A 576,716-nucleotide genomic window follows, 5' to 3' on the forward strand; every position below is an offset into this window, starting at 1 on the left:
TTAATGGGTTCCATCTACAATTCTTTGTTTGATAAGGAAGAGGGAGGTTTAATCCTGTTTACTTGTACAACTGATGGATTAACAGTCCACCGCTTTTCTGGTTGGAGCAGTGTACATCCGGGAAGTTTTATAGCTGTAGTCCTTTGTCTGTGTTTATTAGAAAACAAGGAGAGTGGTCCTTTGTCTATTTTGATGAAGGCTGATTCTTCATGAGGGGTTTAAGGACACGCCGTACACAGCGACTACGTGCTGGACTGGAAACAACATACGAGTTGTTATCCGCGTTCAATCGGCGTTTTTGTTCTTGGGAAATAAGATACGCGGCTATGCAATTACGGAGGCGGACTGCTGGCGGGTCACGTTTCCCTCGACATGTTGTCGGAGTACGAGAAGGTACATTTAATTGAGTAGGCATTTGAACTACGAGGGCTTAAAAAGGGTAACAGAAGGTTATTTATGAACGTGGTCTAGGAAGTACTTTTAGGAATTGAATGGGGAGGTGATTATACAATTATATTTTGCTGATTTGCTGCATTATTATGTGTCTGACAACGAGGGGAAAGTAAATGAAGATTTACAAACATCTTTTCCTCACAGGATATTTCTTTGTGAGTTATGTATGGGCCGAGTGGAAAGACCATTTGTAGACTAAATTTGACAACGGAGGAGTTAACTATTTGGAACATTACATAGTTTATATTTTTTGAATATTGTGAGGTAATTTTCGATTGCTTTTAAATTTCTGGGTTACTTTTGACTATCTTGGTTATACTCGTCTGTCTGTTCATAACGTGACAACAAATAGGTTATGGTTTAATTTTAATTCCAATTTTCCTTTCTATGGTCCCTTAATTAAATGTAACTATATAGTGTATGGATACCCCTTTTTTCTCTCTACTTTTCGACACCGTGACTGTGAGTGCATGCTAAGGGAATTCACTCTTTGGGTGTTTTTATTAATTAACTCCTGAATATTTTTGGATTGATTTGGATTTTGATACTAATCTATTCACAAAATCTCTCTTGGATATTGGTCTTCACGTTGGCACTAGCATTCTACGTATCTATTAACAAACTCATTGCAATTAAACTGAGTAAATTTTATGTTTTTATGATGACTCTTGGGTTCCAGAAAAACTTATTAAGAGGAGCGACTATATTCCAGCCCTGAGGAAGTCAAGTGACGAAACACATGTTGGCTGAGAGGTCGTTGCAAGGAATTTGGACATTTTGTTTTACTATGGACTTCTACTCGAACTATAGGTGATGATAAGGATTACAGGAACACTTGTGTTTGAATTAAATGGACTTTGGAAATCAATGGAACAACTTTAGTTTATTCAGTTCACTTGGAATTAGATGGACTGATGAAATTGGACTTTTGAAATTACTAATTGACATGTAAGGGGAATTATGAATATGGGACTGAACATTTAATTAGATATTTGAAATAATAGGAAGTTAAGATTCATGATATTTCTATGACGTGTATATCAAACAATTACTGATTCAAGTGAGTGGTTGTTCTTGCATATTTGAAGGGGCATATTTGAGTAAAAAAATCTAAGAGTCCTTACTATAGGGAGTTTACTCTAGGTCAACGGGTGCCACAGTATGTACATCACTTACTGGTGCATACTAAAACACATCAAATATTTTACTTTAGTTGGGAATTTATTTTTTATTTTAAATTTCTGAAAAATAATTTGTATTTGTATTTCATATATTTATATTATTTACATGTTTAATTCAATATTAAGTTATTTTTTTTAAATCGGTTTATTTAATTTCCCAAAACACAGTACATTAGCAAGCAGTGGATCTATCACACAAGACCATGTGACACAGGAAGCAATAGAAGCCCCACCATGATATCCCCTCACTACATACAATAGCATCATTCTGCTTTCCATCTTCAAAATCATAGTGACCAGCAGGATCCATCTTGTCACGCTGTGTCTTCTTCAGTGATCGATGTATCGTAATTAATCAGGAGTGGTGACGTTCAGGCCCATATTTATACTTTTTTTGCCCAAAGTTATACTTTTTTAGCGCCGCATTTGCGCCGCTTTTTGATGCAAAAGCGGCTCAAACTTACACAATACAATTGTATTTTGTAAGTTTGCGCCGCTTTTGCGTAAAAAAATGACGCAAATGCGGCGCTAAAAAAGTATAACTTTGGGCCCAAGTCAGTAAGCGCCTCATTGTCCCCAGACCTTTTCCCATTTCTTTGGGCACCTCTACCCTCATAGATCACTTTCTCAGCATTATGACACGAGTCCATGTCCGTCTGCCATTCCTGAATCGTAGGTGGCTGCATTGCCTCCCACCTCCTAGCGATATTCCTCTTAGCCACTATGGCCCCAACGGCCAACCAAAGCGTTGCATACTTGGGCCGCGCCTGGTCATCCTTCACCCTAAGCAGTAACCATGTAGCCTCCAGAGCAATTGGTTGCGCCGACACCCTTGTCATCAGTGCTGTGACTCCCTACCAATATCATTGGATTCACGGACAGGACCACAGAGTATGTATAAATGTGTCCTCCTGATCACAGTCTTGCAGGCAGGCCCCGACGGGGACCTCCCTATCTTGTATTGTATGGTTGAGTCATAGTATGCCCAATGTAGGATGTGCAATTGAATGAGTCTGAACCCCACTCGAATCACTATGGCCCTCATTATAACATTGGCGGTATATGCCGCCTAATGCCACAGCGACAGCCGGCAAAATACTGTCGCCGTGACTACCAACCATCCACCATAATATGACCGTAGCCGGAATTCTGCCAGAAGGCTGGCGGAATTCCGGCTACGGTCATGGCGGCGAATGGGGGTAAGGTACAGCGCCACGCCAGAAGAACACCTCCAGCCGTATCATGACAAATGATACGGTCTGGCGGTGTTCGGCTGGAGGACGCTGCTGCTGGTAGCAGCGCTGCGTCCTGTCTCCTGCCAGAGGACCCCCTGCAAGCAGGTAAGTCGGGTGCTCCGACAGGAGAGGGGGGGTTGGGGGTTGTTGTGTGTGTGTGTGGGGGTGTGTGTTTGTGTCTGTGTGCTTGCATATGGGTGTGGGGCATGTGTGATGCGTGTGCACATGCATGTATGTGAGTGTGTGTGTATGTTGGGACGTGTGAATGCATGTGTGCTAATATGTATGTTAGTGAGTGTTGCTGTGTGTGTGTATGAATGTATGCATGCATGTGTGAATGTGGGTATGCGTGTGTGTATGCGTGTGTATGTGTGTTTATGTTGGTGGGGGAACGGGAGGGGGAGGCAGAGGGTGGGGGAGAACCCTGGGGAGGGGGCTGAGTGAGACCCCTATCAGTGCCAGGGAAGGAATTCCCTGGCACTGATAGTGCCTACCGCCATGGTTTTCATGGCGGTACAAAAACCACGGAAACCATGGCAGTAGGTGGGGACATTTTACTGTAGTCTCCAGCCCGGCGGTTGTTACCGCCCTGGCAGTCGGTGTGTTACATTAGCGGTTTGGCATAATATGGCGGTATGTACCGCCAGCCTGTTGGTGGTATTTCCGCCACTATTGCACCGTCCGCCAGGGTTGTGGTGAGGGCCTATGTCTCTATGGCTGTGTAATGCTTCTCCTCATTCTTCGCCCTCCGTGTGCTCCATGTCTATCTCCCACCTGGCTCAAAGTAGTCCCAATACCTCAGGTGCGTTATTCATAATTTTGTTTTATAAATTAGCGAAGTGGCTTTCTCCCTCACGGGGTCCAGCAATAGTCTGTCTTCGAGGGGTGAGGAGCCTTCTATATGTGAGCCCTGAGAGAGGTGCACTCTAAGGGCATGTGTGAACTGGTGGGAGTGAAAGTGTTCTGAGTCTGAGAGTTGAAATTCTGCCTAAATCTCCTCAAAAGTCCAGGATCCCTCCCCTTTCCAGTTGTCACTCAGCTTCTCTATGCCTATGAGGTCCCACTTTGAGAGTCCCTTCAGTTCTCTAACCTCAGACAAAAGATCACTGTCCCAGAGTGGGGTCTGCTCAGTCAATTTACCCATCCACCCCAGAAACCGTGTGGTAGTACACCATATTTCAACAACTGTGCGAGAGTGGACTGGCAGTTTAGTCTGTAATTTGTGTTGATACAAAACAGGAAGGTAGCCTCTAATCCCCATTGCCTCCCTGTCCACCCACACTGCTGGTTCTTGTCAGTCTGCCAAAACCCAATCACTAATCACAAACCGTTGGGAGGCCAAATAGTTCTTAAGAATGTCAGGGATTGCAAGTCCCCCATCATATAACCCTCTTTGGAGTTTATGGAGAGCAATCCTAGCCGGCCCCCAGTTCCAGAGCAGCACACGGATTTCTTGGTCCACCTTTGAGAGAATTCATGCGGAACAGGGAATGGCACATTTTGTAATACGTAAAGTAGCCTGGGCAGAGCCATCATTTTACAGAGGGTGGCCCATCCCATCAATGATAATCAATCAATCAATCAATGTATTTGTAGAGCGCACTACCCACCCATAAGGGTCTCAAGGTGAAGAGGGGAGGGGGGGTGCTGCTACTACTCTAATAGCCAGGTTTTGAGGCACTTCCTGAAGGCCAGCAGGTCTTCGGTCTGTCATAGGGGCAAAGGAAGGGTGTTCCAGGTCTTGGCAGCGAGGTGGGAGAAGGATCTGCCTCCGGTGGTCGTTCTTCGGATGCTGGGGAGGGTGGCGAGAGCGAGGTTGGCTGAGTGGAGTTGGCGGGACGGGGTATAGAAGGTGAGTCGTCTGTTGAGGCAGGCTGGACTGGTGTTGTGGAGCGCCTTGTGTGCGTGGGTGAGGAGCTTGAAGGTTATCCTTTTGTTGACGGGGAGCCAGTGTAGGTCTCTCAGATGGGGAGTGATATGGGTGTGGCGGGGGGCATCGAGCATCAGGCGCGCGGAGGCATTTTGCAAGCGTTGCAGTCGTTTGAGGAGTTTGGCCGGGGCTCCTGTGTAGAGGGCGTTTCCGTAGTCAAGTTTGCTGCTGACGAGGGCCTGCATGACTGTTCTTCTTGTATCTGTTGGGATCCATCTGTAGATCTTGCGGAGCATGCGGAGGGTGTTGAAGCAGGATTAGGAGACGGCGCTGACTTGCTTGGTCATGGAGAGTGTTGAGTTGAGGATGATGCCCAGGTTGCGTGAGTGGTCGGTGGGTGTCAGGGCTGCTCCCAGAGCGGTTGGCCACCAGGAGTTGTCCCAGGCTGAGGGGCTGGCGCCGAGGATGAGGACCTCCGTCTTATCTGAGTTCACCTTCAGTTTGCTGTTCCTCATCCATTCAGTGACGGCCTTCATTCCTTCGTGGAGGTTGGATTTGGCGGTGAGGGGGTCCTTGTTGAGGGAGAGGATCAGTTGGGTGTTGTCTGTGTAGGAGATGATGTTGAGGTTGTTTAGCTGGGTGACGTGGGTGAGCGGGGCCATGTAGACGTTGAATAGTGTATGGCTGAGGGATGATCCTTGGGGGACGACGCAGATGATCTTGGATGCTTCGAATCGGAAAGGGAGGAGGCAGACGCTCTGGGTTCTGCCGGAAAGGAAGGAGGTGGTCCACTCCAGAGCTTTGTCCTGGATTCCTGCGTTGTGGAGGCGTGTGCGAAGGGTGCGGTGGCAGACGGTGTCGAAGGCGGCAGAGAGGTCCAGGAGGATGAGGGCCGCGGTTTCGCGGTTGTCCAGCATGGCCCTGATGTCGTCGGTGACGGCAATGAGGGCAGTTTCGGTACTGTGATTGCTGCGGAACCCTGACTGGGATGAGTCCAGGATGTTGTTTTCTTCAAGGTAGTGGGTCAGTTGTCTGTTGATGATCTTCTCGATGACCTTGGCCGGGAATGGGAGCAGGGAGATGGGATGGAAATGCTTGAGGTCTCTCAGGTCCGCCATGGGTTTCTTGAGTCGGGGATTGATCTCAGCATGCTTCCAGCTCTCGGGGTAGGTCGCGACCTCGAAGGAGATGTTGATCACTTTGCGGAGGTGGGGTGCGATGGTGGCGATTGCTTTGTTAAAGATGTGGTGCGGACATGGGTCTGACGGAGATCCAGAGTGGATAGTGCTCATGGTTTTGATTGTGTCTTCTTTGTTCACGTTGGCCCAGACGAGCAGGGGGTCGTAGTTGAGGGTGGTTGGAGAGTCTGAGGAGTCTTTGGTTGGCGGGGTGGTCTGGCTGTTGAAGCTGTCATGGATGTCTGCGATCTTGTGGTGGAAGAAAGTGGCGAGGGAGTTTCACAGGTCTTGTGATGATGGGATGTCGTTTGTGCTGGAGCTGGGGTTGGAGAGTTCCTTCACGATGTTGAAGAGCTCCTTGCTGTTGTGTGCGTTGTTGTCAAGGCGGTCTTTCAAGGAGGTTTTCTTGGCAGATCTGATGAGGTGATGGTGTTTGCAGACGGTGTTCTTGAAGGCAGCATGGTTGTCCGGTGTCTGTTCGAGGAGCCACTTTCTCTCCAGTTTCTGGCAGGTTTGCTTGGAGGCTTGAAGGTCCTAGGTGAACCAGCAGGCTCTCTTGTTGGTGCCTTTGTTGGAAGGTTTATTGAGTGGGCCAAGAGTATTGGCACAGTCGTCGATCCAGTGTCAGAGGTTGCAGGCTGTGAGGTCGGGATTGGTGGGTTCAGTGGGTGGTTTTCGGGCGAGGCTGGTGTTCAGCTGGGCTTGGCTGACTTTGCTCCAGTTGCGGCGGGGGATCTGTTGGGTGCGGTGGTGCACGGTGGATTTCCCAAAGGTGAAGTGGATGCAGCGGTGGTCGGTCCATGGGAGTTCGGTTTTGTGGCTGAAGGTGATGTGGGGGCTAGCGGAGAAGACGGGGTCCAGTGTGTGGCCGGCGGAGTGTGTTGGAGTAGTGAAGAGTTGTCTGAGTCCTAGGGTGGTGAGGTTTTCGATTAGGGGGGTGGAGTTGGGGTTGTTGTTATTCTCCAGGTGAAAGTTCAGATTGCCGAGGAGGATGTAGTCGGCGGAGGCTAGGGCGTGCCTGCTGACGAGGTCGGCGATGGAGTCGCAGAACTGAGGCGGTGGTCCGGGGGGTCTGTAGATGAGAGTTCCTCTGAGGGTGGTGTGGATCTGGAAGTGCAGGTGTTTGGCGGTGCTGAGGGTGTTGTCGGTGCAGGTCGTGACCGTGATGGTGTTCTTGTGAACGATGTTGATCCCGTCTCCGACTCCGTTGGTGCGATCCCTGCGGGTGATCTTGTAGCCATCCGGAATGGCTATGGCGATGTCTAGGGTCAAGGAGGCGTTCATCCAGGTCTCCGTCAAGAAGGCGACGTCTGGGGTGGAGGTGTCGAGCAGGTCCCAGAGTTCGACGGCGTGTTTGCGTGCAGAACGGGTGTTTAGTAGGATGCATCTGAGGTAGTTGTGGTCTGTCTCGGCGGGTGCTTCGGCGATTTGGAGGCTGGTGAAGTTGCAGTTCGAGCAGGTTAAGGGTCCCTGGGTGTGCTTAGGGGAGGCCAGGAAGCAGGCGTGTGCTCGTCCGGTGTTGAGTGCTAGGAGGGTGGTGGCGGTGTAGTGGGGTTGGTTGCCATGGCGGTCTTGGGGAATGGGGTTCCTGGCACTCGATGCGGTCCGGACGCGGACGGGTGCAGACGGGCTTGCCTTAGGTGCGCCTGCTGCGCGGCCACGCAGCGGCTGCCATATAAGGGGAGGTGGGAGGGAGGGGCAGCTGGGAGGTGGGAGTGGGTCAGCGAATGGGCGAGTGGGGGGCAGGGGCCAAAGGGACACAGCAGCGGGAAAGGAAATTGAGGAAAAGGGAGGGGGCGGGGCTGCAGGGATGCAGCGGCGGGGATAATGAGAAAAAATAAAAAGAGAGGAAGCCTGGAAAGCCTGGAAAATGAAAGGAGGAAGCCTGGAGCAGCAGTAACCGGCACAAGGTGCAGGGGAGCGACCTGCCTGAAAGCGGGGTCAAGGGTCGCTCCCTTATAACGGCAGCGTCTGCCAATGGCCTGCGCCTCAACGGAGTCTGTCCAGGGTCTTGTATATATTCCGATTGAGAAATTCTCAGGCATCCCTAGTAACATGGATCTCCAAGTATAGAAATCCATCGAATTGTACAAGCAATGACAATACGCACATCAACTGAGAGCAGGAACAGACACGACTTTCCCCAGTTTACACGGTTGCCGGAATGGTCTCCGAAGATGCGAAAAACCTGGAGAAACCTGTCGAGAGACTGGGTAAGTTTGCCCAGATCAGCATGTAGTCTGCATACAAGGAGATCCGCTCCTCCCAATCCGAACCTTGCCCTATACCCCAAACAAGAGGGTCCATCCGCACCGGTGCCGCCAGGGGTTCCAACACCAGGGTGAACAACATGGGGATTGTGGACAACCCTGACGGCTGCCCTTGCCCAAACTGAATTGCCTGGAGAGTACTCCATTCACCCGAACCTACGCTAGTGGCTTTGTGTATAAAACATGGACCCAGGCACAAAAACTGGGGCCCAAACCAAAGCGGCGTAAGGGGGAAAACAGATAATCCCATTCAAGGCTGTCAAATGCCATGTGCACATCTGTGATAGCACAATGGCCGGGTCATGTGTAGGTGACATTGTGAGTTCCAGTACCCCATATAGTCTCCGCAGATTCAGGGGGTGTCCCCCTGTGATGCATAAACACTGATTGATCAGGGTGTATCACTATTGTAATTACCTTGCATACCCTTAATGCCAAGACCTTAACCAGCACTTTAGCCTCCACATTGAGGAGTGAGATGGGATAATAAGAGGAGCACTGCACAGGTGGTTTATGTTTCTTTGGGAGCACCACCACCGTCACCATTCTCAGATCCACAGGGATTTCACCTATACACAGGGCATCATGATACATTGGCAGAAGATGTGTTGATACCTTAGAGGTCAACCCCTTGAAAATTTCAGCTGGCAAGCCACTGGGGCCCGACGCCTTCTACACCTGTAAGGACCTCAGGGCTTCAATAATTTTGGTCCTCTAGAGAGCACTCTCCAGGAAATCTCTATCAGAGAGAGAAAGGGTCTCGACCGGGATGTTCTTGAGGAACTCATTGCAATGTGTGTAAATAGTCTTGTAATAGGCCGCAAAGACCTCCGCCACTTCATCAGCTGAGTCACGAAATGAGCCTGTAGCGACCAGGATTCGTAGCACGTCACCATGCGCCTGGTTGCATGTCTCCAACCATGCCAATAGCCTTCCAGATTTACTGCCAACTTCGTAGAAGTGCTGTTGTGTGCATAGGGAGTGCTTCCTATCTTTTTCTCGGTCAGGGACCGACACTCACACTGTTTAAGCCACTCAGGGGATAAACTTGGGGATCCTGCCTCTAGTGCCTGAATTTTTTTTTCACACGCATCTGGGGCCGCGCGGTTTTCTTTTTTTTACCCCACAATCAGAGAGTACTGCTTGGAATGCCACCTACACCACACAAGGGGATTGAACGGTGCCTGAGATCTCCTGAAAATAGTGCCCCGGCATTTCTATGAGTTGTGTCATCCTATCCTTATTTTTAAAGTACCAAGAGTCTATTGGTGGCATTGCATTGCCTCTGACTTAGGGTTAGGGAGAGTCCCTCTGAATGTCAGGGGTGAATGGTCAGATATCCCTCTAGCGCCCTGTCTACACCCCACAAATCTAGAAGAAGTCAAGTGGTGAGACACTAAGTACTTGAGTCAGGAGGCACTAGAATTGCCTACTAAAATGTATAATTGCAGTCCGTGGGGTTATAGAGTCCCCACAAATTGTTAAGACCCAGGACATCCATGAAAGCCAGCAATGGAAACTAGAGCACCTCATGAGTCACTGGACCTCATCTGTCTGTCAGGGAATCCATTACGGCATTCCAGCCCCCCCATCAACAATATCTCCAAGGGCATCCTCACCAGTGTATCACGGTGGGATATAGACAGAACATACATTCAGAGCACAGCCCTGCCATCTCCTGGAATGTCCCACATACCTCTCAAGTAGGTTGTGCCAGATGTTTTGTGGGATATACGGTACTGATTTTTAGAAAAGTATCCCCACACCCCTGGAGTCAGATGAAGAACCTGAATGCACCGTCAACAAGTACCCCAGTCTGTTTAAAGTTTTATAGTGATTGCTTTTCAAATGGTTCTATTGTAGGAGGACTATGTCTGGGGAGTGTCTTTTTAGAAACTGTAACACCATAGCCCGTTTAATTTTGCTTCCCACTGCATTGACATTCCAAGTTATTATCTGTAGCTCAGTCCTGGAGGGAACAGCCCTACTCTGTGTATCAGTCATCTATCGGGCTCCATGTATCATCACAGCTAGAGCCCAACGTGAAGCACCAACGGGCCATCGGGACTCAGTGTCAGGACTTAATCACTTGTAGACTGTGCTGCACCACTGCTGATAGAAAAGAACAGCCAGACCTATCAGCAACATTTGCATTAAACAAACCCCGAACTCCCCCACCCAGCCCCTTGCAAGGCAAGCCTAAAACTGCCTGCCCCTGCCAACATGCAGAGTGCCTGTCACCCAAAACTAACTTAGTGTTTGTTAGAGTGTGGCTTGTACGCAACTCAAAGAGAACAAAATAAACTATAGCACGTATGCTCATCAATCAGCTGTTCCAATTGCGCTAGTTGCCCCCCCCACAAACCTCCGCGCCTGAAAGTATTCTCTGCTACTTCACCACCACCAGCTGCCAGTGGCACCCCATCCCTTAGACCCATGCAGGCTCTGTTTGTGCAGACCAGTCACATAATCGGTGTCCACCATGTCCTCACTGATCCTCTTGATCATGAGCCGGAGAGCGGTGGTCCTCCTTCGACATGTTCCCTCATTTGTTAGGTTTACGTTTTTTCTTGACAACTTGCCAGCCCTCAAGCCAGTCCCATATTTTCTCGGGCATCTCGAAGTGCCAGGTCTTGCCGTCCGCAGGCTTTCTTAACCTCCATGAAATTGCCCAGTCCAGCCTCCCAACTTTCTCCTACAGCGACTTCATAGCACTTTGAAGGACGTCCAAAGTGGACCCAACTGCATTAACTTTTTCAGAATGTTTTTGATAGTCTGCCTGTAGTAGTGCAACGTGAATAGTCATGGCATTTAGTTTGGGCTCAAGAGTCCTTTATGACTGCCATGATCTCCCTAAGAGAAGGTTCCTCCTCCCTAGGCAGACTCACTTCTTGTCACCCAGGCGGTTACCCCCCTGTGAAAGGAGCTATGAGTGCTACTGCGTTGCGGTCCATTTTGTTGAGTTGATGCAGGTGCCCTCCACGGTCTTCCACCATGCCAGGGCCGGGCACTCGCCCGTTGCCAAGTCCAGTCCCACACCACCCAGAGGGTTGTGAGGGTATGGTGGTGTGTCTCTTCTCTTAGATCCCGGGAGGTCCCTGCCCGGGGCCCCAAAGGTCTTTATGATATGCGGCCCAAGATGCCCAAAGTTGAGTCAAGTGAGCAGCCCACCAGTCTTACCCACCTGGGCCCCCCAAACAGCAGGCAGTCCCTGTTCTCTTAATCGCGGGGCCACCAGATGCCATCAGCCCACTCCAGAATACAAGGCCTCATTCCTCAATGTTGGCAGAACCCATCGCCTCCCCACTCATTCCTGCTTCTCTCTCCCCAACATTGTCTCCAGTGAGGAGGTGGGATGGGGAGAGGATGGCTCACCTCGTCAAAAACAAGTGGATCAGCAAAGCGGCAAAGTCAGCTCCTTGACTATACCTCGCAGACTGGCACGCAGGCCCAGGGAAGCCGGCAGCCACATCCTCTGTGTCACAATGAGGAGGCTTGGCAGATGCCGCCAATGTGGACCTCCCGCCCTGCCTCGCTGGTTGAGTGGAGAGCGGCACTGGGCCTTTCCCTCGTCAACAGGAACCACCGACTCCACCACTGCCGCTCCTGGTCGCACATGGCCTGGGACTGCTGAGCACCACAGGCCTCGTCGCTCCTGACTCAGATCCTGGCACGTCTCGGGGATCGCTGCACCCTCCGCTTGTGACACTGGAATTGCGTGGCCCCAAGGGGTGTCAGAAGGCACCAGTTGTGGAAAGATATACAGCCCAAATGCTGGATGGCCTATGTCGGTGCAGCAGAACTGTTTCAAGCCGCGGCCATCTTCTGCGGCATCAAGCCACCCCCCCAATTCAATATTAATTTAATATTGCTGTAGCATTTTTCATTTTGTTCTACATTTAAGTTAGATGTGTATAAAAAAATTCCATTAATAATTAATATTAAAGGAAAATGCTATTCTGTTAGCACCTATTTGTGGCATGTATTACTGAAGATTCACATTCTGTGTATACTCCTGCCATCTAATGTGTTGGACCCTGATGTGTGCATTGTTCTTCAAAGAAGTCTTCTTGAGTCACAAGGTAGTGTGACTCCACCTCTAGTTGGTAATGCATATTGGTAATTGGCTGGATTGTGAGATTGTTTTCTATATGGCAGTAGGAATGGAGCTGACCAAAGCGTTACAGGAGAGAGAACGAGAGATGACCAGGTAAGAGAATTAAGAAAGGAATGATAACTACAACAGCCAAAGTCGTCTGGGGAGGAAAGTGGGCGCATGTGAATCGTCAGCACTACAAGCCACGAGCAGATGCTTACAGGGTAACATTTTATGTTCGAAACGTGTGGCTGTAGATACACATTGTATGCATAGTCTATAAAGCAGTCCACCCATAAGTGGTGGCTATCCTGTGGGTGTTACAGAAGACTGAAAAAGGGCTTGACCAGCCCTGGCTTGTTGGCATGCTAGTATGTCCACACAATAGTGTTCAGTGAAAGTGTATGTTGTAGACCAAGTAGCTGCTTTGCAAATGTTAGCTAAGGGGATGTTTCCTAGGAAAGCCATAGAGGCACCTTTCTCCACTAGTAAAGTGGGCTTTTGGAGAAACAGGCAAAACCCTCTTCTAAACACCCAAAAGCATGTTTGGATACATTTAACTATCCATCCGGCTCTGTCTCCCTTTGATAAAGCTTTAGCTTTATGCGATCCAGAAAAAGCAACAAAGAGTTGTTGAGTCTTTCAAAAGGGTTTTGTCCTATTCACATAATACATTAGAGCTTGCTTAACATCTGAGGTTATGAATGGAGCATTCTGCAAATGAATCAGTTTGAGGAAAGAAAAGTTGGAGTTCTATAGACTGATTAATATGGAAAGGAAAGACCACCTTAGGAAGAAACATAGGGTTAGTGCGATGGACAGCCCTAGCTCTATCAACCTGAAAGAAGGGTTCTTCTAATGTAAGAGATTGGAGCTCGCTGACACATCTGAGTGAGGTGGTAGTCATTAGAAACGCCACCATCCAAGAGAGGAATTGTAGGGGTTATGAATGAATGGGCTTACATGGAGGACCTATGAGTTTTGTAAGGACAATACTGAGGTTCCACACACACTGGGGCGCAACTCATGGAGGGACTCATAAAGGCTTTGATGACTGGAATCCCAAAGAGGGAAGTGTGTTGCCTATTTTGGAGATAAGCAGCCAATGCAGCTTAGTAAGGCCAGATGGAGGTGAAGGCTAGTCCACGTTTGAAGATGTAGTAGGTAGCAGACAAATTCCTGAATGCTAGCTGCTAAGGGATCAATGTGCCTTGAAAGAAAATCACATACAAGCAGTAGCCCTGCATGCCGCCTTGAGGATATCCATGTATTCTGAAGGTAGGTTGAGGTAACCAAACTCTAGGACTTTAAGAGCCAGATTGTACGGTTGAAACTGCTGGGGTCAGGTGCCTGATTTCTCCATGATTCTGAGTGAGAAGGTCCCGCCTGGTGAACCAGGGCTGTCTGGACCAGGTTAGAACCATTAGGATGAGGGTGAGAGAGGTTTAACAAAGCCACTGAACCACAAATGGAAGGAGGGGGAGAAGAGGAAAAGCGTAGGCAAATATCCCTGACTGGGTCATCCATATAGCACTGCTCATGGACTGTGGGAATCTTTAAGCTAAGTTAGGGCATTTTGCACTGCTAATGGACTGTGGGAATCTTTAAGCTAAGTTAGGGCATTTTGGCCCTTATAATGACATTGGCGGTAAAAACCGCCTATCGTCGCGGCGACGGCCGCCAAAAGACTGTCGCCTCAGCTACCATCTGTCCACCATATTATGACCACAGCCAGATTTCCGCCACAAGAACGGCGGAAATCCGGCTGTGGCCATACTGGCGGATGGCGGTAAGGTGGCGCTGGTGCCACCAGCAGCGCCATGCCTATAGACCGCCGCCAGCCGTATTATGAAAAATAATACGGCCTGGCAGTGTTCTGGTGGGCGCTGCTGGCGGTAGCAGCGCCCCATCCCGTCTCCTGCTGGAAGTCCCCCTGGATCCAGGTAAGTCGAGTCTCTGACAGAGGGGCGGGTGGGGGGTGTTGTGTGTGTGTGGGGGGGTGCATGTATGTGTGAGTGTGTGCGTGAATGAGATTGTCTCTTTAGTGTTCTTTGCATGTGTGTATGAATGTGTGTTTGTATGGAAATGTGAGTGCGTGTTTGTATGGAAATTGGAATGAGTGTCTGCGTGTATGTATTGATGTGCGTGCGGATGTGTCCGTGAATGGATGAATGCATGCATGTATGTATGTGTGAATGAGTGTGTGTCTGCGTGTGTGTGTGAATGGGGGGGCGTGGATGTAGGGGGGTGTGTTTGGAGAGGTATGGGGGGAGGGGGCCTCCTATCAGTGACAGGGAAGTAATTCCCTGTCACTGATAGGGCGTTACCAATGCCACAAAAACCATGGCGATAGGCAGGGACATAATACCGTCGGCAGCACAATAGAGGCCGCCGGCCTGGAGATGGTTAGCTCCAGGACAGCGGCTGCTTCCGCCATGGCGGTCAGAGTGGTACATTGGGCCACTCTGACTGCCAACCCGCCAATGTCATAATGTGGCGGTAAGTTCCGCCAGCCTGTTGGCGGTACTACCACCACATTAGCGCCAACCGCCGGGGTCATAATGACCCCCTTTGTGTTTTCTGACCTTCTGCTGTGGTGGAGGTCCACCTCGGGAAGCTTCTAAACCTGGAAGTGCAGGAAAAGGACTCACGGGTGGAATTCTCATGGGTGGACATGTTGCATCCTGCTGAGCATTTTTGCAATGTTGTTTTCCACCCCACAGCAGATACGCCGCTGGTAGGTGGATCCTGTAGTGGGGAACTCACCACCAGATGGCCAGTGCTAGCTGTGAAAGCTGGGGACAGCAATTGCCTCCCTGCTATTGTAGAACATACATGGCTGCCACGTTGTCCTTCTGGATGATGTCTACCTTGCCATCAATGTGGGGAAGAAAAGCTTTCAGCACTAGATGGATGGCTAACAGCTGCAGATAGTTGATGTGGAGATCCCGGTGACTGGGTTCCCACTGGTCTTGAATGGTCAGGTTCTGTAGATGCACACCCCACCCTATGAGAGATGCATGTGTTGTAATGGTAATCTGTGGAACTGGGTCGAGAAAAAGACAACAAATAGTTGGCATTCCAACACTGTGGAGAGCAATGAGTGCGATAGCTGATCGACACTAGATTGTCCCAATGACCCTCTGCCTGAGACCATTGATGCATTAAGCATTCTTGCTGTGGGCACATGTGTAACCTGGTGTTTGGTACTCTGGTGGTGCAGGAGTCCATCATGCTGAGGAGGCGCATGACCTTCCAGACTATGTCCTGTTGATCTGGTTTAAAAAGAGGGAGCATCACATGGAAGGACTCGACCCTCACAGGGCTACAATAGGCCTTGCCCACTTCTGTAGTGAGGATTGACCCTAAAAGAGATTGGAGGATGTGGAAATGGGTGTCTTTGAGGTGGAGTGCAGCCAGGAAGTCACCTTGCTGTAGCAGCAGAACGACATCCTGGGAGTGGCCATGACAGGATGTATTAAGTGAGGAGCCTAAGGTCCAGAATAGGCATGAGGGACCCACCCTTCTTGTGAATGACGAAGAAGAGGAAACACACCCTAGTGCCCTGTTGGTGTTGTAGCAAAGGCTCTATGGCCCCTTTGAGAAGGAGTGTTTGAATTTCTTCCTGAAGCAAGCATTGGTGTTATGGGGAGAAGACATGTCTGGGGTGGTATGTTGGGAGGGTAGAAGTGAGCTTCAAACAGTAACCAAGTTGAATGATGTCTAATAGCCACTGGTCTGAGGTGTTGTGCTGCCAGGTGGAAAAAACCTTTGATGTCCTCTTCTGACAGGTGTTGAGTGGTCGGGGGAGGGTGGGACAAGTCACAGCTTTGCAGGGGTGGTTCTTGTATGGGAGCTGTGCTTGCACCTACCTTTGGTGCTATTACTGAGGTATGCCCCTCAGAAGTAGCCCCTTGTGAAGGGTTGCGGAGCCTGCTGATGCTGAAAAGAAGTTGAGGGGTCTGGGTACTTGGCCTTGGAGCCGACTCAGAATGCTGACTTGCAAAAGGACCCATGAGGGCTGGTTGTTTGGAAAGCACCCATAGTCTTCACAGTCTCCTAGTCCTTTTTTATCTTTGCGAGCATTTCATCAACCTGTGACCCCAATAGGAGCTCCCTATCAAATGGCAGGTTAGAGAGATGCTGTTTGATATCCAGCTTGAAGGTGGAACTACAGAGCCAAACGTGTCTGCGTAACAGCATGTTAGTGTTGATGCTGTAAGGTGTCAGAAGCATCAAAGGCACATCTGATCATAGTGTTAGAAATGAGCTTGCCTTCCGAGACTAGCATATGCCCTCTGTTACGGTACTACTCAGGGCATGTTGAAAGAGTTCCCCCATCTCGTCCCAGTGGGTCCGGTCATGTAGGGAATGTAGGCCAGTGAAGTTGCTGATGTGCTGGTCAATTGTGCATCATGTGCACTGGCTCGTCTACGAGCTGTATGGACAACTATGGAGTCTGGAGGCAGCTGACCCTGGATATACAGTGGGTAAGGAGGGGAGGCCTTGTATTTTTTATCTACCATAGGAGTGATTATGGGGGCTTTAACCGACTCTTAAAAGATGTCCGAGGCTGGTTTTAGCATGTCTTTCAGCTTTGGAAGACACTGCTTGGAACACTGTGAGGAGAATAAGGTTTCTAGCAGAAAATCCTACACTATGGCATCCCTCTGCCAGTCAACTTTATGAAAAGGGGCCACCCTGCCAACAACTTCATGGTAGGAGGTAGTGTCATCTGATGGTAAGGGGCGGGTGGGGTAGAGATCTGCGTCCGAGTCCACTGGCTGGTTCAGGTCATATGATTCCCAGGTGTCATCCCGTGGGGGCATGTCACAAGTAGGGGTGGGTGGAAATGTCTGCTCCACCGGCAGAGTTCAAGGAGTTTTGCCACTCTGCACTCTGCTTGGAGCACGAAGTTTGGTAAAAACTCTGCCACCCATTGCTTGGCGGAGTTTACCACCCACCCAGGTTACTATTATTATGTGCAGACTGCAGAGTTCCCTTGTGATGGTGCCCAATCTAGCTGCTCTCCTCTCTTTGGTGTGGGGCGAGTGCCATGCCATATCCACCATTCCATCTCGAAAGCGCCAGCTCCTTCACGTCATGCTGCGGTTGTAATGGCAGGCAGATAGAGACAAAGGAGACGAGGGGCAGCAAGACATCGACATGCGACAACCAAGTGCAGAACAGAAGTCCTGGACCTGGTCTCATGGGGAACCACCTGCACCTCACCCCGTAAGCCATGGTCTACTTAATCTGTCATTGTGTCGTAACTTTAATGATTAATGTGCCACCCTCAACAAGCTTGTGAAAGTTATAATTACTAACATCATTCATGGACCGGAAACGGGATGGAGTCGGTCCTGGATTGATGAGGTGTAGTGTGGACTGGAGAAGACGTGAGGCATAGACTGGAGGTACGTGAGGTGCAGAGGGAGAAAGGTGGCTTGAGGTGAAGGCTGCGCTGGGGTGATGGCATGAAAGCAACTTTCCGAAGAGGCAACGGGGAACGTTTTGAGTTGAGCAGAGATCAAGCAGAGCAGTACAGGGATATGTGAGTTGAAAGGCTGTTTAAACATAATTTATCTCTCCAATTGTCTTGAATATGAAGTGACACTTTTTTTTATAGAGTTCATTGCTTCCCAAAGGAGCATAGCCCCTTCATGTGTATCAAATGCAGCTCTAAAACATGCAGGTATGGAATAGCCAAATCCAATTAAAAGTGAGATTCCTTGTTAGGTTCTAGGAACGACTTCACAGAAAATGACTTTTCATGAGCAGGCATCAATAGCAATACAGGAACTTCGCATGGTGGGCAGAACTCTGCGGAATTAAGTGGAGTCTTTATGTGATTCTGCAGAATTCCACAGAGTACAACTCAGCAAGTTTCGCCCGCCTCTAGTTGTAATGATCCCCTTTGTGTTGGTCCCCAAAGTCAGAGTGTGGTGGCCCTTGTGGTTTATAAAGAAGGGGGTCAGCAGGGAGAGAAGATGGGGAAGCTGGGGTTTGAATTCGAGGAGGAGGTAGGGAGGGCACAAGTGGCTGTGGAAGAGAGCTGGTGTCGCTTACTTTGTTTGTGTGGTAGTGAGAGTTCTAAAGCCTCTTCAAAGCTGAGCTGTCTCGTGTATGTCTGCTGGTGGCTAGTCGTGGCTGGGAGAGGATCTGTTCAGTGTGTGATCATGCCGCTGGTGGACATCAAGTTCGTCCTGTAGCTTCTGGGGGACAGGTTCTACGGAACCAAAGGAAGGTACAGGTTTTGGTGCTGAGGGCTTTGGTGCAGAACATGGGACATCGGCGCTGAGCAGGATTTCGATGTCAAAGGCTTTGGCTCCAATAGGGATTTTGGTGCAGAGGTGGAGGTGATTGGTGCCAAGTGTGTTGGATTCAAGATTTTCTTTAGTGCCGAGCCGTGGGTGGGCACTGGATCTAAAGTGTGAGTTAAGTGCCAACCATTGCCTGAAGTTAGTGATGATTGGACAGCCAGTCTCGGAGTCCCGAGCTTGATGGTCTGGCCCATGGGGGAGGCCTGCTCTGAGTGCGATCAGTGTTAAGGGGGGAGGGGAGGAGGAACCGTACTCACGACCAGTTTAGCAGGTAGAAGGTCTTCAATATCCAGGTTGGAGCTGAAACTGGCTTCAGGCGAGAAGACCTCCTCCTCAGCTGCCGACAGCTATGCCTGAGATCCCCTACACTTTGCCATAGGGAGACTCCAGGAATCTCCCTTTTTATTAGGGTGATAGGGAATATTTTTAGTCTCTACCTCCATTTATTTTATATGAGAGGGTGTTGCAATACTTGTTGGTTGTTGACCCTTGTGGTGCTGGAATTAGTATTGTTTCTTTTTTGGCATTAGTAACTTAGACTTGTTATTTTGGCTCCACCCACATTTTCAAGCGATGGGGGTGTGTAAGACTAAACCTTTAAAGTAGCTTTACACTTGGATTTTGTGAATAGGCAAACGTGGTTAAGATACTCAAATGTGTAAGAGTAAATTGTGCCTTATTCACAAGTGTAGGTTACCTTTGTGAATACCTTAATTGCATTGTTTTAAAATTGCTTGGCTGAATGCCAAGACTGGAGGATTTGAGAGACTGCTCTGATTAACACAGGATTTAATAAAGGCCACACAAAAAGTTGTCACTATATAGCGCTATCCTTGGGGAATTTTATAGCAGTTTCATACCTATACAGAGCGTTGCGTGGGTACATTTTCCTACCTCTGGAGATGCTGCGTGGGCACTGGAAGGACGCTATGGTCGTCCCTCTTGGGAAAGAAGACTGGGAGGCCATCCTTAAAAGGGTTCTCAAGGTATTTAGGATTGTCGGATTCAAACTGATTAATTATTACATTCTCCACAGAGCATACCTTACACCAGGGCACATTAACAAATACTTCCACAAGTCGGATGCTGCATTTGAAGAAAGATGTCCCCTGCTCCCCTGACCACTGTTTGCTAAGTTGGTTCCACATACAGCTAAAACCAAGGTCACTAGTAAATTTCAAGACCTGGCCTTCTTGTTGGTTACGATGGAGAACCCAAGCCATTGGAAGACCCCAGGAGGTTCCCGGCTGGCTGTGTGGAGAAGAGAACTAGAAAAGTGGGCAGGATAGGAAAGCAGTAGTATATTACTGAGAGAGGCAAAATGGGAGGTAGACTCCCTGTAAGTAGCCCGGGCCTGGGAAGTGTTAGTGGACAGCCTAAAAGATCCAGAGCCCCACACTGCCGAACCCTCACCCAGTGGATCACCAGCACCGGGCACTCATTAGGATGGGAGGCATTTCTAGCGTTTGACCCCGGCCTGCTACAGGTAAGTTGGTTGGGAAGAACACTAGGAGTTACTGCCTTCTCCCTGTGGCAAGGAACACGGGTGTGACACAAAACAGAATAAACAGTTAATCGTGGTTGCGACTCATGAAAGAGGGGAGGTGTCTGAAGTTGTTGGGGAGGGGATTCTAGGGGCATCCGGGAGGGTTTACTTGGGGATGTCTTGTCATTTGTGTGACAGGAAGGAAGAACCACTTTTGTATCTTCTCTATTGAAACCCCAATCAAATTTGTGTACAAAAAAAACATAGGGTTTCATAACAGCGAATAAGATGCTTTTATGAAATATACTCATAATTTGAAGTAAAGGTGCTAGTAAGGCGATTGTTTACTCTCTCATGAAGTGTCTAACAGGAAAAACTCAGATACCCTGTCCCCTTCAACATAGGCTCTAATTATGAGTCAAACAGAGCAAAATTACCATATTGAATTCCACTTCACCTGATTGTGAGTGGGCCAGTTCTACCATACCTGGAGCCAGATTTATACTTTTTTAGTGCCGCATTTGCATCATTTTTTGATACAAAAACAGCGCCAACGTACAAAATTCAATTATATTTTGTAAGTTTGCACCGCTTTTGTGTCAAAAAATGACACAAATGCAGCGCTAAAAAAGTATAAATCAGGCCCCTGATTTTCCAAGGTGTAGAAACAATGCACCCACTTTTATTGTATGGTAATTCTGTCAAAACAAATTGTTCTCTTATTTTTTGTCTGGCCGGGGGGTATTTAATGCTCTCCCCTGCCAGACACTACTTGCACCTTCCCTCCCCTACTCCCCACACCTCTTCCTGCCTGCAGCAAGTGGTATGTATATGCAGTAAACCTCACTGAATTTGAAATTCCATGTGGTTTTATGACCTTTTAGCACCATTCCATGTAGTAGTTATCCATTCCACAGAGTTCAACTCGTAATTGCATAGTACTGTTGTGGTATTACTGAATGGTAATGTAATTTTCACATGCAGATTTACCACCCTGCCAGGAAATGCAACTTGCAGTCAGGCCATTGGAGCTCAAGTAGATTGTCAACAGTCAGTATCATTGTATTCAATATTGGCTGTTGCGAGGTTGCAAATATGTACATTCCTCATGCATGAGGACAATGTATAAATTGAAAACAACACACAGTCATAAGTACATTACAATATATTTATATACACTGTATACTTATATCATCATTAGGCCAGCTTCACATGTCAACATGGACTCAAAATTCAACCCACCCCACCCTAAAAAATAAATTAAAAAATGAAATAAGAAAAGATTAAATAAACTTCTGTGTTATTTCAATTTTCCAGCAAAGTATTTGTTCTAGTGAGCATCCTCTGGGTGGCATGAACCAGGCGCGAAAACAGCACGAGGAAGACTATGGGGAACATTATTATACTGAAAGGATGCTTTGGAGATCTTCAAACATGTGGAAGTCATCTTAAGGTCAGAACAAAAGCCACTGTTCAACGTGAACAGTGTTTTTTGTCCTGATCCGGAGATGGTTGCTGCCCAGGAAGTGGCCTTTAGATGCATAGTGACACACCTGCCAATGTTTAAAAACTCTTGTCAGGGAGATATTTTAACCTTTTATTGACACACATTGGTGGAACAATTTTTTTTTATCATAGAGAAAGAGTGAATCATAAAATGTGGGTGGAAAAATTCGAAATATGTGTGCTTTTAGGGACAGTTGTAAAATGTGCCTGGGCACTTAGGAATATGTGATCTTTGAAAAGGGTAGCTCACTTAACGTTTAACACTTATTTGAGACGTGAAACTAAACATATCAGCGGTCATAGATTTCAGTAGTAACAACTTATCCCCTATCTTGGGTTGGGAGCACCTCAAGCAGTCGGTTTCACTGATGCGCAATGCAAAGATGAACAGGGAAACTGTTTGCCAGGGATCCCAAAGGAGTGGGACAGAGACTTGATTCAAAACTTCAATATGCACGAAAGCCTCCTGGGCGCATTTCCCACTCCTGGGTCAGCTAGGTGTGTGCGAAGCATGGCCTTTGTAAAGCCTTCCCGCTACTCAACACCATTTCCAAGGCATATTTATTCCTGGGGAGTTCAAGGTTGGTCCATACTGGATGGATACATCCTGTAATTTCAGGATAGCCCTGGATAAGTAAATAATTCCTATTTAAATGAATCAAATGGAAGCACATCCTTTGTTAGATGTCCTGAAACACAAGCCGGATGGACCAGTGTTGGGAGCACTGATTGATACACATCGATCCTGCAGTCGTGCTTCTGTCATGAAGTCTGAACCATCAGGGATATGAGAGCTCCCGTGGCAGGGCTTTAACCCAAAGACTGGAGCAATGTTCTGTGAGACGTCAGACTATGGGCCTGATTACAACTTTGGAGGAGGTGTTAATCCGTCCAAAAAGTGACGGTAAAGTGACGGATATACCACCAGCCGTATTACGAGTTCCATAGGATATAATGGACTCGTAATACGGCTGGTGGTATATCCGTCACTTTACCGTCACTTTAACACCTCCTCCAAAGTTGTAATCAGGCCCTTTATGTCAGAATAAAATGTACGTGAACTTTAGTAGAAACGAAGTGAGATTGAACGAGCAATGGGGCATCTGTTCAGTAGAAGCTAAAATGGATTCTGTAAAAGTTGCCCCAACACTTTTTGAGCTGTGTAGTGAAATTAGGACACCTTTTGAGTGTTGAACTTAAATTTTCTTAGGAAAGTGGGAGAGCAACAGTTTTTTGGACGGGCGAGTGACATTTTGTGACCACTGGCCTGGCATTTTGTGAGTTGCCAAGTGAAATTTTGTAAGCTAAAAAGTGAAAGTTTGTGGCACTAAAATGTGGCATCATTATTCAGCAATAGGAGAACAACTGTGTAAATCAGGCGAGAAAGAAATTATTCACAAAAATCTATTACTACTGAGCATGTGTATTAAATGCCCAGTGGACACTGCCAATGTTGCATCCCTTCAAATTCAACAGATTTGAATTAGAATTAACGTGATTCAAATTACACATCTTTTACTCTTCCAGTATTGTAACGCGATTTGGTAAGTGGTAGGCTGAAGTTTTGTTTATAAAACACCTTGAAAAAAGCGAATAGATAATTGAATACATAAATAAATAGGGTGGCGTTTCATGATTAGTTATGTGGTGCAGATGTGTTATTTACGGGCCTGTGGCACCTCATCTCAGGTTTATGGTTGGATTTGGCTACCTACACTGACATTTACATGTTTTTCATGCACGTCTACCTGGCTTTCCTTTAACAGTAATCACAGATGCAGATATTTGCTAGGGCTGAGAGCATTGTGCCATTTATGGAAGTTAAACATTGGGTGTTGCGTTGTAGCACCGTTGACTGAAGATACCATAGACCTGGGCAACAAACATGCAGATCACTAACTGCTTCCCCCCTGAAACTGTCTTTTGAGCAGAACTCATAGGCTTCTGTCCTTATGGACAACCACCGGATCAGAAAACTTGACCTCTTATCCTGTGGGAGTGTCCACATTTGCTGTGGCAGTCCAGTAGTGGAACCCATGACCATCTGTACCCTGGGACACTAGCATTGAGTTACCTGATTCAGTTCCATGGCCTTTTGTCCACTGGGGTGTCTCCTTACTAAACCCCAGGGCCTTCTGTCCTTGGTCCTGTCCCATACAAGAGTACATAGTCCACTGTCCGTCCCACCCTCAAATTAAAACCTCTGTCTGATAGTAGTGCCCATAGCCTTCTGTTATCGGGACTGTGTCTAAGCATGAACGCTGGCGTTCAGCCCATGGGATGATGCTCTGAGCAGAACACATACCATCTGTACCATGTGGGGGTACTATTAAAAACCTTGGCCTTTTCTCTTTGGAATTGTACCTGAACGGAATGGATGGTCACTGTCCCATGAGACCATCCTCCTAGTAGAATGTTGACCATGTGCCCAGGGTCTGTCCTCTAAATTGACCTCAGTGGCTTCTGTCACACTTCTTCATGGAGAAGGAACACTGTGTATGTGCTGTAAGTGTTAGTGTGAGGGCATCTTGGCCATATTCATCATATTACCTTTCCCTTAAGCCATCTCTTAACTGTTATGACCCAAGGCCTAAACAGAGTGAATAATAGCCTTAAATGCATTTCTGGGGGAAGAGTGGGACTTTTTTTTGTTCGCCTGAGGCTCCCAAAGATGAATCCCATTTCTGTGGATTGGACTCTGTGCAAGAAGAATGGACTGGCAGGATGCGAATGACCATATGCTGGAAGAGAGAACTGCGAAAGTTGTTTCCTGGATCAAAATCTGGGTGTCGGAATACAGATGCCTCTTCATGATTGGAGGTCCTTGGAATGGTCCATTCGGAAGAGAAAGCTTTGTCCTGAGCGGGAACGTTCATCTTGTCCCACATGGTTCTCCCCCTTTGTTTTGTTAAAAGTGCTGATGCAGCTTCACACTCATCCCACACAAGCCTCAAAAATAAATAAATAAATAAATAAATAATGAATTTAAATACCTTAACTGAATAAATTATTAGCATACATAAATAAAGCTAGCCAGATATTTTGTCTGATTTGGACACAGAGAAATGCAGAAAGACCCAACCCCAGTTAAGGGAGGTGGACAGTGATGTATATAATATTACATCTGTCTGTTTCTTTTGTGTTTGTTCATTGCAATAAAAAGACCCCGACATCCATGATCCATAAGCTACCCTTCCTAACCTTTTCCCTCAAAAGAACCTCTGAAGCTCACACCAGCAGACAGCACCTCCATCTGGGAAAACAACAGTAAACATTATCTGTGAAGGTGATGTATAAAAGTACCGGTCATTCAATGGGGACACCTTGTTGGGTACCATTTAAACTCAATGCCCCTCATTTGTCCCTAATGAAGTCTCTCTAATCAATGGATACAATCACACTATTCAGAGCGCATTGTGTATAATTCTAAAGTCTGGTTATCAGAAACTTTACCTCAAGCACTTTATTGAAGTGGAAAACCTGAGCAAGCCAACAGCTCGTGGCTCCACTTAAAAGTTTATGCTGTATCTGAAACTGAGAGGCAAATGGATCAGGCAACAATGAAGATTGTGACTGAATGAAGAGGCCAAATTTGGTCACTGAACAAGCACCTCATGCTGAGGAATGTTCAAACAGCTACATTCAGCGTGGCAGTTTGGCCTGCTGTGGAGACTTATAAGGTTCAGTCATTGAAGGGTTCAGCACAAAACCCCCTCTTTCTACAACGAAATCCTTTGCAATTCGAGGACTGGCCACTGCAGGGCCCTGTAGAAGCAGTAACACTGAGACTACATTGGTCTAGGTTAAGCCCCGCCTTCTGTAACTAACTCCTTTTGTAATTGTAGGATTGGTTACTGCAGGGCCATGTAGAAGCCGTATGACTGGCACTACCTTGGCCTGAGCCAGACTCCATCTGGCTACTCAGCTTAGTCTATTGCTTTCATTGGATGAGGCTGCAGACAGCATTCCTAACTGAAATGGCCCCAGCAAGCAACAGATTGGAGTACAGATTTCTAGCATGGCTGAGAGCAGTAGCCACCATCTTATCCCAATGCTGGCTCATATTTACCTTTTGGGCATATTTTTATGTCTTTGTCCTGTGCATCATCACAGCTTTGTAACAACAGAAACTGAGATCCCATTGGATAGCCTTTGAAGGACAGTAATAAGTAGTTGTGCACTATATGCCTTGCAGAACCATAGCTGCAAGGCACTGATCCCTCTATACATGTCCAACAGGTCATTATTAATCTCCACTCCCAATCATTGGTGTCCCCATTAAGTGACTTCTGATTTGCATATGTCAAGTGAGTGCAATTGATGTGCCTGAGCATGAGGTCATAGACATGCTTTTGGGCACTCTGTTTACTTCTACAAAGATAAGGAAGTACCATGGTGACCTCCTGCAAGCAGAAGTCCACCACAGCCTTCACAATGGCTCTTCATCACCAACACACCCTTCATCATCCTGCCACTTCAGACTGGAAACTTCTCAAACCACAAATCTAATTGTGCACTGTATCCAAAGATGCTGTGAGACAATTCGATCCCCAGCGACGTCTGAAACAGTCAACAGATGGACTCCATTTGTGGTAGACTCCAATCTAATTGCATGTATTAGGGTACAATAGTTCCCAGTCCACACCCATGGCTGTGTCAACTTCTCAGTACCTTCAGAAGGCCTCTCTGTACTGTCCAGGACACTGGTTACCTTAGCACATGGGAAATTTTAGCGGACCTGGGTGGTTGTATGTGAGCGGCACATGGCAGTGGGGCAAATGGAAGGTGAATCAGATTGCCAGCTGCACTCCAGGGGCTAGGCCCTCACCCACTGCATCTCAAAACCCAGTGCTCTCCGAGCTGCTCCTGCTGTTGTTGCTGAGGCTGCGACTGCGGCTTCGCGATCGACTGCGGCTGTAACTGCTGTAGCTGTCGTAGCTTCGGCTTCGGCTCCGGCTGTCAGAGTAGCTGCTGAGAGTGCTGGAAGAAGACGGACTGGGCCTGTAGTAAGGGATTGGCCGCTTCCGGGCACTGTAAGCGAAAGAGAAAAGTCAGAATGCTGCGAATCGGAGACAGCACAGAACACAAGGATGGTAGACTTGAATACCAGGGAGCAAAGCTATGGAAAAGCACTCATTGGTGTAGCTATGTGGAACAGCCAAAACATGCACTGTCTCCTTTGTAGCTCTACTCTAGAATTCAAGTCAGATTTTAGATAGTCATACCCAAAGAAGGCCAGAAACTCAAAACTGCACTGTTGTTGGTTGTGAGAGCCGTGAACCAGCTTACTTATACAACAGTAATTTTAAGAGTCTGCACCCAAGACAGTATAAGAATACAAAACCTCTTTTGCACATCCACACACACACAAACATGGCTTGATCCAACTAACGCCCAAAAGGAATACTGCACAAAATACTCACATTTTCACTAGCTTTCTACATATTTCTTATGATGTGGATGTGCATCACACCCTCTTTATGTTTTCTTCCAGCAATTTTACCCACTACATCATAATCATAGGGCCAAGGGTGTGTACAGTACTTTGTGTGTGTGTGTGTATGTATGTGTGTGTGTGTGTATCTCTATACAGAAGCTAAATCTACACATTACTCAATTAGTCTGAGAACATGTGTGTCTCTACGGTGACATAGAGGGCAAAGACTGGACTGGTAAACTAGAATGTGGCCTGAGTGATTGGCAGTAGCTGAGACTTTTGCGAGCATCCCACCCATCGCCTTTACATACATTACAAAGCATATGCATACAGAAAAACACACACACACAAATACCCCCACAAATGTTGCACCTATTTTGTGCACATGTGTGCTTGTGTATGTGAGCTCTAATGGTAACATATACAACTTGAACTGTTGTTGCACATATTGTATATGCTTTGTGTATGTGAGGGGAGTTTGTTCTCCTGCTATACATATATGTACCTTTCCAGAGTAGGTAAGGGATCATGGCAAGCCAGCACTCTCTATTACCTGCTATCTATGCCTCGTCAGACGTAGTAGGAGCTAAGGCCCAGATGTATCATGCTCCCAGTTTGCATTTCTTAAATTGCGATTTTTAAGAAATCGCTGTTTAAGAAATGCAAAATGGGATGTATGAAAATTGCGATTCGGTAATAGCGATTTCTTAAAAATCGCAATCACTATTACCGAATCGCAATTAGGGAAGGGACTCCATTCATCCCTATAGGTGCCAATGGTTTTGCATTACCTAATTTGCGAATTCCTACTAGGAATTCGCAAATTAGGTAATGCAAACCCATGGATGCTGGGGACCTAAGGCCCCCTTTGATGCACCCCCAAAAAATATTTGTGGACACATAAAGTGCACACATGCCCAAGGGGCATGTGTGCGCTACATGTCATTTTAAAAAATGCATTTTTAAAAATTGTTCGCAAACGTGGAATTTTCCGATTCGCACCATTTGCGAATGCAAAATACTTTGATACATCTGGCCCTAAATCACCAAACCATAACACACCATAAAGGGAGACAAACCCAGACACACTTATTCAGCAGAGATCAAAAGATCATGTAGAGAAATCCTTCACCTCGCCCCCCTCAGATTTCAAGAGGCAACGGCCTGCCGGGACTTTCGTCTGGTTGCCCCACTGGTAAGTGTTCTTCAAATCCTGCTACCATGAGCTCTGCTCACACAGTACTCAAGTCACCGACATATAAGTAATTAGTAGTGACATAGGAAAGATATGTTATTATGATTGTAAAAGATTCTTGCTAAGAAATAAAAGTTAGTTACTAGGTTAGCTGAGAGGAGAGTTACAGGCTGAGCTCTTCATGCTGCCTCTTTGGATCCCTTGTAGAGATATCCAGGAGGAAGTTGACCTGACATACCTTCATTTCTTCTGTTTTGAAACTGTCTGATGCGAGATGTCTAGATACCTTGGTCATTTCCTGTCTGTCTCTCTTCCTGCTCCACAAGAATGCAAACCACATCAGAAGACAACACTGGCCTTGAGGAAGAAACTAAGGAGTTGACTAACTTGCCTGCCTTATTGTATTAAAGGTGCTCAGTGACAATGCTGCTACTAATTGTTTTTGGGTCTCTAGGCATTATCGAGTAACACATCCCGGGATGTGTCCGAATCAACTTTACTTAAAAAGGTGCCCCTCATCATTGTCAATGCCAATCCACCAGTGTGTGGAAGCTGATGGCGCGGGTTTCTCGGAATGAGTGGACAGGAAGCGGAGTGAAGTTAAGGGTTGCCAGCAAGCAAGGAGTTCAGCGTGCCTCTAGAGAGCTTCTGCCTGGCACAAACTATACCAAGTTGTACAGTGCAGATGCTGCACAGCAGTTTATGTTGACTGTTTATTGAAGTATTCTTTTGGTACAAAGAACGTCTCAGTGACTCAAAGATCCATATCCTTTATCGCCTGTGTGAGCAATGCATGTTTCTAGTGGTTTATTACAGGTATGGCATGTATCCCATGATGAAGACTGGGGAAGCAGTATATGGCATTTTCTACATCTTGACACAAGAACTTCTTTTATGAGATGTGCGTTTTAAGACCTTCCCCAAGATCTTTATAGAGAACAAATATATTATCGATCACTACAGAAAATATGGATTCAGATTTCCAAACCCTGAAAAATTCTGCATCCGAACCTCTGAAAGCTGTAATCAAATCTGATTCCAATAGATAAGCTGGCTTTCATTTAGTGATTCTTGCCCTCCTCACAGCTCCCCAGTCCTGAGTGTAAGCATCTCAGGAACGGACTAACCAGTCACATAATTGAGGTAAGAACTGCAGTCCCAGTACTATTATGTAGGAAACCTTTTTGTCCTTATTATGGATTTTCAGAGTTGATAGTGAGAAGCGTAGAATGCTGTATTAGTGCACAATGTGGCATTAGCACAGCTTTGTGCTCTCAAACATGATTTGCCATAGTTTGAGACATCCATTGGATTTATCGTATATTCACCCAATCCCATACATCCTAGCTTAGCACAGCCTGGGAGATAGCAAGGCTGGGTGGCTCATCCACTCGAGCCCTTGTTGGAAGTCTGACACAGTTCATCCCATATAACACAGGCTTTTGTAGTCTGCAGCAGAAAGCCCTTATGATAAATTCACTTTGTTCTGTACAAGACTCACTGAGGTTCAGCCTTTGTTTCTTATACTTTTATTACCTCTCTCCTTCCGTCTCTTCTTACATTGCAATAAGAGTGACTCCAAGATCATGGTTACTTTCCAACTCAGCCTGATGTAATATTGAAACAACACAAGTTGCCCGTATGTGTCAGTTTTCTACACTTAGTGGTAATTACATTATTTACAATTCAAGGTTATTTGTAGGCTTGCAGTACCAGCTGATGTGGGCAGTGTACCAACTGAAGACCTTACTGCCAAGAGAGTAACCTTCAACTTATTGTAAAAGTTTATGCCATTCCCTGGTTCAATCACCTTGATCTACTTCTAATGTTACAAATAATGATCTTCTCTAGAACCATGTCGGTAAATTCCTGAAGGAGAACAAAAGAACAGAAAATCTTGGACCACTTTCATGCAGGAAAGTATGGGCCAGATGTCCGACCTTTTGTTTTGCGACTCCCAATTTGCGATTCATTTGTGAATTGCAAATTGGGAGTCGCAAAACAAAATGTGTATCAGTGTTAACCACACTGTTTGCGATTCCCAAATGGGTCGCAAGGGACCTGCTTCATTAATATTCATGAGGCAGGTCGCAAATTGTGACCCATTTGTGAATGGCTGCACTCACAGGGATGGTGGCCTGTTGGAGGCAGCAGACCACCATATCTGTGACTGCTTTTTCAATAAAGCAGTTTTATTTTTAAAATGCAGCCTGTTTTCCGTAAAGGAAAACAAGATGCATTTCAAAAATGAAAATGAAAAGTTTTCTTTTCATTATTTCAGAGTAGGCACGGATCCGTGGGACAACTGTCTGCTCTGAAAAAACATTTTGGCTACCATTCACAAAGGGGAACGGGTCTCATGGGGACCCCTTCCGCTTTGTGAATGGGTTACCACCAATTTGAAATTGGTGTTAACTGTGATTGTTTTGCAACTGCATTCACGGTCACAAAACAATCATACATCCCCCTGCGAGTTGCAATTAGGAAGGGACCCCCTCAGGGTGCCCCTTCCTAATTGTGAGTCGCAATCCCTATTTTGCGAGTCTGTAACTGTATGCCGACTCACAAAATAGGGATGGTACATTGTACAAGGCCACTTTGCTTTTGCAAACAGTGATTGTCCCCGTTTGCGACTGCAAACTCTCGTCGTACATCTGGCCCTATGTCCCTCAACAAAGAAAAGGTCCACAATTTTCATGTCTGACCAGGAGTAAACTTCTAGTATTGTTTGGCCTGATCTTTGCTACCTTTTTGGCTGCCAGGAGGAGCATGCTTGTTAAGTCACAGGTCGTATTTGCCGACATTTATACTGCCCACAATTAACTTGCTGATCTATGCTGCCCTTTAGCTGCTGTAGTATTTCTGTCATAAGGTCTTGAGTGCCTTGTGCTGCTGCCCAGAAGTAGTACTAGCAATGTTTGGATGGTCTGTGCTGTCTGCAAGGCTGCTTGTGAGTTACATTCTTGTCATTCAGTTGGCAGTGATCTACACTTGTTTTTATGATGTCCACAGAGAACATTCTAGTGAAATCTGAGGAAGTATGTGCTTCACTGTTTTGTAGTAACACTCCGGTGTGGTCTGAAGTGGCCTGTGCTGCAATCTTGGCCTCTCATGAGACGTACTCTAGTGATCTTGAAGGTTGCATTCACAGCAGTATGTGAGTAACATGGTTGTAATTATATTGTCAGTGAGTAAAAAACAATTGATTTCAGACTTGGCCTGCATTCCCTTTAGGCTAACGTTGATAACACTCTAGGGAGGTCTATTGGTTGGTGGCATTACCTCATCTCAATTAATTATACAGGGAATCATTTTGGAGGCTGTGCATGGTGAGGACGGGGGTTATAGATCGCTCCCTCACTTGTGGCCAAGCTGTCATAACTATAAAACGATTACTCCAGTAGCAGAAGGTCCTGTTTTGACCTCAGGTCATCCTTCTGCCGCTCTCAGGCTGGTCTGTCATCATGAGTAACGGTTCGGAATGACAGCACTATCTCCTCCCATGTGAGGACCACATTACTGCTGCCTCTGCCTTTGAGTACTTTTGAGCAGAGGAACTCCTCCTGTATGTCTGCCGAATGCAGTCTCTTGACCCGCTATCTACAGCCTGGGCAGCAGGAAACTTCCAGGTCTGTGCTATGCATCTTTTAGTAACCATTAGAGCTAGATCAAGGAACCTGTTTTCCAACTTCATCTTTTTAGGGTAAAGGACATCAAACCAAATAGGCCTACTTCTGACTTCAAAATAGAGGTCCTGTTTAATTTTTGTGGTAGTTTGTTTGCTATTTGCCAGTCATCAGACATTGCTAAACCATGTGGTAAAAATCAGCCTTTAGTAGTCCTTGATCTTACAGTGGAACATATTTTGTGCAGGTGTTTGGCGGTCACATAAATCCAGTACAGGAAGTTAAACTACTACATTTTGAAATCCGGAGAGTGTAAATTTGTGTTGCAGAAACAAGGCCCAGTCTCTCCCAACCAACTCTTTTCACATGTTCCACTATTACTGTTCCCTCTGGACTGACAGGTTAGTTTTGTAGTTGATGACAAATGCCCTGTAAAGGAGAGTAATTGCTTCTTCCCTCCTCCCAGCCAAATGTAAACATCTGTTGTAGTACGTCAAATGAGCTGGCTCAATAGTAACGCCTCCCTCCAAATCGAGTGCATGGTCCTGACCAGTCATCCATAATACTGGAAGTGTCTAGTTAGGGCTCCATAATCCTGTGTCAGCTCTTAGAATGTCATTAAGGTGCCCCAGGAGTACAAATCATCCACTGCCCATATTTCAGTCTGTTGCATCTCGATAGCCCCTGGCACCACTCGGATGTCAGTGCTGCAGTGAGAGTCCAAGGGGCAAGAAACTGCTTCAGGTTGCCTCTTGCATAACTTACCCAGCAATCTCTGATCAGGTAAGGAAACAAGGGGGACTTCTTTGCATCATTTTGGGTGCCAACCCCATAGCCAAGCTCTCGGCCTGGTGAAGCTTTTGCATCACCCAGCATGTCTTGTTTGGAGGCCGCATGTGAACCATCACGCAACACATTGGAAATGCGTTGCAAACAAGTAGCTTCCCCAGACCGCCCTCAGAACAGGGGAGCCTAAGAGCATGCAGGACCACCCTGAGCCTTGCATTGGTAGGTTGCCACTGTTTAGAGATCCGAATTATGACCTGCAGGCCCTGCTGTGAGTGTGGAAGACTGTTAAAGATGTGTTGACTGGAAGACAGGACACTGATGAGCAAACGTTTAGGTTTCATAACAGATCTGCAAAAAATGAAGTTGGCAACAATTTGATAAAAATAACGTTAGTTATCTGACTGCATGGTCTGCAGAGTTAGCAGTGCCACCATCACACGACCCAGCAGAGAGCATTGTGAGGCCTTGTGAATGGGATTAGTCTGACAGAGAAAGACAAACACACTCATAGCATTAGCAAAGCTTAGTTCTGAGGTGCCTCACACCGAGAAGTGGACGGGTCCAAAGACAGTGAAATGGGAGGTTACCATAGTAACTAGCACTGGCTGGCAGCCACGCACACCGACATGGAGGACCACCACAGGGAACCTTGATGTGGAAAAGGAAATGTTTGCATAAAAACATAAACAAATAGAGAAAAATCAAAATCATGTATGAAGAAATTATAACAAATTATACCCACCAGGTACTTTGTTTGCTGATGTATATCAGTGCCGGGTAATCAATCACAGAAATACCTAGCATCATGGATGCTATGACTGAATCAGAGTTGACTCTAAGCAAATCCTTTATGTTCCCTAATAGGGTGATGCACACTAGCAAATCCTTTATGTTCCCTAACAGGGTGATGCACACTTGTGAGCTATGTGAAGACCTTACCCTGGCGGATGGCGAGGGGAGTTTCCACTGCTGTGAAGGATTTCACCATCAATGTCTTAGAATTAGTGAAAAGAGCTTAATCCCAAAAGTGCCCTGAAGTTGACAGCTCCACAATGTATGGTGTTGAAATTCTGTGCCAGGGATGGAAGCTCATGTTATGCTTCTACTCTCTTCTGCAAATCACAACAGCAAATTAAAACAGTTTAAACACACAAACTACATTTCCCATCATAACTTCTCACATTGGCATGGCTTCATCCACCTGTCAGCATGGATAAAGTCCCTTAAATGTGAGATATTCTAATGAAGTAGCATTGCTATTGGTGATTTGTTGGGTGACCATCTTTGTGGTAATTTTTCAGTGGATTGAGAGTTGAGGGATAAGGTCTACAGTAGTGCAGCCTTTGCGGATGAGCACAGTCCTCTTTTAATGCCCATGAGCGAGAGTGCGCATGCACACTGGATGGCCCACATTCTTTGAATACTTGGGTTTTGCCACTTTGGCTATGCTGCTGCCAATGGTTATTGAATATGGGCAGCACAATCCTGTGTATCTTAAAGACGCACTTGTCTGAGGCGCAGCTGTTGAAAATATTCCCTCTGGCACCCCATGACACGAATATCTGCTGAGGTTGTAATAATTATTGAAAGGGGTGTAACCTAGGAGCAGAGGCTACTTCTTCCACTCTCTCATTGCCTGCATTATTGTCGACAATTAAGAGGCCTCTCTACTATATCCCTTTGGGGTTTGGACTCAGACTTAACTACCTGGTGACAGGACTGACGGCTGACTTTCAGCTTTTTGCTATAAACAATTATCAGGCCTATTATGAGGACCTTTCAGAGGGCATGTTTGAGGAAAGGCTCATGGAAGCCTTGGACAACTCTATCCAACAGTCAATAAATAGGGCTAGAGGAAGCCATGGAAGATATAATAGAGGAGGTTACAGAGGAGTGTCCTTCAGGGGATCAGGAGCAGGTTTTGAGGGTGAGCTTTGTCCCTCTAGCCAATGTGGGCCTCGAACACAGGGTGAGATACTTTTTTATACAATTATCTGATGACAGCGCAGGATGCTTGGGAACTAAAAATGATCCAGAGCTTCAGACTCAAATTCTATAGCACCCCAATCCAACTGGCCATTCCCAGATAACTGTCTTTTTTCCAATAAGAGCAGACTTTTATAGATTTAGAAATCAAGCAATTTTTGGCCATGGAGGCAAAATGCCTTACGCAAGCTCACCCAAGAGAGTTTCCCAGCAATATCTTTTTGGTAAAAAAGAAAGAAGTAGCTTACTGGTTAGTGTGAACCCCTCCACGATTTCAATGCTTCGATGATGTACAGACATTTCACTATGGAGGCTATCCATCTTTTAAGAGATCTGCTCCAGGAACGGGATCTCAAAGACGCTAACCTGACCATTCTTATTTTTCCTTCTCACAGACTATTTCTCCAGTTTCAGTGGTGGACACAATGGAATAAGTTCACGGTTCACCCATACGATCTGTCATCAGCCTCTTAGCGTTTCACCAAGATTATAAAAACTCATGGTTGAATTTCTCAGGGCCGAGGAGTACGACTGATAGTCTCTATAGATTATCTAGTTATCATGATTCAAGATCACACTGAGGTTACATCTGTCTTGGGTGATGATTTTGCTTCAGGTGTTAGGTTTGTACCCATTGTCAAAAAATACAGTGCTAGTTCTGACCCATTGTATGCAGTTTCTAGGTTTTCAAGTGGACTTAGTTAAGATACAGGTGTGCCTTCTAATGGAAAAAATGAAGGGCATCAAGAATGAATTGAGTTTAGCATTGTCCGGTCAGACTGTATCTTTGGGACTGCTGGCCAGGCATGTGAGACTTTTGGCATCATCCGTTCAGGCAATATTTCCAGGCCCATTGCATTATAGAGCCCTTCAAGAACTGAAGACTCAGCATATTTGCAGGGGCTTGTTCAATGCAGATCAGATTCAACTTTCATCGGATGCCGGGATTGAACTCTCCTGGAACTTATAGAAGCCTGGAATGGCAGGATTACTTTTGGTTATTAACTTAGAATCACTGTAGATTCAAATGCTAGCAGGTATGGGTGGGGAGTGAGGTATGTCCCAGTCTCCACAGCCATGAGATGCTCGGTGTGGAGCTGACTCTGCATATCAACTGTTTAGAGTTCCTTACTCATAGGTTAGTTCTCTGCAGATGGCGAACTATTCCATTGGACAATATTTCCACAGTCTGCTATTTCAGAGGTGAGGCAGAATGAGGTCCTGTTAATTAGCTGACATAGCCAAGGATTTTTTGTTATTTTTGTCAGCCACACCGAGCCACAGACTGTGTGTAGTGCAATGTTTGAAAGCGTATGAATTAAGTACCAGGGAATTTTCACAGTATTCTGCAGGTCAATTATTCACTGTCCTTCAGAAACTGAAGAAGCCAATGTCTTCGGCAACCTTGACCAGATGGATTTGATGGCTTTTGCAGAAGCTGGGGTTGATGTTTCAAAATTTGGGGCACATTCAGCGAGATGTGCTATGACATCAAAAGCAAACTCACTGGGTTCTAGACTGGAGGATGTTACGAGGGTGGCTGATTGGTCGTCGTAGACAACTTTATGACATTCCATTACAAACCTATTGTGTATGTTGCTTCTGTTATTGTGAGTCAGTTTAAACAAGCATAATTCCAGTCCTGACAAGGAATAAAACACTGTCTAGCTATAGGGTCAAGAACTTTTAATGCTATTAAGGACAGGTAGACAAAGATTATCCCACCCAGTGTTTTCTTTTATAACTTTACCAAATTTCTGACACAGGTTGGTACTGTGTTTAATGTTGCCCTTCTCTGGTATTATGTTCAATGTCATGGAAATACTGGTCACATCTGGGTTTTCTGTTGCAAGGAATGAACAGAAGAAAGAGTGATGGCATATCGGCGATTGATGATCTACCCGGACAGATGAATTGTTTTGGTTTGGCATTCTTGTTTACAGAGACATATATTTTTTACAGTTGAAGTTGAAGTTTTGCAGACTGACGTGAAGCTTTACAAAGAAAGAGGCCACAAGATGGCGTCTTTCACATTTAAGAGACTGTATCCATGTTGACTAGTGGATGAAGCCATGACAAAGAAGGAAGCTATGATGGGAAACTTAGGTGTGTGTTTAAGCTGTTTTCATTGACTGCTGTCATTTGCAGTAAACATTTGAGAAGCATAATCCTAGCCTCTGTGTCATAATAGCTAGAAGATTTTTTTATTCACTGATATGAGTAGCCCTCTCAGAATTTTGTGCGGCCTGTTTCTCCGCCCTTTCTACACCCTTGAGCCATCAATTTTTCCCTTTTGTTCTTGCCTCTGCAGAAAGTTATGCAATGGGTGGCTGGAGCTCATGTTGAGATCTGCTTCCTGCCACCTGGGTTCCTCGGTTTTTGCAAGAAATCAGAACAGAAGGGACGCTGTTACCCAGATAGTGGGTACAAGTGTCTGCTCCAGCAGCCTGGTATGACAGTTTTATTAGACATTGCCGAAGGGCTTAGAGAATGCATGTTTATTCCCTGTTCTCAAGTCTGTTTTTTTCTCAACATTGTAATTTTCACAAGGGCAAAAAATGAATTCTTGCTTTTAAATCTGCACTGCCCCTTCTTTGCGGAAGTCACTCACTCCCCTAAGGCCTGATATGCCAAGAATCAAAGAAAAATCAAAGAACAATTCTTATTTTTTGGTTTGCACCTGAGGGTTATCCACCCTCTTTCCTGTTTTTCAACACTCTCCTTCTTGTTTTCTTTGTGAGTACATTCCTTCCCTCCTTTTCGCTCAGTGAAGTAGCAAGGGTACCAGGTGCCCTGATGCAAGCAGGAAGAATCAGGCCCTGTCTGCTGATTGGATGGTAAAACACAGCCATATTTGGGGTTCTGTTTGCCCTTGACACCACTGGACCCTCGTGCCACCACACCTATTGCACTGTTGACAGGTAAGCCCCTGTTTCCCTGTTTTCACTGTTCTTCCCCCTTCTTCCCTCTAGTGGGGTTCTCATGTGCTAAGGGCACATGCTTTCATGCTGCCTTTTCTATTGTTCTGTTGATTTAGTGAGACCACAGCCTCATCTTTCTGTTAAGCGCACTCACACCCCTGGAGAAGAGTAGGACTAATTAAAAAATATTTATCTTAAAATCATAAAAAAATGTAACTATATGATTCTGAAAACAGCTAAAATAATTTTATTAAAGATGAAGGCCATATTCAGGTGTGTGCTAGAATGCAAAGTTTAATACTTCACAGCTTTGTGATTTTATTTTAAACTTAACCAAGTTAATCTAGTGCATATCTAAAAACGTTTAAAAAAAAAAGTGGGGGCAAAACATGAGCCCTGTGCAGCAGCTGGAATATGACTGCCATGCCGTCTTCCTGTCAAAGGCACCATGTATCTCCCCTTCCCTGCACCCGGAAGTACAACTACCTCTTGATGTCTCTAGCAAGGCTTGTACATGTATTTTTAATTATACATATGATGCTGAGCTGGATATTTGCTAACATGATCTCTGCGCATTCATAGTGCTGGGTTGCATTGTTTAAGGACATAGAAACAGGCCAATTCGCTGAATAGTGCAGCTAATATATATGTGCTTGAATGCCAAGTTTTTCTTAAACTCACGCTAGCAAAGCAAAGACAGAAGTTGTTTCTCTTGTGTAAGCACTGTTCACGAATGCAGCAGCTGAAATATGGCTGCAAAAAAAGATGAATTTGTGAGTGCTGCCTTGTATGAAGAAGGAAGAAAAGTATGCGGAAGCTGCCATGTATTACTGTTTTTAAACAAGAAAGCATGCTCAGTGTCCTGTTTAACAACACAGGAGATGATCATGAGCTGACCCCCTTCTCACTCCATACATCATGCTCCATGTACGTGCAGGGTTCAAGGGCCAGTTGCTGAAAGGAAAGTTAAACCAGAGAGTTCCAAGTTCAGGCCTGATGGTACTATAAGTTAAATGGGGAGACATTACATGATTTGGCATCCTAAATCGTACTGTTAGGAAGTTATACTTTAGGTAGGATTTAGACTAATACGATTGAGATGGGTAATGAGATATAGTTAGTGCTTATTTTGCCCTAATTCGTAGAATAACTGCTGAGTTGTTTATAAGAGTTAAACTCATTCTAACACCGATCTTTTGTGAATGAGTAGTGTATAATGAATGATCAGATAGTGCAAGATACCAATCACTGGGTGTGAACAGCTTTTGGCTTGGGGCTCTAAATATACCACCTGCTGATGAAAGATTTTTTTAAAGGTTTGTTTGACTACTAACACTCAAACCTAGCTCAGTAGTGAAGCAGTAGGAGCCACATGCCAGTTCTCCTTTTCTCTGAAAAGGCCACAGTGCCCATTTGGGGCCTAAGGTGTGTGCCACTCTTTTAGCTAACACACAGCCAAGGCATGAAAAGAATGATAAGTCAAACCTCAGCAAACGCCTTCACACATGGATTTCAGGAATCAATTAAAAACCTATCCTCTCTGTAACTCAGACTCTTGTCAGGGTCCAGTTCTTTTTTTATGCTTCCAGCATGGTCTTAGTGCCAGAACACTCTTTCTATGGTAACCATTGCACTTTAGACATTCATAACTAATTAATTCATTATTTTTATTTCAAGTCATAACAGGTGAGGCCCTAATAATTTGGGTGTAACACGACAATCTGGCAGCAGTAAATGGGCGATACCTGTTTACAGAATGGAAAGCATTGTGATTTCCCTCTGTCATCTAGAGCTAGAAGACACCAGGGTGATACAATTCCCTGCATCCTGAAGTTCAGTCCATCTTTGGTGGTGAAGTGAACATTCAATGGAAGCAAAGAATGCCCTTTCTCATTATAAGTGAAGTTTACCAATTTTGTCCAACTTCCTGTGAAAGGACTTACACTTCCGCTACCAATATGCATCAAACATTTATAAAGTGATTGTAAATATACTAAGAATTTCAGCACTCACAGTAAACAATCCATTTACACTGACAATGTTATATTCCATGAGAATGAGCAAGGTCTAGAGCTAGCGTTATGGATGGATCAGTAACTCAAACCAAAGACGTCCATGTTCAATGAACTTCGTCATTAGATTCCTATAAAGACTGGAAATGCCATTCAGTGGAAGGAACACTACCCCATCTGATTTTTGATTGCTCAAATGTTGTTACTTTTTAAAACAAGAATTGTAAAAATAAGCTATTGTATTAATCCCATTTAATATATTAACCTTTAGTTTACCACCTCCCTTCCTGTGCGTGAGGGTTACATATTTGACACATGCCAGTGCAAGTCGTATCAATTATTTTCTATTGTAAAACTGTAACAACTATGGGGGTCATTCTGACCCTGGCGGTCATGGACCGCCAGGGCCAACGACCACAGGAGCACCGCCAACAGGCTGGCGGTGCTCCCATGGGCATTCTGACCGCGGCGGTACAGCCGCGGTCAGAAACGGGAAACCGGCGGTGTCCTGCCGGTTTCCCGCTGCCCAAGGGAATCCTCCATGGCGGCGCTGCAAGCAGCGCCGCCATGGGGATTCCGCCCCCCTTACCGCCAGCCTGGTTCTGGCGGTTTTGACCGCCAGAACCTGGCTGGCGGTAACGGGTGTCGTGGGGCCCCTGGGGGCCCCTGCAGTGCCCATGACATGGCATGGGCACTGCAGGGGCCCCCTAACAGGGCCCCACCAAGATGTTCAGTGTCTGCCAAGCAGACACTGAAAATCGCGACGGGTGCAACTGCACCCGTCGCACCACTTCCACTCCGCCGGCTCCATTCGGAGCCGGCATCCTCATGGAAGGGGGTTTCCCGCTGGGCTGGCGGGCGGCCTTCTGGCGGTCGCCCGCCAGCCCAGCGGGAAACTCAGAATTACCGCGGCGGTCTTTTGACCGCGCAGCGGTATTCTGCCGGCGGGACTTTGGCGGGCGGCCTCCGCCGCCCGTCAAAGTCAGAATGACCCCCTATATCTCTAATAACGCTTGTTGGTAACAGGTGAAATTTACAAATAGTACTCTAGTGAACTTTTAATTAAACATGCCATCTCAAAATTCAAGACTTGTGATGTGGAGGTCTGTTGATATACATTTAGAAAAACCTTAAAATCCTTCTGGTTTTTTCTTTAAATTTGTATGATTTTATTTTCATGGAAGTTTTACTTAATTTGTTACATTCAGTTTTGCTCATCCTAAATGTTATTCACTTTCATTTTACAATGTGCATGCACACTCTCTTTGTTTCCTTTTAAACAGTAGGTGTTAAAGTATCCAACATTTGTTTGACATATTGTTGTACCATGGATTATCTATTGAGATATATTAAATTGTATTGATTGACCTGCAAATACATTTATCGTTTTCTTTTTATACATTTTAATAGTTCTCATAGGGGCTTACTCAGAAAGGTATTTTGAAGTATGCAAAGTAGGTTTCCTGTAGCATTATTTTACATACTCTTGCATTTCTTTGTGAATTGACCCAAAAAGCATCTAAAATGGGAATAAAATATGAATATTCATGGAGTATTCATATTTAATTAGTACAAATAATAAAGGACTATGCCCTCTCAGTACTTGTAGTAATAGGAAATTGGCCATTTCGGGGAGGTCTCATAAAGGGATTTAGGAACATGTAAGAAGTACTCATGCACTACTACTTACCAAATTCATAAATGCTTTTGTGAAGCAGCCCCATTGTGTTTATCAGCTGTTTTGGATACCTGTACTATGTATTTAAAGAAATAAAACATTGTATATAAAGTAGTGGGATTCACTAGCATTGGTGAAGGAACAAACGTTAGCTATGGGCTTAATAGTTTTAGTATAGTCTTCACATTTCAATGTAAATTATCAACATATGTACCCCACTTGTAATGCACTGTTGATAAAGCACTGCACTGACAATGACTGCATCTAAAGCACAACCAGCCAAATGGTCAGTAGAGGCTAAGTCAACAGGACTCTTTCATTAGGGGTAAGTATGAATATTTTGTGATGTTAGGAAAAACAGGGGGCATGGTATCCCACAGCCTCCTACGATACGGTCTCTTTTTTTCTCAGTAGCATGGTGTGCCTAGAGTGTCTAGCATTGCTGAAATGGGGTTGAGTCAGCAGCCCCATGAATAGGTGACACAGTATGGTCATCCTGGCGTTTTGAGTTCCTGACTACCTTCAAGGCAATGTGGGTCCTGGCTTCTGGAGTCATCCAGGTATTGTTGGAATATCAGAGGATACATACATTTTTGGATGAACTTTGTGGTAGTTCTAGGTGCATGAAGCTTTGTGGCCTTACAAGCATTTCAAAATATGAAAGTGTAAGGTAGTCAGGTCTCTTGAATTAGTTGATGGCTTTCAAATTGTACAGGAGTGAATGACTATAGAGGCAATAGGTGTGAATTTTATGTAGTGTAGGAATACATGTGGTCATTTGAACAATTCAAGATTGGATTTATCATCAATTGAGGTCCCACATTATATGAAGTGTTGTTGTCTGAAATGATACCTATATTTGAGACTTCTTTTTGGCCATATAGCAATGAGACATTAAAAATTCAAATATGCCCTACAACCCCCATGATGGTTGACAGCGAACTGATATAAAGGGCCACATTTTGACAATATTGACTGGAAAAATATTATGTTAATAGATTAACTCATTGTCGACAATTGAGATGCTGGTAGCTGTCTAATAGTGTATCTTGTATGCCTTTTCTTTATGTTTTTGTTTCATGTAATTGTTAATGGGCTGTGTCAGGTGCTACTCTGATCTCATTGACATAATCTGTAGTAACAAGGAAGTGTAAATAAATGTGAATTGAAGCTTTTGAACAAAACCTTTTTTGACCCCATTGTTTCATTGAGTTTGTGCCTAATAAGTGTTATAAGTGTTTTAAGTAACTGTTGATTAACGTTTTTATAGAAATTAATATCAAATTATGCCATCAGGAGTATTTGCTGTTTACATATGGAACCTCAGTGAAGCATCAGTTTCTGGCCTTCTCTGTACTTCAAAATTAAGATATGCAAGACTTCATTAAAGACAGTTGTTCAGGCAGCTCTCCACTCCTCCCATCATGGTAGCCATCTTAAAGTTGTCCTGTGTCCCTTAGTGGTAGTAGATCATTTTCAGGGTAAGGCTTGTGCCACCAGTTCATGGGCCATATTTACAAGAAAGAGGCGCATGACTAGTGATGCGCCACTTTTCTTGCAGTCCCTTGCGTCCCCAAACGCCACTATGGTAGCGCTGTATTTACAATACCACGTACCATGGCGCACCTTTGGGGCAATAGGGTCCGTTTTTTTTACGCTATTGTAGCACTATACTGGATTAGTGTAAAAAAACAAAAGATGCTAATCCAGTATAGTGTGAAGAGGCCCATTGAAATCAATGGCAGGCTCATTTTAACGCCTGCTGCAAGCAGCAGTTAAAAATGACGCTAGAAATGGCACAATAGAATCTTGCAGATTCCATTGCGCCATTTGTAGCGACCCTCTAACGAGGGAATGCCCCCTTTGCATACATCATGCATATATTATGCATGATGTGGCTCAAAGGGTTTACAAGGTGGTGCAAACCTAGTTTGTGCCAATTTGTAAATATGGCGCTACGGTAGTGGCCCATTAGTGTCACAATTGCGGCACAAATGTTGCCGCAAATGTGGCGCTAAGGGGCGCAAGGGCCTTGTAAATCTGGCCCTATGTGTGCTGATTTTCCACATTGTTCTCCATACTTTGGGATAAAATGTGTTTCGAAGACTGGTGAGTTAAGAACCTTCTCACAGGAAGGTGTTGGAAATCAAATGCCCTACATAGTGCTGCTTGTACACTACTCCTTCATGTAGAAATATGTCTTACTTAAACATTTCTTTCCTTGCCCATTTCTTAACATCTATGTCCGAGCTCACCTGGTAATTCTCCTGGCCTCCATGAAGCTTGGGGAATCGCGCCTCCTCTTGCGGATCGGAGAGTAACTCCTGGAGCGTCGTCTGGGACGTGACGCCTCTGTGCTGTCTGTGTGCCTGGTGCGGGATTCGTTCTCTTTATCTCTGCAATAGAAACATGTGTGCATGAATTCCCTGAACCACACTATCTCGCTGGAACCCCTTATGCTCTTGGTTACTTCACACAACTTTTGCTGTAGATGCCCAGATTTGCTTGTCACAGTTATGCCTCTATCATTTGTTTGTGTTCATGCATGTCATGATCAGGGCCACTGGAATTATGCGATTGTGTGGCTATGGCAATTTTCACATAATTATAGATTTGCCACATCTGCCACATAATCCATCATTTGCCGCATAAGCTGATGATTTTAATAAAAGAAATCTGCCTCTAGCTCAAACAGTTCAAAAGTTGCTAAACACTCAGCAACACATGCTCCCGCGCAGTTGAAGGACATTTACAAAGGTTGACGGGTCACCTTTTTGTTGCTTATTGCTATAGTTGGGTGTTATACTGGCACTAATGAGTTGCAACTAAAGCCCAGACAGTGTTAACAAGTTTAAAAATTACAAAGTTATGAAGTAATACTATTACAAATTGTGCCGCATTGCAAGGCATAATTTGCGTTTTAATGGCTCATAATTTATATGCATATACATATTTATATATACACACAGACACACACACACATATATATATAGAATAGAGATTTAGATTAGAAGAGATAAAGAAAGCAAATATAGAAATGTACAAAGTGGTACAATTTGAAACAGCAGTTTTCATCTTGGGGGTGGGTGAAGAGGAAAGGAGGAGTGAGATTAAAACTAGATGTTAAAGTAAGAAATCAAGTATTAGGGTGAGGGGAATTAAGAAATCTGAAGAAATCGTTTTTTTAGGTCAGATCTATAAGAAGTAAAAGAGGGACTGGCTTAGGAAACATGCAGGATGGGATTCCAGATTTTTGGAAGCAAAGCCATAGAAAGTCTGAGTGCTTGTGCAGGGGTTCAAGGAGGAGAGGTTCCCGAGCTTCAGAAAGAATGACGTTTTTAGGCTTGCAACAAAAGTGTGGCTCAGGTTTTTCAACAAACAAGGCCATTTTGAATGAAGAATTAGCTTCAACTGGGAGCCACTGAAGTGATATTAGTATGGGAATAATGTGGTCAAGCTATCTACCGACAGGATAAGGAAAAGTTACAGAGAGAAGAAAGAGTTTCTGAGGAGTAAAATGTGTTTAGATGTACTACTGAGTATGGAGTTCCTGTAGTCATGTCTGGAGAATATCTGGGACTGAACCGCAGTCTTGAAGTCATGTTTAGGGTTTTTAGTAAAGACTGAGAGAGAGACATTGTTTGGCGAAAAGACTTTCATGAAAAGTTGTGTGTCTTCAGCATTCTGGTGATGCAATACGTTAGAAGACTGGAGGAGAGCTCTGAGAGGTTTGAGATGAAGGTTAAACAGAGAAAGGGCAAGAATGGACCCTTGAAGAACTCCTTGGAACAGAGAGACAGGATTGGAGAGAGAATTGCAAAGTTTATTCTCTTGTGGGAACTTACTAAAAAAAGCTTTAAACCATTTGAGCATGGTCCCGCCAACACCCATACAATCCTTTGGAATATCCAGCAGGATATTCTACACTGTTGAGAAGAGTCAGAAGTTAGAAGGTATCACTGTCAATTATTACACTGTAACCGTGGTGCAACCGGATCTGAAACCCAGCTGTAAATCATCAAGGAGTTGATTGTCACCAATCATCTGTTTGAATTGAGTTTCAGCACAACATTCAGTAAGATTTGCTAGCAAAAGCAGTTCATTGATGAGGTGATAGTTTAAGGCTTTTATGACATGTGGAGAACTCACCTTTACCAGCAGAAATGTTGATGTGATTCAGTAAGTTGTGTGCAAAATAGGAACTAAGGTCCTTAGCCTCATCAGAGGGTGAGATCAAAGAAGTGGCTTGAGGGTTGGAGTTTGGAAATTGAACTTATCATTTCTTTCTGTGAGATTTCCTTGAAATTTGACCAGTTGTTAGATTTCCTAAAGATAGGTTATCAGAGAGCTTGGTAACAGGATTGATGACAATGTAAGCTTCTGATAGAATTATGGTTAATTTGACTACATGAAAGAGTTTTTGGGTTGACTTTCAACAGAGTATATTTGGGTTTTGATTAGGGGTGGTCGATATATTTCACTCCGCCAGCGGAATTGGAAGCGTTTTGGCCACTCCATGTTATGCATGTAACACAGAGTTCTGGCCAAATTCCAACAACCGTTGCATGGTGGAGGTTTTTCTCACACACAGCTCGTCAACTGTAAGTTGACAAGAACAAGTGACAATTGGTGTCCCCTAGCATGATTTTTGAGTGCTACAAGGGCACCTGGCAAGATTTTCCCGAAGTGAGTGGTCGCGACCATTCGCAGTGAAATAGCTGCAGCTCGAGCGGCAGCACAACCAACTCTAGAAGCAGTGCCTTCTGGCACACTGCGTGGTGCACTTCATGCTGATTTTTCAGCACGGAACAAGCTCTCTGTGCTAAACATCAGTATGAGCAGTGCGATGTACTGATTTCCACCTGTTTGTGGGTCTCCACGGAATCTTGCAGAGTTTTCATGTAACTCCACAGAAATGAGCAGAATGAAACTCCATGAGTTCCATCCACCATTAGTTTTGATGGGTATTAATACTGAATATATGCTTCTTGTTAGTATTCTTGAAAGAACAAAGGTTTGTTATGTTGGATGCCAATGGCTTTTGATGCAAGATGCACTGCATGTCCCTGAGGGGCTCATCCGTTGTTGAGTTTTACATGGGGTGTACGTCTGATTCTTAAATCTTTCAAGGAAATATGCCATTGAGGATTTCTCATATGGACCCATCATAGAAGAAAGTGAGGACGTTGACTTCATGGATTTCAGAGGTGCTGCATATCAAACAAGCAAAAGATTGAGAGGAATTCTTTCAATTTGTCTAACCACTGGTAGTTGCAGTTGCTCGGGGTAGCATTACAACCCATCATTCTTTCGCCCATCATGCCACCTCAAACTAGACCCAGCTATATGCAAATCCCTCTTGGTCCTGCTCTAATAGGAACAGTCTAGCCCGAACCACCAAGCCACAATCCTGGAACACAAGCGACCCAAGGCCAGTTTCGCCCTGATTGGGGATCCTCAGTTGTTTGCTGCTTGGTTCTAGTGGCGCAGTGAGCATGGTGTGTGCGTTTGATGTACTGCCCTGAGTGGCCAAGAGTATGATCAGACACCGGTCTCTTGCTCACTGTGCCACTGGAACCAAGATGCACTCCACTGAAGAGCCCCAACTATGGTGAAACTGGTCTTGGTTTGCTTGTGTTCCGGTCCAGAAAGGATCTGGTTTAGCAGTTTGGGATGGACTGTTCCTCCTGGAGCAGGACCAAGACTGATTTGCATATGACTGGGTCTAATCTGAGGTGGCATAGTTCTAATAAAAAGCCTGATGGGTTGGATTGCTACCCAGTGATTACGCAAATTGCAAGCATTCATCGCACCACCTTTTGTGTGTCAAAGGTGCTGCACAGACACCAGTGAAGGTAGACTGGGAAGATCAATGTGTTTGTTATCATTGACCCAAGTCTTGACTTTTTGTTTGGGTTGTCTGGTGAATGAGGTTTTAGCAAAGAAAAGTGTAAAATTAATTTGGGGATGGTATGATCCATCAGTGCCTTGAGACTCCCAGGAGATAAGTTGTGCTCTACAAATATTTGATTGATTGATTGATCAAGGTAAACTGGAAAGGTTTGGTGGATGATAGGATATGTTCTTTGAAAATTATGAGCTACTGCATGAAACCAGGCCTCTGCATGATAGAATATTTTCTGTAAAAATTATAAATAGTGCCTGTAACCTTTCAGATTAGTGGAAATCTTGCCAAATTTAGATCAGTGTTGAAATAAGAGAATTGGGAGCCTGCTGAGTTGCTCTAGACTTCTCCCAATGAAGGTATAATTTACAGTTGCAAATATTATAGGAGGATAATGAAAGATAGGCAGAGATATGTTCCATACAATTTCCAACAAAGGTGAGGTTTCCAAACAGGACAATGGTAGATGAGGTTAAGGTGGGTTGGAGTCAGATTGATAGCTTTAAATTCCACCTTTGGGCACTAGAAGGCAGAGTAGGATCATTGAAGATGCTTGTAAGACATGTTTGTGAGTAATGGCAACACCCCCTCTGATCTTCAACAATCAAGCTGAATAATAGGGAAATCGGACAGGAGAAGCAATTCTATAATTCTCAGTCTGGAACCACTGAGCCAGGTTTCAGTCGTAAACAAGAAGTCAAGATCTAGAGAGATGATCGTATCAGCAGCCTCAATTCAGTCGTTGACAGATATGCTGTTGTTCCAAAAGAAACTGAGAGTGGATTTGGTTTCTGCCCATGAGGGAGGAAATAAGAGGGATTTCAGTGATATTTCTATGTTCAGTCTCTATCGTGTTCAAAGGGTGAATGGACCAAAAGAATTGACATGAGATAGAAGCATCAGAGAACATGGGTTTTCTGGAATAATCAGGGTGATTATTTGAAAAGGATTAAACAAGAAGGGACTCAAAGGAAGAACCAAGAGGGCGATTTACTGATATGTCACTGTAGACGATGAGGAGATCTCTAAGATACTCTGGAGATAAGGAGGAGAAAAGTGCGTAAGGACAGGATTTATCATAAGACAATGAAGGAGAACTCTATGCAAATGCGCACAACAGCACAGAAGCAGTGTATGTTTGTATGAGATTATTGCTTTTATTCTAGGATTACAGACATGGGACATAATATAGTCTTCTTCAGCTCTACTACAAAGCCCAAAGATAGACTATGAGCACTGTAGATTAGGTACAACAATACATCACCGAGCTGCATATTATGCAGAAGCTGGGTTCTTACCTGCTGGTGTTCTTTTTCTGTGAAGATGATCGTGACCGACTTCGCACCGACCTTTTATCCCGGGACCGTGATCGGGAACAGCTGGAGCTCCATGAGCTGCCTCTATGGCCTGGACTGCGAGACACACTCTTCTTCCTCTCCGAGTTGTGCCTTGAATGTTTCACTGCAGACTCAGAGCAGCTGTTGGGTCTTCCTCGATGATGCCGGCCTTTCACCCTACAGGTGCAGGTTGATGTGTTACTGACTGAGTCTTATATCATACTGAGAGTACAGTTTAGGCACAAAAGAACAGTTGTAGTCAACATTTGGGGAATTACTGAGCATTCATTCATTCACGGTAGAAGATGGATAAATTATCTTAACGCGGAAGACAGCTTTTTAAAAACACTAGATACAAACAGGAAAAGGTGCCACAAGGCTATAAAGATGTAGAAAAAGCAGTGTGAAGCTCAGGTGTGTCTCAAGAAGAGTCAGATCCATACAAATTTGTGGCAGTCACAGCTTCTGGCAACACTCATGGAAAATTAGAATCAGCATCTGCATCCATACAAAGTACTTTCTGCATATATCATTGTACATTGTAAACGGTTATGGATAGGGAAGTGCCACCCCATTTGTGCACTGAGGCTTTAAAAAATATTTTGTATCCACTGACAAAATATTTTTCCTCATGAAGAAATCTTTTCCTCAACACCCCCACCAATTGAAGTGTCTATCCTTACACTTACCACCCAATAAAAGGATTGACGTTTGCTGTTGACATATGCCTACGCATTTGTACCATCATTCCCCAGCCACTTGACAATCTACCAGTGTGCTTCATCTACAGCTCTACCGTATTCCTTACATTTTCAGATCCTGCCTGGCTAAAAACTCTTTCAAAGTGGACAACCCACGTATTGGCTGATTGTGCGTGGAAGAAGATGAAAATCCACATTACTGTTTGTCACAGTACTTGGAAATTTTCTGAACCTTATCCCTGTAATACCAAAACATGTTTATGTAATAAATTGCAAAGCCAGGTATAATTGCTTCCTGCATCTCTTTACTTTTGCTAAGGTTCTACTTTAATAATGTGTGTCACATACGTATAGGAAGCCCATCCTAACCGATCTTAACAATTACAATGGTTATCAGTTTTGCTATTATCCTTATAACTGGGTTGAGCATTGTCCGAATGATTTGAAGCTGTAATCTTTCAGATATACTGAAGGACTGAAGCTCTTCCATTGGGTTTGAAACACGCTTTAGACAAAGCCATCATTGTGATAATGTAATCCATCATTTATTCATATTACACAGTGTTTGTATCATTTCATCAGACAGAAGGAAAATGGACCAGACAGATGACCACTGGACCCAGCCTTGGCCATCCATGGTTCTCAGTAAGTTCATTAATTCCGATCCCATTTTCCCTGAAGTCTGCAGACTCTCAGACCTTCAGCCCTTTCTCCTGGGTTGGAGGCACTGCCAGCTGTTTCGCTCCCCTATACTGTCTACAGGTACATATGCCCCTTTGGCCAGTGCTTCACGCAGTGTGCTTCTGTGCACCTCCAAACTAGCCTTGTCTCCGAGATTAATGGTACCATGGGGAGACGGGATACATTGTTACAAGTCACTGTCCATAGCACCTGTGAGAGTGAGGTGACTGAGCTACATATATTCAGCCAAACCTTCAGTTGCTAGTCAGCCAGCTTCTCATGAGGACCCAACTACAAAATGGCTGCCACAAACAGAAAACTATCAAAGGGAAATCCGTACAGCCCTATATGTTGACAAAACCATTATGTTACACCTCTGTACAGGCTACCTTCCAGAAACACTTGCCTCCAGCCACATGGTGGGTCCCATTGCCCTTATATTTCCCACAGGCGAGGGAATGGATGGTACACAAGCAATCTATATACTCTCCAAAGAGATCTCTTCTGGGTTCGCCCAAGTAGCCTGAAAAAGACACACCTTTTTGGTACTCATTTGAAATTCAGTGGCTACACTGGCTTCTAGACTCCATGTGCAGCTATCTTTTCTGCTTGCACTCTAAGTCACAGCAGAACACACTCCAGTTTCTAAAACAGACTGCATACATAAAGGCAGCTTTACCTGCAGTCTTTACTCTAACCCTTTTTTTGCATGTGCCCATCATAAATAGTGGTGTGGTGAATGTTGAAGTAAAATATGCCCTTTGAATGATTTGTTCTAAACGTGACTAAACTCCTTTTACAGAATCTGGCACCATGATGACACTTCATCCCAACTGTTAGAAATGGGGTCTTGGTTGGCAGTCAGGTTACCCCCGGTCCAAGCAACGACCCTCACTCTAGTTAGGGTAAAGGAGAATCACCCTCAGTTAACTTCTGCTCACCCCCTTGGTAGCTTGGCACGAGCAGGCAGGCTTAACTTCAGAAGCAATGTGTAAAGTATTTGTACCAACATACAGTAATACAGTGAAAACATTACAAAATGGACACCACACCTTTTTAGAAAAATAGGTGATATTTATCTAAATCAAACAAGACCAAAACGACAAAAGTCCAGCATACACAAGTCAAAAGAATAATTTTCAAAAGAATAAGAGTCTTAGGGCCAGATGTAGGAAGCACTTTGCGAGTCGCAAACGGCAAAATTTGCCGTTTGCGACTCGCAAATGCGTGTTTCCTATGCAGAAATGCATTTTGCGAGTCGTTACCGACTCGCAAAATGCATTTCCGAATCGCAAATAGGAAGGGGTGTTCCCTTCCTATTTGCGATTCGCAATGGTATGCAATTCCATTTGTGACCGCTTATGCGGTCGCAAATGGAGTCGCAGTTACCATCCACTTGAAGTGGATGGTAACCCATTCGCAAACGGGAAGGGGTCCCTATGGGACCCCTTCCCCTTTGTGAATGGACCCCAAAATATTTTTTCAGGGCAGGGAGTGGTCCAAGGGACCACTCCCTGCCCTGAAAAAAACGAAACAAAAGGTTTCGGATTTTTTGAAATGCAGCTCGTTTTCCCTTAGGGAAAACGGGCTACATTTAAAAAAAAAAAAAAAAACTGCTTTATTGAAAAGCAGGTCGCTAACATGGAGGCCTGCTGACTACAGCAGGCCTCCATGTTAGCGAGTGCCTATACTCGCTATGGGGCCGCAATTTGCGACCCACCTCATTAATATTAATGAGGTGGGTCATTGCGACCCCATAGCGAGTTGCAGTCGGTGTCTGAGACACCGTACTGCATAGCAATTTGCGAGTTGCAAATTGCGAGTCAGAAGGACTCGCAATTTGCAACTCGCAAATTGCCACCTACATCTGGCCCTTAATCCTTAAAAACCAGTGAGACTGCTGTTGTTACACAAAGTACCTGGTTAGCGTAAAAAATAAAGTCGCACGGCGAGCGTGCATCGGAAAAGGGTAGCGATGAGTAGACTCCATACTCGCAAGTGAGGCTGTGCGTCATTCCCTTCTCTGGTCGGGTGGCGATGCGTTGTTTTTCTCCCTTGCAAGAGAGCGATGCGCTGATTTCCAGACGGGGCACCTCGATCCGCGCAGAGTCGGGTTGACTTGGACGCCCAGGGACGATGAGAGGAAAATCGGGTCGCACAGTATCAGACAACCGCGCTGCGTGGGGTTTGTGTCGTTATCAGCCTCTGTAATCAGCCATTTTGCGTTGTTTCTCCAGGCATGAGGGGTTGATCTCCCAGCCGCGATGCAGGTGGAACGTCGATTTCAGCCACGAAGCCGGCGGTGCGTCGTCTGTCAGCCATGTTGTGGAAGGTGCGTCGAAAACTTCTCCACCCCGCATTCTGTGGGTGGATTTTAAATTCTTGTCTATCAACTTCACCTGTCAAGGGCCTAGGTACTGGATAGGGCACCACTTGGCAGGGCAGGAGTCTCAGCAGAGAATCCAAGTGCTGGCAGGGGAAGTCTTTGATGGCCCTGAGACGTCAACAACAGGAGGCAAGCTCAGTTCAAGCCCTTGGAGATTCTTCTCAAGCAGGAATGCACACAAAGTCCAATCTTTGTCCCCTTTCACAGGCAGAAGCAGTGACTGCAGGATAGCCCAACAAAGCACAGTCACAGGCAGGGGCAGCACTTCTCCTCAGCTCGTCATCTCTTCTCCTTGGCAGAGGTTCCTCTTGAATCGAGAGGTGAGCTAATCTTCAGGGATTTTGGGTCCACTACTTATACCCCTTTCTGCCTTTGAAGTAGGCAAACTTCAAAGGAAAATCTCTCTTGTTTGCAAAATCCTGCCTTGCCCAGGCCAGGCCCCAGACACACACCAGGGGGTTGGAGACTGCATTGTGTTAGGGCAGGCACGGCCCTTTCAGGTGTGAGTGACCACTATTCCTTTCCCACCCAGCACAGATGGCTCATCAAGATATGCAGGCTATGCCCCAGCTTCCTTTGTGTCACTGTCTAGAGGAGAGGTGCAAATAGCCCAACTGTCAAACTGACCCAGACAGGGAATCCACAAACGGGGAGAGTCACAGAATGGTTTAAGCAAGAAGATGCCTACTTTCTAAAAGTGGCATTTTCAAACACACAATCTAAAAACACATGTACGAAAAGTTGTATTTTTAAATTGTGAGTTGAGAGACCCTAAACTCCACATTTTCATCTGCTCCCAAAGGGAATCTACGCTTTAATATGCAGCCCGCATGTTAACCTGTGAGAGAGATAGGCCTTGCACAGTGAAAACCGAATTTGGCAGTATTTCATTGTCAGGACATATAAAACACACTAGTATATGTCTTACCTTAAACATACATTGCACCCTGTCCATAGGGCTACCTAGGGCCTACCTTAGGGGTGCCTTACATGTAAGAAAAGGGAAGGTTTAGGCCTGATAAGTGGGTAAACTTGCAAAGTTGAATTGGCAGTTTAAAACTGCACACACAGACACTGCAGTGGCAGGTCTGAGCCATGTTTACAGGGCTACTCATGTGGGTGGCACAACCAGTGCTGCAGGCCCACTAGTAGCATTTACAGGCCCTGGACACCTCTAGTGCACTGTGCTAGGGACTTACTTCTAAATCAAATATGCCAATCATGGAAAGCCAATTACACATATATTTGACATAGGAGCACTTGCACTTTAGCACTGGATAGCAGTTGTAAAGTGCCCAGAGTATCAAAAACAGCAAAAACAGAGTCCAGCACACATCAACAACCTGGGGAACGAAGGCAAAAAGTTTGGGGAGACCCCGCCAAGGATGCCAAGTCTCACATGTGTCCCCCCAGCTGAAATTGGGGAGCAACTACCCAACCTCATGGGAGTTCTCATTACTAAGGCGGAAGAATCTGGACAGACCATCAGCATTGGAGTGTTCTGTGACAGGGCAGTGTTCCACCATAAAGTCCATCTCCTGTAGGAAAATGGACCACCTCAGCCATTTTGGATTCTCACCCCTGATCTGCATTAACCATCTGAGGGGCCTGTGGTCAGTCCGAACCCGGAGTCCTAAACAAGTAAGGTCTTAGCTTCTTCAGTGCCCAGACCACAGCAAAAGCTTCACACTCTATTGCACACAACCTACGTTCCCTGGGAAGTAACCTCCTGCTAATAAAGGCTACAGGTTGATCTAGGCCCTCTTCATTAAGATGTGGGAGTACTGCTCCTATACCATGCTCTGAGGCGTTTCTTTGCACAACAGACTCCTTGGAGTAGTCAGGTGCTGTGCACATGGCAGCCTTCAGGGCATCAAAAGCAGTCTGGCAAGCCTCTGTCCAGATCACCTTCTTTGGTTGCTTCTTGGAAGTCAACTCATTCAAGGGGGCAACAATGGTGTCATACCCCTTGACAAACCTCCTGTAATAGCCAGTGAGGCCTAAGAAAGCTCTCACCTCAGTCTGGGTCTTGGGAGGCTCCCAAGCCAGAATGGTGTCAATTGTTGGCTGTAGTTGGGCCACCTGGCCACTCCCTACTTGGTGTCCCAAATACACCACTGAACCCTGCCCTATTTGGCACTTACTGGCCTTAATAGTGAGGCCTGCCTTTTGAAAGGCCTCCAACACTCTGCAGAGGTGCTGCAAGTGTTCCTCCCAAGTGGAACTGAACACTGCAATGTCATCCAGGTATGCTGCACTGAAGTCATCCAGCCCAGTTAACACCTGGTTGATCAACCTGGAATGTGGCAGGGGCATTTTTCATCCCAAATAGGATCACTTTAAACTGGAAGTGTCCATCTGGGGTAGAAAATGCTAACCTCTCCTTGAACCCTTCTGTTAGGGCGATCTGTCAATACCCAGACATCAAATCATATGTGCTGAGTTATTTCACAGCTCCCAACTGATCGATGAGCTCATCAGCTCATGGGACGGGGTGGGTGTCAGTTTTAGTGACCGCATTGAGACCCCGGTAGTCCACACACAACCGGAATTCTGGGGTGGCACCAGGAGCAGCAGCCTTTGGGATCAAGACCACAGAGATGGCCCAAAGACTGCTAGAAAATTCAATGACCCCTAGGGATAATATCTTAGACACCTCATCTTTGATGCTAGCCCTGACCTTTTCAATCACATCAAGTGTACACAGGTGTGTGACCCCTGGGATCAAGAAGAACAGGGAGGCAAACTGACCCAATACCTGGCGACAGTCCCTCTGTTGTTCTGAGGTGAGGGAGGGGGAGAGGTTCACTCCCTCCAGAGACCCATCCTTTTCTCCAGCAGAAAGGAGATCAGGAAGAAGCTCACTTTCTTCCTCCACCCCATCATCTGTCACTAGGAGCATGGACAATTCAGTCCGCTCAAAGTGTGGCATGAGACAGTTCACATGCAGGACCCTGAGGGGGCTCCTGGGAGTCCGCAAGTCCGCCAAGTAGGTGAATTCGCTCTTGCGCTCCACCACCTCAAATGGCCCAGTCGAATTGTCCTGGAGTGCCCTAGAGTCCACTGGCACCATTACCCACACTTTTTTCCTAGGCTGAAACTCGACCAGAGTGGCATTCTGGTCATACCACCGTTTCATGTCTGCCTGGCTTGCTTCCAGGTTCTCTTGTGCGAGAGCTCTGAAGTGGGCAGTCTGGTTTCTGAAGGCCAGCATGTAGCTAAATACATCCTAGGGAGGTTTACTGGAGGCTTTCTCTAAGCCCTCCTTCACCAGACTTACGGGTCCCCTGACCGGGTGACCATACAGTAACTCAAAAGGACTAAATCCAAGCCCTGTTTGAGGCACCTCCTGCAGGCGAACAGAAGGTGTGGCAATAGGGCGGCGACTTCCTCTTCAAGGGCTCTGACAGGCCCATGATCATGCCCTTTAAGGTGTGATTGAACAGAAGGAGGAGGAAAGAGGGGATAAGAGAGGGGAGTGGAAGAAAGGGGGGTGAGAGGGAAGGAGGGAAGGGAGGAATGAATGAATGGGAGGTTCAGCCATCAGCGAGCCGGAGGAAAGGGGCCCATGTTTGCAGAAATACCTCTGTCCTATCATGTAGGTTATAAATAATGCGTTTGGAATATTGCCGAAAGCCATTCGTCGTGTGAGGGGGTCGCTGCTACTTGCTAGTGTTGGAGAATACAAAGTTTAGCCGTAGTCAGCGCTGTATGCAGGAGGCGGAGTTGTGTGCGGGACAGGCCCTGAATTTCACCAGTATCAGGCAAAAGGAGCAAAGTTTTCAGAAGAGAAGGCTGTAGTGGCAAAAAAAAACGCAGCATAACCCCAATTGCCTCCCAGTATGGTTGTATATTTGGACAGTCACAGAGTATATGTAGTAGGTTGCAACGCGGGTGGGAGAAGCACTAGCAGTTCACATGGGGCAACAGTCCTGCTGTTCTGAGTTTCTGGGGCGTCCAGTACCATTCGTGCAGGGTTTTAAAAAGAAAGAATTTCATTTGAGTCTCCCTAGCACCCTGTTCCTGCGCCTCCAATAACGCAGTCCATATCATATTCTACCTGTAATTGAGTCTGCCACTTGGCCTTGAAGGTGGTTAGGAGGGGCATAGAGAATAAGTGCCGGTTTAGCAGGTTGTGCAGACCCGACATCACTCCCCGGAAGGAACCCCAGGCATCTAAATAATCGAGCACCAGGGAACGCTGTAGGATCCATGGGTGGGTCCCCACATGGCTATGAAGGCAGTGTGATAGCTGCCGGTATTACCAGGAATAGTGGCTGGGGAGCCCAAATTCAACTTATACTGCTGGGAATGGTTCCAGCGTCCCATTATCCAGGAGTTGATCGATAGATAAGATGACCTTAGTCCACCAGTCCTCCCAGTCAACCATTCCCCACCCCAATTAGTAAACCGGCATTGCCCTCGAGTGGCACATGAGTATGAATCAGAGGGTCCACTCCTAGCAGACGGTGAGCCCAGTGCTAGGAGTGCATCATGGCCTGTATCACTGGGTGAGCGGGTCACAACGAGGGGGCTTTGGTGCCATAAAGCACATCTAGTCCTCGTGGCATACGTGATATTGTGCATTCTGCCTCTACCCACAGGGGGGTCTGGAATACCCGGAAGCATGAAGGCCATCTGTGAAAGATGTACTGCCACAGAAGGTAACACCAGTCCTCTGCATTCCCGGCACGCAATGAGTTTAGCTTTGGAGAGCCGTGGTCTCATTGAACCCCATACCAATGTGCATATGCAGCTATCTACTGTTCTGAGCATTGGCAGAGGTACTTGTAGCGGTAACATCCCACGGACATAAGTGTATCGTGGTAAGGTTACCATGCGTATGGCATGCACCCTCCCCCAAAGGAAGAGTCCCAGATGAGACCATTTCTCAAAATCTCATTTGGTGCGAGTGAGCAGTGGTTACATGTTATCCTGCACCATTTGATCCAAGCCCCTATTAACGTAGATCCCTAGGTATTCCAGGTGCAATTGTTTCCAGGAAATTGGAAAGGCTGCTAGAGCTGCGCTCGTTGTCACAGGGGACAGGGGAAGAGCTTCGATTTTATCCCAGTTTATTTTATAACCCGATATTGCTTCAAATTCTGCCAGAATAGCTTGTAGTGCTGGGAGGGAGTGTGTAAGGTCCGTGAGCGTGAGTAATATGTCATTGGCGTATACATAGATCATGGAGCGTCCTCCCGGTATGGGAACACCTGCTGTGGGACAGTCATATAACCAACAGACTTTGTTAATGAACCCATCTCCCAAACTAAAGCATTTCAGGGTTTCAAAGAGATACCACCATTCAATCCTATTGAAGGCTTTCTCAGCATCAAGGGAAAGAGCTACGGCCTCTTCTCTAGAGTCTCTGGGGGTCCAGAGTGCGTGTGCTAGGGTACGAAGATGGTTCCTAGAGGACCTCCCGGGTACAAATCACACCTGGGTGTGGTGGATAAGGGACGGTATAACCTTTTTCAGGCGGGCTGCCAAGACTCCAGCCAATATCTTGACATCCCCATTGAGGAAGGAAATGGAGCGATAGCTGGTGCACAATAATTGATCATTCCCTGGTTTCAGTAAAACTGCTATGGGCGCCCTATTAGAAATAGGGTTCAAGGAGCCTGTACTTTCCGCTCCCTGGAAGGCTTCATATAGGCAGTCCACTGTTTCCGCTCCCATCCATTTATAATATTCCACCGGGAATCCATCCTCCCCCATGGCCTTATGGTAGGGTAAGTTGGAAACGGCTTGCATTACCTCCTCTTTGCTGATCTCCCCCCCCAAATAGCCTTTTGCCCTCCGCAGGGAGACTAGGTACACGGGCCTCCTCAAAAAACACAGTGAGTCTGTTGTGGTCCACTTCCGTTTCGGGAGTGTAAAGTGTTCAATAGAAGTGCCCAAATACACAAGCTATGTCCTAAGGGCGTGTGAGGAGCGTACCATCTGCATCTCGTATGGCAGGAATGGCTAGCACTGCTTCCTGGTGACGTAGTTGGGCTGCTAATAGCCCTCATGCCTCTTCTCCTTGCTCGTAATGTCTATCCTTCAACCTGTGCATACTCTGCCTGGGAGGTATTAGAGCATTAAGTTCCATTTATGCCTTTTCAATGCAACAGCATGTGGATGGGGAGGGAGACCCGGTGTAGTTGCGGGTACAAGTTGCTATAATTCCCTCCAGCTCTTGCTGACGGGAGAGACTCTGGGAGTTAGCGAAGGCGGTGTCTCTCATAAGTTGTCCCCTTATTGTCGCCTTCACCAGAGCTCACAAAACCTGAGGAGAAAAGACCGGGCCTTTATTGTCAGTCATGTAGGCAGAGACGTGGGTGCGTAGTTGGTCCTTGCCCTGCGGCGAGTGGTATCGTGATACATTCAGGTGCCATGGCTTACGTCCTGGAGAAGCAAGACCTAGGTCTAGCACCAAGAAAACTGTGGGAATGGTGGGATAATGCGGCCTCCAGTATCCGGGATTCCCTGACCCTGGGAACCAGTTTGCGGGGAGATAAGAAAGTAGTCCAACCAAGATTGTGTCCCATGGACCAGCGATATAAAGGTATACTCTCAAGAGAGGATGTGAAAGGTGCCAGTGATCTATCAGCCCATAGTCTGACAGTACATTCTCCAACAATGCTCTGTCCGCGTTATTGCCGATATCCAATCTTCCAGTTCGGTCAAGGACTGCGTCACAGGCCAGGTTCCAGTCTCCAAATAGGAGATATTGGGAGGCTCCGATCTCCATAGAGGACCGTTGAGATGTAGAAAGAATGAATGCTTAGAACCATAGGGGCATACACAGACCCAACGCAGATTGTACGGACCCCAGAGTTTGAGTTTGGTGAGAATGTATTGAACATCCGGATCGGACCACAACTTGAGCACTTTAAATAGTAAGGACCGGCGAAGAAGAATTGCGACCCTGCACTTGCACACGGAGCCTGAATGCCCCGATGTAGACAGTCGGCTACCACTATAAAGCACTCGACCAACCCAGTCTCAGCACAGTTTTTCTGATTCTAAGGATGATAGATGCGTTTCTTGCAAGAGGGCCCTATCTGTACATTTGGATTGCAAATAGGATAAGACCTTCTTTCTTTTAATATAGTGCATGAGGCCATGAACATTCCATGATACGGTCTTTCATGGAGGGGTAGTCCCCATTCCTGGAGCAGGCATGTGGGTCCGTGGAGGTGAGATAGTTACTATCGGGTCTGTGAGGCACATATTGGCGATTCGGACTATGTGTGTCGGAGTAAGTGGCAAGGAGAGAAGAAATGAAAAAAGGAGGGTAGGGAGGAGGGCTTCTGTGGTTGCACTAAGGAGAGACAGAACAGTCAGAGAAAAAAAGAAAAGAGAGGGGAAGAGAAGAGAATGAAGAAAGAAGCAGAGAGAGAAGAAGAGAAAGTTACAAAGCTCACAGAAAGAAAGGGAGAGGTAGCCTAGGTTCGCTTTGGGATCGGGAGAGGTACCTTGTGTGAGCTAAACCCTGTTAATCCGCTGGTCTCATCCTGTGAAACCTGTGGCCAGGGTGCGCAGGGGGGGCCAGGAAGCCGATGGGAAGAAAACTAGGACAGATCAGGACCAGAATGACGATGGGGATGCCAAGAGTCAGAAAGGGGGGGGGGAGGGAGAAGAGATGGGGGTAAAAAGAAGAGAGCCAGCAGGGGAGGGAAGTGGTGGGGGGTGTTTCCTGAGGATAATAGCACTACCCCCGAGCTCTCGCAGAAATAGCAACACCATCCGCAAGGGGGGACAATATATGAAACAATGAATATAGAAATATAAACAAGCGGAGTATTGACACTGCCTAGGGATATAGATTGGCAGGTGGACCTAATGGCATGGCAACAATAGGACCTCCCTTATACTCCCAAAAGGATCTACTGAGGGGAGGTACATAAAGTTGAAGAGCCTGGGGATTACAGGGTCCCAAGTTACAGTAGAGTAGTAGGAGAAATGCCCCAACAGGGCCTCGATGTGATATTGTGTGTCCCGGAGGGTTGTGCGGGCAGTGAGACAGTCCTAGGTCAGAGGATCATGCCTGGCCTAAGAAAGGAGCAGGAGGGGATGACTATAGGAAAACACAGGCGAGAGGTAGCAATGGTGGGATGAAGGTGAGTGAGACTGTCGGGGAAGTGGAAGGGATGGGAATAGGTTTTAAGAGGAGAGAGTGGGAAAGTGGGGGATAGGGGGTGGCCCAATTCGGTCACATGCAGGCCCTTAGGTCTTGGTGATAATAGGAGATATGTCAGTCGAAGGCTAGAAGGGTGTGCACGAAGGGTGCTCTCCAGGCAGCAGAAATGCCCTTACACATGTATACTAATGGATAGGGGCATGTAGAAAAATAAGTAGAGACAAAGGGGCATATTTATAGGCCCCTAGTGCCACAGGAGCGTCACTTTTCGTGATGCTCCTGTGGCGCTAAGCACTGCGCCGTATTTACAGGGTAGTGTTGACCCACTTTTTGTGGCTTAACGTCACCTTGTAAATACGGCCTCTTCCCATGCAGAACTGTGCGTGGCAGGGGCATGCAATGGGTGTTGCTGTGGGCGTGCCACAGAAACACCCATTGCATTTTGACGCTGCCTCAGATTTATGAAATTTCTTAAACATGATGCAGCGCCAAAATCTAATGCCAACCCCAGGGGTGGCATTAGCAGGTTGCAACGAGGAGGAATACTTTTATTCCTCCTCGTTTTTTACTTTTTCTATGCATGCTGCATTCTGCAGCACACATAGAAAGAGCAAAATGCCAGAAAATATTGTTTATGTGCAGGAAGGTGTCTTTTCCAGCACATTTCATAAATCTGAGGCAGCGTCAAAATACAATGGTGTTAGGAAAGGTGCTCATTAACCCACTTCGCTCCTGCTGGGCTACCTATCCCCAAGTCCTGCCCGCCTGGAGACTACCAGGAGGTCCCCTTTATTCTCAAGATTTTGGGCCAGATTTATGGGAAAGTGGCGCAGCACGGTGCTGTGTCAAAACTGGTAGCGCTGCTCTGCATCACTTTAGAAACGCAGAGATGTGCTGTATTTAAGTGAATATGGTGCACCCCTGTGTTGTCTCCTGCGCCGGCACTAAATTCAGCTGCCAATGCAGGCATCCTTGCACCATCATGCAAGGATGTCTGGGTTGAGGGGTGTGATTGTCTATGTGCGGGAATGAGCATCATTCCTTACACGAATACAGAACTTTGACCATATAAGCATATATTACTCATAGGATAACAGTGCAAAAAACATTAGACCTGAGTCAAACAGAACAATATGTTCACTATGACCGCTATGGGCTGGTCCTAGGAATGTCCAGATACAGAGCAGGGGGATACTCACAACAGGGCGATTGATGCAGTAGAAACAAGAGTAACAACAGTAATAACAGTGATAGCAAGAATATGGCAGCAAAGGTGTATATGCTTGGTACTTAGCGTTCAGCAGATGATCAGTCTGCTTGTCCGCAGGTGACCAGCAGGTGATCCAGTGACTGCCCCCAGGAAACATGCAAATCAATCAGAAGGGAGTGGGGGCTTCAAAGGGGACCTGGATTTGTCTCTGTGCAACCCCTGAGTGATATCTGCCACCGCTTGGAGAGCAATTTCTCTGCCATCTTGAGACCTCGGTGGGCGGTCAAAGAACCTGCCTCTTTTCTGTGCTGCAGAGGGAGTGCGGAGGGCGCCAGGGTCAGTGTCCGTCTGCAGACTAGAGTCATTTAGCACGGAGGGTGCTTGACCTCAGGTCCGTGGATTCATGGCCCATGGGTTGGGCAAAAAGGCCGTCCAAAGAAGAGCGCAGGTCAGTAGGCTAAAAAAAGTCCCTGGATTTACCATCCATCATTATCCACATTCGGGCCGGCTCAAAGAGTCCAAATTTAATGCTCAAATGTCTCAGTTGAGGCCTGAGTGCTAAGAATGCTTCCGTTTTTCATTTGTTTCACATGAGAAGTCTGCGGCAATACGGATTTCATGGCCTTCGCGGTTGTATGGGCCATGGACCCTCACAGTCAGTAGCAGCTGGCGGACCTGTTCATGCCATGGTAAACACGCTATGATGGGGCGGGGTCTCCCCCCAGTGTTCTTGTGGTGGGGGCCAATTCTGTGGGCTCGCTGAAATTACAGCATGGGAGAAAAAGTAAGGCCCATGAGAGTAGGGATGAAGTCTTTCAGGAAAGCCCTCATATCTGCCCCCTCCTTGCTTTCCAGTAGACAACAAAAATTGACATTGTCCCTCCAGCTCCTATCCTCTAGGTCCGTGAGTTTGTTTCGGAGGAATTGTAGTTCTGATTCATTATCCGGCAGGGCTGCTGTCCTGCCTTCGACGGCATTCAGGCGGTGGTCCAGATCTTTGATTTTATCCTGGAAACCAGCTATGTCTGCACGGATCAACTTGGAGTCTGTAGATAGGTCCATGATCTTGGAGTCCATGGCTTCCAGGTGACGGCCCACTGTGGCAATTTTCTGTAGAATACACTGCATGGCAGTGTCTGAGCGGGTGTCCACGAAGGCGTCCGTAGAGCTGGGGCCGAGAGTGACAGCGGGTGAAGACATGGGCGTGGTTGTGAAATAGCTTTCGCGAAGAGCAGCTATCATGCAGAGAAGGACTGACAGCGCCAAGAGGACAGTTCAAAGCCCAGAGCCAGAGGCCCAGCGTCAGAGGGGTGGCAGCTTCGGTAGGAGCCTTGGGGCTAGCCGAGTACACCAACTTTATTGCCTCTGCATGGTGCAGCTGTGTCACCCAGCGGCGCTTGTCTCACCTTAAAAAGGTAGGGTAGGGTGACTCACCAGCACTGAGGACCACACATTCGGCGAAGGCAGCAGCAATAACGAACACAAACCCTGGATATGAGGGTTGTTGGTCTACAGGTCGATGACGTGGTAAGTTTCTGGGTGGAAGTGCCCACCTGGATCCCTCAGCAACCGTTAGTGGTTCAGCACCATCTTCTGAGTATGGAAGGGGGAGCAAGGCCCAGGAAAAAACGACTCTGATATGGATTGGGATGTAGTTGACTTATCAATCACTCCCTCTGGACTTTAAGTGGTGCAACATACGTGTCCATTGTGCAGGGAGGGGTGCTCCGGGTGAGGTGTGTCCCCATTTACTCAGGTCTATTAAGGACCAGCTCGACGCGACCGGCATGGCATCCCGCAGTCAATTCAGCCCTTTGGGAGGGGGAAGAAGGTTGAAAAGTGCAGCAGGTCATCGGTCAGCCCCTCCAGCCATCAATCCGCTCACTAGCGTCCTCCTTGGGCAATGATAGCGTCCGGTGGGTGAGGGTGAAGAAGGAAGCGTGGATGGAAGAAAAGGAAAAAGAAGTCTGGCCCGCAGCTTTCCATGGTGCTGCGGGCCAGGCAGACCCCTCTGTGGTGAGGAGTGTTTAGTAAGGGGGGATGCAGGCCCACAGCAACGTGGCAGCCACGTGCGAGACCTTTCCGGTGGGTCTCCTCCAGCGTGTGCAGCTGAGCGGTCACAATCTCTGAATTCTCTGCAATTGGGCCTGCAGCCTGCGACGTAAAGTTCACTCTATGGGCCGTGGCACTCTGTGGGCCCACCAAAAGGCCCCGGCAATCAGCCAGAGGTTGGCCCCTGTCTTCCAGGGGGGAGGGAGAAGGGATGAGGCTCCCCCAATGTCCCGTCAGCTCCACCGCAGCCCCCGAACACACACCGCGCTGCTGAGCTTGACGCAGCCATTTTCCCCATGTCTAGACCACGCCCCCTTAATAAACTTTTAGAATTTCCCCTATACTTTACCAAAGAGAGATCTCACTAGTAGTAACTTTATGGTTGTATTTGACATTTTGACATTTTATAAACTTTCAGAAGGCAGGTGCTTGTAAGCCTACACTTGGGAGTAACTTCACACTTGTAAATGGTGAAAAGCCAAAAGTAGTAAAGTTACTCAAAAGTGTAAGAGTAAATTAACTTGTAGTAAATCTACATATGTAAATTTACTTCTGTGAGTAGTCCCGGTAGTATCTACCTTTTTGTTAGTTAGATAAATTCACGTTCCATCTGTCTCTGATTTTCAGATGGGAATGGGCATGAACACATGGACTAGGAGTAGCTGAGTTACCATAAATGTACCATTAATCTAACCCTAGATCCTGACTCTCTTCCATTCTCACCTTGAAGCCTATTTCCTTTTCATAACTTGTGGGTTCCGTGCTGCAAGGTGATGTGGTACTCACAATAAGAATATAGGAGTGAGGCCATAAACTTTAAGTAATTCAATGCCCATAAATGAAACTTCATTTTATTGCATCATTAAAGTGGATGGTTCTTTCCAACCGCTTCAATAGTCACTGCTTCTTAATCTGGGCTGGCACTTACTTTTTGTTAGGAGCACTATGCTTCTTTTCTGTCGCTGTTGCCATGGAATGAGCTCGCGAGCCCACTGATCCATCCGAATCACTGCTGTAGCCGGTGTGGCTGACCGAGCGTTCAGCGGACTCCCTTTTCTCATCTGACTTCGTCTTGGACCACCGTCTGTGCTTCTGGGGCGACACTGACCTGGACCGGTGGTGTTGCGTCCGCCTATCTCCTGGTGCACCACTGCCAATTTTTCCTGGTGAGACAGTGACGGCGCTCTCTTGATTGTGCTTAATTCCCCTCCCATCTCGGCAACCCGGGGACAGGGATTCCATTTTGGCCATCTCTCTTGCTGAAGGGGATAAAGAGTCGAGCTTCTGGAAGAAGGGAATTAAGAAAAGGGGATGGACAAAAGAAAAAAAGGGAAACGGAGAGCAAAGGTATTAGAGAAGAGACACCAAGAAGTGCCAGAGATACACACTTGTCAAAGTACAATGCATACTGCACACTACACGGAGGCTCTAGACTGAAACTAGCTCCCTGCTGTAGCCTTCTGACCCCAACAATGCCGCTCATGCAACTGGCCACATGCAAAACGCAAACGAGGAAACAAGAATATGGAACTTAATCATAGGGTGGGAGGAGAGAGGGAGAGAATATCTGTTATGGCCTGGTTTGAATCAATAGTTAACAAAATTAGGGAGGATAAAAAAATGTAAACAAAATCCAAATAAAATTATAAAATTAAAAAAATGTTTTTGGAAAGATGATGTGAGGTAATGAGTATTTTTTTTTTTTAACATCGGAGTAGTATCTGTGGCAAGAAGCACAGTTCATGTAAGGAAAGGGTGGTTGGGTCAGAGGAAGGGGAGAATGGCAGGGCAAGGAGACAAATCACTGAAAAGCGAACCAAAATGAGAGAAACAAAATAAAAATCCACAAATGTCATTTCAAATTAAAATAAAACTTGGTTCTGAATGTTTTCTGGGTCCTTTCTTTCTTTCTTTGTCCTTTTTTTCCTCGGCCGAGCACTTTCTCAGAGCTCGTCAGTACACCATGGGCCCTGACACCTCATTTTGTCACTTTTTTGTCATTACTCTGTATTTTTTTTTTGTTCAAGTCCTGTCTCGGTTAACATCCACTTACCAAAAAAGTGGCATTTCCTCCTTTAGTAGGTAAGGTATGAAGAGAAGGGAAAAGCGGGGCAACATAAGTGCATCGTTAGATTCACAAAAATGCAAGAGAGAGAGAGAAAGAGATAGAGAAAAAAAATAAAGCAAAAATAAAAGCCACCCAAAAAAACCCAACGTCTCTGGGGCCAGTGAGTAGCAGTTTGGCCAAGAAATCCACTACCTTGGATAGAATTAAGTTCAGAACCTTTTGTCATCCTTAGCTCATCGGTTGGGTAGGCATTACCAAACAGACCAGCTAGGTTTGTAAGAAGAATCGTACAAAGCTTTAAAGAGTTTGTCCAGTGACATAAGACTACTGGGCTCAAGGTTTCTTCCCAAGTGCCTGCTGGGATTTTATTTGGTGTCTAATATATATGGATATGTATAAGCAGCTGTAAAGAACAAGGCTTGAAGACATCACGAACAGCCTAAAGCATCAATGCAACAGTAAATCAACCCAGCTGTCACCAGGACCCCAAGTTGGGCAAGTCACCCTTCTGAAATATACCAAGAGATCACTGGGCCCCTGAATTGTCAGATATTAGTCTCTCAAATTATTACACATCTTTACCAGACTGCCCATCAAACTTTCAACCCATTGGACAGGTACCAATTTGAGGTACAAATTTATCTTCATTTTCGCTACCAAGTATTCACCAATAGGGCCTCAATATGATTTTTTTTGGTTAGAGCATAAAATTAACTCACATAGCACCAAGCTTAACATGCATTTATCCCCAATATTACTCCTATTTTCAGCTTTCCCACTTGACTCCCATTATTCCCTGTGACTCTGACTTCACCGAACTCAGAATTGGCTAGCATACTGGCTCTAATTAGACCTCCACACTCCAAAAGGCCCCTTCCAAATTGTCAAATGTTGCTCAATGTGAACTCAGTGTGACTCCCCCAATCCACTCATGAGTCTTGATGATTTGAAAGCACTGAGGGTTGTTCTGAACTTTTCACCATCAATCATCAGCTATTTTTATATTGATTCCAACACAAAGGACATTAGTAGTCAGAGCCTAAAGTGATCCTTCTCCATTCTCTTTCAGTAATCTCAAACAGTTTATATTCCTTATTTTAACTCCTAAGCTAAAGTTGTAGACTGTGGTGATCCTCAAGGCATTTCATTTTTCATTCTACGGTTTACCTTTCGTATACATTCACATGCTATCCTAATCTGCTTTCCTAGATTCCTAATTTCTGAATGCACGCAGATGATATTAACTCTTGATTTATTTTGGCTCTTTGTGTCTTTCCCCATTCCTCTTTCACTCCGTGTCTCCTAGCCATGTGCCATTGGATGAGTAAGAAGTGGCTCAAACCACATATGGCCAAGACTGAGGTAGTAATCATTGAGAACCAACATCATAGCTGGACTCTTGCTTCTGGCCGTCCCACTTAAGCTCGTGTCCTTGTAAAGTAACTCTGTGACTTGGCTTCCTGGTGGATGCATCCTAATGCTCATCCTACAGACTAAGCAGGATATGAAAGCCTTCCTTCATTTATAGGCTATCTGTAGAATCTTCCCCTTTCTAGGTTTTTGAGTAAACACAGCACTTTCCAGAGTCTTTTTCACAGCCAAATCTAACATGTTCAGTCCTAATTCACCAAAATTTCATGGGAAGTAACAATGACATCATACACCCAATGACATTACAGAGTTGACCTCTTGCCTGTGCTGTATCACTTCAACAGCTTTCTCTGTGATGTTTAGAGGTTGGGCTAACTGCAAGGAGTGCAAGTCACAGAATGAAAACAAGGCAGGCGTTGAGACTCTGGTCTACTACCTGTTCTTGCCATGATTTCATGAACCAAGAGAACAGGGATAGGGCCAGCAGTGCCAGGGCTACCCCTAATTGATGTCCGTGGTTTCTGCGTGGGAGTGAGCAGGGGAGCGCATATCCCTGCCATCTTGCAGACTTTACATTGGCCTTGGGAGCTCTAAACCAATTTTGCCTGCAAACCCTACATCTCCCAGGGTTTCACCTTCCTCTCATCCAAATAAATCTGCTACAGCACCTTCCAACCCACATGTTATCTGTGACAACAAAATCCTACCAACTCCCACAAACAACTGGACGCCCAATCCGCAATAAAGACACCATGAAAATATATGTTGCTATGATGGGGTCTATTTATGAGCAACAACCGTAGAAAGTTCATGGAAACATTCAAAACCTGTACTTTTTCCACAGATCTAAAGGGTCTTTTGTATTGTTTCTGTTAACACGTGTCCATTCACCACCAGAATCTAAAGCAGCAGCAACCTGCATGATACAAGTTTGCCAAACTGAAACTCACAGCACAATATAGTGAGATCAGATCAGGACCAAGCTAAGGACAACTCGCACCAGAGGTTGAGTAGTAAACTATATTAAGCCTGGTTGCCAATATTCTAAGATAGTCTTACACAAGATATTTTAAAACTGACTCATTTGTGATACATTTCTGAAGCAAATCTGCAGGAACTCACATCACTTTCTTCTAATTGAGTCTGGTTTGGGAATATCAGCAGGCATTGATGTTTGTTGCCACACAGAGTGTTATGTTCACTGGATGGACACGTTACAACCTGTACAATTCTTATTGTATGGTGTGTAAGATTTGCTCAGTGGGAATTAATGATTACCAGTTAATTGCCAGTAGGTATCCTAAGGGGCGACACTGTGCCATCAGCTGAATATGGGAATTTGGGCAGGATGACATTGTTGGCAGTCATTTCCCAAAAATGCAAGGCTTCTCATGGAGGTAGCAGGAGAGAGATCTACCCATGTACCTACTAACCATAGTATAACTTACTTAGGGAATGCATAAGTGGGCATGAAAGCAAAGACAGAGGGAATCCATAGTACATTCTGCTTCCACCAGGCCCTATGTGCATTTGCAGAGCCAACACTGTAATATGAATTAATGGCCAGCCTATTGGGTCAAACACTACATTGGGCTATCTCTCTGCCTCCAGATATGTGTTTTCAATTAGAAATAATTACAGATTACTCCTGCTTCTGAGGAAGGTGTTATTGGGGGCTTTAGTTTATTTGTTAATTGCTGCCAAGTAAGATCACCCATCATTTGCTACAGATGGCATTTACAAGTGCAGCACCATTACTTTGCTTTACAAATTCCAACCCAGCTGGTCCAGATTGTCATTGGTAGGGAATGGAGTTGGTTGGCAACACTGAGAAATTTACATAGCTTACAAAGGCTCAAAAAACACCATTTACCTTACAAAGTTCAACTTTACAGAGAACTGAGTATTTACCCTCAGAATGCCAAAGAACCCAAGAAATGGCAACCATTTTCCTCTTTGGGCTCATTTCAAAGCAAGCATGGAGAGTGGATACCTTTTGTGCAGATTCCATCAATCGTTAATGTCCGAGGGCTAGTGGTGTAGCTAGTAGCCTACAGAGGAGTGAGGATTCAAAGCATGGATTTGCCCTGTACTGAACAGTTGCACAACCTGGGAGGTCTGGCATTGTGATGCTCCAGTTAAAGACACAGGATGCAAACTCCGGGGAATGCACACAGTCCACAATAAATAAGACAAGTAAATCAACATATTATTTGATTTTGATTTTTTAGGTGGACAATTTGCTTTCTATCACTTTTTCTCTCAAATGCAAGGTTACAGACCTAGATGTCTCTGTGCACTGGAACTCAGTGAATTGGACTATACTGAACATAAGGTTCTGTGTTGATCACTAAAGATGCTGTTATAATCACCAAACAATGATACTGGTTGATTGAGCTGTACGCAGACTAAGCCATGGGTCTCTCCTCCACACCATCCTTCTAAATTGATGTACCTTAACTTGAATCTGATCCCAAGGCCCAGCATTGAAGCGTTGCTTCTTTGAAGACCTAGTACCAGCAAATTCCAGTTATATCTTACACTAATTAATGTATTGTAGAAAACACTGTAGGTGATGGTGTAAATTATACCCAGCTGAGTAAATACAAAGGAAATCATTGGGAGATGTAAGAGGCTGAAATACTTATTGTTCACCGAAATACACAAGGCAGCTTGAATAATTAAGGTACAGGGAGACAGTCCACAACATAAGCACTGTATGGATATCAAAATGCAATATAATAAACAGTACAAGCTATTATGTAAATACTTTGTCTGCAGCTTGCAATCTTAAAATGTATCTAAGGCAGCACCTCTCACAGGGAATGTGGTCAAGTAGTTATGGTGTTGGCCATATTCTAAGACAAAACAACAACTGTTTGTTCACATTCTAGAAGTCACCAACCTAGACCAAGTTTTAATGTTCTATATTTTACAATATGTTTGTTGCCTGAAGTTGACGATGCAAGTCTTTACCCTTGTGGTGTATGAGAAGCTTACATGAGACTAGGTAAATCTGTAAACACTGTTTCAAGTTAGTGGGTTGCACTCAAGGCTGTCACCTGCTCCCCATCCATGGGACAAGTGGATCTGAGATCTTCCTGCGTGTAATAATTGTTTTTCACTCATTGAGTAAGAGTTCAACCCTACAGGATAGGACCTTGCACAAACTGTTGCATTTTGAAGTTTAAGAAAGGATTATGCAACCATTTGGTCCAAAAACCTCACTGCAGCCTGTATGCATGACTTAGGACTTCAGGATTCATCATTGCATCTGCTTACTAACACAAAGGGTTCTCGAACTCATGGGACATAGTGCTTGGCAAGCGTAATTTTAAAAATATCTTGTTGTGCGCTTTTGTCAAAGCCACTGCTGTTGAATGGTCTTTAAATAATAAAACCTCTGGACATGTGCTTAAATGTATGCAGTGAGATGAGCTGTCAGTGCAAGCAAGAAGTGCCTCATATCATGTTAAATATGCCCTAGGTAGATTACATATCAAGTCACAGGATCAACCTTTTTTGAGATTTGTATATCTGCATGATGAGTTGAACCACAATGCATGAACACCACAAACAAATTGAAATATTTTACTGTTTTTCATTATAATGCAATATATTAAGTACTCTAAACATACTATCCAATTTAAGGAGTTCATGTAATGGCATATACCCTGTTATGCCAACCCTGAAATTCTATGGTAAAAGTTCCTTCCTATATGAGATCTACAGTAATATTTAAAATATATGGCACATCACAAAGTTTATTGTGGTTGCACTGACTTTATAAGAGTTCTTTCAGTGTTATCCTTACTTCACAGCATTAGATATCACTTAGCACAGATATGATGCCCCATCTTTACCTCCTATTCATCCTTGGAACGGGAGTATTCATCATTTATTGATGTATGTACTAAGGAGAAATATGGAACCTTGCTGAGATGGCATCACTTCACTCCATACAATAACAAATGTTTGACATTACTCTACGCAATATTATGAGACTGCTCTTTGTGCTAAATATGAAATCTCTAACATTTATTGTAGATTGTGACAAACATGTATCACTGGTTGGCATGCTTCGAGGTGAGGTTGAGGTGAAGCAACCAACAAAGTAATTCTGAAAGATTTTGCCAATATTTGTGCTTTCCACAGGACCATGAGCATCTTTGGAATCAGGTATGGCATCACTCTGTGGGGTGAAACCTTGTATGATACCCAGAAACGTTACATGATGAGTTTCTTTGAAGCTAAATCTATGAGAATAGTCTGATGGGTTTTCAAAAACCAACAGACCACACACAAATGAGACAGCAAACACTAGACAGTAGTATTAAGAGCCCAATGTTGACACTTTTTGTTTCCCTACAGGAGGAGTTCTTGTAAGACCCTATCTGTTGTAGGTCAAGATTCCTCTTCCCAAGGAATGTCAAGGAATGTGGGGGCAGAAGATTCATTTGAGCATTCTAAATATGTTTAATGGATCAATAGTGGTGCTGACTTGCGATTTGTGCTGTTAGGTTGAAGGTACACAATACACAAATATAAAGGTGAAGGACTGAAACAACATAATATTAAAATACAAGTATCAGTTTCAATTAGAGGACTTTGGCAAGACCTACATATACAACATTATACCTAATTATAATAACTGTTTTTTTCATAATGAGATTGCCGGATGAAGCTATCACAATACATGTGTTGGCATCAAGATGGAAAATCAGATAAGGTTATGAAATTATAATGATGGTTGAAATGATTTGATATCAAGAAAGGAAATCAGTGGCAATATTTGTTTTAAGTCTAAATAGTTTTTAGAAGTACTTTTGACTATGAAATTGAGTTGCTGTACCAGCTAAAATGGTCCACTAGTCTGGTAGCAAACAGACTCCACGCTCTTCTCAGTTGGATGTACACTGTTACTTTTGAAGAGCAGTTTGCATGCCCAAAGAAGTCAGTTTCTACTGTTTCAATGAGCCATAAAGATATCAAAGCCAAGAGTCTTGGTCATCTCTTCATTTCTTGTAAGATTTGGCAGACATTTAATGGACACTTGGTATTTCAAAAACTTGTCTCAAAACGTCCACCATTATTTTGGTGCTGTCAGTGAATATATGGAAGTAATGAGTTTCATTATGAATATCATCAATAAACAATTCTTTCTTTTTACTTTTAAGGTTCACTTTATCCCTAACATATTAATTTTCTTACAGAGCACCATCAATGTCCTCTCACAAACCTCCTTCAAATATTACAAGTATTACTGAAGGCACGCAACCACCATTTGCTATCTACTATCTTCTGAAAAAGATAGTGGATAGCAAATGGGGGTAGCTGTGAGAAGCAACAATGCATGTTTTTTGCCATTGCAAAAGTAAGACCATTTTCTATTTCTTGTCGAACATTTTCAAAAAGCTACGTCTCTGTAACAAAAAAACAAAAAGGCGACTTAATAATAGTCATTAGGGGAAAACCTAATTAAAATTACACTTGATGCCCTATGTAATAATAGGGGGCACCTTTAGATGTTTAGACTAAAATGAAATGTACATATATCATTCACCAGATAGCACCAAGCTTTGTGCCACGTTTTATTGCAAGTGGATACTCGAAATGCAACTGTTTTCCTTGGGAAAAACTCAATGAACTTTGCAATTTCACATATTCATTTAATGTAACTTCATAATAATAGATGCTTAGTGTTGTAAATATGTATTTTCTAGTTCAATTTATGAATGGTAAGGATATGCAAAGATGCTACACTTTCATTTGCAAACTTATTATTTGGTAAATATTGAGAACTTTAAAGGTAGCAAACTCTTGAAAAATATTTTGCAGGCAACAACCATGAAAAGAAAGATTGTGCTGGAAAATATCTTGTAATATCAACTTTCAGTTGGAGAGTGGTACCACGAAAAAGGAGACAGTTTTGCAGCAACCACTTCTTTTGTGGACAGTTTTGCCTGCAAGTGAAGTTTTGCAAAAGTGGCAAACTTTCTAGTGTTGTGAAGTTTGTTACATTTGAAAGCATTTGCAAATGTGTAGCAGGGAAATAATAATTTGTACACATGTATCATCAGGTAATTTTGAAGTAATTAATAGGAATTAAGTGAATTCATATTAGCAACTAACTTTTCACTTTTTATGCATTGGGCACTGAAATACATACTTAAACTGGGAAGAAGAAATCTGATTTTCAATAGAAATAGTTATCACTCAGTAAAGCCTGTATTATGTCATTATATACTTCATTTCATCAAAATATAACCTTAGCCATTTTCATTATAGTTTGATGTGTATTTAAAGCTCAGATAATACATTATAAGTGTGTGCTACCATTTTAAGTGCAGCAGTGAATTTCCCTTACAATCTGGAGCAGATGAGAATTCTTCCAAAATGGAATATCCATAAAAACCTTCTTCTAGTTAATAATGCTAATCGCTAAGTAAATTATAAAATTGTTGGTACTCTATGACTGCCCTTGATTATACTAAGTTGATAGCATCAGTTCATTCATCATTTATGTCATACCACTCACTTTCAGATATTCACTTACAAATAATGCTAGTTTAAAAGGTGGACATGCAAGGGTTTAATGAAAGAAGAAACTAAATAAACACATAATTCGCTTACACTTCTGAGAACCTTCCAAGAATCCCCTACTTCGATTCCAAAAATCACTACCTTGTGTTTTTTTTAGTTAAACTAACTGGGAGCATCCTCCTCTCCCTTCACTAGGATAGTAAATTGACTTATAGATGAGTTCCAGAAACCAACACAAAATCAGCTATCTTAGTAAAACACACAGAAATGCAGTCTAACAACAGAACAATAAGGAATACAATTAAAAGATTATAAAATACAGGGTCAGAGAAAAATTAAAAATAGGAAGCAGATTTTGGCTGCTTTGAGTTTCTAAACAAAGAGGACAGTAAAAATGTACAGAGCCACCAAAAAGAAAATTAATAACATATAGGAAAAAGAGATAGAGAAAGAAAGAGAAAATAACATGAAAAGCTATGGTGCTGCAACAGGCTCATCTGCAGATGTGAACGTGCGTAGGCAGAGAAATACCTACCTTCTTAATAGTCAGTGACAGGAATGCAATAATAAAAAGAAAACAATAATCGCTGTGTTTGGAGTGCAGCGTGGGAAAAAGACAATGACTATTTTAGTAATATGCTTCAGGCTACCTGTCGCTAATAAAGCTTGTTTTGTCTTGAATTTTTCTTTGTTTTAGCTTTGGTCATACACTTCGGCCATTTTGTTTTACCATGACCAGACTTTTCTTTCAAAGCAGGCTTTGTTTCAGTCACAACATAAAAAGAAGACTCCAAAGTGCATGCAGTATATATCACCATTGAATGTAGACAGAACATAGAGAAATTTAACAGTAAGGTGGACTAGGCAGATGCCTAGAGAGAGCAAGTTTGAGGATGGAAAAAGACAGCAGGAAAATGAGTAAACCAGAATGATCATGACATGAAAATTTTTATTTAAAAGGGAAGTCAACAACATTTTTATACATTGATATTTTTTAATTTCTATCCCTCTTTCGAAGCCTTGATTGGAATTGTAAAATTTTGATTTACAGTGTGAAAATATTTTTCTTGATCAGGGTTTGATAAACAGTTTAGTACTTTGGCGTTGAAGTTAAAATCAAATATGACAAATGTTTAGAACACTGTGAAAGTCATCTGCAAGCATTCTCCTTTGTACTGAATGAATTAAGGTATGTGTTAGATATCCTTATCAACTGGGCTCACATGTTAACTATAATAACCACAGCTTGTTTTTATAGACCCTCAAACTCACCATGCAGATATGCGCAAAAGTAAGAGAATTTAGTTAAAACCACTTATTGGTATTAATTTCATTTACCTTAGAAGGATAAAAGGGTGGGCCCATTGTAATGGACTTTGAACCCGGGACCTTTAAATTACACACCTATTTCTGCATCAGGTCAAACTGTTTTCTCGATTTAGTGTCATGATATCATTCCAACCCCTACCACAAGAATATCTGAATATGTGGAGTTGCTCGAGTATAGAATTTTTTATATTGAAGTAACTTGTGTTATGAGACTCAGGTTTTGAGCATTTTTACTTCTTTGAAATATAGGATGTTTTCCTTATTTAGGTAAGCTGTGTTCTCGTACAAACCTTAGTCAGAAGATCAAGAAGGATAGCTGAGTCATTATGTCTTAACAAAGTTGCACAATGTATGTGTTATTTTAGTAAGGAATACACCATGAAAACATCCCAAGTCATTAAAATCAGCCTGCTTAAAGAACAATGCCACATATAAACTATATTGTCCCTCAGTTGTGTTTTAAAGTGAGGCAGCAGACATGTCTCCAGACGAACAAAGTTGCAGAATAGGAGAGACGGGAGATGTGGGAGCCGAGGGTAGGCACACTGTTTTACTGTACTGTGTGTTGGTATGTCTGCCCCTTAAGGGCGCAACTTTGCAGTTTAGCCAAATTTACTTTAGATCTCCTAGTGTTGGATCAAATTAAGCCTGGGGGTTCCGACATTTAAACATTTTTGGGTGATCCTTTTGTGAATGTTTTAAGAATCTTAACCATTATAAATATTTTTGGATTAGTTTAAGCTGTAAGTATCAACACTGTTGTGGTTTCTAAGGCACAAGTGGCAACTTCCTCTGTACAAACTAGATTCTATTTCTATAGAATGACTGGAGGAGTGAGGTATCCACTGTAAACAAGATATTATGCTGCATTGTGGGAGGGATGTATGTAATCCTTATTAGCCAATGGCTTTTTGAATTTTGGCAAGGCAGGGTATTAGCATCTCTACTTCCAGTTTGACAGTGCAAGTCTGTAATAGAAGGGAGCAGGTTTGCGGACTGGTGAGCACTTTTGAGTTTATATTTTTATTTAAAGCACAGATGTGATTAAAGATGTGCTAGCCTTGGATTGGGTGCGTTGTTGGAGTCAGGTTGAGGAAAAGAAGGTCCAGCAATGGTGTGAGCTTTAAATATTTACTTCTGATATTTAATTTTGACTGCACTTAGTAAACACCCTAAAGCATGAATCTCACAGGTGTTGTAAAGCAATGTGTGCTAAAGGAAACCATGTGGTAATATATTCAAACATAGCTCCTTACTGCGCCCTGGTTGCATGTACAATGAGAAATGGTGCCTAAATTGTGGAGGACTCTGCATTGGACCTATTAGTTTTGGGGTTATTAACAACACGTGACCTGCCATATGTTTGCAGTGTTTTTCTGTTCCACTTGTAACAATAAAGTAATGGCATAGGTCTGGAAATGTATTTCTTTAAGTAAATCCGTGACAAGGCAATGCTCAGTATGATTTTTTATTCAGTCTTATATTGCTAAAAGTAATTGGCATTTTAGGCACGAGCTTCTCCGACGTTTACTCCTTTTGCATGAAGGCCATCCACTAAAGTTTATTCTATATATGTAAAAACATCCAAAGGACCATGAGACACAGGAAGGTGAATCTCATCCTCAATGAGAAGGCATCCATGTTGCCTGTAACAATACTGAGCATGATACTGGGTGGAAGAAAACTCTGGACAGCATGTTTATGTGAATGACAGAGGAATCCTTACCAACTGAGTTTCAATGAAAGCCTGAATTTCCTTTCAAGACACTGTGACACACAAAGATTTGCCTATCTTTTTCTGCGCTTATATAACTAGACCTAATAATCTAGACTTTCGTTTATGTGTTTGTCTTTAAAATCTTGTTTACAAAATCTAAGATTGATAAGTTTTGAAGAATTGCAATGTTTGTTTATATCTGAATGAAATTAATTCGATTGGAAGCATACTTAATCCTTACAATGGAAAACATTTAAAATCTGTGTTTGTTGAATTATTAAAAATCAGCAGTCTCTCTGGTTCATAATGGATATTAGTGGGATTCAGTACATTAATCTTAGTGAGCTTAAAGTTTAAAAGACACTATGGGCAAGATGTATGACCATTTCATTTTACAACTCTGTAATTGTGACTTTTTGTGAGTTGCAATTAGAGACTCGCAAGATGAAATGTACAAGTGTGTCTTAGACACATTTAGCAATTCCAGTCACAAAGACCTACCTCATCAATATTCATGAGGTAGCTTGGAATTTGCGCCCCCTTTGGGAATGGCCGCACTCACAGGGATGGTGGCCGCTGGGGACAACAGACCACAAATGTCTGTGACTGCTTTTTAAATAAAGCAGTTTTTTTTAATGCAGCCCGTTTTCCTTAAGGGAAAATTGGATGCATTTCAAACAAAAAAACTAAAAGATTTCTTTTAATTTTTTCAGAGTAGGTAATGGTGCGTGGGACCACCACCTGCTCTGACAAAATATTTTCGCTTCCATTCACAAAGGTTTAGGGGTCCCGTGGGGACTCCTTCCCATTTGCGAATGGGTTACCACCAACTTGATCTTGGTGGCAACTGCGATTGTTTTGTGACCGAATTCATGGTCGCAAAACAATCTTACATCCTTCTGCGACTCGCTATGAGGAAGGGACACCATTGGCATGCCCCTTCCTAATAGCGACTCTCAAACCTATTCCGTGAGTCAGTAACAAGTTACTGACTCACAGAATAGGATCGTTACTTGGGGAAAAGCCTTTTCACGGTCGCAAATGGCCAACCGGGAAAAGGCTTTCATACGTCTGGCCCTATTTTTTTAATCTGTGACATCTCAAATGGAAGTGTTCAGTTAGGCTGCACAGGACTTTTCAACTAAGACATTTTAAATCACAGAGTAGCAATTTTCTATTCAGTTAAGCAATCCTCTTAAGGTTTCTAAATGTGAGAGGAGGAGTATACTCTATTCAAAACAGCATGCTACAGAGTGTGCCAGCAATGGCCACAGTCATAGTTTCCATTTTAAGGGAGATAAGTAGCTATTTAACACTCCTGATAGCATTGCTTATTTTTAATCCTCTGCGCTTAAAATAAAATATAACAGTTTTTTGTCAGACTTAGAGTCTACCTGTCATTAAGCCTGCCAACATAGTAGAATTTATTTGCCCACACCTTCACACATAATTTAAATGGGCACATATAGAATAAATTAGATGTAGGATCAATAGTTGTATATATAGTTTGTAATTAGTCACCATGCAATGTTGAACAAGGAGTACTTAGGCACCAGGCTGTGAAGATCCAAACATTTATTTGACAGAGGGATTAGTACATCAGATGTACCTGGACGTATTGCCAGTTTGGCTTCATTCACATTTGTAAGAAAAGCTGCTCTTCCTAAACACCTTGGCATGGGCAGTGCAGGACCCCCCCTGGTCAGCACCTTCACTTTGCAGATCGTGAACATGGCAGGGGTGCACCCTTTGCTACAGTATTGCCGCCGGCTCGATTATGAGCTGGAGACAATGCTGTAGGCTGTTTCCCGCTAGGCCAGCGGGCGGAAACTCAGGTTTCTGCCCTCTGACCTAGTAGGAAAATCTTAATGGGGCCGACAGGGAGGTAGCCGGTGCGGCAGCAACCTCCACACATCAGTGGACGGTGTAAACCATCCGCCAAACTCATTATGAGCCCCATTTTTTCGAGTTTGACATATCAGTGGTAGGGGTGTGCAATGTTTCCAAGCTTTTCCTCTGCAAACTTAAAATTGTGCAAACTTTGTGCAGTTTAAAGGTTTCAAATTATTGAACAAATAGTTTACAAGAAACAAATCATTTAAAATTAGTATTCTGTCGAAAATATCTAGCAAAAGTTTACTTCCTGTTTTATCATTTTTAGCAAAAACTTATTTTGCAGAATGTTTTGCTTGCAAGTGAATTTTATTCAAAGGTGACAATCTCTCTAGAGCTCTAAAGAAACTCCCAAAATCACTAAATTTAGAAATATCTATTTAGACGTAAGTGTAATCATATTAGCTTTGAAGCTTTCACTTCACATGCCTTTTTTACTGTATTCCAAATTGTTCATTATAGCTTGGTAGAGATGGGATTAATTCATAATATATTATGTCAAAATATACTTCTAGCTACATTCAAGTGGGTTGGAAATACAGTTAAAGGTCATTTGATATATTATAAGTTTGAGCATAAACATTAGCATTTTAAAAGCAAGTGGGGATTTTTCTTGTTGCAGAAAATTGAAATTCAGGGAAATTAATGAAAATGTACGAATGGCTTCCACAGTCTTTTAAAGACTGTAGTGACCTCTGTGGGGTCTTTACACAAACAGAGTACTTTGGTAAATACTATGCAGAGCAGATTTTGTGCTGGATCTCCCCTCCTCTCGGACCCCATCCAATCTCATTATCATCCAATCTGATTACAATGGCATAAAGGCTTGAAGGTTGGGTTTTGAAGGATGCTCTGATTGGACCTTACTACAACGGGTGACTTCAGAAACCTTGGTGGTTGTTGAAGACTATACACCATAGGGGATGAGCCACTTGTGTGCCAGACAGTTGTAGGACACCTGAGATGCTCTCAGTTGGACCAGAGATAGAGGAGCAATGACATAAACAGGTTAAACCGAATCATCTTTACCATGTGTCTTCTGTTACTTGAAACCCAACCCAGTCCCAAATATGTAGCTGACATAGTCCTAGGGTGATATATTGTCAAGAAAAAAAAACCCTGACGATTTACTTCCTGGTATTTAGAGTAGAAAGCACTAGGCAACATTGGGTGATCACTTATTAAACCAAACTCACCTGTGTGCAAGCTTATCACAGGAATACAATCTGTGTTTTGTTTGGTATTGACTTAGGAGAGTTTAGAGCAGTCTAGCACATCCAAACAGTGCTTTCTACGTTTATGCTGAATTATATTTTTTATAACAGGAGAAAATAATGCTGACTTTGGCTACATCATCACACATTCACACATGAGAGTTTTAGGACCTTCCTAGAAGCTTTTTCTGCAGTGTGCCAACTATTTCACTCAGGGGTAATTGGCATGAGGAGTACACTGTAATTCATGTATATAACTTTGTATCTAGCACATGCCCCAGTAGGGAAAAAACTCAATTGTCATCTTCCCTTTTAAATTCAATATGAACAAGAAAACAACTCAAAAGAAATGTACATGTTGGTAAAAAAACAATCTTGCATTACTGTGGAAAAGAGCCAACATCAGCAAAACACACAAAAGCAAAATTCTAAAACAACACCACGACAATGAAAGAAAGAAAGGAAGAAGGAAGTATCTAGTTTGCATTTCTGTACATTGCAAAAGAAACTAGGATAAATTTATTGGGAAAACACCCCCTCCCCTGAAAGGGAATCAAATATTACCCGCTTTTTCGAACGAGAAGCTAAAGAGAAACAGATGAGATTAAAAACTGTGACTTGGGTTGGAGAAACGATTCACAAGACCCTGGTTTTATCAAGCCACCAACATGGTTTTTCAAAATGTATGCCACTGTTTCAGGAAATGGGGTGGTAAGGAGATGGTAGGAGGCGGGATGTAAAATAGATATGGTAAGAATTATCTTCCTCTTTCAATCACTAGAGTTCAAACTTAAGTTGCTTTGTGCCACAGAAGGCTTGCCTTTCAGCACAGCAACTCCCATAGCATGCCTAAGACGCTGACCTAAGATGGACAACTTCAGAAAGAAAACTCTCACTCAAGAAGTGAAATGGGGCACATTTGGTAGGGACTACATACTACTAGGAAACGTTGATGTGCACACCCACTAAGGATAGGGGAGGTGGATGTTAAGGTGAGAGTGTGCATCAAGCAGTGAATCATGCGCCTGATAGCAGATCTGTAGAAAACTGATCTGCATCACTTTTTTGACAATTCTGATAAATCTGTGGAACACCTTCTGTTCTAAAACAACTTGTGCTGTGAATTTTTAATTGTAATTTCTAAATCTTGATGTCATTACTTTTCCATTTAAATTGCTGATTATGTAGATGGGAGATGACTGAGCGATTTCCAGCATTTTGAGTTGATTGCTGGTAGGGCTGCACTTGTTGACTCACTAAATAGTAAAATCGGTGATGTTTCCAGATTGACCCACCAGTATGAAAACAATCCCCAGTGAAACTCATTCAGTATGTTAAAATAATTTTTGATACATATTCATGGTAGATACACTAACAACCTGATTGCATTTTACTATGCTGTTGGTCAACTACTCCATTCCTACTTTATGGCCAGGCGGATCCAGGGTGATGAGATGATGAGCTGGAGGTTAACAGCAACAATGTGTACCTAGATACAAACCTGTTTCTAGCTAGTCTTTTATTTTAGGCAGTGGACCGTAAGAACAGATTTTATCCAACATTGTGCTAACTTTTGGTAGTTCTGTCCACTGTCCTGGCTGCGATCTTGAAAACCACAAATTAATGCACCGAAACCTGGCAATTACTTAGCAGATGACCTTGGAGCATACATTGCCTTCTTTAGCCAACAACTGCAGTACTGTGTGGTATACCAAATATCTAGTCAATTTTAAACAACACTTAGGGGGTCATTCTGACTCCCGCCGGCCGCGGTAACCGCGGTGCCGGCGGGAGCCGCCAGAATACCGATGCGCGGTCAGAAGACCGCCGCGGTTATTCTGTGTTTCCCGCTGGGCTGGCGGGCGACCGCCAGAAGGCCGCCCGCCAGCCCAGCGGGAAACCCCTTCCCATGGGGAAGCCGGCTCCGAATGGAGCCGGCGGAGTGGGAAGTGTGCGACGGGTGCAGTAGCACCCGTCGCGATTTTCAGTGTCGGCATGGCAGACACTGAAAATCTTTTAGGGGCCCTCTTACGGGGGCCCCACAACACCCCTCACCGCCATCCTGTTCCTGGCGGTCAAAACCGCCAGGAACAGGATGGCGGTGAGGGGGTCGGAATCCCCATTCCTCAGGGCAGCGGAAAACCGGCGGGAGACCGCCGGTTTTCCGTTTCTGACCGCAGCCATACCGCCGCGGTCAGAATGCCCTTGGGAGCACCGCCAGCCTGTTGGCGGTGCTCCTGCGGTCCCCGGCTCTGGCGGTCCATGACCGCCAGGGTCAGAATGACCGCCTTAATGTGTTACTTGTTCTAAAGAGGTATTTAGTTTTCAGGTATTTTTCTCACCTGAAGTCTACTGGAATGTGCTCACTTGGAGTGTATGTTCACCTCTTCATCTGTGGTGTGTGGCAATGCATACTTGCTTGGTGTATAGTGTTCTCTTAATCAGTGGAGTGTGATCTTCTCCTTATCAGTGGTTAGTGGTTTCTTCCTAGGGGTGCGTGGCAATGTCCTCATCTGCACTGCTGTGTGTGAAACTCTTTGATGGTCTCTGACTCTCATGTATTTTGTGGTCCTCTTCCAACCTGTAGCGTGCAATCATCTTTTATCCGGTGTACTGTCAGCTCTGAGCAAATACTAATTATTTGTCTCTGCCAACATGGGGGCATCTGCAGTTATACTTTGTATTGCCTGCAATTGTAAATGATACATTTCCTCTGCCTCAGTGGGATCTTTCAGATGAACATCGAAATATTGACGCATTCCTCCTCAAGTATGGAGTATGCTTGAAACATGAGAACATAGCATACATCCCCTTAACTCCAGTATGGATAATTGTCTGTCTTCCACAGATTATGATGTTTCACAAAAATTATGAATTAGTATAGTATAACAAAATGCTAACAATATCTTGGTACACCACGTGTAGGTCAATCCAGACACTTTCGCATGTGGCCAGTATTTGGTCATAATTTTCATGCTGCTGAGGAAGAACTAGTTCTTTAGTCCGAAACATGCTGAACAAAGACAATTTCTGGAATTAATTACATCTCCTTTAGCAATAGAAACAGTGATTTGTTTATGTGAATGGAATGAACTGAAAAATACTTCCCCACACACATGGTTGAAAAGTGGTAGAAATAAGTATATTATAATAAATGAAGGCAGACTAAAATGGGATTCGTGGGAGCATTGCTTTAAAAGCTTAATGAAACAGATTTAAAGGGAGTGTGCCATTTGGCAATGTAAGAAGGTGAGGAGATACATCACTTGGGGCCATATGTATGGACACATTTGACACAGAATGGGTAAAATCCTTTGATACATCTGGCCCTTGGTTGCTTAGATTTCATGGGCCCTCAGAGTGGATTGGACTCCATATGGTAGAGAGTTCATTACTTGCGCCACATCATCAATCCGGTGCTGACTCCTCATAACCTCAACAAGGCCCTTCATCTGTTTGATGGGTTGCAGACCAGCCGCAATGGTACGTTAGAAGGTTAGCAATAAAAGAGTTGGTGTTAATTCATATTTGCTTGCCCCACACCTTGTTAGCAGTAATAGAGTTGCATCTATTGCTGAGTCTGCATGCTTGCAGTAGCTTTAGACTTGACTGTGTGTACTGTATCAATGTGCCAGTTGTGGACTATTGTAGCAGTTGTTTGCTTGCTGTTCTTGTCGCTTGCTGCTGGTGCGATTTCTACTACTTCTGAACTTCTGCATCAGTAATAAGATTATTGTGTATACTTTTGCTGTTTGCTCAGTCATTACTATGTCTTGCACCTATGCAGGTTTGGCTTGTGTACTTATTTTGTTGGCCAGCAGGTTTATACTCTAGCAGCTGTGATATGTTTAATGTGTGTATGCTTTGTTTAGTCAGGCCTGCAATGCCTTAGCCATGGTAATGTTGGTGTGTTCTTGCAGTGGAGGCAGTATTGGTGCGCACTCTCTGTTTGCCTGGTGTATATTCTTGTATCCATGGCAAGTTTAGTATGTGTACTTTCTCAGTTTAGCACACATTTAGTCTTGCAGGAGTGGCAGATTTGGTGTGTGTTTTCCTTTTCTATTTGCCAGGTCCATAGTCTTGTAGACAGAAAAGGTTTGTGTGTGCTTTCTGTGTTTGCCATGTCAATGCTCTTGCAACAGAGGCAGGTTTAGTGTTCGTGCATTTTTTCTGGCAGGTATGTATCCTGTGGAAGTGTGCTTATTCAGGTGGCAGGCTTCTAAAACTGTAGCAGTGACAGGTTTAGTGTGTGCTTTCTTGGCTTGATAAGTGTTTAACTTTGCAATAGTGTCTGCTTTAGTGAGTGTGCAATCTCAATTTGTAAGGCCTATATTCGTGCATCAGAGAGGTTCAGTGTGTGTCTGCACTCCATTCTGCCACAACTGCACCCTTCTAACAGTGTTGGCGTTATAGTGCGTGTTTTATTGTCTCTGATGATTGGATGTGCCCTCCTGCAGCAATGTTATGATTTTTATTAAGAACATTTTGAAATGTTACCTGATTACTTTTATGAAGTGGTTAGAGAATGTGTCTCTAGCCTGTTGTTTCTAGGCTGCATAAGTGGAGTTTGAGGCTTTGTGTATATTGGTGTGGTTGGTATCCCTGTGTTTGAGTAGAATCAATCCCTCCTACCCTGAACTTTCATCCTGAGAACAAGTCTTCACTACACAGGACAGGATCTCTGCACTCAATGCCACAAAGCTCTAGGTGATTGACTGAGGAAGATGATGAAGTTTTGAAGGGTGGGGTTTGAGAGAGGAAGAAGGGTGGGCAGGGAGAGGGCATGGGGAAGGAGTGAGGAAAGAATAGTATACGTACAGCTTGCGACTTTTCTGCCAGGGTACCATGACCCTGGCGGCCGTTGTGGGTGCCGGTCTTGTGCCCGTTCTGGTGGGGCGTGGCAGACCGGCTGTGGCACGTGTGGGAAGAGGAAGGACTGCGGCTGGACTGGTGGCTGCTTGGGTGCTGGCCATCCTCTCGGTGCTTGGGGCTGTACCTGTAAAGGAAGAAAGTTCGTCTGAACATACCACTCAATGGAAGGTGGCCTCCAGTGCTTAATTTGTGCTTATTGTTTTCTGTGCTGAGCACCGGCACTTATTTTTGAGGGCCGGGGCTTATTCTTCTGTCTCAAGCATTTGCTGTGAGCAAAAGACTCATATGGGAAAGACGGAAGAAAGGAAAAACGAAAAAGCGTCACAAAGGGAGAAAGTAGAAAGCTGCAAGAGTGAGCTGAAGGGGCAAGGTGTGGCTTTATATGGACTGAAGAGGCCTGAGTTGGCTTCAGGATTACGCTGCATCAGTATTCCGTGTTCCCACATTTAATTGCAGTATCCGCGTGTTTAAGAGAAGGGCTTTGGGCACCGGCATGTTTTTATTTACAAATTAAGCACTGGTGGACTCAGATCACACAGTACTCCATGAGTCATCATTGGTTACAAAAATTCAATTACTTTTTATGTTAAATAACAAATATTTAAAAACTGTCCTCTTAAAATTATCTATCTTTTTCATTATTGTTCGTTACTGACTGATGGAAATCTGATTGGATATATTATTCACAGCTCATAATTTCGAGTGCACTGGATATACTGATGATTAAGTATTTTTCAGGTATATTAGTTTTGTGAATCTTCATAACCTGTATGGATTTAACTGTTCTGTTAATCGATGATTGAAGCCCTAAGCACTACATAAGTAAGAGTGAACATGCACATCTAGCTGATGGAACTTTAAAGGTGTTTTGGTTGTTGTTCTGAAAATGGGTACCTTCTTGGCCTGGGAATGTTATAGGGCCTTTACATATTTACAAGTATATTGCTCCTTGTTCGAAGGAAGATGTCAGGTGTTCTTTACTTGTCTGCAATGACTGTGTCCTGTATTGATCACTAAAGCATTTTTAGCCAGGCACTAAAATGTAACTATTCTTTCATTTTTTTCTGAACCAACCACTAGATGGTGGAAAAATGTACCACGTGTGAATCTAGAACTGTCTCTAGCCGGGCTTGCACCTACATCGCATACTGGTATTGACTAAAATCTGTAAGTAAATTGTGACAATTATGCTGAAAACAAACTGAAACTGAATATTTATGAATCTACTTTGATGCAGGCAATGCAGAATACCTGTTGTGTGTGTGTGTTTGTGGTGGTAGCCTATAATGACTATAATAGTTGCAATCCAGACAGATTTTATCCCCATTCCAAGCAAGTTTCCGGTCAATAGTCAGCTCTGTTGATCAGGCCTCTAGATTTGCTCTTATATATTGGAAGTATATACTGATGCGGAAGGAAAATTTGTATGTGGCATTTGTAAACCTAAGAGCAGCCTTTGATTTAGTCCCCAGGGACTTACTTTCGAAGGTGATGCGGAATATGCACGTACCTGATGACTTACTATCTGTTATTGTTAGATTGCACTATGAGACCTATGCTCATGTCGGATGGAGAGCTAGTGGGGAATTGACCGAGAGAATATTGACAGAAGAAGAGTGAGGCAGGGATGTGTTAGGGCCAACACTTTTCTCACTTTATAATAATGATGTGTTGTGTTTTTTCTTGGACAGTATGCATGATTCCCCAAAATTAGATGGCAGAAAGAATCCTGCTTTACTTTTTGCAGATAATGCACTCCTCATATCTAAGGCCCCTGTAGGCTTACAATCTCTTTAAATAGATTGTCAACCTAATTTGCTCTAAAACAAAATATATGGGGCTCGAGGCACAAAAGACCTGAAAGAGCAGGCTGTCTGTGGGTGGTGATAACCTTGAGCAAGTCAGTAATTCTGACTATCCGGGGATCAGGCCAGCTGAACATTTCTCTAGAACCCTGCAACTCAAGAGCAGTTTGTTAATTAAACACAAAATGATGGCTATTTTACATAGGCTCAGGGCTACAAGGTCAAGAACAGTAACTCCTGCCCTGGCTGTGTATAGGGCTAAAGCGCAAAGTGCAGCTTTATATGGGGCAGAATTATGGGGTTTGTTAGCTACTGTCCAGTTCTATCTGTGAATAGATTTGTACGGTCTCTGGTAAATGTCCTTGATAGTACCACGATGCTTCCTTTATTTTTAGATATGAAGTTAAAGAGAATATTTCATCTAGTGGGCCCCAAATCATTGCTGTACTAGCCTAGGGCGTGGATCACCCCTGAAATGGAAGATTATAGGAATGGGTTGAGGGACTGCTTTCCCTGGATCTAGTTTGTAAGATCTTGTGGTTCTAAAATCCACACATATGAATCTATCAATTAGGGCTAGGAGACCTATCGGATAATCCCAGTTCCATTTCTAGGAAATCTGAGGCATACTTGAGGATTTGCTATTGGCAAAATATTAGCGACAGATTGAGTACGAACTTGAAAAGTGGGGGGTTGACGAACCAGTTCTGGAATTCAAGCTTGTACCCAAATTCGAGGATTTTCTAGATAACGTAGTCCCTCCTGGGTTAAGAACCATGTATGTTAAATTCAGTCTGGGGACCCTACCTTTAAACAGTCTTACTGTTAAATGGAATAAAGGTATTCAGAATCAAGGCCTTTGCACCAGTTTATGCGTCTGTAGAAACTAAAGCATACATTTTGGTTTATCTGTCCAACTTATTGAGAAGCCCGACACAGGTGGTTACGGTCAATTTGCAGGACCTTGGGCCTTAGCCAGCATCTAAGTGCCTTAGGATTCCTAAAACTGATTAATCCGATTACATTGTCTATGCTGTAAGTAACTGTTTAGGTACTGTCAGGTTTACTCGGAAATCTATAATGGATTTAAAAATGTACTAATCTGATTATACTGTTTATACTGTGAGTACGTTTATAAGTATTGCTTGTTTTGCACTGAAATTTATATGGATTTTGTTTGGTACATTCTAATTGACTTAAACTGTATTTCTATAATGTTTTACTTGAGCTGATGTTTCATGGATTTTTTTTATCTGAAATAAATATGAAGGCGTGTGAGAGAATATAATAATGCCTATACCTGTTAGCTAGTTATTAGAATATATTCTTACTGGGATCACACTGTTAAAAATGACAAATATCCAAGAAAATGTCTCAGTTGTTAGAGAAATCACCATCTTAAAGCTACTTTCTTCGATACAAATGGCCTGAATATTCACACTATTGGTAGTTTTACAGTATGTTGTTATAATTTACAGCTCATTCTTCCTCTGTTTTTAATATTGTAAAGTATTCCCTATCTGAAAAGGTCTTTAATACAAGCAGTGATGTGTGCATTGTCACAACACCCAGGGCTCACCTGCCAGGAGACTTCCCACTGCTGTAGTCGGAAGAAGGCGATGGGCTATGGGAACTGCAGCTGCTGTGGCGATGGGACCTCTGTGATGGTGACTCCATCCTCGACCTGTCGGAAGATAGAGACGGAAGAAATAAAAGCATCCATTATTTGCGTCCTACCTAAAGTCTAACACAAAGAATGGCTCAAAACATTTCACAACTGCTTCAAACACTTCACACTGCTGATAGGGTGACCACCCGCCCCTAAATTTAACGGACCGTCTGTAGTTTGGGATTCGGGTCCATTGTCCGTGATGAATTCTTTCATGGACGCCTTTTGTTCGTAATTTTGGACATTGCAGGAAGTTGGGCTGTCCCCCTGCAAAAAGTCCCAGAGTTCTTTAACATTCACTACATGAGCCTGGCTTGGACTCAATGGCCTGTAGCAGCCCCTGTCCGGTCTGGCACAGGCTTCTATCAGCCCATTTTCATTCTGTTTGGCACATTATCACATACAGAGTGATAATGAACCTCATTGTGCAGTTACAGCATTTGCTGGGCCTCCTCCTGCCCCAGCCTAGGGCCTGGCATTCTGCTTTTATTCAGGGGCTGGTGTCACCTCACCAGGGCCAAACTCTGGGGAGGTGGAGAGGCGTAGTTGCATTTTGACACTACTTGCATGATTAAAGCACAGACATCAGATTATGTGCCAACGTTTTATAGGCCATAATAAAAATGTCAGTTTTAACTTTGTAGTGATGAGCTGTCTGAGTCCGAGGGTGGCGAGGTTGTCAATTAGGGTGGTGGAGTTGGGGTCGTTGTTGTTCTCCAGGTGAAAGTTCAGGTCGTCGAGGAGGATGTAGTCGGCGGAGGCCAGGGCGTGCCTGCTGACGAGGTCGGCGATGGAGTCGCAGAACTGAGGCCGTGGTCCTGGGGGGTCTGTAGATGAGAGTTCCTCTGAGGGTAGTGTTGGGGTTGGTGTGGATCTGGAAGTGCAGGTGTTCGGCGGTGCTGAGGGTGTCGTTGGTGCAGGTCGTGACCCTGATGGTGTTCTTGTGGATGATGGCGATTCCGCCTCCGACTCTGTTGGTGCGATCCCTGCGGGGATCTTGTAGTCATCCGGAATGGCTATGGCGATGTCCAGGGCCGAGGAGGCGTTCATCCAGGTCTCCGTCAGGAAGGCAACGTCCGGGGTGGAGGTGTCGAGCAGGTCCCAGAGTTCGACGGCGTGTTTGCGTGTGGAGCGGGTGTTTAGTAGGATGCATCGGAGATAGTTGCAGTCTGTCTCGGCAGGTAGTTTGGCGATTTGGAGGCTGGTGAAGCTGCAGTTCTGGCAGGTGAAGGGTCCCTGGGTGTGCTTCGGGGAGGCCAGGAAGCAGGTGTGTGATCATCCCGGTGTTGAGTGCGAGGAGCGTGCTGGCGGTGTAGTGGCGTTGGTTGCCGTGGCGGTCTTGGGGACCAGAGGTCCTGGCGCTGGGCACGGTCCGGACGCGGACAGGCACAGACGGGCTTGCCTAAGGCGCGCCTTTGGTGCGCCAGCGGTGCGGCCGTGCAGTGGCTGCCATATAAGGGGAGGTGGGAGAGAGGGGCAGCTGGGAGGTGGGAGTGGGGTGACAAATGGGCAAGGGGGGGTGGGGCCACAGGGATGCAGAGGTGGGAAACCAAAAATATGAGCATAGGCAGGGGGGCTGGGCCGCAGTGGCGGGGAAAAATGGAAAGTTAGAGTAGAGGCAGGGGGGCAGGGCCGCAGGGATGCAGCGGTGGGGAAAAACGAAAAGCTAGAGCAGCAGGCAGACCAGCACAAGATGCAGTGGCAGTGGCGAGGGGAGTGACCTGCCTGAGAGCAGGGTCAAGGGTCCAGAATTTGCCTTCTTGCCGGGTGGTCACCCTAACTGTAGGCAGTTATGGAATTCCAAATGATTTTTGCAGCTTCTTTAGTAAAGTAAACTGATTTTGCCTCATGCTAGAGTTTAGTTGGAGAGGGTGCCCCTTTGGGATTATGTATTTAAAAAAAGCAAAAAACTTGTGAAATATTCGCTGTCATGTTTGACAGAACCGTCCATCAAGCTTTTAACACACTGGCAGGAACCACAAGAGTTCCTGCCAGTGACAACGGCTGTCTGCAGGTCAGTCGGACATCTCTAAATGCAGAGCATGGGTACTCTTGTCAGGTGACAGGATATTTTACTCTGTCACCCTGATGAAGTAAATACAGTGCTCTGCACTGTAGATCAGGCCCTAAGTGTCTCATTTCCCAATTTAAACATGGAGAAAAATCTAAGCGCCCCATTTCTCATAATAAAGAATAGCAAATTTAATGTAAAATAAATTTGCTCTCATTTCACCCTGGTGAAAAAGCTAAATTGTATCCTTGTTACTAGTGCCTACTTTGTCCACTTAGTCACCTAGTGGGAACTTGGCACCCATTTTAGGGGACTGGGGTTTATTTTTTATCATAAGACTTCGGCCTCGAGCAAAATTGAGAAAGGCAGACAAGGAAGAATACTGTAGGAAGAGAAAAATAGGACAATTGTGAAGGCAGATTATGCTAAGGTATAGTCAGTTGGCCAAGCCCCCACCCTGGTGAATAGATCAGGACACTTAGAAAATTATCCCTCTCCCTGTTTCTTCCTCTATCACAACCTCTCTCCCCGTTTCTACCTTTACCTTTGACTGTGTCCCTCTCTATCTATCCTTGCCTCATCACTGTTACCTTCCTATAAAACCTTCTTTCTCTACCTCATCTATCTTTTGCTTTATCATCTCTCTCTCCTACCTTAGTCGCTCCTCCTTCGCTCTCTGTTCCTCCCTTTATCTTCCTTTTAGCCGCACTTATCTACCTTGTGTCTCTTTCAGCTGACTCCCACTCTTCCCGCCTCATCTTCCTCTTCTTCCTCCCCGCTCTCTACTTCTCTGTCTTGTGGTATCTCATCTCTCCACCTCATCAGTCTCTAAATTCCCGCCCTTCTACCTACCTCACTTCTCTGCGGACCCCTCTCTCCCTGCCTCTCCGGCATCACTGCTACCACCCTGCGCCTTTCTTTCATGAATTAGTCTCATGTCTGTATCCCTAATTATTCTCAAATTTTCTACCTCACCCCCTCTATTCTCTCTCCTTCCATTATCAAGACATGCCTTTCTCTGCGTGTACTCACTATTTCTGTATCTCTAGCGTCTCTCCCTCCGCTCTCTGGCAGTGCACCTCTCTCGCCCTGTCTCGCAGCCTTTTCTCGTCTCTATGCCCAGCTCTACATCCCTTCCTCCATCACCGACCTCTGCACCGCATCACTGGTACCCCAGCTCTCTGCCTTGTTCCTCTCTCTTTCTCACATCCCTCACTGCCTCACCTCACCCTGCCTGACCTCCTTCCCTCTCACTACCTCACCTCCCATTCAACTCACCATGTGTGTGCTACCTTACCTTCCCTGTCTTTCTACCCCTGTTCCTTCTGTCTCACCTCTCTCTCTACCTTGTTTCTTTCTCTTCACTTCTCTTTCTCTTTTTCTATCACTCGGCTCTGTCTCTCCTTCTTTGTGAATCTTTCCACCTTTCCAGGCTAACACTGCTACACTCCCTCTCTACCACTGAATCAACCTTACCTCTGTTTCTCTACCTAACCTGCCTCACCACTTCGCCTTTTGTCTGTTTACTCCCAGTATCTATTTCTACCCTCACACTTCCCTCTCCCTAACTCATTCTTCTTCATACCAGGACCGTCTCTCCATACCGCGCTGATCACTTTGCCCCTCTATCAACCTCAGCACACTCTTGCTACACGTTTCTCAATACAGCCCATCTCCTCCTCTCTCTGCCCCACACATAATTAACCTCTTTCTACCTTACCTCTCTCACCATACCTCATTCCTCTGTGTACCCTTCCCCTCTTCATCACATACTATTGTCTTACCATCTTTCCATATCCCTTCACTCTTAACCTACCTCTCTACCAGCCGCAGCTTACGACATGGAAAAGGGGCCACATGGGGCGAAAACAAGTACCAAAAATAAATGTAAAAAAACATAAAAACTTACCTTACACGCCGTCTTCCCTGCGCCGCACTACTCCTCTTCAAAGAAGGCACAGGCACCTAGCCTGCCCTGCGGCCAATCCTAACACTGCTTTCATGCTGCTGGCAGCATGAAAGCAGTGTTAGGATTGGCCGGATTTCCCTGGCTTGGCGCTCTGAGGCAGAGTGGGAGCCTCTCCCTGCTGTCCACAACCCGGCAACACAGTGCCGGGCTGGAGAGAGGTCTGTGCGCATCTGTGTTTGGCCAGCCTCAGATGGCCGGCCAAACACACATGCGCACTGAGGGGAGTGCTGTGCACTCCCCCTCCTTGCTTGTCACGCCAATTGCCCCAACCCACCTTTAAAAATAAAATGAGAATAAACATAGTTAATATTTGTTTTATTTTGAAGGTTTTGCAGCTGCTGCTGCTGGTGGGGGAACCACGCTCCTCCACTATAGTGGAGAAGCCACCGCTGCTCTCTACCTCTGTTGTTACCTATTTCTTCTGCTTTCAACCTATCCCTCTTTCTGGCTAGCACGCCTTTCTCTTTTAACCTCACATCTTTCCCTACCACGCCTTTCTCTGTATCTCATCTTTGTCTCTACCCCCTTCTACTTCACCGCTCACTGTGCTGTTTTTTCACCTCTCAGCCTTTCTCATGTCTCCTGCTGCCTGCCATCTATTTTACTCATCAGGACTAGGGGTTACTTTCTATCCAGAGGAGTGCATACGTAGAAAAAGAAGAGGACGGACAAGACAGGAAGAGAATGTTATCACATTTTACAGATGAAACTGTGAAACGGTGAAAGTCTACAGAGCACTGCTTTAATTCTCCCAGTTGCAGTGAGATTGTCAGTGGTGAAGGGAGATTTATTAGCAATTATGAATAACCAACTGCAATTCCAACAACAGGTGCATATGAATATTATAACACTGGTCAACTAAACATCCATCAAATTACCCTTCCGGGGTTTTGTCCTATCATCCGAGGAACAGGCAGATAAGACACTGAACTCCATCTAAAATATGTTTTTTTCAAAGCAAAAAAAATTAGATCCAATAGCAAAAGAAAATGGCTTTACCAATGCTTGTTGATGTTTTCATTTGATGCTGTGTCTGGCAGATGTCTAACAACTTGATCGTTCGGCTGCCCCTCTATTCGCTATTCCTGAATAAATAAAACAGGGGCGGGCATCATGGACGTCATTTAGGGGTTGCCAGGTGTCGCAGCTGTGACCCCTGGCTCATCCCTTTCGACCCCTGGCATTGCCTTTGCGACCCTCACCTCAGAGGTGGCCAAATCAGTGACAGGAACACAGGGGCAGCTAGTCCTTATGGACATAGGTTGAGGCGCACATTTCCTTATATTGGTCATTTTAATTACACCAATTATGAATAATATATAATTCACTATAAGTATAATAACAAATCGAGTATAATCAGCTGGAATATAACCCTCCCTGATAGCTGAGGTGAGTAAAAATTATTTTAAATGTATGTTGTGTGCATGCGTGCAGATGAGTGTGTTTATGTGAGGAAGAGTGTGTGTATTTGTAATTGTGTGTGTATAAACGTGTGTAAATGTATACAAAGGTCAAATGTCATGTGATGTCACTCCGCTACCCCAGGGCATTTGGTGAATTGACGTTCATGGCGGGGGTGTCACAATCTATGTCCCAAAACCCATTAAGATCACGCTGGTTACAAAGAGTGAACGAAGGGCTGGAGCAGAACGTCCGAGAGTGAGATAACGAGACAGAACGTGGAGACTGAAGATCAGAGTGCCTTTGCATTCAGCAATCCCCGCATTCCTGCTGCTCGGGTGACGCGCTCCTAAAACTTTGTGGCACTGCTACCCATATTATACTTTTTTAGCGCCGCATTTGCGTCATTTTTTGACGCAAAAACGGCGCAAACTTGCAAAATACAATTGTATTTTGTAAGTTTGCGCCGTTTTTGCGTCAAAAAAACGGCGCAAATGCGGCGTTAAAAAGTATAAATATGGGCCGTGTCATGCAAGCCGCAGACATGGCGCAGTGTGTGATCTGCAAAGTTCCTGTTGAATCGGAAAGCACCAGCAGTGACAAGGACCACAGAAAGAAGTGATCCAGGAGCGGGAGACCTATTACAAAAAAACTGAGCGGAGGCAAGGAAGGGCCTCCTCCACACCTGCAGTGCAGAACTCGCTGATGGAGACTCCCATCTGGGAAAGAGGTTAAAAAAACATAAAAAGATACGAGTAGTTGAGCTAATACATTCCCTGCACTCTTCTGCCACCTGGCGGGTAATGGGGAAATAACAGGGTCGAGAACATGCTCGAAATTGGCGACTAAATACATCTGGAATACTTTCTGCCAAGGGAGAACACAAAGCAGACAGACATAACACAAAAGAGCTGCAAATAATGCAGCATTTTGGAAAATAACAAAACAGTGCGCAGAAGAAACAATCTACCCACTGCAGTCATGGTGCAGACTCCAGCGTGTGAGTACATCTCGATACCAGCGCGTGAAGATGCTCAAACTTTTAAAACGCCGTAAGACTATTTTACTGGGAAGAGAGTACCGCCCCTTCTAGCACCGGTGCTCAGTGAGGTAGATCCCATTGATAGTCTGGCTGGACAACACAGCTGTCGCCAAACAATTATGTGAGATTCTTCAGAGGAGGGACTTTGGCTCAGTCCACATGTTGGAACCAGGAGTGGTGTTTTGATTGGACAGAAGTTGTGTGCTTCAACAAAAAAAAAAAACTGCTTGCCTTCCACACAGCTGTGTTTATTTGTCCAACTGCCTGAGCTTGAACTTTCAGGGACACACATGTGAAGTTATTAAAGTGTCTAAGATAACCAGATAAGTCATGGTGTTGTCTCTGGGAGCAGTACACATTGGATGATTGTTGGTTCATTACCGTACATGGATTTTTAGGTCTGTCACCTGACCTTTTAACCTTCACGAATATTATTTTACAATTCTTTGCTTTCAACAAGTACATATTCCTTCTCATGCTATCTACTTGTAATGCTTCACATTACCCTACCAAATTCCTTTAAAGCGAGACCTTTTGGCATTGCCAATTTGCAGATGGGCTATGTATCATTTAGTAACTGTAATGCACATCTCTGTGACACAACATGAGTTTGGATGGTGAAAAAAGAGGAGTGAGTAATACCTCCTGGGTGAACAGCATCGGAAGAGAGCCATGGTAGGGAAGTTGGGATAAAAGTTGGTTGAAGAGACGACTAGCTTAGATAATTTGCTTCACCCTACCATTATCAAGAATGGTGCAAAAAAAAAATCAGCAATCCAGGTAAACTAAATATGGTCTGCCAGAGCGCTTCCAATACACTATTAAATAGTTCAACAAAGCCTAGCAGTGGTATTTACAATATTATAAGGAAATACCACAGTGTTTAGCAACTTTCCAGTAACAATTAGGAAATAACCAGTGGTAACATGGTCACTACTCATATGCAGTGCATGTTTACTGGGCTGCTTGCCAATGGACTACACCTGCCGGTAATCATTACCAGAAATTGACTGTGCAGTGTCACCTTATTTACCAGAAATGTTTAAATGCAACAAAACTGTAAAACAGTTTGGTAGCAGATTACCAGAGTTTTTTTTTTACTGTTCTGCTGCATTTCCACCAATGCTTAAATGAGAGATACAGTTGCCAGACTCACATGATAAATGCATTATTGATCTTGGAGCTGGTCAGTAGTACTGAACGCTTCTTACTGGCAGGAGGTCATGACTTCAAATCCTGGCAAGGCAGATTCATCCTTCCAACTTTGGGTAGGTCAGTAAATTGAGGACCATAAATTGGGTAACAATTACATCTGTTATTTACAGTGCTTAGAAGCAAGAGATGCTTGATAAGTAGTGCAATGTAAATCAAGTTATTATCAATTAGCAGCATTGCTGAAATTAGAAGATTCAATAAACACGCTTAGTATACTGGAGCTACCTAACACTGTTTGGCACCATTCTGAGTTCAGAAAGAGTGGAGAGCTTTTTTCAATTTAAGTGTATTTGTACAGTCAATAAAAACATTATAAAACCATAAAAGCAGTTATTGGTTCATCTGTGTATACTTTAAGTAAAAATGATGCTTCGCTGGCCATAAAGATCGAAAAGCTTAAAAAACAGGGGAATAGAGCAGGAACAAACAGTTGATTTGTTTGTCTGCTGATGTATAATTAGGACAGTGGGTGCATTGCCCACATTCTACCTTTGACTAAATCCCATAATTATAGGTTAGGAAAATGCCATCTGTTTATGGTCCCTGCAGAAGACATTTACCACTGTTAGTGCCCTGAGCAATTGACAGAAAGATTTAAATATTGCTCCTTACTAACAGTGCTACTACTTCGCTAGTCCCTCAGGGTCATAAGACTGGGTGAGAACACGTGGCGGCTGGAGTCGGGGCCAAGTGGCAGGGAGGGGGCACAAAACAAAAAAGATACCAAGAAAAAAAAAAAAATGTACCTGCCACCTGCACCATCGCCGCCAGTTCGCCACTCTTCTGGGTCCCTCACTGAAGGCACAGGCTCCCAGCCTGCCCTGCGGCCAATCTTAACGCAGCGTCAGGATTGGCCTGAGTGCTCTTGATTTGCACTCCCAGGCAGACTGGGAGCCTGTGCCTGCTCAGTGCGCATGTGTGTTTGGCCGTCCTTAGCCGTCTGGCCAAACACACATGCGCACTGAGGGGAGTGCACCTACCACTCCCCTGGTGCCTGTCATCCATATGGCGCAGCGCCCAAAAAATAAAATGATAATAAACTCTGTTTATTATCATTTTATTTTTCAAGTCTTCAGCTGGTGGCAGGGGGGCGACGCTCCTCTGCCACAGCGGAGGAGCCGCCGCTGGTGAGAACCTATAACTATGGAAAATGGCCTAAAAAAAGAATGCACTGTGGCGGGTCCGGCGTGTACACCTCGCAATCCGCTGATTGCCTTATATTTGAATTACATCTCGTTATGTCATGAATGCAAACCGTAGGCAATTCTACATATGCTCCACAGCACTTCTGTCACACATTTGAGGAAGAATGTCTCACCTCTTTCTGTCTTTGGTTCTGTCTTTCCTTTTGTTCTTAGAGCTCCTTGACCTAAAAGACAACAGAGAACTGAAAAGACAGCAGCTGTGAGCATCTTACACATTCAGGATGGAAGTGGTAGTGGAAAAAACAAGGAAAACGGAGAAGAGGGCAGCATGAGACGAGGAGGGTGGAACTGAGAAAGGGCCATGACAAGAAGGCTGAGAGGTGATAGGAAAGTGTGGGGTGACAACAGAAGGTTGGCAAACAAGGAGAGCTACTTTCTCTAGCATGGTCTCTAACACGTGACTGAGGGTCGCTTGCACCGTCTCCAGGATGGCATCTAAGTCATGTTTGAGGGATTCTGGCACCTTCTCGATCAAAACCTCTAACATATGTCTGAGGGACACTGTCACCTTCTCAAGCACAGCCTCTAACACATGTCTGAGTGATGCAGGCACCCTCCATCGCCTCCGACACGTGACTGAGGGTCGCCGCAGCTTCTCCAGTAGGGCATCATGTTTGAGGGATTCTGACACCTTCTCAATCACAGCCTCTAACACAACTAAAGGATGCTAGCACTTTCTGGAGCACAGCCTTTCACACGTGTCAGAGGGACATTGCCACATCTCAAGCACAGCCTCTGACACATGCCTGAGGGACACTGTCACCTTCTCAAACACAGCCCCTAACACATGCCTGAGGGACACTGTCATCTTATTGAGAACAACCTCTAATACATGTAAGCGGGCCAACTGCACCTTCTCCAGCATGCTATCTAACATGTCTGAGGGACACTGACAACTTTGTGAGCGCTGCCTCTAATGTGTCAGAGGGCCACTTGCACCTTCTCCAGCCCAGCCTACAATAGGTGCCTGAGGGACGCTGGCACTCTTTCAGGCACATTAACACATGTATGAGGTACGCTGTCACCTCCTCCATCCGAGGGATGCTGCGACGTCGTTCAGTACAGACTCTGAAACATGCTTGAGGAAGGCATGCACCTCCCCCGGCAATGCTCTGACACCTGCCCAAGGGAGTCTTGCATCGTTTGAACATGGTCTCTTACCACTGGCTAAGGAAAGCTTTATCCTTCTGACCTATGGCTGCAAGAGATCGGCTCTTTCTCCAGCAGGGCCTCTCACCTGCTTTTAGGATAAAATAGGCCCTACGCTAGCTGGGTAAGAGAAATTCATTGGGGAGTAAGGAGGCATGGAAAAACAAAGGAGAAAAGGGTAGCTGTGAGAGAGTGGCAGGTCTACACCTAGGGAAGGAAAGTAAAAAACAGGAGACAATAGTGCAGAGGGTGAGGGTGTGGGGTAAGAAAAAAGGAAATAAATGTATGTTCATTAAAAAAAACAAATGTGCGCAATACAACTTATAGATACATGCCATTCACTCAATTGCATTCTAACATTTGGTGAATGTCATTTATCTTTGTAGTTTTTGAGGGAAGAGTTTAAGTGAAATGCAATTTTTTAAACAGTATTCAACAAGTTTGTTTTTCTCAGAGGTCACAGGCAACCATACAGCATAGAGGCAGTTGAAAGTTGTCAGTGTCCTGGGCCCTCGTATGTACAGTGTGTTTGCGCTATTGATTAACCCTACTCCAGGTTCTCCGTGCAGTCATTCACGGTGGTGAAACAACTTTTCTCTCACCTGTGTCTTCTCTTTTTCCTGGATCCGGATCGCGACCTTGGCAGAGACGGAAAAAAGAGACATTAGAGAAAAAAGTAAAGGACGTCCTGTGCTGTGTCCGTGCCCTGGGTCCGTTCAAGTGAACCGGTATGGTGTGTCCATAGAGATCAGAGCTCACTCACTATCCAAGAGTCACCGTCACAGCCCAGGAGCCACACTAACAGCCCAGGACTCACACCCACAGGTTGCCACTCACACTCATAGTACCTGGCTCACACTCACAACCTATGACTCACACTCATAACCAATGGTTCTCACCCAAAAGTCACGGCTCATACAATTGATGACTCACAAACAGTTCAAGATTCACACTCGTGGCTTACCAGCCATACTCATAGGTCCTGGCTCACACTCACTGTCCATGAGCCACAAGGGCAGCCCAGACTCATACAACTTGTCCTATAGCTCCCAACGAACACTCAGAGCCCATGCGTCAAGCTCAGAGCCCATGCTTCACACTTTCGACTTGTCCTATAGCTCAGAGCCCATGGGTGAAGCTCAGAGCCCACGGTTCACACTTCCGACTTGTCCTATGGCTCAGAGCCCAGGGGTCAAGCTCAGAGCCCACGGTTCACACTTCCAACTTTTCCTATGGCTCAGAGCCCACGGTTCACACTTCCGACTTGTCCTATGGCTCAGAGCCCATGGGTCAAGCTCAAAGCCCACGGTTCACACTTCCGACTTGTCCTATGGCTCAGAGCCCATGGGTCAAGCTCAGAGCCCACGGTTCACACTTCCGACTTGTCCTATGGCTCAGAGACCATTAGTCAAGCACAGAGCCCACGGTTCACTCTTCCAACTTGTCCTATGGCTCAGAGCCTATGGGTCAAGCTCAAAGCCCACGGTTCACACTTCCGACTTGTCCGACGAACCCATGGTTCACACTCATGGGTTATAGTGAAAGTTCATGAGGCACTCGTAGGCTTTCATTATGAGTGGGCCCCTAAATTTCGGTATGTAGTTACTGTTGCCTCACACCCTGGAATTCTGAGTTTTGCAGCAAACACCGAACCCTTCGCATGTTTTACCAGTAAACTTTGGAATGTCAAATCTGCAGAGATTATCCAGGGGAAAAATACCCAATATATACTGGGACATGTGGATTTAGGTGCACTAGCACATTGTCATGTTAAGTGTTAGAAATGGGTTTTTTGGTTGGCAGTCAGGTTACCCCCTGTCCAAGCAAAAGCCCTCACTGTAGTCAGGGTAAGTCACACACAATCCAAGATTATCCTGTGCCCACCCTCTGGTAGCTTGGCACGAGCAGTCAGGCTTAACTTAGAAGGCAATGTGTAAAGTATTTGTGCAATAAATCATACAATACCACCATATAGCACCACAAAAATACACCACACAGTGTTTAGAAAAATATAATATTTATCAGGATAATTGTAGGTCAAAAAGAATAAGGTTGCAATGGAAACTTGTAGAAATATCACGGAAAAGTGATATAAAATGTCTTAAGTCTTTAGAATATAAACAAAGTCTCTTTCAAGCACAAAGTACCTGGTTTCTGGTGGAAAATCTCCTCAGAGGGCCACAGGAGAAGAGGTGCGTGGAAAACTGGTGTGTGCGTCGATTTCTCCTCAGCACACACGGACTTGCGTCGTTATTTTTCACGCGGGGAAGTTGGCGTCGTTTTCCGGCGCGTGGACAGTCTCTTTCTGTGGATCGCGGGGATTACCAGATGTCCCGGGTCTGTGCGTGGATTTTCCTGCTTGTTCTCCGGCTGCGCGTCGGTCTGCGGGGCTGCGCGTCGAAATTACGATCTCACGGCAGGCGTCGCGTCGATTTCTCCTTTAGACTTCGATCTGCGGGGCTGCGCGTTGAAATTACGATCTCACGGCAGGCGTCGCGTCGATTTCTCCTCTAGAGGTCGGGCGGCGTTGTCCTTGCGAGGCCGTGCGTCGGATCTTCGATCGTCCCCAGAGCGTCGCGTTGATCAGCGTCGGAGTGCGGCGTTTTTCTCGCCGCGAAACAAGTTGTGCGTCGAAATTTTCGGCGCACGGAGCGTCCAAGTAAAAGAGAGAAGTCTTTTTGGCCCTGAGACTTCAAGGAACAGGAGGCAAGCTCTATCCAAGCCCTTGGAGAGCACTTTCACAGCCAGACAAGAGTTCAGCAAGGCAGCAGGGCAACAGCAAGGCAGCAGTTCTTTGTAGAAAACAGACAGGTGAGTCCTTTGAGAAGCCAGGCAGTTCTTCTTGGCAGGATGTTGTTTCTGGTTCAGGTTTCTTCTCCAGCAAGTGTCTGATGAGGTAGGGCAGAGGCCCTGTTTTATACCCAAATGTGCCTTTGAAGTGGGGGAGACTTCAAAGAGTGGCTAAGAAGTGCACCAGGTCCCCTTTCAGTTCAATCCTGTCTGCCAGGGTCCCAGTAGGGGGTGTGGCAGTCCTTTGTGTGAGAGCAGGCCCTCCACCCTCCCAGCCCAGGAAGACCCATTCAAAATGCAGATGTATGCAAGTGAGGCTGAGTACCCTGTGTTTGGGGTGTGTCTGAGTGAATGCACAAGGAGCTGTCAACCAAGCCCAGCCAGACGTGGATTGTAAGGCACAGAAAGATTTAAGTGCAAAGAAATGCTCACTTTCTAAAAGTGGCATTTCTAGAATAGTAATATTAAATCCGACTTCACCAGTCAGCAGGATTTTGTATTACCATTCTGGCCATACTAAATATGACCTTCCTGCTCCTTTCTGATCAGCAGCTGCCACTTCAACAGTGTATGAGGGCAGCCCCAATGTTAGCCTATGAAGGGAGCAGGTCTCACAGTAGTGTAAAAACGAATTTAGGAGTTTTACACTACCAGGACATATAACTACACAAGTACATGTCCTGCCTTTTACCTTCACAGCACCCTGCCCTAGGGGTTACCTAGGGCCCACATTAAGGGTGACTTATATGTAGAAAAAGGGGAGTTCTAGGCTTGGCAAGTACTTTTAAATGCCAAGTCGAGGTGGCAGTGAAACTGCACACACAGGCCTTGCAATGGCAAGCCTGAGACAAGGTTAAGGGGGCTACTTAAGTGGGTGGCACAACCAGTGCTGCAGGTCCACTAGTAGCATTTAATCTACAGGCCCTAGGCACATGTAGTGCACATTACTAGGGACTTATAAGTAGATTAAATAGTCCAATCAGGTATGAGCCAGGGTTACTGTGTTTAAAAAGGAAGAGAACATATGCACTTTAGCACTGGTTAGCAGTGGTAAAGTGCGCAGAGTCTAAAAGCCAGCAAAACAGGGTCCAAAAAGTGGAGGGAGGCAGGCAAAAAGTTAGGGGTGACCACCCTAAGGCATGTCAGGTCTAACATGTGTCCCCCCCAGCTGAAAGTGGGGAGAGCTACCCGACCTCCTGGGAGCTCTCATCGCTAAGGCGGAAGTATCTGGAGAGACCATCAGCATTGTCGTGGTCAGCCCTTGGGCGATGCTCCACCGTAAAGTCCATCCCCTGTAGGGAAATGGACCATCTCAAGAGTTTTGGATTCTCACCCCTCATCTGCATGAGCCATCTGAGGGGCCTGTGGTCTGTCTGAACCCGGAAGTGAGTCCCAAACAGGTAGGGTCTTAGCTTCTTCAGTGCCCAGACCACAGCAAATGCTTCTCTCTCAATAGCACTCCACTTTTGTTCCCGTGGTAATAGTCTTCTGCTAATAAAGACTACTGGTAGGTCTGAGCCCTCCTCATTCAGCTGTGCTAGAACAGCCCCTATGCCATGCTCTGAAGCGTCTGTCTGAACAATAAATTCCTGGGAGTAGTCAGGGGCCCTGAGCACGGGGGCCGTCCACATGGCTTCCTTCAGAGAATCAAAGGCTTTCTGACAGGCCTCTGTCCAATTCACCAACCTAGGTTGTTTCTTGGAAGTGAGTTCAGTCAAGGGTGTCACAATGGTGCCATAGCCCTTGACGAACCTGCGGTAGTATCCAGTGAGGCCCAAAAAGGCTCTCACCTCAGTCTGTGTTCTAGGTGGTTGCCAGGCCTTGATAGTTTCAATCTTGGCCTGGAGCGGCTGCACCCTTCCACCACCTACGAGGTGTCCCAAGTACACCACGGAACCCTGCCCAATCTGGCACTTACTAGCCTTGATAGTCAGGCCTGCCTGTTGCAGGGCCTGAAGCACCTCCTTGAGGTGGAGCAGGTGATCCTCCCAGCTGGAACTGTAGACAGCTATGTCGTCTAGGTAAGCTGCACAGAAGGCATCTTTACCAGCTAGGACCCCGTTAACCAACCGTTGGAAGGTAGCGGGGGCATTTTTCAACCCAAATGGCATCACCCGGAATTGGTAATGGCCATCAGGGGTGGAAAAAGCAGATCTTTCTTTAGCCCCCTTAGTCAGGCCAATCTGCCAGTACCCGGAAGTAAGATCGAACGTACTCAGGAACTTGGCAGCGCCTAGCCTGTCAACGAGCTCATCAGCTCGGGGGATGGGGTGAGCATCAGTCCGGGTGACTGAATTGAGACCCCGGTAGTCCACACAGAACCGGAGTTCTGGTTTCGCACCTGGGGCAGTAGCCTTGGGAACCAATACCACAGGACTGGCCCAGGGACTACTGGATTTCTCAATAACCCCCAAAGTCAACATCTTGGAGACCTCCTCCTTGATGCTGGCCTTCACTTTATCTGACAACCTGTAAATTTTGTTCTTTACAGGAGCACTGTCACCTGTGTCAATGTCATGCACACAGAGGTGGGTTAGTCCAGGTGTAAGGGAGAACAGGGGGGAGAACTGCTCTAGCAACTCATAGCAGTCCCCTCTCTGTGTTGGAGTCAGGGAGTCAGAGAGAATGACACCCCCTACTGACCCATCCCCTTCTTTGACAGCGAGGAGGTCGGGGAGAGGTTCACTCTCCTCTTCCATGCCCTCATCGGTGACTAGGAGCATACTGACCTCAGACCTCTCAAAGTGAGGTTTGAGCCGGTTGTGATGGAGGACCCTTAGGGGTTGCCTGGGGGTCTTGAGGTCCACTAAGTAAGTGGCTTCCCCTTTACGCTCCTTGATCTCAAAGGGGCCAGTCCAGCGGTCCTGGAGAGCCCTGGGCTCTACTGGCTCCATCACCCAAACTTTGTCTCCAGGTGAGAACTCAACTAGAGTGGCCTTTTGGTCGGACCACTCCTTCATCACCTCTTGACTGGCCTCGAGGTTACTCTGGGCCTCTTTCCAGAAGCGTTGGGTTTGTTTGCGGAGGGCCAGCATGTAGCTGACCACATCCTGGGGAGGGGCCTGGGGAGCTCTCTCCCAGCCCTCCTTAACGATGCTTAGGGGTCCCCTGACAGGGTGACCATAGAGAAGCTCAAAGGGGCTGAACCCCACCCCTTTCTGGGGCACCTCTCTATAAGCAAACAACAGGCAAGGTAAGAGAACGTCCCACTTACGCCTCATGGCCTCAGTCAGGCCACCAATCATGCCTTTCAGGGTCTGGTTGAATCTCTCAACCAGCCCGTTGGTTTGAGGATGATAAGGGGTGGTAAACCGGTAGGTCACCCCACACTCATCCCACAGGGTCTTCATGTATACAGACATGAAGTTTGTGCCCCTGTCAGACACGACCTCCTTAGGGAATCCCACACGGGTAAATATTCCCATCAGGGCTCGGGTCACCACCTTTGCAGTCACTGTTCTCAGAGGGATTGCCTCTGGATAGCGGGTGGCATGGTCCACCAAAACCAGGATAAACCTGTTGCCCAGGGCAGTTTTGGGGTCCAAGGGACCAACAATGTCGATGCCCACCCTTTCAAAGGGGGTGCCAACGACTGGGAGTGGGATCAGGGGAGCTTTAAGCCGTTTCCCTGCCTTCCCACTAGCCTGGCAGGTGGGGCAAGCTCTGCAGAAGTTATCTGAGGCTTTCCTCATTCTGGGCCCATGAAAGTGGGTGTTAAGCCTGTCAAAGGTCTTGTCTTGGCCCAGGTGTCCTGCCAGGGGAATGTCGTGAGCCAGGCCTAGTAGGAATTTCCGGTAACACTGGGGGACCACCAGCACACGGTGTGGCCCAGGACCTGGAATTCTACGCTCACTGTAAAGGAGATCATTCTCCCAGTAAATATGGTGAGCGCCAGAGGCGTCACCTGCTGCGTGGTCTGTGGCCTGCTTCCTCAGACCCTCAAGGGTGGGGCATTCTCTCTGCGCCTTGCAGAATGCTTCCCTGGTTGGCCCCCCCTCTACTTGCCAGCCAGCAAGTTCAGGTAGGTTACCCAGGGCAGCTATGTCCTCCCTGGTTGGCTTGGGGGCCTCCTCTTCCTCAGGGACCTCGTCTACCCCCGTGGGAACATTGGAGGCGGGTTTCCCGCGCCCCGGGCCCCCCTCTTGGGCGGCTGTCTGGGCCATTTTTCCAGGCTCCAGACGCCCTTGACTCCCTTCCCGGGCAGCCATGGACCTGGTGGTCATGCAGACACACTCAGGTAACCCTAACATCTCCAGGTGAGATTTGAGCTCTACTTCTTTCCAAGCAGTGTGCTCAAGATCATTGCCTAACAGACAATCTACAGGCATGGCAGGACTCACAGCTACTTTCAGAGTACCAGAGAACCCCCCCACTCAAAGGGAACCAGAGCCACCGGTAGGTGACTCTCACGATTGTCAGCGACTATGACCTGGTGGAATGTATTAGGGACTATCTGCTCTGGGGACACCAGCTGACTCTGGATAGTAGTCATACTGGCTCCTGTGTCACGCAGAGCCTCCACCTTCTGCCCATTAATGGTGACCCACTGCCTGTACTTGGAAGTATTTCGGGGCATGTGGGCTTTGGGCACCATTTCTCTTTCTCCCAGGGACACTAGGGAAATCTCTACTTGCTCCCCCAAGCTATCTGGGTCCATCTCCCCTCCAAGCGCTACACTAGTTATCCCAGGTGTCTGTCCGGTAGTGGACGGTGCCCTTTTGGAGCACTGGGGGTCGCCTTTATAGTGACCATACTGGTAACACTCCGTACATTTGGGGTTGGATCTCCCTGACTTATCAAATGTCCCTGGCTTCCTCCCAAATCTAGAGAAGGAATGGTTGCCACCCCCTCCCTGGGAATTCTTTTGGGGGCCTTTTGAGAGTTCCTTATCTGTAAGTTTATCTCCCCCCTCTTTCTTCTGTTGGGAACCCTGACCACCTTTGTGTGAGTCCCCCCCAGGTACCTTTTTGGACACTCTGGTGCTAACCCAGAGGTCCGCCTCCTCAGCAAGCTTCCTGGGATCAGTCAGCTTACTATCTACCAAGTGCTGGCGCAACTCTGTAAAAGTAGTATTAAGCATATGCTCTCTCAGAATCAAGTCATATAACCCTTTATAGTCATTTACTTTGTTGCCCCGCACCCATCCATTCAGTGCCTTACTGGAAAAGTCAAAGAAATCTACCCATGTTTGTGTGTGTTGTTTGGTGCTGTCCCTGAACCTCTGACGGTATCCCTCAGGGGTCAGCCCAAACTTGGCAAGTAAAGTGGCTTTCTGAAGTGGGTATGTGTTTTGATCAGGTTGATCCAGTGTGAGAAGTGTGTCCCTCCCCAAAGGTGGCACATAACCCCACATAGCTACCCCCCATTGCCCTTCAGGAACCTCATGAGCCCTTAGTGCAACTTCATAAGCAGCTAACCATTTATCTATGTCATCTCCCACCACAAAACTGGGCACCACATTTTTGGGTATACAAACCTTCTTTTCTCCAGCAGGTCCTGTCTGTATGCTGCCACCATTATTGCTGGATTCAGACTGTCTCGCCTTGATCTCCAGCTCCTTGAGACTCAGTTCATGAGCCAACAATAGTTTCTTTTCAGCCAAAGCTCTTTCAGCTTCCACCTGTTTGGCTGCTCTTTCAGCTTCTGCTTGTTTGGCTGTTCTTTCAGCTTCAATCTGTTTGGCTGTTCTTTCTGCCTCAGCTTGTTTGGCCTCAATTTTCAGTTTTGCCATTTGCAATTGGAACTCCCTTTCCTCTCTCCTTTCCTCTGCGGTCAGGCTTTGCATAGAGACACTGCTCCCTGGTCTGGAAGGGGGCACAATTGCAGTGGTAACACCATCCACAGATAGTGAAAATTCCTCTGAGGTGCCATTTTCTGGCTCCTCTTCCTCATCATCCTCTAAATGGGCTTCTGCCCAGGCCCTCAGCGCCACTTGAAAGTCCTCCTTTCTGGAGGCCCCTTGGGTGGGTACCCTCAGTGCCCTGCAGAATCCTCTTAGTTGTTTGACCGTATATGTATCCAACTGGACTAGGTCAAAGTCCCCTGTCTGAGACCCAGTCAGAGACATGTTGAGTGAGGATTTAGTTTTTGAAAATTGTCAGGAAAAAAATCGGGTTTTCAAAAAGAGATAAAGACCAAGTTGACCTTCAACTGTGGGTAGGTAGTGAAATACTTAGCTACTGTATGTCACTGCACAAATACAAGTCCTATCCTCACCGCTGATCACCAATGTTAGAAATGGGGTTTTTGGTTGGCAGTCAGGTTACCCCCTGTCCAAGCAAAAGCCCTCACTCTAGTCAGGGTAAGTCACACACAATCCAAGATTATCCTGTGCCCACCCTCTGGTAGCTTGGCACGAGCAGTCAGGCTTAACTTAGAAGGCAATGTGTAAAGTATTTGTGCAATAAATCATACAATACCACCATATAGCACCACAAAAATACACCACACAGTGTTTAGAAAAATATAATATTTATCAGGATAATTGCAGGTCAAAAAGAATAAGGTTGCAATGGAAACTTGTAGAAATATCACGGAAAAGTGATATAAAATGTCTTAAGTCTTTAGAATATAAACAAAGTCTCTTTCAAGCACAAAGTACCTGGTTTCTGGTGGAAAATCTCCTCAGAGGGCCACAGGAGAAGAGGTGCGTGGAAAACTGGTGTGTGCGTCGATTTCTCCTCAGCACACACGGACTTGCGTCGTTATTTTTCACGCGGGGAAGTCGGCGTCGTTTTCCGGCGCGTGGACAGTCTCTTTCTGTGGATCGCGGGGATTACCAGATGTCCCGGGTCTGTGCGTGGATTTTCCTGCTTGTTCTCCGGCTGCGCGTCGGTCTGCGGGGCTGCGCGTCAAAATTACGATCTCACGGCAGGCGTCGCGTCGATTTCTCCTCTAGACTTCGATCTGCGGGGCTGCGCGTTGAAATTACGATCTCACGGCAGGCGTCACGTCGATTTCTCCTCTAGAGGTCGGGCGGCGTTGTCCTTGCGAGGCCGTGCGTCGGATCTTCGATCGTCCCCAAAGCGTCGCGTTGATCAGCGTCGGAGTGCGGCGTTTTTCTCGCCGCGAAACAAGTTGTGCGTCGAAATTTTTGGCGCACGGAGCGTCCAAGTAAAAGAGAGAAGTCTTTTTGGCCCTGAGACTTCAAGGAACAGGAGGCAAGCTCTATCCAAGCCCTTGGAGAGCACTTTCACAGCCAGACAAGAGTTCAGCAAGGCAGCAGGGCAACAGCAAGGCAGCAGTCCTTTGTAGAAAACAGACAGGTGAGTCCTTTGAGAAGCCAGGCAGTTCTTCTTGGCAGGATGTAGTTTCTGGTTCAGGTTTCTTCTCCAGCAAGTGTCTGATGAGGTAGGGCAGAGGCCCTGTTTTATACCCAAATGTGCCTTTGAAGTGGGGGAGACTTCAAAGAGTGGCTAAGAAGTGCACCAGGTCCCCTTTCAGTTCAATCCGGTCTGCCAGGGTCCCAGTAGGGGGTGTGGCAGTCCTTTGTGTGAGAGCAGGCCCTCCACCCTCCCAGCCCAGGAAGACCCATTCAAAATGCAGATGTATGCAAGTGAGGCTGAGTACCCTGTGTTTGGGGTGTGTCTGAGTGAATGCACAAGGAGCTGTCAACCAAGCCCAGCCAGACGTGGATTGTAAGGCACAGAAAGATTTAAGTGCAAAGAAATGCTCACTTTCTAAAAGTGGCATTTCTAGAATAGTAATATTAAATCCGACTTCACCAGTCAGCAGGATTTTGTATTACCATTTTGGCCATACTAAATATGACCTTCCTGCTCCTTTCTGATCAGCAGCTGCCACTTCAACAGTGTATGAGGGCAGCCCCAATGTTAGCCTATGAAGGGAGCATGTCTCACAGTAGTGTAAAAACGAATTTAGGAGTTTTACACTACCAGGACATATAACTACACAAGTACATGTCCTGCCTTTTACCTTCACAGCACCCTGCCCTAGGGGTTACCTAGGGCCCACATTAAGGGTGACTTATATGTAGAAAAAGGGGAGTTCTAGGCTTGGCGAGTACTTTTAAATGCCAAGTCGAGGTGGCAGTGAAACTGCACACACAGGCCTTGCAATGGCAAGCCTGAGACAAGGTTAAGGGGGCTACTTAAGTGGGTGGCACAACCAGTGCTGCAGGTCCACTAGTAGCATTTAATCTACAGGCCCTAGGCACATGTAGTGCACATTACTAGGGACTTATAAGTAGATTAAATAGTCCAATCAGGTATGAGCCAGGGTTACCGTGTTTAAAAAGGAAGAGAGCATATGCACTTTAGCACTGGTTAGCAGTGGTAAAGTGCGCAGAGTCTAAAAGCCAGCAAAACAGGGTCCAAAAAGTGGAGGGAGGCAGGCAAAAAGTTAGGGGTGACCACCCTAAGGCATGTCAGGTCTAACATTAAGGATGTCTTAAAGACACGTTTTCGGGCCCTATGTTTGGAACAACTTTGAATTTTATTGCCCATTTTACATTTATAAACTGTCAAGCAATATTGAATTACATCTATATTAGGGGCCCAGAAATCCGCAGAATCTCACTGAGTAGAGAAAGACAGAGCTAGAGGTAGGCAGAGAGAAGTCGTCAAAGATAGAGACAGTGAAAGGTCATTTTACCAGGTGCCTCTGAAAAGATGGGGTCCCTCGGCGATTGCTCACGTCGCCAGTGCCTTAAAATGTCTCAGACTAAGCACCAAAATCCGTATGAGAATCAATTTTGAGGGCAAAACTCAAATGGTAATTTTTGCACCTGATAAATTTCAAGCACTTCAGTGTCAGGCTTTGTCAGGTGCAAGAACTATCCCTTTGACACTGGGCCGCTCGTGATGGAGGCCTCAGAGTCTATAGGTGATGCCGACAAGCCTTCAGTTCTATCACGACATCTCGGTTGAAATAACCTACAAAAATATGACATTCCGTCTATCAGCCTCATCGCTGCATCACAAGGTGTGTCTAAGTGAGTGGATGTGGAGTTATGAATAGTATGTATATACTATAAGGTATCACCTATTGTAAATAATATACACCCTGGATATCAAATATCCCTCCCTAGTACTAACTGTAATTTTAAAATCACAGATATCCCTAAGGTGGAGGTCGCCTTTTGCACTGAAAAACATGGTATATCGTCATTTTGACAGTAACCAAAAATGAAGAAAGTCAATCTGACGAAACCGGGGCAAAAAACTTCCTTCTGGAGAAAAGTTAAACTGATGCAATAAAAAAAGTTTAGAAGGAAGGGGCAATCGTTTATTAGTGCAAAAAAGGGGGTTGCCGCATTTTTCTATGCCTACTACAACCCAGGAGTCAAAAAGTGAAAAAGAAGAGGATGGTGACACAGGCGGGAAGGGAAGGGAAGGGTGAGGGTGCTGAGGATAGGGAAGCATATGTGGGGAATGGAAAGTAATCAGGAAAAAGAAAGGGGGACACGGGAGGGGGCAGCACTAGGGGCATTAAAGACACAAGAGGGGAAGACAGAGGGGTGAAGGTCAACGATGACGGTGAGAAATCACTCCTGCAATCACCCAGCTGGTTGGTTTCATCAGCCTGGTTAAAGCCATTCTAAAAGAGAAAATTTTCAACAATGGTTTGATAAGATAAATTTGTCAGAACTGTTTTCTTCGTTTTGATTTTTGTCAAAATCACACGCAACCGAAAAGGCTGTTTTCTTCCAGACCTTTTTCCCTAATTTGGCACCACCACCAGGGGGCATCCCAAGGCCATCCCTCACTTTACCTTACACTGGGAAAGAACTGGCCTCGTGTTGGAGGGCGCAACCCCGCTGAGTGCGCTTTGGGATATGACTATCCATGTCCTCACTGTAAAGGGGTTTTTACATCTTCTCGTGGTTTGATAACGTTTTTAGGGCCAGTGTTCTTTAAAATAAACTAATGTGTACTAATGTTTTGTAAAGTGAGCTTCGGAAAGTACCCCATTAGACTTTGGTCAGCGTCCCGGCCCCATATACTCCTTGGAATGCATGAGATGCACTAACACTCTCAGAAATTCACTTACAAAGAACCGACAATCTCCCTCTCTTACAAAATAGCCTTTATATCCTGTCAAACTTTGAGGAATATTACTGGTACAATCTACTTTCCCAAACCTTGTTTACTCACCCGCCACTGATATTTAAGATCAACAAATGATTTTTGGGGTACGTCACTGACATTACAACGCAGCTATTATGTTTTTGGGTTAGGATGTTGAGCAGTTTGCCGCAGGAGTAGGGAACCTCGAGTGACCCCTTTTATTGTATGGTATGCTTTTGTAGATATCTTATCCCATTAAGCGCTTAGAGAGCAATCACTGATTACAAAGCATTATATAATGGTACACTTACTAATTAACTCACTCATATCTCGCCCAGTGCTTAATTTATAAATAAAAACGTGCTGGTGCTCAAAGCTCTTCTCTGAAACACGAAGCTGCTGCAATTAAGTGTGCGAAATATTGACGCAGCTAATCCTAAAGCCAAGTTGGCCTCTTTAATCAATTTACTTCCACTCCCTGCCCCTTCAGCTCACTCTTGCAGCTTTCTGCTTTCTCTCTGTTTGTCGCTTTTCCATCTTTCTTTGCTCCGTCTTTCCAATATGTGTCTTCAGCTCACAGTAAATGCTTCAGGTAGAAAAATAAGTGCTGATGCCCCACACTGGAAACCACCAGCTCAAATTAAGCACTGGTCTCACCATATCTATAGAAAGCATCTGACATCGCACCCTTCTACTCCTCACTAACTACCACATCCCACTACATTCACATTGCCTCCCTAACACTTCTGCATACACCCTCCTCTGCACCTCTCAAACTCTCTCCATAGCCCCCACATTCCTTACTCAACGTATCCCCTTCGCCCACACCACCTTTATTACTAATACAGTGTCTCTTTACTAGGTCGGGCTACAGGCAGATTTAGCATTCTGTAAGATGTCAGGTCATAATTTCTTCAAAAATGTACAATATGTAAGCAGCCTCCTTCAGACACTGACTTTCATTTGGTTTTCATTGTTTGCCATTGGGCTGGCCATTAAGGCTGTGGCATTTTGCTGGTGGTTATATTGTATATTTGTGACCATTAGCTTTTGGTGATATGGGCATCAAATGGTCCTTTTGTTCGTATACAGATGCAGTATGACATAGTTCGTAAAATAGTCATTATGTTTCCTCATTACAACTTCGGTGGATGGAATAGCCCGTCCGCCGAAGTTCCAAGGGGTAGATTGCAGCCAGTGTGATAGCCTCCCTGCTGGGGCCATTACGAGTTTCCCGCTGTGTCAGCAGGTGGAAACTCAGTTTCCGCCCACTGGCCCAGCAGGAAACGGCCTACAGCATTGTCTCCTGCGGCAATGCTGTAGTGCGTAGGGTGCACCAGCACTCGGCAGGCTAGGGGGGCCCCTGCACTGCCCATGCCAAGTGCATGGGCAGTGCAGGGTGCCCCAGGCACCCTGTCTCCACCAGCCTTTCATGATGGTGCTACCGTCCATTAAACCGCTGGCGGAGAAGAGGGTCGTAATCCCCTGGGCAGCACTGCTTGCAGCGCTGCCCTGGCGGATTAGGACCACCAGCACTGCCAGACCATTGTGTGGATGAAAACTGGTGGTGCCGGTGGTCCGACCACGGTGCTACTGCCGCGGTCATAATGTGGCAGCAGGACTGCAGCATTGGCGGTGGTCCAACCACCACTGCGACCCTGGCGGTCATTAGACTACCAGGGTCGTAATGAGGCCCTATGTGTTGTTTGATGTATTTACTTTGCTAACAAAATTTATGCTTTTTGTTCAAGTTTTGGCTTTTGTTCTTCACAAAGTAAAGATGTGAACACACAAAAGTACTGGCCCTTTGTCAAAATTGTATTCTATGAAATATTTTGCTGTGTTTGTCTCTTGAGTTCATCACTTGCATTGCAAATTTCATATTCTGTCTCTTTTTCATAACATTCTTCTTTGAGGGTACAGTTTTACTCTGCTCATGCAGTCAGTTCAGGGAAGTTGCTCTACTTCTAGATTCAATACTGTTGTAGCCCAAAAGATTGCCATATTTTTGGTTTTACTTTCTGGGACACCTGGAGGCAACACTGGTCTAGTACAGGAGCCGTGCCCTTTGAAGAGAGGACTCCTTTCTCTGATGGGTTGTGTTAGTAGTCACCAAAGGCTACCGACCATGTTTTCCTCCCAACCATTGGCGCTTGCAGTGCAGACTGGTTCCTCTGCAGCAGATGAGAAGGTGGGAATCTGCTGAGACAGAACTGATGCTGTAGCAGCACAGACGGCCCAAATGAAACATTTCTGGAGGTTCTTGCGTTTTAGACATATTTAACTAAACAGCACCTGGTACCTCTGAGGAAATCAGCCAAACAACCCTTGTCTGGCTGTCGATGGTCTGGCTACAGCACACGCCACCAGGTAATGCTCTCAAGACTCAACTAGATTACTGGTGTCTGCCTCAATCAGTGTTCAAAATGGACACATAATTAGCCAGGAACCCATACATTTTGGATGGTGGCAAAAGGTGCAGAATCATGAGTCCTGAATGGGTAGTGCTAACAATGCAAGAGTGAATGACAGTCAAAAGATGCATTGTTTTTTTACAAAATCTGCCCAAAAACTAATTGACAACAAGTCAAAATGCGATAGTAAGGAAGTTGAAACTAGTTAAATTGGTCAGAAATAGGCTGCATTGTAGGGCAGGTAATGGGTTATGACACCTTCTGCAGAGACCTATATATGTATCCAGCAACTCTGGTGGTTAATTCATCTGCTGAAGGATCTGTGTGCACTATGCAGTCAAGGGTTTTAATCAACATAAAATAGCCTAGAGGGTTAGCGTGCCTGCAGGATGCCTCAATATAATCAAAAACACCATGTACCCTTTGTGATCCTAACAACCAATTGCCTTTTTGTCCTGTTTTACCTCAATTTAGTCAGGCGAAATAAAGTTCTAACTTAACATGGTTGTGTAAGGAGAAACTCAGCTGGAATATAGTGTCCCGTTAGAATTGAATCACCTGTAACCTTACCTGTGGTTGGGTGATAAAGAGAATAACTTTCAGTATTTGAAACTTGCAAGTGCCAGATTAAACTACTGTTAAAACAACCAGGATTCAGCCTGCCTCGTGAGATAGAGGAATCCAGTCTTTACAGTTGAAAAACAAAATTTGGCATTTCGTCCTAGGAGAAAAGCTCCAGGAACATGACTGCTAGCCTTAGCACACCGAAAATAAGAAAACCATATGTGCAACCAATAAAATGTGTTAAAAAGGTACCAAAAGGCTCTCGGTAGGGTGGAGTGTGGGGAGGAATGGTGCCATGCTACCTGTCTCTCTTGTGCTTTTTCCCGCTCTTCTTTTTCTTGTCTTTCCGGATTGGTGAAGAACTGTCACACCTGACGGGAAGAAGGAACAGATGTTCGTTTGCTGAAGGATTCAAAGCTGAGGCATTCGCAAAGCACAGATGAAGACTGGAACAAACTTTGTGAAGCATTTACAAGTTGGCATTTAGGATATGAATCAAAGTCTGTGGCACTGGTAGTATGGCACAATGATGAGTGAGTGTGAATGGATGCGTAGTACATCTATATATATCCTAATCTTTTAACCCCTACTTTTTAACACGCCAGCACTGCTCAGAACTGGAAATAGCAGAAGGAAAATGGGGAAAATATTACCATAGGGCAATCAAACAAATTTGAATCGTGGGCTTAATTGTTTTACATTTTAGTAATGTTGCTTAGGCAAGTTGTAATTGTTTTGGAATCAAATGTAAAAGTGATGGTTTGGTGAAGCCAATTAAAAATAGGGAATTAACACACAAAAATTAGAGACTTAGGGGGTCATTATGAACCCCGGCGGTTCAGACCGCCATGCCGGCGGCGGGTGCAAAGACCGCCACCGGCATGGCGGTCTGAACCGCCATATAATGAACACAGGGAAAGGCTGGCGGAAGCGGTGCTCTGCGGCCCCCATGGGGGCCCCTGCACTGCCCATGCATCTGGCCTGGGCATGCATCTGGCATGGGCAGTGCAGGGGCCCCTGTGCAGTGCCACATTGCGCAGGTCGGGCAGTGATCTGCGCGACGGGTGCAGCTGCACCCGCCGCCCACCAACATTGGCCGCAGCTCCATTTGGAGCCGCTGTCAATGTTACAGCCCTTTTCCCCGCCGGCCCAGTGGGGAAAACATTATACGGATGGCAGGGGGTAGTCGTGCTGGCGGTCATCTATTGATCATCAGCGCGGATCTCTGTGGTTTTAACTGCCGAGATCGTAATGAGGGCCTTCGTTTTAGACAAAGACAGGGGACCCATGACTTAAGTTGACTCAAGTTACAAAGCGATAAAGCTTAGGCCTAGGAATATCGTGATTAGATATAGCACAGTGAGCACAACATTGGACAAACAATCTTGAGGTACGCGCATATTGAACCTAAGAGTGTATAAGCTGCTCCAGTACACAGGCACCCACGTGTTCAAACTACAGAAATAAACACAATACTAAAGAAACACAGGCTAGACTGTATAGTCCTACACGCAGGCAGTGTGTCAAATAAGTGAAGCAGCTGCTCTGTACATAGGGGGTAGGAGCCTGATAACAGTGTATAATTAGGTAGACTTCATATGTGCCCACATGGTGGAGAGTGAGACCTGTGTCCCTGCCTCTGGTTCCATTTAGATTGACCTTCCCTCCGCTCTTTATTGCTGCTTGCCACTTCCTGGTTGCGCGGTGTGGTTTGATTGTGTGCCTTGTTCTAATCACATGATTTGACCTCTAGGTAATAAGAGGGGATTTTGTGTAACACTCATGCCAGGTTCTGGGGTCTCTCTTGACTCTTTTGGGGCCTCTTCGGATCACCTTTGGCTTTTCACTGGATCTCCCTGGTCTGGCATTAAGGTCCATGCTAGGGTGGCTACAGCAGCCTCGCTTCTCATTGGTTATACTCCTTTATGGCCCAAGACCATAGGCGACTGCAACATTGGTCAGTTTCATCAACATGTCTTTCTACTGGCGCTTTCCCCACATCCTTTGGAAAGGTTTGTGGTCAAAAAGGTTTGTGGTCAGTGACACTGTGTCCTTCCTCACCAAACACATTTATTAAGAATGCTTCATATTTGTTGTTGGAGCAATTTATGATTGTCTTTCCCTCTATTTACCATGCTTTTCGATTGGTTCTTTTTATTCTATTGTTTGCCTCATCACTATACTGCAGTGCTTGTATTTATCGTGCCATCTCGTGAATGTGCCCCGTGAAAGCACTAGTGAAATTCTGTATTACATATATTATATATCAGTACATACAAACTGAACTGCTTATCCCTGCCTGTTGGTAAAGTCTCCTTTCCATGAGCCAGGAAGGCCCAAAGTGTGGATGGATGAGGAAGCACGGCGGAGGAGGGGATGCAGACCCTGGCACTGGGTGAACACCTCAGGATGCACAGAATTTATTCCACACCATGGCTGTAAGTGTCAGACCTGAAATAAGCTCTGGGCAGATATAAAGGCCAGCAACCGGATTTGGATTTAGAGGAACAAGAAGCAGAACATTTTGTGTATGTCCTTGGTCTGGGGCTCTTCTTTGAGGTCAGGCGTAGCTATGACGAGCCTCTCTGCGCAATAGTGATGTCATGGAATTCCTGCATTTCTTCCGCGTACTCTGAAATTCCTGTAGCTGATTCCAATTTACCAGAAATGTCGACTAGATTTAATGTCACTCAAATAAAGGGGGGGGGGTAAAAGTGTAGCTAGATCGATGCATTTCCCTTGAATGCATGTTTAGTTACCAAATGACCCCCTATATCAACATGTTTCAGTCCTGGGCTCCCCATTAAGAACCTGGTGCATTCTGGGAGATGCATCCTTGTTTATTCACTTACATCTATTGCTGTAACACACTTGAATATGTTCATTTGGAAAAAGAAATCCCAGGACTGGAACATGTGGTCCTTGATGACATGGAGTAATGATGCAGCATAAAGTATGTGCCACCCCTTGAGTATGTGCCACCCAAGCACCCCTTTACAAAAGGACTTCACCCTCCAATCAAGTGACTAGCTTCAGCTGTACCTAGCCTGATTTTCTTTCGGGGATCCCTCTTTTTGTCACATCTGCACACTGGGGAGTGCTGAGCAACTGTGAAGGTATTTACCTGGCTGACAGCTGAATTAAGTCCATACTATGACGATAATGTACACCCTCCAATTTCTAGCCAATAGTAATTTGAATACTGGGACGTTCAATTTCATAAGTGGAACTACAATTCCCAGCATCCACTGTATGCTTTGCTATCTACTGATGAAGCCTCAAGTGCTCTGGTTCAATGAGTACGTGGCTTCTCAGGTTTTTTGTGTACGGCTGGAAATGGGTGCTGGCTGAGGTGTCAGCTAGAACAGATAAACTGCCCGAGGACAGGGGAGATGCCCTTCAGGCTAGTGCATAATTTTTCTTTCACGAAATTTCATGATTTTTTTCAAAATTCCTAAACAATACTCACAATGATGCTTTTAGCATGTAAAGGGGGTCTGGCGGTATTTTGTGTGACTTTCTTCACGTGAGGGCACACATCACCGTACCACATCACAAGACACCAGTGAGAGACTGGCGCAACATGTCGGCAAGACATTTTCTGTGCGAACTAGTCTCCAGTGAAAAATATGCAAAGCTATGTGGTGTGAAATTGCAGGAATTTCAAAATATTTCATGAATTTTGTCTAAAGCGAAATTCGTGAATTTCACAAGTTTTTCCCCCCGCAGGAGGGTGCCGTCTACAGCACCAGCTTGGACTGCCCCCTGAACTGTCCACAGCGGTTCTGAAGAGGCACCAATGAAATGTGCCAATAATTTTGTAAAGCATCCGGTGGTCATTGCCCTTCATGAGTTATTTAGGACTTACCCTCCCCAGGAAGTCTTTGAAAACATAGTCGTAAAACAGTCTATTTTTCTAGCACAACTTCCTTAAAAAAACTCACTCAAGAGCAGTAATTAAAAAAAAAAATACGTGCTAGGGCTCAAAGACTGTCATATGACGTCATATTGCACTTCTGCCCTTTCTAAGCGCCGTAAACTCCAATATAATGATTCTGAATGCGTCAAACCCCCTGAAAGTGAGACAAATACCCTTCAACTAAGAACTGTAAAGTTTCGATTTTAGGTTTTTTTCAAGAGTAGAGATTCCGCTTGTCTGTCCTGGGGAAGGAGGGCGTCAAAGGAGGTGAACGGGGACATTTCAGACGTTGACACTCGCTTTAGAGGTTTCTCTTCATTACAAAGATGTCTATCCAGCGACGCGTCCCATCTGCCTACTCTTGTCTTGTTATTCTTGACACCCTTTCCCACCCCCCTGCCCCTCCATCATCGACCATTTTCTCCCCTCCCTCGCCCCTCCCATCTTGTCTTCTGCTCCTTCATTGCCTCTTTCCTCACCGGTTTCTGCCCCCACCCACCACCCCCGTCCCACCTCATCTTGTGTATCTCTAAACCCTGTCGCACCTCCGCCCTCACTCTCCCGTCTCTTGCTGTCGTGCTTGCCTCTCCCACTCTGTCTCTCCCAGTCTCGGCTCTCACTCGGTCTTCCCGTGAGCTGCGTCCGCTCTGGTCTTTGCTTCGCACTCCTCTGCCCATTGACAACCCCCCCTTCCAGCCTCGCTTCCCACCCCGGCCCCACTGCCTCCCTCTTCAATCTCCTCTCTCCTTTCTGGCTTCTCGGGACATCCCCTTTTCCTTTCTCCTCTCTCTCTTTACCTTCTCTCTACTCCTTCCCCTTCTGGTTCTCTGAGGCAGCCTCCACTCTATGAGTCATTCAACTGGAAGATGATTTCAGGGACCAGAGAGTAGAAGTGGCGTTTTTTGGTGGTCTTTGCTAGACTTCTGTGAGGCTGTATTGCTGGTGGTCTTTGGAAGACTTCTGTAAGACTCCACTTTTGGTGGTCTTTGGTAGACTCCTGTTAGGCTGCTTTTTGCTGGTCTTTGGCAGAACTCCTGAGGCTGCTTTTTGGTGGTCTTTGGTAGAACCCTGTGAGGCTGCTTTTTGCTGGTCTTTGGCAGAACTCGTGAGGCTGCTTTTTGGTGGTCTTTAGTAGAACCATGTGAGGCTGCTTTTTGGTGGTCTTTGGTCGACTCATGAAGCTACATTTTGTGGTTTTTAGTAGTCTCCTGTGAGGCTGCTTTTCTTAGGTCAGATGCATTTGATATCATTTATCACAGAACCTCTTTTCCTTCATTTTCTCTCTGTGGGCTGATACTTCCTTTGCTATTTCGTAAGTGGTGGTATGGTGGCAGGGATGCAGAAACATCTGCCTTGCGCAGCTTAGTGTTGTCTATGTTGTACTATGTCATGCTATGTTTGTGTCAGTATTGACTGTTTTGCTGGTGCTTCGAATGGCATTTTCAGCTCCTTTGGGCACATTTTGTATACTTTGCTTAGGTCATCCATGCAAACTGTTTCCTGGATGGTTGATGAACCCTTTACCAGTTGCTTTATGAATCACCTCAATGTTATTTTAGGCCATCCTGCACAGCAGTTTTGACTCTGGGTATCTATGTTCAGTGCTACACATTTAGATTCGCAGTGAGGCCTTGCGTTCACCGTAATGCTTAGAAATAAGGAAATACTTAGTATGTGCCTGCTTTATAAATACTGTTATTTACAGCAAGGGTTTCTAACCTTTTCTATAACAAGAGCTACTTTTGATGGATGGAAATAGTAATGAGCTACAAATGCCTTTAACAGTTGTTGCAGTAGTGATCACATCAGTATCAATCACAGTGGTGACAACATCCAAATTACTGGTAGTGGCTACCCAGATGTACGTCACATTATTGAGTCATACCAAAATATCATATCTAGAATATTGACTAACACAATATGATTAAGGTACATATACATTTACTGTTCTAAGCTCAACATCCACTTACCTAGAAGATATAAGTTTCTTCTAGATAAACAGGTGAGGAGTTAAGAACAGAACTACAACTACACTAACCTTCTAATACTTTCATGATATTGTGGTAGTCTATATTCTGAATACAATATAGTGCCTGGGCAATATTTAAAATTCAGTATTGTAGTAGAACATCAACCACCCAACGCATAAGACAGGGGTACTACCTGCAATGTCAGGAAAACATTTCTCAAAATAAAATATCTCCACATGCCTAATGACACAACTGCCTCAGCAGTTAATGCCCACTGGCAATAGGGAAATAAAAACATCTATAAATCTCCACAACTCAGTACGTACAGTCATTCAAAGAACAGCTTAATATGTTTGTGCTTATCAGTCATTATGTTTCCAAACACGAGCACGTTAGTGTCTCAGAATACAAGGTTTTCTATCAAATATGCACTTTCCATTTTAGGGTAAGAAAATCTTGTCCTTTTCCTGCAAAGTGGCCTTCCTCAGTGTGGCTGTAGTAGACCCTCTGGAATAAGTACTGCGCTGAGCTGCACTTCCGGTAGCTGATTCCATGGTACCGGTGAGCTACCAGTAGCTCCCAAGTTGCCCGTTTAGATTCTTGGAGTGCAGCCTGTTTAGGTGACAGTGTTTCTTGAATTTCTTGTCAGCTTTGCTTAGGATTTTATTTGTGACAGTGATCGGGTGAAGGCATCCTGCTTTGCACCGGCCTAGAGAACTGCCTTAACTACAGCACCTGATTATGGAAGGCCCTACAACCAATGCCAGAACCTGCCTATGAGGTCATCAGCATTCTTCACTACAGTTGTGTGCTTTGTACTGTCTTTAAGTTTGGAGATGGCCTCTAGTGTACGTGCTTCGTGTGTGTTTGTGATTTCTCGGAGGAGTGTAGCTATCTAAAGAGCAGCAGCAGCAAAGCTGAGGGTTACAGCTGTAGCTGTTCTTGTACTACCAAACAAGAGGATGGAGGGTCCATCTTCTTTGCTAGCATTAGGGTCTCTGGCACCATTGCTACACCATTGATGATCCGAGCAGCCACAGACGTCAAGTCCTTCAGATGTACTTGTCTTGAGGGCCAATAAGTACTTCGAGGCTCATTTAGGATTTATCAGAGCAGGATCCTTGTGTAAACTGGCAGAAGTCCTACCCCACAAAGTTTATAGGTGAGTGGAATGCTAGGTTTCTCGCAGAGGAGGCTTAGCTGCTCTGCCATCCGGGACCTCTGAACAGTGGCACATCTAGCAATGGGCAGTGCTGTCTGTGCTTCAGATGGCCCTCCCTGTGGCACATAGTTGTCTTCCTAAAACCACCATGCAAGGCAGGAAAAGCGACCAATAGCCCCAAGGCTCAGGGAATAAACTCCCTGTATTTCAGGACCATGGATTTCTTGTTTTGCAGAAACAACCACTCCCTCTCTGGGTTTACGTCCGATCGCCGGCCTTGCCATCGGTGGTCAGCAGGCATTACTGTTATGATGAAATTCCGTGGGAAAGCTTTCACCAAAACCGGCTCTGACGGAACTGCAGGGATCCTCTGCAATAACACTGGAGGTGGGGCCTCTGCTTCACTTGTGGGTTGGGTGGGCAGCCAGCCAAACTTTAAAAACATGTCTTTTTGTATTTACAGCTGCTTTAACTCATTCAAAAGAAAGATACGTAAATAGAACATCGAAGTTACTGTAAATGGTATGATGCATGTATATTTCACATCTTCTAGTCCAGCACAGTTGTTTATTACAACATAAACCACAACCTCTTTCCTAAGCATGCATCAGAGTGACGTGAAGTGACCCTTTGCAAGAACCCCACTTCGAAACTTGGGGAAACAATAGGGCAAAAATCATAAGGTGGTGTTGTTGGTATACAAACAACTGTAAAAGTTTTTTCCAGTCCATTAACACAGGCCTGCAGCTGCTTGTATACGTGTGGTTTATTTGTATCATGTCAACGACATTTCAGTGCTACATTGAATCTCAGGGTCTCCTCAGGATGAAATAATACCAGAGCCTGCATTTCAGGTAGTGTAGGGAAATTTTCTAAAAAGGTTACCTACTCAAGCCCAGGGCAAAAATGAAACACATGGGCAGCATGCAGATGTCGGGTGAGAATCCGCTCAGTAATATAATGTGTTGTACGGTGGATTTGTACAGCGCTGCTTGTCCCCCGTGAGGGTATCCAGGCGATATTAAACAATATACTCAAGGGTGCATGCATCTGGCATCAGAAGCAAGTGTGTGCCACACAGTAAGAAAGGAAGAAGGGTAATTAGGAAACAGTAACAAAAGAATATAGTAACAATCATAATTCTTCATTTAAATTAACGTTGGGAAGCTTAAAATCTCTAATCCATGAAAAATAATTTATCAAAAGAGTACAGGACGGTTGGAGAGAGTGTAGCTGGATCAGGAATGTAGAAATAAATAACCAGGACCAAGGGTAAGACCCGCAGTACATTTCTCGATCGGCGTTACTATGAACAGCCAGTGGTGTACTGTCAGTGTCCGAGCAAAGGGTGCCCGGGGGGGATTGCCGAATTCATGAGGTCTCCCCTCCCGGCAAGTTTGTGGAGGGTGGTACAGCCCACTGGCGCCGTTTTTGGGCGCTTTTTTGGGCATTTTTGGGAGTAAAGGGCGGTCTATATAAAAGGGGGCCATTTTATAACGGTCACCATTTTGTCAGGTGACAAGGTGGCTGGTGAGCAGCCGTTTTTTCCGAGCGTATAGTTGAGTAGCGTGGTACAATAGTGGATTTCCTTAACGTTGTTGGTATTAGCAGTGCAGAAGGAGAGAATATTTGCAGTGTGCTACTTATATGGCGCATTCTCATTACTTATGTGAACCACCGAGGTGTCGAAGCGGAGCTGTGGACGTGCGGGTGTCTCAGGCGCTTTAGCTCCTGCGGGAGGCCGGGCGCCAAGATTTGTTAGCGGACGGTGTATTCAGGAGCACCCGCCCAGTGAGACGGGCGGCGAGCGGGGTGGTGGCAGCAGTGGCGGCCTGCTCGATCCCGCGTGGCAAGCGAAGACTGGAGGATCAGCAGGTGAGGTCTTTAATGAAAGGGCGGGGGCAGCGTATGGGTGTTGCTGGCACCGCCCAGAGGGGGAGTCCTGAGGTGCCGGCTCAGCCATCCTCCTTAGAGACACAGCAGACCGTGCGGAGTGCAGTAGTGCAGGCAGGAGGAGGGGCAGGGGCTGATTGTGGGGCCTCAGGGAACGCGGCTGCACAGCGCTTCGGGAGCAGAGACGGAGGGAGGGCCTGGGGAGGCAAGAAAGGACTAGTGCGGCAGGGTAAAGTTTTTGGGGACAGGGAAGGTGAGGTTATGGGGGCGGGCAGAGAGGAGAGCTTGAGGCTGGGGGATAGCACAGTACAAACAAAGGGAGTAAAGACAGGGAAAGAGGGTGCATCTAATCAGGCTGACAGTGGGGGGGAAATGGGAGGAGAGCAGGAAGCTTTTGGCGTGGGGAGGGAGTGGGGTTAACATTTGAGGTGCCAGAGTTTGTGAAGTCAGGAGGGGTGAAGGGGTCAGGACCAATTTTAGAATGGAGCGAGGAGGAAGTGGAGCAGGAGGTTGACGAAGACGGGATAACATTGAGGGTGCGCCCCCGCGCTGCACTTATGGAAGGCAGGAGGGCGAGGAAACATGGGTTACAGGGTGGGAACACAGGTCAGAGGATGAGTGGGAGGATTGTTGGGAGGAGGAGGGGGAGGTGCAGCAGCAGGGGCAAGGTCAGGTTTTCGGTCCTCTGCTCACCAGCACACCGGGCCTTTTTTGGCAGGATCAGAATCGGGCGTTAAAGGTAACTCAGGCGGGCTTGTGGCGGCCCGGAAACCCTGGGAAGAAGAGAAGGTGGGGCCCAGTGCGGCCGGCTGGATGGCACTCACTTGGACGCAGGAACAGGAGAAGGCGGGGGCCAAGTTTAACTTGAAAGGGCAGCACACCAGACTGGGTTTTGCGCCCGCCGGTGGTATAGCACCTGACGGTAAGCGGCCTGGCTCAACAGCACGGTTAGGAAGGTTGTGGAGGGCCTCCAGCTGCTGTTACTTCACGCGGCAGGAGCAGGGACAGGTATAAAGAAGGCAAGGGTTTTAGAGGGCACCATGCTCAGTGAAGGTGAAACGAGTGTCAATAATGACTTACTGGATTATGACGAGGACAGTGTGGAAGAGGGATCGTTACGTGGGGAGAAGGAGGAGGAATGGTGGAATAGAAGGGGGGGCGTCTAATGCTGTCCATAAGTCATTGCAGGTATCTGACACGTTATTGGGACCGGCTGGAGCGGCAAGACGTACCCCGGCGGGGTGTCGGTAGCGATCGAGGCTACTGCAGGCTATGTAGGGGGAGCGCTTGCATAAAGGAGTATATGCATTGGATGTTGGGGTGGGTACGGATCATAAGGGAGACACGGTGAGTACAGGGTCGGCGGAGAAGTCAGGTAAGTCAAACTACGGTCCTTGCGAGGAGAAGGTAGATGGGAAGCCGAAGCGTCTGCCATATATGGGTATGGCAAAGCCCCTTGGGGCTCATCTTATGCTTGCTACTAAGGAAAAGATATGGAAAGGGGAGTATGTTGAAATGCTAAAGTTGTTGCACAGAGAAGTAAGATCGAAGGAGGGCTCAAAAGAAGAAGAATACGAATTAGCGAAATGCCCCAAGGTCCCAGTCACTATTGAAAACTGGACAGCTGCTTTTCTTATTTTTGCAAGTGTTTATTGTGAGTGCTTTCCGGACAGGTCAGTGGCACTGTTTAAGTACATGGATGTTATTCGGAAGGCGTACCTCAATTACGGAGGATACGCTTGGGTTCAATATGATGAGGAGTTTCGCGCCCGTATGGTGGCAGACGCTGAGGTGAAATGGGGGGAAATTGATGCAGATTTGTGGCAACATACGATGGGCCGGCAAAATTTGGCAAGACCATTTTTACGGCGAGCGGTTTGCCTATCACTTATCGGCCCTTTCGAGAGCGCCCTACCCAGGGTGGGGTCAATACAGGTTCAAAAGGAGGGTCAGGAGTGACAGGAAGCGGGTCGCCAAAGACAGGAGCCTGTTGGGACTTCAACAAAGGTTTGTGCACCAGGGAGTATTGTAAGTTTAAGCATGAGCGTTCGAAATGCGCAGGTAGGCATGTCCTTATTAACTGTTACAGGACAGGCAGTGCAGGGGCGCAGGCTTCAGAACAGGGAGGAGGTGCCCAAGGGGGTCAGGCCCGGGCAAGAGGCCAAGGTTCCATGGGAAAAAGCTATTACTCCAGTTAAGGTTGATAAAGTGTGTTTTTGGGTGGGGCGCTATGGCCACAGACAAGCAGGGCAATTATTGCGATGTGGCTATGGCAATGGTGGAGTCGTTGGGCCCTGGCGCATTAATGGCAAAGACTGATATCAAATCAGCTTTCAGATTGCTGCCAGTGAATCCCGGGATTTTGAGCTGTTGGGCATTCAATTTCAGGGCAGTTGGTATGTGGATAAGGCGCTCCCTATCGGCTGCTCGATTTCTTGTTCTCTTTTTAAATGATTCAGCACATTCCTGCAGTGGATATTTGAGACGGTTACTGGCCACAAGGAAGTGACCCATTACTTAGACAACTTTTTCTTTGCAGGGCCACAGGGTTCTGATTGTTGCGAGGTGGCACTTCACCGATTTCAGACAATTATGGGGAACCTGGGTGTAGCCCTGCCCCCTGAGAAAACAGTGGGGCCCTGCACGGCCTTGGCCTTTTTAGGTATTGAACTGGATACAGTGGCAATGGTGGCTTGATTGCCAGCGGATAAGCAAAAATCCATGATTGAGACGGTGCAGGCTATGGTCAATAGGATGAAGGTGACAGTCAGGGACATTCAGGTACTGCTGGGGCACATAAATTTAGCCTGCAGGGTAGTCAGAGCAGGACAGACTTTTTGCAGGCGGCTAGGTATGTCCTTCATGGGGTACACTATGCCGCATCACCATGTGCGACTTGGCGTGGGGGTGAAGGAGGATTTGAGGATGTGGTGTGTATTTTTGGAATCGTTAAATGGGATTCCAATTCAGACATGGCTGTTGTGTGAATGGGCCATCCAAATTTTTTCGGATGCGTCAGGAGCTTTGGGATTTGGCATATACTGGCAAGGGAGATTTTGTACAGAGGAAGCGCCGGTGGCATGGCGTGCTGGAGGGAACAGCATCGCATTTCTAGAGTTATTTCCTTTGGTAGTGGCAGTGAGTGTTTGGGGTCACCTCTTGATGCATAAAAGAGTGCTGTTCCGCGTGGACAACCTCGCAGTTATTCAGGTGGTGAATCGTCAATCTGTCAGAGATGTGCAGGTCTTGCAGCTGTTATGCGTTTTTGTTTTGGAGTGTTCGCGCCGCGACATATATTTCAGGGCGCAACATGTACCTGGGGTCAACAATGACATTGCGGATGCGTTATCTCGTTCGCAGTGGGAGAGGTTCCATGGGTTGGTTGCGGACGAGGCCCTGTACAGAACGACTATGCCGGCAGCCCTGTGGACCATAGGCGATGGAGGATTCTGCGGTTGGTTGTGAATTCGCTGGCCCCCTCAACACAACAAGCGTATGTAAGGGTATGGTGTGAATTTTTGGAGTCTGGGGCTCAGAGACGGCATCTTGATCAGGACAGGGTGGAAGATGTGGTAAACTTCATTATGAGTATGGTTGGAAGACGCTTGTCAAGGGTCTCCATTGCGGGGAAATTAGCAGGTATTGCTTTTATGGGTAAGCTTTTTTAGGGTTATGTGCCATCGGCGGGTGAATTGGGGCAGAGGATACTTGAAGGTTGGGCCAGGGAGAAGGGTGTAAGAAGAAGGTTGAGGCAGCCTGTAACGCTGAGTATTTTTAAAAGGGTTATGCGGGCATTGAGGGAGGTGTGCCTTGATGATGTGGAAAGCTTATTATTTCGCACTCTCATGTCTTGGATGTTTTTTGGGGCATTTCGGGTTTCGGAGTTGTTGGGGTCCAGAACAGCACAGGGTCTCCAGTGGCGTGATGTTTGCATTGAGGTGCACGGAGTAGGGCTGCGCTTGCGGAGGTCAAAGACAGATCAGAAGGGGAGAGGTAGGCAGGTGTTCATGATGGCTTACCGAGTCTTGGATGTTTGCCCTGTGCATTTAGGTTTGTGACTGAGGGCTACGGCGAAAGAGGGTACTGGAGGAGTTTTTTGTCATGTGCATGGTCAGGCGGTTTCAGCATATCAGTTGGTAGGGGTATTGAGGGCAGGCCTAAAGGCAGTTGGGCAAGATGATTTGCAATTTGGGACTCACTCTTTTAGGATAGGTATGGCGACGGAGGCGGGTTTTCGAGGTTGGAAGACTGAGGAACTGTTGAAATTGGGACAGTGGAAATCAAATGCTTATAAAAAATATGTGAGAAAAGGGTTTACTGCAACGGAATGATAATATATTTTTCTCCTGCTACAGGTTCTGTGCCCGGACCAGCAGTGCAGTTCATATCCATCTGGGTTGTGGGACATTAATTTGTCAAGTGGGCATGGAGACAAGCGCGGACTACAGCTGTGGGGATAACTTAGGTTTGGACAGGGACAGATACCACGTACGGGTGGAAGGTAAAGGGGGTATGTGCTGGCAAGAATTATTAAGGACATTACAGCAAATTCGGGGAAGGGGTTTATGTCCAGATGCATTACTTTTGCACTTGGGCGAAAATTACTTGGTAAAACGGATGGGTTTGGATATTATGAGGCATATGAAAAAAGGATTTATGTGTGATATGACAGCAATGGCATGGTTGCCATGTAATGTGGACAGCCTTTGTTCCTCCCAGGATTTGGCGAGGGGAAAGGAAACCAGGTGCGATCGAGAAAGCGCGGAGGAAGATTAATAAGGAAATGCATTTATATTGTCAGGAGAAGGGATTTACTTACTTAGAGCACAGGGATTTACGTTTCGAGGACAAGGAGTTTTTTCGGAGCGATGGAGTACACCTGTCCTTAATGGGCTGAGTTGTACATGCTCCAGCTAAAGGAAGCATTAAAAGTACTATTTAGGGAGTCTTAATTAAGGTGTTATAGAGCAGGACAGTGTTTTCCCAATTTAGGGGGGAGAAAAAGGGGTGGGGGTTGTCCTCCCCACCCCCCTTTTCTGGTGGCGGAGACAGAGACTGTTCACATGACATACAATAACAGATGGACAGAAAATCTGCCAAGAAACTTTCAGATTTGAAGGGGGTGGACAGTAGCAGGGCAACGAAGATAACAAATTGAGCAGTAGGGGTTGGAGTCTTGCGTGTTCAATAGATAGACACCAGCAACTGACTAATAAGGTAATAGACGGATTCAACAAAGAAAGCATTACTAAAGGATGAGTTGATTAACGAACCGCAAGTTTAAGAGTAAGGGAGTGGGGAGGGTGGGGTAGGGGAGGCGGGAGTGTTTTGGTTAGGTGAAATTATGTATAGTGAGGTGTTGTAGTTTTGTGAGGCTTGAGGCCAGGGTGTTATTTTGTGAGTGCACCTGTTTCCAATAAAGCGGCCGTTTACACACGAAAAAGGGGTAGTGGTGCTGATTTCACTCTTCCACAAAGCTCAAAGCTGCACGCATGCCAGTATCAAAGATGGCGGCTCGCTATAGCAAGGCTTGGAATGCATAGCGTGTCAATCAAGCTACAGATTGGAACGAGGGGTGGAATGAGGAAGCGTCTCACCTCAGATAAGAGAAGGGATAACGAATGAATATCTTAACTAACAAAACTCGTATGGTTGTAGCCAAATAGAGATAAATAACTGATGGCAATAAAGGGTCGCACGTGCGCTGGCTAGTTCCAAAATAAGAAAAACATATAGGGGGAATAACTGCAATGTGAGTCATCTATAAATTGACTTAAAAAGATTGCTCCACATATAGTAGCTTAAGCAATTAAAACAGTAAGGTCAGAAGTAAATTAATTTTATAGCCAAATTATGTAAAAACAGGTGACATAGCAATGCAACTGCGGTCCATATAGTTCATTGCGCATCTAATACAGATAGGAAGGAAGTCATTCCTCCATTGTATTGAGTCCGTTTCTAATTGAGTCGAATTAACTATGGACCATCGGTGAATCACGGCTGTGTCACGCATAGGCTGCAAACTGCATTGCCTGAGCATCAACTAGATATGCTGACAAGACATCTTTGGTGAAGGCTGCACGACTATCCTTTGTGAACAACACCGTTGTTTACCACCTAGTAATTTCTGCAGTGCTGTCTCACCGAGTTTCTAAGTGGGTTCTTGCACAGGGGTCACTTCACGCAGACATTTGCATTTCTCGCTTCCTGATATTGGTGTTGCTGTTAGTCACATTTGCAAGATGCCTGCTAGGCCTCTGGCCACGCTGGGAGGTCCCTGAAGAGTTCTCATGGACATACAATTGAAAATGCAAGTGGCCCTTTGAGAAGCGAGATGGGTGCCCATCTGGACACACGTGAGGTCCTCGGAGAAGGGTATAAGCAAACATTGCACACCCACAAACGTGTGTTGCGGCCACAATCTAGCATCATTCAGGTCAGGTGGCAACTTGCCTTCAACAGTCCTTCTTCTCTTTCTGGTCTCTCGTTGAATTGTTGACTTGTAGATGTACAGCTCACAACTCATCCGTTTTCTCAGAGTTATAGAAATCATATTCCCAAGTCCCAGTGCCTTCTGTGCACAGCGGGTATTCATATAAGACCAGGTCCATAATGCAATGAGAGTCCAGAAAGAGACAAACAACTATTGAAGCCGAGACACATGGCTGAAAGTCCCTATCACTGACTGGTTACAAGGTGGAAACAGCCTGTGTTTCGAATACATCCGGGCATGCCAGAGTTTGTTGCAGGAAGTACAAGCACGTGCACCTGGACACTCACCTACTCCTTTTATGTCCAGATTTCTTCTTCTTTTTCTTCCTGGGCCGAGGCGAACAGGAGCTGCTGAGTCCTCTTTTCATCCTATGACACGAAAGCGAAAATAAACACATTTTATACACAAATAGGACACCAGGCCCGACACTCAAAAAATAATACGAACTACAAATCCATAAAGCATTTTCTAATAAACATTTTAAAGGAGCTTGTCAGGCTTCAGTGCCTGCTGCAGGGCACACGAAGCGTTGCATGTTAGTGGCGTCGGTATGTTCAGGCTGACCTGGCAGACAACATGTACCTAATGTCACCTTACAAGGAGAAGAGGTTTGTGCTTCATGATCTGTACACCAGGTATGATTCAGAGGCAACAACGTGTCCTGAATGTCAGGCCTGGCTCCATCGGTGATACCTCACGAACTCTTGACTAAATGACTGTTACCCTTATACCAGATGAGCCTGTCTAGTCAAGTTTCCCGCCATCGGCCAAGGTATTCCGTTATAAAGGACCTGTTTGTATGTGTCCCTCCTCTAATGAGTTCAGTCTGCACTGGGCATGTTTACGCCACTGGCATCCCAACTCTAAAGTACGCACAAGTGCAGAGGCTAGGTCCAGACAGCACAATGGCCCTGATTTATAAGTGCTTTGTTTCTGGGTTTGGGCAGGTTTAGAGCATGCCGGGCCTCTGCATCTCTAGCCGTTGCCAAGACCTGAAACAAACATCACGTGCACACAGTACACATGTGAATACTTGGACCCCAAGACAGCTGTGACTCAGCCGAGTGGGTGTATTTTGGCTGCTTCCAACCTTGCTTTACTTAATATACGATGATTCCAAAGAAAGTCGATCAGGACATCTTTTTTTTGCCGTGTCCCCACAATATGCTACATTGTGGTCTGAAAGGCTTGTGTTTACGACCTCGGCAGTGGCTGTGACCACCTAACTTGATCTGGAAACCCATGATAGGCATTTTATTTCCAGATTACTCTAACTGACTCTCTGCAAAATGGTTGTCTCTGTGTCGTCACCATCACAGCTTGTCCCCTCTGCAGCTGCTGAGGATGCAGATGTGGGAAGCAGGAGGAAAGACTATATTGTTCACCTACTTCTAAAACATAGAATATAATTATAGATTACATATTCTTCTGCCAGTCTCAGCTGCAGAACATATCCCTTAAATAAAATGTAAAGTGGCATTTAGTTTATAACATGTGACTGGGAAATCCTATCAAAACGAAAGCCGCACCAGGTAGGTAACTCCAGCTAAAATGACCAGTGGCATAGTTGCAGTCCAGTTACCACATATGCTATGCCGTATATTCTGGAGGGGCTTAACTGCAGTGCATTCAGATGGCAGCACACCTCTCTGAGAAATGTCCCTCACTCCCAACATTGTGGTTACCCCGGTAATCAGCTTCCATTTCAATGGGCTTTTTACAAAATGCCACAAATGAGGGAATCTCACTGAGCCTAAGTGGAACATGTGTAGCTTCATATAATCTGTATCAACGTTCCTTATTTAGAAGGTATAACATGGATACTCAGTGATCTGTTTTCTGCAGGAGGCCTAGGCCAATCATTGGTTGAGAGAAGGATATTTCTCAGGGGGGTTTCCTGGAAGGACCAGCTGGGTTAAGAGAGAGGGGAGAGCTCTTCACAACTGAGCCCAGGGCTCAATGTTTTATTTTTGATTTGTGCATGGCATTTTTATGACACATAGCATGAACCATAGGACAGAAAATACATCGCTTTGCTCAAACAAGCATGGTTGGCCTGGAAATGTCATTATGATTGACTAGCTCGATCACTAATGGCTGCTTGTTTTACACTTTAAAATACTCTGCCTAATTAACGCCTGGGGTAGATTCCGCCTGGAGCCGAAGACTTCCCTGCATCCTGCACTGAATACTTCCTGCTTCCCAGAGACCATTTGAGACATGTGTCTCCTACTCTGTCTAATCATCTACTTCTAGCATTTCGCTCCAAGCCTGGCAGTGTCAGTCTTCACTTGGCCTACAGGTAGAGGGAGCTACTGTTCTGCCAGAGAAACTTGCTAGCCCCGTTAAACTTTCCTCCTGAGGCTGAAAGGTGCAGAAGGTCTGAGGCAAAGGAATATTAATTGATGAATAGATTTGTGAGCCTGGAAGGTGATCCATAGAGACCTCCAGCTTAAAGAAGTGGGCAGGAGTCTAAGAAGCAAGTACTGAAGTTTGGGGGGCTTTTTTCAGGGTGATTTTGCTACCAAGACTGCTGACAAACGTTGTGTTTTATGTAAAACATACACTGGGGCACTGGAGGCAACCTACAAACTTAAAATACACGACCTTGGTGGGCTCAAAGTTGCCATTTTCAGAGGTTGCCTGTGGGTTCAGGATTTAGCCATGTGAGCCCCTAGTTTCATATTATCTTGAAGTGGACTTTTGCCTGTGTGGGAAGATCCTAAGTTGTATATGTTTCTCATCCAGTATAATGAACAGACTTTCCTAAATTATGCTATTCACAGCTATTACGTCACACCAGGGAAAAGCAAAACCTGTTTTCCACTACTATGATGGGATAGTAGTGCCCACTGTCTATTCACAGCCATTTTACCTATCCCCTTCTCTTGCGTGTGTATTGATGCATATACACCATCAAATTGTTTGTGGGTAACTATGAATATAGAGAAGACTTTTCACCTCAAGGATCCAAGTGACATCATAAGCTGCTTAAACCATAGGCTCTTGTTGCCTAGTCGATGTCACTGAGAAACCTTTGCTGAAAAGCATCCCTATTATTCACAGTGAGTTATCTATATAATTATGCATGTGGTATTCTGTCCAGTTACCTTATTGTGTGGAATGTTAATGGTGTTGGTGTGTTGCAGTTGGGGCCTAGATACTGTTGCTAGTGCCGCAGGGTTGCTGGTCTCGTCTCAGTAGAGTTTTTTTCCCCTAGTTGCTTTGGTGTTAAATGTACATAATTTGTTCTCCATGCTGGCCACCAGAGGGCGTTTACTGCACTTCAATACTGTTTTATTGCCCTGACTGATTGGCGTACAATTGTTGTCAAATATTTATGGATTCATCTGAGTTGCAACCATTTTCCATGATTGCTTCTGATTGGGAACTGATATATTTTGCAGGTCTGATGCTTCTACGGGCAGACTGAAGACCTTAGGCCCATATTTATACTTTTTTTAGCACCGCATTTGCGCTAACTCACAAAATACAGGCCGATATTTATAATTTTTTGCGCTGCTTTTGCGTAATTTTTTGATGCAAAAGTGGAGCAAGCTTACAAAATACAATTGAATTTTGCAAGTTTGCGCCGTTTTTGCATCAAAAAATGGCACAAATGCGGCACTAAAAAAGTATAAATATTGGCCACAATTGTATTTTGTAAGTTTGCGCCGCTTTTGCGTCAAAAAAATTATGCAAATGCGGCGCTAAAAAAGTATAAATATGGGCTTTAGTTCCAATTCACCAAAAATGTGTAAAGAGGAATAAAGGATTTCCTCCCCCTGTGAACATTTTGCACAGTTTTGTTAGAATGTAGAAAACATTCAGTGATTTGCCTGGATAGCTGCAGGAGCCACATGTTTCCAAATCTGGTCTTTGGAAAGTCCTGGGCCCTTTTTGAGGAGTAGCATTTCCAACGCACGAAGTTTTACGCACAGAAAAGTTCTGCATTGTAGACCGGAAGTGCTGCTGTTAATGTTTATGTTCTGCGCAGGGAGACATTTTCCCTGTCCAGCAACCTCTTCCCACATCCACCCCTGTTAGGTGAGGGTGTTCCGTTCCCCTTCTCACCTTCACAAATCATTTACTCCCGACCTTGACTGGTGTAAATCTCTGCCCACCTCCAGGGTGGGAAACGGGTCACAGAGGAGTGTGTGAGTTTCTCAACAGCTGACACGGCGGTGCCATTTTACAAACTTCCGAGGCAAACCGGACATTGAATCTTCTTCTCTCCCCCGTGGCATACAATTAACGCCCCGTGGGATGTTGCTGTCATAGTGTGATTTTAAATCGGATTAATGGATTTAGTATTTCTAGGTCACAAGGAGACGATCTAAGGAATGGGCACAGCGAGCGATTGCCCAGGACCCCCGCGTTCCAAGGCCCTCCTGAGAATAGGAGCATTCTCTCTATTTGACTATCTGTGTGTTGTGTTCTCTATCGAAACCGCTGTAACTTTCTGCCTATCTCTGCCTCTGGTGTTGTCTGTCTACCTCTTGTCATTTTAAAGATTTTTGGGGTCCCAGGCAAGTCATATCTTTCACTGTTTTGTGTACCCCGTTACAGTTTAACACATAATGTGGAGTTGTGTGGCTTTATGGGGGCTTAAATTAACAAGAAAAGGCTAATAAATACAAAAGTGCCCCTTACAGAGGGCCCCTTAGTATGCCTTGTCCGAAGCTGCCAAAGTCATTAAGATGACACTGAGGCCCCTTTCTAGGGAGGAGTGCAAAGCGCTCCGTCCCCTGATGTAATCTCTCTTTGGGCTTCTGACCACGCCTATGTCGTGCCAGTCCCTTACATTGGTTCGTGGGCTTGTCTTTTAAAATCCACTTGTTTTCATTCGTGAAAGGCATGCATAGGTCATGCCTTTTCCGTCTTTAGCCCTCCTCAAGCGCACCAACCAACTTCTGGAAACATACAAGGCTCCATGTTTTCCGTATGGTTTCTGGACTACATTTTCTCTTTATTTAACAGCGCTTTGCAAATGCTTGTTTATCCCTCCCTCTTCCCCATGTTAGCCTTTCTTTTCATCCTTCTTCCTCCCAGTGCTTTAAATGGAAAAATAGAAGTGCAGGTACTCTGTACCAGAGTACCTGCTTGTTTCTGAGAAGTGCCGGTACTCTCCAATTAAAAGTATTGCGTTTTTCTTGAGATATGCCGGTACTCTCCCTCGCAAAATAAAAAAGTGCCGGTACTCCGTACCGGAGAGTACCGGCCCATTTAAAGCACTGCTTCCTCCCCTATCTGACTTTAATCTCTTTTTGGGGGGGAAAGTCTGATGATAAGCATGTCCAGGTCTCCAAAAAACGGTGTCGTTGAGCACTGCCTGCATCCCTGCACACAGCACACGCTGTTATCACACTCTGTTTCAGACAATTAACCTTTCGTGGCTTGAGACACCACTTAGTATAAACTATGAGCGGCAGGAGTTAAAAACTAAGAGGGCTGTCAAAGAATCCAAGTAGACCCTCTGTGTAGCTGTGTAGTCCAATCATGGCTTTTCATTGTGCACCAGTGTATCTCTAGGTTCTAATTCTGTCTATGTGAAATCAAGATACTGACAGAGCATAAAATACTGACCCCTAGGAAAATCTACTAGAGGCTGGTGCCCCTGAAAGGCGCGGGGCTGCAGTAGAATCAGTCATTTATTAAACCTTAGGCAGGGGAGGAACAGTCAGTCTCACAGCAAGTTTTAATTTGTGGGGGTGGGTGGTTGAGGGCTGTGACAAAGTTGGCCTCATTTCAAATACAGCAGACTGACTCTGCCTGAGCTCTTGAGGTCTCTCAGAACCTTTACCGCTTAGGGAACTGGCTCATATGTTTTTTAGCACTGCTATCATACCTGTTTGCTGGGAGAAGGGCTGGTACCCTCCCATTAAAAGCATCGGAGCACTGCTGAGAAGTGCTGGTACCATCCCTTCCAAATTAAAGAAGTGCAGGTACTGAGTACTTAATAGTACCTGCCCACCTAAAGCACTGGCTATCAAAAGGCTAAAAGAGTGATATTCGTTGGGAAATGACGTCCATGTTCCCTTTAGCAGTGGTACAGTCCCTAATGCTGTTATGCCTATTGTTGCCACTACTACCATCATTCCAAAGATGAACTTGGCCCTGTTGAAAGCCACCTTCTGTGCCGCAACTAGGCTAACACGTGACATCAGTCCTGAGCTGGTTTAAACTGCACCCCATTGAAACCAGCACCAACCTCTCCGCCTTGTCCTTAATCACTCCAGTCTGGAGCTCGCAACCTAAGCAGGTCATCTCAGATCTTCTCACTTTAGGGCCAAAGACTTCGTCTTTTTAAAATTTCTGCCTTCAGAAAGAAAACTATTCCAAATCAATCATCCTATCCCCTCCTTTGACATCATCAAACGAGGGCGGGAATGTTACTTGTTCCAGTGTCTCATTCCTCACTGATTGAATAGGAACTCACTCAAACTAAAGTGTAAGAAGACTAAGGTCCTATCACCAGTGGACCCACTAGCATCTGGTCAAGGAGTGGGTAACCTTCCAGTCTTGGCATTCCTCCCTTTCCTATGACTCCTTTTCATCATCCTGGGTTCATATTTGGTCAGGAGCTTGCATTATTACTTCAGATACATAAGGTCACATCTGTTTAGTTTTTACTCCCCCAGATCCTTTCTCTTCTTCCAGAACCTTGTTGCTCCATCGTGGACTCCTGCAACTCTGAGTACCTTAGTCTTCCGTCCTACACCATTAGTCATCTTCAGCGGTTAAAAACTCTGCAGCCCTCTTACAACTTGGCCTTGGTTCTACTCATGGACATCTGGCCGGACTGCATTAGCTACCTAGTTAGCGTGCTGTGCTCAAGTGTCTAGCTGGGCCCTCCTTCTCTTGCAGCAAGTGCGTCCAGTTTATTGTCCCTCTATAACTCTCCGTTATTCTGTTGGAAATGTTTTGTCCATTCCAAAAGAGTGCAAAACACACCGGGTAGTTGTTGCGCTTTTTCCTTTTAAGCCGCAAAGTCTTAGAACTCGCTCCTGCAGAACATGAGAACTTAAGCAAAGTGCCTTGCATTTTCTAAACAATTAAAAACCTGGGGCTTTGCCAAGTGATGAGATCAGCTCTGCGGTTTCCCCTATATAGTGCCAGAGCACAACTGTGGGCAATATTGGCCTCAATTAATTATTATCATAATGTAACAGTCATTCTTCTGCAGAATCTAGATTTTGTACATATTTTTAAAGTTATTTAATTAATTTTTCAAAAATGTGTGCTTTTTGTGAAAGTGCAGAGTGACATCACTCACAGCGAATATTGGCAATAGCTGAGGTGGGCTTATTGCTCCATTTGATACGCCATAGTGGGTGCAAGAAAATCTAAATGACACAACAACAGACCAGTGGATGAAGAGAGCTGGCTGGAAGCCTCTATAAATAAGGTAGAACGCCAAAACTGCAGCATGAAGCACTATATCAAAACACGTCATTATTGTTTTGAGTGAAAATTAACACAACACATTACATACTCACTAGTGCGATCGTGGTGCGCGCTGATAGCTACCCACGAGGAAGTGATGACTCTTCCAGCCAATCACAGTGTGGGAGGGTAAAGAAGGAAAATGGCAGGAATCTGGAGGAGGCGCACCTGGGTTTGCGGTGATGACGTATTTTATTTGTGGTCGAAGGACTAAATATCAGCATCGAGGACTTATCTCTCGGCTCCATTTTACTGATAGTAAAAAGAAAGAGCTGTCAGTCTGCCTGAGCCTGCAAGGAGCCTCTCGAATTCACCTGGAAGGTCCTGGCAGACCGATGCCTCTGAGAGGCCAGTAGGGGCGGTGCAGAGTCAGTCACTTGGCAGACACCGGCTGGTATGCGGCAGAATCTGGCCTTTCAGAGCCACGCGACTGGCAGGGAATCTCCACATGTCCTGGCAGAGCAGCCGCCTCTGGCAGCGTCCTCTTGGAGCAATCAGAGCAGACTAATGCAGCGTGGGGTTGCCTGGATACAGGGGCTCGGGGGAGGGAGAAGGGAGAACAGGGCTTGTGCAGCCCAATGAACCGGAGGAGGCCAGGCAGCGCTCCTGGGTAGGGAGAGGGGCACGTAGGGTGGCCCTGGCCCGGTCCTGCAGGGCGCCCGCAGTAGCAGCGCGCAACATGGGAGTCACAGAGGGTTTGTGAGTGTGCAGTGCCATTTTCAGGAGCACGGGAAGAATCCCGAAGTAATAGTGCGCACGAGAGGATGCATGAGTGGGCAAAGACCTCCTTCAGGACCATGGAGAGGATCCCTGAAGTAAGAGCGCAGCAGGAGAGGATAGAGGATGTATGAGTGCGCAGAGACCTCCTTCAGGACCATTGAGAGGATCCCTGAAGTAAGAGCGCAGCAGGAGAGGATAGAGGATGTATGAGCGCGCAGAGACCCCCCTTCAGGACCATGGAGAGGATCCCTGAAGTAAGAGTTCAGCAGGAGAGGATAAAGGATGCATGAGCACGCAGAGACCTCCTTCAGGACCATGGAGAGGATCCCTTAAGTAAGAGCGCAGCAGGAGAGGACAGAGGATGCACGAGTGCGCAGAGACCTCCTTCAAGGACATGGAGAGGATCCCTTAAGTAAGAGCGCAGCAGGAGAGGATAGAGGATGCATGAGCGTGCAAAGACCTGCTTCGGGACCATGGAGAGGATCCCTGAAGCAAGAGCGCAGTAGGAGAGGATAAAGGATGCATGAGCGCGCAGAGACCTCCTTCAGGACCATGGACAGGATCTCTTAAGTAAGAGCGCAGCAGGAGAGGATAGAGGATGCATGAGCGCGCAGAGACCTCCTTCAGGGCCATGGAGAGGATCCCTTAAGTAAGAGCGCAGCAGGAGAGGATAGAGGGTGCAGGAGTGCGTAAAGACCTCCTTTAGGAGCACAGGGAGAATCCCAGAAGTAAGAGCGTGGCACAAGAGGTGAGGGGGACGCACAAGTGTGCAAAGACCTCTTTCAGGAACATGAAGACAATCCCTGAAGTAAGAGCATGGCACAAGTGTACAAAGACCTCCTTCTGGAGCATGGAGAGGATCTCTGAAGTAAGTGCGTAGCACAAGAGGTTAGGGGTTGCATGCACGTGCAAAGATCTCCTTCAGGAACATGACGATAGAGAATCCCTAAAATAGGAGTGCAGCAGGAGAGCTTAGAGGACGCACGAGTGTGTAAATACGCCCTGCAGGAACATGAAGAGAATGTCTGAAGAAAGGGCGCTGCATGAAAGGTTAGAACAAGGACAGCTTTAAGGCAGTGCAACCAGTGACACCGCACCTGGCGCCTAGATTGGGGGCGCTATGTTCTGAAACATTTTATAGGTTTAAAAGCACCTGCCGCAGAGCTCCTCTTGTGTTCATCAATTTTCAGGCAACAATAAAAATGTCAAGAAAACTCTGGTGATTAATTAACTTGCTGAAGAGAGATGAGGGTTTGGCTCGTGGCAGTTTTGACTCATCATATAGTCAAAATGAGTGCAGCACAAGAGGTTAAGGGAAGCATGAGTGTGCAAAGACTTCCTACTGGAGCATGGAGAGAATCCTGCAAGTAACAGCCCGAATGATTGGTTGAGAGGATCCCTGAAGTAACAACCCGCATGGAGGTTAAGTGATGCAAGAGTGTGCAAACATCTCCTTCAGGAGCATGGGGAGAATCTGTTAAGTAAGAGCGTGTGTTAGACCTGTCAACTATCAGAATGGGTTCCCCTGTCTCTTTGGCTTCTGACCTCCTGTTCTTGAGCCTATGCTGAATTTCGTTTTTGCTCCTCACCTTAGGACTCTGGGCACTTTGCCACTGCTGACCAGGGCTAATGTGCACGTGCTCTCTGTCTAAACTGTGTTGTTGATTGGTTTATCACAGATTGGCTTATTTGATTTCTTAGTAAGTCCCTAGGACAGTGCACTAGAGGTGAATCAAATGCTACTAGTGGGCCTGCAGCACTGATTGTGCCACTCACAAGAGTAGCCCTGTAAACATGTCTCAGACCTGCCACTGCAGTGTCTGTGTGTGCAGTTTTAAACTGCCATTTCAACCTGGCAAGTGCACCCACTTGTCAGGTCCAAACCTCCTCTTTTACTACATGTAAGTCACCCCTAAGTTAGGCTCACGGCAGCCAATGGGCAGGTTACAGTGTATTTAAAAGGTAGGACATGTACTGGTGTGTTTCACATATTCTGATAATGAAATACTGCTAAATTCAGCTTTCACTGTTGCAAGGCCTATCTCTCCCATAGGGTAACATGAGGATTGCCTTGAAATATCTTTTAAGTGTAATTTGCCATTAGGAGCAGAAAGAGATTTGAGTTTGGGGTCTTTGAACTCACAATTTCAAAATACATCTTTTGGTGAAGCCGGTTTTTAAATTGGAAATTTGAAAATGCCAGTTGTACAAAGTGGCCATTTTTTTGCTCGACCATTCAGTCCTTCTGCCTGGCTGTGGCATACACGCCTGGGTCAGGATGACAGTTATGCTGTTTGTGAATGCACTCTAGACAGTCACACAAAGGGAGTTGAGGTGTGCTTTGCATATCCTGATGGGTCTTCCTGGGCTAGAGTGGAGGGAGCATCTAACTCTTGCCCCTGAATAGGGCTATGCCTGTCCTCACACAAAGCAGTATCCAACCCCCAGGAGTGTGTTTGTACCACGGCAGGAAAGTCAGGGTCTTGTTCACTACAAAGACTTACCTTTGAAGTTTGCCTACTTTAAAGGCAGAAATTAGTATAAGTATTGGGCCTAGGAGACCACAATGTTAGAACACTTCTGGACTGAGGACATTCTGTCAGGAAGAAGAGCTGGATGCTATAGGAGGAACTGCTACTCTGCCTATTGCTTTGTTGTGCTGGCCTGCTGCATGCTGCTTCTGTCCTGGAAGGGCTGGACTTTGCTTTCTACATCCTGCTTCCAAAGGTTCTCCAAGGGCTTGGACTGAGTTTGCCTTCTCTTAGAAGTCTCAGGGACATCAAAGACTTAGGCCCTCATTACAACCTTGGCAGGCGGCCCAGCGGGGATGTCGGCCGTAATATTGCAGCCGGCTCCTAATGGAGCCGGCGGTGTTGCGGCCGTGCGACGGATGCAGCTTCACCCGTCGCGCTTTTCACTGTCTGCTCTGCAGACAGTGAAAAGCAAGGTGGGGCTGTGCCTGGGAGCCCCTGCACTGCCCATGCCAAGTGCATGGGTAGTGCAGGGGCCCCCAGGGGCCCTGCGACTCCTTTTCCCGCCAGCCTTTCCATGGCGGAGACCGCCATGGACAGGCTGGCGGGAAGGGGAGTCATAATCCCCAGGGCAGCTCTGCAAGCAGCGCTGCCCTGGCGGATTATAACCACCGGGACAACGATGGCAGAAAACCGCCGGTCCCGGCGGTGTGACCGCGGCGTCAAAATATGGCGAATTGTACTGCCAGCCTGTTGGCGGTACGATTGCCAATTCACCCCTGGCGGTCTTTGACCACCAGGGTTGTAATGAGGGCCTTAATCTGCCAGTGCCTGGGGACTGCTGCTGAGCGTCCTGACATGCCAAGTGTTGCTAAATCTAGTCCCTGGGCCCTTGGAAGTAGAAACTAGTGTCCTGAGGAAGAAAATCCACGCATCAACGTGCCACGGCTGAATATTGACACAACACCTGGCTTGTTGCAGAAGAATTGATGTAGCGGCTGCCTTGCGGCTAAATAACCGACGCATCACCTCCCATGCCAGTAAGGAACCAACACATCGTCTCTCCTGCGAGGAGAGAATCAACGCATCACCTCCCCTGTCAGTAAGGAACCGATGCATCACCTTCCCTGCGCAGTAAGGAACCGGTGCATTGCTTTGCTTTTCTGGTGCCTCAACTCCTCTGCGGCCCGCTACATCTTTGTTTTTGATGCATTCCAGTTACTGTGTGTTAAAAGAGATACAACCATTGATTCCTCTGGATTAAGACTCATTTCACATTGTTAAAAGTGATATCTTTACTTGTCTATGATGAATTCTTGTTGTTTTGGTCTTGTGTTATTCAGCTGAATATTGTCTATTTTTCTAAACTGGTGTGGAGTCCTTTTTTAGTGTTTTTACTGTGTGTATGTGTGAGTGTGTGTACAAAGTCTTTACACATTGCCTCTGAGATAAGTCTGACTGCGCATGCCAAGCTATCAAACGGGTGAACCGGGGTTATCTTAGCTGTGCAACTCTCTTACCCCGACTAGAGTGATGGTCCCTACTTGGAAAGGGTGCAAACCACTGCCAACCAGAGACCCCATTTCTAAGTGTGGCACAAGAGGTGAGGGGATGCATGAGTGTACAATGCCTGGCTGAAAAAACTTGGCGAGTGAGAAGAGGTATACAAGTGTGGGAGCCCTGCAGTAAGGTGTCGCATCAAAAACTAAGAGATGCATGAGTGTGCACGACTTCCAAAAGAAGTATGGCGAGACAGGGGTATGCATACATGTGATGTCAGTGCTGAAGGCAAGCATGAAGGTGTAAACCCTGATTTAAAAAATATATGGCGTGCGAGCACAAACGATACATGAATGTGCACAGCCTTCCTAACAGAGTATGGCAGGAAGGAAGAAACAAACACTTGTAAAAACTCTACACCAAAACCATGGTGTGATTTGAGGAGGATACAAAAATGTGCCTGCATTCAAGAGGTATACATGTGTGGAAGCCTTGCACTAAGTACACCGTCAGTGGTGATTTATGAATGAATGTGCAGGACTGTCCTTTGTGCCATTTCAGCAGAGGCCCATGCTTGGGAGCACTGGGGCTCCACCCACCAAGTGTATTCTGCCATAAATAAAGTTAGTTACTTAGACATAGTAAATGTAGCTCAAGCCTGACTGCTTTGCTCTGAGACTGAGAGATCAGCAGTCAAGCACTTTCAGCAGCTGCACTCACTGCACCTCTGAGTGCATTTTCATAGCATAAACAGGGCTTATGCACAGTCAGCCCTTGTGTCGCCTCGGATCCCAGGTGACGTCATTTCCCAGTCTCCTCCTCTTTCTGGCGGCAATATAGAAATTAGCCTTGGGCTTTTCACCCTTCATCTCAGGCTCCAGGAGGCTCAACGTCAACCAAGAACACTTTCCCCAGCCTTCTATATTTTGTCAAAGGGTGGTGGTGTCTGTGGAATCAGGAAGTGGAATCGATAACCACAACCCACCCTGTGACGAAATGGAAGGGGCAAGATTAAAAACAGTTTGAAATACTGCATACTTTTTATTCTCTAATATCAGGCCGTATCTGCTTTTATTTTGTATTTTGTACAAGTGACAGGACGAAATGCTTATCAGGATCTCAGCATGTCAGGCCTGCCATCAGTGCAAGTGAAGTGTCACAGCTGTGAAAGTGACCTCCACACATGACCCAGGATGGCAGCGCATTGGGTGACTAAAGAAAAAAAGTAAATCCAAATCTATTCTGAGTGCCTGCAAAGTAAAGATAAAAACCTCTTCAAGTTTTCCCTTTACTTCACCATCTCACTAAGGAATGTATTCATTGGAAGGATCTGTGGTTGACTCTATAGTACACTGTCAAATGATTCCTGGTAAGTTCAGTCAACAGTTCATCCCGCTGAGGTCGATAAAATGAATACCACTGACTTTGGCTTTACATGATGTAGTTCCATGTATTGACTTAAGCCCCACCACTTTTTGCAATCACCAGCCACCACTGGTGGCATGGTGGGATGCAAGAAGCATACATACATGTGAACCCTAAAGTAAGAGGTTGGCATGAGAGGCTCTAAAGGACCAGTGCTTAATTTGTGCTTGTTGTTTCAGTTGGGGGGCACTGGCACTTATTTTTGAGGGCCGGCACTTATTTTTCTGCCTCAAGCATTTACTGTAAGCAAAACACATATGAAAAAAAAGACGGAGGAAGAGAAAAACGAAAAAGCTTCACAAAGGGAAAAACCAAAAGATGCAAGAGTGAGCTGAAAGGGCAAGGATTGGCTGTAAATGGATTGAAGAGGCCCGAGATGGCTTCAGGATTACGCTGTCTCAGTTTTCTGTGTTCGTACATTTAATTGCAGCAGCCGCATGTTTAAGAAGAGGGCTTTGGGCACCGGCACGTTTTTATTTACAAATTAACCACTGTAAAGGACCTGTAAGTATGCAGCACATTTTTATAGTACCATGGTGGAATGCAAGAAGCACCCACGTTTGTGTGAGAATGAACCCTGAAGTAAGAGTGGTTAAGGGATGCATAAGTGTGCAATGTCTTCCTTCTGGGGCATGAGATGATGCAAATCATGCTGAAGACGCATGCAACAAAGGGTTAAATGCTGCTGCATAAGTCAGACAGGAGCATGCTGAAAGAAAAGAGATGTACACGTGTGAACAGTGTGGTAAAAGCACACGGTCAGATATTAAAGGATGTACAAATCCTGCTACAGAAGAATGCAAAGAGAGGTCAAAGGTTGCAAGACTGTATAAACTGCTGAAAGTAAACGGTGAGAGGTGTCAAGGGATGCGGTACTGTGCAAATCATCCAGCAATAGCACGGTCTGAAAGCCAAGGGATGCATGAACGTGCAAATGCTGCTTCCGGAGCATGACGTCAGCAGGCAAATGATGCATGAGCGAACAGAGTGCCTTCTTCAGCAAGATTGGTCAAGGGTTACTTAAGAATGCTAGACTGCTGCAGGATGCTCGAGCGTGCAAAGTCTGGTGCTTCAGTAAGATTGGTCAAGGAGTGCTTAAGTATACATAGTGTGCTGCAGTAAGGCGGAGAAAGAGATCTGTGGATGCACGGCCGTGCGAAGTCGGATGCTTTGGTGAGATTGGTCAAGGAGTGCTTAGGTATGCATAGTGTGCTGCAGTCAGTGATGAGAGAGATCTATGGATACTCGAGCGTGCAAAGTCTGGTGCTTCAGTAAGATTGGTCAAGGAGTGCTTAGGTATGCATAGTGTCCTGCAGTAAGGCGGTGAGAGAGATCTATGGATGCACGAGCGTGCAAAGTCTGGTGCTTCAGTAAGATTGGTCAAGGAGTGCTTAGGTATGCATAGTGTCCTCTAGTAAGGCAAGAAGAGAGATCTACGGATGCATGAGTGAGCAAACCTTATTTCAGAAGCAGAGTGTTTTCTCTCACAATATTGATTATCGGCATATTGTCAAAGTGCTTCGATGTGGAGTAGCAATAGTACACCTAAACTCTCCTTTATATGCTTCCCTTTTGCTATGATGTCGGTCAATATTGTGAAGTTGATACATGTGCAGTTTGAAATTATTGGCTTCAATATTGTGATTTACAATTGAACAGAGTGGGCATGGGATGCATGAATCTGCAAACCCTGCTGCAGGGTGGTATCAAAGGATGCATGAATCTGCAAGCCATGCAGAAAGGTGCTATCAAAGGATGCACGAATCTGCAATCCATGCAGAAAGGTGCTATCAAAGGATGCACGAATCTGCAAGCCATGCAGAAAGGTGCTATCAAAGGATGCACGAATCTGCAAGCCATGCAGAAAGGTGCTATCAAAAGATGCACGAATCTGCAATCCATGGAGAAAGGTGCTATCAAAGGATGCACGAATCTGCAATCCATGGAGAAAGGTGCTATCAAAGGATGCACGAATCTGCAATCCATGCAGAAAGGTGCTATCAAAGGATGCACGAATCTGCAATCCATGCAGAAAGGTGCTATCAAAGGATGCATGAATCTGCAATCAATGTAGAAAGGTGCTACCTAAGGATGCATGAATCTGCAATCCATGCAGCAGGGTGGTCTCGGATGCATGAATCTGAAAGCCATGCATCAGACTGACCTCAAAGCATACAGGAATCTGCACGTCATGCAGCAGGGTGGTCTCAGAGGATGCATACATCTGCAAACTATGCAGCAGGGTGGTCTCAAAGGATACATGAATCTGCAACTCGTGCAGCAGGGTGGTCTGAAACGGTGCATGAATCTGCAATCCATGCAGCAGGGTGGTCTCAAAGGATGCATAAATCTGCAACCCATGAAGCAGGGTGGTCTCAAAGGATATATGAATCTGCAAGTCATGCAGCAGGGGGCCTCAAAGCATGCATGAATCTGCAACCCATGAAGCAGGGTGGTCTCAAAGGATATATGAATCTGCAAGTCATGCAGCAGGGTGGTCTCAAAGGATGTATGAATCTGCAATCCATGCAGCAGGGTGGTCTCAAAGGATGTATGAATCTGCAATCCATGCAGCAGGATGGTCTCAGAGAATGCATGAATCTGCAATCCATGCAGCAGGGTGGTCTCAGAGGATGCATGAATATGTAAGCCATGCAGCAGGGGGGAGTTACATGAATATGCAAGCCATGCAGCAGGATGGCAAGTGCAGTCAAGAGACGCATTAGGGTGCCAACCCTCTCTCAAGAGCATCTCAGAAACAAGAGCGCAAATAGCGCACATGCACCACGCGGCAAAAGTATGATTCGATATGTCATGTGCTCCGTGAGTGCCTAAATCGTTCTATAGGAGCAAACTGTGGCAGAGGTCAATGAGTTTATGAGTTTGTAAAGCTTGTAGAGGTCATAAGGAGATATTTAAAAGTTATACAATTATATTATTTTAAATTACCCTGCAGAAACCTACTAGATGCTAAGAACGGGAAGGCAGGTTACCCTTCCTACTGATGGAAGACAAAAATATTCTGCAATTCAGGAACGAGAGAAAAATCTGGATTATTTAATTATTGTAATTCTAATTTCTAATCATATTTACACCCCTAAAACAAAAAATGTCCCTTGTGTATTTCACAATGTGCTGTGACAAGGCAATAAGAATTATACATCCACAAAATGAGTTGGCAACTTAAGCACCACTTTAAGCACCTCTCTTGGTCAAGCTTGTAAAAAAGTTCAGGTCATACAACCAGTTGCGTTTTAATATAGCGCTCCACACTCTAGTTCTGCTGTTTCAAAGCACTGTAAAAGTCCACACTCTATTTCTGCTGTTTCAAAGCACTGTAAAAGTCAGATATTACTAGTTCTAGTACCCAATTTAATAGTACTCAATTTGCAGACCTCTGAAGACTGGAAGACTGAATTGGCCTTCCTGGGATCTGGGCGTACGACCTGGATGTTAACGAGTTATGAGGGAGAGTGTTTATCTCCCTGGATCATCTTGCTTGTGCTGCCAAAGTTCCCTAAACTTAAAATCACACTCTGTTATTATATCTTGCCCAGAAAATGAGTGTTTTTATATAAACAGATGTGATTCTGACTAAAAGTCATTAAAAAAGAGGCCATTTTGTCCCATACAGCTGTCATGAGCTGGCTGTCTTCGTTACCATCTGCTCATGAGGGTGGCAGGTAGCTTAATGCATGTCCAAGACCACACATGGCCTATGTAATTCCAGGTAACCTTCAATCCTGGGTTCCACGCTTCAATGCATATTTTAATATTAAGATCAGTTCCTCACTTAGCTTGGTGTGCCCTCTATAGTTGAGCATTCACAAAGGTATTGTCAATGGCGACCGTGGAACCCCTCAATTTGAGGACTAATTTGTTCCCACAAACACTATACAGTCCTTGCTATTTCTGATTAGGATTTCACTGATTATAAGAATAGGCTTTCCTAGATAATGGAATGCAGATCTGCCAACTTTGAAAACATTATCTGGGAGTGAGCTTACGGATCAGGAGTGGCCTTGGAGGAGATGTTGCACTGGAGGGTGGTGGAGAGAGAGGTTCAGGAAGATGGATGGGGCTTTGAGCCTATCACTGCCTGAGCAGCAAAGGAAGACCTTGGAAGGACAGGTCACTCCTACCCCTCCCCCAAACAAGCATTGGCAAAGCCAATAATTATTGTGCAGGCCACCAGTCTGGTGGCTTTATCATTGCTAGTTTTCCATTGTAATTGCAAAACGTTATTGCTGGGGACGCCGTAGGGCCCTTCATCAAACTTTAAAAAACTGGCTGAAAGCAAAGGTATTGTTTAGTCACCAAAAGCATACATTGCCATAGTAGTTCATGGCATCGAAGGAACTCCTTTGTGTGCAGATACATGACTTGAGAAAGAGTAAAATATTGTAACTCACACTGCGGTGAGTCAGTGGCTAAAGTGGGCTGACTCACTGCCCCATGCTGTAGCCTGTAGTGGGTAGAAGTAAAATATGAATGACACAACAACAATCCAATGGGTGATAAGTGATAGCTAAAAGCCCCCATAGGTAAGAGTATATTGCAGTCATGGTTTTAGTAAAATCATAAGGTATTGGTTAATACCAGACATAATAACACAACGGTGGCTTCCCACGCCACCGCCAGTGTCCTCTAATAGTTATAAAACTTGTAAGAACCTGCAACCCTGCACAGCCTCCACACAAGAGCTGAAAGCGACGTTATACAGGGGCTTCCAGCTCACCTTGCGTTCACTTTGTGATATTGGCTCCTCGCTCAATGACTGCATGAAAACTGGCAAAATCATATGACATACATACTGTGGTACATGCCACTGTGCCTCAACAAGGGTGCCCTGGGCCCTAGTGCAAGCAAGAAAAACAGGCCTTTCTACCCTCTGCTTGGGCAGTAAAAGACAGCCACAATTACCGTGCAGTGGACCCGCGCTCACCAGTGCCGCAGGGGCTCTGCGTCTGACAGTGAGCTGCACTGTTTCACCATCTCCCCACTGAACTAACCACTGGCTGCAGAATACACCACCAGCCCGTTATCCCCTTGAATAGCTCATCAAGACACATTCCTGCTGTCCTCCTGTTCCACAAGCTAGCTGCTCCTTTGAAGCTGCTGAAAATTTGCATTTGTTTAGAATATGTTTCTTGCTGGGGCGGCCAGACTGTGCCTCCCAGGAAAAGCAGCTGCAGCCTTGTGCTGACACATTCATCCACCCTGAGGCATGCGGCAGCAGACTAGAGAAAAACAGGGGAAGAAAAGACGTGCTTTTTGGCTCCCAATACAGCTGGAAACGGTGAAGCAGAACCGGCTCACAACATTTGGGGCTGCACTGGGGAACCTAAAGCAGCTCTGGCAAAAATGTGCAAACCGGCCCCACTCCCTTCCTCTCCTTGCGCTGCCTCTTTCTATCCATCCAATCTGTCTTCTATCTCTTTGGTCTCTTTCTCTCCACCACCTTCCCCCCCCTTCTTTTTAGGGTCGAGCGCGCAATCGCTCTGGCCTGTTGTAATCTCTCTGTGGGCTTTTATCCACACCCACTACTACTATTCAATCTTTGTTGTGCTTGTCTTAAATGCTTAATTTTTATTGGTGCATTTTGTGAAATGTTCCTCCTTTGTGTGCTGAGTTGCCTCCCAGGCAATTTCACTAAGTAAACATTTTTGTTGCCCATCAGACTACGTCACGCTTTCTCCTGTTACAGCGTGTGATGGCCCTGCTTCAGGTTTCGGTTTGCCTTTCCTCCCAGCCACGATCCTTTCTAGACATTCACGCAGAGAGCCAATAACTTTCACGCTCATGCTCATGGCAGCCGTGGTGCTTTGAATTGACTTGCTTATATCAACTGTTTCACTTTTCGTTTTTACGGGCGAGTGCAAAGCGCTCCGTCCCGTGTTGTAATCTCTCTTTGGGCTTCAAACCATGCCCATTTCACGTCAGTTTCTTTCATTGGTGCCTTTTAAAATCTGCTTGCTTTCATTAGTGAAAGGCAAGCATAAGTCATGCCTTTTCAGGTGTTTAGCCCTCCTCGAGTGCAGTGACCAAGTACTGAAAACATACGAGGCTCCACATTTTCCGTCCGGTTCTGGACTACTTTTTTCACAGCGCAATCTCGCTGGGCAGAAGTTGAGAGCGTTGCATGACATCAACCCTGTTATATAGTTAATTGCACTTTTGCCAGTTACGTAGATAATTGCACTTTTGTGAGTTACATGGATAATTGCACTTTTGCCATAGGTTTCACTACAATTTGTTTTCTCTTTGTGTGTCTGCTTTACACTGATGGCGGCCGTCAGCTCGCTTATGTGAAACTTTTACTCTTCAGTTTATATGGCAAGAAAAGTCCAGTTAGTTATGTAAAACTGTTTTATTTTCAATTTAAATTTATGTGGCAAGAAAAGTCTGGGTAGGAGTTTACAATGCTAATTGCTCTAGCTCAGTGGTTCCCAACCTGTGGGCCGGGGACCCCTGGGGGTCCTCGAAGCCTCCTCAGGGGGTCCGCGACTGCTTAAAAAATGTAATAATATTAGGTCCCAGCTATCAGTAATGACTGAGTGGGGGTCCCTGGGTTCCAATAATGATTCAGTGGGGGTCCCCGGGATCCAGTATTGATAAAATGGGGGTCCACAAAAGGTTGGGAACCACTGCTCTAGCTCAAGCAAACACGAGACCGGTTGCATTGCAAATGCTTGTTATTTTATGTGGCAAGAAAGGTCCAGTTAGGAATTTTCAATGCTAATAGCTCTAACTTGAGCAAACGTGAGACCCATTGCATTGCAAATGCTTGTTTGCTCTTGAAGCCCCCATGTGACAGCTGCAATTATCCTTGGGGTGCTGGGGAGAGTGACAAATGCACCAGCAACAGCCCTGGGCTTTGAAGGCTACCCTCCAATGGCTTCAGCCCACCGGGAAATACCTGAAAGAGTAAAAGGTCAGTCTGGCTTGCAGATAGTTCTTCTCAACTCTTCGCGTCGCATGGCTGTCACTCCGGTGGCACTTTTCACTGCATCATATTTACAAGGAGGCGGTAAGCCACTTTTTGTGGCTTAACACCTCCTTGTAAATATGGGCTCCTCCGACACAGTTTTCTGCGTCAGAGGGGCATGCAATGGGTGTTGCTGTGGGCGTTCCTCTGCAACACCCATTGCTTTTGACGCTGCCCCAGATTTACAAGAAGACATCAATCTGAGGCAGCACCAAAATCTGGGGTGGCGTTAGCATTGCACAGCTAGGAGGAATACTTTTATTCCTCCTCGTTTTTTGCTCTTTCTATGTGTGATGCATTCTGCATTCAGAAGGAGCAAAAGGCCATTAATGATTGTTTATGTCCAGGAAGGTATCCCTTCTGCACATAAACAATTATTCAAAAATGACGCTTTGGTACTTTGCATTTTGCAACACACTAGAAGCGCCAAATTGCCATTGTAGATTGTTTTTGTGCAGGAAGGCATATCTTCGTGCACATAAACAATCTATCCCCTCAACGCAGACACCCTTGCTCAATGAACCAAGGATCCCTGTATGGAGCAGGCAGCTTAATTCAGCACAGGCGCGGAAGAAACACAGGGATGCCCCTTATTCCTGTAAATACGGCACATCCCTGGGTTTAAAAGTGGTGCAGCACAGAGCTACTATTTTTGGAGCAGCACCGCACAGCACCACTTTGCCGTAAATCTGGGCCTTTGTTCCCCTTCATCCTTCTTCCCATGGCACCGTTTTCACGTTGCATCACAATGTGTATCCTCATGCAAAACAAATGTTCTTATTTATGCTTCTGGGATCTTATTACACAAAGTGCCGGATTTGGAGGGACGTACAGTTAAGCATCAAGCTATTTGCGGCATTCACTTGTTTATCTTTCTTTATGCATTCTAACCAGAAAACAGCTCTTTTTTGGTAATTTTTCCCAGCATTGGCAAAACCATTAGGGTCTTGTTTAAATTGATAAACAGCATGTGGGCATGCAGAGTATCAAACAGCATGTGTGAATGTTTGTACTTACATGTGTCTTACATTTAAAGTCAGATCTATTTATTTTGTCAATGCTTCTGCATACTTGCTCACTTTTCACACTGCACATCCAATGTTTCTTTCTCCTTCTCACTCTTTCTCTACTTCATAATGTGTTTCTCCATTGCCTACAAAATCATTGTACTACGGGACATAAACACCAACAACATTGTCGCACAATAATATGAAGGGCAAAATATCGAGGGACAAGATATAGAAAGGTAAGTGCAAATAGGAAGGTATAGATTTACTATTGCTAACTCCACACCTATGTAGCCTAAAGATATATGTGCCACGTAGGCACATATATAGGGTTAGGTACAGAAAATGTAGACTTACCTACCTGTCGATATTATATTTTTGCAATATTTTGTCCTGTACATACTGTCCAATCAATAGTTGATTTGATATTCCGGGTGCACACCCCAACAATTAGAATTAACTTTCAAAGCAAAAACAAGGACATACCAGAGGAATAGAAATATTCCCTTTTCTTCCCCTCTGTCCTAATTCTGTTTTGCTTTCTTCGCGTCTCACTTAGCCAATGGATCTTCTTGCGTTATTTCTCTTCTTTCAGCTGTTGTCAAGTTTTCTCTCCACAGCAATCCTTTCCTTTTTACTGTTATCATGGACTCCTTTATTTTTTCTTCTCATCCTTACCATATTTACCTTCTATATCTGACCTCCAATTCCTTCTCATTGTTCTCACGCTCTGTACCATTTTGACGCTTTGTCCTCTTCACTCCCTTCAGATATGGATGTTTAATGTTCTTTGCCTTGGGTGTCCTGTCTTCCCTCCCTTATCATCATGTTTTCTCCCACATAAGTGCTGCTTTCCATCGCTCCCTTTATATTGTTCTCTCTTCCCTGCAAGGATCCAATTTCTGCTTGTCTCCTTCACCTGTTTTCTTTTCTCATCTCATGTTTGACCTCAACTTAGGATGGAGGTTTGTTCTGGTGCGTCAGACTTGATTAGCTTCAGGCAACTCCTCACTCCTGTTCTCACCTGACTGGCAATATGAGTGCAACCTCCTGCCAGACTTGCCTGCTGGTTGGTCCAGTGCAGCACTGCTTTTTTAAATTAAAACTGCATGGAACCACTTCCAAAGATGGGTGCAGAGGACTCTAACTTCACGCCATATGCACCATTTCTGTCGTGTGCTTGGCTTTGCCAAACACATGACACATGACTGTGGCCAGGTCAGTATGTCTGACAGGCTCCCAAATTAAAGTATGTAGATTCATATTTTTCTAGCATAGACACCCGTGTGCCCTGTTATTGAACAGTACCTGTAATCCATGAAACTTTAATTTGGTGGATATAAAACACTGTTGATAAGTGCCTGTTATTTCAAATCCATTTTGTTCCGTGTCTAAAACAGAGTCGTCAGAGCAGACTTTTCTTAGCCTAGCTGGAAGCTATTAGCTTTATATCAGGTCTGAGCCCTAAAAATTGTTCCTGGTTCCTATACCAAACAGAAAAAATGAAAAGTAAAACAGTTGACATAAGCAAGCCACTTCAAAGCGCCACGGCCGCCATGAGCGCGAAGGAGAGACACAAAGGAACAAGAAGTTTGCTCGCAGACAAACGTATCAGCAAACGTGCAATTGTTCATGTAACAGGGTCGATGGCCTAGGCGGTAACAGAACTGCCCCAAAGAGGGACAAAGGTAAAGCATTTACCAATGGTAACAAAGGAGTTTTGGAAGGCAAGCCCATGAACGAGTGATAGTGATGGGCATGCTGTGGGCGTGGTTAAAAGCCCACAGATAGATTACAACACATCAGAGCTCTTGCAATTGACCTAAAAAGGTAAGAGTTGTCAACCTCACCTGAGCATATAAGTTCCTCTCCAAGGGAGGGGCCTGACTCTTTCTACATAATGACACAGTTCCCTGCCCCTAAGCAAAAGTGCATACAGATTTGAAATCTTCAAATGCCTGTGGCCCCTTTGCAGTCTGTACCCATCTAGAGCCCTTATGGGCACTGAAATCATTAACTTAGGAGGAAAAAAACATCACAGCAGAAACCTGCCATGAATCTACCAAGGTATCGACTTCCCAGCCCAGCAGCTCCACCAGGCTGCGTGAACAGTCTTTGTTTATGAAGCTATTGCACGCTTTTATTGTAAGATGATTTTGATGACTAGGTATTATTTCCTTTCCATTTAAATGGCTTAGTAAAGCGGTGGGATTATTTGTCCTATAGAGACACATAATTGTCTGTCTCCAGACATTTTCATTATCATTTTCATTATAACAAACCCATTTGTAGCTAGTGTAAAAAACATATTTCTGCTGTGTTAGCGCCATTTATTTGTGGTATTGGCATCTCGTGATTTGACCTCTGTAGCGATTCCTCTGCTGAACATACTCAGCAAATTGCACTCGGCTTAAAAGGACAACAATTTTTATTTTCAAAGGAACATAAGTGTCACTCTGGTAAGACACCTGACAGGGTGAGTCTGCCGGGCCAGATCTCGGTTGCACAGGTGACAGATGTGGAGAATAGGACTAGAGGATAAATTTGATCAACATACTCGTAAAATAGATTGCATGTTTCCTCTGACAGCCTTTACTGCATAAATAGAATGTGACATTTATTCAGCCTTTACTGCCATTACTGCATAATGGTATAGAATATGACATGTATTCAGCATGGGCTCTGGTGAAATGAATCCTAAAGTGTATAGACATTTATGCCTGGAATAACCGCAGCTACTCACACTTTTTAGATCTGGACCTGCTAACACCTGCCTGTTTCAAACGACTGCCCAGGCAAGATCAGGGATGGGAGAGAAGCCACAGTCATAGGATTCTCGTCATGGGGACGAGACTGATGGTTTCTGGCGGCAGCACCAGCACGTGTGAGAGACTGAGTCGATCCCACATCGCCTGGCAGTTGTCGACCTAACCTCTTCAGCTAACTAGCAGCACCTCACCAAAACTCAAAAGTAAAGGTGATTTGTCCCGCCTGACACATCACACTCTATGACTTCTCAGAGAAGTTGTAGTGGAACAGATCTTACCCCTTTCTCTCAGTTACACAAATCTCATACATGCAAACACAAACAGAAGCAGGATTTGGTTCAATGTGTTTTATTGAAGCAACTGTGTTCTATGCAAAAAGGCATGAATTGCAATTTTAGGGAGATGAAACACAACACAATTATCACTTTGACAAGGAAAGTGAAACAGATGATAAATCCCAACATTCTGACGCATTAGTAAACTCCCTACCTGCACTACTAAATATCTACATGAAAGCGTTAGCAGTGTTAGCCCTAATCTGTTGATACTGGTCTCTGCAAAGAAGCTCCACCTCCATATCTGTATAATTAGCAAGGGTTTTCTGCCTGTGATTGGTTGGTAGTCCTCCCAAGTAGATGGAGAAATGAGGCAAGTTCAGCAGAGCTGCAATGGCGTGGTACAGCTTGAGATGGCTGGCTGGAATGTCCCCTCTAACTTAGTTTGGGGCAGTGTGTTGTTTTTATTACAAAACATGATGTTGTTCTGAGAACTGCCCAGATTTGATAATGGGGCTTCTCTGTGTAAGGTAGACATCGTACTCTTGGACAGGCAATACTCAGTAAATTATCATGTACAGCCTTGTACAGTCTTGGGCTGAGCACAAAATGAAAAGAACTAATAACAAATTCTGCGTGGAAGGGCAGCTGATAAAATTAAATAAAACATCTCTGCAAAAACTGAAGCCTTGCTAAAATAATAAAAAGGAATAAATGAAATGAACTAGGTAAAAGAGCACAGGCCAAAGGCCCAGAACTAAAATAAATGTGCCCACAATACCACCCTTTATAGCTGCAACGAATGATGGCAACCCTCTGTAACAGCTTTCCCATTTGCAGGAGTCCCGCCAAATTCAGTGGAACAAAGCATTGTAGGAGGACTGGACCATGTGGCTTCTCAGCGAGGGGAGATTCCTCTGTGGTGTAACCAGTTGAATTTGGGGAGATTAGCGGTGTGTGAGGAAATGGATTGTATTATATGGTGTGGTTGAAAGACCTCACCATGTAATAAATTTATCAGCCCCTTTCACGTCCAGAAGGTTTGATCTGTCAAACCCTCAGCTCAAGTCCAGGGGTGCTGTGCCACTGAGCAGCAAGACCTACACACACAAACTAGTGTGAAGCATTTAAACAGCTCTAAAACAATTGAAGTGCAAATCAGCACAACACAATCCAACAAAGAAATTATAAAAACAGATTGCATTTTTATACGAATTTAGACACTAGATTGGAAAAGATCCACCTCGGGGTACAAAGATATTAATTTTGCAAGCAATAATGAATCAAAGCAATTCCAGTCAACCACAGACAAGCATTGACAAAGTCATCGAATTTGACACTGAAAAACATTTTCCTAAACAACTTGGGTAAGTGTCAGTGAGATTGGTTAGAAGTACTTGGGACAACCACCTCCAGCGGGTAGCTGGTCAGGGGGACCAGAAAGATCCTCAAGAACAGTTACCTTCACGGTAGAAGCAGCCGTCCAGCAATTCCAGGCACTTTATTTGCGTTGCAACGGTTTCCTATGGAGTGTTCCTGTTCCAAGGGATGAAGATCCAAGGATGCTGTGGATTCCACGTAGTCAACAGGATTCTTCCTACAGAGATTCCTCAGTCCATGAAGATGGTGCGGGACTCCTGGTTGCAGGATCGACATCCCATGAGGTCCTCTTTGGCCTGACCAATTGCCACTAGACTACCGGTCGCCCACTGTCGCAGTCATAGGCCAATCCTTCTTGGGCCAATACCTTGTCTTTTGGGGGACTCGGCTGTTCTCATACAGCACTCTCAAACTCAGCAAACTTGGGTCAACTCTATGAGTTGGGTCTTGGTCCTTGATGTTGCATGGCGGCAGTAGTAGAGACTTGAAGGCTTTGAGCTACATCTTGTCCCAGCAGGCTTCTCCAGGTATAGCTGGCCCTGGGAGTCTCTTGGCTTTGGATACTGCTTCTCCTTGAGCAGGACACACCAGGCATAGTACCTTCCTTCGCTAGCCATGCCCAGCAGGTGCAGTCTTCTTCGGTGCAGCTTCTCTTTACTGGTCTCTTGGTGTATCAGAGCAGTCCTCTTTTTGTCCACCCTCCAGTCAGTAGAGATCTAAGTTCTGGGTGCCAGAGGTGTCCTATTTATCTTCAAAAAAATGTCTACAGGGTAGGATGTGGTTCATAGTCAATGGGCTACAAGGTTCCCTCCCCCTTGATGACCACTTCCTGGGAAGTGTGGCATCTGGCTACCCCAGGATGCACCATTCTGTTCACTGCCAACATGGGGAGACCCCTCTCTTGAGATTTAGAGCTCCCTAGCTCACCTCCAAAGGTGTGGCTACCAACGGGCACCACATCCCTGGAAAAGCCGATTTGACAACTGGCTTCTCCTTTCCTGTCCCCAGTGTCAGCCTGTCTGCCTAAACAATAAAGCACCTTCTCCCAAGTGTTACCCATTTGCCTTTCAAAGGCAGCGTCTCCTCTTTGAAGTTCGACTTTTGGGCTAGCACTGTGTGGCTTCTTGCAGAAGGGAGGTAACACCTCTCTCCCATGCAGGCCCTTATGGTGTTTTCCTGGGAGACATTATCGCATCTCCCAAGGAGGGCAGAAAGCTGTCTCCAGGACAAGTCCCATGTACATCATTAAATGGGCACTGGAAACCTTGGGCAACTAAAGTGGCAACTTCTGAAATTGCACTTTGTCCACCAGTGACATTAAATTGATTTAACCACTGATTCAGATTCAATGCACTGATTATTTTAATATTAAACAGTACCAACCTTCGTGGTCCCAATTGGACGTTAGAAGGGCTGGGGTGCCAGCCTGTAACACTGTATTTGCTAATGGGTTTACTAGCCTTTTCACAGTAAAAAACACAACTTAGGGGATCATTTAAAAGGAACCTTCCCTGATTACAGAACTAAAGAATTGTTGGCTGCCTGTCTGAGTATTACAGTTAGTCATATCCAGCTCTGCCATGAACATCTGACCCCTCCACCCCTCTTCTACACAAATGATAGCACCAATGTCTTCCCTTGGGGTTTGCAGTGACATTTGGACTGCTACCCCAGGAAGTACTTACCTTCTTGAGAAACTTGTTCCAATGACCTGGGTGTGGATCAGCTGAGAAGAGCCTGCTTAATAGAGATTGCTTCCGTGCCTGGAAGGACGTGCCCTGAAGATACTGACTTCTTAGGCATCTCTGAGCCTTTGAGCCTATACCGAGAGGGAGCTCCTTGGACTGGTTGCTGAAGGGGACTGAGTAAATTGGAACTAGCCTTGAAGAAACCTGTACAGTGAAATGCTGCATCTTTTCCCACTTTTAAGTCATCAAGCTGCCACAACTACCTGCATTTGAGCTAGCATTTCAAGCATTTCCTGCCTGTCCAGCCAGCATTGCCTGGAGCTCTGAGACTTTGATGCTCTACACCAAGGATCAATACCACCTCAACCACATGCCACTCTGTGATTCAATCCACATTCAACACCGCCTCGCCAGGGCCACAGTGCATTTAAGATAATCTGGACAGAGACTCAAAACATGCATCACCTTTGTCTTCACCTTTATTGCCAAGCAGCTTGACAGCTTCAGACTGGGCTTTTAAATGCCTCATCAAGTCAGAGCTTTAATGCAGCATCCTATCTTCAAGCCAGCTTAGCGTGAACTCATCACCACTTCAGTGGGGGAGACAGCATGATTCGACTTCTGATTTGAATTCAAACTATACCCTAAACTGAATCCAAACTTTAAATTAATTTGCACTATTCTTGGCCTATATTTATTCTGGATTATTTTTTTCAATCAGTGGAATGTCCTTTGGATATTTTGTATACATTTTTCTAGTGTATGACATGATGTGTGTTCAATATCATAACTATATCACTAACTGATCAGTCATTGCTCGTATACAACACACACTTTAAGCATTGTGGCTTGAGCTAAACTAACAGGGGTGAGACAAGGAGTAAATTCAAAAACTAGGTGAACTCTGTGAGTCAATCTGTTTGGGCCCGTTTGGAGCTGGATCACAGCTAAGGTCAATACCGAATCCTTTCTCTAACACAACCTAACACTCAGAATTCCTGTTAACAGATTGAGCCATTGTCCTCCAGCCAAAGAACACTTTTCTACAGTTTCTCTTTATACATTTTCTGAAACATTTTTCTGAGGCTTAATTATTTTGATTTATTATGAACTTGGTTTGGACCCAGAGTTGACACTAAGTTAACGATGGATATTTTAGAATGTTTAGCACCGCTGATCCTATATTCAGCCAATTTACTTTTACTTTGGGATTTCAATATCTGAATTGATTATCTTGATTGGAAAGATACCGCCAATCTCATTGATGGTTGTGCTTCTCTGGGGCTTACACAGTCAAAGGACAGTGTGACTAACAGTGGTGGCTACACTCTTAATGTTATTTTCTCCTCATTTACCAATATTAAACCCTTAAACTACTTGCCTCTTCCATGGACAGACCACTTCACGCTTTCATTTGCCTGGGAATTAAACAGCTTTAAACAGCTATGGTCCAGATGTTAACTCTCAGGTGACACACAAGGGCCCCTCCTGGCTAAAAATCACATTTCAAAGTATTATACCTGAATTAACAGATTCTTCGACCTTTGCTAACCTACTTGATACAGAAATGATGAATGCTGAATATCAATTTTGTATGACAAACAAATTAGATTTTAATAATACCAAGTTAAAGCGAGCCAATTAACACTGAAAAAAAGATAAAATAAATCTGGAGGAAAGACTAAAATCTGGAACACGAAAAATATTAAAGCAGCCCTAAGGACATACAAAAACCCTGATAATTGAAACACACACCAGTTTCTTTAGAAAGGGTAGTCATGAAGCCAGTGTTTCCATGAAGGCAACCTTCAAAACAGTTGATCCTTTTACTAGCTCAGAATGATTGGAAACCACCTTCCCCAGTCACAGACATTTAGCAATTGCTTGGCAGATATTTTTCTTGATAGAATTCATAGCATCAGCACAAACAACATTTCAATACATTTTAGATATGGTGAACATTAGAAAAAGATGATGGCCTGCTAACATCTTTAGATCTGCTAACTCCTGGTCTTACTACCCCGACTACTGTTCCATTCTTTAAAAGATCTAGGTCAGGTGGTCGATCTTTTATATGGTTACTGCTAAACACTGGAATTCATTACCATTTCAGCTAAAGGCACTTCAGAAAAACAAAATCAATGTTTGTTGAGATGCTGCATGAAATATGCCAGCCACTCAGCAAACTTACAAAGCCTTCAGAGGACTCACCATGGTTAGAGGTGGGTGAGCCACTGAGAGCTCGAACCAGGTTTGAGCCTGAAGCCTGGTTCTGGCTCAGCGTGGGGTTCTGTTGGAACCTCAAACCCACATCAAGCTGAGCCTTCAAGCAGCTTCTGCCTGCCGCCCTGCAGCTTTACGGCCAGCGCTGCCCGCCGACCTTAGAATTGGGGAACGAGGTTCAAGTTTCGGTGACGGCTCTACATTTTACAGTTCTAGGCAAATCAGATAATCTCCCCAGTGCTTAAAAATGAATGTGACCTTGTGTGATGTAACTGGTGTTCCTGTAAAAGCCCTTCAATATCTTCGGATTGAGTTCACGCTATGTAAAAACTGCAGACAAATGCACAAAGAGGTAAAAACAAAGCATTAACATAAAAAGGAGACAAATACCCTTTTAGTGGGAGATTTGTAGAAATTAAAACCAGAAAACCTTTATAAAATGCAGCTTCCCCACTTTAATTGTGTGCTCTTAGGCAAATATTTTATTTCACCAAAACTCTTTTTTCTTTATAATCGTGTATCAAAGCACTTTCAAATGTATGAGTTCATGATAGTTATAAAAGTTCATAATAGCAGCTGTACTAAAATATATTGTGCTTGATTTAATAGACTCTATAAAATATCATCTGGGCCACAAACCGGGTTCACATGACAACTGTCTTGCCTCTTGGTTCACTAATGGCACTGTCACCAGTGTGGGGATGGAGACAGGAACGGTTCTAAGTTCATGATAAAAAGTTCATGTTTAAAAAACCTTAATAAGCACTTTTTAGTGCAGTGCAATAATGTGACGAACTAACGTCAAAGCTTCCACATGTTAAAGAAATACACTTTTTTTTTAATTTTGGAGAGACTTTATCATACTGTATGTGATGTTTGTTGCATGATTTAAATAACAAACATGTTCAGGGCTTGGCTCATACACAGGCTCTAAGAGCCAAGCCATACCCTTGCCTCAGCTCTGGTTCGGCTCTTCCTGTTAATGTGTCGGCCCGCCCACCTCTAACGTGGCGGGGGCTCCTTTAAAGGCACGGTGGTCTTAGGCAGGCAGGCAAAGAACTGTAAATGTGGTGGTCTGTAGTCTGCCAGGGAGCAGAGTACAAACCTCCAAACTCTAAATGAAGCCCATACTTTGTTTAAATCTTCCAGGGTCTGTTCCGGTGTCTATATGTTCCACATTCCTAACACTAGCACAAACAGATTAGTAAACAGTCCTCTGATGGATTGTGCGCTTACTAGGGGGGCGGGGGGTAGTGCGATTTCTTCTGGGGGAGGACATTTCACCGGAGCATTGTCTCCTGGCCTGAGGACATTGCTATTCCACATGACTCATAACTAATTTCATATTTTGTCTTTTTCATTGCCCTGTGTTTTGCTTTTTCCTTGTCATGTGCTTTCCCAGCCTCTTCTTTTTTCTTGCCTGGTGTTCAGCTCTTCACCATTAGCCTATTGTCCCATGCGCTGCCTTCACTCTTGGCTTTCCATCCTTTTGTCTCTCATCCTGTTTTTCCTCCTTCCTCTCTGCCCATCATGTTAGGCTCTCTATTTCATCTTCTCTCTGTTTCCCCAACTGTGTTATTTCTCCCCAACCTATCTGTTCTAAATGTTCTTCTCTCTCTCTGAGTCTAGTAGGTAGGTCTATTTCTCCACTATTCTATCTTTCCATGATTCTTTCTCTTTTCACTCCCTTTGTTTCCTGTTCCCTTCTCTCCTATATTTTTTGCATTCTCGTTTTCTATTGACTAATTCTTTCTCTTTCCATGTATTACTCCTCTCTTTCAGTATTCGCCTCTTTCCTCAGTGTCTCTATGTTCCTCTCATGTTTATATTTCCTCTTGTGCCTATAATTCTATATGCCTGTGATACTTTTCCAATGCTTCCCTTTCTTATCTATGTGCTTCCTATTTATTCACTTTCCTCTACGATTTTTCTTTAACAATTATTCCCCACCTCCGAATGACCCCCTCTACGTTTTTATTCACTCTCCTCCTTACTATCTCTCTACGTAGTTTGTTTTCTCAACTATTTGTAGTTTTCATATAATCCTTACTTCTATATTCTATTCAAGCATCCAACATTTAGAGTATTTCTCAAACCGATATTAGATTCCCTGTTTCCTCCCTCCCTCCCTTCCTCACCTCTCTTCCTTCCTCCCTATATTTCCCTCACTCCTGAGTCCCAGTTTCCTTCAGTCTCCTTTATCCTACGCCTCTTCTCGCATTGCCTCCGGTCTTCCCGCATTGCCCTGTCTTGTATATTCCTGTTTCCATTTCGCCTCTCTGTTCATTCTAGTAGTCAGTTCCCCCCCTTGTTCATTGTTCACACCTTGCTTTTTCTTGAGCCCCCTCCTTCCACCTCTTCTGTTTTCTTTCCTCCCATTTATTCTGTGGCTTCCTTTCCTCCTCCTGCATCCCCATGCTTGTCGCTTTATACACTGTCCTCTCTCCTATTTGTTCTTGTTGTCTGCCATTTCCTCACTTGCCCTGCAGTTTCTACTCTTCAGCACCCCTTCTGGCATGATATGTCTCTTGTCTCTTTGAATGCACCCTCTCTACTGCCTCCCTTCCCTTTCACACCCCATTCCTCACTAATGAGCTGAATTATTAATGGCAGCGACTGTGCTGTGGAGAGACTGCGCGGCCTTTAATCAGAGCCCATTGGAAATCAATCATTCTGCTGCACATTATAAAGGGATCTGTCCAATCTCCTCTGCCATGTGCCGCTTCATCCCTTGCATCTACATCAGAGCCCAGCACCAGACCCAGCATTCCAAGTAGCACACCTCCAGCCCCGCATCCTAAACAGTATCAATTCAAGCCCCTGCATCCTAATTAGAGCTGAGCATCAGCTACTACATCCAGGAGAGCTCAGCTCTTCCACATTCATCAGAGCTCAGCTGCAGCCTCTACATCTCCAACACAGCTCAGCTCAAGCCTGTGCACCTCTATGAGAGGCGAGATCTAGCGCAAACATTCCATCCAGCTGAGCTCCACCATCTCCATCGGAGCCCAGCTCCAGCCTCTTTATCTCCATCTGAACCCATCTGGAGTCTCTTCATCTCCATCTGAACCCAGCTCCAGCCTCTTTATCTCCATCTGAACCCATCTGGAGTCTCTTCATCTCCATCTGAACCCAGCTCCAGCCTCTTTATCTCCATCAGAGCGCAGCACCAACCTCTTCATCTCCATCAGACCTCAGCTCCAGCCCACTCACCTCCACCACCTCCATCAGAGCTCAGCTCCAGTCTGTTCACCTCCATCAGAGCCCAGCTGCAGCCTCTTCATCTCCATCAGAGCCCAGCACCAACCTCTTCATCTCCATCTGAACCCATCTGGAGTCTCTTCATCTCCATCTGAACCCAGCTCCAGCCTCTTCATCTACTTCAGACCTCTGCTCCAGCCCTCTCACCTCGATCAGAGCCCAGCTGTAGCCTCTTCATCTCCATCAGAGCTCAGCTCCATTCTCTTTGTCTCCATTAGAGCCCAGTTCCAGCCTCTTCATATCCATCTGAAACCAGCTCCACCCTCTCCTTTTCATCTCCATCTAAACCCAGCTCTAGCTCCTTCGCCTCCATCAGAGCTGAGTTCCAGTCTGTTCAGCTCCATCAGAGCCCGGTTCCAGCCTCTTCACTTTCATCAGAGCCCGGCTGCAGCCTCTTCTTCTCCATCAGAGCTCAGCTCCAGTCTCACCATCTCCATCACGGCTCCGCTCCAGCCTCTTCATCTCCATCAGAGACCAGCTGCAACCTGTTCATCTCCATCAGAACCCAGCTCCATCTTCTTCATGTCTATCGGAGCCCAACTCCTACCTCTTCATCTCCATCAGAGCTCCGATCCAGCCTCTTCACCTCCATCAGAGCACAGCTTCAACCTCTGATCTCTACCAGGCCTCAGGTGCAGAATCTGCCTCTTCACCAGTGCTCACACCCGGCTCTGCATATAAAACCAGAGCTGAGACCCAGCCGCCACATCTACCACAGATCTCAACCTCAGCATCTGAATCTGCACTAGAGCCCAGCTCTGGCTTCTGAATCACTATATGAGCTCAGCTTCAGACAGCTCAACGCCATCCTCTACATCTACACCAGATATCAGTTCCACCCTCTTCATCTACAAGGAAGCTAATGTCCACCCTGTATGAACAAACAAACTCTGCTGCAGCAGCTACGATAGAGATCAGCTCCAGCCTCTCAATCCCCACCAGAGCTCATCTCCATCCTCTGCATTTATCTTCAGCATCCGCATCACCAACAGAACTCATCTGCAGCCCCTGCCTCTACAACAAAGTGCAGATCCTATCTCTATGTCTAAACAGAAGCTCTGAATTTCCATCAGAGCTCAGCTCCAGCCTCAGTCTCTGTGCCAGAGCACAACTAAAGTGGTTGTATCTACAACAGAGCCATCTCCAGTCCTTTATCAGCAAGGGAGCTCAGCTCCAGCATTTCAGTCTCCACCAGTCCTCGGAATTTCCACCTGAATTCAGTTAAGGTTTCTGCATGTACATCACATGTCAGATCCAGCCCCTGCATAGGCCCCAGAGCTCAGCTTAAGCCAGGGCCATTGCAATTATGCAATTTAAAGCCTTTTTCAGCATGACTATGGATTTTCCCCATTGGCCACACAATCCATCGTCTGCTGCATGATCTGCACATTTAAAAAAAAATGTTTTTAAGTCAGACCAAACCAAAAGTTACTGCTGCTGTGTGGTCGAAGGCCCTTTATGAAGGTTCACTGGTCTCCTTTCTGTTGCTTATTGCTTTGTTTGGACGTTAAACTAGCACTATTGAGGTGAAACCTTTGCCCAGTTTTAACGTGTGCAAAAATGACAAAATAAGAAAGAAATAAAATAACAAAATGTGCTGCATTGCACCACATAATTTGCCTTAGCTTGCCGCATAATTCAGTATGCCCAGCCACGTAACGTAATCCACCCGTGATGCATAATTCCAATGGCCGTGGCTTAAGCGCCTGCATTTCCACCAGAATGCAGCTGCAGTCTCTGCGTCTTTACGAGCGCCTAGCCTCAAACTCTGGATCCGCAGGGTTCCTTTTCAACCACTGCCCCTTGTTCTCCAACTCAGTTCAGCACGAACTCTTGAGCCTCTGTTTCTACAACAGAGCTCAGCTTCAGCCCCTCTGCGGTGCCTCTACAAGAGAGTCTCGCTCAGCCTCTGCATCTCAGCTACACAACTCTTCCAACCCCTGCAAAGCGCTAAATCTTCAGCACTTACATCTCACCATAGCTTGGTCCTCACATCTGTCATAGCAGAGAACAGGCCCCGGCATCTTCACCACCTGCATTCCGAGCAGAGCTGAACCGCAGCTTCTGAATTACAATTACAGCTGATAACCGTGCTCCACGTCCACATCAGACCTAAGCTATAGTCCCTGCATCCCAAATAGAGCTGACCTTCAGCCCCTACATCTCCAGATCTCCATTTGCAACAAACACACTCTTCAGCCTCTGCATCCCAACAAGAGAAGAGCTCCAAATCCTGCATCCCTAATAAAGCTGAGTTCCAGTGGTAGTATTCTTATTTCAGTTCATCTGCCCCTACACCTCAACTACAGCTCAGCGGCATACTCTGCATCACCAACCAGAGAGAGCGCCAGACGTTGCATCCCCATTAGAGCTGAGCTCCAGCGCTAGAATCCCTATCATGGCTCAGCGGACCCTAAATTTCAACTGCATCTCCTGCATCCCAGTCTGAGGAGAGCTCCAGCCCCTTCATCCTCAATAGAGCTGAGATCCACCGCTAGTCTCTCCATCACAGCTGAGCAACCCCTACATCTCAACTAGAGTTAATTTACAACCCATGTATCCCAATCTAAGGAGAGCTGCAGCCCCTGCACCCTCATTAGAGCTAAGCCCAACCGCTAGTCTCTCGATCACCTCTCGGCACCCATGCATCTCAACTAGAGCTCATCTTCTGATTGCATTCCAAACGGAGCAGAGCCCCAGTCGTTGCATCCGCACCGGGGTACAGCGACAACCCTTGTATTTTCATCACACCTGCCCCTGCATTTCACACAGAGCTCAGGTATAGTCTCAGCATCCCACTAGAATTGAGTACCATGCCCCTGCATCTCTACTAGAGCTGATCTACAGCCTAGTATGTCAACAGTAGCTCAGTCACACCCTTATATCACCAATTGACTTGAGCTCCAGCCCCTTCATTCCCTCTAGAGTTTGAATCTCCAACGTAACTCAATAATGAGCCTGCATCTCTGCTAAAGCTGAGCTCCAGCCTTGTATCTCTGCCATGGCTCTACCATGGCCCTGTATCTCCACTAGAGCTGAGCTCCAGCCTTGTAACTCCGCCACGGCTCTACCATGGCCCTGTATCTCCACTAGAGCTGAGCTCTAGCCTTGTAACTCCGCCACGGCTCTACCATGGCCCTGTATCTCCACTAGAGCTGAGGTCCTGTCTTGTATCTCCGCCATGGTTCTACCATGGCTCTACCATGTCCCTGTATCTCCACTAGAGCTGAGGTCCTGTCTTGTATCTCTGCCATGGCTCTACCATGGCCCTGTATCTCCACTAGAGCTGATGTTCTGTCATGTATCACCACCGAAGCGGGGAAACAGCCACTACAACGTGGCTGTTACCACACATAGGGGGTCATTCTGACCCTGTCGGCCGGTGGCCGCCAGGGCCACCGACCACGGGAGCACCGCCAACAGGCTGGCGGTGCTCCCACGAGCATTCTGACCGCGGCGGTTCAGCCGTGGTCAGAAGCGGCAAGTCGGCGGGCTCCCGCCGACTTACCGCTGCTCGGGGGAATCCTTCATGGCGGCGGAGCGCGCTCCGCCGCCATGAGGATTCTGACAGCCCCTACCGCCATCCTGTTCATGGCGGGAAACCCGCCATGAACAGGATGGCGGTAGGGGGTGCCGCAGGGGCCCCCGTAAGAGGGCCCCGCAAAGTATTTCAGTGTCTGCCTTGCAGACACTGAAATACGCGACGGGTGCAACTGCACCCGTCGCACCCCTGCAACTACGCCGGCTCAATTCTGAGCCGGCGTCCTCGTTGCAGGGGCATTTCCTCTGGGCCGGCGGGCGCTCTTTTGGAGAGCGCCCGCCGGCCCAGAGGAAATGTCTGAATGGCCGCCGCGGTCTTTTGACCGCGGTGCGGTCATTTGGCGGCGGTACTATGGCGGACAGCCTCCGCCGTCCGCCATAGTCAGAATCACCCCCATAGCCTTTACCAAGCATGCGTTACAAGGCATGCACCATGACCACGCGTAGCCTTTACCACACATTTTTTCACAACGCATATACCTTTGCCACACATGCCTTTACTATGAATTAACTTGTAAAGGTATGAATGGTAAGGGCATATGCATGGTACTGGTGGTAAGGGCATATGCAAAGTAAAGACACTGGCATGGTAAAGGCTATTGGTGTTTTTAAAGAAAGTGGAAAGACCCTTCCTGTTTATGACCTGCGCTGTGCCTCAGAAGTGCTGACTCATTGTCATGGTAAGTGACGTGAGGAGGGTACGGTTTTAGGGCTTGGGGCAGGGGGTAAGAGGTTACGATTTTTGGGCTCATGGCAGGGGATGGGTATTTTTTACAAGGGCTGGGGCAGGAGTGGGGGAGTTCGCGCTGGGGTCCAATTTCAGGGCTCAGGGGAGGGATCAGGTATTTTTTTAGAAGGGCTGGGAGTCATAGGGGAGGGGTCACGCTGGGTATCAGTTTTAGGGCTCACGGCAGGGGTTAGGTATTTTTTAGAAGGGTTGGGGGTTGGGGGAGGGGTCGAGCTGAGGTCCAGTTTTAGAGCTCAGGGCAAGAGAAAGGTATTTTTTACAAGGGCTTGGGGCCAGGGGACGTTGCACTGGGGCCCACTTTTAGGACTCGGGCAGGGGTCAGGAAAAACCCTAACCACGCATCTGCCTTTAACATTCATGCTTTTACAATGAAATTTATTGTAAAGGCATGCGTGGTAAAGGCATATTCGTTGTAAAGAATGCGTGGTAAAGGTTATGCATGGTAATGGCATTCACGTTGTAATGCACACGTAGTAACGGCATACATTGCAATGGAATGTGTTATTCTGTCATACCACCCTGTAGCTCAGTAATGGCCGTGCATCTCCACTATGGCTGATATCCAGCCTTGCAGCTCCACCATAGCTCAGTAAACGGCCTACATCTCCATTAGAACTGAGCTCCAGTCTCGTAGCTCCACTGTAGTTCAGTTGCAGCCCTGCATTCTACTGGACTTGGACACCAACCCATTCATTCCCTCCAGAGCTGAACTCGGGCCTTGTATCGCCAACGTAGCTGAGTCATTGGCCTGCATCTCCACTTGAAGTGAGCTCTGGCCTTGGAGCTCAGCCATTGCTCTGTTGCAGCCCTGAATCTCCTGTGCCCTTGGACTCTAGCTTATTGATTCCCTCTAGACCTGTAGTGTTTCCACCACAGCTGCTACAGCCCCTGTATCTTTGCCACAGCATCTTTTGAAAAGCACTTCAAGCTTTGCAGAGCCAGCCGCATCTCAGGTCTGCCACAGAACCCCAAGCTTTCCGGCTGCACGGCGCGTGACGCCGCACCACAGAACCCCAAGCTTTCCGGCTGCACGGCGCGTGACGCCGCACCACAGAACCCCAAGGTTTCCGGCTGCACGGCGCGTGACGCCGCCCCCCAGAGGTCAGTGCTCCGCTACAGCAGCCATCTCAGGTCTGCCACAGAACCCCAAGGTTTCCGGCTGCACGGCGCGTGACGCCGCACCACAGAACCCCAAGCTTTCCGGCTGCACGGCGCGTGACGCCGCACCACAGAACCCCAAGCTTTCCGGCTGCACGGCGCGTGACGCCGCACCACAGAGGACAGTGCTCCGCTACAGCAGCACTCTCAGGTCTGCCACAGAACCCCAAGGTTTCCGGCTGCACGGCGCGTGACGCCGCCCCCCAGAGGTCAGTGCTCCGCTACAGCAGCACAGGCCGGCCCGCTGGACATGTGTGGACGGCTGGCGCACTGCAGCTCTGCTCTGCTTCATTGTGCAATCAAACAACCAGTTCCTCCGCTGCAGGATTAACACGCAATGGGCGCTTGTTGTCCAATCCCCGGGTTTTCAGTATTTATTGGGTGCTCATCTGAGGCACTCATAATCAAGCCGTAAATCACTGAGTCGAGATTGGAGATCGCTCCTCAAAAAGTCAAATTAAACTTAACTAAAGCTCAAGCTTAAATTCGTCGTTGAAATAAAGATTGTTGTAGTAAGAGGAACCTCGTGCAGCGCCCCCTTTCACATCTGAGGTTAAAGCCGGACTCTAATTTATTAATGTTAAATATATTCACTTGGTAAACGCCTTTCCCACTCTTTTTCACCACCTTTCGCCCCTCTAGCAGCCCTGCACTGGGGGTCAGTATAGCGCCTTCAAAAAATATACTGAAAACTAAAATGAAAAGGTATATTTGGAAAAATGTGAACTTTAAAATAAAATCTGAAGGCATTTGATGATTTATGAGAGCCTTGTGCAAGTGCTCTTGCTTTTCTAAAACTAAACATCTATCCCACATGCACTCGGACACCTCCCCTTTGGGAACATTTCACCCCTGTTATTTAGAGAACACATTGGGAAACACATCAATATAAAATGGGCTGCAGGACTTCAAACTGTCCTAATTCGAGATATGTTCACTTGTGAAAGTGGGAGTGATTATGTGAGGTGTCGACAGAGGGCAATGAGATCAGAGACAGTCCACGTGTGCATCACTGCAGAAATGCGACACCTCTGTAAATGTGCATACATGTGCAGTATCCATAAACCCAAAACCCTGCAATGAAAGCAGAACTAGCTCCATCACCGTAGTGCAAAGTGCCTACTCATCAGCATGTCAACCCTCGCATGCAGCATCTGGATTTATCCCACTCAGGACATGGGCAGCCTTCCCGGACTAAGGTCATAGTGAGCGATCTTAAGTTTCTAATAATCGGATGCATGCTTTTGTTCTTTCTTACCACTTTGGAATTCAATGCTATACAAGCCTTGCGTTCCTTTTCATCTTCTACCAGGGCCGGTTTTGTCAATATCCCATGATTGTATGGGCTGTCAATCACCAATGACCCCTACTATCAATTCCTCTACAATCATAACTGTCCATTTCCCAATGCCACTGTTGTCAATGATAGGATAATCAGTGATGCCAAAGTCCAACAGTTCTAAGTCATTGACATCAATTTTCCCTGGGCCCTCTCCCTAAATTATATTCCACACCAATCTCTGAGTTTATGATTTCTGCTTAATTTTGCCAGAGTCAAGAAGCCACACTCGTGGACGCTGTGTCTCTGATATCTCTGCATTGTCCTACCACTGTCAAACTGAAGCACCTCACACCGTCTAGGTTTTAGAAAACAATGAAAGACAATTTTGTGTACCTCCTTATGTGCTGATGCCATTCACTAGATAGTTCCTGAATTTTCAGCACTAACATGGTGTATTCTTTCGTGAATGCTGTGTGTTACAAAACAACGTTTAGGTGACATGACGTCATTGCCGTTCACTGCTATGCATTCCCTTCATCATCACCACTTCCAAGTCCTAGCTGATCAGGGCTGTGAGTTACCCAGGCGATCACTGCTGTGGATTCGTTCATCATCACTGAGAGGAAAAGGACTGTTAGGCAATGGGAAAGAGGGAGAGTCTTGTTGTGAGCTGTGACTGAGCTCCCACAACGCCAAAACACTCTCATCCACAAAGGTAAACTCATTTTTGGCAGAAATCCGCACCTCACTCATTGTAGCTTGGCTCGCTCAAGAGGCTTTTCTCATAGGAAATGCATGTGGTTTGTGTGCAACAGCTAGCCAAACAACACCACTGTAAATAAAGAACATAAAAGGTTCAAACCACAATGTCTACTACTGTCAGTTGTTGGATGATAACTACTGTTGTCTGCCTGACGGGTAAAGCTGTAAACTCGACAACTGGTTAGTGGTGATGATTCCCTCATTGGTTACTCTTCTCAATGTTCCAAAGGTCTTTGCTATCAACTTCTTTATTTTCATAGCTATCATTCCACAAATGGTCAGTGTGGTCAACTCCTCAGTGGTCATTTCTGTCAACAGCAACTATTAATTAGTGGATTTTAACACCTGTCAGCACTCTGCCCGTCAGTGCTGTCAATTATGTTATAGCCCGAGCTCTGATGTTGTGATAGTGACCGGATTTTACATGAAGGCTACATTCATGCCTGGTTAGCGAGGGAAGGCTTTTCATGCGAGCTAGATGAATACATGGTAAATTGTTACATTCCAAATACAGCAGTATCAGAAAGAGAATAAATAAAACCAGCCAAGCAAGATTCAATTGGCATAACACACACACAAAGGGTACAAATATATTTATTTAGGATGAATTCTCATTAAACAACCTACCGATGCAGCGACAGCACAAACTTCAACAGGAAGAGAATAACACATCAGGAGAATACCATCCACAGCACTACAGTGTGCTTAATTACATCCAATTAGTTCAATTAAATTAAAATGTGCAATCAGTTCTGCTTGCTGATGAATGGCGGGTGATAGTTTGATTTTGTTTAATTGAAAAAGACTGTTCAAGAGGCCTGTAAATGCAATGTTTATACCAGGACTGAGACCCAGCTCTGTTTCCAGAGTACAAAAGATTCTGGCTCAGGTGTGCTTCTGTTGGCATGATACTGTTGACCTCCTTCAACCAGCAGCTGCTAAGGTTACAGGTGTGCCATGGGGTGAAGGCAGGCTAGGAAGGGCATCAAGAATGCAAGCATGATTGATTGGTGATTGATCACTTGTGACATCTGCATGTGATCTACAGTTCATATGTTTGAACCTCGGCAGGGCAAGGGTAGCCTTTCGTCCTTTCAAAGTCAGTTATAGGCAGGGCCACTGGAATTATGTGATTCTGTAGCTGCAGCGAAAATTATGGATTTTTTGCATTTGCCACATAATCCATCATTATCTGTTGCATAATCTGCAGATTTTCACAAAAAAAAATTCTAGCTCAAATGGAGCAAAAGTTACAAAAAATATAGCGACTTGGATCCCTGTGCACTGGAAGACCTTCGGCAAAAATTGACTTGTCATCTTCCAGTTTCTAATTATTGTATTTGGGTGTTACATTTGTATTAATTATGGTGAACTCTTTTCTCAAACACTGGTATCAGCTGTAAAAATAATGTGACAAAATAATGATGTAATCCTATCACAAAATGTGTCACATTATGCTGCATAATTTGACTTTTCGTGGTGCATAATTTAGTCAACAGTGCTATATAAATTGGTTCTCCTTTGCCGCATAATTCCAGTGGCCCTGGTTATAAGTGTACCAGTAAACTGGTTGATAATGACACCTGTTACGAAGTGCACTTCAAAACGGCAAACCGTCTGCTTTGACAAGTCATATTTCATATGAGGCACACATTCTAAAAAAAACACAAATGCCAAAATCAAGAATCTACCTTAAGTCCTTTATTAGGAAAGGTCTCGTGGAAGTGGGAAAATAAAGCGGAGCTCAGTCCTCCTTTGGTTTCTCTTTTGACACTAGTCACCAGTTAGCTCAGGGTTGGGATGATGGTTTTGTGTGAGTTGTGGTGTGGACCAAACCATCTGCTTAACTCTGGAATAAGATCGCCCAGCAGAGAATACTGCCATGCTCCATCCTTTTAACTTTTGGGAAAGCTGTGACCACCCAGAGGTGGGCGGGTCTACAAGAGAAAGGTGGAGATTTCAAACCAGGTCTTGGCAGCGACGGCTGGAATACAGTCAAAAGCCTGACCAATTGTTAGTTTAGCTCAAACTTCCTGACCAATCAGGTGCACCGCAGAGGTTGTACTTCCGCCCCCCGCCCCCCAATTCTCCAATCAGCCGGCACGCCCCTGGAGCTGGCTGAGCCTACGCCCGGCGCGTGCGTGCGTGCGGGCAGCCTGGCTGCTCACCTGTAGTCCCTGTGGCCGCTGTAGTCCCGGTAGCAGTCGATTCGACAGCTGCACTCCACCGCGCACCCTTCTCCGTAAGGCGGGCACACCATGGCGCACTCCTCCCCGTGAGCGAAGCGCGGGTCCTCGATCACGCTGGCAAGACAAGAGCGAGAGGTTTGCACGTCAGACAGCGCGTCGCGAACACCCTACGCCAAAGCCAGGGAGGCTACCGTTTGCTGTTCACTTCAGCTAGAGGCATTACAATCGCTTGCTGGAGGGGAAAGAACGGATTCATGGGTGACTGGATGCTGCGCGTGCTTTTCGCATGATTTAGGCGCACAAGGCAACGTTTCAAATACCATAGCAAGGTCTCCTGTCTAATGAGCTTTGTAAGAACACTTCCGGGAAAGATGTGTTGTCTTTTGAACAAGTCAACCGACACACGCATGCACACACACTCTTACGCTCGCTGTCTCTCTTTTGCTGTGAAGTTCAGTGTGCCAGGCAAATAACATTTTACTAACGGCAGCGCTCCCAATGCACTAGTAAAGAGTCGAGCCCTAAGGCTGTTAGCGCGCCCAGTGGAAGTGCAGCCTCCGCACATTGTGGAGCCCAACCTTTGCCCCTTCTCTGAGTACCATTGCCAGCTCCCAGACTACTGAAGCAGCCACGCAGAGATTTAAAAGTACCTCCACAACTGATGTAAAAATCGATAGCACCATAGTAATCGTTGTGTCCGTAGACTCTGGGCCCTATGCTCACGTCGTCGGTATTTTCCTGTGAGAATGAATAGTTTGCCCATTGACTTTGAAAGGTCAGTTTCAGCACCTAGAACAGAGGCGCTGTTTCTACCACCCGAACCGGTCAGCACTGTGAACAGCGACGCCCTCTGTTACAGAGAACCCTGCGAAGGTTCTTCAAGGGACCCTTGGGAAGCTTTGATGTCTGAGCTCTCTGAGTTGCAAGAGGGTGAGTCACGAGGCCAGACTATCCCCCATATACCTACACCTGCTTTAGATACACAATCTATGCTGGGCTTGCACCAACAGTGGCAGCAGTGAGGAGTCTTGTCACTTCTGCATTGTGGGGGCTTTAGCATCATTATTCTGGTTTCTCTGCGTATATTGACGTATTCCTGAACTCTGTGGGTAATTGGGACAAACGTTTACGTCTTCATAAAATTCAGTCAACAGATCAACAGGAGGCGTGTGCCTGTATACTAGCTCAGTATGTTGTGTACCTGCTGCAGGCATCTGTGCAAGATGTGCTAGTCAGAATCAAACCCCCCACACATTAATAAAATGGGGAGCAATGAGATGATTAGCGATAGGTGATAGGATAATAAAGGCACAAGTCTTAAAAAAGAAGTGGGGGGACTAACCAAGCGAGGCAGTATGCAAGTGACAATGACGCGACATCACAGTGTGTGACATCACGGTGCATGGCATCACATGCAGTGGCATCACAACACATGAATTTACAGGAAGTGACATCATAAGAAGTGAGATCAGATCTTAAATCCTAACAAATATGTTTAGCAGGTCTATCATGAGTACATTTGAGCGCATTACAAGATTTAACTAATTTGATTTTGTGTCTGGGTTGTGCCAAAAAGTGATGCAAAATCTGTAAAAAAAAAAAGAAAATACTAAGAAGAAATCGGCAATACGGAGAAACCATGGCCATAAATCTGTTCTTAATTAGTTGCAAAGTTTGCACTTTAAAATATCTTATGGGGTTAATGCACCTGATGCAGAGATCTTCGTGGTTCCAGTAAATCCCAGGGGATGATAATAATGGTAGAATAACTCTGGAGGTTGATGGATTTGCTGGAGAGATCTGTGTTTAGTCTAGTCCCAGTTTCAGATCATAGTAGCATAGAGGGTTATTGTGTCTTCTGCAAAGCACATCATGTACCATGCAGATGACATATTTTTAATTTACGTAGATAGGTAAGTGTGTTACTGATTTTAACACAGAGATCGTTTTGTTGCTTTGTTACTTGCAGTTCATAAATTGGAATCCTTCTAATATAACACTGTGAGGTATTAAGGGTTTGTGATTCCTACACCTTGTAAGACTTGCTGTCTTATGTAACTCATCTTGTACATTTATTTATACACTTACATGATTTGTCAGTATGTGTGTACATGTGATGTAAAGCTCTCTGACACCCTGCATTGGGATGAATAGTACTGTAAAATAAATAAAACCCTATAGTGGTATTTGTATTATTTGTGTAAATACTGGGACAGACCAGCACATCTTACATACTTATAGCGCATGCATGCCTCTTATGTACAGAGACTGAACAAAATAAAAACCACACCTCTCTTAATTACTTGTGAAGTAATTACAAGATGTGTGACTTTGTTTCACCTCCAGTGCATTTGCAACAAGTTTTGAGGCTCTAGATAGCTCTCACCCAGGAGCCTCAAAAGAAGGAGTCCTGATGGCCCCTTAAGTTGGGCCTTAGTTTTTGGGGCCAGCTGGAATTTAAAATAACGAAGCCCCCTCACCGCCTGCATGTTGCTGCTTGGGACGAAATCAGACAATGTGAAGACACTGCTGAATGCATCCCGGTGTCCGCAAATTACATCAGGATGAGTTCAGCATATTTCAGTGGGGCCCAACGTCTTGGCATGTGAAAATAGTGAGTGTATGCTATCTAACCGCGTGTACCCTAAACTGTGCCCTGGGATAATATTAGAAAGTTCATATCTCATTTGAAATTAACGGAGAGGTAGCAGGCATTAGCACATTATTACCGGCAGCAAAGCTGGTCATTAGTAATGGTTATTGCCCCCCTCCATCTTACATTTAGGCCCAAACCACAGGTGAGAATATCTGAGGACATTAATTATCTAGCCACATTGTAGAATTTGTTGCTATAAACATAATAATGTCATCCCAAGAAGGAGAAGCACACACCCTCATCTCCCTTCTGTCATGGGCAGTATCACAAGGAAACAAGGGGACGTAGGGGCTGAGCTACTGCTTAGGCAGAGTCAGCTCATCCCTTCACACTGTGCATCTGATAGCCTGTTCACTGTTATAGAAGCAGTTCATGCAGGGTTGCGTGGCATGGACGACTGCCATCCTGTGAAAAGTGTCCAGGGACCAAGATGGTTTTTTAAGCCACATGAGTCTGTTCGAGAAGGTTTTTATTAGAATATTCTGTCTTCATTGGATGCAGTGTTCATCTTATTGGCCTTCTGGTGCCTTTGATGTACGACCCATAGTTATGTGGATGGCAATTAACAGCTCTCTATGCCCACAGCGGACGGCATGGAAGCTTAATTACAGTACTTGTCAATGCCACTGAGAAGCTCCATTGATATACAGCACCCATTCTTCAGGCTGCCTACCTCTGTAGTCAATTCCACACTCTTGCTGATATGTTTAGAGATCACTAATGATCACTTTAACTGCACTGCTGTTTACAGTTTCCATGGCCAACTTTGTCTGCTTCATTTATCAACATTAGGCACATAATATTGACTGTGTTTAGCAAGATTGTTCAAACTACAATTGTATGGTACTGAATCCATCTTCCATTCTGTAACTTTAAATGCATTTTTTGATAACTGTGTTAACAAGCACTGGAAAAACCAATTGGTCATGCCCTTGGGACCTAGTGGCCTTGGCAATGTTTTTTAGCCGTGCTAGGTAGCATCCATAATGCTGTGCAGCACAACTAAAGGAAGTAAAAATAAGTCGGAATGACACATCTTTGGCCTCATTTTAGATACATGCGCACGCCTACATAATGACGTAAGTTTTTTTTTAACTGAAGTGCCAGTGGGGGCGAGCAACACGGAAGACTGAGGGGAAAGGGAAAGCAACACAGAGGGCTGTGTGTGTGGGGGAAGCAGCACGGCACAGGGATGTGGGGAAGGGACATAGGGGGATGGGAGCAACATGGAGGCAGTGCTTGAAGGAGAAGCAGTGGGTGAGGCAGGAGGGCGTGGGTGGGATGCAGAAACACAGGACAGGGCCGCGGAGGAGAAGCAACAGAACAACGTGGAGCAGATGGGGAGAATCACGTTTGTTAGCAAGCAACGGGAAAAGTACTGGATGGAGAAGAGAAGCAACAGGTGACAGAGAAGGAGGGCACAGGTGGTGGGAAGCAACATTGAGGACAGCGGTGGGGATGAGAAGCAATGAGCAAGAATGCAACATGAAGCATGGTGAGAGCAGTACATGGATGAGAGAGAGCAACATGGAGCTCTGAGGGTGGGTGGGGAAAGAACAGAAGGAAGGCAGCTGGAAAACATGCACTCTTGTGGAGTGCTTTAGACAAAAGAAGAAAGTAGCTTCCTAAAAGTGGCTCCTGGGGTGAGTCAGACACAAGATGGACAAGACAATTTATTAAAATGGAAGCAAACAAATGAGAGTCTGAAGAAAGCCAACCAATGGTAAGCAATGGGCAGACTCCAAGCTCCAGCATATTCTTGATAACCTTACAATATGCGTAGCAACAGACAGTGCATGTGCTGTCTTGTACGCGCAACCTAAAAATGTGTGTCCTTGGCACAACTTTATATTCATGAGTACGGTTCCATTTCTGCTCAATAAATCTTTATTGGATATTGTGATTTCACTACACAAATGTTAAATAAAAAAAATATAATTGTTAAAATAAACATTTTGGACAACTCAAATTCTAAATCTTATCAAAGTAACACTGCCCACGTAAAAAAAATAAAAATCTTCAATTTGCTGCTGTACAATTAGGTTCTAAAAGCAAGAATTGAGAAGTCTCGGTTCAAACCACTTTTCACAGGGAAGGTATGTATTTTTGAAATTTTGTGTACTCAGGTTGCAAACTGGGCAGATTCTTTGTTCATATTCAGCGGCATATAAGAATCCCATAATTAACTTATGAAAGTGAATCCTTATCTTTAAATTAAAAAATATATATTTTTGCTGCCTTCAATGTTAATTTGGAAACGTAATTACAAGTCAGGTGGAGCAGTATTCCTGGGTTGGATACCACTATATCTGATAGCGACTAGGCAGGTGTTTCCATGCCTGGTTTCCCACATCCAGTAACACTGATCTGTGTTACCAGCCAGTAATATCACATCAGCAGGGGTGTAGCTTCAGGGATGGTGTTTGGGGTGTGACCCCCCTAAAAAATGTATTCTATAGTAAATAGTTGGGTACAGGTTCTTTCAGTCAGGTATGGTGAAGTGTCTGTCGGATTTCTCCCTGGATGTTTACAGTCACACATTGACAAAAACACAACACGCACTCTCTCTGCCTTAAAACGTGGTTAGCTTAAAAGCAGTTGTGTTTAAAGGCCTCTAATATCCCGCAATCCTCTCCATTTTCACTGCCTCTTAAGTCCCTATCGTGTCCTGCTTCCATAATGTATTTTATCAAGATATGCTAGTGTGATTGTTGGGCAATCTGAAGCTTACACCCTCCAACCTACGTCCCTGATCACATTTGTCTTTGGCAGCAATAGCAGACAAGCCTTGTCACCCTCACCCACCCCCAACTTTTTTATATGGCAAGGGGGGGGCATTCACCTGCCTGGATTAATCTCCTCCTTTCTTCCCCTACTCTCTCAACTCCCCTCTCGCCGCTCCTGGGCTGCGGAGAAGTCCCCGTTAGACCAGTTTTAGACCGCACAGAACTGCGGTTTCCATGCAACATGTCCCGGTAGGTGCAGGTTTGCAGTTATTTCCATTCCACGAGGTTTAACCCGTAATAGGAGAAAAAACATGCAGAAATACCAGCCAGAAACAGATATTCTGGCCACAGGAATCTACGAACGTGTTTATCTATAATTCATAATCGGGGCCTAAATGTGATTTTAAAAATGTGTGTCCCAGCTGTAAAATAGAGGTGGGTTCTTTAAAGAAGATCTTTACAGCCAGAACTGCAATGTGACTACCAGAAACACATAAAACATGTCAGCAGTAGTCCGCCTGCTTCAAGTTCATTCACACAACATTAACCCTAGCAATCAAAGTTTGTGTTTTTTTCTTCAAGAAATGGAGGTTGAAGCTCATGTCCTTCCATAATCATCCACGGTGGAGCAACGAAACTTGAGCCCTCCCCCCTCCTGAAAAGTACATGTAGCCCCCCCCCGAACTCACTCATGAGTTCTCAAGCCTCTGTACTGCGCTGAGGGAGCTCCCTGGAGCTCGCTCACCACTCCGTGCGCCGCGGGGGACTTTGTTACGCCACTGGTCATCTATGATAAACATGTGAAGGCTCCATTTTATCACAGATGTGCAAGCATTTCTGCACTTCCTCGCCTGCTCCCTTTCCCCGTCCCTGTGAGGATAAGCAGCCATTTTATTTCAATTGAACAATCACCATGCACTGGCGGAAGTAAGGGCCTGATTGGCAGATACACTGCCTCGACATTTGCGGATGGCGGTGACAAGTACATCACAATGAAATAACACCACGGTGCACTAACTGCACACTTCTGCTCCAGAACCCAGATGCCTTTCCAATCACTTGCCCGCATCTTTTCCTTTAACCCTGTACAGCGCTATGCTGCCTTTTGGCTAGGGTAGAGCTATACAAATCCTGTATAAATACAGACAACATCAATCAATCAATCAAATTTTTTTATAGAGTGCGCTACTCACCCGTGAGGGTCGCAAGGTGCTTGTGGGGGGGTAAGGGGGGGTTACTGTTCGAACAACCATGTCTTGAGGTTTTTTCTGAAGAGTAGGAGGTCTTTGGTTTTGCGGAGGTTGGTGGGGAGGGAGTTCCATGTTGTGGGGGCGAGGTAAGAGAAGGCCCTGCCTCCTGTGGTGGTTCGTTGGATGCGGGGGACTGTAGCTAGTGCAAGGTCGGCTGATAGGAGGTTGCGGGTGGGAGTGTGGAAGTTCACTCTTTCGTTGAGGTAGGTTGGGCCGGTGTTGTGGAGGGATTTGTGTGCGTGGATGAGGATCTTGAAAGTGATTCTCTTGTCTATGGGGAGCCAGTGAAGGGATTTGAGATGTGGTGAGATTCGTTTGTGGCGGGGGAGGCCAAGGACGAGGCGTGCAGCTGTGTTCTGGATTCTCTGGAGTTTGCGTTTGAGTTTGAATGTGGTGCCGGCGTAGAGGGCGTTACCATAGTCTAGTCTGCTGCTGATGAGTTCATGAGTGACTGTCTTCCTGGTCTCTGGGGGATCCATTTGAAGGATTTTTTTAGAGTGCGGAGTGTGTAGAAGCAGGAGGAGGTTAGTGCAATGATTTGCTGTGTCATGGAGAGGGAGGGGTCCAGGATGATGTCGAGGTTGTGTGCGTGGTTTGCGGGGGTGGGTGCAGGGCATAGGGCGCTGGGCCACCAGGAGTCATCATAAATGGTTTTGTTGGGGCGAAGATTATGATCTTGGTTTTGTTGGAGTTAAGCTTGAGGTGGCTAGTTGTCATCCAGTTGGCGGTGTCGAGGAGGGCAGCGTGTAGGTTGGTTTTGGCGGTGGTGGGGTTGCGGGTGAGGGAGAGGATGAGTTGGGTGTCGTCTGCGTAGGAGAGGATGGTGATTCCGTGTGATCGGAGGATGTTGGCTAGAGGGATCATGTAAATGTTGAAGAGTGTGGGGCTGAGGGAGGACCCTTGGGGGACTCCGCATATGATCTTGGTAGCAGTGGAGTGGAAAGGTGGAAGGCGGACTCTTTGGGTCCGGTCGGTGAGGAATGAGGTGAGACAGTCTAAGGCTTTGTGGCGAATTCCTGTGTTGTGGAGGCGTGTGCGGAGTGTGTGGTGGCAGACAGTGTCAAAGGCTGCAGAGAGGTCTAGGAGGATGAGTGCGATGGTCTTGCCTTTGTCGACTTTGGTCCTGATGTCGTCAGTGCATGCGATGAGGGCGGTTCCCGTGCTGTGGTTCTTGCGGAACCCGGATTTTGAGGGGTCAAGAGTGTTGTTTTCTTCTAGAAAGTGGGATAGGGGGGCGTTGACTAGTTTCTCTGCAACCTTGGCGGGGAAAGGGAGGAGGGAGATGCGGCGATAGTTGGAGAGGATCTCCGGGTCGGCTTTGGCTTTTTTTAGGAGAGCAGTGATTTCTGCGTGCTTCCAGGGGTCTGGGTAGGTGGCGGAGTCGAAAGAGGAGTTGATTATGTCGCGGAGTATGGGGGCGATGGTTGGGCTGGCTTTGTTGTAGATGCGATTAGGACAGGGGTTGGAGGGGGATCCGGAGTGGATGGAGTTCATGGATCTTTCGGTTTCTTCGTGCCTGGTGGGGGCCCAGGTGGTGAGTGTGGTGGGGGGGTCATGAGTGGGGCTTGAGTTGGGTGAGTGAGGGGTGTGTGTGGTATGAAGCTGTTGTGAATGTCCAGGATTTTGTGGTGGAAGTGGTTGAAGAGGGCGTCACATAGGGGCTGTGTGTGTGTGTGGGGTCTATGTTGCTGGCTTTGCGTTTGGCTAGCTCTTTAATGATGGTGAAGAGTTCTTTGCTGTTTTGGGAGTTGTTGTCAAGGCGTGTCTTGTAGTGATCTCTTTTGGTGGTGCGTATGAGTTGGTGATGGGTGCGAATGGTAGTTTTGAGGGGGAGAAGTTGGTTGTAGAGGGTTCTTGTTGCCATATTTTCTCCGCTTGGCGGCATTTGCGCTTGGAGTCCGGAGGTGAACCATGGGGCGTTCTTGATGTTGCGGGTGGCGATGTGTTTTCTGAGGGGTGCTAGTGTGTCTGCGCAGGTAGTGATCCATTTAGAGAGGTTATGTGCTCCTGCGTTGGGGTCGTTGGTGTGGGGGGGGAGGTTGTGAGCCAGTTGGGAGTCCAGGCGTTCTGTGGGGATCTTGTCCCACATGCGGTAGGGTGTGGTGTGTTGATGGTGGTGTGTGGGGGGTTTGGTGAAGGAGAAGTGGACGCAGTGGTGGTCAGTCAAGTGGAGTTCGGTGGTGTGGGTGTGGGTGTAGGCTATGTGTTGGCTTGAGGTGAAAATTGCGTTGAGCGTGTGTCCTGCTGAGTGGGTGGGTGCGGTGACCAGTTGTTTGAGTCCGAGATTGGTGAGGTTGTCTATGAGGGAGGTTGAGTTGTGGTCTTGAAGGTTCTCCAAGTGAAAGTTGAACTCACCGAGGAGGATGTAGTCTGTGGAGGTGAGGACGTGCGAGCTGATGGTGTCGGCGATGGTGTCGCAGAAGGCGGGGCGTGGTCCTGGTGGTCTGTAGATTAGTGTACCTCTGAGGGTGGAGTTGTTGTTAATGTGGATTAGGAAGTGCATGTGTTCTGTGTTGTTGATAGTGTCTTGGGAGCTGGTGGTGACTTTGATGGTGTCCCTGTGTAGGATGGCGATGCCACCACCTGGCCTTTGAGGCGGTCTTTGCGTTGGAGTTTGTATCCCTTGGGGGTGGCGAGGGCTAAGTCGGGTTCCGAGGAGGGGTTGGTCCAGGTTTCCGTGAGGAAGGCGATGTCAGGTGAGTGTGATGTGATGAGGTCCCAGAGTTCTATGGCATGTTTGTGAAGGGAGCGGGTGTTGAGGAGCAGGCATTTGAGGTGGTTGTGGTGGGTGGTGTTGGTGTGGTGCATGAGGGTGTTGTTGCAGGGTTTGTTCTGGTTGTGGGGTGGTGTGCGGCGGGGCTGGTTGGTGGGGGTGGGGGCAGAGCAGGTGAGTATTCCATTGGGGGTGTTGTGTTTGTTGGTGGGGGGATCGCTATGGTTGGTGTGTGGTGTGAGGGATGAGGAGCAGGAGAAATGACAGGTGTAGCAGGTGAAGGGGCCATGAGTATAATTCAGTTTGCGGTGTACACAATATGAATGGCATGTTGTATTTATTATAAGGGAGTGTTTCATGAAGTTTAAATTCATTTCTAGTGGGTTATTTTGCCAAGAACACTCTCCATCTGGTCCTTGAGTTTGTTTACACTGCCTTGTCTAGTACCTTTAATGACTGTGAGGATCTCATCATGTGCCTGTAGTAGGTACTACTCTGAGGAGTGACTCCAGAGCCTGGCGAGTCTTGGGTTGCCCGACTGTCTCTCCTGAGGACTCTTTCCACCCCATGTTAATATGTCTGGAACCGATTCACTGTCACTTGGTAGCAGATGTGGTGTGCGTCACTTTGCGTGTGTGGTGCTGTTAGTTTTAGGATAGATGGATGAATGGTTTACTGTTCTGTAGCACACTCTGCAGTTAGTTGGCATCACAGGCATCGGTTCCCTTGTCTCCAGTGGTGGTGTGGAGCACAGCAGTCAAAGTTTGTGTAGTTGCCACTGGTCGAATGTGCCTTACACCACAGTTTCATGTTGTGCACTGGGTTGTGCACGTTACATTAGGTGCCATTACCATTAGGAGTTCAGAGAGATGGAGCCCCCTACCGGAGTGAGGGTGTAGCACCCAGCCTCAGAGTGAACCACTTCTTGGCGCTCATCAGCCACCCCGCTTACATTGCTATGGAAATAGAACAGCCCTTGTTAACTTGAGAACGTGTCTGCAGATAGAGTTAGTCTGGCAGCATGAATCGAAGCGAGTATCTATCCAGTGTTTGTAAAAAAAGAAATCACAAAATAAATAAAAAATAAAGTAATACTAGTAGGGGCCCAAAGTGTTTCTTAACCCCCCGCCCCCTTCATTCCCTCCCACTTGGCGCTATTAAACACTATACTGGCCCAATACCGAGAGTATTTGGTCTTTTCTACATGTTCGTGTCCTCCACCGCCCCAGGCTTCCTGCCTCTATCATATCGTCTGCTGGTTCGTTTCCCTCGCCGCTTCCTCCCTTCGCCACAGGTCTCGGATCTCAGCACAGTGCCCATAGCAGGGCTACCTCGCTGAAAACAAGTCATCAGGCGTTTTCATTAGCAATTAAACAGCTGTGCACCGTTTCTTTACAGTCGTTAATTAATGGGTGACCTTTCTGGCCCGAATTATTATTTATCCACAGCATGGTGTTGAGGGGGGAGTGGGGACGGGGGGATGGGGGCTGCGATCAGTTCCATGAGCAGCGAAGTACATTTCCCCCCACCATGCTTGTTTGAGAGGGTTTCACTTCTTTATTTGTCTGAGCCCAACAAGGCAACCTCTTGCGACTTAGAAGCTCATAAAGAAGTCGGGGTCCAGGGCCGGACTGCACCAGCCTAAAAAAATGTGAAACAAATTTGCAACTATTGTGCATTTTGCAACCCATTTTTCATCATAGAACCTTGTCCATCCATCCAATGGATACATGGGGGTTAGAGACGTGGCTGCATGGCTCAATGAGTGAATGAACAGTTGCATGGTGAGGATTGGGTAGATAAATTGGGGACATTAATTGAAGAATGGATGAAAATGGAGCAAACAATCTCAACGTACTGAACAAGGGTGGTTGGTCTGGTTTTCCTTTTAGCTTCTGTATTAAAACATCAGCCTGATTTAGTGCCTCAAAGAATTAAACACAGAGCTTTAAACCTTGATATAAAGTGCTAGAGAGTGTGAGATAACCATGTAGTGATTGACTTGCACAACGTGAAACCAGGAAGCCTTACATTAATCCCAACTTCAACTTGACCGCACTGTGTGATCCTAGTGAACAGTTTTTCACAATGCCTCCTTTCCCCCCTTCATCCCATGGCAGCATCTTGAAATACATCACTTCATGGTGTGCACGGCACAAAACCAAAAGGCTATAATGTCATTCCATTAATGGTAACACCCTGGGCCACGCAGGGGCAAAAAATACCTGGTCTTCCTCTTGGTTCAGTAACTGTATGGTCCTCAGGGCAGTGGGTATACCTTAATATACTAAACTGAAATGAGCTGCAACAGTCACATTATAAAAAAAGACACTGTTTTGAAATTTGAAGAGCCTTTATCATGTATGAAATGGGCATCCATATCTGGATTTAAATTCCAGATATGTGTGCAGCTCAATGTTTAGCCAATCAGCATCAGAGCCCTCACTCCTCCAAACCTGAAGCCCTAAAGGCAGAGGTCAGCGCTGCTCCTGGCGACCATGCAAGAGCACGCGTGTTCTCACTGGGCACGCTTAAAATAATTCGTTTTTCACCTGAAGTGCTGCAGGCAGGGAAGCGGCCAGCCTGGCCCCCCAGCAACAAAACCAGTCCCCTTCAGCAGAAAATCACCCCCACCTTCCTGGCTTACTAGAGAGGCTTCTGGTGCCCCATAGTGCCAGTCTGGACCTGGTCAGTTCACCTCTGTAGCCTCAGAGGGGCAGGTAATACACAGGCTCATTAATGGGTAGGTAGCGCACCGGCTCAGGGGTGGAGGGGTGGCGTGTACCCTCGCGGGAGAGGTGGGCAGGTAATACAAAGGCTCCTGGATGGGCAGGTACCGCACAGACTCAGGGAGGGAGAGTGCATCTAGCCTCAGAGGGGCAGGTAATACACAGGCTCATTGATGAGCAGGTAGCGCACAGGCTCGGGGGTGGGAGAGTGGCAAGTAGCCTCGCGGGGGGAGGGGGGTGCAGGTGATACACAGGCTCATGGAGGGGCAGGTAGCGCACAGGCTCAGGGGGTGGGAGAGTGGCATGTAGTCTCGCGGGGGGAGGGGGGTGCAGGTGATACACAGGCTCCTGGAGGGGCAGGTAGCGCACAGGCTCGGGGGGTGGGAGAGTGGCATGTAGCCTCGCGGGGGAGGGGGGTGCAGGTGATACACAGGCTCCTGGAGGGGCAGGTAGCGCACAGGCTCGGGGGGTGGGAGAGTGGCATGTAGCCTCGCGGGGGGGAGGGGGGTGCAGGTGATACACAGGCTCATGGAGGGGCAGGTAGCGCACAGGGTCAGGGGTGGGAGAGTGGCATGGATCCTCGGGGGTGTGGGGCGGGTGCAGGTAATACACAGGCTCCGGGAGGGGCTGGTAGCGCACAGGCTCGGGGGTGGGAGAGTGGCGTGTATCGTCGCGGGAGAGGTGGGCAGGTAATACACAGGCTCCTGGATGGGCAGGTAGCGCACAGGCTCAGGGGTGGGAGAGTGGCATGGATCCTCTGGGGGGGAGGGCGGGTGCTGGTAACACACAGGCTCCGGGAGGGGCTGGTAGCGCACAGGCTCAGGGGTGGGAGAGTGGCATGGATCCTCGGGGGGGGGGGGGGTGAGGCGGGTGCAGGTAATACACAGGCTCCTGGATGGGCAGGTACCGCACCGGCTCAGGGGTGAACAAGAAGCACAGATGCTTTGGGTTGGGCAAGTGGCACACTTGCTTACATATTCTGAGCACTGCATAGTAAACTGCAAAACACTAACACAGGAAACAGCACTCCAACACGCGAGGTACACCACAAGAAAGGAAGTGGACGTGTGGTGAGCTTTCATGGGTGCTGCAGCTTGAATTTTAACTCCTCGATCTTCTAGCTAGTTTTTCCTACAACACAGGAATCATTATTAATTAAAATGGTGCGCAGAAATTCTTTTCAGGATCATTAATAATTGGGTGACCTGGCTGGGCAAATGTATTATTTATTCACGGCATGGTGGAGGTGCTGGAGATCATTGCTGTGGGCAGCAAGATAACTTCCCCCACACATGCTTTGTCGGGGGCGTTCATTTCTTTATCAGCCTTAATGGTCTGATCTCAAGCAGCCAACCTCCTGCTATCTGCAGGCTCAGGAAGAAGTTCAGGCCAATGCTGCGCCCACTTCGCACACCGAGAAGGACAGCTGTGCCCAGTCCTCTCTACAGCCCAGCAACAACGCTCCCATACTAGGAGAGGCACACGATCATACTCAGGTGTCCTGGCCAGAAGAGTCCAACTGTGAAAGTGACCGTGAGGAGGCAGCTGGAGTCATGCAAGGGCAGGCAGTGAGATCCCTTCTATGAAGGTAATACCTCCACCCTGGTACAGCGCCCTCCCGCAGTGATGGAGACAGTGGTAATGTTCCACCAGCTGCCCTCACAAAGTCCACCTTCGCCCCCCTAAAAGCCATTCTGTATTCAGCAGTCATGGGCCAAAGACAGCCACTTAATCCATTTTGAGAGCCCTTCAGTGGCTTTCGTAGGAGGTCAAAATCAACTTCTATGTGGTCTACTTATCAGCATTCCTAGATATTCGATAAAAAGCAAACCTCACCAAGGCAGGAGTTAGAAACATAATGGGCATATATAGCCCTCTACTGGAGATCCCAAATACCAAAGAAATCTGGAACCCCTGTATAGCAGCATGCATTGCATGAACGATGACACTTGTGACTGCAACATGAGTGATTAATCGGATTATACAGATTCAGGTCCTGAAGAAAGCTGGGGACCCCAAAGGAGCCACACAATGGCTGAAACAGGTTTACCGGGGGTGCAGTAGTAAATAATTATCCTGGGTATCCGTATTAGTTTTTTTTAATCAATCCGTGTAGCCTTCCTAGAATGAAAGTGTGGTAGAAGGCTCACAGGGATTGCTAACCTCAGTCACACATGTCCCACCCACACAATCAGAGAGCCCATTCATCACTACAATAATTTCTGACAAATGAGGCAGGCCAGTGATGAAGCATGCCACCAAGGTTGGTGGATCAGGGTTCACCTTACAGTGTTTTGTGTGAAATTTAGTGTGCATTATCGCCAAATGCACAAGAGACACAGGCCTTCAATATCACTGTAATATTCACAAGGAAGACCCTTATAGTCCTAATCACCTTTTATGTGTATAAGGTATTTAATGGGAAGGAGAAATGAAAAGCTGCCGACTCCCTCAATTTACTCTCCCCCTCTGGGAACACTGGAGAACACTTGGCACATTCAGCAAAGGTTGAGCATGCCAATTTTCGTGAAGATCTGTGCCAAGGAAAAAAGTTAAGGGTGGTCCAACAATGGGCATTTTAACTGCAACAGGACATTTTGTTTTCGGCTACAGCCAAAAGCGCTGAGTGGATTTACACCATGCTTGGCAAGATAGTAGAACTTTATTACTCATGTCATTGGTTTGGTACATCTGTTTAGGGTCTTAGACATACAAACATTTAAAAAAGTTGACAATTGGGCTTTGAAATGTTAACACTTAAGCTGTGTAAAGTTACACTTCAGGAAATTGCAAATCCTGTCAATCACATTTGATTTTTTTCTCAAACGTAATTGACTGTTGAACAGTATTTTTTCAGCGGTCTTGAGATTCATGATTTTTTTTTTATTCTGAATTTCACACTGTGAAAATAAATCCACAGCTATGGGGCGGATCACCATGAGACGTGTCAGACCCCAGAAAGTACTGCGGAGCACCCAAAGGCATTGAACAAATAGTTTACAAATCACAATATGGGCTACAATAGTGCTGAGCTGGCCATGCAGTGGGGTACATCAGGACATGAGGGTAATAATCAGAGGCTTTCATTTTACTATGCATTTGCTTCTAGCATCTCAGTCTGTTTAACTTTGTTGTGAATGGGGTGACCAGGTAGTTGGATTGTACCGGGACACCATTCTCCCATTCCTGGAATCTGGTTCTAGAGATACTTGTCATCAGGAATATTGGTCCAATTGGCTCAATCACAATGACTGAAACTCCCAGAATGTACTGATATGTTAGATCAAAATTCACAACTGGAAACGTTGTCTCCCAGTGACATATGGTCAAATGGTCACCCCTGTTGTGAACTAAAAAACTCACAGCTTTCTTCCTTTCAACAGATGGTCAGTCGGGAAACGCCGTGCCCGGGTTTCTGGGCATCAGACAGGGTCCTTGAGTAGTACCGGCCAAGGCCAGAGAAGGTCACGTGTCATCGGGGCGCAGCTTGTCCAGCAAGACTGGGGGTGCGAGCTTCCGATTTCCCAACAATGAGGCTGGCACATAATCTTAAAATACATTATACGACGAGCAGCGTGCATGAGAGGGGCTGAAGGGGCAGCGGAAAGAGAGAGGAATGTGGATTGGTAAAGGAAAAGCACATTATTTTGTGAAATAACCAACACTTTTTATGTCTTTCCAAACATGAGAGGGAGAGAGTGTGTGTGCGCTCTTGTCTGTATGTGTGAAATATTCCTAGTGAAATCTGTCACCATAAACGACTGAAAGCACCTGTACCCAACTATTTATCACAAAATACATTATGGGGGTGTAACACCCCAAACACCCCCTGAAGCTAGACCCCTGTGTGTCATAGAAAGTACCAGGTCGAAATAATAGGGATTGTTCATGTGATGGCCAAGTGGTCTCAGGGTAATAGATGGTCAGTGTCGTTAATGGCTTCTTACCCTAAATATATTAGCCAAGAAGGGTGCGCCCAAATCTCTGGATGGGAACCCCGTTGAGAGCCCCTCACTGGATACAGGGTGTTGAACATCCTCAACAGTGGCGTAACGAAACTTAAGCCCCCAACCCTGCAAAGTACCAAGAGGGGGGCCCATGCCCCCTAGACCCATTCAGGGACCTACCGCCCGTGCACAGTATACTGTGCTGAGCGGTACTTCTGGAGGTCGCGGGGGCCTTTGTTACGCTAATGATCCTTCAGGCTTCCTGCTTTTTACAGAAGCTCCTGTCCCTTTTCTCGCGTCAATGATAATCGCTTCCTGCACAAGGAGCCACGCCAAGGCTGCCAATCTTGGCGTGTGACTCGACGCCATGTTCTCCCCTCTGCACCTCTCCGAGCTATAGTGCCTGGGATCTGCTGTCTGCAGAAGCAGCTGGAAGGGGGTGGAGGGTCGGAAAGCGCTGCTGGAGTTCGTATTCACTGTACAGATCTGAAAGGGCAGGAGATAAACACATCACAGCAGGATTTGCAGCCGTGGTGCTGTGTGATAACCCACCACAAAGAGATTCACGGGGGGAGGGGGCTTCCTGAAAAAGAGGGCTTCTTTGAAATGATCTGGAAATGCATTTATTTCCCTTGCTTTTGCTGTTTTCATGCCTTGCATTTTTTAATAGAACATTTACCTCAAACAGCTGCCTTGGTTTTGATAAGGAGGAAGTCTTTGGCACTTTCTGCACACCTCAGGGAGCTGTAAGCTTTTTGACAGACACATTTTTGTGGATTCAGCCCTCGTACTTGACGGAAAGCAACAACACGTGGCAGTGCTTAACTTGTAAATAAAAACATGGCGGTGCCCAAAGCTCGTGGTTGCTGCAATTACCGAGGCAGCGTAATCCTGAAGTCACCTCGGGCCTCTTCAATCCATTTACAGCCACTCCCTGCCACTTCAGCTCACTCTTACTACTTTCTGCTTGCTCCCTTTGTGCCGATTTTTTGTTTTTCGCTTCCTCCGTCTTTCCCATATGTGTCCTTTGCTCGCAGTAAATGCTTGAGGCAGAAAAATAATTGCCGGCCCTCAAAAATAAGTGCTGGTGCCCCGCACCGGAAACTACAAGCACAAATTAAGTACTGAAACGTGGGCTTCTGCACCCATCCATAATCATACATTCTTTCTGCCACCAAGTGGTTCACCGACTGCGGTCCGTGTCTGCCCCTACACCCCTGGGACACACCAGCACCGAGCCTGTTCTGATGTGTATCTGGAGGGTGAAGGAGCAGGGATCTTAAGCAGCAAACTGGGGAGACCCCGATCGTAGGCCCTCTCACTACTTCCATGCAGCCCCCCGAAAACGTTTCCAGTTTTCACAGTGCTGCTCTGCCTAACCTTCCCAGACACCCCTCCACGCCTGCCTCCAGCGAGATGCCAGGCTCGGTCACCTATTCGACAGGCCATTGCCTCTGGGGTCTGCGATGCTGAAACTCTTTTTGAAAAAAAGGAAACTGATGCTAAGTTCCAGGGAAACATTTGTGAATATTGTGAAGTTTAAGCTTTGCCAATTCTGCATGAAAAGTGTGACTTGTGCGACCATTTCTAGAAGCTTGCTTCTTGCACACTGATGCACTTGCAGAGATCAAGGGCCACATGTACATAGATTTTTTCAGGTCGCCGGTTGCGACCGGAAAAATGCCTTTTACTGTCGACCAAACTTATTTTGCGATTCGGTAACACATTACCAAATTGCAGAATGGGTTAGCGATTCAGTATTAGGATGGGGCATGTTAAGGGCGTTCCTTCCTTATAGCGACTCGCACTGGCATATAAGAATGTTTTACGAATTAAATGTGGTAGCAAAACATTCAAAGTTTACCACCTACTTCAAGTAGGTGGTAACCCATTCACAACCTAGAAGGAGTCCCCAAGGGACACCTTCCCCTTTGTGAATGGTTGCGAAAACGTTTTTTAAGAGCAGGCAGTGGTCCTAGGGTCCACTGCCTGCTCTTTAAAAATACGCATTGGTATGGCCAATCGATTTCTGCAATGGGAATGCCTAATTAAGGCTATGCAAGAAGCACTTTATTATTTACACTATTTGAGTTTGAGTGTCCTGTATAATGTGTTCCCTGCACAAAGCACTACGCATTGGTGTCACTGAATTTAATTTTCCAGAAATGTTATGGAGTAGTGTTCCTGGTTCCTCTCCTGGTAATTCTGCTAGTTATCGTACATTTAGTGAAATAGCCAGGAAAACACATGTACACTTATTCAGCTTGGCTCAATGTGGTCTTCCGCCATAAACAAAAACTGCATTAACTCTCCAGATGTTCACGCCATCAGCACAGTTTTCAAGGGGTCTGCTATGGGGTAACTTACGCATGTGTCATGTTTTGGTACATTCTCTCACGTGTTAGGAGGCAGACAGGAAGCCCGGCCAGCGAGGTCCAGGTAGCGTTTCATTAAAAATAAATTACTAACAGGGCGGCATGAGTCGCAGGGTTGTCCTCAAGGAAAGGAGAACCAGGCTCTTAATTACCAGTAATTATTTGGCAGCAGCAGATCGAGAAACTGATTTGCATGCCCCTGCCTCACAGGGATCTTGGACTATCTACTCTGGAAATGTAAACAGGCCTTTGAGAGCCATATGTGAAGAAAAACAAAGGAAAGCACACAAAACTGAAAGAGGGAGCAGGGCCTTTAGCAAGAGCTGGATGGAAAACAAATTAGATTGCTTTATTTTACCTCTATTCCTTGATATAACTTTGCTCATTAATTCTAAAGGCATTAAGAGGGGAGGGAAACACTGCGGGGCATATTTATGAGCACTTAGCGTCACTGGAGCATCGCTTTATGTGACGCTCCAGTGGCGCTAACCTCTGCTCTATATTTACAAGGAAGTGTAACGCCACTTTTTGTGACGTTATCTGCATCAGAGGGGTGTGCAATGGGTGTTGCAGTGGGTGTGCCACAGCAACACCCATTGAATTTTGATGCTGCCTCAGAATTACAAGATTCCATAAACCTGAGGCAGCGTTAAAATCTAACGCAACCCTCTGGGGTGGCATTAGCAAGGCACAAGGAGGAGGAGTACTTTTATTCCTCCTTGTTGCAGCACACATAGAAAGAGCAAAATGCCAGAAATGATTGTTTATGTGTGGGAAGGTGTCCCTTCCTGCACATAAACAATCATTTGAAAATTACGCTTTGGCACTTCTGTGTGTGCTGCATTGTGCATCCCAAACCATTAGTGATTGTTTATGTGCAGGAAGAGACAGCTTCCCACACATAAACACTTGCACCCCTCAACGCAGACGATGGTGCAAGGATGCCTGCATTGGCGCTGGCAGCTAAATTTAGCGCCAGCGCAGGGGACAACACAGGGGTGCGCCGTATTCACTTAAATACAGCGCACCCCTGCGCTGTGAAAATGACGGAGCGCGGCACTGCCAATTTTGGCACGTCCCGCTCTGTCATTTTTCCATAAATATGCAAAAAAAGCAACAAGTAGAAAGTGATAGTCACTACTTACCTTCACAACCAACCTTACTGCAAAATCATTCCTAAGGTTTTTTAGGTGCATCGATCAACACATTTAAGGGAAGAGATGAAAAAGGTATAGTTTTCTTCAATAAGCGGTGTAAGTAGTTGCAAGGTGTGGACACTCCCGTGGGAGGGGCAGTCAGGGAGGTATAAGGGGTTGGGGTTCTCTTGGAGTTCTAAGCAATAAATCTAACAACCAATTGAAACCTCACAAACCCATCTGTTGAAGGTGGTATGCAATTAACAAACATACACTATTTGAATACAAAAGTCCCACAAAGTGGACAAGGGGTTGTTACGTGAATATTTTGTTGCAGTATGTGATTATTTTGTTGCAGTGTATGAAGCATTTTATTTGCAAACAGATCACACCAGCTTCAGCCCATACATCGCCGATGCTCAGAATTGTTTATCTGAAGCTTTTCCCAACCCTCTTAGCCAGTGGTGGGATAGTGTGAAGGGCTATGTCATTTACTAAACAGAGATGCCTAAAATTATGTATGAAGGAGAGAGGGACTCCCGGGTTCAGCCCTTAAAGCACCCAGTGAACAGAGTGATTTTGGTTAAATGGTACAAGCGGTGGGAACTGCTGGTAGGGATCCTGGTACACACCCCCAACTCCTAGTCGGCTGCATTCTCCTTCCAGTGATGCGTCCACTCTCAATATTCTGGAGCCCAAAACTTTCTCTGAACCTGCCACTAAATAAGCCTGGTCAACGTTAAATCCGCCTATTGGCGTTTTTCTCAGCCAGTAACATGGTCTCCGGGAATCACTGCAGCCTGCAGCAGCACAAGGGGTGTGATCTTTAATCCCAGTGCTTCGCCCGCATCACTGACATGGACCCTCCTGTCGCAGGCACACTCACAACTCACCCGAGAGCAACCACCTGTAAAATGAAAGTGCAGGGGTTGAAGTGCTGTGCTGCAGTGAGTTCCGACAGATGAGGCATGTCAGCTCGTCTTCATCCTGGCATTATTAAAAATTAGTTAAAAACGTCACTTGTGGGTAATGAAAACCCCAGCACTTCCAACGTGTGGCGAGACCTGTCACCCATTTTTTAAAAAGGAAGTCCTGAAACAATGCCCTCCAATGCCCGCAGCGCATGTTGAACAGTAGTTGGGCGGTGCGCTCGGGAAGTGAGACGCACTGCAAGAGGCATGACGTATGCATGCCCTTGACAAATGGGGAGAGCGTAAAATGGAGCGACAATGGTGACAGCAAATGGGAAGCCTATGGGTGGGCTGTAAGGCCAGAAGAAGATACAGCATGTTTTGGTTCGAGACACAGCATGTGCACCATCTTAGAGCCAAGACCTAATGAAGTGAAAACCTTTCTTTTTTTTTGTAAACGCATCCTGTTTCCCTTTAAGGAAAACAGGCTGCATTTAAAAAAAAAATGTTGCTTTATTTAAAAAGCAAACACTGACATGGTGATTTGCTGTCCCCAGCAGGTCAACTTCCTTGTATTTTTAGCGATTCCCAATGGGTCGCAAATTGCGACCTACATCATTAATATTAATAAGGTAGGTCAATTGCGACCCACTGGGAATCACAAACAGTATAAAACCTACTATTGTACATAGTTGTTTGCAATTTTCTAATAGGGAATCACATAAATTTGTTATTAGGAAATCGCAAACTGAAGTCTATATACTGGCCCTTAATGTATAGACATTGGCCACTGTGCATTCAAAAAATCCGCGACAGGTTTACCTGCTTGAGAAAAGGCCTGCATGCATTTTCTAGCTGAGTCGTGCTCAATTCAGGTGACAATTATCTCTCAGTTTCATGAAAATTACTAAGCAATTGGCAGAACAACTTTACATGGGCAAAGGCGAACTTAAATAAAAAAACGAAGTATTTGCGAATAGACAATTTGGAAACTTTGCAAAATGTTTGCACCTTGATTTCCTCCCTTCCCTCCCACCGCACTGCAGACCACCACCAGAGTAGTAACACTGATGTGTGTGGTTTATTTGGCAGCACTCTTGTGGGGAGATTTTGTACAGGACTCTGAAGTGCACTGCACCGCCGCACCTCTACACACCCCTTGTTTCTCCTGCCCCATCCTTTCAATAGTCTTCCTTCTGTGCTGGGCAGCAACAGGCAAGGAATGTTCTGTGTTTTTCAGACACCCTCTGCTGTCTCTTATTAGAATGTGCCAGCTGGTCCACAATTCCACCGGTTCTGGGGCCACATAGGGCACAGGTATATGACAAACTCTCATTGAACCTGTACAGGTGTCGGTAAATGACACAAAATGTCTCACCCACCTGCGTCGGACCAAGGACCTCCTTACCTTCAGGAGACATCTCAAGACATGGCTGTTTGAGCAGTAGCAGCACCACCCCCTCAGCGCCTTGAGACCCTCACAGATGAGTAATGCGCTTTACAAATTCCCTGATTGATTGGTTTTACATTTTTACATTAGCACAACATTTATGTTAGTGTACTTGCCATGCTGTATAGTTAAATGTATCATTTAGTACCCATTTTCACTCATCCTTAAACTGCAATGATCTCTGTCCGCAAAACCTACTTTCATAATCGCAGCGACCTCTGATCCCTGACCCCTGACCCTTGTGCTCTTCTCCTTAGCCCCGCCCACTTCGCCAGTGTCATGTCACGGTTGCCAAACGCTCTAGCTGATAACTCCTACGACTGCTATGGAAATGATTTTTCATCTGGTGCAGTTTCCCCTCCTTTCTCATTTCCTGGTTTCAGTAACCAATCAAGTGCATTGGCATAAAATACATTTACAATAACTTCTGCAGTATTTGTGAAACATGTTGAGTTTAGATGGGTCTGGTGCATTTGTTTCTGGGTTTCTGCCTAGGTCCTTGGCTGGCCCTGCAGGTGTTGTACTTCCCCTCAAGCACCAGTGGGAGTGTTTACTGTGAGGTGGGGAAGGTGGCGGGGGACTAGTAAGGGTGTTTAGGATTCAGGGAAGGATAGTGTTAAGGGGTAGCAAGGGGATGGCATGGGTTTAGGGATTGGTCGCGTTGAATAGTAAGAGGCTTTTAAGGTTCAGGGACAAGTAGCGTTAAGAGTTAGTAGGAGTTTAAATAGTTCAGAGATGGGTAGTGTAAAAGGGTAGTAAGGGGTTGGTAGTGTTCAGGGATCGTAGCATTAAGGGATAGTCAGGGCTTTTAGGGCTCAGAGAAGGGTAGCATTAATTGTTGTTCTGCACCTTTAGGGCTCAGGGATGGGTAGCATAAAAGGGTAGTAAGGGCTTTTTAGGGTCAGGGAGGAGTAGTGTTAAGAGGCAGTAGGGTTTTGTTGGTTCAGAGAACAGTAGCAAAAAGGGGAACAAACAGGTTTTGGGGATGGTAGCGTTAAGACATAGTAGGGTTTTTTTATGGCTCAGGGAAGGGTAGTGTTAAGGAGTAATTTGGGGGTTTAGTGTTCAGGAATGGGTAGCGTTGTCAGGGAGCAAGGGATTTTTAGGGTCAGAGAACAGCGCTAAGGACCTTTAGGGTTCCGAGATAAGTTGAATAAAAGGGGAGCATGGGGGTTTTTAGGGTCAGGGAAGAATAGTTAAAGAGTAGTAAGGTTTTTTTTAAGGGTTTAGGGAAAGGTGATTCAGGGTTTTGAGAGTTCAGGGATGGGAAGGGATAAGGGGCACTAAGGAGTATTAATCGGGTACGGTTACATAAATTAAACAATGCATGTAATAAAACGTCTTTAAAATTTTGATATGTTTGAAATGTCATGGGTACTAATGAAGGGCCCAAAATAATTATTGCAACAATTTAAACTCAACTTTATTGTAGTCGACTATTACATACAACTGGTTTGCACTATATAAGCACTGATACATGCATACATGTATATATACATATATACATACATACACAGTCAACAAAACCTCAGAGAACATGGAGCCTTTTTATGCGGAGGAGCAGTGCGTTCTCTAAATGACTGCGACTGTCATTAGGTAGTGACTTCTCCATCACATTGATGAGTGCAGTGTTGAATAATGTAGGACATACTCTATTCAGTGGCTGGCTCTGTGTGTACTGCAGATATGTATATGTATACGTAACCACTGATACTTCACTTACATCTGGCGACCATGCTGGTCCTCGCGTGTCAGCACCCCCTCTTTCTCCATCAGCATCTGTCGAAAGGTGGACACTTTCTGCCGGATATCCTCTTCGGAGTACCTACAATGTAGAGATGGTTACACGTGAAGCACAAGTCTTGCTTTCATGATATCCAGTAAGGTCAGGTATTTATCAAATGCCAGGGTTAAGACGAGGACAGGATTTGAGAGACCCCAAATGGCACATAGTCTGTGCCCACTGAGACTGTCCATAAAATTGTTAAAACATTGATCAGAGAAGGCTTAAGTGAGATTATGAATAATGCCAATCAACTATAGTGCTAAGTGCCGTCCTTGCAGGCCTAGATTGAAACAAATAATACATGACTGGAAAGCCAATTGCCTAAATATCCCATTGATTGTTCAAAACTAATCAGTGTTTTTAATCCTGAATCTATTGGATTGACAATTTGATTAGGTCATAAATTATCCACAGGTTGCCTATTTTGGAAAGACTTAAGTTCAAAAACATTTTACTAGCCAAGATATCAATATAAAAGAAGCACCCATGTCATCCAAAAAAAGTGCCAGGTGTACCACATACCCTACGACCTTAGATCTTGGACTGAGGTCACATTATTAGATTTATATTTTTGGAGGCTTCTTTCAATCTGTGTTAGGAGCATAACTCTCAAACTCATTACCTGAGAATCTCAACATTACTGTTGACCATTACAAGTTCCTCAAACTCTTTATGACCCACCGGATCACTGTCTCCTTCTATTCCTTGCCGCCTGGTCAGCTGCTGTCCTCTGCTCTGCTGTATCACTATTTACAGATTTCAAATTTCTGATTAGCAATTTCTCCATTTCGTTTGCACAGCATGAACATGGAGCCCACCAGCATATTCTGTCTAATTAGAGGGCCCAGAATAAATCAGTAACAATGTAAATATCAGACACAAACATCTATTGGTGGCTGTAAGCACAAGGGTATGGTGCAGTGACAGTACAAGGTAAAACTCATTTTCCAGAAACTGGAACAATGCCAGAGCGTTTGGCACACCAGTCAAAATAACATTTTAAAGATGGAGCCCTCCACATTCACTAAAAAAATGGGGATAGCTTTGTTCGCCAGGACAAACATGCAAGTGCTATCCACCAATGTGCACTTAGGGATGATCTTTAATTTAGTCCTGTCCAAATATGTAGACTCACATGTAGGATCAGATGTTGAGTTGGTGGTAAGTAAAATTTCCTGAATTATAAGGAAAGTAGGAAGTCATCTTCTAGAGTATTCTGAGCCAGTGAATTAATCTGGCACACTTACCCTCACCATAGAAATCACAGTGGGGATAATTCACGTCCTCCACACATCAGAGAACTTTTCATTACTACCCAGCTCTAAGTATGACCTTTTTCTGTTTCCGATTGGATAAAATTGTTATCTGTAAAGGTCCTTGGTAACAGTCACTCCAAAAGAATTTCATTGAAAAGAGTAAATCTATTTTCTGAGCTTATATTTATCCTTTATCTTGAAATATTTTGTGGTAGTCAGACAAACATTTTTCAGACATTACATTATTATGTAAATTGTAGAGTTTTTTAACTAGATGAATCCTTGCAAATCACCTGTCCCCGGTATGCTCTTTACAGAAGTCTCAGTCTACACTACCAAGGGTGAGACAAGCATACAATAGGATATGTTTGGTTAGTCTGTGGGAGGTCTATCTGATAAGGGTGTTGTGGGAGGTTTTTTTTGTAGCACTTATATACATTCTACATCACAAGGGTGCTTAAACACGTCTCCAGAGCTGTGTATGAGCTGGAAGGGGCATCTCACTCTGCTCAAGTCTCAACCAAGTATTCGTGGATCATTTCACCAAAAAATCCACAAAAACAGTGCAGGATCTGACACTTTCAGCCTCATTCCTCAATATTGTCATGGAACTCCTTGGTGACTTTCAATATAAAGTGTGACAGGGTTTTTTTATTCCACGTATAATGTTAGAGAATAGACAGTTACATAGTGGTACGGGTGACAAGTTTATTTAAACACTTAAGACTGCATGCCCTATGCATACAGAGTAAAAGAAAAACAATTGATATAGGGCGCTCATAAAGACTAAGATATGCAAGTAAAATCGACAATGCTGTTGTTATTATAGTGTGAAGCATTTCTAAAGGGAAATAAAATGGACTGCCGAAAGGGAGCCTAAAAAGAACATTGTCAAATACAGCAAAAATCTAAGGAAATTAGCATTACAATGCCTTCTAAATAAATAAACTTTAAAGGGATATAAGACCATTCGTGAATTTGGAGGTGATGGCCTGATGCTGTAAGAGCGGGGTTTAAAACAAAAAAGAGGCGGCATCTAAAGTAATGCTCAGTGTTGAACCCTTGTTACGTACTTCTCTATTAATCCAGAGGGATTTTGGAAGGGTATGAATCTGCCACCAATTCGGATACTACGAGTGTTTTCAGATTTGAAGTCAGGACCATTGCCAAACATAATCTGGTGCTCAGCCATAACAAAATATGTATTTACAGAGCCTCCTGAATCTCTCTTTTTGAAGGTTTGTTGATCTTGGTGATGATACATTTGTGGTTGCCCTTAGACACCTAACAAATATTCTGGTCAATGGAAGGGGCATTGATAGCTCCTTGCTGATGATGCTTATGGGCCTGAATTGCTGGAGTCCATTGTATTCTCTGGCTGTTCTCATCTTTTTTCCTGCCTCTTCCTTCCCCTCATTTAGCCACAAGATTTTAATTGATACATTTGTGTACCCTTCCAGCAACCATTCTCCTTCAGCCTCTCGTTTGCCTGCATTGCCTTGTTGGACATGTCTGGTTTTCCTGCTTAATTGTTGGTCTCCTTCCAACTTGCCCAGACTTGACTTGGGTTTTCCTGATCTCCCAGATGTCACCACAGTCTCAAAAGTATAGCTAGTCAGATATATTGTTTATGCTTTACTTGGTAAAACAATTCTTGGCAACACATTGGAATAATCTGATTAGCAAATCATCGCCAGGGATGCATTTTTGATCCATGTAAGGAGTGGGCAAGGTGGAAGCAGGGAAGAGACACTGGAGCACCCTTTGGACCTTCACTGAAAAATTAAGTAGCCCTAGATTAGTCAGGAGACTTTAACTTTGACCATGTATGCATTGATACATCCATATCAACACAGAAGGTCAAGGGATCATCTTCCTCACTTTCCACATAAGAGACCCCTTTGATGGGTCCTTCTGTGATGCACTTCAAGGGCCTGCTTTAGACACTGACAAGCCCTTTAAGGGCATCGACTATCGCGCCTTCTGTCATCCACTAGATGAAATAATTAGGGACTCTGAGCACATGCACATGCACAGGCGGCTCACACTGCAAACTTTGTGAATTCCCGTACAAACTCTGCTCACAAAAAAAAAAAACACCAGGGGCCAGATGTAGCAAAGGTTTTTACCCATTCTGTGTCTATGGGAAAAAGTGTTCGTACATATGGCCCCAGGTTCCTTAATGTCACTAAGAGACGTTAGTTTATATTTTGGGGACTTGGGTGATTTTGGGGTTTGATTTGGTATAACTTCTAACTTTTGTGGCTGAGACTTGGGACTGAATTGAAAGCTGCCTTCAAGCTGCCCTTTCACCTTCACCCATCACAGGGTCTGTTGTTATGGGATCCACTGTCGTTGCCCAACCTTTCAACCTTAGTTTCAAGCTCCTAAATAAGCCCTGTCTTCACTCTAGCCTGACAGAAGATGTCTCACCGCTACTGGGAGTGCATTCACATCACTGTGCTGACCGCCTTTGTCACTTTCTCACATCTGCTGAGCTCACTGCAAATGTCAGAGGTCCTCCATCGAGTGGAGCTCGCCTGAGAGAGTATGAGACCAGGGCCCTGGTCTTTGGCCCTGAGTGTTACACTTGTGTGCCGCAGGGTGGGCCCACCACCTGCTCTGGTTGTCTGCGCTTCCATATCTCCTGTGTTGTGGCTCCAGGTTTTGTGGGTGGCATCATGACTGTGTCCTACTCAAATAATATTTTCTAGGTCGGGGGAAGTTCCTTGGGGGTTCAGGGACCAAAGCTGCGGAACAGCTTGGGATCCCTTCTTCACTGCAAAGCTTTTTATTTTCAAGTCTGTTAACTCATGAAATCTGAACTTTTTAAACAGCCCTTCAACTAAGCACTGCTTCTTCATAGGAGCAACCAAAGGATGGAGGGCCTACTTTCATCCTACGAACCTCTTTCTGTTTGTTGCTTTGAAGCACCAGTCGCACTGTACAAAACTCCAAGATAAACAGATGTATTATAGACCCGGCCCAGTTACTGCGTAAGAGCGGAGGTGGTCAAGGCCGGGGCCCTTCACTGGGACGGTGTAACACTTGTGGTCCTCAGTCTGCGTTTGTGATGCGACAGAGCAGGCGGGGTTGTGAGCGACGGCGGAGTTCATTGAGGTGGTGTGCTCTAAAGAGAGTGCACAGTGCTCCAGTCTAGGCAGTGCTCCTGAATGAGAGGTGAAGTCGACAAGGTCGTGCGCTGCTGAGTCTGTACCTCTAATGTTAGACTGAAAGCAGGTTTACTCAGAAGGGGGAGAGGGATTATGCGATTCTCTCTAAGTGTACAATTTACAAAGCAGTCATGGTTACATAGCGAGGTGGGATGCCACTGAGGCTGTGTGTGCCTCCTTCTGAATGCATAATAGCGACAAGACAGGGGTACTGAGTTCTGGGTAGGGATCATCAAGTTTGTGTCCTGCACGATAAATAATTATTGGATGGGTGGATGGATGTGCCATGGCAGTGAAACAAATGTGGCCCAATAACACACTAGAGCAGCTGTACTAATAAATGCATACCCCTCACAATTTATTACTATAGTGCAGATGTTGGATTTGTGTTTATTGGCATGAGAAGAACGCTTTTTATTGGCTCACAGATTGCATGTAACAATTATTTTTCACAGTGAAACAACTCTCCTAATAGTCTGGAGGGTCCTTTAATGTTTTTCATATGTTTTTACCTTCCGGTATCCTGGGCTGGATGAATACTTTTTGTTAGAACAAATGCGCAACAGCATAAACCATAGGGAGATGTACAAAGCCCAATATGCTATTTATTACCATTCTGAGGGAGAGAAGGGGCATCATGACGCACTCAGGTATTAACCACTCGTACGTCATGCCCCTCCACACTCAATAGTTGTAAGGGATAGCATACTTTACTATGCACATCTACATAATATGTATGTGTATGTATATATCTATATAACTATGTGTATGTGTATATATATATATATATATATATATATATTTATATATCACTGAAAAAAAACACAGGTTACAGGGACGTTATAGTTAGGTTCTGAATTTACACAGACAAAACCATAGAAATTCAGCTGTTATAAAGTTATTTCAAGTAACTATAACTCGTGCTCTAAGGTAACAATAACTTGCGCCCCCACCATGCACAATTTTCTCATCAATAACTTTATTATAAATTTTGCAGTGATAGTATCAAAGATGCCAAAGAAAATGTCATGAATGATTGTAATATGTGGGGTAATTAGCTGTGCATGGCAACAGCCGCACAGCTCCTGCCTTTAAAGGCCCCCTTGGGCCCACCACCTCCCCAGGGCATGTCACCATAAAAAGAGGGTAGCCGCACGGATCCACTTCCAATGCTTAAAACTGCCCCGGGGACCACAACCTCCCCGGGCCACAAAACTACTGAAAAAGGGGGAGGGGGCCATGAGATCCCCCTACAGGGCATTATTTAGCCCTGGGGACCACCACCTCCCCAGGGGATGGAGGTGCAATGGCCTGGGGGGGGGGCATGCACTTGGATCCACCACAGTTTGGGCTGAAAAATGAAATAATATGCTCTTTTGTCCTGGCAGGGTTTATTTTTGGGACTCAGCAGAGTCCGAGTCCTAAAGTGGCTGCCAGTGTTTCCTGGCTAAGGTGTTGACAGCTAAAAGCATGGGGACTGTTGGATTCTCGGTGGATTGGCGTCCCTAGATATCAATAGTTCTTTTTTATTTAATATCTCAAAAACTACTTACACCAAATAACAAAAAAAAGGGGTCTTTCTAGACCAAGAGCTACCTTTCTGTCAAATTTGGTGTAATTCCGTCCAGCGGTTTGGGCAGTAGTTGTGTTCAAAATCTCCATAGGAAATTGCATGGGGTAAAAGCATTTTGGGATCACCCCCTTTTTCTTGGCCACTGTTTGAGGAACCACCCCAAAACTTTCAAGAGCAAAAAACACTTTTCCAATGGAAACTAGGCCCTAGCTATAACTACCTACTGGGGACAGCCAGTAGGTAATTTTTATATATATACATATATTGAATTCCGGGGCATAAAGAAGATCCACTTTGCAGTACAACCAGCTTGGAGACCACCCAAGAGCGAATAGTAACATGGAAATCCATCCTGGAAAACAACCTGGAATGAAGACCTAGCATAAAGTGCAGCAGAACATCAAGATCCAACCTGCAGTACAAAGCCAGCATGCATACCTGCCCTACAGAGAGGAATAAAGATACGGCTTACAGTACAAACCAGCATGAACACCCTAGAACAGCATGAGAGATCCATCTTACAGTAAGACAATCAAGGAGATCCACCTAGGAGTTCAAACCAACATGGATAACTATCCTACAGAGCAGCATACACATACACCTCACAGCACAAACCAGCATGAAGCCCAACTTTCAGTACACACCGGCATGGAGCCACCCTACACAGCACAGTTGGATGAGGATACACCATATAGTGCTGAACAGAACTGAAAATACTATAAAGCACTAAGCAGCATTGTGCTCCCTGGAACACAGACTCACCTAGGTGCAGAGCAGTACCAAGATCCTCCTACAGAACAGAACAGCCTGAAGACCACTCTGCAGTACAGCACCGACTGAGGCCTGTTCTTCTGTACTGAGCTATGGAAGTCCAGGTATACAGTACAAGCAGCATGGAGGCCTGTCCACAGTACAGAGCAATAGTCATTCTTACCCTCCAGTACTAAGCAGCCTGAACTTCTTTTCTGCAGTACCGAGCAGCATAGACACTCGATACAGTGCAATTTGGAGACCCTGTACATGCAGAGAACCGTGAATTAAATCCAAGGTGAAGAGCAGTACAGGACCCTCACAGAGAAGAGACCCTTCCAGAAATACCGAGCAGTACAAATACCATTGTGAGTACTGAGCAGCATGGAGACCCACCCAGAGGAACAGAGCAGTAGGAAGACCCTCCCTCAGTACAGGGCAGCAATGAGACCTACCCAGGGGTACAGAGCTGTAGAAACACCATCATACAGTACAGTGCAGCATGGAGACCCACCAAGAGGTACAGAGCAGTAGGAAGACCCTCCCTTAGTACAGGGCAGCATGGAGACCCGCCCAGAGGTACGGAGCAGTAGGAAGACCCTCCCTCAGTACAGGGCAGCATGGAGACCCGCCCAGATGTACGGAGCAGTAGGAAGACCCTCCCTCAGTACAGGGCAGCATGGAGACCCGCCCAGATGTACGGAGCAGTAGGAAGACCCTCCCTCAGTACAGGGCAGCATGGAGACCCGCCCAGATGTACGGAGCAGTAGGAAGACCCTCCCTCAGTACAGGGCAGCATGGAGACCCGCCCAGATGTACGGAGCAGTAGGAAGACCCTCCCTTAGTACAGGGCAGCATGGAGACGTACCCAAAAGTACAGCGCTGTACAAACAGCCTCTTGCAGTAGAGAACAGCATGGAGACCCACCCAATGATAGCGAGCAGTGTGAATACTATTGTACAGTACAGAGCAACAAAGAGACTCACCCAGAGGCACAGGGCAGTGAGAACACCCTTGTACAGTAGAGAACAGCATGGAGGCCCACCCACAGGTACAGAGCAGAAGAAGCCCACATACAGTGCAGAGAAGCATGCAGTTCCTCCCGGAGGTACCCAGCAGTATGATAATCCCAGCGCAGTACATAACAGAATTGAAAGCACCAAGCAGAACTGAGACCCTGCAGGGAGCAGCATAGTCAGAGGCCCTACAGTACAGAAGACGAGAGATCTCGTACTGTGCTAAGCAGCATTCAGCATCACAAGACTGGAGACCTCGTACTGTGCTAAGAAACACTGAACATCACAAGGCTGGAGACCTCGTACTGTGCTAAGCAGCACTGAACCCACAACACTGGAGATCCTGTACTGTGCTAAGCAGCATTGAGCCTCACAAGGCTGGAGACCTTGTACTGTGCTAAGCAGCATTGAGTATCACAAGACTGGAGACCCTGTACTGCGCTAAGCAGCATTGAACCTCCCAAGGATGGAGACCTCATACTGTGCTAAGCAGTATTGAACCTCACAAGGCTGCAGACCTCGTACTGTGCTAAGCAGCATTGAACCTCACAAGGCTGGAGACCTCGTACTGTACTAAGCAGCATTGAACCTCACAAGGCTGCAGACCTCGTACTGTGCTAAGCAGCATTGAACCTCACAAGGCTGGAGACCTCGTACTGCGCTAAGCAGCATTGAACCTCACAAGGCTGGAGACCTCGTACTGTGCTAAGCAGCACTGAACATCACAAGCCTGAAGACCCCATACTGTGCTAAGCAGCACTGAACATCACAAGCCTGAAGACCCCATACTGTGCTAAGAAGCACTGAACATCACAAGGATGGAGACCTGGTACTGTGCTAAGCAGCATTGATCCTCACAAGACTGGAGATCCTCTACTGTGCTAAGCAGCATTGAACATCACAAGGCTGGAGACCTCGTACCGTGCTAAGCAGCATTGAACCTCACAAGGCTGGAGACCTCGTACTGTGCTAAGCAGCATTGAACCTCACAAGGCTGAAGACCTCGTACTGTGCTAAGCAGCATTGAGCCTCACAAGACTGAAGACCCTGTATTTGCTAAGCATCATTGAACATCACAAGGCTGGAGTCCCCGTACTGTGCTAAGCATCACTGAACATCACAACACTGGAGACCGCTTACTGTGCTAAGCAGCAATGAACCCCACAAGGCTGGAGACCCCGTTCTGTGCTAAGCAGTCTTGAGCATCACAGTTTTGAGTGTCTTGCACATTTTCAGCAAGGGCAAATAAAGGTTGGCATGGTGCATGCTGGTCCTTCAGGAAGACCATGTAAGCTGCTTAGGGACATGGTCCTGAAGCCATCCACTGCACAGCAGCACTGCCTCTCTTTCTCATTGGTGTAAATGAAATGCACCATAACCTCATCACAAGGCATCCCTGCAGAACGCGGGAACGCTGCCAATGTCCTGTCTGCATGAACTGGCGCAATCTTCTCATCAGTTTTATTTGTCTAGAGGAGGGAGGGGGAGACATATCCCTTCTCCTGCTCGGTAGCTGATTTGTTTTCCCCTCCCCGATTACATTTCACATCTTCATCTTCATTTGGTGGGTATATGTAGCACACAGATGATGCTGCGCGGTTCTAATGTCATTTGCTACAGTTCACTGCAGACCCCAGCCTATGAGTGCATCCTGCCGACTCCTGCTACTGCACGGTGTAGCCTGTGACAGAACCTTGCTGCCCTTCGGTGCAGGTCTCAGCTTATGGCGGCCTCCCACTGCAGCTTGTCTCTGTCCCTTTCTGCAGTTCGGTGCAGGTCTCACCTTATGACCTTCTCCAGCAGCAGCCTGTCTCTGTAGACTCTGTCCCTTGCTGCAGTTCGATGCAGGTCTCACCTTATGACCGTCTCCAGCAGCAGCTTGTCTCTGTCCCTTGCTGCAGTTCGATGCAGGTCTCAGTTTATGGCTGCCTCCCACTGCAGCTTGTTTCTGTCCCTTGCTGCAGTTCGGTGCAGGTCTCAGCTTACGACAGTCTCCAGCAGCAGCTTTTCTCTGTCCCTTGCTGCAGTTCGATGCAGGTCTCAGCTTACGACCGTCTCCAGCATCAGCTTTTCTCTGTCCCTTGCTGCAGTTCGGTGCAGGTCTTAGTTTATGATTGCCTCCCACTGCAGCTTGTTTCTGTCCATTGCTGCAGTTTTGTGCAGGTCTTAACCTGTGACTGCCTCCCGCTGCAGCTTGTTTCATTCTCTCGCTACAGTTTTGTGGAGGTCTTAACCTATGACTGCCCCCCACTGCAGCTTGTTTCTGTCCATTGTTGCAGTTTTGTGCAGGTCTTAACCTGTGACTGCCTCCCGCTGCAGCTTGTTTCATTCTCTTGCTGCAGTTTTATGGAGGTCTCAGCATGCGACTGCCTCCTGCTACAGCTTATTTCTCTTGCTGCTGTGTAGGTGGCAGCCTGAGACGAAACTTTCCTGCAGTTCTGTGCAAGTTTCAGTCTAAGAATGCCTCCCAGAGCAGTTTGTTTCTATCCCTTGCTGCAGTTCTGTGCAGGTCTCAGCCTGCAACTGCTTGCCGCTGCAGCTTGTTTATTTGTCTTGCTGCTGTTTCATGAAGGTCGCAGCCTGCGACTGCCTCCTGCCACAGCTTATTTCTCTTGTTGCTGCACAGTGTATGTGGCAGCCCGCGATGGAACTTTGCTGCAGTTCTGTGCAAGTTTCAGTCTGGGAATGCCTCTCGCTTCAGCTTGTTTCTATCCCTTGCTGCAGTTCTCTGCAGGTCTCAGCCTGCTACTGCTTCCCGCTGCAGCTTGTTTATTTGTCTTGCTTCTTTTTCATGCAGGTCTCGGCCTGTGACTGCCTCCTGCTTTTCTTTCCTCTTGTTGTTGCACAGTGTAGGTGGAAGCCTGTGACAGAACCTTACTGCAGTTCGGTGCAGGTCTCAGCTTATGACTGCCTCCTGCTGCAGCTTGTTTCTGACCTTTGCTGCAGTTCGGTGCAGGTTTCAGCTTATGACTGCCTTCCGCTGCAGACTGTTTCTGTCCATGGCTGCAGTTCATGCAGGTCTAAGCTTATGACCATCTCCAGTAGCGTGTTTCTGGCCCTTATTGCAGTTTGGTACAAGTCTCAGTTTATGACTGCCTCCCACTGCAGCTTGTGGTTGTCCCCTGCTGCAGTTCAGTGCAGGCTTTAGCTTACAGCTGCCTCCCACTGCAGCTTGTTGATTTCCCTTGCTGCAGTTACATGCAGGTCTCAGCTTGCGAATACCTCCTGCCACAGTTTATTTCTCTTGTTGCTGCACAGTGTAGGAGGCAGCCTGTGACAGAACTTTGCTGCAGTTCTGTGCAAGTTTCAGTCTGGGAATGCCTCCCGCTGCAGCTTGTTTCTGTCCCTTGCTGCAGTTTTGTGCAGGTCTCAGCCTGTGACTGATTCTTGCTGCAGCTTGTTTATCTGTCTTGCTGCAGTTTCATGCAGGTCACAGCCTGTGACTGCCTCTTGCTGTTCTTTTCTCTTGTTGCAGCACAGTGTAGGTGGCTGCCTGTAACATAGTCTTGCTGCAGTTCTGTGCAGGTTTTAGTGGGGGAAAAACTCCTGCTGCAGCTAGTTTCTAACTTATTGCTGCATCTTAGTGCAGGCCGCAGCCTCTGACTGCCACCTGCCACAAGCCCTTGTTGCAGTTCAGTACAGGTCGCAACCTGTGACTGCCTCCCATCGCCTTGTTTCTGTCCCTTGCAGCTGCTCAGTGCAGGCTGCAGTCTTCTATTGCTCCTTACTGTATGTAGATGGATGTAAACTACAGCCTGCCACTGTGTCCTGCGACAACTCAGTGAAGTCCACAGTGTTTATGCTGCTGTCTCTTCCTTCTCGTTGTCTCAATGTTGTCTGCAGCCTCCCACTGCATCTCCCCGTGCCTGCGTGGAGCAACCACTCTTCATTTGTTTTCTTGCTTCTGCCACAGCCTGCTGCTCTTGACTGTCACAATAGTGAGGTAGACGACAAAAAACCTGTGACAGATTAGTAGATAGGGTGGCCCTTGTGGAGACTTACTTATTCTAACTTAGTAGCAGGAGCACTCAGAAGCTTGGAAGATGGGGCATCAGGTCAGGCATGGCCTCATTCTGGAATACTGAGATTAGCAAGGCCTGCGGGTGGCCCTTGCAGAAAAACTGGGTGTGTTCCCATTCTGGGCAAGGCTTGCTGAAGTCTACCTGCCATTTGTTCAGTTCCTGTGTTTTCCTCTGTAACACCTTGCCTTTGCAAAGCTTCGAAGAAATGTCTGGACTTAGGGCCTGATCTAAAGATTGGCAGGTAGCCCGCCATCTGTCAACGGGCGGTGGACAATACCTTCACCAGCCTGTGGGCCTGCTAGATGCCATATCTACAGTTCACCGCTGGCTCGCAGGCGATGTCAGCGTCTTCACAGGAGCCACTGACACTTTTATGGAGTCTGCCCTGTTTCAGGCACTCACCAAACTAAATTGTTTTTGAAAAACACTGCCAAAGCGGAGTCCTGTTCACTCTGTGCAGAAAAGAAGTTGCATTATTTCCTCAAGTGCTTGCCCAACAGAAAGGATGACTCTACCTCTGCCAAGAGGGTCCTGATTGCATATTTCAGACCTTAGATTCTGCAGCATTTCAACTTGTGCTGCAATAGATAAAGAATGAAACAATGGATGTGTTTCATGTTCGCCTTTAGAGTTTCGTTAATGCATGTCATTTTACAGACCAGGGCTGTGAAATAAGGGATCTTATAATACTCTATGAAGATAAAGTGTCAGATATCGCAGTAACTAGGACTAGTAGTATCACACATATCGAAAAGGGCGAATGAATGGCAAAAGCATCTGCTAAAGTCACAAACCATGTGTGGAACCATCTTGCACATGATGCAATGACCATTGTTCAAATCCCAATGATGAGGTGTCAGTGGTCCCCTTGGCACCCTTTGCCCAGCCAGAGGCTTCAGGTGTAGGCCTCTCATGCTGTGTGGACTCAGTAGGAGACCTATGAAGGGTGGCACGCCCACATTGCCATCAGTCCAGCAAACTGACTCCCAGGCTGAGGCATCTAAGGATAAACCACTTCAGACTGACAGGGCCTATTGTCTCAGTCTTCTTGCCCAAGGCAAATACAAAGAGTCCGATGACTTCCGCTCATGTCAGCCTCTTAGGAGACACACCAGGGTGTTTGGGAAGGAGAAGGAACAGTTATCGTCTTGATTGCTGTTGATACGAAACAACCTAGCAAATATTCTCTATTAAATTAAAACAATACAGCGATATTAGAATAAAGTACGTCTGTTGCATAGTTGGACGAAAAGAGAAATGATGGCTGACTGAAGGAATTGTTGCAGTTGTTTTGGTCTCACACATATCTCCTCGTGTTCTCTGATGCCAGAAATTGTGGATCATGTCTTCAACGGTTTTGGATGCTTAAAAGGGAATCAGATAAACCTCTGCATTGACAAGACAATGCGACTCAGGCACAGACACATCCTTGACACTTTTGAGAAAAGGTGGGAAGTGCACTGTGCAAGCTGGTATCAGATACATAAATTGAAAATATATATAAATACCAACACCCTGGGTTTCTCACTAGTGATAGCACAAACCTAAGCATCGTGTAGCACAAACCTAAGCATCTTGAAGAGGTCACAACATATACGAGGATGTGCTTGCCCAGCCAAGCTGTGAAAGTGGAACACTACTCTACTCAAAACGTTGATTACATCATTGCTGACCTCACAAATGTGCCCCTCTTCCCAAAGACTGATTTAGTACTTTCAACTAAAGCTCATCCCAGAGCCCACACTGAGCTGTGGAGTCTTTTAAGTGATCAAGGTGTTCCCTCGAGGGAATTATACATATGAGTGACGACCTCATAGAGCACATAAGCATCAAGAGCTGCGAGTAGGGTTCTGGACACAGAAAGAAAGTTGACTAATACTCAACAAAGCAGGCCTTGCTGTTATATTCTCCAATTAGCAAGCGTAGAAGTGCGCTCCTCACACACAGACAAGGCCAATGAGAGAGGACGGGTCCCTGGGGCGCAGCTCTGTCCATCTCCACTCGTCCTGCCTCGCCTTACCCCCTCTCCTCTGCCCACCCGTGCCCTCCAGGCGCCAGCCCTGCACGGACGCTCACAAGCGCGGCCCTTTCATGTGCCTCCCCTGCTCCGCGTCCTGAGGCAGCGGACGCTCGTCCTGACAGCCTCGCCTCTTCAAAGGGAGCTGGCCCGCGCCCCTCTCCCTCCCAGCCGTATGTATTGCAGCTCCTGTCCGTGCCGTGGCTGCATTAAATAACAGCCCCTCGCCTGGGCCCCCTTCCTGGGGCCCCACTCATTACTTCAGCCTTCCCTGCGCCCAGCGCTCCGACAGAGGGACTCTGTGGGCCGGCTGCCCAGCTGGGCGCGAGGCCCTTCGAGCTCGGAGGCACCGGCGTGGATTGACCTTCCATGAAAGCACGTGCACCGCGCGTGAGCAATGGGGGCCGTGCGCAGTGGAAACCACCCACCTCTCCACAGTGCGCGTGCGGCGCAGGAGAGGAGAGTAGATTCCAGGGTACATACACCACCACAGGAGGCAGAAGACGAAGAGTTCACACGGGTAGGTGGGGTACACCCACTTCATCACAGTGCGCGTGCACCGCAGGTAGCAGAGGGGGAGGAGTCACCACGGGTAGATACTGGGGTACACACACTTCACCACAGTGCGCGTGCACCACAGGTAGCAGAGGGCGAGGAGTCACCACAGGTAGATACTGGGGTACACAGACTTCACCACAGTGCGCGTGCACCACAGGTAGCAGAGGGCGAGGAGTCACCACGGGTTTAAACTAGGGTACATACTCCACCACAGTGCGCGTGCGGCGCAGAAGGCGAGGAGACCCCACGGGTAGATTCTAGGGTACATACACCACCACAGGAGGCAGAAGACGAAGAGTCCACACGGGTAGATGGGGTGCACACACACCACCACAGTGTGCGTGCACCACAGGTAGCAGAGGGGGAGGAGTCACCACGGGTAGATACTGGGGTACACACACTTCACCACAGTGCGCGTGCACCACAGGTAGCAGAGGGCGAGGAGTCACCACAGGTAGATACTGGGGTACACAGACTTCACCACAGTGCGCGTGCACCACAGGTAGCAGAGGGCGAGGAGTCACCACGGGTAGATACTGGGGTACACAGACTTCACCACAGTGCGCGTGCACCACAGGTAGCAGAGGGCGAGGAGTCACCACGGGTAGATACTGGGGTACACAGACTTCACCACAGTGCGCGTGCACCACAGGTAGCAGAGGGCGAGGAGTCACCACGGGTTTAAACTAGGGTACATACTCCACCACAGTGCGCGTGCGTCGCAGAAGGCGAGGAGACCCCACGGGTAGATTCTAGGGTACATACACCACCACAGGAGGCAGAAGACGAAGTTAACACGGGTAGATGGGGTACACCCGCAACACCACAGTGCGCGTGCACCGCAGGAAGCAGAGGGCGAGGAGTCACCACGGGTAGCAACTGGGGTACGCACCCTTCACCACAGTGCGCGTGCAGCACAGGAAGCAGAGGGCGAGGAGTCACCACGGGTAGATACTGGGGTACGCACCCTTCACCACAGTGCGCGTGCGCCACAGGTAGCAGAGGGCGAGGAGTCACCACTGGGATACATTCCCCACCACAGTGGGCGTGCAGCGCAGAAAGCGAGGAGACCCCAAGGACAGGTAGGATACTCACAGCACAGGAGGCAAAAGGGAACACTTCCCTTACCTTAGAATGCAGCCAGGGCTGTAAGTGGGCAGGATCCTTCTGGGTCTAAGACCCGCTAGCATTTTAGAACGGACATTGGTTTAGTTCCCGTTTACATTTCATGTTTTACTGATCTTGCACCCCATTAGAGTGTTAGCTATTCCCAAGATGATGTGTTTTTGTGTGTGTTTTTCAGCATATCACTCTTGTATACTGCATACTTTGAACAGCCGCGATCAAGAGCGCTGGTGTTCAGGCTCAAAGCAATGCGAGTTTCTTGCAGTCAATAAGGTGTTCAGAATACATGGTCATCCAATCATTGGCCTCTCTGTGGAGCACACAGAGACAACCACTGATAAAGCCAACAGTCCAGGGTGTTTTTTAGGTGTATGCCAGTGGCTGTGTTATTATATCTGGATGCAATAAGAAAGCTCAGAGAGACACCAAAATATTGGTCGAGTAACACAGAAATACGGTTGATGTATTTAAGCAATGCCTATAACTACATAGGCCACACCCTTCTTAGAGACCTCCCACTTTTTTTCATCCCACTTAAAGCTCTGGATGCAGCACAGGCAGCAGCTTCCTTTGGACACTCAGAAGGCACAGCCGATGTGTGCAAGCTTCACTGCCACCCAACTACAGCACAAGCCTCACTGCCACCTGCCTACGGTGCAAACTTCACTGCCACCCGCTTACAGTGAAAGCTTCAATACCCCTGACAATGATGCAAGCGTCACTGCCACCGGCCTATTGTTCAAGCTTTACTGCCACCCACCTACAGTGCAAGCTTTCCTGTTACCCGCCTACAGTGCAAGCTTCACTGCCACCCGCCTACAGTACAAGCTTCACTGCTACCCGCCAACGGTGCAGGCTTCACTGCCCCGACAATGGTGCAAACGGCCTACAGTACAAGTTTCACTGCTACCCGCCTCAGTACAATCTTAACTGCCACCTGCCTCACTACATGCTTCACTGCCACTCGCCTACAGTGCAAGCTTCACTGCCACCCGACAACAGTGCAAGCTTCACTGCCACCAGCCTATAGTGCAAGCTTCACTGCCACCTGCCTATGGTGCAAGCTTCACTGCCACCTCCCTACAGTGCAAGCTTCACTGTCACCCACGTACAGTACAAGCTTCACTGCCTCCAACAACAGCGCAAGCTTCACTGCCACAAGCCTAAAGTTCAAGCTGCACTACCACCAGCCTACGGAGCAAGCCTCACTGCCACCCGCCTACAACACAAGCTTCACTGCCACCTGCCTACAGCACCAACTTCACTGCCAACCACCTACGGTGCAAGCTTCACTGCCACCCACCTACAGTGCAAGCTTCACTGCCACCCACCTCAGTATAAGCTTCACTGCTGCCTGCCTACAATGCAAGCTTCACTGCTACCCACCTACAGTGCAAGTTTTTCTGCCACCTGCCTACATCACAAACTTGACTGCCACTCACCCATAATGGAAGCTTTACTGCCACCTGACAATGGTGCAAGCTTCACTGCCACCAACCTATGGTGCAAGCTTCACTGTCAACTGCCTACAGTGCAAGCTTCTCTGCCACCTCCCTACAGTAAAACCTTCTCTGCTATTCTCCTAGAGTACATGCTTCACTGCCATCTGCCTACAGTGCAAGCTTCACTGCTGCCCACCTACGGTGCAGGCTTCACTGCCAGCTGCACAAGCTTTGTTGCCACCCGCCTACAGTACAAGCTTCACTGGTACCCGCCTACAGTGCATGCTTCACTGACACCCGCCCAAAGCGCAATCTTCCCTCAAGGGCATAACACGTATAGCACAGGATGAGTAACAGCACCTGTGCAGGCTACCCTGCACGCCACCGTTGTAATGCATGGACAACAGTGCAAAAACAGATGCACAATCACCATGGCCACATGTTTGTATGTAGAGTGGTGAGCCATATTCCACAGAACAACTACAGACAGCTGTTGTGACAGAGGGAGGTTTATATTCAAGGTCACAATGATCGGCAAAGCGTCAAAATATTTAAGGTCATAATTTGTGGCCAAATAATGACCATATTCATGGGCACATGGATGGGCATTTTTTGTGGTACAATGATGGTGATGTTCTAGGCACCATCAGGGCATGTTTTCTGGAACAGTGATTGTCGTAGTCAGGGGCACCTTGGCTGGCAGATGCAGGGCACTATCTTGGCAACCCAGAGAACAATATATTGACTCGTGAAGGGCAGGTTGGGTGATCCAGCAACTAGAACATCAAGATTTGCAAAGCGAAAGAGAATTAATCGTGTGTTTACATTTCTACTGTGATGTGATGACCAAACGGGTAAACATGCAAATGTCAGCATCACTGGAGAATGATAAGCACCTCTCTTTAAATTTCAGAATATGCCGCCTTGGACAGCATGATGGTGCGCCTGGCATATGCAAGTGGTCAGACACCGTCCTTTGTCAAGCCTTGTGAGAGGATTAAACACGGACCGCAGAGACACATATCCACGTTTTAGAAAGTGGTTACCAGAGGCTGAAAATAACTAACGTCACATCTGAAGGGAGGCAAGTGGAGGCAATACACATAAGAGGCAGGGTTAATATCCAAGTCAATACAAGGCAGTTAAATGTCTCACCTGAGGCAACTGCATGGCCCTCGTTGGACAAATGAGAGACTCTTAGAGAAGATCTTCATGGTACACACAGATACAACTGTGCAGCACATCTCGAGGCATGGACAGGGGTGAGGGGACCCGAGGCAGCGTGTGACCCGAGGAGCTGAAAAGCATCCTGTCTCTGAGCACTATCATCCACAGGTTCTGAGCCTCTGTGCCAGGTAAAGAAGAGTCTGTGCTTGGGGGCTATCCTGGACACAGACTGCAGCCTGCACGTGGGGTCCTCAGAGACTGGTGTGCAGAGTAAACCGATAGCAGAAATGGGAGACTGCGTCTGGTGGCATGGTGCCTGTGTGCTGACTGCTGTGTGGAGTGTGGGTAAAGCCTGGCATCTGGTATCTCTTAGTGTTGAGTGTGTGAGACACAGAACAATTATGGTCAGAGCTGAATGGAATGGTCTATGGTATGTATCATATGTGTCCAGCTCTTTGTGTCACAATGCCACAGTGCCCAGCTTCTCACGTGGAGTATCTCTGGATCAGTGCCCCAGGGATGCCCAAGTCTGGCATCACTTACCCTTTCTCCTCCATCATCTCCTGAAGCTCAACGCACTTCAGCTCCACCCGCCGCTTCCGCTCATGGTCCAGAATCTCGCGATGCGCCTTCTTCACCAGGATGGGCTCAGCTTTCCGCGGCTCCTCTTCGGGTGGCTTGTGCCAGGAGCCGGAAGCTCCTGGTTGGGAGAGGCCATTAGCAGCATCCTGCGGAGTGGGCATGCTGGCCCCGTTGTTGCACGCAGCCATGCCCGGCTCCCCTCCTGGTCGCAGTGGCGTCACTCCGCAGATCCTGTAAAAACAGAGCAAAGTTGGGGTCACTTGTTTCCTCTATGTACCTTCCAGTGCTCTTCTTTTCTACTTTCTGCAAGACCAGCTGTGCACCGACCCTTTGCCCGTTGTCTCAGTCAGTGCCCGGGCCTCCACCCAGTAATGAATTAGTGGTACCTAAATGCATAAATAAACAATAAATAAATAGGAAGAATCAAACGCGTTTCTTACGAGCGTCCCGACCACCCTACTGAATGCCAGCCTTTCTGAATACTGAGACTGTCTGCTCTCAGTTCCACCCTTTCCTCTGCCTCCCTACACTCCCTGCCTCTTTAGCTCACTCTTGCACGCCTTTCATCCCTGCATTGTCCCTTGTTGAGGTTTCTCTACCTCCCTCTTCTCTTTTTTTCGTTTTGTGCCTTTCTCTCGCCTTCTTTTGGTAATTTCGGATGCTGAAAAATGCACCCTGTCCCTAGTAAGCCTACTGGTACCCCCACCTTCACCCACTGGCACAAATTAAGCCCTGCCTCCTGCCGCAGGCAGGCCTGCAGGGTTACGAACAGCTTAATACGGTTTCTCCTGGGTCGCCAGTGACAGAGAGGGACCCAAGAGGGACCCTGCACCAAAGAGAACAAGCACTGCATGGAGTGAAGGGCGCATGCCAGACAGCTGGAGCTGCAGGGGTGCGGCATGGTGTGTAGGCGTGGCGAGAGAGATCCAAAGTAGAAGATGGGGGGGGGGGGGGGGGGGGGGCGCGTGAAGCGACGTGGGAACGAAATCCAGCGTGCAGGATCTGGAAGAACGGAGGCGGGGCATGGGAGAGGAAGGGAATCCGAGACATGGGCCTAGGCGCCGGGAGGACGCCTTCTGATGGGAGCGGAGCTGCAGGATGCAGGAGCTGGGGAGGATGGAGCTGTGGTGTCGGGGTGGGAGAGAGTGCCATAGGGCGGGACCTAGGTGGGTGGGGGCAGGATAGGGATGCGGGAGGGATCCAGACTGTAGGAGACGGAAGGAAGGATCCGGAGCATTACTACAGAGTAGAGCATGGCTAAGACCCCCCCTCCAGCTCTGTATAATGAGCATTGCAGGGGGCACGGTGGGCCCAGAAATCGAAGCCGTCTAACCTCCCTCCAGTCTCCCGAGATGTTTTTGGTATGAAATACACATCACCCATGACTACCTTCGCCTCGCACAGCACGCTGCCGCCCTATAGACACTCCCAGGCCTGCATTTCAGAGCACAAGTGCAAGGAATCGAGCAAGCAGACGAATAAAGAGAGACCTTGGCATGCAAGGAGTAGGTCTGAGCGGGAATTAGGTCACAGGTTAAGGGGCAAAGGTCAGAAAGGCGTGATAGAGCGGGGGTTATTAGTGCAAGCTGGCAGCACGTGCCACGAAGAAGGATAAAAAGATGGCGACCGAGACGACAAGATCGCACCGCGCAGTGAGAGCCTGGGTGATGTGAAATGCACGTGCGCATCCTGGGAGTAGTGGTAATAGGCTGCGGCTCATGCTCTTAGGGCAACTAACAGGATGTGACACATGGTCAAGGAAATATGAGGGACCAAAGGGAAGCAGGGTTATGATATAAAGGGCACAGGGTGTATGGAGAGACATACCACCTAACATCCTAGGGGGTTGGGCTGGGGGTGTCACTGCAGGGGGTGTCACTGCAGGGGTTGTCAAAGGCGATGATCAGGTAGAGGCTAGAGGTGTCAGTGGTGTGCGGGGCAGAGTCATGGAGGAAGGGGGGAGGCGTTAAGCAGCCATAGACGGCCTTTGCACAGATACTGCCCTGGACGAAACCAAATATGGCCCCTGTCCAGCCTCCTTCTTATTTGTGCATGTGTGGCAATCTCGGGAGAACTGGGAGGAAGGTGAGGGGGGCATGGTTAAAGAATGCAATGGATAAATAGGCAAAAGCGGACCCCAGCTGCCTTCTGAAGAAGTTTTTAGGAACACTTTTCCTTGGACCCAGGTAGGAAGGTGACAATGGCAGACAGCTCCTGCGCCCCTCTGGCAGTCTGCGCCCCGGGCGTGGGCACAGTTTGCACATGCTTAAGGCCGGACCTAAAGCAGTGATTGTTCTTAAGAAGATAGCGCCCATGCCGTCTTTCTCTTAAAATATGACTCAAATATTTAGTTTCCTAACGCTTAAATGTAAATATCCCCCATGAGATATAGTCTTCATGCCTGGTGTTATATACCTCTCAAACAGGGATCAGACCATTTTGAAGCTGTCCCTATTATGGAATGAAAACCGCGGGCGCAAAGTTTAAGTGATTTGCTCAGTTCAGTGAATGAGGCCGAGACCAGTAGCAGAGTTTCTTAAATGCACTAAAAATGGCGTTCAGGACCATGGACAGGGACAGCTGCGGTGAGACTGGTTCTGCACTGCCTGGAGTGATGACCGCTGCTGTGGATCTGGTACAGTACTCTAGATCAGTGCTTCCCAAACTTTTTAGAGCCACCACACAATTTTTAGAAATTCAAACTTTTGCAACCCACCTAGCTTTAATAGCCATGAGGTGTACAGTTTTTTAAATGTAACTAAAGCTTTGTGTGGTAGCGCAGTGTTATTTACAGATAGCACATTTTCCATTGAAATGGCCACTACATTTGCACAGATATACAGTTTTACAGATAAAACTATACTGCGCACAAATAAAAATGCGTGGAAATTGGGTTCCAGTGAATAGTTATCACTTGTACATCTCAAGCAAAAGTGTCTTGAGTTGTTTTGATCCTATTGAAATGGTTGTTTCCAATACGTTTCAAAATTACAAAAAATTACCTCACTTTAGCTTTCCTAACAGCTGAATGTGTCAAATTCATTTACAGATATTTACATTTTGTTGTGTGTTATAAAAAAATAACATTTACATCCTTTCCTTTCACATTCCCTGTACCCAAGCAAGGTTATCGCATAATTCACTTTACCTTTACTTCCCTGCCTGCAAAGTGAGCGGATTTGGAAGCACCAATCCCCATGTTAAAAAATAAGTAGCATTTTTGTCAAAAGGCATAGCCTGACATTTGACCTTTATCTTTGAAGGGCAGCGAATCTGACAAGATAAATACAGAATTTAAAGGCATCTTTATTTATTGCTTGAACTTTCGTGACTCACCAAAAGTCAGGTTGCAACCCAACAGAGGGTAACGCCCACAGTTTGAGAAACACTGCTCTGAATAGTGGCAGCTGCTGTGGGTCTGGTACAGCACTCTAGATAAATGACAGCTGCTGTGGGTCCGGTATAGTACTCTGCATAATGACAGCTGTGGGTCCGGTATAGTACTCTGCATAATGACAGCTGAGGGTGCGGTATAGTACTCTGCATAATGACAGCTGTGGGTGCGGTATAGTACTCTGCATAATGACAGCTGCTCTGGGTCCGGTTCAGTACTCTGCATAGTGACAGCTGAGGGTGCGGTATAGTACTCTGCATAATGACAGCTGTGGGTCCGGTATAGTGCTCTGCATAATGACAGCTGCTGTGGGTTCGGTTCAGTACTCTGCATAGTGACAGCTGAGGGTGCGGTATAGTACTCTGCATAATGACAGCTGTGGGTCCGGTATAGTACTCTGCATAGTGACAGCTGCTGTGGGTCCGGGTCAGTACTCTGCATAGTGACAGCTGAGGGTGCGGTATAGTACTCTGCATAATGACAGCTGTGGGTCCGGTATAGTACGCTGCATAGTGACAGCTGCTGTGGGTCCGGGTCAGTACTCTGCATAGTGACAGCTGCTGTGGGTCCGGGTCAGTATTCTGCATAGTGACAGCTGCTGTGGGTCCGGGTCAGTACTCTGCATAATGACAGCTGCTCTGGGTCCGGTTCAGTACTCTGCATAGTGACAGCTGAGGGTGCGGTATAGTACTCTGCATAATGACAGCTGTGGGTCCGGTATAGTACTCTACATAGTGACAGCTGCTGTGGGTCCGGGTCAGTACTCTGCATAGTGACAGCTGCTGTGGGTCCGGGCCAGTACTCTGCATAGTGACAGCTGCTGTGGGTCCGGGTCAGTTCTCTGCATAGTGACAGCTGCTTGTGGGGCCCGCACAGCACAGTGAATAATGTCTTCTGCTGTGGGCCCGGTACAGGACTCTGGATAATGACAGATGACGCGGCTCCGGTACAGGACTCTGGATAATATCAGCTGTTGTGGATCTGGTACAATTCCTTGACAGCGACAGCGCTGTGTGTTTGGTGTAGAACACAGGATAATGACATCTGATGTGGGTCTGATAGAGCTCCCAGACAGTAACAGCTGCTGTGGGTCCAATGCCGCACTCTGAATAATGACAGGTACTGTGTATCCGGTGCAAGTTTCTAGACAATGACAGCTGCTGTGGGTCCGGTACAGGGCCCCGACAGCAGCGGCTGCTGTGTTCAGTCCAGAACTCTGGCTAGTGACAGCTGCTGTGGGTCTGCTAGAGCTCCCAGACAGTAACAGCTGCTAGGGGTCCGGAACAGGGGGCCCAGACAGTAGCGCGTGCTGTGGGGTGGTTTAGGCACCCTGTACCATAACTTCCTGTGGGGATGCCTTGCGCCATGGACAGCTGCTGCGGTGGTTTAAGCGCCCTGTGCAGTAGCTCCTCCTGTGGGAACCGGCCTGGAGCTGCGGACAGTGGGAGCTGATATGGGCGGTGTACGCCCCCTGTACTGCAGCTCCTGTTGTGGGGGCTGGTTCAGCACCACAGACAGTAACGACGGCCGTGCGGCGCTTTCAGCACCGTGAGATGGACAGCTGCTTCGGGATCCGTGTGGAGCTCTGGACAGAGACCCTTGTTCACCCCCGTCCAAGTGATGCACTTCTCCGACGGCCCCTGGATTTCCTCCAGACTGCTTCAGCTTAGTTTCCAGGTCCCCACCCCTAGTCCCTGACCCAAGGGATTTTGGAATATTTCTTATTTCTTCCATACTGTGCCCTCTACGAGCCATGGAGGCAGTGGTATGTATTGACTCTGACAAGGGAGCGGCTGAACTCCTGCTGCCAGTGCTTGTATCATCTGTATTACTATTAACATTTTTAAAGCAGCTTCGATTAGATTAAAAAAATCCAAAGTAGCTAAAAAGAATGGTTTCTGTCCCTGCTGCTTCATTTCTGTGCCGGCGGATTCTCTTGTATCCTGTATTCCTCGCTGTGCGGTGCTTTGTACCTGAGGCCCTTGGAGAATTCATCACACCTTATCAGCCCCATTCCAAGTGCTGTGGCAAATGTGGAACGTGCCCTCATCAATGCTTGCGCCAGGTTTCAGCTTCACTAATTGTGCCTAGGACCGTACATTCTTCCAGAGGCTCCACCACAGGGCGGGGGCGCAAGGTGTGCGGGTAAATTGTGCGCACACTCACTAGTGTTGGCCTGGGGTGCGATAATTACATTCAATTCCTAAAATGCTCCCATTCCTTGCGTTACACGTATCAGAGCGCGATTTCTTCCTCCAGACTGATACTGAGGCCATATGGAGGCAACATTTGGATAAACAGAGATATTACATTAAAGACTTCTTTCGAGCCCAACACCATATTGTGCACGGTGGTTCTCCACAATATCTCGTGACTTTTTTAACATCTGATAATGAATGGTAATTTTATTACAAGACAGGAGGCTGTGTCATGCTGTCTCTCTTGCATTCCTGCTTCCCTGGGAAGGAAGTTATTTACATAAACAAAGGAGATCCCAACATATAAATAGCAGTAATCTTTTTATTCTTGCTGCTAGAGATGAGTGTATTCTAAATTGCTGCTTGCTGGTATTTGATTGTGATTTACTGTATGTTTATTTATTGTTTGTTTGGTGTTTAAATTGAAGTTTTGATTTCTTTGGGCCAGTGCTTAATTTGTAAATAAAAACGTACCGGTGCTGTCACGCGGCTGCATCAATTAAATGTGTGAGCACAGAATATTGAGACAGCGTAATCCTAAATTCATATCGGGCCTCTTTAGTCCATTTACAGCCACTCCCTGCCCTCTTCAGCTCACTCTTGCAGCTTTCTGCTTTCTCCTGTTTGTGACGCTTTCTCATTTTTTTCTTCCTCCGTCTTTCCCATATGTGTATTTTGCTCGCAGTAAACACCTGATGCAGAAAAATAAGCGCCGGCCCTCAAAAATAAATTGCCGGTGCCCGCACCGGAAACCACTGGCTCAAATTAAGCACTGCTTTGGGTCAGTTTCACACAGGTGCCTGCTTGTAAGGCCTGCTGCTACTTAGTTTCAGCACACTAGGGCTAGTTTGTTTATTTAAGTTTATTCACCTGCTTTTAAGGCTCACATGTGAATAATTATATTGTAGCAGAAAGGCTGCTTGGGAGTCAGATAGATTGTATTATTTGTTGTAAGAAAATGCTTGCCTGGGGATGTGTTTATGCAAACAGTAGCCTGGGTTTATGTTAAAACCATTTAAAGACACACATTTCTTTTTTAGCGCAACTGTTTTCTGAGCACTTGTTTTAATATGTTTGATATCAGTTGCTCAAAAGAAAATATTGTGGAGTAGAAGTTCAGCGTTGAATGCTGATTAAATGGTTGACCGTGGTGTTAACAATAAGAAGAATGAGGATTTCAAGAAAACCTTTTGTGACATTTTGGACAATTCAGTTTCAAATTCCATTCATTAAGCGGTCTCTTCATCATTTAGAAGGTAGGCCACTGATGTAGCAAATTTCATGGCAAATGCTATTCCAGGTTCTTCATCACTTCCTATTAATGGCAGCTCATATTTCCAGCAAGGGGAATTATATAAGCCACAGGGGCAAAAGAATAATGAAGGAAAATTATGCTTCCCTTCATGGTTACGAGGGAGATGACTTTGGTGGCAAGATCCCGACTCAAAAGACTGTGCTTATGGGATCTTGAAACATTTCCTATTTTCTACCGCTACGTTCTTCTACAGGAGCCCAGAGACTGCAGCATTTATTGTCTCTCCGACAAGGAGGTAGATGATTTCCCACTGCTAGTACTTGTATAATTTGTATTACTATTAAAATTGTTAAAGCAGCCACTAGACAGTTAGAAAATCCATTGCTAAAAAAGTGGAATTTCTTTCTGTCCCTCCTCGTTGATTTCATTGTCAGTGGATTCTCTTATTTTGTTTATTCCATGCTCGTGTGTGTTTTGTAGGTGGGGCTCTTTGTAAACTCATTCACATTAGAGGCCTCGTTCCAAGTGCGGCCCTGTGTTTGGAATAGACTCTGACGATATTTGTGCCAGATTTCAACTCCACTAATTGTGCTTGGGACTATGTTTTTGGCTACTCAAAACTCAAGAGACTCGATAACTTGATGGGGGCGCAAGACACGTGTAAATTGCACACACGCTCATTAGTGTCAAACCGACCTGCGCTAATTACACTGAATTCCAATTCTGACATCTTGAAATGGAGAATTACATGTGTTGAGACATCCATTCACTTGCTACTGGCTGTGAAAACTAGTATTTTGGCAGTTTCCTCCCACAACTGGCTATAATGTTTACCCACCTCAATGGACAGGAGCAGGAACCCATGTCTTCTGCAAGTTGAGCTCGCTAGAGTTTGCACCTAAAACTGTATTTGCCGCCCAACATAATAGTGCGTAATAGGAAAAGCAATTTGCACACCAAAACGTTTGGGAAAGGGAAATAGTATACAGTAACATCAGCCACAAAGACCATTGCTGCTCACTATTCACCATCACCTGGAGAAAATGTTGTAATCGGGTCCAAAAATGCACCAATAACTCGATTTTTCATCCAGGCTGATACTGAAGCCAAATGTAGGCTCAATTACAACAAACAGAGAGATTACATTAAATAATGCTCTAGAGATAACCTTATATCCTGCACTGTGGTTCTCCATAATATTTCACCAAAGTTTGAATATCCTATGACTACAGGTAATTTCTTTACATGTCATGAGGCAGGAAGTTATTAACATAAACAAAGGACAGCACACATCTAAACAGCAGTAGTCCATTCACTATTTCTTCTTTTCCTGCTTCTAGAGATAAAGTGCATTATAAATTGCTGTTTGCTAGCATTGGGTTGTAATATACTGTAAATCTTTTATTGTTTGTTTGGTGTTTAAACTGAAGTTTTGATTGCTTTTGGTCAATTTCACACAGGTGCCTGCTTTTAAGGCTTGCTGCTACTTTGTTTTAGCGTGCAGTTGCTATTTTTTTTTTATTTTAGGTGAAATTCAACTGCTTTTAAGGCTCATTTGTGAATAATTATTTTGCAGCAGTGAAAGGCTGCTGGGGAGTTTTGCCCACATTTCATGGTCAGATATATTGTATTATTTGTTGCAAGACAGAGGCTTGCCCGGGGAAGTGTTTATGCACGCGGCTCCCTGGGTTTATGTGAAAGCCATTTAGAGGCAGAATCATTTTTTGGTGTGTGCTTGTTTTAATACCTTTGACATCACTTGTTCAAAGAAAATATTGTTAGGAGTTAATTCCCTGTTGCATGCTGTTTAAATGGTTGACTACAATGTTTTTAATGAAGATGTGGTTTTAAGGAAAACCTCTGTGAGTTTTTGGACAGTCCAGTTTCTAATAAGTACTAATGCTCTGAGAAAGATGAAAACTGGGAATAACCCTCTTATTGACATTTTAGACAAAGGAGGTTCTTTCATGTTTGAACCTGGGTTGATTCAACATCCACATTTGGCAGAGTAGCCTTGATGTATTGATGAATACGTTTGTTCCAAAATAAAAATTTCAGTGGGCAGGAGTGTTAGATCTAAAATGAGGCCAGAGTGCCCAAGGCCAATAATATTCGAGAAAGCGTCCGTAATTCCAGAATAGGACACTAAAAGTATAACTCTTTAAACTGTAAATTGTACATTTTTTAAGCAAAGGTGAGAAAGACCCTAGAAAATTTGTGGATCGGGCATGGTCCTCATGCCAAGATAGAAAGAAGTCATGGGGTCATTGGACCCGGAAACAATTTCTGGTTCAGCCCAAAGCTGTTTCCTGGGAATGCAAACATGAGACTTTCTTTGGGGACAAACAAGGGACTATTATTACGTATTGATCCCAAACTTGGAGTGCTTGAAGGCTCAAATATAGGGGCCAATTCCAAAAGAGCTCTGTTTGGGGATGACTTTATTAAATAAATTGGGTAGTACGTTCTAACCTTTACCTTTCTGGACAAGACACAATCACCCTAGCCTGTGTTTTGCACAAGTCTCTCCCAGGGTCTGAGGATATGGAGGTCATTGCACCAGTCGGGGGACCTTCTACAGCCCTATAGAGGTGTGGAACAACAGCCAGTAACACCCAACAGTAATAAATCTGATGAAGCCTATCCGATTTCTTCTGTACCATCATTCCAAAATGGAGACTATCATATGCCTGAGTGGCATCCTTCATACAAGAGACTGGATGGTGCATCTGCATCTACCTGACAGTGCCAATACTCCAAGAGCACAGAAAGCACATGCAGTTTCTGCGACAAAAGCAGGTGTTTAGATTCAAGTTTTTTCCATCCAGTCTACCCTCTGCTCCTTGGTACGTTACCAAGTTTTTAATTATTTTTTTTTTTTTATTGAGCAGAATGAAGACAGAATTGAACACCATCCAAGACATAGCAATACTATAATCCAGCAACAGACTATAAACATATTAAAATGATTTAAAAAGTTGGTCTGAGCTAAACAAAAAACTAAAGAAGGGTAAAAATAAGGCAGAGAAGTGCCTTTGTGCGAATATCCTAATCAGATAGCAGCTGTCGCAGGTATAGTGACTCATTCTCTAACAGCCAACCATAATAAAGTGCCGTCATGCCATTCACATAAATAGTAAAGTGCACAGGTATAGCTATCTGTAATCATGGCAGCCACCCCATCAAACTCAGCCATTATATCAAAAATATCCCAATCAGATAGCATCTGTCACAGGTATAATGACTTGTACTCTTAGCAGCAAACCATACTTAAGTGCCAGCATGCCTTTGATATGAATTAGAAATTATAAAGTGCAAATGCATAACCATCTATAATTATAACAGCCACTCCATCAAACCCAGCCATGATATCAACATCAAAAAACAAACTGATAAAGCAACATTCCAATATCCTCCCTTTGGGCAGATAGCTATATCAGTAGAAAAAGTTCACATGGGATTTTAACCCGCCCCCATCTCCACAATCGTCTGATACCAATATTAATATGCAAATGATGTGCAAATATGCAAAGAGATAAAAAAAGAAACGTAAACAGTGATTGTATAATGCCAAATATTTTATGTCTGGGGATACCAAGCAGGCTCATATCATAGGCCGTTTCCACTGCCATTGCAAAATCCTCTTGGGCCTAAGAACCCCACCCAACAAGCCTATGATAACGCAGCTGATGGGCTGAGCCCGGACTCTAGATCCAATCCCCACCCTGTTATGTGATCACTTGTGAGCTCGAAGCTTAAGGGGGTAAGTAATTGGTACAGAATACTCCGTGGGCAAGCTGAGAGGCGCCAATTGGATAGTTTGCTGGAATGAATCCGCCTCTCTACACAATGCGCAATCTCGGAGGCTGAATGGAATTCCATTTCAACGGTATGACATAAGGTATTATGGGCTGCCAATTTTAAAATAATCTGCTTCTTATCTCGTTGGATGGCTTATTATACTCCAGAGGCCCTCTACAGAAGGTTTCCGTTGGTTGAGGATCAGTGTTCCGCTGATAGCAAGCAGGAATGGGGGGTGGGTTGCACACTTTTTTTACTTGTCGGAGCCTAGAGCAGTTTTAGCAAGGGGTTTTTGCTGATCTCAGCCTCGCGCTCCGGACTAAATTGGCACCAGAACCAGAAGTGGTACTTTTTGGCCTAGTTAGTAAGGATCAGAGGTCGGGCCCGGATGAATGAGGCTTGGTATTTGTTTCTATTGCCTCAGCAGTTGTTTGGTCTCTGATCCTGAAAAATCAGAGATCATCTAGAGTTCCTTCATTTCAAGAATGTGTGAATAAAATGCTTAGGAAGAAAACATTTGAGGACGCATATGCGAAATGGGTAGGGGGATTAAAAAGATTTTGAGCCACATGGGGGTTCATTGAGGTTCTCGGTGCTTTGCCAAGTTGATAAGGCCTCTGGCGGTGGCCTTCAGAGCATAGAGGCGGAGGATGCTGGTGACACTGGACAATATCACATTCTTGGGACAGGAGAGAGAGGTTGGTAAATCAAGTTCAGGTTGCCATAAAATTGATTTAGTCATTGGGTTTCATTATTAATATGGGTAAATCTGAGTTGGTGGCCTCAAGAAGGATGGAATTCTTGGGGCTTCTGGTGGATTCTGAAAAGATGATTCTCCTATTGCCAGAAGCAGAGTTAAGGCTGATAATGAAGTTGAGTTTGACTTTGTCACTTCAGATTTCCCTCTGCCAGATGGCGAAGCTGGTGGGCTTGCTCATGTAGTGAATTCAGGTGATTTTTCCAGAACCTCTTTGGTACAGGACTCTCCAGCAATGGAAGGAGATAGGACATCTTGAGAGAGGACTAGAATACTCAATAACTGTCCCTTTAGATATTTATTGTCCTTTAGCTCAGGAGGTAAAAGAGGAAATAAGCTGGTGAGGGAGTCATGTAGACACATGGCTAGGGTGAGCCCTCTTCCCTAAGTTCCCAGATCTTGTCTTAGAATCAGATTCAAGACTGGGGGCTGGGGTGCAAGATGTGGCAGCTACTCGACCAAAGGCGTATGATCCAGGAAGGAATCATTAATGTATATAAATTGCAGTGCTATTGAATGCTATTACAAGCTCTTTGTCAGTTCCTGCGGATGGCAGGTCACATTCCTAGCAAGGGGAATTATGTAGCCTTGGCTTCTTGTAGGGTCCTTTACAATACAAAGCTTTGTTAAAAAAAGGTCAAATGTGCATTCCTCTTTCTCATAGAAAACATTACAACAGCCGGGTACATAAACAGACTAGGAGGAACAAGGTCAAAACTAGTCTTTTGTGCCCCCAGAGAACCTGGGGCCAGAGCAGGAAAGCAGGACATTCCAACACCTCTGGGGGTGGAAACCTCCAGAACCTTCTCCTTCTGCAAAGCTGGCACCAAATATAAATGTTGGACCCTTAAACTCAACTCTCCAGTACACCTCTGACTCTGGACCTATGGGAGAGTCAGAAGAGCTGCTGTGTTGCTCTGCAAGAAGGACTGCTACTCTGTGTCCTGCTGCCCGAGTGAAAGGACTGGACCTGTATCTTGATTACAGGACCACCAGTGTGACTGGCCTCCTAATCAGAGCCTCACGGTCAAAAAAGGCTCCAGCCACCTCAAACCGAGCACCTAGACTCATTTTTGCTGTGAGTCTTGCCCCCTCTCAATTCTTATTTCATTGGGTTCTCTCGATTCCCCCCCCTTTCCTCATGCTCTACTTGGCTCACTCACTCTGTTCTATCTCCTACTCTCTCTATTCTCTCCTCTTCGATCTAGTATTAGTTCTCTGCCCTGAACCTTTCTCTGCCTAGGTTCTGCCTCCCACTGGCCCTTGCCACTACCTGTCAAAACAGCAGCCGGAGCAGAACTCAAGGTAAGTGAGCATCACAGAGCCGTGTCACAGCCAGGTGGACCTCTCGTCATGTGACTACTCAGGAGCTGTTTGACCACTTTGTCTCACATTTGTACTTTCAAAATGGTTTCCTTTGTATTAAATGCGCATCCAGCCATGAGAATGCATTTTAAGGGAAGCTTGGATTTGGATGACTTGAGAGCTATTGTCACCTGCAAGACTGAGTCTGGCAGTAAAGGTTCTATGCGCCCAAATGAAGGTGTCATCAGCACAGCTGTGGCTGTTACCACAGGTTGTCATTATTGGACGACCCTGAGTATGATGCTGGCTGCAGCTGATCATGAGGCCAGATAGCAAGTTTCTAAAGTATTGGGCATCTCTAAGGCTGGAAGTTCAGAGGGAAGCCGCCGCTGTGACATGGTATGTCGTATATATTGGATAATCAGCATAGAATGTGTAGGGCAGTTCTGAAAGAGAACTACTTACGTTGTCCAGTGCTTCAGAGTCAGCCACGTTGCTAAGGAACACTATTTCTTCACAGAGGCAAACCTTGCATGCGCCCATGAGACAATGATGTTGCCAATAAAAAACACTGGGCCCACACCAGGTAAGTATAATGGTGCCCCTTGAGATCCCCTTCAGAGCCATATCTGAAATACTGTGCCCAGCTGGCAAAAATGAAGCAGCTTCCCCGCCAGTAAAAATAATATTAGATTGCTCAAAATGCCAGGGTTGTTGCTGAGGATGATGGGACAAGTTCCATTGTCCCATTGTATAAAGCATCCATAATAACATTTCCATTGTTTGCAACCATACGTAAAGCACACATCGCGGCGAGTTTCCTCCATAGCCGCACCATGCACACTGCAGTGTGTGTGAAGTGTATACGCATGCCGCGTGCATGACAGTTTACAGCACTGTGTAAACTGTAAACATTCCGATGTACCCAGCCTAAGTACCGGCCCCAGTGAAACTGCCCCTAGGACCAGTGCCCCACGCACAACTGTACCAAGGCCCGAGATGGCTTCCTCTCTGGGGGTACAGCCCGGGACTGCGAAAAACAGAGGTGTGACGGGCCCGTGCCATCCTGTCGCGCGCGAGTCACATGAGCTATGGCACACCAGTTGGCACTTGACTGTTTTTTCTCCTGCTCTACCATTTTCGCTGCACATTAAAGCAGGTGGAAAGGAGGGATGGGCGTTGCTGCCCTACCGCGCATGCGCAGGCATCCACAGTAAAAGCACTGAGCCACAGTAACAAACATTTGAAATGGTGCCTCGAAGTTTGGCCACGTTAGGTAAACACAGTCGTGCTATTTTAATTTCTCCACCACTGCACTAGTGCACCTCGTGCACACCATTCACGGTCGTACGGCCCAAGGATGACTGGATGAAGTGTGGGGCCCGCACAAACCCACCCCCTTGAGCCTAACCTGCGTTGGTTGGACTGATTGCTCGGCTCACATGCTGTGATAGGTTAGCACTGAGGCTGCCCTGCACAGACAGGCTCCCACCTCATCCTCGTGTTCTTACAAGGACACTGGTGGGAAGGATGATGAGTAGGATGTCCTGAGCAAGGACAAGAAAAGAAAGTCAGAGTGGTGTTACCATCAACTGGGCACTGCTGTTAGAACCCCCTCTTAATTTTACCCTAAATTTCTTGACCGCATAACGAATTGGTGTATTTGCAATTCTTTAGACTGACCCCCCCTGCTCCCTTTTAGGCGTTAGAGGGATCAGGTTTTATGTAGACAGATATTAATTGTTGTACTAGCTGAGTGTGCCAATCCCAACTCCACACCACAGCCCCAAGTTCGTAATTACAAACCATCACCAACTCTGGAACCCCAAGAAAATCCCATCTCCATTAATCCAGCTTCAACACAGCTCCACAACTCAAGCCCAAAGCCATCCGCACTGCGCTTCCGGTGCTACAATCCCAACGCTACGGCTCCAGATCAAATCTACAACTGCATCACAACTTTACAACTCCAACTCATCTCCATAACCCATCTTGATAACCCTATTTCAAAGACATTGCCATTATTCCAACATAACCCCACTATAATTTCAGCTCTACAGCTCCGACACAATTCCACCACTTCAAAAAAGCTCTTAAACAACTGCGACACACCCAAAAACGTCAACACAATTACACAACTTCAAAAACCGCCTATACATATTTATAACTCTAACACAAATTCATCTCTGCAGCTCCAACACAACTGCCCAACCTCAGAAACGTCAAATCAGATCTAACAAGGCCTCACTTCTAATCCAACGTCACACCTCATACTCCAGAAATAAATGCTGCTCCACAGCTTTAACACAACTCTTAATACCAACAGGTCTTCACAACTCTAGCAATAATTCACATCGACAACTACACCATTCGACACAAACCCACACCTATGACACTTATCTGCAGTGCCACAATTACATCACATCCACTTAGCTCCAAAACAGTTTAACTCCAAAATAAACTCATAACTGAAGCTCAACAACTCTAATACAGCTCACAGACAGCAAATCCAAAACAACACCATCTCCAGTACTCACACTTAACTTCAGAGTCAAATCTCCAACAACAGAACAATTCCAAAGCAACAACTCCACACTTCCAACACAAAATGCAACTTCCACTCCAAAGCACTAACAACACTAATCCCAAAACGCCATCACAATTCAAGTACAACGTTAATACAACTCCAACTCTACAACTCCAATTCCACAACTCCAACACAATTACACAACCAACGCCATTCACTGAACACAACTTCATAAATACTACAAACCCCAACTTCACATCCTGAGGGACAATCTCAACCCCACAACAGCGATGCAATTCCATAAATCCAACACCTACCCCCACAGCTCAAATACATATCAACCGCTCCAACATCTTCCCAGTTTAACCTCTTAGGAAACACCTTCACACTATTTATTCCGCCCCAATTTCAAATTCTTCACAGCTCTTCCACAACCATGAAATCTCGTGAACTCTAATCCTTAAGTAGCTGGAGATTTACTTATCAAGCTACTGTTGCATTTTTCATGCAGATGAAGGATGTGCGAGGTTATGCAGTTTATCAACATGCAACTTCAGAGTCAAGCTTGAATTGTGTTTTATAAGACGAAAGAAAGACCGCCTGATTTTTTACATTTGTTTTTTATCAGACACCCTTTATCCTGGCTGGGAGGTTACTGAAGATGTGGTGAACTAGCTAAGATATGGAGCTCTGATCCCGTATCCAATAGCATTTATAAAAATTAAAACGTTTTTGATTTTCACAAATTAAAATCTACAGCTAATGCAAACAATTACCCCTCCGGTGCCAGGATACCCTCATGGGTGATAGCGCGCTTGACAAATACAGCTAACATAACTCCTACCAAGTTTATGCCATTGTCAAACTGCGCTGTGCAGCAGTGTGTTTGGCCTTCATGGGAGAGGAAGAGGGCGCCCCCGCATCCACATAGTCATGACACATTAATAATAATAATTACTGCCATGTTCAATGGTGCTCGGCCGGTGCATGACATGCTCATTAGCAAGGCTGCTTTTCGTGAAGCAGCTGGGGTACAAGCACCCAATTTAGGACAAAACAGCATGGGTGTTGAGTTACCAAAATGCCAGGGATTACCCAAGTGACATCATGCACATTTTGACCTAAATGATAGCACAGAAAGTGCCATCATTTGACCTTCGACTCTGAATCTTCCTAGGAAGTGATGTCACATGATTTTAAACCGCATGATAGCACATTAATTGACATCCCTTAAGTGGTTAATATAAGACGATGTCTATATTAGATGCACCTACATTAGGGTGCTGGAAAGGTCTTTGAAAGTGGTTGGGCGTATTACAATACTTGCCCTAATTTGTAGCTAGCGAAGGGAGTGAGCCAGACTTCTGTGAAGTTCAGGGGAGTTCTCCGCCGGGGACCTTTTTGGTTAAAAAAAAAAAAATGGGGAGCAGCAGTGCACTTTAAAGCAGGGTTTTCAATATAACTTTGTTAAAAAGAGATTGGTTCTGAAAGGGAACTTGATAAATAATTAAAGTCCTTTCATGTGTGCCTAGCCAATTAAACCAGAAGCTCGCCAGGAGCTGACTCCCTTTCCCCCCAAAATGTCCTACGGCTGATCCAATAGGTCAAAAAATGCCTACATTATGCCAGGGACAGGGTTTTGTCAGGGGTGGCTCCCATGTGCCATGGATGCCCTTTGTGCTAAATATTACATCACTGTGCAAGTTACAGTATATTGCCAATCCATGTACTCTGTGTGACCCTTGTGTATATTTTAACATGAATGTGGCAGGGCCTCCATTCTGACATGGCTGTCCCCTCCTCCATGCCACAGTTGGTCTCCCTTATGCCAGGAATATCCTTGAATGTGCTATCACTATCATTTTTCCACAGGAGTCCTATTTGGCAGGAATTACAACTGGTATGTCAGTACCAGTAGTTTATGATAGGTGTCCTTTATGTCAAGAATTACCTCCAGTATGCCAATGCCACCATTTTTCCATGGGTGCTCATATGTCAAGAATTACCTCCAGTATGGGAGCACCAGCCTTTTGCCATTGATGTCCCATATGCCAAGTGTTATCTCTTGTATGCTTCTGGCAGTAGTTTATAACAGGTGACTGTCATGTTAAGGATTGACTCCGGTATGCTAAGCCCCAGTACTTTGCCATGAGTGCCTCTATGAGCCAATAATTGGTTTTAGTATGTTAGACCCAAAAGCAAACTCGCTAGCATACCATCATATTCTCACTCATCTTCACTTATCCACAGTCATTCTCACCCTCTCTTTCTCTCAATCATTCTCACACACTTTAACTCACTTATTCATTCTCACCTTTTTTCTTGCTTTCACTCTTACTCTCACTCACTCATTCTCACTCACTTTCACTTATTATTACTCACTGTAACTCTCTCATGCACACTGATTCAGTCACACTCACTTACATCTACCTTTACTCTCACTCATACTTTCTTACTCCACTAACTCATTCTCACTTATTCTAACTCAATCTAACTCACGCATTCTCACTCACAGTTATACTAATTCACTGTCATCAGCTTTCACATGCTTTAACACTCCCTCACACTCATTCTTGCTCATTCATTCTCATTCACAGACTCACTCGCTTGCAGTCACTCGTACTCTCACTCACTCATTCTCACCCAGTCTGACTCACTCATATTCACATTTAATTTCACTTAGTTTCACTAATTACCCATCACCTACATTCACTAGCTGTCACTCACTCACACATGCTCACATATACAGATACACATGCATACACATACACACACTCTCACAAACACACTCTAACCCACAAGCATGCATGCAACATAAATTGAAAATCATTTTTGTACTTACATTAGCTGCCAGAGAATACCTCATTGCAGCTCCTGGTGCCCTATTTATTATTAAACCAATAGTGAATAGTAAACTATTATTAACTATTAGGATAATAGAAAATAGAAAAATGGGCAGAAAACAAGGTGTACAAAGCCTCAAAGTCAATAAGGGAGATTCCCTCTTGAGTTTTTGCCAATGATTTTGCCACCTCTGAGAATAGGGCACAAGGCAGTGCCAGATGTCACAAGGTGCAAGCCAAAGATAGCAGCTTTGACCCTGTGACCCTTAGCAAACCCTAGGTCCATGCGAAGCACCTAATCAACAGCAAAGTTGAAGCAGTTAATATGATATAAAACTAGCAATGTTTAGTAAGAGTTAATAACATACCTCAATATAAGGGTGGGCGGAGTTGACAGAATTTGGCTACTCCATGTTACTTTTGTAACATGGAGTCCCGGTAAAGTTCTGGCAATCACCACGTGGCAGAATTTTTTCCAGTGAGGCTCCAAAATGCGTGCAAGATTTGGCATCCCCTCTTGCCATTTTCTAATGCAGGCAGTCGTGCTTGGTCACAGTCAGAGGGCTGCTTCTCAAGTAGATTTGTTGCCGCTCAAGTAGATTTTTTACCTGAGCGGCAGTAAAATCAACTCGAATGGCCACATGCAGTATCACACAGCATGGTGCCATTCGTGCTGATTTTTCAGCGCTGCTCGCACTACTGATGTTAATGGCAGCACAAGATGCATGACATGCATATTTTTCGCCCGTTGGCAGAATCCCGCAGAATGTCGCGGAGTTTTTATGTAACTCCACTGAATTCCTCAGAGTGAAACTCCACGAGTTCCCCCCTCCTCTACCTCAGTACAGGTTTGACTGGGACACCTTAAAATGTGTAATGCTATGAGAATAACTGTAATACCACATTAGTCTTGGCCTCATTATTATTGTTCAGAAGAGAATGGTTAGGGCTGGACGTAGTAAAAATTGTGCATGCAACTGGTGAAAATAAGATTGGTCTAAACCACATGTAGTAAGTAGCCAAAGTTTTCTGATTGTCTCTGACTCCCACCTCTCATGACCATTTCCTACATCTTGATGGGTGGGACATCCAGAGCAGGGAATGGTGATGGGAAAGGCTGTGGTGTTGGTGAGAGGTGCTGGGACATCGTGACATGGAGGGCACAGGAAGGGTACTGCAAGTGGACAGGAAAAGAGGGTTGCATGGGACAGCCAAAGCTCTGTGTATGGCTCATAGTAGGGAGCATGGCAGACAGATGTTGAGTGACAACATTCTTATGGCTGCCTGAGTGGTTAATTATTATGCTTGATTTCAACGTTATATAGCTACTCACTTTCTGTAAGAAAGTCATCCTTAAAAATGTTTGCTGTCTTGCAAGCCCCGAGACTTTGATAACTTCACACAAACCTAGACAGTAATACCCAAACTCTCCATTTTTTTTTCTTCCTTACATCTTGCAGCTATACCATATTAACTAAGTGATGTTTGGAAATACAACGGAATAGGTTTCTGTCCTTGTCATGTCCAAGAGAAGTGTGGGTTCGTCAAATATGACTACCTGAGAATTAAATGCTTCCTCGTCATAGGTATTGGGTCTTATGCTCAGCATTGCAATGGAATGATTTCTTTAAGCACTAAATGGTTTCTTCCTGTTGTCGTCACGTTCTATTCTGCAATGGGTGTTGGAGGCCATATAAAGTGGAATAGTACCAAAATACGCCTGAAGACTGTTTCCATGATATATGTAACGTATAGGATAAAAACAACTTTTGCAAAGGCCTACTCCTTGAGAAATAATGCAACCCTCTGCCCATGGCAAACCTCTGCCTGTTGGCATGAACAGTGCAAGCCTCCCTTGAACATGCGCAAGTGTGTAAACGTTCTCAGTATGTTCGGAAGCCCCAGAGATCCAGGGACATTGACTTGCTCCTGTAAGAGCCAGACAGGAAGTGCCTCACAAAGCCCACCACACTGGCAGAGCAGGCCCTGAACTCTCCCTCAGTGGGTGGAAGGAATAATGTGGTTTATATCAGACCACACAGGAGACCATTTGGATTCTTTCGGTGCTTCTAGAGCCACCGACACATTTATGTGAATTCATGCTTAGTGTAGACTAACTGTTCGTTTGTCTGTTTCTGTTTTTATTTCATTTTAGATTGGCTTTTTTTAGCGGAGCTTACCGATTCGTTCATATGGTGAGTGAGCTAGGTCTCTGCAGTAATTGTTGAACCCCCTGAGCTACTTTCCCCACTATATCAGTTTAATGATCCCACATAAGATAGACTTTCAAGTAATTCAATTGGAAATCGGGTTTTTACGCTGAAAACAAAAAAATGACTTAGATAAGCCGACAGAATATGTAGCAAAACCTCTAAGGACGAGTTTTTAACACTCTGAGGGCACAACGTAAATATATAAAAAGTTTTCATCAGACAATGAGAATATACTTAAATGAGGCCTGAGAGAGGACAGTGGTGGCTTTTAGGGCACCTTTCATTTAGTAAACCTACGAAAGTGCCTAATCCCTGCTATGGTTTCTCCCAGCATCCCCTGCACCTCTCATCATTCTCCCCGCTCCTTCTATGAGCAGCAGCAGAGTACAATGATATAACATCCTAGCCTTGAGCCACTCAGTAAAAAATGAAAACTGACACCTTAATGGGGTGTTGCCAGTGGTAATCTGCCTCTCGGCCCTCCAGGGACCAGGCCTGGCTTTCAGACAGAAATCCTGCCATTAGGCTCAGCTCTGGTGCAAATGGAAACATCACTTCCAATCTAGGAGAGGCGCTCCTGACTCCCTGCTGTGCACACACTGGGGGGTGCTAATGGGGGAGCACCTCCACCCTGCATGTCACTCCTCATCTGCCTGATTTGATGTGCTGTTTGCTTATTTATCAATTAGTGATTTTGTCTGCACCACATGTTGCTTACAAGCCACTTTAAGCGGAGCATTTCGCTACTGAGAATGTGGTACATTGATGTGCCATTCTATGGACGGCACTCCTGAGAATAACACTTCTAAGGCCAACACTACATCAAATGCGGTAAGGGATGTTTGGGATCAGGGCTAGGCTGAGTTTACATTCGGGTAGTACTGAGTTTACAGTAAGGGTGAGGGTTAGGATTTGGAGATGGTTGCGGTTGAAGTAGTGTGTTGGCTTATCCTTAGGTTCACAGTCAGGGATGAGGGTCATTTTAGGTTCAGTGTAAGAGTTAGGTTTTGGGTTAGGTTTTGAGTATGGCATAGGCTTACATCAAACACAACAAATGTGATTGAAAAATTCTTGTAAATTCTCTAAACCACTTTCAGTTTCTCTGGGTAGCATTCCAACTCGTAGATTGTCTCGGGTTTAGACTTTGGTTTCGTGCTAGGGGTAAGACAGTCCTTAATTTGTAATAAATAAATAAATAAATAAATACACCTCTCAAAAATGTTCTTAGGATTGCAATGGCCACTGCCCTCTTCTACCAGTAATGTCGCTGACTGACCTGCAGGCATCGCTCTCTGGTTAGGTCGAGCGTAATCGTACGACCTCTTGTATACTTTTAAGTATACTTCTTCTGTGGGCTTCCATCTATTTCATTTGTTGGTTTAAGTGTAATTTAAAAATTCTTGCTTGCTAGTGGTCAGTCATGCCTCTTCATCCTTCCTTCTTTTTTGTGGGAGCAGGGACCAACTACTGTATAATTATGCTCTGTCCTATTTATCTGGTGTGAAGGGAATTTTTTCTTTACTCTGTTTCCTGCTGGTGTCAAGAGAAGCTTCCCTTTTAATTTGCAGAGCATTCTTGCTCTGAGTTTAGCTTAGCTGTAAACAAGGTTACAAATCAGGCTGTTATCTTGGTCACATTTTGGTCTTTGTGGGCTCTCTGCACCGTCTCTCAGCTGCCTGGCTCATGTCCTTCCTTGGCTTGGATTTTCTTTACCAAGCGTGCCTGCCTGTGGTCCCTGGTGCTGAGAGTAAGGGCAAAGGATTGCTTGTTTACTTAATTACTTGTTCCTTTCTCGCTTAATAGAATGAGTACTAGTATGTCCTGTAATAGTAAAACCAGCTTCTTACAAAGCTACCAAGCTTCGAGGTGAAAGTATTTCATGAAGTACATTTATTGTAAAAAGTTATATTTACACAGAAAACTCTTACTCACCTGGTCAAATCACGGTAGTTTCCTAGTTGCCTTGATATTCCTCACATAAACCCCTTATTTTCAAAGAGCAGCTCTACGTGTCTATAAAATGGCATTTTTCAGCAGCGGCTCCTAAGGACACATTGAAAATGTGGCCTGCATTTAACGGCTATGTTTACAGTAGTTGAGCGTCTTGTCTTTCATTACCATTGAGCGTTCTCACTCCCGACATTAGCGCGGTATTTGGAAACAGGCTTGATGTGCATCTGACCGCCATCTGTTAAAAGTATCTGAGTATTTTGCTCCGTATTGGTATAATGTTTCACAAAAAAGTGACAAAACAACTGTTTGTTTGCGTGGCTTTCTTTCCTTTACTAAACTGGTACACTATTCTTGTTAGTATGATAAAAAACCTTTCCCTGTCTTGTCTCGGTGGGAATCCTCCCATGCTGTGATTAAGGGCAATTGACTGAATGTTTGCATTCAGTCAAGACCCATCTGCATGTCCTTCTAGTGATCTTTACTGCTATGCATCTCCTTTACAACACAATCAGAAACATTTTAGTCTGTTTTTGCCAAAGAAAATATAATTCCACTTCACTCCACACCATATAATGACATGCCACGCAAAACAATTCAACTCCAGATAATTACACTACACATAATTGCACTCCAACCTACGTTTCACACAGCATATTTGCATTGCACATGTATCCACTCAATTTCAAAATACATAATTACACTCCACAAAAAGTTACAAATTCGCAACATCCACATAATTTCACATCATATTATACTACTCCACACCATGACACATATTACCATTACAAACCATGCAACATAATTCCACACAACACCACACAATTCATTGCCACACAGTTCTGCACCACACAACATAATTACACACCACATAATATCACTATGCGTGACATAGTTAAACTACACATAATTGCACTATATTCAATATAACATATATACACCCCACATAAATGCACTCTATCCCCCATACCCGCAATCCACATAAATGCTCTCCACACCATAACACATAATTCCAAAACACTTAATACTATTTAATCAGTATCCACATAATTCCACCTCACACCATGTCACATATTTCAGACAACTTCACACCACACCACACAATTTCACACTACACAATTCCACAACAAACAATTATAATCCAGCACATCTTTCCCTTGCGCTTTCACCACACCTGTCATCTCTCCGCCACACACTCAATGCCCCTCTAATTTCTCCCTCACACTTCCACTACCCCCTCTCATCTTGCAATCCCACTGCCCCCTCTCATTCCTCCCTCACATTTCTTGTCTCCTCTCTAAACTGCCTGCTCACACATGCTACTTTCCTCATGCTATGCACTGGTCCACATTTCACCTCCCCCTCATCTCTCTCACTCTCGCACTCTCACCCCTCTCTCACTCTCACGCACTCTCTCATATGATTCACTTCAATTCTTCAAGCAGTTTCTTTCCTGTGCCTTTTCAAGGTTTCTGTTCCTCAAACCCACACTCTCCTCTTCTTAGGGTGTCTTCTGGTACCCAGGTCTTCCCTCTTGATGCATATGTAGTCTGCCCTCCCTTTTCTCTCTTTCTCACACACTTTCTGCTCTTCTGTCTCAAGTTTATTCACCACTTCTTAGACAAACTACCTATCCCTCTCTATCTTCCTTTCCATCTATTCTATGCAGCTCTTGCTCCAACCTAGTTACCATGCTGCATAACTCCACTACACAAATACACTCCACACCACACAATTCGACAACTAACAATTCCAATACAACCCACATAATTCCACTCTACTCCACATACATCCACTACACTCCAAACCAAAAGACATGGGAAAAGACATTGCCATTTATAATGTCAATAACTAACTCTTTCAAATGTGAGACCTGTTGCATTGCAAATGCTTATTTTGATGGTGGTATGAGAAACACTTGTGAGCAGTGTCAACTGGTGAACATTTAAAGTGTGAAGAATAAGTATCAGCCTTGAATACCACCGCGCAAGCAAACCAAGTGAGCAAGGCAAGTGTTTTTTAGGGGGACTGACTAAAGGTCTCCCCCTGAGAAAATATTTAAAATGGTGAAATTGACAGCATAGTTTTTTACATAGATGGACTGAAAATCCAGAGTTTCTATATGTGCGCTATTGAAACATTCCAATAATTTTATGTTGTGTGCTAAACATGACTATCCCTCCCACAGAGGTCTTCGAAAAATAGTGGCAAAACAGCAGGTTTTTCAGCAAAATGTCCATAAAACTACCCTAAAGGACAATATGTTGTTCAGACAGTTAATAACATAATGTCATTATTCAGTTTCACATGGCCTATCGTTTATCAAATGTATGTATGCATTTACTTTTCCATCCTTCCCATTCATGCAGATTCCAAGAATCATTGGGAAGGGGGAGGGTTGAGAAATCACAAGTTATATCAATCTCATAAACACGTGCTTTGACAGCAGAACTAGATACATTCCAGGGCTCACACTGCAGTGTTTCTACTCACACAGAGCTTTCAGGATCAAAGAATATAACTGTTACACTGATATTAAATGTTCAGGCCCTGACAGCAGTAGTGATATCACAGGAAGATTTTCGCACAGTGAGGATGAAATGGATTCACACAACTTATGAAACTGTAGCTATACTAGCAAGTGCCCTTTTGCACCGTGCAATCAAAATAAGCAGTATGTCTCCTAAATTATGCATAAATATGGAACCCAAGTTGCAGACAGCAACCACAACCTTGACCTCGTTGTACATAAAGTTTATATACAGCAACCACAACCTTGACCTCGTTGTACATAAAGTTTATATACACTTGTACGCCCTCACTACATATGCACTCAATCACCAACTACAACACAGATGTAGGCAGTGTTTGTTGCTAAGTCACAACCTATAAACACACACAGATAATTAGCACACATGCTGACAGTGTACACTTGGACTGAGACACAACTTGTATACAGAAGTGCATTTTTAAAACAATACAAATGGCTCACAAGTGTACAACCCTACAATTCAGAGTTTATCCATCAGTCGCAAGAATAAAGTTCAGAAACACTCAGTCGCAGGTTCTTGTCAGAAGCTCCAGGGCGCACCTCCCTTGTCTTCTGTTTCTCCCTACATTCTGCACCTTGCCTCTGAATCTCAACACTGTGCATTGTTTAATTTAGCAGCATTCATGATAACACAACTTTTGTGTTTTCGGTGAACACTGCCAGTGCACCAGGCTCCCGATGACAGGATGAGGAGGAGGGGGCTGAGGCTGAGGCACGATCCAGCGACAGAGTGATGTTAAAACACAGTACTCTGTAGGTGGGTTTTTAGATTGGATGTTTGAGGTGCATATTTTATTCCCTCACACAGGCACAATACATTTTATTTAGCAGACATACAGCACATGCCTCAGGAAGCACAGCACACCTGCTAAAATGTGGCTGTCAGGGCGCATGTCAGTGCACCTCTGAGACCAATGATAAGCCACACATAGCAGCAGGGGCAGGATCCCCAGATCTGTCCCAGCTTCCTATAGAACTGTGTTTCCAGTCCTATCAATAAGGTGGGAAGGGGACTGAGGTGGGTTTTCTTGTTTTCAAACCTGCCCTTGCTGCCTTGGCTGACTCCTTGTTGGGAATCAGAAACCTGCTCTGGTCCAAAAAAAGCAAGGTAAGCAATGAACATGTTTCTGTGTTCATGTATGTATGTGTTTTCGAGTTGCTTGTGAGTGATTGAAAGTGAATGCGGTTGAGTGAAAATGTGTGTGAGTGTGTTTGTGAATGTCAATGACAGTGAAAGTGAGTGAGAGTCTGAGTTTGAGTGTATGGATAAATGAAAGTGAGTACAAAGGGGTGAGTGTAGGAGAGTGAGTACATTAGAAGGAGAGAGTGATTAGGATTGTGAGAGGGAGAGGAAAAGAGCCAGAAGGTGTACCTAGCAATGGTGCAGTAGATGCAGGTGCACCAGGGCCCAGAGTCAGTGAGTGTGAAAGGGTGAGTGTGTGTAAGAGTGTATAGAAGTGAGAATGAGAACCAGTGAGTATGAGTAGGTTTATGTGTGAGCAACAGTGAGTGGGAGCAGGGGCATAGCTTGGTCTGTAAGACTGTGAGGGGGCTGGGTGAGCTTCAGATTTCTGAATAATCACGCTGGCATCAGATGCGGCTCCTCCATTGTGGCGGAGGAGTTTTCCACCCCGCTTCCGCCCCCCAGGCGCTGCAAAATGAAAAATAAAAATGATAATTAACAGTGTTTATTATCATTTTTATTTTTCGGGAGTGGGGCCATGGGCGATGACAGGGATGGAGGAGGAGTGCACAGCACTCCCCTCAGTGTGCATGTACGTTTGGCCGGTTGTCTCAGGCAAGCCAAACACACGCGCACTGGGCTCTGTCCCACTCGGCACTGTGTTGCCAGGATGGAGAGAGCAGGCAGACTCTCCCACTCTGCCTTGGAGCACCAAGCCAGGGCGCTCCCGCCAGTCCTGACACTGCTCTCATGTGAGAGCAGCATAACGATTGGTCGCAGGGCGGGCTAGGAGCCTGTGGCTGCATCGAGTGGAGCATGAGCCGGAAGAGCAGCAACGCAGCGGCGGAGGTAAGTTTTTTTTATTTATTTTTACGTTGATGTGCCCCCGCCCCGCAGCTTTGCCCCTACAGGAGCCGCCCCTGGCTGGCATATATTGTTAAAATACTTTATATGACAAGCAGATCGCATGAGAGTGGCTTAAGTGGCAGTGGAAAGAGAGAGCAGTGCGGATTGGTATGAATAATAAGTGAGAGGAACATAGTATTATGTAAAATAATTAACTTTTTTGGGGCTTTCAAAACAGAGATGAGAGACAATGTGTGTGTTTTGTCAGTGTGTGCGTGCATAAATCCCAGGTGAAACCCGACAGACAACTCACCATACCCACCTGAAAGCACCTGTATCTAACAATTCATCAGAATAAACATTTATTAGTGGGGGTGTAACACCCAAAATACACCCCCTAAAGCTACTCCCCTGCGTGGGAGTGAGGATTTAGCATAACAGGTCTAGAGAACATGCAGGACACATTTTTAGTGTTCTACCGAAAAAAAGGCAAAGAGTGAAACAAAGCAGCAAATACTAAAATATCAAATGGCTGGTCCACCTAAAACTGCTAGCAGGCCTTGTTAGGTGGACAAAGAACAGGGAAATACTCAATAAAAATCCTGAAATGCTGGACTTGTTATAGGGTACAAAATGTTATTTTATGAAAATGAAAGCGTGTCTTTGCCTGGGCCCAGAATGGTTTAACATACAAATCGATGCAGGAAAATGAAGATCTTGGTGTCCCTGCCACTTGAGAATGCTACAGTCATGTCTATGCCTGGGCCTGGTTGGGACTAATGGACAGGGCAGGCCCATGCATTGCAAAGACCAATAGGACCACTGTGGGACAGAGTGGAAGAGTCCTGGTCCTCCAAAATATGTACTGGTGGGCCCACTGGCACCCCCCAGCGCAATGTAACCACTGGGTTAAGGAGAGGGCACTGTATGGCCATAAAGAAAGGGTGGTCTGTAGTTATAAAGCAAGCTTTCATTCTCTGGTGTAGGTTAGCATAGGGTCAGTACACTTACTCTTGAATGTATCTTACTCAATGTAGTGGTAATATCAGAAGTGGTAATCTCAACAGTGGTAATCCCTGCAGAGGTAATATAAGCAGTAGCAATCACAGTAGTGGTAATCACAGTAGTGGTAATCACAGTAGTGGTAATCTCAGCAGCGGTAACCCTGCAGTGAGAATCTCAGAGGAAGTAATCACAGTAGTGGTAATGACAGCAGTGGTAATCTCAGAGTTAGTAATCACAGTAGTGGTAATCTCAGCAGTGGTAATCCCTGCAGTGGTACTCTCTGAGGTAGTAATCACAGTATGGTAATTCAGCAGTGGTAATCCCTGCAGTGGTAATCTCAGAGGTAGTAATCACAGCATTAGTAATCTTAGCAGTGGCAATCCCTGCAATGGTTCTCTAAAAGGTAGTAATCACAGTAGTGGTAATTCAGAAGTGGTAATCCCTGCAGTGGTAATCTCAGAGGTTATAATCACAGTAGTGGTAATCTCAGCAGTGGTACCCACTGCAGTGGTAATTTCAAAGGTGGTAATCTCAGCACTGGTAATCTCAGAGGTAGTAATCACAGTAGTGGTAACCGCAGGAGTGGTAATCCCTGCAGTTGTAATCTCATATGGGCTCATTTCAATGTAGTAGATTCTATGTAGCGGTATATGGACTCTGTTGTATTTTAGGTGGTGACATACAACCCTTCCTGCTCACGCACGCTGAGTGCAGGGTCCTCTGTCTGATATGTTCAACGCTCAAACATTTCCTCTGAACTGAGTACAGCACATCGCCTTCCTGAGGGGCACCATCCTCATCTAAAGGTAAACATCTTCATTTATTTAGTTTTTATTCAGCAGTAAATAAAATATGGGACTTATAAAATAATGGGACTCGGGTAGAATCTATTTCATAAACAAGTCAACTTGATTGCTTCCGGTTCTTAGTTGACTCGGCGTCAATGCCCATACGAGATAAGAAGGAAACCAGGCCTTCCCGTCACATAAACCCTGGTGAGAGAGTGACATCTAGTGACATCGAGTGCTTGGCACTTGAAATGGCGCCAACAAACCACAAATGTAGCTGGTTACAATGATATATGTCCCATGCATGTTCATACAAGCCTTACATATCAGGACGCAAATTGGATACTGATACTATGTCAATGTCTATTTTGCATGCTCGGGTGGCAAAAGTAACATTGGCATTGGTGCGTATATTTTACATACTTAGGCATTATGGTTGTGTCTCTAACATGACAGATAATGTCACCTTGATAAACCAGACCATTTAGGGTCAGTAACCAACGCATTAGAAATAAAAATGTACTTTGTTATCTTCATGTACAATAAAATCTAGAATTATTTAAATATATTAAATTCATTAAAGTTTAAAAGAAAAAAACATTCTTATCTAAATTAAAAATGAATTGCTTTTTCATTACGAATTAATAATTATTAAATCAATGTTTATAGTTATTTAAAAGTAATTTAATCACATTTGATAAAATTGTTATATTAATTTCTAAGGTATTAAAGGTTGTTAAAATGTTTTTTAATTAAAAAATGAATTTATTTTATTTTTCTACCTCGATTATGCTCTATGGGAGGTGGTTGCCCATGTTTGGTGCTGGACATTCTCCGTTTTTGGCTCTAGTAGCTTTAGAAGTGCTTTTTGTGTCTAGCAATGTGTTTATTCTTTTGTGGGCGGGTGCATGCACCTCTGCAAACCCCTTCTTACTGCTCCCTAATCCTGCCCCCTTTAGCAGTAAGTATTCCCCATTTTCCAGACAATCCCCTCTATCCCTGCCACACTTACTACTGAAACGTAAGCTTATATGTTCGGAGGCCCCACACTCTGGGTGAAGATCTCTGCACATAAAAAGGCCGGAGGGCAGAGACATGTAAGTTTGTGAATAACATTTTGTAGTACGTTAAATGTACTATTTTAGCGCTACTAAAGGCAACGCAAAATACAGTTTGTGAACTAGCCCTGTTGTCTCCAGTTATTCAGCTCCTATAATGCCATTTCATCCATATTTTTAAGTCCCCATGCTGTCAATATATATGGCTTTGGATTAGCAGTCGTGATTAATTGCATGTAAAGTCACTTTAAACAAGACCTAATTTTCACTTGTACTGTAATTAAGTTAAATCCAGGAAGGAAAACAAATTGTTTACTCATTTTGTGTATGTGTCAAAATCGAAAACGTGGGCCTTTGCCAGAGAATACGTGATAAGGAAATCATTATGGTTGTTTACTGTCACAGCAAGGGCACTGTTAGAAATTGTAGCATGTCAACCCATAAGGAAAATTGAAATGCCTGTGGGTTCACTGGAGATTTTACTATACGTAGACAACATGCTCCTCACACTGTCTCACCAAGATACTTTAAATAGCTTGTCTACTTGATCTGATATCGAGAATTTCAGCATTTTTTGTGCTAGTTCATTGGTCCAAAAGTGAAGCCCAGAAGATCTGGTGGACACCAGAAGATCAGCGCTTCATGGTCGCCCTTTCAGATTCATTACTAAAAATCTAATCCTTGGGAATTTTGATTCATCAAAACATCACAAATATAGTGACTGACAATATGCACCCTGTAGGCAATTGGGATGCTAGTTGCACAATGTGAGGCCCACTCAAGTAATAGGCCACAAGTTCCTCTTACTGGGAACCAGGCACCCCTCTGTGGCGCTTGACTCTCTCAGGCCAGTGAAGCAGAGCAGTCCAAGTCCTACTCACCCTATCACACAGAAGGCTTTAAATGACTCTTTACTGTTGTTGGGTATATAATTATCGAAATGAGGTAGGGTCCAGGTGGTGAAATTGTCTATGTCACCAAAATGTACATATGTAGTAGCTAAATTGCCCCTGAAGTGTTCTAAGTAACTCCTGATTACTATGATTAAGATGGTTAGATGGAACTCTGCCATGTCAAGACTAAAGATACCAAATCTGTATACCACAACAACATCTGATGGCCTCGGAATCCCACATGTACAATGCTGTTACAATACCCATCAACTGGTATGATTTACTCAACTCATCTCATCTTGTAAATCCAAGCTTGTTTGTCTTGATGTTGAAAACCATGTTTTATCCTCCATGACTTCAGTGTATTGTATTGGGAACAAGAATAACCCCTGACTATCTAAATCCTTGCTTGGCATTCTATACACAAACAGTTGTGACCAATTTTGAAGCTCCATATATAAGCGGAATACGATGGACAAGATGTCTGGGTGACCCTTCTACTGGAAAGGATGGTTTGGCTCAGGCTGTGTCACTTTTGAAGACCTGCTTTCTGGGGGCCCTTTGATATCTTCCTTAAATCTTTGCACTAATTTTGATCTTGCCAAATCCTAACTAAATCAAATCATTAGCATTTATAAAGTGCGCTACTCACCCGTGCGGGTCTCAAGGCGCTAGGGACAAAGGGGGTGGTTATCGCTGCTCGAACAGCCAGGTCCTTAGGAGTCTCCGGAAAGCGGAGTGGTCCTGGGTGGTCCTGAGGCTGGTGGGGAGGGAGTTCCAGGTCTTGGCCGCCAGGAAGGAGAAAGATCTCCCACCCGCCGTGGAGCGTCGGATGCGAGGGACGGCGGCGAGTGCGAGGCCAGAGGAGCGGAGGGGGCGGGTGGGGACGTAGAAGTTGAGGCGTCTGTTGAGGTATTCCGGTCCCTTGTCATGGAGGGCTTTGTGTGCGTGGGTGAGAAGTCGGAAGGTGATCCTTTTGCTGACTGGGAGCCAATGCAGGTGTCTCAGGTGTGCGGAGATGTGGCTGCTGCGGGGTACGTCGAGGATGAGGCGGGCCGAGGCGTTTTGAATGCGTTGTAGGCGATTTTGGAGTTTGGCTGTGGTCCCAGCGTAGAGGGTGTTGCCGTAGTCCAGGCGGCTCGTGACGAGGGCGTGGGTCACGGTTTTTCTGGTGTCGGCGGAGATCCAGCGGAAGATCTTGCGGAGCATGCGGAGGGTGAGGAAGCAGGCGGAGGACACGGTGTTGACTTGCTTGGTCATGGTGAGAAGAGGGTCCAAGATGAAGCCGAGGTTGCGGGCGTGGTCTGCGGGGGTCGGTGCGGTGCCGAGGGCCGTGGGCCACCAGGAGTCGTCCCAGGCAGACGGGGTGTTGCCGAGGATGAGGACTTCCGTTTTTTCAGAGTTCAGCTTTAGGCGGCTGAGCCTCATCCAATCTGCGACATCCTTCATACCCTCTTGTAGGTTGGTCTTGGCGCTGGCGGGGTCCTTGGTGAGGGAGAGTATAAGTTGGGTGTCGTCGGCGTAGGAGGTGATGATGTCGTGCTTGCGTACGATGTTGGCGAGGGGGCTCATGTAGACATTGAAGAGTGTCGGGCTGAGTGATGAGCCTTGAGGTACGCCGCAGATGATCTCAGTGGGTTCTGAGCGAAACAGAGGGAGGTAGACTCTTTGGGAGCGGTTTGCAAGGAAGGAGGCGATCCAGTCCAGGGCCTGGTCTTGGATCCCGGTGGAGCAGAGGCGGGTGATTAGGGTGCGGTGACAGACGGTGTCAAAGGCAGCCGAGAGGTCGAGAAGAATGAGGGCGACTGTTTCACCGTTGTCCATCGCGTCTGTGACTGAGATGAGGGCGGTTTCAGTGCTGTGGTTGGTTCGGAATCCGGTCTATGAGGGGTCGAGCAGGTTGTTGTCTTCCAGGAAGGTGGTCAGCTGTTTGTTGACGGTCTTCTCTATTACTTTGGCTGGGAAAGGCAGAAGGGAAATGGGGCGGAAGTTTTTCAGGTCGCTCGGGTCAGCCGTAGGTTTCTTTAGTAGGGCGTTGACTTCGGCGTGTTTCCAGCATTCGGGGAAGGTAGCAGAAGAAAAAGAAGAGTTGATGACGGTCTGGAGGTGCGGGGCGATGATGTTGTCGGCTTTGTTAAAGATGAAGTGCGGGTAGGGGTCCGAAGGGGCGCCGGAGTGGATAGAGTTCATGATGGATTTGGTTTCTTCCGTGCTGATGTTGGTCCAGTTTTTGAGGGTGATGGTCGGGGATGTGGGTTCTGTGGTGTTTGGTTGGGTCTGGTGTCCGAAGCTGTCGTGGAGGTCGCTGATCTTGCGATGGAAGAAAGTGGCGAGGGATTCGCACAGATCCTGTGAGGGCGTGACGGCGTTGGCGTTGGCGCTGGGGTTGGAGAACTCCTTGACGATGCTGAAGAGTTCTCTGCTGTTGTGGCTGTTTTTGTCCAGTCTGTCGGTGAAAAAATTCCTTTTGGCAGCGCAGATCAGGTGGTGGTGTTCGCGGGTAGCGTTCTTGAGGGCGGTCATGTTGTCAGCGGTGCGGTCCTTGCGCCAGGCTTTCTCAAGTGCGCGACAAGTTTTCTTTGATTCTTTGAGGGTGTCAGAGAACCAGAGGGGTTTCTTGGTGTTGTTCTGTCGCTGCGAGCGTTTGAGGGGAGCAAGGTTGTCTGCGCAGTTGGAGATCCAGTTTGTGAGGTTGAGGGCTGCGTCGTTGGGGTCGGTGGTGAGGGTGGGTTGGTTGGCGGCGAGTGCGGAGAAGAGTTGCTCTTCAGGGATCTTGTTCCACTGTCGGCGAGGGATGGGTTGAGTGCGGAGGTGGCGGGTCTCGCGTCGGAATGTGAAATGGACGCAGCTGTGGTCGGTCCAATGAAGGGCGGAGGCGTGGCTGAAGAAGACGTGTTTGCTGGCGGAGAAGATAGGGTCGAGTGTGTGTCCGGCGATGTGGGTGGCAGTGTTCACCAGTTGTTTGAGGCCGAGGTTGTCGAGGTTGTCGAGCAGGGTGGTGGTGTTGGGGTCGTTGTTTTGTTCCAGATGGAAGTTGAGGTCGCCTAGGAGGATGTAGTCCGGTGAGGCGAGGGCGTGCGGGGAGATGAAGCCGGCGATGGCGTCGCTGAAAGGGGCGCGAGGTCCAGGAGGACGGTAGACGAGGGATCCTCTGAGGGTGGTCCTCGGGTCGGTGCGAATCTGAAAATGCAGGTGTTCAGCGGCGAGAGGGGAGTCTTCAGTGGAGGTGGTGACGCTGATGGAGTCTTTGAAGACGATGGCGATACCTCCTCCTACTTGGTTGGTGCGGTCTTTCCTGGAGATCTTGTAGCCTTCGGGGATGGCGGTGGCGATGTCTGGAGCAGAGGAGGCGTTCATCCAGGTCTCCGTGATGAAGGCGACGTCCGGTGCTGTGGAGTCCAGGAGGTCCCAGAGTTCAACGGCGTGTTTGTGAACGGAGCGAGCGTTGACTAGGATGCACTTGAGGTGGTTGATGGCACGTGGGCTTGTGGTCGTGGTTGTTGCGTGGTGGAAGATGCGTTTGCAGGAGTTGCAGGCGAAGGGTCCATGGGTGCGTTTGGGGTGAGCTTGGAAGCAGGTGTTGGAGCGTCCTGGGTTGAGGGCATGGAGGGTGGTGGGGTCGTAGCGGATCATCGGGGCTTGGGAGAGCTGGGGACCAGGGGTCGTGGCGCTGGGCGCGGGCCAGGCGCGGACGGGCGCAGACGGGCTTGCCTCTGGTGCGCCTCCGGCGCGCCAGCGGCGCAGACGCGCAGCGGCCGCCATATGAGGTAGGGGGGGGAGGGGTCAGCTGGGGGCGAATGGGAGCTGGGGGTCGGGGGCGTGCAGGAGGTCGCGGCGGGAAAGCGCGAGGGAGGGGAGGACAGGTAGAGTGAGAAGAGCTGGGGGAGGGGAGTTTAAGGGTGGAGGGGGGAGAGTGTTAGGAGGTTTAGGAGATTAGGGAGAAAGATAGGTGTAGGGTTGTGAAGATAGGGGAGGGGGGGTTGTAGAGGTGGGTGAGGGTGAGAGGTAGTGTGAGGGGATAGGAAGATAGGTAATAGAGGGGGTGGCGGGAGGGGGGAGAGATAGAGAAATAGGTAGAGAGAAAAGGTAGATAGAGAAATCGATAGATAGGGAAAAAGATAGAGAGATAGGAAGATAGGAGGAGGTGGAAAGTGAGGGAGTTGGATAGTGGGATAGAGAGATGGAGAGATAGGTAGATAGGAGGAGTGAGGGAGGTAGAAAGTGAACGGGTTAGATAGGGGAGATAGAGGGGGGATGCGAGTGGGGGAGGGGGATGAGGCAGGAGCAGGAGGGCAGGCGCGGGGAGAAGAGGACGGAGGAGGCAGAAGAGCCGAAGGCAGAAGACAAGAAGACAAGAAGAACAGAAGAACAGAAGAACAGAAGAACAGAAGAACAGAAGAACAGAAGAACAGAAGAGCAGAAGAGCAGAAGACCGGAAGGACTGAGGACCGGAAGAGCAGAAGACCGGAAGAACAGAAGAAACACAGAAGAACAGAGAGGAATACAGAAGAACACCGAGGAAGACAGAAGAACAGAGAAGAATACAGAAGAACACAGAGGAAGACAGAAGAACACAGAGGAAGAAAGAAGAACACCGAGGAAGACAGAAGAACAGAGAGGAAGACAGAAGAACACAGAGGAAGACAGAAGAACACAGAGGAAGACAGAAGAACAGAGAAGAGTACAGAAGAACACAGAGGAAGACAGAAGAACACTGAGGAAGACAGAAGAAGACAGAGGAACACAGAAGAAGACAGAGGAACACAGAAGAACACAGAGGAACACGGAGGAAGATACAAAAAACGAAGAAACAGAGTGCAGAAGACCACAGCAGGAGATGAGGAAGAAGAGAAGAGGAGAGAAGACGGGGAGAAGAGGAGTACAGAAGAAGAATACAGACGAGGAGAGAGGAGGAAGAACAGAGAAGAAGAAAAGAGGAAAAGAAGCAGGAGCAGGAGAGAGGGTGAGTAGCGCGGGGCAGAACGAGGGGCTGGGAGGTGGGGGGTACTTACTGTGGGGTGGGTCTCAGGAACTCAGGAACCTGGAGGAGCTGCAGCGGCAGGGGGAGCGACCTACCCTTGGGTCAAGGGTCGCTACCACTGTCGCGCAGCGGCCGCCATATGAGGTAGGAGGGGGGGGAGGGGTCAGCTGGGGGCGAATGGGAGCTGGGGGGCGGGGGCGTGCAGGAGGTCGCGGCGGGAAAGCGCGAGGGAGGGGGGGGACAGGTAGAGTGAGAAGAGCTGGGGGAAGGGGGTTTAAGGGTGGAGGGGGGAGAGTGTCAGGAGGTTTAGGAGATTAGGGAGAAAGATAGGTGTAGGGTTGTGAAGATAGGGGAGGGGGGGTTGTAGAGGTGGGTGAGGGTGAGAGGTAGAGTGAGGGGATAGGAAGATAGGTAATAGAGGGGGTGGCGGGAGGGGGGGAGAGATAGAGAAATAGGTAGAGAGAAAAGGTAGATAGAGAAATCGATAGATAGGGAAAAAGATAGAGAGATAGGAAGATAGGAGGAGGTGGAGAGTGAGGGAGTTGGATAGTGGGATAGAGAGATGGAGAGATAGGTAGATAGGAGGAGTGAGGGAGGTAGAAAGTGAGCGGGTTAGATAGGGGAGATAGAGGGGGGATGCGAGTGGGGGAGGGGGATGAGGCAGGAGCAGGAGGGCAGGCGCGGGGAGAAGAGGACGGAGGAGGCAGAAGAGCCGAAGGCAGAAGACAAGAAGACAAGAAGAACAGAAGAACAGAAGAACAGAAGGACTGAGGACCGGAAGAGCAGAAGACCGGAAGAACAGAAGAAACACAGAAGAACAGAGAGGAATACAGAAGAACACCGAGGAAGACAGAAGAACAGAGAAGAATACAGAAGAACACAGAGGAAGACAGAAGAACCCCGAGGAAGACAGAAGAACAGAGAGGAAGACAGAAGAACACAGAGGAAGACAGAAGAACAGAGAAGAGTACAGAAGAACACAGAGGAAGACAGAAGAACACCGAGGAAGACAGAAGAACACAGAGGAAGACAGAAGAAGACAGAGGAACACAGAAGAAGACAGAGGAACACAGAAGAACACAGAAGAACACGGAGGAAGATACAAAAAACTAAGAAACAGAGTGCAGAAGACCACAGCAGAAGATGAGGAAGAAGAGAAGAGGAGAGAAGACGGGGAGAAGAGGAGTACAGAAGAAGAATACAGACGAGGAGAGAGGAGGAAGAACAGAGAAGAAGAAAAGAGGAAAAGAAGCAGGAGCAGGAGAGAGGGTGAGTAGCGCGGGGCAGAACGAGGGGCTGGGAGGTGGGGGGGTACTTACTGTGGGGTGGGTCTCAGGAACTCAGGAACCTGGAGGAGCTGCAGCGGCAGGGGGAGCGACCTACCCTTGGGTCAAGGGTCGCTACCACTGTCGCGCAGCGGCCGCCATATGAGGTAGGAGGGGGGGGAGGGGTCAGCTGGGGGCGAATGGGAGCTGGGGGGCGGGGGCGTGCAGGAGGTCGCGGCGGGAAAGCGCGAGGGAGGGGGGGGGACAGGTAGAGTGAGAAGAGCTGGGGGAGGGGGGATTAAGGGTGGAGGGGGAGAGTGTTAGGAGGTTTAGGAGATTAGGGAGAAAGATAGGTGCAGGGTTGTGAAGATAGGGGAGGGGGGTTGTAGAGGTGGGTGAGGGTGAGAGGTAGAGTGAGGGGATAGGAAGATAGGTAATAGAGGGGGTGGTGGGAGGGGGGGAGAGATAGAGAAATAGGTAGAGAGAAAAGGTAGATAGAGAAATCGATAGATAGGGAAAAAGATAGAGAGATAGGAAGATAGGAGGAGGTGGAGAGTGAGGGAGTTGGATAGTGGGATAGAGAGATGGAGAGATAGGTAGATAGGAGGAGTGAGGGAGGTAGAAAGTGAACGGGTTAGATAGGGGAGATAGAGGGGGGATGCGAGTGGGGGAGGGGGATGAGGCAGGAGCAGGAGGGCAGGCGCGGGGAGAAGAGGACGGAGGAGGCAGAAGAGCCGAAGGCAGAAGACAAGAAGAACAGAAGAACAGAAGGGCAGAAGAGCGGAAGGACTGAGGACCGGAAGAGCAGAAGACCGGAAGAACAGAAGAAACACAGAAGAACAGAGAGGAATACAGAAGAAAACCGAGGAAGACAGAAGAACAGAGAAGAATACAGAAGAACACAGAGGAAGACAGAAGAACAGAGAGGAAGACAGAAGAACACAGAGGAAGACAGAAGAACAGAGAAGAGTACAGAAGAACACAGAGGAAGACAGAAGAACACCGAGGAAGACAGAAGAACACAGAGGAAGACAGAAGAAGACAGAGGAACACAGAAGAAGACAGAGGAACACAGAAGAAGACAGAGGAACACAGAAGAACACAGAAGAACACGGAGGAAGATACAAAAAACGAAGAAACAGAGTGCAGAAGACCACAGCAGGAGATGAGGAAGAAGAGAAGAGGAGAGAAGACGGGGAGAAGAGGAGTACAGAAGAAGAATACAGACGAGGAGAGAGGAGGAAGAACAGAGAAGAAGAAAAGAGGAAAAGAAGCAGGAGCAGGAGAGAGGGTGAGTAGCGCGGGGCAGAACGAGGGGCTGGGAGGTGGGGGGTACTTACTGTGAGGTGGGTCTCAGGAACTCAGGAACCTGGAGGAGCTGCAGCGGCAGGGGGAGCGACCTACCCTTGGGCAATAACTATGGCATTATTTCCAACTATTGCACTGTTTAAGATCTAAGTTGGGTCCAGACCCTTAATGTTCTTGTCCTCTCTCTTACCGGATACCTTCTATGTATTTGGGGGCATTTAATAGGTGTAAATCCTCACATTTAAAGCACAATCATTAACATACTACTTGTAAAACCTAAAGTCTTATCATTCATGCACAAATGGCAGGAAAGGCTGAAGATACAATACATGGATGGTGTGTGGTCAGCCCTGCTTACGACAAAAAACTAAGAAAAAGGAGGTTCAAATCTAGCTTCTGCAAAGTCCTGTGAGTCTGGCCCTCGGCACCATACATCCAGCTGGAGATGCCAAAACTATGACTGAAGTTTGCACATGCTCTGGGCCTCTATAGCTACCAAACTGAACTTAAATATGGGGCTTGCTGAAGACATCTCGTGGCTTCCATTATCCTGAACCTGCTTCACTATCCATGCTACATGATGTATGAAGTATTGGTTGCATTAATAGTCACAAGATGACGTGGTTCTCTAGATCCTTAGACATTGCGAAAATGTGTCTCCTATCTAAATGGAAATCTGCGTTGCCACCAATATGCAGGGTCTGGAACTGTGAACTGATGATGATGGTGGGCCATGGTAACCTGACATACAGACTTAACGACTGGAAGAAGACATGGGGTCTTTTGCTGTAATCAATAAACTTTTAAGTCTTTATCACACTCCTTCTAAGCGCTTACTTTCCTATTCCCACCAGTTTGCTCATTTTGTATTCCTCTTACTATCTGGTGTTTGGCTACCTGCATTCCAATTTCTCATATTTTCTAATCTTTGGAGAAATTTCCAATTTCTCATATTTTCTAATCTTTGGAGTAATGGTCCAACACGTCCCATTGTCTACATCAGTCACTCTTGCATTATTCACTCTTCAATGATGGTGGGAGCGGGATATGGTCGGACTCCTAAAGATTAAAAATAACGATAGTCCCCTTCTGGGAATTCTCAATTTGTTCATATTTTAATCTGTCCGGTCATAATCTCTTTCAACACTCTGTTTTCCCAGACTCTCCTCTTTTCCACCAAAACAGTCCATTTGATAGCGTCCCTAGCGCTTCGCTACATCTTTTTTGAGTTCCTGTGTTTTCTTCTTTCCTATTTTCCCCCAAGTTTTGAAGCTGCTCACACAGACTCCCATGCCAGCGGCACGTGACCTTGCTCACTCCAGACTCCAAGGGTACTTGGCTTTGCTCTCATTGTGATAAGTACTGTTTAGAAAATTCCTAGAAAGGTAAACACTTATGGTATGCATTCATGTTTTGCAACCGAAATGAGGTGGTACACCATTCACAAATGGGAAGGGGTCCCCAAGGGACCCCTTCACTTTTGTGACTGTTTTTTTTTTTTACAAAAAATAGGACTAGGCAGTGGTCCACAGGGTCACTGCTTACTAATAAAAAAGTCTGTAAAATGTTTTCATTTCTCTTTCTAACCGCATCTTGCATCATTAAAAACAATAACGCTTATTCGAAGGCAATCACAAAGTTGGTGACCAAGCAGGCCACAATGTCTGTGACTGCAGCAAATCGTACTGGATCGCACTTTGCAAACTAGCTCATTGATATTAATGAAGGGGTCATATTGCGACTCGCCACAATTCTATATTTTGTGTACCGAAAACATAGATCAGTTTGCAAAATATAAATGCATTGGGTCAGAGTAGGCGTGCAGATTGCAACCACTTTTACCAAACACATTTTCAGTGCATGAGACCCCTAGTCCCTGTCACTCTCAAGAGTTTCTACTTTGTGAAATCTCACACTCAGAATTGACTTGACCATGGTTCAGACTGGCATTGGAGCCAATCAATACAGAAATTTCAGTCTCCAACATCAACTGAGTGAAGTCATAATGGGGAGAGTAAGGGCCACCACGGTGGTGGAATTGTTTCAGCCCAGTGCACAATAGCAGAGATGTGTCATAGCACCAATGAGTGTTCAGTATTAGCCACATACGTCTGGGATACTGCTGTGCGGGTGACACATACCCTTTGGATACTGCTGTGGTGTTGAGAGGTTTGGAGATACACGTAGCACCCCCAAACATTCTCATCTCACACCTCCAGTCTCTAGGGAAGAAAACGTTGTGAGTACCATCAGGTCGCCAGTAGCTATGGCCAGTGCTGTGAAAACATCATGCTTACCTGTCAGTAGCTGTCCATGGGGTGAAAGTGTGGGGTTTAGGCAGTGGGCTGTGCTGAGGTTCAATATTTCCGGTTCCAGCCTTTTATAGCCTGTTTTTCTTCACATTGGAAGCAACGCTGGAGATCACTGGAAGAAACAAGACATATGTTATAGCGAGAGGATATGACATTCTGAGCGAAAAATGTACATAGCTGCCAAGATTCCCAGGTCCACGCATGATGTGCTGCTACAGTCCAGTTTTTTTTCACTTTGACTTGTGGGACTTGCAGTCCTGTTTTATAATAGACTACATGCCCCAGAATTGAAAGAAAACAAGCATTTGCAATGCAATGGGTCTCGCGTTTGCTCGAGTTAGAGCTATTAGCGCTATAAATTCCTAACTGGACTTTTCTTGCCACATAAAATGAAAAGTAAAACAGTTGACATAAGCTAGTGATTCGAAGCATCACAGCCGCCATGAGCATGAGCGCAAAGGAGAGACACAAAAGGAAAAAGAAGTTAGCTCGCAGTCAAACGCATTGGCAAAAGTACAATTATCCATGTAACAGGGTCGATGCCCAAGATGGTAACAAAACCGCCCCAAGGAGGGGCAAACGTAAAGCATTTACCAATGATAACAAAGGATTTTTAGAGTGATAGTGATGGGCGTGCAGTGGGCATGGTTAAAAGCCAACGGATAGAATACAACAGGCCAGAGCGCTGGCGTGCTCGACCTAAAAACCTGGACTGGAGCAGCACTTTATGCATAGACCTGGGAATTTGGCAGGACTGACCTTAAAGCCCAAACTGGATGGAAGTTTTTGATACTGGCATCACCCAACAGGCATGCCTTATGCGGCTTAAGATCAACAGCTGATCTCAGTGACATGCTTCTCCTAAGTACATAGATCATAATAGCCTGCCTGAACCTCTGTAAACAATATCATGGTTATTGCATGGGGGCCCATACGACATAACTGAGTATATACTGTCAACTACAGAAGGCACAGCACAGTGAGGACCTTATTGTCAGGTTGCCATTATTTACTGACCCATTTTGAAGCCAGTATGCGGCGACGACATAATAGCATGACTGAGTGCATACTACTAACATTCTGCAGTTCGATAAACATTATAGTACATTCTGCCAAATATCAAAGCCAGTACATGATGAGGACATTACAGCATGACTGAGTACATACTTTCAGTAGGAAATTCAGTACATGGGGAGGACATTATGCTTAACTTACTCTATGCTGCCACCAGGTCATAATGACACGGTTATAGCATGACTGAGTGTCTGCTGCTACGTACAGGAGTCAGTATTTGGAAAGAAAATGATAAAATACAGTCAGTACTGTAATCAATTTATGAAGAGGTACTGGTAGCGATATTCAGGAAATATTACAGTGAGTGCACTGAGAGGACATTATAGCAGGTTACTCCCAAATTCTGGAATGTCAGTTTCACAAAATGACAATATAGCATTACTAAAAAAAACATACGATGCAAATAACAAAGTCATTGAGCGGCAAGAGCATTAGAACATGGCTGGGTATATACTGCTAATACCTCAATCAGTTTAGAAAGAGAATGTTAAGGCACGAAAAAGTACATATTACTAATAACGAATTGTAGTCACAAATTCCAAATGTAAATTAGTTATTTCTAAAATGATGTTGTACTGCAAAAATTCCCCATATCTAACTGATGGTGAAGTTGCATCGTACAGTGGGCACTTCTACACCACTGAGGACTGCATTTGAAACCAAAAAACCTTTTTTGCTAAAAGTTTCAATAAGGGTTGGCCGTGGTCTTGTGGACCACTATCTACTCTCCCAGAAACTTTTTCAAGGCATCACAACTCCTTAAGACCTTGTGTGAATCAGTGATCAACCTCATTTTTCAATCTTTTGAGATTGGATTATGGTGACAAAAGATTAATAAATCAGGGTCAGCATCGCTTTTTGGAAGGGGCTTCCACAACACACCCCTTCCAAATAGCGATTCTGAAACCATTTCTAAACTCATTTAGGGCACATGTACAAAGCATTTTCTAGTCGCAAATGGGACGATTCACAGAATCGGCCCGTTTGCGAATAGAAAAATGCTTTTTGGGATATACAAGGCCCAGACTGCGATTCGGTACCTTGTTGCCGAATCGCAATTTGGGTTTTGAGATTCGGTATTAGGAAGGGGAGTGGGTATCCCTTCCTAATACCGAATCTAAATGGTATGTATGATTGTTTTGCGACCCTGAATGCGGTCGCAAAACAATCGCAGTTAGCACCAGTTTCAAATTGGTGCTAACCCATTCGCAAAGGGACCCCTTTGTCAATACATGCAAAATGTTTTTTGAAGAGCAGGCAGTCCTACGGACCACTGCCTACTCTTCAAAAATTAAACTGAAACGTTTCATTTTATTTCTTTTTAAACGCAGCTGGTTTGTCCTTGAAGGAAAACCGTCTGCGTTTAAAATAAAATTGCTTTATTCAAAAGCAAACACAGTCATAATGGTCTGCTGACACCAGCAGGCCACCATCCTTGTGATTTTTGCGATTCCTGGTGGGTTGCAAATTGAAATCTTCCTCATTAATATTAATGAGGCAGGTCTATTTGCGACCCACCGGGAATCGCAAAAGAAACTCAATGGAGTTTCTTACATTTGGAATTGCGATTTCCTAATTGCGATTCGCATGGAATCACAATTAGGAAATCGCAAATCCAAATAGTTGAACATGTGACTTTAAGTGATTGGGAAAACCTTTTTCCAAATCGCTAAATGGGTTTAATATTTTTGAAAAAGAGTTTTAGCTTTTACAAACCCTTTGATTTACCGATTTGGAGGGTTTGTGAATGCGAAATCCCCTTCCCCGTGAGGACCTTAGGGCCCACTTTACAGTACAGGGTCATTAACCCCCTGTAGCAGGGAGGTTGTCAAATAACAAAGAAACGCATTTAAAATTGCGTGCAGAAGAGTTTATTCATACCAAAGGGACCCACGCACATAGCTGCCTCTCCGTCCTGTCGTAACGGTCAACTCGGGACCGAGCTGCTCGCACTCCAGAACGAAGAGAAGCAACCAATGAAACAAGGGTTCCATCGGAACCATGCGTGTGAAACATACAAAAGAAATAACATGGCACAATACAATATTTGAAAGAAGATTAAAAGTAAATTACATATTACAACATCTCCCTCCTTTATAATAAAAAACAATAAAACACTAAGACAGAATAAAATCTCTAAATTTAACAGGTAAGTTAACTTGTCTCGAACTTCTAGTAGTAACACATTTAGAATGAGCCTCATTCATGCATTTGTCACTATCAGGACTTGAACCATTATCAACAGTTTGATGATCAGAATTAAAATTCGGAACCTCAGAATCATGCAAATGATCTGAATCCAAATTATTAGATTTCAAAGACCCATCACATTCAAATTCTTGTAAATCTGTCGACAACATTGACCCCTCGTCATGTTTTAAATGAGACATGCTCCTGAAAATCTTTAATTGCTCCAAATTAATAGGAATTACCCAACTTCTGCTCCACCAACCTCGTCCCTCTAATAATACAGAAGCTTTGGTAACCTTGAGAACTTTAGATGGAAAATGAAACTTAGATTCTCCTTTTCTTACCCTAAAAGGTTTTTTAAGTAAGACCCAATCATTTACTTTTAAATCAACAGTTTTGTGGAAAATCTGTGATCAAAATTACATTTCTGCTTAAGTTGTTTATCAAAAACAGAACATCTCATGGAGTTTTTAACCAACTGAGATTTTTTGTCAACATCATTCAAGACATGAAACATCCATCTTGGTACAAGTTTGGTTCTGGGATCCCTTCCCCTTAGTAATTTGAATGGAGAACAACCTGTAGTTGAATGAGGAGTAGAAAGATATGCCCAAATCTTCTCTTGCAGAAATTCTGCAACATCAACATTTGATGCTAAAGCAGTCTGAATTCCTTCTTTAAGAATCCGATTTACCCTTTCCACTAATCCATTCGCCGATGGATTGTGTAGTGCCACTCTGAGGTGTTTGATATCATGCAGACTCAAGAAATCTGAAAATATTTTAGACAAAAAATGTGAACCATTATCAGTAACAATTGTATTGACAGGCCCTTCTGATCTAAATAATTTGCTCAAAAAACTGATAACTACATCAGAATCAGTTTCAGAAGTGAAGGAATAATAAACCCATTTTGAAAAATAATCCACCGGCACCACAAGATATTTCATGTGCCTTGGTAACAAATGAAATGGCCCAGAAAAATCCAATGCGACTTTATCCCAAGGTTTCTCCGGCAAAGGAACAGGATATAAAGGCTTAGAGACAGTCCTCCAATGTTTATCAGAAACAATACACTCGGGACACCTGTTGACAAAAGAAACAATTTGCTTATCCATGCTAGGCCACCAATATGACATTTTAAGTTTTCTGGATGTAGCTGAAATACCCAAGTGACCTTCGTGGGCAAGTTTAATAATTTTGTCCCTGATGTTGGTTGGAGGGACGATGAGATCACCCCTCAAGCAAATACCATTCTCACATGTGAGCTCACTTGACACATGATAATAAGCTCTAAGCTCCCCTGACAAACTTCTCTCAGCAGGCCATTTGGTTTTCAAAAATTCTGCTACTTTAGACAACGTAGAGTCAGAGGACATAGCTGACACCCATTCTTGCTCAGTGACATGATTGTTAAATACAGCTAAAACATCCAATAGGGCTACCACACACTCTTTTTCAGCATCAATCTCAACTGAAGCTTCATAGGGTAAAGGCAAACGGGACAAACAATCAGCACGAAAGTTCATGCCTCCTTGCACATACTTCAGCACCAGATTGTATTCTTGCAATTTGGATAGAATGCGAACTAAACGTGCCGATGCCTTACCTAGACCATTTCCATTCAACAAATGAACCAAAGGTTTATGATCAGTGAATACTTCACACCTACTGCCCCAAATATAAGTTCTAAACTTCTGAACTGCCCATACACAAGCTAAGGCCTCCCTTTCGATAGTGCTATAATGTTTCTCTGCTTCTGATAACATCCTAGACGCAAAAGCAACAGTGTTTTCACCACCATTCACCCATTGACCAAAAACAGCCCCAATACCAACTAAACTGGCATCTACCATGACAAAAGGAATACCTGCAGGGTCAAAAGGTTGTAACGCAGGGGCTTTGATAACTACATTTTTAACTCTATCAAATGTGAGATTTAATTCCTTTGTCCACTCAAATTTAGTTCCTTTTTTAAACAATGATCTAAGAGGTTGTACTTCCATAGCATATCCCGGAACAAATCTAGCATAGTATTCACAGAGTCCTAGAAAATATTTTAAGGCATCTTTATCCGAAGGAGGACATGCCCTACTAACAGCTTCCACATTGCTAAATTTAGGTCTGATTCCCTCACCAGAAATTACATGACCAAGATATTCCACCTCGGTTACAAACAATTTACACTTGCCAGGTTTTACTGTCATTCCCTTCTCTTTTAGAATACTCAAAACCTTTTTTAAAACTAATAAATGTTCTTTCTCTGTTACTGTGTGTATTAAAATGTCATCTTGGAAAGCCAACACCTGAGGTAAGTCAGACAATAAATCATCCATCAATTTTTGAAAAGCGCTTGCTGCTGAAGCAAGGCCAAACGGTAAGCGTAGATACTTGAATACCCCAAATGGAGTTACAAAAGTGGTTACATCTTGAGAAGATTCGCTTAATGGAATTTGATGGTATGCCGAGTGAAGATCTATGGTAGAAAACACCTTGGAGTTACCCAAACTCGTAATCATTTCTTGAATACGTGGAAGAGGATGATTATCAATCACAATGTTTTGGTTAACAGACCTCAAGTCCACACATAACCTCAATTCGCCATTTTGTTTCTTGGTAATTACAATGGGTGATACCCATTCTGAGGCATCTGCAGGAGTAATTATCCCCTGAGATTGAAGTTTATGTAATAAGGCCTTCAAATCCACTCTTACACTCAAGGGTATGGGTCTTACTTTGTGTACAACAGGAGTTGCCCCCTTTTTGAGTTTTATGCCATGCTCATATCCTTGCACTCTCCCAATTTGGTCTTGGAATACTTCTGGAAACAAATCAATTATACTTTGCGTGGTGTCTTTAGAAATGCACACACTGGCTACCGAATCTGATAGAAATAAATTAGGTAATTCACCTAGAATCACTGGAACATCATGGCCAGGACGCAGTATTATTCCCAAACGTGCTAAATCCTTCCAACCCACAATATTACGTCCTTTGACGGCTACATAAATTTTTGTTACAATAGTTCTGCCAAGACATTGAAGACCTGATACAAAATAACCCAAGAGGTTAATGTCTTGTTCTCCAAACGCTTTAGGAGCAACATCAGGATACTGTCATTCAATGGAACCCTTCCACAACTTAAAAAATGTGTGATCTGCTAAAATAGTAATGGGGGCTCCCGAATCAGCTAGAACAGGAATTGTTTGAGAACGAATCACTACATCACACATAGCCCCTTTAATGACTTTCTCAGATTTCCCACCCTGACCATCCGAAACATCAATGGTTAATAACATATTCGAAAATTGGTTAGACATCTGTGAGAGTTCGTCATCAACGTCAACACTGTTGATTTTGACTTTGCTATAAAAGCCTCTGTTTGAGGGTTGTGACTGACAGACTATTTGAAAATGTCCCATTTTACGACAATTATTACATTTCTTACCATGTGCCGGACAAGAAGTGTCATTACCAATATGAAATTTTGAGCCACACCGGAAACACAGTTTTGAAAATTTAGGCACTCTTATCTTTGGCTGTTTGCTCAGTTTGTTATGAATTGCACAAACAGTTTCTTTCTCACTAATAAGATCAACAGTGCTGTTCTGATTAGCTAAAACTTTGGAAGTATTTATGGACCTTTCAATCCCTTTAGCTAAAACCATAACTTCTTCCAAAGTTGGGTTACAACATGACAAAAGTCTTTCTTGAATCTTTTTGTGAAAGCAATGAAACACAAACTGATCCCGAATATAAACATCAGTATTTGGACCAAATTCACATTTAGCTGCTAAAACTCTTAAGTTTGCTATATACTCCTCAATTGACTCATCACTCATTTGTTTGCGCATAGCAAAATTAAATCTTTCAAGTAATACATCTGAGTCTCCAGAATAATGCTTTGCCATACGTTCCTTTGCTTCAATATAGCAGTTCCATAGTACATCACCTCCACCCGGAGATGAAATGGCTGGTAAGTTGTTGAATATTCTTTGAGCTGCAATTCCTAGATGATTAAATAATAATGCCTTCTTCCTATTAGGAGAAAATTCCATAGCGTCAATGGCTGCCAAATAGTTTTCAAAAATGCGAATCCATTCCGCCCATTTAATGTCAGGTTTACCTGCTTTCTGTAAAAAAACTGGTGGTTGTACAATATCATGACTTGATGCCATATTAAAATTTTGGAAAATACACAAAATATTTTTCTTTTAAAGAAACAGGAAATTTACAGCAAAGTACAAGTGAATTTTAATGCGATGTAGAAAAATACACAAAAAACGAAGAATCCGTCTTTAAATGACACTACCAGGACAAGCATAAACAAGGCAACGTCATTTTGAAAAAATGAAAAAATGTGTGTCCATTGTTAAGGTAACCAAAAATCACTGCCACGTAGAACTCGTAGAATAGTTGTGTATCCGTTGCTAAGGCAACCTTAGAATCGCTGCCACGTAGAACTCGTAGAATAGGAAACCGTCACCAAGGCAACCTTTTTTTTATAAAAAATTTCAGCTGCGTAGCGCATGAAGAGCGCGAGGGATCGTAATCAGTTTCCAAGGCAACTACAGGCCTAACTGAAGCGTAACATCTAAGGCCAATCCAATAGAGGCAAAAAAAAAATATATATATATATATATGTCCCTCCTACTCACACCTCCACGTGCAGCCAATCCGTGAGCACAGCAACAATAATCAGCTCCCAAATGCCAGGAAACGGAACAGCGCCAAAACTGACACCAACAAGGAACAGGTCACCAATGTAGCACCGATGTCAGGAAACGGAACAGCACCAGAACTGACACAAATAAGAAGCAGCTCACCGATGGGTCCCTTCTATAAAGTAGCTCTTTCTTGACCCCACTCCTGGTACCAAATATGTAGCAGGGAGGTTGTCAAATAACAAAGAAACGCATTTAAAATTGCGTGCAGAAGAGTTTATTCATACCAAAGGGACCCACGCACATAGCTGCCTCTCCGTCCTGTCGTAACGGTCAACTCGGGACCGAGCTGCTCGCACTCCAGAATGAAGAGAAGCAACCAATGAAACAAGGGTTCCATCGGAACCATGCGCGTGAAACATACAAAAGAAATAACATGGCACAATACAATATTTGAAAGAAGATTAAAAGTAAATGACATATTACACCCCCAAACTCACACAAGTCTATAGATTCATTAACGAGTGAACAAAATTACAGTTATTACAGCATGTGGTGCCCAAGGAAAGTACTTCTAGTGATGACAAATTGTCGCACGGCGAAACTAATAAATAAGGCATATTGTCAATTTGTTCAAATGAGGAAGCTAGAAATCGAACTTAGACCTCATATTCCTTTTGTAAAAGCCAACAGTTTTGGCTTTCACATGATTTAAATGTTTAGTTGTTGCACTGACGATTCCATGATTTAGTCACGCAGACATTGGTCTGAGAGAGCAAAGTATGCTATAGGCTTAAAAACCATCCATAACTGACAATCAAGAACTTTGCCAAACAGCTTGCAGATTACGCAAACACGCAAACAGATGGATGGCAAAGTCCAAGCATGCAATGATCATAAAAATGTCAACAAAGTCAAAATGATGCACAGGTGATGACATGCTGACAGCAAGCAACAATCGGTATAAATTTGGCTCTTGGGGATGAATTTAGGCAGCTTCCCTGTCCCACTCCTGACGATGCTGAATCCCCCAACTTCCACAATTACATCAACCCTGGCTTCAAGGATGTCCTTGATGTAAAACAAACACCACCTAACACTTACTCACCCTGTTCCTCAAAGTGAAAGTATTTCTAGTAGAATCATTCTACAAAACAATCATGCAAACTCTGGTCCCATCTCATCTAAATGGAGCAAACGCTCTTTCAGGCATCCCTAAATCACAACCAACTTCCATGGAGAACACTCTTCTTACTGCGGCCTGCCTGGTCAAGGGTCTCTCACACTTGAAGAACTCAATTGGCCCCTGCTGACCTGCAGTGTATCAAAGATCTGCTGCATCATCAATAAGGCAGGTAGCTCAAACACTACATCAAAATTAGCAGCTAAGATTAAGGTCTGTGAAAAATGGAGTAACTCCTGGAGCTGCATCTGCTCCACGCTAGTGACAGAAGAGGAAGCAGAGACGTCATGTCTTCTGCTCTATATGGAATATCCTGTGTAGCCCATCCCAACCTATTCCGGCAAACTCCCATCTCTTCTGAAAGGAGCTGCAGGCCTTTCGCTTGAAGCAAGAGCTCCGACTATGGCCACCCACCATGGGCACCTCCATAAGAGAACCTCCTCTACCAGGCATGGGCCTTCAGCTGATGTAGACCTCAGTTCTTTCTCCTTTCACTCTTCTGTAAATCGTATGTCACTCAATTGCCTTGTAGTTAGGTTTCACTAGCTACATTCTTATGCACAACAAACAAAGATAGAACACAAAAAGATAGACACTTAGAGAAACACACCCATCAGAGAGCATTGCTCAACACCACACCCACACACCTTGCACCATATATGAACACTGACACAAAAAGTACAATTTCTGCCATGAAATTAACTACAACAAGAACTACAAACTTGAAAACTCAATCCACTACCACAAAGAAAGGACACTGTACCACTCAAATACAATGTTCAAGTTGATGCTCTTGCTACCAATCCACAATCTAAGTGCAAGGAAAATATTAAAGCCACTTCAGTTACTTTTGTGGGTTTGTTCACATGCCATCAAAGGAAACGAATGACACACTACCTGCCAGATGTAACCCAACCATGGGAATGTAACGAACAACATGATAATAGTGAACAAACGCATACTGTTTATTTAGCTATCTGGAAAATGTATGCTTGTAAAACACATTTTAGATACCACGGGGACCTACCACCCAACTTTAAATGTCGTGAAGGACAAAGGCCAAATAAGATAACAGTTCCACCAAGTGCCTCTAACACATACACAGCAGATGAGGAGCATTGAGGGCAGTACATCATAGAAGACCTTATATCACAGGCCCACATCCGTAGACAGAGTATAAATACCCCCGGAAACCATCACATTTATGAGCCCCATTTTCCTCTGTTTACAACTGGCAGCTACCCGGCCATAAGCTCAGTGACTTCAGATCTGTGGCATCATCTGCCAGGTGACACCGCTGTATGCAAATCTGAAAAAACCTTTATTAGAACATTGGAACGTTGGCAGCTCCATTGAAAACAATGGAGTGCTGCGGGCTTTTACTGGCCGGTAAAAGCCCGCAGCGCCAACATTCCAATGTTCGCTTTGTTCACAGCAACAGCTGTGAACAAGGCCTCACGGAGCCCGAGGGGATTTTAATCCCCTCGGGCTCCGTGAGCAATTTGTTTTATTTAATAGAACATTCTGCCCTGAGTGGCAGAATGTTCTAATAGCCTTAGAACCCGCTGTAGCAGGCTCTACTGGCTATTAAAGGCCCTTTCCCTTGTTAAATGCCCTTGCCTTCGGCTCGGGCATTTAACGCGGGAGCGGGCCTTTAATAGCCGGTAGAGCCCGCTGCGGCGGGTTCTAAGTCTATATTAAAACATTGGAATGTTGGGGGCTCCATTGCAGACAATGGAGGGCTCAGGGCTTTTACTGGCTGGTAAAAGCCTGGAGCCTCAACATTCCAATGTTCTTTGTTCACAGCATCAGCTGTGAACAAAGGCCTAACGGAGCCCGAGGGGATTTTAATCCCCTCGGGCTTCATGAGGACTTTGTTTTACTTATTAGAACATGTTGCCCTTCAAGTGGCAGAATGTTCTAGTAGCCTTATAGCCCTCAAAGTCCTGCTCCTTTGTTAAAGGCCTTCGGCTCGGGCCTTTAACGCTGGAGCGGGCCTTTAAAGGCCAGCAGAGCCTGCTACTGCGGGCTCTAAGGCTATAAAAGAACTGAGTACGAAGGACATTATGCCTAGACAAGCAATAAGGCCACTGATATAGGAAAAGTACGGTATTTTTTTTCAAATGCAATGGAGAACTTTTGCTGAGATGCCAGCAGTGTGTTACCTCCACCCCACACACAGTGAACTAGCCAAGCTGCAGTTCTCCATGCCCCATTGTAGGAGAGCACATTAGCTTTGCTGAAGTTACAGATTTATTGGGCACCACGATGGAAGCCAACCAACCCTGAACATAATTAACCCTCCCCACACACAAGCAGTGAAACACAAGGTTGACATGGAAGAAACCTGGAAGCTACCTATGCTAAGATGCAGCCATCCCCGGAAACTAGAACTGCTTCTCGCTTGCACATGGTCAACACGCCCATCAAATGTTCCACCGTTAACCAGGCGGCGAACCCACCAGAGCTCAGCAAGCAGTGTCATACTTTTAGGAAATGCTCCCAAATGCACCAATGCTACTGAGTTGTCTCAGAAGAAGGAAGAGGACATAACACATCTGTGGTGTCACGGTTACCGATCGCTGGTGGTTCGCGGTTGTTGTCAACTATTATGGGCGCATTTTGAACTCTGGTTCCACGCAAATGCAGTGTTGCTTCTACACTTCAGAATGCTTTGAGAAAACGGCTGACATGTACTGACAATCCCATAATTAGAACATTATTTATGCTTCAAGAATGCCAGAGGAAAGCTTTTCATAATTTGTTAATATCAATTTGCATTAAACAGCATCACTGTCCCTTGCTAACATTAATGTAACATGCCTGGCATCCAACTGAAGCACCCAGAGGCTCAGTAAGACTTTGTGCAGCTTCCTGCAAATTTGCCCATTTTCACGTTAAGAGCAAAGCGCTATTTCACCATGCTGGCGCTATTGTGCCAACATGTAAATAAGATCCATTGTGTGCACCCTTGGATAATTAAGTGTGGATTTTGAGTTGCAGTAAACCTTTTTTGTAACCCCTGACTGCATAATTAGCAAACACAGAAAGTGGTTTTCAAAATAATTCTCAGCACAAACATCCTTGAAACTGGCTCTGTAATTGAAGGGCGAGAGGAGGCTCTTCACATCCTATTTGGGATCTCAGCGTATCAGTTAAGCCCTATTTGGACTTGTTATGACCAGAAAAGAGGTATATACTACTTCTGTAATTAGGACACAACAAGGGAAAGCTTAGCATGGATTGTATAATACTTAACTATTGCTTCAAGCTTTAGAGCGCACGCCTTGTGTCTAGACTGGGCGTCTCTTACACCTGATTGACTGCCCTTTTTAAGGTTTTTTTTTATCAGAAATGTGAAAGCTTGTTGGCAGGACTTCCTCGTTAAACTACTCAACTTTCAATTTTCCATTTATGCCCATGAATGCATTTATTGTCAAAATGTACAGCATGTGAGTCTTTTTTACTTCCAAAACATGGGACATCGTCTAAATGATTAGGGATTCAATTGCACGATTTTAACCCCAAATGTTGTCCTATCTGGACCTCGTCTGATGTCTTGTGCTGTGGCCTGAGTTTGCTGGTGATCCCTCCCGCCTCCATCATTCGCTTTTCGTGGAAAATGTTTGATGCTTATTGATCTGCTGAAGGTTCCTGAGATCCTGCCTCGGTGCTGGTAGCTGTGCATGCTAATGGTGCACCATGGTCCCTTCTACAGCAAGCTCTTCTTTCTCTCTCATCGCATGGGGGGGTTAAAAGCTTTCAGAACACCACTGCGCAGGAACATAAATCACAGGTTGCAGTTTCCCTCATACCTGCGCCTGGCATCTCACTCATTAACGGGCCTCGGAGAGTCATATGGTGGTCGCTTCTTCATCAGCTGGAGCAGCAGTTAGCACAGCGGCGCCGTGGTGTCCTTGCCAAGCACAGAAGATTGTCCATCCAATGTCCTAGGAGATGGGCAGAGAAAGCTATTTCTGGGAGGGGGCAGTGTGCACATCCCTGCAGGTGAGGGGTGATCTGTGCAGAGGGAGGGGGATGGTGTCCTGATGAGACCAAAGACATAGCAGATCAGAATATCAAGGTGATTCAACTCTCCCAAAGACCCAATGTCTGCAATCGAGAGGATAATAGGACAATGTCCATAGAGGGGGGAAGTGGGCGAAGGCCTGAGGTTCAGCGACTGCAGGGAGGATAGCAATATCAAAAGAGAGACGAAGGGTGTCTGCAGCGGCACAGCATCGATATGGTGGGGGGGGGACTGATGAGATAGTTACGATTTCCATTCTTCATTCCAGTTAGCTTGAGGTTATCCTTTCTTATAAATCTATATTGTTTTTGGACTGTGGTACCAGCATAGTGTTGTTAGAATGTTGTGCGGCACAAATATTGTGTCATAAATACCATATACAAAAAAAGAACCGCCATCGGAGTTAATAATAAAGCATCTACAGCCACTGAGGCAATTCATTTTAAAAGTGGGACACAATATTTATGTCAGATGATATTTCTGTAGACAGCTTTCTGCTATACAACTACATGGAGCTGCAGTCTGGTTTGAATGGCGGAGGAGCGTTGCCCCTCACCGCCCCCCATCAGCAGCAGCAGCTGCAAACCTTTTACATTAAAACAATAACAAACTATGTTTATTATCGTTTTGTATTAAAAGCGGCGGGCCACAGGCTATGACAGGGACGGAGGGGGAGTGCTCAGCACTCCTCCTCAGTGCGCATGTATGTTTGGCCAGCCATCTCAGGGCTGGCCAAACACACATGCACACTGTGCTTTCTTCAGCCCAGCACTGGGTTGATGGGCTGGAGAGAGCAGGCACAGGCTCCCAGTCTGCCTGGGAGCACCCAAGCTAGGCGCTCCGGCCCATCCGAACTGCCAGAAGCATGACAGCAGTGATCGGATTGGCTGCAGGACAGGCTGGGAGTCTGTGCCTGCAGCTGCAGCAGAGGAGTGGCACGGTTGTGGCGGCGGCAATAAAGGTAAGTGTTTTAATTAATTCTACCCCCCCACACACACGTCGCAGCGCCCCTACAAAGCACCCTGAGACGGCTCCTGCTAAAATATGCAGGGTGAAGGCTTCTGAAAAGAGTTGAACATCATAAAAATATTGAACAGGAAGGACTGACTCTTTTACATTGGGAGAAGGAGGTACGTCATTTAAACATCTGGAACACCTCACCACCAAACCCTAGTCCTGCATGCTTAAAAATGTAGATTATTTGTGGCTATGTTTAGACTTTTGGTTATTCTTCCGGTGGCTTAGGAACTTTAACTACTCTCGGGGCGTTTGAAACTGAAATCTGTGCATGTTTAGGAGCACCTAGAATTAGCTTTTGGGTCTTCCAAGGGACTGGTAAGCTGTGCTTGCACTTCCATTTCAAAACAAATCCATCATACCTGGTAGTGCTCGCTTGCATGTCTGCTGCTCACTCACGCAGATATTATTTGGAATATCTGTCCTCATAATATCCTTCTACATTTAAAGCATCTTGTATGTCCCCTAGAGGACTTCAGGCACTGACGAAGACCGATTGATTTGCTTGCTCTTTGAAAAAGAGATAGTAGGATCACAGTCACGAAGAGTAAAAGTGGAATTTCTTAGTGCAAAATTAGACACACCAAAAATCTGTTAGTAATTTGCTGCAAAAACAAACGAGGATGAGTTTAATGTACATCAGGTTAAAAAGGGCTGTGTCTCAGAATGAGTAGTACCATGGAAAAAGATTCATTTTTTCCTACAATAAATTGTGCAAACAAATAAGCATGTTGCCATAAATCTCTCCTTTCTGCTGATCATAGTGCATGCTAAAAAAACAGATCATATGAAGGAATAGACAATTCTTGTTTTCAGATCTTATGATGCTCTGTGACCTGCCTTTCATCTTGGCTGCCAGCTCTGACAACAGGCCCCAGGACATCATAACTCAACTTATTACACTTGAGCAGCTATGTCACTTTCTATATAAAGTTGACAAGAGATGTACCAACCCCACTGTAATAAGGAAATTAAAGACAGCTTTCTATACTTGGATTTAGAGCTCCCCTGCACTATGGTGGATATTACAAAAGAGATAACCATGAAGATGTCCAAAACATTTGACAGTGCCATGCTGCTCATCGGCTAAAGTATGTATCAAGACCTTGCATAGATCTCTTTTGAGATCTCAAAAAGTAAAAAAAACAGAGCCCTGACATAGTAAAAACAGTCCATCTATCTTTTTTTATATTTTATTTTTATTGTATTATTTCTCCAATACATTGAACAACTTTGCATCATGTACAGAGCAACAATAGGTGATCAGGCAATACATTTGTCAGTTACGTTTTCCATCTCCATGGGCTCACAACACTCAAGAGAAAAGGCGACAGGCCTACATACAAAATCCCAATGATCCCACCCTTATTTTAACCATGGGGCATTTACCTCTACTCAATAAACGTCTCCCTCTGCCAGGGTTCGGCAAAGGTCCAAGAGCTTCCTAAGCTGTAATTCTTTTCCCCATTGTTACTGCTTGTTTTCTGCTTGATCCTCCACACCTCGTTTTCCCCCGATTGTATTTACCAATCCTTTCCCTACAGGCTTTGCATTTCCCACGTACCCCATATTCTCTAAAAAAATTCAAATATATCTTCCCAGCATTTCAAGGTGTTCCATTTCCGTTTCCCAGGTGTCTTATCTGAGAGGGAATCTGTCTCCCCATCTTAGGGCTATGCCGCATTTGACTACCATGCATCCCATATAAATCAGTGTTTTCTGATTATTTGTATATTCCGTAGGTCCCCAAATACTCAACAAAGCAGATTGGAGCTGCAAGTCCAGGGGTGCCCCGACTGCACCCGCCAGTGACCTACGAACCTACTCTCAAAAATGTCTCAGTTTGGGACATTCCCACAAGGTACGCAGCAGGGTGCCCTCTGTTCCGCAGCCTCTCAGGCACCACGGATGTTCTGCTCTTCCTATTATATGCAGTAACACCCTCGTGTAGTATGTCCTATGAACTATCTTCATTTGTATCAGGCGGTAGCTTGTTTTAATTGCAACTTCATTGGAGAATCCCAGTGCGGTCATCCAGTCCTCTTCATCTAATTTCCCCTATGTCTCATTCCCAGCATTCCTGCAAGCACGTTTGGGGCTCTGTGAATTTCTCATGAGGGGGCCATGTATGAGTGAGACTAATTTCTTCTTTATTTGACCATCCAGCAGTCTCCTCTCAAGGGGGGACTCTTCCTGCTTTTCCTCGTTCTGTGGTATGCATTCCTGCAGTACGTGTGTCAGCTGTCTGTACCTCAACCATGTTCTGCATTTGATATTCCTTCTGTAGGTATTCAAATGGCATTCGCATCCCACACGTCTGCTAAGGTGGAGAGACTTATAGAGTCCCAGACCCAGAAGTCACTTCAAATATTCCCTAGTTGCAGCCTATTGCCCTCACACAATGGCATCTTGGGGGTTCATCTTTACCCCAGTTCAGTTCCCTGGGTAGTTTGCACCATATGTCAACCACTATTCTTGTTGCCCCACCCACCTGTGTCTCAAACATCCACCCTTATAGTGCATGCAGGTAGCTCCTATTTCCCATACCCTCTCTGTCCAGATAGGACACCCGGTCCTCCCATTCCTGATATGCCCATAATACTTCCGGATGCCCGGCAGAGCTATGCCTCCCTCGAATTTGCTGCACTGAAGTGTTTTCATGACTATGCGAGGCTGTCCTCCCTCCCATAACAACTCCCTTACCAGTGCGCCTACTTTAATGAAGAAGGCATCTGATATCCTGTGACGGGAATTTTGGAATGCATAAAGGAATCAAAGTAGTGCTATCATTTTAAACATGGCTGACCGACCCATCAAGGACAGTGGTAGCCTACTCCAGTGTTTGATATCTCCCTCCAACCTTTGTTTAGTAGCAGCATATTGGCCACATAGTGAGCATCTGCAGTTTTGGTGATCCATATCCCTAGATATTAAAATTAAAACTGGAGTGGGACAATAGAGATTTGTCCCAGTTAACTTGAAATTCAGAGTATTTGTCGAATATCCCCAAAGATTTCTCTCAGTCTGACCAATCATTGGTCGGTTTGCATTAGATATAGTAGGATATCATCTGTCTATAGTGAAATACGCTCCTCCCATCCTGTTGCACTCGCCATCCCCATATTTGTGCATCTATGCGCACCCAGGCTGCCAGTGCCTCTATCGCCAGCGTGAATGGCATCAGCAACAGAGAGCATTCTTGCCAGGTCCCCCTCTTCACCAGGAATCCCTTTGAAATTCTACAGTTCAGTTTCACTCTGGCCCTAGGTGCTGCATCTAGCAGCCTAATCCATCTAATATGTGAGTGCCCAAACCCCATTTTTTGCCAAGAGCTTAAATAGGTATGGCCATCTGATCGAGTTGAATGCTTCGTTAGCGTCTAGGAACACAATCACTCTTGGGTCACGCAGTCTCTCCACTACTGGGATGTTATTGTGCAGGCTTCGAAGGTTCAGTTTAGTTGACCGATCAGGTATGAATCCATTTTGATCTGGATGCACCAGATCAGTGATTACCTTTCGCTAGGATTTTGGTGTCAATGTTTAACAGCAATATGGGTCTGTATGCCTCACATCAGTCTCTGGGTTTGCTTGCTTTGGGTATTAGGACTATAGTGGCTGTTCTCTGGTCCTCTGAGAGCTCACCATTTTCAAACACCTCCATGTAGGCCTCTCACGGTGATTTTGCAATCCTCTGAGACAGCGTTGAGTCCTGGGGCCTTTCCTGTCTGCATTTGTCCCATTGCCAGTGTTATTTCTTCTACTGCAATATCAGTTTCTAATTCCTTCCTCTGTTCTGGTGTTAGGCATTGCACAGGGCAGTCTTTAATACATTCCAGCACTTCTACAGTGGGGGCTAAGGGTCTTGCATTATAGAATGATTACATGTATTCAGCAAATACCGCTGCCACTCTTTCGCTACCACTAGAGTCCAGGGTAATTCCCCTCACAAATAATTCCTTCTTTTATTTGCTCCCCATCCAGGTCAGCAGTTTACCTGCCTTGTCCCCTGCCTCATAAATGTGCTTTTCTCTGGCGATGTGAGCTGTTTTTACCCCGTCTCAGGCTGTCAAGCGATAATCCTCTCTGGTTAGTCCTAAATCCCTTGCCAACTGTTGCATAGGGCTTGTCGCATATTCCCTATCAAGTTGCATTAGCCTTTCTTCTAGATCAAGCAACTTTTTAGTGCGTTCCCTTCTGTTTCTGACTTCCCCCGCTATGATGATTCCCTGAATAGTGGCCTTGTATGCCTCCTGTTCTATGACTTCACTCTGTACGGTCCCTTCATTCCAGTCCATCTGTTTTGATAAGCTACATGTTTGACACAAACACACATGCCATTTTAGCTAACCTGAGTGCCTGGCTGTTCCTGATGAAATATAATCATGTGACACTCAGTCTTATACTTCCTTTAACTCCATGCCCATTTTTACTTTTTCCTCTCTTTTACAATCAATTTTATACCCCATTAAGCACCCTAATGACACTCATGACACTAACTCTTGCACAAATTCTCAATGTCTGTCATGTATGTCACACAAACTCTCATACAATTATTCATGCATTCCCTTTACTTCCCATGCATATCTTAACACGCCTAACATCATCCCCACACTCTTTAGCTTCATCCTCCTGTTTTCTGAACCCCCTTTTGTTCGCGTTTGTAGCTCTGTGCACTTTACTATTGCTAAACAGTGCTAAAGTGCATGTGCTTGCTCCTTTTAACATGGTAACATTGATTTACACCCAATTGGTACATTTAATTTACTTGTAAGAACCTAGTAAAGTGCACTACATGTATCCAGGGGCCGTAAATTGAACACTACCAGTAGGCCTGCAGCACTGATTGTGCCACCCACTTAAGTAGCCCCTGAAACATGTTTCAGGCCTGCCACCGCAGAGCCCATGTGTGGAGTGTTAAATTGCAATTTCAAACTCGCAAAATAAACCTTTTTGTCAGGCATAAACCTTCCTTTCTAACACATATACGTCACACCTAGTGTAGGCCTAAACAGTCAATAGGGCCGAGTGCAGTGTATTCAAGAAGTTAGACATGTACTTTTATCTTTTACATGTCCAGGTAGTGCAAAAAAGCAGGCGGGAATATTGAGTTTGGTCCCTAGAGAATTGGAATTTAAAACCCTCTTAAATAGTAAAGTCTGTTTTTAAGTCACATCTCTGGAAATGCCACTTTTAGAAAGTTGGCATTTTCTTGTCATAACCGTTTGGTGCCTGCAGTCTGTTTCCTGGGTCACATGACTAGCCATAGCTGGTAGTTGGTCTTTGAGTATTGCTCCCAGACAGTGAGACAAAGGAGCATAGGTGTTAACAGGACGGGCCATCTCTGACTTGATGAGAACTTGTCACCTACCACACTTGCACATCACAGAGGTTCTGCCTGAGCACCCTCACAAAGTGTTTGACACTAGTCTATTCTGACCCCAGACAAGCTGGGGCTGGGCAAGGAGGTAGAACATTCTCAACACCTCTGGGGTTGGAAACCTCCAGAACCTACTCTTACTTCAAAGTGGGCACTAGATATAAATTATGGACCCTCAGACCCAACTCTTCAGTAAACCTCTTGACAAGAGGAAGGCTCAGGACCTCTCTGCTACAATGAGGACTGTTACTCAGCTGCCCAAGTGACAGGTCTGGACATGCATCCTAAACCAAGGACCACCAGAGTGTCTCCAAGGGCTAGACGGCTGGCCTCATAATCAGAGCCTCAGGGACAGAAAAAGCTCCAGCCATCTTGAACCCAGCACCTGAACTCTATCTGCTGTGAGGCTTTCCCCCAAGTGGTGTCACCCCTGTCCTGGACCCTTGGAAGTGGTCCTTAAGGTGCATCACCAGCCCAACTGTAGTCCTGTTGGCAGAACTGATACAGAGTGACACATTTTCTCGCAGATCCACTTCAGAACTACCACTGAGGGATGCATCCCCGATGCAGAACTCTGCATGGCAGCCTGCAGTCTCCTCAGAATTGACACTTTATGATGCAAGCTCTTCAACACAGGCCTTAGCATCGCAAGCCCCTCATATACGGCATCTTTGATGATGATGCAGGACACTACATCGCAGCCCCGCAGCTTCTTCGGAAACACTTGTGCATGATGCATCTTCGACGCAGGACTTCACATCGAAAGCCCCTCATCAACAGCATCCCCGACCTTTGCATCTTAGCCTTGCAGCACCACAGAACCGCCACTGCCTGATTCATCCTTGACTCAGGATCTTGCAACGCTCTGCAACCAGGAGTTAAGGCACTTTGTTTAGGGGGTCCTGTATCTGGCCCTTGCTCCATCGTTACTGGCCCATATTTGGACTTTGTCCCTGTACGGCATGACAAGATAACCACAGATAGCGTTTTGTGTTTCTAGGCATCATTTGTACTTAAAAAATTTAAATTGCATATCTCTGGTTTTACTGATTAGATTTTTGTTGTTTTGGTGTCAAATAATTCATTAACTTTTACTCTATGTTTTTTGTAATTGGTATGGGATTTTTCTTGCATTCTGTTTTAACTTTATTACTTTTTGAAGTGCTGCTTAAGTACTTTACACATAGCCTCAAAGTTAAGCCTGGCAGCTTTTATGCCAAAGCTACCAGAGGGTTATGCACAGGTTAATTTGGAAATTGCTTGTGTTTCAGCCTGATAGAGATTGTGGATGCTGCCTGAGTAGGGTTTCAACTCCTCCAATAATAACCCAATTTCCAACACTCACTCTCTTATTTCTGATCTCATAAAGGGAGCTTGGGAATTGCTGCAGTTCCATGCAAGGAAACATAATTTAACATGATTTTACATAAAAAATAGACTGATGAGGTGTGGAAGATGAGGAGAAGTGGCCAAGAAATGCAATAAGAGCATAGGTCGAACTAGGCGTTATCTATGGTAATGTGTTAAGAAAACACCCCTCCATGGATGGGTAATGCGAACTTTCAGGTGCCTCTGGCTGACAGCAATGAGGAAGGGGTCTCATTTGCAGTGAAGCCAGGAGAGGGACAGAGAGCTGAAGAAACAACAGGCCTTCTCACAAGGGTGCCTACTACATGTGCAAATTGTCAGAGAGCCAGTATGGGGCTCTAATTGATGGAGTCACTTGAAGCTTCAAGGTTACAAACATTTATTCTTTTTGAGAGGTAATGTAAGGATGTGACAAGCAGACATTTGGAGTGCTTCCTTCTAACATATAAAAAATGTTTGCCCTTGTTACAGTCGGATTACTTTTTACTAAAGTATAAATTTTCAAAGCACATGCTTTCACTTAAACCCTGAATCTTTTCGCACATTTTGCAGCAGCCCATCTTCTACTTTAATGCAATCTTAAAACAATGGCCTAAATAATCATAGTGCTTTCTGTCACCGGCTGGGACCTCATAGCACTATAAATACACTAGCCACTATTCCGCACTGCGCCAACAGGATTCAATCCAATGACTCTGGCGACACACACAGAGTCTGCAATGATTGCATTAACCAACTGAGTTTTCATAATGTAAAAGAGCTCATTTCTGACTGATTAGTTTAACTTGCATGTATTTACATTTAAGGTGCATGGCGTCAGTTACCTGACGGTGAAACATCAACAAAGTAGTTAGTGAATTTTTTGTTCCTTTTGGCAACACCTTTGACCCAGGCAGCACACTCACTAACCCCACCCGGGGTGCACTCAGGATCACAGTTCCCCACTTTTTTTATGTGCTTCAAACACTGTGTGTGAGGTAATGGCCGGGGAGGGCGTGGCTTGTGTCAGTCTGTGAGCGCGCATTTACAATACTTCACTCACATACATTTCTTGTTAAACTCTTCCTAAGCAAACCCCAACCCCTCGGCTTGTAAATCCAGCTCTAATCCTCTCCTTCGCTTCTTGTGAACCACCTGGCTCCGTAGCTCTCTTTGTCCAGTAGGATTAGGCATCAGAGAGGGGCCAAGATACCGATTGACCAGCAGGCAGCGCTCTGAACTGGTAACCTCTCTCACTCTTTCAGAAAAATATGTTAAGCCTGTCGTGACGCATCAAACCTCCTTCCCTGCTGCAGCCCACGGCTCGTTCCCCTCACATAAGAGAAGCGCAGGGGAGCGCGAAAACCAGCGCCGAAGCGGTCATTCACTGACAAGGGGTTTTCCTTTAAAGTGTAGACCGCAGCTTGTGTCACTGCACTGAAGTGCGAACGCTTCACCGAGACGGGCCTCTTGTGGAAAGAGAAGCTGAGCACGAGTGTTCAAAATGTCCTGATTACCTACCAGTAATCTACTCTTAGCCCTACTCACCTTCCTGATTACTTACCAGTAATCTACTCTTAGTCCTACTCATCTTCCTGATTAATTACCACTAATCTACTCTTAGTCCTACCCATCTTCCTGATTACTTAGCAGTAATCTACTCTTAGTCCTATCTTCCTGATTACTTACCAGTAATCTACTCTTAGTCCTACTCATCTTCCTGATTATTTACAAGTAATCTACTCTTAGCCATACTCACCTTCCTGATTACCTACCAGTAATCTACTCTTAGTCCTATCTTCCTGATTACTTACCAGTAATCTACTCTTAGTCCTACTCATCTTCCTGATTATTTACAAGTAATCTACTCTTAGTCCTATCTTCCTGATTACTTACCAGTAATATACTCTTAGTCCTACTCATCTTCCTGATTATTTACCAGTAATCTACTTTTAGGCCTATCTTCCTGATTACTTACCAGTAATATACTCTTAGTCCTACTCATCTTCCTGATTACTTACCAGTAATCTACACTTAGTCCTACTAACCTTCCTGATTACTTACCAGTAATCTACTCTTAGCCCTACTCACCTTCCTGATTACCTACCAGTAATCTACTCTTAGTCCTACTCATCTTCCTGATTATTTACAAGTAATCTACTCTTAGTCCTATCTTCCTGATTACTTACCAGTAATCTACTCTTAGTCCTATCTTCCTGATTACTTACCAGTAATCTACTCTTAGTCCTACTAACCTTCCTGATTACTTACCAGTAATCTACACTTAGTCCTACTAACCTTCCTGATTACTTACCAGTAATCTACTCTTAGTCCTACTCATCTTCCTGATTACTTAGTAGTAATCTACTCTTAGTCCTATCTTCCTGATTACTTACCAGTAATCTACTCCTAGTCCTACTCATCTTCCTGATTATTTACATCTACTACCAGTCCTATCTTCCTGATTATTTACCAGTAATCTACTCTTAGTCCTATCTTCCTGATTACTTACCAGTAATCTACTCTTAGTCCTACTCATCTTCCTGATTATTTACAAGTAATCTACTACTATTCCTATCTTCCTGATTACTTACCAGTAATATACTCTTAGTCCTACTAACCTTCCTGATTACTTACCAGTAATCTACTCTTAGTCCTACTCATCTTCCTGATTACTTACCACTAATCTAATCTTAATCCTACCCATCTTCCTGATTATTTAGCAGTAATCTACTCTTAGTCCTATCTTCCTGATTACTTACCAGTAATCTACATTTAGGCCTACCCAGTAATCTACTCTTAGTCCTACTCATCTTCCTGATTACTTACCAGTAATCTACTCTTAGTCCTATCTTCCTGATTACTTACCAGTAATCTACTCTTAGTCCTACTCATCTTCCTGTAATATACTCTTAGTCCTACCCATCTTCCTGATTACTTAGCAGTAATCTACTCTTAGTCCTATCTTCCTGATTACTTACCAGTAATCTACTCTTAGCCCTACTCACCTTCCTGATTACCTACCAGTAATCTACTCTTAGTCCTATCTTCCTGATTACTTACCAGTAATATACTCTTAGTCCTACTCATCTTCCTGATTATTTACAAGTAATCTACTCTTAGTCCTATCTTCCTGATTACTTACCAGTAATCTACTCTTAGTCCTACTCATCTTCCTGATTACTTACCAGTAATCTACACTAAATCCTACTAACCTTCCTGATTACTTACCAGTAATCTACTCTTAGCCCTACTCACCTTCCTGATTACCTACCAGTAATCTACTCTTAGTCCTACTCATCTTCCTGAATATTTACAAGTAATCTACTCTTAGTCCTATCTTCCTGATTACTTACCAGTAATATACTCTTAGTCCTACTCATCTTCCTGATTATTTACAAGTAATCTACTCTTAGTCCTATCTTCCTGATTACTTACCAGTAATATACTCTTAGTCCTACTCATCTTCCTGATTACTTACCAGTAATCTACACTTAGTCCTACTAACCTTCCTGATTACTTACCAGTAATCTACTCTTAGTCCTACTCATCTTCCTGATTACTTAGCAGTAATCTACTCTTAGTCCTATCTTCCTGATTACTTACCAGTAATCTACTCCTAGTCCTACTCATCTTCCTGATTATTTACATCTACTACCAGTCCTATCTTCCTGATTATTTACCAGTAATCTACTCTTAGTCCTATCTTCCTGATTACTTACCAGTAATCTACTCTTAGTCCTACTCATCTTCCTGATTATTTACAAGTAATCTACTACTATTCCTATCTTCCTGATTACTTACCAGTAATATACTCTTAGTCCTACTAACCTTCCTGATTACTTACCAGTAATCTACTCTTAGTCCTACTCATCTTCCTGATTACTTACCACTAATCTAATCTTAATCCTACCCATCTTCCTGATTACTTACCAGTAATATACTCTTAGTCCTACTAACCTTCCTGATTACTTACCAGTAATCTACTCTTAGTCCTACTCATCTTCCTGATTACTTACCACTAATCTAATCTTAGTCCTACCCATCTTCCTGATTACTTAGCAGTAATCTACTCTTAGTCCTATCTTCCTGATTACTTACCAGTAATCTACATTTAGTCCTACCCAGTAATCTACTCTTAGTCCTACTCATCTTCCTGATTACTTACCAGTAATCTACTCTTAGTCCTATCTTCCTGATTACTTACCAGTAATCTACTCTTAGTCCTACCCATCTTCCTGATTACTTAGCAGTAATCTACTCTTAGTCCTATCTTCCTGATTACTTACCAGTAATCTACTCTTAGTCCTATTTTCCTGATTACTTACCAGTAATCTACTCTGAGTCCTACCCATCTTCCTGATTATTTAGCAGTAATCTACTCTTAGTCCTATCTTCCTGATTACTTACCAGTAATCTACTCTTAGTCCTACTCATCTTCCTGATTATTTACAAGTAATCTACTACTATTCCTATCTTCCTGATTACTTACCAGTAATATACTCTTAGTCCTACTAACCTTCCTGATTAATTACCAGTAATATACTCTTAGTCCTACTAACCTTCCTGATTACTTACCAGTAATCTACTCTTAGTCCTACTCATCTTCCTGATTACTTACCAGTAATCTACTCTGAGTCCTACCCATCTTCCTGATTACTTAGCAGTAATCTACTCTTAGTCCTATCTTCCTGATTACTTACCAGTAATCTACATTTAGTCCTACCCAGTAATCTACTCTTAGTCCTACTCATCTTCCTGATTACTTACCAGTAATCTACTCTTAGTCCTACTCATCTTCCTGATTACTTACCAGTAATCTACTCTGAGTCCTACCCATCTTCCTGATTACTTACCAGTAATCTACTCTTAGTCCTATCTTCCTGATTACTTACCAGTAATCTACTCTTAGTCCTATCTTCCTGATTACTTACCAGTAATCTACTGTGAGTCCTACCCATCTTCCTGATTACTTAGCAGTAATCTACTCTTAGTCCTATCTTCCTGATTACTTACCAGTAATCTACTCTTAGTCCTATCTTCCTGATTACTTACCAGTAATCTACTCTTAGTCCTATTCATCCTCGACACAGTCAGGACAATGACTGGAAACAAGTGCAGGAGAATTCTAGAACGTAACCCCCACCCATCCCTCTGGGTGCTCCAGCAACAACCAAGTTGTGTCAAAGGCTAAGGAGGGAGGGTGGGTTTGTAATGACCAATGATGAGTAGGACTAAAAGTAATGAGGATTACTGGTAAGTAATTGGGGCATTACCTCTACATCCTTCGTCCCAGTGATTATGTTTGAGGTATGCCAAAGAAAAACATTTGAATGGAACAAAAAGATAATTCAACCATTGGAATGCACACCCATAATTTAATGCACATTTGACGTGAAAATATAAATATCACAAAGCGCACTAAGCTATAGTTGAATTCAGAACCCGAAGACCAAAATTTGATCGATTATTAACCCCATTGTTCAGTCTATAATGTCCCAAAAAGTACTGTCTGATACCCAAGTGGCAGCTCTGCACATCCCCTGGATCTAAACTCCCTGATGTTCTGTCCAAGAAGCCTCCACACCTCTTGTAGATCTGCCCCTTAATGAGGCTTCAGCTGGGACAGATTGATTTGCATTTGCCTTCTATCCATCTATTCAGAGTCAACTTGGTGGCTTTTCTTCCCCTTCCTGCTTTAACAAAAGTCACATAGAGATGGACAAATCGTCTAAATCCCTGAAATCTGTGAAGATAAACAGGAATCAATACTTTAATGCCCAGAGTATGCTAAGAAGATCGGTCCTCAGCGGTAGAAGGCCTCAAATACCCTGTTAAAAAAAAAATCTAAGAAAAGGAGGGCGACCGAGCATCCACAGGTAGATGTCAGAGCCACCAGAAAACATACCTTAAAAGAATGACATTTCAAATCTTCTGATTTTAAAGGTTTAAAGGGAGGACCTTGTAAGGCTTTAAGAACTGAAAGAAGATCCCAAGGCAGAGCATGAGTGGAAAGGAGAGGCCTAGGTATAGAAAAGCTCCTAAATACCCTGAAGGCCAAGGCAGCAATCTCATGCTGGCCCTCATCTCACTCTTGCAGGTTCCTGGATTCTGCCATTGTGACAGTTGTTCTGTCTTTGTCTTTCAAATGTGTATGTTTTTTCCTCTCTTGCGCTCGGGGAAGTATCTGATGCGGAAAAATAAGTGCTGGTCCCAAAATGTAAGTGCCAGTGTCCCCTACTGGCAACCACCGGCTCAACCTAAGCATTGCATAAATGCCTTAATTGCTAACCATTGTGCCTTCAGGGCTAGAAATAGCAAATGTAAGCTAGAAACTCCCCATCTTGAACTGCAACACTGAGGAAATGGGACAAGGTTAGGCAGAAAGATCATGCTTAGAACATCAGTTATCAAAAGAAGCCTAAAGTTTAGAGTAAGGTTTGATAGTAGAGGGTATTCTAGCACTTTGACGTGCACTAATCAAAGTGTCCAAAAAACCCGTCCCCATCAGAGTCAAACTTTCTACCTCCACACCCACAGATTTAGGCTTAGAGGAAGAGAGAGGTAGTCCTGAGAGGGAAAGAAAATAGTGGAAGAATCTAAGGAGAATCCATGGATATGGATTTTAGAATCAGGAACCATGATTGGCGAGACCAAAAGGAAACCACCAAAATTACATTGGCCTTCTCCAGATGAATTACGGCTAAAACCCTTGAAATCAAAGGGAATGGTGGAAAGGCAAAGAGCAGCTTTCTGGCCCATTCTGCAGAAAAACATCTGTTCCCCAAGATGTCTTGGAGGCGGTGGGGTCACAGTGCCAGTTTTTTTCTGTTCTGCGGCAACATCGTATGGATTCCTGTAAATCTGGGGTGAACCAGCTGGACTTGATTCTGTGCAGGGTGTTAGGGTGTTTTTTGAGCGGTGCGAGGGTGTTGGCGCAGTCTTCTATCCAGTGGTGCAGGTTGGTGGCGGCTGTGTTGTGGTCTGAGGTCCCGTGGGGGGGTCTGGGCGAGGGTGGAGATCAGTTGGTCCGAGGATATTCTGCTCCAGTTGCGTCGGGGCGGCTGTGTGCGGTGGTGGTGAGTGACTGGTTTTTGGTAGGAAAAGTGGATGCATCGGTGGTCTGTCCAGTAGAGTTCGGTGGTGTGGCTGAAGGCCACATGTTTGCTGGTTGTGAAGATAGGATCGAAAGTGTGGCCTGCGGAGTGGGTTGGCGAGGAGACAAGTTGCTTGAGGCCGAAGTTGGCGAGGTTGGCGATAAGGCTGGTGGTGTTAGTATCTTTGTTATTTTCCAGGTGGAAGTTCAGGTCACCTAGGAGGATGTAGTCTGTTGAGGCGAGGGCTTGGGAGCTGATGGTGTCGGTGATATCGTCACAGAACTGTGGTCTCGGGCCGGGGGGTCTGTAGACCAGTGTTCCTCTGAGTGTGTTGTTGGCGTTTACGTAGATTGTGAAGTGGAGGACTTGATGATGTCGTCGGAGTTGGTGGAGATTCTTATGGTGTTTTTATGAACTATGGCGATTCCTCCTCCTGGTTTGTTGTTGCGGTCTCTTCTGGTGATTTTGTAGTTATCTGGTATAGCTATTGCTATGTCTGGTTCCGAGGCAGGGTTCATCCATGTTTCGGTGAGGAATGCGATGTCTGGCGTGTGAGTGGTCAGTAGGTCCCATAGTTCAATTGTGTGTTTGTGGACGGAGCGGGTGTTCAGCAGGATGCATTTTAGGTGGCAGTCTGTTTTGGTGTGGTGTTCGGGGCTTGGCTTGCAGGTGAAGTTGCAGGCACTGCAAGAGAAAGGTCCTCTGGTGCGCATTGGCGTGACCTGGCAGCAGGTGGAGTAATGTCTGTTGGGAAGGAGCATGCAGCATCCGGCTGTCTAGGTAGGGAAAGACTGGAATGCCCTGTGGATGAAGATAAGCAACTACTGGTGCCATAAATTTTGTAAAAACTCTTGGAGCAGATTTCAGGCTGAATGGAAGGACCATAAACTTCCACTGTTGATTGTCCTCCCCATAATCTCAGAAATCTCCAGTAATCTCTGTCTCATGTAATTTTTTGTCAAAAAGAAAAAAAATCTTTATCAGTCCTCCAACCTTTGGTTGCTGGCCAACCTCTTCCTTCTCAGCTTAGTCAGGAAGCCTGACCTTTGGATCCAACATCCTGTTTCAGTCTTTGAAAGGGACAAAAGGAAGACCGCTTGCCTTGACCTCTTGAAGACTGCTCATAACTCTGCCTACTTGAAGGCTGCCAGAAAGATTTCCATTTAGAGAACTTGAAAGATTTAGAAGGCTTCTTCCTGAATGAAGAAGAATGTTTTCTTTCTTTGAAAAATCAGTGCAGTTTCTCCTCTAAATCAGCACCAAAGAAATTAGTGCTGTTGGACATGGCTCTCTTTAGGGAAAAATCCCGAAACATTTTGCTTTTTTCCTTCTGCCTATGCTATCTCCCCGTGCTGGGCCTTAGGACTCTGGACACTTCCCCACTGTCTGGCAGGGGAGAAGTGAGCTCCCCATCTTACCTGTAGTAGGATCTAGTAGGGGGAGAACATGGTGGGCACTGCACCCCGGTTAGCCCCGTAGGAAGTGTGTTTTAGAGATACCTGGGGGGTGAGTGACCCTGGTTGCCAGGAGACCTACGGGCACCTATGTTGCCCTGATTGGCAACCCTCTTAGCAACGTGAAAGGCCTGATTCAGTAGACCTGTGGGGTCTGCGGGCATCTGCACTTAAGGTGGGGCCCCTTGAAGGGTGGCTCACCCTGAGTGGGCCCTACCCCTTCCCCGGAGGGCAACAATAGAGGGGTCAGAGGACCAGGTAGAGCCAGATGAGTGCATCCCAAAGGATGTGCTCAGGTAGTGAAGGCCACCTAGAAAGGGGTGCTCTCTACTGGAGGGAAACCAGCTGGGACCCCAGATTGCGAGCTGGTTCCCTAATCAGTGGCTGTGGGCCACAGGTGTCGAGACAGTGCCACTCACCTAAAAAGCAGGATGTCTGCAGGGGTGATGGTATGCCCCCCAACGTTCTGAAACACCTCTCGGCACTTCCGGGTGGACACAGAAACCCCAGCAGGTGTCTCAAAAGGAAAGGGGGAGTGGAAGAGAAAGAGACAAAACACTGCCATGTCTTGCCGGTCCAGCCAGGCACCCTGTAACTTGGGGGGGGGGGGGGTCCGGTCGTTGTTGACAGAGTGATTGTAGAGTTAGTGCACTCAACTTCCTTGAAACTGAATCTCTCTTTCTGATATGGGCACAGGAGCGGTAGAAGAACACCGGGATGCTCCAGCACTTTTCTTGGATAATACTAACTGTTGGCACAATTACTAACACTGCATTACCAAAAACCCAAACTGAGTACCATAACAATAAGTACTGCAACACTAGGGCTGGCTTCACAGAGATTCACTGTTGCACACTACAATTAGAACTGTGGTTGCACTTATCATGTACAAGAAATACAAACAAGGGCATTAATTATATCATGTATAACTCTCCTGCATGCATAGGGTTAAACTAAAAGGAACAAAAACAATCCAAGAAATACAAATGTCCACTCTTGGTTTAAACAGTTAGGGTGGCACAGTTTGGTTTGGTTTCACTGGGTGTGTGAAAATCCCTTCAAAAGCAAATTCCACAAATGAATGACGCAAGTTAAATCCAAGAGTTATGCTATTAGAGAAAGAAAGTCACGTAAATACTCTTTTAAAATTGTACTGTCACTTTTTGTAGTACTTGAGCTCAAGCAGATTTCCTGAAGCACATTTAGGCAAGTAACTACAATAATAATGTAGAATGTTCAGAAATGCATTTGCCTCTTAAAGTTAAGCACTCTGCCAAAATACAAGGTCTGAAATACACCAGCTGTTCTAGGAAAGCGCGGCGATCAAAGAACAAACTCCCTGGAGAATACTAGTCACTTAGCTGCAGTCTTTTCCGGAGTGCTGGAGGAATGCCTGGTGTCAGCTGGTACAGGAACGAAGAAAATAATTGCCTCAAAAGTCCTGAATACGAGGATGACAGCAGGGGCTGGACTGCAAAATCAGATGCTTAGATCAGGAAGCAATACAAAGCCAAGCAGGGAGGCATGCTTCACTCTGCTATTTACAGCCAATCAGGAAAGCAGTTGAGTTTCCACATGTGGATGAGTCACCACACCCAATTAGAAGCACATGTCTACACCTACTTACATTAGCAAACAACCACTGGTAAAACAAGAATTGATAAAACCAATTGTGTAACACAGCACATTATCTTTACTTAGAAACATGAAGGTTTAACCAAGAACAGAGATATGATTTAACCCTAATACCTGGGGATGCTGACAGATAACGCAGGAGGCACCTTGGGGATTCCTGACAACAGGCCCTAACCCCCTGAATGGGCTTGGGGAAGGGGCACGCACAGGTACTCCCTGAATGTGAAGACTGCGCTGACCTGGGTATGGTGCACCAGGCTCTGCTGACCGTGTGGGGGGGCTGGGGCAGTGGCCCGGCAGATACCTAAACTGCATCGGGCAACATACGATTCAAGAGCCTAGGGCTTGGAGCCCTTTCCCTCTTGCAATGGAGAGTGAAAACGCACACGCTATCTGTATGGATTGAGACTGGCACTGATACCAGGGTGTGGGGTCAGAGTACCCCAACAGAGCTAGGTGTGGATGGGGGTGGGCGGTAAGCCTCTTTGACCAGGGGCATACATGGCTGGGTGGAGTGGTTCCTATAGGGGTGGGGCACACATGGCACTCTGTGCCTGTATGATTGATGTGACCGTAAGCTCTGAAGGGAGTCTCCTCTCTCATGGGTACCTGAATACCCTATGTTATGGTAATCTCTACACTCGGTGCCTTTATGATTTATGTCACTGTAAGCTTTGAAGTGAGTCTCCTCTCTCATTGGTACCTGAATACCCTGTGTTATGGTAATCTCTACAATCTGTGCCTGTATGACTGACTGTCACTGTAAGCTTTGACGAGAGTCTTCTCCCACACTGTTAACTGAAAAGTCTGATTTATAGTAATCTCTACACTGAGCTTGTATCGCTGATGTCACTGTACTCTCTGAAGGGAGCCTCCTCTCTCATCAGTACCTGAATTCTTATGTGATAATCTCTGCACCTGAATGATATATGTCATAGTAAGCTATGAAGGCAGCATTTTCATATATCTACCTGTATACCTTGTGAAATGGTGATCTCCACATTGTGCGCCCTTTCATCCCACACCCCTGTATGTACCTTTTGAAGGGAGGTTCCTCTAGCATCAGTACCTTTATATTCCTCATGTGGTAATCTCTATGCTGAGCTTTCTATCACCATCTTTACCTGTATCACCTGTGTTAATTAAAGCCCTCAAGGGAGCCTCCTCTAATGTCTGTAACTGTATCATCTGTGCATTGGTAATCTACACTCTCAGCTCCCATTCACTCTCTGCCTATATAGCTTGTGTTGCTAAAACTCCTGAAGAGAGCACTGTCTCACAACTGTCTCACAACAGATTTTAGAATCTGTGTTATGGTAATCTATACATTGAGCTGCTTTGCTTGTATTATCTGCATTGCTGTAAACTCTGAAGGGAGTTTGCTTAAATACCTGTGGCTGTATAATCTGTGTCATGGTAATCCATTCATTGAGCACCCTCACACTCAGGGGCCTATTCGCAAAGGTATTTTCGAATATCTAAAAATGTACTCCTGTAGTACTCTTTTACATACTCTAACATGCCTTTGTGAATCGGCCCTGTTGGAAATGACCCTTTCTGCAGGGTCATCCTAAGACTTTTTGCCTTTCTCCTCCTCGTTTTCTGACCTTGTTTTCGTTGGTTTTAGGATACTGGGCACTTTACCACTGCTGACCAGTGCTAAAGTGCAGGTGCTCTGTACTCTAAACATGGTAACCTTGGCTTCTTCGCAATTGGCACATTAAATTTACTTGTAAGTCCCTAGTAAAGTGCACTTTGGCCTGTGAATTAAATGCTACTAGTGGGCCTGCTGCACTGAATATACCACCCACTACGGTAGCTTTTCAAACATGTCTAGGCCTGCCACTGCAGAGCCTGTGTGGGCAGTTTTGAACTGCCATTTCAACCTGGCAAGTGCACCCACTTGCCAGGCCCAAAGTTTTTTTTTATTACACATAACTCACCCCTAATGTAGGTCCTAGTTAGCCCCACAGGTAGGGTGCAGTGTATTTAAAACGTTGAGCATGTACTTTTAAGTTTAACATGTCCTGGCAATGACAAAACATTAAACTGTTTTTCACTACTGCAAGGTCTATCTCTCCCAGAGGTTACCACTGAGGTTACCTTGAAGCAGCCTTTAATTGTAACTTACAATTGGAAAAAGATACAAATATTGAGTTTGGTGACTCTGGACTCACAATTTAAAGTCATAATTTATGGTGAAGTCAGATTTTAAATTGTACGTTTGAAAATGTCACTTTTAGAACGTTGGCATTTTCTTATTTTAACCATTCTGTGTCTTTGCCTGTCTCTGAATACTCATCTGGGATTGGTGACAGCTGGGTTTTGTGCACTCCCTCTAGACAGTCACACTCAATGGGAGCTTAGGTATGACTTAATAGGCCTTAATGGGCCCTTAACTGGCTTGATGGGGTGGAGCTTAGCACTGCCTCACTTACCCCTGAATAGGGCTGTGCCTCTTCCCACACAAAGAGCTGCATAACCTCCTGTAGAGTGTCTGGAGACAGGGAAGTCTCCCCCACTTTAAAGGCACATTTGGGTATAAGTACTGGACCCCAAACCACACCAAATCAGAACTCTACTGGAACAAAGGACACTCTGCCAGGAAGACGAACTGCTGTGCTGCCAGGAAGGACTGCCATTCTGCAACTGCACTGCTGTATTGGCCTACTGCTTGCTGCGTGCTATGCTGTAGAAGGGACTGCACCTTGCTACTTGCTTTGCTGTGTTGGCCTGCTGCCTCTTGCCTGGAGTGAGAAGGACTGACTGTTCTCTACATCCTTGAAGGCAAGATTCTCCAAGGGCTTGTTGGCTTGCCCTCAGTTCTAAACAGTCTCAGGGACATCAATGACTGGCTGCAACTCTCATGGTGCTGCTGGACTCTGCCATCTGCAAGTCCTACCCTTGCCTGATTTCCCCCCTCGAGTCCTGGGCCTGAGAAGTGGGTTCTGCTGGGGATTTCTGCAAACACGGATGCATCGCGCCCTCAACAGTGATGCTTTGCTCCATCAAAAGTAGTGTTTCAGCAGACCCTGTTTGAGTTCTGTAGCTGGCCTACCCCCCATCATGGACAGTCTGAACTTTGGATTTGCACTGTCCCCTTGCTACCTCAAGTAACCTTTTGGCCGCTAGTGACTTAAAGCACCGTTTTCACATGTAATCTTTAAAACTTAATATCGCAACTTCTACTTATTGGATTTTTGTGGTTTTGGTCTTGTTTTACTCAGATAAATATACTCTATTTTTCTACACAAGTGTAGAAACTTTGTGGGTTCTTTCACTGTGTTACTGTAATTAAGTGTTGCACAAATACTTTACACGTTGCCTCTCAAGTTAAGCCTGAATGATCTGTGCCAAGCTACCAGAGGTTAATTTAGGGTGTGTATCTGACTTACCCTGACTAGGATTGTGTTCCCTACTTGGACAGGGTGCATACCTCTGCCAACTAGAGACCCAATTTAGAACAGGCCCCTAAACATTCAACTCCCTATTAGTAAAAGTGCAAAGCGGGCTCAGTCCCTTCTATTTGTGTCTATTATTATTCCATAAATATCATAATTTTATTCCCATTTGAGACGTTTTGGGAGTGATAAGTGTTTAGATACTCTCTGCATTGGGCTCCTGTTTACCCTGTGTGCCTGTATGATCTGTATTACTCTAAGTTCTGAAGGGAGGCTCTTCACACATCTGCACCTGTATAACCTGTGTTATGGTACTTTATGCACTGAGTTCCCTTTCTTTCACCCCCTGTGCCTGTATGGCTTCTGGTAAGGTACTCTCTACACTGATTACCCTTTTACCCCTTGTGCCTGTATGACTTGTGTTGCTGACAGCTTCTATTGGAGCCTTGCCTCATCAGTCTGCCTGCATGACTTGTATTATTGTAAGCTCTATAAGGCAGACATCTGCTTTGAGTATGTGCAGCCTGTAATCCTCTACACTCTAAGTTCAGGGACGTCTCTCACTCTTTGCACCATTATGCCATTTGTTATGGCAAGCTACGCAAGGCTGAAGCGTACATCCCACTCCTGTTTCGGACTGGCAGTGCCGTAATGCAAAATGGAGGGGCCCTCTGTAGAATGTGATGAGGGAATCCTGGGCCTCCCATATCTCACAGAGAGTCACCTTGGACTCAATGGGGGCCTCCTGATAGCTGGGGACCCCCACCCATAGTTGGGGGACCCACTGCGCAGCAAAGTTATGACCATGAACTGGCCTATATGGCAATCAGGCAGCGCCCAAAGGGCTGGTTTAACAGAACAGTGTGTGAGCCTGATTGTTTGACTATTTGTGGGCCTTTTTGATGGTCTGTTGGGTTGATTTCACTGTTAGTTTCTCAGATATTAAAACAAACATTATCAGTCTTTCATAGCTCGCAAAACTCTTCTACAGTGTGTCTCTACAAGTTCAATACCGCCCCACTTTGCAAACACAGACCACATTTGAGCTATCTAATTAACAAATGGGGACACTTCTATTTTGGTGCCTGGGCCTAATTTGAGTCCCAGTCCGACCTTGATAGCCTGTAACCTCTTTTGTTCCTGTATCTGTATAACTCCATGTGGAGTGCTGAGCATGCAGCCAGCTGGATAGCAAATAACTGGAGAAAACTGATAACTAAAGCTATTAGTCTGCGTGGATCTAATGAAGGCTTCTAGCCAGGTTCCCGGCTGAGATAACTAATGAATTTTGCACATATGCAGCTGCACCAGGCAGTGAGCAGATATATGGCAACAGACCTGTTTCAGGTGAGAGGCTTCTGATTTTTGAAGCAAAATATTGCTTTATTTTGGTTGTCTACGGTCTGAAATTGCCTCCACTTCAACAGAAGTCAATGGGGAAAATACACTCTCTGGATTATTATTTTTAAATCTCCCACTTTCCTCTTCTAAATTTGGGCATTTATGTGAGCATGAATTTTGCACACATGCAGCTGTGCCAGGCAGTGAACAGACATCCACCGCCAAATAATGAGGAGGAGGTAAGAAGTGATGACTTGGCACACACGTCTAGTACTTGCATGTACTGGTCTAGGCTGCGTTAACCAGCAAGAGCGCCCCTTGTCCTTGGAGGCTATTGTGTTCATACTTAGTAGGCACAGAGGAAAGAATAACGTGAGATGCTCACTTTCTGCACATGGCATGTGAGGAGACCTGAGTGGTTGGCGCTGCCTTTGCTGCCTGGTATATATGTCTGTGCGGATGTTGGTGGGCCGGAAGTGGTCCCCTGACACAGCAGGGATTCATGGCTGCCAAATGGGTTTAGTCTCTGGCTGATGTATGGCATGCATATAGGTAATGACTATTTTTTAACAATAAGACTAGTATGAATTGAGTACACAAGTTCCCAATACTATGATTGATTAATTATTGGCACCGCCTACACTGATACTTATTCTATACTACTACCTTTCCCCAACTGACATTGTATTGTATTGTAATTGCATTTATATAGCACTTACTCACCATAATGACAATAAAGGAGATGTCTGTTTTTTAATACATGAAATAGTCCGCAATTTAAATCACACTTTATGAAAACACAATAACACATGATGCATCTGATTTGAAGAACTTGCTGTCATGGAATAAACGTATTGGATTTAAATCCATCTTCTCAGAAGCAGAACTTTGGATATATATTATCTTTTATTGCTTAAGTAATTAATTCCACATTAGACAGTCACACTCAGAAAGATTAACACACACATGAGCTTGGGGTGCAGCATAAAGGGGTCTTTTACTTGTGTGGTTGTTCTAAATTGCAGTGATACACGATGGGTTGCATTACGATATGGTTATGAAATAACATTATGCTGGTTCAATTTTATGTGCAGAAGCTCATTAGTTATGAGAACGCGAATATCCTTTTGCCAAAGTAACCTCTTCCACCAACTGGAGTAATCTGAGAGCTGAATGTCCACACGAGCTAAATACTCTATTTAAGGATGGTTCATCTAGGCTTTTGACCAAGTGCTTAATTTGTAAATAAAATAGTGCCGGTGCCCAAAGGTCTTCTCTGAAACATGCGGGCGGTGCAATTAAATGTGCTCACACAGAATTCCAAAGCAGTGTATTCCTAAATCCACCTCATTCATCTTTAATACGCTAAGACACCCCATTCCCCTTTATCTCACTTCTGCAGGTTCCTGCTTTCTCCCTCTGTGACTGTGTATGTCTTTCTCTTCATCCATCTTTCTGTTTTTTTTTACTTTTCCACCTCTTGTTCTCTGTAAACGTCTATAGCACATAAATACGTGCTGGTCCCCAAAAATAAGTGCTGGTCCCCCCACTGGCAACCACCGGGTCAAATTAAGCACTGCATCAACACTGAAATATACTTGCCAGACAGTGAACAGTCTGTCTTTTCCAGGCGTTGTTTCACCAGCACGCTCTGTACAATCCCCATAGTATCAGTCTAACCACTCTATCATGTCCGACTCAAAATCTTTCTATTTCCCTGGGAAAATGAGTCTCATACATTTTGTTTGAGGAAGGTCCCCACTGGGACCGAAACATGTCACTGTCATGATGGACGCTTGTTTTAATTTCGATGAGGAATTAAAATGGTAATACAAAGTCCCTGAGTGCTGATGTGAGATTAGTTTTCCCTGGGGATGAGTAGGAGTTAGAATTGGTTATTAACAGTTTGCCGGCAGTACATGCCATGGCTTGACAGTCAGTGCCACAGCTTTTGGGCAGAATGTGGCAAAATATACATATATATATATATATATATATATCCATGTATATGTATATATATATATATATCCAAAGCAAAGCGGCTAGTTTCAGTGGCGCCGCGCTCGCGTTACCGGTGCATATGCCGAGGGCAAGCCGAACCCTCAATTAATTCTGTAAAAAAAACGTTTGGCAATGCACTCCATCAAGGTACAAAAATTAAATGTTTATTTCAAGACTGCAAGCAAACAACGCGTTTCGACCGAAAGGTCTTTTTCGAGAGAGAAAAAGACCTTTCGGTCGAAACGCGCTGTTTGTTTGCAGTCTTGAAATAAACATTTAATTTTGGTACCTTGATGGAGTGCATTGCCAAACGTTTTTTTTTACAGATATATATATATATATATATATATATATATATATATATAAAAATACGACACTCGCTTCAGCTGTTGCCTGGAAAGTTTCAAAGTGATTCATCAAGCGGGGGCCGAGAAAAAAGGAGGGTCCCAAAATGCTTTTTCCCCATGCATTTTTCCATAGTGATTTTGAACAGAAATAGTGGCCAAGCCACTGGACGGATTTACACCAAATTTGGCAAAAAGGTAACTCTTGGTCCAGAAAATCCGTTCAGTAGTTTTGGGGAAATAAAGAAAAAACAAATTTGTATGTATAGGGATGTGAAGGCTCCCCCGAACCCTCCTGATCACATGCTGAGATCTGATTGGCCGCCAACACTTCAACAAGGAAGAGTTGGCAGCCATCTTGGGACAGCCGAGTCCCAGAAAAAAATGTCAAAAATAAGGAAAGGGGCAGGGTAGGGACACCCTGACTCCTTAGGTCTGGTGCTGGGGTCCCAGAGGGAGCCCACCCAGAGTAAAAATTTATTTCTTTTAAATGTTTGCTGCAAGCTGCGGGGGTACCATCAAAAATTAAGAAAAAAAACAAAACAAGTGTGGGCTCCCGTGCTTGTTTTAATGAAGCCCCTCGATTGGGCCCCATCCCGGGAGCACTAAAAAAGGAGGCAGGTGCATGTGGCCCCCCTCCTAGGGCTTCTATTAGCCCCGGGGGCCGCCACCTCCCGGGGTTACCAGAAAAAATAATGCGGGGGTCCCCCCACCGCCCTGGGGACCGCCACTTCCCCAAGGAAAAACAATGTTTTATGTGGGGGAGGCCTTTTCGTCTCCCCCAGAGCCCCAAGGACTGCCACCTCCCCAGGGCTCAATTAAATCTGTAAGCAGGGGGTCTCCCAGCCCCCGCAGCCCTGTGGACGCCCACTTCCATTGGGCACTGCTAATTACCCCATAAGCTACAGGACTTGTGACATCTTTGATAACATAATTGAAAGTGTCACTGTCACATCTGCAGTAAAATTACTAATCACATAACCGAGCATGGTGGGGGCCTGTGTTTTAGTTACCTGAGGGTGAGAGTTATAGTTACTTGAAATAATTCTAACTATAAATGCTGATTTTTTCTGGTTTTGTGTGCGTAAATTCAGAACCTAACAATAACTTCCTTGCAACCTTTGGTTTTTTAAGTGAAAAAATATATATATATTTCATAATTATGCAGACTTTAATGTAGGTTTCCATGATTGCGAAACTGTTTATAACCAATTATGGCTTTGTGATTTCGTTTTAACTAAATTATTAGTGAACAGCATTTTCACTGTTATTGTATTTCTAGTCTACTATATACATTGTGTCAAAAGTAAATCCAAAAGCTGTTTTTTTCAAACTACATTTCCCGTGTTGCTGCATTGCAGGCAATATGGAATAAAATGTATTTAACAAACAAAATAGAAGGACTCCTTACTATGAAAAAGACTGTGGAGCCGAAATGCGTGGGTGATGCTGTGTTAAAGAAATAAATATTTGAAACATCCTACTTCCATGGAGTGTGGCGAATTCTTCTTTGAATTGGATTGATTTGGAGGGTATGGTTTCCCTTTCTCACCAGCACCAGCTGTTTGAGCGCACCTCCAATACTCTTTCTTTTGTTTTCTTAATAACTTTGGGGCAGTTTTGTGAATCTGCAAAATACATTCCAAGAGAAAATGTTCATGCATCTTGGCTCATTCATGGAAAAGTTTCACATTGATCTGTCAAGCGGGAGCCAAGAAAAAGGGGTGAGGGCCCCAAAACGTTGATTTCCCTTTTCATTACCATTAGAATATTTGCTGGCCAATACAGAAAGAACATCTGAACGCAATTACATCAAATTTGGCAGAAAGCTAGAACATTACCCAGAAAGCGTGCTTTTTATTATTTGGTGTATAACTGTTTAGCAGTTATTAGGAAATTCGTGTTTAAAAGGTGCTTGGTGGGCATGAAGAGAGTAGCCACTAGAAAATGATAGTGATAAGTGGACAGCTGTTATCCAGATATGATTTTATTGGCCAATTTAAAGGGGATTGTTTAATTCTGACTGGCTGGTCATAGCATGAAAAATATGTTGTGGTAGCCATTATAAGACTCAGGGATCTTGTCCCTACATCCCCAAAAAAAAAATATATATATATAAGGAGGCAAGATAATCACACCCTAAGGGCATATGGGGGGTATTGGTTGGCCACAACATGGACAGCATGTTGTGGCATCTATTGCAGGTGTCAGAGACATGGTCCTCATTGAAATGCTTGGTCACAACAGATTTTAGTTAAAATATAAATCGTTTGTCGGTGACACCACTCTAATTTTAGGAACTATGGGGCGCTCTTAGGTGATTTGCACTATAATAATGTTGATCATCATTTGATGGACCATATTTGATAGAAAACAGTTTCTCTCATGATTTTCTCACAGAGGTTATGAAAGGAGCTCCAGAAGATGAAATGAGAACATGTTTTTGTTTTCAAAATTCACGTTCTCTTCCTCAGCCATGTGAGAACAATGTCTTGTATTCTGAGTAAAACATGTACTTCCAACAGCAACGCAGTCTGTCCGTTGATTCCCCAGTGATCTACTGCAGCTTCACTACAAAGTGCTAATGAAAAATGAACGCACTAAAATTCTGAATTTATGACAAAGTGTGGCATGCCTGAATGCCATCTTGATGGAATCAAAGCTGTAAGACTGGAAGAGTTTGCTTTATAAATTAACAAAATGAAGGGGTTCATTTTGTCATAGAAATTATGGTTGGTGCACTAGAAAGCTGAAATAAGGACACATTTGCTCAAGTATCTTCCTCATCAATGTCAGAAAAAAGTCTAGAAAGCTGATTGAAATGTACATCCAACACCACCAGCATCTTGTAAGCAAAGTCATCAGTGCTCTACTGCAGCTTCACCATAGTATTCTAATGAGCAACTAGAGCTCTAACATTTTGAACTTATAACAAATGTGTGCAAACATGAATGCCACCTTGGTGGAATGAATGCTTTAAACTGAAAGTAATTACAGATTATGCTGAAGTTAATAAAGAAATAAGATGTTTCTTTTGGCCATAGAAATGATGGTTAGTGATGTATACAGCTAAAATCAAAACACATTTGTATGAGATCTCAAATATTGTCGTCATTCATTTCAGTAAACCAATTTCACATGAAACATGCACTGCCAAAGTCAGCAGTATTTTGTCAGTGAACTCCCTAGTAATCAACTGCAGCTTCACCACAGAGTTCTAATGACCAACTAGAGCATTAACATTTTGATTTCAAGGCAAAAGTAGGCCACTCCTGATTGGTATTTTGCTGGAATTCGAGCAGTTGAATTTAAAGCCTTTCCTGAGGATCAGGCTGAAGTAAATTAATACTGAAATGTTAATGCAGGTATGAAACCGACAGGTTAAAAATGTGACAGAGGTATGGGTTTTTAGTAATTTGATGCATAATGTATTTTTAGAGGGGCTGAAACTAAAGAGTGAGACTTCTGCATAACTAAAGCATCCCCTTTCCACATATGTTTGCTCACCTCAACTATCTTCTCAGCCACTTAACAACTCCATAATTTTAAAATAGCAAACATTTTGGAGGCAAACTTTGTGCCCAGCGGGGTTTGGCTGCCCATTCAGGGTTGTGTGCAGGGCTTGGCTGTGAGAACAAGTACTGGAGGCAACCTTGCGACAAACCTTCTGCGCAGTGGTGCCTGCAGAGGGATAGTCAAAGAGGACTGGGCACATAGCCAGTGCCAACCCTCACTGCCTCACAGCCAGAGGTTGTGTGCAGTGTGGGTTGGCCTCATACTGAGGTTGGGTGCACCCACAGCCAAAGGACATACAAATCAGGGGTTGGGTGCAAGCGTAAGGTTGTGCACAAGGCCTGGCCATAAGGCCCGCCTTGCGGTCAACCCCCACTGCGCAAAACCTAAGGCCATTGGTATTAGGCCAATTCAGACTATGACCAAAAACACCAGATATTGGTTGAAAAAAATAAAAGTTAAGGGGACGTTATAGTTAGGTTTTGAAACGAGACAAGAAAAAACATTTAAAAAACAGAAAACAATAAAGTACAACAGATATAGTGTAGTCAATTACTCCTACTCCAGCTTTTCCTTCTCATAGTCTTGACTAATGAGGTAAATATGAGATAAATACCACCTCCAAGAGAGGAATCTCATTTCAGAATGTATCCTTATGTGAATTCTGGGCCATTCGATGTGGATACTGAAAAGAGAACATGGAATTTCAGAATCCTCGTGGAATACCAAAGCATCATCTAGATTGTTGACCACTTCCCTTGGGTGGGTGGATAAGGCACAGGGGCTGTGCTGAGGAATAGCAGCACGAGAGATACTTTGTTCCATAAACCAAATAAAAACTAAAAAGAGAGAATTATTCATTCAAATGCCATAATGATTGTGTCACGAGGGTTGAATGGATAGAAGAAGAACCTTTAAGATAAAAGTGTTCACCTATCTGGAGACTAAAACTTATACTTCTTTAAGAGCCAACTAGCCTCGGGGTTGGTTTGCTGGAGGCCTTGATAGCCACATAGTGGATGTAGAGTATTGCTCCTGGGAGCTAATAGTGACAAGAGCTGGAGTTAGTTGTCCACAGACCCGCTGAAAAAAAACCAACCAGTTTTTTCCATAAGCTTTTAAAAAGGCAGGTCATCAGGAGTGTGGCTGAGGCTAAGTCCATGTCTAGAACATTACCCAGTAACCACATAATCTTAGACTTCAGGCTGACAACTGAATGATACTGACAGCCTGTCTCTTTGAAAGACGCAGTAGAGCTGAGTGGGTTCAAGGGATTTTCCATACTGTCCAATGGCCGGTGCTCAACTGGAGGAAATAACTCCTGCATGGCCAACAGAGGATCACCACCATTATCTCTGTTTGCTCTTCTCTGGTCTGAGTCGGCAGGTGTAAGATCACAGGAACTGATGGAGAAAGGCACAGAAAGCTTCCGTGGCCAAAGCATCTAGGACCCATGCCTGAGGATATGGTAAAGGGGGATATAAACTCAGAGGCTGGTCTTTAGAAGTAGTGGCAAAATCTAGGCTTAGCATTTTGAGCCAGCAGAGCAAATGCTGACATATTTTGGATACAGGGACTTCTGCTAAGAAGATGGGAAGATACAACTTGTTGTCCACAAGGCGACTATCCACCAGTTCTCCCCTTCCCCTGGAAGTCAGAGGCAAAAAACTGGGTTGACGTGCATCTGCATAGTGGTTTGCTCCAGCGCCTCCATTTCAAAATGTACAAATTCATTGTATCTTTGAAATGTGGAAAGCACTGGAGAATACCCTTTGGCTCAGTCCCACCGCTGGTACTTCTCCAGCAATCCATCTATGCCCTCCAGTACGGCTAGGCTCTGTCGGCGGGGTGTGCGTTAATCCATCCTGATTCTGGGAGGCAGGCGAGGAGAACTCACTCAGGTATCTGCTCAGTATCTCCACAGAACTGAGAAAACGAGTAGAGATTCAACGTTCAAATGAAACAACACAGTTCTTTAGAGGAAAACAATTAAATAGCTACGTTCACAACAATCAATTTATCGAAACCTTGATGTACGATTTTATCACAAATATCAAAGAAAAAAAAGCTCTGATGTACGGCACATAAAACTCCATTGTATACTGAAATATCTTTAAAGATAATTCATAGCATTAATTGTTTGCACTAACAGGAATGTGTTTTTAAAGCAATTCAAAATGAAAACTGTGCAAAATACAAAGGGCATAAGGGGATAACAACATTGCACATCAGCTCACATCATGCATACAATCCACTGAACAAAGACCAGATTCTTCATATTTCTCACAAAATGATAATCTTCAAAAGTAGATGTTTCATTTTCAGAATTATTAAATACGACTAAAATCCTGTCATACACTTAGGGAGCCACAGAGGATTTCAATACCCCTAAAATCTGCCCTGCTGCCACAATCGGAGTCTATTTTGTCATTAGAAGTAAAACTATGAAATACTATCATTCAGTAATGTAGGCAAACGTAGTACTTCTCAAGTGCACTCTGTCTAGTAACTGTTCCCCAAAGAGCATCGTCCCTTGGAGGAGAATTGTGAGGAGCCCATCGGCCGCTCTCAGGACTTCCCACATGGAGGTTCCTGCCACTGAGACCCCATCTGAAGCAGTGTGAACAGGATACCTCTATTCAGCACCTGGTGCACGGGTATCACGAGAAGGATACGCAGGCCACCGGGTGAATAGCCTCAGTCTTTGCTAAGTTCGGATTTTAAGTAATTCATTTTTGGGTGCACCCTGTCCTGATATAGAGCCCTTCTGGGGCTGGATGTCCCCAAGACCATCTCCTAATCTTTTACTGCTCTGGTGTCTAGTGTTGCTACAACCTTTTATAGGCCTTGTGACAGTCAAGACTTTTTGACTTAGATAGATAGATAGATAGATAGATAGATAGATAGATAGATAGATAGATAGATAGATAGATAGATAGATAGATAGATACCTCTAATACATTACATATGTTAACCGATTTTGGATACAGATTATTGCTTATTCCTAAAATCTCGACATATATTGTCTAATTTCACTGATTTCCTCCATCTCTATTATGTGCCTCTAAAGACATTTTTGTTGTGTTTTGCCTCTTATAGTTTAACGCAAATATGTTCATTTTACTTCAAGATATTCCTATCCTCTTTTTGGATCCGAGGTGTCACATGTATATTCAGTGTCTCTGTCCATTACGCATTTTAATGCAATTGATTATAGTAATTGATAATTCCATTACTGTGCATTGTTCCAAGTCCTTACTTTCATAGCAGTATAGTCCTTAAATAGTTCAGGGCATATTATCTTTTAATATTTTTTTCAATTATTAGTTAATCTTCGTTCATGTAATGAGCATGAAATAAGCAATGGCTGCTGGTACTTGCAGTTCTTTGTATTGCAAACGTTGATTTTTCGATTATTTATTTCCTACTTTTTTCTGCCCTTTAGTCGGCTGAATTGAAAACAGATACTGATCAGCCCTTTAGTCGGCTGAATTGAAAACCGCTACTGATAGAAACATCACTCCTTTTTCATGTATAAGACTACTGAAGTTTGTGATTTATCAGTTTGCGTATTTTAACTTATTTGTTTTCTTTGGTGCTTTTTCTGCCTTTAGTGGGCTGACTATCCCGTGAGCAAGGTCACAGGGGAACTGAAACGCGTGGGGTGTCATACAAGCCATTCAACGATTTAAACAAATAATATGAAATGTTATTCTTCTCTGGGAGTGCGACGTGTTATACTGGTAACATAAATACATATATATCTATATCTATATCTATCTATCTATATATATATATAGATATATATCTATATATATATATATATATATATAGATATATAGATATATATCTATATATATATATCTATATATATCTATATATATATAAAATGTACACATGAACAGGGGCTTTCAGACTGCCCTCATCATCCATTTGTGTATTTGTGTATCATTTACATTTTCTTCTGCCCACTACAGCATAGCGCTTGTGACAATGGGTCAGCCCACTTCAGCCACTGTCTATCGTCACTGAAGGCATCCTGCATTTTCACAAGGAGCCCTTCTGCACACAAAATAGTTGTCTTCAGAGCAAGGGACTATTATGGCTATGGGTGCTTATTGAGGTCAAAAAAATGTTTATATTAGCTGCCTTTTTCATATTAGCATGGTCCAGGCAGATTCCACAACAATAAAGTTTTACAAAAACCATCACAGAACAAGCATTGGCAGAGCCCAAAGGTGGCTAGCCAATGCCAGACCTACAGGCTTTGCCACAGCTTGTTTTAATTGCCTTCTCGTGATTGTCTTCTTTTTAACATAAAGAGTCAGTTGTTCCTGCCGGCTCAGTTTAGGCAAATGATTAATAGTGTTCTTTTTGTGTTTTCTTTTTTTTACTTGCATTGTTAAACGTGTATTATTTGTGTACAAGTTGTGGACTATGCTAATGCCTCTGATTTGATTTTTATTGACGAAATTGGCTAACTAGCTTCCAGTGCTCTGGGTCTGTACAGTCCCTGTTAACAATCTATGTCCATGTGACTGACATATGTTGTGTTGCTTATGTGAATAGCGTTTTAATCCACCTTAATTCCCTTCAAAGGGCTGAGGGTGGAAAAGGAGAGACGGAAAGGAGAGACCGGGTGAAAAGGCACGGCAAGACAGAAGGAATGAAGGATCTTGTGGGCAGAGTGCTGTGAGAGGAAAGACCGCTCTCAGTGCAACCAAAGCATAACGAGGACATGGCTTGGGGCAGGAAGGAACTGGGGCTGGAACGAGGGGCTTTTGGGGCAGTGGTGAACATCGAGGGGTGTCGGTACATCAGAGTCACAAGTCATTAGCCACCAGACCGCGGATGCGATACTGTGCTTATTTCAAGATGGGCAAATGATTTGCCAACGAAGCCTCTTCCAGCCAGCCAATCAACAAACTGCAAAGCACGCCCGCTATTTGCGTGGCGAGCGGAGTGGGGATGTATGAGCCAGACTGCCATCACCCTGCATTGTACCAGTTCTATAGCACCTCGTACATCTTGTGAGGTACGCGGAGCTTAGATTCTTTTAATAAATTTCCTTTCCCTTCCTCTTGTTTTAATTCGGTAATTAATGGGCCTGTTAGGGGGTAGCACGCGCCGCTTCTGCGTGTAGCAAACTGGCTAGCACATTCAAGGCATAAACATGTTGTGTCTCTGAAGCAGTGGTCGAAGAGGTTGTTTTCAAAATTCTAATGGAAGGAGTCTCAATAAAATGTGCAAACTTTTATTCTCAAAAACAAGAAGCAAAAGATGCTGAAAACAACATACACGGATTGCTGAAAGAGTGCAGAGCAGCAGCAGTGCTTTAAATGGGCCGGTACTGTCCGGTACTGAGTACCGGCACTTTTTTATTTTGAGAGGGAGAGTACCGGCACATCTCAAGAAAAACGTAATACTTTTAATTGGAGAGTACCGGCACTTCTGGGAAACAAGCAGGTACTCTGGCACAGAGTACCTGCACTTTAATTTTTCCATTTCAAGCACTGCAGCCCGTTTATGTTGCTAAAATTGCGGATGATATTAAAGATTTGCGGCCTCGTCCGGGGGCTCGCCAGAACCCCCTCCTGTGCCTGACAGCCTGGGCGGGGTGCCGAGGAGAGCAGCTGCCCTGGGAGCCCGGCGAGTGTGGGGTTTCCCTCCCCGAGGCGAGCCCTCTGCCGTGCTTCGCACATGCTGCCTGCTGGGAGCAGATGGGGCGCCCAGGCGACCTCTCCCTGACACCGGATCCCCGGGCCGGCATCTGCCCTCCGCCTCGGCCCACGGACGGCGAGCAGGCCACCTCCCGGCTCCGCCCGCGCGCGCATCCTGAATAATTCAGGCCTTCCCTTCCCTCTGAATAATACATGCCCACCGCTTCCTGGGCAGCGCTACTTCTTGTTATTCTTGTAGTGCGGCCCAGGAGTATTGTTGTGTTTGCGATTAAACAAATATATCATGAACTGAGTGCGGTCCCTGGCGCGGGGGAGCGCACATTGGCACATAGGATGAATACCCAGTGTTAAAGGGATTCAAGTATTCGGTCTTCTGAAGCCTCTCTCTCGTGGCTTTAAGTGGGATGAAAAACTGGAGGGTCTCGTGGGGGCGTGGCTGATGTAATTAAGGGCAAAAATGAAGAGCCCGTCTGCCTTTTAGAACTCTCGGTGCTGAGCACTGATAGCACTGGGCCCACTCAAAACACTGACCTCACTCGCTGGTAAAAATAGATAAATATATATATATATATATATATATACACACCGCCATCCCGGAAGTTGCGCAAATGCTTGACGTCGATTCCCTTCTGTGCCAGGGGAAGTGACATCATACACACTTTGAACCTTGCTGCATCAGAGAACTGACCCCTTGTCCCACCCTTGGTGCATTTACAGTATCCTAGCTGCCCTAGATCAAGCAAGGTCAATTGGACCTCTGCCCATGGGTAGGGTACTAAATACCAACAATGATCATGGCTCAATGGAGCCGCCGGGCGATGGTGCCAATGCGCCTGCTGCACTGCTGATAGCTACACCCCTAGTTAGGCGAAGGGTAAGTAGTGTAGTGTTGGGGGCCCTAGGACCTCATGCTGCAACAGGGTTCGGTAAACCTGCCACTGCCTTCATGACCCGTGATGCCTGCCGTGGAACTCCTGCCATTAATGGGATGCTGGGTCAAGGTCATCAGCCGCCATTGGAAAGTGGGGTTCAACCACCTCTGCATGAGGCGGGGAGAACTGCAGGTTTGGCGGATCTGGAACCTAGTCGATTATCGACAGGATCCAACTTCACCACACCCTGAGGCGGAAATACACCAAACAAGAGAGTCGGCGACTCTGTCCTGAGCGGTCTATGATTGGGTGGTAACCGCCATGACAGGAGGTCGATTCACAACGGCGGCAGCAGAACTCGAAAAGCTCTGCTTCCGCATGGAGTCAGCTTTAGGGCCACATCTCAAGGGCATGGTCTCAGTGTACTTGTAAAAGTGTCCCGTCCAGGTAGCACACCCCGTGAGGATGGAATGGCTCTCAGTCACCGGAAGTTACTCTGGGCCAGTTCTGCTGGCGCGTACCCCTGAATGTTCACCATCTGCGGCGAGACTGTCTTGATAACGCTTTTTATTTCTGGCATCTGCAGTTGGGCCGGTATCAAGAGCGCTCTGAAGAGATGCATCGCGGCACTTTGTAAAAGACATGGGCAGTTAGATCAATATATTAGCCTTGCTGCTTCCAAAGGAGCGATCATGCGCATCCGACAACTGCCTCGAGAGTAAGTGACAGCCACATGCGAGGCAGGCCCACCTACCCCCTCCCACCCATTCATCTTTAGAAGATCGATACGACGAGCGCTGCTGAACTGAATAAGAAAATGTAATTACACGATTCCCTCCTGGCCACTGCTTCTCATAGTGCTAGCGCTCGCTTTCTCTCCCTCAGTCGTTGAACTGGTGACCTCCCACCTAATAACCTTTTGTACACAGATTTCAAGTTGTCCCCAAACTCAGGCAACCCCCATGTAGTCTTCTCCATAGTGCCATCAAGCAAAGTCTGGTGACCCAATGGACTAATGTGTCCACTGCGGGGACCTGTGCTTGACTGCCTGGTCACAGGTTTGAATCCCAGTGGATGTTTCATCATTTTAAGGTCAATAAAGTGAGTACCATTCAGTTGGATAACAATAAACGTCTATTATTGAGCAGCAAGATACACTCTTGGGTAAAAATGTGCTGTCCAAACACACTGTATGTTAATATTGTGCCAAAATGGGTGGAGCTGTGCCAGGTTTTAAGGACTGCCAGTGACTGAGTAAATTGGAGTGTCCAACCTAAGCCCAGGAATTCTGGATCATTGCCATAGATACAGGATAATCACTGAGTGTGTTATAAGCTCCACTTGATTCACTGTATGCATGTGTGGCTTTATGTGGATAGCCTGAAACCCTGACATGGATCCAGACCTCCTGGCCCTCAGCTGGACACCGCTGATGTAGGCAACTCCCAATTTTTTTAATGATTATAAGTCAATTTAATTCTCATATTACCCTGAGGGTTAGGCCTGACCAGCTGACAAAGTGACCAAGCAAGGACCTTTGTGCACCGTATTACATTGCATCTGGCTGTGAAGCTAGCCAGGTCATGTTATTTCTTAGAGGGCATATCTCTACAAATACCTCATGCTCTCCTACACCACTGAAAGGATAGCTGGTGATGGTCAGGTCCTCCTCTCTGTCTACTTTCACATTTTCCACAGGATGGAAGCAAGGAGCGTAGCTTCCATGAGTGCATCAAGTGCAGTAGCACTTGGGCCCAGAAGCCCAACAAGGCCACTGAACCCTGATTATTGATTTATTTCACAGTACAAACAGTAGTCAGGGATACCTGTGGCATATAATTATGCCACACTGCCTGCCTCGCTCTGCTGTTCTCTCTCCTGTTAGATTGTGGAATCCTGCAGGACTCCGGGCGGATGGTTGAGGAGAACGACAAGGAGGCTGGACGGGAAGGAAGATGTTTTGATAGACATCCTTGTCGGGGTCTTAATAAATGAACATAAATCTTGGTCTGCCTCCCTTGTTATCATTACACATGGCAACAAATTTTAGCCACAACCTACACCTCGCTTCTGACTACTTTCGAACAAGGGTACATTGGATGGCACAAAAAGAAGAATTTCCCACCTCAGGTACCATTGTTTATAAGCGTACCAGCGCAGCGTTGAAGCAGAAATGAGTATTCTTCTTTAATTATACACAGAAGTATATGCAGAAGTAATTTTACCTGGCGTGCGGTGCACGCTGGATCCAAAATGTGGTGCTGGTCAGCGTATCATGCTAGGAACGGAAGAACTATGTCACACGCCATTTTTGACTGGACTCAATCCTGGCGTTGTGATGTAGCGTGGCAACCATATTGGGTGGATTACAGATGCGATGATCTGCACACCCTTGTACTACAGGGAGCGGATGCCGTCTTACATAGTCACATCGTGGACACGATGATCCACACACCTTTTCTAGTAAAATCAAGCTCTCATACAGTGAAGTGCACTTCTGAAAAAGCGATCATAAATATAATAATACATTGTGGATAAGGTGATCCGCACACCTACTACAAGTAAACCTGGGCCATTAGAATAGAGTATATGTTCAGTATGTATGCACAGAGTCAACAATTGCCACCACCACAACCATTTCTGGTCTGTCCTGGAGAGCCATCTATAAAATGGCCAGAATGGAAGGCTTATTTTTTTAATTATATTGCAACCATCAAAGAAGTCAATGAAGAGGAGCTATCAGATAAAAAGAAGCAACACTATAATTGCATAAGCTGGGTCCAGCAGGGTTAAGATTGTATGAACAAATGGATTATAAACCCAGAGCCAGTGATGATACTGATGTATTAGGACATGCGCTGGAGGATCTTGACCAGTACTTTACACCATCAGTTTGAATGTCGGTAGATAGGTTACATGTTTTTCAACGAAATCAAGGCACACATGAATCGATAGATGAATTTGTTGCTGAGTTGAAAAAGTTAGCGATTCCTTGTAAATTTGGGAGTCTACACAATGAGTTAATAAGGGATCAAATTGTCATGCGTACAAGTGATCCACATGTTTTTGAATGACTATCGGCCAATGGAGATTCCTCTCTTCCAGAAGCAACAAATATAGTAAAGAAGGCTGAAATAGCTGAGCGTTGTGCTAAGGCAGCATTCAACAAACAGGATATAAAGGTAACAATTGGAATGGTCAAAGGAACAACATCAAAGGGGAAGGATGGCATGAATTCTAAAGGAAAAAATTAAATAAATTCACAAATGGGTGCAGGTATTCATAAAAACATAAACAAAGGGTCACAAAAGAATAAAGATAATGACAGAGCTTGTTATAGGTATGGGAGCAAAGACCACCTAGCCTATGACAAGAAGTGCCCTGCAAGGAAACAACAATGCTCACTTTGTAGTACTATAGGCCATTTTGTGAAAGTGTGTCACTGGAAACAGAATCCATCTGTAATTAAATGTGTTGAAGATTCAGAGTCTTCAGAACAGGAAGAGAATGATGGACCATGCATAATATGTATTGATTATGATGTGCTAGGATTAGATTATGGTATTGGAAGAAAACCTACATGTGATGTAACTATTGGGGGAGTTAACATCAATATTGTAGCAGATTCTGGTTCACTCTATACCATGGTAAATCAAAGGGCATTGGATGAGAAATTCAAAGATGTTTTAGGCAATATTCTGGAACCATCGGATATCCATCCAGTAAGCTTCACACGAGATCCAAAACCCATGGTAGGGTTCTGTAAACTCAGGTTTGAATTCAAGGGTAGAAAGGCAGAAGGCAAGTTATATGTGGCTGAAAATGGTCCTTCTGTTCTAGGAAGAAAGGATCAATGCAATTTAGGTATAATGTTGGACCTCAACAACACAGAACAAGTTTTAATTTCTGGAAGTGTGTATAGCCATTCTTTATACCTACAGTTTCCAAAAGTTTTTTCTAATACAACAGGTTGTCTAAAAGGTTTTCAACATGAGATAATTCTAAAGGAAGATAACAAGCCAGTTACACATAAACTGCGAAACATTCCCTTTAGTATTAGAAAAGATGCGAAGAAGGAATTGAATAGACTTATTCAAACTGGTATATTAGAAAGCATTGAATCAAGTGAAGCTGTCCCTTTTGGTAGTAGCAAGAAGACCTAACATAAAATTAAGATTGTGTGTAGATTTAAGAGACCTAAATCTTCCCATCCAAGTGGATAAATTTCCTTTACCAAAAATTTGTGAAATGTTAGCCATGGCCAAAGGGTCATGGCTTTCTACACTAGACTTAACTACTGCATTTCATCAGATTAAATTACATCAGAATAGTAAACATTTAAGTGCTTTTATTAACTCACATGGATGCTTTTAATTTAAACAGATGCCGTTTGGATTAGCAGCAGTGGCAGTATTTCAGAGGCTTTTGTACAACTTGTTTAAGAACGTCCCAGGTGTAATGTTCTTTCAGGATGACATATTAATCATGGGAAAGAATAGGCAGGAACATAATGAGAAACTGATAGAAATGCTAAGAATCTTGAGGGCAAATGGGTTGACAGCGAAAATGAGTAAGTGCAAAATTGCTGTAAATAAATTCATTTATTTGAGACATAAGTTGAGCAGTGAAGGAATCTTCCCGAAGTCAGAATTGCTAGAAGCCGTTTGTAATGCCCCTGCACCAAATTCGAAAGAGGGTATCAGATCATTCCTAGGTCTGTCTGAATTTTACTCCAAATTTGTCAAAGACTTCACCTCATAAACGTTCTTGTTACAACAGGTATGAAGAAAAAATAATTTCTTTGTATGGGATGATAACCATCAGGAGTGTTTTGAAACCATGAAAAGGAACATTTGTACAGCAGTGGCCCTTCAAGATTTTGATCCCTTAAGTGAAACTGTGATAGCCACTGGTGCGAGTGGAAAGGGGTTAGGAGTTGTTTTAGCCCAAAAAGATGTTAGGGTACAGGAATATACCATATTGTTTGCTTCACATTCATTAACACCTGCGTCAGAGAGGTTTTCTACTATTGAAAAAAGTTATTAGCATGTGTGAGGGGCATTAGCAATTTCAGGCTATATGTATGGGGGTCTCAGTTCTTGATAAGAACTGACCGCAAACCATTAACCAAATTATTTATTATGGCAGGGATGGTAAAGTCAACTCCTAGATTAGCCAGATTATTATAACAGTTTTTGGATTATAATTATAAAGTGAAGTACGTACCTGGAGTTATGAATGATTATCTGATTAGATGCCCTCTTAAACAGTGTGGCATGAACAAAGCAGGTGAATTTCAGGATTATAGTGTAGCAATAGTAGACAAGTTGGAGTATGCAGGGATCACGAAGGAAGAATAGGCACAGGCTTATGGTGAGGACCCCATTTTATGTAAGGTGTTAAGAGTATACGTAAACTGAATGGCCACAGAAGAAAGACTTGAGTGAGATCGAAAGATATTTTTGGGAAGTGAAAGACAAACTTTCTTGGGAACATGATTTTTACTGAGAGGGACTAGTGTGATACCCCCGGAGAAATTAAGGAGTAAAGTTTTGAGCATAGTTCATGGGGGACACTTAGGAATAAACAAAAAACAAAAGAATGGTTAAAGAACAATATTGGTGGACAGGAATAGATAGACTGAAAAGATGGTGAGAGAGTGTGAAGAATGTATTTTGGCAGATAAAACCTTGAAAACATTTCGACTACCTCTTGAGCCCACTAAGTGTCCTGATGGCCCATGGGAAGACCTTTCAACAGATATACCGGGTCCTTTGGATAATTGTAAAGAATGTGGCTGTTATGTAGTGGTGTTGTTAGATCTCCTTACTAAATTGCCTGAAATTTGTTTTATTAGTGTGGTTAATTCTGATTCTGTAGTCAAATTTTTAGATGATGTGTTCTTAAGGGAAGGTATTCCAAAGACGATTCTAAGTGATAATGGGACATAATTTAAGGCCAGGGCGTTCCAGAATTTTCTAAGCAGGAATAATATTAAATGGATGCATTTGTCCCTTTACCATCCTGCGAGTCATGGGACGGTAGAGCATTTCAATAGGGTGTTAATGGGCAGTATATGCATGGCTTGTAAAAATTGTGAAAATTAGAAACTGGAAGGGAAGAAATTGTTCTGGGCCTACCGTATAACACCAACATGTATGGGGTATAGTTCCTTTGAGCTACTAAGAGGAAGAAACCCATACACCAAAGATAGTGTACAATTATTGAACAATTGGTCTTTCGAAGAGGTACAAAATAACATAAGGAAGGTATAAAACACATATAAAAAGTATTATAATGTTATGCATGGGGTGAAGTCTGACAAGCCCAGTATTGGTGACTGCGTTATGGTTAAAGTGCAAGGGTTGAGAAATAAGAGATGTTCAAAGTTTAAATGTCCATTTCGAGTAATAGTAGTACAATCTCAGTCAAATTGTGTAATGGCATTTGACGAACTTAGCCGAATGTAATGCATCTACACGTAGGGATGAGTGGACTTACTGGAAGAAGGAAAAGTTGGTTGTGGGAGTGTGATGGGAATGATGGTCCTCGCTTAGGAAATGAGCTTTTTGTGAATGGCGATGACCATAGAGCAGCAATGAACACTGAGAGATTAAACATCATAGGGAAAGGATGATTGGTAAAGAGAGTTTGACATCTGAAAGTTGTTCCAGAAACACTCCTTAAGTAGAAAGGATAAACAAAGACAACAGTGGGGGAGGGGAATCAACTAAGAGTGGAAGGGTGGTGGTTGCCCCTAAGTAATGTATTGATTTCATCACATGTGTAAAAGCTAAATGAAGTGGAATTTAAATGCATATATTACGAGGAATAACAAAATAGAAAGTAACGTAAGCAATAGGGAAGATGAACAGTCTGATGTTAATTTAATTCCAGGAAAGATTGTTAAAGTGTTATATTTACTATAATATTGCTTTTAATGATGTTAATTTAGTTCACTTGTTTACTGTTATAAGAGGGCAGAGGTGTGGCACATACTTATGTCACTCTGCCGGCTGGCCCCGCCGCTCTCTCCTGGTACGTCATGGAATCCCGCGGGACTCCGGGAGGGGAGCGAGGAGAACACGAGGAGGCTGGGTGGGAAGGAAGATGTTTTGATCGACATCCTGGTTTGGGCCTTTTTAAATGGACATAAATCTTGTTCTGCCTCCCGTGTTATCATTGCACTGCCATTCCCTTTCTTGCACTGAAGCCCGTGGCGCAGTGGCCACGTCCCAGATGGAAGCAGTCACACCTTCAGGGCAGACAACTAGATCCATCACACCGACATATGGCTTCTGGTGACGGCTGCGGCGAGGCGCTCTCGCGTCTCACCCCGACAGGCTCTGCAAGCGGTGTCTCTGCAGCTCCACGGCCGCAGGTTCCAGTCCGGAACAAAAAATACAGAGGCGCGTTTCAGTGGCGTAAGGCAGGCCTCTCCGGCGCAGAACGGCCCCGGGTCTCTTTCAGCCCAAGGCATATGAACATCTGTGAGACTCCGGGGGCTGTCATCACAGCCTGCAGGGGGTATCATCATTTCCCCTTAAGCCACTGGCACGTCTGCTTCAGCAACTCAAGAACAGTAGAGAGTGAGCGTGAGAGCATCTCAGGGAAGACAGTGCATGCTGGGAATTTACTGGATGAGGCGACAACTCCGCAGGTCCACCGACAAAACATGGCTGCCCCTTGACCACGGACTATGCCAGGAAGACGAGACACCCCTTAGCGTGAAAACTAAAAATACAAAATAAATAGGGGGATCTACCTGCTCGAAATATGAAATACGAGTTTATGTCGCATTGGTCGTGTTATTGAAGATTTGTAGGTTTTCTCACACTGCAAGTATAAAGTAATGCTACACTACTGCTCCGATTGGCAGCTTGCAAAACAATGGAAGGCCGGACCGAGGACCGTCGAAACGCACACGGATGCCCAATAAAGGTGCTTTAACCAAGGAACCTTTTCACTGAAGTGATTGGTGCACCTGCCTGTCACTCCAGAAAGCATGAGTGACAGGAGAGGCGCTGGATAAGAGAGGCGGGATAGTTGCTTGATTGTTTTCAAAAGCATCATCACAACCAAACAGACCTGTAGGAGTGTTTAAAGGTTTTTATCTGCTTGGAGCCCAAAGGATTGTTCAAACGTTTGAGCTGCATGGAGACCAAAACTTTCAGAAAATGACACCTTCTGCAGCCTGGTCATACCCAATCGAGCATATTATGGAAGGAATCTGATAAAATGCAGTGCAAGTACTGAGTAATGTGCCCTGTTATAAGGTACATGTGGTCAGGGTGAACCTCAAGAGGGAGCAATGAATGGAAGTGTAACGTTACCAATGCTTGATGTCTACCCACAAAGAGGTAGAAGGCGTACCCTGGGAGACAAGACAATAGTACAATCAGATCTTCTAAACTACTTACAATTCCTCTGCAAGCCATTCTATTCCATTATTTTTAAGTTAGCTGTGGTATTATAGAAGGGAGATGGTCATACGCACCTTATGTGTACTCTATATTTATAACATAATAAAGTTTATTTTGGATGTTCTCAAAGAGGTCTTTAAAAACCCATGAGATTATCCCACTTTTTACTACCCTCCACGCCTGTTTATGGCGATCACCGCTTCAAACTTCCCATTTCATTCCACGAATCCCACAATCACCTTAGTACATAGGACATGACTATGGGGATGAAGAAGAGCCTGGATTCAAGGAGAGATTGAGGGAGAGGAGACACACTGTGGTCACTGCAAGTCTGATCAGGCCACCTTCCCAAGGCCGTTGGCCTGTCTAGTGTTACCTGGGTCAATATCTCCAAGTAGAACAGCATCATATCTCACTCCTTATTTGTTAAGTCCCTTTCTGGCCCTTAGGCACTTGGGAAACTTTTTAAAAAAGATTTATTGAGTATAAAGCAAGCAAAATCACTGAGACAGGCAGTATATACCTCAGAAGTAAGACACAGTCATATAGTAACAGCTTTCCACTTTATCTAGGAGCTCATCAACCCCCACTTACCCCATCAGCAATTCACATAGCTGCAGCAAACTCCAGGCGACCATTTCCTCGAATATCCTTTGTAGCACCCATTATAGGCGCACACAGCTCCCCCCGAGGAACTCAGGAAACTTGACCGCCCAAGATCTCACAAAGTTTTTCGGTCACTAGATCTTGGAAGAGTTAGAGTCGCGACTAGTAGATTGGACACCTTCATACCAGACACACATAGGGTTTCGACAATAGTATAGAGGTCTGGGCCACTTCTTTCGCATGCATCACCAACATTTAGTCTTGCTTTCTTTATGGAATTGCTTTTCCTCATCTTCCTGCTTCTATCGTCATTTTAGCCTGACAAACGACCCACCCTATTACCCACCCTATGTTTCTAGGTAGATTTTACAGGACTCCCTTCAACTGGATGGGTATTTTCCTCTTCTGTGGTAGTCACGTATCTGGAGGAAGGCATTCTTTTTCTAATCTCTCAACCTCTACTCTAGCTCCAAAGTTTGTAGGAATACTCTCTCTCTGGTTCATAGCTTAAATATTTCTGTGTTTCTTTTTGAGTTCTTTAATTCCTCCTGCTAGGTATGCATGTCTTTGAGTTGCGAATCCTTTGGAACTAATGCAGGGATATGGGGCCGGACTGCATAAGTAGGGTGCATTGTCATTTTCTGCACCAGGAACCCGTCTCCTCTTCCCAACGGGTTCACTCTGTTGGCACACTAACTATGCACCACCTTGTGTGTAGTGCAAAAATACACCACCTATAGACAGCTTGTTTGCTATTGCACCCACATCTTCCATACAGCGCCAGTACACGGGCTGCGATTCCAGAAATGCATGGGGCCGCGATTCCACAGAAATGAGATTCAAATTATAGAATGGGCCGCTCAAGTGATTGTGATGCCTTCTGTAATGCTAAAGTCTGCAGGGTGTACCAAGAGAAGGCACAAATGTCCCCACTCTAAGTCAGGCAAAGGAATTTTATGGCGCTCTTTGCTGCTGTATTATGTTTTCTATGGGTCAGTTTCCAAGAGCCAAGGGAAGGTCTGTGCACCCCACAGAAGTTATGCACCCTACAGAAGTTATCACCCATCACAAGGATGGTTTGATGAGGCTTCGGCCCATCAGGAGGGAGGTGTAACAAGACTATCACCCATCAGGAGGGTAGTTTAATGAGGTTACAACTCCTCAGAAGAGTGGCTTAATAAGGTTACAACCATTCAGGATGCCGGTTTAAAAGAGGCTACAACCCATCAGGAGGTTAGTTTAAAGGAGGCTACGATCCATCAGGAGGGTGGTTTATAGAACGCTATAACTCATCAGGACAGTGTTTTAATGAGGCCACAACCCATCAGGAGAGTGGTTTAATGAGGCCATGACCCATCAGGCGGAAGGTTAAAGCAAGACACCACCCATCAGGATGGTGGTTTAATGAGGCCACGACCCATCTGGTGGGTGGTTTAAGGATGTTATCATCCATCAGGAGAGTTGCTTAAAAGAGGCTATAATGGATGGTCTTAGAAGGGTAAACCCTTCTGGTGAGTAGTCTGAGAAGGGCTGGACTCACAAGGGGCAGTTGAGTGCGCTGCACGTGGGCACTCCCCCGACTACAGCATCTTCTCTTTGCATAAAAAGAGCACTTCATTTACCAGGATTGTCCACCCAGGGAACAATCGATCACCATTGCAAAGATCATCTGCAGTTTATCTTCTCCCTTCTCTTCAGTCCCCAGCCTGACAGCAGCCAAGGCCCCTCGGGGAGGACATGACGCCTCTGCTGACAGGATGTGTTTTTACCAGTTCTATACCCTCCCGGTTCCCTTTCCTTCATCCACAAACCAAGGAAACAGACAAGTAGGGCTTTAAACTTGTGCCAAGGATCCGCATCAAGGTCTCGAAGCTCCCACCAGTAACCAGCAACTATTCTTGGGGACAACCTCCTACCGGGATCAGGTAAACCCTCTCCATGCAGATAACGCCCACCAAGTGCTAGTAACCCCTCACTCGGGACAGGCAACTATTCTTGGGGACAACCTCCTTCCGGGAGCAGGTAAACCCTCTCCATGCAGATAACGCCCACCGAGTGCTGGTAACCCCTCACTCAGGACAGGTGGCCATCACCACGTGCAGATACTCCACCTCAGACGATAAAGGCCAACTCCCTGTGGATGAGCCCAATTGTGCACATAACCTCCACACCACACAGGTAACTCCCACCCGGTGCAGGTAACTCATACCCAGCACAGGTAACTCCCACCAAGTCCAGATATGCACTACGTCCGGTAGGCAACTCTCCTCACCGTCCACCATGTGCTGGTAAATCCCACTGTATGCTGGTTACTTACTCAGATTCTGTGCTAGTAACATACTCTTACAGGACACAATCAACAAATTGCATTTTGTATTACGACAGTAGTGCCACTCACGTAATCCGAAATGCAATTTACAAACCTACAGTCAGAGACCTCCTTTCCTGTCTTTTCAGTACAGAGGTCTCCGCCACATGCCTTGGAGTAAGTCAACACAATGCATGGAAAATCATTGGTCATACAAACACACTCCCGTAGAAATAAGGTGAGGCATGAAATTGAAGTAACACCCCTCGGGAATTAATTTTAAATTAATTAAACTAGTTTACTATTTAAAATATATATAATATAAAATGATTAAATATTATATATAGTTATTCTATATTCTCAAATAAATGTAATTATAAAGACAATTTAAAAATAAAATGGAATTAAGCATTTTTTCAAAATGTAAAATGTGTTTAACAAGTATACTCCATATTACAACTAAACATTTTAGTGAGAGTATTTTTTTAATTACTGCTTGAAAGTAATATTTATGAATTTAATTGATGTATTTCAACTATTGTATTATTTAATACACCCTTAATTTAGTTGAGGAGTTAAAGTGCTGTCAAATATTATTTTATTACTTTCAGGTTAACAATAAATATTTTAGATTGATTTACATTCACATTATACATTAAAAAAAAGGTAATTATATATATATACATATATATATATATTTTTTTTAAAATAATAAACTTTATTAAATTTCCCTATACTTTCCCGCATAGAGGGTGTCCCGCTGGTAGTGTACATGTCTTCCAACAAGGCAGAAATTTAAATGCAGTTCTAAAGTTACTTGTAGTAACTTACTACCATAAATACCATCATAGGAGGCTCCATTCGCTCATTGGAGAGGATGGAGATATGTATGTAAACACCTATGTGTAAATCTCCACTCGGACATGGTGGACAGCAAGAAGATGGAGAGGATTTACATGTACATGTAGTATTAGGTATGCAAATGAGTAAATGTACACATACTTATTTACCTTTGTGAATCGGGCCCAAAGTGTGCTGTCTAGATATTCCCTTCCTGTGTAGGTTATTCCACTTTTTCGCAGCGCTCCCATTTTATCCAAATGTAGCATGAACGTCGTTTAGGGGTCGCCAGGGGTTGCAGCTGCAACCCCAGGCTTGCCCTGTGCAACCCCTGACACTGCCTTTGCGACCCCTGGCTTTAGAGGTGGCAAATTTAGTGCAGGAACCCAATGGTAGGTTGTCCTTATCAACGTCAGTCAGTGCTCCACTCACTCCGTTTGCTTTTTGTAATTTTTTTATTACACTAATAGTGAATAATAATATATAATTCACTATTGGTGTAATAAAACTTAGGATATGTCCTTCCATGGCAGCTGAGGTAAGCAAAAATGCTTTTAAATTTATGTTGTGTGCGTGCTTGCGGGTGAGTGTGTTTATGTGAGTGAGTGTGTGTGTAAGTGTGAATTTGTGTGTATGTGTAAGTATCTGTCCGTGAGTGACAGTGGAGGTCAAATGGCACGTGAAGTCACTTCTGCTACTCCTGGCATTTTGGTGAATTGACGTCCATGCTGTGCAGCTTACTTACTTGCTCCTGTGGCGATGCTTCCCACCCTCTACAGAATACACCTACCCTGACAGGTTATTCCCACCCTGTAAAGGATACGCTCACACTCAGCCAGCAGCGGCCACCGCATAACCCAAGAAGAGGGGCAGGGGAGGGGGAACAAGGTAAAAATCATATAAAAAAGCACTTACTTTGCCTCCATCCCTGCCGCCTTGCGCTCCACTTCTTCCGGTGTCCCAGCATTCACTGCTGGGACACCAGCACAGGCTCCCCAGCAATTCTGGTGCTGCTTTCATGCAAAACCTTACATGACGCAGCGCCAGGATTGGTCTGAGCAGCAGTGACTGCGCTCAGACACGGCCCTGAGGTCTGTGAAGTTTCTCCAGCCCAGCTGTTAAACACTGGAGAAACCTAAATGCACATGTGTGTCTGGCCGGCCTCAGACAGCCGGCCAAAACCATGTGCGCACTTAGGTGCACTCTCTCCTCTTTCCTCCTCCCATCTCCCATTGCCCAGCCCCACCCCTTCCTGCACTGCTGCCTGAGCCAGAAGCAGAAAAATAAACTATTGTTTTATTTTTCTACCTCTGGCACAGCCAGTGGGGCGATGCTCCTTTGCCGTAGGGAAGGGGCCGCCCCTGCTACTGTGCAACTTACTAACCACCACATTGTGTGGGTAACCCTTGAGCATCCATACCAAAAGGGCGCGAAAAGCCAAGCCCGGCTCAGACTCTAATTGTGAGGAAGATTGGAAGCAATCCTGCGTGTCTGTGCAGGCCTTTGGATGAAACGCAGGGCATCTATTCAAGGAGCTGGGGTGGCTGAGCCCAGCCGCGGATGCGGTAAGGAGCCGCTGTGTTATTCACTGCTAATTTACTCCAGATGGCCCATAGCCCTGTTCATCAGTTTCATTGCTGTGGGGGAGCCAAAGGCCGCAGCCGCTGGTGAGGGCCAGCTATTCTTTCCCCCCACGCGCTGCCACACACCAGACATACATAATGAATGTACATGCTAGCGCATTAGGCGTGAGGCTCAAGATGGCTTTCATTTAGCTTTCTTTTGCCCGATATTCTCCCAAATTCAATGAGGAAAATAAATCTCTCTGTTTGTTGTTCTGCTTTTCAAATATTAGCATATATTCAAATGTATAATAACTGTGGACTAGGCCAATGATTCCTAACCTTTTGATTTCTGTGGCCCCCAACTTCACCTTTACTGGAATCCGGCGACCCCGCAGAATCACTGGAATCTGGGGACCCTCACTGAGTCATTACTGGAAGCCGGGGTTCCCGGCCTGTGCATTTGCGATGATTTGAACCACAAAACAACCCACAAAAAATATAGAAACATTCATTTTATCAAACAAATACACAAATGATTAAATATTTTTACATTTATAAATATTTTAAAAAATCAAAAATTGTAATGGAAAGGTTTGAGCTTTTCTAAATTCAATGGAGGCCACTCTTTGTCCATACTATAATCTGTTTGATGCACTTGCCAGTCTGCTTCCACAATCAATCTGAGATTACTAACCCAGTTTTTTGCCGTCTATTTTCAATTCTTTCACATTTATAGGATGTTAAAAAAATTACAATTTTCCTTTACTGGTATACATTTTATTAATCTGTTAATATGATTTTATTTACTAAGCAGTCACGGGCCCCCGGAGTGAGCTTCGCGGAACCTGTGGGATCCCCGGACCACAGGTTAAGAACCAATTCACTCGGCTCCGCGCCCCTACAAAAGTGTGCTGCTCAGTCACCTGATACAAGGAAGGGAGAGACTACTGTGCGGAGTCTGACCAGAGTCTGGCATGAATGGCAGAGCCCGCAGGCCACTGACAGGTGGTGTTTGAGTGGCTAGACATGATGGAAGAGAGAATGTTCTAGGTGAGATAGTTGGAAAGGAGCTGCTGAGCTGGTTCTCTAGGTTCATGGCTCTTGCCATGTTCGCCTGGGGGTGGGAGAGGAGTGTGGCTTGTGGATGGAGGATGTGGGAGGCGTGGGTGACAGTACACAATATGTTTTCTGGAGAACTATAGGCTGAGATGTCCAGAAGATGGTGCAGGGCCATGGCGTCCTAGGTGGAGGACAGGACAGCATTAGGCTGCCTTATGCCACTGGTAGCCTGGTTCCCTGTGGCCTCCCGGGGTCCAGGCTATCGCTGCAGATAAGAATCCGACTGGAGACGTATAGGGAATTCTGGAACCCACATCCGTGTGACTACAAACAAAGCAGTAAGTGGGTGACACATGGCAAGTTACAGCTGAAGGGCTACCTATATAGGTAGGTGGGAAAGTTTCAGGCTCCTTTGTTCAGGGCAGTGGTGGCCTCTTCAGACATCGAGCAATGCTTGAAACCTTCCACAGTACTTAGGCAGTAAGTTTAGGCTTGATGTAACCTCGCTGGACCTGTGGAAGTCTTAGGGGGTTTATCTTTCACACCAGTTCAGATGACTGCCCAACCTGCCTTGGACTTAATGCTGGTTTATTTAGGAAGGCGAGAGAACCCCCCTGGGTAAATTAGGGAAGCAGAGGTGCCCCTTTCACATGGAGCATAAAGTCACCCAGAACGTCAGTGATATCATGTATGGATTCACTAAAGCCACGTATAACTGAAAAGAGGATGTGTGTAAGCCTTGATATGACTGCTAACCAGGTGGCTGTCTGACCTCTGTGTGATATAGTGGATTCTCTGCAGCTTGTGAGATGGCTTGTGCTGAGACCCTTCTGCGCAAGGGGTTACTGGTGATCTCATTTAGGCCTGACCTTGGTACATAAAAACTGAGCTGACAGTCTTTATTCTCTACATATGCACAGTTCATGGACAGGCAGAGTCATATATGAGCACTTACATTTCGCTTTATGGCTAGGTTATGGGCCTAAACACACTCTCGCTCTGTCTCGCTGTCCTCACACTCTGGCTCCATGCACATTCTTGCTGCTCACCTCGCACCAGGACCACACGCACACATTACACCCGAAGAGCGGAAGTGCCACCACATGAGCGGACCAAGGGCGTCAATGCTGTCCTGTTTAAAGAGGTAGTCTGCTTCCAACATAACCAAGAGGCCTGGATATGGCTCCCGACAACCTCTCTGCTGTGCGGCACGTGCTGCGCCTCACTGACAACGCCCAAAAAGACAGAAAATGTCTGGGGTTGGTTGTGGTGCTGTGCAAAGGACACGTGGCCAAGCAGGTCAGACAGGACTGGCTCTTTTGGGGCAGGGCCAAGGTTGATTTGCATAATGTGGGGCCACGTTTGCTGTGGCATGGTGAAGTAAGACATGACAGACTGGAATGCAGCCCCGATTAATGAGTAATGGCAAATATTGATTCAAACATTTCTTCCAGCGTGTGATTTGTGCCTCCATGAAACGCTCTTCTGTGTCTGCCATACTGAACTCTGCCAGAGGGCTCGAGCTGCCGCCCGCTGACATGCGCAACAGGTCTACAGCGCGAGCTGGATTAGGTGTGCTCTCAGGCCGAGGAAACGGGGCCCACTGCACTTACAAGCAAGACAGACTTACATGTAGTCGGTCTCTGTCATGGCAGAGCGACGGAAAAACACTGATGGCCCAGAGAAATAACCGCAATTCAAACATTCTACGCATCACGTGTCTACGTGCCTCATGATGATTTCATCACATGCAGGACTTTGCTTGCCAAGATCATAATATGTTTATCTGCAATGGAACAATGTACCTTTTAGGAGGCAGAAAGTAAGGAATATCAACCTGTTCTGGGTAGGAAATTGAGAGATTTAAAGAGTAATTTGAGATCCCTATGCGGCAGCTCACCACTTAACAAGACAGCCGAGGGCCTGGCCTCCTCTCCCCTGCCATGTTATGTATGGCATACCCGTCTGTCTGGCAGAGCACTGCCTGTGCAGCGGATGAGAGAAGTATGCCAAGCGGGCACCATGTTTTTACTTGCTCAGTATGCGTTATGTTTTAGTGAAACACATTTCCAAAGTGAGTGTTTGCTTCACCAAAGCAGAAGGCAATGGCCCGGATAAACAGAGAGTTTTCTGCAGCAAGGGCACACCTTGTACTCGAGAAATTAGCGATTTTCTTTGCAGTGAAGCATTTGGAGGTGGTGGACTTCTACCCCCTTGCATTGGGATCTTGCTCAGCACAGCGCACAATTAACGTGCCCAGCTGTGTCATTTATACGGTGTTGGCACCCTGTAGTGGATGGGACACAGCACTGGCACTCAGGGTGGCAAGGACGGACTCGCGATTAACCTAATTGAGAAAAGGCCATGGCGCCAGCCTGTATGGAAGCCTCGGGGTCTGCGTCCTTGGTGAGTCAGGACTTATCAGAGCACATTTCATTCCCCCTTCCAAGCAGAGCCGCATCGAGCCCACCTGCGGGCATCTCTCATCCCCTCATCGTCCGGCGAGGGAAGTCAGGCGAGCTGGCCTAGCACTTCGGGTCAGAATGAGGAGATGCTAAGAAGTGATCCGGAAACCAGGGCACCTGTTCTAAGTGCAAAGGGGCTTCGCAGGGAGCCCACGCTATCTAATCGCAATGGACTAGGGCCACCATTGGAGTGGGAGGGGGTAACTGCACCCCAAGCACAACTGTCTTTTACTACCCGCTCTCAGAGTTTGGGGCCCATTCCCCAGACTTGCATTATGGCCAGCTCCACGCCCCCACGTCACTGGGGACTATCGGGATTGCATCGGATGTCCTCGCCATTGGCTCTGGCCCTCAGCAGCCCTTGCACGCGACAGCTTGTCAGAACCCTTCACCCCCACTGCGGAGCAGCGAATGAATGGGCTGCTTAGCAACCAGTGACTGATGCCAATCGATGGGGTTGTAAATCTACTCTTTAAAATTAACCTAAATCCATCTCTCACTCACGAGGCCGGGGTGTGCGTGGGTGTGGGTTGGGGCTGCGGATGTGACGTCTTCCAGAGCACTCCTCCTCCGAGCAAAACAGAACCGAGGTGACGGGGGAAACTACAGGGAAGTTGAAAAGTGCGGGTGAATGAAGTTTGTGAAAAAGAGGTAAATGAAGGGTAAGGAAGGGTTGTATGTCATTTTATCGGGCGGTTCTTTCGGTGCTATCTCATTTAGAGTCGGATTTATATCTGCTTCCCTGAAAAAAAGACCTATTCTGGATCCTTTTAAATCGCAACTCTGGCCACTAAAAATCCATTTCCACCCGGAAGTTCCACCAAGTTGTGAACCATAAAAACTCATCTTCACCCGTCCCTGTACCCTAAGAAATCTTCTCCACCACTAAACTCCACCCATCCCTGAACCATAAGAAACCTTTTCTATCCCTAAACTACAGCCATCACTGAACCCTAAAACCCCCTCTCCACCTCTAAGCTTCGGCCATCCCTGAACCCTAAAACTCCTGTCCACTTCAAAGCTTTAACAATCCCTGAACTCTAAACAAATTTCACTTCACCCTTGAACTCCACCCATGCTTGACCCCTAAAAATCTCTCTCCACCCCTAAGGTTCTGCCATCCCTAAACCTTAAAACCACTCTACACTCAAAGCGCCACCAATCCTTGAAAAGCTAAAAACCCTCTCTACCCCAGACTCCACCAATTCCTGAAAGAGAAACATCCTCTCCACTCCTGAGCTCCACCCGTCCCCTGCTCTTAAACTCCACCCGTGCTCGAACCCTACAAACCGCTCTTCACTCTTAACTCCACCCATCCCTGAACCCTAGAAAATGCTCAACACCCCTAAGCTCACCCACCCATGAACCTCATAGATCTCTTTCTGCCCCTTAGTTCCTTCCATATTTACTTATCTAGTTTACACCAAAGTAATAATCCAAAGTAAAAATTGAGGGAAAGGTAGGTTGAATGAAAAAACACAGCAAATCAGTAGCACAATAAGGAAAGCTGCTGGGTAAAGTTTGGGTAGTAGGTAAGAAGTATTGAGAAGCTTGCAAGAAAGGGAAGGTTGGGCAGTATAAAGAAAGGGTAAGCTTGGGCAGTTTGGAGACAGGAAGGGAAAACCTGGGCGGTGTTGAGAAGAAGGATAGCATTGGGGGCAGAGTTTAATTTGAGCCGATACCCGCCGCTCGTTTTTGGGGACCATCACTCGTTTTTCCTCTTCAGACATTTCCCAAGAGCAAGAGATTGAAAACACACAAAGGGGGAAGGAAGAAGGCAGAGACAAATGGAACACAGTCACAAAGGTACAGGCAGGAACCCACAAGGGTGAGATCGTGCAGTGGATTAAAGAGGTCTGAGGTGGACTCAGGTCCCCAAGCCTTGGTATTCAGTGTGCTGACATTTCATAGCAGCCGTGTGCTTCTGAGCAGAGATTTGGGCACCAGCACTCTCTTTCACAAATTAAGCACTGCCTGTGGGGAATGTACAAAAGGTGGGTAATGGGAAATACTGGGTAACAAAAGTGGGCGGTTGAACAGTTTGGGCACTGGGCAGTGTAGAGAGGGTGTAGGGGTTAAGCAGTGTGATCAAAAAGGGAAATTGGAAAGGTGGGCATTATAGATAAACGGAGCTTGGCCCTTTGGGGAAAGAAGACGCTTGGGCAGTGTAGGGACATGTTGACAAAGGGAAGCAGGGTGGAGAAGGGAGTGGTTGGGCTGTGTGGAGAAGGTGAGGTGTTGACCAGTGACATTCTCATCCTCTCTCTCTCGCTCTCTCTCTCTCTTTTTTTCTTTCTATCTCTCTCTCTCCCACTCTCTCGTGAGCAAAGGAAAGATGAAGACTGATAGAGGACTTGGACAAAAGTGTATGATACTGTATGAACACTCATTTAAAACATTCATATGTGTGGGAATGGAGTAATGTAAACGGTTAAAAAAAATAAAAAGAGTTACAAACGTTTCGAAAGTTTTGAAATATAGTTAAAAACATCCTGTTACAATTATGAAACATCGCCTCCTACAGTTTTTTGCTGCAGCTGAGCTTTTTAGCCCAAATGGCTGCCAATCCTTTTCAGCTTTTAAGGTCAACAAAACTACCCAAACCTTTCCCTCTCTGGTCTTCTCGACAGTGTTATCTATAGAGGATTCAGTCCACTTGACTCACCAGCAACAGTACAGCCAAAAAACAACTGAAACAACAGAAGAAAACACTTCCATTGACAAACTATAGACATCTGAAAAGCCCATAATATAGTAACATGAAATACTGGGTACATTTTGAAACAAAAAAAGAAGCTGGAGAATTTGGAAACTGGAAAGTGCAGCGGTACATATTCATTATGCAGATGTTAACATCAAGCACAACAAAACTACAAAAGCACTAGAAAACATACAGTACAGGGCAGAGGATCAATTTTATTTGATCTTCTCTATATATACATACATTTTGTGTGGAGTTCCTCAAGGCTCCACATTCTCACCAACATGTACACCAATGTGTACGCGACATCTCTTAACATGACCCTAGAACCCAGTGAAATAGGATATCACAGGTATGTGGATGACAAACATCTCCAACTCGCACTGACCACTTACAAAGCCTACGTCAGACCCTGCCCTACCCCAGGTCCACTAATGGATGTACAAAAAGCTGTTGTTTCTACACTGGCTGCTGCTTTGGGCAGACACTGGATAAGCTAGACTGATTGCTGTTTCAGACTTTGCCTAGAAAAACTGTCCTCCATAAACTGGGTGTTTCGTTCTGCACCTTCTAGCCAGCTGTTGGGTCAGGATTGACCCCTGCATAGTAAATGGGCATGCCCTGCCCTGAGTGCTCTAAATGAAGACAGCATGTGAAACAGGTTTTCTGACTTTTTTTGGCCCTAGCACCATACTAATCTTAAGTGTACACAGAGGTCTAGTCTTGTCTTTGCTAATGCAAGGATCAGAACACATTCCATGACTGGAGAGTCTCACAAAGCATATCATAATAGCATGTGTGTGTCTACTGTCCAAGACATAGGTGAGTCACACAAGGCCTTGGTGGCAATGTACCAGGTTTTTGGTGAACTTTTAGCATGAACAGACCTTTTTCTCTGTTTCAAGGAGAGTGCAGTCTACTGCCCCCTCTTGTGCAAGGTTCTGCTGGTTTGTGAGCCCCAGGTTCTTATGCTGATGTTAAATGTGTATGTTGAGTGTATGTACATGTGGTGAGCATGTGGCACATGTTTGGTAGTAGGACTGTGTGTGCGGTGAGAGTCTGAATACTGGTAAGAGTGTGACCCATTTTTAATAGCCCCAAGTATAGCATGGTACAAGATGGGAAATGGATACAGCTTCCCCAGAGAGTGGAAATGTACTGACAGCATTCTTGTGACAGGAGGGCAGTAACCCAGACATTGAAGTGAGGGAGTATAGAGATGGGGGCTACCCTTAGAAATGTAATAAGGTCCTTATTGCAAATGTCTGCTGATTAGTTCTTCCTGAGTACTGCTATTTGGTAGACGATAGGGGTGAGGGGTGTGATAACCATTTCTGTTGAAGGTGAGGACATTTATAGTCAGGGCCTGCCCTTTTGTCAGTCCCTAATTACAGCTTCGGGAAGGTTGACGACAGCCAAATGCTAAGATCTCACACTTCATTAGGCCCTTATATTAGATATTCCTGTTTGGAGCCAAGATTTTTGCCATCCCCTTGCACCAAGGATGCATTGGGGAACAGCCAGAAAATGACATTTGAAAGAGAATTAACACAAACCAGTTCTGAAACTTTAGACAGTGGATACACATTTCATGTTTTAAAAAAGTGTATAAAAGTGGGATCCAAACCTACTCACTTCGTCAAGCTGAAGGTCTGCATAGAGCCTAGATACTTGCCTGCTGAGAAAGGTGAGGAATGTGCCTGTCCTGCAAGAGGAGATTCTCTTCAGGGGGAGAAGCTCTGTGCATGAAAAATGACCAGAGAATGTTAAAGACTACTAGGAGGGGATGCCAGGAGCGATCCATGTGTGGCAGAGTCCCCCTGTCTCCCTGAATGACTCTTTTTGGGAACTGCACCAAGACTTCTAAAAATGCTAAGCATCATGTGTGAAAGCCACCTGCAGTGGAGGTGAAAGACTGGTGCTTCTGCTGCCAACACTGCAAACAGGATACTTTGTGTCCACCAAGATGAGAGGCCTGTTCAGCCTGGTGACACTTAGCCTATGACGGTCATTCTTGCTGAAGATGAGTTGTCACTCTAATGTCTCCTAGCCATCAAGTTCCAAGTGTGGCTGCTTTGGAGACCCCTACAGTTAAAGAGTTGCTGCTGCATCTGCAGGATAGGTGCACACATCTGCCCCACACCAACTGTCCTGCAACAAGAACGCAGGCAAGTGCAAAGCCTAAAACTGCATGTGAAATGAGACTGAGGAAGCAGACTGAGACCTGCTGTACGAACTTAAGACTTTTACCAGGTGAGCTCAAAGAGGTGAAAGAGAACTGAACTGTTGTGCACATCTACACCTGGAGGGTGTTCCCATCAGGTGTTATAGGCCCTGATTTAGATGTTGGCGGAGAGAATACTCCATCACAAACATGACGGATATCCCATCTGCTGTATTATGATCCCCATAGGCAGTGCTTAATTTGTGCTTGTTGTTTCCGGTGCAGTGCACCAGCACTTATTTTTGAGGGCCAGCGCTTATTCTGCTGCCTCAAGCATTTGCTGCGAGCAAAAGACACATATGGGAAAGACGAAGGAAGAGAAAAACGAAAAAGCGTCACAATGGGAGAAAGCAGAAAGTTGCAAAAGTGAGCTGAAGGGGCAGGGAGTGGCTTTAAATGGACTGAAGAGGCCCGAGATGGCCTCAGTATTCCGTGTTAGAACATTTAATTGCAGCAGCCGCGTGTTTAAGAGTAGGGCTTTGGGCACTGGCACGTTTCTATTTACAAATTAAGCACTGCCCATAGGATATGATGGGATCATAATATGGTGGACAGGTTATCCATCTCGTTTGTGACAGAGTATTTCCCTCCACCAGCATCTAAATCAGGCCGATGGTCACTGGAGTACTCTAGTAGCGGGGGAGAGTACCAAATGGTGTAGTGCCTCATGGAAGATTGCAAACAGGATTACAACCTTGTGTCTGAATCCCCTTATTACACTCTGTAGTATTATATTGCGTTGATTAAAGAGCTTTCTTTTAACCCAAAATAAAAGCACTGTGCTGTATAATACTCTGTTGGTTGACTGTTCAGTTCTGAAACTCTTCCTCGCAAACTACCATCCTGAGAAGCCTTTAAGAGTCAAGTGTGGAAAAGGTTACTTGGCCCAGTTTGCAGAACCACAGGAGGACAGGACTCAGGGCGCTAGCCGCAAACAAACATACCGAACATGGTTGGGGTCTGGTAGCTCCTGCCTGTCCTGTGGAGCTAGTCCCCTGGGGCAACCTGTGTATACTTATTAATCAGTAAAACAATACTCGTCAATAAATTAGCTTAATCTGAAAACTAACAGCAATAACCCCTGAGAAGATTCTAGCGCAATCAGCAAGATTACACATGTGGCATTCTATGATGATACTTTGAATATTCCACGATTAATACTGCAGACCGGTAATGCGCTGGCATCCGTACAGTCCAGAAAATTATCTGAAAAGTCAATAAGATGGAATCGTGGAAATAAATGAGCCAACGCTCGAGCAGCACAGGTGCTAATTGCATGAGTCATCTGGCGAGCATTTGATGGCATCGCCGCTACAGTCCTATGTTTATTTTTATATAAACGGGCTCAACTCACAGGTTCCTCGCACCACCCATCGCCCACTTCTCACGAGCCTGCCCGCCTCTAGTGCTCCATTTCTGCTCTCTGGTTTTCACCGCATACGCATCTTTTTCGCTCATCCTCTGTTTTTGCTGCCTACCTCTGAGTACTGTAGGGTGTTGAGTGCGAGGGACCCTGGGTAGACGGCAGCTGGCAGGGATTTCTCTTCTTGTAAACCTTTAAAGATGTGTTGACTGAGTGTGAATATCTGAGTTATTTTTCCCAGTGAATTGTGGTGTGGGATGTTGAAAATAGAAGCCATTGTTACAATATGAGCAGCAAACAGCAGTCGGAGGAGAAACTCTCAGGCAGAAATGCGATTTGAATTATTTCTGCAGGCCCCCTGAGCGTGTGAATGGCATGTCAAGCAATACTGGTGATTTAGGGTCTTTTCTGTTATGCCTTCGTTGCCAGACATTCATTAGGTGGGGTAAATACAACACCCAGTCATAGATGTCAAGGGAATAGGATGAAAGTGGCCTTCATTTTATGCCTCAGCTATGACTGGCGTCAGAGGTATGAGAATATGTTTATACTTCTTCAGCGTTACCGCGTGTACATTACGCTATACAGTATGTGCTGCTAACATTAAGAATCTCACCCTGTTGCAAATTTTGTGGGTCACTGGGGAACACTTGATCAAAGGCAAGCTTCGAATAATCTTTGATTGATTAGTTTAAAAGATAGAAACCACTTTATATGAGAGACCTTTGATCGAAAAACGTAAGCAACTATTAAAAGAGCAATCCTGAGACTCTGGAAGTCTACAAATACCACGAAAATCAGAAAATAGATTTCATGAAAGCAGAGGATGGCTAAGGGTGCAGAGTAACTCATAAGGTAAGAAACAGAGACTCACTCTTTAATAAAGTAAGGAAAGATTTCAGTGACTTATATATAGAATAAAACGAATAGCCGCTCAGTGTGTAACGTCTTTCGACTTCCTTCTGGAGAAGACTTCTTTATTACATTTCTAGATTTGTAAATTAAATATACTATATTATAGCCTTAGAACCCGCCGTAGCGGGCTCTACCGGCTATTAAAGGCCCGCTCCCCGCGTTAAATGCCCGAGCCGAAGGCGAGGGCATTTAACAAGGGAGAGGGACTTTAATAGCCGGTAGAGCCCGCTACGGCGGGTTCTAAGTCTATTAGAACATTCTGCCACTCAGGGCAGAATGTTCTATTAAAAAAAAAAATGGTCACGGAGCCCGAGGGGATTAAAATCCCCTCGGCTCCGTGAGGCTTTGTTCACAGCTGTTGCTGTGAACAAAGCAAACATTGGAATGTTGGCGCTGCGGGCTTTTACCGGACAGTAAAAGCCTGCAGCACTCCATTGTTTTCAATGGAGCCCCCAGCATTCCAATGTTCTAATGATTAATAACACTTCCTCTACATTTGTATTTAGACTTACATTTGGGTTTACTGACATGCTCGTTTCTTTAAAAAAGTACTGATAACTGTGCAATACACTGATATACTTTAGAGACTTGACATATTATAGTGGAAACAGAGATAAATACTAATTACCATTAAAATTGCATTTTACTTGTACTGTGCTGTTGTAGCCCATTCACAAATTATCTTTGCAAATGAGATGGACAGTTATATCACAGTTCGAAACTTGTGTGATACTATTCTCGCTGTACAAAAATATGAAATACTAATAGATTATCTAGGAAAAAATAAAGTGTTTCATTTAGATATTGTAGGAAATTGTGTTAATAGTTGAGAAGGATGTGAATCCTTCACAAGTAAAAGATCTGCAATTGTGATATTACTGGAAACCCAGTATCCCATTGTAGCTCTTGACTCTCTCAAGGTAGCTAAGCAAAGCACTCTAAGGCCTACTTAAGGAGTTGGTGTGAGCTATTAATCTCCATTTGCAAGCACCTAGCAACAACATTCAATAAATTATTGTCCAGCCAGTGCTTTTTGATTTAAAAAGGAAAAGTACGTGTATTGCGCGTGTGCGTGCATGCACGCACACACACATACACACACATACACAATGCATTAATTTACAAATATATACCTCAAGTAGATGGAAATACCTTTGGTGACACCTTCATATTTCACTCCTTGTGGGTTCTGAGCCCCCATAATCACAATGCCACTCATCCATATCAGAGGTAACATCACTCAATAAGGAGGTATAATTATTTATAAGGCAGGCTTACTGGCTACATCAAGGGGTCACCATTTGAATATATATATCAGGTAGGCCTACTGGCTTTGTCTAGGTATCACTTTACTATTTAAGGCAAGCCTATTGGCTACATCAAGTGGTCACCACACTCATACATATAACAGTCCTATTACCATTGTGAGGGTGTCCCTACATTACTAATAATAACCACCTGTTATACTTCAGCAAGATACCAGCATTATCAGCAATGGGAACATTAATCATATTCAAATGCAGCCATTATAAATATATGCATTGCACTGTTTATAAATAAATCTTTCAATAAAGATTTAGGCACTCATTTTGAGTTTGGCGGGCGGCCTCTGCCGCCCGCCAAACTCTTAAGGACAGAAAACCGCCACTCCAGTTTTCCACCTGCTGGCCCTATTATGAGTTTCCCACTGGCCCAACGGGAAACAGGCCACAACATTGACGCCAGCTCGTAATCGAGCCGGCAGCAATGTTGTAGTGCGTCGGGTGTGACAGCACCTGTCATGCTTTTCACTGCCTGTAATTCAGGCAGTGAAAAGCGCAATGGGGCTGTCCATGGGGCCCCTGCACTGCCCATGCACTGGCCCATGCGGCCTCTGGCACCCCGTCTCCACCAGCCTTTGCATGGCTGTGGAATGGCTATGAAAAAACCGTCGGAGAGGGGACTCGTAATCTAATGCGCAGCGCTGCCCTGGCAGATTATGACCACCAGCACCGGTGGCATCACCAGGCTGTCGACCGGTGGTAACCTGGCGGTGTCAGTGGTCGAACCATGGCGGCTCCGCCACGTCATAATGTGGAGGCTGAACCGCTGCTTTGGCGGCAGTCCGACCGCCATCGCGAGTCTGGATGTCCCAGGACCGCCAGACTCGTAATAAGGGTCTTAATGTTCAAAATAATCATAGCCACAGAATCTTTCCTTTATTCTCTTCAAATCCCATGATGAAGCAATAAGCCTAACTACAATGAACCCCTGCCGTCCAAAGTTAAAAAAGCTCTAGCTCCACGAGAGCCTAAAAACCTTTTAACCTTGTCTGCATGGAAACATTTCAATGACCATAGAAATTTAGGGTGTTTGTAAACATTTTTTGGAGCTCCTGCCCCTCCCCAGCCCCCACAACACACTGGCAAAACGTTTGTGGTGCCCCTGCTCACTTTGGAGCACCACAGAGCAAGAAAAATATGTAAATTACGAACCAATGGCGCATAATGAGGTCGCTCTAGCTGGCAGCAGTGCTGTAGTGCTCACCCTCCTTCCCTGTGTCTCTTTTGCTCTTTAGTTTTTTCCCTTTAGTTTGGGTGCCCCAGCCTCACCCGGGCACATACAATGTCCTATAATATTGCTGCTTCTAGGGGAAAACCTAAGGCCCCTACAACCACAGCCAACTCCCCACATGCAGCTCCTGTGCTGTCCAGAAACCAGCAGCTTCTGTTCTGCTCCTGCCAGCGTCAGGAGCTTTTAATTTTTGCTATTGGGTGGGTGCAGCCTAGGGTGCTGGATGCACCTGCACCACCCCAAAATCGGCCATGTGGGGCAGCAACACACCGCCTAAACTGGTCCCTGCCTCGTGGGGTGGGGTTCCTAAGGCAGACAAAAGCAAATATCTGCACCAGCCCCCTAGGACCACAAAGCAAGTATAGTGAGGGGCTTCACACATGCCGCTTTCCCAAGTAAATTTAAATAGAGGATTGCAGCAGCTCCCTGAGGCTTGGACCACAATGGGGTAATCAGAGAAATCCTGGATGGGTGCCACATGCAAATTTTTTCCTTTTTAAGGGCCACATCTTTAAAGCTGCATAATTCTGGTCCCATTCGGCTGATTTACTTCATCCTAGGCTCGTCTTTTTCAATAGGTTTTCAGATCTCTCAGAGGGAACACTTTGCTGGGAGCTGGGCTTTCTCATTCCATGCATCAGCGTTCTCCTCTGCCTGCCTCCCGGTGATCCTCTTTTGCTGGTGAGGGCATCTTGTGCAGCCCCTCTGCTATAAATCAGCAAAGTACCCTCCCGCCTGCACTCCCCAAACCCCAGAGCCTCCTGGCTGACTTGTAGAGCACCCAGGGGCATTGGAGTCCAGGTCTTTCCCCATCTGGTCCTCATGGGTATGAGGGGACCAGTGCCACAGGCCCTGGAGAGAGCCATCATACTCCTGGTGGTCAGCTGGTGTCAAAGTCCTTAGTCCATCTTTGAAGGGCATCAGGTGGCTTATATCTCAATCTGGTCATCCTTTCGCTCCTGTTGGCTCCTAGAGTCTTCTCAACTGTCTTTCCCCTGTGCAGAGGTTTTAAGTGTGGGTAGAAAGTTATAGATGCCAGGCACTCCTGGTCAATCCTTGGATGCCACACCATAACCCACCCCACACACACATCCCATCCTTCTGCACAGTATTCTCGGACAATCCATAATGGCAACTTCAGTTTCTCTCTGAAAAGAGCTCATCTAAGGGCTTCAGCTCTGCCTCTAGCTCACTTCATCGCCTCATCCCTTCTCACCAAAACTTCAAATGTAAGTCCCTCCTGTTGCATCACCTCTTGGCTCCAGAGGTCTCAGCTTCCTTCTTTGTCCAGTTGGTCTGGGCTGACCCAGCACAGGTGCAGTGTGATTAGCTAATTATCAGATGCAGCGTTCTCTCACACTCCTTCCTTTCACCGGAACTGAATATATCACTGATAATTGTTCCTTTTGTGTGGGGAAGTCTTTGTTCCTTCTGCTAGGAAGCAGTTATTAACTTGAACCAGTAAAGGGGACAAAGGCTTGGAAACTGAATCGAGCGGCACCACAAATATTTGTCAGTTCTTGAAGTCCCATATGATGTTGATGTAATGTGCTAGGGACTGCAAAATGTTGGCATACATGTTTTACCTCATTTGGCACCTTGTTCAGCTCTGTAGGCGCTTTACGGCAAATTTCACCTAAATGTAAAATACAGTGAAAGCACTACAGATTTTCCAGTAAACCCTACTGACCTATTTATGAATGCCCACTGATATTATAAGTCCTACCACACGTAAACACCAATCCTTGGAGAGCCCCTTCTGTACCAGGCTAACTGTGCACAATTACCAGGCTGCCCACGAAGGTAGTCTGACACGTGCAGCCTGCATACGTGCCACAGCAGCCTTATCTTTTAAAGGCAGACACTGGCTGTGCACACACTCAGTCCAATTACAGTGAATTTACCGTGAGTGAGAACCAGTTAGTGAGATTCATCAACAGTAAAGATCAAAAAAATGGGTAATGAAAAGTGAAAAATGCTGGTGGGCTAAATCGGAGAGCCCATTTACTACAAATGTCAAATTTCTTATCTTCATTGAGATGCATATGGTAAAAAGATCATACGTGTTGAAAGAAAAAAAAAAAGCCCATACCATATTGTTGGTATTTCCACCACCATTCTCTCCTCCTTGCTGATTTTACTGTCTCGCCGACACTTGTGACATTGCGTTGGGATCACAATAAATATGTTGGGGGTGAAAACAGTGCACCATGTTTTATTAGTGGATTTGGCTGCAACTGCTTCGGCTTTGCCTAATGTTATGTATGAATCATGCTAGTAGACAACTGTTTGCTTCCATCTTACGTTTCCAGCACCTGAGATCCTCTGCATCAGACCCACTCCCAAACCTCTGATGTATACTGGGCCATCTTCAAATACAAACCACGGATTTGTGCAACCACTGCACACTGGATTGCAAGGTACAGAGCATCACGTGCAAATTCATGCACTTGCTGCTAGTGGTGTCACTGGAGGAGCAGCTGGGAATGATGCCCCCTCTGTAACTGCCCTGTTCCCCCCCTTGGGCTCCACCAGGCCTTGAGGCGAAAAATAAACCTATTGTTTAGTGACTGCATGTGATGCAGAGGTTACATGTTGTAGTGGTTCAGGTCTGAAGGGAGGTGGCCTGTGGTCAGCGAAAAACAGAGGTGGCACCGCATTAGTCTTCTGCTCGGAGCTCTAGAGGCTGCAGATATATATCTGTCAAAGAAAGCGTGAGAACCTTTTAGTTTTATTTCTTGTTTACATGTTTTTACTTGATTAAATTTCCTAAATGTAAAAATTACTCTTTTGTTTGAAAGTAATATGCCCTAAAAGAACATTCATATTATTGTATCAGATAACTATATCTGCTTGTATCTGAGCTCCAAGCCTACTACCACCTCCCAAAGTAGGTCCTGACTGCTCGGCTCACTGAGTCAAGTATACAGAGGGTGTAACTTGGTTATCCAGCCGAGTACTTACTGATTGCTCCAGGATTCAGAGATAAGGCCCCACAGCTGGTGCAGCCATCATTTACCTATGCACAGCATCACAGGCCAGGGTCCAACCTTCACTTGCTCGAGTATTTTAAACGTATGTCCAGATAATGCTACCCTATATGCTCAGATCATACCATATGTCCAGATAATGTAGTTATGTGCCCAGCTAATGCTATCATATGCCCCGATAATTACATAATATAACTAGGTTCAATCATCATATACTCAGCTATCGCCAGTCAGTGCCTGGACCAAGCCATCAAATTCCCAGGCACGGCCAGCGCATGCCCAGGAACTCCCATCTTTTGCACAGGCACTGCCAATATGTGCACAGGCAAAACCATCTCATGCACTGGTACTTTGGTACTGTCATCATATGCTTCAGTAGCCCCATCAGGCTGAGGTATTGCCATCATCTATCCAGGAACAGCACTGAATGCCCAGATAGTGCCTTCATCTGTCCAGGCATTGTCACCTTATATGATCATATGCCCAGACCATGCGATGATATACATCATATTCCCAGAGTTTGCTATCCTGTGCCCAGATATTGCCGATTCATGCTGATATGCGCAGATCACGCCATCATATACGTCATTTGCCTGGATATCACTACCACATGCCTAAATATCTCCATTAGAAGCCATGAACCTGGCTAGAATAAACACCCCAAAAGCCTTACAAATGTCCAGTAAATGTTGTTGTTAGTCAATGGAGGTCAAAGTTATGGACTTTCCAAAAAACCTTTCCTTAGAATTCAGGTTGTTACCCTAAAACTTAGGGAGGATGTGGATCTGTGAGCATCTCTCTCGCACTCTCTTGTGCTCTGTCTCTCTCCCTCCCTCTTCTCCTTCATTACGCAGGAAGTCTAACAAAACCCTCTATTCCTTTCATCTTCATAATTCACCCAGTTCCTGCTGTCCCACACTAGTAAGGCCGCCTTAACACATGCTAAATAATGGGTAGTTAGTCGTCACATGAGGCATCCTTTTTCTTACTCTCAAGCCTTCACCTGTCTCTTTGTCTCACTTATTCCGTCTCTCACTGGCCCACTAATTGTCTCTATCTCAGCTGCCTTTGCTTCATTGCTCCTTGTACTGTGTTTGTCCGTCGGTTATAATTTTCTTTACCTCGTCTCTGGTATCTCTCCCTCTCTGCCCTAGTTTTGTGACAACTTTCCGAAGAAGTCGAACACGGGAAGGCAGTCAGTGCTTCCACACTCCACCAATTAAAAATGCCCTGATGTTCCTGCAGGCACGTTCCGTGGGTACAGATCGGAAGCCAGGCCCACGGGGCATCCTGTAATTTAGGGCACAGCTGTCTTGCTAATTAGATCTGCCAATAGCTCCCCCCTCCGCCCCCACCATGTCGAGAAGATGCTGTCCAGGGAGAAAGCTTGCAGGTTTGTGAGCACACCTGGGGGCTGTGTCTGTTCTGCCCAAAATGCTGACTCTGGAAGTAGCTTCCGTTCCCCCGTCGCAGCATTACCAGCCCGCACACCCCCAAGCTTTGGGAAGTCCTGAGGAGTTGCTTACCTTCGAGGTGCATGAACAGAAATTGGCCGCCATAATTCAACTCTCCACAATTTTTCTATGCTCGTATTCTCCCCCACAAACCAGCTTTACAAAAGGTACTTAGACGCTGACATTTTCTTCGACCAATCCAGTGCTTTAAATGAGCCGGTACTGTCCGGTACTGAGTACCGGCACTTTTTTATTTTGAGAGGGAGAGTACCGGCACATCTCAAGAAAAGCGTAATACTTTTAATTGGAGAGTACCAGCACTTCTCGGAAACAAGCAGGTACCCTGGCACAGAGTACCTGCACTTTAATTTTTCCATTTCAAGCACTGGACCAATCAAATGGTCTAATGGTCCAAAGTTTGTTATTCTCGTTTTCTTCAGACAGTCCTTACTTCCACACTGCTATATTAATGGTATAAATCGAAGATATCATCTTGCACAGGGTACATACTTGTGCAAAGCATCTTCAGTCTGAGCAATATTTCACAATTTGACATTTTCGTGGTAAATTCAGAATCTATTTTTCTTCTAAAGAGCTTAGGAAAACTAATTTTTTGAACAATCCAAGTCTGTCAAACTTATAAGAGTTGAGCAGGTGAGGGAAAACATAATGCTAACAAAACGTTATGAGCAGAAGCGTTTCCTATTGTAATATGCTACGAGCAGAAACATTTCCTATTACAGAACGTTACGAACAGAAGCATTTCCTATTACATCTACCACTTGCACGGGCCCTGAACATTTAGGGCCTGGTTTAGATTTCCGAGGACAGATTTCTTCATCACGACGGTGACAGATATCCCGTCCGCCGCAATCTAAATCCCATAGGATATAACTGGATTTAGATTTCATCTGACGGGCTGTCCGTCACCATTGTGACGGAGTATCTCGTACGCCAATGTATAAATCAAGCCCATAGTTCATTATTACAGCTGGTCCAGCTCTGTGAATTTCACTTGCATTGATTGTTTGGTTTGAGTATCAAAAGTAGGTGTGCTGTGCTGGATACATGTTGTTTTAAGATACTATGTTGCATTATTAACCACTCTGATTGACAGTCTTGGGCTATTTCTCCACATTTTGTGAGCTGTAGGAGCTACACAGAGCAGTATCATGGTTAGAATCCATCCTTTCCATGTTACCCAGATCTCTGGTTTCTGTTACCAACAGAGGTCAGCCAAGAGTCTCTTCCATCCTTGACTCTAGGAGCTATCTCTGGCGAGCAGAGAAGGCTTGCTCCAAGGATGTCCTATGAAGGTTCCCATCAGACATAACGTAACACACTAGCCTTCAAAGAAATGTAAACTCAGGGATATTTCTTTTAGAACCAATATACCATTAATATACAGTCACTGCACATACACGTTAAAATAAGAAACGATATTGAAAAAACAAGTGTTAGAACTTGCAGCTCCAAATATATAACACCAACTACTTTTTATATAATATACAGTAAAATAAAAACAAAGTAATGACTACCACCTATGCTATGCATAGGACTATGCCAAAGTATAGGTAAATGTTGGCCTCACTCAAATAACGTGGGTTATAATCAACATGAAGGCAGGTGGATTTGTGTGAAAATCGCTACCTATTAATGCAAACATGCAGTCACTGGCCAACTGTTCTATCGAAATATACAAAATATCCAAGGTGCCAGTCAAGTCTAGCCCAAGCATCCTTAAAACTCTGGCAAGAACTCCCAAGGCAGCTTAGTGCGTTTAGCTAATGCTGACGTGTTTTAGCTCAGCAATCCAACACACTCAAATAAGCTGAAACGAAAACTATTTAATAAACAAAGAGGGTTGCCGTTAGTGATTTTCTAGTTGTTCTGTGTTTTTTGCTTTTCAGTACCTCAGTTGAGGTCCATAAGTGCATAAGAAGGCCCAATATGTCAAAAGTAACTGGTCACAGTTACTTCTGTGGCTTGTGTGTTCTTTGCAGTAAGCTGGCACCAAGCCTATTTAACAAGTTCATTTCTCCGAACTGGCCAGTTGTGGTCACGCTTTTTCGATCCCACACGGGAACTTGCATCCAAGGAGCCTCTGGTTTGGGAGCCAGGATTGGGTAAAATGTTGTTTGTTGGAAGAGAGGTGTATGCTTATCCAGCACAGACACCACTCTGGGCTGGCCTTCTCAACGCTATCATCCTTCTTGTCCACTAAATGAGCTCCTCAGCTGTAACTCCACTGGTCCTTATCACGGTATATGAGCTGAGAAGTCACGTGGGGCCTGGGGCTAGTGGCTAATGTTCTCCTAGTGAAGGAGGCTTCATCTGGTCCACAGACAAGATTTTCAGCTGACAGGTAGGTAACCATTTAAGGGGCCGGGCAGACCTCTCAGATGGTCCCAACTGTTGGGAAATGGACAGCATGCTCCTTTATGTTCAAATGGCTCTCCTAAGGTCCTCTTCAAGTCATCAGGGTGTTGTCCACAATTGAATGGTTGTAGGGGTCATTTACTTGTATACCACAGGGAATCTGGACTAGGACCTAACTCCAAAAAAGAAGGACATTTTCTTTCAAGTGAGGAGGGAATTTTAGTAAGATGTCTTCCAGGGCAGTCTCGTCGAAACTGAATGACGCTATACCTAATCTGCCTTTACCAGTAGTATGAGTGTATTCGTGGTTCTGGCCAAAAGAACAAATGATTCTATTATTTCGGCCCAAACTCTGAAGATACTACAAGCATATTACAAGAAAGTGGAGGACTACTGCAAAATAATGCCTTGCAAAAAAAATATATATGATTTTCTGAAGAAACTTTTTATCAATTTGGGCTTCCTCTTGGCCATACGTGAAACAGAGATTAAATTAGGCATCATAACGACTCCAAAATTACGACACTGGGAGCAAGAAATTAATATATGTTACTCGAGAGAAGAGGTGGTCTACAAAGGCCGAGGTTGTCCCAAAGAATTTGGTAAAATATACAGCGGATAGACGGGAGGTGACTAATTAAGGAGTGGATCACGAGTGAGAGACAGGGAAGGCACGCGGGAAGGCCCCCGGCTACATACTGTCAGCCAACACAACAGAATGAACCAGCAACAACTCAAAGTTGACTTATATAGCAACTAACAATAAATCCTGGGACAATACTAAGGAAAGAAGTGACTCTGAGGGAGGGGTGGGGGATACGTGATGGTGTTGTATTGAGGTGCAATGTTGATGCAAGATTTTATGAGAAAATCAATAAAATACCACACAATAAAAATGATGATTTTTTTTACAACATCCACATCAAATAGTACACATCATGTTCCAGTGTGGAGTGCAATCCAGGAATAAGTAAAGGTTTTCCAGCGTTGTTGCGAGAAAAAGTTAAACACAGAAGACTTCACACAAGGATAAATTGAGTGCAGTCTCTCCGTTCATGCAAGATCAGACTGTTTTACCTGATCAACAGAACTGGGGATCGGTCAGTGATTTTGCACCTTCGGTGTCAGTGATAGGGGGACCACAGATGGCATCTCGCTCCTCCCTGGCCACTGCGGTTAAACAGAGCGATGGGTCTGCTCCACAGGTCCTTGCCTTCAGCAGCTGCAGCCTCAGCACTAGTGCACACAGGTGAGTGTATTCGGCAGTTGTGAACTCCAGGCTGATGCAGCTAGGTGCTTGTATAAGGCACTTTTAGCCTCCAGGCCAATGTGGGCAGTTGCTCATCTTTGGCCGTTGCAGATTCCTTGGACGGATGCAGATGGGTGATCACAGATTATCACCATAGGCAGAAAACAGCACCACCAGTCCATGGGTGCCTGAAGCGGGACTACCAGACAGCACAATGATGTTCTGGTGCTTAGTTTATTTAAGCAGCTTGTGACAGGAACTGCACTGTGAGACCTTTCAGTACTAAGGACTACACTGGCTTTGCTCAATGAACAAGCTGCTTTGGCTACTTTGGGGTATTCAACGTGCCAGTCTCTCCACCTGCAGGGCCAGACACGTTCCTTCTCTCTCTGAGCAGGCAGCAGGCTTCTAGGTGCTAGGCAAATCCTCAGTTTCTCCAACAAGCTGTAGACTTCAGATGATGTCTCTTCATCTCAGGGCAGGTAGGCAACTAACAGAGACCAGCCTTGTTCACACATCAGTCCTTGGAGTATTCTGTGGAGCGCTCCCTTCCTTTCATCAAAAAGAACGGGAACAAAGTGTGGTGGTTTAGGGCCCATTTCTATATAACTTCCAAAAATCTACATCTAAGGTTTCCGAGCCAGTTTGGTGTGCTTCTCTTTCAAATGTCATTTTCTGGCTGTCTCTTAGGCACAGCCTTTGTTCAAGGTGATGACTCTCAGGTAGCAATGGTGCTGGCTCCAAGCAGGAGTATCCGAAACAAGGGTGATTTGGGGTGCGGGATCTCTGCACCTGGCTGTCAACAGCCTTCGTCAGCCTATCATCAGCCTTCCTGCTGTAGCAGTCAGGGACAGACAAATAGGGAGGCCGAGCCTAGAGGCTGCTTCACCTTGAACAACAGAAATTAACACTTCACCCCTCTAGTGTGCCAAATAGTGGTACTCAGGAAGAACTAATCAGCAGCGTTTTGACAACAAGGACGTCATTGAATTTAAGGGTAGTGCCTCACTCACTTCAGTGTCTGGGCACCCATCCTCTAGTCACAGGAACTAAATTAATACAGATGCACTCTCATGTTTACAAAATAAGCAAAAATTGAAAACCCAAGCGTTCATGCATGGAGGGTGGTGACCTAAGTATATGCATTGTGAGATGACCAAAGATTCCATGCACAAGCCTGAAAACGTATGGTCTCTGGGGAGTCAGAAATCTGAAAAGTGTAGACTTGCTTTGTCTGGAAACACCCGGTCCTCAGAAAATCCTGCACACTGAGCCAACCCTTCTTGGCTCGCGTCTAAGATCCAGACCTCTGTCCCACCCGCAACTAGAACCAACCCATCTCACATCCCCTTCAAGAAAGAATGCAAACACCTTCTCTCTGCGCAATACTTCCAGGCATGATTCGCCTCATCATGAAACACCTCATTGGCCATTCACTACAGCCAGAGGTGAATCCACGGAAAATACACTATAATAATTCCTCTGAGGAGTCCACAGACTATCAGATTCTGCCAGGGTCCAAATGATGACGTCTCTTTCACCTACGTCTCACCTGCCGATTACTTTGTAACCTCCTACAATGCACAGCCCCGAAAACACGCTCCCTAATTTGTCACCTCAAACTATCCCTGTTGGCTCTGTAAATATATCCTTGTTGAGTAAACCTCGCCTATTTTCCTCTTAGATGGGATACCGCTCTCAGCTACTTGAAGCCCTATCCTTACTAGAGGCATTCCATTACCTATACCCTTTTGTGCGTAAATGCCCAACTTGCCTAATTGAATTGCAGTAAAGCGTTCTGATACCTATACAGGTCTGGTGCGCATTATACAAAACAACAAATAAAACACATAGAAATAAAATATGCATGGATGGATCCTACCCCACCCCCAAATTCTATGACTGGAGCGATGCCCCCAGATTCCAAACGCAAAACAATGCCCACCAGATGCCTCGAACCAACGGTTGCCCACAGCTTTCACGCACGGGTCATGCCCCTCGCAATCTCTGCATTGGCCTATGACCCCCGGGTGATGTTTCGGTTACAAACGGCAACCATTTAGCAGGGTGCTTTCCATGAATGGAGGAAAACTAGGACATGGTTCTTGCTTTGAAAGGTAGAGCAAACCTGGTCTGTGAAGAATACGCACTGCCTCCTAGTCAGCACGGTGTGCGCTCTCCGCGGCTCCCCGCGGCCGCCAGAGCCCCGATCTCTTTCCATACAAAAGCCAAAAATAGCTCATTGTTCTGTAGAGCCGGCGATGACTGCGCGCACCTCTCCCACCACCCACATCCAGACACACATGGTCACCCATTTTGTTTACATCCTCAGCACAGATAAGTAAAATGCCTTCCTTCTGTTCATTGAGAAGAGCTCTAAATAATTTAGGAGCAGCATCCCGCCTACCCCCGTTCCAGTCTCCATCTCTCGCCTGTTCCAGTCCCTGCCTGTGGCTCCGTCTCTCCCCTGTTCCTGTCTCTCTGTGGCCCTGTCTCTTCCCCGTTACAGTCTCCGTCTCTCCTCTGGTCCAGTCTCTCTGTCTGTGTCCCCGTCTCTTCCTCGATTACTGTTTCCAGTCTCTCTGTCTGCGTCCATCTCTCTCTCTGATCCTGTCTCTCTGCCTGTGGCCCCGTATCTCCTCCTTTCCCGTTTCTCTGTCTGTGGCTCCGACTGTCTCTCTGGTCCTGTCTCTCTGTCCGTCTCTCTCTCTCTGTTAGTCTCTCTGTCTGTGGCTCCGTCTCTACTCTGTTCCTGTCTCTCTGTCTCCGTCTCTTTTCTTTCCACTCTCTCTGTCTGTGTCTCCGTCTCTCTCTCTGTTCCCGTCTCTCTCTCTGTCTCCGTCACTCCTCTGTTCCAGTCTAACTCTGTCTCTCACGAGCCCTCTGCTCTCACGAGCACTCCGCACCTGTCTGGCGCGTTCACGGGAGTATGTGTGTTCCTAAACCCGAACCGAGCTGCCAAAGCAAAGGAGCGCCATTCGTACAGGGATACAAACTCCAAGCATACTGACTCTCAAACACACACGCCATGCTACAGTCCCTCTCCGCCCCCCACACATACTGACTCTCAAACACACACGCCATGCTACAGTCCCTCTCCGCCCCCCACACATACTGACTCTCCAACATACACCCCATACTTCACTCCCTCTCCACCCCCACACACATACTGACTCTCCAACATACACGCCATACTCCATTCCCTCTCCGCCCCCACACACATACTGACTCTCCAACATACACGCCATGCTCCACTCCCTCTCTGACCCCCACACACATACTGACTCTTAAACATACACGCCATACTCCACTCCCTCTCTGACCCCCCCACACACAGTGACTCTCAAACATACAAGCCATACTCTACTCCCTCTCTGACCCCCCACACACACATACTGACTCTCAAACATGCACGCCATGCTCCATTCCCTCTCTGACCCCCACACACATACTGACTCTCAAACATACATGCCATACTCCACTCCCTCTCTGACCCCCCCACACACATAGTGACTCTCAAACATACACCCCATACTCCACTCCCTCTCTGACCCCCCCACAGACATAGGGACTCTCAAACATACACGCCATACTCTACTCCCTCTCTGACCCCCCCACACACACATACTGACTCTCAAACATGCACGCCATGCTCCACTCCCTCTCCGCCCCCCACACACATATTGACTCTCCAACATACATGCCATGCTCCACTCCCTCTCTGACCCCCCCACACACACATACTGACTCTCAAACATACACGCCATACTCTACTCCCTCTCCGCCCTTCCACACACACACACCTACTGAGTCAAATATACACACCATACTTCACTCCCTCTCCACCCCACACACATACTGACTCTCCAACATACACGCCATACTCCATTCCCTCTCCGCCCCACACACATACTGACTCTCCAACATACACGCCATACTCCATATCCTCTCCGCCCCACACACATACTGACTCTCCAACATGCATGCCATGCTCCACTCCCTCTCTGACCCCCACACACACATACTGACTCTCAAACATACACGCCACGCTCCACTCCCTCTTCGCCCCCACACACACACCTACTGACTCAAATAGACACATTATACTTCACTCCCTCTCCTCCCCACACACATACTGACTCTCCAACATACACCCCATGCTCCACTCCCTCTCTGACCCCCCCACACACACATACTGACTCTCAAACATACACGCCATACTCTACTCCCTCTCCGCCCTTCCACACACACACACCTACTGAGTCAAATATACACACCATACTTCACTCCCTCTCCACCCCACACACATACTGACTCTCCAACATACACGCCATACTCCATTCCCTCTCCGCCCCCACACATACTGACTCTCAAACACACACGCCATGCTACAGTCCCTCTCCGCCCCCCACACATACTGACTCTCCAACATACACCCCATACTCCACTCCCTCTCTGACCCCCCACACACATGCTGACTCTCAAACATACACACTATACTCCACTCCCTCTCCGCCCTCCACACACATACTGACTCTCCAACAAACATGCCATGCTCCAGTCCCTCTCCGCCCCCACACACATACTAACTCTCCAACATACACGCCATACTCCACTCTCTCTCTGACCCCCACACACACATACTGACTCTCAAACATACACGCTATACTCCACTCCCTCTCTGACCCCCACACACACCTACTGAGTCAAATATACACAGCATACTTCACTCCCTCTCCACCCCCACACACATACTGACTCTCCAACATACATGCCATACTTCACTCCCTCTCCACCCCACACACATACTGACTCTCCAACATACACACCATACTCCATTCCCTCTCCGCCCCCACACACATACTGACTCTCCAACATACACGCCATACTCCATATCCTCTCCGCCCCCACACACATACTAACTCTCCAACATACACCCATACTCCACTCCCTCTCTAACCCCCCACACACATGCTGACTCTCAAACATACACACTATACTCCACTCCCTCTCCGCCCTCCACACACATACTGACTCTCCAACAAACATGCCATGCTCCAGTCCCTCTCCGCCCCCACACACATACTAACTCTCCAACATACACGCCATACTCCACTCCCTCTCTGATCCCCATACACACATGCTGACTTCCAAACATACACACTATACTCCACTCCCTCTCCGCCCTCCACACACATACTGACTCTCCAACAAACATGCCATGCTCCAGTCCCTCTCCGCCCCCACACACATACTGACTCTCCAACATACACCCCATACTCCACTCCCTCTCTGACCCCTCACACACATGCTGACTCTCAAACATACACACTATACTCCACTCCCTCTCCGCCCTCCACACACATACTGACTCTCCAACAAACATGCCATGCTCCAGTCCCTCTCCGCCCCCACACACATACTAACTCTCCAATATACACGCCATACTCCACTCCCTCTCTGACCCCCACACACACATAATGACTCTCAAACATACACGCCATACTCCACTCCCTCTCTGACCCCCACACACACCTACTGAGTCAAATATACACAGCATACTTCACTCCCTCTCCACCCCCACACACATACTGACTCTCAAACATACATGCCATACTTCACTCCCTCTCCACCCCCACACACATACTGACTCTCCAACATACACGCCATACTCCATTCCCTCTCCGCCCCCACACACATACTGACTCTCCAACATACACGCCATGCTCCACTGCCTCTCTGACCCCCACACACATACTGACTCTTAAACATACACGCCATACTCCACTCCCTCTCTGACCCCCCCACACACAGTGACTCTCAAACATACACGCCATACTCTACTCCCTCTCTGACCCCCCCACACACACATACTGACTCTCAAACATGCACGCCATGCTCCATTCCCTCTCTGACCCCCACACACATACTGACTCTCAAACATACATGCCATACTCCACTCCCTCTCTGACCCCCCCACACACATAGTGACTCTCAAACATACACGCCATACTCCACTCCCTCTCTGACCCCCCCACAGACATAGGGACTCTCAAACATACACGCCATACTCTACTCCCTCTCTGACCCCCCCACACACACATACTGACTCTCAAACATGCACGCCATGCTCCACTCCCTCTCCGCCCCCCCACACACATATTGACTCTCCAACATACATGCCATGCTCCACTCCCTCTCTGACCCACCACACACACATACTGACTCTCAAACATACACGCCATACTCTACTCCCTCTCCGCCCTTCCACACACACACACCTACTGAGTCAAATATACACACCATACTTCACTCCCTCTCCACCCCACACACATACTGACTCTCCAACATACACGCCATACTCCATTCCCTCTCCGCCCCACACACATACTGACTCTCCAACATACACGCCATACTCCATATCCTCTCCGCCCCCACACACATACTAACTCTCCAACATACACCCATACTCCACTCCCTCTCTAACCCCCCACACACATGCTGACTCTCAAACATACACACTATACTCCACTCCCTCTCCGCCCTCCACACACATACTGACTCTCCAACAAACATGCCATGCTCCAGTCCCTCTCCGCCCCCACACACATACTAACTCTCCAACATACACGCCATACTCCACTCCCTCTCTGATCCCCATACACACATGCTGACTTCCAAACATACACACTATACTCCACTCCCTCTCCGCCCTCCACACACATACTGACTCTCCAACAAACATGCCATGCTCCAGTCCCTCTCCGCCCCCACACACATACTGACTCTCCAACATACACCCCATACTCCACTCCCTCTCTGACCCCTCACACACATGCTGACTCTCAAACATACACACTATACTCCACTCCCTCTCCGCCCTCCACACACATACTGACTCTCCAACAAACATGCCATGCTCCAGTCCCTCTCCGCCCCCACACACATACTAACTCTCCAATATACACGCCATACTCCACTCCCTCTCTGACCCCCACACACACATAATGACTCTCAAACATACACGCCATACTCCACTCCCTCTCTGACCCCCACACACACCTACTGAGTCAAATATACACAGCATACTTCACTCCCTCTCCACCCCCACACACATACTGACTCTCAAACATACATGCCATACTTCACTCCCTCTCCACCCCCACACACATACTGACTCTCCAACATACACGCCATACTCCATTCCCTCTCCGCCCCCACACACATACTGACTCTCCAACATACACGCCATGCTCCACTGCCTCTCTGACCCCCACACACATACTGACTCTTAAACATACACGCCATACTCCACTCCCTCTCTGACCCCCCCACACACAGTGACTCTCAAACATACACGCCATACTCTACTCCCTCTCTGACCCCCCCACACACACATACTGACTCTCAAACATGCACGCCATGCTCCATTCCCTCTCTGACCCCCACACACATACTGACTCTCAAACATACATGCCATACTCCACTCCCTCTCTGACCCCCCCACACACATAGTGACTCTCAAACATACACGCCATACTCCACTCCCTCTCTGACCCCCCCACAGACATAGGGACTCTCAAACATACACGCCATACTCTACTCCCTCTCTGACCCCCCCACACACACATACTGACTCTCAAACATGCACGCCATGCTCCACTCCCTCTCCGCCCCCCCACACACATATTGACTCTCCAACATACATGCCATGCTCCACTCCCTCTCTGACCCACCACACACACATACTGACTCTCAAACATACACGCCATACTCTACTCCCTCTCCGCCCTTCCACACACACACACCTACTGAGTCAAATATACACACCATACTTCACTCCCTCTCCACCCCACACACATACTGACTCTCCAACATACACGCCATACTCCATTCCCTCTCCGTCCCACACACATACTGACTCTCCAACATACACGCCATACTCCATATCCTCTCCGCCCCACACACATACTGACTCTCCAACATGCATGCCATGCTCCACTCCCTCTCTGACCCCCACACACACATACTGACTCTCAAACATACACGCCACGCTCCACTCCCTCTTCGCCCCCACACACACACCTACTGACTCAAATAGACACACTATACTTCACTCCCTCTCCTCCCCACACACATACTGACTCTCCAACATACACGCCATACTCCACTCCCTCTCTGACCCCCACACAAACATACTGACTCTCCAACACACACGCCATACTCCACTCCCTCTCTGACCCACACACACACATGCTGACTCTCAAACATACACGCCATACCCCACTTCCTCTCCACCCCCACACACATACTGACTCACCAACATACACGCCATGCTCCACTCCGTCTTCGCCCCCTCACACACATACTGACTCTCAAACATACACGCCATGCTCCACTCCATCTCCGCCCCTCCCCACACACACACTGACTCTCCAACATACAGGCCATACTCCACTTCCTCTTCACCCCTACACACATACTGACTCTCCAACATACACACCATACTCCACTCTCTCTCTTCCCCCACACACACACATCCTGACTCTCAAACATACATGCAATACTCACTCCCTCTCCACCCCCACACACTCACACACACACATACTGACTCTCAAACATACACACCATACTCCACTCCCTCTCCCCATACACATACTGACTCTCAAGCATACATGCCATACTCCACTCCCTCTCCGCCTCACACACACATACTGACTCTCAAACATACACGCCATGTATGTCCCCACACACACATACTGACTCTCAAACAAACATGCCATGCTCCACTCCCTCTATGCCCCCACACATATATACTGACTCTCAAACAACCATGCCATGCTCCACTCCCTCTCCGCCCCCACACACACACATCCTGACTCTCAAACATTTTTCTCGATACTCCACTCCCTCTCCGCCCCATACACACATACTAACTCTCAAACATCCACGCCACACTCCACTCCCTCTCCACCCCTCCCGCCCACACTCACACACAAACTGACTCTGAAACATACACGCCATACTCACTCCCTCTCCTCCCCCACACACTCACACACAAACATACTGACTCTCAAACATACACGCCACGCTCCACTCCCTCTCCCCCCTCCTGCCCGCACTCTCTCTCTCACACACACACGGAAATGTATTTCTCTCAATTCCCCGTCCACATAAACACCCTCTTTCGAGCCCAGGTATCGGTGCTCAGTCAGCAGTCCCGCTGCACGCACCTCTCTCCTTCCTGCTCTTCGCCCGTCATGCCTCTTCTGCCCTTTCTTTTCTGCCCGTCACTGGCGCATCTCTCCTTCATCGCTGATCTGCTCTCTATCCCGTGTTTACCTTCTCTCTCCTCCATGTCACCCTTGTCTACACTCTCTTAAACAATCTCAGCCCGGTCTCTCGCCTCATCCTCCCACCTCTCGGCCCTTTACTAATCCACCTCTCGTTCTTTCTCTCCTCGTCTCCTCTTTCGCGTCCATCCTACTTTGTGTCATCCTCGCCTCCTTCTACTCCATCTCTCTCCGTATCACATGCGCCAGCATCCTCTCCACCCGCATCACTTCGGTCCCCTCGCTTTCCCTCTTTAGATCTCTTGCTCTCAGATGCCCACCCTTCTCCGCTTCACCGTCACCTCCCTCTTTCCTCTGTCTCCTGCCAACCTCTCTCTTTCTGGACTCGTCCCCTGTTTGCACTCTCCTTAGTTCACCTTCCTTCTTTTTCTCTCTATTCTCTCATCCTGGCACTCCTCCCTCCTCTCGCCCCCACTCTCACACCTTCTCGTGTATTTCTGTCTCATTCCCGGTCTCGTTAGCTCCCCTCCAAATGCGCCCCTCCCCAAACTCTCTCCTCCCTTTGCTCTCAATCCCTTGTATAATGCACGTTCTCTTTTATTCCACACTCATTCTCATGCTTCTGTTTACTCTCTCCCCCCCCCCAATCTGTCCTCAACATTAACTTCGGATGCATACAAACTCTGCACCACAGTTAACCTCAAACCTCCGCCGCCTCCACCCACAAACACTTTGTCCTCTGGGTGCCTCATAAGAACAGCAGGGTCTCATTCTTGCCCATCCCCGGCCATTTAAATACAGCGCCCCGAGAAGAGCCGACACAAAGCAAGCGTCTGCCATGAAGAACAGCAGCCTCCGCCAAAGCACCATCAGTGGAAGACGTGCACCTCCCCCACTTCAATCCGCTTCTTATCAGCACTCACATGCCCCCACCGCATGATGCACCAGATGCCCCCTCTGACTTACCTAGTGGTGATGCCAGGGCTGCCGGATAGATGCGCACTCGGATAGGATGCCCTTCTCTGTGCAGCCCCTGCCAGCCATGCAGCGTTCCGTACCCGGGGACTCTGCAGCCCGCTCTCCCCTCCTCGTCTGCAGCCTCTGCTGCTGTTGCTGAAATACTGGACAGCTCCCTGTAATGGAAACAGAGATAGGACTACCCAATCACACCCAGCAGGTAGTCACAGCCTGGGGCTTAGCATTGCTTGGCGTCAACACGACAGCCATCTTCAAACATTCATCCTCATTCACTCAACACATCCACTCAAACCCTATAACAACATTTTAATCAATTATGACACTGGCACAAGCAAAATGAATTCTTCATAGGTCGACTATTCAAGCATGTTTAAATTGATTTTAAGTGTTTCACTTTATTTCTTAAAAAACTCGAGTTTCCGAAAAACGAACTCAATGTTAATTAATGTATGCATTAACCATAGAGAGCAGAGCGTCGTCAAGAGGGTATGCGCCCTCTGAGGCCGGCTGCAGTCAGAGCACGCCCCCTAGACATGCGGGAGGGGCGGAGCTGTACAGATTATACTAAAGCTACCAAAGCCCGACCACCTCCGGGAGACCAGATGGCCTGGTGCCTGCAGTGGCAAATCCCTACTTAGAATTTAACAAGGATTAATGCCCTTATCCACCCAGACTACATACTTGTCAGTCAGACGGAAGATGAAGAAGAACCACCCCCACATGAAATCTCTGCAGACTGTCACATCTTTGATGTAGAGTTGTCATTTCACTTCACTCGTGTGAAGCACCATACTTCTTATCCGTGCATTTCGTCCTGCATTTATACAGAATAGGGTGGGTTAGGAACATTGGTTTAATAATTGAAACTGCCCGGGGCGGCTCCTCCATTTGGGCAGAGGAGTGTTGCCCCCCCTGCCAGCAGCGGCAGATGCAAAATCTTTAAAAGAAAAGGCTAATAAACCATGTTTATTATCCTTTTCTTTGAAAGGGGCGGGGCCACAGGGGTGACGTGCACTGAGGGGGAATGCTTGTGCACCCTCCTAAAGCGCATGTGTGTTTGGCCGGCTGTCTCGGGACGGCCAAGCACACATGCGCACAGGGCTCCCTCCAGCCCAGCAACACAGAGTCTGCCTGGGAGCGCGCAGCCAGGGCACTCCCAGCCAATTCTGACGCTGCTCTGAGCAGTGTCGGGATTGGTGCAGGGCAGGCTGGGAGCCTGTGCCTGCCTGGAGCGACAAGGGAAAGCAGAGCGGCGTGGAGCGAGGTAAGTTTAAAAAAAAAATATATTTATTTTTTAGTTAATTTTTACCCGAGCCAGCTCCCCCCCCCGCCACACCCCGCCGCCCTTCCCCTTCCATGCAGTTCAAGCCGCGACTGGAAACTGCTAATACCAAATACACTGTTTTCTTGTTCTGGCATATATAATACATTTATTTTGGTCTTGGGCCAAGACCTTTTCATTTTACTATAATTAAATATACACGAAACGTAATTCTAGGGACTTTCACCCTGGTCACTCATTTGTCTGTTGTTGTGTCATTCACATTTTTCTTCTGCCCACTACAACTTGGGCAATAGGTCGCGCACTTCTACCACTGGCTAACTTCACTGTGTGTGGCAGTATTCTGCTGTTACACAAGAGCACATCCGAACGCAAAGTAGTTATCTTATGTGCCAGGGACTACTGTGACAATGCAGGCTTTTTGAAATCGAATAATATTTTTGCCTTTAGCATGTTTTTCTTTTTATATTGGCGAGGGAGGAAACAGCTCCTCAACAAATAAAGTTTGAAGAAATATGACAAAATTAGCGTTGACAAAGTCAAAAGGTTGGAAGCCAAACAGAACTATTGGGTTTGTCAATGGTTATTTAATAAGAGCTAAGGACTACTCCAATGGACGAACCTCTCCTAGAAATCAAGCAGTTTTACGTTGACACACTGCCACCTGATATTCATTTTACAATATAAGCCCACATATTTGCATTTTTTCACAAAATATGTTTCAGAAGCCCCACACGTTTGATCGTTGTTTTACAAAGCATGAATCATGGCCCTCAAGTGATATTCATTTGGAGGATTCGAGGTGTATTGAATCCCACATTGTAATAAAATACTGACCCGTTATTTCTTGGGGCACTCTAAATCATTCATTCTGTCTGAAGCTTTTAAATGAAATGCTCTAACTGGGCGAACAGTTCAATGTCAGTGGACCCCTATTACAAGTTGAATGGTTCAGGAGCTGCGCGAAGGAGAAAGAATCCATGTGTGCAGGGGGGAATCAGAAGAAATGGCTTCCAGTTCCTCTTCCCTCACATGGCCTCGTGATTTTCAAGGATGAGAGGCAAGTTTTGATGTCCGTCAGCTTCACGTTGTGCACCTTTAAAGCAATTAGATGTTACACTTCCTAGTTATTAGGGTGACCAGATTTTGACAAACAAAAACCGGGACAGGCCAGATATAAAAGTAGGACTAAAGCCTTTGGTGTTACTTTTATGTCTGTGGTGTGTGCGTGTATGTGTGTGTGTGCGTCAAGTAGAGGCAGAGAAAATAAGGGGGTCCCAAAATGCAATTTCCCCATGCAATTTACATAGCTATTTTTGGAAAGCGCTACAGCTAAAACGGCTGATTGAAATTACACCAAAGGTGGCAAGAAGCTAGATCTTGCTCCAGAAAGCATGTTTTTTGTGATTCCATGTAAGTCCATTCAGTATTTTTTTGAAAATTAAGGTTCAAAAATATTTGTAAGAGTCCCACAAGCACAACTTAAAAAAATAGAGCATTCTGATTGGCCAAGGGGGCTTTTTTTCCCCTTCAACCACCTCGCTCTCTCAGGAGTGATGGTCCCACGGGAGCGAGCACTCTGATTGGCTGGCTGCAACATGTTAACAAATGCTGAGGCCGCCATTACAGGACTTGGGGACTTAATCCAGCAGTTCTGAAGAAGTCTAAAAAAAAGAATAAATGGGGGCAGGATAGGGATACCCTTCTACCTCAGCCGTTATGGTGCATCCCAGAGAAATCCCCCAGGGCCAAAAGTTTAAAAAAACGTGTTTTACACAACATGCCTGAAATATGACAGTATGGATTTACAAATGATTTATTTCCTTTTGAATGGGTTGTGATGTACTTTTTTGAGATGCTTTCGACATGCCACTCTATTTTAATATTTTGATATTTTGATATTTGTAATATTGGTTTCATGTTTTAAGCCCATCGTGATCATATGCATATTAGAAGATGATCGCCACAATGAGACTGAGGGTGACACAGCTGTTACAGAGAAGTTTGTTCTTTACGTTTCTTTACACTTTTTAATGTGTGGTGTTTTTGCAAACCGGATGCGTGATCAAGGTCACTATGGCAGAAACACGTTGTATCTTGCTGGTTGCACTGAAACAAAGGAGTTTATGGCAGAGTTCTGACTGCACATGAGTCATTTGTATGAGGACGCAGCTTTGCATTTGAGGAGTTGTGCCTGCTCCCGACCAACACGACACCCCTGAATGGGAGCGACAGCCCAGACTGGACTTTTTCTATGAGTTATTATATATATATATATATATATATATATATATATATATATATATATATATATATATGTTAGAGGACGGTTCTGACCATCAGGTCTGCCCTGATTTTTCACTTTTTGACCACCTGGTTTTTGACCTTTTACTGTGAGGGAGCCTCCTATGCGGGGACTCACACACAGTAAACTCATGGTAAAATGGACTGCGCATGTTTACCGCCGGTGCCGCCGTGCTTAGGAAAGGCTGCTGTGGCGCAGCAATGGCAGGAGGCCCCGGGCTGTTTAAATGTGATCATGTGTGCACATGGAAGTGCACCCATGTGAGGGCTGTGGGAGGAGGTGTGTGCAGCCCAAGAACTGCGCTTAGGTAAGCCTGGTGCAGGAGGAACTATGCAGAGTTGGTGGTGACCTGGAGTAGGTCTCATGAGAGGGGTGTACACATGTGAGGGAGAGTCAGTATGCTTACTATCTTTTCAATGTAGGGACACTCAGTTAAATGCCAATGTCCGTGTGCTTAAGGTATTTGCATTGTGGGAATACTCCATTAAATGTCAATGGGAAAGGATGGTCTAGGGTGCAACTCCAGTTCTCTGGGGTCCACCAAGACCAGAGTCTCACCAAAGTACGCTGTAACCTGTAAGAAAAGAATGATGCAGTAGGTTACAAGAGCCAAGTGGTACAACTTATGGGTCATCCATGGATGTCATCTTTCTCTGACTCAGCGCATGATTAGGGCCAGTTACTGCTCTGTCTAGCTGCTTGAGCAGGGCCTTGCATCAATCAGCCAGCTGTCATTCCGTGCCAGGAGCAGGCTGGAGAGCCCTGCGAGGAATGCCAGTGAGGAGGGGCTGAGACTTTCAGAGCACATGTGGCAACTAACTCCTGGATGATGCCATTTTGAGCTATCCCAGAACACTGTGCAAGAAGGAGGGGACGGGGGCAAGGAAGTGATGTGGCACATCTGGATAGGCCAGAGGTGCAGACCTGCTGGACACTTCTGCCCCCACTTAAAAGGTCCTGCACAGGAGAGGGCTCTCTCTTGGCTGTGCTTCATTGCTGGACACTGGGACTGCAAATAAGCGTCATGGACAACTGGAAGGAAGAACCCCCTGACTGCCCCTGGGGCAGGGACTCGGCTCCTGAAGAATTCCAGGCCAGCGAGGCGAATGCCAGGGCCAGGCAAGCTGGTCCCTTTATTCCCCAGAGGACTAGTTGGGGGAAGGACTGGGCTGTGCTGGTCCCAGGGAGATGGGGCCACCACCAAACCCATGACCATGGACAGGGGGAGCTGCAGGAGCAGCACAGCATCCCCCCAACACAGTTTGTGTCCCCACCCTAAGTAGGGTGGGACAAAGGAATGATAACCCCCCAAGGGTTAGACATGTTGTCAGAGCACAAGCTTATGTGGACTTTTGTTCGCGCTTGTGGGACTGTGCCTATTAGAGGTGTAGGCTGGTATTACCCAAAGTATTGAACTGTTATTTGATGGTCAACTAAGAGCAATTTGATTGTAAATCAAAAATAATCCTTATGGCTAAATTGCTTAAATATGGTCCTATGTGTTTCCTGTTGATGTTAATGTGAATAATGAGACTGACAGCCATCTCTTGGCAAGATAGATGTATTTAATTGCAGATGTAGGTGTGTTCATTCCACATTAATGTCAAATGTTCAAATGTTGCAGGGGGACACGGGGACGGTTTTGCCATGTGGGTTGTTGGATTATATCCTCCCTTGGAGGAGACATGAGAGATTACACAATGTCCTCCCAGAGTGATTCCGTCGCTTTGTGTATATTTGTAGATTGTTGCATAGTATTGAGTAGTGTGTGTGTGAGTAATAAATGTACTTTTACTTTATCAAAAGAAAAAGCACAGACTGGACAATCATTTATTGAGAGTTATGCTTGTGTGCTCATGAATGGGGATTACTAGCCCACACCACCTCTCTTGAGTAGGCCTTGGACTGCTCTGCAACGCTACCATATGAGAGTCAAGCGCTACAATGGGGTGTTTGGTTCCCAGTGGCGGTCGTGTGCGAACTCATTACTTGTGCAGGCCACACAACTAATGACCCACCTTCCAACAATAAATATATATATATATATATATATATATATATATATATATATATATATATATTTATATATATATATATATATATATATATTTATATATATATATATATATATATACACACACACACATATGTGTGTGTGTGTGTATGTATAATATATAATAACAATGTTTATTTTAAATTATATATTAATTTTATTAATATTTAGAATGTATCACTACAAATATGTATGTACGTATATATTTTCATCTTAATACATTAAAAATGTTAAAAATGATTATATCATCTAAAACAAATGTTATATTATAGCTATTCATTTTATTAAATGTAAAACATACAAAACTAAATTAATATAATGTAAAATAAATATTCCATTAACTATGTCACACTATACATATTTATAATATATATTTATAGAAAAACAAACAAATATATACATGTGAATCTCAATCTCTATATTTGATTATATATTTATACATAGTTCTAACTATTAGTGGAATATATTTAGTTCACATTATATTACATGTATATATTAAAATATTTAACATTTACTACATTAAACACTATTTATATTTTAAAAATCCATACTTTTGATCTATTTTATGACAATATTATGGTAAACAATATTTTTGATACAATATTTTTGTCAATGATATTGTTTACCACAGTATTGTGTCACTGATCCATCTTAGGAAAAGGATAACTATATTGTTTCAAATGAATAGACTGTTCTTAAAAGAATTGAAGCCTTAAATGACTTCTTGATGAATTAACTATTTTTGTAACACAAGAATATTGTTGGACATAGTCGTTCTATGAGTGTAATATTTGACTATCGTAGAAGCTGGTTCTAAGCCTCCAATTGTAAATTCACCTTATGTAAGTAATCCATTAGTGTGGTAATGAAGTGGAGAAACTCCAGCTTTGGAATTATTTCCTCTTTTACCCACAAAGTTCCAAGCCTTTAAGATGTTTTAATAATGGAAAATGCCTCAGGGTCTGATACATCAAATATCTTGAACACACATAATGAATGGATCCAGCCCTACATGATCCAAGTTTAGGCAGTACTGTCAACTGCTAGATCAATGTCCAGACAGAAGTTACTGGATACTTTCCAAGTTAAATAAAGTACAGATTATCAAAGAATTTCAGAACATTAAAGAAATGGCCTCCTCGATTGGGCCTTTTTGCTCTGACATAGGTGGGTCTAGCCCCTGAAAGATTTATCTGTTTACAGGCACTTTACATGTCCAGCATCTGCTGTTCCACAGTTAAAATACAAATCACATCCTTAAACATTAGCTGCAAGTACCCTTTTAAGATTGGAGGTCCTGGGCACGTTTCCACCAGTCTCCTTGATTCGAGAATATCTTGCTCAGAAAATGAGCCAGGAGGTGGCTGTTGTTCTTGTTGCTCTAGTAGGATACTATGATTCTCCATGCAGGTGTCTCTCTTCTTTCCTCAGGAGACCCTTTGATACAGAAAACATCAACCGCTACTATTAGTTGGGGATGTTCGTTTCATAGACCTACAAATGACATTTTTTCACGTGGTCCAATGAAAGAGTTTGGATCTCTCGGTTCCTCATTGAAGGGTATTACAGGTTTTGTGGATCCGCTTTTTCAGGAAGGGTTGCCTTTTTTGATCATCAACGCATTACAGAATGCCATTTTGGCAGGTCATGCTTCTTTATCAATTTGTAAAGCGCATTTATGAAACTGCATCAAATAGTGGTAAAACTGCAAGAACCTTATGTGGCGGTGGCCTCCACTTCCAAGTGATTGGTTCCTTATGTTCCTTGCTAATGACTTAGAGCTTCATTACGAGTTTGACAGTCTTCAGACCGCCAAACTCGCCATGGCGGTCGACTGCCGCACTCCTGATGGTCCGACTGCCAGATTATGACCTTGGTGGTTGGACCACCAGGAGACTGCCGCCACCGCCAGGATCAGGCATCCCGATGGTTGCCAGCGGTCGGAGTCGTGGTCAGCCACGGTGTGCTGAGTTCGGGACAGCCATGCTGATTACAATTCTACTTTTCTCCAGCCATTTCATGGCAGGGTCCCCGCCATGAAAAGGCTGGTGGAAAGCTAGTGCTGGGAGCCACGGGGGGGCCTCTGCATTGTCCACTACCATGTTGTGCGCAGTGCAGGGTTCCCCTGCTAGCATCCTCGGAATGCGCACTGTCTGCTACGTAGAAAGTGCATTCCAAGAGTGCTGTTGTGCGATTGTATTGCCCAAGGCCAATGCCGCCGCACTGTTTGTGCTGCTCTGACTGGCAGAAACATCATAATTCAATGTTTCTGCCTGTCAGCCAAATGGACACATCATAATAGGATCGGGGGTGAGGTAATCGACTTGACGACGGCCTCATCTCTGCGGGTTTGGCGGTCTGACAGTCGGACCACCAAACTTGTAAGTTGCCCCTTAGCGCCCCAATACTAACCTGTTTTAGGTGCCTCAGAAAAGCATCATGTGTGAGAAGCACCTTTCAGTAGAACATTTATGAGAATGAAAGAAGTAAAACACATAGGGCCCCATTATGAGTCTGGCGCACTTAAGACCACCAGACTTGTGGTGACCGTCGGACTGCCGCACTCCTGGTGCTTCGACCGCCACATTAGGAGCCTGGTGGTCGGACCGCCAGGGGACCGCTGCCATAGCCAGGAACATGGTTGCCGATGGGTTGGTGGCAGTCGGAGTCCTAGTCAGCCATGGAGGCGCTGAGTTCAGCGCCGCAGTCCTGATCACAAGTACACATTCCGAAAGCCTTTTCGTGGCAGGGTTCCCACCATGAAAAGGCTGGTGGAAAGCAAAAGCTGGGGGCCACAGGGGCACCCTCGGAATGCACACTGTCTGCACTGCAGAGAGTGCACATTATGCGGGTGCTGGTGTGCCACGGCATTGGGCTCAACTCCCTCAAGGGAGCCGAGCCCAATGCCGTGGCACTGTTCATAATACAATGTTTCTGCTGGTCAGCCTGGTGGAAACATAGATATACGAATGGGGAGGGGTGCACCAGTATGATGGCAGCCTCCTCCCCGCGCTTATGGCGATTGGGTTTTCCAAACCCCAAAGTAATAATAAGACCCATAATATTAATATATTATTGTTTATGAATGTAAATAAACGTTACTCCCCCTCTCCTTTTCACAAAATGTAAGATTTTTTGTTGCTGGGTTCTGCCAGAGAAAATAATAATAGAGCAGTACAATCATGACCAAAAGCTACTTTTGTTGAGTGAAGAAGGAAAAGCTATTGATCCTTCAGTCATCAATATTTTCTCACATTTTCCTCAGAATATTCATAAAATACCCCTAACTTTGTTTTCCAAAATATAAATTGAGTTTAAAAATTTAGCAACAATATTATTTGGATTTATTTTCTATACTCACAGAAGACCTTGAGATTAAGTCAAGTAGGCTTGCTGATGGTACTGTTTCCTGAGAGTGGAAACTGTATCTCACCTGTTGTTGTACGACAAAATATTGACCAAAAATATTGTGGCACAAAAACAGCCTCAGAAAATCCCCACCCACAAAAATATTGACTTCACATGCTTATTAAGTAAAGAACAAAAATATTGTGGTAAAAAATATCGTGGTCAAAAATATCAACATTAAAATGGTAAATATATATATTTAATTGGAATAACTATTATTAGAACTTAAAATAAAAGCTAATGTGGTGGTTACAAAATAATATATATATAAGATACAAAATAGCTTATAAACATGAATGTATTAACTTTAAAAGACATTTAAAAGACATTTTAGAAGCATATACTTTTATAAAATATTTATAATTATTTACATTTTTTTATTAATTACACTTAAATTGTGTTATAATTTATTATAGATTTGTAATACACAGAAATCTGTTTAATAATTATCTAAGGATTGTAATTTATAGTAAAGAGTAAACAACTATATAAACATGTGATTATTAGTAATGTTAAAAACAATATTAAAATATATTTTACATTTAAGCATCCATTTTAAATATTTTTTAAAGATATGTAATAATATTAATATATGTATAATACTTAACAAATCTAGTGAATAGTATTAAAACAGAAAACACAATTGAAAATTATTTTAAAAAAAGAAATATTTCCAAATATAGAATTGTAGAAAAAATATACTTGCAATATCTGAAAAGTGCCAGTAATATGCATAAACCTCACTCCAATACAAAATTATTAAAGAAACAAAAACAAATAAAAGGTACTATTCTAACTCCAATCTCCCAAACATTGGGAAAAATGCATAAGTTTCCACAGGAGATTAGATTTATTATTTTAATGCCAGTCTCACGAAATTCTGAAAAGTGCATTAATTGGGTGATCAGAATTGCTATTCTAACTGAGAACTAAAAAAACACTGGGAAAAGTACAAGCATTGGGGAAAATGTGCACACATTGGGGACTTCAAAAACAACACACAAAATATAATAAATAAACAATAAAATGTTTTATTAAATGTAAATGTATAAGTCCTAAATATAGTAAAAATAAAATGTATTACAATAACCCACATATATCACACTTGTTTTTAACATATAATAACTAAAATAAACAGTATAACTCAAACCCAAACAATAACAGATAACCATAAAATATACGTACAAAAGCTGTTATGATAAAAATGAGTGTTATTTAACTAGTTTTACAATAGAATCACACCTCCATGTTTAAAATATTTAGGCATAAAGAGAATATTTGAACAATGAAAATAGCACAATTCAATAACAAATTGCTAGCAATTTAAATACATTTTTCTTTTTCTTTAACACTACACCACCCAACACCGAAAGAAACCCCAAGACCCCAAATTAAAATATATTAAATCAACTAAAGGTTCCGTAAATAACTAAACAAATAAACAACAATAACAAATTAATTAACATTAATGAAGAAACAATTAAAAAATACTACCCACCCAACCCACATTAAACCCCACAACCCAAAAATAAAATACAATGAACAATTTGGAATTTTATTTAACATATACACAAAAACGTCCTTGTTAAAAAGTCCTTGCTAAACCTGACAGCCTTAGGCTGGCTTTAGGGCTCTGCTGACCAGAGCTAAAGTGCATGTGCTCTCTCCTCTAAACATGGTAACATTGGTTCCTACCCAATTGGCATATTTAATTTACTTGTAAGTCCCTAGTAAAGTGCTCTAGAGGTGCCCAGTGCCTGTAAAATAAATTCTGCTAGTGGGCCTGCAGCATTGGTTGTGCCACCCACATAAGTATCCCCTTAACCATGTCCCATGCCTGCCATTGCAAGGCCTGTGTGTGCAGTTTCACTGCCACTTTGACTTGGCATATATAACTCCTTGTCAAGCCTTAAACCCCTCTTTTCCCACATATAAGTTACCCCTAAGGTAGTCCCTAGGTAACCCATAGGGCAGGGTGCTATGTAAGTAAAAGGCAGGACATGTACTTACGTGTTTTACATGTCCTGGTACGGGAAAACTCACAAATTAGTTTTTCACTACTATGAGGCCTGCTCCTCTCATAGGCCAGCATTAGAAATGCCCTTATATACTTTTAAGTGGTAGATTCTGATCTGAAAGGAGTAGCCCTGTCATGTTTAGGATGGCCAGAATGATAATAGAAATTACTGCTTACTGGTGAAGTTGGATCTAATATTACTGTTTTCGAAATGCCACTTCTAGAAAGTCATATAAAAAAACTGTGTTTTTTCTCTCTAATGCATATGAATGTTCAATATAGAACAGCACAATGCCCTATATCGACTGTGCAGCAGAATGTACAGGCGGAAGGACAACCACACATACACATATTGAGAATAAATGGCCACCCTAGTAACATTTAGAACAAATGTTTTTGTGCACCGTGCGTATTACAAAGTCATACACCATCTCAAAAAGAGTGTTTGTATAAATAAGGCACCCATAGGCACGAGTATTGTGTCCCAACCAAATGAAACCTATAACATTTAATGAAACACATACAATCTATATATTAAGATAGGTTTCCAAATAGCAGCCATTTACGACTCCAATGTAATAATGTCCATTTTTATGCCATATCTACTGTGGCAGTTTCATATGAGTTAGTTAAGGCCTAGTCGATGATGTTTCGACCCTCTCAGTAATATGGAGTTTCATCAGGACAACACTCGGTTAAACGGACACCTAAAAGAAAAAAAAGACCTTAAAAATCCGGAAATGATTCCACAAAAACACAGAGAATAGTTTTAAACAAATGTACCAACTTTATAGTCCAAAACCAAAGTCTCTCACCAAGTGCACACCCCCAAGTGCGTAAGAGAAAGTTCTACTTACAAGGAGAAACTTTTGTATAGTCTCTGGTCAAAAGAACACATAATAGAAAGCATTGTTTTCATATTGCATCATGCATAGCTATAAAGAATAAACTGGAGACACTGTTTACCCCCTCAATGTACTAAACCTGTGGTCAGTAGATGAACAGTGAAAAGTCTTCAATGCACAAATTACCTACATGGCACAAAAAGAGATATAAATGGGAGGAACTCCACAATTGAAGCATAGTGGAAGAGAAAGGATTATAACCGACCTTTACGGGTATGGTTGTGTAAATGACGGCCAAGATTCATCCAATAAAAGGAGCCACGCCGTCTCCGTATCTAAAAATTTACTTAATCCCATACGTGATACACAAAAACTGCCTGGTCGCGTGATAGCGAGGACGCACCACCGGATACAGACTCACTGCTCACAAAAATAGTTGTCACATTGCCAGGCGCGGCCCGTCCTTTAGGGCGGAGGGGCCACACCCCCCCACCTTTTGCCACTCATGAAGAGTGTTTGTCAGGCCGAACAAAGGTCATCCTGACAGACATTCTTCATGTTCAGGTCAGACAGCCAGGAGCAGACATGTGCGATTTGTGCAGACTCTTGGCTGCCTGAGCTGAACTTTGCTGGGCTGAGGAGGTCACAGCTCCTATGGGCGTGACCTCCTCGGCTCAGCAAATGTGCCTCAAGGCCCTGCCCTGGGTGACCAGGAAAGCGTCACCCATTGACTTCGACCTGGAGGGCCCAGGGCGAGTGTCAATCAGTGGCACTTTGTCACAGAGTGGGATGGGGATCAGCAGTCTCACTGAACCCATCCCACTCTGTGACGAGGCTGGGAGCAGTCCCAACCCTCCTGGGGCCTCCGAGGCTGAAGGTAAGTGTGTGTGTGTGTGAGCTTTTAAAATGAATGTTTGGTGTTTGGTGTGTGCGTGCATGTTTGAATTTAATGAGTGTTGTTAATGGATGTGCGTGTGTGTGTGAAAGAAGGAGTGTGTGTGTGATCTTTTAAAATGAATGTTTGGTGCGTGCGTGAATGTTTGAATGTTATGAGTGTTGTTAATGGACGTGCGTGAATGCGTGCAAGAATGAGTCTGTGTGTGATCTTTTAAAATGAATGGTGCGTGCGTGCATGTTTGAATGTTATGAGTGTTGTTAATGAATGTGCGTGCGTGTGTGAAAGAATGAGTGTGTGTGTGATCTTTTAAAATGAATATTTGGTGAGTGCGTGCATGTTTGAATGTTATGAGTGTTAATGGATGTGCATGCATGTGTGTGTGAAAGAATGAGTGTGTGATCTTTTAAAATGAATGGTGCGTGCGTGCATGTTTGAATGTTATGAATGCTATTAATGGATGTGCGTGCGTGCGTGTAAGAATGTGTGTGTGTGCTTCCCGCCCGCCCCCTCCCTCATAAAGCTACCGGCGCCACTGCACAACGCCAGACCAAAACCTGGCTCTTCGACTGAAGCTCAGAGGACAAACCCCCTTAGCACCTTGAGATCCTTACGGGTGAGCAGCTGTGCTTTATAAACCCTGATTTGATTTAAATGTTGGCAGGTAGCTCAAACGAGGCTTGGACCACTGACGCACGATGCAATGTCTTTCTGGTATCTATCCTACGCCACTCCGTGTCAAAGTGACGGAGCCAACAGAGGGTGGCCAGTCGCTAGTGTGAACAAGAACGACTAGACCACACTGTCCTAGGTTGAAAAAGAAAAATAATCTGGTGAATAATATATGGAAACGATTAAGTCGCCCCACCCTGGATCAAAAAAATGAGCAACCATATATGTTCACCTGAGACAGTGCCCTATATAGTTTAAAGTAAAGGGCAAGTGGATACAATCACATTATTTACATTACACATCCACTATGAATATACATATATTCATAGCTATAAACAAAAAAACAAAATATAACTGTAAGAAAAACTTGTAAGACAAAGAAAATACCCAAGATCTGGTACACTTAGGACCTCATTATGAGTGTGGCGGTCTTCAGCAGTCAGACCACCACATTAAAACCCTGGCGGTCAGACCGCCAGGTAACCGCCAGCATTGCCAGGATCCATGATCCCAGCCGCCTGGCGGTGGCAGAGATCGTAATCCGCCAGGGCAGCGCTTCATGCAGTGCTGCCCTGCGGATTACGACCTTGTTCTCCGCAAGCCTTTTCATGGCGGTAACACCAACATGAAAAAGCTGGAGGAGAGCAGGGTGCCACAGGGAGGCCCCTCCACTGCCCATGCACTTGGCATGTGCAGGGCAGGGCCCCCCCTGCCCAGCACAATTGCAATGTTCACTGTCTGCTTTGCAGACAGTGAACATTGCAAGGGTTCTAGTGCACCCTCCGGGCTACAGCATTGCCGCTAGCTTGATTACGAGCCAGAGACAATGCTGTAGCCTGTTTCCTGCTAGGCTGGCGGGCAGAAACTGAGGGCAGGCTAGTGGCCTGCCCTCACACAAAGGACTGATAACCCCCCCACAGGGATCCTGGCAGACAGGACAAGGCTGAAAGGGGAACTTGTGCACTTCAAAACCACTCTTTGAAGTTTCCCCACTTCAAAGGCACTTTTGAGTGTATATATATATTGGGTCTCTGGCCCCACCAAATGAGACACTTCTGGATCTACACCTGGACTCTGTCAGAGGATTGCCTGGCTGCTCAAAGGCCTAATCTGGACTGCTTTGCTGAGAAGGACTGCTGCCCTGCTTGTTGCCCTGCTGCTTGCTGACCTCTGACTCTGCTAGAAGGACTCGGCCTTCCCGAAAAGTGATCTCCAAGGCTTGGATTGAGCTTGCCACCTGTTCTGAAGTCTCAGGGCCAACAAAGTTTTCATCTACTAGCTAGTACACAGACTTCAACCACTCCAGCACCTATGCCTCTGCCTGATGTCGCACCACTGCCTGCTCTGGCTCTGTGGTCCTCACTGCATGCAATGACTGCGGCATGCATGCAAGCCAGACTTCGCTGCAATGCCGCTGACGTCCCGCAGTGTGATTGCGCCACCGAAAAGTTGATTCATCATGTCTTGACTGACTGGATTCATCGACCCCACTGGGTCAAAGGGAACCAATGCCTAACCACAATGCCACATCAGCTTTCCTGCAACCGAACAGAACCAACAGCTTGCCTCCCTTGCCTTGCAGTACGGAACCGATGCCTCACCTCCCCGGATGCCATAAGGGACTGACGTTGCACCAGCTCCAGCGACACATCATCTTAATAACTCTGTGCAAAGTCTTGGTTTCTTTGTTTTCGAAGGTACTGTGCGTGGAGGTCCGTGCAACTCCGTGGACGGCACCAGTGGCGTCGGACTATTGGGAGCAGCTCTGTCAATGACGTTGTGATAGCCCCACTTGGAGCTATTGTATTTCTAAGCATTTTATTGGGATTTAATTTATGGAAATTGATATCTTGGCTTGTATACATTGGATGTTTGAAATTTTTACCTTGTTTTATTCAGATAAATATTATATATTTTGTGGTGTTTTCAATGTGTTACTGTATGAGCTATTGCACAAATACTTTACACATTGCCTTCTAAGTTAAGCCTGCCTGATCTATGCCAAGCTACCAGAGGGTGAGCTCAGGTAAAATTTGGATTATGTAGTGACTTACTCTGACTAGGATTGTGGTCCCTACCTGGACAGGGTGCATACCTCTGCCAACTAGAGCCCTCAATTTCTAACAGCCCTAATAAATAGTATCAAATTAGTTAATTAAAATTAATTAACATATACTTTTATAAAAACACACTATCCGCCCAACCACTCAGATGATTACAACAAACTGGAAAAGTATACATTACTTTAATATTAATTAAAAATCATTTGACAAAACGTTCACAATAACATAACAGAATACAATAAGACAACACAATAAGAATTATATTATAGGAACCTATATTTTAAACTTCAATATTCTTCACAAAAAAAGATTAAAAAAAATATTTACTTACATTCAATATTTTTATTCAAGGTATTTTTGAAGGCACAATATTTTAACCACCACATTATGGTGAAGTGATTATTTTGATTCGATATTTAGTGGTATCACCTTGCCAAGAACATTTACATTGGGGCCAGACAAGGCTTGACAACTCATTCAGGTTGCTGCCAACAGAGACGTGGATGCCCCTTTTCTCAGTAGTCCTTATAGATCTGTCCCTGGATAGGTCTGAGTGAGTATACATTACTGAATGTAGACTGCTACTGGTGCCGCTAGGAACCTGTGCTGACGAAAAGCTCACACGTACAACAAACCTACTAGCACATGTTCAATGGCTCATGATATTTATTTTTCTATAGAGATTAGGTCACAACAAGGCATAACCATGTTGAACAAGTATATCAAATTAAGTTAACAAATTCTATCTAAATACTCCCAAGTAAAATGGAATTACCGGTTAAATCTCCTAAATACAACAACACTGTCGCTCAGAACAGGATAATGTAATCAAACCCATGAGAAATAAAACCAACCACAGTCAATAAAGAGAAATACTCAGGAGTTACCCTAGACTACTGATACTCACTACAGAAACAAATTAATAAAATATAAAATAGTGAAAAATACTCAGTGACAGCTGCAGACCATTTGGAATCTTAAATATGTGCTCTCAGACTAGGAACTTCTAACAAAACTCCCTTCCTTAATTATATCAGGATAAGCCTGTGGACCACCTTTAACTCTCTGGATTACCAAATCTAACCATACTGCCATCAAAGTAGTACTAAACCTGGCTGTAATACTCAACATAAACACAAAGAGGAGTGAACCCATCCCCGCAGGACTAAGCTGTTGCAACTGACTCCCAGAGAGGAAGCAGACTGTGTACCTGAGCGCTCCATCATGTTTTTTTGACTTCCTATATCTTTGGCACTGTTTGATGAGTCTTCCAAAATTTTCCAAAAAACGAGTGTACCAGTGATTTTTGTCATGCATGGGAAGTTTCGGGGTGATCAGTCAAATAGGGCCCAAGAATAAGGGGGGTTTAAAAATATGCGTTTCCCATGTTAATTCTTTTCGGCGTTTTGACCATGATTACAGCCTGAACCACTGGTCGGAATTATACAAAATTTGGTAAAAAGGTAGCTTTCGGTATGCAGATTACACTTTTTGTTATGTGGTGTAAATCCGTTCAGAACTTTAAGAGAAATTAAAGGATATCCAAATTTGTACACCTAGGGCCACGTATCCTCCCCAACAACTTAACAAATAATAAGAGCTCATGCAGAGACCTACAGAGCTCTGGTTGCCTGCCAACACTTCAACCAGGAAGTGTTGGCAGCCATCTTGGGACTCAGCTTCAGCTGAGTTCTTAAAAAATAGTGGAAAAAAGAGAAGGGGCCAGGTTAGTGACGCCCTGACCCATAAGCTCTGGCGCTGGGCTCCCAAAGAGATCCCGTCAGGACAAAAAAGCACTTAAAAAAAAAAAGTTGCCACAAATTTGCGACAACTTTGTGAATTTGTGGCAAAATTAACAAACAAAAAACAAGCGCAGTCTCCTATGCTTGTTTTAATAAAGCCCGTGAGTGGGCCAGGTCCCAGTAACATGTAAAAAATAAAGGAGGTGGGTGCGCAGGGCTCCCTTCCTGGGAATATATATGCTCCGGGGACTGCCACCTCCCCAGGGCTTCAAATCAAGAGTCAGCAGGCCACCACCTCCTCCTCAGGGCTGTTTTGATTATATATGTGGGGGCTACGCACCCCCTCGACACCCCAGGGTCCAACACCTACCCAGGACAAAATGACCTAATTATAATAGGAGTTGGTCTTGCGGACCCCCTGTTCCCCAGGGGACTGCCACCTCCCCGGGGTAGTTTTGATTATACGTGGGGGGGCTGCGCATCCCCCGTGGCCCCTGGGACAACGAATTTTTCAGGGGTAAAATGTTTAAAATATAGTAGGTGGGTCCTGCAGACCTGGGACCGCCACCTCCCCAGGGCTAACAAACATTGTATTGTATGCGGGGGTCATGCAGCCTCCTTGGAGCCCCAGGGACGGCCATATCCCTGGGGCAATTTCTAACAATTAAGGGTGGGAGGGACTGTGTCCCCCCCACAGCCCCAGGGACCGGACCTCCCCGGACCTTACATAAAAGAAGATAAGGGGTCGTTGCGGACCCTGAGCCCTGATGACCACCACCTTCCCAGGGCAAATTCAAACATTGGAGGGGGGCCATGTGCCCCCCCCTCATTGAGCCATACATGGCCTTGGGGACCGCCCCCTCCCTGGGGCTGTTTTGATTATATGTGGGGGGGCCCTGAGTCCCGGGGACTGCCACCTCCCTGAGGCTTACATTCTATTGTATGCGGGGAGGTTTTGCAGCCCCCTGCAGCCCTGGGAATCGCCACCTCCCCAGGACAATTTCTAACAATTAAGGGGGAGCCACACACCCCCCCCCCGGCGGCCCTGGAGATCACCACCTTCCTAGAGTTGAAATCAAAGAAGATAGGGGATCCATTGCAGACCTCTGGCCCTGGGGACCACCACCTCCCCGGGGCAAATTCAAATATTGGAGGGGGCCATGCGGCCCCCCTCATGGAGCCGTACATGGTCCTGGGGACTGCCACCCACTAGGGCCAGCTCCTGCTGTGTCCGGGAGTGCCCACCACCAGGACACAGCTGTTTGCTGTGACTTGGCAGGAGTTTTGACAGCTCCCACCAAGTCACCAAAAGCACTCCGGATCCAGCAAGCAAGAGCTGTCAAACAGCTCTTGTTTCCTGGAAGTGGAGCTTTCCTCTGTTTCCCTGCCTGCAGACATGCGGGTAGGGAAACAGAGGAAACAATTGCTCTCACAGACGGGGAGCTGCATGTTTAGCAGCTCCCTGTCTGTGACATCAATGCCGGCTTACGCAGGTGGCAGGGGAGGCAGCTGGGACAGCGGGGGCCTTCAGACTTCCCCAGGGGTCTTTAATGATGGTGACTGGGTGCCCTAGGGGCACCCAGGTGACTTGGCTGGGATTGGGTCACTAGGGCCGAGATCAGCAAAGTGAGGGGGGCCACATGGCCTCCCTCCAACAAAAAGAAATTGTCTTGGCCCTAAGGGATGGGCTCCCCGGACCAAAATCGGCTGTGGGAGGGGGGCACACAGCCCCCCTCTTACATTTAATGATGGCTAGGCCCGGGGGATGGATGGGGTCTCCGGGGTTGAGATTGGCCCGGGGAGGGTGGGCAGCATGGTCCCCCCCATTGAATTTTAATGGGCCTCAGGGAATGGGGTCCCTGGGGCAGTTAGAAATCGTCCAGGGGAGAGGTGCCACTGCCCCCCTCCCCACACTGAACATTCAACTAACGAGGTAGCACTTACTAACTAACCAGTGGAAACATTCAACCAATGAGGTAGAACTTAATAATTAACCAGTAGAAAGTACTCCAGTTGGAGAGACATTTTGTGCAAAACTGTGGACTCTTGTTGGATAAACAAGCAGGTGATCTTCCGTTCTGGCCATGATGCCCATGTCACAGAAATTAAACCTCAACAGGAAGCACTTAAAAATATAAACGTAGCAGGTGCCCCAGTTGAATCTCCTCTTCTGGAAAGGACAAATGATCCTAACTCCTGGGCTTGGTGAAGGCAAAGGAAGTGTGTTTACTCCGTGATTCCATATTGTAAAACGATCTGAAATCCTTTGTGGAGGTGAATGCATCTTTCATCTATTGGAGCGCAATCACACATTCGCACACCCACAAAGATCCTCTCACACCCGGACAGACACTCTCACAGCCCCTCCCACATCCAGAGACACCCTCTCTCACCTCTCCCGCTGCGCACAGTCAAAGGGCGTGCGCAGTTTGGGGTTGGGTGGATAGGGGAGTTGGCTGCAGAGACTGGCCGCAGGCCAGACGCTGCAGCCAACACACACAGCCAAAGGCCAGGTGCGGCGGTGTTTTGACTAATCTATAGTAATGCAAATTACATTATGTTAACATATATATATAGAAATTCATTGAAAAAACAAAGGTTATAGGGATATTTTAGTAAGGAAACAGAATTTTAAAAAACTTAGAAATTCACTTAAAAAACTAAAGGTTACAGGGATGATACAGTTAGGTTCTGTATTTACTCTCACAAAACCAGAGCGTCCGTTGTGCACTGAAAACTGCCATATGCCCTGTAGCCTCCAGCTCGCTCAGTTGGGCGCCAGTGGAGGCCATTAACGCGGCGGGACTTGGATTATCGCCTGCTCTGCATTCTTTAGTTAGTATTGTGAGTGCGTATTTGATGTTGCAACCAAACATGTAAATAGCATGAATAGCTACGTGTAGATGCATGCGGGGGCGGGCGAGCGGCCGTATGGTATCAGGTTACCCCCACCCTGGAGGCATGTCAGTTTCGAGATCTCCATATGTTTCATTCATAATTCGGTTTCTGTGATGAGGTCTTGCAGCAAATACTATCCGCAGGAGGCTCGGAGATGACGTCATGCGGAGAGGCGGGGCCGGTATACAACCAGCTGCTGCCCTTCAGGTCAGACCTGTGCCCTGACGCAAGCTCGCTTTATTCACACAACACACACTGCGCAGGCAGCATAATAGCAGCGACTTCAAAAGGCTTATACATGAATGTGCACTGCGTGAATTCAGGCATGAGCGCCTCTTACCAATGGGGAGGAGGAAACACAGTGACTGAGATACAGAGAGAATATGGCCTACGGAGGGCAAGGAGAGCAGGAAAATAAAATATGTTGAAAAAAAAGCACTGACGAAGCCATTAGGCCTGATTTTGTAATTTAAAAAGCGTCTTCATTCGTGGCTATGTGTATGGTTGTGTAAGTGAATGCAAAAAGGAGTCAATAGTTGGATAGGTGCATACATAGATGGGAAGGTTGCGTGGATTTCCGATTTGGACGGTAATGGCCGTGTTGTGAGATCAGCCTCAACACTTCAGAGCTGTGTGTTTCATCCAGTGATGTGGCCAGCTAAAATTAGGGGCCCTCAGGGTCCCACCTGTATTTCCTGTTAACTCCGCACCCTGGAAGTAAGTGGTACACCTGGAATTGTTAACTCATAACCCAACCATCTGGTCTGTGTTTCAGCTGCACCGTTTTTAAAATGCTTCTCCGCATCTCATTCTGTGCACAGTATTTCTTTTCCATTCATCTACATGATGACAAAAGGCAACTTGGTTGTTTTCAGTAAGGGAGAATGTGGGTGTTTTTATTGGCTCATGGAAACAGGAAGAAGTACAAAGTATAACAAAGAACCCAAGCTGACCTCAATTTGGATCGGATTAAAATATTAAAATATATCAAATTCTTGAATTGACTTATAATACTTTATGGACCACATGTACGTACGTTTGGTTTTGCGACTCGCAATTTGCAAGTCACAAAACCTTATGCACAACAGTGTCTATGACACTGTTAGAGATTCGCAAGCGGGTTGCAAATGCCCACCTCACGAATATTCATGAGGTGGGTCGCAATTTGCGACCCCCTTGAGAATGGTGGCCCTCACAGGGATGGTGGCCTGCTGCGGACAGCCGACCACTATGTCTGTGACTGCTTTTCAATAAAGCATTTTTTTTTTTTTTTGTAATGCAGCCCGTTTTCCTTAACCCCTTAGCTGCTGGGCCTTTTCCCCCCCAGTGCTGAGCCCCTTTTTGGCTATTTGGGGTAGTTTGCGCTTAGGGCTTCATAACTTTTTGTCCACATAAGCTAACCACGCCAAATTTGCGTCCTTTTTTTCCAACATCCTAGGGATTCTAATGGTACCCAGAGTTTGTGGTTTCCCCTGGAGGAGACCAAGAAAATAGCCAAAATACAGTGAAAATTTAGTTTTTTCCAAAAAAATGGGAAAAAAGGGCTGCCGAAGAAGGATTGTGTTTTTTTCCCTGAAAATGCCATCAACAAAGGGTTTCTGGTGCTGAAATCACTATCTTCCCACCTTTCAGGAACGGGCAGACTTGAATCAGAAAACCACATTTTTCAACACAAATTTGGCATTTTACTGGGACATACCCCATTTTTACTATATTTGGTGCTTTCAGCCTCCTTCCAGTTAGTGACAGGAATGGGTGTGAAACCAATGCTGGATCCCGGAATGCTAAACATTTCTGAAAACTAGACAAAATTCTGAATTCAGCAAGGGGTCATTTGTGTAGATCCTACAAGGTTTTCCTACAGAAAATAACAGCTGAAATAAAAAAATATTGAAATTGAGCTGAAAACAACAGCCATTTTTCTTTATGTTTTACTCTGTAACTTTTTCCTGCGATGTCAGATTTCTGAAAGCAATATACCGTTTTGTCTGCTGGACTCCTCTGGTTGCGGGGATATAAAGGGCTTGTAGGTTCATCAAGAACCCTAGGTACCCAGAGCCAATAAATGAGCTGCACCCTGCAGTTGGTTTTCATTCTATACTGGGTATACAGCAATTCATTTGCTGAAATATGAAGAGTGAAAAAGAGGTATCAAGAAAACCTTTGCATTTCCAAAATGGGATCAAGATAAGGTTTTGAGGAGCAGTGGTTATTTGCACATCGCTGAATTCCGAGGTGCCCATACTAGCATGTGAATTGCAGGGCATTTCTCAAATAGACGTCTTTTTTACACACTCTCTTATATTTGGAAGGAAAAAATGTAGAGAAAGATAAGGGGCAATAACACTTGTTTTGCTAATCTATGTTCCCCCAAGTCTCCCGATAAAAATGATACCTCACTTGTGTGGGTAGGCCTAGTGCCCGCGACAGGAAATGCCCCAAAACACAACATGGACACATCCTATTTTTTTTATAGAAAACACAGCTGTTTTTTCCAAAGTGCCTACCTGTAGATTTTGGCCTCTAGCTCAGCCGGCACATAGGGAAACCTACCAAACCTGTGCATTTTTGAAAACTAGAGACCTAGGGGAATCCAAGATGGGGTGACTCGTGGGGCTCTGACCAGGTTATGTTACCCAGAATCCTTTGCAAACCTCAAAAAGTGGCTAAAAAACAAGTTTTCCTAACATTTCGGTGACAGAAAGTTCTGGAATCTGAGAGGAGCCTCAAATTTCCTTCCACCCAGCGTTCCCCCAAGTCTCCCGATAAAAATGATACCTCACTTGTGTGGGTAGGCCTAGCGCCCGCGACAGGAAACGCCCCAAAGCGCAACGTGGACACATCCAAATTTTTGGAAGAAAACAGAGGTGTTTTTTGCGAAGTGCCTACCTGTAGATTTTGGCCTCTAGCTCAGCTGGCACCTAGGGAAACCTACCAAACCTGTGCATTTCTGAAAACTAGAGACCTAGGGGAATCCAAGGAGGGGTGACTTGCGGGGCTCGGACCAGGTTCTGTTACCCAGAATCCTTTGCAAACCTCAAAATGTGGCTAAAATAACACGTTTTACTCACATTTCGGTGACAGAAAGTTCTGGAATCTGAGAGGAGCCACAAATTTCCTTCCACCCAGCGTTCCCCCAAGTCTCCCGATAAATATGATACCTCACTTGTGTGGTTAGGCCTGGTGCCTGCGACAGAAATAGATCACACAACGGTCAATGTTGGTCCTTACGTGAGGCAGCTGTTGACCCTGGGGTGATCCATTCCTGACACAGGCACTAGGTGTAGGCACTCAAGTGGGGTAGTGTTTTTATCAGGACAGGTGAGGAGTCACTGGTTGGTAGGAATGTTGTGGATCCCAGCATATTCCTGTAGTTTGTGTGACAGAAATGCGAGAAAAATTGAGTTTTTTTTCAACATTTCAGCTTTGCAGGGTATTCTGGGTAAGAAAACTTTGGGGAATCCACACAAGTCACACCTCTGTGGACTCCCCCGAATGTCTAGTTTCCAGAAATGTTTGGGTTTAGTGTGTTTCTCTATATGGCCGCCGAATCCAGGACCAAAAACACAGGTGCCTGCCTTACAAAACCAGTTTGTTTTGCCATAGACAATTTTGATGTCTCCACAATATGATTTGGGTGGTGGAATTTGGGGCTGAACTAAATTGGGGAGCTCCCAAGAGAGCACTCTCTCTCTGCTTGCCGCCGCATTCACCTGCTCTCTGGGTTGGCCTAACCCACTATTACCCAGTTGCACGAACAGCTTGCGAAGGGACAGCAGGACTGTCCTCATCACCTCCCTCATAAGGTACTGGAAGAGGAGTTATCGAATGGGACTCCTCTGACTGAAAAATCACTCCCAGAGTCTGCGCCATTGTCCTATCCCTCAGATGCTGTCTCAGTATCTGATGTCTCAGTCTCTGATCCTATGTCAGAGCGGTCCTCTATAACCCGAGTGCAGGCAGCAGTCATCCATCAAGATGCCATCTCTGCTATTGGCTAAACAGTTGCTCTAAAACACTAGCCTACGTAGACAGTCACAAAATCGATGGTGTGTGTGAGATACCTGCAACAGTAGAGGCCACCTTACCTGCGCTTCTTCCCTCAATCAGCACGTACTTTCAAGACACTCAAAAAACACCTTGTCACATACCATTCGTCACAGTCTTTAGCACCTCCTGCGCCCAGTCCAACAATCATTATTGGTGCTCCCACTCCCTCCTCCTCGGATTCCCTCATTACCACCCAGCAAAAGTGCCCTTCATCTCTCCATAGACTTTACTAATGTACTCAGCTATTTACATAAAATACAGATTTGCTCTTTGCAGTAGGCATATAAACCTTCTGCGCTTCTTTATGGCACTAAAACTGCCACTAGACAAGTCAGACCCTTTTCCCCCCAGGGAAACCACACACATATTGACAAAAGTGATATATATATGACAGCCAACCACCTGAAACTCAACTCAAGCAAAACCGAAATAATCCTCTTTGGCCCACACAAAAACACCTGGGACCCCTCATGGTGGCCCACCACGCTAGGCCCTGCACCCACCCCCGCCAACCACGCACGCAATCTCAGCATCATCCTAGACTCCTCCCTCTCGATGACCCAACAAATCAACGCTCTTACCTCCTCATGCTTCAACACACTCCGTATACTGAAAAACATTCAAATGGATCCCCACAGAGACCAGAAAAACTGTCACTCACGCACTCATCAGCAGCAGGCTTGATTACGGAAACACCCTCTACGCCGGCACCACTCTAAAACTCAAGCGCAAACTACACGCATCCAGAACTCAGCAGCACGACTCATCCTCGACCTCCGCCGACACGAACACATCTCTCCACACCTCAAATCCCTCCACTGGCTCCCCATTGACAAAAGGATCACCTTCAAGATCCTCATCCTCGCACACAAATCACTCCACAACACAGGCCCTGCCTACCTCAACGAGAGTCACCTTCCACACCCCCACACGAAACGTCCGCTCAGCTGACCTCTCTCTCGCCTCTGTCCCCCGCATCAAACACACCACCACCGGGGGCAGATCCTTCTCCTACCTTGCACCCAAAACCTGGAACGCCCTCACAACCCACCTTCGCAAGACCCAAAACCTACTTCTTTTCAGGAAGGGCCTCAAAACCTGGCTTTTCGAACAGTGAACCTCCCAGCCCCTTTCCCTCCCCCCGTCCCCCCCCCAGCGCCTTGAGACCCTCACGGGTGAGTAGCGCGCTTTATAAATCTCTTTGATTGATATAGATCTACCTCTATATATATATATATATCTATCTACATAGATATATCTATAGATATATCCATGTACCTAGATATATCTATCTACATAGATATATATAGATCTATATATACATCTATTTTTTTTTAGTTGTTGTATGGTTTCCTTGGGGGCCAAAATGGCCCCCAGGGAAACCCTACAACATCTAAAAAAGAATATTGCCCCCACAGGGGGTCACCCTGCCCACGGGCGACCCCCTGTCATTTTATTTTATTGATTTATTTATTTTAAAAAAATTATGCCGGGGGGGCGGCCCGTTTTCCGGAGGGGCCGCCCCCCCAAAGTGAAATCCCTGGTGTCTAGTGGTGTTTCCTGGCCCCCGATCGCAGCTGTGCTGCGATCGGGGGCCAGGAAACACTTTCAGAAGGCCTCGTAAGAAAGGGGAGACTCTCCCCTTTCTTACGAGGACTTCTGATACTGTTTCTGGCCCCCGATCGCAGCACAGCTTTGCAATTCGGTAACCTGGTTACCGAATCGCAAAACGGGTGTGCGACTCGCAATTAGGAAGGGGTGTTCCCTTCCTAATTGCGACTCACAGTTCAATGTAGGATTGCACAGCACAGCTGCGATCGGGGGCCAGAAACAGTTTCAGAAGGCCTCGTAAGAAAGGGGAGAGTCTCCCCTTTCTTACGAGGCCTTTTCAAAGTGTTTCCTGGCCCCCGATCGCAGCACAGCTGCGACCGGGGGCCAGGAAACACTTTCAGGAAGGCCTCGTAAGAAAGGGGAGACTCTCCCCTTTCTTACGAGGCCTTCCCGAACGTGGGAAAGGCCGTTTTCCCCATCAAAGCAGGAAGCGGCCGCAAGGCTGCTTCCTGCTTTGATGGGGAAAACACCTTTGAAACGTCAGCGCGCCTCGCGGCGTGCTGACGTCACAAAGGGGCGGGTGGGGGGCGGGGGGAGACACGGAAGCTTCTGTGTCTCCCGGGGGAAGTTTAAAAAATTAAATAAAATCCTCGGGTGCGACGCACCCGAGGATTTATTAATACCCTTCCTGGTGTCGGCCACTGGTCGTGACCCACACCAGAGAGGGTGTGTGGGCGTCGGCCAGTGGCCGACGCCCGCACCGAAAAGGTTAAAGGAAAGCGAGATGCATTACAAAAACAAAAAATGAAACGTTTTCGTTTCATTTTTTCAGAGCAGGCCGTGGTCCATAGGTCCATTTTGTCACTGAAAATTTTTTTTCAGTGACATTCACAACGGGGAAGGGGTCCCATGGGGACCCCTTCCCTTTTGCAAATGGGTTAGTACCCATTTGAAATGGGTGCTAACTACGATTGTTTTGCGACCGCTTTCAGAAGGCCTCGTAAGAAAGGGGAGACTCTCCCCTTTCTTACAAGGCCTTCTGAAACTGTTTCTGGCCCCCGATCGCAGCACAGCTTTGCAATTCGGTAACCTGGTTACCGAATCGCAAAACGGGTGTGCGACTCGCAATTAGGAAGGGGTGTTCCCTTCCTAATTGCGACTCACAGTTCAATGTAGGATTGCACAGCACAGCTGCGATCGAGGGCCAGAAACAGTTTCAGAAGGCCTCGTAAGAAAGGGGAGACTCTCCCCTTTCTTACGAGGCCTTCCCGAACGTGGGAAAGGCCGTTTTCCCCCATCAAAGCAGGAAGCGGCCGCAAGGCTGCTTCCTGCTTTGATGGGGAAAACACCTTTGAAACGTCAGCGCACCTCGCGGCGTGCTGACGTCACAAAGGGGCGGGTGGGGGGGGCGGGGGGAGACACGGAAGCTTCTGTGTCTCCCGGGGGAAGTTTAAAAAATAAAATAAAATCCTCGGGTGCGACGCACCCGAGGATTTATTAATACCCTTCCTGGTGTCGGCCACTGGTCGTGACCCACACCAGAGAGGGTGTGTGGGCGTCGGCCAGTGGCCGACGCCCGCACCGAAAAGGTTAAAGGAAAGCGAGATGCATTACAAAAACAAAAAATGAAACGTTTTCGTTTCATTTTTTCAGAGCAGGCCGTGGTCCATAGGTCCATTTTGTCACTGAAATTTTTTTTTCAGTGACATTCACAACGGGGAAGGGGTCCCATGGGGACCCCTTCCCTTTTGCAAATGGGTTAGTACCCATTTGAAATGGGTGCTAACTACGATTGTTTTGCGACCGCTTTCAGAAGGCCTCGTAAGAAAGGGGAGACTCTCCCCTTTCTTACAAGGCCTTCTGAAACTGTTTCTGGCCCCCGATCGCAGCACAGCTTTGCAATTCGGTAACCTGGTTACCGAATCGCAAAACGGGTGTGCGACTCGCAATTAGGAAGGGGTGTTCCCTTCCTAATTGCGACTCACAGTTCAATGTAGGATTGCACAGCACAGCTGCGATCGAGGGCCAGAAACAGTTTCAGAAGGCCTCGTAAGAAAGGGGAGACTCTCCCCTTTCTTACGAGGCCTTCCCGAACGTGGGAAAGGCCGTTTTCCCCATCAAAGCAGGAAGCGGCCGCAAGGCTGCTTCCTGCTTTGATGGGGAAAACACCTTTGAAACGTCAGCGCACCTCGCGGCGTGCTGATGTCACAAAGGGGCGGGTGGGGGGGGAGGGGGGAGACACGGAAGCTTCTGTGTCTCCCGGGGGAAGTTTAAAAAATAAAATAAAATCCTCGGGTGCGATGCACCCGAGGATTTATTAATACCCTTCCTGGTGTCGGCCACTGGTCGTGACCCACACCAGGGAGGGTGTGTGGGCGTCGGCCAGTGGCCGACGCCCGCACCGAAAAGGTTAAAGGAAAGCGAGATGCATTACAAAAACAAAAAATGAAACGTTTTCGTTTCATTTTTTCAGAGCAGGCCGTGGTCCATAGGTCCATTTTGTCACAGAAAAAATGTTTTCAGTGACATTCACAACGGGGAAGGGGTCCCATGGGGACCCCTTCCCTTTTGCGAATGGGTTAGTACCCATTTGAAATGGGTGCTAACTACGATTGTTTTGCGACCGCGTTCGCGGTCACAAAACAATCCTACATTGAACTGTGAGTCGCAGTTAGGAAGGGAACACCCCTTCCTAATTGCGATTCGCACACCCGTTTTGCGATTCGGTAACCAGGTTACCGAATTGCAAAACTGGGTTTGTGCATCGCAATGTGCTTTTTGCACGTCGCAAACAGCAAAATTTGCTGTTCGCGACATGCAAAAAGCTACCTATATGTGGACCCATATTCTACACTAATAAACCATATGTCAATATTGTTCAGTCACCGTCCAGGTTTCCTGCAACTATTCTGTCCAACTTTATACCTTTCAATCATCTCTGGGACCACTTAGAAAAATGTGAAATGCTGTTCTCTCAAACTGCTGCTTCAGAAGTGTGTGATGCCAAGGCCTGGACTCTGCAGAGGTGATTATCTTATATAAACGTGTAACTGTGTAACACACATGTTCTCAAACCTTTCACACAATGCTTAACACTGAAACACCACACGAACAAAATACGTAACAAACCCCACAACACACTACAATATACAAACAGCCTGCACAACACACTACACAGCAGCACACTACAAAAAAAAACAAAATACACTACATAACGCTCCCCAATTATGGTTGTATTTCAATAAGTACACAGAGGGGAAGAGGAGGGACTATCAGGGCAAATCCTCCTCAATAACCTTCATATCATAGACAATGGTGCTCCACAGCACTCCTCAAAGGCCTGGGCAACAATGGTCTCACCCAGCTCCCCCCAGGACCCCGACATACAGCAGGACACACAGTGTTCACCATGTTCATCAACAGCGACAGCCTCAAATACAACCCCACTATACTGCTCAAATGGACCCACCACTCCATCATCCATTTCCAGATCAACACACCGCAATTCAGCGCACCCGCCAGCACCAGCCTACCAAGCTGTAGCTGGGGAAAAATCTCCAAAATGGACTGTGTTAGACTTGGCATCCTTAGGGTGGTCTTACCACACACTTTTTGCCTTTAGCTCCTGTTTTGTTGCTGTATCTTTTTGTTGGTCTTAGGACTCTGAGCGCTTTACCTCTGCTAACCAGTGCTAAAGTGCAGGTGCTTCTCGCTTAAAACATGATACACTGGTGTATCTCCAATTGGCCTATTTAATTTACCTATAAGTCTCTTGTAGGGTGGTATATCATATGCTGAGCCATATGTATATCATATGCCGAGGGCCTGTAAATTAAATGCTATTAGTGGGCCTGCACCACTAGTTGTGCCACCCTCTAAAGAAGCCCTGTAACCATGTCTCAGGCCTGCCACTGCAGACCCTGTGTGTGCAGTCTGACCACCACCGACTTGGCATTTAAAACCTCTTGCCAAGCCCTACATTCCCCTTTTTCTTACATTTAAGACACTCCTGAAGCAGGCCCTACAGAGGCCGCAGGGCAGAGTGCCATGTAAGTAAAAAGGCAGAACATATACTTTCCATTTTCCATGTCCTGGTATTGAAAAGCCCCTCAAGTGGATTTACATCACTGTGAGGTTTAGCCCTTTCATAGGGCAGCATTGGTAATTGTGTATAAATTACTTTAAGTTGTAATTCCTTATCTGAAAGGAGTGTCTGAGTCATGTTTAGTACCATTGAAATGGTAATAATAAAGCCTCTTTACTAGTAAGGTCAGATTTATTGCTACTATTTTAGGAATGCCACTTTTAGAAAGTGGACACTTCTCTGCACTCACTGCCCTGTGAGCCTACAGCCTCTCTCCAGTACACATCTGGCTTGGGTTGGGTGACAGTTCCACTTGTGCATTCTCTTCAGACACCCACAATACAGGATACTCAGCCATATCTACATTCATCTACATACTTATGGGTCTTCCTGGGGAAGGGGTGGGAAGGATCTCACACTTACATATCAAAGGGTAAGGGCTGAGGTCCAACCAAGAGGGCTGATTAGCTCCCATTGGCTGTCTGGAGCTGAGACTTACTTGAAAGTGGGACATGCAAACTTCAAAAGGATTCTTTGTTAGTCATCCCGCACATTAAAGGCACTTTCCTGTATAGGTAGTGGGTCTCCTGACCCACTCAGCAGATCACTACTGGACTCAGAAGAATCTCTGCCTGGAGTAAGGGCTGCTGCGCCAAGAGGATTGCCCCAACACTGTGCTGATTGTTCCCAGGCACCACTGCCTGACGTGCCAAGTTGTCCTGTTGCCTGCCGACCTCTGCCCCGTAGATTCAACTGCTAATTAGCAGCACCAGAGTGTCTCCAAGGCCCTGCTGGCCTGCCCTTTCTGCTCAAAGACATTCTTCCCAGTCTCCAATAATTTCCCTGTGAAAATACTTTCTGGCCTAACTGCGACGCCCCGCTCAATGTAGATCGGGAGCTTCATGTCAGACTCTGTACATTGCGAGCGACTGGGCAGAGGATTTGGGGTAGCGATCTCTTTGTTTATTGGGAGGTCACCTAGACCCTAGTGATGACTGGGCCATCTACAACTGGAGTGCTGGGTGAAGGCACCTAAAGCTGACTTTCCTGGCGACTGCCGCAATGAGGGAATCCTGTGGTACGGCCTCTCAACTTAGTTGGCTGCACCTAGCGATGCTGCTCCTTGGGAACTCCCCAGAGCCACCCTTCTCCTTCAGTGCCTAGGTGAGGTTCTCCTTGGTGCCCCTTTGTTCCTGCTGACTGCCTTCTCCTGGGAACGCCCAGCCCATTAGACCTAGAGGGTCAAGAGAAGGCGCCACCCGCCCTCGTCCCTAAACACTGTGTGGATTCTGCAGTTCGGCCCGCTGGTCAAGCAGACAAGATCTACCATCTCCCGCCCCTCAAGAATCCACCTCAGCACAGCCCCCTTCGATGAAGTGGGCCCTCCAGCTACATTCAGCAACATCGCAGTACCACAGAGTCCTGGAAGCAGACATCAGGACACTAGAAGGTAATGAGTGAAGGGGCGGTCCTTCAGGATGACCACTGTCTACCGGAAGCTAACTCCCGGTCCGCTTGAACCGCTTCAACAAACTTCGCAGACGGCGACCATTACAAGTCCCGCGCCCACTTTGAAGACTTCCTGAAGTGACTACGTGTTCTCTTTCCCCATTACCACTTATAGCACTGCACTTACTGACAGCCTATGAGGATAACCTCAAACGATTTATTAAGTGGACCTGGTTACTTTGATTGTAATTCTTTCAACAACTATGAAAATGTGCCTATTTTTTTATTTATTTATATAAACCTGTGTGGAGCTCTCTTTCTTTTGTGGTGTCATATTATAATTATTGTTGGGTGGGATTGCACAAATACTTTACACATTGCCTCTTATATTAAGCCTGCCTGCTCTGCGCCAAGCTACTTGAGGGTGAGCACAGATTAATTGAGGGTGTATCTGTCTTACTCTGACTAGATTGGCGGCCCCTGCTTGGACAGTGTGCAAACCTCTGCCAACTAGAGACATTTCTAACAGACTGACTCAGTGCCCTCAACACAACAAGGACATCTCAAACTTCAACAACTGGATCAGGAACTTTGCAGACTCCCTCTCACCATGAAACCCAACAAGCAAAGAAAATCCAAAGAGCAACCCAGCTGGTACACAGAGGGCCTCCAAGAATCAAAATGACACTGTTGTTTTCCACTGAGAGGAAAAGGTGAACCAGCTACAAAATGTCTGACAGATCCACCTACAAGGATACTGTCAGACACTACCACATCAGCAAATATGAGATGTCTAGAAATGTGCACCAGCTGAACATATCTAATGAAGTTCCAACAGCTGCAAGGAGCTTTTCTCGATCATAAAGGACTTGACCACACCTTTTGCATCCCTCAACATCTACCCCTCCCAAGAACTATGCAACGGCCTATCAAACTTCTTCCACAGCAAAATCACTAACATCTACAGCAACTTCACACACCACCTGACCCTAGCAACCTCATTGCTACACTACCCGCCACCTGACCAAATGGACACCCCTCACCAGAGATGACACAGTGGCGATCATGTGGATGATCTACTCAGGGGCCCCCACTATCCATGCCCCCACCACATCTACAGCCTGAGAATATCACCAATCAGCACCTTCCTTCCCCCCGCCATCACGTCTGCCATGTTCCCGGATGACTGGAAACATATAGAAGTCAAAACCCTCCTGAAAAAGCCATCAGCTGACCCAAACCAACTGTGCAACTTTCCTGCTCTGGTATCTAGCAAAAATGATGGAGAAGGCCATCAACAAGCAACTCTCAACCCACTTCGAGCTTCACCACCTACTAGACAACACCCAGTCATGTTTCATAACGAACCACAGCACCAAAACATCACCCCTTGCAGGCACCAGTGACACCAGGACTATCCGGGACCACAGAGAGACAGCAGCCTTCATCCTATTCAACCTGTCCACAGCCTTCGACACCATCTCCCACTACACTCTGATCAGAAGACTCCACAACATAGGCATTCAAGAACCCGAACTCCACTGGATCTGTTCCTTCCTCACAGGAAGATTCAAAGAGTTAGAATGCCACCATTCACATCAGAGCCCAATAAACTGATCTGCAGAGTCCCACAGGGATCAAGTCTCACTTCTCTTTAATGTCTACATGACACCCAACTCATCCTCTCCTCATGGACAAGACAACCACATCCAGAACCAACTTCACAAACTGCATGACCATGGTAGCAGACTGGATCAGAACAAACTACTTGAAGCTCCTTTCCGACAAGACGGAAGTTCTGATCCTCAGAAGCAACACCTCCCCATGGACTCTATCTGCTGGCCGTTGGACCTAGAACCAACACCCACCAACCATGAAAGAAACCTGAGAATCATCTTAGACAACAAACTCTCCATGATGGCATAAGTCAACGCAATGAGCGCGTCCTTCTTCCACATCCAATGCCTACTGGCTGCCACAGAACACCAGACAGACTGTCACCCAAGCACTCATCACAAGCAGGCTCGACTACAGCAATGCACACTGTTAGAAATGGGGTCTTTGGTTGACAGTCAGGTTACCCCCTGTTCAAGCAAGGACCCTCACTCTAGTTAGGATAAAAGAGAATCACCCTCAGCTAACCCCTGCTTACCCCCTTGGTAGCTTGGCAGAGCAGTAGGCTTAACCTCAGAGTGCTGGGCGTAAAGTATTTGTACCAACACACACAGTAACTCAATGAAAACACTACAAAATGACACAACACCAGTTTAGAAAAATAGGAAATATTTATCTAGACAAAACAAGACCAAAACGACAAAAATCCAACATACACAAGTCAAGTTATGATTTTTTTAAAGGTTTAAAATAAAAAGAGTCTTTAGGTAGTTGTAACAACACACTAGCGCTGCTAGCGTGTAAATGTACCTGGTTTGCGTCAAAAATAACCCCGCACGGGCTGTGCGCGTCGAAAATAACCCTGCACGGTTATATGCGTCGAAAACAACTCGGCACGGCGATGCGCGTCGAAACAGCCAGCCACGCGACGGTCCGAAAGTCCCGCGGCGCAGGTTGCGATCTCTCAGCCTTCGTCAGCGATGCTGCGCGTCGTTTCTCCTGCTCCGGGCGTCGATTCTCCGGTCGCGTTTCCTGCGGCGTCGTTTCTCAGCTGCGGAGCCGGCGTCGCGTCGTTTTCTCAGCCGCGATCGGATTCGCGTCGATCTTTTCTCCGCACGGCGCTCGGTGCGTGTATTTTTGTCCTTAGGCTGCCAGCCTCTCCTTTCAGGGTCCCAGGAACTGGAAGGGCACCACAGAGCAGAGTAGGGGTCTCTCCAGAGACTCCAGGTGCTGGCAGGAAGAAGTCTTTGCTATCCCTGAGACTTCAACAACAGGAGGCAAGCTCTACATCAAGCCCTTGGAGATTTCTTCTTCAAGATGGAAGGCACACAAAGTCCAGTCTTTGCCCTCTTACTCTGGCAGAAGCAGCACTGCAGGAAAGCTCCACAAAGCACAGTCACAGGCAGGGCAGCACTTGTTCCTCAGCTATCAGCTCTTCTCCAGGCAGAGGTTCCTCTTGGTTCCAGAAGTGTTTCTAAAGTTTGTAAGTTTGGGTGCCCTTCTTATACCCATTTTGGTCTTTGAAGTCACCTTCCTTCAAAGGGGACTCACACCTTCTTGTGAAATCCTGCCTTGCCCAGGCAAGGCCTCAGACACACACCAGGGGGCTGGAGACAGCATTGTCAGAGGCAGGCACAGTCCTTTCAGATGAGAGTGACCACTCCACCCCTCCCTCCTAGCAGAGATGGCTAATCAGGAATGCAGATCACACCCCAGCTCCCTTTGTGTCACTGTCTGGAGTGAGGTGAAAAACAACCCAACTGTCAAACTGACCCAGACAGGGAATCCACAAACAAGGCAGAGCCACAGAATGGTTTAAGCAAGAAAATGCTCACTTTCTAAAAGTGGCATTTCCAAACTCACAATCTCAAAATCAACTTTACTAAAAGATGTATTTTTAAATTGTGAGTTCAGGGATCCCAAACTCCACCTGTCCATCTACTCTCTAGGGGAATCTACACTTTAATCATATTTAAAGGTAGCCCCCATATTATCCTATGAGAGAGAGACAGACCTTGCAACAGTGAAAACGAAATTGGCAGTATTTCACTGTCAGGACATATAAACCACATTACTATATGTCCTACCTTATCCATACACTGCACCCTGCCCTTGGGGCTACCTAGGGCATACCTTAGGGGTGCCTTACATGTAAGGAAAGGGAAGGTTTAGGCCTGGCAAGTGGGTACACTTGCCAAGTCGACTTTACAGTGTAAAAATACACACACAGACACTGCAGTGGCAGGTCTGAGACATGATTACAGAGCTACTTATGTGGGTGGCACAACCAGTGCTGCAGGCCCACTAGTAGCATTTGATTTACAGGCCCTGGCACCTCTAGTGCCCCTTACTAGGGACTTACTGGTAAATCAAATATGCCAATCATGGATAAACCACTTACATACAATTTAAACAGGAGAGCATATGCACTTTAGCACTGGTTAGCAGTGGTAAAGTGCTCAGAGTTGAAAAGCCAACAGCAACATGTCAGAAAAATATAGGAGGCAGGAGGCAAAAAAGTCTGGGGATGACCCTGCAAAAGCAAAAGTCCAACACGACCCCCTACCAGCCTAAAGCCAGGGGAGAACAATCAATACCTTGATGTACTTCCCTGATTGGGGCGATAGAACAGGGACCCAGGCCCACAACAGCAGGGGCATGCTCCAGTTCTACGCCTTCCTGACTCCAGTTGGATCCCTCTGTCCATACTCTCAGGGCCCACTAAGCTAACCCATGGGGAACCCTTCTCCACATCTACAGACACCATCTGTGCAACACCTAACTTTACTTTGCTCACAGATGTATTGCAATGGGCAGATAGTACCACCAGGGCCAACACAATGGTGTTGCCCACTCCACCCCTGGGGTGTGACTCTCGTCCTTCCCCCCCCAGGGGCAACTCTGTCCACCAGGACAGCAAGCCACAGTGGCCCCAGACAACTGTCAGGGATGAGAGCCCGACCTCAGGCCTCTCTAACCACTGTGACTGTGGAGAGTGGGGGGTGGTAGCCCCAGGTGCCTGGCACCCTTTGACCACTCTCTCTTCCACCAGGTCAGGGATGACAACCTGACCCTGGTCCTCCCCTCTGGGGCTCTGTACCCTCCCTGCAGAAGCGGCACCCCCAGAGTCAAAAACTGTCAGGGTGCTTGTAGAAGCAGTCCTGCACAATTCTTCCCTCAGTGCAGGGATGTTAACCTGCAACTGATCCTCCAACCTGGGGTCTGTACCTTCAGGTTGGACCAGGGCCAGGGGTGAGGCTTCCCTCCCCCTGCCCTCTCTTCTGGGGTCCTGAACCACCCAACTAGGAGCGGCCCCCCCAGAAGACAACATGGTAGGGGCACTGTTAGCAGTAGCCCCTTCCTCCAGGTCAGGGGGGACACCCTTAACCTGGCCTCCCAATCCAGGGCCTGTACCCACAGACTGGATCACTGCCTGGCAAACCAGGACTTCTTGGGGGGCATACCTACCCCCTACCAGGTCAGAGTTTACCCTCTGGACCTGGTCATCCAACCCAGGGTCACCACCCTGCGGTTGAACCACTGCCTGGCACACCAGGACTTCCTTGGGAGCACACTTACCCCCCATCAGGTCAGAGTTTACCCCCTGAACCTGATCATTCAACCCAGAGTCACCACCCTGCGGTTGAACCACTGCCTGGCACACCAGGACTTCCAGGGGGGCACACTTACCCCCCTCAAGGGACACACTGTCCCGAAGGGCCACACAAGAGTCTGGCTGGCGCAGGTCTCCTGACCTCTGCCCATCTGACAGAGTCTGGATTCCCCCCAACCCAGAAATGGTCTCACCAAGGTCATTCATGGGGGGCTCTGCTCTCAGAGCTGACCCCTGACCCTCCAGGTTCTCCACTGGGGTCCGCAACCCCCTCTCAACCCTCTGTCTGGACTTCTGCAACCCCTCACTAGGAGTGGTACTGCCAGACACCAGAACTGGTGGGACGCTGGCTACAGCCGCCCCCCCAAGTTCTCCTGACACTGTGGGGTCTCCCTCAACAGATGGCCCTATGGTACAGGCTAGGCTCCCCTCCTGGGGTTCCCGCAGGGAACCCTCCAGGACCTGGGACCGGATCTCGGGCACCTTGGGCCTCAACCCATCCCCATTCCCTCTCCTCTGAGACTGGACATGGGGTCCCTCACCCATCCCACTACACTGGGACCTACCTGGGACACTACAATCCTTCCCTACCTCACCTGGTTGGGAACTACCTAGACCACTCCTCTCAGGAGCACCCCCAAATGCCTCTTCAGACTCTCTGGTACTCACCCAGAAGTCTGCCTCCATTGTAAGCTCCCTGGGGTCAGAGAACTCACACTCCACCTGGTGTTGGCATAGCTCTGGAAAATAAGGACTAGACATATGCTCTCCAGCAATTACATCACTCAGCCCCTCACATGAATTAACCAAAGTACCCTTCACCCAACCATCCAGTGACTCTGCTTTGACAAAGCACCCCACATCACCCTCCTGAGACTGGTGAGACAGTACCTGACTGTCCCTGACACTCAACCCACACTCTTCTGGGATGTCTTCACACTCCATAACCAGGACTTCTACCTGGGGGGAACCCCTCTCCCTGTCACTCTCAACTAGAGTCAGTAGAATGTCCCTCCCACCAGTAGGAATATGATTCCCCATGCCAGTTCCCCAATCCACCTCAGGGACCCTGTGCATCACTGGAGCTACCTCATACCCCTGAACCTCCTGGCGTGTGTTAACTCCCTCCTTCAAGTAGGGCACCACCTCTCTGGGCATGTGCACTTCTGCAGCATCACTGGATATACAATTGTTGCTGCCACCATTCCAGCTGGACTCAGCCCTCATGACTTCCAGCTCTTTCAATTTAAGCTCGTAAGCATAAATCATTTTTTTAATCTCTAAGTCCCTCCTCCTTTCTGCCAGGACTAAGGCCCTCTTCTCCTCGGCCCTCTTAAGCTCTTCCAGACTCCGGATTCGAGCTAGGAGCCTATCATCTCTTTCTGTTCCCTCCTCAGGGCCACTGCCCTCCTCTTTGGAGTAGTCCTCCTCCTCAGAGTAGTTATCCTCCTCAGACTCATTTGGTGGTGTTGCCTGACAACGTTTCAATTCATCCTGAAACAGGGCTGACTCAAGATCCTCCCTTCTGGATTCCTTGTTCACAGCCAGTCCCCTTTCCATGCAGAATGCTTTAAGCTGCCACTTTTTATACATAGATAGGTGCCAGAAATTGACTTCCATTTCTGCAAAGGCTTCACAACCAAAAAAACAAAGTCCAAAAATATCATCAATACTTCCAGGAGGACATCAGAGAACAAAAAGCAGAATCACAAGACAAGTAGTATGTGGTCACGTAGTGGTCTGAGATCAAAACAGTAGTGTACACTTAATTACTGTATGTCAAGTACAAATACAAGTCCAAATCCCGACCGCTGGTCACCAATGTTAGAAATGGGGTCTTTGGTTGACAGTCAGGTTACCCCCTGTTCAAGCAAGGACCCTCACTCTAGTTAGGATAAAAGAGAATCACCCTCAGCTAACCCCTGCTTACCCCCTTGGTAGCTTGGCAGAGCAGTAGGCTTAACCTCAGAGTGCTGGGCGTAAAGTATTTGTACCAACACACACAGTAACTCAATGAAAACACTACAAAATGACACAACACCAGTTTAGAAAAATAGGAAATATTTATCTAGACAAAACAAGACCAAAACGACAAAAATCCAACATACACAAGTCAAGTTATGATTTTTTTAAAGGTTTAAAATAAAAAGAGTCTTTAGGTAGTTGTAACAACACACTAGCGCTGCTAGCGTGTAAATGTACCTGGTTTGCGTCAAAAATAACCCCGCACGGGCTGTGCGCGTCGAAAATAACCCTGCACGGTTATATGCGTCGAAAACAACTCGGCACGGCGATGCGCGTCGAAACAGCCAGCCACGCGACGGTCCGAAAGTCCCGCGGCGCAGGTTGCGATCTCTCAGCCTTCGTCAGCGATGCTGCGCGTCGTTTCTCCTGCTCCGGGCGTCGATTCTCCGGTCGCGTTTCCTGCGGCGTCGTTTCTCAGCTGCGGAGCCGGCGTCGCGTCGTTTTCTCAGCCGCGATCGGATTCGCGTCGATCTTTTCTCCGCACGGCGCTCGGTGCGTGTATTTTTGTCCTTAGGCTGCCAGCCTCTCCTTTCAGGGTCCCAGGAACTGGAAGGGCACCACAGAGCAGAGTAGGGGTCTCTCCAGAGACTCCAGGTGCTGGCAGGAAGAAGTCTTTGCTATCCCTGAGACTTCAACAACAGGAGGCAAGCTCTACATCAAGCCCTTGGAGATTTCTTCTTCAAGATGGAAGGCACACAAAGTCCAGTCTTTGCCCTCTTACTCTGGCAGAAGCAGCACTGCAGGAAAGCTCCACAAAGCACAGTCACAGGCAGGGCAGCACTTGTTCCTCAGCTATCAGCTCTTCTCCAGGCAGAGGTTCCTCTTGGTTCCAGAAGTGTTTCTAAAGTTTGTAAGTTTGGGTGCCCTTCTTATACCCATTTTGGTCTTTGAAGTCACCTTCCTTCAAAGGGGACTCACACCTTCTTGTGAAATCCTGCCTTGCCCAGGCAAGGCCTCAGACACACACCAGGGGGCTGGAGACAGCATTGTCAGAGGCAGGCACAGTCCTTTCAGATGAGAGTGACCACTCCACCCCTCCCTCCTAGCAGAGATGGCTAATCAGGAATGCAGATCACACCCCAGCTCCCTTTGTGTCACTGTCTGGAGTGAGGTGAAAAACAACCCAACTGTCAAACTGACCCAGACAGGGAATCCACAAACAAGGCAGAGCCACAGAATGGTTTAAGCAAGAAAATGCTCACTTTCTAAAAGTGGCATTTCCAAACTCACAATCTCAAAATCAACTTTACTAAAAGATGTATTTTTAAATTGTGAGTTCAGGGATCCCAAACTCCACCTGTCCATCTACTCTCTAGGGGAATCTACACTTTAATCATATTTAAAGGTAGCCCCCATATTATCCTATGAGAGAGAGACAGACCTTGCAACAGTGAAAACGAAATTGGCAGTATTTCACTGTCAGGACATCTAAACCACATTACTATATGTCCTACCTTATCCATACACTGCACCCTGCCCTTGGGGCTACCTAGGGCATACCTTAGGGGTGCCTTACATGTAAGGAAAGGGAAGGTTTAGGCCTGGCAAGTGGGTACACTTGCCAAGTCGACTTTACAGTGTAAAAATACACACACAGACACTGCAGTGGCAGGTCTGAGACATGATTACAGAGCTACTTATGTGGGTGGCACAACCAGTGCTGCAGGCCCACTAGTAGCATTTGATTTACAGGCCCTGGCACCTCTAGTGCCCCTTACTAGGGACTTACTGGTAAATCAAATATGCCAATCATGGATAAACCACTTACATACAATTTAAACAGGAGAGCATATGCACTTTAGCACTGGTTAGCAGTGGTAAAGTGCTCAGAGTTGAAAAGCCAACAGCAACATGTCAGAAAAATATAGGAGGCAGGAGGCAAAAAAGTCTGGGGATGACCCTGCAAAAGCAAAAGTCCAACACACACTATGCCGAAATCCCTAAGCAACTCCTACAAATGTCCCAGAACATCCAGAACATCGCAACAGGACTTATACTGGACCTTTAGCACCGCATCCACATCGCACCGCACCTCAAAGAGTTCCACTGGCTCCCCGTTCACAAACACAACCAATTCAAATCCTCACTCACACATACAAAGCCCTACACAACGTTGAACCAGCATATATAACAGCCTCAAACACTTTCATCAGCCAACCAGACACCTACGCTTCAGCTCACTTTCACTCGTGCTCACCGCCTGCATTCATAAAAAACAAACAGGTGGTCTCTCCTTTTCCTACATCTTACCCAAAACATGGAACAACCTCCCTCAGCACACCAAGGCCTCCTTCTCACTTCTTGAGTTTTGTAAGAAGCCGAAAACCTTGCTCTTCGAATAACTCTGTGGGGACCATATGCACAATAATCTACTCAAGCACATGGATACCCTCATGGGTGATTAGTGCACTCTACAAATGTACAAAACATAACATGTAATATATTACAACATGACAATGTTGTAATAAAAATAAAAACTGGATGGATTTCATATGAACCTAGTGAATAAAACGCTTATGGGTAATAAAAACTGGATGGATTTCATATGAACCTAGTGAAAGAACATCAATTCCTTCATCTTAGGGTCCCTCCTCCTATGGGAGGAACAGTCCACCAATGTGGGCTTGGAGCTTAACCACGCAGGGAAGCTCTTGAAACTGTAACACAAGGTGGCAGATTCACTAAAATTGTTCACTCTGTTTGCATGCAAAAGTGATACAAACTTGCAGAAAATGTTTATTTTGAATTTAGTTTGCAAGCAAAACTTTTTGTATGCTGGAAAGTTACCCAAAAGTAATGCAAAGCAGCACTTTATGCTGGTTTGCAATACTTTTTATCAGGGGGCATTGCTTGAGTGGCACATGGAAATTCCCATGCAACCACCCATGGGTTTGGGCACAAAACCTTATCTACTCACAATAGTAGACATGATTTTTTGCCAAAAGAACAAAAGGTGTTGGTTGCTTTGAGTAATGCCATCCCCTCAATGTCCATTGTACTTTTCCCCGCTGCTACCATCTCCAGATGCCACCTCTTTCCCTGAAACCAGGCCTTATGTTCTTATGTGATACCTGCAATGGAGAAGGGGCTGGGGTGATAGAGAAGGCGGTGATAGAACCAGAACATTGACATTCATTCCGAATAAAAAGTGAGGTCATGCACAGAGGTGTTAGACTTAAGGTTATTTAAAGAGCAAACACATACAAGTCATTTTGTGGTAAGGCAGTAAAGTCAAGAAACCGAGCCAAAGAAAGAGGAGAACAGAAGGGACATCTGGGTGCTTAAGGGCATATTATGTTGACATTCTCCATGTTAACAATTTCACAACCCTATCGAAAGATCCCCTTGATCGGAGCTAAAAGTGAGGTCTCTGGTAAAGACTGAACTAATTTAAATAGTTGCCTCACTGATTACCTGCACCTTTTATGTCTTTAACCCAGCACTTCTATTTCTTTGACCAGATAGAGGCTGTATATGACTTCAGTTGAGCTAAGTAAAGTAATTTACCTGTTGGCTTCTGGCAATTCACCCACTTTGCCTCAGTTCTGTGATTGGCTTGCTTCTTTTTCTTTTCCTGCGTGGTGAAGAAAGGAGCTGTCACTGGCTAGCTAGGCTAGAAAATATTTCACCGGGAGATCATGTTGTATGTGTAACAGATGGTAAGAGAAAAGTTACTCCTCTCAGGAAAAGCCAGGACACACACTTTATCAATCATAGGAGAGAACAGATCGGATAGAATGTTGCAGAGAAAACGTATCCATGTGACCTGGCAAGCACTCCATGCGGATATGATCGGTCCAAGTGCTAGGTAACTGCTGGTAATGAAAGTGAAATACATCAAGAGCGGGTGGGATTCAGAAACAACAGTGAAGGCAATGATTGGTTCATTAATCATTCAGGAAGCAGGCTAAATTCAAGAGTCATGCTAAAATTTGTGTTGTCTTTCGTTAAACTAAATTTTGCTTTGTTCTCCATATGAAATCTAATTCTCTGCAGTAATGACAGAATGTCCCTAGATCGGCACTTACATCCTTAATTTCATATTTAGTTTTACAGGTCAAGTTTTATGGAGACATTGATTTGCCCCACTGGAAAGCGAGAGTCTCCTAATTCAGAGGGTTGGTTGTGCGGCTCTACTGGGCTCTGGCACGGACAGGGAACCAAATCCATCATAGAAGAATCTTCTGCTGGATAGTAAGTTTGCACTTTTTGAAAAAAACACATGCCTTAACAAGCATTGGCAGAGCCAACAGGTCTGTAGTTGTCAGCCAGCTTATTGGCACTTTGTGTTTTCTCACTGTTCTTGCAAAACGTTTTTGTTTCAGAAGCTGTCAATCTAAAAAAAATGGCTAAAGGCCAAAATGTTTTTTGGTCGCAAAAACACACAATACCATAGCACACGTTGGCACTGAAGGGAACTACTTTGTGTGTTCATGTGCTCATCGTGAAAGGGAAGCATTCCAACTCATAGTGAAATTATCCATTGGCTGAAGTGGGTTGGGGCATTGCCCTTGACACATGCTTGGTTTGCTTGGAGAAAAATGAGAATGACTCCACCACAGACAAATGGATGAAGTGTTGCTGAAAACTCCCAAAGTAACAATGTCATACACATACGTTTAGTAGATTAAATGTTCTTGACTAATACAGGCCTAAAAAAAGCCATTGGCAGCCAGCCTCTTGCCTTTGAGAAAGAAGGCAAGAACGACACAAGAAAAAAGGCAAGATCGAAGGCAAGAAAAACAGAATGCAAGAAGGAAGAAAGAAAGAAAGAAAGAAAGAAAGAAAGAAAGAAAGAAAGAAAGAAAGAAAGAAAGAAAAGGGTGAAAGGAAGGAAGAAAAGGGAAGGGGAAAAAGGAAAGAAAGATGGGAGGAATAAAAAAGGCAGGAAAGATGGAGAGAAAGAATGTTGGGAAGAGTGAAAGAAGGAAAGAAAGGAAGTAGGAACTAGTGAACAAATTGATAGAAAGACTGAAGAAAGAAAGAACAAATAAAGAAAGAAAGAGAGAAAGAAAGGAAGACACTAAGAAAGAAACCAAGAAGGAAAAAATAAGAAAGAAAGAATGGAAAAGAAGGGAAGAAGGGAAAAGAAGGAAATAAGGCAAGAAAGAAGAAAGGAGAGCAACAAAGGAGGAAAGACTGTACGAAAGAAATTAAATGAAAACAAGGAAGGAAAGAAGGTAACAGAGAAAGAACGCCAGAAACAAAGAAAGAAGGAAAGAAAGACAGAAATAAAGAAACAAAGGAAGAAGAAACTAACAAACCTGTTAGAAAGTACTGCAAATTAAACATGACAAAGGCTTGTTTTCTTCCTGATCAAAGTTTATGAAAGAACCATTGGTGAAACTGAGTCCAGAATAAACATGCTCTGAAGAATTTTCTGTTTACGAATTCACATATATAATATTGAAACTTTTGGCTTATGTACTGCATGCATAGTATGGAGAGAATAACAATACAGAACAGTTTCAAATTAATGCAATCTCTTATGCTGTGAAATAGGACACTTCCAAAGGGATTTTCAATAGTTTTGGCAGGAGACAGAAACTGATTAAACTGGAATGCGGCCTGCGTTCTCATCTGGTAGAAAGCATCCTGCTATCACCCCAGGCACTAATCACAAGGGCAACACTGAAGTAATAATAAAGTAAAGACAAAAACACTGGCACTGAAGGAAACTACCTTATGTGTGGATGTGCTCCTTGTGAAAGAGCATAGTGCAGTCACCTAAAGTTAACCAGTTGCAGAAGTGGGAAGCAAAAGATGAATGACACGACAGATCAATAGATGAAAAGAGGTGGCTAAAGGCCTCTTTACGTAAGTATATTATGCATCTAATGTTAGTAAAAACAAAAAGTTTTGGCTAACACCAGCCCTAAAAATGGACAGCTGTGAATCTAGCAAGATGGCGGATCTGTATGAAATTGTATGGGGTTTCAGACCAATATCGTTTCAGTTTATGGTCTCTAGCTCTCTCAGCTGTCTGAGTCCAATATTTTTTTTTCCATTCTTCAAAGTCCCTCTTTGATAGTTGAAATGAGAACAGACATTACTTAGTTTAATTCTTCTCTTTGTTTCTTGATGCCGCTTTATTGGCCTGCACGGACTATGCTGGCCCGGGATTTTGCTTATTTGCTTCTGACATCTCTGATCATTGGTTCGTGGGTTGCATTTCCTTAGAAAGTACTAGCCAGATAAGCACTGAAGTCTGTGGCAGCTCATTCTCTGCAGTAAAGTCGTGGAGGCTCACACTAAACAGTAAAGTCTGTGGAAGCTCACCCTCAGCAGTGAAGTCTATGGAAACTCACCCTCAGCAGTGAAGTCTATGAAAACTCACCCTCAGCAGTGAAGTCTGTGGAAGCTCATCCTCAGCAGTGAAGTCTATGGAAACTCATCCTCAGCAGTAAAGTCGGTGGAGGCTCACCCTCAACAGTGAAGTCGGTGGAGGCTCACCCTCTGCAGTGACGTTTATGGAGACTCACCCTCTGCAGTGAAGTTTATGGAGGCTCACCCTCTACAGTGAAGCCCATTGAGGATCACCCTCTGCCTTGAAGTTTATGGAGGCTCACCCTCTGTAGTGAAGCCCATTGAGGATCACCCTCTGCCTTGAAATTTATGGAGGCTCACCATCTGTAGTGAAGCCCTTTGAGGATCACCCTCTGCCTTGAAGTTTATCGAGGCTCACCCTCTGTAGTGAAGCCCATTGAGGATCACCCTCTGCCTTGAAGTCTGTGGAGGCTCACCCTCTGCAGCAGCTCACCCTCTGCAGTAATGTCTGCGGAGGCTCACCATCCAAAGTGAAGACCTCGGAGGTTCACCATCTGCAACATAGTCTGCAGAGCCTCACCCTCCACAGTTCCGTCTTTGGAAGATCACCCTCAGCAGTAAAGAGCATGGATGTTCACCCTCAGGAATGCTGTTGGGAGGAGGCCATTTTGGTAGGGTAGTGGATTATTAACAACAAAGTTAGTAAGAGATCATTTTGTATTTTCAGATATTAGCTTTGTTGCATTTGCTTTACCCAGGAGCTGGTTTGGTTGCTGCACTTTTTGTGGAGTTTTTTCTACTTTTTCTAGTCTAAGTTAGTTCATTGTATTATTTTCCCCATATCTTGGTAATGCCCTCTCCCAAATCAGAGCTTAAGGAAGGTGTGTTTTTATTGCCCCTGTGAGTCACTAACTGTCAGTGGTCAGTCAGGGCAGTGCTGTTTATTAACCTCTTTTTCTAAGAGTGATGTGAGTTCAGTTCAAAGTTTATTCTTGATGCGTAATTAGTAAAAATCAATCCATCGATACATCACATCATTCTATAAAAAAAAAATATACGATACAGGATATCAGTTTTACATTCTACAATATATATGATAAAAAGCATACCATAACTTATTATTATCTAAAAAGGGTTTCCACACTCCTGTGCGAAGATTTTTTTATATTAATTGTCCTCTAACATTAGACGTTTTCGTGATACCAAGCGTAGAAACTTCGAAAATTTAGCATTTAAAACAATGTCCGGGGTTTGGGGCAGGCAATCACTGCTTGCCGGCAAGACTGTATACCCCTTTGATTAAATAATGACTTCAATAAAAGTTTGCGTTTGGTTCTTAAAACGTTACAAATACAAACTAAATGAATTATATCTTCATGTCCGTTACCACATAGCCTACACTGTGGGATTTTTGGAGAGCGTTCCCATGGGACTAGGTGGGCATTGCCCGGAATAATCCCAAATCTATATTTAATAAAAATATCTTTATCCGTCTTGGTCCACTCTGCCTCCAGGTACGGCTGAAGCTTTAAGAGTTTGTAATCATTAATGATCATCCACGAGTGTGATCTAGTAGCTAGTAAATCCTTGTCCATGATTAGTAATCTTTTTTTTGCAATCCGATTTAAATAAAAAAAAAAAAGAAATGTAAGAGATATTTGAGTCCCATAACTCCACTGCCCCTAGGTCGATTAATGCCTGGTCTAAGTACCGGCGCCCAGTGGCTGCGATGTTTGATCTGATCTCTTTCCACAGGGCACTACAGAGCGGATTTTCCTTTGCCAGCTGTAACTGTTTCCAGGCTTTGATGTAGCTGGCTTTTCTGTCTATGCTTTGGTTTACGTAGCCAAACTCCAGCCTAATTTGTGCTAATGAGGTGTGTCCCGGTAGCTGAAATAGGGACCTAAACACTTTTCCAATGATTTTATTTAGGATAGTAGCGTCTTGCCCACACAGAGCTTTGCTTCCATATCCTAAAGTTGGAATTAGTTTGGTTGCGATGACTTTAAGCAGGGGCCGATAGCTAGGGCTGGTTAAGAATTTTTTTAAAGTGTGGAAAGCAAATAATAGCACGTGACCTTTTCTATATAACTCCTGTTTCTGGGAAAAAAAGGAGCCGCGTTCGTCAAAAAGTACACCAAGGTATCTGTACTGACTTACTTGTTCCAAAGTGCCCCTTCGTGAGTTCCATTTGATTTTTAAGGATTTTTTACTGATTCTCATTACTTTAGTTTTATCTTGGTTAACTTCCATTCCACTCTGCTCTGCGTATTCAAATATCTTAACAATGAGTCGCTGTAGTCCTACTTTAGTTTGGCTCAGGAGGACTACGTCATCGGCGTATAGCAGATTTGAAATAATCATATCGCCGAGCTTTGGAGAGTGCCCATTAACCCTGTTTAATTACACAGATAAATCAGATAAGAGGAGATTGAAAAGGTATGGTGCCAAAACACAGCCCTGTTTCAATCCTTGCTTTGTCATAACTTTCCTTGAGAGGAAGGAGCCATCCCCTACCTTGACTCTTACCCACGTGTCTGTATGTAGCTCCTGTATGGCTTTTAATAAAATCCCCGGTATTCCCCGGGAAGCTAGTTTCTCCCATAAGAGAGATCGCCGGACCAGATCAAAAGCTGATTTAAAGTCCACAAAACACAGATACAGGGGCTGTTTTTTGTGTTTGCATTTGTCAATAATCATTGATAAGGTTAATATGTTTGCAGCGGTGCCTAGGCCCTTTACAAAACCTGTCTGATTAGGAGGGATAATACTATTTTCCATTGCCCAGCTACGGAGGTGTTCCAGTAAGAGACCTGCGTAGTATTTGGCTTCTACGTCTATTAGAGTTATTAGTCGGTAGCTCTCAGGTTTTGTTTTGTTACCTTCTTTAAATATTGGGTGAATTATCGATCCTTTCCAGGATTTGGGAATACTTCTTGACAATATACAATGATTGAAAGTAGGGGCAAGAATTTCACCCCAGTAAGTCGAATCTAGTTTAAACAGAGCATTTGGGATCCCATTGGAGCCGGGAGCACCCCCATTTCTACTTTTTTTTTATTAAGTTGCTAACTTCTGTTGCTGAGAAAGTTATTTCTTTATTTTCCTTTTGGACAAAAAGGGATTTTGATATCATTTTCCTTGGACTTAATTTTTCTGTGGCCACTTCTAAGATTTTATCAACTAGCTTGGATTCATCAAAGTGTTGATTTAAATAGTCAACCCAGACGGGTTCCGGGATATTTGAGCTAAACAAAGTGCTTGGGGCCTTATTCAAATCATTGATCATTTTCCAAAAACCCTGAGTATTTAGTTTTTTTACTTAGAAATAGGGCTTTTGCCCAGAGGTCTTGATGTTTCTGGTGTTTATGTTCCCATAGTTGTTTCCGATATGCATTATTTAGATTTTTTAAGTCAGCCTTAATACAGCCATTTGTAAGGTCCTTATTGTATAATTTTAATACTTTCTTTCTTTCTTTCCTTAATTTAATAATATGCGCTGAATAATTTATATTTATGTTTGTATTTGCACCCCGTGCCTTGTTTCGATATCTCTTTTGTGGTTGAGCTACAAGAAGACTAACCGCAAAATTATTTAGGAAAAACGACTAAGTTTCTATTGGGTCCCTGGTTATGTCCATGTTCCATTGTGCAAAAATTGCCCTTGATCGGACCCCTGTAGGTTCCTTTAGTTTTTCGGACCATCTGAGTTTTTTATAATTTATTGTGGTGACATCTCCTGGCATGGTTTGTGCAGAGTTATGAGTAGGAGGATCACATCCTATTTCCAGACATTGCTGGCCATGATCACTCATATCTGATTTTATGATAAAAAACTTTGTAATGAATGTAAGCAGGAATAGTGAGACCACAGTATAGTCAATTATTGTGTGGGTTTGGGTAGCGTAGCAGGTAGGTGCTGGCGGAGGATCCTGAGGGTATCTCCCATTTATAATTCTAAGCCCAAGAGCCTCAAAGTCTTTTACTAAAGTGAGTGCTGGTGTACCAGCTTTTCATCTCTCGATTTCCCCCAAAGATTGTTGTGGTACAGCCCATAGGTGATCTTGCAAAATGGTTTGTGTATCCCTTTCAAAGGGATTTAATAATTTTTGATTGAAATCCCCAGTTATCAAAAGCTCCAGGGGGCCTAGATCTTGATGGGCAGTTACGATTATATCTATCAATTTCGATGACATGTATTTTTTGGATTGGGCATCTGGGTGGATGTAAACATTGATTAGGAGGAGGGGGTTTGAATGATCCCTATGCCACCCGTTTAGCTTCACTACCAGGAAATCTTTGTTTTAGACATATATTTGAGTACACAATAATTTTAGACCTGCTGAAATGAACGTAGCAAGGCCCCCCTTTGAATGGCCGTACTTTTTCTCCTTTATTGCTGGGGAGAAAAACCCAATATATCCATCGATTTCAAAATGGTTTGTAGCCCAAGTCTCCTGAAGGAGGATGATATGGAAATTCTTCAATAGGGTTGATAGATCTTTTTGGTTTGTGTTCGGTCTGACCCCGTTTATATTCTATGAGCAGACCTGAAAGGGGGTATTATATCGGTTTATTAGCATATTATGCGACCTGCTACTTACTAGTCAGTGACGTTTTTCTAAATAAGTTAGATCTGATATCTGGCCTAGCTCAGAGTGTACTAAAGGATACATATTAAAAGGAGTGCCCCCTGGAGGATAACCCTCGGTTTTTCCAATTGCCGACCTAAGAACTGAAAAAGGTTTACCCGACTCTTTTAATATTTGTTGATTTGATGAGTTTTTGTATTCCTCTAATGGATCAGGATAACCAATTTGCTTGGGGGTGCTAAGCTTAATTCCCCCTTTTTAGAAAGGCACATTTTTCATCAGCCACTCTTTTTACCAGAAATAGTGTCCTCCAGGTTACCAAAGTTGCTTCGTTAGGGGCTCCTTTATTTATCTTTTCCATTGAGACGAACTCTATAGAGACGATATCAGTGGATTTTATATCTTTTAGTGTTGGAGTGACTTGTAGTAGCTTCAGTATGTTTCCCCTGTTCAAAATGTCAAATCGCCCCCTAGACTGGTATTGAGGTTCCAGTACTAGTAGTAAACAGTCATTTGACATACCGGGGTCGGGGCTGCCTATTTTGTCCTCCTGTTCACCAAGTTGGGCGAGCCTTAGATCTTCTACTACTCTGTCAGGCTGTTTTGACTTTATTTGCTTTGTTATTAATCTGTTTGAGTAATCATCCTCCCGAGATGGTTTTGACGTTTCTCTTTTTTTTTCCCGATATTGGGCTGGTTGGGTTCCAATTTGAGCACCTTGTGGATAAGCATGTCTTGAGTTGATGATCCTGATTATTGTGCCCTCTTCGTCAAGTGACCTCCTGCTTATTTTAGGGGTCGGGCTTTTTTTGTCTTTGTTCACCTGCTGGTATAGGTTTGTGACCTGAGAGGCCAGTTCTGATTGGCCTAATTCAGATAATATTGGTGTAGTTTGGTGGTCGTTAATTATCATATCCTCCTCAGTAGAAGCTTGTGCTTATTCTTTTAAATTTTGGGTCATACATGTGGTTTGGCCCGCTCTGATATTAAATATTGGAAAAGGTTTATTTCTTGTTGATATTCCCTTTGTAGTTGTCGAGGAGTCATTTGACCTGGACATATCGCCTTCTATGTCCAGGCTTACGGTAGGACGCAAATTTTTTGCCACTGCCGGTGGAATGACAGCTTTTTTGTTTCTCACTTTTCTTCGTTGTTTCTTTTGTCTTTTTTTAAGAGACTTCACTGGCTGAGACAGAATCCCTACTGATTCGGGGAGAATAGAGGGATCTGTATTTACCTTATGGTCTCCAACCTGATCACATTTAAGTTCCTCCTGGACTTGCGCCACTTTGTTAGTTTGTTTCCTCAGGCACCCATATGCTCTGTCTCCCAAGTTTCTGCAATCCCTTATCTCCCTCTGATCCAGGGATGGCACTTCGGTTGTGGTATGTTCATCAGGTTTCATATTTAAATTGTCTTTGAGGTTCGTAATCAACGAGCTTAGGGCTTCTGGAAGGGAAGCCAACTTGTTGATTATTGGCTCACAGGTGCAGTTATTTATTGACATTTCAGCAACATTTTGAGCTCTCTTAATCAGATTGTTTAGATTTGCCAGTTTCTGGTCAATGCCTGCTATGGATTTGGCCATAGTATTCAGTATGTCCACCTGGACATCCATTTTTGAAGACTGGTAGGCTGAAGCATTCAGCGTTAGTTGTGAGGTTTTGAAAAAGATATCCCACACCGCATTTTGATCCAGTCGGTCCTGGGTGTTTGGTGGTGGAGGGGTGTTTTCATTGTCGTCCTCCTCATCTTCCCTTAGTATCCTTTTTAATATAAGAGATGCATTTGGGGATCTGGCTCTAGAAAGAGAAGTATTCGTTTTAATTTCTGAGGTTCCAATTGTATGTACTTGCGGGAATGCCCCCATATCGTAATTGAAAGACTTATTACAATTGAGCATGGTAGAGCTCAGATCCCGATCTTGACATTGGTGTTTCTCCAGGTTATATTCGGATTCTGAGTAATCATTCATTGCATTTGTTTTGCTATGGCCTTGTAACCCTGGGGAAGATTCACTTTGAAAGAAATCAGCTACTCCTTTAATAATAACGTTTACCTCCAACGGGGGTTTGGTACCTAGATCGGGGAAATTGGTTTGGTTTTCCAGTGGAGGTAAATTGGAGGTATCAGTGGAATGTGAGGATAACCGGAGGGTCAAAAACTCCAAGTCGTTTAAAGAGCCCCAGTCATTTTCTTTGATGTTATCTTGCATTTGGTTAGTTTTTTCTCCCGAGGTACTCTTCTCCGTCCCCTCTTTTTCCTTAAGTCTGCTTTTGTCATCCTGCTCATGTAGCAGACTACATTTGCTTTTTATGGGGGAAATTGGGTGGGGTAGTGTCACGGCACCATTGGGTAGGGAGAAAATTACATCCAAGGGGTCTTTCAGGAAATCGGCTTTGTTGAAAACGTTTTCTGATCTTTGTTTCCTAACAAAAAAGGGGCTATGGGGGAGTTCAAGGATTGGTGTGTTGTCTTTGACTTCCCTTCCCCTTTTGGAGTTGTAGGTGAGGACGAGAGTTTATTTGATTTCTTGTTTTTCTTAAGTTGAGGCTGAAGAGCCCTTTCTTTCCCGGACCTCATCCTCCCGTTATGTAGATTTTTGTCTTTCTTTTTGTTATTCCTCCTTGCTTTTACAAAGTGGAAGATGCCTCCACGTCTTTCAAATGAGGGGCCTAGGAGCTAGAAGGCTTATCTTTTCTTTTTCCTGGGCAAATAGACACGCCGCCACACCTCGAGTTTGAGGGGCATGAGCACGTGTGGCCCTCCTTTAATATTTCCTCAGTCAAATTGTTGGGCCCAGGGGCCTATTTTGGAGCCAGTGTTTACAGGTGGTTCGGGTGGCCTAAAGCTTAAGCTCAGGTCTCCGATCTCCGTCACATAAATAGGCTCCCCAGGCAGTCCCCCCCCTCCTTCCTAGTCCTCCAAAAGGGCCTCGGACCCTCAGACCTGGCCCAGTCCACTGCCCTTGCTGTAGCGCGGTTTTTGGCGCAAGTTTACTTCCCTCAAGCTTTGGGCCTCGAGCCCCAGCCCCCCAGCCCCGGCCCGGCCCCCTACCTGGTGGTCAAGTTCACTCGGGCTGTTCGAGCTCGTCGGGGCGACTCAAGGTGATTCCAGACCAAGCAAAATCGGGTCGTCACCAGGGGTCACCAGGCGATGCAGATCCCCAGGGCCAGGCAGGCCCGAGAATCCTGAGGGAAATCCGGAGGGTTCAGGGGGTGTTTGGGGGACAGCGGGGGACAGCACGGGGGAGAGCGTGCACAGATACCACCACCAGCCGTGCTTGTTCGTTCGGGCGGCGTTCGAGCACAGGCCCCGCCTCCTCGCACGCTCGCGCCACGTTCCTCCAAATTTTCCTTGTCCCATACAATCCAAACATACTAAGAGTGATGTGAGTATTCTGTTTATTGGGGTCCATTGAGGGGTCAATCTATCAATCTAGGTATCTATCAAGAGAGGCACGTCTGGAAAATAGATGACCCTGAAAATGTTCGGACTACAATATTTATGGTAGGTCTAGTGACTCTGGCAAGCCCCTCTTTATGAGGATAGATGGCTTAGATGTAAGTCAGGAGCCAGTGCAGAGAGTTCATTGGGAGAAAGGTTTCTTCTAGATATGATGCTTGCTAAGGTACAGGAGAGGTACATGACCGTGATCCTTGAAGGACTAGAGGCCATGTACAGAATGTGCTCAACCTATCAGACGTTTCCAGGAGAAGCCAGATGCAGCTCCTTCTTCAACTGCTAAGTGCTTCCACTTCACTTACTGAAGTGTTAGGCAGCAAGGGAACTCGTATACGAGAAATGTTTCTTCCAGGTTAATTGGAGTGGGCAAGACAGTGGTTCTTAACCTTTTGTCTTCTGTGTAGCCCCACTTAATCATTATTGGAGCCTTGGGGCCCGCAATGAATCATTATTGGAATCCGGGAATCCCCAGTGAGTTGTTACTGGAAGCCAATGACCCCAGCCTGAACATTTTCGATGATTTGGCCTCATCACCCATATTATATACTGCTTGGTGGGCTTGCACCGCCCCTACAAATAATCTGAGGACGCTAACATTATTTTTAATCTAAAATTTTAAATTCACATTTACATAACTTTTAAACATTTTCAAATGTATATTTTGCTTTTTTATTTAAAAAGATTTTATTAATCTGTTTATAATATATAGGTGGTCATTACAACCCTGCCACCGTGGCGGAAACTGCCAACAAAGACAGCCACTTTAACACTCCGACCGCCACAGCGGTACAGACAAAAAGCTTGGCGGTCACCGCCAACAGACAGGCAGAAGACAATGTACCACCCACAGTATCACAACCTACCAATCCGCCACCTTTTCCGGGGCGGATTCACCGCGGATAAAAACACGGTGGAATTTCGAAGGGAAAACGCTCACCTCTACACACTCCACGAGGAACGACGACACCATGGACCTGGAACTCCAAATCCTACCCGCAATACTCTACCTGCTCCTGTACCAGGAGCACCAACGCCGGCGGCGAAGATCATGGTGAGTACTGCACCTACGACACAGGGGAGGCAAAAAACAGGGACACACACGCAACACCCCCACCCCCACCCTCACCCACTACAACACACACACTAATACATATCTATACATCATAGTAACACCCCCCAATCCCCCGGAAGAATGCAAAGACAAAAGGAAATGAGTGTAACCATTGTAATATATCAAAATGCAGTACGCAAAAATATACATATAAACACTATTTACAAAATATACACCGAGAAAATTAGTCCAGGTATTGCACCATCTATAGTCCGTGGACCACTGGGCCCAAAATGCATGGGTGAGGCCCACACACGATACCAGACCAAAACAGAGAGAACACTGCAGGGGCATCAGATAGAAATACAACAGGCACCTCAGGGGGAAGGGAAGGGGGGGCACCTCAGCCGGATGAGTGCACAACGCCAGATCCACAAGGGGGCTCCATGCCCAATGATGTATCCTGGGGAGTGCAAAGCCACAGTCTCTCAAGTCCATACAGTGGGTGGTTTGCCCACTGTTACATCCTGGGGAGTGCAAAGCCACAGTCTCTCAAGTCTCTACAGTGGGTGGTTTGCCCACTGTTCAATCCTGGGGAGTGCAAAGCCACAGTCTCTCAAGTCTCTACAGTGGGTGGTTTGCCCACTGCTTCATCCTGGGGAGTGCAAAGCCACAGTCTCTCAAGTCTCTACAGTGGGTGGTTTGCCCACTGCTTCATCCTGGGGAGTGGAAAGCCACAGTCTCTCAAGTGGATAACAGTCTCCACTGGTTCTGGAAGGGGACTGGTGCCCAGAGTGCTTCATCCTGTGAAGCACAGAGGTAGTGGATGCATGTCTCCACTGGTTCTGGAGGGGGACTGGTGCCCAGAGTGGTTCATCCTGTGAAGGACAGAGGTAGTGGATGCATGTCTCCACTGGTTCTGGAGGGGGACTGGTGCCCAGAGTGCATCACGCACCCCGTGACAGTCCCAGTTGCGTTGGTGCCCCTGCCGCTCATGGGCTAGCGGTGCTTGAGTTGGCAGTGCCCTGTTCAGCGGTGCTTGAGTTGGCGGTGCCCTGTTCAGCGGTGCTTGAGTTGGTGGTGCCCTGTTCAGCGGTGCTTGAGTTGGCGGTGCCCTGTTTAGCGGTGCTTGAGTTGGCGGTGCCCTGTTCAGCAGTGCTTGAGTTGGCGGTGCCCTGTTCAGCGGTGCCTGAGTTGGCAGTGCCCTGTTCAGCGGTGCCTGAGTTGGCAGTCCTTCATTGCCCAGCTGGGCTGGGGCTGGCGGTCCTTCATTGGGCAGCTGGGCTGTGGCTGGCGGGGCCCTCCTGGGCAGCTGGGCTGTGGCTGGTGGGGCCCTCCTGGGCAGCTGCAGCTGGGCTGTGGCTGGTGGGGCCCTCCTGGGCAGCTGGGCTATGGCTGGAGGGGCCCTCCTGGGCAGCTGGGCTGTGGCTGGCGGGGCCCTCCTGGGCAGCTGGGCTGTGGCTTGCGGGGCCGTCCTGGGCAGCGAGGGTGGGGCTGGCGGTGGCCTCCTGTGCAGCGAGGATGGGGCTGGCGCTGGCCTCCTGTGCAGCGAGGATGGGGCTGGCGGTGGCCTCCTGTGCAGCGAGGATGGGGCTGGCGCTGGCCTCCTGGGCAGCTGGGCTGTGGCTGGTGGGGCCCTCCTGGGCAGCGAGGATGGGGCTGGTGGTGGCCTCCTGTGCAGCGAGGATGGGGCTGGCGGGGCCTTCCTGGGCAGCGGGGATGATGGCGGTCTTCTCCGCCGTGCTGCTCCTCCCAGACTTGCCGGGTTTCTTGTGGCCCTTCCTCACCTTAGGAGGAGTAACAGCTGAGTCTACACTCCCACCGGGACCCCTGGGAGCGGCTTGGGTAGCTGGTGTCTTCCCCTTCTCCCGCCGGACACTGGCCAACTTCTGGTGCTTCACGGGGGGGGGGACTGGCTGTGCTGTGGCTCCGTGCCACACTGGCTGTCCTGGTGGCCGGTGCACTCCACATACCTGTGACCACAGGCACCACTGGTCCCGGAGATTTTGTGGCTGAGGTGCAAGTTCGGGACCTATGAGTTGGACGGGGGTGAGAAATAGGTTAAGGCTGGACAGGAAAAGTTGTTTGGACAAACTGGGACGGGTAGATGGATGGGGTTTGGAAGTGAAGGAAGAGGTGGTGGTTGTAGGAGGTGTACGTTTTGTGGCTTTGGGTGCAGGTGCATGCGCAGGAGGCTGTCGTGAGGTGGATGGCTGTTGGGTGGGTGTGTGCCTGCGTTTGTGTATCTTCGGAGGGGGTGTCACAGACACACCGGGAGAGGACACAGGGGACGTGTGTATGGTAGTGGGGGTGGTGACTGCACGTGAGCGGGGTTTGCTGGTGGGTGTGCTGGTGCGGGACGTAGTGGCTGTAGAGGTAGTGCATGCAGGTGTGAGTGTAGACGAGACTGGGAGGGAGGAGGGAGACGAGGAGGAGGGGGACACAGTGGAGGCAGTGGATGTTGGTGTGTCTGTATGTGTGTGATGCTTGCGTGAGTGCCTGTGGGATGTGTGATGCTTATGTTTGCCTGAGCTTCCCCTGTGTGGTGAGGTGTGTGCAGGCTGGTCTGATGGTGTGCTTGGGATAGGCAGAGGTACAGGGGATTGGGTCTGGGTGGAGGAAGTTGGAGGGGGAGGCTAGACACAGGAACAATGGCTGCCATCAATGCTGAGGCCAGAGTTTGAAAGGCTCGGTGAAGGGCCGCCTGACCAGAAGGAATGCCCTCCAGGAATGCATTGGTTTGTTGTAACTGCCTTTCTACACCCTGGATGGCATTCAAAATGGTAGACTGCCCAACAGTGAGGGACCTGAGGAGGTCAATGGCCTCCTCACTGAGGGCAGCAGGGGTGACAGGGGCAGGGGCTGAGGTGCCTGGGGCGAAGGTGATGCCCACCCTCCTGGGTGAGCGGGCACGGGGCGAAGGCTCAGGGGCTGCTGGGAGGGCGGTGCTGGTAGGGGGGTTGGCGGCTGTATCTGCAGATGCGGGGGGCACAGATGTTGCTGCCACCACAAGGGAGCTCCCATCGGAGGACGAGTCCATGTCGCTGGTTTCAGCTCCTGTCCCTGCTGTGGTGCTCCCCTCGCCCTCCGTCACACTGGTGTATTCTGAGTCCGTAGTGTGGCCCTCCATGGCCATGTGGGATGCAGCTCCCTCGTGCTCCGGTGCCACTGCTCCTCCGCCTAATGATGCTAATGCACAGAAGAACAGGGAGACCACAAAAAAGGGGGGGGGGACAGAAGGAAGACATGTTGAGTGCATGGATTACCGCTACTGTTGGCAGACAAGACAGACACAGAAGCCCCCTGCACTACGTCACGCTGTTGGGCTCTACAGTACAATTCATGGGAAATGGCCTACAGGGCTATGGACGACATCTGCACACACAGATAACACAGGTGCATGAATAGCTGTACTTGGCACTCTACAGAGGTGGGGGGCCACAGGGCCATGCCTTACGGAGGGGCCTAGCCTACGGAACTCGCCCTGGCCTAGGGAAACCCACAGCCCTCCTCCCCCACCTAGACACCTCCACTACGCGCAAAGTCAGCAGAATGAGAGTGTACTCACCCCCTTGTGTCTGCTGTGATGCCCTCAAGCGCCCATCCAAATCCGGGTAGGCCACCGCCAGGATCCGGAACATCAGGGGGGTCATGGTTCGACGGGCACCACTCCCACGTTGGGAGGCCATCCCCAGCTGAGCCTCCGCTGTCTTCTTGCTTCAGCGGCGAATGTCCTCCCATCTTTTCTGGCAGTGGGTGCTCCGTCTGTGGTGGACCCCCAGGGTCCGGACGTCCTTGGCGATGGCACGCCAAATATCCTTCTTCTGGTGGGCGTTGACCTACATGAAATGTACAGGGGAAGAAGAGAAGTCATTACCAACTGCGCCGTCAAAGTGAGTGGCCCTCATCGCTACCCTTGCCATGTGGCACATGCACCCACCGTCTTTCATGCACGCAGAACTCTGCCCCCTTCCTTCTTACAACCAGCCCTCTCCACACAGGCATAGCCCATACAACATGCTCCCTGTGTACTTACCTGTTGGTCTGGTGGACCGTAGAGTAGCGTGTACTTGGGGAGGACCCCATCGACGTGCTTCTCCAACTCCTCCGATGTGAAGGCAGGGGCCCTTTCCCCATACACACAAGCCATTGTCTCTTCCAGACCGAGGTCACAGCAGCATTTGCAGTGTAGGTCCTCTCCTGTCGAAGATCAGGTATCGAGCGATTATACAGATAGAAAATGGCGATCACGTCCGCGGCGGTTCGTACCATCACCGCCGGCGTACATCGTCATTGGCTCCTGGGACCCATAGGGTCCAAGGTTAACCAATGCAGCAGTGCGCCGCGGTCTTCGACCGCCTACCGCGACGGTGTACAATGCCAGCGCAGTTACCTCACATCCCATTGTCCCACTTTACAGGTCAGGCAGCCGCCATTTCAGGGTCCCACATGGCCTAATTACCAACTGCGTCACACAAACCTAGGCCTAGTCTCAACACACATACAGGCCACATTTTGTGTATGATTGGTATTCTGTGTAGACTGTGGATACATACCTCTGAGTTGTTTAACTCTGTGCTCGCTGTTGTCCTTCATAGGCACTGTCCGCTGGGACATGTGAGGAGATGGCGGAATCCTCCGGTGTACCGACCGTTGGTGGACCTGTCGACAATGGAGGAAAGAAATTTGATTATCACCTACAGGTTTGGCCGTCCCACAATCCAGGAACTGTGTACCCAGTTGGAGCCTGACCTGATGTCAGCAATCCGCCATCCCACAGGAATCCCCCCTCAAGTGCAGGTGCTATCAGTGCTCCATTTCCTTGCAAGTGGGTCATTTCAAACAACTGTGGCCATGGCATCAGGGATGTCTCAGCCTATGTTTTCCAAAGTATTGTCCAGAGTGTTGTCTGCTCTGCTGAAACACATGCAGAGCTACATCATTTTCCCTCAGGTGGAGGATTTGCCTGCAGTGAAAGGTGACTTCTATGCCCTTGGACATATCCCCAACATCATAGGTGCCATTGATGGGACACATGTGGCTTTGGTCCCCCCCCACAGGAGTGAACAGGTGTACAGAAACCGGAAGAGTTATGTTTGTCAGACCAGTACATCTCCCATGTGAATGCCATGTTCCCGGGCTCAGTGCATGATGCCTACATCCTGCGGAATAGCAGCATCCCTTATGTGATGGGTTAACTCCAGAGGCACTGTGTGTGGCCATTAGGGGACTCTGGTTACCCCAACCTGTCATGGCTACTGACCCCAGTGAGGAATCCCAGGACAAGGGCAGAGGAACGCTACAATGAGGCCCATGGGCGAACTAGGAGGGTGATCGAGCGGACCTTCGGCCTCCTGAAGGCCAGGTTTAGGTGTCTGCATATGACAGGTGGATCCCTATTCTACTCACCAAAGAAGGTGTGCCAGATCATCGTGGCCTGCTGTATGCTTCACAACTTGGCTTTGCGACGACAGGTGCCTTTTCTGCAGGAGGACGGTCCACATGGGGGTTTTGTGGCAGCTGTGGAGCCTGTGGATAGTCATGAGGAGGAAGCAGAGGAAGAAGACATGCAGAACAGAGACTCAGCAATATTTCCAGTGAAACACAGGTGAGAATACATTCCTGCCTACTACATGTACTTTTACACTTCTACCTCTATCCTGTCTGTCGTTTTCACCCAGTGTATGGTCACTGAGTTGTCACTTTCCCTTACAGTTTCACAGGTGTGGGTCCCAACGTGTGTCATCTGCTTAGATTCCTCATGGACTAGAACTGTGTGACATAGGTATGTTGACATTACTATTTCAAGAACATTTTGTCACAGTAATTGCAAATACACTATTTCGAAATCACAGACAGACTCCAGATCTTTTGGTGCTTTAGGTGTGTTTATTTAAATACAAAATATTGGAGGGGGAAGTTAAATGGTGAGGGGTGATGGCGGAGGAGTGTCCATGGCAGAGTCCAGTCTATTAGTCTCACAGGTGCATTGCCCATATGGGCATAGGAAGTGGAGCTGGGGCAGTTTCAATATGGACAGAGTGACAATGTGGGACAGTGGGATGACAATCTGGGTGGTCTCATTTCTTGGCGGGGCTCTTGGCATCGTGCTCTGTCTTGTTCCTGGATCTCAGGGACCGTTTGCGGGGTGGTTCTCCGTCTGCAGGGGGTGGGGTGCTGGTGTGGTGGTCCTGTCGCGGTGCCTCCTGTCCACTAGCGCCGGCGGAGGTGGTGGGCAGTTCATCGTCCATGCTAGTGTCAGGGGCCCCTTGTAGTGCCACAGTGTCCCTCCTGGTGTTGAGTACTTCCTTCGGCACCCCTACGATGGTGCCCAGGGCGGAGCTGATGGTTCTGAGTTCCTCCCTGAACCCCAAATACTGTTCCTCCTGCATCCACTTGGTGAAGTGCAGGTTCCTCCACTAATATTCCAAGAGAGACTTTCTAAATCGATCTAATTTACTCATAGGTGGTGTTCAGGTGAAACACTCTCCTCCCAGCTCATGGCTGACATGCTGCCCAGTCACAAAAAGTATATTCAGGGCCATCGAATTGTGCAGCAACGAAGGACAAAATTATGCATCAGCATCCACTCTATTATGTGGCAAGAAAAGGAAAATTATTTGGTAAGGAAAGGCAAATTGTGCTGCTGATTGTGTAATAAAAAGTAAATGATGTGGCACATTATGATGCATTATTGACTAGCTATTGTCACATTTCAAGAAATATTGATTACTAAAGGCGTAGAAATATTATACACAATACTTAGGTTTCTTAAGGAAAAAACTATAAACAATTTTCAGATCCTATTAAAAATATTATTCACCAACTATTAAAGATATGTATTGCTTGGAACCACAAGTACACAATTGTATTAGATCAGCCCTTACCTACTGATTGTCTAAGATGCATATAATGTTGGACAGAAAAAATCCTACATGTGATGTTTCTTAAAGTAAGAGCATCCTTTCTTCTGCACATCTCCAGAATGTTTTAAAACTAGCCTTTAGGTTTAAGTTCAGTATGTGTTCACACTTTAGGCCATCTGAAAGCACTTTGCTCCAACATGAAACAGCACCACAGAACAGTTTGTATCATATAAGTGCCTTTCGCACTTTTAGATTCAAGACACCAGAGATTAAAAAAGGTGCAAAAAAGAGCAGGATTCTTATGAACTCTGAGGGCCCGAATCATCTGAAATGTATAAAACGTCACAAACAAATTTATGTTGCTGCTTGGGTGTAGTTGAATGCATTTGAGTCCGTCAGCAAACTTTCCCAGGCTATTTATAGGGCGCTGCACTTGCCAAGGCATTTGAGGCATAATCCTTTGCAAAGCTTGCTAATTCCTTCTTTTTAGGTCTCGCCTAAGATAGCACATGAGCTGACGCATGTGAAGATCTCATGCTAACTTACCTTAAAAGGGGGGTAAGAGTCCAGCCATCATTTACCATTGGTTGGATCCGTCGTCACTCTAATTTCCTTGCTTGTCATTGGTCAGCGCATCCATTTTTACTTTCTCTTTGTGTCACTTGGTTCCTTTGATGGAGTATAGCCCAAGTACTGATGGCTGGTCATGCTCGGATTGAGGTAGTTTTATACTCCCTCCCAGTTCATTGCTTGTTGCCCTCTCGCTCCTGACTCGTTGTTTGTTGCCCCCATCCCTCCAGCATTGTTGCTTGATGCCCTATTTCTCTTTTCCCACCCCTTCCTGTTTTTTTTTTAAATATATGGCAAACTCAACCCAATGGCATTGGAGCTCTGTACTTGATCACGAGTTACATTAAACAAGGTCGCATTCATATATTAGGCACAGCAAGAATACGTGATTTGCCCAGAATCACAGGATGTTGAACCAATGTCTGGAGTTGCACCTGGTTTCCCAGCTCCACAATTGACCTGAAATGCAAGCATTGGCGATGCCACTAGGTCTTGCCTCTGCAAACTTAGTGGCTTTGTCAATGTTTTCAGCAATGTTGCACAGTTTGGTGGATTTATCCAAGTGGATTTTCTGTGTAGGTTATTTGCAGTGTTCCTGACTTGCAGTTCTGTTCCTGAGGAATAAGAATTGTGAGTACGGATAAGGCAGAATGATTCTGCAGTTTGAGAGTGTTTTGATGTGTTACTGAGGTATTGTGGTTTGTGTGTTTGTGTTGCGTAATGGATTGTTATGCTGCATGTGAGGTATTTGGTTATGCAATGTTTAATGTTGGTTCAATTGGTGGCTTAACAACTGTTATTTTGATGAGTTATTCTTATTTGTGATTGGCTTCATGAACTTTTGGCTTTATTTTTGGTTGGGTTGGTAATCGGATTGGTCAAAATCCAAGATCTCAAGGTATTGTCGTTAAATTTTACAGCAGAAAAGGTAGGGTATTTTGTGAGGTGACACATTAATACAAATAGGGATTTTGTTTCTGACCAGTTTCCTTCCTAGGGTTTGTGTGTCTAATTAGGTTGGTATTAGTTGCTCTTTGTTGCACGGAAGTATACAAGCTAGAGGTAGATTGCCGCTGGACAGAAGTCTGCTTGAGTGTGAATTGAGCTTGACAAATGCTCTAAAGGTGCTAGTCTTGTTTTTGTTGTTTCTGAGTTTGGGAGATTCTTCATGTTCTAATTCAGTGATTTTTTTCCTATTTAGATTAAGCAGACAAGAATTATTTTGTTTATTTGTGTGATTGTTTTCCCATTAATAGGAAAAGCCACACTGGCATTGGTAAATCGAGTGAGGAGTTGTGCTGGGATTCGAGAGACGTCAACACTAAACTCAAGCTGCCCTTGGTTGGGTGCTGTCAAATTCGTGCTGCGATTGGGTGATATTTGGCAGAGCCTTGCTGGGTTTGGTTGTCGTTTGCTAGCTTGTTTTGTGCATTGTTCTGGATTATTTTGAGAAAAATAATTGGTGCTATGTTGAAACAGCCAAGAGCTCCTAGTTTACCTACTATGGATGGACAGAAAATAGCTGCAGAGGGTTCACCTGAATCCAAATGTTGACAAATGTTTGGCGCTACATGTGTACCTGGAATATGCAACTGGCATGAATACACCTCTGGTGACAATTTCCTTTTGAGTCTACCTTTATTATTAGAAAAATATATTTCCTGAGACAGTGAATTATAGGAAGCCATTACTTAGACCCACATAATTTGAGGAATTGAATAAATGGGGTCAAAGGGCCACGGAGAAGCAGAAGAAGAAAATGAAAAAAAAGGTGAAGTGTCAAGAATCAGATGATGAGTTCTGACTTAAGTTTGTATTTCCCGACAACACTGGATGAACGAAATGCATCCAATGTAAGGTGTGAGAATCGGAAATGAGATGGTCCAGATGCAAGTTTGGGGAAGAGGACTTGTCGAACATTTTGGAGTGAATGAAAATATTAATTTGCTGAAGAAGAGCATGGCTTGTCATTTCTGCAGTAAAATTGGCCACCTAAATTAAGAATATAGACAGAATCCAGAATGATTTTGTTCCCCAAATGCAGTGAAATGTAAATCATATGCAGCCACAGTTAGTGACCCAAGCCCAACCAGTTCCTGTGCAAAATGTGCAAAAATCAAGGGCAGTTAAATGCAAAAATGTCTGTAGCTTTGGCGATGCAGCAAAACATGAGAATTATAGTCTAACAGCACAAGGTTACAGCAGAATACATGAATTCTTAATATTGAATTTCCACAGTTTTCCTCAGTGACTAATTCCCAATGATGGTGCCTCACTAGGTGGGAGTTTGCATGCTTGGTGCTGTCTTGAACGTAGACCAGAGTGGCCCATATATAGATGGTGAGGTGAATGGCCACCTGTGTCGTTACTTATAGACACAGGTGCTACCCATCCTACAATACTTTCTGTGGAGGTTCCTAACCTACGCCTCTTGAGAATATAAGTACAAATTGTAAGCATCATCAATTAACAAATTGTTAACTAGGTTACAGTAGATGTTTGTTTTAAAATGGGATCAATGGAAAACAATCAGTTCATATTGTGTGATTCTAGTCCTGTTAATGTTTTGAGGCAGAAACTTGCTTTGCATAATGAACTTTGGGATTTATTGCACACTGGATGGTTTTTCAATTGAGATCCACGATTGAGACTCAGGAACTCATTATGAGTTTGGTGGTTATACGAGCCGACCGACAAACTTGCGAGGATGAGGCAGCCTTCAACCCGGCTGCCTCACCTCCTCCATATTACGATGTTCCCACAGGGCTGACCGGCAAGAACATCATATTAAGACGTTCCCACCAGTCAGATCAGTGGGAACAATGCTACGGTATTGGTCTTAGCTCCGTTAAGGGAGCTGAGGCCAATACCATAGCACACCAGCACTCTCAGAATGCGCACTAACAGTGTGCCTTGTGAAGGTGCTGGGCAGGGGGGCCCCTGCACTGCCCAGGGCATGGTCATTGGCAGTGCAGTGTCCCCCCGTGGCCACCTGCACATTCTTTCCGCCAGCTTTTCCATGGCGGTGGAGCCTCCATGGAAAGGCTGGCGGAAAGTGGACATGTGCTATGCACAGCGGTGATGAACTCAGCACCGCCATGGCTAAGCACGAGTAAGACAGCCGTCAGCCCATTAGGAACCATGTTCCTGGCGGGGACAGCGGTCCCCCGGCATCGTGCCCACCAGGGTCGGAATATGGTGGTTGGACTGCCTGGAGTGCAGCGGTCCGACCATCACCGTGAGTCTGGCAGTCCTGGGACCGCCAGACTTGTATTGAGGCCCTCAGGCCCATATTTATACTTGTTTAGCGCCGCATGTGCGTCATTTTTTTACGTAAAAGCGGCGCAAACTTGCAAAATACAAATGTATTTTGTAAATTTGTGCCGTTTTTGCGTCAAAAAGTGGCGCAAATGCGGCGCTAAACAAGTATAAATATGGGCCTCAGTGTTTAAAATTAAATCACAGGATTGCAAAGTTCACCTGTTCCCAAGTCTTACTAAAGATGATTTGCCTCTTGAATTGACACTTACTGCAAAGAAGAGGAATGGGATTTCAGAGGTGAAAAGATAGGATTGCTAAAAAGTACAAAACCTCAGGATTAATGCTAAATCTGATTCAGTTGTGCCTAGAATTAGAGAACACAGATTTTCAAAAGAAGCAGAAGAGGGAATGAAGCCTGTTTTTGGACAAATTATAGAACAGACAATTTGGAAGAACTGCTTGGTAGTCCTTGCAAATCACCAATAATAGGCTTTTAAGGCTTGAGTGATAAATGGAGAATTGTGTAGGACCATAGAAAAATACATAAACTAGGGATTCCATGCTGTCCAGTGGTACCAAATTATGCAGTAATACTGTTCCAAATTCCAACAGATGCAGTATACAGTCATTGACTTATGCCAAGTGTTCTTTTACATTCCTCTGCATGAAGACTGTCAATAATTTTCCGCTTAACAGTTTCAAAATAAAGTTTTAATTTGGTGTTGAATTAGTTTGATCCTGATGAAAGAAATCTACAGTCGCCATGTAACTCCGCCCTGGTGCAATATACTTTTTAGTGGCATCAAAGACAAAGGAAGACTGTCATTTCTACAGTAAAATCAGTCACTGGAAGCGGGAATATAGGCAAAATCCAGACCAAATCTAGTATGATTTTGTTCCCCAAATGCAGCGAAATGTAAATCAGATGCTGCCACAGTTAGTGCCCTAGCCCAACCAGCTCCTGTGCAAAATGTGCAGAATCAAGGGAAGTTGAATACGAAAATGCCTGTAGCTCCAGTGATGCAGCAAAACATGAGAAATAAAATGCATAATAGTTCAAGGATACAGCAGAATCCATTGACTCTGAATAATTTTCCACAGAGACTAATTCCCAATTACAGTTCCTCAGGAGGAGGAAGGTTGCATGCATGGTGCTGTCCTAGAGGTAGAACAAAGTGGCCCATATGTCGATGGTGAGGTGAATGGCCACCCTGTATCGGTCCTCATAGACGCAGGTGCTACCCGCACTACATTGCATTCTGTAGAGGTCCCTAAACTACACCTTTCGGAAGGACTGTAAACTAGACAAGACTGCACTTCTGAATCATTTAGCTGACGATGGCCACAAGGTTCCCCTACAAAGATGCAGTACTGTAAAAAAAGAGGTGATTTATCTTGGTCATCACATGGAGAAAAGAGCAAGGAAAGTCTCCAAAGAATGTGTTTCTGCAAATCTGAATATTAGTCCCCATCCCCCCAGAGGGAGGTGAGGAAGTTTCTGGGAATTGTTGGCTAATGTCATCAATGGATTCCAAACTCTTCCCTCACTTTGAATATTTAAATAAGGCTAACTCACAGTGATATCAATGACCCGGTACAATTTGATGAAGAATGTATGGAGCCCTTCCAGGATTCAAGAGAAAAATATGCAATCCACCCACCATTGAAATGCCTGACTATGATAAAGAGTTCTTTATCATGCAAGAGGTGCACTGTTGGTCCATACTCAGAAACATAATGGGATACTGAGGCCAGTTGCTTATCTATCAGATGCATTGTATCCAGTTGCTGTAGCTTTTCCAGGTTGTGTAAAATCAGTTACATAAACATTGAACAAAGTAACTCATTGTAATGGGACAGACATTAGTTGTGTTTGTTCCTCCTTCAGTTGCGATTTTGCTGACTAGGTATGAACAAGTCATGCTAGCAGCTGAAAACATCTGTATCAAAAGATGGCATTTTCTGAACCGTGCAAGACTGCTTCCTGTCTCAGACTACAAAGAAGACCAGGACAGAAATGATGGTAATAATGATGATAATGATGATGAACCTGAACATGATTGCAAAAATGTCATGAAATTGTGTACCAAACCAAGACCAGATTTCAAAGAAATTCAGCTAAAAATGGCTGATCTGATTTTATTTGTAGATTGTTCTACAACAACCATCGTGGACCATTAAAGGCTGCCCATGCAGTATGTTCAATTTCGGAAGTTTTGAAAGCATCATACCCGCCTGACGTAATTTGAGCACAAGTGGCTGAGGTGTTTGCACTGTCAAGAGCTTGTTGCCTTGCAAATGATTGGAATGTGACAAATTATACTGACAGCCAGTATGGTTTTGGAGTGCTCCATGATTTTGGGCAGTTGTGGTCACAAAGTGGTTTTATGACATCCTTTGCTACAACCATTAGGAATAGTTCTTATATTTTTTATTTTCTGGGAACAATATAACAGATGAAACGCATTGCAGTTGTTTAGTATGCTGCCCATATGGCTAGAAATTGCTTGATTACGCTAGGAAACAATCATGTGGACCAAGTGGCAAGATATTGTGTACTTGAGAATTAAACCATGAGATCAAATGAGCAAAGTAAAATTAAAGAAACTGACCAAAATGAATCAAGTGAAAGTGTTATTGAAAAAGCAGACAGTGTAAATTGCTTCTTGATCCCAATGCAGACTTCTTTGAGTGAAAGGAGGGAACTTCAATCCTCAACTAGAAGATGAGAGACAGAAGTGGTAGAGAGCTGGGTGCAACAGAAAGCATCAGGATCTTTGTGTGTCTCCTGAAATCAAAATATGTACTACTTGATAACATGATGTGTTCAATGGCCACTATTTGCATGGCCAAACTTGTGGGTAAGGAGCGTATGACCAAGACTTTAAAAAAGTACTGGTTTTAATCAAAATTCAGAAATGTTGCAGAAGATCTGTGTCAGAGATGCATAATCTGTCAGAAAAATGATCAAGGGAGAAAAGACTGTTATGAGTCCTCTCAGCAAATCAGAGGAGAAAAAGCACTGTGTACTTATGAGTCTTATCGACATAACACAGGGTCCATTTACAAGTCTCCAAGTAGATTTCATTGAGATGCCAGTTTAAAATAGTCTACATTATATACTTGTGATTGTCTGTTTGTTCTCTGAATGGGTTGAGGCCTATCCTACCGGAGATAGGGCAGCATGGCAGTTGCCAAACTTTTGTTGAGGGAGATAGCCTGCCAACCTCTATTAGGATGGATCATGGGTCTCATTTAAAAAATGAGATCTTAAATTTGATTTGCACAGCTTTCCAAATTAATCAAAGGTTCCATTATAATTATCACCCTCAGTCTTTTGATAGAGTAGAGAAGATGAATGGGACTATTAAAAGCAAGCTGGCTAACATGTGTGGGTCTGCTAGTTTGAAATTGCCAGATGCTCTTCTTCTTGTTCTGATGAGCATTAGAAGTACCCCAGACAAAAGACTGTGGCCCTCATTCTAACCCCGGCGGTCTTAGACCGCCGGGGCCAGGGTCGGCGGGAGCACCGCCGACAGACCGGCGGTGCCCCGCAGGGCATTCTGACCGCGGCGGTTTGGCCGCGGTCAGAAAGGGTAAACCGGCGGTCTCCCGCCGGATTACCGCTGCCCTGGGAATCCCCCATGGCGGCGCAGCTTGCTGCGCCGCCATGGGGGATTCTGACACCCCCTACCGCCATCCTGTTCCTGGCGGTTCGCCCGCCAGGAACAGGATGGCGGTAGGGGGTGCCGCGGGGCCCCTGGGGGCCCCTGCCGTGCCCATGCCAATGGCATGGGCACGGCAGGGGCCCCCGTAAGAGGGCCCCACAAAGTATTTCAGTGTCTGCCTAGCAGACACTGAAATACGCGACGGGTGCAACTGCACCCGTCGCACCTTCCCACTCCGCCGGCTCAATTCTGAGCCGGCATCTTAGTGGGAAGGTCGTTTTCCCCTGGGCTGGCGGGCGGCCTTTTGGCGGCCGCCCGCCAGCCCAGGGGAAAACTTGAAATACCCGCCGCGGTCTTTTGACCGCGGCGCGGTATTTTGGAGGGCGGAATTCTGGTGGGTGGCCTCCGCCGCCCGCCAGAATCAGAATCACCCCCTGTGTCTCTTGAATCATGAAGTCTTAATGGGAAGAGCAATGGAATTGGCTTACATATCATCAGTATCACCTGTGTCAGTAACTGATGACATCGTCTGAGATTACTGCAGAGATCTGGCTGATGTGAAATCTGTCTTTCATCAGGTGAATTTAGCAACAGCATTGTCAAGAGAAACTTTGTATCATGGCTTGTAAACGGGTGATTTGCTTCACGTCAAGAAACATGTCCACAAAAACTGCTTGGCAGAATGCAGGAAGGGACTTTATCACATTGTACTTGTGACTAACTCTGCTGCTGTGAAGTGCTCCAGAACCCCGTAGTGGATCTACACTGCTCATACAAGAAGAGTGAAGGCGACAAGTGAAAAGTGGTGACAATGACCACTAATTCAGGTTCAAGCTGAAGTTCACAGCGTGGATCCAATGGGACGGTTAAGAAAATTTTAAACTGGTGAAATGGCTGCTGATGAAATTGAGAGTGATGGTCCTTGTGAAAGTACCAGTGCCTGGCTTCAATTTGTGGATCAGAGTGAAGAGCTGGTGCAAGTAACAAGCTGCAACAAGAAGACATAGGGTCTGATTTAAAACTCAGCGGACAGGTTACTCTGTCACAAAAGTGAAGGAGATCCCATCCGCCGAAATCTAAATCCCATTCTATTCAATGGGATTTAGATTTCAGAGAACCCATCAACATTGTGACGGAGTAATCCGTCCTCTGAGTTCTAAATCAGGCTCATAGTCTCTGATCCATCTAGTGAGATACTTCAAGTCTCAAGAAACCCCAGAGGGAGAAATAGGTTCACAGTTAGTTGAGTTTCTGATGATGATCAAAGGACAAGTTCATAAGTGAGTGATACTCAGAAATAGTTATAAGTGAAGATGTAAGATCTGAAATACCCAAGGCAGTGAAGAGAATTTGCAAAAGAAAGCAATAGGAGAATGAAAAGTTAAAATTGATCAAGGAAGAACCAGAAGTTGTAGAAATTGGTCCAGAGAAAGGTGAGAGTGAATCACCTGTTGCTAAAATACTGCAAAGAAAGAGAAAGAGAATTCCAAACAGAAAGTATTCTTCACCTGAATGGGCATATGTTGCATATTGGTCACAGCAGAGCGAGAAGAAGAGCCAGATACAGAGATCTACAATCCAATAAACTGTTGTCAGTACATCTTCAAAAACAATCTTTAAGAAAAAAGGCCACCTTGAACTGTTGCAAATCTGAATGATCTTGTAAATGGTGAAAGAATTGAGCATGAAGAAAGAAAATGAAAAGGTTCAATCCTGAAGCTCAATTTTTTATTATTATTTTGAAAAAAATGTATTATTATTTTGTAAGAAAAACAATCTCTTGAAGACTAAGCGCCTGATTTAGATATTGGTGGATGAGTTACTCCATCACAACAGTGACGGGTATCCTGTATGCCAAAATGTAAATCCCATAGGATATAATGGGATTTAGATTTTGTCGGATTGGATATCCATCACCATTGTGATGGAGTAACTCTTCCGCCACTTTCTAAATCAGGCCCTCATTTTTCAATCCTGATTTTGTTATAATTTTTGTGTTTCATTTCAATGGAAAATGGCATGCAGCAAATGCTGTGAAATTGTTACCACTGTCTCATTGATAATATTAATTGCCTTTGTAGTCTTGCTGTTATGTCTCATTTCTCCTGTAGATGTCAGACCTTTCTGAAGGCAAACAATCAGAGAACAACCTCCAACTTCGAATTGCCCTGGATGCCCTGTCTTTAGTAGTTTTATCTGCCAGAGGTAGAGGTGACCTGTTCCAGTAGCCGTGATGCCACCGCCACTAGAAAAGTGGCTAAGCAGTGGACGAAAAAGACTGCTGGCAAATAACCCTCCTAATGGCAGATGGGTGTCACCAGCATATGGTACCTGAAGATGGGGCCCCAAGGCAGAAGAAACGCAGAAGATTTCATACAAAGCACTGCAGGAGCACTGAACAGCATTCACAGAAGCAGGAGTGAGGACCACACCCACAAGAATAAAAAAAAGTTGCAACGCAAGGAGCAAAAGGAAAAATGGCCTTTTATACTGATAAAACAGGATCTGCATCACAGGGAGGTACAGCTACCATGAAGGATAGAGAAGGAACACTATATGCAAGAGGATCCACCATCTTGCATTGGGTCATGTAAATAGCCAGGTAAGAAGAGGAACTTGGAGCAATATGGAGATGCTAACTGCGTTCTCCAAATCAGCATCCCCAAGAAGAGGAATGGACTCCCTGGAGATGGTACACGCGAGCCAGCTGCCGCGAGGTGAGTGTTCAGAAGAAGTGATGCAGTGGCCCGCCAGCCTCTCCCCTGATGCCACGCGTCTCATCTGCACAGGATGAGAGCAGAGATAGCTGCCGGGGGTGATGCCGGCACAGTAGGATATGTCTCCACAGAGGTTGAATTAACTACAAAACATAATGGGGTTGAATCTAATACGCTGACACATAGGGAAACTTTAGTTAGGGGTTGTAGCGATAATACACTTATAAAAATGTTGGGAGACTATATTGACATTATTGGGGTTCAGAACTACATGGTGTGTACTTTTATTCCTTCTTCTGTAGGTGAAAGTGTGAAAGAAGTTATGTGGTTAGTGGTGATTTCCTGGTTGTTGAAGAACCACTTCTGAGAGGAATGTATTATGTGTTGTTAAAACTTGTTAAAACCTATCATTTCAACCTGCCTCATAATTGGATGGGTTCTTGTTGTTTAGCTTTAGTATTTCCCAGACTTTAATGAAATGGAGTGGATAATGTAAAAAGTGGCTTTGGACAGTGGGAGTCATTAGTGTGACAGTGTTCAGTTGCTAAGACAATATGACGTTTCATAAAATTGTGCTCTAGTTTTGCTGAAAATGTATTCCTTTTCAAGTCCTGATTTTGAGGGTGAGCCAGATCTTTCATGAATGCTACTGGGGAAGCTGCTTGTTTCTCTGTTGATTTTGCTTCTCACTTGGGGCTTAGATTTTTTTTGATTCACACATTATTCTGTAAAGCTCTATTCGGAGAATCGTCATGGCATTGACTTCATGATTTTGTACTTATGCTCTCTGTACTGCATCTTTTGACTTTTTGTAATGCATGAATGAATAAACTTTTTTTGATTATAAATATATAATCAGAAAAGGACATACAAGATAAAAATATGTTTAAAACACAAATTAATTGCAAAGTTAAAATGACAGCTAAACATACATAAAATATAAGTAAATCAGCAAGTGGCATTATGCAATTGCAAAGCATGTTTTAAAAAGGCACTGAACACAGACCACACAATAGGCTCAATAACCATACATAGATAATAAAAAGCTGGTCTACATTGGTGGCAGGTGCCTCTCCCTGAAAGGCTCATAATACTTACAGAAAAGTGTAAATTGCATTAGCAATTGTGCAGAAACATTATCACAAGGACAGGTCAAAATGCATTTAGGGTTAAACTGACCAAGCAGAAAACAAAGGCAGCACCTAATGGGACCCATCCAGAACCTGGTCAGGACAGTCCTTCCCCAAACATTTTCAACATTTAAGAATTAGGATTCAATTCCCAGACAGGCCTTATAAATTAGGTAAGAGCTCACAGCGGGCTCAACAAGTTCCCTCATCTCTCTGGTTTCCCTTGCTATTCTAGTGAACTCTTTCTTGACCCAACAGGCCACAACTTTGGGAAGAGGATGGAAATGAGAATAGATCTGACTTGCCCAACCTATCCACAACATATAACATAACGCAGCCAGGGAATTTTGTGACCATAATCACAGGATAAGCAATCGAGGAATACCTCCCTGTTAAAATCCGTAAATTTGTAACCCCATGTAGATAGCCACAGTAAAAAAGGAGCAAGCCTAATAAAATCTTAAATGTAACCAATAAAATGTTCTTCATGGAGAAGAAAATTTTGAGTGTTTGGGCCTACCCCCAGAAAGTGCCTGCAAAATTTATTTTCTTCTTGCTGGATTCTACTAGAATCCCGGATTCCACAAATCGATTGCCCAAAAGTTAAAATAGGAAGACACTTAAATGTATACATCTCCAGCAGCAGTTTGTTACCAACTCTAGCAGCCAGCTCAAACACATCCTCGACTGAACAGTTGAAACTGGAGCATCTTTTAGACAAGCTGTTGAGCCAGCTCCCCCTGGAGTCAAAGATAACCTCCAAATAAGAAAACGCCTTCACTTGGCTAATTGGTTGTCCCTTGATGGTCAGAGCAGGGATAACTTTTCGACCTGCCTTTCCACAGACCATATACTGGGTTTTGGAGATGTCTACATCAGGGTCTAAATCGTCCATATACTTTACAAGGGTATAATAAGAGACCTTAACCCATTCCCTGTCCATGCGAGCAGGACCGTTTCATCAGCATATCGAAGACACAGCACCTGCTTGCCACTGACAGACGGTAAATCAATATCCTGAGACAGTAGAACAGACTGCTAACCATCTATATATAAAAGGAATACTATAGGAGCCAACACGTACCCCTGCCTCAGCCCTCTATGGAGAGGGAAAGATTTGGTACATTCGCCTTCCATGCCATACCTGACAGGCACATTGACACCCTCTAGAAAAATCCTTAAAAAATCATCAATCAACTTAGACAGACTCCAGTCCGCCAGTACACACCAGAGGTTACTACGAGGATGCTCCTTGTTTCTCTGTTGATTTTGCCTCTCACTTGGGGCTTAAATTTTTTCTGATTTACACATTATTCTGCAAAGCTCTATTCTGAGAACCTTCATGGCATTGACCTAATGATTTTGTACTTATGATCTCTGTACTGCATCTTTTGACTTTTTGTAATAAATTGTTTACATTTATTTCTGATCTAGAGCTCAATCACTGATGGGCACTTATGTAATTGACTATATTTTGGGTATGTGAAGGATGCCTTATCGTGGGGAAACTTTATCTCATGAAATTGAGGTTTAACACTGTCTCTGATTCATCAATCAGCTAGTAAGTTATTTAGGTAATATTTTGGAGAGTTCAAATATAAGTTTCCCTTGCACCCACACATGACTGAAATTGTCCACTGGATAAAGGCCTACAGTCTGAAGCTGAACACTGACAAGACCACAATTGTGATCTTTGGGAAGAGCACTTCACTGTGGTACTCCACCTGGTGGCCAATAAAGCTAGGACCAACCCCCACCCCCACCTACCAAGCAAAGAACATTGGGATCCTCATCATTGAAAGAAAACTTGACATGACCTCCCAGTCACTTACTCATGCTTCCATACCCTGAAGATGCTCAAGAGGATTTTCAACTGGCTCCCAACCAACACCTGAAAGCCATCTCACACACCTTTGTCACAAGCAAGCTGGACTACGAGATCACTCTCTCTGCCAGGATCAACAAAAAACTCAGCAGAAGGCTGCAGCCCCATCAGAGCTCGGTGGCCAATCACTCTCAAGCTCCCACACTTCACTCACATTATTACTGGATCCCCAGTTATAAAAGAGCACAATTACAACTCCACACCTACACTTTCAAGGAACTACATAACACAGGCCCAGATACATCAACAGTTGTATCTGCTTTATCAAACATTCTAGAAACCTCCGCTTGTCTGGACTCCTACTTTCACACATCCCACACATATGGAAAACCATATTCAGCAGTCAAGCCTTTTCCTAAATCACTCCTAAAGTGTGGAACGACCTGCCACTACACATAAGGCCTCCTCCTGAATCCTTGAATTCCACAAGAAGTTGAAGACCTAGCTTTTTGCACTAAGTCCTAGTTTCGGCTAGCCTTACACCTTCTAGGCTTCAGGATGCCCTCCACGGTGATAGTATGCTCTACAAATCTGCATAAGATAACATAACCTATGCATAGTAATAACAGATGTACCAAAGTGTATTGTCTGTGGAGTAGCACAGGTGTGTAGGCCTCCGCAGCTGGCTGGCCAATGTGTAGAAATGAATGTTGTCTATCAGACTCCTTGGAAAATGATAGCAGAACCCCACATTGAAAAGAAAGAAAAGCAATAATGGCCATTGAAATCTAAGAGATGACACTAAGAAGTGCCATAGGAGGGAATGTAGGATCAATTTTATTTCAGGTTCCATTTTATGTCAGTTAACATGTTCATACAGAAGATCTAATCACCTGCTGGCCATTGGTGACTCCTCAATGACCGCAAGGCTTTGAGATATGATGAAATCATGAGTGCATGTTACAAGCTGCTGCTTTGCTTAGCATTTACATTTCATAATTTTTAACCATATAGTCAAATGTTAAAACTGATAAATGATTGGAGAAATAGTAAGAAATATGTTACACAGCGCAATGCACTGATTGACTGTGTAGCGTGAACAGGATGTGTTGAAAGCCCTTGTAAAATGTGGTTTGGAGATCAAAATGCATTTGGAATCCTCAGAGCTGTGGCTAAAGGTACCCTTTGAACCTTAATGCAACCTTGTCTTATTGATTAAAGGCTTCGACTCTCACTCTGCACTAGTAGGGTCTGTATGCACTGAAGCAGTGCTTCAAAGCCCTATAATGCATTGCAAGTCTTAGGGGCTTTGACTTTGAACTATTAGTTAGATATGTTTGACATCCTCAAGGTCAGCCCTTGCTGGCCCCAACACAGGTCTTGCGCTCTAGAGCCGATGGGCGGACCTCTTATAAATTGGTCAACCAATTTGCATGGCTCTGCATATGTGGCCATTGCATCCATGCTGACTGGTCAGCAGCAAGACCATTTACTTTTGGAGTTTTCTTAATTAGATTACATTGTTCATATTATTTCATTGAAAATCTAAATATATTTTCTGTCTTTTACTTACATTTGTAGAGTATTGCGTTGCCTCCTCCAGTGGGGAGGAGTATTACTTTATGAATGAAAGCATCCTAGAGATTATCTCTCACAAAAGCTGTTCCAGCCCCCAGTCTCCTTTCAGTACATCCTACAAACACAAAATCATCATCTTCTCAATGGCTCGCCCCTCAGATTCCTGCACAGGCACAAGATCTGTCCCTTTCGCACTCAACACTCAGCCCAAGCTCTGATCTACACCCTAAACATCGGAAAGTCTGAGCACTGCTGCAGTTCACAGCTGTGACCTACCCAATGCCCATCCCAACCACTCAACAAAGCCTTTCATTTTTACATCTTCACACTTATACTATAGTATAAACTCATTATCCTCATCCTTAATTTGACCCATAGCTTTACAATTCCTACATCAGCAATAGCATCCTCCCTGGGCATTTCCACCTGCCCCCCCCCAAACCTCCCCAAGCCCATGGATGTCAAGTAGTGGTCTCCAGGGGTCGCAGTTGCAACACCTGACTTGCCCCTTGACATCCCTGGCATTGCTTTAGTGACCCCTGTCCTCAGAGGTGGTAAAATCATTACCCAGACATACCTCGAAAAAGTTACTCACTACAACGCTTTGACGAGGGACATCAAAGCACCTACTCCAAGCAGATTATAGGTGCTCTATTACTTTACCCAACTCAGAGCAAAGCAGGCCTGCAAAAAAACACAATGGCCATGTTTTAGGGTTGACATAGCAGAGGTCTTGGTCAGCTTTTTGCAGCTCGGGCTCAGGTTTGAGTGACCGTGCTTCAATCAGTCAATCAGAGGGCTCCTTACTACTGTGTTTTTCAAGTACGGTCTACATGCCTGTGTATACCGCTTTCCAACTCTCTGATTCCATCAGTGAGGGTGGGCAATGCAGTCAGGTGACACACGAGCCACCCTAACTCTTTAGGGCCTCATTTACAAGGTCTGTGGGGCAGGGCGGTGCAGCAAGTTTCTTGCTGTGCCGCCCTGCGCAACCGGGAAAGGGCAGAAATGCACCTTATCTACAAGATACAGCACATTTCTGTCCTTTCCCACTGCACTGGCACACAAATTGCTGCCATGTTCTAACGTAGGCACCCTTCCACCATGATGCAAAGGTGCCTGCATTGTGGGGATGATTGTTTTTGTGAAGGAAGGTACACCTTCCTGCACAAAAACAATCACAAGAGATGTTTTCAAATGTCTATGTGTGCTGCAGAATGCAGCACACATAGAAAGAGGAAAAAGGGGAGGAATAAAAAAATTGCTCCCATTGCATCACTCTTAAACCACTCCTGAGGTTGCGTAGCAATCGCACACATTCCCAGACTCGTCAATCTGGGAATGCATCAGATTCCTTCGGGTTCCATGGATGTTGCGTGGGAACACCTCAAGCAACACCCATGGAACGCCCCTTTCACGCAGTGTTGTGCGTGAAAGGGGTCTCACTTTATAAGGCCATGGAAAGCCACGCAAGGTGGCTTTGCATGGCCTTGTAAATATGGGCTGGCACACTGTGCCACTGAAGTGTCAGAAAAAATGACACTCCAATGATGCAGTGTGTCGCTAAAGCCTCACAAATGAGACCCTTAGAGCGTGCAGTACCTCAGTGCTTGGTCCTACACTAACTAATTGTAGTGGAAGATTAGTGCTGCAACTCGCAAACCTATTTTGAAGTTTCTTGCACAACTATAATGACTGCAGGCCCAGGTAAAATGTCACCTGGTACTCAGGGGCGGCCCCTTCACTATGGCGGAGGAGCGTCGCCCCGCTGGTGAAAGCAGAAAAATACAGGGTCAAATAAAACTATTTTATTGTCCTTTTATTTTTCTGCTTTCATAGGGCCAGGCCAGAATCCTCCACATCAACAAGTAGAGGAGGAGTAGTGCTGTGCTTCTAAGTGTGCATGTCAGTTTGCCCGTCCGTCCGAGGCGTACTTAGAAACTCTCCACCCAGGAGGGTGGAGACCAAGCACAGTGTCCCACTCCCTCCCTGAGTATCATTTTTGCCTGTTCAGGCCAATCGTTGCACTTCTTTCATGCTGTGTAACATCATGATAGAAGCGTTGGGATTTGTTGGGGAAGGAAGAAGACAAGAAGTGGCTGGAGCGGGAGCAACGGATCATGGAGGGGCAGGTACGTTTCTTTTTGTTTTTTTTTACTGCCCCCTATGCCCCCTGCTCTGCACGCTGCTCCCCCCACCCCCATCCCTTTGTGGCAGCAGCCACGATTGCTAGTGCAAGGTCCTTATTGATACTATAACACCAATATGTGTGGGTTGCTGAGCCATTCAAGTGTTGTTTGTAAATCAGTTTCTCCAGGGTGCCTCGGGGGGACTTCTGCTACTTCTCTGGCTCCCCTCCGTGCCTGACACAGCACTGCGCCAGACCCCCGTGTATGCCCGACAAACACCATGTTCTCACCCTGCCTCTCGCTGCCATCAGTCTATCCTGTCTGGCATGGATCATCATCGTGGCAGGTCCACGGCAAATATAGGGAGCACTGACTAAATGGGCCTTATCCCTCAGGCGCCATGAAAACATCTTATTTGTTTCCATTGTTGCAATTATGGGATGTGTACTCTTTAATCTCCGAATGCTCCTGCTTGATCGTGAGCTTGCAGGTGTTTTAGCTATTTTCATTACATCACCTAGTGTTTTTGTTATCTGAGAAAGAGTAACTTGTAGCTGAGTCAGTGAGAATGAAGCTGGAGAAAGTCTAGGAGTTAGAGCCATTCACTGGGTGTCAGCACAGTTACTTATAAACATCTTAAGTAAATATCTGAGGGAAGACATTGTTTGCTTATAAACTCTAAAGTGTGACTCAATATTGGTGTAACATGTGAAAACATCCATAGAACGTGTACGCAATATGAACATTATAAACAAAAAAAGGGAACATGCACAAAGAGCATAAGAACACATAGGTATGGTAACATAAACACATATGGCATTTGAAAACTCAGGAACCATGGATACATCTCTTTTTATTCAGCGAGTGCCACATTCAAAATACTTTAAAAAGACAAGAGTTATCTCATATTTTTCAAGCCATACTCAAGCAATATTGTATTAAACATTCTCCAGAATTGAGCAGAGATTGGCCACAGGTTTCCAAAGTTAGATCCATGACAGCCAGATCAATGCCCGGAATTCAGGTTAATCTGATTTGGTCACTTGAATTCCATTCATAATAATTGAATGTAAATAAATATGAATGGGTTCTGATACTTTTAGACCTACCTCGGATACCCAGGATTATCATAAACAGCTGTTATCTCAGACCCGAACAAGTACCCATACTTGACTTTGTGGGTAATCCTGCAGCCTATCCTTCCCCACCTTTGCGACTAAATTATCTGTTTCCTATTTCAGCTCTATGGCCTTGTAAATTTTTTGAAGACATGTGAAGGTAACAGCATTAAATAACTCTTGTTTCCAGTTTGCAGAACTTTTCTTCGTCTATGGCTCAAACTGCTTTTGCCAGCCCTGACTTCTTCTGTCTCAACAGCCCCAGGGGCCCCCATGCACACCAGATACACAACTTGTCAAGGATTACCTTGCCAACACTGCTCAGCCTTCTTGTCGAATTGTACAAATCAGTTCACTGGTCACACATAATGTGTGTATCAAACTGGGATGTACTCTCTGTCCCAGCCTTTCACTTAGTACTCTAGAATCAGGCTGTGTTTTACCAGCTCAGCACATGATGGTGCAACACTGCCTGTGTAGAATGAAAAGGAAGCCTCCTGGAGCACTGCACCCTTTAAAGAGCATCGACGCTGACACACAGGACTTATTGCAGGTACTGTACGCTGCAGATCTTGAAACACACACCTATGGAGTTCAGCAAAGTTAGCTCTGTAATCACTCTGAACGCTTTGCTGACTTCCCATACGTGATAGGACTCGGTGGCCCACCAGCCACTGACCCTGCGCTATTTGTCTCGCTAGCCCACCGTCCAGTGAAAGAAATGTCACTTGTGATCTGTTTTTTAGGCTTGAAACACATTTTCTTTTTAAGTAGACAACAATCACTTGTGACAACGACTGAAACATTTCAAGTCAGTATGCCAATTAGCAAAAAGATGTGAGAAATCGATCTGATTTCTTATATACCACAAACCTAGGTGCGGAGCAACGTGGCATAGTTCATTCAGTGTTGCATTCAGTCATCTCACACAAAAAACAACAGTTGTCTAACACAAGCCCCACCTGTATGATTTGCAAGTGCCTGTTAGCAGTATCACATACATGGGTAACAACAATAAATGTGTTGTTGATAAACAGAATTGAAAATATTTCAATTCTGAATATAAGAGATTGTGATTTAAACATTACTAAGGTCCTTCGTCTCCTTCTGCGGAGTCTCCAGTGAACGCGCTTTTCTCCCCTTCATCCCACTTTGCTCTGTTATCTGTCGTTTTTTTGGCCACTTCACCCCACATCTTTCTGAAATCCTTCCCCTGCACCTCTCACACACCTTTTTTTAAAGCATGTTCTTCTGCGAATGAATAGTTTCACCTTCTCACGTCACCAGTCCCTACGCCCTTAAGCGCTACATTTTCTTTTCCTTTGGTTCTGTCAATATATTGACAACTCTGTATCTCTTTTTGATAGAATCTCTACTACACTTGGCATATATGTGACCATCGCTCTGTGTGAGCTGCAGAGAGGCCAGCGATTGAATGAGCATGTAATCTAAACACCTCTAGGACCCAGAGGGCACTGTGAGAAACTCGCATATGGTTCATCCTCAAATCCGCAGCTCCCACTCGTGCCCAATCATGAACAACTGACCACGCTCAGACCTGCAGGCGCCTCAGTTCAAAGCATCCACTGAACAAAACGCGCATCCAGATTAAAAAAACTGCAGAAACACATTAATACATTAGATTACAGTTTTTTCTGGAATGACGTGGCTGCTAATATATTTTAAAAAAAAGCCTGAGACTAGTTTATGGGTCATGTACATGATAGTTACATCGGGGAGGTCATTCAGTAGCTAGACCCCTGGTCGGCCACATTTCTAGGATGTATACAGGCCTGCAAGAAAAGAGGGGCAGATCACCCCTTTCGGCGCCAGGACTCTACCCTCCCTAATTTCTGCCTACTTTTATTATACTATTTGTGAATATTAGTGTTGTTCACTATTGAGTGTCATAAAAATGGGGCAACAGGAGCTGGAACAGGACCTTCACGGTCAGCTGAGGTAAGTACAATAAAATGCTTTTATGCATGATGTGTGCCAGTGAGAGTCTGTGCCACAGAGAGAGGTGTGTACGTGGGCATATGTAAGTGTATGTGGGTGAAAGTGAGTGATAGTGACAGCTAGAAAATGAGTGCCAGAAGCCAACTTGAATGAGTCATAGTAAGAGAGATTAAGGCAGTAAGAGTGAATGCAAAGGAGTGAGAAACTATGAGTGAAAATAAGACAGAGTATGAGTACAAGTGAGTGTAAATGGTCGAGCCAGAGTGAGAATAAGGGAGAATGAGTGAAAGGAAGGCCAGGTGCAAGTGTGTGATGACTAAGTGAAACTAAACGTGAATGCACGAGTGAGTGGATGAGAATGAATGACAGCAGGCGAGTGTGGGGGAGGAATATGAGAATGAGTGAGTATGTGGTATTATTCAAATCTGTGGGTGGCATTGCCATACAATTCTTCGCTTACTAATCAACCCATGGCCAAAGGCTGGTGCTGGCATACTCTTTGCAGGCGCCTGTGTCAAAATACTGGCACTGAAACACTTGGCATGTTGGGACAAACATGGCAAAATGTATGCGTACTTGAGGTTATTCTAGGCGTGGGACACCCATAGCAAAATGCTGTGGCTGGCACGTTGGAGAAAATCTTAGCGTAAGGGGCACCCTTAGCAAAATAATGCCTGGCGTTGGCACCTTGGACGTAATTCTTGGCATATGGGAGGACAATTGTGACCTAATAATCATACAGTTATTATGAAACATCAGCGATATCATTTCTTATGATGCCATCAGGCTTACAGTCATGTTACATTATTTCCCAGAAAAAAATCTCTCTTTTATAGGCCATATCATTGCAATTCATGTGATGTCATTAAGGTCAAAGAGGATGTGATGTTAGTTCCACTACCCCTGGCATTTTGGTGAATTGAAGTCCATGCCCAAGCCACCACTGACTGCCCCCCCAGACCTTGATCATTTTTCACACTTCAGAAAGCATACCTTAACACCTTCAAACCTGCTCACTCAAACCACCTTTGTCCACACCCTACAAGCAAGAGAACTGGAAAAAGCTGCCGCATGGATTCTCATTTACCACACATGCCACATAATCCACTATATGCCGCATAATTTTGAGACTTCATTCAGTGCTAGATTTTTGGAGTCAGGCATTTATAGAAGTGACAGTTTTCCCCACGTAGTGAAAACATCCCTAGCTGAAGGTCAGAGGAAGGGGTTTTGCCTCTCACCTGGACTGAGAAAGTATAGCGTTAATATCTTGATGCTTTTTAGGTTTCAAAGACTCCATTCATGTATGTTTTAAGTGTTTAACTAAGTACAGGGCAACAACCCTTGTTAGCCCTCCCTGCTCAGCATCTGTCTGCTCTTTGACCCAGGAATCCACAATTTAGAATCCTGTGAAAGGGCATCGGTTGCTAAACACTCTTAGCACAAGAGTGTTAAGATACAACAATGTTCTCAGCTTCCATGCAAGACAAAACTCGTGATCAGCATCTGTTGAATGTGTAGAGTTGTCTTTTTAAGAAACATATGTACTCCTATACCTCTGGCATGTCTTTTGTATCACGTGTGTTAAAACTGTCAAAATAGCTATATAATAATGTCAGATAATTTGTGGATAAAGTTTCTTTCATAGCATAATATTCCCCATTATTTGTCATTCCATCCATAATTCGCTTCTCCAAGTCGCAAAATTAAGTCAACCTGCTGCAAAATGTGTTCCCCATTTGCAATATATTTCCAGCGGCCCCTGCTACGACATATGTGAATCCTGGACATTGTCTCCCAGTCACTGCACCTTTGGGCTCTTATTCCCATGCTACCATACCATCCGGCCCTAGGCTGTTCTGGGACATAGAAACTGCATTTCTGCAAGAAAGCTACAACAGCTGACAAGTCTTACACATACAAATGCAAATGCTTTTTGGTGATCTTGATCTCACCAATATCTATTGTCAAAACATAGTTTTGAATATTCATGGAAAGTAAGTCTTGGTGGAAATAACTTCAATCTAGATTCGAATGTTTGCAACTGAGAGGAGGTCAGTGATAAAACAGACTAGTATAGGTTCGCTTGGGAAGGTAATGGAAAAGCAAAGCAATTCTGGGCAGCTTTGAATATTTCGGGCATGGTTAGATTGGTTTTGGGTATGTTCAAATGGGCATCTTTGAGTCCCTTTCTTCAAATCTGTTTTTACTTCATACAATCGTTTGGGCTGTGACGGGATCTGCCTCCCGGGGGTCACTTACCAGCCCAATCTCCACCAAAGGGCCCCCCCTCGCGGTTCGCACATGTGAGCTACGTAGTAGTAATCGTAGCAGCGCACTGACGCGGTGCGGAACCGAATGAGCCTCTACTTGCTATAGCTGGACCTTAAGGCCCAGATTCTGGTAGGTGCCACGCAGCGCAGTACAGCATTCGAAAAAGCTGCGCTGCGTGACAAGGAGGGAGCAGGAGGGCGCCATATTCACACAGAAATGCCACTCTCCTCCCCTCTCCCTAGTGCCGGCGCTGATTTCAGCTGCCATGCGCACACAACTAAGCGCTATAGTGTTAGTGTGTGTGCGTGAATCTAGCATAGGTTTTGTACAGGAAGGATATCCTTCCTGAACAAAATACTATGCCTAGACAGGTGCATATGCTTTTCATACGTTGTATGGGTGCTGTACAATGCAGCACACATGCAAAGTCGGAAAATCAGGGAGTAATTAAAACATTTATTCGTTTTGCGGCTGCTTTTAAAAGGCTTTAATGTTTGGTGATAAACCATTTCCTCTGATGTTTCAGAATAGGATTTAGTGTAAAAAAGCATGGTGGTAGCACGGGTACACCCATGTACCACCCATGTAACACCCCCTTGACGCAAAGTAATGCAAAGCAGGGTTTTACACTGCTTTGAATTCCTTTGTCACACAAACCAATGCAAATGCCTATTTGCGTTGGTTTGTGAATGCCCCAAAAAGTTTAGCGTTGGTTAAGCATTAAAAAAGTAACGTTAAACTGACGCTGAATCTTTGAGAATCTGGGCCTAAGTTTTAAACAACTCTGTCCATTGGGTCCCGGGATGTTAGACATAACCACACTCTCTCCTTCACTCCATAGGATATGAACAGGCTCTGTCACTCATGTACCCCATTTCAGCACTTCCCACATAGGCCACACTACATTCCCCATCTCTCCATCCACACGGCACAAGCAGCCTACCACTCACTCCTCATGCTTCACTGCAAGCCACAAGCACATCAACACCAGCACAGATTGGAGCACAACAGCAAGACATCCAAATACGTCCCAGATGGACCACACCAGAAACCCGCACTCCTCCAAAGCTGTTTGTAGGCCAGAAGTAAAGAGGGGCCCTGCGGATGGAAGACTCTAACGGGCAGATTTAAGAAAAGTGGCGCTGCATTGGATCCTCCTTAGTGCCCCCCTAACACGACCATGTGGGCGCCCCATTAAAGATACAGCGCACCATGGCGGTAGTTAGGGAAATAGCGTAAAAAAATGTGATGCACATTTGGTGCTTTGCACGATTAGCGTAAACAATTGTGGCGCTAATCCTGCAAAGCACATTGAGGCCCAGTATAAATAATGATATGTCTCCCTTTAATGGCTGCTCTGTGCAGGTGTTAAAAATGCCGTAAAAATGGCACAAAGAAATCATTTAGATTTCTTTGCAACATTTTTTTGCCCCCCCCCCCACGGGAAAGCGCCCCCCTTGCATACATTATGCCTGCCGCAGGCATAATGTGGCTGCAAGCATTGCGCCACTTTGTAAATCTGGGGCGGCGATTTTGGTCTTGTTGAGCCACATCAGAGTCATAAACATTACACTAATGTGGCGCAAGGAGGCGCTAGGCTTTCTTAAACCTGTGCTTGTGGTCCTTGGGCAGAGGGTGTGCATCTGCAGGAGGGAACAGATGCTAAGGTGCCATCTTTGAATGGCTGTTGTACTTTGTTCAATTTTGTAGAAAACGATACACGGGATCGCAAAGAGTGTCTTTAAAAAAGAATGCTCTGTTTATGCGGTCATAATTAGTAGGTCTGATCTCGATGCCAGAGAAGGGTGTACTTTACAAAGAAAGGTTATACAACACCGAAGGGACATCCTAAAATAAATACACTCAATCGATCCTGGTATTGATCGGCTCTCTGAGCGATGAACAGGCCATGGGTTGGTTTTGTTCAGTTTCACGGCCCTGTCCTGTGTTTTACGAGAAAGATCTGGAAGCGTAATGCAGCCCCTTAGCCCCAGCCTTGGGTGCGCCCAGGATTTTAACGAAAATTGGATGTGGATCTAGGGTGGATCCTGGGAGCTCCATAAAACGACATATATCCGAATCATTGACCAATCAGCAGCTGTAACGGGCTTTTCTTTTACAATCATTGTCATTGGTTTGGGTTTTAAGTCAATTGAATAAACTAGTGAACAGAAACTACAACTCCCAGAATGCATTAGTTTTTTTTTTTTAATTAAGCCCCCTAGGTGTACGACAGTGAGTCTTTTGGTGACACAGGCTCGTTTAGAAATCACAATTAGAGTCCTGTATTTAAAGTAAGGCACTCATCGTTTCATTCAAACAGCACTTCACTTATCTTCCCTCGTTCCATGTGCAGGCTATATTTACAAAAGAGACAGCAACCTGCAAGTATTCTTTAATTGGCACCTTCGGGTCCATTAGTTCTCCTGAAAATGTTAATGCGAACCTGCAAACCAGATTTTCCGAAAACATTGTCAATTATTTCCAGCCTCTTTGGTTGACAGGTGAAATAATCAATGTTTCAAAAACATGTTTTCTGTGATAATCACGCTATGACTCATTTGTCTTCATTAAACTCTATCGTTGTCTGTTCTACAATATTTTCTCTTCAGTGCGGCAGCCAGGAGGAATCTGTTTTAATTGGGGGTGGGATGTCGCAGGCAAGGCGGCGCATGCGCTGTTAGTTTTTTTAGGTCGCAGCCTACCAGACAGTGCATGCCAAAGACACCTTGGGGACTTTCAGAAAGTTGACCTAGGAATGCATTCCCCTCATTGGTTACAATTGACACTTTCTGGCTTTTCATTTGCTTACTTTATTTGCTTTAGGCTGTCTAGGTTCAGTTTGTCCCTTAACTCGTCAAATGTTAGACACTGTCTTCCAAAGGCACTTGTTTGCTTTTCTTTCTGTGTCTTCAAAGTGAGAGGATTTATGTGATAATCTTGCTGGATACTGAGGGTAGGAAAGAGTTTTTTTCTAGCACATGATAACGTTCAAAATGAACTGTGTAAGTATTTTGGAAAATATCAGAATTATGAACACACAAATGAAGCAAATTTTTTGTTATTTCTGAAGTGTGTTGTAAACAAATACTTTAATATGGTCAAAACGAATCATTAAACTAGGTGATGCAATTTCCACACACTTTTGTCTGTGCACTGTATAGTTTTATTAGTAAAACTGTATGTCTGTGCAAAATCTTATGGTCATTTCAACTGAAAATGTGTTGCCTCCAATGGCAGTGCTACCACACAATGAATACTCCACTCTAGCCACTCCAGTCTACTCTGAACCACTCTATACCACTGCACTCTACTCTGCACCACTCCACTTTACACCACTCCACGCCACTGCACTCTTCACCACTCCACTCTATGTCACTGTACTGTATGGCACTTTACGCTCTCTACTCTACCATGTACCACTCTACTCTATGCCAATACAGTCTTCACCACTCTACTCTACACCACTGCACTCTCTACCACTTTACTCTACACCACTCCAGTCTAGGCCACACCAATCAACTCTGCACAGCTCCACTCTTCACCACTGAACTCTACGCCACTCTGCAAAGCTGCACTCTAAGCTACTGCACTGTACTCCAATACACTCTACCCCTATGCACTTTACTCCATAGCACTCAACTCTAGGCCCGTACACTCTACACCAATCCATTGTATGCCACTCTAATCTACTCTGCACCACTGCACTCTATGCCACTCTATGCAACTGCACCCTACAGGGCACCACTCCACTCTACACCCCTTCGCTCTACTCCAACACAATCTACTCTATGCCACTCTATTTCCATTCTGTGCCTTCCACTCTATGCCACTGCACTCTGTGCCACTCTACTCTAAACTACTTCACTCTACGACAGTGCACTGTACACAACTGCACTCTGTCACTCCACTCCACACCACTGCACTCTACTCTACATCACTGTACTCTATGCCACAACTCTGTATGCCACTGTACTCCACTTTACACCACTGCACTCTCACACTTTACTCTGCAACACTGCACTCTCTGCCACTGAACTCTACGCCACTCTACTCTGCACTGCTCAAGTCTACAGCACTGCACTCTATGCCATTGCACTCTATGGCACTATACTCTACTCTGCTCTACTCTATGCTACTCTACCCTGCACCACTCTGTGCCACTGCACTCTATGCCACTCAACTCTACTCTGTGCTCTACACCACTACACTCTATGCCACTCTACTCTACTCTGCGCCACTGCCCTCTGCATCACTCAACTCTACGCCACTCCACTCTGCACCACTCTACTCTATGCCACTCTATTCCACGCCATTTCACTCTGCTCTGTGCCACTCCACTCTGCACCACTCCACTCTACTCTGCACCACTCTAATTCACGCCACTGACTTCAATGTCACTGCATTCAATGCCACTGCACTTCATGCCACTATACTCTGCAGCACTAGGCCAATGCACTCTACACCAGTCCACTCTACTCTATGCCACACCAGTGTATGACATTTTAAACCACTACACATTGTACCATTCCACTCTCTGACATGCCACCCCACTCTCCTACATGCCACTAACTTTTAGCCATGCTGAACAGCAGCCACGCTGGTGAACAACATGGCTAAAACATATTGACAAAGCCAATGACTCTTAAATAGGTGAGATCTATTGGCTTGTTGTAAATTGGGGTTTTGGGAGCACAATATACCACTGTCTAACCTTTCAAAGGAGCAAGCTTATAAAGTGCCAGTCTTTTTAAGACCGCCATCCACATTTTAACAGTTCATCTGATAATTGAAAAATAAGAAATTTTGGGGGTTTCGAATGCACAGCTCTTGCATTGTGGCAAAATCCTTTGTACTTGGAAAAGAAATCTTAAAAGGGTCTTACAGCCTGCTTACAGCCTTCCCATTACTCACTATTGGAAGGTTTCCCCAGCCACTCTCCTTTTCTTGCTCCTGATTGGTCAGCAGCAACTTCTGACGTCACCTGGCTGCACTTCATCTCTTCATTCCTCGGCTTCAGCTGTTTCCTGGCGCTTAAACCGAGTACCCTTTCCAAATGGCGATCAATGGCTGGTAGCAAGTTTCCTTCCACTAGCCACGTGCTTCTGTGGTACTATTTCTTTTACATTTCATGCCCACACTCCATACAAGTGGATGTGTTGTATCTTTCCACTGCTGCTTATCACCGCCTGCTGTTGCTACTTCCTACACTCCCTTGTATTTCTTTCACTAATCCCTCCTGCTGCTCGTTCTTTTCTTTTATTTTATTTTACCAATTTACCACTCTCCAAAAGTACATATTTGCAGTTATCCTCCTGCCCGTCCCTCACTCATTTCTTCCCCGCACCTCACTCGCACTGCCCCCCTCCATCTTATGTTGTTGCTGCTCCCAGCCTTCTCGCACGGGCCTCTCATGTTTTGGTTTTGTGTGTTCATTTATAAAATGAGCCACATCAATTACTATGTCCAAACTTGCTAGTTCAGTGCCCCTGCCTTTCAAAACCGCTAGAGATTTAATTGCCCAAGCAAAGCCTGCATTCACTTCCAATTAGCAGGTCGAATCCTCACAGTGCTTAATTTGTAAATAAATATGTGCTGGTGCCCAAAGCTTTCCTCTGAAACACTCAACTGTTGCAATTAAATGTGTGAGCATGGAATACTGAGACAGCGCAATTCTAAACCCATCTCGGGCCTCTTTAATCAATTTACAGCCACTCCCTTCTCCTTCAGCTCACTCTTGCAGCTTTCTGATTTCTCCCTTTGTGATGTTTTTTCATTTTTCTCTTCCTCTGTCTTTCCCATATGTGTCTTTTGCTCACAGTAAATGCTTGCGGCAGATAAAATAAGTGTCGGCCCTCACAAAAAAGTGCCTGTGCCCTGCACCAGAAACCACCGGCTCAAATTAAATACAGAACCCTCAGAAATCTTAAACTGAAAGCCTTCTTCCCCTCTTCCCCTCCCCACTCATCCCCCTCTCCCAGCGCTCAGACCAGCTGCTTTCAGCTGGGCAGCAGAAGGCACTGCTCTGGTCAGTACAATAGTATAGCATTGACATGGGAGAATCCTTTGATTGTCTTGGACTCTGTGTTACAATGCCAAAACAATAGCTTGTTAAAAATCACCAGCCCTATCCAGTGTGATTTTTACCTATTTTTTTACGGTCGAGCACAAAGCGCTCCGTCCCTGGTGTAATCTCTCTGTGGGCTTTTAACCATGCCCATGTCAAGACCATCAGTTTGGTTGGTTTGTGGGCTTGCCTTTTAAAATTAGCTTGATTTAATTAGTGAAAGGCATGCATACGTCATGCCTTTTCCGGTGTTTAGCCCTCCTCAAGTGCACCGGCCAACTGCTGAAAACATACGAGACTCCATGTTTGCCGTATGGTTTCTGCACTATATTTTACTCTTTATTTCATAGGCAGCACGATCTCGCTGGGCAGTAGTCGAGTGCTTTGCATGACATCGACCCTGTTACATGGATAATTGCACTTTTGCCGGTTACATGGATAATTGCAGTTTTGCTGATACGTTGCACTGCAAGTGAACTTCTGTTTCCTTTTTTTGTCTCTGTCACAGTTCATGGTGGCCATGGACTCGCTTATGTGAAATTGTTTTACTTTTCAGTTTATTTGGCAAGAAAAGTTTGGTTAGGAGTTTACAACACTAATAGCTTTAACTCGAGTAAACGCGAGACCCATTGCATTGAAAATGCTTGTTTCATTTTGTGTTGAATCCAGCTCCTGCGTGAATACATTGTGTTTATGACTATTTTACATCAAATCAGCATGGCATAAACCATCTATGCAGATTAATGACTCAAGGCTTCCCTGTGCCTACTCTTGATCACTGCAGGAGGGCAAGATAATTTACTGTTGGGTGACCTCAACTCCTCAGATATGCTTCACCAGTCACATGAATGGAATTGTGCTGTTTTTCTTGTTCACATATCACAAACTCAGCCCAAATATTTGAAGCGCTTTACATGAGCGCCACTTACATTTCACAAGGACGCATTCATTTTTCTGTAGGCACAGGGAGATTCAGTGATTTGCCCAGGATCACAAGATGTCGAGCCCACGCCAAGGCTCAGACCTGGTTCCACACTTCTAAAGTCTGCAGCTCTGGCCATTACGCCACATCCTCTCCCCAGGGATTCAGCTGATATTACGAGCTTACTTGTGCAACAAACATGCTCATTTTAAATACCTGGCTTGATGTCTATAACTTGTTGTTTGTTTTATTTTGCACTGCTTCTGCTGTAATAATTATTGAATTGGGGCTTTTGATGGGTTGTGTGGTCAGTGGTCCTTTAGCACTATCCTGTCGAGACACAGGGAATTTCGAAGAGGCAGCACCCGTTATTGACAGCAATACGTATGGCTATTTCCTACTTACGTGCTTTTAGTTGGTCGATATTAGAATCATTAGCCCTGCCTCATATATCACATTTAATCAACCGCAGGTCCGAAATTTAATTGGCTGACTCCTGTGCTTTTTAGATGTTGAGTATGACTTAATTGAGGAACTGCAAACTTTTTTTAAAAAAATGTTAGTTGTGGACGCAGATGGATTTTTGTAGATTATAGTCCTTTTTAAAAGAGTGTTTGATTTGGCACAGCCAGAAAACCACTCCAATTTTGATTGGAATGGCTGACAGGTTCGACTAGTTGAACCAGTGTAATGTTGCCTGGGTTTTCAGTTGGCACACTGTTAACTTTGTGCCTTTATTTTTCACACTACAGGTCATTCTTGCTCTTGGTTAATGCTTATGGCCCTTTTATGTAGGATGCTGAGGATGCTGAAAAAAAGTAAAGCGCCATAAAGTGGTCAATGTTGGCCGCATTATAGCACCTTTTTTTTTTATTTTAAGCCATGTTGCACAGCAACTTGCATGGCCCCGCTACGTATCTTAAAACAATTGACAAAACCAAAAAATCTCGCATGGACTGCTTGTTTAGTAGTATCATATAGCAATAGTCAGTGTTTTGCAGGTTTCCTAGACCTTTTGGCCCCTGTACCACTGCACCTATTGCACCGTTCAAATCAAGACCCTAGTGCGTGGAGGGTAATTGCACCTGTGACTGCTTGTTGAATATAGCAATTATCGGTGTTCAGTGGGTTTCCTATTAACTTTTCCAAATGTAAATAATTTGGTTAGCTAACGGCATAGACTGCAATTAAAAAAAGAAGTTACATAGGCAAAACCTATTTGCGTTGCCAATGCTTCTTTATGAAAGCTTCTGGTCTCCGCCAAGAAGGCTCTTTTTCCAAACGAAATGGTGCAGGGCTCCTTTGCACTTCATGTTCAAAAGGGAATTGGAACAATGTGTCCCTGGACCCAAAGCCGCTGGGAACTGCTAGAACGATCTCCAGGAAGTCACGCTCGAAAGAGAAGCGTCTCGCAGCTCACACTCAGACTCCCCTGGGGAGTGGGCCATTCCCCCTCTGGTGCACTCATGGCAGCTTCACGCTGGCAATCTACGCGAGAGTGGTACATATGTCTTCTTGCCTTGGCAATTAATCATATGAATTGTATAGGTTTCGACTGCTATGTACGTGATACTCCCTTACAAAATGAAACATGACTGTCTGGGCATTCCCATTCCAAAGAAAAATGGCACATGGCTCTAAAGTCGGTCACATTCCACAGAGGGATGCTGCACGGGCCCCATGGACGCTGCCACTCCATAGCGAAATGGACATGGCTCCCTAAACCCTCCCGCTTTATGGGGAAATTATTCATGGCTTACTGGGAACTCACTGCACGGGGAAACGGCACAACTCCAGTGGCACCCACACTCCACAGGGAATAAGTGACACGTGGCTCCAAGAGCAACCACACTCCACAGGGAATGAGTGACACGTGGCTCCAAGAGCAACCACATTCCATAGGGAAATAATACACGGCTGTAGGAGCCCCCACACTCCAACTGGGGGCGATACATGGCTTCCTTGAACTCACACTGGGAAATGCCACCCCTCCAGTGGCACTCGCATTCCATAGCGAAATGAGTGACACATGGCTCCAAGAGAAATAACACTCCATTATGAAATGAATGGCACGTGGTTTCAAGAGCAACAACATTCTATAGGGAAATAATGCACGGCTGGAGGGATACCCACACTCCATTGGGAGGAGATAGATGACTTCCTTGAACTCACACTCCGTAGGGAAATGGCACATCCCTTGTGGCACTCACACCGCATATGGAAATGAATGAGACATGTCTCCAAGAGCACTCATACTCGATGTGGAACCAGTGCTTAATTTGTGCTTGTTATTTCCGGTGCTGAGCACCGGCACTTATTTTTCAGGACCGGCGCTTATTCTTCTGCGTCAAGCATTTGCTGACAGCAAAAGACACATATGGGAAAGACGGAGGAAGAGAAAACCGAAAAGCTGAATGGGCGGGGAGTGGCTTTAAATAGATTGAAGAGAAAGAGGTCCGAGATGGCTTCAGGATTACGCCGCCTCAGTGTTCCGTGCTCGCACATTTAAATGCAGCAGCCACGTGTTTCAGAGGAGGACTTTGAGCACCGGCACGTTTTAATTGACAAATTAAGCACTGTGTGGAACCAACACATAGCTCCGGGGACACACACCCCATGGGAGTTCATGCAATAAATATCCCCTGATGCACTCACCCTCCACAAGGAATGGACGCTCACGCTGCAAAGGAAAATAACACCCTTGGCATGAACACGCTACAGGGAACTAGCACGTCTCTCTCGGCACTCACACACTAGAAGAAAATGTCACGTGGCTTCTCTCATGCTCAGTCTCCGCATGGAAGTGATACAGGACTGATCTGAGACACTTTCCGTGGGAGAGTATAGAACAGCTCCTCAGGCACTTGACCTTCTTAGGACATTACTCAGGGCTTCCTGGCTATTCAGACTGCATTGTAAAGAGGCAAAGGGGACCCTCGTCATTCACGGAGAAGTGGCACAGTTCTTCTTTTGCCCTCACATGTAATATAAGAGGGCATTTCTAACTGGGCACTTACATTCTGTAGGAAAGTGGCACAGGTGTACCAATCCCTATGGAAGCCATATAGAAATCCCCATGGAGGGAGGACCTGCCACACAGCTCTCCTGGTACATCAAAGTAACCTTCACCCCGCTCATTTCAATGAGGCATGCCAGCGTCACATTCGTCACATCTCTAGCTGGCCTGGGCTAACTTTTAAATTGTGCCAGAAAAATTTAGGTTGTTCCTAAAATTCGCGTAATACGAAGTTTGCAAAATTTCACATTTAATACAATTTTACATAACCTTTTTTACTTCCTAAAATTCGCGTAATACGAGGTTTGCAAAATTTCACATTTATTACAATTTGACATAACCTTTTTTACTTCCTAAAATTCGCGTAATACGAAGTTTGCAAAATTTCACATTTTATACAATTTGACATACCCTTTTTTACTCGCGTGCACATATCACATTTAAAAATTCTCATGATTTATCAGCGGAAGACTGCTCCGCACAAAAGATTTAAAAAAAGTGACTCAAAACACAAGCAAATCAGATTTCTTTATGAAAGTGTACTTTTATTAAATTTTTATAGAATATCATTACATTTTACGAGAAACTTTTATGCGATTTCGCACACCCCTAAATTCTCTAGCGGCTTTACACCTCGTCCTCAAAAACATTAAAGTGGATTTGATGGGTTTGGAAGGAACTGAAGCATTAATAGTCAATTTAAAGTAGGGTTTGGGGAATGAGACTGCTAAAGTATGATGCTGCAGTAGCCAGCACGGCCAGGTTACTGCTCAGCACAGGAGACATAGATGAGTGGCCACTTATAAAAATGAAATGCTGACGCAACCAGAAACGAGGGGCCCATGACCTGAATATAATATAAGACCCAAGAATAATGGGAACACACATGGTGTTATTCAAGTGTGAGGAATTTAACTTTTAAGCTTTAAAGGGCCAAAATATGAATGATGCCTCAATATGTTTCAGACCCAAGCATGTGTCATCAAACAAAGCAATATTCTGGGATGCTTCTCATGGGCGATTGTGAGTGATGCAGGACTGGGCAAAGTGAACCTTATTTTTGTCTTTGCTGGATGTCCATAAACATGACACCTGATTCAGCATGAAAGCCATCACTGGCTCCCCATCAAGATGAAATACAACAAAACAGTGCAGGTCCCTCTCCAAACAACGTCTGCAACATTTGTCAGCCCCACTAGCCATTGAGAGGTCTGAGGACAACTGGAAAAGCTGGTCTGGTTTTTGCACCTTTTACCAGGTCCAGGCAACCCCTGTTAGTTAGTGAAACAGTGTCTAGGAAGACAGGGCTCTCTGGTGGTAGGTGTGGTGAGCAGCCAAGGCTTATCTAGGAGGACTGTAAAGCACTTGCAATACCACAGCAGTCACACAGCAACTTATCACACAGGAGTGGAACCACATAGTGTTGCATAAAGAAAGGTACTTTATTACAGTAGTACTGAACTAGATCACTCATAAGCTGTCCTCCAACTGGAGGTAAATACACAGTATATATACACAGTAAGATTAGAAATTATCATTGGTAAATAACAAGCACTGGCAAGAAATAGCTGAAAATAGCTAGGGCCCTATGGGGGGGGGCAAACCATATATTAAAATAGTGGAATGCAAAATGAATTCCCCCACCCTTGAATGTGAAATACTTAGAAGGGATCTGGGAGAACTCGGCATCCCCAAAGGTGAGTATCTAGATGACCCCCAGGGACCAGGAGAGCAGAGGTAAGTTACCTGGTCTTCCCAGAGACTAACAAGGGGACTTGGAAAAAAAGAAGCTTGCAAGACTAGGACCAGTCCAAGAGAACCTAATGGTGGATTCCGGATGCAGAGGACCTGCAAAAGAAGGGGACAAAGTCCAGTCCACACAGGAGTGTCTTGGTGGGGCAGGAGCCATTACCCACCCTTCTGTGGATGAAGATCCGGGTTGACGGAAGGTGAAGATCAGCTGTGGAGCCCAGGAGTAGCAGAGAGATCATTGGAGTCATGCAGAAGATGTCCCACACCGGTCACCGGGTCACAGGTGGTCTTGGTCAGGAAGGCTACCAACAAGCCTTGGCAAACGCAAATTTGGGCAGAAGAGGATTTGCAGAGAAGAAGAGGACCAGCAAGGTTCAGGGGACTTGACTCTTGGAGGGGAGTACAGGCTGAACCTCAGCAGTTGGGAGAGCCAGCAGAAGCAGTCACAGCCCACCACAGGCAACCCACTGGCAGCAGGCACAGTAAGTTGCAGTGAGGCCTAATCAGCACACATGGAGAGGAGTCCCATATCACAGCAGAGGAGAGACTGTCCTTGCAAGGATGAAGTGCTGGAGGCTGGGGCTACCTAAAAGGCTGAAGATCCCTTGGAGCAGCAGTCAAAAAGCCTTGGTTGCTGCAAAAGTTGCAGTGCACAGGCGTATTGTCCTGGAGGAAGAGGCAAGGGCTCACCATCTGCCAATTTGGACAGAGGGCAGAGAGGATCCTCCATCACAGGTGGTAGGACTACCACCTGTAATGGAGGATCCATGCAGTTTTTGTGGAAAGCAGATCCCAGCAGCCGGACATCATTGCCTTTAGTACCTGCAGATGCAGGGGAATGACTCCGTCCCTCCAAGTGAGATTCCTTCTTGCTTCTTTGGTGCAGCCGAAGTCTTGCTGACCCCAGAGGATGTACAGCCATGGAAATGTTGCAATTACTGGAAGGAGCCAAAGTAACAATGCTGCAAGGCGAGGTCGTCTTGGGTGTTGCAGCCTTGTTTGGTTCCAATGAAGTCCAGCAGTGGTTCTGGTGGCCAGGAGCAGAAGAGGTTGATACAGAGGAGTCCTGGTGGAGTCTTGCATGCCGAATCTGAGGACCCAGGGCTTGGTCACTCTGCAGGGTGGCCACGTATCCAAGGGGGGTCACTGACGTCAGTCACCTGTCCTGACTAACCAGGTGCTCCGAGGGTCCTCTGCACATATTGTTTTCAAGATGGAAGAATCAAGTGACCACTTGGAGGAGCTCAGGGCACCACCCCTGGGGTGGTGATGGACATGGGAGTGGGCACTCCCCTTTCCTTTGTCTGCTTTCATGCCAGAGCCGGGTCTGGGGGTCCCTGGACTGGTGCAAACCAGATTATGCAAGGAGCGCACCAAATGTGCCCTTCAAAGGAAGCCAGTGGAGTGGGGAGGCTACCCCCTCCCCAGCCTTGTATCACCTATTTCCAAAGGAGAGAGTGCTGAATCCCCTCTCCCACAGGAAATCCTTTGTTCTGCCTTCCCCTGCTTGAGCTCGTAAAGCAGCAGAAGGGCAGAAACCTGTCTAAAGGGCTGCAGCAGCGTGGGATGCCAGCAAACCCTTTAAAACTGATAGGAGCAGTACTGAGGGGGTCCCCTAATGACCCCACAGAGTGCATTAAATCATGTCACCAATACTGGCAATAGTATTAGGATATGATTCCAACATGTTTGATACAAACATGCCTAGGTTCGGAGTTACCATTATGTAGCTGGGCCACCCGTAGTGACCTGTGGCCAGTACATGGGTAAAATGCTTCCCTGCCTTACAAAGTACAGTGCATTGGAGCTGAAGTTCATAGGGACACCTCTGCTCATGCAGGGGTGCCCTCACACACAGGAATCTTCACCCTACCCTCTGGGCTAGGAGGGCCTACCATAGGGGGTTCTTACTGTGACCTGGTGCAGTGACCAGAAGTTTAAGGGTGCATGCACCTTTTGACACAGGCTGCAATGGCAGGCCTGCAGACCTGTTTGCATGGGCCCCCATGGGTGCCATAATACATGCTGCAGCCCATGGGGGACTCCTGATGTACCAATGCCCTGTGCACCTAAGTACCATATACTAGGGACTTACAGGGGTACACCAGTATGCCACTTGTAGGGTGCAAAGGGTACCAAAGCAACCAAAGTTAGAGGCGAGAGCACAATCACTGGGGTCCTGTTTGGCAGGATCCCAGTGAAAACAGTCTAAACACACTGATGAACAGGCAAAAAGTGGGGGTAACCATGCCAAAAAAAGTGATTGTCCTACAACAGTCGCCTACAACTTAGTGTCTGTCGGTCCAGAACGGGCACTAAAGGTTTGCTGGACAATCGCATCAATCTCAGATGCTCTCTACACATATTTCAGCAGAAGAAGTCTTGAGAGAGCCATCCTCAAGTTTGCAATGTCTGAAGAGATTTCTCTGCTGCTGAGCTAACACCTAGGAGAAAGTCCAATACACTAGGGGGCCTTTTCACAAAGATACATTTACACATGAGTAAATCTACACATGCAAATGTTTCCTATTCTTCGCAATAACTTTACTACTTTTGGCTGTTCATTGAGTGCAAAGCTACTACAAACTGTACAATTCTTTTGGCTATTTATTCAGTGTAAAGCCACTAAAGACTGTGGGATTGCATGTCTCCACCCCTGTATTCAAGTGGGGGCCTAATTTACAATTATAAAGTTACTACTAATGACTTTTCATATGTAGGCAGAGGTCTTGGCCACCGAGGCACAAAGCTTCACATGGTAAAGTACAGGAACAAGTCAAAATATCAATACATTTTAACAAGAAAAATATAAAAATTATTTTCATAGTATGTCTTAATGGAAATTACATTTAAATATTTATTTTAAATAAAGAACAAATAAAGAACAAAATATAAAACATTGTTTCAGCATTAGCAATCTAATTTTGAATTGGTCAATTAATTTATAAGTTTATAATTTATAAGTGTAATTATTTTTAAAGTTGCATTTAAAAAATCCCACCCAAATTAAAATGTTTATAATTTTGGTACGTATTAAAAGGAGCTAAAAGTTGTATGTGGAATACATTTAAATTAATTTAATTATTTTTTACTTTTAAAAATAACAGTTACATTTGTTTTTATATTGAAAAGGGTATAAAATACATAATAATACAATTATATTTATGTTTTGCTTGTATTTTTCAATGTTAAATTAAATTTATATTTGTTTTTAATGAGGCAAAAGAAAACATTTCTTTAACATTAATTCCTATGGGGTCCATTTTAAGTCCCTGCCATCCTTACGGGAGGGTTTTGCAGGAGCAATGGTTGGCCATGTGTGGTGCTGGACTTGCTCCGGGTGTGAGCTGGAGTACATTTACAACTGCTTTGGGTCTTTTTGGCTGCAGTAACTACAGAAGTGCAGTTCATGAGTAGCAACGGTCGTACCCTTCTGTGGGTGGGTATTCTTTTTAGATAGCGGTATTGGCATGACCCTCCCTAAACTCCTCCTTGCCTCCCCCAAATGCCTCCTACCCCTCCCTTGACCCCTCCCATTTTGTAGTAGATAGTATCCAGTTTTCTACCACTTCCCTTAGTTTCTCCCACACTCACTACTAAGTAGCAGCGTTATTTGTGGAGAGATATTCCAATAGAAAATATAGGAGAGTTGTATGTAGGGGATTACTACTTGTAGGCTTGTAAATTGCATTCAATAGTAAATACGTAGTACTGCTGTAGTACTACGTTATGTACTACACAATGCTGTTTGTGAATCAGGCACTACGGGTTGTCCCAACTCCACAGACACAGCTTTTTCTGTCCTCTATTCCACATGGAGGGTCAGAACCCCAAGACTAACTCAGTCACCTGCTAACTTGTGTTGATTCTGGCCCTCATTACGAGTCCGATGGTCAACAGACTGACAGACTTGCAGTGGAGGTCATGTCCGCCACCAGTTTGGTGGTCTGACCGACAGATTAAGAGTTTGGCAGTCGGACTGCCAAACGACCGCCGTCTCTGCCCAGAACAATGTTCCTGATGGACTGACGGCAGTGCAGGTCAGAATCAGCCATGAAAAGGCTGGCGGAGAACAGGTCCAGGAGGCCACAGGGGGACCTCTGCACTGCCCATGCCCGTGGCAGGGGCAGTGCAGAGGTCCCCCTGCCCAGCACCCTCATAATGTGCACTGTCTGCTGTGACAGTGAGCATTACGAGGATGATGGTTCCCCTTGCGGGCGCCAGCATTGCTGCCAGCTTGATTACTAGCGTCCGACAATGCTGCTGCCACTTTCCCACTGGGCTGACGGGTGGAAATGAAGCAGTCTAGCAGGAAAGTCGTAACGGGGCTGGCGGGGAGGTCCCAGTAAGGCGGCAACCTCCCCGTCAGAAGTTCACCGAAAGGGAACTCGTAATTGGCCCCTCTGTCTGTACGGAGGCCCCTCCACTGAGTCACTCAGGCAGCTTTTGTGGAAGACTTAAAGATCATCACCTTACACTCCAGCGGTTCTCAGCCAAAAACTGTAGTTTCTCTTGTAACTTTTTCAAGAGTCTCTGAGGCTACTGCATGCAGCACTTTTTTAAAGATACAATGCAATGAAAAAATGTAATTCATTTCGGAATGTGAACCCATGACCAAGGTATCGCCACTTACAGACCATGTTCCAGTCCATTCAATGGCAAATTCCTAAGAGTGCTATGTCACAGTAAATCAAATTGAAATTTAGTTGCAAAAATGTCACAGATGTGCAATCTTTAACAAAATGAGATCTGTAGAATGTCTGCCATTTAGCTGGAGAGTGGGGATGTAATTCCACTCAATCCTCGACCTTTAAAGACGCTTCACCGAGGCCTTTTGCAGCACTCCGGAGAGGGAGGAAATGCAGACTGAAGGCACAGTGCGCTTTTCATGTTGGCTCTAATCGAAAAGAAATGAAGCTGTCACTTTGTCGTTCTGCAGCACGCGCCCTGTCTGCAGCCGCGCGGCCCTCAGTGGGGTATGTGAGGGGAAGAGAGGGCAGGAATGAGCGTGTTATGATGTATAATGTGTATCAGTACTCAGGGCGCTGGCACCAGGAGGGCCTTGAGGGGCCTACTTCACCCCAGTTACTGGCTGTTCATCACTACTGTACCAGGATAGGAGAAGGTCCAGTTTGCTTGCTTGCATTAGGCCCTATACCCTATATACAGTGCTGTCAGTCCTACATAGGAGGCCCCAGAAAGGGATTGACTGAAGTCTGGCCAGGTGGGTATCTGTAAAAGGTGAGCAGGAACAGTCAGGAAATGTCATTTGGAGTCTGGCCCTGATGTGAATAGCAGAGTAGTGGCTCTTAATCTGCCAAAGGGTGCCAGCAGTGTCATCTGAAGAGGTCTCCCACATTCATCCACTATCTCCGGGGGGGCCAAGTGGTCGCAGACACACAAGCCCAGTAGTGGTTGGGCTACGGGGGATATCCCACTATAGTGGCTGCCAGTCCACGTCCTACTCACAGCTCCTCAGTTGATGCAGGCACCATACTGCCGATCGCGGCCTGTGGGCCCGCCATTGCTACAAGGGGAACCAGTCTTCAGTTGAAGGAAATATGCCCCTCACGGCCGTGCCACCACTAACACCTCTGCCTCAGAGTCCCAGGCACCAGTAGTCCCAGGCCTCCTGGTGGCGCATACCCTAGGTCCAATCGCCGCTCATGGACCCGCCGCCGCCCAACGCCTGCTCAGATAGGGAGCGATGGGTTGGAGGGAATACTCATCCGGGCCAGCACTCATAGCTTCTCCACCCCACCGGGCTCCCCAAGTAAGGGCAGCAACAGGGTGGGGGTGAGGATTTGCACCTCCAGCTCGCCTTCCACTCACCTGGATGGAGCTCCCCGGCAAGAGCTTGCATCCGTTGCAGGGTCACGGTCTCCTTGCGTCCAGCAGGCCTTGTCATCCTCCACCCATGCGGCCCTCGTCCATAGCTCTGCCCACAGGTGAACCACAGGTCAATTGTCCCCCGAAAGGCCGCTTCAGTGTCGAGGGAAGTGGGGAGGCAGGGGACAGGGGGCAGCAGCAGCATCATCCTCCACGCCTCTCCCTGGAGGGTCAAGAGCCTGGTGGGCACACTTGCATCAGGCTTGTTAGTTTCTGCACTGCTGCCAGCATGGGCATAGGAAGTGTGGGGTGCGGGGATATATCCTCCCCAGATTTTGGAGTTGGGTGCCACGGGGGACAAGGGTGGGGGGGACAAGGGGACAAAAGGATTTTCCCTTCTATTATCTGACTTGCAGGGCCATTAGTGCGCGAAAGCGCAACCTATACTGGCCCTGCACTTGACCTGTGACCTGCCTCCAGCTACCTGTGACCAATCTGATGGTCGGAGCAGGGTGACGTCACAAAGGCCACTCGCCCTCTGCCCTTTTGTTGTGCTGCAGCACACAAGGAATTCTTTCGCACCTTGCCGCCAACAGCCCACAGCTGCCTGCAGTCTGCACTTCTGAAAACAAAGGGAGAGAGGCCCTTTGTTGATTGCTGTCTGAAATCCGTTACTGCCGCCCTTTACCCTGAAGACAGCAGCAAGATTTGAATAAGGTAAGGAGGTTTGGGGAATTAAATAAAGTATCTCTCTTTATTTTTAATTACAGTGCTGTGTTGCCAAGCATCTCACTTTTTAAATACAGTATTGTTGATTCACTGTAAGATATGATCAGGGCAGGCTTTAGCGCGCTGGTGGAGCACTGTGCGACAATGTTTGTTAGGGCCCCGTTTCTGTCGCCGTCTGTCTCCCTGTCACCAGGGTCTCGACTGCCCAGTGCTAATTATTGGCCCCTGAGGTGACATCCGTGCTTGAAAGTGGCTTTAAAAGCACCTGCTGGGTGTTTCTTGCCCCCAGCAGTTTTCAGGCAACATAACAAAAATCTCAATCCGGTGATTAATGGTTCTCCTGGAGAGAGATTAAAGTTTTGCCTAGTGGAAGTGTTGAGTCATCATAAAATAGTACTAGCGCACCGCGCTAATGTGCCTGCTGCAAGGAGCGTGTGCATGCAGATCACAAAGAGCATATAATGTGAATAGGTCTGTGGGTTACTGCCTTTGTCAGAGAGATCCTTTTGTCCCTTGTAGTTTATAAGTTAAAACCTAATGTAGAACAGTGAGCAATTAACTGCCATCAAAGAGCTGCATACAGACTGCAAGGTGTAGATTAGACCGTTATGATTGTTCCCCAGTTTTTCATTAACTTAATGTTGCAAAACGGGTTCATTTGAGTGAAAATCAATTCTCATTATTAAAGAGACCTCCCCAACCATGGTGTTATGTTTTAAATTCTGAGTTTGCACTTCTCCAGACAGGGCACTTTTAAACTATACCTGCTACTAGTATGGATGACCTGTGACTTCTACACCTTGTAGTCCTCTGCCTTATGTAACATTTCCTATACACTGATTTACACACATATGATGATTGTCACTGTGTAATGTCTGTAATGTAAAGTACTCTGACACCCTACATTGGTATGAGGGCTGTATGATGGAACAACACATGCGTACATCATGCATGCCTTAACAACACGGTCTCAACAACAACAGCTTCTTTACCTTGCATGCCTTTACCATGCATGCCATTACCGTGCATGCCTTTGCAGCAAATTTTGTTGTAAAAGCATGTTTGGTAAAGAAACATGCATGGTAAATTCTTCCTGCCCTGCCTTCTTACACCTGATACCATACTCCACCACACCCAATCACTTAAAACTGCCCCTTCCACCCCATGCCCTTAGCCCTAAACCCCCCCACCCTGAGCCCCAAAAGTAACCCTGCCCTGTCCTAAAAATTACCCCAGCCCCACCCTAAACCCCCAAATCCAGCCTGCACTGTCCTAAAAACTACCCTGACCCCTACGCCCCTGCCCTGAACCCTAAAACCTACCTGCACTGTCCTAACAACTACCCGACGCCCCTGCCCTGAATTCTAAAACCTATTCTGCCTGTTCTAAAAACTACCCTGACCCCTGCCCTGTCCTAAAAACTAGCTGACCGGGGGCGTGGTTTGGCCACCGAACAGAATGGCCGCCTGAGGACGAAGCTCCGCGCGCCGAGATAGATTTCGGCTACGACGGGGGTAACACGAGCCTCAGGCAGCCTCACAACGGCGTCCCGGGACTGCGAGATGTGCAGCCCGGGGAAATAACAGATTTCCCCAGCGAGATATGATGCCTGCGACGGCATCGGACGCAGACCGCTGGAGGCCTCTGACGGCGTGGCCGACCGCGGCCTAAAGTGAGGGGCCTGCCCGCCGAAAGAAATACCTTCGGAAGTCTTGGAACCGCGGCTACGATCCAAACAGAGCGACTGAGACTACCAGCAAAGAACAAGGTGCCGGGAGGCGTGGAGGTGAGTGGTGACAGAAGAGGGCCCCCTCTGCTCTCACCTCAATTCCTGTTCCCAAGCTACCTCCACGGGCAGCACTGCAAACTCCGGCATTTGGCCACGGTGGAGAGGGCGCACGCCGCAGCACGCCAATGGGGGACATCTTGGAGCCACAGGACATTTGGGCCGAGAAGGCGACAGGGCCCCCCGAGGCACACGTAGCGAGGAGAACGTACAGGCTTAAGACTCACATGGGGCCCATGATCGCAAGCCCGGTCACGACATCAAACGAAGAGCACGAGAGAGAGCAGAGAATCAATGACTGATAAGTACTGCGGCCGCACTCTGAGCAAATAAAACAGAAGATAAGAGCTATCTATATACGAATAACACTGAGAGTGAAACAAAAATCTCTTTGAGCCACCCACGGGCAGTGCTGCAAACTTCGACGTATTACCATGATAAAAACAGCGCACGCCGAGACACAACAGCGGATTACATCGTGAAGCCACAAGATGTACGGGCTGAGAAGGCGACATGGGCCCTCCACCCCCCCCGAGACACACATAGCGCGGAGACCGTACAGTCTTAAGGCTCACCCGAGGCCCATGATCGCAAGCCCGATCACGACATCAAATGAAGAACACAAGAGAGAGAAGAGAATCAACGACGGATAAGTACTACGGCCACACCTTGAACAAATAAAATAAGAGGACAAAACTACCTGCCTACGAATAGCACTGAGAGTAAAACAAAAATCTCTTTGAACCAGCCAGGAGCAGCGCTGCAAACTCTGACATATTACCATGATAATAACGACACACGCTGAAGCACACCACTGGAGGGCATCTTGAAGCCACAGGGTGCATGGGCCGAGAAGTCGACAGGGCCCCCTCCTCCCCCCGAGGCACATATAGCGCGTGGAGCGAACTGGCTTGAGGTTCACCCGAGGCCTATGACTGTGTGCCCGGTCATGGCATCAAACAAAGAGCACGAGAAAGAGTGGAGAATCAACGATGGATAGATACTGCGTCTACACCCTGAACAAATAAAATAAAATAGAAGGTAAAACTACCTACCTACGAGTAGCGTTGAGAGTGAAACAAAAATCTCTTTGAATTATCTACCTTGTAACATAGCACAGACGCTACGGTCTGGAGAGGCATAACTTGAGGCACATAGCACCGAAGACATCACCACGTGCAGAGCAATAATTAGAGGCCATTAATATACAACCCAACAATAGAACACTAGGTGACCATTACTAACGGGACCACCAACTTCCCACCCCCACCCCACTGATATTCCACCTCCTCTTCCAAGTGCCACAACCTACAGGATAGAGGAAGGACGACTGGCAAACTACGACCTCATCGTACCCACACGACGACATCTATTACACAGAGCCTCCTACATCCCGGAAGAAATACCCAACGGGAAGCCCTCAGGCAAGCCTTCCAGACAACTCTTGTTCTCAGAGGCTGTTACACAATCGAAACCCATGACAACACAAATGGCAACACTAGGGTCAATATCCACACCAACAGACCCCTCTGCCTCGGAAGCCACGGAACGTATACTACAGGAGATTGCCTTGGTGGGACGTCGTCTTGAAGCAATGGATCAGAAGATCACAGACTTAACCATAGCCTCTTCCTCCATCTGTGCAGATATAGCAGGTTTCAAAGACACAGCGGATGCCCTAGACCAATGCCTCACTATGGTGGAAGATCAAATGGCGACACTACCAGATCAAGAAATCGAATTACGATCCCTCCGAGCAAAGGTAACAGACTTGGAAGACCGGAGCCGCTGAGACAACATACGACTCTTCAGAATCCCAGAACGCAAAGAAGGATCTGACACCAAGGCTTTTCTACAATCACTCCTGCCCGACCTCTTCGATAATGAATTTTCACCGCCATTGGAATTCCAAAGGGCGCACAGAATAGGACCTCCTCACAAGGCTTCCTCCAACAGACCACGGCCCATCATAGCATGTTTTCTAAGACATGATCAGGCTCGACAGGTCCTATCAGCAGCTAAAACACAAGGACCAGCCTCTTTGGACGGCCATGAGATCAGAGTAGCGGCCGACTTCTCCAGATTGACGAATGAAAATAGAAAAGCGTTCCTAGCCTTCAGACTGCAGCTCAGGAAACTAGACATCAAATATGGCCTTTTGAACCTGCAAGGATGTGGATCACCTATCGTGATAAATCCAAAGACTTCACGGAACCGGAGGACCTTAGCTTATTTCTCAATGATCTTATCTCACACCCCATGGACGTTTCATCAGGACAAGAAGACCCTGATGCCTCCCAGACCGGGAATAACCCTCCTACTGCACTGCTACAAGCCCAGTTGCAAAGGTCTGCCTCACACAAGAGAGGCAGAATGTATGACCGCCTTCCCAAGCCACAGGACAATCGGGACCAGGTTCTACAGGCAGTAATGGACCACACCCAGGACATGGGTAGGGGCAAATCCCGCTCCCCACTGAAGCCGTCACTGGACGATCACACAGACCACTGAACTCCGAGAATACTTAGAACACTGAAAGAACGGCCCCTCATCTAGTAACCGACCTGCTTTTCGTCGGACAGATAAGTGGCATGCCCCACTGCTCTGAACTAAAGTCGTGCCATTGATGGGAAGGGAGTGGGGGGGGTCCGAGAGTTTAACATCACTCCCGTCCATTATGAGATGTCAGCTTTTAAAGAGTAATGTCTGTCTGTCGGCAAGGTCTTCCCTAATCAACCTCAGAAGTATAGCTGAGGCACCTACACAGATCTTTAGAGACAACCCTGAAGGATGTCAAAACGGTTTTAAATGCATCATTTCAAACCCTATACTAAGCACACATGACCGGGTCTTCCTCAGCACCCCCCCCCCTCCACGCTCATCTGCTTCTGAATCTGGACTCCCTTGTATTCAAACCCCAGGGATATTATTATTATTATCTGTCTATACCCGCACCACGCCACTCATAACACACTGAGGCTGACTACTACCCCCCCTCCAACAACATCATCGAAGAAACACTAAAATACCCCCCATCATATTTATACCTCATAATAATACTCCCTCGGCGCGCGGACTCCACAGGTACGAACCCGCAGATTAACAGTCTAACTGATAGCAGGCTTCCTTTTTCCCTTCCTTTTGTTCTTTTTCTAGGTCTTTCTCTCACTTCTTTATTCATTAGTGCATACATTTTTCTTCTCTCCAAATTAGGAGCCTTTCAACCTCACTTCTACTCTCATAACTCCTACTCATTACCTCTGGTGACTGAGGGACCTAGACACACCCTGTCTCTGTCCCCTATATTATATTATATTATATTATATTATATTATATTATATTATATTATATTATATCAAGCCATCCCCCCACTACGCGTCCCTGAATAGCTAGTATCTATATAATATCCCCCCTCCCTCCATGCCCCCCCCCCAACCACACATTACAGATACATTATACAGAATACACCTTATCCACATTGCATTCATGGGAACGACAACACCGCTCACAATCGTCTCCTGGAATGTCCATGGTATGACCAACTATGTCAAACGACAGAAAGTACTATCCTATCTAAGCTCTAAACATGCGGATATAGCCCTGTTGCAGGAAACACACCTTGACTCAGCAGAATCTGAAAAACTTCATAGAGATTGGGTCGGTAAAGTATTCTATAGCGGTAAACCGCCCGTATCTGACAGAACGCAGGGTACTGGGAGGAAATGCAGGGTGGCAATCCTCATATGTCGCTCACTGCAGTTCCGACTGCTTAAAACATGGCACGACCCAGAAGGCCGTTATGTCCTAGCCAAAATCAGGATAGGTCTTTCCACGATCTGCATAGGCTCAATATACGCCCCCATAGGCTCCAAACACACTTTCTTCCTCTCTCTTAATCGACTGCTCACACAGATTGGCGCCTCTCAATATGTACTGGGTGGAGACTGGAACATTGTACAAGATGCTATCCTTGATCGCACAAGCGGCCTTGACGCAGGCAATAATTCAGACAGGACCCTACTCCACGACGTCCTTTCCGACCACGGCTTGCTAGATTGCTGGCGCTTATTACACCCCTCAGACCGCCAATACACCTTTCTCTCCCCAGTACATGGAACCCAATTGCGACTTGACTACTTTATGATCGACCAGAGACTGATACAAGCGATAAAACTGACGGATATCCTTACGGCCGCACTAACGGACCACTCCCCGGTCCTACTAACGCTGGAACTAGGCGTGATCAATCCCGGCCGTAAACCATGGCGCCTTCCCAATTCCAGATATAGAACCCCAAAAGGAAAGGAACAGCTTACAACCCACTTAGCTACCTACCTAAAAGACAACAAAGGCTCGGTATCCTCACCCCAACTCCTATGGGTGGCAGCAAAGGCAACTATTAGAGATCAACTAATGCGAGACGCTGCCATTGCCAACGCCCGGAAAAGAGAACAACAGCCCAACCTAGAGGACACGATAGCCCATGCGACCAGAGAATATACGCGAACCCCCACCCCATCCAATCGCCATCATCTTGAACAAGCTAAAATGGAACTCAACTCCCTATATACCTCGTGGGTAGAATATGCATTGCAAAGGCTAAAGGGCCGACATTATGAACACGGCGAGAAAGCAGGCCGTCTACTAGCCACCCAACTACGCCAAAGAGAAATTACATTAGCCATACCAGCACTCACTGGCTGAAACAACGACCTCCTCACGCACCCACAGGCAATTGCGAATGAATTCGGCAACTATTACCAAGCCCTATACACCCCAGAAACGGTAGAAGCCAATGACCGCCTGAACGCCTTCCTACAAAGAGCAGATATACCCTGTCTCTCGACAGAAGGTAGGGCACTCCTAGAAGGTGATATTAGCAAGATAGAAATTCAACAGGCAATAGCCAATCTATCGTACCACAAAGCCCCCGGGGAAGACGGCTTTATGTCCGAATTCTATTAATGGTCTGGGACAGAGACAGTGGAGACTCTATACGACGCTTTCCAGGGAGCGGACCGCACGGGATCCCTATATCCTATCTCCAACAAAGCCATTATCACAGTTATACCCAAACCAGAGAGAGACCCCCTTCTCTGTGGGAGCTACCGCCCCATATCACTACTTAATGGAGACACTAAAATCTTAGCAGCGATATTAGCAACCCGATTGAAAAAAGTCATCCCCTCTCTGATCCATCACACCCAGGTGGGCTTTGTGCCAGGCTGCTCATCAAGGAATCACCTCCGTACACTATTCCATACTATATGGACAGCGCGAGGCTCACAGGAAGAAGCCCTTGCCCTCTCATTGGATGCAGAGAAGGCATTCAACCGCATAGAATGGTGGTATCTTTTTGAAATATTAAAACGCTTCGGACTAGGGACTAACTTCATAAATAAAATACGACTACTCTATGACTCCCCGACAGCTGAGGTGAATTGTGGAGGGTTCCTATCTGACACTTTCCCGATCTCCAGAGGAACACGACAGGGCTGTCCACTATCCCCACTATTATTCTTGCTAGCTGTCGAACCCCTCGCGGCGGTAATTAGGAACTCCAATGTAATATCAGGAATCCCAATCCCGGGCGGATGCTCCACCATCTATCTATACGCAGATGACATCCTACTCACACTCACCAACCTATCCAACTCCCTACCAGCTCTCAAACAGATACTGACAGAATTTGAGCAGCTTTCGGGCTATAGGATAAACTGGGATAAAAGCGAGGCCTTACCCTTGTCCCCTATAACAACCTGCTCCTCCCTACAAGATCTGCCGGTTAAATGGAAACATGCTCGGCTTCGTTACTTAGGTATTGATATAAATAGAGGCCTAGAAAACATAGTGACAGATAACTTAAACCCCCTAATCAATAACATGAAACAAGACTTTAAGAAATGGAAACAATTAGGATTCTCCATGTAGGGTAGAGTGCAGGCGGTGAGAATGGTAACCCTCCCAAGATTTTTTATACGTGCTGGGTATGCTCCCATTATACATACTACTAACCCTCCTCCGAGAGATAGACCGTTGCATTCGTGCCTTTGTATGGGGATCCATGCGCTTGCGACTACCCAGAGCCACGTTATTGGCACAACGTGAATTTGGAGGTTTAAATCTCCCTTCCATAGAACACTATTCTTCAGCATTACACCTATCACAGATGACCCTCCTACTCCCAAATGTACGGGACCCACCACTCTGGGTAACAGTGGAAAGAGCAGTTACAGGAGTTCCTCATGAATTACAGATACTATATAACACGGACATGCTCGGTCAACGAACTACTGATCCCATGATAGGGGCCATGAGGAACGCCTGGCGACAGGCGCACCGCTTACTGAAAATAGACCCATATCTCCATGACAGAGCCCCCCTATGGGGCAATAAAGGACTCCAGATAGGAGGTAAGACCACCCACTGGTGGGACTGGTATCAAAAAGGCATCATAAGAATATAACATCTCATCTCTGGAGACAATTGGAAGACGTTCAGGGAACTACAGGAAGAATTTGACCTCCCCGACCATTACTCATGGCGTTATCTACAGTTGCGACACTGTATGATACAGCGACTAGGACGATCCCCCCGGCGATTAACACATTCACCAATACTTCAATACCTAGAAACATGGGGCCAAATGAAAGGGGCTGTATCGGGGCTACAGTCAGTGCTGAATCGACACCTTGTTTCACTACCACTGCTTAACTCCCTTAGAGAAAAATGGCAAACACGCCTACAGAAAGAGTATGACCTAGAAGACTGGGCTGAATTAATTGAGGATAGAGACCGAGGAGCCCGTGAGGCCCGCTTGAAATTCTGCCTTTTCAAGACCCTACATGACTGGTACTGGACCCCACAGAAGCTATGCACAGCGCGACTCCTGCCCCACGCATCCTGCTGGAGATGCCCCAACAAACATTGCGATCTTACCCACATCTTACATGATTGTACTGCTATACAACCTTTCTGGCAGGCAATAGGACACCCTCTTAGAGAGGTACTGCCCTTACCGCCAACGCTCACACCATAACCTCATACTCCCACATGATACAGAGGAACTACAACATCTCTCACGACCCCAAAGCCGACTATTGCATACTGCATTAGCCACAGCCAAATTATGTATCCTCAGACATTGGCGGGCGGTGGCACCTCCCTCCCAGGAAGAATGGATTGGCGCAATGTACCAGGCAGCCCCCCATGAATGCCTCTTATATGACCTAAAGGATAAAACTGATATATTCCTACAGACATGGTCACCCTTCCTGCCCAATCTGATGACCTAAGTATGTCCTGTGACAGATCACCACAACCATTTAACTCATGCAAACACAAATCAATGCCCACACATTAATATACATACCATAACCCTCAACTATACTGTTCCCTCATTTAATCCTATATTGCCCTACCATCCCTAGTAAATTATCATCATTATCACCCCTGACTACAGCTAGACCGCCTTACCCCCTTCAACCCCCTCCCTCCGTCCCCTTCCCCTTCCCTCGGTCACCACTATTACGAACACCACTACCGCCATAACGGCTCCCACTATTGTTCCTACTATTAGTGTCATTATCATCATAATGGATACTATTACACCCTAACTTCCTACCTACGTATCAGTTCTCATGGAGTCTTCCATGACCTCTCTGTAAAACTATCCTCCCTATGTGTCCCTAAGTTCCTGAAGGAAGGGATACTACTAGACACAGACACAAATACTCTCATGACGATCCATCTCTGTTCAAAAGGTATATTATATCACAGAGAAGCTATTATACTAAATACCCATCAATAGCACCTATTGATATCATATAATAATATAATGGTAATATACCGCAGTTAACCTATGATATGGATATACCCAACATTTATGGCGATATACCCTTTGCAGACGAAGTTCAAACAGTTGCAAGATTGATACATTTTATTTGTTTGGAGATATGAGACCACTATGCTATTAATACTGGCTCTTAAATGTGATTATCAGTGCTAGGACAAAGCACGTCTTTATGTGTTTGAAATACTTGTATACAACGACTGAAGACTGTAAAGGCAGAGTACCCCCAAAGACGGGAAGAATTCTGCTAATTTTGCTAATTTTGTCAATGTATCCTTTGAACATGACTTGTGTTACAAAATATAAACAATGTCTATAATAACAATAAAAAATTATAACACAAAAAAAAAAAATAGCTGACCTTCTGCCCCTGCCCTGAACCTTGAAACCTACCCCACCCTGTCCTGAAAACTACCGGACCTCCCTGTGCTGTACCCTAAAACCTACCCTGCACTGCCCTAAAAACTATCCTGACCCCCCTGCCCCAACCATGAACCCTAAAACCTACCCCGCCCTGTCCTAAAAACTACCCCAACCTTCCACCCCACACCCAGCCCTGGCCCCAGCCCCACTTACCTCTCTCTCCTCTGCTCCTTCCTGTTCTACCTGGACAGCTAGACCGGTCTCTCTGCTGTAAACATGCTTTTACAATCAGTGGCACTGCGCCTGGCACTCTGCCTTAGACCTTACAGAAGTCCAAGTCCTCTCAGGAAGAACAAGGCTTGATAAAAAAACGAAGGGGCACCCAGACTCTGGCACAACAAGGGCTTTGCCAGTGGCACAGGGAGTCTCTTGACGCATTCTTTTTTGAGTGATGCAGTTAGTCTGGCTGGCCAGGCCTATCACTCCCTCACCTCCCTCTCTATATGGCCAGGAACTGCGAGGTCTCCCACCCATCCCCGGGTCTTCTCTCCCACATGTCTTTTTAGTCAATAAAACACGCCCCTTGGGTTAGGGGTTGTAAACTCCGAGCTGTATTTTATTTGTGAAGCAGCAAATTAAAATCAATCATCACTTAAAACATTTATACGCAGTAGCCCCATCATATTTACAGCCTAATTTACATCTGTAGATGTCTAGCCTTAACACAGGTGCTAATTTCCTAATATTATCTAAATTCAGGTGCTGCGTATCCACTTCAGTGACTGCGGATGAGATAACGACTGGCCCTGATTGTGAGTTCCAGGTCTGGATCCACCCCTCTAGCTATGTGGCCCTGGGGTAGGTCCCCCCATATGGTAGAGCCTTTTGGGTGCAAACTTTGTGCAGAGGGCCCTCCTGCCCACCAGGATACTTACCCCGGGTGCCCCCTCCACCCCTCGGGCTGCCACCCCCCAAGGGCAAATGCTAGCTTTGTGCCCACTGCACGTGTGCTAGTGGTTGACCCTAGGAACCAGATGCCAGCGATCATTTGCAACTCCTGTGACCCTGAATGTTGCCTTCGATTCCCTGACAGCACACCTTGGAGGGTTCTGTGACCTTGGTGTCCTGCTTCGGTAAGAAAGATAAGCTGAATTGCCCCACTAATCATGATCTCTTCCCATCTCACAGCATACTTTCACAATCTCATCCGCAGTTACCTCAGTGACTGCGAATGAGATAATGACTAGCCCTTATGGTGAGTTCCAGGCCTGGCTCCACCCCTCTGGCTATGTGGCCCTGGGGTAGGTCCCTCCATATAGGAGAGCTCCCCCCGCAACCCTTTTGGGTGCAAACTTTGTGCAGGGGGCCTGATACTTGCCTTGGGTGCCCCCCTCCACCACTCAGACTCCCACCCCCAAGGTCAAATTCTAGCTTTGTGCCCACTATGCATGCACTAGTGGTTGCCCTTCTTTTCTGAAGTGTGCCAAAATTTAATATTTGAGCAGGACCGTCTTTGTGCCTCCCTTGAGTAACCAGCACCTCTTCCATCTCCAAGTCCACAGACTGAGCTCCAGCTCACCTGAACTATTACCTGATGGTAAGTCTCCAGGGTCCCTGAGCTGAAGGAAACACAGCGCTGCTAGCCACCAGAACCCAGCATTCAGCCAGACTAACAACCCACAGTCAGTGAGTGGATCAAGATAATTGCAAAAAGGGCCACTGCTACTACTACCGCTTCCAATACGTAAGGGCACTACTGAGTTGTCTAGTGTAAAAAATGAATGATTTTTGCCCAACCTGTTTGGATACTTTTTTAGTCAAATTATGATAATGCGCTTCCTTTTTCAGCATCTCATCATTTGTGCATTTTCTCTTTCTATGCTGTGTATGGAACAATTCTGTAGCATTATAATTGTATTACTGTGACCAAAATCAAATGCCTTACAATGTCATATGATGTTCCCCAACAGATTCCTTTTTGCCGCACGGACAAATCAAATCATTAACATTTATAAAGCGCGCTACTCACCCGTGCGGGTCTCAAGGCGCTAGGGGGAAGGGGGTTACTGCTGCTCGAAGAGCCAGGTCTTGAGGAGTCTCCGGAATACGGAGTGGTCCTGGGTGGTCCTGAGGCTGGTGGGGAGGGTGTTCCAAGTCTTGGCCGCCAGGTAGGAGAAGGACCTCGAACCCGCTGTGGAGCGGCGGATGCGAGGGACGGTGGCGAGAGCGAGGCTGGTGGAACGGAGGAGACGGGTGGGGGCGTAGAAGTTGAGGCGTCGGTTGAGGTATTCTGGTCCCTTGTTGTGGAGGGCTTTGTGTGCGTGGGTGAGAAGTCGGAAGGTGATCCTTTTGCTGACTGGGAGCCAATGCAGGTGTCTCAGGTGGGCGGAGATGTGGCTGTTGCGGGGTATGTCGAGGATGAGGCGGGCGGAGGCGTTTTGAATACGTTGCAGACGTTTCTGGAGTTTTGCGGTGGTCCCAGCATAAAGGGTGTTGCCGTAATCCAGGCGGCTAGTGACGAGGGCGTGGGTCACGGTCTTTCTGGTGTCGGCGGGGATCCAGCGGAAGATCTTGCGGAGCATGCGGAGGGTGAGGAAGCAGGAGGAGGACACAGCGTTGACTTGTTTGGTCATGGTGAGAAGAGGGTCCAAGATGAGGCCAAGGTTGCGGGCGTGGTCTGAGGGGGTCGGTGCGGTGCCAAGGGCCGTGGGCCACCAGGAGTCGTCCCATGCGGTCGGGGTGTTGCCGAGGATGAGGACTTCCGTTTTGTCTGAGTTCAGTTTCAGACGGCTGAGCCTCATCCAATCTGCGACGTCCTTCATACCATCTTGCAGGTTGGTCTTTGCGCTGGCGGGGTCCTTGGTGAGGGAGAGTATAAGTTGAGTGTCGTCGGCGTAGGAGGTGATGATGATGCTGTGCTTGCGTACGATGTCGGCGAGGGGGCTCATGTAGACATTGAAGAGTGTTGGGCTGAGCGAGGAGCCTTGAGGGACGCCGCAGATGATCTCGGTGGGGTCTGAGCGAAAAGGAGGGAGGTAGACTCTTTGAGAGCGGTTGGAGAGGAAGGAGGCGATCCAGTCCAGGGCCTGGCCTTGGATCCCGGTGGAGCAGAGGCGGGTTATTAGGGTGCGGTGACAGACGGTGTCGAAGGCAGCCGAGAGGTCAAGGAGGATGAGGGCGACTGTTTCACCGTTGTCCATCAGGGTTCTGATGTCGTCTGTGACTGAGATGAGGGCGGTTTCAGTGCTGTGGTTGGCTCGGAATCCGGATCGTGAGGTGTCGAGAAGGTTGTTGTCTTCAAGGAAGTTGGTAAGCTGTTTGTTGACGGTCTTCTCTATGACTTTGGCAGGGAAGGGGAGGAGCGAGATGGGGCGGAAGTTCTTCAGGTCGCTTGGGTCAGCCGTAGGTTTCTTTAGTAGGGCGTTGACTTCGGCGTGTTTCCAGCTTTTCGGGGAAGGTAGCAGATGAAAAAGAGGAGTTGATGATGGTCTGGAGGTGCGGGCGATGATGTCGTTGGCTTTATTGAAGATGAAGTGTGGGCAGGGGTGCGAGGGGACGCCGGAGTGGATTGAGTTCATGGTGGTTTTGGTCTCTTCAGGGTTGATGTGGGTCCAGGCGTTGAGGGTGATGGCTGGGGGTGTGGGTTCAGTGTTGATCGGCTGGGTCTGGTGTCCGAAGCTGTCGTGGAGGTCGGTAATCTTACGATGGAAGAAGGTGGCGAGGGAGTTGCACAGGTCTTGTGAGGGTGTGATGGCGTTGGCGTTGGGGTTGGAGAACTCTTTTACGATGCTGAAGAGTTCTCTGCTGTTGTGGCTGTTTTTGTCCAGTCTATCAGTGAAGAAATTCCTTTTGGCTGCGCGGATTAGGTGGTGGTGTTCGCGGGTAGCGTTCTTGAAGGCGGTCATGTTGTCAGCGGTGTGGTCCTTACGCCAGGCTTTCTCGAGGGTGCGACAGGTTTTCTTTGATTCCTTAAGGGTGTCAGAGAACCAGAGAGGTTTTTTGGTGTTGGCCTGTCTTGGAGGGCGTCTGAGGGGAGCAAGGTTGTCTGCGCAGTTGGTGATCCAGTTCGTTAGGCTGAGGGCTGCGTCGTTGGGGTCGGTGGTGAAGGTAGGTTGGTTGTCGATGAGCGTGGAGAAGAACTGTTCTTCAGGGATTTTGTTCCACTGTCGACGAGGGATGGGTTGAGTGCGGAGGTGGCGGGTCTCACGTCGGAAGGTGAAGTGGACACAGCTGTGGTCGGTCCAGTGTAGAGCGGAGGCGTGGCTGAAGGAAACATGTTTGCTGGCGGAGAAGAAGGGGTCAAGCATGTGTCCGGCGATGTGGGTGGGGGTGTTCACCAGTTGCTTGAAGCCGAGGTTGGCGAGGTTGTCGAGCAGGGCGGTGGTGTTGGGGTCGTTGTTCTGTTCTAGATGGAAGTTGAGGTCGCCGAGGAGGATGTAGTCTGGCGAGGCGAGGGCGTGCGGGGAGATGAAGTCGGTGATGGAGTCGTTGAAAAGGGCGCGCGGTCCGGGGGGGCGGTAGATGAGTGATCCTCTGAGGGTGGTCCTGGGGTCGATGCGGATCTGGAAGTGCAGGTGCTCTGCGGCGAGGGGGGTGTCTTCGGTGTAGGTGGTGACGCTGATGGAGTCTTTGAAGACGATGGCGATTCCTCCTCCTGCTTGGTTGGTGCGGTCTTTCCTGGAAATCTTGTAGCCTTCGGGGATGGCTATGGCGATGTCTGGGGCCGAAGCGGCATTCATCCAGGTCTCCGTGATGAAGGTGACGTCCGGTGCTGTGGAGTCCAGGAGGTCCCAGAGTTCAACGGCGTGCTTGTGGACGGATTGAGCGTTGACCAGGATGCATTTGAGGTGGTTGATGGCGCGTGGGCTGGTGGTCGTGGTAGTTTCGTGGTGGAAGATACGTTTGCAGGTGTGACATGCGAAAGGTCCATGGGTACGTATCGGGTTAGCTTGGAAGCAGGTGCTGGAGCGCCCTGGGTTGAGGGCATGGAGGGTGGTGGGGTCGTAGCAGAGCAGCGGGTTTGGGAGTGCTGAGGACCAGGGGTCGTGGCTCTGGGCGCGGGCCAGGCGCGGACGGGCGCAGACGGGCTTGCCTTTGGCGCGCCTTCGGGGATGGCTATGGCGATGTCTGGGGCCGAAGCGGCATTCATCCAGGTCTCCGTGATGAAGGTGACGTCCGGTGCTGTGGAGTCCAGGAGGTCCCAGAGTTCAACGGCGTGCTTGTGGATGGATTGAGCATTGACCAGGATGCATTTGAGGTGGTTGATGGCGCGTGGGCTGGTGGTCGTGGTAGTTTCGTGGTGGAAGATACGTTTGCAGGTGTGACATGCGAAAGGTCCATGGGTACGTATCGGGTTAGCTTGGAAGCAGGTGCTGGAGCGCCCTGGGTTGAGGGCGTGGAGGGTGGTGGGGTCGTAGCGGAGCAGCGGGTTTGGGAGTGCTGAGGACCAGGGGTCGTGGCGCTGGGCGCGGGCCAGGCGCAGACGGGCTTGCCTTTGGCGCGCCTTTGGCGCGCCCGCTGCGCAGTTGCGCAGCGGCCGCCATAAGAGGGAGGAGGGGGGAGGGGTCAGCTGGGGGCGGGGGAAAGCGGAGGGAGGGGGGGACAGGTAGAGGGGAGAAGAGATGGGGGAGGGGGGGTTAAGGGTGGTGGGGGGTGAGTTTAGGAAGTTTAGGAGTTTAGGGAGAGAGATAGGAGGAAGGTTGGGAAGATAGGGGAGGGGGGCTTGTAGAGGTGGGTGAGGGTGAGAGGTAGAGTGAAAGGATAGGAAGATAGGGGTGGTTACAGAGGGGGTGGCGAGTGAGGGGGAAAGATAGAGAGATAGGTAGATAGGTAGATAGGAGGAGGTAGTGAGTGAGGGAGACAGATAGAGAGATAGAGAGATAGGTAGATAGGAGGAGGTGGTGAGTGAGGGAGACAGATAGAGATAGAGGTAGATAGGGGTGATACAGAGGGGGAGGCGAGTGAGGGAGAGAGACGAGACAGGAGCAGGAGGACAGGCATGGGAAGAACCAGGGAGCAGGTAACAGAGGAAGAGGAGCCGAAGAGGAGCCGAAGAACAGAAGACAGAAGACCACAGAAGAAGAGGAGCCGAAGAACAGAAGACAGAAGACCACAGAAGAAGGTAAAGACGAAGAGGAGCGCAGAAGACAGAAAAATACAGAAGAAGGTGAAGAAGAGGAGCGCAGAAGACAGAAAAATACAGAAGAAGGTGAAGAAGAACAGGGGCGACGAGCAGCAGAGGAAAGAGCCAAGAAGAGCCAAGAAGAGGGACAGAGAAGAAGAGGCACACGCAGGTCGCGGTGCAAAGGAGAGAGAGAGAAGCACACAGATGAGAAGACGGGAGCAGGAGGGAAAGAAGAGTACAGAGGAAGGCTACAGAAGAAGAGCGCAGAGGAAGAACAGAGAAGAAGAAGAGAAGCAGGAGAGAGGGTGAGTAGCGCGGGGCAGGGCGAGGGGCTGGGTGGTGGGGGGGTACTTACTGCGAGGTAGCTGGGCTTGCTAGGAGGTCTCAGGAACTTGGGCTGGAGGAGCTGGAGGAGCTGCAGCGGCAGGGGGAGCGACCTACCCTTGGGTCAAGGGACAAAAATACTTCACTTTTGGAGACCTGTCTGTTCGCATTATCTGTCATTTTCAGCTAATGGAACTTTTTCAGGTAAGTTCCTCTGCCACTGTTAAGTATATGCTGGAGTGTTATATGTATTGCTGAAACATTCTAGTTAGGTAAATGGCCGAGTAGAATTGCTGTGGGAACCTAACGGTGTTTTAAAGCAGCTGGATAGACCTTCTAGGAAGCCTTTGCACATTCAAGCATCACTTCCCCTCACTGTCGCGCAACACTGGGAGAGGATCCCTATGCTGGAGGCAGGTTTTGCTCTTAACATTGTGCTAATTACATGTGTGGAAACATGTGATTAAGTTTGCAACTTTTAAACTGCAGTTAATTAATCTGTATGTTCCCAAATTGCTACTGCTACAAACTTATCTTTTCATTTTTTTCCTAGAATGGACATCCGGAAATTCTTTGTAAAAAGAAAGGCCAAGTGAAGTGTCCCTATATTCAGACAACTCAGATACAAACAGAATTCATTGCAATGATATGCCGGATCTGCAGTCTGCAATTCAATATGGAGCTAGGTTGGCCGATTTAGAAATATCAAGTGATTACGCCCCAGTCCCAAGAACATTTTGTGAAGTTGTCACTTCCTCAGACAAATCAAGCAACAGTTCTTCTGCAACAGCAAACAGTCTTCAGGATAATGAGGAAACACTTGGAAGCACAGTGGCACCAAACCAACCACATGAGAGCACCATCGCTGTTCAAATTATTGAAAAACAGTCACAGACTAAGAAAAATCGTGTTCTGCATTTTCAAGGAAGGTGGTTCCAGGATTTCCCCTGGCTACATTACAGTGACAGAGTGGCAGGAGTACTGTGCTTTCACTGTGCAAAATCAAAGTCGCGGAAATTTACAGAGCTTTCCAAGAACTCAGAGGAAGCATTCTGCAGCACTGGTTATACCAACAGGCCATAGAAAGTTTGAAAAAGCACCAGAGCAGTTATGCTCATTTTTATGCACTGAGACAATTGTAGAGGGTGCCAACCAATCAATCAACACTTATCACAGCAAATCCAACAACAACAAAAAGAAGCCTGGCTTTGTCTAAAGAAAATCATGCATACCATTGCTTTTCTGCCAAAGCAAGGCCTTGCACTTTGAGGTCATGATGACAGCAATGGGAATTTCCGTCAGTTTCATAGTGCACGAGCAGCGGATATACCTTCTTTGACACAGTGGATTACAGCAAATCGAGCAGAATATCTCAGCCCAGATATCCAAAACGAAGTCCTCCACGAAATTATCCCATGCAGTTTTGCATCAGATTCATAAGAATATTGGGGACAATCCATACACAGTTATTTGTTGATGGCACACAGGATATATCTAGTCAGGAGCAAGAAAGCTTTTGTATTTGTTACACTGACCAAGATCTGTACCCTCGTGAGCATTTTATTGGACTGTATTAGGCTGATAATACCACTGGTACTGCAATTGCTACAATTGTTAAAGATTTTTTATGCCACCATGGTCTTTCTCTGTCAAAGTTGAGAGCACAAACATATGATGGTGCAGCAAATATGGCAGGGAAATGCCAAGGTGCACAAGCATTAATATGCCAAGAAGAACCTCTTGCTCTTTATGTTCATTGTGGAGCACATTGTACAAATCTGGTTATGCAGGCTGTGGCACATAAATGTTCCTTAATTGAAGATGCACTCCTAGAACTTAGAAATCCGTTTGGGCAATCTTTGACATGTCGTACAATATTTTCAGACCTCATCCAGCACAGCATTGAAGGCCCTACAAATGTGTCCAACACGCTGGAAGGTCCATGTAAAAGCTATACAAGAAGTAATGGATAATTATGAACCTATTCTGGAAACCCTAGAACAATTATCAACATCCAAGTCCAGTGGTGATGTGTCTGCTCGTGCTCGTGGTTTGCCTGCACACTTTCAGAAAGCAACAACTGTCCTAGGTCTTCAGATTGCTCTCCAAATACTGCAGCTTCTGGAACGTTTGAAACTACGTCTAGCAAACTATATCTGGGCTATTGGCTGCTGTGAATGTAGCAAAAAGTGCTATACTGAAGCTTCGTAGTGATGAGCCGTTCAACAGTCTGCTCAGTTCCACTAACCACGTGACTGCTAAGTGCCATCTTAATGCCATTGAAGTGCCAAACTGCGGCGAATCCCTAAATAGATGATGGAGCAGCAGAAAGTTTTCATCCTGCAACATTGGAGGACTACTATCACCCTCAGTACTTTGAACTTTTAGATGCAGTTTCTGTTCATCTCACTCAGCGTTTTGACCAGGAAGGCATCCAAAGATATGAAAAACTTGACCAGGTGCTTTTAACAGGCAATGGCATGGACTCTATTGCTCAGTACAAAGATATTGACCCTTTGCTGCTCAAAGCTCAATTACCTATATTATCTAGTATGTTCAAATACTCTTCAGTCCCAGATCTGGCAGACATACTCTGAAAAATGCTTCCAAGAGAGACAGCTTTCTTTTCACAGGTTGAGAACCTACTGCAGATTCTTTTAATTATTCCAGTATCTTCTTGTGAGGCTGAGTGGTCTTCACCGACTGAAAACTTGGCTAAGATCAACTATGTCCCAGAAAAGACTGAATCATGTTGCCATATGCAATATACATAAAGAGATGATGGACTCTATTGACCTACAGACAATAGCGAAAAAATGTGTCCTCCACAGTGAACGGCACAAGAAATTATTTGGCTTTTCAAAGTAGAGTTAATGATTTTTATCATAGATACCTGCAACAAGAAAAAATTGTTTCTAATTAGGCCAATTGCACGTTGAGGTTTAGGAATCTCACCAAGAGCATTTAGTGTATTCGTCCTTATATTGTCCCACCTTTGTTTGCTTGGTGCATGAAGATGTGAGATTCATAAACATGTTTTATTTTTGCATTTGGTCCAATTATTTTGTGAATGTAAATAACAATAAAGCATACTTGCAAACTGTGACTACATGCATGTCTTTCTCAATATTTCACTTCAAAACTATGCGATTGTATTTACCCGCATGTTCTCACACAATGGGCAATTTATATAGGGTCACTGGAAAGTCCTCAAGGTTGTCCCTGTCCCGCCGCAGCAATTTAGTGTCTCCTACGCCCCTGGCTGTCAGCCTGCAATCTTTTGAAGTGCAATGGCCCTCTCTACCTGCACCACTGGTCTTGCCGGTGTCCACAGAGGGTCCTGGGGATCTGGGGCCCGAGCTGTGCCCTTAACAGTGTAGTTTACATCCAGGGATGGAGTCAGATGGGGCTAGTTGCAGTGGAGCTCCCAGGACCACCACTCACCCCATTTGTTGCTAGCCACGCTACCAAGAAGAAAACCATTGTTGGCAGGACTTTCTCCATGCAAACTGCAAAATTCTGGAATTCCTTACTGGGAAAGACCAGATCCACTGAGAACCACTTAGAGTTCAGAAAGATGGTTAAGCACTGGGAATTCATCCCTGGGCAACCACTGTCCCGCACCCCAGCTATGTGCCCCGGCAGCCTTCTGTATCCCTGCATGTCGACAACGACCTTGAGGAGTCGCTCAGGGCCTGAAAAGAAGGCCTCTCATGTCTTCTTGCGAAGGGATAGGTCAGGTTGGGATTCCATAAGACTAGCAGCCATTTTGGGCATAGCAAGCCTATATAAGGCCACGGCCAAATCACCAGCCTCGATTTACGTCCAGAGCACACTGGAAGCAATGGCTCCGTGCTTGGGCTCTGAACTTTGACAATACAAAAATGTCTTACTGCACACCTGAGCAACGATGATTCCAACTACTTACCTGTTTTCCTCTTCAGATGCCAGGTGTACCGTCAGAACTCTTCCAGCAGTAGGGACAGCCTTGTAAATAAAGAAGACAAATAAAGCAAGAATCCAACAGCCTTTTCAAGGTAAGGCACAGCTGCCTAGTGTGATTTCTCAATCTACCTGATCCCCGCCACTGCTAGGCAAAGGTACCTTGAGAAAGAGAGGAGAAAGGTTATTAACATTTTAAATGTTACTAGAACGAGGGAGTTAAAGCACCCTCATAAAGACAAGGTAATGAACAATGCACTGACATTTCTGCAGCTTACCCTCAGTAAAGTACCCTCTGGAAGAAGGATTCCAGAATGGTGCAGTCTTTTCGAAGACATTTGAAAGTACATGGTGAACCTCGTGTTAATTCCCTTTTGGTGAGAAGCTGAGGGCGTGACGTAGACCCTTTCTCGATCACTTTGGAGAAATACCCTTTGGCTTGTTACTAGAAGATTACTATTTCCCAAAGAGAGGAACAGTTCATTTGAACCCACCTCTACGTGCCTTAGTGTCTGTGAGTTTACTCCACCCCTTCACACGCCTACTAACTTACTCTCTAAGCTTCAGTAAACTAATCCTGCCCCTCCTTTAACATCATAAAGTCTCCTTCTAAATAACTATTCCAGCAAGTCCTGCCCAGCCTTTTGTCTCATGCTCATTCTGCTTCCATTAATCCAATGTCTCATTCTGTTTAACCTGTCCTTGCTTCCTCACAGTCTCTAATCTCCTCCACACTACCTCTTCACCCCTCCTTCTTTCACTTACATTAACTCACTTCTAATAAGTACACCTAACCCTTTTTAACTTAATACATCACCATTTAAAAATAGAAAAAAATCCTGTATCCTTAAAGCACAAGATAAACCAAATATCCAACAAGTCTACAGCAATACTTATTAACCACTGGATTAGTCGGGCTATGAAGTAGCGTATTATCCACCATAAATTGCTTCAATGCTTAATCAAGGGTAGTAAGAACTATATAGATGCAATTACAATACAATGTAGATGTTACGTAGATGTATTTGACAAGATTGGCATTCCAAGTGAGTGATTCATTAAAGGGGCCATCACTGTGTGATGTCACAATAGATCTCAAAACACAAATGCTAGTTTTTTAAAATCCTCATGGCACCCCCTCAGATTAAAGATGTGTACTATTGGGGACTCGTCTTGCTCTTCTGCACTTTGGATTGCTGAAAATTTGACCACTGTAGATTTAAATCGGTCAAAATCATCACAGTTGAGTGTAATCAAAGGACTTGCCCTAGTTTCTTGTGCTATTACACCACCTGATATACCATGGCCACACTTTGGAATTCTCAACAAAGCAAGGGGCAGCAAGCCTAACCACACCACGCATCCTGGTGCCAATTCTCCATTCAAATGCAAAGTCCCAATATGTGCACAGCACCAGATGCACCCACTGCTCCCAGAGTGCATCCCCAATGGAGGGCAAATATCCAGTGCATATAACTGATGGTGCACCAATGTAATTTATATACTCCAATTTCAAGCCCAAGTCCAATGTGTATATTCAAGTCTTCTTTATTTGTTCTCTTTTTTTCGGCAGTAATATAAAACAGCACAGCCAACACGTCAGCCTGCGACACTTGATATTTGTTTCATAGATGTACTCTGTCGACTTTAGCCACTCATTGACTGAGGGTGGTTTGAGTGAAGCCAATTTATGCATATTTCCTGTGTGGCCCAAAAAATCATATAGAACAGAAGGCTTCTCTGTTAGCATGATGTAAGGGAGTTTATATTAATATCTGTGCCAAAAAGAATCAAATTGCAGCTTACCTTGACTTCCTCTGTCAGGATTATGGATGCAGTAGTACTCATGTGATCCTAATATACCACTTGAGTTATCAGCAGGTTGCGAGTATATGTTCATCAGCATCACTGACTGACAAATGTCTTCTACAGTGGGTCTTCAATTTCTTCGAGGCCCAGTTGATCTGTGCAGGGTTAAGAAGTGTTTTCTCTTTAGGGTAGTGGGATTAACTTAACTGTGCTATAAATAAGTCTCAAAGCTACCTGCCATGTATTTTTAGGGTCGAGCGCGCAAGCGTTTTAGCCTGCTGTAATCTCTCTGTGGGCTTTTAACCATGCCCACCGCATGCCCATAAGTTTTGTTGGTTCGTGGGCTTGCCTTTTAAAAATCGCTTGCTTTCATTTGTAAAAGGCATGCATACGTCATGCCTTTTCCGATGTTTAGCCCTCCTCGAGCGCACCGACCAACTACTGAAAACATATGAGGCTACATGTTTTCCATATGGCTTCTGATCTACTTTTTTTTATTTCCTACGCAGCGCAATCTCGCTGGGCAGTAGTCGAGCACTTTGAATAACATCGACCCTTTTACAAGGATACTTACACATTTGCCGATACAGTTTGACGGCAAGCGAATATCTGTTTCCTTTTGTGTATTCCTTCATGCTCAATGCATGACGCTTTTTAAATCGGCTCACTTATGTAAAACTGTATTACTTTTCATTTTAGATTTATGTGGCAATAAAAGTCAGGTTAAGACTTTACGGCGCTAATAGCTCTAAGTCAAGCAAATGCAAGACCCATTGCAGTGCAAATGCTTGTTTAAGTATCCTTCCCACATCTAATAGACATTGTTCATCTTTTTATCTCCACTGACAACTACCGGCTCAAATTAAGCACTGTGCTTTCTTCCAAGCTCTGATATCCCGGTGCCACTATGATGTACTTTATAGATATTTAAACTTTGAGGGTGCTCCCTTCATGATCTTAGCTTTTTTTGCCATAACATATTGCCTTCTGGGATACATAGTTTTGCTTTCCCTTTTAAGGCATGGGCTTGTCTGTTCCAACATGCAAATAGTGTTGACTATAAAAGCAGATCTGCCGAGTCGAGTCCCACATTAAGCTTGTGAAATGTTTTTACAACATTATCACAAAACAAGTTACTTCAATTCTGCACAACCCGTACGTGCACAGCAGGCCGACGCTTCACACGTAAAGAAATACCTTGAAACCGTTCATTTGGGTAATGCCTGATAAAAACGAGACGTACAATAACGCAATGTATCTATCCAGGCCTCATATATGGAAAGCGTTCATCTTTTTTCAAAAACCCAAGCAGACAGTTTTGCAAACGCTCATATGCTTCATATGTTTACGTTTTATGCATTTTTATCTGGAATGGCGTCTGAAATTCTTTAGCTAAGCAAATTTCCCTTTCTGAAAGGCCAATCTTCCGATAACAGGAGGCTGGAATGGAGACCAGTAACAGACCGCCAGAAGGACCGTGAAGTCCCTTGCATGCAGGGTGGGCGCGTGGCACCTGTGATGACGCAGAAATGAAGGTTTTACATTTATTAGCGCATAAACGTAGTGCCGCAATAATCAAGTGTGACTTTAACCGAACTAATAAAGATTGTACGGGGACAAATGTGCCCTCAGAGTAGTTCGCCAACATTTATAAGCGTGCTTTATATAACGTGATGTATTAGAATTGTACTAATCTGACATAACCGTAAACGTGTGCCATGATTTGCTTGTTTGAAATGTTTTAACTTAGCATAACTTTAGTGGAGGCTTCGGCCTAGTTGCCTTGTCTCACGGTTTAGATGCTCGTGTTTTTCTAATGTGCTAATAAAACGTGTATTCTTGCTTGAAGCTGTACTTTTCCAGTGAGATCGGTTCACATGCTTATCTTTAAGGTTTCGTGCCAGCCTGGCATCTTCTTCTTTGCTCCAAGGTCAATCTGCAGGTGCAGACAATGGAAGCTCTGAAAGTGAGTTAATTGGTAAAATATGTTGCAACTTACGTTCCCGACTCCAAGGATAATGTATGCCTAGGTAGAAGCTTGTGAATTGTTGTTTTTGATTGGACAATTTGAAGCCAACCTATGAACCCTCCAATGGAAGACCCTACTGGATTTGAACTGTTGATTATTTAAACCTGGTGCACAAGAAGAAAGCGGCCATTACCCACTGCACCCATTGAGGACATTATTGCCCATTGCAGCCATTATGGCCCATCTTGCCGACCTCGTCATTTTGCCATCTTCTACGATGCCAATTGATGTTCGACGCCATTTTGAATGAGACTTTGATGCTTTCTCTAATCGAGAGAAAGAGACTTTAAGTAATTCTCGCTCTAGAGACTTTAACTTTGATTTGCCCCTTTGCATAAAGTAGTAGTTTTGTCCTTTTATCTTGCCGCTGTGAGGCAATTGCCCCGTCCACCCTGCCCCCTTTGCCCCCGTCCCATGCTGATCGAAACCGGTACCTGTGAGACGAAGACTTCCTTGAATGCTGATTGAATTTGGTAAACATGAAAGGAAAATGTACAATTGCATTGTGTTTCTTTTTAGGTAACCAACTGCTGATTTTTGATAAGAGCCCTAGTTAGGAGTTTTCCAAATCAATGCTGCTAAATTGTTTTTTTGCATGAAATCCCACATGCAGATGCTAATTTGAGGTTAGATGAGGATTCATTTGTTGCACGATGCAATTTGAGACCTTGTTATGCTGACTAATGTATGCAATTAGCCCATTACAGATTATAGTTTTAGTGGTTTGCGTTGCTATTATCGAATGCATTGTTATTCAAATGCTGCATAGATTGCATCTTTTTCGCCGTTATGGACAGCTATTAATGTTCATTTACATATATCATTTGGTGTTGAGACACATTTATATCGTGCTAGCTTTGTTAATATAGGGAAATAAATTCATTAACTTTGAATGAACTGGTGTGGTTATTCATGGCCGAAAGGTCATGGTTCGCCGAAATGTTTTCTGGATTAATTGTGAAGTGTTATGTTGATCAGGGCATTGCTTATGTTCGTTATTGATTGTTGATTTGATTAAATTAACTAATCTCGGGTGAAGAGAGCCCCACTTGGTCAAAAGATTCATCAACCCAAGAGCGTCCAACTACAGGTAATTTATTAGGACGGAACGCTCTATCACCTGCTACGTGCGGATTGGAGAGTGGATGGATGGCGCGAGCGGGAGGCTCCCTCCTCAGGGCTCGACGATCTGCTTAGGCATACAGGTTTGTCCTCAGAGCAAAACAAATGTCTGGCTGCTATCAAGTGTTATCAGAAAGCTGTCATAAAAGCAGGTATTAATTATCTTGCTTCTAGAATTGAAGGGGCTTGAAATGCAGCCAGAGAAGTGTTTTCCATTGTGCAAGCTTTGAACAACTCGACTGGCAAGAATCCCGCCAAGGGCGCATCCGAGGAGACATGGCCAATGTCCAATTATTTTGTAAAAAAACAAAGTGGCAGTTTCCAACCTTCCGCACATTGAGCAGACAGTGATCCCTGCTCGGACCAGTCTATTGGATCAGGCTTTTCGCAACGGGCATAGGTTGCGCCCTTTCTACCCAATCAATCCGGAAACTTTGGAAAATATTCTCCGAACCATAAAATCAGGCTCCCTGACAGAAGCAGCTTCTCAAAGTATACTAGAAAGGGAAGGATCCGTTTTATTTCCATTCTTTCTGGTTTTCTCAATCTCTCCATGTAAATGCAAGGATCCCCTCCGGTTGTAAAGATGCAACTGTGCTTCCACTATTAAAACAACATCCTTAGATTTAGTGCTGCCAGAAAAATTGTCCTATTTTACTCTGAACAGTTTTGGCTAAATACTTTAAAACAACCATCACTAAACATTTGTCGGGTTATTTCAAATCTCACTATTTACTTCTTCCTTCTCAGACATAGTATGCATAGGAGGCATAGTATGGAGGCTCCCCCTAGCCATAACCAACAAACTCTGGTGATGGTGAATAAAGGGAGCTCGGCTGCACGGACTCTCCTTGATCCCGGAGCTGCATTTGAATCTGTCTCACAGGAAATGGTAGTTAAGAGACCGAAAACGATTGGTATCCGCGACAAAGCACTCGTCTGGTTTACATCTATTTTAGAAGGTCGTTTCTTCTAAGTAGCATCATCCCCTTTTATCTCTACTGAACGCCAACTACCTTGTGGGGTGCCTCAAGGATCCTCCCTGACTCCCACGCGATTTAATATTTACGAATGCCCACTGGCGAACATGGTGGAAGCTTGCGGGTTCTCGTTAATGTCTTATGCAGACGGCACCCAAATTACTATATTTCTTTCATCTTATGAGGAGGGGGGTTTCCTGACAAGTCAGCAATTGTATGAAGCGGGTTGCAAAATGGATGAGGCTTAGCTGCCTTAAAGTCAACGCAAGCAAGACGGAGGTGGTGGTGGGTAAATTGACTCATCTGTAGGGCCATCCCTGGTGGCCTGAAGCATTAGGGACCCTGCCCTCCCTTAAGCCTGGGGTGAAGATGAAGAGTGTAGGCTTATGGATTGACAGCAATCTATTCTTTGACACACAAATAAAGTCAGTAACAGCTTGCTGCTTTTGTAGACTGAAGAAAATCCTTTGAAGCTTTCCTGCCCCCATACAGAGAACAGTTCTTCAGGCCCCCATCATCCCTCGTCTTTACTATGGTGACATACTTGATATTGGCATTACTAAGGCCTCAGGAAACTAGCTGCTACTTATTCAAAATGCAGCAGGACACATGTTGTGAAAACTTCCCAAAATTCAGTCAATATACAGACAGATACAAACCTTCATTCAGGCAAGCAGATTACATTTAAGGCACTTTGTAGCACTCATAACATTCTGAAGGGCAAAAGCCATGCGTGCCTCAAAATTCTATTGCAGGTCTACTATCCCACTAGGCCACTAAGATCTTCAGGGGGTAATTTGGCTATTGCACCACGTCCAAACTGTCTAGACAGGGAGGTTGGCCCTTTCGGATTTTTAGCCCTAAGCTTTTGAAATAGTGTTCCACTTTAGATAAGCTAAAAAATGATTGATGTGATATATACTTTTCTCATTCTCTGTTTCTTATTGTATTTAATGATTCAAGATCCATCTTCTTATCTTTGTATAGTTTTTTTCGGAAAAATGTAAAAAAAATAGTATACAGATGGAGCATGGACGCATATTTACTAATTTTTCATGCTTCGAAGCACAGAAACAAAAGTTGCTGTGCTGTGTCAAAGGGAGAGGGCAGAACGGTGCCATATCTATTAACCTAGGCTATGTTGTCCTCTTTTCTTGAGCTGGCACATTTTAGGCTGCCGTACACCAATGCAAACAGTCTTGCACCATAGTACAAGGGAGTGTGCATTGTATCAAGCATAGGATTTGTACTAGGAGTGGACCTTTCTACTATAAAAACTACGCATTAATACTTTTTCCACTTTAGATGTGTGCTGTACAGTGCACATATGTAACGTTGGGAAACTGTGGAGTTTTAAAATTTGCTCCACAATTATGCCTGCACACCAAAATATTACCTCAACAGTATGCCCACGTGTGGATGAATCGAAGACGGTGTTAAATCTCAATTTCATGAAGCAATGTGCCCACCAGATAAGGCACCCTTCAGCACATTAAGAATACAGTCAATTAAGTAAGGACAAACTCAATAACTGAGTTTTAGCACAGGAGCAGAAATTGTAAAAGTTTTATCACAAAAAGTTAAAAACTATGATACAGAAAATATAAATGCAAATGCATAAAGTCATTGCCTTGAAGGCTGTCAGTAAACAGGACATATAGGATAAAGTGCAACTTCAGAATGTTTGCAAGTCCCAAGTGAGCAGCAAAATCAATTAGAAAATGAACAGCATACTTAGTAGTATTCAGGAAAGCTCTGGTTCACCCTTAAAATCTGGGGTTTCAATATTTTTTTTTGTAGGAAATCAAATTCTGCAAAATCCTCATGGTGTGAGCAAAAGAATTACACTCTCAGCAAATCAGATCACAGCTCTATTAAACATCATATTGAGTACGCATTTAAGCACTAGCCACTACATGACTATTGATTCTGCCCATTCTATGCTAATGTCATCTTGAGGCGGCAGGATAAACTAGTTACAAGAAACAGTTTGCTATTGTGAATGAACAAAGTAGAAGGACCTAGCGGGAGGGCCTTGGTAAAAGCAACATTATTGTGTCTATGTTGGACAGTTTTCTTAAAGAACAACAAGAATAAGAATAATGGAAATAAACAAACATGACTCTGCTTGTTTGCATGCTGTCCAAATGATGAACAGTGAACATACCGGAGGAGACATCCATTTTTAACAAGATGGTGTCAGGGCCTAATTTGAGGCGTAGTTAATATACAATAGAAAACACACTTCTATAAGTCATAGACAATGTGTTTAAAGTGCAATAGCCCCATGTTCGTGTGCACGTGTAAATTCAAGGGTAAATCCCCATTCTGCACATTATTAATAATGCACTTAAATATAAACTGCACAGAAACTTCAACATTGTACAGTGCAGCACATACGAAGAGTTGGAATAATGTGAAGTTTTAAAATTTGCTCCACAGTTATGCCTGCCTCAAAGGGGAGTAAGCATTTGGCTCAAATCCCTGACTGGCAGTGTTAGTAGATTAGGATTTGTATCAAAATCTATGGATGGCTGCATGAAAATGCCTATGTACCACCCATAGTACGCCCCCTTGGTGCAAAGTAGCACAAGGTAATGCAGAGCACTAATTTGCATTACTTTGGTCAACTTTCCAATAAAAATCCTGTCTTACGTTAGAAGGTTCATACCACCACAACACTTTGTGCTGGGATTGCATTACAAAGACTAAAAACGAAATGAAGATCCATGAAAGATGGCGACTGTGCTTTTAATTAAGTAGACTTTCAATTGCTTTGTACAGTAGTTCAGGCATTTAATTAATAATATCTAAGCATGGAGTAGTTAAAAGTGAAAACAACCCAACTATTTAGTGCGGTACATGTGAAAAGTAGAGTTTAAGCAAATAATAATAAGAATTCCCGATGGATTTTAAAATGTCTGGTCTCCATCTGGTTCACTAAAGCATCTTAGTCATCAGATAAGCTGAAGCCAAACCGCCAATGTACCACACCGACTGCCACAGTGGTAATGGCCGTCGGGCTGAAGACAACAATCTCCAGCCCGGCGGCCTTCACTTGGCCGCCTGCGGAGATTTACGACCCCACCTACCGCCATGGTTTTAGTGGTTCCGTTACCGCCACGAAAACCATAGTGGTAGTCACTGTCAGTGACAAGGAATCTCTTCCCTGTCACTGATAGGGGTCTCCCCCACCTTGCCCCCTCCACAGGTTCCCCCCGACCCTCCTTCCTCTCCAGACCCCCCTTCATATACGCCCCTCCATTCACACATGCACACACCCATTCCCACATTCACCCACGCATGCATGCATCCTTTCACACACATCCACACATGCTTACATACATACACACAGACACGCATTCACACTACTCAACATACACGCACTCACACCCCCAAACATGCACACACATACAACATACACCCGCATACACGCCCGCACAGACATACACACCCCACACACACACACACACACACACACACACACACACACAAAACACCCTCCTCCCCTGTTGGAGCACCAACTTACCTGTGTCCAGGGGGTCCTCCAGCAGGACACGGGATGGGGAGCTGCTCCCAGTAGCAGCGTATGCCAGCAGAACGCCGCCAGGCCGTATTACTTCTCATAATACAGCCGGCGGTGGACTACTGGCGTGGCAGCAGCGCCACCTTACCGCCATCCGCCAGCATGGTCACAGCCGGATTTCCACCATCCTTCTGGCAGAAATCCAGCTGTGGTCATAATTTGGCAGAAGGCTGGTAGCCGCGGCAACGGTCTTTTGATGGCTGTCACCGCGGCAGTAGTATCGAATGATGAATTTTGGAAATCATACTTGTCACTACAACTGGTGTAACATAATAATGTGTGCAGAAAGCATTAGTCACCGCTGAAACTATTCAGAGTAAAACTGGTTCTGTGTATGAAGATGCAGAGGAGAAATGTATTTGGGCTGATTCACTGAAGCATTTTGGAGTACGGGAAGCAGTACTACAGAAGTAATCTTCTTCATACTCTTATCTACCTTTTTGAATCGCCCGTTAGCGTCCAATTGCCTATTAGCAAAAGTGCAAAGAGGGCACAGTCATTTATATTTGTACTTATTGTATAAGAATGTTCCCTGAATATTTCAATTTATTCCAATTTTTGATGGTTTGGGGCCAATTACCAAAGGCATATATGCATGTATATATGTTGCATATGGTATTTTTATAGCAAACCCTAGCCAAAGTGCAGTGGAGCAATGTACAGGGTTAAAGACAAGCATAAAGTCAACAAGTTATAGGAGAGGTCGCTGGTTGTGGACAGTTAATTAATTGTAATGTAGTGTTTTTTTAAAGAGGTGAGTCTTCAAATCTTTCCTAAATTGGAGCAGTGTTGAGTTGGTCCAGATGAATACGGGTATGCTGTTCCAGATCCTAGATGCATAGATGGAAAATGCATCCTGACTTTTCTACGCTGTTTAGTCTGTAGTCAGCTGGTGTTCTACTGTGACTGTGCTGAGAGCCACCAGAGATGGTAAGCTGTTCTGCAGGATAAGCTGTGGTGCTGGCTGTGATGGCTTTGTTAATGATGCAGCGCGTTTTGGACATTGTGAGGCTGGCAATGGGAGTCAATGGAGTGCCATCAGCACGTTATTGATGTGATCATATTTCTTCAGGCCCTGGATAAGACATGCTGTAGCATTTAGGATGCCCTTGTGGGGTGCCAGTGTGTACTATTCACATGCAAGAGTATGAGGAGTTGAACAGAAGCTCTGAAGTCACTTTCTCGAAGAAACAGTTTCACTTCCTTTAGAAGAGAGAACTGGCACCAGATCATCTTTGTGCTTTTGGCAATGTGTTTCTTAAGGATGATGGGGGAAGGAGTCTGGCCATGGTTCAAGAGGGCTGCCTTGGTGTGATACTCTGGCGGGACGAGGCAAAAAACATGCCCCCTTTTCAGCACAGCACTGCTGCAAACACATCCACATGAGGAGGGACCGCCATAACAGCTGAGGATCCAGGGAGAACACTAGTACAACCGCCCTGACTCAGCTAAACCCTGCTTCACCACATTCATCACCAGTACCTCGTCATGGTGAAGAAATCCATCTAGACACAGCTCAGTACCTTTAATGCTAAAGTGGAAAGCCTTAAAAAAGAGTATCAGTGCTCAAACACAGACTGCAGGATGCAGAGTCGTGGGACTCGGACATTTAGTACCTCGAGAGAAAAGTCACAGAATTGGAAGACAAATCTTGGAGGGATAATATCCTCCTGTACAGGATTCTGGAGAGAAAATGAGACGGAAACAATGTTAAAAGCTTTCTGGAAAATCTCCTACCTCTCCTACCAGGCCTAGCTTTCACACCTTCCTTGGAATTTCAGCGTGTGTATAAGATTCAAACCTACACACAGGCACCCAGGGATAAAGCACAACTGATTATAGCTTGTCCCCTCCGCCATGGAAAGACCAGGCAAATACTGCAGACACAATGCAAACATGATCCATATGACTTCGAAGATCATAAAATCCAGATTGCTGCAGATTTTTGCAGATTTTTTCCTAAGAAACCAATGGCAAATGTAAAGACTTTCTGTCCCCCCGACCAGGCTTCAGAAATTAGATATTAGGTATGGTCTCCTGGGGCCTCGTAAGCTTGTCTGCAAGATAAGCTTGGGTGCTGGTTAACTTGTAATGGCTTGGTAATGATGCAGCTGGTTTTGAAAAAGGTGCGGCTGGCAAGGAGAGCCGATGGAGTGCCATCAGTGTGATGTGATCATAATTCTTCAGGCCCTGGATAAGATCTTCTGTAGCATGTAGGATGCCCTGACGGGGTGCCAATTGTAGTCTAAGAGGTCATGGAGCAAGGCTTTACCACCATCCACATGCAAGAGTGTGAGGGTTTGAACAGCAGCTCTTAAGTCACTTTCCTGAAGAAACAGTTTCACTTTCTTTAGAAGAGTGAGTTGGCACCAGCTCGTTTTTTTTGGCAATGCATTCTTTAAGGATGATGGGGTGGGGATGGATTCTGGCTGCAGTTGAAGATGACTGCCATGGTGTTGTACTCTGGCGGGCAGTGGGAAAAAAATGGGTCCCCGGCTCAGCACCAGCACTGCTGAAATCACATCCATAGTGGGAGGGACCGCTGGAACAACTGAGGCTCCGGGAAGGACACTTGCATGACCACCTTAGACTTTTCCTGTGAAGTGAAGGCCACCGCACCCGCTCTCCATCAGACATAGCGGCAGGAGGCACCGAGCCTTCATGTCCTTTGGCAGGAAAGAGGCATGTACGACATAATGGGCTGGGACTCTTCTTGACCTGTCCTCTCATTTTCATCTTCATTATGCCTCGAACTTGGTCATCCCTCAGGACTGCGTCTGGGGCCTACTCATTCTAACGGTTAACGTGGATGCCCTCCTCCGTGCTGACCTAAGAACGTTGGGGGTGAGTGTGAACTGCAAGGAAGCCGATGGATGGGAATAACTAACTGTCAATTCAGGGACTTTCTCTGTGCTGTGGCAAGCCCCAGCCTCACAGAGCCCGTGTATAAGAAATCTCGCTGCTGTTGGAGGGTGAGCTGGCTGAGAATACAGCGCAGTGGGTGAGGGCAATGTGCTGGTGATGTTGATGGTGATGAATGCTCGATCCACCCTCTCCACAAGATGCTCTCATTTTCACATTCGGAAGGCACAAGCTGGACATACAGTATTGCCACCCCATTCCTTATGCTTAAGCGACCACAACTATATAGAGCACTCCAATCGCAAAGAAATCCACTACTGCAGACAGTGCCCCAACTTCATTCATCCGTGCCACAGAGTGCTGCAATTGCATTGAGTGCCTCATTTACAAACATGGTCACAAATCCATAGTAAGCATAACCATTAGGCTTGGGTGACATTTTAGTTACACCTGAGTAATCAGAGTAATTTCAGTAATTACGCATTACTTTTGTGAAGCAAAATTACTGGAATTATGCCATTATGCCGGCTTGAGTAATTTAGAGTAACTTGGGGCAAAAATACTATTGCAGGAGCACAGGATCAACGAACTAAGACAGTGTGAGCGGCTGCTGGCTACTGCTGTTCATGTCCTGTAGCTTTTAGTTCTATTTTTTTAGAACACAATGCTTCCTTGCACTCATTTTGGATGCAAGGGTGCCCTGTGCACTAAGAAAATAGCGCAAAATGCTGGATTACGCTTCTTGCATAATTACACATAATTCCAAGTAATTTTGCAGTCATTACAAGTAATTACACCAGAGAGAATTACACTGCCCACCCCAAATCACTCTATTTTCCTCCCGCCCCACTTGAAGCCCGAAGACCTAAGATATGAGGCTGTAAGCGGCTCTAGTTACAGTGGAGATCTCGTAGTCTGTCCCTTCCTGACTTATGACGTCCCCACCCCCCCACATTCCCTGCCTGGCATTTCTCATGAAGCTGTGTGGAACACTGAAAATGCTGACACTTATTTACCTTTTGAGCCTCTGAGTTGGTGACACACCTTCAGGCTGAACAGAAGGTCACTCATCTCCAAACAGCACTTATACTAATAAAAATATCTACTATGCAATCTGCCCTCCCTATTCCTCTGTCCTCAGCAATGGTTTCAGGCTAATAATCCTTGACGCATGGAAGTGGTAGGAGGGGGGCGAGAAAGCTGCGGCCACTAAGGCACCCCAGGAGATGACTATGGAGATGTTCCTCAGGGAGATAACTATGATAGGGATCTCGTCACTGAGATTAAATCCATCTGGAGAGAGCTCTGTATCTTTAATGCTGAAGTGTAAGGCATAAAGAGTATCAGCACTCAAATATAGACTGGAATAGTGTAGAGTCGTGGGACTCAGACACTTGATAACAATGAAGAAAAGTCACAGACTTGGAAGACAGTTCTCGGAGGAATAATATCTGCCTGTATGGAATCTCCAAGAAAATGGAGGGGGACTATGTTAAAAGCTTTCTGGTAGATCGTGTCCCATGCCTCATAGGCGTAACTTTCACACCTTCCTAGGCATTCCAGCATGCGTCATAGGATTCCAGTCTACACACAGGCACCCAGGGATAGAGTACAACCGATTATAGCTTGTCTCCTCCACCATAAGTAGACACAGTACTGCAGGCAACACACCAACGTGGTCCAAATAACCTTAAAAGCCATAAAAACCAGATTGCAGCAGATTTTTCTGGGAAAATCAATGCCAAACGTAAAGTCTTTCTGTCCCTACGACGAGGCTCCAGAAATTAGACATTAAGAGCCTGATTTAGAGTTTGGCGGAGGAGGTTATTCCGTCACAAACGTGACAGATATACCATCCACCATATTACAATTCCATTAAAGCCTATGGAACTTGTAGTATGGTGGTCGGAGCATCTGTTACATTTGTGACGGACTAATCCCTCCGCCAAACTCTAAATCAGGCCCTAAGTATGGTTGTCTGGATCCATCCAGAATGAGCATAAGGAAGAATGGGGAATTGAAGGACTTGTTTAAGCCAACTGATTTGCTGCACTTTCTGGAGAACGTGGAGGGCTCAGGAATGAAAACTACACTGCTGCCTTCCTGTGATATACCACTCCAACAGCGGGATGGGAGGGTCATAAATCGTCCTGGCAGATCTCAGGGCTGAGCGATCAGGAATCAAACTGAGAGAGCTTCCTGAAAACTGTGGAGACGTCTATGCAAGACATGAATTGAGACAAGTCCAGATCACTGCTGAAACCCGCCATGGCCCCTGGCAGCAACACTTATACTTAGCGCCTCCTTTCTCGGGACTGGGTGGACAGTTCCTGTTGATGATTATCATGAGCTGTACCTAACACTTGATTCGACTCCTTGGTCTGCTCCACGGTTATGGTGCTCTCTCATTTCTGGTACATTACCCTGATAACTTTACAACACTGTTGTCTAATGATGTGGCTGTGTATCTTGCTGGAGGTTGTTGCTGTATCGTTCAATTAGTGCCTTCAGGTCCCGGCCCTAGTCTCATGTTCCTGTCCAGATAGTTGCTGTAGCTTTATGCTGAATGGTACCCTGTAGTTTTGGGGTATACTAACACGGGCTAGGATTGACACTTCACCATCCTTTTTCTACACCCCCGCCCATTTTGCTCACCTTTGCTCTGTCCCGCCATCTATGGCTGTTAGCGCCATGAATCCTATTCAAGTTTGGGGCCCCTGCACTCCCCGCAATCGACTGGCCCACATCCAGGGTACAACCCCGCCGTTGAAAGGTCCAAGATTTTCTTTCTTATTTCTTTTCTTTTTTGCGCACCTAAGCAACTGGATTGGGTGATATCCGTCAGCTTGTACGCTAGCCATATTTGTACACTCCCCCACCTGCACTACATGTTTCCCGTACTTCTCCCGCTTCATTCCCCTCTGAAAGCCCTTATGAATGCAGTGGTCTAAAGTAGAATCTACTTGAGAAACAGTCATTCTTTGTCAATGCCTTAATGACATAGTGGTAGGTGTTTTGCCCTCAGAGGGATTCCAACAGGAGACAAACAAGGAATCTGTGACATGGAAGATTTAAGACCATCAACCGAGGTCATCTGATGTAGCACCCCAAACCCAGCAAACAGAATCTGTTCTTATAACTAGAGTTAAAGAAGAAGCCAAAGAGACTCCCCGTTGAAGACCTTCTGGAACAAGCCACCACGTTAAGACTCAAGAAAAAGCTGTTATCGGGACTGGAGCCTTGTAATTCTAGTATTGGATTCCAGTGTTTTAGTAGATGAGATGCTAGAGGTTTCAGTTATAGATATGCCCATGAAACCACCACAGTTCTTAATGCCATATAATCTTGGATCGTCAGTCATTCCCTGGCAGACACTTGGGGTTGTATTAACAGGTGAATAAAATGAGACAGTAGACAAAGGCACCTGTTTTCTCAAAGCAATATTAATTCCATGTCCATTCCAAAGATGATACCAAAAAACATGTGTAGAAACAAATTGAAATTTTTCCATATTTAGCTGAAAACCCACACCACTAGCAGAGGATTGCAGATCTTCAGAGAATTGTCTTCTGCCTTTGAAAAAGATGTCCTTCATAAAATGCAGGAGCAACCCAGTATGCTATTGGAAACTTACCAAACATGGGTAAAGGAAACACGTTCTCAGGGAATCACTTAACATAAGTTAACTGTACATGTAATAGCAAATAACAATCGCAAATAGACAAGTGAAATTAAATGTAGAAAAAATAATACACTCTCAATATGCAGAACATCCTATTAATTTAAACAAAACATTAAGAATGGTCATATAAAAAAAGGTAAACGGTGCAAGAAAAGTGCTTTGTGTCACAGTGATCACAACAAAAAAGAAGAAAGTAAGCCTGCTGGCTCCAGTTACCTTTAGCTCATGTAAGTGGCAGGCGAGAGGAAGATTTTAATAATGTAAGGAATTGTGCTTGGTTCTCCAATGTAAGGGTGATGCCATCTTGATCCCACACAAAGCAAGTGGAAGCACTAGATGCCCTCAGAGAAGATACGCTTTCTTCAGGAGGAAAAGTAAGTGGCATAAAAAAACATCTCAGATGGCGAGAAGAAACAGACTTCAGAAGATATCTTCCAGGAGAACAGGATTGAAGGGTGTGGAATGAAATCCAGGGCAAAGAACTGGAGCTACAAATTTATATCAGAAGAAACTTGATTCATGAAGCACTGACATGTGGTAGGTGCCTACAGACACCAAATGACATAATTCTGAACTTGAAAAGTCCCAATGGCGTCCTAAAAGCATTCTTCCATTTGTCTCTTTCCTTTATCCAGAGAAGATGAGAGGCTCTCTGCAAGTCTAATTTAGTGAACATAGTTGCACTGCGTACCACTTGTAGGATGTCTTAAATCAAGGACAGCAGAAAATTATCTTTAATGGTCACTTTGTTTGGCCCTTGGCAGTCAATGCAAGGGCTTACCTCGTTATTCTATTGGGAACAAAGAATAGGGGAGCTCCAGCAGGAGATGCAGAATGAGTTATTAGACCATTCTACATTCTACTTCTTTTTCACTCCAAGAATACATCTGATTACAACATTTCCTAGTCTGATTTGACAATCTTGGATTATGTGAAATGCATCCGTGCAGGAAAGGCATAACCTAGACTTGTGTCTTCTTTTCTTCTTGGTGACAGTTCCTTAAACCAAACCAATTTGAATCAGAATAGGGAATAGAAGATGAGTCAGAGAAACTGCTTGAAGGTCTGCAAGAGTCAAATGCCATTGCAGGATTTCCATAGATTTGAGTCTTCGTCCCTCTGCCTTTCTTTCCTGAGGTCATTGTTCAGTTATCAAGGCTTCTTCAATCGAGCCTATCAATGATTCTGGATGTGGAGACCTCATTAACTCATTCTTTAGCCCCTGATGAAACAAGATCACATAAGTTTATTCTGTGCAGACCACTGCACCTGCCAAATTACTATATCAGGTTACACATGTTACATCCGTTGGACCCTGCTAAATATCAGCGAGTTGCCTTAGCAGAGAATTCTGTGTCTGAGCATTAAAAGATCTTTGTGAATCGTTCTAGAAAATTAGAATAACTTTGATCAGGCATTGATCGTTAGCTGGGCCATCTCCCAAGCCATTACATCCCCAGCAAAATAGCTCTTTTGAAGGAGAACTGTGTCCCAGTGTCTCTATCTGAGGAGAACTGGCCAGGTCTGGATCCCCAGAAAAGTGTAAAAGACCTTGAGGAACAGGTGGAACGTCTGCTCTGGCTGCCAGGGACCTACTAAGAACTGCATTTTCAGCTTGTAAATGTTGCAGTTAATTGTCTTGTTGCTGCATTAGATAGGCCAAGACATTCTGGGAAGACATCTTGACTGTGAATTACATATTACATATTAATTCCTGGGTTCTTACTAGATTACACTGAATATGCTTGAGTCTTACCCTATGTGCCGGTCGTGAATGTCTCAATGAGAGCTATAAACTTGCTCCTCCAAGGAAAGGGTGAGACTTCTGGGTGACCACCTTGATCCCTCAAAAGACATATTCAAAGACCAGGTGCCCTTAGAGAGGATACGCTTTTGTCAGGAAGAAAAGCAGTAGCCGAAGAAACACCTGAATTGTCACAGGACATAGGCCTCAGATGGAATCTTTCAGGAGAACAGTACTAAGGAGTACAGTCTGAAATCCATGGTGAAGAGCTGGAACTGAAGTGACTAATACAGGCAAAGAACTCAGCTTGTGTTGGAATGCAAGGATATGATTGTAGCAGCTTCTTATTCTGCTATAAACAGTTAATGACATACAGGGAAAGGAACAGATAAACACCATCATGGATTGGGAGGCACCAGTACAAAGTCTGAAATAAATTCCCATCTTCGAATGGGCTAATTTCAGGGTGTGAATTTAAAGAGAAGCTTCTGGCAAACTTCAAAAATTGTCCGAGGTTTGCCATAAAAAATGACTGCAGATCCTTTATGTAGCTTTTTGTCATAATTGCCCTTGCAAAGCCCCGCAAAACCAGAAGCTCAGCGGTCTCATTCACAGGAGGACTGGCCAGATTGAGATAGCTGGGTTGGAGGAGAGATCAGCAGGAGTGCTGCTACTGCACTCAAAAAGCTGCTTTATTTGGAGCAAACTAAACATATAACAAAACATCACTCAGCTTTTGCTGCACAAACTAAAAATGCCCTAGCAACAAACTAACAAAGAACAAACTAACCCATCCTGCCTCCCCTAAACAGTTCCCGCCCCCTTAATTTGTTTCTCTCTAGCCTTATCTGGACCATTTCCAAAGTTTCTCACTGACGCCACCCTGGCCTTTCTCCTGGCCCCTAATGCTTTTTCCACCTCACAAGCTGTCCAACTCCTGGACCAAGCCTGCCATCCTTTTGTTCATGCAATTTCTGTTTCTGTTGGACTCTTCCCTCAAACCCTAATCCTGTCCTGAGTGCCATGCTGTCTGCTCGCTCCCCAGCGACTCATACCATACGTTACTGTCTTCCTTATTACCAAAGTTCCTGCCCACCCCAGACCCCACTACCACAGGCTGCTCCCCATACTGTGCCAGGCAGCTTAGTGGGGTCTGCCATTTTGTGAAGGCAAACTGCTCTCTCTTCAGCGAGGGCGCAATGACATCTCTACTGCAGTCGTCCAGCTGACTTGCCACTGCACCTGCACTTCTCTCCTCTAATTCTCCCCAGGCGGATAAGGAGGTACCCACTCCATCCATGGCCGGCTTGAAAGAGAAATCAGCACAGGCTCTCTTATTGCTGTCAAAAGCCTGCTTTTTAAGGAGCAAGCTGGGCATATAACAAAACATCCTTCAGCTCCTTGCTGTACAAACTAAAACGACCCTAGTAACTAACGGAGAACAAACTAACCCATCCCACATCCCGTGCACAGTTGTTCCCCTTAACCGTGTTCTGTTTAACTTCATCTGGACCATTTCTGTCTTTGTGCCTCACCGAGGCCTGTATCACTTCCTCCTCTCCCCTCTGCTTTTCCCACCTTGCATACTTACCTGCCCCTGGACCAAGCATGCCATCCTTTTGTTCACTCTTTGTCTCTGTGCCTTGCATCAGACTCTTCCCTAACACCCCTAATCCCGGCCTGAGTGCCCTTCTGACTGCCACCAGAAGAACCACTCCCCTGAGGTTATACTTCTTGCTGAAGAAACAACAAAGAAAGCTGCTGGGTTCAGAGGCAAAGTAGGAAAAATGCTGCTGATCAACTAAACCATAGTATTATAATTGTCAAGTGCCATTTGTGAAGATCACACTGAGACCTTTGTACTTGTTTTGCCAAGGTAAGGGTGACTCCTCTCGGTAGCCATCATGATCCTTCACATGGCAAGTAGAAGGACCTGATGCCCTCATAGAGGATTCGTTTTCTTCAGGGGTCAAAATCGGTGGCATAAAGACTCCCAGATGGTGACAAGACACAGAAATCTTCCAGGAGAACAGGCCTGGAGAGTGCAGACTGAAATCCAAGGAAAAGAACTGGAGTGACAAATTCAGATGAAGAATTCTGACTGTGTTGCGATGCGAGGATGGACCTGCATTGATTTCTCATATATCTGTAAACAGGAAATTACATACAGAATAAGCATTTGCAATGCAACGGGTCTCGCATTTCTCCAAGTTAGAGCTATTAGCAGTTGTAAACTCCCAACCGGACTTTTCTTGCCTCATTAAATGGAAAAAAAAAAAAACGAGCGCGGTTGCACTGCTAAAAAAGCATGATCGCCCTGCGAAAAAAGAGAAAAAGTAGTCCACAAATCGGACAGAAAACAGCGAGCCTCGTATGTTTTCAGTAATTGGTTGCTGCGCTCGAGGAGGGCTATCCACCAGAAAAGGCATGACGTATACATGCCTTCCACTAATGAAAGCAAGCAGATTTTAAAAGGCAAGCCCACGAACCAATGAAAGACACTGATGTGACATGGGCAGGGCTCCGAGCCCTTTCCTAACCGCTACAGCGTCTTGCAAGCGCATGCTATGCAGGCTCGACCCTAAAAAGGGACAGATAAACTCCATGGTGGGTTTGGAGGCTCCATTATGAGGCATGGAAAAAATGGCCGTCTTCAAATGGGCTAATCTCTGGACGTGACTTTGAAAAGAAGCTGAGTGAGCTTTCATAAAGAAGGCGTCAAATATTATAATGATTACTTGGTGACCCTTGGAAGGAGGCAAATCCACATTATAGTCTATTGAGATGGCATGCCAAGGACAGGGTGGTTCTAATAGGGGAAGAAGAGGAACACCAAATGGCTTTTCATGACCAGTCATTTATTGGCCAGAATTTACAAGTTTGCACTGATTTTAAAACTTCTTGATCCGCTGTTGCCCACCAAAAAGATTGAATAACAAAGTCAAGGGTTGTCCATAATGAGCAGAGACAGCTTAATCAGGACACACCTTAAATACCTCTCTTTCCTTGGTTGGTGCATATAAAGTTTGTTGCTACAAGTAAAGATTATGATGTCATAACATAGGAGCCATCCTTTGAATCTTTTTGAGTTTTACTGGATGCAATTATGCTTGAGCTTCCCTAACTCTTTGTAGGAAGGTTTGTTACCCCTATAACTCTAGCCGCCAGTAGTAACAGGTTCCTTGTTGTTTGAATGTCCTCGGGATAGGGCATCCGCTATTAACCTTAAACGTGTATATTACAGGACTACGAATGGTTAACGCATTATTGTGATTGCATGTGTGTGTTATTACAATCTTATTTTAAAAAGTAATAGCATACATTAGCCACCACTGGCTCATTTAAAAAAAAGCAAATAATCAGAGGGAAATGTGCTAATTTCAAAATATAAAATTGTTTGGGTGGCCCTTCTTTCAGAGGAGATGGCTAGCCACAAAGGGTTACAGAAACCCTGGTGGTTTAAGTCTACCTGTGAAGCCCTTAATACCAGTCCGCTGAAACCCCCCAAAACCGGCCCCACCCTTCCCATCCGAACAGCGATTCAGGATTGACCCATCCCTAATTCCACATTTGTGGTCTCACTGTCTTGTAAATCCTGTTTGGTTCTGTGTATGTGATTTATGTATTTCCTTTCCAGTTGTCTAACTCATGAGTGTAAGTAAAATAACACCTTTTCGTTCATAGAGAATGAATTATCCTATGTGTTTATAGTAGTTACAAAAAGGTTGCATTTGGACGCGGTCTCCGGGTTTTCAGCTCATCGACACGAAGGGAGCTCCGCGCTGAACCAGTCTGAGGACAAACAAACACGGGAGGGAGCGGAAGGTGGGTGAGAAGGATGCGCGCAGGGGGTGGGAGTTCAAAATCCATATTTTCGCCTCCTCTCTGCAGGCTGGATGGACCTGAGCTCGGGCAGGCGAAGAGGAGAGTCCCAGAGGTGCTCTGGGAAGCCAGTGACCTTGAGAACGCGGTTTTAATAAGAAATGAAAGTGCAGCGGGCCTGCAGCTCAGCTCATTAATAAGAGGCTGTCAGGCAGCTCCTGGGCGCAGGCACCGGAGCCTGGAGGGTCCCCTGTAGAGCCGGCCGCGCTGCACATCTCCTTGTTTATCCAAGAGCCAGCGGCCTCTCGGGAAGCAGGATTTGGAAACTGCAGTTAGGCTGAAGGATGTCTCTGAGCCGCCCTTGAAACTGAACAGAATAAAGACAATCCTTGATAAAGCCAGTCGGTTTGACTTTGGTGTGGTGGAAATTGTTGGTGTTTGTGTAACACTCACAGACAGATGTCAGATGATGTGCAGTGCGCCGTGATGGGCACCTTGCCCCCAGTCTCACGTGCAGTACCAACACGGAACAAGCGTTAACATGAAGGGTGGTGTGAGTGGCAGACAGCCAATGTGGTTTGTCTCAGTTGTGGTGATGGTGGTGCCCAGCACCTGGCACTGCCAGTGTGTGTGTCATCTTCTGTACCAGGGGTACTCACAAAGATTTTCCCAGGGGCCACAAAATATGGTCTGTGGTGTGCCTGAGGGCAGCATTGATGCCAGCGGGATGGGAGTGGGCTTTGCTTGCAAGGGGTAAGGTGGGTGTTGGAGAACCAAAGCATGTACATAGTGAGTTATAGAGTTATTTTGAGGGTTTCAGTCCATACTGCCCTCTAAATTAATCCTCTAGTCTCTAGAACAGTCATAGGTTTGACAATAGTGTGCCAAGCAGTTTCTGAATCACTATCCCTTTACCAGCCTTCCATACTTGCTATTACTACCTCGGGTAAGTCAAGTGTAAAAAACTGAAATAACTGAATTAGTGGTTTAACAGGACAACTGACTTGCCTCTTAGGTCACTATTATTATTGTTGTCAGGGTCGGAGGATCAACAAAACAAGCATTGGCGAGCGTTCCCAATTTAGACGCCGGTCACGGTAAGCCGAAAGTCTTACAAATGAAGTGGCTCTGATTTCGGTGACAGGTTTGAGATACAGCCATAGAAAATATATACTGACGAGACCACTCGTTTTTTCGCTAGAGAAAGGCGACTAGAAGCATCTTCAGTCGGCTCTGAACAGGAATTGATTTTAAACAAGTTCGGTTCCCCAGATGTGGGCTACAAGAACTAAGGTAAATATGTGTTATATTTCATTGTGCAAACGAAGTAGAGATATATTTGAAATATAGAAATTATCCAGCAGAGATAATGTTAATAATTAGGGCTCTAGAATGTTTTTCAAAAAAAAATTTTCTGCAGTTAAGCCATTTAATTGACTCTCTGGGTGTAGTAGGACACACAACAAATACCTGGGCACTATCGATTTTAGATAGATCTTAAATAAGTTTTTAACACAAAATAAAAACATTTTGTAGATGTGATGTATATATGTATGATACACTTTTGGTGATTGGGTTATAAATGACATGTGGTAGGCACATTTGTAAGAATTCTTTTTGGTTTTCTTTTTTTAGAATTCCTTCTGCCCTTTTCCAGTCCTGATGAGGCCTTAAATTGAAAGGCCGAAACGCGTTGACTTTATAGAGTGCAAGAGCACTGGGTTCATTAAATAATTGATGAGAATATAAAGAGTGTAGGTACACTAGAATACACTAGTGTGAAAGCAATATTTAACACTAGATTAGTAAGTGTACGCAGAAGCCCAGTACCTTAGCATGCAGAAGTGGATTACATGTGAAATGTTAACGGTGACCACTATTTAAATGTATAGGGCTTATGTTTGTGTTTCTGTCCTCCTGTAATACCATTAATTGTGATTGTATAAGTCCTGTGTTGGTGTAGGTCGATTGTTATACCTAGTAAAGTACAATTTGTTATGTGTTTTCAGTCACTGTATTGTATACAAGCCTTTTTCATTTTTCTAATTTCCCTATCGTTTTTTGACTATTATAATTGGTTTTGAAATAATTCTGAGTAAGAAATAAACTCAATAGTAACAGAATTCAAGACTGTGCTTATAACTTAGGTTAAATCTGTCTCTACCCGCCAATGCTTGTTTTGTTGATGCTTTATTTACCCTAGGCTGGGTTGAGTTAAAGGGTTCCCCTTTTGGTTAATTGTTCTATGGTACACCTAGTTAGGTGTGAGGGAAAACAGTGAGTAATTCACACACCTCCATGATTTGGAGGAGAAGTTAGTTATAATTGTTGGTCAAAAAAGGACGAAATTAGTGAGGTGATATGACCTAGAGAATAAATCAAACATTGAAGTGTGTCCTCTATATTCTAGATATAGATAATGTCAGACCATCAAACAGTCAGCTACACAGACGAACAAATATTGAAACTTTTGGAATTACCTTCTCTCTTAAGTGGGGAATCGCCACCGAGTGAGACTCCCAAATTGGATAAAATAGAGAGATTGAAGCAGCTTAAAAAGAAAAACACTAGAACCCAATTACATGCACAGGTACTACTTGAACATCTAAAAAATAACACAATCCCATATGGGTTACAAGTAAAAAATATTCCTGTAATCTTCACAAGCGACCCTAAATATTTGACACAATTCAGCGGGGTAGGCACTAAGTGTTCCCGTGATTGGCTAGCACTATCAGTTGAAACAGCGTTAAGGATCAGTGAATGTGAACTAAAAGAAATTGCCACCCTTGAACAAGAAATATCAACAGATGAGTCGATACAAAATGTCCAGCAATTGTTGGATACAGTTAACAAAATCATAACAGATTTCAAAACTAACACGATTAGCCAAAAAACAACTAAACTAGCTCGAGATATAAAGAATTTTGACATCTTACATACTTACCCTTACTTAAGAGAAGATTTCTACAAAAACAATAATCCAAATAATCTCAATTTGCTATCCCAAACAAGATCGCGGAAAAAATTCATCACTTTCTCAGATACATCCTCTGAATCCGAACCAGATATACAAGGGACTTATCCAGTGCCACAACCTTTTTTAGGCAGAGGTACTCGGAGAGGTTCAAGAGGAGGGGGAGGCAATTTCAGGGGCCAATTTCAAGATCACAATTTTTTCCGAACCAGAAGGAGGGCATACAGACGACAATAATGGAATCTAACAATTTAATTCCCATTTACAACTTATCAACACATCCTTTAACAGAAATTGAAAAACAGGTGTTAAGTAAAGGCTTATCCTTTGTCCCAATCAGAAGTCCAGATCCAGTGGAAAGCAAAACAGAAGTATTAAAATTTCTTCGTAAAGTAAGATTGAGAGCTTTCTTTAATGCATTTCCAATGCAAGATAGTACAGAGGACAGTGGCCTCAGACCTCGATCAAGTTTCTTACCAGATAAAAATGATCTACCAGAAGAAATCAAAATATTTGAAAATCTAGTTTTGAAAGAACTAGATGACCTCAATTCCCCCAAAAAAAATTTTAATGACAATTGTTCTAAAATAGAGAAAGAAGCTATCCAAAAATTGGCTAATAACCAAGAAATCATTATAAAACCGGCTGATAAAGGTGGTGGGATTGTGATTTGGGGGCAAGAACATTACAACTCAGAAGCCATGCGCCAATTGAGTAATTTACACCATTATCGTGTAATACAAAGAGATATACCTAAACAGGTCAAGAACATAATTGAAACGCTTACTGCAAGAGCAAAAGAACAGGGTTGGATAAGTACAAAAGAACATGATTTTTTAAATCAGTCCGATGAAAGAATTCCCTGTTTTTATATTTTACCCAAAATACATAAAAATTTAGAACACCCACCGGGCAGACCAATAGTATCAGCCTGTGGATCTATTTTAGAACCCCTTGCCCAATTTGTTGATGTATTCATAAAACCAGCTGTAACTAAAACATCGGCTTATATAAGAGACTCCATGGATATTATCAACAAGCTGGAGGATTTAACATATGATAAAAATAACCAGTTTCTGGTGACTTTTGATATTGAATCATTATATACGAATATTCCCCAAGATGAAGCAATTGAAGTCATTCGACATACTTTGAACAACAATAGTCAATTGCATACCCCTCCGACAGAATTTTTAGTTGAATTGGCCACATTGTGTTTGAAACATAACTTTTTCAAATATGATGATCAACTATATCGCCAAGTTAAAGGTGTGGCAATGGGCTGCAGTTTTGCCCCAGAGGTCGCAAACTTGGTAATGGATTTTTTCGAACAAAAATGGGTTTACCCACAAACTAACCCATTCAGAAAGCATATTAATCACTGGTTCCGCTATATTGATGACATTCTGATTATTTGGCAAGGGCCAGAAGAGACTTTAGATGCATTCCATGAATGGCTAAACCATCGCACAGTGGATTTCACTTTCACTATGAATAAGGATAAAGAAAAAATCAATTTCCTTGACCTATGGTTATGGAATAATGATGGCAATCTTGCCGTCAAGCTATATAAAAAACCTACTGATCGTAACACTCTCCTGCATTTCTCAAGTGGACATCCACGCTCACTTAAACAAAACCTACCTTTTGGACAATTCCTAAGGATCAGGAGAAATTGTACAGAAAAAACGGATTATTTGGAGAATGCAGATGAATTGATTAAGAAACTTACCGATAGGGGATACCCCAGGAAATTAGTTAAAAATGCAGCTAAAAGAGCTTGGTTTATACCGAGAGAAACATTGCTGGTCCCTAAAGAGAAATCAAAAAAGCTCCCGCTTACATGTGTGATCACATTTAGCCCTAAGGCAAATAAAATACGATCAATCATTGAACGTAATTGGAAAATCATTGGTGACTTGCGCATAGATCAACCACTGTTCTCATTCAAAAAGGCACGCAGTTTAAGAGATCAATGGGTCAAGGCAGAACAGCCTCAAACTGATAGAAAGAAAGATCTAAGGACGCTTTTACAACTGCCAGCGGTCCAAGGGCATTATAAATGTGGAAAATGTGTGGCTTGCCAGTTTACACAAGACACCAAAGAGGTTAAAATAAATGGGAAAACACATGTACAGAAAGATTTCACAAATTGTAATTCGAAAAATGTTATTTATTGCATTATGTGTCCATGTGAGAAAGCATATATTGGACAGACTTCACAAGTAGTCAAAACCAGAATTCTCCAACATCGGTCGAGAATCAAGTGTGGAGTCAAGGGAGCCCCTCTTGTGGAACACTTCCAAGAATGGTTGCATACAGCGGAAGATATCAGGTGGACAGTTCTACTGACAATACAACCCAACGGAGCATTGACAACTAAGAACCTTCTACGAATGGAAGCAAGATTGATTGAAAAATTTCAAACTGCAAAAACAGGACTTAATGATGCTGATGAAATATGGGCTCTAATTAAGTAAAAATGGTAACTATTGCCAGAAATTCATAAATTATGTTGGGGTTACTGCTTTATTAAAGAATGCGCAAATTGAGATATGTGATATCAGAGATATAAGCAGATCGATGGGCATACAGTTTAGTGTTTGCCGAGACAATTGGTTTAAGTTTATGCTAGGTAGCTAGTTTGAAGAAGGACGAAATGCTCGTGTTTGACTAGAACATAAAAAGAGCAGTGTTAATCATATAAGTCCCCAATAATAGATCAGCTCAGACAACTTGGCAAATTCAGTCAATTATGACAAAATGAAACGTTTGAGCAGCCATATAGATAGTAAAGCAGATTCTCCACCTCATATCACTAAAAGATGCATTTTAGTTACCCTCTGGTAGTTATAATCATTAGAAGATTTACGAGTTTAATAGTGTTAAGATGGCCGCCGGGATTTAGTTGTTTGTTAAGAAGGGTTAGAGTTCCCACAATTCTATGGGGTCGCCAAGGCAACCAGACAGCATTCGGAAAGACGCCAGTTAAGGACACGAGCAGCCTGCCGCCGAGTAGCGAGTGCTGCACGGAACACGGCTCCAAAATTGCACGTGTTCCTAAATGCGAGCGTTCCCAATTTAGACGCCGGTCACGGTAAGCCGAAAGTCTTACAAATGAAGTGGCTCTGATTTCGGTGACAGGTTTGAGATACAGCCATAGAAAATATATACTGACGAGACCACTCGTTTTTTCGCTAGAGAAAGGCGACTAGAAGCATCTTCAGTCGGCTCTGAACAGGAATTGATTTTAAACAAGTTCGGTTCCCCAGATGTGGGCTACAAGAACTAAGGTAAATATGTGTTATATTTCATTGTGCAAACGAAGTAGAGATATATTTGAAATATAGAAATTATCCAGCAGAGATAATGTTAATAATTAGGGCTCTAGAATGTTTTTCAAAAAAATTTTTTCTGCAGTTAAGCCATTTAATTGACTCTCTGGGTGTAGTAGGACACACAACAAATACCTGGGCACTATCGATTTTAGATAGATCTTAAATAAGTTTTTAACACAAAATAAAAACATTTTGTAGATGTGATGTATATATGTATGATACACTTTTGGTGATTGGGTTATAAATGACATGTGGTAGGCACATTTGTAAGAATTCTTTTTGGTTTTCTTTTTTTAGAATTCCTTCTGCCCTTTTCCAGTCCTGATGAGGCCTTAAATTGAAAGGCCGAAACGCGTTGACTTTATAGAGTGCAAGAGCACTGGGTTCATTAAATAATTGATGAGAATATAAAGAGTGTAGGTACACTAGAATACACTAGTGTGAAAGCAATATTTAACACTAGATTAGTAAGTGTACGCAGAAGCCCAGTACCTTAGCATGCAGAAGTGGATTACATGTGAAATGTTAACGGTGACCACTATTTAAATGTATAGGGCTTATGTTTGTGTTTCTGTCCTCCTGTAATACCATTAATTGTGATTGTATAAGTCCTGTGTTGGTGTAGGTCGATTGTTATACCTAGTAAAGTACAATTTGTTATGTGTTTTCAGTCACTGTATTGTATACAAGCCTTTTTCATTTTTCTAATTTCCCTATCGTTTTTTGACTATTATAATTGGTTTTGAAATAATTCTGAGTAAGAAATAAACTCAATAGTAACAGAATTCAAGACTGTGCTTATAACTTAGGTTAAATCTGTCTCTACCCGCCAATGCTTGTTTTGTTGATGCTTTATTTACCCTAGGCTGGGTTGAGTTAAAGGGTTCCCCTTTTGGTTAATTGTTCTATGGTACACCTAGTTAGGTGTGAGGGAAAACAGTGAGTAATTCACACACCTCCATGATTTGGAGGAGAAGTTAGTTATAATTGTTGGTCAAAAAAGGACGAAATTAGTGAGGTGATATGACCTAGAGAATAAATCAAACATTGAAGTGTGTCCTCTATATTCTAGATATAGATAATGTCAGACCATCAAACAGTCAGCTACACAGACGAACAAATATTGAAACTTTTGGAATTACCTTCTCTCTTAAGTGGGGAATCGCCACCGAGTGAGACTCCCAAATTGGATAAAATAGAGAGATTGAAGCAGCTTAAAAAGAAAAACACTAGAACCCAATTACATGCACAGGTACTACTTGAACATCTAAAAAATAACACAATCCCATATGGGTTACAAGTAAAAAATATTCCTGTAATCTTCACAAGCGACCCTAAATATTTGACACAATTCAGCGGGGTAGGCACTAAGTGTTCCCGTGATTGGCTAGCACTATCAGTTGAAACAGCGTTAAGGATCAGTGAATGTGAACTAAAAGAAATTGCCACCCTTGAACAAGAAATATCAACAGATGAGTCGATACAAAATGTCCAGCAATTGTTGGATACAGTTAACAAAATCATAACAGATTTCAAAACTAACACGATTAGCCAAAAAACAACTAAACTAGCTCGAGATATAAAGAATTTTGACATCTTACATACTTACCCTTACTTAAGAGAAGATTTCTACAAAAACAATAATCCAAATAATCTCAATTTGCTATCCCAAACAAGATCGCGGAAAAAATTCATCACTTTCTCAGATACATCCTCTGAATCCGAACCAGATATACAAGGGACTTATCCAGTGCCACAACCTTTTTTAGGCAGAGGTACTCGGAGAGGTTCAAGAGGAGGGGGAGGCAATTTCAGGGGCCAATTTCAAGATCACAATTTTTTCCGAACCAGAAGGAGGGCATACAGACGACAATAATGGAATCTAACAATTTAATTCCCATTTACAACTTATCAACACATCCTTTAACAGAAATTGAAAAACAGGTGTTAAGTAAAGGCTTATCCTTTGTCCCAATCAGAAGTCCAGATCCAGTGGAAAGCAAAACAGAAGTATTAAAATTTCTTCGTAAAGTAAGATTGAGAGCTTTCTTTAATGCATTTCCAATGCAAGATAGTACAGAGGACAGTGGCCTCAGACCTCGATCAAGTTTCTTACCAGATAAAAATGATCTACCAGAAGAAATCAAAATATTTGAAAATCTAGTTTTGAAAGAACTAGATGACCTCAATTCCCCAAAAAAAATTTTTAATGACAATTGTTCTAAAATAGAGAAAGAAGCTATCCAAAAATTGGCTAATAACCAAGAAATCATTATAAAACCGGCTGATAAAGGTGGTGGGATTGTGATTTGGGGGCAAGAACATTACAACTCAGAAGCCATGCGCCAATTGAGTAATTTACACCATTATCGTGTAATACAAAGAGATATACCTAAACAGGTCAAGAACATAATTGAAACGCTTACTGCAAGAGCAAAAGAACAGGGTTGGATAAGTACAAAAGAACATGATTTTTTAAATCAGTCCGATGAAAGAATTCCCTGTTTTTATATTTTACCCAAAATACATAAAAATTTAGAACACCCACCGGGCAGACCAATAGTATCAGCCTGTGGATCTATTTTAGAACCCCTTGCCCAATTTGTTGATGTATTCATAAAACCAGCTGTAACTAAAACATCGGCTTATATAAGAGACTCCATGGATATTATCAACAAGCTGGAGGATTTAACATATGATAAAAATAACCAGTTTCTGGTGACTTTTGATATTGAATCATTATATACGAATATTCCCCAAGATGAAGCAATTGAAGTCATTCGACATACTTTGAACAACAATAGTCAATTGCATACCCCTCCGACAGAATTTTTAGTTGAATTGGCCACATTGTGTTTGAAACATAACTTTTTCAAATATGATGATCAACTATATCGCCAAGTTAAAGGTGTGGCAATGGGCTGCAGTTTTGCCCCAGAGGTCGCAAACTTGGTAATGGATTTTTTCGAACAAAAATGGGTTTACCCACAAACTAACCCATTCAGAAAGCATATTAATCACTGGTTCCGCTATATTGATGACATTCTGATTATTTGGCAAGGGCCAGAAGAGACTTTAGATGCATTCCATGAATGGCTAAACCATCGCACAGTGGATTTCACTTTCACTATGAATAAGGATAAAGAAAAAATCAATTTCCTTGACCTATGGTTATGGAATAATGATGGCAATCTAGCCGTCAAGCTATATAAAAAACCTACTGATCGTAACACTCTCCTGCATTTCTCAAGTGGACATCCACGCTCACTTAAACAAAACCTACCTTTTGGACAATTCCTAAGGATCAGGAGAAATTGTACAGAAAAAACTGATTATTTGGAGAATGCAGATGAATTGATTAAGAAACTTACCGATAGGGGATACCCCAGGAAATTAGTTAAAAATGCAGCTAAAAGAGCTTGGTTTATACCGAGAGAAACATTGCTGGTCCCTAAAGAGAAATCAAAAAAGCTCCCGCTTACATGTGTGATCACATTTAGCCCTAAGGCAAATAAAATACGATCAATCATTGAACGTAATTGGAAAATCATTGGTGACTTGCGCATAGATCAACCACTGTTCTCATTCAAAAAGGCACGCAGTTTAAGAGATCAATGGGTCAAGGCAGAACAGCCTCAAACTGATAGAAAGAAAGATCTAAGGACGCTTTTACAACTGCCAGCGGTCCAAGGGCATTATAAATGTGGAAAATGTGTGGCTTGCCAGTTTACACAAGACACCAAAGAGGTTAAAATAAATGGGAAAACACATGTACAGAAAGATTTCACAAATTGTAATTCGAAAAATGTTATTTATTGCATTATGTGTCCATGTGAGAAAGCATATATTGGACAGACTTCACAAGTAGTCAAAACCAGAATTCTCCAACATCGGTCGAGAATCAAGTGTGGAGTCAAGGGAGCCCCTCTTGTGGAACACTTCCAAGAATGGTTGCATACAGCGGAAGATATCAGGTGGACAGTTCTACTGACAATACAACCCAACGGAGCATTGACAACTAAGAACCTTCTACGAATGGAAGCAAGATTGATTGAAAAATTTCAAACTGCAAAAACAGGACTTAATGATGCTGATGAAATATGGGCTCTAATTAAGTAAAAATGGTAACTATTGCCAGAAATTCATAAATTATGTTGGGGTTACTGCTTTATTAAAGAATGCGCAAATTGAGATATGTGATATCAGAGATATAAGCAGATCGATGGGCATACAGTTTAGTGTTTGCCGAGACAATTGGTTTAAGTTTATGCTAGGTAGCTAGTTTGAAGAAGGACGAAATGCTCGTGTTTGACTAGAACATAAAAAGAGCAGTGTTAATCATATAAGTCCCCAATAATAGATCAGCTCAGACAACTTGGCAAATTCAGTCAATTATGACAAAATGAAACGTTTGAGCAGCCATATAGATAGTAAAGCAGATTCTCCACCTCATATCACTAAAAGATGCATTTTAGTTACCCTCTGGTAGTTATAATCATTAGAAGATTTACGAGTTTAATAGTGTTAAGATGGCCGCCGGGATTTAGTTGTTTGTTAAGAAGGGTTAGAGTTCCCACAATTCTATGGGGTCGCCAAGGCAACCAGACAGCATTCGGAAAGACGCCAGTTAAGGACACGAGCAGCCTGCCGCCGAGTAGCGAGTGCTGCACGGAACACGGCTCCAAAATTGCACGTGTTCCTAAATGCGAGCGTTCCCAATTTAGACGCCGGTCACGGTAAGCCGAAAGTCTTACAAATGAAGTGGCTCTGATTTCGGTGACAGGTTTGAGATACAGCCATAGAAAATATATACTGACGAGACCACTCATTTTTTCGCTAGAGAAAGGCGACTAGAAGCATCTTCAGTCGGCTCTGAACAGGAATTGATTTTAAACAAGTTCGGTTCCCCAGATGTGGGCTACAAGAACTAAGGTAAATATGTGTTATATTTCATTGTGCAAACGAAGTAGAGATATATTTGAAATATAGAAATTATCCAGCAGAGATAATGTTAATAATTAGGGCTCTAGAATGTTTTTCAAAAAAAAATTTTCTGCAGTTAAGCCATTTAATTGACTCTCTGGGTGTAGTAGGACACACAACAAATACCTGGGCACTATCGATTTTAGATAGATCTTAAATAAGTTTTTAACACAAAATAAAAACATTTTGTAGATGTGATGTATATATGTATGATACACTTTTGGTGATTGGGTTATAAATGACATGTGGTAGGCACATTTGTAAGAATTCTTTTTGGTTTTCTTTTTTTAGAATTCCTTCTGCCCTTTTCCAGTCCTGATGAGGCCTTAAATTGAAAGGCCGAAACGCGTTGACTTTATAGAGTGCAAGAGCACTGGGTTCATTAAATAATTGATGAGAATATAAAGAGTGTAGGTACACTAGAATACACTAGTGTGAAAGCAATATTTAACACTAGATTAGTAAGTGTACGCAGAAGCCCAGTACCTTAGCATGCAGAAGTGGATTACATGTGAAATGTTAACGGTGACCACTATTTAAATGTATAGGGCTTATGTTTGTGTTTCTGTCCTCCTGTAATACCATTAATTGTGATTGTATAAGTCCTGTGTTGGTGTAGGTCGATTGTTATACCTAGTAAAGTACAATTTGTTATGTGTTTTCAGTCACTGTATTGTATACAAGCCTTTTTCATTTTTCTAATTTCCCTATCGTTTTTTGACTATTATAATTGGTTTTGAAATAATTCTGAGTAAGAAATAAACTCAATAGTAACAGAATTCAAGACTGTGCTTATAACTTAGGTTAAATCTGTCTCTACCCGCCAATGCTTGTTTTGTTGATGCTTTATTTACCCTAGGCTGGGTTGAGTTAAAGGGTTCCCCTTTTGGTTAATTGTCAGGGTCGGAGGAGGCATGACAGTTTCTACGGTCATTTTTAAAAACCATCACTTATAAATGAATTTTGAAGAGAGGTTGTCATTTTAATACACATTTGTTGGAAGATGTCATAAAAATGAGTGTGTTCCAAAAGGTAAGTGAGAAGGATACCTTTTTCTTTTGCTCCTTTCTTGTACTTAGGCTGTCTTGTAAATAAACGCTCGCCAGTTTATTTACCATCTTTCTGAAAGTCAGTACTCTCTTAAGTAAACAGCAATCCAGGGCTGCTGTTCACCAGGGTGCTGCATGTGAAGGACAGGAGCGCCGCACATGGCCCGCGGGCCACCCCTTGAGTATCACTGCTCTGTAGGTTGAATAGTGGTAGGGAAGTGAGACAATACCAGGCACAGCCTCCTCAGCATCTCCAGCTATGACGGCAGCATCTTCTGGTTGCTGGAGCAAGAAAAGGTCTCAAACCCCTTCGGGAAAGAAGAGCTAAGACCTGCTGGCTGACTCCTCAGCAGTTAGAAGTGAGTGGAATGACAGGAAGTAAGGCTGCTGCGCATCTCCTTAAGAATTCATCCTCGGGCACAATAATCTATGGCACCTATTCACAAACCGCATTTTTAGCATGTAAAGTAATGCTTCATAAGTACTACTGACGGATTCACAAACCAACATGAGACCTCGCCTCCATCGCACCTATCTTTTCTGTGTGGAGATGTCCACCAACAAGGCAAAGAGCTTCACACACCTAAGTACTCAAGTCTAGGTGTAAGTGTGGGACGGATGAAGGCAAATGGGAGGATAATTGCTCAAAATAGGACGGGCGTAGGAAAATGTAAGATGGGGTTTGATGTACGGTTAGCACAATACAAGGCCACTCACAGCTACTGCAAGACAATCCTAGAAAATAGAGTTAACTTAATTATATTGCTTCAACTTTAAGATTAAATATATATATGCATATATATATATATATATATATACATATGTAGATACGTGTATGTGTTTGTGTGTATATATATATATGTGTATGGGCATATATTAGTGGTAAATATTATACAAAATTAATAATTGCATAGTTGATTATTTTAAATTTTTTATAATTTAATTAAATTAGATTTTTAAACGTGTTTTAAAAATTACAAAGTAACATAATGTTTTCAAAACATAACATGATTATATATACTAAATACTAAAGAATGCTAGTGCGGGGAGATTTTTAAATTTTTCTTTTGTTAAAAAATGTGTATAACAGAAAGTAGTATATATAAGTTATTTAATGAACATTAATTTCACAGAGTTATTGTGTGACATTTTATTTTAGTAGCTCTAGGGTACAAATATTTTTAATTGTTTACATTTATATTTTACTTCAAATATGTTATGTCTTTTTCATAAACCTTAGCAATTTTGCAAATACTTTCCCATAAGGGTAGCTCCACTTACTTGTGAAAATCCACTGGTAGTAGCTTTACCCTTATCTTAAATATTTCCACTCCTGAACTGAGGGAGTGGAGAAGAACAAGAGGCAGCATCAATTGCTGAAGTGCTGCATCCTTTATTTTAGGTTGGCAAATAAACTAGCACAACTTATGAACAGCAGTGGTTTCTCCATAGAGCGGAAAGCGTCACCCCCCCCCCCCCAAACACTGCTGTGCAGAAAGTGTGACAAATAAAAAGGTAATACAATTATTTTTTATTACCAATTTATTTTTATTACTCTCTGCCAGAAAACAGAGTGTGAGGGCAGGGCAGGGCCAGTGCGTCACTGCCGCTGATTGGCAGCAGTGAGGAGTGGTCACTTCAGCTTGAAGTGCACATTGGTTTGGCCAGCTACCTTGCTACAGCCAGACCAATCTGCGCAGTTCAAACCAACTGTCTAAGCTGGGGTGGAGAGCAGGCACAGGCATCCAGTGCCTTTTGGAACAAGGCAGTTCCAGCCAATCCAGACGCTTCAGCCATGGTGCTTTATAGCATGAGAGCAGCACCTTGATTGGATAGTGGAGTTGGCTGTGGGACCTCACACTCGGTCTGGAGCCAGGAACATCGATGACGTGCTGCAGAACATCGAGGACAAGCAGTGTAAGGTAACTGAAACATTTGTTTTGTAAGATGTTGTTTTTCTGCCCCTCCGACTCAATATGTCACCCACTGCCACTGCTTATAAATACAAAACATATGGAATGTATTGTAGGTATGAGGGAGTACCTATGCTAAAAGTGGCCTTGCATCCAGCACCAAGCTATCTTCATGATTGAAAACAGATGTCATTGCCCTCAGAAGAATGCCAGCTTGAATTTGCCTCGTGAGAATTCAATCTTGCATCCTGTTCATTACATTCAGGTCTTGCCAGTGGTTGCCTAATCCAATAAGTCATTTTAACATCGTGGAATCAAGTGACCTAGATGTTGCACATGGGTCTCTATTAATGATAAATGAGCCTAATGGTCAGTCTTACAGAGGTAGCGAGGGGGCTACTCTGATACCAGTGAGCTCGATCAGTGAGGTTTTTACTCAGTACTGTGGTTTGTCCTTTTTATAGGTCACTAGTTTGATTGCATTTGACAAAAGGTGTAATTTGTCTATCTCAGAGATCTGTGCTTGGCAGTAGACACATAAACCATCTGTGCTATTGTGCCAGTAATGGAAACTGAGACCTGCTCGATAACCACAGATGTGTGCAGGAAATCTTAACCCACTGAGCTTTGTTACCAGCTGAACTCTTAGCCAGCAGATCTAGCCAATAAAATAGTTCAGTGGATGAAGATTAGTAGTACTGTGTAAATCTGTGGCCCACTTAAAGGTCACAAGTTGAGGTGTGTATATATACATAAAATAGGTGTTGAAAAGGAGTGTCACTTTTTAGGTCGAGCACACAAGCGCTTTGACTTGTAAGTATTGTGGGCTTTTAACCACTCCCACCTCACTCCCATCACTTTCACTCGTTCGTGGGCTTGCCTTTCAAAAATCACTTGATGTCATTGGTAAATGCTTTACATTTGTCCCGCCTTGAGGCTGTTTTTGTCACGCCTTACAGACTGCCCCTGTTATATGGACTATTGCACGATTGCCGATTTACTTCAGCATAGGGAACTATTTTTTTCTTTTGTCTCTCCCCTTCATTCTGCATGGCGGCAATGGTGGTTGACAGACACAACAGTGTGAACTCGATCGGCGGCATTGGAACGTTGGTCACATTGTTAACAGTTACCCAATCAGAGTCATTTCTTGAGGACCTCCCCTTAAAATACCTGAAATCGGTAAATGCTTTAAGTAAAACAGAAATCCGCAAAGTGAAAGCGACTCTCCCGGGCACAGTGGGAGAGCCAATAGTACATATTGATTGTACTCGGGAAACTTGTCCAACAATGCTTTGCAGGGGATTACTTTCAAAAAACATTTTTGCTCATAACTCAGCCTGTGGTGGTCCTAGGACAAAGGGACCACCTACAAAACATTTGACACGACATTCTCTTTCTGTCTACATCAACTCTAGCTCCCCACACTAGGTTAGTGGGGACCCCAAAATAATAACCCCTCCCACCATTCAGTTTGTTTTAAAGCACTCTCATGGTTGGAGCTTTTGTTTTGCAGCTGGGTATAGCTTATGTTTTAAGGGCCTTGTTTATAATGTCATTGCTATAGGTCTGCTATTCTTGAAAATATGTAATGTACTATGCTCTCTAGGGGCTATATATGTGGTTACACTGCATTATTTAATACTTTTTCTTTTTGAGTGGAAATTCCCTTTAGGGATTCACTATATAGTTACATGACCATGTTTCTTGCAAATCCTATTTTCATTGTGGTGTCCTCTAGGGGCTGTTCTAAGCGTTACAGTCATTTCAACATACTGAAATATTTGTGGCATGGAAACCTGCCTCATAATGCGTTGCAGGGCATTACTTTTACAAAATATTTCAGCATGTGGTGGTCCTAGGAAAATGGGACCACCTTCAAAACATTGACCAACATGTGTTCTTTCTGTTTATATCATCCCTGGTTGTGTCCCCACACTATGTTAGTGGGGACTCCAAAACAGTATCTCCTACCACCATACATTTTCTTTTTAAGCTCTCTAATTGCTGGAACTTTTGTTTTACAACTGGGAGAAGTTATGTTTTATGGGCCTTGTTTGTAATATCATTGCTATAGTCGTGCTACCCATGAAAATGTGTAATGCACTATGCTCTTAGGAGCTAATTATATGGTTACACTGCATTACTCTCTGCTGTTCTTTTCATGTGGTTATGCTCTCTAAGGGCTGACTGTATGGTTACAAGACCATGTTTCTTCCAAATGCTATTTTTATTATGGTGTCCTCTAGGGGCTGTTCTGAGCATTGCAGTCAACATTTGCAGCACGCATAATGCTTTTCAGGGCAGTACTTTTACAAAACATTTTTGCTCATAACTTAGCCTGTGGTGGTCCTAGGACAATGAGACCACCTTCAAAGCGCTCTCTCTGGATCCCCACACTAGTTTAGTGGGGACCCCAAAATAATAACCCCTCCCACCATTCAGTCTCTTTTAAGCTTTCTTATGGCTAGAACTTTTGTTTTACTGCTGGGAGAGGTTTTATTTTAAAAGCCTTATTACTAATATCATTGCAGTAGGTCTGCTAGCCCTAAAAGTGACCTCTAGGGGCTAAGTATATGGTTACACTGCATTATTTCCATGAGGTTATGCCCTCTAGGGTCTAACAATATGATTACATGACCATGTTTCTTGCAAATCCTATTTTCATTGTGGTGTCCTCTAGGGGCTGTTCTAAGCGTTACAGTGATTTCAACATACTGAAATATTTGTGGCATGGAAACCTGCCTCATAATGCGTTGCAGGGCATTACTTTTACAAAATATTTCAGCATGTGGTGGTCCTAGGAAAATGGGACCACCTTCAAAACATTGACCAACATGTGTTCTTTCTGTTTATATCATCCCTGGTTGTGTCCCCACACTATGTTAGTGGGGACTCCAAAACAGTATCTCCTACCACCATACATTTTCTTTTTAAGCTCTCTAATGGCTGGAACTTTTGTTTTACAGCTGGGAGAAGTTATGTTTTATGGGCCTTGTTTGTAATATCATTGCTATAGTCGTGCTACCCATGAAAATGTGTAATGCACTATGCTCTTAGGAGCTAATTATATGGTTACACTGCATTACTCTCTGCTGTTCTTTTTCATGTGGTTATGCTCTCTAAGGGCTGACTGTATGGTTACAAGACCATGTTTCTTCCAAATGCTATTTTTATTATGGTGTCCTCTAGAGGCTGTTCTGAGCATTGCAGTCAACATTTGCAGCACGCATAATGCTTTGCAGGGCAGTACTTTTACAAAACATTGTTGCTCATAACTTAGCCTGTGGTGGTCCTAGGACAATGAGACCACCTTCAAAGCGCTCTCTCTGGATCCCCACACTAGTTTAGTGGGGACCCCAAAATAATAACCCCTCCCACCATTCAGTCTCTTTTAAGCTTTCTTATGGCTAAAACTTTTGTTTTACTGCTGGGAGAGGTTTTATTTTAAAGGCCTTATTACTAATATCATTGCAGTAGGTCTGCTAGCCCTAAAAGTGACCTCTAGGGGCTAAGTATATGGTTACACTGCATTATTTCCATGAGGTTATGCCCTCTAGGGGCTAACAATATGATTACATGACCATGTTTCTTACAAATTTAATTTTTAATATGGTGCCCTCTAGGGTGTGTTTTGAGCATTACAGTCTAATACCAAAAGTGTATTTCTGTTAAAGGTTTATATAATCATTGTATATGTTTTAATAATCTCTTCTTATTACAATTATGACCATGATTCAGGCCAACATAACATCCTTATTACACTATGAGAGTTTGAACACTTAATATGTTTGGGTGACCCTTCTAGTTTATTTCTCCTCTGTGGCTGTCTTGTGTCTTTTTTTGAGAAATTGTGTTAGCCAGCCAGCAGCTCTGATGGTGGGGTGGTGAAAGTTGTATTCTATTGGAATTAGCATGGCAGATTTAAATTAGGATGCTAAATGGCAAATTATTCCATTTTTTTGCTTCAGATAGAGGAAGAAGGTAAATGGAAGTGATTTAGTTATACGAAGGGCCACTGAAATTATATGGCAGGAAAAGACGAAATTATGAGACAGGGTTGACCAATTTAAGTGGCAAGAAAAGTCCAGTTATGAATTTACAATGCCAGTAGCTCTAACTCAAGCAAATGCGAGACCTATTGCATTGCAAATGCTTGTTCACCTTGGTGGTGCTTAATTTCCCCCTTTTGCTTTAAACATAGGTGGTAACTCATCCAGCAGCTGCCTCAGGCCACCAACCGCTCTGCTGACTGAGCTTAGCCTTAGACCCTCAAGAGGGAATGGGTGGGGGTCAAGGCCAGCACATTGTAGCAGCAGTAGGTGAGGGAACTCTGGCCTTTGCCTTCCACCACTCTGCCTTCTTACTCCTCATCCTCCTCTTACCCATTTGGCGCCAGCGGGAAAGTAGTTCTCGGTGATTGGTTGAGGTCCACTGGCGTACCAAAGGCCCCTGCAGACCCTGCGGTGCGGGGGGGGGAGCTCAAGCTCTAGGATTGCCCCCTCAGCACAGCACCTGACCTGAGTGATTCCGAAGGTGGGCACTCTCCATCATCTTTGCAGGGGGCCCCCCCTGTAGTTTCGTTACACCACTGTTGAGGTTTGGCTGGCTGTGCCTCTTGTTAAACACAAATGACTGCAAATGCTGAGGGTGTGACCGCCACTTCACACCCATTTACACAAATGATAAATTAGAGGGTTTCGTTTCAGAAAAAAGGTCAGTTTTCGATAAAAACTACATTTAAAATACTTTAACTATGATTTTAGGCTAAATGTTACCGTTAAAAAACCCATTTACCCACTATGAGCAAGCAAAATATTATTAAAATTGGGATAGCACTTGAAGAGAGGGACCTCCCTTATTATACTGAAAGTTTAAGGGACAGACGTGTGGCAGTGTGGGACAAACGGGGGGGGGTCTCTTACACCTTGTGCAGATCTGATGTATATGGCGGTACAACTCTCTTCTGAGATATGGTCCCTTTTAAAGAGTTCCTTTGAACCTTTCAAAATGTATTATTGTTAATGACCCTTTTAAAAAGTAATCTGCGTTTTTAATTATTAATGTGTCGCTTTGCTCACTTCTACTATACTCTTTATAAGATTATATGTATATACAGAATTTTTGTCCACCAAGTACAACTTCTGTCCCCATATGGGTCAGAAAATTATTGTTGCCAATAACCACATTTGCTCTTTATTTCCTCCTTCATATCCATCACACCCTCACTTATACTGTGCACACCCTCAGCCATGCTCTGCATACCCTCAGCCATGCTATGCACACCTTCAGCCATGCTATGCACACCCTCAGCTATGCTATGTACACCCTTTGCCATGGCATGAACAACTTCAGAAATGCTATGCACACCCTCAACCATTGTATGCACACCTTCAGCCATGGTATGCACACCTTCAGCCATGATATGGACATTCTCATCCATGCTATGCACATCTTCAGCCATGCTTTGCACACCCTCAGCTATGGTATGCACACCATCAGCCATGGTATGCACACCTTCAGCCATGATATGGCCATCCTCATCCATGCTATGCACATCTTCAGCCATGGTATGCACACCTTCAGCCATGCTATGCACACCCTCAGCTATGGTATGCACACCATCAGCCATGGTATGCATACCTTCAGCCATGCTATGGACACCCTCTGCCATGCTATGTACACCCTTTGCCATGGGATGCACACCTTCAGAAATGCTATTCACACCCTCAGCCATTGTATGCACACCTTCAGCCCTGGTATGCACACCTCACCCATGCTATGCACATCTTGAGCCATGGTATGCACACCTTCAGCCATGCTATGCACACCCTCAGCTATGGTATGCACATCTTCAGCCATGGTATGCACACCTTCAGCCATGCTATGCACACCCTCAGCTATGGTATGCACATCTTCAGCCATGGCATGCACACCTTCAGCCATGCTATTGACACCCTCTGCCATGCTATGTACACCCTTTGCCATGGTATGCACACCTTCAGAAATACTATGCACACCCTCAGCCATTGTATGCACACCTTCAGCCATGGTATGCACACCTTCAGCCATGATATGGACATCCTCATCCATGCTATGCACATATTCAGCTATAGTATGCACACCTTCAGCCATGCTATTGACACCCTCTGCCATGCTATGTACACCCTTTGCCATGGTAAGCACACCTTCAGAAATACTATGCACCCTCAGCCATTGTATGCACACCTTCAGCCATGGTATGCACACCTTCAGCCATGATATGGACATCCTCATCCATGCTATGCACATATTCAGCTATAGTATGCACACCTTCAGCCATGCTATGCAAGGCCTTATCTGTGATATGCACACCTTCATCCATGCTATACCACGCCTCAGTTGTGTTATGACACCCTAAGCCATGCTACCAAACAAAGTGCTTAATTTGTAAATAAAACGTGTCGGTGCCCAGTGCTGTCCTCTGAAACACACAGCTTCTGCAATTAAATGTGCGAGCACCGAATACAGAGGCAGCTTATCCATGAAGCCATCTAGGTCCTATTTTCTCTTCCTCTGTCTTTCCCATGTGTCTTTTACTCGCAGTAAATGCTTAAGGCAGAAAAATAAGTGGCGGCCCTCCGAAATAAGTGCCGATGCCCTGCACCGGAAACCACCGGCTCAAATTAAGCACTGTACCAAACCCTGAGCCATGGTACGCACACAGTCAGCAGTGCTAGGCACATCATATGCACACCTTCAGCCATGCTTTTTACACCCTCGGCTGTGCTATGCTCACCTTCAGCCATACTATGCACTCACTCAGCCCTGCTGTGCACACTCACAGTCATGCTATGCAGACCATCAGCTGTGCTATGCTCGCCTTCATCCATAGTATGAACACGCACTCAGCCCTGCTGTGCACACTCAGTCATGCTTTGCAGACCATCAGCTGTGCTATACTCGCCTTCAGCCCTACTATGCACACCCTCAGACATGCTGTGCACACCCTCAGCCGTAGTATGCATACCCTCAACCGTACTCTGCACTGCCTCAGCCACTCTCTGTTCTACCTTTGGCCACACTGGTGTCCCCTTTTGCTGCTCTGTGCACCCCTCTTAACCTCTCCCCCACCGATTTGAACCAAGCAATGTTGTGCAAAAGAGTCGCTATTTGTAAATGAGTAGTCTGTTTTTTGCGTACCTGTCTATGCTTGGTCCCAAGTGGACCCTAATTCAATGCATGATGAGTGCACTTTTGCTGAGGACATATCACTCTGTCTGTTTCTAGGAGGTTTGTTTCTTCTCCTCAGACTGCACCCAGTGTGTCTCCTTTACTCATATTCTACCCTCAGCCTTTTTCTATGTTTTTCAGGGCTTCAAGTGGGCCGGGTCCTTCCGGGTCTCAGACCCGGTAGTAATTTAAGAAAAACATTGAAAAGGGACCCTATCGGACTCTACATTCGTCATTAGCTTTATTGATAAAACAATGATTGATTTCTGAACAATGAATCTAAAAATGCAAGTAAATACATGGCTGTGATTTACTTCCAGCTTATATTCCAGATGTTTTATACTTAGGCCCTAATTTAGAATTTGGCGGATGGAATAGTCCATCACAAACGTGACGGATATTCCCTCCTCCATAATACGATCCCCATAGGACATAATAGGATCATAATACTGCGGACGGGATGTCCGTCATGTTTGTGAGTATTCTGCTCGCTATTTCCAGGACACTTGTGTTTTTGTAATTTTGTTGTGTAGCTAATATGCACAACATAGTGCATACAGTGAACTGAGTCACCTCCAGGTGTTTAGAACAGCTCTAATTGAAAGCTCGGGAGTTGTGGCTGCAAGTTTCTCACAGTGCATGTCAGTGGGTAAAAAAGCTGTCCGGAATACAGGGTCATCCTATTTGCGAAAATATAAAGTCTATTAAGGAAGAGATTCTTTTTTATTATTTTATTCCAAAATGTGGTTCCGACTATATGTGTGTGAAGGAAGTACACAGTTGCCAAATTAAAGACAAAGTAAAAGAAAAAGCAGTATGTACACGTGAGTGTTGTGTGTTTGGGGGTGTGGAGAAATGGAAGGGATGCAAGGAAGTGCATGTCAGAGACCGTAAAAAGAGGGCGCTGAAGAGAGATGAGGGGTAAGACATGCATATAGATGAGATGTGGAGAGAAAAGACGACGGATAGTTTTAACATACAGTGAACATTAGAGGAGTGATTGAGACACTGAATACCACTACCCCTTTCACAGGCCTCAGTAATGCTTACTGCACAATTCCAGAAATGGGATATTTTCGGTATTAAATATTTACAACGAAATCAATGCGGTTGCTTATTTATCTAAAAGAGCCAAGGACAATTGCCAAAGGAAAGACCTGACTGACTTTGGGTGTCCCTCAGTTGCTGAATGATATATCTTGATGCAATAACAGATAGCCCAGAAAAGAATCAAAGGGACATTGCATGGGAATAGCAGCAATTTAGTTGACATTTTTAAGCAACGCCCATAATTCCATAGGCCGTGCACCTTTCAGAGACCCCACTTTTTTCATCTCACTTAAAGTCCTGCTGATATTTTATGGTGCCCGTGCTGCGGCCTCATCGATATATCCTGATAAGATGAGGAGGAACTACTTGATTTCTTTGAGTGCTGCTCCTGAATGGAGCATCAGCGATGCCCCGACTGCGTTCTTTGGAGAGGTATCACTTTGTACCAGGCTTCGGCGCTGCAATATCCCACCTCTAACGATTAAGCCCATGCCAATGCTTGAAATGCAAACAAGCCTTTGCAAAGCCAATAAATCTGACTTGAACGTTTTAACTCAAGCAAACGTGTGAACAAAAGCTGTTCTCATGTGGCAGCACATGAAAGCTACACTTATTGGCGTTGCCAATGCTAGTTCTTTTTTGTTTTTCTTCTGCAGCTATAATTCTTGAAGTAAAGGTTGTGTGAGGTTTGTGTGATCTGCAAGGAACAGAGGGCGCCCTCCCGCAGGTGTTGTCTCCTTGAGCAGTCCTCTCATTATATAAAGGATCTGCAGAGTCAATCGATAGACAGTCTGAAGAGCTTTCCACACACCAGGAAGGAGCCTCTGGCCAGCACCAGCATCTCTCCGCGCCGTCCACGGCCGGAGGGAGACAAGCCTCTTCGAGGAGGGGCCGCCTACAGAGAGGGTGCACATTTTACAGTTCAATTAATATTTTCCCCCACCTGTTACCCCCTCTCTCCGGCTTCTCATTGTTCTTACCTTGAAACGCTTGGCCCCCACATTTCGAGGCATCAGTTGTAAAGGCATTCTAGTGTCGACCTCCGTTACTTGTCCTGAATAAAGCTGTTCTCTTCCGGGTTCTTTCAATGCAACAAAGGGTCCACCGTGGGGGTTGACAGGAAACCGGGCACCATGGCTTGGGTGGGGGAGGGACACACGTGAGAAAGAGTGGGCATAGGTAAAGAGGACTGACCACCATCACGGTGGAGTGAATAGGACACAGGGCACAGGAGTGAATGGAGTCAGCTCACCTCGCCAAGGCAAACACCACCAGGTATTCTAAACAGTGCCTCGGGGCGCAAAGGGCTTGTGCACCCATTTTTTTCACCCTGTGGGCATTGTAGTATTACAGAAGAAGGCGCAGATGCCTGTGCGCATTCTTTTCCAATATGGATAGAACTGATGCACATAGGGCCTCATTTATGAGGCTCGCGGTGCAGGGCGTTGCAGCAAGTGCCGTGCTGCGGCGCCCTGCGACACCGGGAAACAGCAGACTGCAGCACACATAGAAAGACGAAACAACAGGGAGAAATAAAGTTATTTATCCCCACCACGTCATTCTTACGCCACCCCTGAGATGGCCTAGGAATGTGACGCATTCCCAGTCTTGCATCAGATTCCTCTCGGTTCCATGGGTGTTGCGTGGGAACACCCCAAGCAACACCCATGGAACACCTCTTTCACGCAGTGTTATACGTGAAATGGGTCCATATTTATAAGGCCATGAAAAGCCACGCAAGCTGGCTTTGCGTGACCTTGTAAATATGGGCTGGCAGACTGCGCCACCTGAGCATAAAAAAAAAGAAATGAGCCTCTAGTGGCGCAGTGTACTGCTAGGGCCTCGTAAATTAGACCCATAGATTGCCGGCTCTATCTTCAGGGAGCGTTCTTTCATTAGAATGGGGGCGTGGCCCATACTAATGAGGGAAACACTTTGGCAATGCACCCATGGACTACTATGGACGTGGACGCAGAGACAAAGAGGACATCAGACAGTGCACAGACCGTGAGCTACAAAAAGGTAGAACACAATCAGCTCACCCTCTGAGTAAAGCCCCTAAAAGGGGAGTATGGGGGTCCCATGGACCCCAGACATCCTCTTGCAGGCGGATGCAGTTCGTCACTGCAGCTGCCTGCAGGGGGACCTCTGCCCCCTCCTTAAAGCGCCTACATTGTGATACACAAATCTTCTTATAAGCAACTGTTCTGTATTTCTCAAAATATGTTGCAACCAGGGCAGCTGTGAGTTTGAGGCTGCCCTAAAGGCGGTGCTTTGATTATAATAGGAAAATTAAACAGTGATACTGCAAAAACTGCTGAATGGAGCTACACAAAATGTGACACAAAGCTAGATCTGGTCCACAAAAGTGTTCTTTTTGTGACTTGGTGTAATTCTGCTCAGTAGATTTTGAGTAATTAAGCTTTACAAACTTTGCAAATTTCACACCTCGAGGTTCCGTGGAGCCAACAGATCTCGAAAAAAGATCAGATTGACTGCCACTGCATCCACAGCTATGCAGTGGTACCCATTGTAGGACTCGGGACTCACGGCCTCATTATGAGTTTTGCAGAGGGGATTACTCCATCACACACATGACGGGTATCCCATTCGCCATACTACAAGTACCATAGGATATAATGGAACTTGTAATACGGCGGATGGGATATTCGTCATATTTGTGATGTAGTAATCCCATCCCCCAAACTCGTAATGCGGCCCTCAGTCTCCAGTCCTATAAAATAGGATAAAAAAGATATGATGAAGCAGGGTAGGGATACTCTGCTCCCCTAGGCCAGGTGTGGGCCAAAAACATATATTTTTATTACAAAAAAATGTTCACAAATTCACTGCAGATTTTCAAAAAGCATGGGCTCCAGTGCATTTTAAACAATTAACCAACAGGGGGCCCAAGGCGCAGAGGGAGGCGCAATTGATTTCAAGGGGAAGGGGGCATGCAGCCGCCTTCCGCAAGCCTCCTCAAGCCCTAGAGACCTCATTCCCTGGAACTGTTATCATTTTTAAGGGGAGGGGGTAAACGCCCCCCTGATTGAGCCTTTACAGGCCCCAAGGACTTCCATCCCCTGAGGCCAATATCTTATTAAAGGGAAAGGAGCACCCCCCAGCCTACAAACTGTCCATGGGACCCCCATCCCCTGAGGCTCTCATTTGAATAAAGGGAAGGGTGGCCAAGCTGCCCCCCTCCTTGAGCCTGAAGATGTCCTGAGTACCCCACTAGAAGGAGTGGGGGCTGCACAGCTCCCATCCCCAAGTCTGAAGAGGCCCTGGGGACTACATTCTCTGGGGCCGCAAATCATAAATGGGAGTGGGGGGTACAATCAAATACTGCCTTGTCATCGGCATGTCCCCCAGTATACCATGGCCAAATATACAACTAAGGGCCATATGTGGCCCTCTGTTGTTTTGTAAATCTAGAGTAACGAAAAGCACCGTAAGTCGCAGCCTTGGATTATCCTGTCCTGGGAACACGCTCCATGTGTCATGCTCGGACAAGAACGTGCCATACCTTGATAGATACAGTACATTCTTTCCCTCTACCTGTCACGCAATACAACTCAGCAAGGTGTCTTGCTGCATTGTATGACATTTAAATAAATCGGCTCATAAGTTTTTTGTCACTTATAACTTTAACATTGCTTAACCATTTTATAACTACTACAAAAAATGAACATTTCCACCCCAAATTCTACATCCTGCCAACTTTTATCTACATCCGTTCAGACATTTGTTTAAACTAAACTTCATGGCACGCCACTCCACACCACTGTCTGACACAACACTCCACTCTATGACACATCACTCCACTCTGATACACCCCTCAAATTTACGCTACTCCACTCTAGGCTATTCCACTTTACACCACTCTACACCACCCCACTTTACTACTCCACTTCATGCCACTCCACTCTAACCCTTCCACTCTCTGCTATTCCACTCTATGCCACTCCCATCTATGCCACTCCACTGTACTCTATTTCACTCTACATCATTTCACTGTATGGCACTCCACTCTATGCTACTCCCCACTACGCTATTCCACTGTACACCACTGCACTGTATGTCACTGCACTCTACATTATTCTACTCTACGGCACACCACTCTACTGTAACACATGCTACTCAACTCTACAGCACCCCAGTATTAGCCACTCCCCTCTACGCCTCTTCGCTCTACTAACTCAACTGTATGGTCTTCCACTCAAAGCCACTCCACTCTACACCAATCTACTCCTTGCCATTGCATTCTACACCACTTTAGCGTACACCACTCCACTCTGTGCTATTCCACTCTATGCCATTGCACTCTTGCCACTACAGTCTATGCCACCCCACTGTACACGATACACTCTTAACCACTCCTCTCTACGCTATAACACTGTACACTGCTCCATTCTATGCAATTCCACTGTATGGCACTCCACCCTGCACCACACCAGGGTATGCCATTCCACTGTATGCTAATACACTGTATGCCACTCCACTCTACAACACTGCACTCTACTCTGTTCCGCTCTATGACACTCCACTGTAGTGTACGACATGCTCCTCAACTGTATGCCACTCCACTCTACTCTACAACAAGTCACTCCACTTTACACTACTCCACTCTACAACACACTACTCCAAAGTATTGAACTCTAGTAACTGTAAAAACAAGAAGGTGATGGATGGAATGCTTGCGCTAATCTAAGCCAATATAAGTCACTCAGGCCACATCCCAAACCATTTTTTCGCCCACCATGCCACCTCAGTTTGGACTAGGCCATATGCAAATCAGTCTTGACCCTGCACCTCATGGGAACAGTCCATCCCAAACTGCCAGACCTTGTCCTCCCTGAATCGGAACACAAGCAACCTAAGACATGTTTCACCCTAGTTAGGGCTCTTCGGACAGGTATAGCTTGGTTCCAGTGGCACAGTGAGCCGAGGACCCACATCTGGCATGCCCGGTGCATTTAGGGCATCAAATACAAAAACAACAAGGTGATGCATGAAATGCTTGAAATAATCATAGCCACTGGCAATTGCTCATGGCCACCCTAGTTAGGGTTCTTCAGCGAGGTATAGCTGGCACTCCAGTCTATACCACTCCACTATGCGCCAATCTACTCTACGCCACTCCATTCTACACCACTCCACTTCACAGTATTTACCACACCACTGTACCCCACTTCACTCCAGACTACTCACTCTATGCCACTCCATTGTATGCTATTCCATTTTATGCCACTCCACGCTGTGCCATTCCACTGTACGCCATTCCGGCCTATCCGATCTTAATGCTCAATATAAATGTGTCACTAACTTATGCCCTCCTGCCATGGACAACATACGATGTAGCGTCTGCGTGGAGTTTGGAGCCTCCGGTTATGATGGCCATAGCCGTGGCGCCGTGGCCACTAGCTTTGCATATTGAAGGAACTGTCCCCTTCCCAGGGCAAAAGTTTCCATAGCGTCCTGAAGGGATTTAAACTTCCGACTACACCACTCCATTCCATGCAATTTCATTCTATGCCACTCCACTCTCTGCCACTCCACTGTATGCCACTCCAGTGTACCCTATTCCACTCTGCGCAATCCACTCCACTCCACTCTATGCCACTCCAGTCTATGCCACTCCAGTCTATGCCAGTCTACTCTATGTGACTCCTCTTTAACTACTCCACTCTATGCTATTCCACTCTAATGTGTGTTATTTCACTGAATGCCAGTCCATTCCATGCCATTCCACTCTACGCCACCGCACTCTAGCCTATTCGATTCTACAGTACTCCACTCTACAATGCCATACACCACTCAAGTCTATGCCACTCCACCCTGACCTATGATACACCACTCCATTCTACACCACTTCACTCTACTATTCGACAATCTACTCCACTAAACACCACTCCAGTCTACGCCACTCCATTATATGCTATTAACCTGCATGCCACTGCACTCAAAGCCACTACACTCTACAGTAGTCTAATGTATGCCAGACCACTCTATGCCACTCCACTCTACGCTATTCCACTGTATGCAACTCCACTCTATGCCACTCCACTTTACATTGTTCCACTCTGTGCCACTCCACTCTATGCCACTCCACTGTACTTTATTGCACGCTATCCACTCCACTCTATACCACTCCACCTTATGCTGTTTCACTCTATGCCACTTCACTCTATGGCACTCCACTATATGGTATTCCACTGTACACAACTTCTCCCTACGCCACTGCACTATACATTATTCCACTATAAGGCACTCCACTCTACTGTAGGCCACGCTACTTGACTCTCCACCACTCCAGTCAATGCCACTCCACTGTATGCCACTCCACTCTACGACATGCTACTCCACTCTATGCTCTCGGCTTTACACCACTTCACTGTATGCCACTCCACTGTACACTACTCCATTTGCGCCTTATCTGTGCCCTGCTTATACCCTTTTAAATTTCATCCCTTATACCCTCTGGAATCAAACCTTTCATAACAAGACCTATAGCATCGCAAATCACATCATTTGTGAGAACACAGTGCATGGTAGAGTGATGAGTTATTGTTAACTTAGTGTAGCTACAGAGTTCACTACACTGTATATGGAGGCGCACAAATTATGATAATTTGAAGGTGATGTGTAAATTATAAGTTTAAGGTATAACTATAACTTTTAACTTTAATTTCTAATGTTTGTTTAGTTTAAGTTTGATTTGTATAGAAAGAATAAACAAAGTTATCCTAAATATAACTATGTTTTAACTTTTGTATGTATATACAAAACAAATGTTAAATGGTCATTATAGTTAGATGAAAAGATGAAAATGGAAGAAAACCACTGAAACTCTCCATACATAGTTATCTCAAGTAACTCTAAGTAGTGCCCTAAAGTAACCCAAACTAACTATATTTCATACCAACAACAAACATAGGCCCTCATTACAACCTTGGTAGTCAAAGACCGGCAGGGTTGTTTTGGCGATTGTACCGCCAAAAGGCTGGCAGTACAATTTGCCATATTTTGACCACGGCGGTAGCGCCCCGGTCGCACCGCCGGGTCCAGTGGTTTTCCACCATCGTTGTCCCGGCGGTTATAATCCACCAGGGCAGCGCTGCTTGCAGCGCTGCCCTGGGGATTATGACTCCCCTTCCCGCCAGCCTGTCCATGGCGGTAGAGACCGCCATGGAAAGGCTGGTGGGAAGTGGAGTCGCAGGGCCTCTGGTTTAGTTAGTGAATTTCTAATGTAATTCACTGTCAATACATAAAAGGCAGCCCTATTGGTTTTATCAAAGTGTTATTACAATTTCTGTAAACAAATATCCGAACAAAGAAGTTACAATGAAAGCAACAATAAACAAGTGTCAATGTCTTTCTTTTACACTCTTCCAGCCATATGGTGCAGTCATAAGACCAATTAGAAGGGGTCCCTATGTTCCCAAACTGAACAGCAGAATCTCCAGCTTTGGGAATATATAAAAAAAAAAAAAAAACCAACATTTTATGGGGTCTTATTATATGGACTCAGGGAAACACAGGGTTTGTATTTTTAGGGGGCTGTTGTACTCCCTGCCACCCCTCCTCCCCCACACACACACACAATGCTGGTGGTTCCTCTGCCAAGATTAGGGCATCACTATGAATCCAAATATATTGAAATTAGCCCACAAAGGGCATTATGGGGTGGTCCTTCCCAAAACAGTGAATAATAAATGAGCATTTATTCTTTATTTCTGGGTTTATTATTAGTTTTGTGGTTGTCCACCTGGGACACCAACATCTTTTAAATACGTTCAGGCTGTGGAGGGTGCCACAGTGCCCCAGCAGCATCTGCCAGCTCCCAAGAAGGGAGGAGCTAGCGAACACTTTTTGTTGTTGTTGGTGCCTACCTTTATTTTATTTTACTACAGATAAAAAATATGTTTTTGAGCCAAGGAGAGTCCCTATGGGACCCCACTACTGGGCCTAGGGGGCATGGATTCACTATGTTTTTAAAAACTTTTTCTATAGGACAGGGGACTGAGTCCCCAAGTCCTAAAATCTTTGTCGATGTAGGGAAGCCAGTCAGACCTAACCTTAAGATCTGTGAACTCCGTAGATCCAAAAGCACTAAATGGATCTACACTAAGGGCCAGATGTAGCAAGCATTTTGCATGGAAATCGCAGTTTGCGCCATGCAAAATGCCGAATGCGATGCTCATTCACAATTTGCGAGTCGGTACCGACTCGCAAATTGTGAATGCGACTCTCAAATAGGAAGGGGTGTCCCATTCCTATTTGCGACTCGCATCGCTATGCTAAATTGCTTTGTGACCGCGAATGCGGTCGCAAAGCAATTCGCAGTTACCACCAGTGTCACACTGGTGGTAACCCATTCGCAAAAGGGAAGGGGTCCCCATGGGACCCCTTCCCCTTTGTGAATGTTGCCAAACAGGGTTTTTCAGAGCCAATGGACCACTGCCTACTCTGAAAAACCGAAACCAAAGGGTTTCGTTATTTTTTTCTATTTTGCAACTCGTTTTCCTTTAAGGAAAACGGGCTGCAAAATAAAAAAAAACTGCTTTATTTAAAAAGCAGTCACAGACATGGAGGTCTGCTGTCTTCAGCAGGCCACCATCCCTGTGAGTTCAGGGACTCGCTATGGGGTCGCAAAATGCGACCCACCTCATTAATACTAATGAGGTGGGTCTTTGCGACCCCATAGCGACTCGCAGACGGTGTCTGAGACACCGTTCTGCATCCGAATTAGCGTTTCGGAAATTGCGAGTCACACGACTCGCAATTTCCGAATCACAAATTCGGATAATGCTACATCTGGCCCTAAATCACAAAAAGTATGCTTTCTGGACCAAAATCCATTTTCTGCCAAATTTGATGTTTTTCCATTCAGTAGTTTTTACAGTATCACTGTTCCATTTTTCTATGGAAAAATGAATGCGGAAAACACGTTTCAGGACCCTTCTTTTGATCAGGCCCCGGTTGGCGGATCATCCCGAAACTTTCCAGGAAACTTTCTGGGAAGGAGCTGACGTGGATGAGAGTTTGCATTGGAAAGTTTTTTTAAGATTAATCAAACAGCACCAACATTATAAGCAAACCAAAAAATGCTTTTCCTATGGAACCGTGGTCCTAACTATTATATATATACTCAAATTCACCAGTTATAGGTTTTTTTCAACTTTGTTTATTGACATTTCTGCACAAATATACATCATGGACCCAACAACGATCACGTAGTCTCTGTGATCGATAGTACTAGTCAATTATCATTATGAATCATCATCACATTCCAACATTTTTTTAGAGAAAAAAAATAAACGTACAAGAAAGTCAACCCCAATGTCTCCAACTATGCCCCCCCCACCCTAATATTCACCCCTACCATGCCAGGACCCTTATTAATAAAAATATTATACCTTCCATTACAATTTTGTTCCATTTTTGTGCTCTTTCCCTCTTAAGTTGGTTATCAATCTAGATCCCATGTTAGTCTAAGGGTTTATATTCTAATGCAAATTTCCCATTCGTTTCCCCCTCGCTGAGTCTGTTGGGAGGCTAACCCTGTCTGCCGCTCCTGCATCGCCCCCAATATTTCCTGTATCATGTGTCCCCACGCCAGCAGCAATTCTGGTAGTTTTGCATCTCTACTCGTTTGCCTCATATGTGCTTCTTCCACCCCCGCCCACTCCCTCGAGTCCCCCAGCCAGCTCTTCTTAGTCGTGATCTGATTGCTCGTGCAGTGTATTGCAATTAGACGTTTAGCTACTGTAAGGTCTAGGACTGTGAAACTCCAGCTAAGCCTTCACTTTGGGTCTCGGGGCAATAATCCCAGGATACAGCTATTGATAGTTAGAGGGATGTTCCACCCAGTAGTGTCTCTAATCTGATCTATCACAGCCCTCCAATATGTATGTAACTTTTGGCACAGCCAGATCATGTGTAAAACATCGGCCTCTAGGTCAAGGTACTTCGTGCATCTTGAGTCCTGTGTCGGGTAGATTACATGGAGCCTTTTGGGTGAGAAGTAGGTCATATGTATTATATTGTATTGTATTTGTTTGAATCTGGCACAAACTGATACCTTCCGGACTTTCTCATGTATTTGGGACCAATCCTCGGGGGTGAGCGGTTCTTCACTTGCCATCTCCCATTTCTCCTCTATTTTTAGCTGTTTACCCGGCCTATCCGATCTTAATGCTCGATATAAATGTGTCACTAACTTATGCCTTCCTGCCATGGACAACATACAATGTAGCATCTGCATGGGGTTTAGAGCCTCCGGGAATGATGGCCATAGCCGTCGCGTCGTGGCCGCTAGCTTTGCATATTGAAGGAATTGTCCCCTTCCCAGGGCAAAAGTTTCCCTAGCGTCCTGAAGGGATTGAAACTGCCCATTCAGTTACAAATCAGCTAGTGTCAAGCACCCACCCTGCTGCCAGCGCTCTACTGACTTTGAGTTCTGGATCTGTTTAAAGGGGGGTAAGATCCATATATCGAGATTGGGGGCATAAGGTTTCTTCTGTATAACAGTTTGTACTGCCCTCATCCACAGTTTTGCCATTAGGCCTATCAAGTGGGGGCAGGTGTCCGGAAGCGCCTTTTCTCCCATCAATAACAACCCAAGTGGTTGCATAGTGTCCGTAGTCTGCAAGAGGGATCGCTCCCAGCTTGGGGCCGGGTCAAACCAACTCACTGCATGTTGTATTTGTGCCGCTAGGTAGTATAATTCTAGGCCTGGTATTTCACGTCCCCCTCGTTTCCCCTCTCTCCGCAGTGTGTCAAGACTCACCCTACTCCTCCGCCGGTTCCAAAGTAATTCTACCAAGTGGGATCCAATTCACAGAAAGTCTTCTGCGGTATCTTGTAAAAAGTACCCTGCATAATGTACAGATATCTCAGCAGCACCACCACCTTCACAAGGGCTATCTTGCCCATCATGGATAATTTCAGTGTTCCAAAACTGGATGGATCGCTTTCACCCATCTATCACTCTGCACATATTATTTTCGTAGCTTGAGGCCTTATCTAGAGTGATATACATTCTCAGGTAGAGTATCCCGTTTGTTAACCGAGGTAAGTCTACCTGCGGGAGCCACTCTACCGGGGTGACAATCAGTCCTAAGGGAAGGAGGAAAGATTTTGCTCTGTTCACTTTGATTCCAGAGGCCATTGCAAATGCTTCAAGCTCAGCCAGCAGCCTCAGGACTGATTCTGCTGGCTTCTGCAAATAGAGCAATGCGTCCACTGCATAAAGGAGATGATGTGTTCCAGTACCCTCACCCATATCCCCCAACCTTTAATCACGTGTCGGAGTCTACAGGCCAGCGGCTCCAAAGCTAGAGCAAATATCAAAGGCGACAAAGGCCAGCCCTGTCAGGTACCACACTGAATCTTCTATTGCTGCCAAGACTGTGCGGCCTATACGTACCCTGGCCTGTGGGGTCTTATACAGTATTTTTATCCATTTAATGTATTGCGGACCCAGGCCCATTTTATCCTGCACCCCCCAGATATACCCCCAATTAACAGTACCCAATGCCTGTTGTATATCCAAGAAGGCGAGGGCATAATCTTCATCCTTCCCCTTCAGTGAGTGAATTACATGAGGCAGTCGGCGAATATTGCGTAAAATATTACTACGTGGAATGAACCCTGATTGGTCTTCTTGTACCAACTGTGGGAGAAAAGGCAGTAACCATGTCGCCAATACGTGACTAAGCACCTTAAAGTCTACGTTCAACATTGAAATTGGTCTGTAGACCACCACCCTCACCCTCACCCACTACAACACACACACTAATGCATATTAATACATCACAGTTATACCCCCCAACCACCCCGGAATAATGCAAAGACAATAGAAAATTAGTGTAACCATTGTAACATATTAAAATCAAGTAGGCAAAAATATATATATACACCATTTACAAAATATATACCAAGCATAGTAGTCCAGGTAGTGCTCCAATTAAGTCCGTGGAACACTGGGCCCACACGGTATGGGCGAGGCACACACAAGATCCCCGACCATGATGGAGAGAACACTGCAGGGGCATCAGACAGCAACTAAACAGGCACCTCAGGGGGAGGGAAAGAGGGGGCACCTCAGCCGCTTGAGTGCACGACGCCAAATCCACGAGGGGGCCACATGCCCACTGTTATATCCTGGGGAGTGCAAAGCCACAGTCTCTCAAGTCTTTCCATTGGGTAGGTTGACCACTGTTCCATCCTGGGGAGTGCAAAGCCACAGTCTCTCACGTCTTTGCAGTGGGTGGTTTGCCCACTGCTTTATCCTGGGGAGTGCAAAGCCACGGTCTCTCAAGTCTATACAGTGGTGACTTGCCCACTGCTATATCCTGGGGAGTGCAAAACCACAGTCTCTCAAGTCTCTACAGTGGGTGGGTTGCCCACAGTTTAATCCTGGAGAGTGCAAAGCCACAGTCCCTCAAGTCTCTACAGTGGGTGGTTTGCCCACTGTTCCATCCTGGGGAGTGCAAAGCCACAGTCTCTCAAGTGGATAACAGTCTCCACTGGTTCTGGAGGGGGCATGGTGCCCAGAGTGCTTCATCCTGCTAAGGACAGAGGTAGTGGATGGATCTCTCCACTGGTTCTGGAGGGGGCATGGTGCCCAGAGTGCTGCATCCTGCTAAGGACAGAGGTAGTGGATGGATCTCTCCACTGGTTCTGGAGGGGGCATGGTGCCTGGTTCTGGAGGGGGCATGGTGCCCAGAGTGCTTCATCCTGCTAAGGACAGAGGTAGTGGATGGATCTTTCCACTGGTTCTGAAGGGGGCCTTGTGCCCAGAGTGCTTCATTCTGCCCGTGACGGACTCAGTGTCAGTGCCCTTGGCACTCATGGGCCAGTGGTGCTTGAGAGGGCGGTGCCCTGTTCAGCGGTGCTTGAGGCGGCGGTGCCCTGTTCAGCAGTGCTTGAGACAGCGGTGCCCTGTTCAGCGGTGCTTGGGACGGCGGTGCCCTGTTCAGCGGTGCTTGAGACGGCGGTCTCCATTGCAGGGACTCAGCTGCTGGCAGTCCTTCATGGCCCAGCGGGGCTTTTGCTGGCGTTCCTTCATGGCCCAGCGGGGCTTTTGCTGGTGGTCCTTCGTGGCCCAGCAGGGCTTGTGCTGGCGGTCCTTCATGGCCCAGCGGGGCTTGTGCTGGCGGTCCTTCATGGCCCAGTGGGGCTTGTGCTGGCGGTGGCCTCCTGGGCAGCTGGGCTTGTGCTGGCGGTGGCCTCCTGGGCAGCTGGGCTGGTGCTGGCGGTGGCCTCCTGGGCAGCTGAGGTGGTGCTGGCGGTGGCCTCCTGGGCAGCTGGGCTTGTGCTAGCAGTGGCCTCCTGGGCAGCGGGGATGATGGCGGTCTTCTCCGCCGTGCTGCTCTTCCCAGACTTGCCGGGTTTCTTGTGGCCCTTCCCCACCTTGGAAGGTGTCACAGCTGACTCCACACTCCCACCGGGACCCCTGGGAGCGGCTTTGGTGGCTGGCGTCTTCCCCCTCTCCCGCCGGGCACTGGCCAAGTTCTGATGCTTCACAGGTGGGGGACTGTCTGTGCTGTGGCTCTGTGCCACACTGGCTGGCCTGGTGGCCGGTGCACTCCAGATTCCGGTGACTACAGGCACCACTGGTCCTGGAGATGTTGTGGCTGAGGTGCTAGTTCGGGACCTATGAGACGGACGGGGTGGGGGAGGTGTGGGTAAGAGGTCAAGGTTGGACAGGAAACGTTTTTTTGACACACTGGGACGGGTAGCTGGAGGGGGTTTGGGAGTGGAGGAAGAGGTTGTGGTTGTAGGAGGTGTTCGTTTGCTGACTTTGGGTGAAGGTGCATGCGCTGTAGGCTGTCGTGAGGTGGATGGCTGTTGGGTGGGTGTGTGCCTGCATTTGTGTATCTTCAGAGGGGGCATCATAGACACACTGGGAGAGGACACAGGGGACGTGTGAATGGTAGTGGGGTGGTGACTGCACGTGAGCGGGGTGTTGTGGTGGGTGTGCTGGAGAGGGATGTAGTGGCTGTAGAGGTAGTGCATGCACGTGTGAGTGTAGACAAGACAGGGAGGGAGGAGGGAGACGAGGAGGAGGGGGACACAGTGGAGGCAGTGAATGTTGGTGTGTCTGCATGTGTGTGATGCTTGCGTGAGTGCCTATGGGATGTGTGGTGCTTATGTTTGCCTGAGCTTCCCTTGTGTGTTGACGTGTGTGCATGCTGGTCTAGAGGTGTGCTTGGGATAGGCTGAGATACAGGGGATTGGGTCAGGTGGAGGAAGTTGGAGGGGGGAGGCTAGACACAGGGACAATAGCTGCCATCAGTGCTGAGGCCAGAGTCTGAAAAGCTCGCTGAAGGGCCGCCTGACCAGAATGAATGCCCTCCAGGAATGCATTTGTTTGTTGCAACTGCCTTTCTACATCCTGGATGGCATTCAAAATGGTAGACTGCCCAAAAGTGAGGGACCTGAGGAGGTCAATGGCCTCCTCACTGAGGGCAGCAGGGGTGACTGGGGCAGGGCCTGAGGTGCCTGGGGCGAAGGTGATGCCCACCCTCCCGGGTGAGCGGGCACGGGGCGAAGGCTGAGGGGCTGCTGGGAGGGCGGTGCTGGGAGGGGGGGTGGCGGCTGTACCTGTAGATGGGGGGGCACAGATGTTGCCGCCACTACAAGGGAGCTCCCATCAGAGGACTAGTCCGTGTCACTGGTCTCAGCTCCTGTCCCCGCCGTGGAGCTCCCCTCTCCCTACGTCCCACTGGTGAACTCCGAGTCCGTAGTGTGGCCCTCCATGGCCATGTGGGATGCAGCTCCCTCCTGCTCCAGTGGCACTGCTCTTCCGCCTGGTGATGCTAATGCACACAAGAACAGGGAGACCACAAAAAGGGTGGGGACAACAGAAGAAAGACATGTTTGAGTGCATGCATTACCGCTACCGTTGGCGGACACGACAGACACAGAAGCCCCTTGCACTACGCCGTGCTCTTGGGCTCCACTGTTCAATTCCTGGGAAATGGCCTACAAGGCTATGGACGACATCTGCACATATAGATGACACAGGGGCATGACTAGGTGTAGTTGTCACTCTACAGATGTGGGGTGGGGTGCCACATGGCCTGCCATACGGAGGGACATTGCCTACGGAACTCGCCCTGGCCTAGGGAAACCCACAGCCCACCTCCCCCATCCAGACCCCTCCACTGCCCGCAAAGTCAGCAGAATGCAAGTGTATTCACCCCCTTGTGGCTGCTGTGATGCCCTCAAGCACCCATCCAACTCCGGGTACGCCACCGCCAGGATCCTGAACATCAGGGGGGTCATGGTGCGACGGGCACCCCTCCCACGTTGGGAGGCCATCCCCAGCTGAGCCTCCGTTGTCTTCTTGCTCCAGAGGCGAATGTCCTCCCATCTTTTCCAGCAGTGGGTGCTCCGTCTGTGGTAGACCCCCAGGGTCCAGACGTCCTTGGCGATGACACGCCAAATATGTTTTTTCTGGTGGGCGCTGACCTACATGATTTGTACAGGGGGAAGAGAAAGTTATTACCAACTGCACCGTCAAAGTGATTGGCCCCCATCCCTACCCTTGCCAAGTGGCACATGCACTCACCATTGTTTCATGCACGCCGCACTCTCCCCCCTTCCTTCTTACATCCACCCCTCTCCACACAGGCATAGCCCATACATCATGCTCTCAGTGTACTTACCTGTTTGTCTGGAGGACCGTGGGATAGCGTGTACTGGGGGAGGACCTCATCAACGAGTTTCTCCAACTCCTCTGATGTGAAGGCAAGAGCCCTTTCCCCAGACACTCGAGCCATTGTCTCTTCCAGACCAAGGTCACAGCAGCACTTGCAGTGTAGGTCCTCTCCTGTCGAAGATCAGGTATCGAGTGATTGAACAGATAGAAAATGGCGGTCACGTCCACGGCGGTGCGTACCGTCACCGCCGGCGTACATCGTCATTGGCTCCTGGGACCCATAGGGTCCAATGTTAACCAATGCAGCATCGCGCCGCGGTCTTCGACCGCCTACTGCGACGGTGTACAACGCCAGCGCAGTTACCTCACATCCCATTGTCCCACTTTAGAGGTCAGGCAGCCACCATTTCAGGGGCCCACATGGCTTCATTTTCAACTGCGTCACACATACCTAGGCCTAAACTCAACACACATACAGGCCACTTTTTGAGTATGAATGGTGTTCTGTGTAAGCTGTGGGTAAGTACCTCTGAGTTGTTTGACTCTGTGCTCGCTGTTGTCCTTCATAGGCACCGTCCGCTGGGACATGTGAGGAGATGGCGGTATCCTCCGGTGTACCGACCGCTGTTGGACCTGTCAACAATGGAGGAAAGGCACGTGATAATCACATACAGGCTTCACTGTGCCACAATCCAGGAACTGTGTACCCAGCTGGAGCCAGACCTGATGTCAGCTACCTGCCATCCCACAGGAATCCCCCTCAAGTGCAGGTGCTGTTGGTGCTCCATTTCCTTGCAAGTGGGTCATTTCAAACACCAGTGGCCATAGCATCAGGGATGTCCCAGCCTATATTTTCCAACGTGTTGTCCAGAGTGTTGTCTGCCATGCTGAAACACATGCGGAGCTACATCGTTTTCCCTCAGGTGGAGGATTTGCCTACAGTGAAAGGTGATTTCTATGTCCTGGGACATATCCCCAACATCATCGGTGCCGTTGATGGGACACATGTGGCTTTGGTCCCCCCCAACAGGAGTGAACAGGTGTACAGAAACTGGAAGAGTTATCATTCGATGAATGTACAGATGGTATGTTTGGCAGACCAGTAAATCTCCCATGTGAATGCCATGTTCCCTGGCTCAGTGCATGACGCTTACATCCTGCGGAATAGCAGCATCTCTTATGTGATGGGTCAACTCCAGAATGTGGCTATTAGGTGAGCACCTGGAAGCTATTCAGTGGGAATGGTTGTCTGGGTCTGGGGATATCCCTCCAGGTTAGTGTGTGTCTAACAGTTGTCCCTCGTCATTTGCAGGTGACTCTGGTTACCCCAACCTGTCATGGCTACTGACCCCAGTGAGGAATCCCAGGACAAGGGCAGAGGAACGCTACAATGTGGCACATGGGCGAACTAGGAGGGTGATCGAACGCACCTTCGGCCTCCTGAAGGCTAGGTTCAGGTGCCTCCATATGACAGGTGGATCCCTATTCTACTCACCAAAGAAGGTGTGCCAGATCATCGTGGCCTGCTATATGCTTCACAACTTGGCTTTGCAACGACAGGTGCCCTTTCTGCAGGAGGATGGTCCAGATGGCGGTGTTGTTGCAGCTATGGAGCCTGTGGACAGTGAAGACGAGGAAGCAGAGGAAGAAGGCATGGACAACAGGGACTCAGTGATCCAGCAATATTTCCAGTGAAACACAGGTAAGAATACAAACCTGCCTACTACATGTACTTATACACTAATACCTCTCTACTGTCTGTCTTTTTCACCCAGTGTGTGTTCACTGAGTTGTCACTTTCCCTTACGATTTCACAGATCTGGGTCCCACAGTGTGACATCTGCTTTGATTCCTCATGGACTAGAGTTGTGTGACATAGGTATGTTGACATTACAAATGAAAGAGCTTTTTGCCACAGTCACTGGTAATACAGTATTCCGAAATCACAGACATACTCCAGATTGTTTTGTGCTTTAAGGGTGTTTATTTTAGTGCTCAAAATTGGAGGGGGTAGCAAAATGGTGAGGGGTGATGGCGGAGGAATGTCCATGGCAGAGTCCAGTCTATTAGTCTCACAGGTGCATTGCCCAAATGGGCATAGGAAGTGGAGCTGGGGCAGTTTAAGGATGGACAGGGTGACAAAGTGGGACAGTAGGATGACAATCAGGGTGGTCTCATTTCTTGGCGGGGGTCTTGGCATCGTTCTCTGTCTTTGTCCTGGATCTCAGGGACCGTTTGAGAGGTGGTTCTCCCTCTGCAGGGGGTGGGGTGCTGGTGTGGTGGTCCTGTGGCGGTGCCTCCTGTCCACTAGCGCCGGCGGAGGTGGTGGGCAGTTCATCGTCCAGGCTAGTGTCAGGGGCCCCTTGTAGTGCCACAGTGTCCCTCCTGGTGTTGAGTACTTCCTTCAGCACCCCTACGATGGTGCCCAGGGTGGAATTGATGGTTCTGAGTTCCTCCCTGAAGCCCATATACTGTTCCTCCTGCAGGCTCTGGGTCTCCTGAAACTTGGCCAGTACCGTTGTCATTGTCTCCTGGGAGTGGTGGTAGGCTCCCATGATGGAGGAGAGGGCCTCGTGGAGAGTGGGTTCCCTGGGCCTGTCCGCCCCCTGTCGCACATCAGCCCTCCCAGTTCCCCTGTGTTCCTGGGCCTCCGTCCCCTGGACTGTGTGCCCACTACCACTGCCCCCAGGTCCCTGTTGTTGTTGAGGTGGTGGGTTAGCCTGGGTTCCCTGTAGTGGTGGACACACTGCTGATTGACGTGTCCTGGGGACGGAGGTATGGGCCCGCTGGGTGGGTGCCTTGCTGGTGTTTCCAGAGGGGGGAAGCTCTGTAGTGGCCTGTGACTGGGTGATGGGAACCGACTGTCCCGAGGTCCCCGATGGGCAGGGCTGGTCATCTAGATCCAGTTGGACAGAGGTGCTGTCATCACTGTGGGCCTCTTCTGTTGGTGGTGTGGACATGTGTGGACCCTCCGGTCCGGTGACATTGGGTAGGGGTCCTGCAGGGGTATAAAGGCATGATTATTGCATCTGTGTGTGTCAAGGTGTGCAATGGGTGGGTGACCGTGTACCCCAGTACTAGCATTCCTGTGTGGGACCTTGTGTGATGATGGTTTAGGGCGTGTATGGGTATGTGCAGTGGGCATGCTTTAGTGATGGGTGTCCATGCTTTGATGTTACATGCAGGGCTTGGGTTTGGGATGTGTGGTTTGTGATAGTGGGACATTTGTGAGGAGTAGGAGTGATGGGGGTGAGGGCGAGGGTGGGGGTAGGTGATAGCATGCAGGTGGGTGGGGGATGAAGTAGTTAAAGGTTTGACTTACCAGAGTCCATTCCTCCACCTACTCCTGCGAGGCCCTCAGGATGCAGAATCGCCAAGACCTGCTCCTCCCATGTTGTTCGTTTTGGGGGAGGAGGTGGGGGTCCGCCGCCAGTCCGCTGAACCGCCAGGTGGTGTCTGGAGACCACGGAACGCACCTTCCCCCGTAGGTCGTTCCACCTCTTCCTGATGTCCTCCCGATTTCTTGGGTGCTGTCCCACTGCATTGACCCTGTCCACTATTCTTCGCCGGATTCCAGCTTCTCCAAATGTCTACAAGGCTGAAACTATCTTGTAATGTTCTCAGGGCTTCTGTTGCCCTTGGCTTAGTGCCCTGGCAGGGTGGAGTTATGTCTAACTTGGCCTTCAAAACACAGTTAAAATCACCTGACATTAGGATCCCTGTGTCTGGGGATAGGTGTAGTTTCCCCAGCATCGCCCCAAGAACTCCCCGTCATCAACATTCTGAGCCTATATATTCACTAAAATTGAAGGGTGGGCATCAAGCATGCCTTCAATCATTATATATCTGCTTCCTTCATCAATATAGGTTCTGGTGAGCTTAAAGGGGACCACTAAGGCAACCTATATCAGAGTTCCTCGTGCGTATCCAGAGTCGGAGGTGGCGTACAACTGGCCCTTCCAACGCCTTTGTAAGTATCTTATACAATCCCCCCACAAATTTGTTTGTTGCAATAAAGGGATTGATACCCCATACCTTTTCAGATAAGCAGAAATTATTTTACGTTTGACATCATTGTTTAGCCCACAAACATTCCAGGTCATAATTTTGTAATCATTCTTTGGCCCCATCGTTTGTCATGGTGATACGGTAGACAACCTTTGGGTGAGGTTCTAGCATTAGGCATGTCTGCATGGTTTGTCCCACCCATCCCCCCGCCGTAATGCCCCAACTTCAAGAACATAAGCACTGTTTTCAGTACGGCAACTAAAAACCTGTCAAAAATCTGTGCCCCTCCCTCCCACAGGCAGTGTCCCCCCATCCCTCCCAGCTCAACAGTAAGCAGGAGGGCTACGAGTCCCGCCCCACTTGATTAGTCCCTTCTACTGAAATCAAAACAATGTGTATTATTAAGATGCTATATCAACAATGTAACCAGTGTGTCTGAGCCCACACCTGGCGCCAGCTCCCAACAGGGGATCGTCGCCGTGCATGAGCCAGGCCCCTGGAGTACCCTGCCATATTAACTGAAGCTGACTAGTGGAGTCATTGTCAGAATTTGTTTTCAGGAGCAATCTCTTTTTCAACACCTCCCATGTCAGCTCTTCATGTTACTCAGTGTGCACCGAAGTTCCATCCCACGCTTTTCCAACTTCAGCCGTGACTATCAGATTGTCCACCCTCCTCTTCTCCGATTGTTTCTTATGTCGATGTGAGCGGCGACAAAGGATTTCTTGTTTCTAGAGGATTGGGCTCTGCTCTCAAAGTACCGTCTTCCAATACCACTATTCTTCCTGTAGGTCTGTCACCCAGTTGAAAGTCTGATTGTGATGATGGTGTTCTGCAGTTCTCTGTGCATTGCCGATCTTTCTTTTGACCGCCAGTCAGGCCACAGTTGGGTAGAGTGTGTTTCACTCCGATGGAGTCCATCCAATCTATTGCATCTCGAGGGGTCTCATACAACAGTACCTTTGTCACATGTTGCACTCTCAGCTTAGCTAGGAAGATCAAGCTGTTCCGAATATCATGGTCTCGTAGCCTGCGTTTAACTCCACGGAAACTGTTATGAAGATCTTGAACTTTTTTTCGTGTAATCTGGGTAAATATGAATTTCTCTTTTCTCGTATCGTGGGGGCCATGTCTTCTAATATGCTGGAGTATCACATCTCTGTCCCTATGATTGAACATTTGGGCCACAATTGCTCGAGGGGGAGCCCCTGGTTTGGGACGGGGAGTCAGAGTTCTGTGCGCTCGTTCAATTGAGAAAAAATGAGACAGTCGAATTGGACTCAACGCTTTCGGTATCCACTCCTCTTGAAACAGCTCAGCTGAGGGACCTTCCGCCGTCTCCGGGAACCCTGGGAAGCGTAGGTTGTTCCTTCAGGATCGGCCCTCCGCATCTTCGACTCGGATCACTTTGGATTGAAGCGCTTCCACAGAGGCTTAAAAGTGTTTGGACTTTGTTTTTAAGTTCAACTACGTCCCCTTCGGTTGACGTGACCCTCTCCGCCACCTTGCGGAGGTCGAGTCGCAAATGGTTGATATCTATGGCCATCATGTCCATTTTGCTTTCCAGGGCTATTCTGGTGCCTCGTATAGCTTCCAGGAATTCCTGAGTATCTTGTGTCTGTGGTCTTTCTTCCGGATTGTGTGGGTCTTCTGCCCTCCGATCCCTTGTTCCTTGGCCGGGGATTGTGTATTGCACTATTTTATTTGATTCTCCCCCCCCCCCCTGGAGTTTATCATTTCCCATCTTTCAGCAACTCTCTGGTGCAACTTGGGTTCCGTGGTGGAACTATTGTCATAGTATCTTTGTCTCTCTTCACCCTGCTATTTTGTCAGAACTATTTCTTCTCAGCTTACTAATTTAGTCTCACCACTTAACACCTTGTATGGGTACCGCTTATCAGGTATTTAATGTCCCATTCTTTCGGTATCTCTAGAAGAAAAGAGGGGAGGCCCAGGGGGTTCCGACCACCATAGGGGGGAGCCTTCGCTATTCCTCCAAGTGTCTCTCGCTATGTCTTTGGGTGTACAGAGGGCAAAAGCTCCATGACAGCATGGTCTGACGTGTAATGCATAATTGTGATCATCCCTGATTCACGGTATTCAGCTCTGCTGGGAATACACACTGCTTCTCATCATAGTCAACTCTACTGTGCAACTTCCCTCCACACAATTCACTCGACACTTCAATCGACATTTACAACCTTGCAACTATGCAACACATAGATACACTTCTCATCCGCTCCAGTGGCGGCTGGTGACTCTGGAAAATGGTGGGGCATTAGCCCATCTGGCGTCTAATGAAAATGCGAATAGCAGGTTGGTCTTGGGGGGTGCACACACGATGTTTGAGGTTGGCATGGAGACCGACAGGCGTACAGAGCTCTCGGGACACTGGTACACACAATCATGATTCACAAACACACAACGACCTAGTGTGTGCTTTACAAGAGCACAAATAAAAAAAATCATCTTACCTCGGAGTCAGCAATCCTCTTTGCTTGGCTGGCTGACTCTTCACCCTCTCCGCCCACACTGCCTGGCTGCATTGAAGCGCTGGGCATGCAGAAACCAGGCATGACTCATCTCGGCCAATGAATGAACTGCTCTCATTATATTTATAATTAGTACATTGCATAAGAGCAGTGCGAGTATTGGCTGGGACAGGTGAACACAGAGCTCCATTTGAGACCGCTGGGGCTGTGTCTCTGCTTCCCAGCTCCCTTACAGTGATGACTGGGGAAGCCTTTGTTACGCATGTCAGACTGGCTTTTTAACATGGCACTGTCTGTCCTAGCCACCTTACAAGAGCAGTAAACAAAGAGACATTTAAAGGCCATTTATCAGAGAGGGAAACTCTGTCAATCTGTGCAAGTGTCTGGTGTCTTGAGGAGCCACTATGTTTAAGAAAAGTGAAAACAATGGTAAACAGGAAACCATGATATTGAGTGATTGGCATTCATAAAGTGGAAAAAAAGACCTTATGCCATATAATTAACAATGTAATGCATCCCCACGCTGTAATCCAAGTGCAGAAGCCCAACCACAATCAAACAACAAGCAGAAATAATATCCCATATTTTATCAAAAATACTTTGTTTCGATAGCACAGGAGTTGGCAAATGACTAGCAGGGAAGTTTGAGGTCAGACCTTATAGAAATGTAAGTGCTAATTCTAAAGAAATGCCTCTATTTGCATGGTCACCCCCATGTTTTTAACTGACGCTGCTGGACTCTGGGTGTGCACTGAGGCCTGCTAACCAGACCATAGTGCCAGAGCTCTGGCCCTAAAGTGTATGTCGAATTGGCTGTACCCAATTGGAAATGGCTAACTTATCTGTAGGTCTCTACTAAACGATACCCTGATACAAAGGACATGTAAGTTAGAGGGGTACCCCCTGACTTGAGCACAGATAATGCCACCCTGGAGTCCCCCCAAGTAAACAAGTCCCCCAGTCCGCCATTGCTGACTAGGGAAGCAGTCATGCACTCCTAGTCCGACTTTGCCATTGAAAACAATAGCAAAGTCACTACTTCTCCTAGACATATGTGTACATCACTCCTCTGGCAGGTCTACCGAGCCCTAAACGCAGGGTGTAATATTTGGCGCAGGGAGGACATGTACTTTACATGTCCTGGCAGTAAAACAAGCAAAACTACTGTGGAAAGACTTGGTCACCCAGTTGGTGAGTAGAGGATTACATGCTGACCCCTCAGCTGTGCTAACTCCGTAAGGGTGAGACCAAAGTGGGTACTTCAAGGTATCAAACAGCTCATTACATTGAATCTGACTTGCATGTTAAGTCAAAATCATTGTAACTTGTTGCAGTGTGCAGCTTTAGCAAAACTGACACTTTGTTGCCTTTAAAACCCCTGTGCCTTCTCAGGCACACGTGGAGCATCCTCCATGACACAGCTTTCTGCCCTCCTGGAGAGACAGTCTAATGATTCTCAGGAAGGAGAACAATGAGGGATTACCTGCCAGGGAGATGTCACCTCCCTCCTGCAGGAAGCCACTTGGGTATTAGCCACAAAAGGTAGGCTTCAAAGGTGAAGTTGCCTTTGAGGGGCAGTTTTGCAGCACTGTGGGGAGGAGTTCCCATTGTTGAGGTAGGCTGGCACAGGAGATATGGGGGGAAGTCAGTTGCCAAATTGGTTTCCCCAGGGGCATGTAGCTCTGAGGTAGCCACACCCCAGGGGTAGGCTAGGGACGTCTGTGCATCAGGGGAGGGATCTTGCCATCTTGAAAGTGGGCAGAATGGGGCATCTGGGATAGCCACTTGCCACACTCCAAAGGAAGTGTTTACCAGGTGGGAGGGAAACTGCTAACCCATTAGCTACCCACTCATCCTGTCATGAGGGTGCTTTCCAAACATAAATGTACCTGCTGCATCATGTGGCTAGCGAAGAAAGGGACTGTGCCTACTGTGTCCTGCTCATGGAGAAGCTGTATCCATAGCCCAGCGCAGAGACACAACAGCTAAAGAATCATGCATGGGCAAGTTGGTAGCCTAAAGACTTCAAGCTGCTACCACCACTGCAGTATAGCACAGAGGGCTAAAACCCAGTGCGCAAACTTGCACCAGAGTTTGCTGAATCTGGGAGTGCTGTCAGATAGTGGCTGGGGCCCTCTGAAGGGAAGTTATTGACCCAGGAAGGATTGACCTGTGACCGTGACAATGGGTGACTGGTAGACCAGTGACAGGAGAGGACTTCGTGGGACGTCAACCCTGCAACCAGGACCCCCTCACATCTTGATGGACAAGGAATCCCTGCAAGAAGACCCTCACTGACAGTGCTGAATCTAAAGCATCCTTACAGCATCTTTAGCAGCCTTCATCCCTTGCATCAGGACCACACCATGTAAATCGATTGCAATGCAAATAAAGTGCCTGGCACTGTCGAAGGACTGCTTCTCCTGTGAAGTTAACTGTTCTTGAGGACCTTACTGGCCCCCTTGACTAGCTCTCTGCTGGAGTTGGTTGTCCCAAGAACTTCTAACCTACTGCATTGACACTTACCTAAGTTTTGCTTGAAAATGTTTCTAAGTGTCCAATTTGTTCACTTTTCCAAGGCTTGTTCGCAGTTGAGAGAAATTGCTTTTGAGTTATTATTGCTTTTCAAGAAAAGTAGTGTTTGCAATTCCAATGGAAAATCGCCGGTCACAGAAGTTGGTAAAATGTGAATATCGTTTCGAATTAATTGTGAAGAAGGGTCAAACAAGATAGTTATAAGCTGTAATGGTTTAACCATAATTTAAGGTCAGCGACGTTGCAGGTGTTATGGCACAGTAAGTATGAGGCGAAGGAATCAGGTATGAAAATAAATGAGGCATTGAATAACACCAGCAACAGAAATGGGGTAGAAATAGCACCTAAAGTCGATAGGTGGCACACGAGGGCCTCTGTTGCTACATGTCGTGATCCTGGCATTTGTCAGCCAGAACTTAAGGTAAGGAGTGTTTCATATGGATGGCAGAAGCTTTGGCTGCCCTGCATTATAGACACGCACACACATGTTTATCAAACTTAGAAAAAATACTTGTATTATGAAGGGCCCCAATGACGTTCTTGGCCCGAGACCGATAATGATACCTTCTGACATGCCTGAGCTTAATCAAATCAAATCATTAACATTTATAAAGTGCGCTACTCACCCGTGCGGGTCTCAAGGCGCTAGGGGGAAGGGGTTACTGCTGCTCGAAGAGCCAGGTCTTGAGGAGTCTCCAGAATATGGAGTGGTCCTGGGTGGTCCTGAGGATGGTGGGGAGGGTGTTCCAAGTCTTGGCCGCCAGGTAGGAGAAGGACCTCCCACCCGCTGTGGAGCGGCGGATGCGGGGGACGGTGGCGAGAGCGAGGCTGGTGGAGCGGAGAAGACGGGTGGGGGCGTAGAAGCTGAGGCGGTGGTTGAGGTATTCTGGTCCCTTGTTGTGGAGGGCTTTGTGTGCGTGGGTGAGAAGTCGGAAGATGATCCTTTTGCTGACGGGAAGCCAGTGCAGGTGTCTCAGGTGGGCGGAGATGTGGCTGTTGCAGGGTATGTTGAGGATGAGGCGGGCGGAGGCGTTTTGAATTCGTTGCAGACGTTTCTGGAGTTTTGCGGTGGTCCCAGCATAAAGGGTGTTGCCGTAGTCCAGGCGGCTAGTGACAAGGGCGTGGGTCACGGTCTTTCTGGTGTCGGCGAGGATCCAGCGGAAGATCTTACGGAGCATGCGGAGGGTGAGGAAGCAGGAGGAGGACACGGCGTTGACTTGTTTGGTCATGGTGAGGAGAGGGTCCAAGATGAAGCCGAGGTTGCGAGCGTGGTCTGAGGGGGTCGGTGCGGTGCCAAGGGCCGTAGGCCACCAGGAGTCGTCCCAGGCAGTCGGGGTGTTGCCGAGGATGAGGACTTCCGTTTTGTCTGAGTTCAGTTTCAGACGGCTGAGTCTCATCCAATCTGCGACGTCCTTCATACCATCTTGCAGGTTGGTCTTTGCGCTGGTGGGGTCCTTGGTGAGGGAGAGTATAAGTTGAGTGTCGTCTGCGTAAGAGGTGATGATGATGCTGTGCTTGCGTACGACGTCGGCGAGGGGGCTCATGTAGACATTGAAGAGTGTCGGGCTGAGCGAGGAGCCTTGAGGGACGCCGCAGATGATCTCGGTGGGGTCTGAGCGAAAAGGTGGGAGGTAGACTCTTCGAGAGCGGTTGGAGAGAAAGGAGGCGATCCAGTCCAGGGCCTGGCCTTGGATCCCGGTGGAGCGGAGGCGGGTTATCAGGGTGCGGTGACAGACGGTGTCAAAGGCAGCCGAGAGGTTGAGGAGGATGAGGGCGACTGTTTCACCGTTGTCCATCAGGGTTCTGATGTCGTCTGTGACTGAGATGAGGGCGGTTTCGGTGCTGTGGTTGGCTCGGAATCCGGATTGTGAGGGGTCGAGAAGGTTGTTGTCTTCAAGGAAGTTGGTAAGCTGCTTGTTGACGGTCTTCTCTATGACTTTGGCAGGGAAGGGGAGGAGCGAATGGGGCGGAAGTTCTTCAGGTCGCTTGGGTCAGCCGTAGGTTTCTTCAGTAGGGCGTTGACTTCAGCGTGTTTCCAGCTTTCGGGGAAGGTAGCAGACAAAAACGAGGAGTTGATGATGGTCTGGAGGTGCGGGGCGATGATGTTGTTGGCTTTATTGAAGATGAAGTGTGGGCAGGGGTCCGAGGGGGCACCGGAGTGGATTGAGTTCATGGTGGTTTTGATTTCTTCTGTGTTGATGTGGGTCCAGGCGTTGAGGGTGATGGCTGGGGGTGTGGGTTCAGTGTTGGTCGTCTGGGTCTGGTGTCCGAAGCTGTCGTGTAGGTCGGTAATCTTACGATGGAAGAAGGCGGCGAGGGAGTTGCACAGGTCTTGTGAGGGCGTGATGGCGTTGGCGTTGGGGTTGGAGAACTCTTTTACGATGCTGAAGAGTTCTCTGCTGTTGTGGCTGTTTTTGTCCAGTCTGTCTGTGAAGAAATTCCTTTTGGCTGCTCGGATCAGGTGGTGGTGTTCGCGGGTAGCGCTCTTGAGGGCGGTCATGTTGTCAGCAGTGTGGTCCTTACGCCAGGCTTTCTCGAGGGCGCAACAGGTTTTCTTTGATTCCTTAAGGGTGTCAGAGAACCAGAGGTTTTTTTGGTGTTGGCCTGTCTTGGAAGGCATCTGAGGGGAGCGAGGTTGTCTGCGCAGTTGGTGATCCAGTTCGTGAGGCTGAGGGCTGCGTCGTTGGGGTCGGCGGTGAAGGTAGGTTGGTTGTCGATGAGCGTGGAGAAAAGCTGTTCTTCGGGGATTTTGTTCCACTGTCGACGAGGGATGGGTTGAGTGCGTAAAGCTTGACTGCTTTACGTTTAAATTGCTTTTCTGAGCTTCTAGTCTCTGCCCTGTTGGCTCAGTAAATATGGCTACAAATCGCGGGGTACTGGGAAGCACATTTGATTTTTGGCTTTTGTGACGTGGGATCCATCCTGTGGCTCACTCCTACAAGAGATGCACTGGGACTCTTAGATCCAGGGTCCTTAGATCGAGGAGACTGGCCGTCTGCCTGCTCATGTCTCGAGTGAGAAAGCCATGCTTGGCTGCTTGTGAGCTCTGCTCACCAACCTCTTGAGGGAACTGGAAATCCTTCACTGTAAATAACATCCACTGGCTGAATTTTTTCCATAACACAATTCCCATAGTGGAAAAAATCAGATGATTAAGTACTATTTATTAGTTTCCTCAAGAGATTGTTGATTTTTATTTCTCTCCAATTTCCGAATGAGGCCCAGATTGATTAGCTCGGTATCTTACATGCTAATATTTGAACCTGATAAGAGGGAGAGTTTGGGAAAAACATTAGGAGAACTGATTTCCTTCTGATAATGTTTCCTGAGTTTTTATTAATATGATCGTGACTCTCCTATTCTGTCTTCTATTTGTTTGTCTTGTAGCTAGCTTCAAAGCCCTTAGTTATGCTTGCGCTATGCAAAGCCACATAAGTAATGAATTTATTAAATAGAAGACACTTCCTTACATACAGAGCATATATCCATAGAGCCAATGAATTCAGTTCACATTTCATATTATTCATAAACAGATTCATTTGAGGACTGTACACACCATATCATGCATATTATAGCCTCCTAAATGCAATCAACTTTGTACAGCATGCTTCATGGGTCGCCCATCACTGCGGTGCCCACCTTGTAGTGTACATGATCAGATGCTACAAATATTATAAAAAGTTTACAGTTTATATTCACAAATACCTCCGTATACATTTCAAAGTCAAAATTCGAGATAAGAAGTAGTTAATAGTATAATTTAATTCAATTAAACGTTTAAATCCCCTCTACCTCCTCAACCCCTGTTCTCGGGACTATCCTACTCAAAAACGACATTCTCGATATTTTTCGACTCAAAAAACTGCATGCATGATATTCTCCTACAGGAGCTCTGCATTCTCGATGTTTTGCTACATAAACACTACATTCTCCTACTCAGACAAGGCGTTCTTGATGTTCTCCATGTAAACGCTGCACTCTCAATATTCTTCTACTCGAACATTACATTCTCAAAATCCTCCCACTTAAACTCTCCATGTTCAGCTACTCGAACATTACATTCTCAATATATTACTCAAACACTGCACTCTCAATATTCAACTCAAAACCCTGCACTCTCAATATTCTACTCAAAACCCTGCACTCTAGATATTCTATGGAAACACCGCACTCTTGATATTCTACTCAAACACTGCACTCTCAATATTCTACTCAAAACCCTGCACTCTAAATATTCTATGGAAACACCGCACTCTGGAGAGTCTACTGAAACACCGCACTCTTGATATTCTACTCAAACACTGCACTCTCAATATTCTACTCAAAACCCTCCACTCTAGATATTCTACTCAAACACCACACTCTTGATATTCTACTCTAACACTGTACCCTCAATATTCTACTCAGAACCCTGCACTCTAGATATTCTACTCAAACACTGCACTCTCGAGATTCTACTGCAACCTTGTACTTTGGCTAGTCTACTGAAACACCACACTCTTGATATTCTACTCAAACACTGCACTTTTAAGATTCTACTCTAACACTGCGCTCTCAATATTCTACTCAAAAACCTGCACTCTAGTTATTCTACTCAAACATCACACTCTTGATATTCTACTCAAACAATGAACTCTTGACATTCCACTGTAAAACTGCACCGTTGCTATGATACTCAAACACTGCACTCTCAATATTCTACCAAAATACTGCACTCTCGAGATACTACTCAAACACCGCACTCCCAATATTCTACTCAAACACTGTTCATTTTCAACTCAAACACCGCATTCTTGGGATTCTGCTCAAACACTGCATTCTCAGTATTTTACTCAAACACTGCACTCCCAATATTCTATTCAAACTCTGCACTCTTGAGAGTGTGCTCTAATGCTTCACTCTCAACACTGTAATCAAAACTGCATTGTTGATATTCTACTTAAACACTGCACCAGTTGTGGCTCCTTCATTGGAGCGGAGGAACGTCGCCCCACTTAAATGGCCCACAGATGAAAAATAAAAGAGTAATTTACTACCCTTTTATTTTTCATCATCTTGTCCTGAACCGAGTGTCAGGATGAGGCGAGGCCTGCTGAGTGGCAGCAGGCATGAATGGTGGGCAGAGGGCTGCCTGTGCACTGTTTAAAGCGCACATGTATGTTTGTCCAGCCATCTTGCGACGGCCAGCCTGACATACGCACTTGAAACCACTGAACCCAGATGTTTTAAGACAGCTGGGCTGAGAGCAAGGCCTCCAGTGCGTTGGGGAGTGCCGAGAGATGGCACTCCCTCCAACCAGGTTGCTGCTTACATGCTGATTTACAGCATGTGAGCAGCACCAGGATTGGTCAAGAGAGTTTGCTTTGGCCCGCACACTGTGCTTTAGAGACGTCTGGTGGGAGGATGACTTGGGATTCGGTAAGTGTATTATTATTATTTTTTTTTATTTTTTTTTCGTGTCCACCCATTTGGCTGCCCTCCCCTCCGTAGATGCCAGCCACCTCTGCACTGCATTCTCGAGACTGTCATGTTGGCTCTCATTATAACAATTATACTGCTGGATTTGGGCTGCAGCACCACCGGATTGTGGGGAACTGAGTCCAGTTCCACACTGTGTGACAACTGTCGGCCTAACCCTTTCGGGGAGCTAGCAGTACCTCACCAGGACCTTAGAGAAGAGGTGATTTGTGGCAGCCGTGCACATGACATTCTGATTTCTCAGAGAAATCGTGGTGGAACAGATCTTACCCTTTTCTCCCAGTTACATTCATCTCACAGATGCAGAGGCAAACAGAAGCAGGAATTAGTTCAATGTATTTTATTGAATCAGCTGCATTCTAGATAAAAAAGGCATGTACTGCAATGATTAGGATAATGAAACATGATAATAGCAGAGCGGTGACAAAATAAGTGAAACATAAGAAAAGTCTCACCATAGTGTCACGATGTTAGGTTTTAGAATTCCTACCTACACCACTAAAGTTCTATACTAAAGTACAACAGTGTTAGCCCTAATCCGCCCTTAAGGACCCCTGGGAAGACACCATCCCCTACACCCGAATATAGTAGTAACAAAGTGAGCTGTTAGTATCCTGAGAGTCTATTGCCATGTAGGCGGAAAAGATGTCTAGTCTCAGCAGACAGCTGCAATGAAGTGAACAGCATGCAGTGGCAACATCTGGCTGGTATTTCCCTCTAATGTATAGGGGCCAGGGAGGTGTTGTATAATAAAACATCTGGTGTTCTAAGAAAACTGCCCTAACATAAAAACACATATGTTTCCATGAATATGATGTTCTACTTTGTGCCGACAACATTACAGTGTATAGCCTTGAGCAAAGCACAGTGCGAAAATGTTGTGCTAAATAATGAAAACAATATCTAAGCAGAGTGCACAACAGATGAAAGAATAAAAACGTCACCACAAAATGAAGCTTCTGCTGAAATAATAAAATTAATTGTTTTCTAGGCTAAAGGGTTCAAGCTGCAGGCCTATGGCTAAAATAACGTGCCCATAAAATGCTGCTAAAATAACCTCACAACAAGATTCTACCAAAGCACAGCATTATTGATATTTTACTCAAACACTGCATTGTCAAAATTCTACTCAAACACTGCACTCTCAATATTATATTCAAACATTGCACAGTGGATAGTCAACTCAAACACTGCACTCTTGATATTCTACTTAACTACATCACTCTTGAGATTCTACGGTAACACTGCACTTTTGTTATTCCACTCAAACAGTGCATTCTCAATACTCTACCCAAAAACCTGCACTCTTGAGATTCTACTCAAAGACTGCATTTTCAATATGCTACTCAAAACCCTGCACTCTTGAGATCCCATTCGAACACCACCCTCTGGAGATTCTACTTAAACACTGCACTGTTGATATTCAACTCAAACACCACACTCTCAATATTCTGCTCAAACACTGCACTCTCAGTTTTCTTCTCACACATTGCACTCTCAATATTCTACTCAAACTCTGCATTCTTGAGATTCTACTTTATTACTCCACTCTGAATACTATAATCAAAAACTGCATTTTTGATATTATACTCAAAACTGCACTCTTGTGATTCTACTCAAACACTGCACAGTGGATAGTCTACTCAAACACCGCACTCTTGATATTCTACTCAAATACTACACTCTCACTATTCTACTCAAACACTGCACTCTGGATATTCTACTCAAACAGTGCACTCTTGATATTCTACTCAAACACTGCACTCTCGAGATTCTACTGTAGCACTGCACTGTTGCTATTCTACTCAAACACTCAACTCTCAATACTCTACCCAGAATGCTGCACTCTTCAGATTCTACTCAAACACTGCACTCTCAATATTCTACTCAAAACCCTGCACTCTCGAGATTCTAGCAAATATCGCACTCTAGGGATTCTGCTCAAACACTTCACTCTCAATATTCTACTCAAACATTGCACTCTCAATATTCTACTTAAACTCTGCATTTTTGAGATTCTACTTTAATACTCCACTCTCAATATTCTAATCAAATACTGCATTCTCCATATTCTACTCAAACACTGTACTCTCGATAGTCTGCTTGAACACTGCATTATCGATATTCTGCTCTGATACTGCACTCTCAATATTCGAATCAAACACTGCACTGTCAATATTCTACTCAAACATTGCACACTCCTTATTCTGCTCAAACATTACAGCCTCGAGATTCTGCTTTGCGAATATTGAATTCTGCTCACCATAGCCTCTTCTATATTTCTCAACTACCGAGTGCGCCATCCTCTTTCTGTTCACTTCACCTAGAAGGCACTCCACATAGGAATTAACCTGCAGCTGATATCAGGGCCACTCATTCCCTATAGAAGTAGGCACAGCCCTGAACTTGAGCTTGACTCATACTTTTTATATTACCTCTTTATTGACTTTATAGCATTGACATTGCACATCAGGATAATAACTATTTAGCCATATTTGTCATTATACTGTAACCATTAAAAACAAACAGAACATGATATAATGTTTGCAACTGTTCTTCAATCGGATTGTTGTTATAAATTATTATTCATAATATCATGCCGTACCCTTTCACCATTTTATTAGATTACCCGTGATATGGTTCAATATCCTGTACCCCAGGGATCTATTCTTTTCTTTCGAGTAGCCCCATTTAGAGAATGGCCTGTAGTGAGGCACTCTTGGACCCACACTGGTTCTCATTTTTAAGTTCATTTTATATTTTACATATACACGTTTTAGCTGCATTGCTTTTAGCATGGCTTTTTGCAGTGATATTTTACACACTTTGCTTGCATGATTTTATTCTGGGAATATAATGTACGACTTGCTTGTTTTAGCTAGTTTTCTCTCGACATGTACTCAGAACATTCTGTTCAAGGCTAGGAACACAGTACATGATATCCCAGTGCTTGCTTGTCCGTTCAGTAGACAGCTTCTACCATCTAGCCACAGCATTGCATCAGAGCTGAGCTTCCAACACAGTGTGGTTTTATTATTTACTTGATGCACTGATCCGGAAGGGGCAGAGGGGCATTCCAACCATGACCATTCTGGTATGAATGCTGTGTCAGACATGCAGCTCTGCTGAAGATAATCTATCAGCTTCCCGAGGGATTACCATCCACACTACAGGCTGACTCTTGATGCTGTTTCGAGGTATGGGGCTATGGTTAATTGCTTAGATCAGGCAAGGCAGAAGGGTGGACCCGCTATGCTCTCAGTATAGTCTTAGAGTGAGGTAGGAACCTCTAGAACTCCATTACCATGGTTGAATTGTTCATTGTCTTTACCATGTTCATAATGCCGGTAACTCTGCTTTGTTTCATCTGCCTAATTATTGCAGCTCATTCTCTTTATGTAAGGCAATGATTGTTTCAGTAAATGTATTGAAATCGGATCGGCGATCCCCACCGAAACCAGAAGGACGGTCACCCAGGTCCTCGTCAGCAGCAGACTGGACTTCAGCAACGCTCTTTACGCAGGAACCACGGCCAATCCCAAGAAAAGACTGCAACGCATACAGAACGCCTCTGCACGCCTCATCCTTGACATCCCCCGCCGCAGCCACATCACCTGCACTGGCTCCCCGTCAACAAGAGGATCACCTTCAAGCTCTCAACCACGCTCACAAAGCACTCCACAACGCCGGACCAGCAAACCTCAATGAACGACTCACCTTCTACACCCGAACTGACAGCTCCGCTCCGCCAACCTCGCCCTCGCCACCGTTCCACGCATCCACAGGTCAACAGCCGGCGGCAGATCTTTCTCCTGAAACGCCCTCCCCATCCACCTGAGGCAGACCAAGGACCTGCTGACCTTCAGGAGACACCTCAAGACCTGGCTGTTCAAGCAGTAGCAGCTTCCCTACCTCCCCCTCAGCGCCTTGAGACCCTCGCAGGTGAGTAGTGCGCTCTACAAATGTATTGATTGATTGATTGATTGATTGATCTCGTATCCCTCGTGTGTTTCGTCTGGGCATGCATGAGTAATACAACAAAAGGGTACGATTTGTTTCCATAACTTCCCTGAGGAGCCAGTGCCATGTTCAGATTGCCATAACAGCCCTCTATTCTGGTAGGCTTGGAGGTTCGGGTGAGGAACTGTGAGCTATCCAGGAATTATGCCAACAGCTCTTAATGGTGTGGCAGGACTTAGGCCCTGATTTAAATTTTGAGGGTATTGCCACCAATCCGCGGTGTAGGCAGACCCGAAAAGACCATCAAGTCGACGGTATTGTGCCCGCCATATTTAGATGTATTGCTACTGCCGTGACAAAGTGTACTCCGTGGCGTCAGCTGCATCCCGCAGTCGACGAAGCAGACTCAAATACTGAAGACTAGCACACCATCGCCTATTGAGATAATACAATTGCGCTAGCGGTGTTTCAATGGCAGGCCCGTGACGGCGGGAGTCCATTGTGGGACCCGTTCAGTATGGTACTATGCCTATGGCTATTGGTTGGATGCTAGCATCCCCCACCTGTTTTTCTTCTGTTTCACCTGCTGTATATTTGACAATTGTGAACACCTGCAAAACACCCCCCATTTTAGACCATGATTCTTTACATCACACTGCAGCCGAGCTATTTGATGCAGGAATTGCCACTCAGGAGTCAGGTTTTTTCCTGTGTTAATCTCCCTCTGTGCTTTTTGTTACTATTACTTTTTTAAACTTTTAAACTTTTTGGGCACTAGCTTTTTTCCCACTCATTCACTATGGCAGGGAGGAGGAATCCACATTTCACAGAGGGAGAATTGTCTGTTATGGTGGATGAAAATATTAGAGTAGAGCCACAATTGTTTGAAGCACAAGTATAAAATACAACCATATCTCAGAAAACGCAAATGTGTTCCAGAAAGATTGACAGAGTGAATGTTGTATCTAACAATCTACACACACAGGAGAAATTTAGGAAGAGGTGGAATTACCTGCAGGGGTGAGTGCATTCCCTGGCCTCCAAGCATCACCTGGAGGCCCAGAGAAATGGTGCTGGTTCTCCCACCCCCCACTCACAACTCTTTCCCTGGGAGGAGAAGGTCTTGCAGATCCTAAATACTGAAGGGTTGACTGGAATCCCTGGTGGAGTGGAGAGTGGTAAGTTGCACTTAGCAATGTCTCAAAAATCACAAATGGAGTTCTGCCCTTAAGTTAGCCATTTAGAATGGTTCAACACCCTTATCAAAAGAGATGTACCTAAACTTGACTCCACAACATATGTTTTTTCATCCCAATTATTAGCATCATGGTTGTATCTCTCTTTTTAACAATGTGCATTATGTTTAGTCAGATTGTGTCTTGTTTCCCATAGATCACCCTTTGCATTTGCTTTGTCCCTTGCTTTCTATCAATGTATGTTTTTGTTCTCCAAAAACAGGTCCAAAACTCCACCCATTTGCACATGAAGGTAGAGTGCTTGTAAGTGGTATTTTCACCTATTCACATCATACCCATGTGTGTCATAATTATGGGCAAGGATAGTTGCAGCTCTGTGCGAACTCACCTACTAGACTGGTGCCCAGACCAGTCGATATATATATTATATCTTCTCCAATTTAATTTTAAATACATGCATAAATCAGGAAACCTACAATTTAGCTCTAAATAGGTAAATATTTAATTCACAATAAAAAAATATGTACTGTTTTCTGGATATTTACTTATAACATCTAGATATAATGAGACACAATTTTGTACCAATGTATTCATGGGTCAAACTTAAATGGACATCATGTAGGTAGATAATGAAGTGGCAATATACTTGATTATAATAATGAATATGATTTTAGATATTGTAAATTATATTTATATTAGACACTAATTTGCATTGAACCATAGGATAATAATTATTTTATTGACTGGTTTATATGTACTGACAAATTTTGTATAGAAAATAATTATTTATAATGTTTTTTTAACATTATATAATATTTACAATATTTATGATAATCTTGTTGGAAATATTTATAGTCATCTATAGCTAGAAACCCACATTGAAAAATATGTCCTACAATATTTGATAAATTAAAGTGATGGTGGTTGATCAAAAAATCGACAACATTGGTCCAAGTCACGTATCAACACATAATTTCATGTTTACAACATTTATTTAATGAATTTTATTGTATTTAAGTAATGTTATGTAATATGCATTCATGATAATTATGTGCTATGTATGATATATTGGTGTTCAAATTGTTGGAAGCAATTCTTACAATGATAGCAAAACCAAAACCGTAGGTCTGTGCATGTGTTAAGATGGCCGCCACAATAGATCACATTAGAAGGCTATGGAAATAAAGGATGGAGTTTAACCTGTATATATATGGTGCCGGCTTGTTGGCCGGATTTGTCCAGTTGAAGGCGTTCTGCCGAAACGCGTTGACATTTCTTTCCAGGACTCTGTAAACCTCTACAACCAATAACATTTGATGAATTCAACACGGCTTTGTTGAATACGACTTTGTTCCGATGGTCTGGATCGAATTCACGGGAGCAGTGCAGCCGTTAGATGGTCATTGTTCCATCTATTGAGGATTATATATATATATATATATATATATATATATATATATATATATGTCATTAAAGGTTTCATAGGGAGCATATAGCAAATAATCCTTTTTTTTTTTTTAACTGTTTTTATTACGTTTTGGAAAAGTGCAAGCCAACAAAAACCTACAGCATGGTGCAGGTTACAGCAAGACAATACATCTTCATTATGTAAGAGTACCAGAGGGCATATACACCAGAGTTCAAGTCAAGAGAGAGTCATAATCGCTGTATATATCTTATCCTCCATCCCACCTTCCCAACCCACAGCCTTATTAGACCAGGCTTTAAACAACTTATGCATGTAGGATCATATCGAACCACAGTTGGTCGCCACCTGTTCTTACGGCGAGGTGTGTATCCCCACCCCCCTCATCCTCATCGCTGCTTATAGAGCTGACGTCCTCCCCCCCGGTGAACCGTTCCAACAATGTACCCCAAGGTGCCACATCAGCGAGTGCCCTCTCATCTCTCCGTGTCAAGCACATATGCTGCTCCTCTGCCGCTCCCCACTCCAATAGATCTCGCAGTCAGCTGGAAACCATCAGGTTCCAGGTGCTCATCCAACCAATTGCTACTCTATGCTTGGCCAGTACCAACGCTAGCTGCGTCAGTTTACATGCAACTCCCCTACCTCTCGGCTTCCGCACCACTCTCAGGATACAGGTCGTCGGGATTGCGTCCAACTCCGTTCCCATTGCCTCCTCAATCAGTGCTACCACTTCCTGCCAAAAGTCATACACCGCCCTGCAAGTCCAGGCCAGGTGTAGGAAGGAAGAACCATACTCATCACACCCAGGGCAGCACGCTCTACGGTTTGGGTCGATCCTGTTCAGTCGACGGGGTGTACTGTACAAAGTTAAAATGCAAGAGCTTGAACCTGTGATTACACGACACCGTACGCACCAAGGACAAAGCCAAATTCCAATCAGCATCCGCTATGGGCTCCCCCAGATCAGATTCCCATGCTCTACATTCCACACTTATCGCACCTGGTTGATCATCCCGCAGAACTTTATTATACAGAGTAATCAAGTGCGTTCCCTCACCCCAATTATTCAGACCGTTCAGTACCAAAGATGCCCTAGGAGCGACCGGAAAACCACTCCAAATCTCACGTGCCACACTCTTGATTTTCGCATATTGCAAAAATTGCTGAGGACCCAGATCAAACAGATCCTGAGCATTAGTAAAGGAAAGAAACTCACCATTAGGATAAAGATCCCCAGCCACCTCACATCCTCCCAGTCTCCAGGCCTCTGCCAACATTGACCTCTCCATATCCCGAAATGGGGCCAGATCCCATATCTTCAGCTCCCTATCAAAAGGGGCTCGTCGGAGTACATGTTTAACTACCTGCTCCCAGATCCCAGCAGTGATCCTGGCCAGGTAGGGCGCGGCGGGTTCAGATCTACCCCCAACATCAGTATATGCACCAATGACTGCCCATCGCAGACACCTGCATACAACCTCTTCTCCCAGGTATCAGCACCCGTCATCCACTTGGCAGCATATTGCAAATGTGCTGCATGATAGTAATATCGAATGTTGGGAATTGCCAGCCCACCCCCCTCAAGATCCCCCTGCAGAACAGACAATGCCACCCTGCTCCACCGACCGGCCCATACTAGAGAAATCAGCAGACTGTCCAAACGACAAAAGAGCAGCGTTGTCAAAGGATACAAAGAGTTCTGTACCAAGTATAAACACCGGGGCAAGAACACCATCTTTGCCACTGCTGCCCGACCCATCACTGAGAGAGGCAACCTATTCGAAAAGGAGACCGAGCGTTCCAGGCTTGCCACTACTCACTCAACATTGTGATTTATCGTGCGCAGCCACAGAATTAGTGACCCATATACCCAAGTACCGGAAACTCTCAACTTCCCACCGAAGTCCCGTTTCAGGTGATGACACACAGGTGATGACAAAAGAAAGGGGAGTGACCACTCCCCTGTCTATCACCACCCCTGGGGTGGTCCCCAGAGCTCCTCCAGTGTGTCCCAGACCTCTGCCATCTTGAATCCAGAGGTGTGAGGGCACAATGGAGGCCTCTGAGTGGCCAGTGCCAGCAGGTGAGAGACCCCTCCTGATAGGTGCTTACCTCACTGGGAGGCCAATCCTCCTGTGAGGGCTATTTAGGGTCTCTCCTGTGGGCTTTTCCTCAGATCACGACTTGCAAGAATTCATCAGAGTTCCTCTGCATCTCCCTCTTTGACTTCTGCCAAGGATCGACCGCTGACTGCTCCAGGACGCCTGCAAAACTGCAACGAAGTAGCAAGAAGACTACAGGCAACATTGTAGCACCTAATCCTGCCGGATTTCTCGACTGCTTCCTGGTGGTGCATGCTCTGGGGGCTGTCTGCCTTCACCCTACACTGGAAGCCAAGAAGAAATCTCCTCTCGGTCGACGGGATCTTCCTCCTGCTCCAGCAGGCACCAAACGTCAGCGTCACTGGTACTCTGGGGCCCCTCTCATCCTGACGAGCATGGCCCCTGGAACACAGGTGATGGAACCAAGTGACTCAGACTGTCCAGTGGTCCAACTGTCAAAATTTGGAGGAGGTAAGCCCTTGCCTCCCCTCTCCAGACAGTATTCCTGTGTACTGCATGAACTGCAGCTGCTAGGGCTTCTGTGCCCTTTTGCAAGGAATCCTTCATGCACAGCCTAGCCCAGGTCCCCAGCACTCTGTCCTGCATTGCTCAACTCGCTGAGTTGACCACCGGCTTCGTGGGACCCTCTTTTGTAGTGTTGAGATGACCACCGTGCTCAGTTTTCTTGAACCCATGTTCAAGTACTTCTGCGGGTGCTGCCTTCTTGTGCGTGGGCTCTCTGTATTGCTGAGGGCCCCCTCTGTCTCCTCTTCCAAGTGGCGACCTCCTGTTCCTTCCTGGGCCCGGGCAGCACTCTTTTTCTTCAACTGCAACCTTTGCAGCTAGCAAGGCTTGTTTGCAGTCTTTCTCCAAAAAAAGCAACTCTGCATCCTCCAGCACTCCGTGGGACATCTTCTGCACAAAGGAGAAGTTCCTAGCACCTTTTGTTGTTGCAGAATCTTCAGCTTCTTCCATCCAGAGGCAGCCATTTTGCACCTTCATCCGGGGTTTAGTGGGCTCCTGCCCCCCCCGGACATTTTTGTGACTCTTGGACTTGGTCCCCTTACTTTGCAGGTCTTCAGGTCCAGGAATCCATCTTCAGTGCTTTGCAATCTGTTGTGGTCTTTGCAGAATCCCCTATCACAAATTTAGTGTGTTTCTAGGAAAGTAGTATCACTTTACTTCTACTTTTCAGGGTCTTGGGGTGGGGTATCTTGGACACCATTAGTGTTTTTTTACACTCCCAGTGACCCTCTACACACTACACTAGGCCGGGGGCTCCTATGTGGTTTGCATTCCACTTTCTTAGTATATGGTTTGTGTTGCTGCTAGGCCTATTGCATCCTATTGCATTCTACAGTGTTTGCACTACTTTTCTAACTGTTTACTTACCTGATTTTTGTTTGTGAATGTATTTTGTGTATTTTACTTACCTCCTAAGGGAGTATATCCTCTTAGATATTTTTGGCACATTGTCACTAAAATAAAGTACCTTTATTTTTAGTAGCTCTGAGTATTGTGATTCTTATGATATAGTGCTATATGATATAAGTGGTATGGTAGGAGCTTTGCATGTCTCCTAGTTCAGCCTAAGCTCCTGTTCTATAGCTACCTCTATCAGCCTAAGCTGCTAGAACACTACTAATCTACTAATAAGGGATAACTGGACCTGGCACAAGGTGTAAGTACCATCAGGTGCCCACTATAAGCCAGGCCAGCCTCCTACACTGTTTTACACCATCATGTTGTCAAATCTATTGAACAATTAGTTACAAAGAAAAATTAGATATGACAACGAGGTAATGTGTTACCCATTTTATTTAAACAATACAAATCAAAATCCCACTGTATTGGTGTCATACATGTGTGGGTAACAAATCTTAGACAAAATCAGAGCTAAATTTCAACTGAATTTCACAAACCATGCATAACCCCAATAGTCTGTTTCATTTAGAGGTGGGCACTCCACGACCTTGACATCATGGATGAAAGGGAATATTAAATGTGATCAAATTAAATAGGCAAACTGCCCTTAGCTGGAGCAAGACATCCTGCCCTCGCAATTAGAATTCTACATCAGTTACACCAATAGTCTACATCATGGCAGTTACACAATTTGAGGCCACATGACCATTACAGGACACTGTGGCAGTATCTGGTACAATGTCACAACCACCATTCAGTGGTGTGCTAACAAATATTATATAAGCTATGAGGAGACACATCAACAGCTACCTACACTGGACACAAATTGAAGATTTAGCCAGTGTGAAGGAAGAACAGTATGCCATGGCTTGCCACACACATGTGGCTAGAGCAAGTTAAGTAGTACATATTGCCTTGATGGCAACATCTCACAGAAAACAGATCTGATACAATCTCTAGAACTTCCATTCAATCACAGTGTAAGTTGTCTCTGTACAAGATCTGTTCATCCCAAGTGGGTGTCTGTCCCAGGTTCAACAAATGTTCAATTTGTACTTTCCAACAGCAACATATCACTGCAAAAGTCACAACTTTGAAATGTCCATATGAAGATGACATGGTGAAGGACCCCGAATCAGAATACCAAGGGAAAATTCACGATTTCACATATACAATTTGACTCAAATGATAAGTCAGGAAGACACGTACATTAGCACAAGTAAAGTTGATCTATGTGAATAACCACAGTAGTCAGCGGTGCTAACAACCATGGACTGTTAGGATAAGCTGAGTCTCCTACATGGAAGCAATATATCAATAGATTAATATCATTTCAAGCCATTGTACCTTTCTAAACTAGGATTCAGGCACATTGTTCTCGAATCATATTGTACTTACCAATAAGTCAGGCCCTCTCAGGTCAAGTAGTGACATTTGCAGGGGCATGGTGCTGTTCCGTAGTACAAAGGAATCATGTGTTGACCCAGGAAAGCGGGTGCACACACACTTGAGATGTTTAGATCCGGTAAGCAGGCAACTTGCACATTGATGGAATAGAAGTTCTTCTGATTGCAGTAGACCTGTTCCTTTGTGTGTGGTGGTACCAAGGCAATATGCGGCATGCCATCTATTGCTCCAACCACATGTGGTAGGCCAACAAAGGCATAAAATTCTCTCTTCACAGTGGCCAAATCCTGTTGTCATGGAAACTGGATGTAGCTGTTGATGTGTCTCAGCATTGCAGAAAGGACTTCTAGCAGCACACCACTGAAAGTTGGTTGGGACATGCCTCCAGATACTGCCACAGTGTATTGAAAAGAGCCAGTGGCCACAAAATGAAGTACTGCCATAAGATTCACTATTGGTGTTATAGCTCTTGTACTCATATTGTGTGGCAGGAGATCAGACACAAATCAAGGATAGTTTGCCTATTTAACCAAAACTTGTTAATAACATCCCTTTCTTCTGTGGTGGCAAGGTCTGGAACTGGCCTGAAGACCTGAGGCCGTCGTCTACTCCCCCATGCCTGGGTTCAAATGTCTGTATGTATGGAAAAGAAAATGTCAGCTTAACTGGTCACACCATACTTTGACAAGCAACACACATCTTATGTCATGGTAACATTAGGAATCTCATTGTGTTGGTGAGGGTGAGGCTAACGTTCACGCAAGATGGCGGTTCGTCTCTAAAGCTCCATCAAGCCAGCTGGTCAACAAAATGTTTTGCAGGTCTAACATGAATATTGGAATACCTAGTTCGGAGCCTAACACCCTCAGCAGTGAAAACATCCCTAACGTGGCATGAACGGATGCGAACAATGAAGCATAGACTGCTTTCACATCTGGAACTGGAAAGTCGAAAAGGGAGCCAGGATGGCAGCTCTCATCATGCGATCCATTCACTCGGTCGCCCACGGCAAAATCTAATCCTCAGTGCATGACACAGTGGAGCTTCCAGATACCACCCAACGTCATCAAGAGCCCCTAGTGTGATCTCCCCTGTAGACGGCATAGTCACACCAGCCCATGCCTGATGAAGTTGATCAGCCTACTGAGGCTCTGTGAGCTACACCACCCACGTAATCAACACATGTCTTAAACGGGGTAAGACCCCATCGCACAACATTTCAGGGCCTTGCTACTAAAAGCACAGTGGGACCCTCTATCCACCTTGTCTTATTGGGACTTTCGAATGTAGTGCTTATAGTTTGTGATGTAGTGCATAGAGCGCGTTCACTTTACCCGAAGGCTCTCTCAGCCCCAGTGTCTTGACATCCATATACTTTAACGTGACTCTGGCAACCGGATCACAACTACGTTCTAGACATCACTATGACTGCCGAATAGATTACAATCTAAGAGGGAATCAGTGCTATAAAGCTACTTTGGGCAGCATGTAGCGTATAGGGTAGCAAAAGAGGTGCTACAAAAACCACACTTAGCCCAACCAGCAAGACTTTTTCCTGTAGCAAGAGACCCTCCTGTCACACCAGGCTAAAAACAAGTGTACTTGCGCCCTGAAAAATCTTATAGCACCAACAACTCCCACTGCTCAACTATTTACATGGAATTGATGCCATCACAATATCAGAATGTGCCTTTTTTGTGACCTATGTGTTTAACCTCCCAGCAAAGTCGCCCTAAAGATCCAACTATACGCTCACCTACCAGTGTTCACCCAAGTGGCAAGATGTAATATTAAATCTTAGCTTGTGAGGTCCGCTATTGTTTATCTACTATGGCAACCTCCACAGTTGTGGGCACTTCACTGTGCCCTACTTTTACCTCGGGGCGTTTAGCTCTTCTAGAACGATGGGCAATCGTTCCTTCAATCTCAGAGATCGCCCCTGTGAAAAGTTGGTATCCTAAATTTACCACTCGCTTACTAACCTCAACTCCAAGGTGACCTGGTCCACTTGCCGTTACTAAATATATCTCTACATTTGCTACACTTCAAAGTCGCTCTGAGACAATCTGTTTATACGCATCTTCTCAAATTCTCCCTTAGAGCACGGACCGAGCCCTAAACAGGAACTCTCCTTGAAAAAACTTAAAATATCTACAGTTTCATCAGGATCAGTACCGTTTGCATCGCACAGAGCAGAGAGAACACAGAACACCTGAGGATAAAGACATTAAATCCAGTCTCAAGTGTTCAAAACAGGAAACGTCATATCCTGACTCCCCTGTTAAAGAGAAACAAGACAACCAGGTCACACTTGACATGATACTTAAAAAACTAAATGAAGTTCATGACATCACACAGAATACAAATACCAATACCAACATCTTGTAATCAGAAGAGACATCAAAGACCTTAGCTTAAGGGTGACAAATGCTGAAAATCACATTAGTTTAACAGCCCAGGCAACAATACCTCAAATCGGATAACACTATATCTTCCCTTAAAAGAGACCTGACTGATATGGAGGATCAAAACAGGAGAGGAAACCTCTGAATATTTGGACTACCCAAAGGTTTGGAAGACGTAGCCCAATCTACTATTGCATTTTTTGGAATCATGTATACCCTCGTCTCTAGGCATAATCTTCACTAAAGACTTTGAAATTGAATGCGCACACAGGGTTCTAACCTACAAGCCAAATAACTTATCTGTTTCAAGACCCCTTATATTCAGACCTTTACATTTTCAACACTCAGAAATTATTTTGACTCACATGAAGAAACACAAGACAATTCAGTGGCAACGCACAAGATCAGTATTGCCCACAACTATGCCAGGGACAGCCATTAGACAGAAATGCTTCTTAGTGCTCACTACTAGAAAGAGCGATCCAGCATTCTTTCATTGGCCTAGCAAATTCAAGATTCTCTACAAAGGCAAGACCCATGTCTTCTCGGAACCATCTGACCTCAAGTCTTTTCTCAGGAACACACTGGAAACCAGCATGGAAGATTTGTTGAGCAGAACTGGTTGATAGTAATGTTTACTGACCAAACCTGTTTAATTTCTCTAATAACATTGGGACAACTTGCCATGACATGATTGTTCCTTAACACCTACTTTGAGCTATCAGTCCCGCAATAATATGCCTCATAAGGTTTGCCCACTTAATTAATTACAGCTAATCCTCATCTCCTAGTTGACCACTTAAGTTTGCAGGTTGCAAACTTGTAATCTCCCGTGCCTTAGAAAGTCTTAACTGTTGTTAGTACAGTATTAATCTAAGGCTGTTCCGAATTCTAATGAGTATCTGTTTGCAGTTACTCATTGTGAATACTCTTGCTCTGCACACATTGTATCATACTCAGAATACTTATGTCATTGTTCTCATGTTAATGTTCTATGTTGATGGTGGGCTTGTCCCCTACTCAATCTATTTCTGTTCTAGTACATATTCTGCTTCTGCTTGCTAACGTTACACACAACCCCACAACACACAATTAGTCCTCTCGGACTCCCCCTTCTCCTTTAGGGAGACTACCCCCTCCTTCTATGCACACCCACAACCTTCTGACTATGTGCTTTCCCCCCTTTTTTTCATTCTACTCTGAATCAAATGACAACCACGACATCCCAGTGGCCATAACAAACTATATGACCATCCTTCTCACGAAGCACACTATGCACCAATGACAAATCCCAACAATACGTTGATTATGGTGATTTCCCTTAATGCCAAGGGCCTCAATCACCCAGTAAAGAGACATAAATTCTCAGAATATTACCACTTTCTCAACGGTGGCCTGGTTTTCTTACAGAAGACCAAAATTGGTCATAAGGAAGCACTCTCCCTCTGTACCTGGGTGAATATCAGACATTGCTTGCTCCCCTGCTGTTTAAAAAAAAAATGGGGTTATGACACTAATTTCCAAAAACTCATGGTTGTCTATTAACTCATTTGAACCAGACAATGAAGGCAGGTGGCTAATTACAAGATTACAACACCCCTCCTCCAAAATGTATGCTGTGAATATCTATGCCCCTAACATAGATGACCATACATTTTGGAATACACTGTCAACCAAATTAGCACACCTCCCGCCGGATGCACGGGTCATGCTGGGAGGAGATTTCAACATACCAATGGATCCTGTTATAGACAGACTTTCGGCCTCCAGATAAAGGATTCCAAATCCTAGAAAGCACTCCAGCAGCTCTATTCGGCTCATAAACTCTCTGATGTCTGGAGAATTCACAACCCCACTAGGAGTGACTTTACCTTTTTCTCACCCCCTCATAACACCTCCAGAATCAATTACCTCCTTCTTGACCCAACTCTTACTGCATGCAACACAGCCCTCCATAGAACCAATCACTATTTCGGACCATGCAGCAATCACATTACATCTCAGACTCCTTCCCAATGGGCCAAAATCTAAAAGTTGGCATCTGAATATAGAAATCTTAGAAGACCCAGAGACTGCTAGTCAGCTAAAGAAATAAATAAATAAATCACTTTATCATGATTAATCAAAATTCAGCATCCTCCCCTGTCACTCTCTGGGACTCCCTTAAGTGTTTTATTACAGAACAGGAGTAGGATGTTGCAGAAGAATAAACCTATCAATGCATCCCTAAATCAATTGACAGAGGAGATCAAATCCAAAGAATTGACATATCGGCAAAACAATGATCCAACCATATTTACCCTCCTAAAGAAACTTAAATATGAATTTAACACTATCATTAGTAAACATGCACATCTCTGGGTCCAAGCACAAAAAGGTAGGAAAATGTTCTTCCTTAATAAACCTGGTAAATCCCTTGCTGCATACTTGAAATTTAAAAGAAACACTACCATCATCCAAAAAATTTGAGATGAACATAATAACACACAAACTTCAACGAACATGATCTTAAATGCCTTCCAAAGATTTCACAAAATATTATACACCCCCTCAGATACCGTTCCCATTGAATCTTGCATTCAGTTTCTGGAACCCTTACCAATAAAACAAATTTCTGTGTCAGGGTATTCCAAACTTGCTAAGCCATTCAAAAAAGAGGAAATTCTACAAGTGATCAAAAGTATTCCATCAGGGAAAGCCCCAGGCCCTGACGGCTTTCCGATTTCATTTCATAAAGCATTTGCAAGTTCAATTATATCCCCATTAGAACTGACCCTCACACATTTCCCAATCCAAGGTTCAATCTCAGGGACCGCCTCTGGAGCCACTAAGGTGGCAATTCCCAAATAGGGTAAAGATCACACTGACCCCAAAAACTTTAGGCTGATATCTGTCATTAACATGGATGCAAAAATGTATGCAAGCATTCTTACACGCCACCTTACACCACTGATACCTAAACTAATCCATGCTACTCAATCTGGCTTCGTTAAAGAATGGCTTGCCAGTGATAATATCCGTCTCTTTGCCTACATTATCGAAAATACATCTAATTCTCTTTCGCCTCCAGCAACAGCCATAGACTTAGATGTGGAAAAGGTCTTTTGGTCTTGTGGCCTTTCCTTGAAGCAGTTCTTTCAAGACACGCTCTAGGAAAAGAGTTTAGCTCAATGACCATGGCACTATATTCCAACACTTCAGCAAAAATTAGAATTAATGGAGCATTATCTCAACCCTTTTTTTTTGCAACAAGGTACCCACCAGGGATGTACCCTGTCCCTTTTATTTTTTCTACTAGCCATTGATTCATTACTCCCAATGATAAATAAGTCCCCTGATATACCAGCTATATCCGTTAATAATGATTCATACAAAACGGCGACTTATGCGGATTATATCCTACTATTTACTGAATCACAAGAATCGGACAAATAGTTAAATACTAGCATGTATGGACTGCTTCTCTAAATTTTAAGCATATACCCTAAATAGGAGATAAGACCGAAATTCTTCAATGGGTGGCTCATCTAATTTCCAGTGGAAACCTAACATTAAGTACCTCGGAATATGGTTCTGAAATAACCTTGCCCATCAATCACACTTAATGAAGATAAAACTATAAACAAAATCAAAGATCTGTTATCAGCATGGTCACGAAAACACATCTCCTAGTGGGGTAGGTTGGAAATCATTAAAATGATAGTTTCACCCTTGGTCAACTTCTTATCAAGCATGCTACCTACTCATCTGTCCTCAGATTTCTTCCTTAGGGTTGATAAGACCATCTTGAATGTCATCTGGGAGAATAAAAAGCCCAGAGTCAGTCTTAAGAAATTGAGACGAGTCACAGGATTTGGTGGCTGCAAGTTACCAGACTAGTACAACTATCAAACAGCCTATATAACCTCTCAAGGCGGCAGATGGTATGAAACTAATCCACCAAAAAAACAGTTTGGTTAAACATAGAAACGGCCATTTGACCTCCCTACCCACTTGCATCAACCCTATCATTGACCACATTTCCCTACACACAAGCAATCTTCAGAGATCTTGTCTCTGCCATTCTTGCAATTGATGCCATTCTCAAGACTAATATGCGAAACTCAACACTGATATCACTTTGATACAATAAGAAACTCCACATACCTAACTCCCATACCATAGGTCCAGTCTGGGCCTCCAAAGGGTTAGCGACAATATCAGATTTATATGAGAACTCTAATCCGCTCCCGTTCGCTGCCCTACAATACAGACAGGATCTCCCCAATATTGACTTCTATGACTTTCTCAGAATCAAAGCGAATATATCCAAAATAGGCCCCCTACAGAATTCTCCCCTATTACAGAAACTTCAGCTGTTTCTAACGTGCGGGCACGTGGCCTAGAAGATCTACAAAATAAGCTCTTCCTCTACAACCTTCCCTCACCCTCCCTTGGAGCACAAGTGGGCTCCCTTCTTCAAAACTAAAAACCTTACCCTCCAAGCAAGGAGACATGGGCCAAAATAGGTTCTCAGTTGACACTACATAAACTCATGCCTTCCTTGACCCAGACCAGATTTTTTGTTGCTCATCATAGTTATTGGACCCCAGCAAACCTATTAGGTTTAAACCTCAATGACGCAAACCCATGCTGTGACTCTTCTTCAGGAGTTGAAGAACACATTTTTTACACCTGTCCACATCTGAAATCCTACTGGAAAGAGGTGGCAATACAATTCCAAAATATCTTCAAAATGACCATCCCAAGTTCCCTTCCGACACTTCTCTTAGGACCACACATAGCCAACCCTCCGTTGGAACTCCCTTCCATGGATCTCTCCCTTCTTGATTTACTGCTCACCATCACTATCAATCAAAGTAATATTGATCAAATGGAAATAAAGTAAGAATGTATCCCATCATACCTGTGGGCATGGGTGGCTTACCTAAGAAGCAAACACACATCATTAAACAACACTAAGAGTTGTCCGAAAACATCCCAACGTATATGGGATACGCTTGAACACTTTATTCAAGGCTCAGAGAATTAAAGGGAAATCCAACAACTTAGCACTCACAATACCTCAATCAAACAGATTCTAGCTCAAATAACTTTAATTAAGTTAGTACTGATGCTGTCATACTACATCACATGACTCCAAGTCCTTCCCTATCCCACTCTCCCCTCTCCTAAAATCTAGGCCAAACTAGCATGATACGTAATACTATCATGCATGCATGGCCATACATTCTTCTAGACTTCCACCCCTCTCTTTCACTTACAACACTAAGGAGGTCATTATGACCCTGGCAGTGAGTGGAAATGTGGCGGTAGTACCACCAACAGGCTGGCAGTACATACTGCCACTTCTCCACTCATACCGCCATGGCGGTATCAGACGCCGGGCCGGAGATGACAATCTCCAGCCCAGTGGCCAGCACAGTACCGCCGGCGGCATTATGAGCCTGCGTACCACCATGGTTTTCGTGGTGTTAGCAACGCCACGAAAACCATAGCGGTAGGCCCTACCGGTGACTGGGAATTCCGTCCCTGTCACCGGTAGGCGACCTCCCCACTCCCCCAACACACACCTGACACTCCCAACCCCCCTCCATCCAAATCCCCCCACCCCCTCTGATCATCACACATACCCCCGCTGTAGGAAAATGGCTCTTTGTTGCAGTTACCCCCCAACCTTTTTGCCTGATATTGATGCTGACTTGACTGAGAGTGTGCTGGGACCCTGCTAACCAGGCCTCAGCACCAGTGTTCCTTTACTAAAAATTTACCATTGTTTCCACAATTGGCACACTGCTGTCACACAGATAAGTCCCTTGTGAAAGGTACCACGGAAGGTCCCTAAGGGCTGCAGCATGTGTTGTGCCACCCTAAAGGACCCCTCACCTAACACATGCACACGACCATTGCAGATTGTGTGTGTTGGTGGGGAGAAAAAGGCAAAGTCAACATGGCATCCCCCTCAGAATGCCATGCACACAAAATACCGCCTGTGGCATAGGTAAGTCACCTCTCTAGCAGGCCTTAAAGCCCTAAGGCAGGGTGCACTATACTACAGGTGAGGACATAGCTGCATGAGCAATATGCCCCTACAGTGTCTAAGTCCATTCTTAGACATTGTAAGTACAGTGTGGCCATATTAAGTATATGATCTGGGAGTTTGTCAAAACAAACTCCACAGTTCCATAATGGCTACACTGAATACTGGGAAGTTTGGTATCAAACTTCTCAGAATAATAAACCCACACTGATGCCAATGTTGGGTTTATTAGAAAATGCACACAGAGGGCATCTTAGAGATGCCCCTGTATTTTACCCAATCCTTCAGTGCAGGACTGACTGGTCTGTGCCAGCCTGTCACTGAGAGACGAGCCTCTGACCCCCTGGTGCTCTCTGGGGTGCCAGAAACAAATCCTGCACTGGGTGGAGGTGCTTCACACCTCCCCTCTGCAGGAACTGTAACACCTAGCAGTGAGCCTCAAAGGCTCAGGCTTCCTGTTACAATGCCCCAGGGCACTCCAGCTATTGGAGATGCCCGCCCCCCCCCCCCCCACGGACAAGCCCCCCTTTTGTCAGAAAGTCCAGGGGAAATAATGAGGAAAACAAGGAGGAGTCACCCCCTCAGCCAGGTCCACCAGAGCTGAAGTGACCCCTTCCTTGGAAAATCCTCCTTCTTGTTTTGGTGGATTTAGCCCAATAGGAATAAGGATGTGCCCCCCCCCCCCCCAAAGGGAGGAGGCACAAGGAGGGTGTAGCCACCCTCAGGGACAGTAGACATTGGCTACTGCCCTCCAGCCCTAACACAATCCCAAATTTAGTATTTAGGGGTGACCCTGAACCCAGGAAATCAGATTCCTGACGACCTAACAAGAAGAAGGACTGCTAACCTGAAAAGCCCGCAGAGAAGAAGGAGACGACAACTGCTTTGGCCCTAGCCATACTGGCCTGTCTCCAGATTCAAAGAACCTGCAACAGCAACGCATCCAGTGGGCCCAGCGACCTCTGCCGACTCAGAGGAGTGCCCTGCAAACCCAAAGGACCAATAAACTCCTGTGGACAGCGGCTCTGTCCAAAGCAACAAAGAAGAAACCAACTTTAAAGGGACTCCCACCTCACTCCTGAAGCGTGAGTCCCCAACACTATGCACCCGACGCCCCTGGCCCGTGCCATAGAAACCAACACTGCAGTGAGGACCCCCAGGTGACTCCCATGGCGTGTCCACCCTGAGACGACCTCCCTGCGTCCCTACGGCGACGCCTGCAGAGAGAATCCAGAGGATCCCCCTGACGGTGACTGCCCAGTAACAAAGAACCCAACGCCTGGAAGAAGCACTGCAACCGCAGCCCCCTGGCCCAAGAGGAACCAACTATTGGTGCAGGAGTGACCAGTAGGAGGCCCTCATCTTTGCCCAGTTGGTGGCTGGCCCGAGAAGCCCCCCTGTGCCATGCCTGCATCGCCAGAGTGACCCTTGGGTCCCTCCATTGACTACAGCACAAAATCTGATGCCCTGTTTGCACACTGCACCCGGCCGCCCCTGTGCTGCTGAGGGAGTATTTTGTGTGCCTGTTTGGGACCCCCCAGTGCTCTACAAAACCCCCCTGGTCTGCTCTCCGAGGACGTAGGTACTTACCTGCTAGCAGACTGGAATAAGAGCACCCCTAGTCTCCATAGTCACCTATGTTATTTGGGCCCCTCTTTGATCTCTGCACCTGACTGGCCCTATGGTGCTGGGTGTTTGGGTTGATCTAAACCCGCACCAGTGGGCTGCCTATGCCCCAGAGACTGAACTTGTAAGTGCTTTACTTACCTGACAACTGTTGAATTCTGCACTGTTTCCACTTTTAAAATAGCTTACTGCCATTTTATGCTAAACTGTGTACATTACTGTTTGTATTCAAAGTTCTATATTTAGCTATGTCAAGTACCTTACAATTTATGTACTTACTTGATATCTGAATCTCGTGGTTCTAAAATAAATTAAGAAAATAATATTTTTCTATATAAAAACCTATTGGCCTGGAGTTAAGTCTTTGTGTGTGTTCCCATTTATTGCCCGTGTGTGTACAACAAATGCTTAACACTACCCTCTGAAAAGCCTAACTGCTCGACCACACTACCACAAATAGAGCATTAGTATTATCTATTATTGCCACTATCATCCTCTAAGGGGAACCCCCGGACTCTGTGCACACTATCTCTCACTTTGAGATAGTATATACAAAGCCAGCTTCCTACACCTGCCCCCTCTGATCATCACACACACACCCCCAACCCCTCCGACCATCACACCCCCCCCATACACGCACATACCCACAGACATGCACCATACATTTACCCAATCACTCACACTGGCAAACACGCATTCATACACGCATACTTGCAGACATGCCCAAACACATTCTTACACACAATCACACTGACATGCAGACACGCACTCACTTCACCATTCTTAAACGCATTCACGCACATGCATACGACCACGCAAAGAGCACAACACACACAGACGCATTCACACACACACTCACACATTAATGCGCACAATCAGACACACACACAACACACCCCACCCCCTCCCCTGTCGGAAGCCCAACTTACCTTTGTCAAGTATGTCTTCTGGCAGGGAACGGGTATAGTCGCTGCTACCGCCAGCAGCGCCCTCCAGCAGAACACCACCAGGCCGCATCACAGGTCGTGATACTGCTGGTGGCGTTCAACTGCCGTGACAGTACTGGTGGTAGCAGCGCCAGCTTACCACCATCTGTCAGCATGATCACTGCTGGATTTCCACCCTTCTTGTGGCTGAAGTCCGGCAGTGATCATAATACGGCAGATAGATGGTAGCTGCCGTGATGGTATTTTGGCGTCCGCCATCACGGCTCTAGGCGGTCTTTACTGCCAATGTCAAAATGAGGGGCTAAGTCTACTACACCATTGGGTCCACGTTGCGGCCACTGGTAAATGTTAAGTTTATCATGTCTATTAGCTCTGGTGTACGTATCATGAAAATGTAATCTATTTGCAGTTAAGTTGTCTCCTCCCTTCTTACTTTTTGTCTCTGTAATGTTTTGTACCTCCCTATTAAGAAAACCAATAAAATATTCTGAACAAAAAGAAGGAATCTCATTGTGTCATATATGTACATACAATGATCTGGAGTTTGTGGGGGCACCTCTGCTAGTGCAGGGGTGCCCTCACACACAGGTACCTGCACCTTGCCCTCTGGGCTGAGAGGGCCTACCATAGGGGTGACTTATAGTGACCTGGCTAGTGACCTGTAGTGAAAACGGGTGCATGCACCAGTCTCACACAGGCTGCAATGGCAGGCCTGCAGAACCCTTTGCATGGGCTCCCTATGGGTGGCAGAATAACTGCTGCTGCCCATAGGGATCCCCTGGATACCAAGGTACCATATACCAGGGATTTGCAAGGGGGGACCAGTGTGCGTATTGTGGGAAGAAAAAGGTACAGTTTAGAGGAGAGAGCAAAACTACTGGGGTCCTGGTTAGCAGGAACCCAGTAGACACAGTCAAACATACTGACAACAGGCAGACAATGGGGTAACTATGCCAAGAAAGAAGGTACCTTCCTACAAGCCCATATTGTGGAATAGGATTATCTGCATGGTTTAAACATGTCATGGTGCCACCAATGGGGAATGTTATTTCCTGTGCTGCAAGTTCAAATGTCACAGGCTCTCAATTATCCATACAAGCTTGTCCCATTCCTACACACACCTGTTCACACATCCTCCAAATCCAGGCTCTTGCTGACACATAACCGCCCTTCCATACTGCCCTTAGTCACTGTATGTGGTGTAAACCATGGGTTCTGACTCTTAGGACTTTAAACATGAAGACAATGTAGCTGTGCGTGTGGTTATGTGTAAATAATATAGAGGTTGTTTAGTTTTTAGTATCTTTCAATGATTGTGACTAATCAGGAGTGGATATCACAACAGGATAGCCCTGGCCTAGATGATGTTTGTGGCCTGAATTGGATAGAAAGTGTTGAGGGTACTCAACAGATAACTGCAAATCAGTATTTCCTAGGAATCGCTAAATGTTTTAGAAAAGGATGAAGTTACTGTTTGGTGAATGAATGTGAGCGATGCAACAAAATTGTGTTACAGCACTACAAACAAACAAAATCACTCAAACATTATTTTCTTGTTACTTTCTTTCATCCATACAGGTCATCGGCCATCAAAAGTGGAAAATCTGGAAGGCCATCACTAAGAAGGTGCAGAACCTGGGTGTCCATAAGCGGCGCAGCCTGCACTGCCGGAAGAGGTGGAAGGACCTCTGACGCTGGACCTGTAAGTCAGCAGAAGGCCAGCTCGGCCAGTCCTCCCAACATTCCAAGAGGGTGTGCCACACCCTGAGCCCCCCTAATGGCCTGCATCCTTGTGGTGGCCTACCCGGAGCCTGATGGGCAGTTGAGGGCCCAACAGCAGCATCAAACAGGTAAGATATTGTCTGTAGCTATTATTGTTGTTTAACCTTTTTAATTCCCAGCAATGTTGTAGGGCATCACCATGATGGTTGACACACATCCAACGCACATGAGGATTTCTGGAGGTGTAAGTTAAGCAGGCGGTGTATAATGCTGTGTGCAAGCCAAGTACTGTTTTGAGCAGACACATAGCTGCATGCGAACAAAACGGTACCTGCATTTTCTCTATGACACGAGGGACAGTTTGACCAAACATGCCCCATCTGATGATTGGGTCAGGTGTGTTGCTCCATCACAAATGTGAGTAGGTAACGTAGGCCCTATTACTGGTGACATGGCAAACTGAGCACTTATTATACAGCTGATGTATCTGACTTGACATTGGTAAGTTGGTTCTATGACAATATGATAATGAGCATCTACTCCAAAAAACTGAATACATGTACAAATGCATTATTCCTTATCTGAAACACGTTTGAAACCTTTGTTCACAGCAACATTTTAGTCAGTTCATGTGGACAGTAGCAGATTGGCAGGAAGCCTTAGTCCTTCACAAACGTGCCTGTAAGCCAGTCTGTGTCAAACAATGTGAATTTGTATGCCGCACTGTATTGATTGCGACAGGATTGTGTCCAAATTAGTGAGAGAGTTACAAGTACCCCAAACAACATTTTTGTGTCCTTAGTTCTGTCCAGATGAGAAATCAATGATGGGGGAAATGTGATACTTAAAGGGACGTTTGCAGATGGAAGGTTACATCACATAGATGTTGTGGTATCCCACCTTGAGAAGTCACTATCTGGCCTAACACATTACTCTTTTGGAAATGTGAATATATGTTAGCTCTGCACTGCAATGGGTTTGAAATGTTTCAAGCCTATGTTTTTACTCATGCCATCCTCAAGTCATCAAAGCTCTTTTTTGTGGAGAGAACTACAAGTGGATAAGAGAAAAAGGCATACATGATAGAGGAGCTAGCATAGGTAATTTCAAGTCTTTGAGCAAATGTTGTGTGATCAAAGTGGATGTTCAATTGTATTTACACAGATACACTCAAACTATTTGCATTTTCAGCATCATCTGGGCAAGGTGAAGGTGATAGCGGGCATGTCAGCAGGGAGGAAGCTGGCCACTGTGGCTCGGGTGTGGACACCACAGACACTGAGGAACCCAGTGGCATGGAGGGTGAGGGGAGAGGCACGGAGGCCACATGTGACTCAACATCATCTTCGGAGGCCTCCAGTGAAGATCAGCCCCTAGTGGTGGCAGACCTTGGAGCGACTGTTACAACTGCACTGTTGTCCGCCACCCACGTTCTAATCTCCACCCTCCTTCTTGCCCCCACCTAAAAGGAGAGGCATCACCTTCGCTGCAGGCACCTCCCCTACTGCTCTAGTGTCCTAGACTGCGCTCAGTCAGGAGGCTGTTGATCTTCAAAGGGCTCTTGCTGTAGGACAGACCACACTATTGAATGTCATACAGGGGCTTGCAGGTCATGCTGACCTGCCTGGATGACATTCATGGTGCACTGTCTGGCCTACAGTGGTCATTTCAGGTCTGTCTTCCTCACTGAGTGCAGTATCCCACCCACCCCAACCTTGTGCCCAAACTCCCACCCCTTCCCCATTCAAAATCCCTCTACCTAGCCCTATCCAGAGTACATGCACACCTTTAATGCACCCACTCCAACATACACAAGCAGCACACCCACTACTACACAAACAACCACTCATACCACCAGCACACTCCAAGTCAACACACCCACCACAACACACACATGCACCAGCACACCCACAGATACCACAAGAACACAAGAACACACACCACCTCCACAACAAGAACATACACACACACACACACACTGAACACAAACACCCACACTCACCCAGACAACAGACACCCAGTAAAAAACCACAAAGCAAAACAAACAACACATACACCAGAGCCTCAGGCACCCACACCTTCAACAGACACATGCACAATAGCCACTCCCTCTACCTCTCAACCCCAACTCCATATTGGTCACCCTACCTTTTTACCCAAGGAGGACCTTATGTTTTTCCTGTCCCTGATACCTTCCTCATCCCAAGCCACCCCTTCCAAACCTCAGACCATCCCACCCAAACATCTTTGTGTCCCTTCCACAACCCAAACCACCCCTTCCATATCCCAACCCACCCCTTTCAAATCTCAACCCACCCCTTTCAAATTCCAACCCGCCCCTTCCAAATTCCAAACCACCCTTTCCAAAACCAATCCACCCCTCCCAAACCCAAAACCACTCTTCCTAAACCCTAAACCAACCTTCCCAAACCCAGGGAGGTGCCTGCTCTCTGTCCCACAGATACCCCTTCCACAGGAGGTTTATTCTGGCAGTGAATTTAGGAGGTACGTGATGGTCATGCAATCCATACTATGGACTCATGGCCTACAGCCTTTTGTTATTCTTTGTACACATATGTGACAAATGTTATGAGAGAGTTATCTCATTTATATAAAATATTTTAATTTGAGAATACATTTGTCCTGGTCTTATTTTTGGATTGTTACTAATTGTTTGCTGATGGTGTTATTTCTGCTAATGTGTGTGTCATGCACTTACTCTCATTTGTGAAAGTGACAAGCACAGGTTGTATATTTTAGGGTTTTTTAAATGCAGACATTAGTGTTGTACATTTGTGATAGACATAATAATTTTGGTGCAAGCATTCATCATGTTAATGGATACTTACATCAACATTATATGCGTTTCTGATATTGTGACTGGAGAATGCATATGTGTTTATTTTGACAGTATGTGTCAATCATATGCACATATGTATTACACAAGGAACCTGTCACTTTGGGGTTAAATGTCATTTGCTGTTTGTCAAAAATTGCACACACCAAGAGGACATATGACCTTCATAGGTCTCTGACATGTTTGCAGTTTAGAGGTAGGATTAGTTGTACAGTCTGTGTGCACCCTCTTGTAGCATTTTGTAGTGCAATTGCTACAGTATTATCAAATCCTATGTAGTATACTGTTTATGTATATGATATGTTAGTTTTTGGTATATTATTGCACACACCTGTATGGACATATTTTAATTTGGGATTGCTGTGACTTTTGGTTTAGGTGTCCTTTGCGGGGAAGGCAGTTAGTGCCAGATTGGTGGGTACCACTGATATCTCGAGCTGTGTAAGTACGACATTCCAGACATATGCATTGCACGTCATTGTACTGCTGTTTGCAAAACTTTGTTAAACAAGCTCGAGTCCAGTGCTACTGTACAGCGACAATTCCGAGGATGACAGATAAAGCTTTGAGTTACCTTCTGTTCCAGCAACAACAGGATCGATTTTCGTCTTAGTCCAGCAGCAGCAGCAAAGGTAGAACTGGTACGATCTGATTGTGCATGGTGCCAGGATATGGGAAAAGTGGAAAAAAGGTAAGTTTACTGCTTTCATCCCTCCCAATCCGCCAACCAGGTGTGGATGTTTAGCTGCAACAGTTGTGTCATCACGAATGCACATCATGATTGGCTAGGTGGTAAAAGGGGCTAGAGGGGTATAGCCACTTTTGCATATGGTGCTGTTGACGCAGGTGGAGATTCTTGGCGGTGAGAACGGTTTGTTGACAGTCTTTCACCTATGGTCTAATCGAGCGGGTGAACCATTTTGGCTGCAGGTGGTTTTTCAGATGGAAAAACAACAGCAGGACCATTACTGACAAAATCTAAATCAGGCTCTTAGTCCCCCAAGTTCTGTTGTCCAAATATGCAGTCCTATTATCTTAGTAGGAAACGTATAACAGGCCTACTACCTATGGTGCTCTGAGTTTTAGTGTTCTCCAGTTCCCAAATTCCTGTACCTCATATATCCTCAAATGGCAAGGCGTGAATAGTATGTTGGGGGGCTCACGGAGGGTGTTAGATATGGCCCTCTCTTTTGGGTCATCCGCAAACATTTTGCCTTTCCCTCCACTTTTTGATGAAATTCATTTTGCCAGCTTTAGGACTCTGGGTACCTTATCACTGCTAAGTGCTAAAGTGCATGTGATCTCTGCATAAAACATGGTAACATTGGCCTATCTACAATTGACATATTTAATTTACATACAAGTCACTAGTAAAGTACAATACATGCACCCAGGTCCTATTAATTAAATGCTATTAGTAGGCCTGCAGCACTGATTGTGCCATCCACTTAAGTAGTGCTTTTAAACATGTCTCAGGCCTGCCATTGCAGAGCCTGTGTGTACAGTTTTAAACTGCCATGTCTACCTATGAAGTTAACCCTTTTGCTAGGTCCAAACCTTCCTTTTTAATATACATGTCACCCCTAATGTAGGCCCTGGACTTCCCAAGGGAAGGGTGCAGTGTATTTAAAAAGTAGGACATGTACTGCTGGGTTTTACATGTCATAGTAATGAAAATGGGTTTTTCACTACTGCAAGCTCTACCTACATGTAGGATAACATTGGGATTACCTTATTCCATTTTATAAGTACAATTTTCAATTGGGAAGAGGCCAGCCCCCAAGTTTGGTGTCTCAATCAAAGCTTAAAATTACAATTCATGGCAAAGTAGGATTTTAAATTTCATTCTGAAAATGCTACTTTTATAAAGTTAGCATTTTCATACTTTAGTGCCTACTGCCTGTATCTGAATACATCTCTGGGGCGGGTGACAGTAGGGTTTTGTGCACTCCCTCTAGACAGCCTCACACAAAGGGAGCTTAGTTGTGACTGATGGACCAGCCACAGCATGATGGGCCATCCTGGGCCTGATGGGAGGGAGGATCTGACACTTACCCCTGAATAGGCTGTGTCCTGGACCCATACAAAGGCCTGCATACCCCCTGTAGTGAGTATGGAGCCAGGGCAGGAAGGGCAGGGACTCCATGCACTTCAAAGGCATCTGTTGGTAGTCTCCCTCACTTCAAAGCCACAAATGGGTATAAGTACTAGACCTCAAACACCACCAACTCAGTACACTTCTAGACCTGTGGATACTATGCCACGAAGAAGGACTTCTGTGCTGCTACAATAAATGCCATGCTGCTGGACTGCTACTCTGCTGGACTCCTGCTCTGCTGTGCTGGCCTGCTGCTTTCTGGCCTCCTTGCCTGATACTGAGAAGAACTGGACCTGCATCTCTCCAACCCAAAACCAAATTGACTCAAATGGCTTTCTGGCTTTCCTCCTGTTTTCTGAAGTCTCAGGGACACAAAAGACTTCCAACTCACCTGCTACAGCACCTGGAATCTGCCAACTATGAGTCTTGTCCTTCCAAGTGCTGCCAATTCAGTACTGGGCCCTTGGAAGTGGGTATAAAATGCTGCTCCAGTCAGACGGGACGCAACAATGCCACTGTGTGGATCGGAACCATCGCATTGCCCCTGTTGCGTGGATCAGAACCAGCACATCAGCCCCATTCCGTGAGTCAGTCGATGCATCGTCACCCTAGCACGAATTGACCTCGACGCATCATCTTCGGAACTGACACATCTCTAAAGTTGCGTGGAGGAAAAAAACAAATCTTCGCTACTGTGTGGGCAGGATTGATGCATTGCCTTCACTGTGGGGATCAACACCAACGCATCACTTCACCCTGCTCCCTGCACCCTTGACGAAAACACAACCAGATGAAAGGTACTTTTGTTCAGTGGGCCTCACTGGATCACTGTAGCCGGCCCGCGCTCCATTGCAGTTGACCTGAACTTTTGACTTTGTTGCCACCTGTCACAACCAGATAACCTCTCTTGGCACTTCTTGCTTTTAAGTGCTAGTTCAGTTTATTCTTTAAATACTCATATCTCAAGTTTTACTTATTGGATTTTTTTCGATTTGGTCTTGTTTTATTTATTAAATCAAGTTCTAGTTTTCTGACCATGTGTGGTAGCTTTTTTAACTGTTTTATTGTTTGAAGTGTTGCACAAATACTTATTACATGGCCTCTTAAGTTAAGCGTGACTGCTCTGTGTCATGCTATTAGGGGGTGAGCACAGATTAATCTTGGGTGTGTTTGTGACTTACCCTGACTAGGATTGTGGGTCTTGCTTGGACAGGGTGCACACCTATGCCAATTAGAAGCCCATTTTCTAATAGAAGACCTATGTCTGTTGTTGCTTCAAGAAATATTAGCGTGGCTTTCCATGCATTTTGTGTCTTCTCAGCCTTCCCTTTTGTTTCTTTCTAAGTGTTAGCGTATGCGTTTTAGTACCCGCCCATTTTTAGGTTAAGCCTGCAGCAGGCTTTACTTAATAAGTGTCCATCCACTGTTCCTGCCATAAATTGAGGTACTATTTTTTTTCTTTTGCATTTTTCTATAGCACGAACTCAACCTGACTGAAAAGTATTGAGTGCTTTACATGAGCACCAATTACCTTACGCAAGTTCACAATAATTTTTTATGTCTGGAGATAAGTGATTTGCCCAGAATCACAAGATGTTGAGAGGACGGCGCTTGATTTTTTCAGACAAAGCCGTCAATTGTTGCACCAATGTGGGTGGGCTTCAAGCAGTGCTGTTTTCAGTCAGCAGCAGTAAACACACTACCAGTGTACTTTCACTTTTTCATTGCAAATCCCGACATGCAGGTTGCGTTGCACCAGCTGAAAAACAAAAGGGAGGCTAGGAGGCAGCCTGTTGGTAGGACCAGCTCCATCTTTGTGACCTGCTTATTTCACAGGGTTAAAACTGTTATCAAGAATGAAGCCCATTTGCATGTTCCACAGTGACTGCTGCTGCTTTGTAATCTACCCCGCTCAAATCCTCCTCACTCCACTACAATCTATTGTTATCTACCCCACTCCAATCTACCACACTCTACCCCAATCTAGCCCAATCCAATCTAGCTCACTCTACCCCAATCTACCTCACTCCACTCTACCCCAATCTACTTCACCTATCTCACTCCACTCTACCCCCAATCTACCCCACTCCGGCCTAACCCAATCTACCCTGCTCCAATCTACCCCACTCCAATCTACCCCAATCTAACCTACTCCACTGTAACCCAATTTACTGCACTACGTGCTACCCCAATCTACCCCACCCCAATCTACCCACTCCAACCCATTCCACTCTACCCCAATCTAGCTCACTTCACTCTACCCCAATCTATCCCACCCCAAACTACCCCATTGCACCCACTCCACTCTAACCCAATCTATCCCTCTCAACTGTACTCCAATCTACCCAACTCCGAACCACCCCACTCCACTACAATCTGCCCCTATGTTCCCCACTGCAATCTACCCCATTCTACCCCACTCCACCTCAATCCTATCTACCCTATTCCACCCCAAACTACCCCACCAAAATGTATTCTATTCTATCCCACTCTACCCCATTCCACCCTACCCCAATTTGCCCTACTCCACTCCACCCCAATCGACCCCACTCCAATATACCCCAATCTACCCCACACCAATCTACGCCACTTCACTCCACTATAATCTACCCCAATCGATCACACTCTACCCAACTCTACCCAACTCCACTCTACCCCAATCTACCCCGTTCCAATATACCCTACTCTATTCCAATCTAACACACTCCACTGTACCTCAATCTGCCCGATTTCACTCTACCCCAATCTAGTCTGTTCCACTCTACCTCAGTCTACTCCACTCCAATCTACCCCACTCAAGTAAACCCCAATCTACCCAACTCCACCACAAGCTACCTCAATCTACCCCACTCAA

General features: G+C 45.5%; 1 protein-coding gene across 2 annotated transcripts; it reads right to left on the minus strand.

The window, feature by feature from the left end:
* Positions 1 to 21,246: 21,246 nt before the first annotated feature.
* Positions 21,247 to 348,665, minus strand: SRRM3 (serine/arginine repetitive matrix 3). 2 transcript variants are annotated; one of them, XM_069226719.1, is made up of 15 exons: positions 348,551 to 348,665; positions 254,961 to 255,087; positions 214,504 to 214,773; positions 195,799 to 195,900; positions 172,162 to 172,296; positions 129,639 to 129,719; positions 114,217 to 114,285; positions 98,721 to 98,756; positions 97,083 to 97,133; positions 88,037 to 88,141; positions 84,599 to 84,776; positions 64,574 to 64,929; positions 48,446 to 48,661; positions 43,498 to 43,638; positions 21,247 to 26,629 (listed from the first exon to the last, which is right to left on the minus strand). In XM_069226719.1, the coding sequence occupies exons 3-15, from the start codon at positions 214,728 to 214,730 to the stop codon at positions 26,437 to 26,439; spliced, it is 1,890 nt and encodes a 629-aa protein (XP_069082820.1). In that variant the 5' UTR covers positions 214,731 to 214,773; positions 254,961 to 255,087; positions 348,551 to 348,665; the 3' UTR covers positions 21,247 to 26,436. The 2 variants fall into 2 exon arrangements, with proteins under 2 accessions (XP_069082820.1, XP_069082821.1); XM_069226720.1 differs by lacking the exon at positions 172,162 to 172,296.
* Positions 348,666 to 576,716: the final 228,051 nt, after the last annotated feature.

This window comes from Pleurodeles waltl, chromosome 3_2 (assembly GCF_031143425.1).
Source record: "Pleurodeles waltl isolate 20211129_DDA chromosome 3_2, aPleWal1.hap1.20221129, whole genome shotgun sequence".
NCBI lineage: Eukaryota > Metazoa > Chordata > Amphibia > Caudata > Salamandridae > Pleurodeles > Pleurodeles waltl.

What these genes read in the sequence shown, in the direction of transcription:
- SRRM3 (XM_069226719.1), bottom strand. Translation starts at nt 214,730, where the DNA reads ATGGCTGCGTGCAACAACGGGGCCAGCATGCCCACTCCGCAGGATGCT. An exon ending in GACCAGCATGGTCGCCAGAT is followed by an intron (nt 172,297 to 195,798) that starts GTAAGTGAAGTA and finishes TTGTCTTGCCAG; the next exon opens with CGTGATCGAGGACCCGCGCT. An exon ending in AGAACCAAAGACAGAAAGAG is followed by an intron (nt 88,142 to 97,082) that starts GTGAGACATTCT and finishes ATCTTCCGACAG; the next exon opens with GTCGAGGATGGAGTCACCAT.